The 469423-nt window shown below is 37.0% G+C and overlaps 6 protein-coding genes across 12 annotated transcripts; 2 read left to right on the forward strand and 4 right to left on the reverse strand.

Annotated features, from left to right (window-relative positions):
* Positions 1 to 64695: 64695 nt before the first annotated feature.
* On the reverse strand, positions 64696 to 390049 carry LOC113515587 (uncharacterized). Of its 3 annotated transcripts, none has more exons than XM_052897536.1 (12): positions 389807 to 390049; positions 388979 to 389073; positions 201288 to 201368; positions 150171 to 150245; positions 149833 to 149979; positions 93852 to 93932; positions 70475 to 70560; positions 68635 to 68853; positions 67332 to 67502; positions 66583 to 66733; positions 65277 to 65444; positions 64696 to 65062 (listed from the first exon to the last, which is right to left on the reverse strand). In XM_052897536.1, the coding sequence occupies exons 1-12, from the start codon at positions 390018 to 390020 to the stop codon at positions 64841 to 64843; spliced, it is 1710 nt and encodes a 569-aa protein (XP_052753496.1). In that variant the 5' UTR covers positions 390021 to 390049; the 3' UTR covers positions 64696 to 64840. The 3 variants fall into 3 exon arrangements, with proteins under 3 accessions (XP_052753496.1, XP_052753495.1, XP_052753497.1); XM_052897535.1 differs by having other exon boundaries at positions 149833 to 149982; XM_052897537.1 differs by lacking the exons at positions 388979 to 389073; positions 389807 to 390049 and adding an exon at positions 236323 to 236519 and having other exon boundaries at positions 149833 to 149982.
* Positions 390050 to 395545: 5496 nt separating this feature from the next.
* On the reverse strand, positions 395546 to 402764 carry LOC113513492 (protein ST7 homolog). Its single transcript, XM_052897573.1, has 4 exons — positions 401922 to 402764; positions 397442 to 397879; positions 396398 to 396724; positions 395546 to 395938 (listed from the first exon to the last, which is right to left on the reverse strand). Exons 1-4 carry the CDS (start codon positions 402315 to 402317, stop codon positions 395639 to 395641), a joined length of 1461 nt encoding a protein of 486 aa, XP_052753533.1. The 5' UTR covers positions 402318 to 402764; the 3' UTR covers positions 395546 to 395638.
* A 2153-nt stretch (positions 402765 to 404917) lies between these two features.
* Positions 404918 to 405303, forward strand: LOC113513495 (uncharacterized). Its single transcript, XM_026897487.3, has one exon. The coding sequence runs from the start codon at positions 405052 to 405054 to the stop codon at positions 405223 to 405225; it is 174 nt and encodes a 57-aa protein (XP_026753288.1). The 5' UTR covers positions 404918 to 405051; the 3' UTR covers positions 405226 to 405303.
* A 1768-nt stretch (positions 405304 to 407071) lies between these two features.
* LOC113513494 (proteoglycan Cow) lies at positions 407072 to 422854 on the reverse strand. Its single transcript, XM_026897486.3, has 11 exons — positions 422607 to 422854; positions 418963 to 419035; positions 417712 to 417814; positions 417052 to 417201; positions 416256 to 416580; positions 415040 to 415118; positions 414828 to 414926; positions 413104 to 413202; positions 412726 to 412884; positions 411884 to 412024; positions 407072 to 409636 (listed from the first exon to the last, which is right to left on the reverse strand). The coding sequence occupies exons 1-11, from the start codon at positions 422712 to 422714 to the stop codon at positions 409464 to 409466; spliced, it is 1509 nt and encodes a 502-aa protein (XP_026753287.2). The 5' UTR covers positions 422715 to 422854; the 3' UTR covers positions 407072 to 409463.
* Positions 422855 to 436518: 13664 nt separating this feature from the next.
* On the reverse strand, positions 436519 to 445801 carry LOC113513493 (uncharacterized). 2 transcript variants are annotated; one of them, XM_026897483.3, is made up of 5 exons: positions 445544 to 445801; positions 441902 to 442506; positions 439629 to 439690; positions 438637 to 438746; positions 436519 to 436746 (listed from the first exon to the last, which is right to left on the reverse strand). In XM_026897483.3, exons 1-5 carry the CDS (start codon positions 445770 to 445772, stop codon positions 436715 to 436717), a joined length of 1038 nt encoding a protein of 345 aa, XP_026753284.2. In that variant the 5' UTR covers positions 445773 to 445801; the 3' UTR covers positions 436519 to 436714. The 2 variants fall into 2 exon arrangements, with proteins under 2 accessions (XP_026753284.2, XP_026753285.2); XM_026897484.3 differs by lacking the exon at positions 438637 to 438746.
* A 7035-nt stretch (positions 445802 to 452836) lies between these two features.
* Positions 452837 to 465664, forward strand: LOC128201229 (uncharacterized). 4 transcript variants are annotated; one of them, XM_052897570.1, is made up of 3 exons: positions 452837 to 452885; positions 456320 to 456374; positions 462760 to 465664. In XM_052897570.1, exon 3 carries the CDS (start codon positions 463424 to 463426, stop codon positions 465662 to 465664), a length of 2241 nt encoding a protein of 746 aa, XP_052753530.1. In that variant the 5' UTR covers positions 452837 to 452885; positions 456320 to 456374; positions 462760 to 463423. The 4 variants fall into 4 exon arrangements, with proteins under 4 accessions (XP_052753530.1, XP_052753528.1, XP_052753531.1 ...); XM_052897568.1 differs by having other exon boundaries at positions 452844 to 452890; XM_052897571.1 differs by lacking the exon at positions 452837 to 452885 and having other exon boundaries at positions 456255 to 456364.
* The last annotated feature ends 3759 nt before the right edge of the window (positions 465665 to 469423 follow it).

A 469423-nucleotide genomic window follows, 5' to 3' on the forward strand; every position in this document is an offset into this window, starting at 1 on the left:
GCTTACCTGATGGTAAGTGACTACCGCCGCCCATGATCATCCTACACAACACTAATGGCATTGCAAGTGTGTCGATTGCTTAGACACCTCTGTCCAATTCGTGTTTCTACCGTGAAGCAGTTGTGTTTGCATGGCTGTGTTTCGGTTTGAAGGATGGATTATGGCGTGAATTTACAGGGTACAGAGGAATAACACCTGAGTCCTCAGAAATGGCAACGCATGTCTATAGACAACGGTTACCACTTTCCATCAGGTGGGCCGTCAGCTTGTTTGCCATTCTAAGTTGTATATAAAAAAAAATAATTTTTTTTTTTTATACAACTTAGAATGGCAAACAAGCTGACGGCCCACCTGATGGAAAGTAGTAACCGTCGCCTATAGATATGAGCAGCACCATGAACATAACAGAGCACACCGTTTCGCTCATGATGATTTTTTATTCCATTCAAGCAATTATTGACCAATAAAACTTGATTGCGCATGCAATTACCGTTTGTATCAAACGAATCAATATAACAACGCTCAAAAAGAAATTACACGAAAAATTATATAAAATAGTGTCGAGTGCGTCGAATGCATTCGCTTCCCGATGATTAATGGGAGAAATATCGGGGCGACAGTTAACGACAAATTAAATTAATTGCTCTCTGTCGCGCCGGGCCTGTAATTCTAGTGTTTGATTTGACAAATAGCAGACGCCCGAAGGCTCGCAACGATTTATAGAAGGACTTTTTGATGTATTTCAATTTGGAACTCGATTATTTTCTTTTTTCAAATTAACAATCTCAGGAATTCATTTAAGATACAGTTTTGACAGTATAGTCAGTTGTCACGATTGCCTAATATTAATATTGATATTAACACGACCTTAAACAAATTCAAATCCACTTTGTATAGATTTTTTTGTTAAATTTAATCAGCTTAATAACAGCATGCCGTGTATCATTGCACATATGTATAGATTACAAGTGTACAAATCTTTGAAATTTAAAATATTACTGTAGTCTAATTATTTATTGTATACAATACTAGTTATTGTAGTTTTTATAAATTTTCTTACTAATAATAATATATTATGAATACGCGTGTCGTGGCGGCCTTTAATTGAGGCAGCATTTTTAAACGGTTTTTTATTATTAAACGGTTTTTTAAACGGTTTTATTTAGCTCGACCTGTACGGTATTTATTTATTTGGGTCAAAATTAGAAATTGGAATTTAAGCACCTTCCCGTTGTCAGATTGATCTGAAATTTGGTACGCACATTTAATTTCGATGACAATACAATATAATAAAATCAATAACATTATAAATCTAAGATGGCCGCCGATACAAAATGGCGGATTACATATTTTTCCTTAACCCCCGCAATATGGGTATCAAATGAAAGGGCTACACTAGTAAAACACGATGATTATGTCAAAATTTAAAATTCAAGATGGACGCCGTTCCAATATGGCGGACTAGGTACATATTTTTCCACAACCACCACAATATGGGTATCAAATAATAGGACTACACTGCAGAATACTGTCATTATGTCAAAATTTCAAATTCAAGATGGACGCTGTTACAAAATGGCGTATTAGGTGGGGGCATGATTAGTCGTATCGAGAACAGTTGCGTCTAAGATTGTGTGACGTTAGAGGGGCAGATAAAAAAAAATAGGTAATTAGATACCTCGTTAGTAAGCGGTAGTTATACCACCCAAGTTAAGGTAATAGGTTAAAACGTGCCGAGGACTGTATGGCATTAGGGTGGATAAAAATGTAATGTCGTAAGCGCTTCACCCTCAAGATTGGGCGCATCTTGTTGTATATTAAGCCTTGCCCCTTTACTGGACTGCGGGGGGAGGGTCGACCATCAAAATGCCCCTTAATCGTGGGAACAACATGGTAACAATAAACAAAAAATACCAACAAATATAAATAAGACTGGAGGCTTACCATCAGTACTTGAAATATTTGTAGGTGCAAAAGTAATGTTGTGGTCCAACATTGACGTTACAAAAGGATTGGTAAATGACGCTATAGGCCACATTACAGAAATTGTTTGGCCTCAGCTCCGTCGAACCCAAATGTACGAAACAGATATATCATCAGTTTTAATTGACTTTGGCACAGACGGCATGCACGTTATTTACCCTAAAGCCATACAGTTTCCAGCAAAATTCTTTATGGTACGGCTGAAAAAAGGATGTTGCCCTTAGTTTTGTCATGGGCATTCACCGTACATAAAATGCAGGGCAGCACCGTCGACCATGCAGTAGTATATTTGGGCTCAAAATGGTTTGAGGAAGGACAAGCATACGTGGCTCTAAGTCGAGTCAAGTCTCTGGAAGGGCTATGTATTGAGGAATTAGATTGTACTAAATTATCAGGTAAGAAACCATGTAATAATGATGCACTGAATGAATTAAATAGCGCGGTTTCAGAGATGCTTTCTCCCACGAACACTCAGGTTATGGAATGAGCTCCCCGCCGAGGTTTTCCCAAGAGACTACAGCATGGGGTTCTTCAAAAGGGGGGTAAAGAGGTTTCTTCAGGGTCGGCAACGCGCGCGTAATACCTCTGGTATTGCAGGCGTTCATAGGCTACGGTAACCGCTTACCATCAGGTGGGCCGTATGCTTGTTTGCCACCTCAGTGGTATAAAAAAAAAGACTTAGTGATAAAGATTCTAACAATAGATTTATTTTTACTTTGTTTAAAAGCTTTGGTAATATAGCCACAAAAAATACAAACTCAGTGTTCCTTTTTCAAATAATTAGAAATCTCGGCATATCTATTCATTCCGGTTCAAAAACATGCAAATTTCATTACATTTGGTATTACACTTCTGTTTGATGGACGGGCCTGTTCAGTTTACCTTCGCATAACTGCAATTGAAAGCTTTTGTATTTCATTCAGAGCTATCCAGGAATGCATTGGTCATTACGTACTCACATGAGCTTCAGCTCCTATTTTCTCAACTCAATAGAAGATATTGTACTAGTATAGAGGGGAAAGACTTTATCATTAACATAAATTGAAGATATTGATCTATCATGATCGAAAAACATCAAATAATGTAGGTAAATATTTTAATACTTAGCACAAAATTTTTGGCCGTGTAATCCCGGCATAGAATAGGCCACCCCTCTTATCCCCGCGGGTGTCGTTAGAGGCGAAGAAGAGAAAGCAAGAGATAGGTGGCAGCGTCCCTCTTAAAACATCTCCAAAAGTTAGGCTTGGCAATTAGCTGCTTCTAAGTCTAACTAATCAAATATATATTTTATTTTATACAACTTAAAATGGCAAATAAGTTAACGACTCATCTGATGGAAAGTGGTAACTGCCACCTATAGACATGAACCATGAGCATAACAGAGTATTCTATGTCACCCATGATACTCCTCATACAATTCCTGAGGGCTAAAGTGTTATGCCTCTGTAACTTTACTGTCAGCCTACCCCTCAAACCGAAACACAATCGTGCAAACACAGTTTCTTTACAGCAGAAACACGAATGGGACAGAGGATGACTATATACAAAAGTCGATTGCTTAGGTACCTCTGTCCCATTCGTGTTTCAACCGTGAAGCAGTCGTGTTTGCATGGCTGTTTCGTTTCGAATGGTGGGATATGGCGTGAATTTACTGGGTACAGAGGAATAACACCTGAGTCCTCAGGAATGGCAACTCATGGGGGGTATCATGGGCGAAACAATATACTCTTTTATGTCCATGGTACCGCTCATATCTATAGGCGAAGGTTACCACTTTCCGTCAGGTGGGCCGTCAGCTTGTTTGCCATTATAAGTTGTATAAACAAAAAGGGGACAGAATGACAAAAGGAAACGAATTTTGTACAAAGTCTTAATTTTATAAAACACTCGTACATATTATTATGTTCTAATAGCGAAACTGTATTTTTCTCTAGAAGACATGTGGATCGAGAAGTGATAAACAGCTTTGAGCCTCTCATACTTACTTGGAAAGCACCGCGCGGTCTCTCATCTTAGACTACCATAAAGACCAGTCGTGAACCACCTGCATCTACAGATGGAACTTGATTAATTACATGAATCACGCTACTTTTGTGCACTGCATAAGGTAAATTATGTCTCTGATTCATGTCTCGATCGAAAAAGATGTTTTCAAAATTGCGAAGCAATGTAAAGACAAGTTACTTTCAACTCTACAGAACATTATCAACTGAATGAAAACGTGAGGTGTTGGTTACGCAAGTCGAATTAAATCATCTCCAATGCAGCTGACGTGGAAAGGCCACAACTTTTTAATATCTCGAATAATTTCCTTAGCGATTCAAAGGCGAAAATATATATTTACAGGAAAGTTTCGCGGCGGACCAATTTATTTTCTTTTGTCGCATTGAACCGCGTTCCGGTGGAGATTTTTTACGAATAAATCCCTTAAGATTCGTTACAAAGAGTTTCATTTGCATCTCGCCTCTGACGGAAATCCCTCAGACTGAGGATTCTAAATTAGCGAATGCATAAGCTTATGACTAACTAAATAGTTATACAGTATACTTGTACACTCATCTAGAAAAAAACTTAGCAACATTTTCATTTTTATTTTTAATATAATTACATTTAAGACAGACACTGCTCAAAATAATTATTGATTAATTAATAAATTAAAAAATATATATTAATACTTTACTTATTTATAATATTATACAGGTGAATCAACTTTTTATTGTCATTTTAAGAGTGAAAGGGTTGAAAAAATTGTTCAGTTTTGCTGGTAGAAGAGCCCGTTAAAAGTGTTAATGATTTTAATTTGACGTTATATAACTAAGTTATTAAGGAATTAAATCATTTTGATCTGAAACCCAAGTTAAAGCAAAGAAACACATTTTGGGATTTAATTCGATAGCTTAAGTTCTGATATAAATTATTTAGGGACAAAATCTAATACAGCGACAAAGCAACTAATCAACTGAACTGCAATTTTTTTAATGAAATTTAGAATCACAAATAAGCTAATGGCCCATCTAATGGAAAGCAGTAACCGTCTTCTTTATATATGAACAGTACCATGGATTTAATAGAGTATATTGTCACCCATAACACCTTTCATGCATTGTGATTCCTAAGGACTAAGATATAATGCCTCTGTGTCTTATAATTTCATTGCCATATCCCACCCTTCAAAATTAAACACAAGCATGCAAACACAGATATTTTGTGGCAATTATATGGCTATTTAGGTATTTTGTTCTTTATTTTATAAAATTTGAATACTGCAAATGTATAATTTATCCAAGCTACCACTTATGAATATTGTCAGGATATTATAAAAGGCGACTAAGCAAACAAAACACAGAACATCAATGTAGAAAAAAGAAAATAAAAAACAACCGTTAACAAATCACCTGTGTAGTATAGTAATAGTAGGCTATATCCGCCTCTTATAAGTAGTACATTTAGTTTACAATAGCGAAAGCTTACCGCTCTCGCTCCATCACCGGCGATATCTGTAGCCCGACATTATCTCGCCAGATTTATTAAGGCAATTAAACTTGGCGCAAGTTGACAGTTTTTTCCTTTGTTTCGGGCACTTTAATGAGCGGCTCGAGCCTCTGGAATTAACTTCGTACACGGCAACGTGAGAGAACCCACGTCAAATGTCGTAGTTATTGTAGCACTGCTAACCCAACATTCTAGGAGAGGGAATTGATAGTAGTCTCATTGCTAGCAATATAGCCAGTTGAGTCGATCTCCACGTAGTTACCTTGAACATTATCGTGGTTAATTTCTAATGAATTTGGCCAACTGATCTTATTTCGTTCTCACGATTCCAGTTATAATCCTTTAATGAAAATACAAGCTGTGATTGCCATTTTATTTTCATGAACTAAATAAGTTCCTATCTATCCTCCATAGCAGAACATAAAATTCCTTAATATTTCTCAATAAAGTTTAAAACATATCGAAGTCACAATCAGGAGAGTTTCGACAATAAAATCCAATGTATTCCCAATTTCTAGTTCCTGGTGGCCCAGATATAAAAGAACATGTTACATATGGAAACACACAATTTATACTTGGCTCTTTACTCTGAGTGTGTAATATTCAATGTAGTTGGAACTTGCATAATAATATTTTTAGTTACGAGTACAATCCAACGAATGCAAAGAGCGTTACGGTTCTCGCGGCTGTGAAGTTAGTAGCAGTAACATTTTATAACCATCGTAGTGAACTTCCAGTAATAGTTAAGTAGTACAGTAAATTGTACAGACATCGTTATTTCAAATGTGCTCTAACAGTGAAATCTTTGATAATCCCATTAATAAATTTTAATAGAATTGAATTAATATCCACACACTTGATAAAGTGAGTCCTGCTGATACAGGACTCATATTACCCTAATTTGCGCGGACAAAACCGCGTGTTACAGACATAATTTTAAATTAAAACATTACAGCTACGATATTTTTAAATCAGCATGATTATTTTATTTTTTTATAAGAATTAGTCTTTAAAAATATACAGTTTCATGTATGATAAACATATTGAAAATGAAGCCAAATTGGTAGAGGCGTTTAAATGCCAAGAGTTTAAAAATAAATGAACTCCTTTCACATTTGTGCTTGTAATATTATAAATAAGGATTTCCTTCTCCTACCTAGTACATTATACGGTAAGTCAATAACTTCTTCAGAGAATCCATGAGACATTGTTGTAATAATTTACCTTTATCGAAGACAGAGTCATAAAAAGATCGTAACCATATCGCGTCAACTTTAGGGTAGCAATTTGTTTTATTCAACTTGACATTAAAGTGAGTTATATTTGAAAAGACACTCACAGTCGTGACGGTAATTCGAGATCACACTGTATAAACGATAAAATATTTTTATGTACATAAAAAAAATATATTTTAACATCAGATGTTATCTCCTATTTCAAAAATGTTTACGTTGCTATGGAATTTCCAATGCCCACGATGCAGATGCAAAGTGGTAGAGTTTTGAATTGTTTTGAATTGTAGCTAGCGTTAGTTTTTATATACACACCTGACAATCGAAATATAAAATGGTTTATTAGCAACTATATATACAAGAGAATAGAAGATAGGTTTAAATATTAGGAGAACAAAATCTATTTATCTAACTTCACAGATATTATAAATTAGCTTTCCTTTTAGACATTGGTGTGTTCAAATTCTTAAACTTATACGAACATTAAAAAAAAATTTCAAATCTATCCACTTCTTCCTTAATAAATTTATCAATAAAGTTCATTTAATTTTTACTACAGGTTATATGGCGTTAGATTAAAATAAAACATGTGTATTAAATATAAATAAGTATTTTAAATAAAATTAAAACATAGAAAATGAAATAGAATAGTTACATAGACTCACCATAAAGCAGTATTCATAAGATGCTGGCAACTTTATTAAATAGAATGTTTCAAAGTTTCTAAAAATTTTCATTTGTTACTCAATCCAGTTAAAATTGGTGAAATAATTTAACAAGCAGATGAACCGTATTCTGTAGTAACAGGATATGTTTTATCCTCATTATAAAACAATATGTGTTTCAAACAACGATCGTTATCCACAATTATGTAGTCCTTGAAATCGAAGGTAATTTTGTTTTTTGCCTAAAGGGATCAGTGGTCGTTTTCATGAAAATTACCCGAATTAATGGCACGATGTGGCTTTGGAGGCAAAAAGCGGTTTGGTCGTGACATATCGTATTAGCGGCCACTGATATAAATCCTGGATTGTTTCAAATCGAAAAGTGGAATTATGTCTTCGACATAGATCGATGTTTGTAATAAAATATCTTCGAAAGTTTCACAATTTATGTTTAGTCTGCTGACAGTGGTAAATCACTGATACATATATTAAATAGTTCTAATGAAAAATCTTTCCACGCCAAATTTATAGAGTTTCTCGTACTAATTTAACAGACCAGAGGGAGACTTTGTACAAAAGTCGATTGCTTGGGTACGTCTGTTCCATTCGTGTTTCTACCGTGAAGCAGTTATGTTTGCATGGCTGTGTATCAGTTTGAAAATATGGCGTGAATTTACTGGGTACAGAGGAATAACACCTGAATCCTCAGGAGTGGCAACGCATGGGGGGTATCATGGGCGAAACAATACACTCTGTTATGTCCATGACACAGCTCATGTCTATAGGCGACGGTTACCACTTTACATCAGGTGGGGTGTTAGCTTGATTGCCATTCTAAGTTGTATAAAAAAAAAGACAGATGTTTCGTATTAGTGCGAAAGGTTCAAAATTTATCCCTTTAGTCTGTACTTCGTTAGAAAAAAACCTATATTATAAATATGAAAGGTTGTAAGGATGGATGAATGGATAGATAGATATTTGTTACCCTTGCATTTAAAAATTACTGAACAGATCTAATTGAAATTTGATACACGGATATGTTATATCCTAACTTAGCATACGAGACATTTTATGGACTAATTCACACGGGTGAAGCCATATAATACTTGTTTGTAATTGTTAAGGTATAATGCTTGGAAGGAAATGCTTCAATAATGGTACAGAAAATTAGTAATTTTGATTTAAAAAATAAAATAAAATTGATTTATTTATACTTTTGCACACATTGAAAAATGTCTACAGGGTGGACTTAATGCCTGATGGCATTCTCTACCAGTCAACCGTTACGATAAACAGAGAGAGCAAATGGCGGTGCATAGATTTAAATAAATATTTTGATATGGAAGATTTGTGCTTATTTCCTTGATTAGTACACCCGAATTGTAATCCCGAACCCGTTTTAGTGCGAATCTGCGACAGACAGCTAGTACAAAATATATTGTCAATGCAAAAGGCTTTCAAATCTATATTTGTTTGATTAACAGCCAGAGTTCAGTGTTCACGTTTCACAACTTCATTTCCTACTTAGACACGCTTCAGGCTTCAGGGCGCTCATGTTTTGTTTGCAATCACGGTTTCACGTCGAAATTTTAAACTTCTCCCAATATTTTATGCCGACGATTTCTTTGACAGTTCCCTTTGAAGAGTTCTATTCCGCAAGAACCTATTGGCGTGGGCTTGCTGTTTTGACATCACAATTAGATTATGCTAATTCGAAAATTTTGTGAAGATCTATTGTTTATCATTAATTTCTTTTTTAGAAAGAGATATCAGAAGAGACCTAGACTGACTTATTATGATTAATTTATAAGAATTATTTAATTTAATTATGCATTAGTATGCATGCGAAAGTGAATCATTCGTAGTTTGGTCGCCGAACAGTTAGGCTCCGAGCAGCTATCTTTTAATTTGCCTGAAAATGCCTCGTTTAAAGGTGAAACAGTTATTTCCAAATGTATGTGGACGTAATGGCAGTAGAAGATTGAGGTTTAATATGGAAGGTGGTAGAACTTTTGGTAGTAATTATGGTCAATCTTGTTGACAGTCGCACGCATACTAATAGTAGCGAAATTAAACAAAATAATTCTAGTCAACTAACCAGTGTTAATGACTTTCGCAAAATAGTACCTAGTTCTGTAAAACAGATATTGTGTATTCTGTTTAAAGGAGGAGTCAAGAGGCTACGGAATAGACAAGCACGAATTTCTCCATGACACTCGTTTTCCTTAACCAACCCAAGAAAGAAGTTGGAGTGAAAATAGATCGAAGATTTTTTTCAATGTTAAAAAGACACTCGAAACTAAACTAAATAATACTGTGCAATCATTCGCATAATATGTTTGTCTTAAATGTAAACAAAGTTAAAAGACATAAAACAGACCTAAACTGCGTGAGGGGGCAAAATGTAAATGTACACAAATATTATTGGGAGAAATTTCTGAAGCATAGATAAACTCGTTTGCATCGTCTGTAGACCACAAAGTGAGAGCGTAATTTTATTTTAGATCCATTTCATATAATATGTCACTGCTAACAGCAGTTGGATTATTAATTCTGTAGATTTGTTTATAAATATTAATATAAACGACCGTATTCCCAGATGTGGCAGACGGAGGCATTTGTCGCATGTTGCCGTTGTGGTGAACGTAACACTCGACCTGCCCACATTTCGTCGAGTATATTTCAGTTAAATTAATTAATGTAATTTCTTTGAATTGGCAAATATATATATATATATATATATATTGTTTGATCCCGGTATAAAATAGGTTATCCCTTCTTTTACTATGGGTGTCGTAAGAGGCGACTAAGGGAGCTTATGGTGGGGGGATGAGCAGCAACGTTTCTCTTACATTATCAAAGGCCTAACTCGCCTACCAAACATGGCAACTACTAGCAAAACCCCCTTTTATGAAGAAGGCCTCTGTTCAGCAGTTCTGTTAATGATATAATAATAATAACAAAATATTAGTAAGAATGCAAAGACAATTGAAGTTACCATCAAAATAAATAGTCCGATATTTTATTTTTTATTTTTTATACAACTTAGAATGACAATCAAGCTGACGGCCCACCTGATCGAAGGTGGTAACCGTCGCCTATAGACATAAGCAATACCAATGACATAACAGAGTAAACTGTTTCGCCCATCATATCCCCCATTCGTTGCCATTCCTGAGGACTCAGGTGTTATTCCTCTATACCCAGTAAATTCACACCATATCCCACCCTTCAAACCGAAACACAGTCATGCAAACACAACTGCTTCACGGTTGAAACACGAATGGGACAGAGGTACCCAAGCAATCGACTTTTGTACAAAGTCTCCCTCTGGTGATATGTTTTTGTTTGTCAGTATCTGTTTATTGTATTAACATATTGCAATACTAATAAAGCGGGTATCGTTATTAATCGTATCGTCTCATATCGACGACTATTCGAACAGTTCACCTGCAAGATATCGCACTTTGCAACATTAATTCTAATTACGCACACAGCTCGCGATCTACTTCCCAACTAACTTACTCCTTGGGGAACTATATATTAATTAAAACCTATTGGCAACTCAACGCCACGCGTGCTATAGCCTGTAAGCCGGTAACTTTGTGAAAGGGTGGATTATACTGGTACAACTTCTATTAAGTCTTTTTGTTGGACTCGTGACATGTATTGCGAGGGTCCTGTCCGTCCGTACTTTTTTTTTTTTGATGGGTGAAAATGGTATGGTAACCCCACCTGCGCTAACGGGATACGCTAGTGGAGCACCAGTAAAGGGTGACAGATGAGAATAAAAACAGGCCAGTTAGTCCATCATGATGAATTCATCAGGAATTAACCATGATAGTTTCCAGGTGGAACCGCGAGAAGGTCGACCTGGTTGGATATATTGCTAGCAATGGGATTCTCAGTCTCCGTTACTAACAATCCCTTTCCCCCCTGTCCGTCCGTACTCTCTAAGTACTACGAGTGGTCCACAAAACATGTTTAGACTTGTTGATTTTGCTATGCAAAAACAACAGCAAATTCTGAGTGAGAAAATTAATATGGAATTATCACGGGAGTAAAGCTAATGAATTATAAAAATATTTATCAAAATATGTGCAAAATTAATGAAGAAATTTATTAATATAAAAAAATATATATTAATATAATAAAGTCTCTCTCTTGCTTCTAATGATGGAAGGAATTCAATGGCTCAAAAGTAATGGAAGGTTTACCAAAGGGAGACTTTGTACAAAAGTCGTTTGCTTGGGTACCTCTGTCCCATTCGTGTTTCTACCGTGAAGCAGTTGTGTTTGCATGGCTGTGTTTCGGTTTGAAGGGTGGGATATGGCGTGAATTTACAGGGTACTGAGGAATAACATCCGAGTCCTCAGGAATGGCAACGCATGGGAGGTATTATGGGCAAAACAGTGTATTCTGTTATGTCCATGAAACCGCTCATGTCTATAGGCGACGGTTACCACTTTCCATCAGGTGGGCCGTCAGCTTGTTTGCCATTCTAAGTTGTATAAAAAAAAGGTACATTTATGTCAATTTGTTCTATGTTTGACTATGTAGGATTAATCCATATGACTGAAAAGTAATGTACTAAATAAATATATAAACAAATATACATATAATCACCTCTTGTTAATAGTCCCTTGCTATTGTGGCATAATTATGAACGTAAATAACAATATTTTTATTCAAAAATTTTAAGTCATTTTTTTACGTTTCTACCGCCTATTCGGAATGCTATTCTAACTGAGAAAAACGAGTAACGAGTAACGAGGTGGTACTGAAATTATAAAATATGGAGACATTTTAGTATTCAGCAATGGTAATATAGGAGAGTTAACATGGTTTTTTTGGTATAGACGACGGCTATCGCTTTCCATCAGGTGGGCCGTTAGCTTGTATGCCACTCTAAGTTGCATAAAAATAGCTGATTTCAATCTAAAAGAATATTATAAATGTGAATTTTGTTTAACGGCTTTATATATATATATATATATATATATATATATATATATATATATATATATTTATATATATATATATATATATATATATATATATATATATATATATATATATATATATATATATATATATATATATATATATATATATATATATATATACAAATTTTATTAATTTATATGTGATTATAGAGAATAGAAGAGGCAAAATGCTGGGCCACCTTATACGACATGACGATTTTATTAAGAGCATAGTAGAAGGAAAAATAGAGGGCAAAAGAGGTAGAGGAAGACCGAGGAATAACTACATGGGACAGATAAAAGAAACACTGGATATCATGTTGTATTGGGAGATCAAGGATATGGCCTGGGATAGAGCTAGCTGGAAGAAGGTGCATGAATTAGTTGCACCGACAAGAGGAAACTCTTAAATGAAAAAGAAGATATGTGATTTATAGTGAAGATATTGTATGTGATTTATAATATAATCCACAATATTAATTCATATTTTTTCTATATATAATTTATTAACATTGTTTGCCAACTGCTTTAACCACGCTGTGTGTACACCTGTCTAGGTCTCAATCTAGTTCATTCTATTGTCTTTCTGTAAATGTTTATAATATTATTGATGATAACCTGTAGTGGACAGGGGAAAGGATTGTTAGCAATGAGGAGTTTAGGCCCCATTCTTATCAATATACCTTATCAGGTCGACCTCCACGCGGTTCTCACTGGAAACTATCGTGACCAATTTATCATTGAATTCGTCACAATGGGCTCACTGGTACCCCGCTACTGTATACCGATAACGCAGGCGGTAACCATTCTAATTTAACGCATAAAAAAAACCTATAGTGAATACATATTAAAATAACAAAATTAAATACCTTCTCCTTTTCCATCGTTTTACAATTATTAATCAATAGAAACATACGATATTTCCCATAACAAGTGAACTAGAACGACTTACACAGCACACGTCGCAGAGAAGCGAACCGTATATACGAGTATAATGGGATCACGCTTGACTTGTCTACGATTTGCTGACTACACCTGTGAGCTGTCGACGTTGATAAATTGAAGTGTGTCGAATATCGACCTTACGTCATTATTGGGCTAGTGATGTGCCTAGTCGATTTTTTTTGGTATTCGAGTATTTTTGGATGGGCAGCAGCGTCCCTCTTAAAATATCTCGAAAGCCTAAGTGTGCTTGTCAATCCACCTGTCAAGAGTGGCAACTACTAGCAAAACACCCTAAAGGAGACGCTTATGTTCAGCAGTGGACCTTTAAGGGCCGATATGATGAGTATTTTTGTACTCTTTAAAAAAACTGGAATTTGTGCATATAAATGTAAGTTGAAGATAAGTTGAACACAGAAAATCACCAATGCAGAGCATCTGCGACAGTTAAAGCAACAGCGCAAGTTACTATACATCATAAAAAGCAATGTCAAAGTCGGTTGCCGTATGGTCCCGGCATAGAATGGACCCCTTCCTTTCAAGTGGGTGTCGCAAGAGGCGACTATGGAAATTTAACGGTCGAAGGATGTGCAACAGCGTCCGTCTTAAAACATCACCCAAAACCTAACTGCAGTTGCCAACCCGCCTGCCAAGGTTGCCAACTATTGGCAGAACCTCCCTTATGTGGAGGCCTATCTTCAGCAGTAGACTGTTAACATGATATGATATGATGATGATAAAAAAGCAGCAATGGCAGTGAACTTAGACACGGTAGATGTAACCTTTTATACGTGATTATGATAGGAAAAGTTGATGGCGAGAGAAGGGTGCGACGCAAATAAAGCAACATCCGGGAGTAGACGAGAATTGCGAGTGCAGTCAACTCACTAGGAGAGCCATTATTAAAAAAAAAAAAAAGGTTAAATCTGGACTCGGACAAGTAGTTGAGTATCAACATACGAATATTTATTTCATCAGACTCCGGTATTGTAAAATTTATTTCTAAAGCTTAGATTTAAAGAAGATAAATACATGTTCAGGCCTTTTTTTTGCTTTTGGTAATTAAGACAAAATAATCATGAAACAAAAACAAAAATTTATGACAAACATGCTACTAGTTCGAATACTGCAAGTACTCGAATCCTGAATTCGAGTATCATGCATTCGAGCATCATAGTATCATCATGAATTCTGTATATCGAATATTCAAATATCTGAGAACCCAGTTGTTTTTCGAGTCAGCACTCGAGTCGGCCTGATTCTATATATCGAGTACTCGAATACATGAGTACCCAGCAAATATTCGAGTCAATACTCAAGTCAGTCTAATTTTATATATTGAGTACTTGAGTTCTGAGTACCCAGTAGATATTCGAGTCAAGCTGACTCGGCATCACTATATTGGGCTTTGAATAGTCCGCAAATTACACTGTAATATTATAACGACAATAATTTTGGCTGTTTGATTAATATAACTGATTTGCTTAGTTGAATTATATCAGCATAATATTGCTCATTTGCATGTAATACCTTGGGTAATATTGATTTTAAATTTATACCAAGAACGTTATCAGGAATCATTAATATTGGATTGATTCGTTGTATTATATCCGAACCATTCAAATTAATTGTGTCTGCATAATAATCTTATTGCTTATTAATCTCGTGTTATTCTTTTTGTTTTGTAATAATAATAACTTAAAATTTTGTAACAATAAAGTTATTTCTAGAATCAGTAGTATTTGATTGATTTGCTGAATTCAAATTCCGTTACAGATCCAACCAGCCTATTACAATCAAATAATTGTATCCTTTGTAAGGGAGTTCGAGGAAGTCGAAAGTTACCAGAACCGAAATGATTACGCATGAATCAAGAAAGGTATGTAACTTGGCAATCATCGAATTTGACTAATACTGGAGAGGTGACATTTTCACAAAAAATCATTTATGATTTTTTTCTATGCAACTTAGAATGGCAAACAAGTTGACGGCCCACCTGATGGAAAGCAGTAACCGTCGCCTATAGACATAAACAGTACTATAGACATAACAGAGTATACTTTTTCACCCACGATACCCCCCATGCGTTGCCATTCTTAAGGACTAAGGTGGTGTTCCTCTGTACCCTGTAAATTCACTGCAACCCATCCTTCAAACTGAAATATAGCCATGCAAATACAACTGCTTTATAGTTAAAACACGAATGGGTCTAATGGATGGGAATTGGATGGGTTAAAAAACGACTTTTGTACAAAGTCTCCCTTTGGTAAGATGAAATAATTCAGCATTAAAATTTATAAACATAGGAATACCCTTTCAATTAAAAAATAAACAGCATATTGAAATTATAACTACTGAACATATTGCATAATATTTACGTATAAAAAATATAATGGAATTGAGATAACTTAAAAAAATACACTTAGAATTTCACTCGATTGATCATAATTTCACCAAATGAAAAGCGACAATGATATGGAATACGAAGTCTGTGAAAGAGCCTAATGTGTTCGAAATCTGCAAGACAGATTATTATATTATACAATTCTGAGTACACACACATAGAAAATAATCCATTTAGTATGTTTAACATATTTACTGAGCTGCCAGATTTCTGGGCTTTAATTGACAGAACGATAAGTACGAAAAAGATATATTTCAGTCATTTCCAATCAACTTATTAAGATGGATTCAGATTAAAAGAATAAGGATTATCGAAATATGACTAGAATAAAATCCAAGAGGCTAAAGCTGTTTACACCATTATTCCAAATGGAAGTAGTGGGAGAGGAAAAATAAGGCGTATTTACTTATTAGATGCAACTCTACCTTTGTAATCGATAATAGCAAATCAACAGTAAGATAATAATCGTACCTGAAACGATTCATCATTCGATTGATTGTTATAACTTATAAATATAATCGATTAAATTACACAGTCCTTACTGATATTATTGTAAATATATATTCATTCATAGATTCATTTATTATAAATATGAAAGTGAACTTGTTTGTTAAAGCGTCTTAACAGCTTAACAAATTATTATAAAATCTACTTGTGTATATTATTACATAAAAGAGGATGCTGGATGACTAACTGTCCCATATAATAACGTACAGCTAAAACCGCTGAATTTAAAATCTTGATATATTGCAGATAGATCCTTTATATAGCGTAACTAAATGATTAGAAAGAAATTTGGAATATTAACCCCTAAGTGGATAAAACTTCCAAAATCCTCGCGCGCTAAGTCTCGGATAAAAGCTAGTTTGGTATACACGTACATGTGGGATGGAGAATGACATTGGCTTCTTTTCAGTATTATCCCGGTCAGTGAACATATCCCGGTCTCGCGGACGAAGTCGCAGGTAGAAGCTTATATTTCATATCTAGAGGCCAATCAATATTTAAGTTATTTTGCATAAACACAGTCGATAATTGACACTGATTATTAGACAATACTTCTTCGCTTTCGAATTGCCAAACATTTGTTTTTCTTAACTCCGTCATTTATTTGTATGCACGAGTCCATTTTCTTTCCCATCTCAACCGAAGTACACTTCACAGGATGAATAATCGAGGCTGCCAAACAAACAACTCGAGATAAAGTCCACTGCGTGGATTAGTTTATCATAAATCACATTTATCCGGGTCAGCCGAGTACAAGGTTCGCTTCCACACACCTCCATTTATCCCGCCCTTCATACATAGGCATGGGCCCTTTCCGTTCACTTACGGACGAAAAATGATTTGTTGAATACGAATATTCCATTATGCAAACATAGCTTTATTATAGCGGATCCATTGAAGTATGTTTTTGTGGTGTTCGACAAAACGTTGGCTCGTACTGAATCGTTGATTTGTATGCACATACTCAAGTATTCATGATGTTACGCTGTATCGTTTTACCCGACTGCTAAAAAATTAGAGAAACGTTCTCTGGGTATACATATGATCGGACTTCAGACATTTGGTGAACTCAAATGGGCCGTTGGATTTCATAAATCGTGTTTTGATAGATTTGTTTTATTTCTAGGAGTACTGTAGGCTGCATGACGAAATCAAATGATGCCCATAAAGTTGCATCTTTCGTTCTACTTTAGACGACGTTTACCACTTGCATTTCGCTAGATGCAAGTAGTAAAGGTCGTGTAAACTAAATCTCACTAGCTGTCAGCAAAACTTTCGTAAGTCATTTGGAGTAAACAAGTGAAAAACAAAGTCAAGAACTATTTCGGTCACTGTTTTCTTTTAGGAGTAAAAAAAAAAAAACGTTGACAACCCACCTGTCTCAAAACGGTAAGATGTCATCTAAAGAAAGATAAACAGGAAATTAATAATACTATGGACGTCATTGAAGGGCCTATATCTACGATATCTACTTTACCGCGCTACTTCTGAAGTTTGTGTAGAATATTGTACGTGATACCTTACAGTTCTTAGAGAAACACAATAACACACGTATTGCTGTGTCTGTGTTTTCTGAGCCAATAACCGCAATCTTCTGGTATCAAAATGAACACAAAGAAATACGTTAGTAGTACAAAGGAAAAGTTGCTTGGGAATCCGAAGGTGGTATTAATATAAAGCTCTATAGAAATAGAAACAGGACTACCTCCCACGGTTTCTCGAAAGGGAAACGCTTGTACAGAACTCTTGGCTGGAAAAATTTTATTCTGTCCAGATACAAAGAGTCGTCGATACCGAGAAACATCTGATTTACTCACATTTTATTAGGTTACCTTCAATTATGTTTCTATTTAAAATAGATTAAGGCCCTGTCTCCGAGAAATGGTACACTTTGCTCGCACGTACAATTATCGTTTTCCGAATAAAAAAAAAATGGTACCACCTTCATTTTATTTTATAGATCCGTTAGCACCATGTTGCCACGACCAGCCCGCCAATAATCCGGGGAGTTAGGAACTTTTTAATTTCGCACCGCGTGGAGTTCCGCGCACCGGCACCGCGTTATGAGAGGCGAAACTTTGGAATTAGTTGCACCGTTACACAGCTTTGTACAGGTCGGCGTTTACGTTTTTTTTTATTTTAATTAAAACCAACGCTCGGTCCTCCGGCGGTCCCGATGTTTCGCTAATAACTTTCCAAAGTCACGTTATGAGTTGCGAACAAAAATAAATAACAATTGCGTGACCCGAATGAATGGTCATAGTTCTGACTGGGTTTATAAAAGTTTTTAGCTAACAATATGAGGAAGTACTATCTGTAGAAAAATAAATTCGTTATTGTATTACTTTTGTTTTACTGTTGTCATAATTTTTGTCTAATGTACAAAATCCGCAAAACAACCAAAGTAACCGACATAGCCCGAAGGATAAGCAAGCTGAAGTGGCAATGGGCTGGTCACATAGCTCGAAGAACCGACAACCGATGGAGTAGAAAAGTTCTTAAGCGGCGACCCCGTACTGGCAAATGCAATGTAGGACGACCTTTCACTAGATGAAGTGATGCCCTCAAATGCATTGCAGGGAGTCAGTGGATGCAGGTGTCACAGGATCGTTCCTTATGGCAGTCTATGGGGGAGACCTATGTCCGGCAGTGGACGGGTAATGGCTGAAATGATGACGATGATGATACAATGATACTAAGATAATAGTTTTAGTTTCTCGTATCTTAAAACGATAGTATCAACGTCATTAATAAAAAAAAAATGTTTCAAAAACCATAGTCAAATATTGTTTAAGTTCGAAAATAATTAACAATATCAATTCATTATTTTTTTTTTTTAATTGGATGATAATGGAATGGTAACCCCACCCGCGCTATCGGTATACACCGGCGGGGCACCAGTGAAGGATGATAGGTGAGGATGAAGCAGGTCAGTTAGCCCACCGTGACGAATTCAACAAGAATTGTTCACGATGGTTTCCAGGGGGAACCACGTGGAGGTCGACCTAATAAGGTATATTGCTAGCAATGGGGCTGTCAAACTCCATTGCTAACAATCCTTTATCCCCCCTATCAATTCATTATTACATTTATGCTCTTAGGAGGAGAAATGTTAAAAAATATTAGAACTTTAAGCTACTAGTCTACCTTCATAAGTTGGAAGGGCACTGTAAGAAGAAAATAATTGTATTTTGTAGATGATAATGAATTTTTTTTTTATGTATAATAATTTAGAATGGCAAAACAAGCTAATGGCCCACTCGATGGTAAGTAACCGTCGCCTACAGACATGAGCAGTACCAAAACATTTAAATACATACGTTGTAAGAATATCTCCATGTATTTTATCTTTCATTGTAATGACCAGTCTGCAGATCTGTCTCTGTCTCAGCGAGCGACTAGGACTGCATCGTCGCTCGCTGCATAGAGTAGACAGTTCACTATTAGGTCAGCCTTTCTCCCAACTATCACATGCATTCTACTCAACTTTGCGCAATATTTGTCGAGATACAGAATGAAAAATATAGTTTTTTCTCCAGATTGTAATAATAATAATTATTAATATTTATAACAACAAAGCGTTTTAGATTTAAACATTCCTTTTATGATATTAGTTTTAATATGAAGGTCGTATACGAGTACATACCTTAATAAAAATGTACAAAAAAAACTTTATTTCTGGTGCTAGTCGTAACTGTATTTTTTTTAATGTGTGATAATGGTATGGTAACCCCGTCTGCGCTATCGGTATACAATGGCGGGACACCAGTAATAGATGACTGATGAGGATGAAAGCAGGTCAGTTAGCACATCCTGACGAATTCAACTAGAATTAGCCATGATAGTTTCCAGGGGGAACCACGTGGAGGTCGACCTGACAGGGTATATTGCTAGTAATGGGGCTATTTGACCCCATTACTAACAATCTCTTTCCCCCAGTCGTAACTGTACTACGACAAGGTAATGAATCTCATTCAAACTGCATAATCCAATATGAACTGTAACTACTTAACATAGAAACGCTTTTGCTAATGTCAGTTTTTTTTTGTTTTATAAAAGGAACAATAGCCGATACTTTTTTTTTAATGGGTGAAACTGGCATGGCAACCCCGCCTGCGCTATCGGTATACACTGGCGGAGTACTAGTGAGAGGTGATAGGTGAGGATGAAAAGGCAGGTCAGTTAGCCTATCATGACGAATTCAACGATAAATTAGTCACGCCAGATTCCAGGGGGAACCGCGTGGAGGTCGACCTGATATGGTGTGTTGATAATGGTTATAACATGCAAAAATATAAAATTACAGACAACATTTCTTACATTAAAACAGGAATATTAAGAGAATAAAAGTACATTGCTTGGGTAACTCTGTCCCATTCGTGTTTTTACCGTGAAGCAGTTGTGTTTGCATGGCTGTGTTTCGGTTTGAAGGGTGGGATATGGCAGTGATTTTACAGGGTACAGATGAATAACATCTGAGTCCTCAGGAATGGCAACGCATGGAGGGTATCATGGGCGAAACAGTATACTCTGTTATGTCCATGGTACTGCTCATGTCTATAGGCGACGGTTACCACTTTCCATCAGGTGGGCCGTCAGCTTGTTTGCAATTCTCAGTTGTATAAAAAAAAATATATTCCGTCAACAGTATACATCGATGTAAATATGAAATGTCAGGTAAATCAAGTTTGCACTTGATAAATGGAAGAAATGAATTCACATGCCGTCCTGGGAAATACATCTTGCTGTTTCACAGTTTTCATATAGATATATATGTTTGTGAATTTGTATACCTTTGTATGAGTATGTATGAGGTTGATAGAGAACTTATCTTCATTTACCATCAACATGAAATGAAACAGTTTACAAGTATTAAAAATGTATCTGTTACAAACAATATTTTTATCAGAGGGAGACTTTGTACAAAAGTCGTTTCTTTTTTAATGGGTGATAACGAAATGGTAACCCCGCTTGCGCTAACGGTATACGCTGGTGGAGCACCAGTGATGGATGATAGGTGAGGATGAAGCATGTCAGTTAGCCCATCGTGACGAATTCAACAAGAAATGTGTATACGATGATTTCCAGGGGAACTACGTGGAGGTCGACCTAATAGGAAATATTGCTAGCAATGGGGCTATCAAACTCCATTGCTAATAATCCCTTTCCCCCCTATAAAAGTTATTTGCTTGGGTACTTCTGTCCCATTGGTGTTTTTACCGTGATGCAGTTGTGTTTGCAAGGCTGTGTTTCAATTTGAAGGGTGGGATATGGCGTGAATTTATTGGGTACAGAGGAATAACATCTGAGTCCTGAGGACAACTTAGAATGGCAAACAAGCTGACAGTCCACCTGATGGAAAGTGGTAACCGTCGACTATAGACATGGATAGTACCATGGACATAATAGAGTATACTGTTTCGCCCGTGATACCCCCATGCGTTGCCATTCCTGAGGACTCAGGTGTTATTCCTCTGTACCCTGTAAATTCACGCCATATCCCACCCTTCAAACTGAAACACAGCCATGCAAACACAACTGCTTCACGGTTGAAACACGAATGGGACAGAGGTACCCAAGCAATCGACTTTTGTACAAAGTCTCCCTCTGGTAAATACATGAAGAATACTATGGCTGTTACAGTATATTCTGTGATATGCATGGTGATGTCCATGCTTGTAAACCACAGTTACCACTCTTCATTTGGTAAACCGCCAGTTTAAATATGGGCTATGAATAAAAGTTCTTAACAACTTACTTTTGCTTTTCTCGTCTAAAAATCTAGATTTTAATCCATGCAGAAGTAAAAGTAACCAGATTCAGATAGCCAAGGGCTTAGTGCTATTTTATTCCTAGTGATCTTTATACCGGAGGCTCGAAGTTCAAATGAGTCTTTGTGCCAGGCTTTGCAAAAGTTTCACTTGGTAGGTATTAGTAATTTTATAAAATTGCTAAGTTAGCATAAAATTAACATTAAATCTTTAAGTCTGAGATATTAACGTTGAAAGGTTTTATGAATAACTTCTGAGATTTTAAAGTTTCGCTCCTAGAAGAAGAAAATGAAAGGAACACTTACTTGTAATATAATTTTTAAACGACTTCCAGAAGGAGTAAGTATTTAATTTATTTATATTTTTATGCATATGTTACACGACGAAAGAAGAAAGAAGGGAACTAATTGAGAATAAGTAAGCAGGGAATTAGATTTAGAGAGAGATGAGGTAAAAGAATTTTGTTTGAAAGCGAATTTACTTGTGGTGGTTTAAATATCAATGGACAGAGGGTGCCAGAGCGTATATATATGTATATATATATATATATATATATATATATATATATATATATATATATATATATATATATATATATATGTATGTATGTATATATATATATATTTATATATGTGTGTGTAATATGTAATAATTCTTCGTATTTTAGTTATGTAGATACCATTTATATTTTGGACAAATTAAATCGTCGGTAAATAAAAATATTAAATACTTATAAAGTCTGAAGTCACATGCACGGAGTGCATATATTGTCCAGTACATATAGCGGGCGGGCCATACGTTTCAAATTAATTCACTCGAAGTACGTTTTACACATTGTACGCCAGAATTGTGTGCATCCATTTAATGGTATTTTTTCGTTTGTAAAAAATCAAAAGAGACTGAGAGTGGTTTTTACAGCTTTACAGAGTATTCCAGTCTTGATGACTATTTTTATTTGCTAGGTATAAATTATATTTATTTAAATTAAAATTAAATAACTTTATTAGTTAATATTATTGAAACGTGATTTTTTTTTGTATTATTTCACACAAAAGTCTAACCTAAAAATATTTTTAATGTAATAAATTAAAATAAAACATATGGAAACAAACATTTTAATTAGAATTTAATTACATTGATGAAATTGGAATTGAATTATTTAATTATTGAAATCTTTATAAAAATTTAAGCATCGACACCCTTCTCGCTTCTAATTGCTGCGCCCGACACGGTCTACAATGTACTACATCAATTACTAACATCTTTTATAACAATATTGTAGAATGCAATAAATAAATTGAATTGAATTGAATAATGCCACTTACTAAGCGGTAGCGGTATGAATTTTGTTGCTTTGTGTATTATACATACAAACAAATAGATATAAATAAAAATTAAATACTTTTCGTCTGTAAATGCATTACTTGAGAATGTTTTTGTTCGATTTAATAACAAGAATAATAACCCTTTATGCACTATGGATACACACTTACAGGGCATTAGTAAGGTTTGAAAAGGGAGAAGGAAAACAACACAGTTGATTCATCGTGACGAATTTGTCAAGAATTAACCATAATGGTTTCCAGGGCCCCATGAAGGTCGAACTGTCAGAATCTAATTAACTTAAAGAAAAATTCTTTTTATTTATTTATATTGCTAGCGAGAATAGAGAAACAATAGAGAATAGAAAAAGCAAAATGCTGGGCCATCTTATATGACATGACGATTTTTTAAAGAGCATTGTAGAAGAAAAAATAAAGGGCAAAAGAGGAAGAGGAAGACCGAGAAATAACTACATGGGACAGATAAAAGAAACACTGGATGTCATGTCGTATAGGGAGGTCAAGGATATGGCCTGGGATAGAGCTGGCTGGAAGAAGATGCATGAATTAGTTGCACCGACAAGACGAAACTCTTATGAAAAGAAGATATTGCTAGTAAAGGGACCGCTAGTATTTGTTATTAAAAATATCTTTTAGTCGTCACCTTGCAGAATGCTGCGAAATCACCTCCTTAACTTATTATTTTATTATTATTTCAGCCATTAACTGTCCACTGCTGAACATAAGTCTTCCACACAAGGAGAGTTTTGCCCATAGTTGCCATACTAGGCAGACGAATTGTCAACCGTGGTTAGGCTCTTAGAGATATTTTAAGAAGGACGCTGATGCTTCTTAACTTTAAATAAAATAAATAAAGGCGCGTTATTCAGAAAATTCTAGATCTGTATAAACAGATCTCGTTTTTAATTAACTAACAATATCCTTCGGCTTCGCCAGTAGCCGTATCGTGATATTGAATAACCTGAAACCTTCCTAAAGAAATCAGCTATCAAATGCAATTCAATTGAAGACAAACTTTTCCTTTCTATAGATAGGTATAGATATAGGTCGTCATGTACTTCATAACAAGACAATATCCAAATGACATTTCGATTTGACAAATGTAAATACGCACAGTACGCACACTGCATTTTTTTTAATGGATGAAAATGGAATGGTAACCCCGCCTGCGCTGTCGGTATACGCTAGCGGGGCACCAGTGAGGGATGATAGATGAAGATAAAGCAGGTTAATTGGCCCATCGTGATGAATTCATCAATAAATTAACCACGATGGTTTCCAGAGGGAACCGCGTGGAGGTCGACCTGTTAGGGTATTATTACTAGCAATGACCCTCTCAGATCTCATTAGTAACATTTTTTTATATAACTTAGAATGGCAAACAAGCTGACGGTCCACCTGATGGTAAGTGGTAACCGTCGTCTACAGACATGAGCAGTACCATGGACATAACAGAGTATACTGTTTCGCCCATGATACCCCCCATACGTTGCCATTCCTGTTATTCCTCCGTACCCAGTAAATTCACGCCATAGCCCACCATTCAAATCAAAACATAGTCATGCAAACACTACTGCTTTACGGTTGAAACACGAATAGGACAGAGGTACCCAAGCAATCGACTTTTATATAGTCTCCCTTTCCCCCCACGCACAGTGCATTGTATTGCAGTTGAGAGTGTAGGTAAGTACTAAGAATAAAGAATTACATAGGAGTGATAAAATTGTCATATCATAGTAGGCTAGTGTATAGAAAATGTTATACGGCTGTATAACCCTACCAAATTCAGATACAACCTGTTTGCATACTTTCTACATAAACTGTGTCTAATTTATAATATAGTAATGTAAAATTTGTCATTGACAAATATCAAACATTCTCTATACACTAGCGTGCTATGAATTGAGAAAAATAGCAACTGACGGTGTGTCTTTCATCCTCTTTTTACTAATTATATTTGCATAAGAAGAAAGAAGGCGACCGTATGATTTATAGTTTTTATTTTATCATTCCTTCCATATATTCCTTATTCTTAGGGTAAGTATTAAAGCTCGCACACTCGTCATTCGTGCGTGTGCTACTAGTTTCGCAGAGCGCAACAGCACACGTGATCGTTTATCGCTCACACGTGCACCGTATGTATAAGGATGTTCTGCTACCACAGAGTAAATTAGCACACAGAGACACGAAATAGATTTTAAGCTCAGATAATTTACGAAAATCGCTGTCGATTCTTGCTCTTACACACACATATACATAAGACATACAATGCGTTTGTTGTTGGAACTGTAGTGAAATGATTTTCTTTTTTTTTTATCGATAAATTGTGTAAATACTTCCGTGTTAATCCCATATTAACTTTGCAACTTTTTTTTAGATTACTTGTCGCATAAGCAGAACAAACTTTCATATATTCGACTCTGTGCTCTTAAATCAAATAATTTCCAGCCATCCATTGATCGCGTGGGGAAAACTAATATAAAAGTAAGCCTTTGAGAATGCCTTTAACGGCGAAGCCGGTCAAAAATTTGTTTATGATACCATTTTGTGAGAGACTACAAGCATTTTTCTAATAATATCAATATTATGCAAAGTTTCACCAAATACCGACAATCACTACTATTAACGTTTTTCGAAATGTTTAATAGGTAATCATCATCATCTTCATCACTTCAGCCTGTATCTATTCATTGCTGGATATAGATCTCCAATGCCTTTAATCATGGGCAATCTTTCGCTTTTCGCACGGTGTGCCACGCATTATTGGTCTTTTTCATTGGAGAGTTTATGTCCCTTAGTCACCATTCTAGGCAAGTGGATTGGTAACTAGACTTTTTGGAAAGATTTTAAGTGGATTTTTGAAATAATCGTCAATCAGTATTCAAGAATTAAAATGTTTGTATTTTGCAAAATATGATGTATTTATTTGACTTAAATTAATTCAGGTCTGTGTATTCTGAGTTCGTCATGATAAGTTATCCTAATTTGAGAATTTGATGTATAGTGGCTCTAATTCTTCACTTCTTTTTCCCTCTTTATTGAAACTTTTATATTCATACAAGTTTTAATCTATTTTACCATTTTTAAGTTCCCATTTATAGGTAGCAATTATCCCTTTCTATCACCACGCTATTAGTTTTCTTCTCATTCTAATAATAGATCGTAACAATACCACTCATTAACGTCCCAGATATTGATATCTAAAAGAAAGTGCTTGTCAGAAACCTTGATGTATGGTTTCATACCGAATTGTCTTACTTTTGCACAAGTCTAATGAGCTTTGTTCCTGTAGTTGCTTTTTAAAACATACTGTGGACTGATATACATTGTAATCTTACTCCGTCATCACAAGTATTATAGTAAGCATATAAAGAAAAAAGAAAAAATATTTTCGTCTGAAAGTATACAACAATACAGTATCGTAAAGTATAGGAAAGTGGATCGCGGCCGATCGCACCGTTCAAGTGTCGCGTACTGAACACTACGTGATCGCATATTGCACGATCGTGACCCGAATGGCATACACGCTCGATACAATACCTACCATTCCACCTTCCCTGTCTTCACCAACATCCTTACTTTGTTTCGATTTCAATATCTCCGTGTAAATAGGTCTGTCTATTAGTTGCCTGAAATTCATTATGTCTTTTCGATTCAGATTGGGGAGAAACGAATTGTTAGCAATCGGGACTTTAAGTTTCAATTATTAACACGACCCTGTCAGATCTGTCTCAATAGGGTCCCTCTTGGAAACCATTGTAGTTAATTACTAGGAAATTTTACATGAAATGCCAAATGACCTGCCTTCGCCTTCCATAGCCAGGCATTGTATACCATTGACAATAAGCGGAATTCTTAATCCATACCAAATTCGATTTAGATTTGGAATCATCAAGACTGGATATCCTGTATACAATCATTGCAGGCAGTTAGTGGATGCAGGTGGCTCAGGACCATTCCTTATCGCAGTCTATGGAGGATGTCTATGTTAAACAACGGACACATAATGGCTGAGATAGTAATGATCTTGCACGAAATTCATTGTAACACAAGTTGATTAGTAACTTATTAATGACACAGAGATTTAGAAGTATTAAAAATTGGAAAGTGTAACTCAGTCTCGCCTATATACAGATCAACATAACCTTCAATAAAAGAGTATATTCCTTTTTAAAAGGCCGGCAGCAAATCTGCAATGCCGCTGGTGTTGTGGGTGATCATGGACAGCGGTAGGCACTTACGATCAGGTGAGTCGCATGCTCGTTTGCCCCCTATGTTATAAAAAAATATATATATATACAGATCGCTGGCAAATAATCTACAGCTCGCTTAAAGAATGAGACAATGGAAATAAAATTACTGGACACTATGAATGGAGACCATGACATCAGAAGGGTCGGTGCGCGAATAATGCATTAGTATCCATAACCAAATCAGCAACGATATCATTGGGACTCGGTCGTTGAAAGCATTTTTATGTTATTCTTCCATAGAATTTTCATAATATTATATTCGACCACTATTACAAATGTTTGACCTAAGTATAGAGGTTTGAAACGCTATTATTTTTTATTAGATCAACCGTTAACTGACCACAGCTAAACATAGGCCTCTCTACTGAATTACTGACAACTCCTGCCCCATTTTATTGCCGGTAGTTGCCACTCTTGGCATTAATATCTTTGGAAATCGCAATTAGACTTTGGCGATGTTTTAATAGGACTGCTGTTGTCCATCCCTCGACCAATAAATTCCATTAGTCGCCTATTACGATATCCACAGAAAAAAAAACGGTAGCCAACTCTATTTCGGGACCATACGGCGAGGTTTGAAATACATTTTACATTAACTTCATGATATTATACTAAGAAAAATTATATTTAGTACATCGATAAATGCAGTTGCAGCAATAGCATCGATTTGTATGTAAATGAAGTAAGTTATTACTAGCCTAGTTGTTAAAAAAGCTATTTGTTGATAGCACTCGTCCTCTACTAATCCATTTCGAAAATATCAACTGTTGCGCTTCGGAGTTGTTGCATATAAAATATACGACAAAGAAAGCTTAGAGAATTCAATAAGAAGCGTGTTTTGTGAATTCTTCCAATAGCTCCCAGTAGCAGTATTTCCCAATCGATACGACATAATAATTTTTCAGGAACGAACATACGAGCATTCCTTTTTAAAAGACCAGTAGCATACTCAATTCCTCTTGTATTGCAGGTGATCATGGGTAGCGGTAGCCACTTACCATCAGGTAAGTCGCAAGCTCGTTTGCCATCTGTATTATAAAAAAAAAAATTTTGCAAAAAATGCAAATGCAGGAACTCCAAAACGAAATTGTGATGTATCAACCCTTATTGAACATAATTTTAAGCCAAAAATTAGATTACAATGTAACTACAATAATGCAGTTACAACACAACACAACTTCGATCGAACGCCATCTACATTGTCGGCTGTCTATTTATACATGTTTAGGGAATTGTCTGTCTACTGAACAATTTTCAGTTACAATATCCACAGACACCGGTTCCGTACAGTCTGATTAGACTACGTGAGAGCTTGTTGAAGGCTACCGGAACTGACTCCATAGTACTGGTATGTCTACAGCTGTATTAGTTTATTCTTTGTTATGTACCAGTTCAATAGAATCTTTTAACAAGCAAATACTATGCATACAATAAATCTATGCTTACTAATATCCTATATATATAAGTAATAATAGACTTAATTATATTAGCAATATGGCTTGAAATAGTTTCTCATATTTAAATTAATTCAGTCAAATTCTGTAATGTTTTATTTTTATTTTACGACGTCGTCTTAATGTCTAGTGATTTTGATTTAATTATTTATCTTTTTTATAAGTAGATAAAAATTGCCATACAATTACACTAATCACCTTTACCTCAAGCACTAGGTACCCTAGTGTTTTGAAAAACCAGGCAATAACATCTGGAGGCATAATCCAGAATACCTACTTAGACTCGAGTCAAACCAGATAAGTTCGTTTCCTAAATTGGTTCAAACAAGAATCGAACGTGGAGTCTTATTACACAAAGCTTACTACTACGACACGGAGGGGTGAAAGGGATTGTTACTAATGGAGACTAAAAATCCCATTGCTAGCAATATATAACCAGGTTGACCTCCACGCGGTTCCTCCTGGAAGCAATCATTAACCATGATGAATTCATCATGATGAACTAGCCTGCTTTCATTTTCATCGATCACCCTTCATTGATGCCCCGCCAGCGTATACTGTTAGCGCAGGCGGAGTTACCATTCCATTTTCACCTATTAAAAAAAAAACTACGTCACGGAAGACGACTTACATTTGAAGTTTATAATCGGATCATTTCATATAATATAAATATTCTCTCTTGAAATGCTCTAAAAATTGTTTACATTAATACCTGCTGCTGATTTTCGCCACCGTACAACCGCCACAAACTAAAGTTCCGTCCCAAGCATTTGAATGAGTGACGGTCCTCCACCGTGTATTTTATAAGAAACTTTCTTCCATGCACAATCACTCTTTGGAATCAACTTCCAACAGCAGTATTTCTGAACCGATACGACATCGTAACCTTCAAGAAAAGAGGATATTCCTATTTAAAAGGCCGGCAGTACTGCAATGCCTCTGGTATTGCGGTTGATTATAGGCGGCGGTAGTCACTTACCATCAGGTGAGCTGCAAACTCGTTTACCTCGTGTTGTAAAAAAAATTCTATACTATTATTTTATGAATCTTTTTTTTTTTTTTATACAACTTAGAATGGCAAACAAGCTGACGGCCTACCTAATGGAAAGCGGTAACCGTCGCCTATAGACATGAGCAGTACCATGGACATAACAGAGTATACTGTTTAACCCATGATACCCCTCATGCGTTGCCATTCTTGAGGACTCAGGTGTTATTCCTCTGTACCCAGTAAATTCACGCCAATATTATTATTTTATGTATTCTGAAGACGATCTCATTTGTACCTCTGACCAATCAGCTCGCGGCGAAGCGAGCGAGCGATATGAGCGGCCGTTAATGAAGTCTGGATTGGATTAGCGGAAAACTTCTACAGTTTTCCAATTGCACTTGTTCGGCGGCCGGGCTTGTACCAACTTATATTAGATTGCCTCAAACCAATTATGTTTTCAATCGCTTTCGTGGCCGTGCTGCGATTGAAATATAAATAGAGTTCATTACATTCTATTACCCTGTTATCCGCTGACCTTGTTTGCATATACCGCTGAAAATTTTCAAAATTCTTTTTTTTTTACAACACAGGGGACAAACGAGCATGCGGCTCACCTGATGGTAAGTGACTACCGCCGCCCATGATTATAATTATATATACGAGTATATTTTTAACCTGTTAATCATCGAAGGTTAAATAGTTTAGTTTCTGACTTTGAAAGTCATGTTCGTGACTATATACAACTGTTATCACTTTCTATTAAGTGAACTGTCATTTTGTTTTCCATATGAAGTTAAATTTAATTTAATTTTCGGTTAACATTAAAGTTGTGCGAGGAATGGACAACAGCGTCCCTCTTAAAACATCTACAAAACCTAACTGCGGTTGCCAATCCGCCTGCCAAGCGTGGCAATTACAGCAAATCCCCCAAGAAGGAGGCTTATGCCCAGCAGTGGACCGATAATGGCTGAAATGATGATGATATTGTTTATTAAGGAGACTAAAGTTTTCAGGATCGGCAACCGAAATTGTAGACGTTCTTAGGCTACGGTAACCGCTTACCATCAGGTGGGCCGGAAAACCTCGGCAGGGAGTTCATTCCATAATTTCCATATCATGCAAAATTGTATGAAAAAATTATTCCGCTTTTTTCAAAGTATCTTTATGGAGACACTCTATCTATATGATCTAAGGTGTTAAGTTATAAAATACCAGGATATTAATTAACTACCCAAACCCTCGTGAGACATGTTATAAAATCTTACTTTAATGGTTCTCGCTCGACTGAGCTTCGTTCGTAAATTGTACATCTACCTAACAGTTTATTATTTAACTAGCTTTTACCCGCGACTTTGTCCGCGTAACTGAGATATATTATATCTATTGATTAGTTTAATCCATATTTTATTTAACTTATTTTATTTTTTACTAAATAAAAACCTCATAATTATAAAAAAAAAACATTAAAGACAAAAAGTCAAGTAAGTTCAGTTACAGGTTTTCGCAAATAAAAATACGATTTAACTAAATGCACATGACATCGCTAATACTTACAATCAACTAAATTAAATATACAGTAACAACATTATAGTAGTACAAACATTATTTTACTTATGAGTAAAACCCATGAGTATTATCCATCTATTTATTGAAAGTTAATTCCAAAGCGTAGTTGTGCGTGGAAGAAAGTGCCCTGAAAAAAGAATAAGACTACGAAGTCGATGTCACTACATAGTATAAAACAAAGTCGCTTCCCGTTTGTTCGTCCCTATGTATGCTTAAATCTTCAAAACTACATAACGGACTTTGATGAGGTTTTTTAATAGATAGAGTGATTCAAGAGCAAGGTTTATATGTATAATACATTCATAATAGAGGAAAACTGATAATTTTAGAGGTTTCTAATGTAATATGTTGTAATGTGTATCCGTGCGAAGCCGGGGCTGGTCGCTAGTAAAGTTATAAACTTGTAATGGGAATGATATAATAAATTGAAACTGGACTTATAATTTTGTAAATTATGAATCTGTATCTGTAAAAAACATTTTACTATGCGGTAATTAAGTACAAATTACGTTGGCTAAGTTCTTATCGCAGCGACACTGTTGTTCCTCGCTTAAATAAGTGCTTGTATTCGCAGTTTTTCCATTCACATCCGAATGGGTCGTCATAAAGGAAGCGCACATAATAACATCCTACATTTTATTGTTATGGCGTCGTGAGTAATGAACGTGTATGAACATCCATTACCGCCACTGACGCGCCGTATCTCGTGCGCTGCTGTTGAAACATGACAAAATTGTAATTTTACACGAATGCTTTTTTTTATATAATACTACACAGGTGGGAAACAAGTATACAGCCCGGCTGATGGTAAACGATCACTGTGTAAAACGGACCCCCCAAAACCGCCACCGCGCAACGGCCGCGAGTAATTCCTCTCTCCGATCGTACTCCCCGCGCGCGTCGCCCTCGCATGCGCTACAGTGGCGCCGACGCCGCTGATAGTTACGCTCTAAGTAAGGCTCTTGGAGCATCTCTACGTGACGCACTAGCTCGCGCGCTTACGCCGGGAATCTAAAATGTAACTCCGTTTCGATAGTAAAACTATGTTTTTTTTTATACAACTTAGTATGGCAAACAAGCTGACGGCCCACCTGATGGATAGTGGTAACCGTCGCCTATAGACATGAGCAGTACCATGGACATAACAGAGTATACTGTTTCGCCCATGATACCCCCCATGCGTTGCCTTTCCCGAGGATTCAGGTGTTATTCGTCTGTACTCAGTAAATTCACGCCATATCCCACCCTTCAAACCGAAACACAGCCATGCAAACACAACTGCTTCACGGTTGAAACACGAATGAGACAGAGGTACCCAAGCAATCGACTTTTGTACAAAGTCTGCCTCTGGAATGGTGTTTCTATTCGATTCCTACACACTATAACTGTAACCTATGGACGCCTGCAACACTAGGGGTGTCACGTGCGCGTTGCAGACTCTGAAGAAACCTTAATATACCCTTTTAGAGTTCCATACCTTCAAAGGGACCCTTATAGGATCACTTCGTTTTAAGTCCGTCCGTCCGTCTACCAAGATTCTTTTTCTTGGAACGCGTGGAGGTATCTAGTTGAAATTACTATCACATACTCAGATCTGCAATCTATTTTTTTTTATGTGTGAAAATGGAATGGTAGCTCCGCCTGCGCTAACGGGATACGCTGGCGGAGCACCAGTGAAGAGTGATAGATGAGAATAAAAACAGGTCAGTTAGCCCATCATGATGAATTCATCAGGAATTAAGCATGATAGTTTCCAGGGGGAATCGCGAGGAGGTCGACCTGGTTGGGTATATTGCTAGCAACGGGATTCTCAGTCTCCATTACTAACAATCCCTTTCCCCCCTCTGCAATCTATTAAAGCAGTGAAAAAAAATCAAGCTTCTAAATCGACGCAATCAAATGCTACGGTCATTTATATCACTATTAGTCACTCCGGTAGTTAAGACGCACCACTAAGTTCTTTTATAAACACTGTATATGTAAGAAAAAACATTATTCTGTGACATTAGCTTCATATTTTTAGCGAGCAAGTAAATATAATGTGTGTTAATAAGCATAAAAGTTAACGACTTAGCTACCTGAAAACCTATCTCATTTCCTTTTGCATCATTGGTTAAGTTAAATACACAAGTTTAAGCACAGAGCGTTTAAACAAAAACAGCAGTTTTAGATAACGAGATGCATTAACTTTGAAAGCGACGACTAGTATCCGTTCGTCGGCAAAGCATGTTCACATTAAATATAGTGTTATGTAGGATTAATACCAACAGTGTAAAGTAACTACAGTTAAAAATATCGTCCAACTGCTAAAAGCATAAATTATGGATGAAAAAGAAAAGAAAGAAACACATCACCAGAGGGAGATTTTGTACAAAAGTCGATTGCTTGGGTACCTCTGTCCCATTCGTGTTTCAACCGTGTTTGCATGGCTGTATTTCGGTTTGAAGGGTGGGATGTGGCGTGAATTTACTGGGTACAGAGGAATAACACCTGAGTCCTCAGGAATGGCAACGCATGGGGGGTATCATGGGCGAAACAGTATTCTCTGTTATGTCCATGGTACTGCTCGTGTCTATAGGCGACGGTTACCACTTTCTATCAGGTGGGCCGTGCTTGCTTGTTTGTAATTCTAAGTTGTAAAAAAATAAATAAAAAAAAAACATAAAAACAACAATAAAAAAAAATTATATAATTTCCACTCAGCGGGCTATGGAGAGGGCTATACTCGAAGTCTCTTTGCGTGATAGAATCCGAAACGAGGATATCTACAAAAGAAGCAAAATAACCGACATAGCCCGAAGGATAAGCAGGCTGAAGTGGCAATGGGCTGGTCACATAGCTCGAAGAACTAACAACAGCTTGTAAAGAATGGTTCTTGAGTGGCGACCCTGTACGGACAAACGCACTGTAGGACGATAAAATGACTTATAAAATTAAGAAATAAAAACGATCTTATATATTAAATACAAATATAGGAAATTAATACAAAACTGGTGGGGCGACATATTAACCTAGTAGGTGCAGTGCTAAATTAACAATTATTAAATTTCTTAGTAAACCAACAATTTTATTGCATTGCACGTATGAACATAGACATGACTCCATTAACAGCTGATATCACGATAATAAAATAAAAAAAATATATATATTTCTCACTGTAAAAAATATAAAAAATATGAATAAAAACATACCAGACATTCATTTTCAATAAGAATTCCGTAAAGTCCGTATTCAGAATTAACGCTCAGTCGGGGACAATTCGATTCACACACAGTCATTAATCACTCGCTCGTGAAAGAGAAAGGAACAGTCTAATATAGGTAGGTGTGTGCCCGGACGATTTGCGCCCGTTTACAGAGTTGGGTCCGATTTGTGATTAGATTTATGGAATGCTTCAACAGCATAGAACGGCAAACAAGCTGACTGCCCACCTGTTGAAAAGTGGTAACCGTCATCTATAGACATGAGCAGTACCATGCACATAACAGAATATACTGTTTCGTACATGATACTCTCCATGCGTTGCCATTCCTGAGGACTCAGGTGTTATTCCTCTGTACCCTGTAAATTCACTGCCATATCTCACCCTTCAAACCGAAACATAACCATGCAAACATAACTGCTTCTTTTTCAAGAAACACGAATAGTACAGAAGTATCCAAGCAAACGACTTGTGTGCAAAGTCTCCGTCTGTCAATCATTTCGGATTGTATTTTTAAGCGACTTTTTGGAGGAGAAGAAGGAGGTTTTGAATTCATTTGAATTTCTTTTGGAGTTATGTTAAACAATTATATTGGTTGTGCAGAAACAATTTGCACATTTATTTTTACAATTGACAGAGGTAAACCCTAAAAGGGGTGAAACCGTGTCGGTTTCATTTTGATTTTGTCGCATTATTCGTTGCGGAACAAAAATATCCTACGAAGCAAAATATATTTCATCATCATCATCATATTAGCTTTTAAATGTCCACTGCTGAGCACAAGCCTCCGCCTGGGGGGTAGTTGCTACACTTGGCAGGCGGGTTGCCAACTACACTTTGACTTTTGGTGACGTTTTAAGAGGGACGCTGCTGTCCATCCTGCCACCATTAACTCCTTTAGTCGCCTCTTACGACACTTAAGGGTGGCCTATTCTATGCCAGGATCTACACAGTTAATTTATCAGTATTTTCAAATTAAAATTTAAATCATCTTTATTCAACTAGATTTATTTAGAAGCACTTTTAAATCGTCATTTTTTTTAATCTACTGCAGAGTTCGGAAAGTTGTTATCTATTGAGAAGAGCCCGCAAAAAACTTTTAAATCTTTGTTAACATTATGTGTATTATTTTAAATGTAGTATATCTAAAATTATATGGTCATTAAAGGCGTGTGCATGATCGACTAACACCATGCACGCTTGTCGTACATCATTTTAATAATATTATTTACTAGCGGCCCGTCCCGGCATCACACGGGTGGACATTTTAAACATTTCCCTTCACTGCTCTGTTTCTATTGATCGTAGCGTGATGAATATACTATAACCTGCCCAGGAGTATGAAGAATAATTGTACCAAGTTTCGTTAAAATCCGTCAAGTAGTTTTTGTTTCTATAACGAACATACAAACAGACAAAAATTTTACTAATTGCATTTTTGGCATCAGTATCGATCACTAATCACCCCCTGATAGTTATTTTGGAAATATATTTCATGTACAGAATTGTCCTCTCTACAGATTTATTATAAGTATAGATTTATTTATTTATACTTTTGCACACATTAGAATATGTCTATAGGGCGTACTTAATGCCTGATGGCATTCTCTACCAGTCAACCGTTACGCTAAACAGATAGAATAAATGGCGGTACATAGATTTAAAAAAATTGTAAATTAAATAAATATTAGTAATGAATATGAATGTACTGCAGAATAAACAAGACCGCACCATTGTACTAAGTACATTTTATTATTTAAATAATGAAGACAAGGCTATTCAACCTTCGTATCTGAAATTAACCCTTCTTTGCATCATAACACTGAATGTCCAAAAATTATATAAAAGAACAAGTTCACTTTAAGTTGATCGTGTCTGGATACCTTTTTAATGTCCATTGCAGAAAAAAAAAACATAGCTGTCAAATTTATTTTTTAACCATTTTTCCTTTAATTTTGAACATGAATTATATCACCTTGATTTATTTCACCAATAAAAAAAATCATGCAAAGAAGGGGTTTTTTTTAATGGGTGATAATGGTATGGTAACCCCGTCTACGCTAATGGTATACACTGGCGGGGCACCAGTGAGGGATGACAGATGAAGATGAATTCCTGACGAATTAAACTAGAATTAGTCACGATGTATTCCAGGGGGAACCACGTGGAGGTCGATCTGACAGGGTATATTGCTAGTAATGGGGCTATTTGACCGCATTACTAACAATCCCTTTCCCCCCTTCAAAGAAGTGTTGAACATCATAAAAATGACATTGTACTGTGGCAAAGTGTGCAGTGTTAATTAAACAAAACACTTGCGAGTGTACCTTCAATTAACTTTACCATTTTAGAGTACTGCAGAGGATATTGGCGTCTACAATTACTTACTAATAATTAAAGGTCCGCTGCAGAAGCCTGATAGTGTCGGCTCAGACTAGCCACTGAGGTTATATTTTGGAATGGTTACTTCGCTATTACATTATTGTGTTTTTTATGCCATATCCAACCCTTCAAACGGTAATACAGCTATGTAAGTACAGCTGTTTTACAGAAAAAGAAAATTATGCAAATTCTCCCTCTGGTGAATCCCTCAGAGTATGGGATTATATTTACAAGTAGATTTATTACTTATATTTATTTAGAGCTAATGATTGAAATATTTTCACAAGAGGTAGATTTTGTGCAAAAGTCGTTTACTTGCGTACTTCTGTCCCATTCGTGTTTCAACCGTAAAGCAAGTACGTTTGCATGGCTGTGTTTCGGTTTGAAGGTTGCGATATGGCGTGAATTTACAGGGTACAGAGGAATAACACCTGAGTCCTCAAGAATGGCAACGCATGGGGGGTATCATGGGCGAAACAGTATACTCTGTTATGTCCATGGTACTGCTCATGTTTATAGGCGACGGTTATCACTTTCCATCAGGTGGGCTGTCAGCTTGTTTGCCATTCTAAATTGTATAAAAAAAAATATCGGTAAAATATTTTATATATACTATTTATTTATTTTCGTTTTTTATTGTGTAGTTTAGTAGGAACAAGTTAGATGACTTGATGTCTTCATTCTGTAAGTGTAAATACATAATAAGTTTCTTTAGATTTCAATTAATTAGATTTGATTACAGCTCTTCATATTTTTCTTCACTTCGTTTTTATTCCTACATTTCGAACCGTCTGTGTAGTAAACATTGCCAAAGATATTATATTTATCATTCTTCTCTACTACGAGTAGAATGCTATTTGGCACCTCTATTTATCCATCTCTGTGGAAATGAACGAAGCGGCGAATGAAAGACGTCGGCAAATAGAGTTTAAAAAATTAATTTGCAATAAACATATCTCCTCCATTTCTATCTATCTAATTTAAGAGCTAACTACGAAAGTTTATGTAGACTGGTAATATAATAACATATATGTTTATGTTATGTAATTACCAGTATCAAATAATTCAATCCCAATGATCCCAGTATAGAATGGGCCATCCCTTCCTTGCCAATGGGTGTACTAAGAAGCGACTAAGGGAGCGTGAGGGATGGGCAGCAGCGTCCCTCTTAAAACAACTCTAAAGTCTCACTGTGGTTGCCACCCTCCTGCCAAGCGTGGCAACTACGGACAACTCCTTATAAAAGAGGATTTGTTCTGCAGTGCGCACCTTATATGAAGATGTTGATGATGATATCGATGATCAATCACATTTAAACGAACTGCATGGAGATCGACCTGATAGGGTGTATTGCGAGCAATGAGTTCATTAGACCCCATCACTAAAAATCCTTTTCCCTCAAATATAAAAATAACAGTATTGTGAACACTAAAAAAGACGTACGTAGCACTAAATTACAGTACTTAAGTGGAGCACTAATACATATTCTGCGGTTATAGTGGGATTAAGAATAGAAACATGAGCATACATTGTACCGGAGTGGTGATGTACCACTGCAACTTGACCTGCCGTTTTACTGCCTTCTCTCGCTCCTCAAGTTATCATCCGACTGTCGAAGAAAAGGAGGTAATGTTTTTGAATGTTGGAGAATGAATGTGATAATCTTTGACGCAACATTTAACAGTATTAATGGGTAAATTGATTTTATTTATTTATTTATTTCTTATTGCATTTCATAATATATAATAATTTGTAGATAACATTTCAATTATGGACTCTGTTGGGCACAGCGAGTACGAGAGAGGAGGACAACACTTTTTTTTCACTTTAGAAATAGTCTAAGGATCTGTTACAATATTGTCCAGTCATTGAAATTGTATCACGATAGGTACGTATTTTCTTTATTATTATTATTCATTATTTAAGTATTGGTGTGTATCTATTCATATCGTAATTGTTATTAGTATTATATAGTTATTTAATATATTCTCTAGTTTATAATTCTTTATATTCATATTGTAAAATTAATTAATAAATAGTTTTTATAAAAAAATTTCAGCAATGTCAGTTTTAGCTATGTCTTAAATCATTATCAATTCATAATTAGTTATTTATTTATAAATTACAAATTACATTTAATAAGTGGTGTGGCATTAGATCTTAATTATGGGGATGCTTGATAATTACTACATTCGGGCAAAATTTAGGAGGGTTCACCGTGAAATGGCAAATGTTTGACTTCTGTTAAAATTCCAATATTATCAATAGTGACACATATTTCTCAACTAGCTGTCTCTTGCGGCTTTGCCTTCTTGAATTAGTATATAAAGTATCCTACGTGCTAAGTTCGGATATAACCTTTTTTTTGTCGAGGGGAAATGCTCACGCAGACCTGCATATATCGGGAGAGATATGTGGGTACTACCGGACTCTTAATAGCTAAAACCCCCGGTGCTCCTTCTCAACGCGATCTTCGGGGTGTAGGTGTGCTCGAGCAATCGTTCCGTCAACTTCGGATATAATCTATCCATAACCAAAAGTTTAAATACATTTAGTAACTTTTTCACGAAACTTTTCCATCCATAGTTATCCTCAAAAATAGTAATAATGGTAGGATGACAATAATAATAAAAAAGCTACTAAAAATGTTACTAAAACTTTAACTATACAATACAATTCGTTATAAATTAGTTTGGAATTTGACAGAAAAAGACTAATTGATAATTCAATTTATTAAACAAATTTATATGCAATTTGTTTTATGATTACCTAATATTATTAGAACAATATTAAAAGCACTTTTTGAACAATTTCAGTAAGAAATGAAGTGACTTCTCAATTAGCTTATTTCTGTGTATAATCACCGTCGTCGCCGCTGACTTAAAGTAATATTTAAGCCATTTTTAAACCAATTTTGATAATTATTTTTACAATCTCATACTAATTTAGTAAATTATTAACAATTTCGTTTTTTATTTCAGAAGTAAATAAAGAATTATAATTAAAATTCATAATTAAAATTCATCGGTATTGACAACAAATTTTTCAAGAAAAAATTGATAACGCCGAAATCGCATCGTATGAGTGCTTTTTAAGAACAAGATTTTGTGCCATAAAAAACACAGACTATCGAAGTCAGTATCAAAATCATTTAATCTAATTTAAAAACTAAACTACCGATCCGATTTTAATGAAATTTCTCTGGGACTAATTTAAAAGTATATCATTTCAAATAAAAAAAAAAATCCAGATTGATTTATAAATGAAAAGAAAAAAGAAGAAAAGATAAGAAAGAAATAATTTATTCAAAGAATCATGTGACTTGCACAATATAGCGGACAAAACAATAATAAAACAAACACACAATTAAACAATAATATACAAAATAAAAAACGTCTACCGTAAATAAATGACAGAGTTCTGTGGTGACAAACAAAAAATACAATTGAATCGAGAACCTACACCTATTTTGAGGTCGGGTAACAATTAAACCGAACCCAACTGAGCTTCCCCTACTTCACATCCACTAGTTTCTTCAACTTATCCAATGAGGGGTATCAAGTAAAACTGGTTTGAATAAGTGGGAACGAATTGGCGACGCCACTGAGTTTTATGGTGTGAATAAAATTTGTTTGAAGAACATTCCCTCTCTTGATGCATTAAGCATTGTGCGCGACATTGTAGCATACGTGCAGTATAACGTATTCATATTTCTGATAGCAATATGCTAGATCATGCACAGACTGCATGGTTTCGATTTTATTGCTAGCATGCCCATCGACGAAGTAGTGATGTATTCATGATATTAATTGTATGATTCAGTGTTTAGAATAGAAGTGATTTGATGTAGTTAATTTTAAACTTTAACTTTGTTGACACATAGTTTAAATACACATAGTTTTGCCATATGGAGACTTTATATAAAAGTCGTTTGCTTAAGCACCTCTGTCCTATTCGTGTTTCAACCGTGAAGCAGTTGTGTTTGCACGGCTGTGTTTCGGTTTGAAGGGTGGGATATGGCGTGAATTTACAGGGTACAGAGGAATAACACCTGAGTCCTCTAAGAAATATTCTAAATATTTGTCTATGTCCAAATATCTGCGATATGAAACTAGATTAATTAATATCATCATATTAGCCTCCAACTGTCCACTACTGAACATAATTCTCTCCTTTGGGGGGGGGTTTTGCCAGTAGTTGCCACGGTTGGCAAGCAGATTAGCAACAACAGTTAGGCTTTGGAGATATTTAAGAGAGTGCTGTTCATCTCTCGGCCTCCCTTAGTCGCCTCTTACAACACCCACGAGAACGGAAGGAGTGGCCTATTCTATGCCTGGATAACACGGCCAATTAGGGGGAAAGGGATTGTTAGTAATGGGGAGTTTAGTCCCCATCAGGTCGACCTCCACGCGGTTCTCCCTAGAAACTATTGTGACCAATTTATCGTTGAATTCGTCACAATAGGCGAACTGACCTGCCTTTTCATCCTCACCTATCACCGCTCACTGGTACCCCGCTAGTGTATACTGATAGCGCAGGCGGGGTAACCATGCCATTTTCACGCATAAAAAAAAAAACACGGCCAATTATATTTTAGTCAAGTAAAAATGGACTAACAAACAAAGCTTTTTTTTACGTATGTACTATGTAAAGGAAAGGACATTAAAGACTGATAATTTTCTGAATACATTAGTAGAAAACAGGTTGGTTGCACGCACGATGCGTTTATAAAGTTTTTAGTAACTACACAAAACAGTTTGCGTGTCAAATCCAAATAGTATTTCTTCAACAACAATATACAAAAAGTAACGCACATTAAAACAAAGCATCAACGGAATTTGAAAATTAAATTTAGCTATCCATTTTTTTTGAGAATCAAGTCCAATTTCTTCCGGCCCGCCGCTCCTCACAAGCCAGGATCCAACTTGGTGGAAGTTAAATTGAAATTTCCACGACTCCCTTCCCAAGTCGTCCGCTCGGCCATGGTCGTGGCCGGCGCGAGGCGAGAATTTAAAAATGTCCCTCGCAAACTCGCAACACTATCTTTGGGAAACGTTTTCAAAGTGCTGAAGTAACGAAGTTAGTAATATGGTTATAAAGTTTGGCTCGCGCTGATATAGGTTTACATCGAACCGGCGTATTCTTAAATAAAAGTTTTGTCTCTTCTAATATAGATATGTCGGTAACACTTGTTTTGACTTGTTTTGTTCGTATAACAAAAACAGATTAAGTGTTCCGTTTTCACTATACTAAGAAGACAGTTGTTTTTTATCTCGGTACCGGATTTTGTTATATATTCTTCAGACACGTGTAGGAAGACATTTCTAGTCGAAACTATAAGGACGCATCGCAAAGGTTATAAAGATTATTTGGAAGCTTCTTCGTCTGTGCATGGAGTTTAGGTACCTATGTTAGCCATAATTCGTTTAATAGACTGAATATGTATTGTATAGTTTAAAAGGCCACATTCTAATCAAGTATATTCATTTCATTTTTACTTTGTATTTCATTTATTACTATTATTATTTTTTGTTTTCATTACTTTTATATGTTTATATTTATTACATATTTCTGTGAGTGTATTTGAATGTAACATAGCAGGACTTAATGCGGTGTTAAGTTGGTTTTTAATTACTAATATTGTCCATCAAAAGAATAGTAGTAAGACTGTATGCTAACATACAAAGATTTTGGTGTGAGCCAAATTAGAAACATTTTGCATTTCTAAATAAAGGTATTCAACTACGTCACTATACCCACACAACAACATACGAGCATTTTCAATTGGAGCACCTAATTATATAAATTATTTCATGAAGCCCTAATATAACATATGTACTTTTAATAACAGCTATGACTCTGTGACTGCGTACAGGGATCCCATGTTCGAATCCCGACATAAATCACTTTTTAAATGTTTAAATCATTTAAAAATTGTTATAATTACTTATCATTATCTCTGTATATATAACTGTATCATTACTTATTTCGGGTTTCTCTTTTACTGAAGACGTAATTCGACTTAAGACACAACAAATAATTAAAATTATGTTCCAAAAAATCCCGACTAGAACTTGTTACAAAACCAAATTATTTATTTTAATTTAAAAACTAAACTACCAAACTTATTTTGATATAATTTCTATGTGACGAATCTGTAAATACAGCCTTTCAAGTAAAAAAAAAAGAATTTTTCAAATCGGTTTACATTTGACAGAGTTATGAAGTAACAAACGTAAAAAGAAATGCAACCGATTTTTAAACATCCTTTTTTTTAAGTCGATTGAATATTGTAACATATTTTTTTTATACAACTTAGAATGGCAAACAAGCTGACGGTCCACCTAATGGAAAGTGGTAACCGTCGCCTATAGACATGAGCAGTGCCATGCACATAACAGAATATACTGTTTCGCCCATGATACCCCCCATGCGTTGCCATTCCTAAGGACTCAGGTGTTATTCCTCTGTACCCAGTAAATTCACGCCATATCCCACCCTTCAAACCGAAACACAGCCATGCAAACACAACTGCTTTACGGTTGAAACACGAATGGGACAGAGGTACCCAAGCAATGGACTTTTGTACAAAGTCTTCCTCTGGTAAATGTCGCAATGTTAATCGAATCAATCACCAGACTTCGGTACAAGAGCGCAGCAATAATACAATGCGATTACTTGGCTACGTTACCATATGTATACGTAACCACGCCCGTATAACCCCTCTGATTTAGTTTCCTATCTCGCCGTCAACAGCAGACAGGAGCACAAAGCACGAACCCCTTTCCTCCACGCCCCACTGTCATAGTTCACCTGGAGATCCAACCTTAATGGATTACATTCTATATATGCATATGGCTATTTGTATATAATTTCTATAGAACGTTCACAGGCACTGCTTTCACGCTTTCAGACGTATTTTGAGAGATGCGTTCGCTAGCTCTTCGTCTCATTCATACACAATACACGTCATGTCAAACTATGCATATGAATTATATGTTTTGCGTGGATAAATGAATTATTCATAATTTAAAATTATGAATTTTCATGGACACATATATTTTATTATTTATTTATTTATATGGTTTTGTACATCCACTTATAATTTTGATTTTTTTATGGTGGGTGAAAATGGAATGGTAACCCCACCTGCGCTAACGGGATACGCTGGCACCAGTGATGGATGATAGGTGAGGATGAAACAGGTCAGTTAGCCCATCGTGACGAATTCAACTAGTATTGTTTACGATGGTTTCCAGGGGGAACCACGTGGAGGTCGACCTTATAGGGCATATTGCTAGCAATAGGACTGTCAAACTCCATTACTAACAATCCATTTCCCCCTAATTTAGATATTAGGTTATACTAAAATGTATACAGACGAACTTATCCCTTAAAGGGATTTCTTCCAGTCAACCTTGAGAACCCGAAAGGAGAAAATATTTAGAAAGAGTTTGTATATAATTGTAAATTTATCTAGTAATACAAGTAGGTACAATTTTTTCGCCTAAAATTGGCTACTTTAATTGTGACAAAACATCATCGATGTTTTGTCACAATTAAAGCAGCCAATTAATATCGATAAGATAGTTTTTGTATTTTTATTTGTCTTCTCGACAAGCTACATTTCAATAAGAAATGACTACTTCTACACTTCAATAAGAAATGACTGCTTTAATCGTCACAAAATTAATACGAGATTGACACCATCGATCTAAAAAAAATCAATTCAAAATTGGTAACGTAATCGTATATATCAACATACCAAAAAAAAAACACGAACTCCCACATTCACGACTCCCTCTTTTGGAAATCACTAAATAAAAATCTCTAAAATTATTTGTTACAAAAAATATTAACATAAATAAGTTTATTTTAAAAAATACTATATAATATTGTGTTCTACAAAAAAAAGACAAAAAAATAGTTATTTTAATTTCAAAACTGAACTGCTGAACTGATTTTGATAAAATTTCAATGACACTGATCTGTATGTGTGTATCCTTTCATATAAAAATAGAATTATCCAAACTGGTTTACAGTTATGAGGACAGACAGACAGACAGAGTTATGAGGTAACAAACATAAACAAAATACAAGCGTATTGTGAGCCTACATCGTTCAGACGTCGGTTGAAAATTACATTTACCTGGAAGAAAAATACTTATTGGCTCTCGTTGTGTTAAAATATTATTTTTCTCAGCTGTTTGTTTTGTTTTCATAACAATTTTGTACAAAACAATTTTCACTGAAAACTGTAATGTTTATTCAAAAATGTCTGGGAACTCCTTTGAGGCGGGGAACTAAGTAGTTACCAATTAGTTTTCCAATTGTTTAATTATTTAACTAACGGTCTTGTTCTATTCTAATTAAGAAATAGAATGGAAAAAGTTATTATTCAATTACTATTTATTTTATAATATATCTCAAAGATTTTGTTTCATAAAGTAAAATGAATAAACAAACTTTAAAAAAAAAAACCGACTTGAAAAAAAAAACAAAAACCAAATAATCTATACTTATAATAAATCTGTAGAGAGGTCAATTCTGTACATGGAATATATTTCCAAAATAACTATCAGGCGGTGATTAGTGATCGATACTGATGCCAAAAATGCAATCAGTAAAATTTTTGTCTGTCTGTCTGTATGTTCGTTATAGAAACAAAAACTACTAGACGGATTTTAACGAAACTTGGTACTTGGTTGATTCTTCATACTCCTGGGCAGGTTATAGTATACTTTTCATCACGCTACGATCAATAGGAGCAGAGCAGTGAAGGGAAATGTTGGGAAAACGGGAGTAGTTACTCCATTTTTAAGCTTTCGTCGCGTGTGCAGCCTTAATGGGCACTTTTTAAAATGTAAAAATGTCCACCCGTGCGACGCCGGGGCGGGCCGCTAGTTGAATGACAAACTAGATATTAGACTTCCAATTTAAAGGACAAAATCCGTTTGAATAGAATAGATACAAAAACTTAAAGTTAAAATTGTTAACCACTTTTTTGAAAGTGGCCCATCCTATACCCATCCCTTTTCTAATCCCAAAATCCTTCCCCCAACCCCGTCCCCCCATCATTGAATACGACCATGGCAAAATTTAGCACACCTGTAATGCTGCTGGTGTTGTGGGTGATCATGGGCGGCGGTAGTCACTTACCATCAGATAGATAGATAGATAGATAGACAATTTATTTACATTACTTACAGCACACAAATTACAATAAAAAAAAACAAACATACACAGCAAAAGAGACAAAAGAATAAAAATAAAAAAATCACAAATAAAAAAAAATAATACAAAAACAAAATACATAATCTAACAATCTCCTTCGTTACCATTCCTTCATGCGTGTGCCATAGTAACACAAAATGGTCACAGCTCAGTTTATTGCAGCTTAGTTCAGATGAACCGCATGCTCGTTTGCCCCCTGTGTTGTAAAAAAAAAACTGGAAGTCAATGTTGTAAACAACAGGATTACTTTGTAAATATTAAACTAATGTATCTAACTTCAGACTGGACTGCGGCCAGGCAACTCTCGCTGGTGCTCGTAGTTTTGTTTGGCGAGCTAGACGCTGAAGCCAATATTAATTATTCGCCGCCGAGGGATTCGCTCCTATTGAGGGAACTTATATTGTTTAGAATGTGTATTTAAATTGATCCATGTTATGATTGCCAGTATTTGAAAGAGAGATCAGTGAAATCCTTTCTTCAGAAGTTCTTTTGCCAAAGGTCCAACAGACTTTAGACTCCTAAACCCAAAGTTTTGTCAATTTTAGTTCATATAAATATTATTAAATAAATATTTTTCTTCATCAACTGGCACTGCGTAGAGTCGTTGCCTATCTTTACTTGTTTTGTCGCCTGTACTATAGGGAGTGCTCAGAATAACTCCTCTGAGCACTCCCCACCATCATCATTGGATATTAATTGAGTAGCTGGTATTAATCAGCTGCTGAATTTCATCACCATACAACACGCCACAAGCTAATGTTCCATCCCGGCCGTGTAGATAAGAGGCCTTCCATTATGCGTTTCTATGGAAGAAAGCGCTTCCACACACAACCAAACTATGAAATCAACTCCCAGCACCATATACAATATAAAACCTTTAAAAAAAGACATTATTCTTTCCTAAAACGCCGGCAACACTCTTGCATATTTTCTAATTTTTTTAATACCTATGTGTGGCGATAATCACCATCAGGTAAGTTGCATATCATATATTATAAAAAAAATCTTTTATAATAATAATAATGTAAATATTTATTTAATCAGACAACATAAGGCCCATTTTGTTAGTTATAATATTGACTTAACCTATGTTAGTAAATGAGCGGTTATGACGCTCTTGCATTGATAACCTGTCCCACCCAATATTTTAGGATGGAACAGTCCATTTTACCAGCGAATTACTCGTGTTGAACACCTGACAAAAAGCTTTAAATAGGGTTATTTTGAGTAATTTTGTACACCTAGCAAACCTGCAGGCCAATTTATTTATAAATATTCGTTATGTATCTTATCTTTTATAAATCCTCTTGTCTGTCAAACTATCAGTAGCTTAGCTTCTTTTTTTAATGTAACTTAAAATGGCAAATAAGCTGACGGCCAACCTAATGGAAAATGGTGACCATTACTTATAGATATAAATAGGATCATATACATCACAGAATAAATTATAGCCCCTATGGTACCTCTCATATGTTACCATTCCTCCTTCTTTTTTAAGTTTCCCTACTTCTCCTTTTATTTATATAAAATTCGACAATTATAGTAAATTTAAACTGATACTTATCGTATGAGTATGTATGGCGGCGAAGTGTGCCAGATCGCTGAATTTTCTACAATATGGTTGAACACAACGAGGACCGGCTCATCCGTCATACTCGTGAACGAGTGCTTCTGATAGGGACTGGCCTGTTAAAGGATACTGTGATTGATTGTAGCTTTGTAGTTTTTTTTTTTTAATTTCTTTCTTATTATCAAGATGAAGTTTGTGTTAGTCATTTTATCCATTCATATTTTACTGTAAACTTTTATTTAAAAGAAAAGCAACAGCTGTGTTTCATATTAATGCTTCTCAATTGAAATTGCAATCCGAACTGAGAGGAAGACTCATAAAAAAAGACTGTTCAAAAATGCTTATAATTAAGTTTACCTGAATAAAAAAAAAATGTTTTTATTATACTTAACCTTATCGATTGCATTTTTTTGTTTACTATTGAAGGATACTGTCATTTATCACACCTGTAGGAAAGCGACGATGTTTTTTTTTACTACTTAGAATGGCAAATAAGCTGACGGCCCACCTGATGAAAAGTGAGCTAAGATGAAGCTCGCGGGTCCACAAATATCCTATTCACACTTACTTTAAATTCGTACAAATTATATTTGGATAGATAAACATAAGCACGGAAATTTGCTTGGATATCTCCGTCTCATTCCTGTTTCTGCCGTGAAGCAGTTGTTTGCATGGCTGTGTTTCGATTTAAAGGGTGAGGTATGGCAGTGAATTTACAGGGTACAGAGGAATTACACCTGAGTCCTCAGGAATGGCAACGCATGGGGCGTATCATGGGCGAAACAGTATACTCTGCTATGTCCATGGTACTGCTCATGTCTACAGGCGACGGTTACCACTTTCTATCAGGTGGACCGTCATTCTAATTTACATAAAAAAAAATTGGTTCAGAGTTTCTCAAGATATCACATAACATTATATATATATAGATAAATAAATACAAGTCAATTGAGATTTCACCCAGTTTTGAAGTCGCTTAATTATAAAATTCATTAAAAGCAGATTATCCACAGCTAAATACCTCTACAAGCTCAACACACACTGAGTCTCAACGAAAGACGTTTATTAGAAATTTCATAATACACTTAGGTAATATTATGGTAGATAATTGGTTTTTTTGAAAATCAGCTTAACTTAAGCTTCCTTTCCGCTTTAACGAGCCCAAATAGAATCTTTCCTGTACAAGGTATGAATAAATCAACAAATATATACAAAGTATATACTCTTCGGTATAATTTGACGTATAACTAATGGTAGGATGCCGTGAATAGAATAGTTTAAGGCAGTAATAGCTTCACATATACGGCTATTTGAAAGTTCGTCTCCCTCTCACTTGCACTTTACTAATGCAACAAAGGAAATAATACTTCTTTACAATGCGCCAAGCATCTTGTTACACAGCTATTTGCTTTCTAATAGTGATGGGAGTTGTAGTGAAATTAATTTATTATGCAAACATATAGGTGATAAAGTTTTTACTATTACATAAATGTGAAGGTTTGTAAAGATGTTTATTACTCAATCATGCTTAACTGGCCTTAAAGATTTGATTATAATTGAATATAATATGTTTTTGTATTTTATGCACGAAAAATTATTAATTCACTCTTTAACTAAAGGTTGTCTGTAAGAGATTGCCCTAGCGATAAGACCGCCTTTTGTACCTTTATGTGTATATATCAATCTGTATTTATGTTACTGTATTTCACTTGAATTATTCACTTGTCATTGTATATTTTTATTTATGGTGCAATAAAGAGTTAAATAAATAAATAAATATAATTCGGTACACGAGTACATTATACTCTAACACATAGAACACTTTATATTACTAATTGACACGGGCAAAGCCACGGTAAATAACAAGTTTTACATGACACTGAACCGAGAGACCTGTCCAAATTGCAATAAATCAATTTGTCATAATTTCGTGAATTACACATTGAAGACATTGTTTTATTTTAAATGTAAATATAGCCCATCACAAAATTAATATGATACCGACACGAAATAAAAATAGAAGAATTATCCAAATCGTTTCAGAATTGATAAAAATATCACGTTACATACAAAAGAATACACATTAATTGAAAACCCTATTTGGAGAGTCGCATAACTCACTCTGACGTAAATACTAGGCTTGGAATCACAAGTTACCAATGAAATTTCATATGCTACGTCATTCCAGCTATATCCCTTCACAATAAGTGTTACAAATCACTAGAAATGAAAACGCAGATCGTCGCTACGTTCGGATTTATTCGTGAGTCATCGGTCGTACTCAGTTAGCTGTGACGTAAAATCACATCAGACAGTCGACTAAGCCATTCAGAACAAGCCAATAGAGATTTTATCAAATTGCGTTAAAGTGTCTATTCGCTTGCTCTTATCATAAAAATCATAATTCATATTTCACATTCAATAGCTAATAGTAGCGTATGTGACATTACATCATTACGAAAATCACAGTGTGATTTGTCACATGTGATATCACAATTAATAAAAAAATAACACTAAATGATAATGAATTAAAAGTAACAAAACATTCCCATGCCTAGTAAATGCGTGGAATATTTAACCTTTCCATTTGTGAATGAAAATTATAGCATTATTGAATAACAATTTCCTATATTGTAAAAATATCGTATTCTCGCGGGGCTCACGTCAGCCTAACGCGTTTCATTACGCGTAACCTGAAGATACTTCGGGTATCTCGTTATCGTTCGTTAGTTCCCCGACTCGGTGAGCCGTGTAAGATAGGATCCCTTTCTGTTTGGATGATTGTCACGAACTGTTTCATACCTGGAAGATTGAATAATACCACAACCACTGTACACAGATTTCCACCAATCATGGAAATGTTGTTATACAATTTAAATAAATCAATTACGATTCAAGAAAGAAATTTCCACGACCTTATGTAAGATACATATAGTGTTTTTTTTATTGATTTGTGGCGTCTGTAAATTAATATTGTAAATATTCATCTCATAGCCATTTGTCAACATCATTACTTTCTTTCCATCAAGTAGGTTAATTTAATTGTACATAGATGTTTCACCTCTTTCTATCTTTCGCACTGGACATACAGACATGACAGCGACGTTTACTTCTCACATTCATTTCTGCTGTCATTCTCTCATTATATGAAAATCAATAATATAATCAAGCTAGTTGTTACTTATTTCCTCCAAACAACTACAGATTTTATATGACTTGGAATACAAACGAATTGATAGTTAATATTTTACTGAACTAGGTGTTAATTTGCAGAAATTCTTATCACAGGTTAGTTGATTGTTATTATTTTGTTTAATTCCGCCACCATTAGTATGCGTGCGACTGCCAACACTCGAAGATTGACTACTAACGAAAAGAAATACTAGGCTCCGAGTAGCGATCTGCCTGAAGATACCACGTTTTTAAAGGTGAAACACGTGTCGCAAAACGTGCATGGACTGAATGGCGAACGGAAATTGATGGCTAATATAAAAGGTTATAGAATTTCTTGAATTAATAATAATAGTCAATCTTCGAGTGTTGACAGTCGCACGCATACTAACGGTAGCGGAATTAAACAAAATTGTTTATATAAAATGAAATAATTAATAAAATGACTTATACTTCTATAGGAAAGCATTGCAGTTAATTTGAATAGCTAAAACTTATGTGAAGCAATCATCTATTGAATCTAAAAAACTATACCAATGTCAAATACCTCAAGAGATTGTTATACCATATTATTGTTTATTTGTTAATTAGCACGCTGTGTTTCCTTTAAAATGATTGTACACTAAGTATAAATAGATAGTAATTTTATTATTAAATCTTATCAGTGTAACAATTGCTAGGAGACCAAATAAAGATAAAATAAAAAATAAAATAAAACTGACTAATGGACTGATAGTCTGATAAATTCTGATGTATGCTAGATGACAGAAGTTGTTATTTTTGTTTTAAAGTGTTCTTTCTACCAGTAAAAATTAATATTTTCAAAAATCTTCTGAGTCTCCCTCCCCCCTCCCACCAACAAAGCACGTTGAGTTACTATGGAAGACATCAAAATATTTCGTCCTTTTTGAATTTTTGATTTGATAAGTAGCGTAAACCTGTATACTTTTGTACTCGATACAAATGTTATTTTGGCGGATGCAACAACAAAACCAATATCTCCATCCACCCATTCGCCGCCACAATAGAACACACAACTGAATCACCGCCGCCGCAACCCGATCGCACAGGAAGCGGAACCCAATGCAAGTCTGGCTCGCTTCCGACGCGGGTTACTCGCTGCGGGATGCGATTGACTTGAAAACATCTTATTATATTATCCACAGCCTGTATTGTACAGCTTTGTATGCTCTTTTTTATTTCGTTTTTAAGACATTTAGAATAAAAAACAACTTGGTGAAAAATAATTACTGTCGTACCATTTATTACCAAGTGAATTGAAAGAAAGTAATCTTTAAAACCATAACATACCATAAAGTAATGTTTTAAACCATATTTAATCATATGTAAAAAAATGTCTAAAATATTCGCTGATGGATAAAGCCTCCAAATTATAAATAATATTATGATTTATAGATATCTAATGCTTAATTTTTTTTTTATTTTATTTTTTTTTTATTATTGTTTTATTATGTATTTGACATAGTAAAACTAATGGGATAGATACCTCTATCCCATTAGTTTTGGTACCCCCAAGCAAATGACTTTTGTACAAAGTGTCCCTCTGGTAGAAATCTCAGAATGTATAGGTAGGGCTCACATGACATCAGACTCAGGTGATTTGTTATATATTAAGGCAATATGTACTGTAATATCCATATAACTAAATATTTATATCCGATGGTTATCGTTTTCCATTAGATGAGAAATCAGCTAGTTTACCATTCTGTTTAAAAAACTTTATTAAAATCCGTTTAGCTGTTTAAGCACACAGTTTAAAAATAATAACTCTTATCTCTACTAATACATGAAATATAAATGTAAAAATGAGTTTGTTTGTTGATTACATCTTAGCACCTTAATCACTATGTAATTTGGTATATTATACTACTTTTTATCTCGGTCACATATCCTGTCACATTTTTTTACAACACAGGGAAAAAACGAGCAAGCAGCTCACCTGATGGTAAGTGACTACCGCCGCCCAATTTCACCCAAAACACCAACGGCATTGCAGGTGTGCTGCCGGCCTTTTGAAAAGGAATATGTTCTTTTCTTGCAGGTTATGATATCGTATCGGTTCGGATATATTGCTGCTGGAAGTTGATTCCAAAGAGTGGTTGTACGTGGTAGAAAGTGCCTTGAAAAACGCACGGTGGAAAACCGCCACTCGTCCAGATGGTTGGTATGAAACTTTATGGCGGGTTGTACGGTTGTATATATCTAAACATATCCTGGCCACATGGACCAAACAGCGGGTAAAGTGCTAGTATTTAATAAAACATCTTAACATCCATATATTTGAACAAATATGCATATTTATAATAATAGTTAAATGCATTGTATTATAAATTCCTCTAAGAGGAAAATTTTTCCTTAAATAACTTTGATGTAAGTACATTAATATGAACTCAAAAGAGTATCTACTGAAGACTGAAGCTTTCTATTAAAAAAATAAATTAATCTGCCATTTTTTTCGTTGAGTCACTGAGCATGTTACTCGTAAAACGAACCGATTTTGTTTAGTCTTTGGTTTCAGTTGCAATTATTGCACTATTCATTTTAACTTATACATAGTTTCTTTCATACATGAATTTACATCGCTTGCATACGCCCACTCTAACTTGCCTACCTTGCTTTAGAATTATAATTTTTGTTTGTATTATTAAAGTCCGTTATTGGCTATATTTATAAGAGACATAAGTTAATTTTAAAAGAGCTGTGGATTTTTGTATTAAATAAATAAATAAACTTATACAGGTTACATCTACATAATTATATTTGTTATTCCTAGATCTCACACACTATCACACACACACACACACATACACACGCAGACACGCATGCAGGCACGCACGCACACACGCACGCACGCACGCTCACACGCATACACGAAACACTTACAGATTGATCTCATACAAATTTTATCAAAATCGGTTCAGTTGTTTAGTATTTAAAATTAGAATAGGTAGTTTTGCCACAATTGAAGTCAGTCTTTTATGGAACACAATTTTTAATTAATTCCGTGTAACAGAAATATTTGGATAGATTGAATTGAAAAGTAATCATCATAAATAAATAAAATGTAAAGACACGTAAAAGCGGATAACAAATAAATAATCAAACATTTACTCTTACATTTATAATATTTGTACGAATTGTAACAATTACAATGTTAAATGCTATTATGAAATAAATAAAATATTATTATATAGGTATTTTACTTTTTCGTTAAGGGTGTTCTCCTCTAGAAATCTGTCCGATTCTAGAATAACGGCATACGGGTATGCGACCCCGGCTCTCCGAGCTGCTGCAGTGTCCCTCCCCTTATGTGGGAAAGGATTCCCACATGAGTTCCTTATTCCTCTCATTTATTAATTTCTTTTACGCATTTCCAACATTCGACAAGTACAGGCGGCCGGTGGTAAAACTATAAGTCAAATTCTATACAAATATGAATAAAACCATATTACAACGACCCCAAATAATAATTGGGATAAGGGTAGGAAGGTGATAATATATTATATTTTTTCAAAAAATACTAAAGTTTAATCGAAAAACCCAATATAGTACCAGTATCTATATTAAATTATATATTTCTAATCACTAGATGTCGTTGTATAATTTCTAAAGCACACTTTTATCCATATCTGTCAAAGTTGACAACATAAGAAGATTATCTTGCAGACGACGTAAAAGAATTTTAGTTTGAACATTAAATCAACCACTTTAGGGGGTTCGAATAAGCTGATTTAGTACAAAATACTTGTGAAGATTGCGTCACATGTCGTTACGTGTACGAAGAATACGTCAGTCTATCGAATATATCAATTATATATTCCATATATTAAAGGCGTATGTTGGGATTACATAGCTGTCTGAGCAGCGTACGAGCAATGAACGTTCGTTCCGACTCCGTGAGCACGAAATATACTCGCATGATGAAGTGTAGCGTGTTATTTTAAACTACTGTACTTATTTTGCAAGAACTTTATATAAATTCATATATGTATTTTTATTTTTATAACTAAGAAGGTTAATAAAGTAACATTGAAATAAGATTGATGTAAGGATGTGACCAGGCTGAAGAATTTGTGGGAAAGGTTTGGCTGCAGTGCAGTGCTTCATAGTTGCAATGCTCAAAAATAAACATCGCCCTTATTTCATCCTACGCTGAAAATAATGGCATATGAAAAAGAATGTTACTATAATAAGTGCAAACAAACATACAACAAGCATAAAACAAATTAGACGAAGGTCGAATTACTATAGGCCAAATCAACATCTACTCTCCGACCCACCTCAATAATCCATGTGTAAAATAAAAAAAACTTATAACTTTCCATAAAAGACATCATTAGCTGTATAAATACTCCTTATACATCTCTATTGTGCGCAATAAAGAGTTTATTATTATTATTTTTAAAAATTTTCCAAAAATTAACATCTCCCCTCTTAAGGAGAGGAGATGGCGAACTAGCCCCCGACAAAAGCACAGTTGGCCGGGGTTCAGGGCCCCAGGGAGAGAAATCGGCGTACAATGCGGACAAAATCTAAGAGCACCGCTTTTTGCATCTTTCCCGGGAGTGAGCCGCCTCGGAATCCCAACCGTCTGAGATGTAGTTCCAGACTGGTTGGTTATTATTATTATTACTAGCGACCCGCCCCGGCTTCGCACGGGTACAATGCTGATACTAAATAGCGTCGCCGGCCCCCTATTACATTACGACATCACATTAGAAACCTCTAAAGTTGTCAGTGTTTCTCTAATATATTATACATGTATTATACATATAAACCTTCCTCTAGAATAAAAAAAAATCTATCTATTAAAAAAAACCGTTTCAAAATCCGTTATGTAGTTTTAAAGATTTAAGCATACATAGGGACGGACAGACAGCGCGTCGCCGCCTGCAACTGTCTCGAAGTGGCACATTAACACTGTATTTACAACAGTCCTGCCTCTGGACTTGGAACTAAAGAAGTTCGCTAAGAACAACAATAAGATACGAGTGCACTATAAAATACCTGAGCAACTTTGTATTCAGTTTTGTTTATCAAAGAACCAACAACATTAGTATGGAATAAGTTGAGAGAATGTTTTTCCACAAAATTGGTAATTTGCTGAATTTTTATGAAAATTATAACCGTTATAATCTGGGTCAGTTTTTGAAATAACTTTGTAATAATTATTCCATTCTTTGTAATGGCTTACGTCCTTTAATGCACGTGTTATGAAACAGAATGGAGGGAGATAAAATGAGAGTTATTATGAAGTAATTCAGTCACCTCATTTTCGTCTTTTTACTTTGTTATTTATTTCATGTTGCCTTTCTTTTTTTATGAAACTTAGAATGGCAAACAAGTCGACGGACCAATTGACAGAATGTGGTACCCATTGTCTACAGCCATGAACAGTATCATGGATACTACTAAATACTCTATTATACTCATGGTACCTCCTATAATCATAATTCTTTATTAACGTTACCAGGACCCACTTTTTATATTTTACAAATAATTACAATTATACCATATTTTTTACAAATTTATTATATCTGGATATATTCGACATGCAACACAACGCAATAGTTCATGTAGAAAGAATCCAGCCTATTTGATAACGCTAATCTTATGCGTTGGCATTCACTTTTTCAAGAATTATTCGTACCCTATAACTTCACTCTACTGGTCAAATCTAATCACAGCCAAGCAAGTATAGCTGCTTCTCAACAGGAATATGAATGGGACAGAATACTCAATCAGACGATTTTTGTATAAAATCTCATTTTGGTAAACTTATTTACTAGATAGATAGATAGATAAACTTTTTATTTGAGCCATTTATGACACAGGTAAATTTACAAATGAGTTTATACAATCAAATCATTTACACTTTTTTAAATATACAACAAAAGATAAAATACGAAAATATGGTTTCGCCATGTGTGTCGCAGTTACCCAAATAGGCTACAGCTCAGTGACAGTTTTGCTTGAAAGCAAAGCACTGATTTTCAGCTGCAGCTTGAAGTTAGGCTACACGGACGCGTACAACAAACCCAGAGTGTAACCCTATGTGACCAATTTAACAGCTAGAGAAAATTGTATTATTTAGATACATACTTACATAAATGATGCATAAATAATATATTTCATTAATTAATTAAACATACAGTACAAATAATTCACCACAATAATTATTATGTTGAAAGCAGTCGCTACCAGGCGACCAACCCAAGTTTTTTAGTTAATAAATGCTATTTAAATAACTTTTTAAAAATTGAATTGGATTTTTTTTTTCTACAACTTAGAATGGCAAACAAGCTGACGGCCCACCTGATGAAAAGTGGTAACCGTCGCCTATAGACATGAGCAGTACTGTGGACATAACAGAGTATACTGTTTCGCCCATGATAGCCCCCATGCGTTGCCATTCCTTAGGTCTCAGATGTTATTCCTCTCTACCCTGTAAATTCACGCTATTATATTATTTACTTATTCACTTTTCCTTTCAGTTGCACATCAATGCTCGCGAAGAAAACTTAAAAATGGACGAATGCCAATGGACTAATAGTCTTACATTTAAAGTTACCAAAGTTGATATTGAAACGTAATCACTTTCTCATTTACGTAGTTTTGTATATTAGAGAATGCAGCGAGCACGGGCGGCCGCAGTTGCATCGCGCATTCACTTTGTGCAATGCTCTCGGCATGTTTACAGCTGTTTGTTCTTTACGTTGGTTTGGTAACCCAGTTTCCGTTTTGTTGGGATACCTCGTGTTGTAAACTTTGATATTATGTTGTAAACTATGTTTACAATTTGATTTACTCGAGGCATATTATGTTTTAGTCGTGCCAAGAGGGGTATAATTTTATTCACTGTATGTTGTTTTTTTTGAAGGATGAAAATAGTATGGTAACCCCGCCTGCGCTAACGGGATACGCTGGCGGAGCACCAGTGAAGGGTGATATATGAGAATGAAAATAGGCCAGTTAGCCCATCATGATGAATTCATCAGGAATTAACCATGATAGTTTCCAGGGAGAACTGCAAGGAGATCGACCTGGTTGGGTATATTGCTAGCAATAGGATTCTCAGTCTCCATTACTAACAATCCCTTTCCCCCCCACTGTATGTTGTTGCGTGCGATGGCATTTTGCTAGTAGGAATCTAATATTTCGTTCTAAACTATCTTATATTTCATTGCCTACTTACAATGTAGGGGTAATGGATTGTTACTAATGCGGACTATCAGTTCCATTGCTAAGAATATACTCCTATCAGGTTGACCTTCCAGTATTCCAGAGCTTCTAGTCTAGTGGATAAATAGTTGGAATAACTGGCAGTAACGCATAACGCCATCTGGTGTTACAGTTTATGAAGTAAAAATACCTTTTGAATAGAACAGTTGAAGACTACGTATGAAATTTCTTGGACCGAACCCGTTTTTCTTATGCAGTACGGATAGAGAAATTTTAACAATATTCCGCTAGATGTCGCTAGTTAAAAGACATTTTACTGAAATAGGTAATTATTTTACGGAGATTTACATCAGTGGTTAATGGATTAGAATTATTTTGTTTAATTCTGTCACCGTTAATATACGTGCGACCATCAATATTTGATCATCATCATCATACCAGCTTTTCACTGTCTACTGCTGAACGTAAGCCTCCCTTTACCAATAGCTGCCCCGCTTAGCAGCCGGGTTGGCAACCACAGTTAGGCTTTGAAGATGTTTTAAGAGGAACGCTGCTGCCTATCCCTCGCCCTCCCTTAGTCGCCTCTTACGACACCCACGGGAAAGGAAGGGGTGGCCTATTCTATGACGGCACCATACGGGAAATAAATATTTGATATTGGACATTAAATATTTACAGCAATCAAAACATTTCAAAGTTTTTAGAAAGCTTTTTTAGAAAAATAAAGAAGATTCTAGATGAGGTCGTCAGATCTCATTGCTAGCAATATCCCCAGTCAAGTCAACCTTTACGAGATTGTCACGAAAAGCACTTCATGACAAATTAATTATTGTGATGATGAGAATGAAATTAGCTCAATTTAAACAATTGAGTTAACTTAGTCCTCATCTGTTTACTTGAATTCTAAGTATACTGATAGCGCTAATAGGTTTACCGTCCCATGTTCATCGTCCTTTTTTAATCACATAAAAATGCCCTTACACGAATTCGAAACAGATTTCAGTAAAAAAGTAAAAATTGTGAGAAGTCTTCTAAAAAAAAAAACAACCATTTATTGCTCATTTTTTTTATTTATCAATAGGTAAATAAATTAATCGATCGCTGGGTGTTAGCAGATTAACATAATATAGAGATGGAAAGTACTTCAAATTGTTCGCAAAAAGTTATTGATCTCTCTCACAGGTCATCATACATATTGTTGTAACGCATTGTTTTTTAAAAGGCTAATTTATTATAAAAAAAAAAATTACTGCAATTACATAATAACAATAAGTTTAATTTTTGTTGTGTACAAGTTGTAGTTATTATTAAAGTACAAAGGAAAAGACCATAGAAAAAAAAAATAGTAAAGAATATATTTCCTACCATTATTTTCAATATGTGACATGATATTAATGCTTTATATTACCTTAGAAGAATACACCCAAATAAAAAATAGACAAATTTTTGAAAACTGTCTAGTTACCTGCAATTTCTTATTAATAGAAATTGTTTCTATTAATAAGAAACTGTAGGTAACATTGAAAATTCTTGGATTTATACGAAATGAATTTAAAACTTGTAAACAAGTCGACTTAAATAAAATAAGTAGATATATTTTGTAAATTGATAATGCATTTATTTCAGATTTTAAATTAAACAAAATAAAATAACTATACCACATAAATTCTTTCACACACGAGTTTTAGCGTAGGTGTATTCGTACAGTTCGAGTACATACGATTATCGCATTTTCGTATCGTACTACGTACATTCTGTGCGAATAACGCGTAATCGTAGTAGATATTATCGTACAAAATTAGCATAATGATACGATTCTCGTACTAGCTAACATTCACGGGTTGTACTGATACAATTCTCGTACTAGCTAATAGTCACGGGTTTTACTGATACGATTCTCGTACTAACAAAACGTTGTACGCATTTTGTACGTACACACCATTTTACGCTTGTCTGTACCAACGATTATTGTTATAATTGTATATTATTTGAGACAATTTACAATTGATATTACATTTATAAGTAAAGAGCATTTAACATCAACAGTAACTAACTCTACTGATATAAAGTAGTTATCATTCTCGTACTAAGGCAGTGTATAACAATAATCAACGTCCGCAACATACGACTGAACGAACTATACTTATATCATTTTTATTATGTATAAAATAATAATATAATTTATATCTTTACATAAATGAGTTGGGATATAGGTATATTTATACATTATTACATGTATTATATTTCCATATTTAAAAATGATAGAATTTTCATCATACCTCCGATCGAACTGTTTATAATTACTCCTCTCCATCGAAAGGTCGTCTGGAAGAGATCGCTTTTAGCGATAAGGTCGCCCTTTGTTTTGTCACTGCAATTATTTCTTGTAATTGTTTGTATCTATAATAAGTTTACTATTATAATCTTTTGGAGAAAACAATAAAAAGTATCTCTATATCTATCTAGTATCTATCTAATTTGTAAATCAATCTATCAAAAATGACAGTTTTTGTATAACTGAAATTGTATTAAATTATAAATGAAATACATATATATAATGTTACTTGAAATTTTAATGTATATTCATTATAAACATAAAAATTGTCTGACTTTGTTATATTTATTACAAAGTGAGGGAAATTAAATCAACCTACGGTGACTAATATTTGATAGGAAATTACATAATTTATTATTAATAAAATTATGAATGAATGAAAATTCTTCGTCATTCTCTCCATAAAAAAATATAATTATATGAAATATATACAAAAAAAAAACAGAGGATGTTGCGATTGAACATGTAAAGTATTTGCAATGGAACATTAAAAAAATTAAATTAAGTACATTTTTCGTTCAGCCATTTGGTCGCGTTTGCGGGGCCGTGTGTAGGTACTCGCTAAAAGGCAACTTGTTTACAATATTCACTGTTAAATACTCGACAACCACCGCTACAGTTGATACCAACGCTATGATTGTACCATTACGCGGCAATTGTCACATTAATCATCGTTCAATTCACTAAAATATAGACATTTTTGACACACATATTGACAGTACTGATGCTATTTATATAGATATAAATAAATACAGCAGTGTTAAGGTAGTAAATACAAAATTTATTACATATATAATATAAAGATTATTGATTTTATGAATTACGTTTAAAAAGTTAGGTCTTTTTAATTATTTTAAGTATTTTTTTTTTAATCCTTTATAATTAAAGACGGAAACGAAAACAGTATAATGATCAGATTTCTAAAACTTAACGAGATTAAAATAAACATAGTTAAGTAATAAATTTACCCAACATAGTTTATAAAGTTGATTTCAATAATACAAATTATTATTTGAACACGATGTTTTGTTCTTAATAACCTAGTGTCTCCGCCTATTAATTAAAGACACTGACAAAGATAAATTATCATCAAAATTAACAGTATCCCGTCAAAGATATGGCAGGTAGCTATCAATATTTCTATATATATTACCCACCTGTACATAATAATATATGTGTCAAAAATATCGCACACATTCCCCTATGTATATGTGGGTATTGTTCGTCAAACATATAATATTGACTGTACACTTTTACAAGACTAGATATACCTACACGAACAAAACATATAACGCAAATTAAATTTTAAACAGTACATTTGCACAATTCCATTCTATACGCCTATACATAATTATGACACAAAACCACTATAATTTTACATATACACATTTTATCTTACACAAATATATATATTTTACATGTCCTAAATTGATATTTATCACATTATTTTATTATAAGTAATATAAAAAGTAATCTTAACAACGATAACTATACAACATACAATAATTTAATGACTGCGTAACGATGACTCTCGATAATAGTCATGATATAGTTTTGTATAAAATACTACAATTTTATTTTTTTATTAACTTTATTAAATTTTTGCCTGAAGCTTTAATAACTAGTCATCGTGATTATTAAGTTAGAAGTCATTGTTTTAAAAGCAATTTGCTGTTTGATTACAATCTGTGTATCTATTGGCAGACTTGTTTAATTCCCACAATAAAATAAAAGGGTAACAACGTATACCCGAATATTTAGGAAGTATAGTCAAAAGTTTACTAATTTTTCTCCTTCCAACCTTGTCCTTGCAGCAAACTCTAATCATATCTAATACATTCTAATGAGCTTTGTAGACGATCAAGCGACTTGAGTCAAATACATATCTATTGCCACTTAATTTAAGTCACTTGATCATCTATAAAACCAACAACAGACAATAAAAAAAGAAAACAAAATGTAGCGTTTACTTCCATTATTTTTGATGAAATTATCTATCACAAAATAAATAATAGTACCTATACATCTCACATACACGGAGCGATTATTATATCGATGTAAATTGTACGAATATTATGTACGATATATGTACAATTTATGTACGATATATAGCCATAATCGTACATTTATCCAAAGCTGCGTGTATGAGGCGCATTACAAACGACACTTCAGTGTCTTGTGTCGGATACTAGTCGTTAGACAGTATTTTTATTTTTATAATTGTTTTCATACAATTAATGTGATTTCAACAATTATTCTGTGACAATTTCGTAAAATTTGTGTAAAATATACGTTTACAGTCCTGCTTGAAGCGGTGTGACTCGTGCTAATACAAATAAAACACTGAGTGCAAAGTATTGTCCACATAAACAACATTTGATCTCGAGAGCTTATTTTATTAAGATTTGCTCAAAATAGTACGGATAAGGTTTACTTCCATATTTGTTTCTTAATAATTCTGTCCTAGTTCACTTTTATCGCACGAAAATTATTTCTTGTAATAAATACTGAAAAAGAACAAGTGGCAACTTTATACGTATTTAAATTAATCTTGTCAGTTAATGCTGTCAAACAACAAGTATAGAAATTGATAACTTTCATAATTTTTAATTATATAGATAGAGTGTTTCCATAGAAAAGCTTCGAGAAAAACAGGTCAACTTTTTCATACAATTTTACGTTATAAATAGTTATGAGTGTTTCTTTTATAACTTCTATATTTATTTTGTCTTACAATTTCTGCATATTTTTAATGCGTAAAAACTAATTTTATTTATGAAATAATTAAACATAAATACGTCAAGATGCATTGTAAGCATTTATTTTATCTTATAATTTCTTCATTTTTTAATAAGTGAACACCTATTTTATTTATTAAATAATACGTTAAGAAACATTGTATGCGTAAATGTATAGAACACTGACAAATAAAACGAATCAGCTAATTTGACAATTAGCTGATAAAAAGTTGACCCGTTTTCGAGGCTCGATGCTCTGTGTATATAATGTGAATCGCTAAGCGAGCGGGTGGCGCGCGTGGCGCGCGTGGTGCGCGTGGTGCGCTCAGACGTCGAGCTGCGCGAGGAAGTTCTGCAGGTGGTGGTGTGCGCGCGCGTGCGGGTGGCGCGCGTGGTGCGCGTGGTGCGCTCAGACGTCGAGCTGCGCGAGGAAGTTCTGCAGGTGGTGGTGTGCGCGCGCGTGCGGGTGGCGCGCGTGGTGCGCGTGGTGCGCTCAGACGTCGAGCTGCGCGAGGAAGTTCTGCAGGTGGTGGTGTGCGCGCGCGTGCGGGTGGCGCGCGTGGTGCGCGTGGTGCGCTCAGACGTCGAGCTGCGCGAGGAAGTTCTGCAGGTGGTGGTGTGCGCGCGCGTGCGGGTGGCGCGCGTGGTGCGCGTGGTGCGCTCAGACGTCGAGCTGCGCGAGGAAGTTCTGCAGGTGGTGGTGTGCGCGCGCGTGCGGGTGGCGCGCGTGGTGCGCGTGGTGCGCTCAGACGTCGAGCTGCGCGAGGAAGTTCTGCAGGTGGTGGTGTGCGCGCGCGTGCGGGTGGCGCGCGTGGTGCGCGTGGTGCGCTCAGACGTCGAGCTGCGCGAGGAAGTTCTGCAGGTGGTGGTGTGCGCGCGCGTGCGGGTGGCGCGCGTGGTGCGCGTGGTGCGCTCAGACGTCGAGCTGCGCGAGGAAGTTCTGCAGGTGGTGGTGTGCGCGCGCGTGCGGGTGGCGCGCGTGGTGCGCGTGGTGCGCTCAGACGTCGAGCTGCGCGAGGAAGTTCTGCAGGTGGTGGTGTGCGCGCGCGTGCGGGTGGCGCGCGTGGTGCGCGTGGTGCGCTCAGACGTCGAGCTGCGCGAGGAAGTTCTGCAGGTGGTGGTGTGCGCGCGCGTGCGGGTGGCGCGCGTGGTGCGCGTGGTGCGCTCAGACGTCGAGCTGCGCGAGGAAGTTCTGCAGGTGGTGGTGTGCGCGCGCGTGCGGGTGGCGCGCGTGGTGCGCGTGGTGCGCTCAGACGTCGAGCTGCGCGAGGAAGTTCTGCAGGTGGTGGTGTGCGCGCGCGTGCGGGTGGCGCGCGTGGTGCGCGTGGTGCGCTCAGACGTCGAGCTGCGCGAGGAAGTTCTGCAGGTGGTGGTGTGCGCGCGCGTGCGGGTGGCGCGCGTGGTGCGCGTGGTGCGCTCAGACGTCGAGCTGCGCGAGGAAGTTCTGCAGGTGGTGGTGTGCGCGCGCGTGCGGGTGGCGCGCGTGGTGCGCGACGGTGTCGATGTCCGCGTGGTCGCGGCGCGCGGGCGGCGCGCGGGCCGGCGCGCGCGGCAGCCGCAGCGGCACCGGCAGCAGCTCCGGCATCACGCTGTGGTGCGTCACCAGCGCCGATAGCGACGTGAACTCCTTCGTGAACCCCTGCGCGCGGAACACAAACATAGATAGATACTCTTTATTGTTTCCCCCAAAAGATTACAACAGTAAACTTGTATAAACATAAACAATTACAAGAAATAATCACAATGAGAAAATAATGGGCGACCTTATCGCTAAGAGCGATCTCTTCCAGGCACATTTGTGAAAGAACTATAACGTTAACAGCCTAGTTAATACATGAAACAAATCAGCTGACCTTTATCTTATATCCCTTGGGCGTCCTCAGTATCAAATAGTGTGCGATTCCTGAAGGCTGGAAGTCTCTGGGCACGCGTACGGACAGTGCGAAACAGCCGGCTTGCGTTGTACTGCCACGTACCAAAAACGCACCGACAGCCTGACTGCTTAGTACTTCGAGAGCTATCTGCAAACATCAAGGAAGTCCAAAGTTTAATAGAGCATATACCTTGGGGAGAAAGGGATTGTTAGTAATGGAGACTGAGAATTCCATTGCTAGCAATATAACCAACCAGGTCGACCTCCTCGCGGTTCTCCCTGGAAACTATCATGGTTAATTCCTGATGAATTCATCATGATGAGCTAACTGACCTGTTTTCATTCTCATCTATCACCCTTCACTGGTGCTGCGCCAGCGTATCCCGTTAGCGCAGGCGGGGTTGTCATACCATTTAAAAAAAAATCCTGATCATGGAATACATAAAATTATTTTGAACATGTTGTACATTATTATGGACGCAGAACTTTAATTTAAAGTGTATACTCTAGCTGTAAAATATATTATTAAATATATTGTCTGATAATCGAGTTAAAATACCTACCCCTTCGTAAATAATATTTAAAAAGTAACTAAGGAAAATTACAAAACTCCAGCGCAAAAGAAAACTCTAAATAATATCCTAGAGAAACTTGCCTGACCATTGTATTAATAGCAAGCTATATTATTTTTATGCAACTTAAGATAGCAAATAAGCTAACGGCCCACCTGATGGAAAGTGGTAACCGTCGCCTATACACATGAGCAGTACCATGGACATAACAGAGTATACTATTTCACCCATGATAACCCTATATGTTGCCATTCCTGAGGACTAAGGTGTTATTTCTCTGTACCCTGTAAATTAACTGCCATATCCTTGCCCACTCTTGAAACCGAAACTCAGCCATGCAAATACAACTGCTTCACGGTAGAAATACGAATGGGACAGATGTATCCAAGCAAACGACTTATGTACAAAATCTCCTTCTGGTAAATATCATCATATCAACTTTTAACTCTTCACTGCTGAAAATAAATGTCCCCCTAGGGGGGTGTTTCCAGTAGTTGCCACGCTTGGCAAACAAATTGGCAACCGCAGTTAAACTTTGGAGATGTTTTAAGGGGAACGCTGCTACCCATCCCTCGCCCTCCCTTAGTCGCCTCTTACGACACCCACGGGAAAGAATTAGGTGGCCTATTCTATGCTGGGACCACACGGAAACACTGGTAGATATAGCCTCCTTTTATGAAGATGTATGTCCAGCAGTTGTTAAAGTAAGATTACCTCTCTAGGTATTCCTTGTTGAAACCACGGCGCTTGTCTCAGTTCAGGCTCGGCGCGTGGAGCATTGTTGTTGCCAGACGCGTGGGAACCTCCACACGACGACGCTCCTGAGGAAGAAGACGTCGTTCGACTACAAGCACCCACTGGACTGCTGTAATGTATATACAAAATGTTCTTTTAAAAGACGATTCTGTCTACCTACAAACATGAGGACTAAATTAATTAACGAAAACCCTTTACTGTTTCTTTCAAAGAATGCTTAGTTCTGCAGTTCATTTATTACTTATGAATTAGAAATAAACCTTATAAAAGTGGTAAGTTCCTCGCATACAAATATTAACAATATTATGGCTATCAAATAACGTACCCTCTGTTTTTATGATGTCGTATCAGTTAGGAAATACTGCTGCTGGAAGTTGATTCCAAAGAGAGATTCTAAACACATTATTAAAAGATTTAAGTCGTATAAACTTCACAGTTAGTTATTGACTGCGTTCAGGTAATCCAATAGTTGACTCTAAGCATAAACTTCAGATTTTCAATTCATGTTAGGATCGTTTAAAATTATTGTCATTTGCTTCGGCAATTAAAACAAAACTAAACAAAAGGATGCCATCTCCGCTTCGGTTCACATAAGGAATATTTTTTCATTAAGTATGGTAGTCGATTGTTCCTGGACTCTGCACCTATGTGTTAAAAACACCCAGATCTGCCCGTAATAAAAATTTATGTGTATAATTGACAGTTACCTATTTTTAATATTGGTACACCGTCTGAAGTCTACGTCGAGGTCTCCTTGTAGTGTTTCGGTGCGACGCGGTGGCGCAGGCACCTCTCTGTTGCTTTCTCTCGTTCGAGCTTCCGCTTCTGATGCTTCGTTTATGTAACCACCATTGAGGCATAGTGGTAAATTTGTGGGTCTGTAAGTTTCAAGTAAGGATTGATATTACTTAATGGAGTAAACGATTGATAACTTGAGGGAAAGTATAATATCTTTAACTTTTCTATCAACTTCCCACTGCCATAGATCATAAGATCTATGAAAAGATCTATGGCAGTGGGAAGTTGATAGATACTTTATTTAATATAGTAAGTGCAAAGTATTAAAAATCTTTAAATTAAATCATAACCAGAGGGAGACTTTGTACAAAAGTCGATTGCTTGGGTACCTCTGTCTCATTCGTGTTTCAACCGTACAGCAGTTGTGTTTGCATGGCTGTGTTTTAGTTTGAAGGGTGGGATATGGCGTGAATTTACTGGGTACGGAGGAATAACACCTGAGTCCTCAGGAATGGCAACGCATGGGGGTATCATGGGCGAAACAGTATACTCTGTTATGTCCATGTTACTGCTCATGTCTATAGGCGACGGTTACCACTTTCCATCAGGTGGACTGCCAGCTTGTTTGCCATTCTAAGTTGTATAAAAAAAAATCTTTACTCTTTCCTCCCAAAAGGAGGATATGTCTATTTTTATACCGCTGGCCAGGTGACCAAGTATGTAGTTTTATTTTTAGTTATTCATTTTTGCACTTTTGTATTCATATTCCCTAATTCGCTTTATTCCCTAATTATCCTCTTATAACATCTGGAGAATGAAAAATGAATGAAGGGAGATCTTACTGTACGATTTGAAAAAATATTAATATACTTGTTTAGTAATCATTCATTCTGACTCGTTCGTTCGAGCTCTCTCGCTCCCGCCACTCAGCACGTATAACATGTCGTCACGTTATATATAGTTTTAAAATAATAAATATTCAATAATACTAAGTGCCTTTGGACTTTACATCCACTACAACCTGCATATCATAGTAAGGTATATAAATACTATACTCAAAAACATATTTAGAGCATATAGATTTTAAACACAGTTTATATTTAATTTATTTAAAATCTTCATTTCCAATGAAATGTGTCAACCAACGTTTGTAAAGAAGAAAAATGTTAATTCGTGTTATCTTTAACAGATTAAACCTTCCACGAAAGACATTTGACAAAAAAGATACGTAATAAATGTATTTCATATTTCAAGATACAAGCTGTTACGTACGTAGTTGGTGTATCAGTGACGAGTGGCGTGGAGTCGTCGTCCGACGGCTGCAGCAGCGCCCCACTGAAGCCCATAGCGATCCGTTTCATCAGCGGCGGCCGGTCGCCGAGCCGCCGGTAGCAGTTGATCTCCGTCGGCGAGTTGGACTCCTCGGAGCTACTTGGACTCACTTCATTCACTAGCTTCGTCACGCCCATTATGTCACATTTCGCTGGGGACCTTGAACATTGAATAGCAATGACCTTGAACAATCTTGGACAACAGTGAATTACATAACTTTGTTTAATAATGTACAAGCTTGGATAACGTTGTACCACATTATATAAGCTTGAACAATATAAGATAACTTTAAACATCACATATTGGTATGAGTCAAAATTTGCATTTTTATAAATATTTTTGACTGTTTGCCATTAGCTATAGTAAGGGGAATTAAAAGTGCTATTGTATTAGGGTGAAAATAAAAAAAAACCCCATGTAAATGATTTCAAAGTAATTTTGGTATACTAATTAAATATTTTTGGTCTGATCCCGGTATAGAATGGACCAGCCCATCCTTTCCCGTGGATGTCGTAAAAGGAGACTAAGAGAATTTAATACTTGAGGGACTGGCAGCAACGTCCATTTTTAAATATTAACAAAGCCGAACTGCGGTTGCCAACTCACCTGCCAAGCGTGGCAACTACTGGCAATACACCCAATAGTGGAAGATTTAGCCATGAACAATTAACGGCTGACGTGATCATCATGAATTAGATATTTAATCAATGGAATATAGTAGAAATGAATTAACTAGGCATGTTTGCCTGGTTTACTTGCTGTTATTTGATTATGTCTATATATTTATTATGGCTTTACTTAACTTTTGCCTATAACTTCGTACATGTGGATTTTGAATCAATGAAATATACCACAGTTAGGGGACGTATTAAGATAAAATATACATCAAATTTTAAATTAGATTTCCTGAAATAATTTTTTTTATACGACTTAGAATGGCAAACAAGTAACGGCCTGATGGAAAGTGGTAACCATAGCCTATAGATATGAGCAGTATCGTGGACATAACAGAGTATACTGTTTCGCCGATGATACCCCCGTTGAGATGATGCCTTGCCATTCCTGAGGACTCAGTTATTATTCCTCTGTACCCTGTAAATTCACGCCATATCCCACCCTTCAAACTGAAACACAGCCATGCAAACACAACTGCTTTACGGTTCAAACACGAATAGGACAGAGGTGCCCAAGCAAACGACTTTTGTACAAAGTCTCTCTCTGGTAAAACTAGTGATAGTACTGTAAAAATCTCACTCAATTTAGTGCAGTAGTTTTTTCTGTAATCCCGAAACAAACATTCGTTTAAAGAGACATCTATAATATAAAAATGAATATGTTCCTAAGCGCAAATCTCGAGAACAACTGAACCAATTTCGGTAATTCTTTTTTTAGAATATTCCTTAAAGTACGAGGATGATTCTTACGGAAAGAAAAATTTAAAAAATTGTCTAAAAAAGTGTAAAAACAACACTTTTCTATACTCCCATACAAATGATTCGTAATAATAGTTAAAAGTCAATATGGTATTAAAATACCATACCATAAAGTCCAAGTGTTAGTGAAGAGGTTCCAGAAAGGCAAAACAATCGAGTGACGAGAGTATCGTATAAATATTGATGTAAATATTTATCTAACTGACCCAGCGTCCCGAATAGCAGAATAAACATAAAAAAAAAAAACTAAAAAATTAAAGAATCGACTGTTAGGTGGTATGAAGTTCGCCGGCTCAGCTAGTAAATTGTATAAAATTACTGTCTTATAGAAAGAACCATGATATTACCTAGGCGGATAGTGGTGTGTAAGGCCTGGCAGTGAGTCCGGCGCGCGCACTCCCATGCCGCCACACTCGCCACTTAACTCCTTGCTCTGTCGAAAATAAATACAATATTATATAAATATTTGGAACTAACAGAATTTTTCATCGTTTATAATTACTCATCTCCATCCAAAGGTTGCCTGGAAGAGATCGCTTTTAGCGATAAGGTCGCCCATTGTTTTGTCATTGTGATTATTCCTTGTAATTGTTTATATCTATAATAAGTTTACTATTGTAATCTTTTGGAGGAAACAATAAAAAGTATCTATCTATCTACAAAAACTTAATTCTTTCTTTTTTTTTTATACAACTTTGAATGGCAAACAAGCTGACGGCCCACCTGATGGAAAGTGGTAACCGTTGCCTATAGACATGAGCAGTACCATGGACATAACAGAGTATACTGTTTCGCCCATGATACCCCCCATGCGTTGCCATTCCTGAGGACTCAGGTGTTATTCCTCTGTACCCAGTAAATTCACGCCATATCCCACCCTTCAAACCGAAACACAGCCATGCAAACACAACTACTTCACGGTTAAAACACGAATAATGAAATTCAATGCCAGAAGCTACACGTATATATATACAAATACGTGTAGGTCCTGGCATAGAATGGGCCACCCCTTCCTTTCCCGTGGGTGTCGTAAGAGACGACTAAGGGAACTTAATGATCGTGGGTTGGGTAGCTGCGTTCCTCTAAGAACATCACCAAAGCTTAACTGCGATTGCCAATCCGCCTGCCAAACATGGCAAGTATTGGCAAAGCTCTTCAATAAAGGGAGACCTATATTCAGCAGTGGGTAGGTAATGGCTAATATGATGACGTTAATGATATATATATATATATATATATATATATATATCCATCCACTGCTGGTCATAAGCCTCCCCATAGACTGACATAAAGAACTGTCTTGAGCCACCTGCATTCACTGACTCCCTGCAATACATTTCAGGTCGTCACTCCATCTAAAGAGGAGTCGTCCTACACTGCGTTTGCCCATACGGGGTCGCCACTCAAGAACTATTTTATTGGTACCCCTTTTAAAAGTAACCAATCACAGATACTGAGGAATAACATCGAAAGAAACTTACCAGTTTTAATTATATAGCACCAAAGGTATTGTTTTAAACAAGAACTTGTTAACTTTTGTAACATAACGTTTATGTTTTTGTTTTTATTCTAAATTCAAAGTAAAATAGTAATGTTATTATATAATTGTGTAATCTATATTATTATGTTGTTTTGTAATATGTAACATGTAATTATTTTAAACACTTATTTAGTATTACTAGTTTAGTTTTGCGATAATGAAATGAATCCGCATTCCGGTCCATTGGAATGCGAACGAACCGCCTCATGTTATATTCAACAACCGTAAAAAATTGAGTAATTTGTTCTTTTATTAGGCGTGTACATGTATTACACAATACAATTCGAAGCAATTATCTCTTTTATGTTCAAGTATAAAACATTAGATCACTCCGATTCTTTTTTTTTTAATTCCACTACTATTAGTGTACTAATGAAAGTGGAATAAAAGAAAATAAGAGAATTGACTCTACTCAATTAATCGAATAAAATGAACTCCCAAAAAACACAATTCAATGTATTGTAATAAGATACATACATACATACATACATACATATCTGTCACGCCTGTCTCCCATTAGGGTAGGCAGAAGCAATGGAACGCCAAATGCTTCGATTCAAACAAACCTCTTTCGCTTCCTCCACATTCATCAATCTTTTCATACACGCTCGCCGGTTACGGGTACTTTTAATTTGGTCCTTCTTCAGCACGTCGCCTATTTGGTCGACATACGTCCGTCTAGGGTGGACCCTATTGTAGAATATTTTGGATCTGCCTTTTAATAAGTTTTAAACTTTTTTTAAAAACATTTATTGAACAAAGCGCATTGCAGACTAAACGATTACTTGAACGACAAATGTGTTAGTCGATCATGCATGCGTCATGTTTCTTTTTAACAGATAACAACTTTCCCAACTCTGCATTCATAGAAAAATGACGATTTAAAAGTGCTTATTGTGCAATTATTTACACTCAAGTTGTGGAATGAGCTCCCTGCCGAGGTTTTCCCAAGAGATTACAGCATGGAGCTCTTCTAAAGGGGGGTAAAGAGGTTTCTTCAGGGTTGGCAATGCACGCGTAATACTTCTGGTATTGCAGGTGTTCATTGGCTACGGTAACCACTTACCATCAGGTGGGCCGTATGCTTGTTTGCCACCTCAGTGGTATAAAAAAAAAGTCCATTTGAATAATATGCATTTTATTTGATTATTTATTTTTTCTATATTTGCCACGTCTGATTTACGCCATCTACCTTCTCTTTGTACTCACTTATTACTTTATGTAGTGTTGTCTCTAAGAGATTGCTTTTAACGATAAAACCGCCTTTTATATATGCGTATTTCGTATCATTATTCTATGTATTTTTTAAATGAATGATAATGAAATGGTAACTCCGCCTGCACTAACGGTATGCGCTGGCTAATCACGAATGAGGGATGAAAGATGAGAATGAAAAGTTAGCACATCATGTTGAACACTCCAGGAATTTAATACGATGGTTTTCAGAGAGGCCATGTGCTAGTCGACCTGATCCTATATTGCTAGTACTAGCACTGGGGGGAAAGGGATTGTTAGTGATGGTGACTGAGAATCCCATTGCTAGCAATATACCTAACCAGGTCAACCTCCTCGCGGTGCCCCCTGGAAACTATCATGGTTGATTCCTGATGTATTCATCATGATAGGCTAACTGACTTGTTTTCATTCTCATCGATCACCCTTCACTGGTGCTCCGCCAGCGTATCCCATTAGGTGACGTTACCATACCATTTTCACCCATCAAAAAAAAGTACTAAGACTGGTAGTCTAAATTACTAACAATAACTTCCCCCTTCCCCTTTTTTGACGCAATAAAGAGTTTATTGTTATTATTTAAAAAGAAAACTATCCTTCATCAGCTTTATCATACCTGCGTTGCCAGTTTACATCAATTTAATCTTTTAATCGTAAAATCCTCTAAATGTACATGGATTCTATCTTCAATTCTTATGGATCTATGTATGGATTTAAGATAGCTATGTTTATATATAACAGATGTTCGTTTGATATCACTATTACGTGTGTTATGACAATAAAAGGAATAATTCGTTTTTACAACATTTAATTAAAAACTTAATTAATATTCGGCGAAAACTCGAACAATTCGAGATCGCGTGACCTCCGACGTAATCGAGAACAAGCCGGAAGAGAACCCGCCCGTGCGCAATATTAGCGGGCCATCCGAATCCACGACCCCCAAATTAACTTCTCCCTTTGTTTGAGCAAGAGTTTGCTTAATAACATGCCATTAGTCATTTGTCGCCGGCAAATGTAAAAGGGTAAAGTTTCCAATCAATTGAGTGATCGCTGATTGAAAATACTTTTGATGAAATTCAACTTTAAGTTTTATGGTACGTAATATTAAGGCTTTATTTTACTTTTAAACTATCTTTAACCTGTAACTTCCCATTCGATACCGAGATTGTTCACTGACAGGAATAAATGCAGCCTATGTCCTTCTCCATCTCATATATATATGGCAACGCATGAGGATACCCCTCTGGGAGACAGAGTGTACTCGGATACTATTTTTCGTAAACTGGAACGTCATTTTCTTTGTCATTTATTTATTTAATTATAAGTACAAGGCAGATTTAATGCTAAAAGCATTCTCTCCCAGTCAACCATATGGAAATGTTAGAAAACTCCGATATGGCACTAGTAGTTATTAATATACATATATACTAAAATTATATATATATAAACGAATAAATATATATATATAAATAACAAATGTACTTACACATATATAAAATACACTATATTATACACGAAATTGAGAATAATATAAAGTACGTACTGTTCGGATAAAGTATAATAGTAAACTTAAACATTTAAAAAAAAACGGTTTAATCGGTAGTCTCCTAGTAGTATCAGGAAGCATATTCCAGAGCCATGAAGAATGTAGGATAAAAGAATTTAAAACGAAACCAGTACTGGAGCGTATGTTACGATCGTGAGTTTCAAAAAGATACCGGAATTTGCTGCTTGAGTAATAAGGAGACTGGGGATTTTGAAGATGCTAATGCCATTCTAAGTATCATAAAAAATATAGTACACTAAGAGGTCACAAACGAAATCAATTTCACATTAATATTAGTAAGAATGTGAGCGTCTTACCTGATTTAGTATACAAACATTTTGTGTTATATTCTGATGTGATTTTCACATCTCTTTCTAATCGATAGGGTTCAATTCCATACTGGTTCAACTGTTTTCGAAAAAGAGGTTTACAATTCGGTTATGTTATTTATGTTTATTTTATGTTCGTTTTTTTTTTGTAGTGCATAATCTTATACACAACCAATTATTGACCAATCATTTTCTAAATCAAATATTTGTAACCTGTTAATAAAATACGAGTCTCTTATCATTCGATCAAATGATGCATGTTCTATTAAAGTAAGATTTACACTTTGTGATAGAAACAAAAGAACACAAAATTTCCAACTATCAAAGTATGAGAATCCTCAGATATCTTTTGGTATCGTAAATATTTTGACAATGGGTTGATTTATTTGCCAGTGTGGGTGTTTACGCTGTTGTGGGAGAGGAACAAGCGTGGGCCGATATTATTTGTTACCTTTAAAGCACAATTTGATGTGAACACGACAGATGCTAATTCAGTTTTAACTCAGACGAGTGCTGACACTTGTCCGCGTTGATGGCTCACAAATTTTATGAAACGAACAAAACATTTCCGCGAAATGAATTTGTAACGTAAAATTTTAGTGATTTTAGGGTTGGAAGTGTTTGTAATGGATTAAGGGAATCGTGGCTCAGTGGCAAACAAGCCCGCGTAATAGACCTTAAAACCATGAGTTGTTCAAATGGAAAGGAGCATATGGTTCTTCCAAAGTGGCACTTTTTGAAGAACCCTATGCTGTAGTCCCTTAGAAAAATTTCGACAGTTTGATTTTGATCAAAAACACAATTTGCTGTTGACGACGAAATATAAATTATAATTTTTATGATAAGAATCAGCAAATAACAACTTTAAGGCAGTGTTAGGAAAGTATAGACTTTAATTACAGTGCCTTAAAGTTTATAAGATTTAAAGTTTTAAAGAGAATATAAATTCTCTTGCTTAGTACCACCCAGTCGGCTGTACTACACTTATAAATAATCACTAATAAATCCGAGCGAAGCGATTATTTGCGATTTCACTTTAGAGTGATTTGTAGCACTCTTTATTAAGTGACGTAGCTGTAGTGACATATGATTTGCTCTAGCATATGAAATTTCACTGGTGACATGTGAAATATTCCGAGCCTACAAGCGAAAGCTATTCTGTTAAACTTCTGTGCCAGTGACCTGAAAATTGCGAATAAAATCCGTGTGAATATTTTATATTCCGAGTTTGGCACCAAGGACGGCTCGGGATCGCGTTTCATTGCGGGGGGGAATAGACAGTATCGTACCCTGAGACGCACAGGGGTCTGCAATGCGTCCCGATTTGCTTCCCCCGCAATATAACGTCTCGCACTTTACGCAGTTGCCTCGGTGACTCCCTAGGGTGTGTAATCTGAACGGTTTCCTGAACATTTAAGCCTTAAATCCAACGAGTGACCCGAAATTTTTATCGTCACTTCGCAGTTGCAATGACCGTGTTTCACGGCATTTATTAAAATCTTAAATCACATACTAATAGTTACGTTATATAGTTAGTATAAAACATAATAATCTAAGGTCGAGTATCGAAAATGTCCCTAAACACGGTCTGATAATTGTTTACCTATGTATTATCTTTTAAAATAAAATATGCCCATTTTTCAGTTTTCAATATAGAACTATAATATTTTATAATTGTGTAACTCTAAATATAGCCTATGACAGCAATTCACACACATAGAAACTATATATATATATATATATATTACTCTATGTGAAGGTGAAATGATCTAACAATGTACGGTTACAGTCGCTTGAAGTTCGTGTTCACGAAACAGTATACTCTGTTATGTGTATGGTACTGCTCATGTCATCAGGTGGGCAGTCAGCTTGTTTGCCATTCTAAATAATAAAAAAAAAAATGTCATGCCAGTATAAAAAAAAATGTATACAATCAAAATGTCAGAGAATGAATTCGAACCGATCAGAATAACATTAATTCGAAAACCCGTACATGAAGTTTTATTTATCCCACGAATTTAGCAAACAAGCATACAGCCCGACTGATAAAAATCATTGCAGCCAATGGACGCCTGCAACATTAGGAATGTCACATACGCATTATCGACTCTAAAAGAACCTTAATACAATGCTTTTTGAAAATCCACACGCTATGGTTTATACCGTCTAAATATGTAGTACTAATTTTATTGTTTAAAGTTTTGTAAGCACACAATATATTTTAATGTATTAATTTCTTTACAGTCGCTCATGACTAAGGATAACGAATTGATTCCGAAACTAGTCGAGCTTTTTCGATCTAATTACATGTAAATTAAAATGGTAATTAGTACTAATTTGTTAATATTACGCCCTCATTACGACATGCATGCTAAGTTCAATACTTAACTGACTACACATATATAAATGTGAAACTGAGTTTGTTTAATTGTATTACTTTATTGCTCCTTGACGGCTGAACCGTTCGCTATGAAATTTGGGATTCATGTACAATACGGAGAAGGAAATAGACTGGTTTTTATCCCGGTTATACGGACAAACGTGAGTAAAAGCAAATAAAATAAATCGTGTTAATAAATTAAATCCCGATTTACAATAGAAAAAGAACGATTAGTAACCGTCTAGCAATAGTTTAAAAGTCTGCGGGTCGCGTGGCTGAAGATTTATTTGTCAATAGAGAACAATAAAGAGAATAAATTAGGATATTGTACTTCATTACGTTTGCATGTTTAGTGACAATAGCGGCGGCGTGGCGACCAGCGTCTGCGGTGATCTAATAAATTTACTTTCAGTAGCTAAAACAGTCTACAGTATCTATTTTAAAGGAAGTCCAACATTTTACACGTTATTAACTGAAATAGTAAATATTGTTTTGCCCCCTTCAAGTCATGTCATCGGGGTAATAACTATCCTGTCTCTCGAGTTAAAGCAACAACATACATTGCAAAATTTTATTAAAATTTGTTCAGATTATTAGAAAATTGAACTTGGTGTTATTTTGCGGAAGTCCATATTACTAATTAGTTGATTAGTATTTGTTTAATTCCGCTACCATTAGTATGATAAAAGTTTTGTTCATTAGTAAAATAAAGATGCAGGAATACTTTTGTTCTATTAAAAAAAGATGAAATAAAATGATTGGCACTGGATTGACAAGCGCAATTAAGTTTTGGTGATGTTTTAAGAAGGACGCTGATGCCTATCCCTCGCCCTCCCTTAGTCGCCTCTTACGACACCCACGGGAAAGAAAGGGGTGGCCTATTCTATGCCGGGACCACACAGCCAATAATAATATATATAGGTGAAATAAAAAACTTTGTAGAAATACAATCCCTTCCGATACCTCATTATCCGATAGAGGTAGGGTGTTCAAAGAATGACTTTACGTAACCTTCCAAATTATAAAGCACAAGACTTTGAACAAAAGTCATTTACTTGGGTACATCCATCCCATTCGTATTTCTACCGTGAAGCAGTTGTGTTGGCATGGCTGTATTTCGGTTTGAAGAGGATACGACAGTAAATTTACAGGGTACAGAGGAATAACACCTGAGTCATCAGGAATGGCAACACATGGAGGTATTATGGGCGAAACAGTATACTCTGTTACGTCCATGTTACTGCTCATGTCTATAGGCGACGGTTACCACTTTCCATCAGGTGGGCTGTTAGCTTGTTTGCCATCCTATGTTGTATATGTATGTATATAATATATCTTAAAAAAGGCAATAAATATGCAAGCACTTACACGAAATATAAATCGTATTATTATCTAGACATTGTATCGTCGGTTTAGATTTGTGACTGCGGTCTATCTTATAGAAAGTTATGTGCTAATATTTTTAGAGATATAATCGTTTTATTGGCCACACTCACGCACGCTTCAACCTTGACGAATTTGAAACAGAAACCGTTAGCTTATCGTATTTAGTTAATCATAGATTATAGACATTCTATGTGGTAAAATTTATTAAAAATCCTTTAAACAGTTTTTTTTTTTTTAGAATGGCAAACAGGCTGATGATGTGTATGATATCCACGGTATTGTTCATGTACATACATAGGCGACGGTTGCTACTTGTTTGTTTGTCATGTCAAGTTGTATAAAAAATAGATACATTAACGTGCAAAACTATTTTGAAGTTTAAAAGACATAGCTGAAAAGAAAATATGGCGAGTTAATCTAGTTATCTTAAAACATAGATAATTAATTTTTTTTTTATAAACAATCAAGCTATATGACCTAATTCCTTTGACTTCCTTATTGTGAATAAATTGAAACTACAACTAACGACAGTGTGGAAACCTAACAACAAGGATTTACATAGAAAAAATGATAAAATAAATCCTATAAATCATATAATTGCCTCCTTTCTTCTTATGCAAATATAATTAGTAAAAAAGGACGAAAGATACACCATAAGCTGCTATTTTCCTCAATTCATAGCAGGCTAGTGTGTAGAAAATGTTTGATATGTCAATTATTTGTCAATGACAAATTTTACTTCACTAGATTATATATTCAACGCAGTTTATGTAGAACGTATGTGAGCAGGTTGTATCTGAATTTGGTATGGTTATACGGCCGTATAACATTTTCTATACACTAGCCTACTATGATATGACAATTTTATCACTCCTTCTATATAATTTCTTGTTCTTGGGTAGAAACAAACAGGAGTTGACAAGCGGGAGTGTCTCGTAATCTCTGGAGCGGCGCTACACGGTTTTGTACTCAACTAATGCAGCATTGGAGGGTTGCGGTTGGCCGCGCTGCAGCTAACGAGTCCCACGATCATAGCACGCTTTAGTTTAACGGGCTTATTCATAGTAATTCTTATTTTTTTTTTACACAACTTAGAATGGCAAGCAAGCTGACGGCCCACCTGATGGAAAGTGGTACCCGTGGCCTATAGACATGAGCAGTACCATGGACATAACAGAGTATACTGTTTCGCCCATGATACCCCCCATGCGTTGCCATTCCTGAGGACTCAGGTGTTATTCTTCTGTACCCAGTAAATTCACGCCATATCCCTCCCTTCAAACCGAAACACAGCTATGCAAACACAACTGCTTCACGGTTGAAACACGAATGGGACAGAGGTACCCAAGCACTTTCGACTTTTGTACAAAGTCTCCCTCTGATGACTATTATTCTAGATTTAAAGAGCTCTTTAGCAGCAACATCGACAAATGTCAGTTAACGGCTAAAGTAATAACTTTAGCCGTTAACTGTCCACTATTGGACATAAGCCATCACCATGCACGTGATAACTACTGGAGTTTTTCCAGTAGTTACCACGCTTGGCAGGCGGATTGGTAACCGCAGTCAGGCTTTTAGAGATGTTTTAAGAGGGACGCTGTTGCCCATCCCTCGATCTCCCTTAGTCGCCTCTTACGGCACCCACGGGAAAGGAAGGGGTGCTCCATTTTATGCCGAGACTACATGGTATTTATTCATACATTCAATTCATACACATAAATATTAATAAACTTGGACAAGGTTAAGCAAACACGATGTTCTTTAAACACGTCTTTGGGATGGAAGTGCATATCATATTATAATAATTTGATTCTTCATAATTTTTTTTCTATACAAATTAGAATGACGAACAAGCTAACGGCTCACCTGATGGAAAGTAGTAACCGTCGCCTATAGACATGAGCAGTACCGTGGACATAACAGAGTATACTGTTTCGCCCATGATACCTCCCATACGTTGCCATTCCTGAGGACTCAGGTGTTGTTCCTCTGTACCCTATAAATTCACGCCATATCCCACCCTTCAAAGCGAAACACAGCCATGCAAACACAACTGCTTCACGGTTGAAACACGAATGGGACAGAGGAAGCAATCGACTTTTGTACAAAGTCTCCCTCTGGTAGTAATAATAATTAATGGTAGATTTTTAACTGATTCACATTTAAGATAACAGAGAATGAAAAAATTACATTTATATGCATAAAATACAATATCATTTTAAATTAATGCAAATCATTTTGAGGTTAACATGCGTTTATAGTAGGCATTAGACATAACTTTATAGGACCGCTATTCGACGTTTTCGCCTTATTGGCTTTCTATAGCGCGTTTATGAATAACAGTTTTTGCTATTACGGGTTTATGATGGATTAGATTATCTGTATCTAGAATTGCTATTAAACAGTTATTGCAAAATTATAATGCATCTATGATTAAAACGGTAAACGTATTTTAATTCTATTATCTTTTATTTGCAAGGTAAAATCTAAAACATTCCTTCCTTTTAAAAATTCCTTTTAAAAATAGTACATTACTGCAGCGGCCAGCAACTGAGGCATTGATGGATGAACGTGCAAATGTGGGCCGAGGCGTAGCCGAGGCACACATACGTGAGTCCATCAATGCCTAGTTGTGGCCAAGGCTTGTATAGTACTTTTCTCAAACAATGCGCGGAAATCAAAAACACAATTTTACTTTTTAAGTTCAATGACGAATAACGAACAATAATCATTTTTCACGCGCCATAATGTTCCTTTGTTTTTTTTTTTTTCAATAAACGGCTTTCTATTTGCAAGTCAGTTCGGAATTTAAATAAAACCTTTTATTAGTTACCTCCTTGGTAGCCGTGTTTCGAAGTAAAAGGTCATTCCATTTTTAAATTACAGGACAGATATGAGTTTACATAGTAATTTATTTGGCCCCAAAACACGACAGATATAGATTTTCATACAACTTTTGCCGGCCGCTGCCCGCATGTATCTAGCCAGTACGGCAATTTTGATTTATCTCGAGGAAGATTGTCAAAGTAATGCTCACATTTCCAAGCATATTTGAGAAAAAGTATATTTCTACTTAAAAGTAATTTTTTTTTTTCTAAAGAAATAAGGTTCGAAAATCTATATATCATTTTCAACTTTCCATGCTAACATTGCGCGACCATGTTTCTATTTAGTATTACAAACTTAAGTAACAACATTTTTTTTTTAATTTAATAAAATGTGTATGCTAGTGTATGGATAATATAGAGAGGTTACGCTATTCACAAAATGAGAATTATAAATATTTACACATTCTAAATTTAGAAGTATTACATAAATCTCATAATAATGACGCAGAAGGAAAGAAAGATGCTTGAGGCATTTGCAATGTGGATATGGAGGAGAATGCAAAGAATAAACTGGACAGAAAAAATAATGAATGAAGAAGTCTTGAAAAGGGTGAATGAGAAAAGAACAATAATAAAAACAATAGAGAACAGAAAACGCAAAACACTGGGTCATCTTATACGACATGATGATTTTTTAAAGAGCATAGTAGAAGGAAAAATAGAAAGTAAAAGAGGAAGAGAAAGCCCGAGGAATAACTATATGGGACAGATAAAAGAAACACTAGATGTCATGTCGTATAGGGATGTCAAAGATATGACCTGGTATAGAGCTGGCTGGAAGAGAATTCATGAATTAATTGCACCGACAAGAGAAAACTCTTAAATGAAGAGAGAGTACTTCTTGATTAGTTGATCAGAATTATTTTGTTTAATTTCGTTACCATTAGTATGCATATGAGTACCAACACTTAAAGATTGACTACTATTATTACTAGAAATTCTACAACCTTTCATGTTAGCTATCAATTTTCGACCGTTGTTCAGTCCACGCAGGTTTACTGGTTTAGTATTATTTTTATCCCAATTCACATAAGTAAAACCATTGGATACAGCTAGCAGTTGGCATATATTCCGAACGTTTCATACGTACAATCATATCAGCTGGGCAACACAAGGAAAACATAAGTAGCAGCAATCCCCAGGACCCAATCTCAGCTATTCTCAAAATAAACATGTAAGGATACAATTTGAGTGGGGAACCGAATCGAAACTAATCTACGTGAGCTTATCTAGGCGAGGTTCGAGTGGCTCGTCTCACTGAATGGCCGATATTAGAGCACATACAATTTCGTTTATCGGCAGCACAATGGTCCTCCCGTCTGGGCCACTGAGCCGGCCGGCCATCACTCGCAGGACACGTTTTCTATCACAGTGTAAGCGAAAGCTGAGATTACATTTTGCTAACAGAAAGAGTAGCATTGCCTACGAGGTGGTGTGGTGCAATCGATGGGCGAGCGCTGTTTTAAACGATTTCGAAAAGAAAAAAAAAACCATATCGTCTTTGTTTTTTGTGCTACACAATAACTTTGATAATCCTAAACCGATTTTGATAATTATTTTACTATTAATTTGTTTTACTTTTGTGCTTGTTTCTAATTGTTTTTATGACGATTGAAGCTATCGTTTCGAAAAAATCGATTTGAGAGATTACAGATTTTATTGTAATTTCCAGAGGACCTGCTTAAGGTTGAGATAGGGCCTCTAAAAATTTTATCGAAATAAATTCAGTACTTTAGTTTTTTAATCAAAATAACTGTATTTTTTGTGATTAAAAACTATTTTTTTAGAAACTAATTATAAATTATTAGCGTCTGTTATTTAAAAAAAAAAACTAACGCTTTTCAAAAATAAGAATTCTTTAATTCGCCTGTATTTTTTATGCTAACTGATATTTATAATTATTTTGTTAATTGATAAAGTTTACTCCTATGTTCGTTCTATGTATATTAATTTTATCACGATAGAGGTCGCTGTTTTCTTGAAAATTAGAAAAAAAAATTAAAATTAAACTCCGCTGTCCGTTTTTACTTCATACCTCAATACGTCGCTACCGAATTGCTTGCCGGCTGGCGGCACAGCGTCGTGCTTTTATGGTCGCGTAGGTATGGTTTTTGTAGGTTAGTGCCTCTCGGCACGAGATCCGTGATAGCTTAGAGCCCCTAGACACGAGCTGGCTCGTGCCAATGAACTATTGGCACTTCACGCTATCGATCACCTACGATGACCCTTGACGAATATGAGAATAGATTATTATTGAATAAATAGCAGTCTCATAATATTAATTCTTACAAAATGAATATGGAACCCATACAGAAGTACGGATGAGAATAAAGTTAGTAATGTGGTCCAGCTTCACCATTGCCAGCACTACACTCTGTCGGGTTGACCTCCTCGCGGTCCCCCTGGAAACCGTCATGTTTAATTCCAGATGAATTCATCACGATGACTGACTGACTTGCCTTTTCAGCCTCATAAATCACCTCTTACTGGTGCCCCGCGAACGTATACCGATAGCGCAGGCGGGCAGCCATTCCATTATCACCCATTAAAAAAATACGGAAGTACAGCTGTATAAATTATTCGTCTATTCTATTATAATTATTAAAAAAAGAATGGTCAAGAACAGTCGAGTTTCGGTAATACCTTTATCAACTTCTTGCCAATTTTAATCTTGACAAAAATACAGCAAGACCGGTACAATAATACATTCTGTAAATTTAAAAATTGATCTACGAAACTATCTTATCTTAAAAGTCGGTTAAAACTAGTGTAAACCGGTTAATACTACTTTAATGCTACCGCAGTAGGGTGACCCCGCTGACCCCGCCGCGCGATCTTCTACAAACTTTATAAATTACTGATTTACAGCTCATAACAAGCGACATTTGTAGCACGTCCGTTTACAGAATTCACATTTTTTTCTAGAATTTACGACACCAAAACGCAGTAATTACCTTTGTGTAGAGTATATTTTAAATTTTAATAGTAGGCTGTTAAATTACGGTATAAAACGTAGGGTGACGCCGTCCCCGTGTTTTATGGGACGCACATATTACGTCGTTTTAAAGAATATAAATCAGTTACACGTAGAACCGACTGAGTTTATGAGTTAAACAATATTTGTTGTTGGTATTTTCTATTCGACTGCTTAAAAAAAACAAGCAAGTAACTGATTAGGAGAGAATGCTATATAGTATTAAGTCCGACTATTATAAGAAAAATTGTTCTGTAATGCGGTCAGTAACGAATAAAAAAACTATAGTTACACTAGATACTAGATTACCAGAGGGAGACTTTGTACAAAACTCGATTGCTTGGGTACCTCTGTCCCGTTCGTGTTTCAACCGTGAAGTAGTTGTGTTTGCGTGGCTGTGTTTCAGTTTGAAGGGTGGGATATGGCGTGAATTTACTGGGTACAGAGGAATAACACCTGAGTCCTCAGGAATGGCAACGCATGGGGGTATCATGGACGAAACAGTATACTCTGTTATGTCCATGGTACTGCTCATGTCTATAGGCGACAGTTACCACTTTCCATCAGGTGGGCCGTCAGATTGTTTGCCATTCTAAGTTGTATAAAAAAAAAAAGAAAAAAAAAAGATAAATTTTTGCTGTAAAAAATGTAATTATACTATAGAAACATTATCATTTGTTTTATTATAGGAAATTATTTATTACAAGAATAATTAAATATATATATATATATATATATATATATATATATATATATATATTCTTTGATGCACTAAAACATACAGTAATATTAACATGTTCCTGTAGCTCCGTTTTAAATAGAATAATTGTAAATAAAACAGTTTTATACAAACCAGGGAAATTATCACATTGTTTTTTCTGTTACTGTTTCACCAGATGCAAACATAATTGCAAACGTTCAGGCTGCGGAATGAGCTCCCTACCTAGTTTTTCCCTAGAGACTACAGTATGAGATTCTTAAAAAAGGGGTTAAGGTTTCTTTAGGTTCGGCGACGCGCACGTGACACCCCTAGTGTTGCATTTATCCATAGGTTACAGTGATCGTTTACCGGGACGGGACATAAGACGGGCTGTGTGCTTGTTTACCATCTTGATAGATAGATAGATAGATAATTTATTTGCATTACTTACAGCACACAAATTACAACATACATATACAAAAAAAAAGCGAGATAACATAAATGATAAAAAAAAATAATACATAAAGCTAAATACAATTTTCGTTTGTGAGTGTGCCATAGCAATACAAAACAGTTTCACAACTCAGTTTATTGCTTCGCCCTCAAAAGAGCAAAGCACTGATATTCTGTTGCGGCCAAAGGGATCTTCGTGGTATAAAATAATATGAGGCGCTAATTGAAATGTAGAATGCAATATTTTTTTTCATATATTTATTCAATTATTTATTCATAAATAAATCACTTCATTTAGAATTCGATTGAATTCAAAATAAATTAAATAAATGAATCTGTTTAAATGAACACTAAATTGAAATTCTTAATTTAAATTCCCCTCGATCCTATTTGAGAAATTTAAATTTAGAGCTACATTAAAATCTCTAAAAGCATTCCAGTGCAGTCAAACTAATCGCTTATACTAATTTATAGGTATGTAGTGCAGTGAAACACTTTCTAAAACTGGTATATACCGGTGTCCCGCTAATTAAACACGAACGTCACCCGTCCCTTTATGCGTTATGGTCGCTACGCACGACAATCCGTGTGTCCGCCCGCTTCTGTCACGCTCGCACAAACGCTAGACGAGTATCTGCGTCTCTCTCCCACATCGAAAGTAATTCCGATAGCATTTCCATTATTGCTGTTTATGTTACAATGAAGCATTGATGTTGAAAGAAAAAAAAAAGAATTATTTTATGTTGGTGAAATATTTGAAACATCCTTGAGCCATTACGGCAGGCGTTTTTGTTTATTTTTAATCTATTTAGGTAGGTAATAGTGGGCAAGTATCATATCTAAGATCGATCATTTAAATTCTGTCCTTTATGTAATCCTGTAAAAAAAAAAACTAAACACTCCTTTATTTCTTTTTCATAAAACATATAACTTTTTTTTTATTTTTCTTATACTACTTAGAATGGAATCAACTTTTTTATAAAGGAATACTAAATTTACATATATTTACTGAACTATTTATCCATATATCCCCGATAACTTCAATATGGAGCTTACACTTATAATATTTATTTATTTATTCATTAGTACATATATGTGTACATGGCGGACTTAATGCTACAAGCATTCTCTCCCAGTCAACCATAGGCAAGTGTCAGAATACTTGAATACGGTACTAGTAATTATTGATATACATACATTCTAATATCACATATATAAACGAATAAATATATATAAATAATAAATATACTTATATATGACATATACTATATTATAAACGAAATTGAGAATAATATAAAGCACTTACTGCTCGGATAAAATAAAAAAAGTGGGCGTGAACGTTTTCTTTTGAAAGACGGTATTGAAATAATAACATTATTTACAAATGTGAATCAAATGACATCCAATCAAATAAATTATTTGCAGAATACATACAAGTATATTAAAACAAACAAAAACGAAAATATTTTACCTAATCGTTGCCCGGAATTAAAGAAACAAGTGACCTTTGAAATAAAATTTTAAGACCTCCGCATCTTGACGCAACGACCCCTGAAATTTTATTCGTTCGCATTCTTGTTCTTATTTCACGGCGAAAATAGAAGAAAGAAAATTTAAAACAGAAGTATATTTCAACTTGCATCGTCAAAACAATGTGTTCTGGAGGGGAGGGGCGGGCTGTAAACTTTTATAGTAGTTAAATACAGAGTTGTGTGAAACAATAGAAGGCCGGTGTCGGAGTGAGGCCGCCATAAATTGTTGTTATCTGACGTCACGCGCGTGCCCGCGCGCACTCATACCGCGACCGCTAGGGCTGCCACTGCCACGTGCTGGGAACTTGATGACATAGTTCCAGGGTTGCATATATTAGGTTATGGAATGAGCTCCCTGCCAAAATTTTCCCAACGCGCGTAATACTCCTGATATTGGAGGCTTTCATAGGCTACGGTAACTGTTTACCATCAGGCGGGTCGTATGCCTGTTTTCCACTTCAGTTGTATAAATAAGTATTGCACATTAAACAATACTTATTTGTCCGTTGCAATAATATTTTATCTCTATCTAGTAACTACCTAGTAACTCGAGTTAATTTTTACTTTTTTGAAATAAAATTTAAGAATCCAAAAGCTAAATGCTGGAGTCGATTTGGCTGTGTTGTGTTGAACTTTAAATTTAGATATTAACACGAAAAATACTGGCATTCTATATTTTTATTTTCCTATATCTTAAAATAAATATTTTAATGATAATCATCATGAAATACACTGTCCATGAATAAATAGTACATTATGAGGCAAGAATATTTTGAAATAATGATATATTATGAGATATATTATGATTTCCCCCTTCCTTTCTCGTGAGTGTCGTAAAAAGCAAATAATAGAAGTTAATAGTCGGGGGATGGTCAGCAGTGTCTCTTATAATTTGCCCAAAGCCTAACTGTAGTTGTCGGGGGGGAGAGGGATTGTTAGTGATGAAGACTGAAAATCCCATTGCTAGCAATATACCCAGCCGGGTCGGCCTCCTCGCGGTTCCCCCTGGAAACTGTCATGGTTGATTCCTCATGAATTCACCATGGTGGGCTGACTGGCCTGTTTTCATTCTCATCTGTCACCCTTCACTGGTGCTCCGCCAGCGTATCCCGTTAGCGCAGGCGGGGTTACCATATCATTTTCACCCATAAAAAAAAACTGTAGTTGTCGTTCTACCTGCCATGCATGGCGACTGTTGGCAAAGCCCTCCTATATGGGAGAGACCTATGTTTAGCAGTAGACAATTAACGGCTGACACGATGATGATAATGATTGTTGAGACACATATATTCTGATACCGTACGGGCAAATGCTCTGAAGTACGACCTCTAATGCATTGCAACAAAACAGTGGACACGGGTAGCTCAGGACTTTAGGACAATCTATGGACTGCCCTAAAGAACAGCCGGATAATGGCCGAGATGATGATCATACTATGATATTTTAATACTTAACGCCACTATGTCTGTAGGTATGTAACATATAACGATACGAAGCAATGTTTTATTACAATTTGTGTTTTCTATTTTGCCAAAGGTTGACTGCGAGAGAATGCTATATATAGTATTAAGTCCACCTTTTGTACCAGACATTTTTTTTTTGTAATGTGGTTAATAAAGAATAAATAAATAAATCTTTTCATAATACAATCGACAACCCTAGCGCGTTCCACCAAGTAATTATTTCACGACTTTATTGCTCGATAAATGTTAAATGTTTAGGCAAAACTGCGTGCAAAGGTAGCTTTATTGGCAACCGATTCACCTGTACTGTAAGGAATATAAATAGATACACATTATTATATTTAAACTATATTTATTTTATATATTACGAGGGATGGGCAGCAGCGTCCCTATTAAGACATCTCTAAAGTCTAACTGCAGTTGCCAACCCGCCTGCCAAGCGTGGCAACTACTGGCAAAACTCCCCTTATGGTAGAAGGCTTATGTTCAGCAGTGGACAGTCAATGGTTGAAATAATAATTACTATATTTAAAAGTATATAAGATATATATTTAGTTTATTTATTTATTTATTTCATCAACTGAGTGAGTTTTACATCTTCCCAATACGCTCACTCACAATTTTTTTTTTTTTTTATACAACTTAGAATGGCAAACAAGCTGACGGCCCACCTGATGGAAAGTGGTAACCGTCGCCTATAGACATGAGCAGTACCATGGACATAACAGAGTATACTGTTTCGCCCATGATACCCCCCCATGCGTTGCCATTCCTGAGGACTCAGATGTTATTCCTCTGTACCCAGTAAATTCACGCCATATCCCACCCTTCAAACCGAAACACAGCCATATTCATAATATTAATTATATTAAAATCACATAACAATAATAACACCTATATCTTAAATCTCCGAACACGAACACTCTGTGGTCGTCTGTCGAAACTCCAGCAAGTTCGTCCTTCGGGTTATATCGGTTATTTTAATTCCTTTGCGGGTATCCTCGTTTTGGATTCTATCACGCAAAGAAATACCGAGACACAAATAATAAAATACTAATACACCGAGCGTAGCCCTCTCGAATTTAATATTCAACGATTTTAAATTATTATTTATTTATTTACAAATCTATACTTATAATAAATCTGTAGAGAGGTCAATTCTGTACATGAAATATATTTGCAAAATAACTATCAGGGGGTGATTAGTGATCGATACTGATGTCAAAAAATGCAATCAGTAAAATTTTTGTCTGTCTGTCTGTATGTTCGTTATAGACACAAAAACTACTCGACAGATTTTAACGAAACCTGATGCAATTATTCTTCATACTCCTGGGCAGATTATAGTATACTTTTCATCACGCCACGATCGATAGGAGCAGAGCAGTCAAGGGAAATGTTAAAAATGTCCACCCGTGCGACGCCGGGACGGGCCGCTAGTAAATAAATAATAATGGACAAATAAATTCCATGTAAGGTTTTTATTCAGTGCATGAAAAGGAGTACTTTTAAATTATATTTTGATTAAGATTTTGTTTCACAAAAAAATCTAAACGAGCATCTTATTTTTTTGAAGTCGGTTAATAAACAACATTTAACTATCATACATTTACTATTTGACCTCGCTAATTTATTTACATTGATTTAATTTATTTATATACAGTACTGCTTTTAACATAAGAATATTTTCTCATTATAATTTCCAAAAACAAATTATATTTGACACTTGTAGCGAAAACATGCACAAACAAAACATAAGGATTAGATAATCTAAAAGAAATTAAAACCGAACAAACGAGAGAACGGCTTTTTACCGGTTCCATGTTCATGTTCTCGTTGGAAATATTTTTATTTCTTGTTTTCCTGTTATTTATGTAAATCGGAGACACTCAATCGACACTGACATCCGTGTGTAAAAATAATAAAAAATAAAAAAAAAACTTTAAAACACTTCTCAGTATCGCCTCCTAAAATAACGCTTGCATCGTAAGCTTTATCTTCTGTTTGTAAAGAATAAATTAGTGGCCATAGGGCTGCAATTAATTCACGCTAAAGTATGGCGGAAGGCTCCACTGTCCCCCTTTCGTTCGGTAATGTTCAACATTGGTGCTAACTCAGATCGACTTCAAAAAGTATTGTCTGTACTGGAATTTTGCGAGTCAAAATTTAAAACCAAATGTTAGTGACTTTTAAAAGAGTTTTAATACTGGCTGTTGACATTGTGGTTTTTAAAACGTCTCTGGAACAACCACTCTTTGGAATATATCCAAAGGGAGACCGTACAAAAGTCGATTGCTTGAGTACCTCTGTTCCATTCGTGTTTCAACCGTGAAGCAGTTGTGTTTGCATGGCTATGTTTCGGTTTGAAGGATGGGATATGGCGTAAATTTACAGGGTACAGAGGAATAACACCTGAGTCCTCAGGAATGGCAACGCATGGGGGGGTATCATGGGCGAAACAGTATACTCTGTTATGTCCATGGTAGTGCTCATGTCTATAGGCCATCAGGTGGACCGTCAGCTTGTTTGCCATTGTAAGTTGTATAAAAAAAAATAATTTAATTTAATTTTCAATTATTTAAAAAGATAAACAAAACAAATAAGTAATAAGTTAAGGTAAGCGTCATTACTAATCATTAAGCATTGTTTAATTTGTTCTTTCAATTTTATGCGTATAACAACATAATCTTGTAACGTATTAGAAAAAACTGACGAGTTAATACATTTTTTCTTTCGGAAAGTCGCTTAAAAACACATATAAGGATAAATTTTATTTATAATCTATTAATACGTATACAAGAAGCGTTTACTTTTTAATAAATTACAACAAATGGACTACTGTTTACACTGTTTATAACCAACAATCGGGAATTAGGGCCGGAAATAATACATAATGGGGCAAAAAAGTGGTTCGACAAATTACAGTTGTGTCATAATAACATGTTAATAGTGCGGCCAGTAAATCATACGTCGACTCTCCGCTTATAAACGGTGGCCAAGTATTCGAATAAACTCGGACGTCCTGTTATTTTTATTTTTTTAATAAATCAATAAACATATATTATTCTATTTAGTAACAACTTTTAGTGAATACTAAATCAATAATGTATACATATATATAAAATTGGAGTGTCTGTTTGTAATATTGAAATATATATATATATATATATATATATATATATATATATATATATATATATATATATATATATATATATATATATATATACGGTACATAATCCAAAATAACATTTTTCACAATTTTTGTCGGTCTGTCTGTCTGTTTGTTCCGGCTTATCTCTGAAATGACTGAACCGATTCTGACGAGACTTTTATTGGCAGGTAGCTGATTTAATAAGGAGTAATTTATGCTACGTTTATTTTAGAAAAATTCTTTTATTTTAGAAAAATAAAGTAATGTTGCAATGTCCAAGTACTGTCCAGTACCGCGTGCAGTTCAGACTGTTAGGCGGAACGAAGTTCGCTGGGTCAGCTAGTATCTTATAAAAATATAGCTCTCTTCTTGTCACGTCAGTCAGCTTGTTAAAATATTCGTAAATATACGCCAAATAAAGTTGATTACATATTATGTATATAATATTTGATTTAAATGAAATAATTACTACAATTAACTAAATATGTCTAACCAGAGGGAGACTTTGTACAAAAGTCGATTGCTTGGGTACCTCTGTCCCATTCGTGTTTCAACTGTAAAGCAGTTGTGTTTTCATGGCTGTGTTTCAGTTTGAAGGATGGGATATGGCATGAATTTACTGGGTACGAAGGAATAACACCTGAGTCCTCAGGAATGGCGACGAATGGGGGGTATCATGGGCGAAACAGTATACTCTGTTATGGCCATGGTACTGCTCATGTGTATAGGCGACGGTGACCACTTCCATCAGGTGGGCCGTCAGTTTGTTTGCCATTCTAGGTTGTATAAAAAGAAATGTCAACTTATCACGAGTGTCCTCCAAATCAAAAGTCATTGGCCGCCCTACACGAACCAGTGGGGGCATTTCTACTTAGATTGCAGGCTGTCGGCCGCTTCCGTCCGCACCGAGCACCGGCGCGCCGCCACCGGATTGAAACTTTACATTGCGGCGCGCTGTTTGTTTAAAATCTTATTGCGTTCCCGTCCTCGGTTGGAGCTAATTAAACGTTCGCTGTGGTATGGTATATTTGCTTGTTTCACAGTTTAGGGTTACCAGATATTGATAGGATGTTTGAAAGGATTAGAGCTTACATTTTTGTGAATTTTTTGTAATGTTTTGTGTATTTGTTGTAATGTTTTGTGTATTTGTTGTAATGTTTTGTGTATTTGTTGTAATGTTTTATGTATTTGTTGTTAAGCGTATTGAGACTCCCATTCGGGAAATGGGTATTGGCGACCCGCACGCATGCTAAAGGTAAAGGAGTTATGGGGCCGCCTGAAAATCAGTGCTATATAGGTGCATCTCGCTGGAGCTGTACATACATAGCAACAGCTGAGGCGGCTCCTATTACCAGCAACATTAATTGTTTTTTTTTTTCCTTTTTGTTCTTTTAGTTTTTTATTTTTTAATACTGGTAATAAAGATTATCTATCTATCTGTCTTAAAATATATTAAATGGAAGGATAAATGTTTTTATTGCAATATAGAATTTAACCGTTAATCAACTTTTAATCCAGATAATTAAGTAAAATAGAACCTAATTGACTTGTTAAATTTATTAAAAAAAATTTTTTTTTTAATAAATTTAACAAGTCAAGGTTTTGCGGCTGATATTTTCAAGTGGTTATTTATTTATTTAAACATTATTAAATAATAAAAAGAAGATGCAAAAGGTTACATGGTACTTTTCTAGTATTTATAATTTTTTTTTTTTTTTGTTATTCAACTTAGAACGGAAAACGAACTGACGACTCACCTGATGAAAAACGACAACCGGCGCCTATAGACATGAACAGTACCATGGACATAATAGAGTACTTATACAGTGTTACCCATTATATCCCCATGCGTTATCATTCCTGAGTACTAAAATGTTATGCCTCTGTACCCTGTAAATTCACTACCATATCCCACCCTTCAAACCTTACATTAGGATAATATACGAATTTTAAAATATTTTAAATAATTTATCAAGGCATTTATTGTAATAGAGATACGCTAAGCGGATCCGTCCACGTTATAAATCACAGTCAATGCAAGTGGCTTAGGTCCGTCCATTGTGACAGTTCACGGGGAGACCTGTATATACCATAAGTAGATTGAACAGTTAGTGAATATAAGGTAACAGTGTTATGTACTAACCCAGAGCGGGGCAGAAGGCTGCAGCTGCGACGCGAAAGCCATTCGGAACGCATCTCCCACTAGCGTATTCAATTCTTCCGCCTGTATACAAAATAATATTAAATTAGTGCCATATTAATTTACGCTAATCAATAAGAGACTTTGTACAAAAGTCGATTGCTTGGGTACCTCTGTCCCATTCGTGTTTCAACCGTGAAACAGTTGTGTTTGCATGGCTGTGTTTCGGTTTGAAGGGTGGGATATGGAGTGAATTTACTGGGTACAGAGGAATAACACCTGAGTCCTCAGGAATGGCGACGCATGGGGGTATCATGGGCGAAACAGTATACTCTGTTATGTCCATGGTACTGCTCATGTCTATAGGCGACGGTTACCACTTTCCATCAGGTGGGCCGTCAGCTTGCTTGTCATTCTAAGTTGTATAAAAAAAACTAAGTGTTATTTTGCAGGAAATTCATAACACTGGTTAATTGATTAGTATTATTTTAATTCCGCTGCTATTAGTTTACTTACGATCGCTATCGATCACCGACTGTCATTCCGTCCATGCTCTATTTGCAATACGTCTTTCAACTCTAAACGAAATATCTTCAGGCAGATTAATAGCTCACTGCTCTGAGCCTAGTGTTAACCTTCTATTTATTCATAGTCGGATAACACTCCTCTTGTGGGGAGAAAGGGATTGTTAGTAATGGGGTCTAATAACCCCATTACTAGCAATATACTCTCTCAGATCGACCTCCACGCGGTTCCCCCTGGAAACCATCATGTTTAATTCTTGTCGAATTCATCATGGTGGGCCAACTACCTACATACATTCTCACCTATCATCTTCCACTGGTGCCTCGTCAGTGTATACCAATAACGCGGGCGGGGTTACCAATCCATTTTCACCCAGTCGTCGTCTGTCCTTAATATTTGATGTATCACATAGTCATATGGAACATAACAACAACATGGAACTCCATGTCAAAATGCGAACTTAACACGACAGTCGACATGGCACGACTCGAATTAAAATTGTGTCATCATATGATAAGGCAATTTGTACCATAACGTCATACAAATTGAGGTGTGTTTGATTTATGACGAACTCTATTTATGATAAACGTATGAGAGATTTGTGACATGAGACCCGGCGTCTGCCGCCTACGCTTACTAGATCATGTGAAATTAGGTTGCTAGCAGTCACAAGCAGAGCGACAAGCGATTTCAATTACATACGAAATATCTATGTTTAATTCATTGTAAATAAACAATATTGGCCATATATTTACTACTCACAGCTTAGGTTACATGTTTATTTTTATAAGTAATAACGCAACTTTTAAAATATTTGTAGTCTAGTGTTATTTAATTCATTGTAATTGTTACTTCATTTTCTCGCACTGTATAATTATGTTAAAGTGAATGCTGTGAATACCTATAATAGGCACGTGCATTAATATTGTATTATATTTAATGTTTGTTATACCTATATGTTATAATACAATATGCCAGAAGGAGACTTTGTACAAAAGTCGATTGCTTGGGTACCTCTGTCCCATTCGTGTTTCAACCGTAAAGCAGCTGTGTTTGCATGGCTGTGTTTCGGTTTGAAGGGTGGGATATGGCGTGAATTTACTGGGTACAGAGGAATAACATCTGAGTCCTCAGGAATGGCAACGCATGGGGTGTATCATGGGCGAAACAGTATACTCTGTTATGTTCATAGTACTGCTCATGTCTATAGGCGACGGTTACCACTTTCCATCAGGTGGACCGCCAGCTTGTTTGCCATTCTAAGTAGTATAAAAAAAAATGCTGTTGGTATTCCTTAAATAAATAAATAAATACTAAATATATCACACTGACATAATTTTATAGTTTGAATCTATACGATTGTACATATTACATATATAACGAGATACAATTCAACATTATAAAGATGTTATTTGTCATGAAGTAAATCTTATCATATTAAGAAAAAAATATTAATCTTTGTTAAGTATCTGACGAAGATACTGCATAGCATATGTAAATTCGAATATATTTTTATGCGATTCCCAAAAGAAGGAATTTCTCACACACAGAATATCATATTTTATTTTAAATACCCAATCGGGATTTTACGCGATGTAAAAGCCACTATCGTGACCACGACGTAGTGTAATCTACGTCGAAACGACGACAATAAAGAAGTAGGTATTTTTTATCCTACTTAGAATGACAAACAAGCTGACGGTCCACCTAATGGAAAGTGGTAACCGTCGCCTATAGACGACACGAATGAGACACAGATACCCAAGCAAACGACTTTTGTACAAAGTCTCCCTCTAGTAAAGGTATATAGGTAAAGTAGATGCTATTTACCTGTGAAGACATTTACATCACATTAAGTCTCCATTGTGTACTTGAAATATGTGTAAACGACGCCAAAGTTTAAAACTATCTTTTATTTATTTATTTTATTTATTTGTTCATAGGAAAACCAGGGCTACACTACAGCAAATAGATACAGTTTTAGGATAACAATTTTATTTTATTTTCTGCCACGAAACATACTACGTGATTGTTACCAATTCTAAATTCATTTTCGTAATTCTTTCTGTAGTCGCTAGAATTTACTTACTCATATGTTCATTTTACATAAATCTTATGGTGCTTCAAGACGTTAATTGAAAATTAAAAAAAAAAAAATATTATGACTTTTACTATTAGATAAACATTTTCGCTAGTCGCTGTATCGCGTACACCGTATGCACAGGTTTACTATTGCTATTTGTCGAACTGACACCGCAATAGAAACATGAGAACAATCAATTTCAAATCAGATCACATTTGCATTATAAACCTGATATCGTAACTGTACTGATGTATAACATTTAGTCCCTCTTTTAGCTAAATATATCAGACTAGAAAATAATAAACAAAAATAATAATTATTGAAATTTCCTTAACAGAGACTGGTTTTACCCACGATTTCGAAAACATCATCGGGATATATTTAATTAATCAACAAAATGTAGTCTGTCCTTAGGTCTTTAACCCCTTCACTTTTCCCACGCATTTTGAAAAAAAGGTGTTGAAAGATTTGCCAAATATAGCGGTGGTAAAGCCGGGAACAGTTTTAGCTTTTGTTAAGAGTTTATTTACGTAATAAGATCCAAAATCAGGATATACGTAGAAAAATCAAAGTGACTGACAATACCCGAAGAATAAGCAAGAAGAAGTGGTAATGGGCTGGTTACATAATTTGAAGGACCGATAACCAATAGGGAAAGAAATTTCTTCAGTGGCGATCCAGTACTGGCAAATACAGTAAAATCAATGGATTTAGGTGATTTAGGACCGTTGCAAGTACAGTTTTCGACGACCCTTCGCTAGATGGAGTGGCGACTTCAAATGCACTGCAGTGAGTCAGTGGTTTTAGGTGACTTAGGCTATCCTAACTATCGGTTCCATAACCGTTCCTTATGCTAGTCTATGAGGAAGCTTATGTTTAGCAGTAGTCGAATAACGGCCGATATGAGGGTGACGATAATTCTTGGCTTATTGTATATAATTGCTAAGATTTGGGTTCGTATTTCATCGGGTCGAGTCGTTAAAACTTCGAAATTTGTTTAATTACTATTTAGTTATTTCAACTATTTAATAATTTAATATTCTCAAATACAGGGTTGCGCCTTTAAAATATTTTCTAACACAAAATGTTCTCGTTACAGTCATCACTATTGTCTAGTCGATGTATCTCATTCCGTTAATCAACCTATTAGTACACAGTGATTCCAGGTGATCGTCAAGTTAACTCTCTTAGTCGACAACAGGCTGCTTAAGAATTTGCCGGCTTAATTCCCTCGCATAAACATAAAACCAAGACGTGACAGCTCTCATTCGAACTTGATCGCGGAAAACGGAAACGGAAGCAGATTTGTTTTATATTTTACTTTCCGTGTACTTTATTTTTAATTCCAATCCGATATCCAAAATCCGCCATTTTCTCTTCTCTTCAGGTTCTCAGTTTGTTATTGTAAGTGAATATCTCCACCAATTCTAAAAATTCTTTTATTTTTTTTTAACCGATTGCAGTAAATATGGAGATTTTCAATTAAGATGTTTTTTGTTATATTTATTGCCTCAGAAGTCAGATTTATACACCGATTTTGAATATTCTCTGTTAAAAATCTTTATTATTATCATCTCTCATGACTGAAGTCGGTATTTCTTTTTTTTTTTGTTTGGAACTAAATCTATTTACGATCGATTTAGTTAATTTTAGTATTGACTTTAACATATGTAATATTTAAATTCCTTTTTTTTTAGAGCAAAGTGTTGGGCTCATCCAAGATTCATCCAACCAAATTGGAACTAATTTCTTTACATTTTACTTTTATTAAATTGAAAAATTGAATCCGTTGTATGGTTAGAAAATAATAAAGTTTATAAAATTTTATAATGATATTGCGAAGCAGTTGTGTTTGCATGGCTGTATTTCAGTTTGAAGGGTGGGATATAGCAGTGCATTTACAGGGTACAGAGGAATAACACCTGAGTCCTCCGGAATAGAAACGCATGGGAGGTATCATAGACGAAACAGTATACTCATCCTCGAACAGTATCCATGGTACTGCTGATATCTATAAACGACGGTTACTACTTTCCATTAGGTGGGCCATTAGCTTGTTTAACATTCTAAATCGTATAAAAAAACCGTTGTTTATTTTCTATGTATTTGTGATCCCAAATTATAATAAATAAATAAAAGCGAAACTGAATAATGTATGTTCCATGTGTCCATGTGAGGATAAAACATAATCCGACAGTATATCAAAGAACTTCTTCACAGAAGTAGCAACAAAATATTTTCACACGCGACTATCTCAGCAGGATGTAAGCGGGTAAGCGTTTAAAGCGAACTCCCTGTAACTGCAACCGCTGTCATTTAACTTGAACACAGAACTTGGGACGTAAAAGTTTATATCAACGCCTACTGAACAACGTACATTGTTGCGACTTTATATATTCTATATGGTGTGAAAATATTTTACTACAAACTTGTAAAACTTGTACCAGACATGTAAAATAAAGAGTCTGAAAATACATATATTAATATCATAATGTAACGCTGTATTAACTTATGTGAAGTCGTCCACTTGGGTACCACTGTCAGTTTCGTGTTTCTACCGTGAAGCAGTTGTTTGCAGCTGTGTTCTGATTTGAAGGGTGCCTACCCGCCTACTTGGAAACTGCAGTTAGGCGGGGGAAAGGGATTGTTAGTAATAGAAACTGAGAATCCCATTGCTAGCAATATACTCAACCAGGTCGATCTCCTCGCGGTTCTTCCTGAAAACTATCATGGTTAATTCCTGATGAATTCATCATGATGGGCTAACTGGCCTGTTTTAATTCTCATCTATCACCCTTTACTGGTGCTCCGCCAGCTTATCCCGTTAGCGCAGACGGGGTTACCATACCATTTTCACCCATTAAAAAAAAAAACTGCAGTTAGGCTTCGACGATGTTTAAAGAGGGATGCTGATGTTCATCTCTGACCATTCAGTTACTCAGTCGCTTTTTACGATACCCACGGAAAAGGAAGGGATGGACTATTCTATGCTAGCGGCTAGAGTTTTAAGCATGGCAACACGAATACTGATGGGATGCTCTGCAAAAATTTTTGTATGTATGTTTGTTTTATGAATGTAGAGTAATAATTTAAGACAAAAAAGAATTTAATTTTAAACGTGATAAAATTAATAAGGCATGAAACTGTGAAACAAAATGCATGAAACAAAAAACATGAGAAATTAAACAAGGCATACATCTATAAATAAAAATCTATAATAAATTATCCAATACAGTTACGCAATTGCCGAGAAATTAACTTAAAAATAAAATAAAGACATATTTTGAACAACATACTTTTTACAACGTGACCGAATACCTAAATGCCAATATTGAATTATAGCATTATTATTTATTTGTGTTTAACTGTAAGAAGTACGACAATTCCAATTTTATAACTTGAAGTCATCATTATTGGTATATAGTTACCATTATATTGACATGTATTAACTATTTTATAATGTTAACTATAATTAATTTGTAATGTTATTTTTATTTTATAATTCAAATTTTATTGTTATTATTTATTTTATTAATTTCAATATTATTATTCCTGAGTCCTCAGGATTAGCAATGCATGCATTATCATGGGTGAAACAGTATACTCTGTTATGTTCATGGTACTGCTCATGTCTATAGGCGACGGTTACCACTTTCCATCAGGTGGGCCTGTCAGCTTGTTTGCCATTCTAAGTTGTATAAAAAAAAATATAATGTAAATATTGACTTGCCATTGTGTGACGAAAACTGTTATATTGGTTAATAAAGAAATATAATAATATAATATAATACAAGAAAAAGTAAAAGAATTAGATAATCCAGACATAAAACAATTAAAGGATTCTACATACTGTTATTTATTAAGCAACTTCGAACAAGGAGTAGGTTTACAATTCGTTTGCATTTTTTTATGTTTGTTACTTCAGCACTCCGTCATTTAAAAAACGATTTGGAAAATTATTTTTCTGTCGGAAAGGACACATTTACAGATTGATCCTATAAAAGTTATAACAAATTCGATTTTGGTAGCTTGATTTTAAAATAAAAATAGCTGTATGCATACTAGAGGGAGACTTTGTACAAAAGTCGTTTGATTATGTACCTCTGTCCCATTCGAGTTTCAACCGTAAAGCAATTAAGTTTGCATGGCTGTGTTTCGGTTTGATGGGTGGGATATGGCAGTGAATTTACAGGATACAGAGGAATAACACCTGAGTCCTCAGGAATGGCAACGCATGGGGGGTATCATGGGCGAAACAGTATACTCTGTTATGTCCATGGTACTGCTCATGTCTATAGGCGACGGTTACCACTTTTCACAGGTGGACCGTCAGATAATTTGCCATTCTTAGTTGCATAAAAGAAATTGTCACTATAAGTCGATGTTTTTGTTTGGATTAACAAACTTTATTATCATTTATTCTTATACTTTTGTCTGAATATTATTTCTACCAGGTACTTTATTATTATACCCGGCCACCTTGCATTCCACCCAAGGGAGTGGTGATAACTAAATTCTATTCTCACTAAGCATAAAATAAATACAGATTCCATGATTACCAGTTAGATCAGCATTATATTACTTATCAATATACCAAAGTCATTCCTAATTGCAACGTTCACCGTGCTACGATAGCAGCACTCAATTCTCCCACAAAGCACTTACACGTCTATCATCTGGCTTATAAAGTCCACTATCGCGTGTTAAAACAATATAGTGTTTTCGAATAAATTGAAGCAGTTTTGTAAGGCTTGTAATTAGGTAAATAAACAGTCCGCAGAGGGCGCTCGTTACGTTGTACTCCGGAGGCACCGTAATTTTCTACAGCACAAAAGTGCTGATAGGAACTGATCAATTAAATATATTTACTGTTAGGAACAATATGGAATTTATTTTGAACACTTTTTCCGTATTCTAAATTCGTAATTTTAAAACAGGTTTTTATTGTAAGTGTATAAAATAATTGTTTCTTATATTGTATATCAAAAAATAAAATATTTAACAAGTAATTGTAATGTAAAAATGACTTCAAAAAAAAGGAGATTCTGAATTCGGTTGTATTTTTTTTTTTTATGTTTCTAACCTCATAACTTGGTCAATCGTAAACCGATTTGGAAAAGACCTATCTACAATAAATTGGTTTTATAGAAATTTTACCAAAATTGGATAAACAGTTTAGTTTTAGAATCAATGTAGTTACATTGATACTGGATGTGATACAACCGAAATCATTTGTCTTTTATAACACAATCCCTTGAATCACAATCAATTGAATTAATTTTGATGTACTTTTTTCTCATCAAAACATTTTTCTTATTTATTTATTTATTCTTTATTGTACCAGATGGAGACTTTGTACAAAAGTCGATTGCTTGGGTACCTCTGTCCCATTCGTGTTTCTACTGTGAAGCAGGTGTGTTTGCATGGCTGTGTTTCGGTTTGAAGGGTGGGATATGAAATGAATTTACTGGGTACTGTAAATTCACTTCATATCCCACACACAGGAATAACACCTGAGTCCTCAGGAATGGCAACGCATGGGGGGTATTATAGGCGAAACAGTATACTCTGTTATGTCCATGGTATTGCTCATGTCTATTGGCGACGGATACCACTTTCCATTAGGTGGACCGTTAGTTTTTTGCCATTCTAAGTTGTATAATAAAAATAAAAAACACGAAAAATTACAAACATATAATATATATTAAATAAAGATGTACAACAGGCGAGCTTAACTCTGTAAGAGTTCTCTTCCAGTAAACCCTGAGTGGAAAGGAGCATTACTTATTTATCTATCTATCCACTTTTGTCGTAGTCCTATATCTATATGTTTGTGCATACAAGAACTCGTGTCAATCGAGAGCGACGTCGGGCCAAATCGCAATTTTACGACTAAACCTCCTCCCTGTAGAGACAACTTCTCGATTCACGTCCGCAGAGGCGACGACAAGCGAACGACTCTGTACGGGCCTCGTAAAATACGAACCACTCAATACGATATCGAGTTACGTTATCTAAATGTCGGACGTGATCCGTCAGAGATCAGGAATATAATATATGTAATGTTATATGTTAAATATATAATACAATCAAGTATATATATATATATATATATATATATATATATATATATATATATATATATATATATATATAGAACTCAAAACAATGATTTTTAGTATGTTTGTCTGTTTGACTGTATGTTTGTACGTTTATGCACACTAATTGAGAAATTGATTCACTAATGAAAACCGCACTCAAATAGATTAAGTCAGCGTTGCGGTTTGCTGCACTTAATATTTAGAGTTTGTTTTATTTCAATCGGTTCATAAATAAAAAAGTTATATAAATCTAAAGACTTACATAAAAAAATATAAAAAATAACCGATCAGTTGAACTGGGTGAAACTTTTTTTTATTATATGTATCGATTGATTTTCAAAAATTCATCATCCGTCATACTCGTGAACGGATGCTTCTAGTACAGGCTGGTCTGTTCAAGAATACTGTAATTGATTGTAGCTTTGTAGCTTTTTATTTGCTTTCTTTTATCGATACGAAATTTGTGATAGTCATTTTATCTATTCATAGTTTCTGTTGTAAACTTAACTTTTATTTGAAAAAAGCAACAACTGTATTTCTTGCCCTTTCTTCTTAGCTGAAATTGCATTCCGAACTGGGCAGTAGATTTAATAAAAATCGGTAAAAAAACTTTTAAGTTAAACGGTTTTATTTTATGTGCACTTCAGTGCACATAAAATATTTATTTATTTTACAACTATTTATTTATTTTGTAGTTTTCAAACTACAAAATAAATAAATAGTTACTTACCTCTCAACCTACGTAGGTGATCTCGGTCATTAATATCTCTGATGGTAGTGGTTGTCATAACATGAACCATGTCAGCGGCCGAAAGGCAGTTCATGAGAGAACACTAACACCAGGGTTTGCTTGGTAGGTAAACTAAGCAGCCCACACTATAACAAGTAGGTATTTTGACCTTCTAGTTCAGAAATATTTTAGTACTAGGCAGAATAGCTTTTAGGCATATTAGACTAAAATAAAAACGTGGGGCCCATTAACTATTTCTGTATTACTTTCTACTATACTAAGTGTGGATTGCATCGACTTATTATAATCGTCATCATCATCATCCTAGCGGTTTATCCCGGTCGCATCCGAAACCTCATAGCTCCGGAGTCCAAGGTCCGCTGAATCGACTTACTATAATCGTAACTGGAGGTTTTGACCATCAATAACCAGCCGTTACGGCTTCACCAGCGAACGCCGAGCTCATGATCTACCAAAGTATAAGATATGCTCTGCTATAGGTATGATTTCAGAGGGGCCCCACGTTTTTATTTTAGTCTAATATGCCTAAAAGCTATTCTGCCTAGTACTAAAATATTTCTGAACTAGAAGGTCAAAATACCTACTTGTTATAGTGTGGGCTGCTTAGTTTACCTACCAAGCAAACCCTGGTGTTAGTGTTCTCTCATGAACTGCCTTTCGGCCGCTGACATGGTTCATGTTATGACAACCACTACCATCAGAGATATTAATGACCGAGATCACCTACGTAGGTTGATAGGTAAGTAACTATTTATTTATTTTGTAGTTTTCAGTGCACATAAAATAAAACCGTTTAACTTAAAAGTTTTTTTACCGATTTTTATTTTCTTGTTTTTAGTATTTAGTGAAATTGTTTACCGAATATTCCTCATTCTATTTAATTCATTCAGTGCATCATTATTACATGGTTTCTTACCTGATAATTTAGTACAATCTAATTCCTCAATACATAGCCCTTCCAGAGACTTGACTCGACTTAGAGCCACGTATGCTTGTCCTTCCTCAAACCATTTTGAGCCCAAATATACTACTGCATGGTCGACGGTGCTGCCCTGCATTTTATGGACGGTGAATGCCCATGACAAAACTAAGGGCAACATCCTTTTTTCAGCCGTACCATAATTGAATTTTGCTGGAAACTGTATGGCTTTAGGGTAAATAACGTGCATGCCGTCTGTGCCAAAGTCAATTAAAACTGATGATATATCTGTTTCGTACATTCGGGTTCGACGGAACTGAGGCCAAAAAATTTCTGTAATGTGGCCTATAGCGTCATTTACCAATCCTTTTGTAACGTCAATGTTGGATCGCAACATTACTTTTGCACCTACAAATATTTCAAGTACTGATGGTAAGCCTCCAGTCTTATTTATATTTGTTGGTATTTTTTGTTTATTGTTACCATGTTGTTCCCACGATTAAGGGGCATTTTGACGGTCGACCCCCCCCCCCCCCCCGCAGTCCAGTAAAGGGGCAAGGCCTAAATATACAACAAGATGCGCCCAATCTTGAGGGGGAAGCGCTTACGACATTACATTTTTATCCACCCTAATGCCATACAGTCCTCGGCACGTTTTAACCTATTACCTTAACTTGGGTGGTATAACTACCGCTTACTAACGAGGTATCTAATTACCTATTTTTTTTTTATCTGCCCCTCTAACGTCACACAATCTTAGACGCAACTGTTCTCGATACGACTAATCATGCCCCCACCTAATACGTCATTTTGTAACAGCGTCCATCTTGAATTTGAAATTTTGACATAATGACAGTATTCTGCAGTGTAGTCCTATTATTTGATACCCATATTTTGGTGGTTGTGGAAAAATATGTACCTAGTCCGCCATATTGGAACGGCGTCCATCTTGAATTTTAAATTTTGACATAATCATCGTGTTTTACTAGTGTAGCCCTTTTATTTGATACCCATATTGCGGGGGTTAAGGAAAAATATGTAATCCGCCATTTTGTATCGGCGGCCATCTTAGATTTATAATGTTATTGATTTTATTATATTGTATTGTCATCAAAATTAAATGTGTGTACCAAATTTCAGATCAATATGACAACGGGAAGGTGCTTAAATTCCAATTTCTAATTTTGACCCAAATAAATAAATACCGTACAGGTCGAGCTAAATAAAACCGTTTAATAAAAACCGTTTATAAATAATCACAACTAATTGTCAAGTCTCGAGTCAAGTGTCGAGTGTCGAGTGTCGAGTGTCTAGTGTCTGAGTGTCTAACGTCTGGGTGTCTGAGTGTCAAGTGTCTGAGAGTCTAGTGTCTGAGTGTCTTGTATCCGAGTGTCTAGTGTCTGAGTGTCTAGTGTCTGAGTGTCTGAGTGTCGAGTGTCGAGTGTCGAGTGTCGAGTGTCCGAGTGTCTAGTGTCTGAGTGTCTGAGTGTCGAGTGTCGAGTGTCGAGTGTCTGAGTGTCTGAGTGTCTGAGTGTCTGAGTATCTGAGTGTCTGAGTGTCGAGTGTCTGAGTGTCTAGTGTCTGAGTGTCTGAGTGTCGAGTGTCGAGTGTCGAGTGTCGAGTGTCGAGTGTCGAGTGTCGAGTGTCGAGTGTCGAGTGTCGAGTGTCGAGTGTCGAGTGTCGAGTGTCGAGTGTCTAGTGTCAGAGTGTCTAGTGTCTGGGTGTCTGAGTGTCAAGTGTCTGAGAGTCTAGTGTCTGAGTGTCTTGTATCCGAGTGTCTAGTGTCTGAGTGTCTAGTGTCTGGGTGTCTGAGTGTCTAGTGTCTGGGTGTCTGAGTGTCTAGTGTCTAAGTGTCTAGTGTCTAAGTGTCGAGTGTCGAGTGTCGAGTGTCAAGTGTCAAGTGTCGAGTGTCGAGTGTCTAGTGTCTGAGTGTCTAACGTCTGGGTGTCTGAGTGTCAAGTGTCTGAGAGTCTAGTGTCTGAGTGTCTTGTATCCGAGTGTCTAGTGTCTGAGTGTCTAGTGTCTGAGTGTCTGAGTGTCGAGTGTCGAGTGTCGAGTGTCGAGTGTCCGAGTGTCTAGTGTCTGAGTGTCTGAGTGTCGAGTGTCGAGTGTCGAGTGTCGAGTGTCGAGTGTCGAGTGTCGAGTGTCGAGTGTCGAGTGTCGAGTGTCGAGTGTCGAGTGTCGAGTGTCTAGTGTCAGAGTGTCTAGTGTCTGGGTGTCTGAGTGTCAAGTGTCTGAGAGTCTAGTGTCTGAGTGTCTTGTATCCGAGTGTCTAGTGTCTGAGTGTCTAGTGTCTGGGTGTCTGAGTGTCTAGTGTCTGGGTGTCTGAGTGTCTAGTGTCTAAGTGTCTAGTGTCTAAGTGTCGAGTGTCGAGTGTCGAGTGTCAAGTGTCAAGTGTCGAGTGTCGAGTGTCGAGTGTCTAGTGTCTGAGTGTCTAACGTCTGGGTGTCTGAGTGTCAAGTGTCTGAGAGTCTAGTGTCTGAGTGTCTTGTATCCGAGTGTCTAGTGTCTGAGTGTCTAGTGTCTGAGTGTCTGAGTGTCGAGTGTCGAGTGTCGAGTGTCGAGTGTCGAGTGTCGAGTGTCCGAGTGTCTAGTGTCTGAGAGTCTAGTGTCTGAGTGTCTTGTATCCGAGTGTCTAGTGTCTGTATGTCTAGTGTCTGGGTGTCTGATTGTCTAGTGTCTGAGTGTCTAGTGTCTGAGTGTCTAGTGTCTGAGTGTCTAGTGTCTGAGTGTCTAGTGTCTGAGTGTCTGAGTGTCTGAGTGTCTGAGTGTCTGAGTGTCTGAGTGTCTGAGTGTCGAGTGTCTGAGTGTCTAGTGTCTGAGTGTCTGAGTGTCGAGTGTCGAGTGTCGAGTGTCGAGTGTCGAGTGTCGAGTGTCGAGTGTCGAGTGTCGAGTGTCGAGTGTCGAGTGTCGAGTGTCGAGTGTCGAGTGTCGAGTGTCGAGTGTCGAGTGTCGAGTGTCGAGTGTCTAGTGTCAGAGTGTCTAGTGTCTGGGTGTCTGAGTGTCAAGTGTCTGAGAGTCTAGTGTCTGAGTGTCTTGTATCTGAGTGTCTTGTATCCGAGTGTCTAGTGTCTGAGTGTCTAGTGTCTGGGTGTCTGGGTGTCTGAGTGTCTAGTGTCTAAGTGTCGAGTGTCGAGTGTCGAGTGTCAAGTGTCAAGTGTCGAGTGTCGAGTGTCTAGTGTCTAGTGTCTGAGTGTCTAACGTCTGGGTGTCTGAGTGTCAAGTGTCTGAGAGTCTAGTGTCTGAGTGTCTTGTATCCGAGTGTCTAGTGTCTGAGTGTCTAGTGTCTGAGTGTCTGAGTGTCGAGTGTCGAGTGTCGAGTGTCGAGTGTCCGAGTGTCTAGTGTCTGAGAGTCTAGTGTCTGAGTGTCTTGTATCCGAGTGTCTAGTGTCTGTATGTCTAGTGTCTGGGTGTCTGATTGTCTAGTGTCTGAGTGTCTAGTGTCTGAGTGTCTAGTGTCTGAGTGTCTAGTGTCTGAGTGTCTAGTGTCTGAGTGTCTGAGTGTCTGAGTGTCTGAGTGTCGAGTGTCTGAGTGTCTAGTGTCTGGTGTTTAGTGTCTGAGTGTCGAGTGTCGAGTGTCGAGTGTCTAGTGTTTGAGTGTCTAGTGTCCGAGTGTCTAGTGTCTGAGTGTCTTGTATCCGAGTGTCTAGTGTCTGTGTGTCTAGGGTCTGGGTGTCCGAGTGTCTAGTGTCTGAGGGTCTAGCGTCTGAGTGTCTAGTGTCCGAGTGTCTAGTGTCTGGGTGTCTCAGTGTAGTCCTATTATTTGATACCCATATTGTGGTGGTTGTGGAAAAATATATATATATATATATATTCTTTATTGCACAAAAACATACAGTAACAACAATAAGTTAATAACAATGTTAGCAAAGGCGGACTTATCTCTAAAAGAGATTTCTTCCAGTCAACCTAACGCAGTGGCATAGGAAGTAGTGAGTGGGCAGTAGTAGTGCAAGACAGAAATTTAAATAAATATTTACATAAATTATAAATAATTATATATATACACACATACATTCACATATATACATACATACACATACACATATATATATACATATACACATACATATACACACATACATACACACGTTAAATACAACATATAAATATCAGATACAAGAGAACACAATGATGACAGTCTTCTAATCATTTTTATATTTAAATTAAATTGGAAAGATAAAATGATTTTAATCTTTTTTTGAAGGAACTGCTAGACGGGCTATTCTGAATGTTCACGGGAAGTTTATTCCACAGCTGTACAGCACGATATGCAAATGAGTTACCCATAAAATGGGTTTTACAGTTGGGAAGCTTCAGTATGTACCTAGTCAGCCATATTGGAACGGCGTCCATCTTGAATTTTAAATTTTGACATAATCATCGTGTTTTACTAGTGTAGCCCTTTCATTTGATACCCATATTGCGGGGGTTAAGGAAAAATATGTAATCCGCCATTTTGTATCGGCGGCCATCTTAGATTTATAATGTTATTGATTTTATTATATTGTATTGTCATCTAAACTAAATGTGTGTATCAAATTTCAGATCAATCTGACAACGGGAAGGTGCTTAAATTCCAATTTGTAATTTTGACCCAAATAAATAAATACCGTACAGGTCGAGCTAAATAAAACCGTTTAAAAAGTGACTTACTTCTCAAGTTTACTTGAAAAAAGAAGATAATTATAATCGAACCCACAACCATCAGTAAGTGAGGTAGGATCAAACCGCTATACCACTAAGTACCGTCAAGGTAAATATACAATATATAAAATTATAAACCAGTACAATTACGTCATAAAATAATTAGATGCTTTTTCTAATTAACCACATTTTTTTCCAGGGGCTTGGTGTGTATTTACATAATTAATTAAATGCATGTTTTAACGAAAGATATGCTCTTGAGAAAGGACTGTATATTTTATGAAATAATAAAACGGTCGCTGCTAGTGGTAGAGAAAAATATAATAATCAAATCGTGACATTGTCAGATATCAAAAAACAAAAATATAAAATTTAAAAATATTCTCTAAAAAGGTGCGTTCTGCACATGCTCCCCTCTTAAACAGATGGGAACAACCCTTTTAACAGGTCTACGAATTACGCCTGCCTGGGTATCGATGTCTACTACCCGTGTCACGCCGTCCCTACCTGGGTACAAAGTCGTAACTAGGCCTTTAGGCCAAGTACCTCTTGGTAACGTTCCGTCCACGACTACGACGACGTCTCCAACTGAAATTTGCGGCACTTGTCCTACAAATCTTCGTGGTGATAGTGTGGGCAAATACTCTGTAATCCAACGCTTCCAAAAGTGATCAGCCATTCGCAGTGCTCTTCTCCAACCAGATCTACTGCACATGTCACTGTCGGTTAAGTTGGCTGGAATAGGACGACCTGAGGAGTAGCCTAATATAAAATGGGATGGTGTCAGGACTTCAGGATATTGTGGATCACATGCGACGTGCGTTAGGGGCCGTAAGTTTACCAATGCTTCTGCCTCGCAAAGTAGGGTGGTGAATACTTCATCGGTGGGCGATCTTGTATTGTTGCCTAAAGTTACTTTTAATGCTGCCTTTACAGACTTCACAAGCCTTTCCCATGATCCTCCCATGAAAGGAGCTGATGGAGGGATGAATTTCCATTTGATCATTTCACCCGCAGCAAACTCGGACATCGCTTCTGAATACAAGGCTCGAAGCTCTCTATTCGCGCCCACAAAACTGGTTCCATTATCAGAATGGATTTCTGAAGGTGTGCCACGGCGAGCTATAAATCGTCTTAAAGCCATTATTGCTGCATCTGATGAAAGCGAGTGGACGATCTCAAGATGGATTGCGCGAATGGTCAAGCACGTAAATAAGGCCACATAACGTTTCTCTCTCCTTCGACCAACTGCTACTGTTACAGGACCGAAATAATCTAGTCCCACAAACGAAAAAGGTCTACAATGGTGGGCAAGTCTGGCCTTTGGAAGGTTGCCCATAGGTGGTTGGAAAGTAGTAGATCTACGAACCTTACAAAACTGACAGTTATATGCGACTGACCTCACGGTGCTCCTAAGGTTTATTATCCAATATATTTGCCGCAATTCGTTCACGACCATTTCTGTGTTAGCATGAGCCGCCTTGCGATGGTAGTGTAATACAAGTAACCGAACAGCAGGATTCTTTCCATCGAGTAATATTGGATGCTTCATATCTTCTTGTATTCCAGAGAAAGCTACAATGCGTGTTGATAGACGTAAAACGGAATTTTTATCAATAATAGCTGGCAGTTTCGATAACCTACTACGGTGTGACACGGGTAAACCGTTTTGAATACATTTGATCTCTTGTGAGAAAGAATCTAATTGACTTTTACGTAGCGCATGAATTTCTGCCAAATGTAAGTCTTCCGCGGTAAGTGTGCTACGTATTGTATTGCGTTGTCGATCAACGTTTGAGTTGGATGGCGGACGAAAAGAAAAAATGCGGCCTTCTACTTTATGAATGAGTTCTATATTCAGGCCTTTTTTTCTTAATGAAGTAAGACGTAACAATGATAAGTAACGATGAGCATATGCTGTGGCACGAATTAAACGATTCCACGAACTAAAACGTTGTGCGTCTGCTGAAATTGGCTTATTCGACTCAATTTCGTTAATGAGATGTATGTGAGTCTCGGGTGTATTAGTATGGATGGTTTGATTATGGGAAACAGCAGGTTCCTTAGGCCAATCAGAAGTTAGAAGAAATTCAGGTCCTTTTATCCAGCGTGAGTCTGAAGTTAAAGGGCCTCGGCTTAAACGTGTTGAATCATCGGCAACATTATAAGCGGTTGGAACCCAGTGCCACTCACTAACATCTGAAAGTTCTATTATCTCACCTACTCTATGAGCTACAAATGTCTTGTATGATCGTGCATCATTACGAAGCCAACCCAAAACGTTCATCGAATCGCACCAAAATGTGCGCTTAAGTGGTTTAAATTTGACTGCTTCTACGATGGTTGTAGCTAGACGTGCGGCTATTAATGCAGCTTGCAACTCTAATCTAGGAATACTAGATGGTTTTAAAGGCGCTACACGTGACTTGCTACAGATCAATGCAAGTTGTACGTCTCCATTAGAATAAACGAAGAGCCAATATGCCACCGCTGCGTAAGCCTGAGCGCTGGCATCGGCAAAGACGTGCAACTCTATTTGATTTGGTTTCAACCTATGAAAGTTATAACAGCGCGGTATTTTTATCTCGGCGGTAATAATTAAATCTTGAAACCATTCCTTCCAGGCTATGGCTTCAGAAGGAGGGAGCTCCGTGTCCCAATCCAAATTCATACGCCAAACGTTTTGAAATAAAATACGACCGCGAATAACAACTGGAGCGAGGATTCCTAATGGATCGAAGACTCGCATAATTAAAGACAATATAATACGTTTAGTAAGCGAACTAGGCAAAGTTTCTTGATTACTTTTAATAGAAGTGTTAAAGCCTATAAGGTCGCTAGATGGGTGCCAGTATAATCCTAGAGCGCGGATGCATGGTGTAGACGACGGAAAATTCGCTAAGTTTAGGTTAATATTAGATACCGATTCTGATAAAAGATGATTTGGCAACAGACGGAGCGCTTTAGGGTCATTGGATACCCATCCACGCATCTCTAAGCCTGCGCGTGCATGAATGTTGACAATATCTGCCGCCAACTGAGCTGCTTCATCACTAGAATCTACTGAACCGATATAATCATCCATGTAAGTATCGTATATAATACCATGAACCGCGTCGGGATATTGATCTTTAAACTCTAGATATTAGCATTTTTATTTTTCATATATATAGCTGTAAAGGGGCTAGAAACTGCTCCGAAGATCATTGATGACATTCTATAGGTTTCTATAGGATCAGTAGGGCTGTCGCGCCAGAGAAATCTTTGAGCATCTCTATCCTGTTCGATAATTTTGAACCTAGGGAACATTTCCTTAATGTCTGCAGTCATAGCTACTTTACCCTCTCTAAAACGAAGTAAAATGTCGATTAGAGATTGCAGTAAATCTGGACCCGTAAGTAGAAGTGAATTTAAGCTAACACCTTTGATTTTTGCGGCAGCATCGTGTACTACTCGTAGTTTTGCCGGTTTATTGGGGTTTATTATGCCAAAATGAGGTAAAAACCAACATACAGAATTAGAAGAAGGTTCATTTTGACATTTCTCGGCATAATCTTTAGTAACGAGATCGCGAATATTTTGTTTATAACGCTCAGCATAAGTAGGATCACTGATCATTTTCTTTTCAAGACTTAAAAAACGCGATAAAGCAAGAGGATAGCTGTTAGGAATGACAGGATTATTAGATTTCCATAATAAACCGACTTCGAATCTACCGCACGGAAGACGATTAGCTGTACGTTCTAAAATTTCAATAGCGCGTTCATCATCTGCACTACGCGGTTCTTTCTTAGTAATTCCTATCGAATCCAACTTATAATAATTTTTATAAGATTTTCCAATAAATCTGTCTTGTTAAAATCTGTTTCATTACACTGAACATGATTCACTAAATCAACTGGACTAGTTTTACTACTACTAAAACCGAATAAAACCCAACCAAGAGCAGTGTTAATTGCAGCTGGTTGCGTTCTCGTACCTTTCCGTATGGATTGCGGTATGGTAAGATGCCAGTTATCGATACCGATCACAATTTTTGGTTGTGCATTCTCATAACATAAATAGGAAGCCAAATCGGAAAGGTAAGAAAATTTACTAATATCTTGGGGACAGACAGACTGTTTAGCTAATTGTAAATCTTTTATAGAACGAGCCTGCTTGACTTGATACGTCTTATCAACATGACAACCTCTAATATTAAAATCTACATACTCTATTTCTGTATGTTTTGACAACCCGCCGACACATTTTAAAAGAGTTTTGACAGTAGGTCCTCGGGCTCCAATTTTTGCAGCGAGCTCCGAGTCTATAAAAGTAGCGGTTGACCCATCATCTAACAAAGCGTAAGTATTCACACTACCACGTGGGCCAGAGATTTCAACAGCTATAATTTTTAAGAAAGGTTGACATGGATGTTGAACATTGCATAATGGAAGTGAGTTACTAGCATGAGCTATAAAATCAGTCGTTTGTTTGCATGATGATTCATCAGAACCTTCAAGTTCTCCAGATTGAGGAGTGGAAGATGATTCACCATGTTCAACCTCACTTTCAACCACATGAGCAATATGTAATAGTTTATGGTGTCTAGAATTGCATTTTTTATTGTTGCAGATTTCCTTAGAAATATTACAACTTTTATAATTATGTGAACCTTTTCTAAGACACTTATGACAAAGTTTTTTCTCATTAACAAATTTCTATCTGTCATCAACTGACAATGTCTTAAAATTATTACAATGAGATAAGCTATGATCGTCATTACAAAAATAGCATATCTTTTTATTGTGAGATGTTACACTAGATGATTGTTCATGAGTTTCAGATTGAAAAATGTATGGAACAATGGACGTGGATGGTTTGTTAATTGCAACCGAACGAATTTTGTTGCTTCGATTATAATAAATAGGTTCATTGAGGAGACCAAACTTGAGCTGTAGATCCACCTCTTGAGTGAGGAAGGAGGCTAAGAGCTCGAGTTTAGTTACCGCTTGATGGAAATGAGACGCTGCAAAGTCAGCCCAACGTGTCCGTAATAGAGGTGTGAGTTTACTAAGAATAGATTGAAAAAGTTCTGGTGATTCTAAATAACATCGTTGTTCTAAAAGTTTCATTACTTCTACTGAATTACGAACTCGACAAGCGAACTTATGAAGGTCACTACAATCGATATTGACCTTTGGCAGGGAACGCATCATTGCCACTTCTTGTAAAACAATTAGTTCAGGCCTACCAAACCTTGTTGCTAATGCTTGTATTACCTGAGTAGGGTCTTGAGCGGAGACTAACAGTACTGCTACAGCATCATGTGCCTCTCCCCGCAGCGCCATATTGATACGCGTTAGGTTGTCCGAGTCAGAATATCTTGATTTCGTGTTGTCATATACACGTTTGAAGGTTAACCAATCTAAAGGCTTGCCATCAAAAAAAGGTAGACGACCATCTCCAAATTTTATGTTGTGTTGACTTTCTTTTGAAAATGATGTAATTGCTTCTGCTAACAAAGCTATATCATTTGGAGTTTTATTAATAGTTGAGGAAACCGGTTTGATTTTAGTCGCACTAGAACTGGCCCTCGCCGGGCTTGTGCAAACTTCGAAATTATTAGCCACATTAGATTCTTTTAGAATAGGCCGAAGATATTGAGTATCTGTGGTAGGCACAGGGTCGAAGCTATTGTTCGGTATTTGTAAATGTGCCGCTAATGCCGCAGAACAATTGCTATTAGTAGTGGGTTTACTACAGGACGTATTAATTTTAATGTTCTGCGGTTGCTCATTTACTTCCACTGAGGGTATAGCCTCTAGACATGTGTCTAACCATTTTCGTACCTCTCTGTTAGAGATGTGACTTGAACGACTACTACGAGTACGTATACTACCTCTCTCCTCCAAGGCGGCGATACGTGCTTGTTTTTGTAGTTCTAAAGCGGCGCGCTCTTGTTCCAATACCACACGCTCGCGCTCTTTGGCACGCTCCAATGCAGCGCGCTCCAGCATCGCAATTTTTTTAGCATAATCCGCTTCTATTTGTAAGGTACGACTCCTTACAGTAGTTGAAGACCCTGAAACAGAACTAGCGGCGCCGCTGGGAATTCCAACGGACTGCTGAGCGCCAGCAGTTGGTGTGGAGCTGGTAGGGCTTCCGTGTTGAACGGTAGAAAATTGGCCTTGCTCCATACTTGCTGCGTTCGCTTTTTTAACTGATCGCGTCTCTACCATCATGGTTCTTTTATTAGCGAGAGGACCAATATTTTAACGAGAGATATGCTCTTGAGAAAGGACTGTATATTTTATGAAATAATAAAACGGTCGCTGCTAGTGGTAGAGAAAAATATAATAATCAAATCGTGACATTGTCAGATATCAAAAAACAAAAATATAAAATTTAAAAATATTCTCTAAAAAGGTGCGTTCTGCACAGCATGAAAATAATTACAATTATAAATGTATTTTAATTAAAAAAGACAGTTGTTTGCGTTTTTGTTTGAAATACTTTTTATACATGTACGAGTTGATTTTGTTTTGCAAAAACAAAGAATTTAACCGTGAGAAAATTAATAAAAATAACTAATAATTATATATATTTTTATTTTAAAACTTTAAATTATTCGTAAATTACATTTAAAACTTTTGAATTTAGAATGTGGAATATAGAATAGGCCAGTCTACGAGTTTAGTGAGGTTTTGTTTCAAAGAAAAATGGCTGTCACATAAAACCGGAATATAAAATTAGTTTTTGACAATTTATGGTCGCCATATTAATTTTATATTGTCTTCATATAGTCTATAGCATTCGCACAATAAAGTCGAATCTAACGATTCATCATGTTGCATCGATTTTGCGCATCAAAGATTTAAATATACATACAAATATATAGATTCTTTTTTATACAACTTAGAATGGCAAACAAGCTGACGGCCCACCTGATGGAAAGTGGTAACCGTCGCCTATAGACATGAGCAGTACCATGGACATAACAGAGTATACTGTTTCGCCCATGATACCCCCCATGCGTTGTCATTCCTGAGGACTCAGGTGGACTCAAACCGAAACACAGACATGCAAACACAACTGCTTCACGGTTGAAACACGAATGGGACAGAGGTACCCAAGCAATCGACTTTTGTACAACGTCTCCCTCTGGTGAAAATAAAAATTAAGTTTATGTAATTAAGTATTTATTACTATTTGTATGCATATATCTTATAATCTGTATAATCCCTTAAAGGAAACCATAAAGTGTTTTCATTCATTCATTCAAAACTGCGTATTTACTTCAATATATATATATATATATATATATATATATATATATATATATATATATATATATATATATATATATATAGAATCGAGACTTGACGCGATGATAAAACCTTTGCAAGTAAATACCACCACGTTGTGGTCGTAACGTTGGCAATAAAGAAGCGGATATGTAGGTACTATTTACCTGTAAAGATTTTTTCATCGCGTCAAGTCCCGATTATTTATTTAAAATACTATGTAAACAACGCGATAGTTTAAAATTAACAATTTTTTTATATCACTGAGGTGGCAATCATGCATATGGCCCACCAGATGGTAAGTGGTTACCGTGACCTATAAACGCCTGTAAGAATTACGCGCACGTTGCCGGCCCTAAAGAAACCTATGTAACCCCACCCCCCCCCCTTGAAGAACCCCATGCTGAAGTCTCTTGGGAAAACCTCGGCAGGGAGCTCATTCCATAACCTGAGTATTCCATTTCTATAAGGAACACAAATTTATCCAAGAAAAAATCTTACGTTATATTACCTTTATAATACAACACCTGCAAGTTTATAAGAAATAACATTGTGCCCCATAATTTTTTGTGGTTTTTCAATTTTGACCGAAAAAACTCATTTTATATTACACATTTCATGATAAAATGTATAACAAGCGCAAACTGGGGGTAAATTAATCGTAATAGAGTGGGCCAATGGTCCCCGATGACGGGCAATTTGTAGGCACCAGGGGTCTAGGCGGCGTATCGGTGCAGTCCATCTTAATTACTTAATTAAGCATGCGTCCCACGCCACCTCTATCATGCGTGGACTGTGGGACCGGCCGCCACTCGGATACCGGTGATTTATATCGCCTAATTAGCTATTCCATTCAATTATTACAAGTAAATCCAATTTAATGGAATGTAAATTGATTTGAATCTGTGAATGCTCTTTGTATTTTTGACTTTTATTGCGATTATTAAATATATTTGTACTTATAGAAATTTATTTCCCCATATGAATAAAATAGAATCGATGTTTACAACTTTGCGAGCTCTTTTTGGCCGTATGATCCCGGCATAGAATAGGCCACTCCTTCCGTTCACTGTGGATGTCGTAAGAGGCAACTAAGAGAAGGCGTGGGTGTTGGGCAGGAATCGAAATTTGCATTATTCTGCTTATTTTTCACAACTTATTTTGTAAAACATTATTTGGCGAACTCTTTTTTTTATATATACAAGTTAGAATGGCAAACAAGCTGACGGCCCACCTGATGGAAAGTGGTAACCGTCGCCTATAGACATGAGCAGTACCATTGACATAACAGAGTATACTGTTTCGCCCATAATACCCCCCATGCGTTGCCATTCCTGAGAACTCAGGTGTTATTCTGATGATAATAATATATTTATTTATGTCTCCTCACAAACAACTTAAATTTACACATATGAATTTAGGATAAAATAATATTAAAATTTTACAATTTATATACAACGAGGAAATATCTGCATTACCATCAGTCCCCAAACTAGGCCAGACCTGTATCTTGGGGACTATGAGTGCGATTACCTATTTATTAGTACACTTTATTTACCAAAAACTAAAATAAATAAATAAATAAGGAAAACTATGTCAAATGGTGAGTACGTGTGTGCGTGCGTGAGTGTGCGTGTGCGTGTGCGTGTGTGCGTGTGTGTGTGTGTGTGTGTGTGTGTGTGTGTGTGTGTGTGTGTGTGTGTGTATATGTTGTGTATGAGTGAGTGAGTGCGTGCGTGCATGCTTGTGCATTCGTGCATAATTAGGTACGTGCGTATATATATGTACACAGTCAGGATCAGGGTTTCATGAAATTCTCAGTTTCCTCATAATTTAATGAAAGTAAATAATTTTTTACAAGTCTATTAGCCTGTGATGAAGTATTATTCTTTATTCCTCTGTACCTATTAAATTCACGCCATATCCCACCCTTCAAACCGAAACACAGCCATACAAACACAACTGCTTCACGGTTGAAACATGAATGGGACAGAGGTACCCAAGCAATCGACTTTTGTACAAAGTCTCCCTCTGTACAATGAAGGTTGTGAAATAGATCAAACAAAATTGTATGTTCATAAATTGAATACATTAATTAAATGTTAAGTTTTACGACACCTAATGATAATTACTTCTGTCTCGACTACTATATCGTATTCACAGTAGAAGGTCATGAGCACGTCATGAATGACCGTGATAATTAACTTAGCTCATAACGAAATGAGATTTATCAACTAAAACCAACCAACTGTCTTACGGAGATAACGTGTCTTACTTAAATATATATTCGGCAGTATTCAAATAACTAGAGTTTAATATATAAATATTAATACTAACATGAAGTTATATTATTATTTACCAATTATATTTTTCCGTTTGAAAACAGAGTGGAAAACACATTCTCAATCTCCGAATGTCGACGCATAGAGACGACATAAAATAAAAAAAAAGCTTCTATACTAAGCCGCCCTATCTACAACAAATAGTTCTATTACTTTTTTTTATAGAAATACGCAAGAATTTGTGGCAGAAAAAAAATACTATGTCCTTTTTGAAGTTGATTATATGGCCTTACCATGTCCTCTTTTTCATTAGTTTTGGTTATTTATTAATTCATATTATATATATATATATATATATATATATATATATATATATATATATATATATATATATATATATATATATATATATATATATATATATATAGATATTTAATATAGATATTCTCTTTTATACAAAGAGAATATGAGAATATAAATAAAAATGAGAATTTATAGCAATGTTAATCAAATACACTTTTATTGAACGAGTTTAAATAAAATTTGATACACAGTGGAATCATCTCCTAGATTAACACTTTTTAATATTGTTTACACTAAACCATGCAAGCGAAACAGCAACATTCGGCTAGCATTAAGAAAAGCGTGAGAGAAAAACAAAAACGTTTACAATAAAGTATAAGGTCTTGCGTCACACGATATATCATCATGGGGAGAGGTATCGAAAAGACAATAAACAAATCGTACTTTAGCATCGAGTGTAATCGACTACTCGTCCCACACGTGCGGCGCGGGCGTGCGATCGCGCGGTTCTAATGGGCGTTTCGCACCACGTGCGGTTTAGACGTGGGACAAGTGTTATTATTCCTCGATGGATCCTTTCGGACCACTATAATTTTTTTTTTAAATTGGAATAGTAACCACGCCTGCTCTATCAGTATACGCTGGCGGGGCACCAGTGAGCGATGATAGGTAACGATGAAAGCAGGTCAGTTAGTCCATTGTGACGAATTCCATTAGACTTAACCACGACGGTTTTCAGGGGAAACCACGTGGAGATCGACCTGCTAGGGTAATTAACAATCCCTTTTCGCTGGATCACTGTTATTATCTATATCGCTGTATTTGGGATTATTCAGTGTGATTAGAGAGAAGTGTGGACTGAATGTCGATGTAGTGACCAAAATCGAAAAAGGAATGTTGCGTTGGTTTGGTTATTTGGAGAGGATGGATGAAAGAAGAATTACGAAAGAGATTTATCGAGCAAGAATGAATGGAGATGTCGGTAGGGGCCGCCCTAGACGGACGTATGTCGACCAAATAGGCGACGTGCTGAAGAAGGGCCAAATTAAAAGTACCCGTAACCGACGAGCGTGTATGACAAGATTGATGAATGTGGAAGAAGCGAAAGAGGTTTGTTTGAATCGAAGCATTTGGCGTTCCATTGTTTCTGCCTACCCTAATGGAAGACAGGCGTGACAGATATGTATGTATATATGGGATTATTCAGTCTGTAAAGTGAAATATTTGTTGGTCTTCTGAACTGTCAAAGATAGAAGGGATAATGTTTTTTATATACTAATTCAGTCTGAGTATAATACGCAAGTAAGTTGTAATCTTCGTCGAAATATGCAACCTAAACAAAAAAAAAAACAGGAAGTTTTTTTAAATAATTTATTACCACCACATTTAAAACGATTTTTTTTTTAAGTTTTTACAACATCGCCCCATCGTGTTTTAATTAAACTTAAAATGGTAGAAACCTATAAGACCCACCAATAAGAAACGCAACAGTCGCTTATAGACACGAATAATTGTACGCTTTAAAAGCTCCATTCGCGATTCACACCGTCAGAACTGGGTGCCTACACATGGTGCGAAACGCCCCCTGAACCGCGGGCGCGCGGGCCGCCGCTCCCGGGATTGTTCCGCGGGATTGGTATCATTTCATTTGCATTTTATTCGAGCCACAAACACACCAGTAATTCAATCCGGGTGAAACTGAAATACTTGAATTGATAGGGGCCTACAGTATGTATGCTGTGTTCGCTTCGCTCATATATTTCAAACGACACTACATAGGTCTATGTTTATTTTATGTTACCTATATTTTAACTTACTTACTAATTATATTCCACGATGACACCTGCATAGATAAAAATGTTCTATACGATAATGAGGTATCCGTCTATGTATTTAATTTTATTTAAATCCATTGAGTGAAAAACCAATTTGTTTTTATTTACATTTATAATGTTATTAATATTGATTTTATGTTCAAATTTAATTAACTTACCAGAAGGAGACTTTGTACAAAAGTCGTTTGCTTGGGTACCTCTGTCCCATTCGTGATTCAACCGTAAAGCAGTTGTGTTTGCATGGCTGTGTTTCGATTTAAAGGGTGGGATATGGCGTGAATTTATAGGGTACAGAGGAATACCACCAGAGTCCTCAGGAATGGCAACGCATGGGGGTATCATGGGCGAAACAGTATACTCTGTTATGTCCGATATACCGCTTATGTGTATAGGCGACGGTTATCACTTTCCATCAGGTGGCCCGTCAGTTTGTTTGCTATTCTAAGTTGTATAAAGAACTTAGTATTCAGTCCATGTGTATTTTGTCATCTTTCTCTTCTCACGTATATATCTACATAAAATCCTTTATTCTTTTAGTAACGTCATTCTCATCCTCTGTAGTAATGACTACCTACTTGGATACTGCTGATTGAACGTAGAGCACTAAATCCTATAACTAAACAAAATTGTCTCTGAATGTAATCTAATCTAATATACGGATGGATTAAACCTAATTTGGGACCACACTCCAATTATCCAATGACAATAAAAGCAGTACTTTATAGTTACAAGACCGGCCTGGGTCTGGGCTTCATTAGATCAACAATTCCAACACATGAGTAAATACGAAGTAATACAGAGCCTAAACTACATACAAGCGGCCAGCTGTAGGTACATTATTATACACTTAGATACATTATTACGGCGAAGTGCGCATTTTTTTTTATACAACTTAGAATGACAAACAAGCTGACGGCTCACCTAATGAAAAGCGGAAACCGTCGCCTATAGACATCAACAGTACCATGGACATAACAGAGTACACTGTTTCGCCCATGGTACCCTCATGCGTTGCCACTCCTGAGGACTCAGATGTTATTCCTCTGTACCCTGTAAATTCACACCATATCCCACCCTTCAAACTGAAACACAGCCATGCAAACACAACTGCTTTACGGTTGAAACACGAATGGGATAGAGGTAGCCAAGCAAACGACTTTTGTACAAAGTCTCCCTCTGGTAAAAATGCGCAATGCACATGATCACTGATAATGGCTACATACATATATGCTCTGTATTGATAAATAATATCAAGTATGAAATGAAATCAATTTATTTTGCTAGAATGTAGGCAGTTTTAGATGAAAGAGGTTTAAATTTTCCATATATATTCTGTCTCTATATCGGCGTGCAAATTATTAACAATATGAGAAATTTACGTATATTCTACATTATATATATATTCGTATATATATTTCATTAGTTATATTTATCAATAGATACATACGTAATTTATTACAGTAAATAGAAAATAAAAAAAAATGAATAGTGTAAATAATGACAAAAACGTTGTCTAAATCGTTAAATTACAAAGCTAGTAACGCATTTACAGAGCTACATTTAAAGGTGCCCACAACAAGCCACTTGTATATGGTTTAAGTTCTGTAGGGACACTTACTCGTGTGCTTCGAATGCAGGGTGGTCCAAAACGGATCGTAAAAGCGTGTTATATCAGGCAGCCCCCGGTTGGCATCTGTTTTGTATCCGGTACAAATGCATATGTATGTACTATATTACTAAAATAGATAAAATGTACGAACAAATATATTATTAGAAACCCAGTTGTCTTATTAACGATATATGAAACAGAGCTAATATTAAAAAAAGTAACAGTGATTCTTATTAAGAATTGGTTTTATATGTTTTTATACATGAAAGTACAACACAACCTAATATGTTTTTATACGCATTACTAAACTATAATTCCTAGAAACCGCCGCATAAGCAGCGGCCTCAACACGTGTTGCAGAGTCAGCGGTAACGTGCGACTCGGAACATTGCAGCGGCCGGCAGAGGTGTCACTCTCGGTATATTGCTAGCAACGGGATTTGTAGTCCGCATTACTAGCAATCCCTTCCCCCTGCTGTTTTAAGTTGAACATTTTTTTTTTATATACAACTTAGAATGGCAAACAAGCTGACGGCCCACCTGATGGAAAGTGGTAACCGTCGCCTATAGACATGAGCAGTACCATGGACATAACAAAGTATACTGTTTCGCCCATGATACCCCCCATGCGTTACCATTCCTGAAGACTCAGGTGTTATTCCTTTGTACCCTGTAAATTGACACCATATCCCACCCTTCAAACCATCACACAGCTATGCAAACACAACTACTTTACGGGTGAAACACGAATGGGACAGAGGTATCCAAGCAATTGACTTTTATACAAAGTCTCCCACTGGTTTCTAAAAATGATCACGTGAATATCAAAGTACCACACCGACCGACCTAATCTATAAATATGAACACATCGAGGGCGTAACTCCAGCGTTATTGGTGCATAATCGATGTTTAGATAGTGGTGTTTGCTTTGATGTGGATTTATGAGTGAACTGTCGATGCCCACCTAACGAGGGTGATACCGGATGCATCGCGCGTACGCCGACCCGTAATGTGAATCTATTGGACTTTTTAAGTCTTCATAATTTGACATCGGTTTTATTGACAATTCGTTATAGTACATCATCATCATCATCATCATCATCATCTCTGTCACTACATAGTATAAAACATAGTCGCTGTCGCTGTCTATCCGTCCCTATGTATGCTTAAATCTTTAAAAATACGTAACGGATTTTGTAGCGGTTTTTTTTCAATAGATAGAGTGATTCGAGAGGAAGGTTTATATGTATAATACATGCATAATATTGTAGATAAACACTGATAATTTTATAGGTTTCTAATGCGATGTTGTAAATAAACACATTTTTTGCACTTACATCGCATACGCTGGCTGAACCCTATGTAATGTAATTTATGTTGTTTACATGAATATTTTCGAAAATATTACAGATTTAAAATTCAGGGACATAGCGGTTGCGCAATTTAGTATAAGCATTGCACCCGTACGAAGCCGAGGCGGGTCACTAGTATAGAATAATTTCAGATTGGATTCCAAAAACAGCCGACTTCAGTTGTGGCAAAACTAGTTTGTTTGATTTAAAAACTGAATTACTAAACCAGTTTTAATTAAATTTCTATGAAACCTATCTGTGAATATATTCTTTCAGGTACAGAGGAATAACACCTGAGTCCTCAGGAATGGCAACGCTTGGGGGCTATCATGGGCGAAACAGTATCCTCTGTTATGTCCATGGTACTGCTCATGTCTATAGGTGACGGTTACCACTTTCAATCAGGTGGGCTGTCAACTTGTTTGCTATTCTAAGTTGTATAAAAAAAGAGATAAAAAATCAAAAGCAGTTTATAAATGGCGGAGTTATGAAATAACAAATATTAAAAAAAAACAAACAAAATCCCGAATCTCTGTATTGTTACTCATACTACATCCAGCATATTGCAAGTTATTGAAAACGTTCTTCGTTTTGAAGTCAATTGAAAACAAATTGGCTGATAACGTAAGTGAGATTTGGTGAGACCTCGTTGTGTTAAATTTTAAATAACTAATTATATTTGATATCTTGATGTAATCTGCACTTATCACGTATTTTTAGTAAATAATCTTTAGTCTTCTACGCACTAGATTTTTTTAGAGAAATAAGATAAAAAAAATATTGACGTGAGACGCGTTCTCAGACCAATGTTTTCAACGCACATAAATGGAGTGTATTTAAAGATAAAGTCTATTAGGACCAAGTTCTTTCTGTCTAGAAAATGTTTTGTAAAGATCACTCACTGAAATCTATGTCAATTTGTCAATAAAACTTTCGTCCTAGGCGTTGCCGCGTCACACTCCGTACAGCGTGTCGACGACAGACACTTATAACTTTTGGCAAATTTTATAGAACAAAAAGCTATAAGCACTTTTAGTACTATCCTATGAAACAATAAATCTAACGAGCTATTTGAGAAAATTTGACAATCTACTCATAAAGATTTCAATTAGAAATAATCTAAAAACAAGGACTGATAAAATAAAAACTGTAAATCATACGGTTGCCTCCTTTCTTTTTATGCAAATACAATTAGCAAAAAGAGGATGAAAGACACACCGTCAGTTGCTATTTTTCTCAATTCATAGCAGGCTAGTGTATAGAAAATGTTTGATATGTCAATTATTTGTCAATGATAAATTTTACATCACTAGATTATATATTCGACACAGTTTATGTAGAAAGTGTGCAAGCAGCTTGTATCTGAATTTGGTAGGGTTATACGGCCGTATAACATCTACCGACTGATATGACAGAAAGCGGTAATTATGGTATATTACATTGGTCAGTCCGGGTCTTCTTTAGCCTCCTAGAAGAGTTTAAGTGGAGACATCGGGATCCTCTCCCTTTACCCCGACTTCAATTTCGGGGGCAACTACCCCGGATCTCTAGATCAAAGCTCCACCTTTATTTGGGTTAGGCGTGGTTCTTTCTTGCTCTTGAGAGTGGTAGTGGGTTGGAACCTCATCTACTTGCTCCGAATATTTTTTTTTTTACATAAACACACTGTGTCAAACTTAGCATTACTCATGCGTTGTCGCTACTGAGGAGCGGAGAGATACCTCTAGTATCAAAAATTGAATTAAACTAAGGAATATGCTCATCGTATCGGTTCAGCTTGCCGTATGTGCCCCGGCATAGGATATTCCGCCTCTCCTTTTCCGTGGACATCGTAAGAGGCAACTAAGACGGCGAGGGATGGGCGGCAGCGTCCCTCTTAAAACATCTCAAAAAGCCTAACTGTGGTTGACAACCCGCCAGTCAAGCGTGGTAACTACTGGCAAAACTCCCCTTATGGGGAAGGCTTATGTTCAACAGTGGACAGTTAACGTGTGGTGTGTGGAAGTAAATAAATACCATAGAATTGAGAGCCTTCTTCATTTTGAAGTCGGTTAAAAACTAACATCGATAGCAGCTTTGTATGACGCAGTTCGAGTTAAGTTGCTCCGCCGCGCATCGGTTTATATTCGTGTAACGGAAATTTACAAAGCGATAAAGTTTATTTTTATTCCGTGAACAGCTTTGATCCTCTCGCCGCGACTGCTTTATTGATATCTTCCCCTTCCACCATTCATGGAAGGTTCAATTCACGTAGTGCATATCTCTGTTGAATTTTATATTTTAGATTCGATCCCGCGCCACCCATGCAGCTAGGAATTTATCTTTCCTAACCACGTCTTTTTACTAAAACAACAATGCCCGTTCATTGTATACATTTGTTTGTATGTTTATATTCGTTTTGGAGTATATAGTGGTGGGATAGGCAGCAGCGTCCCTCTATAAAGTCTCCGAAAGTCAAACTGCGATTGCAAAACCGCCGGCTAAGCATGGCAAATAACTGCCATAACCCCCCCTCCCCCCCCCTTATGGAGGAGGCTATATTTAACAGTGGACGCTACAATACACAGTAGTCTATACATATAATACTTAAGTATTTCATCTGTTACAAATACATGTTATTAACAATAAAAAAATAACAACAAAAAACAAGAAAACCATCTGAATTTATTGCGCTGCTTACTTGTGGTTAACTAGATTTAACTTTATTCTTAAAATCCTTATTTATCGTAACTAGAAAGGAACTCTCCGGTCTCACTTATACAGAACTCGATACCTCTCGTGGGATTTAAATAAATTCTTTTTCTAAGTAAACAAGTAAGTACCTAAGACGTAATAGAAACTTGACTAAAAAAATCTAAGCATCTAGTTTCTATTGCAAAGAGAAGTGTAACCAAAACCAAAGTCAGTCTAATTATCTTCATACAGGATCGTTATTCGTCCACTGCTGGACGTAAGCCTCCTCCATAGACTGCCATAAAGAACGGTCCTGAGCCACCTACATACACCGACTCCCTGCAATGTATTTCAGGTCGCCGCTTTATTTGGTGGGGGGTCATCTTACACTAAATTTGCCTGTACGGGGTCGCCACTCAAGAACCAAAAAGGTATGCATTTTATCAGACTACCATTTAACATTATCATTACATGTCCAAAACAAAGTATGATACTTTGTTTTGGCACTAAAATACATCAAATTTGTAATAAAAAAGTAAGTGAAGATTCGCTTCAAAGATTGATGAATGTGGAAGAAGCGAAAGAGGTTTGTTTGAATCGAAGCATTGGGCGTTCCATTGTTTCTGCCTACCCTAATGGGAGACAGGCGTGACAGATATGTATGTATATATGTATGTATGTGAAGATTCGCCGAGCGGAATACATTTTTCCATCCAACACAATATTCCAAGTCCTTATTTTACTGTAGAATTAACCTCAGTACGTATAAAGTCTCGTTAGCACGGCCGTAAGAGTCTTCCACGTTGTTTTATTGCCTACTTTATCTGCCTGCTTGCCTGATATCAACTGTTTTTCACTAACAACTGGGATACCTCAATATTATGCCACGGATATATGGATGCTTATATTCAAATTCTTTATACCGACTGTTGTAAAAATATATACAGCTCCAATATTTAAATAAACATAGGCATTTATGTTATACATAAGCGTTTATCATCACGCGGATTGTACGCTGGTTTTCTGTATTCGTTTTAAATTTTCTTTTGGATTATTTGCATCCAAAATTTGATTCCAAAAATCAATCCCACATCTAAATTTAATATAATTAATTGATATTTAATAATTAAATTTAATAATTAAAAATAAAAAGCAAAAATAATATGAAAGCTGTTAAGGACCTATCTATCGCAAACAGGATTACTTATCAAAGTCGATTAGTTCTGGAATCCCACATGTGAGTGACAGTATTATAGCAGATTATCCCATAATTCTTAGGTATAACCATGAGAATTATGGTTAGTTATTAACTAGTGCTCGTGTTAGTTGCGAACATTAAAACGCATTTATTAAACATATTACCATTCCTCTAAGACGTAGGTTAAATTGTGGTTAAGGAGCAGTCGTTGAACCAGGTCGAAGGCTTCCAAGCTACGACTGTGGTTTAAGTAATAACCACACTTTAATTATTCCAACTCAGGCAATATATTGTTATGATTTATTTTATAACACGACGAACTTATGAACCTTATATTAGAAGGTAGGATCTAGAAATATATATATAATAGGAAGGAGAAGAAGAGGAAGACCAAGGCATAATTACATCAGGCAGATCAAGGAAGAAGTTGGTGTCGTGTCGTATCAAGAGGTGAAGAGAGTCGCTGAAAATCGTAGTGAGTGGCGAGAGCTCCACCGACAAGAGCGCAGCTCTTAATTAGGATAGTTAGATAGATTTATTTTATTTGTTCTAGAGACTTTATTAAGGATAAAAAGGTAGCCTTTTATTGTTGTTACATTGTACAAAAGTCGATTGCTTGGGTACCTCTGTCCCATTCGTGTTTCAACCGTGAAGCAGTTGTGTTTGCATGGCTGTGTTTCGGTTTTAAAGATGGAATATGGCGTGAATTTACTGGGTACAGAGGAATAACACCTGAGTCCTCAGGAATGGCAACGCATGGGGGTATCATGGGCGAAACAGTATACTCTGTTATGTCCATGGTACTGCTCATGTCTATAGGCGACGGTTACCACTTTCCATCAGGTGGGCCGTCAGCTTGTTTGCCATTTTAAGTCATATAATTTTTTTTTTTATATTTTATATATAACTGCGTCGGTTATAAACCGATTTTAAAAATTCTTTTTTTAACAGGCTTTAAAGATGTTTAATAGGGACGCTGCTGCCAATCCCTCTTATCATACTTAAACTATATTTCTATCTTATTTTATTTAATACTAGTATATTATGCATATATTAGATATGAAAAAATCACCAAGTAAAACAAAGAGGTCTTATATAAAATTGTTGAAAGCAGCCAATTCCTTCTTCAGCCGACAATATTGTGTGAAGTGTGAAGGCAGTGCGTCGCATTGCGTAACGCTTTAATCAGTGTTCCTTGAATACGACGTTTTGTATATAATATTGTGTAATTTTCAAGAGACTTCAAGAAAAAAGATTTTCTCAATTTGATGCTATGTTTTTTTATTATTATATTTTTAATGCAACTTAGAATGGCAAAGAAGCTGACGACCCACCTGATGGAAAGTGGTAACCGTCGCCTATACACATGAGCAGTACCATGGACATAACAGAGTATACTGTTTCGCCCATGATACCCCCATGCGTTGCCATTCCTGAGGACTCAGGTGTTATTCCTCTATACCCTATAAATTCACGCCATATCCCATCCTTCAAACCGAAACATAGCCATGCAAACACAACTGCTTCACGGTAGAAACACGAATGGAACAGAGGTACCCAAGTAATCGACTTTTGTACAAAGTATCTCTCTGGTTATATAATTAAGTACAGCGATTAGTTTGACAATTTGTTATGTGTATTTTTTTAATGAGTGATAATGGAATGGCAACACCGCCCGCGCTATCGGTATACACCGGCGGAGCACCAGTGAGAGACGATAGGTGAGAATGAAGCAGGTCAGTTAGCCCATTGTGACGAATTCAACAAGAATTGTTCACGATGGTTTCCAGGGGGAACCAAGTGGAGATCGACCTAATAGGATATATTGCTAGCAATAGTGCTGTCAAACTCCATTGCTAACAATTCCTTTCTCCCCGTTATGTGTATGTTTCGGAACATAGAAATACGTAAGTACTATGCTTAATCTAAATAATATTAAAATTAATAAATAATATTAATAAAATTGAGTAGGTATTATGTTTCACAATATCTTCCACTACATTTCACAAGAGCCAATTCTGATATTTTTACAAACCATCAGATCTATACTCATAAATAATAAAAAAAAAAAATAATAAAATTGAGTAGGTATTATGTTTCACAATATCTGTCACTACATTTCACAATGGCCAATTCTGATATTTTTACAAGCCATCAGATTTATACTCATAAATAATAAAAAAAAAAAATAATAAAATTGAGTAGGTATTATGTTTCACAATATCTGTCACTACATTTCACAAGAGCCAATTCTGATATTTTTACAAGCCATCAGATTTATACTCATAAATAATAAAAAATATATAAATAAATATTAATAAAATTGAGTAGGTATTATGTTTCACAATATCTTCCACTACATTTCACAAGAGCCAATTCTGATATTTTTACAAGCCATCAGATCTATACTCATAAATAATAAAAAAAAAAAATAATAAAATTGAGTAGGTATTATGTTTCACAATATCTGTCACTACATTTCACAAGAGCCAATTCTGATATTTTTACAAGCCATCAGATTTATACTCATATTAGTCACGTACTAATTAAGCACTAAAGTCGCTTTTTGAGAATAAAAACATTTTTTCGATAAATTTTCGAAGAAAAATATCTTAAATTATTTTAATATATTTTTTTACGATATAAATTATTGTTTATAGTATATTATTCCTATGTAGTATTTTATAGAGTCTTTGCCGAACTAATAATATTTCTTATTCTCTCAATCTTACGCTCTAGTAACTCAAAATCAATGAAAGTTGTATTAGATTCAATATCAGTATGCTATTCTAACCTGACTCCATAGCTTGCTACATTATTCATACAAACAGAGGCTTGATACTGCAAAGACTCGGAGTCTAACGGCCCATTTGATGGAAAGTGGATTGACAAGAGATTACGTGTTGCGATTCCTTGCAATAATTGCATTATAAGTGGGTAAGTTGTCATAAAAATAAATCTTATTCGAAGACAGTATTGTAATAGAAGGTCCACTTTTCATGGGATCACCCGGACCCAACAATGGAATGACATAGAATTGTCATTTTGATTATTTAAATGAAAACAATGAAAGTTATCAATTTAGGTCCATCCCACGCATTCAGTAATATGAAATGAAATATTTTAAACATTGTCTTTTTATTACGTTGGTCACACGCGATATAATTTATTCACTAACCGACGCCATTCGTATGCATATAAATTTACGAACAATGTAACTTGACATTAATAAGGTATGATGCGTTTGCCCCAAAAGCGCCCACCGAGATGCTTGGTTAGAGTTGTTTTTGTTAGAAAATAAAATTTTCAACGATCGACAATAATAAACCGTCGATAAAAATAGTCACTTTAGTAGTGCTTATATTTGACAAAGAATTTTTTACTTAAAAATCACTAAAAGATATCGGATACTCTCTAATTGATCTACTAAGTACTGTCTAGAGACTCTAGAAATCAAACAGCAACATATTCGTACAACTAGTAGTGAGTAAATTACTCCGAGAAAAAAACTAGTCAAAATAATAAGTCACAACTTCGACCCCATATAAAGTACTGTTCTCACTTGCAGGCACGACCTCCTAGATTCTACTAGCTTAGTTCTCTTGACTTAATTCAGAATCATGCTATAAAAATTGTCGACGATCCTAGGCTAACTGGCAATATCGAGCTTCTTAGTTCGAAACGAAACTTTGCTCCCCTTTGTATCTTTTACCGCTTGTACAACGGATATTGCTCTGAGAACTTTTTGATATTTATAGCTACCTTTCACCATTGTATCACTCATCATTGGCGGGAAATTCATCCTCACACTCTAGAAACAAAATAGTCATATATCTTGCGGTTTCATAGGAGCTTCCTTCTGCGAACGCCTAAGTTGTGGAATGGCGTGCTTCAAAAAAGGCGTAATAAGGTTTCTTAAGAATTGGTTGTGCATGCGTGGTGTAACAAGCATCCATAGCTACGGTAACCATCAGACGAGCCGTATGCTCGCATATCATCATTATAAAAAAATAGCATAAAAAGCAGGACGTTAGCAATTTATTTATTTCGCTATTCTATATTATATATAGTCAATTATATCCAAGAATTACCACAAACAATTTTGACGTAAGATTTTAGCTTAATATTTTAATACGTTATTATAAAAAGCCTTGGCGCAATGATATTACAATAATAAAAATCATCATAAAAGTATGCTAGTAATAATCTTATCATTTTCTATTATATATAATGTTTTTATAATCTATATCTACTTTCTATTTCTATTTTCTAATTTATTTTTAATAACCTAGTAAACAGTAACAAAACAATAAATAATAATAATTCTTTGTGATCTCACAAATGCACAAGAACTAAGGAAATACCACAGAGTGTCAAGAATCGTAAGTAACGACCGGACAAAAGAAATAGTTTATCATGTTGACATGTTTATTATAAATGAGTGTCCATTGTCCCTTATTAAAATAAATCGGTCGCTCTAATAAATTCCACTGTGTGGTCTGCCAACAGGGGTAAACTCTCTTTAGGGAGCGATGCGCTTCGCACGAGACCCTTACGTGACGCGACTCTCAGATGGATGATCACTCAGTCGTGCGTGCTTGAGCTATGCACATAGCTTTATTATAAATGTACGTATATTTAATAATAATAAATTGTTTATATCTAATATTGTTAAGACATTTTTTGGAGCGCAAAGGTAGCATACGGACGCCTGCAATACTCTTAAGAAATCTTAATACGCCCTATTTAAAAAACCTCTACTTTTTCTTTTTTTTTTTACAGTTGACAAGTATCTGACATTTTTGATGTATTTTTTTTATATAACATTTCGAACTTTAATGACTTATTTAACATTTATTCTTTTTAAGTTTCAATATTTGCATGCCTAATTATGGCGAAATATGAGAACTTATACTTATTGTAACATCTATACACTTACCATGTTTCTTGTAAATAAATAAATAAAATAAAATAAATAAATATTTTCTAAGGAAAATCTCGAGACTCGGAGTTGATTCTACAGTTTGTACATTAGCTGAAGGAATCTTTATTGAACGCGACCATTTAGATTAGATTAATTATATAGGTGTTTTTTTTTTATACAACTCAGAATGGCAAACAAGCTGACGGCCCACTTGATGGAAAGTGGTAACCGTCGCCTATAGACATGAGCAGTACCGATAGACGATGATAGAACATTAACTACAATTTTAATTCGTATAGGAAATATCTTCAATTGAATGGTTATTCACTGAGGATGAAAGGAATCTCGATTGGCGATCATGTAAAAGCAAACAGTGTAGAACGACTCTTCACTAGATAGAGCAATGATCAGAAGGAGACTTTGTACAAAAGTCGATTGCTTGGGCACCTCTGTCCTATTCGTGTTTCAACCGTGAAGCAGTTGTGTTTGCATGGCTGTGTTTCAGTTAGAAGGGTGGGATACAGCGGCGAATTTACATGGTACAGAGGAATAATACCTGAGTCCACAGGAATGGCAACGCATGGGGGGTATCATGGGCGAAATAGTATACTCTGTTATGTCCATGGTACTGCTCATAACTATAGGCGACACTTTCAATCAAGTTGACCGTCAGCTTGTTTGCCATTCTAAATTCCATAAAAAAAAATATTTTTATTCTTAAAAAAAATCCTTTCGATGCCTGATGCAACTGAATTACGTTCTGACCTCTTTAAAATATTACAGGTCTACATTTGCACCGAAACAAAATATGCAATCCAATTTATAACTTCACTCGTCGAATGTTTCGTCACAGATTTTATATATCGTCGAACGGGTCATTATAATAAAATATACAGATAATATCTCTTAACTCGAATTCATAAAGTAGGTATCAGATCTTATCACTGCATGTAGAAAACATGATCTTGTCATTCAAAAGCATTCACACTTAGATTATATCGAATTAAATACATATTATATTATATTTTTAAACGATTACAATCAGATATTTATGTCAAATACATTCACCTCTAATAATGCCAGTCGATTTGGTAACTATTGACAATACTTGCTAAATCTTTATAACGCATAGGGCGAGAATACTAAAAATCCTAGCACACTATAGAAAAAAACTTTATTTCGTCAATTAGATTATTAATTCACCAGAGGGAGACTTTGTACAAAAGTCGTTTGCTTGAGTACCTCTGTCCCATTCGTGTTTCAACCGTGAAACAGTTGTGTTTGCATGGCTGTGTTTCGGTTTGAAGAGTGGGATATGGCGTGAATTTACTGTGTACAGAGGAATAACACCTGAGTCCTCAGGAATGGCAACGCATGGGGGGTATCGTGGGCAAAACAGTATACTTTGTTATGTCCATAGTACTGCTCATGTCTATAGGCGACGGTTACCATTTTCCCTCAGGTGAGCCGTCAGCTTGTTTGCCATTCTAAGTTGTATAAAAAAAATTAATATATGAATTACGGTTAATAAATTTTACACTATCCACAATAATGCCTAATCTAAGACGATTAAAAATAACAATGATTAAATTAATTCCGTCTATTAATTAATTTTTTCAAACAATTCAGCCATGACTACTTTCGCAAGTTGTATTTGTCTGTTGTGAATTTAACAAAGACAGGAAATCAGGGACCATAAAAGACCTTCCATAGACACTATGAATGAAAACAAACAGCAGCTTAACAGACAAAAGAATGCAATAACAGTAACAACAAACGAATTATGCGAAGACAATATGCTATCCATGAATGGGATCTAGTTATAAAACACGTGTTTCGAAGTAAAATCTTAAAATATTCATAGTTTGAAATCTTCGCCATTATGGGAAAAGTCGCCGCAACCGCACGTTTCCAAGGCATTGTTATTCAAATGTGAAAACTAGACATTCCACAGTTTTATGACAAAACTGTGTATTAGAAGTGGTGTCACATTTCAGCGGCCCCCGCGGGAGTCCGCTATAAACTCGGTAACAGATGTTTTTATAACGCCTTTGACAGCATTAATATTGTTTCTCATACTATTATAACTTTAGGATGTCACGATTTCCTAAGCAGCGTGTATTTTTTTTTTATTTATTTATTCTTTATTGACCTAATTACAAAAAAATGTCTGGTACAAAAGGCGGGCTTAATACTATATAGCATTCTCTCGCAGTCAACCTTTGGCTAAACAGAAATTTTATTATGCGGTGAAAAAAATTACAACACATACAATAGAGAACTATTACATATTATGATTATATAAATATACATACATGAATACATTAAACAAATATAGATATACCTACATACTTATAGATTATATACGATAACACAAATATTCTCTTTATATATACATATATATTATATAAAGTAGTTTGCTTGGGTACCTCTGTCCCATTCGTATTTCAAAGCAGTTGTGTTTGCATGACTGTGTTTCGGTTTGAAGGGTGGGATATGGCAGTGAATTTACAGGGTACAGAGAAGTAACACCTATGTGTTTCATGGGCAAAACAGTATACTCTGTTATGTCCATGGTACTACTCATGTCTATAGGCGACGGTTACCACTTTCCATCAGGTGGGCCGTCAGCTTGTTTGCCATTCTAAGTTGTATAAAAATATATATAACTGAAATATTTTAATTATTAAATTTGCCTGTTATTAGTTAAGTATCTATTACATCTTTACTTTCGTATGTACAGTTAGTAGGTGCTAGTTGCTTAGTACCTTTCCAACATAAAAATAATATCATATCTCTTGTAATGGGCTTTTAGCTATTATATTTGATACAAATGATCCATAAATCAATTACTTTATTTGCTGGATATAAGTGATACAATGTATATTCACGAAGAGGGAGACTTTGTACAAAAGTCGATTGCTTGGGTACGTCTGTCCCATTTGTGTTTCAACCGTAAAGCAGTTTTCATGGCTGTGTTTCGGTTTGAAGGGTGGGATATGGCGTGAATTTACTGGGCACAGAGGAATAGCACCTGAGTCCTCAGGAATGGCAACGCATGGGGGGTATCATGGGCGAAACAATATACCCTGTTATGTCCATGTTACTGCTCATGTCTATAGGCGACGGTTACCACTTTCCATCAGGTGGGCCGTCAGCTTGTTTGAAATTCTAAGTTGTATAAAAAAAAATGTAAATGATAAATATTGTTCTTTCATAGTATGCAAATTATTTTAACAATTAGAAAGTGTGTAGTATGATAAAACATATATGACAAAGGCTGAAACAAATATGCGATAGTTTAAAAGAATGCATTCATGATAGATCAGTACATATAAACCTATCTGAGGATAAGATAGATAGATAGATAATTTATTTGCATCACTTACAGCACACAAACAGCAAAAGACACAAAAGAAAAGTAAAAAAAGATACATGTACAAAGGATTAAAAAAAAAAATTAAAAACATTATCAGAATTCATAAAAGCTATTTAAGAGAGAAGTGAAAAACTTACGAGATTAGTACAGTATCAGTACATACAACAGTCTTATTAAAGAAGCGTAAAGTAATAGATATACAAGCAGATACAGTTAATATTCGGATCTCATTACCTAATCTAAAAGTAACCTCGAATGATATATTACACTTGTAGCTTATATTTAGAGATATATATGTTATAAGAAACAAAGTGATGTTTTACAAATAGTTATATATTAAAACATATATTGAAATTGGCATTATTATTATTTTTGTTAAAAATTGGGCATTATTCAATGTTTGCAACTATTGTTATAGCTAATTACATTATACAGTTGCTAAGGATACGAAGAGTATAACAAATCAGTACAAAAAATGCCGACAGATAAGCAAAAAGCAGGTAAACCTTCCAAAAAAAGACTTGAAAAAATCAGGTAGACAAAAATATTTTGTACACAATAGAGATCACACGGAGAGCTATTGTTGAAATGTTGCATTTATAATTAAGTAACTTAAAACCAAAACCCAATGAAATGTAAAGATAATTTTATTCGAAAATCATGTTGTAAAATGATCATTGGACAAAATAAACTTGCTCGAATACAAGAGCAGTAATGGTTTACGTTATAAGAAATAAGCTTATTAACTAGACAATAAAACAGGAATTTCTCCCAACATAACTCAGGTCACTAATACAAAGCAAGCATTGCATACCAGAGAAAAGCTCCCACGATTTGTTACGAACAATAAACTGGTACGATCCACCGGCCAGTCACACTTCACACCACACTAGGTAACACCTCAAACTGCGTTAACATCAGATAATCAATCACTACAAACAACGTCACTTTATGACACGCGGGACCGAAAAATACGAACAGGTAAGGGAAACGAGACATCTGCTTTCATCGAAAGCTCGAGCGCAACTAAGTTTATAACTTGTTTGAAGCCGGCTCCCTCTATTAAAGCCTTCACGGTAAGTGGCGCGGGCACAATGAGAAACACGAGCGCTTGCGCACCTGTGTCGTATACTGCTCCTTTTTTTCTTTTAATTGTATACAATGGCAAACTTTTCTGCACTGTACAGGTTGATGACCTGAGCATAACAAATCTTCGCTGCTAACTGCTGCCAGAGACGCCAGTAATGAATCCCTAACTGTCAGATACAATCCAATTTATATACTATGCTAATAGTTAGTCATTTGCGAAGCAATCGCCAGCAGGTCTATTTCAATAGAAGCGGATCACATTAACATAATAGTTGGTAATTCATCAAATGTTTTTTTTTTTTTTTACATGCCTTTAATTCCGTTGACGACATATGAATGGAACTGACGAGACAGTACTTAAGAGTTATTGCCACAAAACGAAATATAAGTGGATAATCGTCGACATTACGAAGTATTGTATCTATTATTGTATAGATATTTATACTACATTTAAAAACATACATCCAATCGTCTATTCATTATCCAAATATTGCGTAATATGAAGATTCCAATTATGCTCGAATACAACATTAGGAATGGTCATTAGGTATGAAGTAACTTCTTAACAACATCAGAACTAATCCTCTATAAAAGGCATCATAATAAATCAGTTTAAGAATTAGTGAACAGAACAAGTGATAGTGCTATGCATATGATTGTTTTTTTTTAATGAACTAAATGGTAACCCTGCCTGAGCTAACCGTATATGCTGGCTAGGCACCAGTGAAGGATGATAGGTGAGAACGAAAAAGTATGTCAGGAAACCCATTGTGATGAATACACCTGGAATTCAGCAGGATGGTTTCCAGCAGTAACCATGTGGAGGTCAACCTGACAGGGTACAATGCTAGCAATAGGACTGGTAGTCCGCATTTGTAACAATCCCTTCTCCCGGATATGATTGTTTTCCTTTATACTTCAGTTTAACTTAAAAGAATGGAGAGGTTGAGATTGAGAAGTAGTTTGTCGTGGTATGAGCTTGTAATTATAAGTACTTTATATTATTCTCAATTTCGTGTATAATATAGTATATCTCATATATGTGTAAGTATATTTGTTATTTATACGAATAAATATTCGTTTATATATGTAATTTTAGTATATATGTATATCAATAATTACTAGTACCGCATTCGAGTATTCTGACACTTCCCTATGGTTCACTGGGAGAGAATGCTTTTAGCATTAAGTCTACCAAGTACACATATATGTACTAATGAATAAATAAATAAATAAGGGAAAAGGGAAGAAGAGAATGTTGTAAAAGAAATATTACATATTCGGATGGTATATGGGCAGAGGAAGATTCACGGAAATGGATAGACTGTGAAAGGTGGCATAGCTAGAAACGGTTTGACTAATGAGGTAACTACAAAAAGAGATGAATGAAGAAAACATATTACGTCGACTCCAAATAGATATGAGAAAAGGGCAGAAAGAAAAAGAGACTTAAAAGAAGTTATTTAAAAATTGATCATTAATTATTACTGTAACAATTGTAATATTTAGAAATAGAGAAGCTACTTAATTCAATGTTCAAATAAAACGTAAAACATGCACTAGTTATTTCATTGTTAATACTATGTGCAAAGGTGTAAGCTTTGGAATGCGCGTACCAGACTGCCGGCAGGGGGCGTGGCAGATCACGCGCGCAAGGTCGGGTGCAGTGGTATGCACAATAATTTATTTATTTAGATCGGTAATATCATTGAAGGTAATGTTATATGGCGAATATGAATTAATATCATAATATAGCTGGAAATCCATTCCCAACGTTTGGACAATATTATGATAACATGATAAAAAAAATTTGAATTATGGCATTCTACTTGAAAAAGGACTTATTTTTACATAAAATTTATATTTTAAGTAAAAATAAGTCCTGGAATATAGAATAGGCCACCCGTTCCTTTCCTGTGGGTGATGTAATAGGCGACTAAAGGAGGGCAAGGAATGGACGGCAGTGTTCCTCTTAAAACGTCACTAAAGCCCATACTTGGGGGGAGAGGTTTGTCAGCAGTTACCACTCTTGGAAGGCGGTTACCAATCCACAATCCACTATCCATGACTAAAGAGTTAGTGGCCATAGATAGATAGATAGATAGATTCTTTAATACCAACAACAATAATTACAGGTAAAAATAAACAATAATAAAAAGAAAAGAAATCAATTCATTTTGGTTGCTGGAGCCGCCTCAGCTGTCGCTACATATATATATATATATATGCACACCTCCAGCGAGATGTACCTACAGAGCGCTGATTTGCATATATTATATATATATATATATATATATATATATATATATATATATATATATATATATATATATATATTTATTTTTTTATGTATATATATAATAGTATATAAGTGTATATAAAAAGTAAGGATATACATTTTACATTATTACATGTATCATATCTCTATATTAAGAAATAATAGAATTTCATCGTGCCTCCGATCAAACTGTTTATAATTACTCCTCTCCATCCAAAGGTTATCTGGAAGAGATCGCTTTTAGCGATAAGATCGCCCATTGTTTTCTCATTGTGATTATTTCTTGTAATTGTTTATATTTATAATAAGTTTACTGTTGTAATCTTTTGGAGGAAACAATAAAGAGTATCTATTTATCTATCTGTCTATATATAAAAAAAAGTATGTACTTTTTTTTATATATAGACAGAGCAATACAAAAAATAAAGAAATATATAGATATTAGTGTGAGGCACGTCCCAATTGAAAATGTTCGATTCGATATTGTAATAAAATTCTCAGTAACGGAGGTCGGCACGTTATCCATAATAAAAGCAACTCATAGTTGACAAAAAACTTTGGATTATTAAATAAACATGTTTACATTTTACTTTCAAAGGGAATAATAATAGTTGTACAGTTATAATCGCCGTTTCTCCTACCGGTACCTGTGGGGTTTTTTTTTATTTATTTAATACTTTAATGCACTAACATTACAGGATTTGACAGTTTTTAATTAGTATAGTGGAGTACAAATGGCGGTCTTATTGCTAAGCAATCTTTTCCAGACTACTTTTGGGCAAAAAGAATTAAAAAAATAAATAGGTAGGTGGCGCGTTAAAAAAATCTTATAAATAAAATTCTCGTGTCACGGTGTTTGTTACCAAACTCGTCCGAAACGGCTTTACCAATTTTTATGAAATTTTGTGTGCATATTGGGTAGGTCTGTAGGCCAACATCTATTTTTCATACCTCTCAATGATAACGATGACCCTCCCCAAAATTTTTTTTTTTATTTTTTCGACAAATTTTTCCATTTTCATTTTATTATGATTTAGCATTGAAAAATACATACAACCTCAAATTTTTACCGCTTTACGATAAACTTCTGTTTTTTAATCGCGATTTTTATATGCTGCAATAAGGTTGTAAGATGGCAATCCAATATAATAATTGTAGTAGGATAAATTTTCATGTATAGTTCTAAAAATAATGTATATGGTAAAACAACGTTTGCCGAGTCAGCTAGTAGATCTATAAAAATATTTCTAATATATAATATTTCTTTAATAAAAAAAAGCAGACGAAAGGATAGTGAAGTATTTCTTCAATCAACAAGTTGTTAACCAGTAACGATGACTGGACGATATTTTATTGGTCGTGAATAATCCTTTGGCCGCGGATAACAGAACTGTCAGAGCGAGCAGCTTGTTTACGATTCTATGCGTGGTAATTTCGTCGCCCAGTTTTCGTGATCAACAATTATCAACAAAAGAAATGGACAATGCGAACTAATCAGATTAAAGTCGTGAGGTTTTATGAACTTAGCTTCTCGATAGGCACGTGCCTCTGATCACGAACTTTATTCGCTTCTAAACGACCCATTATGAAGCTATTAACAGTGTGAAAAAGACATTAAAGTTTGTATGGAAATGTTTCGAGATTTCGTTGTCGATATAACTCTTAAGGTGACTATAACTCCAAGAAGTTTGGACATTTCAAAAATATTTCAAATATGAATCCAGAATATACAAATATATAATACAAAATATAATTCCATTTGTCTAATGCTTACTGGAAGTAAAATAAATAAAAAAAAGTATAAATATTACATAAAAAAACATAAATAAAATTAAAACACAACTAATAGGTCAAATTAATAAATACCAAACTAATAAAATACCCTAATTATTAAGCTGACGGCCCACCTGATGGAAAGTGGTAACCGTCGCCTATACACATGAGCAGTACCATGGACATAACAGAGTAAGTATACTGTTTCGTCCATGATACTCCCCCATGCGTTGCCATTCTTGAGGTCGAATTTATTGTGAAAATTCTTGAGAATGCCTCTGTACCCTGTGAATTAACTGAGGACTCAGGTGTTATTCATCTGTACCCAGTAAATTCACGCCATATCTCACCCTTCAAACGGTAACACAGGCATGCAAACACAACTGCTTTACAGTTGAAATACGATTGGAACAGAAGTACCCCAGCAAATGACTTTTAAACAGTCTTCCTCTGGTAAAATCTGATATTAATCTTATAATCCCATAAATAAACTGTTAATGGCAAGAATTTAATAGAAAAAGGTCCAGTTCGACCATATCATAAATATATTCATTAATTCCTATGTAAGAGCTGTAGTCTTGTCTTTAGAGCTCTCGCCGCTATTATTTTCAGTGAGACTCTTTACCTCTTGATACGACACGACACCAACTTTTTCCTTGATCTGCCTGATGTAACTATGCCTTACTTTCCCCTTCCCCTCCTTCTTTTTATCTTACCTTCTATTACAATGTTCATAAGTATGTTATGTCGTATCAAGTGTCTCAACATTTTCTCCCCTGTGAATCCAATAGCATTTATAATATGTTATTTGTTCTTAACCCTAAGAAGACGTCCCTTCATTATTTATTCGATCTTTCTAGCTAATTTTATCTATCCTTCTCTAGCACCGCAGTTCAAAGGCTTTAAGTTTATTTTATTTATTTATTCATTAGTACATGTGTGTGTACAAAGCAGATATATTGGTAAAACCATTCTGTCCCAGTCAACCTTAGTGTTAGAATAATCGATACTAAAATTTACATACATACTAATATATATAAATGAGAAATATACTAACACGTACATACGATATGAGAGTAGTCGATAATATTTATTTATTTATTTCTGTCAGCTTAGTGGTTAGTATCCACGTCTCACTTCCATATAAAACTATAGTCCAGATATAAGCTCTTGAAAACCCATTTTCTAATATCACAAATATGTAATAAAAAACCGCAACCGATGTTTGAAATAAATTTCAAAAAGATATAAATTTTTAAAATAAACTTCAAAACTGCTAATCCAGCCTAATTAAAAATAATTTTGATGTCAAATCCATTCGCAAATTATCATATTTAATATAAATTTAAAAAGAAAACATAAAATAAAATAAAACAGCAGTCATTTAAGGCTAAATTATCTAAAACTATTGATTTGAGTTTACATGTTTTGTATGTCTATATTTGATGCAAATACAATATTTCGTTGTCTTATGTATGTTGTCATGTACGTAACTGTAATTGCCTATGCCTAAACTAATAAATACATAAATAACAATTATGATTTAAAAAGCAATTAGATCATAGCAAAACTATATTCGATTTCATGTAAATCACGCCTATCAATAACGCCCGAACCTACAATCTAGACTACTCCAGACGTTATCTTCTAGGAAACGCATTCATCAGGCTTCGCAGAAATTTAAGATCTTAATCCACTGTAAGATAAGAGTAACACCCGCTCCGGACCTGTTTTCAATATGAACTTCTACATAGTAAATCAATTTATACAATTTGTTAATGTCCAATATAACCTGTTATGTGCATGGTACTACTCATGTCTATAGGCGACGGTTACCGCTTTCCATCAGGTGGGCCGTCAGCTTGTTTGCCATTCTAAGTTGTATAAAAAAAAAAATTAAAATAGCTGTAGCGGAGAATAATCGAAACTAAAAATAGTATTAACTAAAAATAATATAAACTAAAAATAATATAAACTAAAAATAATATAAACTAAAAATAATATAAACATTCTAATAATTCATTAATTCCGCTCCGCTTATAAACATTGCGGCAACACTGTAAGCGAAGTGCATGAAGATAGCGGCCGACTGCGGCCGCAACGTTTTGGCAGCGCGGCTAACTTGGCGGATACTCTCCAATGCGCGTATTACGTATGCACTGTGTTTGCCTATATTTAAATTATTATTTGTATAATCTCACCTATATTGTATTGTCATTGTTTATGTGCTTGTGGGCTACGCAAATAAATCATTTTATTGTCTAAAAACTGCATTCGCTCCGTGTATGCGTAAGTTCATTTTTTACCGTATACCCACCATCAGCAAACATTAGTGAACCTCGGATAAATACAGAGTTGGTGAGGGCCTAGGAGTCATCAAAGGGCCCTACACCACAGTGGTGACCCCGTGTATCATATTCAGCGAAATATTATTTTTTAAATTTTCAAATTCAACAGTTGTTGACGCAGGTACAAAGTCCAACTTATAAGAATCTGGCGCAAATCATAAGCGGTGAGCGATTAATAATATTTTTTTTTTAACATGTCTGAGCGTGATGAATTTTCGGATGTGAAAGGAAACATCCCTTCTGAAGTGCTGCGAGTGGGTGTAAGAATACCACCATTTTGGCCAGAGGAACCAAGTTTATGGTTCGCCCAGGTGGAAAGTCAATTTACACTCTCAAAAATAACGACAGATGAGACCAAATTTTGTTATTTAGTAGCACAATTAGATCACCAGTACGCTGCTGAGGTGAAGGATATAATTACCAATCCACCCTCCACTAATAAATATGACAAACTTAAATCTGAGCTCATCAAACGTCTTTCAGCCTCTCAAGAAAAACGCGTAAAGCAATTACTCATACATGAGGAACTCGGCGATCGTAAACCATCGCAATTCTTACGTCATATGCAGAGTTTGGCTGGTCCATCAGTACCTATGGGTTTTTTGAAAACCATTTGGTCCAGTCGTTTACCACCAAATATACAAACTGTTATTGCTTCACAGGATGATTTACCTATAGAGAAACTGGCAGACCTAGCTGACAAGGTGCATGAGATAGCCCCTTCTACTCCACAGGTGGCAAGTGCCTCAACAGCATCAGACTCGGAATCTTCCTATAGTAACTTAGCCAGACAAGTCAGTGAGCTTACGAAACAGGTAGCCTTACTTACATCCCAGGTGTCAAATACCAGAAGACCTGTACGACCACAATATAGACGAAACAACCGATCTCATTCCCGCAGCCGTTCTCGACCACGTCAACCACCAACAGGTCATTCTCATTGTTTTTACCACTTTACCTACGGTGCTAAAGCAAGGAAGTGTAAACAGCCATGTGAATTTCCGACGGAAAACTCTCAGGGCGGTCGCAAGTAGCGGCCAACGACTGCCCCACATCAACAGGCCGTCTATTCGTAACTGATCGCGCATCTAAAATGCCGTTCCTAGTGGACACTGGTTCTGATCTGTGCGTTTTCCCACGGTCAGCCATTAAGACGCCCTGTACTCAGTCTAAATATGATCTAGTAGCTGCCAACAATTCTGTTATACATACATATGGTCCAGTACAATTACGTTTAGATTTCGGCCTTCGACGAGATTTCGTTTGGAGCTTCAACATTGCAGATGTCACAAAACCAATCATTGGTGTGGATTTCCTCTCCTTTTACAACTTATTGGTGGACTGTAGAGGACAACGACTGATAGATGGTTTGACATCCATGTCAGTAAACGCAATCGCCATTAAGATAACAGAAGACGTCACATCTATAAAATCCATTACAGGTCAATCTGATTACCATCATATCCTTCGAGAATATCCGGAGATAACTCGTCCTGCAGGTGTATTTTCACCACCTAAACACAAAACGCTCCACTATATTCGCACAACGCCCGGACAACCAGTATCTTGCAAGCCTCGTCGCCTTGATCCAGTTCGGTTACAAGCAGCCAAGAAAGAGTTTGCAGATATGCTGGCTAGTGGTATTGCCAGACGTTCAGAAAGTCCATGGTCTTCTGCTCTTCACCTAGTTAAAAAGAAGGACGAAGGATGGCGTCCGTGTGGTGATTACCGTGCACTGAATGCTAGAACTATACCAGACCGGTATCCTATACGCCATATTCACGATTTCTCCTATCAGCTTTCAGGTTATTCAGTCTTTTCAACGATAGACCTCGTGAAAGCTTATAATCAAATAGCAATGAATCCTGATGACATCCCTAAAACAGCTATTACAACACCTTTTGGAATGTATGAATTCCCATACATGACCTTTGGACTTAGAAACGCTGCTCAGACGTTCCAAAGGTTCATTGACGAAGTTCTTTTAGGTCTAGACTTTTGCTATGGCTACATTGATGACATTCTAGTATTTTCGAGAAGCAAAGAAGAACATGAGAGTCATCTACGTCAGCTATTTGACCGTCTTAAGAAGTTTGGCATACTTGTGAATACCTCGAAATGCTCGCTTGGACAAGGAAGTGTCACTTTTCTAGGGTATAACGTATCCGCTGCTGGAACAACGCCTTTGGAGAGTAAAATAAAAGCTATCCAGGACTACTCTGCACCCAAGACCGTCAAAGAACTCCGACGTTTTTTAGGAATGCTCAACTTCTACCGCCGGTTCATCCCTAAGGCAGCTAAATTCCAAGCGCCATTGCATGATTTGCTCGCTGGTCCAAAGATCAAAGGCTCTCATCCAATTGAGCTGACAGCAGATGCCTTACAAGCCTTCAATGATTGCAAAAGATCGCTTTCAGATGCAACCTTACTTGCCCATCCCCATCCATCTGCCGAATTAGCAATCGTCACTGATGCCTCAGACTTAGCGATAGGAGCTGTTCTCCAACAACGGATAGATCATAATTGGCAACCTTTGGCATTCTATTCCCACAAGCTCACTACATCTCAAAGAAAGTACAGCCAGTATGATAGAGAACTCTTGGCAGTTTACGAAGCGATTAAATACTTTCGGCATATGATCGAAGCCAGAACGTTCGCTATCTATACCGATCATAAGCCACTCATATTTGCATTCGTCAATAATAAAGAGAAATGCAGCCCCAGACAGTTCCGATATCTTGATTTCATATCACAATTTACTACAGACTTGAGATTCTTACCTGGACACAAAAATGTCGTAGCAGACGCACTATCTCGTACTGACGAAATCTCAGCACTTATCAATTATCAGGACCTTGCAAAATTTCAGGAGAATGATCCAGAACTGCAAGACCTGTTAAACCATGGTACTTCTCTAGAACTCAAGAAGATTAGTACTGATTACTGTCACTTACCTATCTACTGTGACACATCTATGCAGAATCTTAGGCCTTATGTTACTCCACAGCTGCGAAAACAAGTTTTTGACATGATCCACAATTTACATCATCCTGGAGGTTCAGCTACAGTACGGTTGGTTACTCAAAGATTTGTGTGGCCAGGGATTCGTAAAGAATGTAGAGAGTGGGCTAGGCAATGCTTGCAATGCCAGAAAAGCAAGATTACCCGACATACCAAATCCCTTCCTGCCACATTCCTCACTCCTTCCTCTCGTTTTTCACATATCCACCTTGACCTTATAGGTCCATTACCTCCTTCGTGTGATTACAGGTATTGTCTCACCGTCATCGACCGCTTCACCCGGTGACCTGAGGCATTCCCCTTGAAGGACATCACTGCAGAAACCTGCGCGACAGCCCTAGTATCTGGCTGGATATCGCGGTTTGGCTGTCCTGCTCGTGTGACTACAGATCGAGGTCGTCAATTTGAGAGCAACCTCTTTAAAGCTCTCACTGCCTTGATTGGTGCTCATCACTTTCGTACCACCGCCTACCATCCTGCAGCCAATGGAATCGTCGAGCGACTTCATCGTCAGTTGAAGGCGGCGATAATGTGCCATACATCATCACATTGGACTGAATCCTTACCTCTGGTACTTCTCGGGATGCGCAGTTCTTATAAAGAAGACCTTCAAACATCTCCTGCAGAACTGGTCTATGGTGAACCAATCCATTTGCCAGGTCAGTTTTTGTCTCCCAAAGATGACTACACAACATCCGATGTCACCGAGTACGCTAACCGTCTTTGTTCTCAAATGACCAAGTTAACACCACGACCGACTTCATGGCACACATCTACATCATCGCCATTTTACATACCACGAGATTTATCTACTTCATCTCACGTGTTCCTGCGGCAAGATCGAGTTCGTAGTTCCTTGGAAGCACCATATGTTGGCCCTTTTAAAGTTCTTAACAGGCAAACCAAGTACTTTACCTTAGACCTCCAAGGCAAGAAAACCAATGTCACTATAGACAGACTAAAGCCAGCTTACATAATGAAGGAACCTCAAATTAAAGAACTTCCACCTACGCAGTCATCACCTCTTCCATCTGCGACCAAAACTTTCGTAGAAGAAAAGAGAACAAGAAGTGGCAGAAGAGTACAATTTCCTGATTTTTATCGACCGTAGTCACGGTCTGGTCGGGAGGAAGATGTAGCGGAGAATAATCGAAACTAAAAATAGTATTAACTAAAAATAATATAAACTAAAAATAATATAAACTAAAAATAATATAAACATTCTAATAATTCATTAATTCCGCTCCGCTTATAAACATTGCGGCAACACTGTAAGCGAAGTGCATGAAGATAGCGGCCGACTGCGGCCGCAACGTTTTGGCAGCGCGGCTAACTTGGCGGATACTCTCCAATGCGCGTATTACGTATGCACTGTGTTTGCCTATATTTAAATTATTATTTGTATAATCTCACCTATATTGTATTGTCATTGTTTATGTGCTTGTGGGCTACGCAAATAAATCATTTTATTGTCTAAAAACTGCATTCGCTCCGTGTATGCGTAAGTTCATTTTTTACCGTATACCCACCATCAGCAAACATTAGTGAACCTCGGATAAATACAGAGTTGGTGAGGGCCTAGGAGTCATCAAAGGGCCCTACACCACATAGCAAACAAGCTGACGGCCCACCTGATGGAAAGTGGTAACCGTCGCCTATAGACATGAGCAGTACCATGGACATAACAGAGTATATCTTAAATAGAAACTGTAGAATTATTTCTCACAATTTGAATAAAACGCCCCGTGTCGGCGGCAGTGCCGCGATGAAAGTGTGATAATAATAATAATAGCACGGCCAAACTGCGGTACACAATACACAATAAATCTGCATCTACACTATTATAAAGAGGAAAGATTTGTATGTATATATGTAACGAATAAACTCAAAAACTACTGGACCGAATTCAACAATTCTTTCACCATTACAATGTTACATTATTCCTGATTAACATAGGGTATAGAATATTTTAAAAATAGGGATCCGAATGAAAACTTCGGTAATGAAACTCAAGGTGTGGAAAAGATACAAAAAAATCCTTACGCTCTTTGGAATCAACTTCCAGCAGTAGTATTTCCGAACCGATACGATATCATAACCTTCTAGAAAAGAGCATATTCCTTTTTAAAAGGCCGGCAGCACACCTGCAATGCCGTTGGTGTTGTGGGTGATCATAGGCGGTGATAGTCATTTACCATCGGGTGAGCCGCATGCTTGTTTGCCCCCTATGTTGTCTCTTTGGAGTTTACTGAGTAATTTACTGTGATGCCTAAATGGCGTTTTTTTACAATGAAATGGTAACCCCACCCGCACTATCGGTATACACCGGCGGGGCACCAGTGAAGGATGATAGGTGAGGATGAAGCAGGTCAGTTAGCCCATCGTGACGAATTCAACAAGAATTGTTTACGATGGTTTCCAGGGGGAGCCGCTTGGAGGTCGACCTAATAGGGCTAATAATATTGCTAGCAATGAGACTGTCAAACTCCATTGCTAACAATCCCTTTCCCCCCAATTAATAATAGTTTCCAGGGGGAACCGCGAGGAGGTCGACTTGGTTAGGTATATTACTAGCAATATGGTTCGTAGTCTCCATTACGTACGAGGTCTGTCCGGAAAGTTCGTATAAAAGTGTTCTGGAATGCGAGAAAGAGGAGTGGGGAGGCCAGGTAAGCGCAGGACCCCTTCCTTATGTCCCTAACAATGCTTCAGTTCTGGTCTGACCGCCGTGCGGTGCGAACTGGCTTGTCACGCCATCTGTGAAGTTACCTCTTAACGAAACCCCGTCGGCATGGAGCCCGCTTCCGTTGAAGAGCAGCGCGTCGTAATCAAGTTTCTCTCGAAACTCGGCAAGAATGGCCGTGAAATTTTTGCCGATCTCAGAACAGTTTATGGGGATGATGCTGTGAAGGAACCAACCGTCCACAAGTGGCTAAAAAGATTCAGAGAGGGCCGAGACAATGTTGATTGTTTTTTTCGATGTTCGGGGGATTGTCCATCAAGAATTCGTCCCTCCAGGCCAGACAGTTGATGGAAAATTCTACGTCGATGTGCTCAGACGCCTCAAAGCTCGTGTGGCACGAGTTCGTCCAGAATTGGCGCGAGAGGGGCGTTGGATTCTTCACCACGACAATGCCCCTGCCCACACCTCTCTTGTTGTCCGTGAGTTTTTGAGTAAAAATTCCATTACGGTGACCGAACACCCCCTATTCGCCGGATTTGGCCCCGTGTGACTTCTTCTTGTTCCCCAAAACCAAATTGGTACTTCGGGGGCGGCATTTGGGGGACATAAATGAGATAAAAAAAGCTACGACGGGGCAGCTGAGAAACCTACAACCAGAGGACTTTCAAGGAGCCTTCTCACAGTGGAAACGGCGTTGGCACAAGTGCATTATGTCACAGGGGGAGTACTTTGAAGGGGATAAAATTGATTTACCTGAATAATTGTAAAATAAAATTTTTAAAAAACTTTTATACGTACTTTCCGGACAAACCTCGTATAATGCATTAGTTAAGGATTTAATATTAGGGATTGTTAATCCCTTTCTTCCTGACAAGAGACTTGCGGTCTCCGTGATTATTAAGAAGACGAAAAGAAGAGAAAGTGACCTGGTCGGGCGTGTCCGTCTCGAAGGCGTAGCAGTAGTGGTTGGCGGGCTCGGTGCGTGGCTCGCGGGCCACGTACGCGAACAGCGCCCTCGACGACTCACACGTCGCGTACGAGATGCGGCGCAGCGCGTGCGACATGCGCACACTCTGCTGGAAACGACACGTTATAATACATTATGTTAGTGAAAACACACACACACACACACACACACACACACACACACACACACACACACACACACACACACACACACACACACATACACAAACACAGGTGGGCCGTATGCTTGTTTACCACCTCAGTGGTATAAAAAAAAAAACATTATATTATATCGTACCTGATCGTCCGGGTTGCATACTCGGAGGCCTGTGAGCGCGATCACCACCAGCACCGGAACTGCACGCCCGTTCTCCTGTAACAAGAGAACGAAGTATTACCAGAGGGAGACTTTGCACAAAAGTCGTTTGCTTGGGCATCTCTGTCCTATTCATGTTTCTACCGTGAAGCAGTTGTGTTTGCATGGCTATGTCTCGGTTTGAAGAGGATATAGCAGTGAATGTACAGGGTACAGAGAAATAACACCTGAGTCTTCAGGAATGGCAACGCTTAGGGGTATCATGGGTGAAATAGTATACTTTGTTATGTCAATGCTACTGCTTATATCTATAGGTAACGGTTACCACTTCCCATCAGGTGGGCCGTCAGCTTGATTGCCATTCTAAGTTGAATAAAAAAAGAAGTACTTGTTATAATTTGTTTTATTTGCAGTCTAATTTAATAAATAGACAATTTCTATAAGATTCCTATAACAGTGGTTAAAAAATTACTTGCACAGTACTTTCTGTAAGTGTGGATAAACAAAGCGAAAATGTAATTGAATTAATACCCGTACTTCTCTACTTCAGCGAATAAAACTATTCGAACTCTCATTTCTGAAAAAAGCTAATTTATACTCTTTTAGTATAGAAATTTTTCAAATGAAATCACTGTTAGTCGCTGTGTTTGTTATTCGTAAGTCATCGATTACGATCGATTAGCAGTGATGTGAAATCATATTAGAAAACGGACTGGGCCATGCAGAGCGACCGAATAGGGACTTTATCACACTGCATTAAAGTGTCTATTCACTTACTACTATCATAAAAAATATATTTCATGTTCAATAGCAAAAAGTAACGATTGCGACCTTAGGTCGCTAGTTGAAAATCACTTTTGTACTGCTAAAATACGAATATCATTCGCACCTTATCACAAAGAATAGAATATAATCATTTAAACTCTCTTTCTCTTCGTCCACTTCATTACTTTTTTTTTATGGCTCCCTCTCGAGGAGCACGGATATTAATTTCAAGTTTGTATACCACTTCATTACTGAAGGTCGTGTCCTTGAAAGGTGTCTGTTGCCTCTCTTATGATGTTACTCCATTTCATACAATCTTCAGCCTCTCGCAGGGCAGCTGCAATTGATAGTCCCGTAACGGCAGTTACTTGGTCCGACCATCGACTAGGCGATCGTTCGCGTTCCCTCTATCTTGCCTACAACTATTAGCTTGTCCATATTGTCGGACTGTCTTTTTGTTTTTCTTTTTCCAAAATTATTTGGTTCGCAATTGGGAAATGAGTATTAAGCTTAAGCGTCTTAGTTGACTTAAGTTGTGATTTGATGCAGCATAAGTCTCTAGTAACTATTTAAGTTTTGCACGCGTAATTTTTTTTTGTAGTGCTTCGGGTCCTTATGTTTCACAGCAGCAAGAAGGTGATATGTATTAGGATCATTTGATTGTCGGACTGTGTGTATGACTGGAGTATCCAAGAATTCTCCGAAAGCAGACTGTCGAGAGCCTACCTTTTATGCGGAGTTGCGTCAGGATAGTCGTTTAAATTACAGCCAGATGAAACTGGCAGCCCTACGTTGCTGCTCGGGGCACGCTCCCGAATAGATTCCGCAGTTTTCGCTTTTGTTTCATCCAGATTTATGACTACCTGTTGGCCGGAGCCGGACTGCGTATTCCGAGCGTCCCCGCCGCGCGTATTACGTTAAACACCTCACGTATTACGGTTCTGGCTGCGGAAACAACTGTTGCGTTTCAATTATGTCCCGGACATATTACGTTTGTTACATTTACTCTGATCATGTATTTGCTTCTATTTCAACCGATTTTAAAAAGAGGGTTTTCAATTCGGTTGTATTATTTTTATGTTTGTTACCTTTTAACTCCGTCAATGTGTAAGTATATTTGTAAATAAATAAATAAATATAATATATATATATATATATATATATATATATATTTATTTATTCGTTTATATATGTAATTTTAGTATGTATGTATATCAATAATTAGTAGTACCGCATTCGAGTATTCTGACACTTCCCTATGGTTGACTGGGAGAGAATGCTTGTAGCATTAAGTCCGCCATGTACACATATTTGTACTAATGAATGAATAAATAAATAAATAACTCCGTCGGTTATAAAACTGATATGAAGAATTCGTTTGATATTTGAAAGGCTAAACTTACAGATTGTTCTCATAGAAATTTCAACAAAATCGGTTCAGTAATTTAATTTATAAATCAAAAGAACTGGTTTTGCCCCAGTTGCAGTCGATTTGTTTTTGTGAAACACAATCTTAATCATTATTAATAACTAAAATGAAACTTTTTATTTGTCTATTTGCTGTTATCATTCACAATACATTCTAAATGATATAATCGTTATAAATTTAGTATGGTAAATATAGAATGGGCGAAACAGTGTACTCTGTTATGTCCATGGCACTGTTCATGTCTATAGGCGACGGTTACCACTTTCCATCAGGTGGGCCGTCAGCTTGATTGCCATTCTAAGTTGTATAAAAAAAATCTTACAAGTAGAAGCTCAGCCTATGTACCTTGTATTTTGGATGGCATGTGGGTACAACAATGCATATTTATTTGGTAATTTCTTATTCTTTTGATATAAAACCTAAAAATGGCCATCAGTTTCTGGACGGTTCGCCTCGGATCAGTTTGAAAAGGGTATGATAGTTTATTCAGTTAGCGACCGTTGTCCCGCTGAGAAATCTGGGCTTTACGTGGTCGAGATAAAAGGGCAACCTTATGTTTATTTTTAAGAATACAATTTTATTTTTTTTGTCGAGTGTCATACTCGGGAACGCATGTTGTGACGGCTGACGGGACAGCTTACCCGTTGGGAAATGGTAACCATTGCGTGCAAATATGTAAATTTCAGAATACATTCTCATACTTAGATCCCTGACGCGTTGCATAGGTATCAGAGATATCTACACATAGGTAGATATTTTACGATACCTTGAAAAGTTGATACGTTGAAAAGATATGATTTTAAATATTTTTATTGAATGATAATGGAGTGGTAACCTCGCCTACGCTATCGGTATACACTGGCGGGGCACCGGTGAGGGATGATAGATGAGAATGAAGCAGGTTGGTATGGCCCACCGTGACGAATCTAACAATAAAACAATCACGATGATTTCCAGGGAAAACAACGAGGAGGTCAACCTGATATAGCATATTGCTAGCAATGGGGCTACTAATTCCCATTACTAACAATACCTTCTCCCCCCTGTTTGTATATTTTTTTTGATGGGTGAAAATGGTATGGTAACCCCGCCTGCGCTAACGGGATACTCTGGCGGGGCACCAGTGAAGGGTGATAGATGAAAATGAAAACAGACCAGTTAGCCCATCATGATGAATTCATCAGGAATTAACCATGATAGTTTCCAGGGGGAACCGCGAGGAGGTCGACATGGTTAGGTATATTGCTAGCAATAGGATTCCCAGTCTCCATTACTAACCTTCTCCCCCCTGTTTGTATATATTAGTATCTATATAATAGTGCGCCACCTAAACTTTATCTTTTTTCACAAAATTCACTACGTAAAGGTTGTCTAGAAAAAATTGCTTAGTGATAAGGCCGCCTTTTATATGATATCTTATTCAAGTTTACTGTATTTAATTAATATTTTTTTAAATAGTACAATAAAATATAAATAAATATATATATTATGATTATCACCACGTAAAGAATTACTTGTAGCTCGAACAAGCTTTTACCCACTACTTTTTCCGCGTGACCAGCATATGTTAATTGACCGGGATAGAAAGAAGTTTATGTCCTTATCTACCTTTAAATAGTGCACATGTACCAAATATCATAAAGAGGGGGGAAGGGATTGTTAGTAATGGGGATTAGCAACCCCATTGCTAGCAATAAACCCTATCAGGTCGACCTCCTCGCGGTTCCCCCTGGAAACCATCGTGATTGGTTTATTGTTGAATTTGTCACGATGGGCTAACTGACTTACTTCACCCTCATCTATCATCCCTCACTGGTGTCCCGCCAGCATATACCAATAGCGCAGACGGGGCTACCATTTCATTATCATCCATTAAGAAAAAATCATAAAAACTGTTTAAGCCATTAAGATGTGACAAACAAACTTACTTTCATATTCACAATAAAAATATCTAATAAGTCTTTAGAGCTAAAAAAGAGACAAAGTAAAGGTTATTATTAATATTATTTTAATCAAATACATAATCTGTTTTAAAACAAACAAAAATTGAATATGTAGCCGTCACAGAATTTAGATTCGCACGTGAAAGATTAGCAGTAAAACAACTACCAAAGTTTAATCATTTTAATAGCAAACTGCCCGAACTATCATTCGAGATTAATTCACCATGTAGGGACGAAGGGGGGAGCGAGACTAACGTTTGCTTGCCGTGGGCACATCTATAGTGGATTGAGGAGAAGGGGGAGGTTGGTAGCGGCTCTCATTAGGCATTTTAATTAAGACGGTCCCAATTCACGGGGCAAACGAGCGGCCGCTAAGTATCATTTACCTGGGCACGGCTCTACCCTTCGCCCACTATGTTGCCTTGGAGATTTTAAATGATTGCTGGTAAATCTTCTAGAATCCACGTCTTTTGTTTATTACTAAAAAAACTAACACAAACTATTAGTGTAGTCTATAAGTATATACTTTCAAATAAAAGAACAATTTCCCAAACTAGTTTACAACTGACACAGTTGGGGGGGAAGGGATTGTTAGTAATGGGGAGGGTAGTCGCCATTGCTACTCGTATCAATATACCCTAGCAGGTCGACCTCCGCGCGGTTAACCCTGGAAACTATCGTGACTTGAATTCGTCACGGTGAGCTAACTGACCTGCCTTTTCATTCTCACCTATCATCCCTCACTGGTGCCCCGCCAGCGTATACCGATAGCGCGGGCGGGGTTGCCATGCCATTTTCATCCATCAAAAAAAAACTGACAGAGTTATGAACATAAAAATATATATATAAACTATGAATAAAAATTAGATATCCATTACTTTTGAGGCAACGAGCTTGAACTGTTACGAATTTTATTAAACGTGCTCGGCTAGAAGCGACCGCTTTATATTGCAAACTTCCTATGCCACAGTTCGGAAGTTTCGTCTATAAAACTTTAGCTTCTTAAACAACATAAACATTCCATCAACAAGGCACAAAAGCAGTTCGCGTAGCGCCGTAACCCTAACCCGCATTTTGATGGAACACCGAACAATACAATACTTAAGCATTGACCTATAAATAAAAATCCATTACTGCTTATTCGAGTCGGAATATGATACTAGTACTGCACGGAAAGGAGATGTAAAATAGGTTTGGTGAATACTCGAAAGCTTTCAAGGTACGAGGTGGCAGGTTGGCGGACAGTTTGTATGCAAATGTTGAATTATTCGGCATGCCGAGGCAATATTGCGACCTTGCTACAGCACAGCCTGTTTACTGCGAGCGCTTTCATGGCGTGAACGTCAAATTCTACATTGATATGAACCTTATCGTAAAGACATAGGGTATAAATCTTATGCATCTTAAAGAACATATCCACTTGGCTGGAAGGGATGAAACGATTTGCGGTGTAGGCACGTGAAGGCAAATGGATAATCGACATAGCTCTAGCTATACGGGGGTAAATTTGCCTTCAATTGTTTCAGCATAAAAGAAGACGTAGCGGCTGCAATCAAAATGAGAGGGGACAAGCTAAAGGATTCAGTTCTTCTGTTCTCCTTCGACAAATTTCTACTTATTAGTACCTACTGAAACCGACAAAATCGTTTATTATACGGAAAAATAATAAAATTGATCGTAAAACGTAGTGAAATTATTTTATTACATCATATACTTATGCGTAACTTTTACTATAACACGACTCGAAGTTCATAACAACTTTGGCACTGATATGGCATACAAGTTTGAAGGCTAATTAAATGAATTCATTAAATGCTCAAGGATGTGATTTTATCGTATACGGTAGTGGAGATTGTGGTAGAGTGGGGGGGGGGGGGGGGGGAAGCACGGAGTAGCTATAAGTACACAAGGGAACTATACGAAATAAATTTGCTTTGAATAAACAGCAGACTATTTATAAATGTTCTAATTTATAATTACAACAAATAATAAGAATTATTTATAATAGAAAAAACAATTTTCAATTATTACAAAATGAATATAATATAGGAGCAACATGGGAGTTTTTTCTATATTACATCCAAAAAAAAAATATTTAAATATTAAAAAAAAATTTAGGAGTGTGTTTTGCCAGTAATGGTCTATGCAATTGAAACATGTCCCTAAATGGTTGCTTGTATGGAAAAGCTTCAAATTACTACGCGAGCTATGGAGAGGGCTATGCTCGAAGTTTCTTAGCGTGACAAAATTCAAAATGAAGATAGCTGCAAAAGAACTACAGTCACCGACATAGCTCAAACACACACACACACACACACACACACACACACACACACACACACACACACACACTATTTTTCCAATATTAACTTTATTGTTCTTTTTTTATCTCCTACTATTAGTTATTGTTTTTTATTTTTATTTTTGAATTGTGTAATTTCAGTGGAATGCATTTTGTTTAATTATTATTTAAACACATATCGGTTGGGGGCCTGGTGATCTGTACTACAGGTCTTAACCTATTACAGACACCAGCACCTCACAGCAGAGTTCCATATTATAAAAAAAAAGAAAAAAATAATAATAATAATGCGCGCCAGGAAAATAATACATTTCGTCTCTTCAAGTACAGGCAGCCTTAATCTTATACAACTTAAGGCGTGGGTAATTAAATCAAAAAGTTGCAGACTAACACACAAACCAAACATCAAATTGTGAGTGAAAGTGTAACACTTTGCGAAGTACGAAACAAGTGACACTACACAACTGGGACTCACTTTATACTTCGCTTTGAAACAATCTTTTCTGATGCCAAATTACTTCCATGCAAGTCATGGACTGAAAGCGTTCATATAACAAAAAAAAATATTTTTTATGCTTCTACTGCTAAAAATACCTATACATTAGTACATTGTTAACCTGCTTTTCCTAAACCCTAATAATATTATAAATGCGAAAGCTTATGAGTATAGATGGATGGGTGTTTGTTACCCTTCTATGCAAAAGCTTTTAAACAGATAGGAGATTATGTCCTAACTTAGTACTTAGTACATAGTAAATACTTTATGTACTGATTTATGCAGACGAAGCCACGGGATACAGCTACAATAGCATGATATAATACTCATGCAAATAAACAGTTTCATAATCAAAGCTAATTATGTATAGGTACATGTAAATTGTTCTTTTAATTATTCGAATCGAAACCTTTTCTTTAGCGATTACGACGGTAATAAAAAAAATAAAAGTAAGAAAAATGTTCCGTTGTGAATGTACCGTCTTACGCTTTATGTTATCTTCTATTGGTCTAAGTATTTATTTAATTACTAACTAATTACTTGTAATTGTTTGTAGCTATAATAAATTTATTAGTGTAATCTTTTGGAGGAAACAGTAAACAGTATCTATTCTACCTATCTACTAATTTAAAATACTAATTTATCATTAGTCATTTATTCAAAAAACAATGTACACTGTGTCTGAAATTATGTACGATCTTACAAGAAAATATTAAATTAAATTGAATATTACAAGTATTGAATAACAATAATAAATATATTGTACAATTAACAATGTCAATTTCATCCATAATATGTCAAATTTATTCTTTAATTCTAGTATTTATGTTAATCACCAATACAAAAGTCATTAATGGAGTAATAGCATTTTTCCAATAAAAGGAATAATATAATAATAGATTTTTATCTATCTACCCATACGAATCCACTGCAGGTCGCTAGTAATAGAAGAAGAAGAGAAGATAAGAAGAATAGAAGATAATATGATAAGACAAGTTTAAGAGGTCATGGTTACGGAATAAAACTCATGTCATTGTAAGGGAATCCAACTCATGTATTAACATATCCACAACTTTTACAATTTTAAATACATTTCTATTAAAACGACTTACCTAATTACACGTCTTTACTGGTCGATGTTCAATCAACAACTGTCAACTGTTGGTCGTTACTTCTAGCTTTTATTGACCATTTTTGGCGGGCAAATAATTATTACGGAAATGACAAATCACTATTTTGAATTTAAATCAAATCAGCAACGGTAGCACCTGACCAACAGTTACGTTATGATATAAATATAATAAAATATTGGTATAGTAAATGTAAAGATGCTAACAAAGTAACCGCTACAGTTAGTGCCTTGCACGGCGGCCATCTGTGCGAATCCATTAGTAAGCCACCGCGAGCTGTTCATAAGTTGCGCACGTCGCAAGGGTTTGCCACTTGCCTGCCTCTTGCTAATAGGTGCCACCACTTTTTCTCTCCACTGTTTATATTAATTCTTCCATTATAAGTCATGTTTTTTCTATCATTTTAGATGTTTAATATATCAATCTAATTGTTACACATAAGCAACATGTAAAAGTTGCCGTGGGCACTAATATTCATGACGCTGTTCTTGTCTATAAATAATTATTGTAATATTTACTCGCAATTATTTTCAATATTTTTCACCGCATTACATTACTGTGTTTTCAAATGTTAACTGGGAGATAATGCAATGATATATGTAACATATATGTATAGCATTAAACCCGTCTTTTTAACTCCCAAAAATTATAAAATTTTTGGAGTAGAATTAAAAAGAAAGGAAGAATACGACATTTTATTTTACCAAAGAGATATTAAAGATTAATACGTGACAACCGTTAAATAATTTTTTCTATTAAAAAATACATCATTAAAATCGGTTAACGTCTATTAAAATTTTTATATAATATAATTATTGTATATTTAAATTGCAAACTTTTTTTTTAAATCTCTTGACTTGCTTGGCTTACATGACGATATGATTGCTTCTAATGTAAACAAAACAAAACACAAACTAATGTAATAAAACTAATTTTAAAAAAACCTTTAAAAATATCATTAAGCAAGTGTCTAATCAGTAGATTATACAGTTTACACTTTGATGGGATCAAAGGAAATTTTCATTTTCATCCAAACGTTTGATGTCTACGATGACGAGGACCAAACATAATTAAAATGTTAATTCTTTGGGCCCATTTATGAGGAACACTTATGGTCAAAAGCCAAGTTGGATAACTATCGAATTTTGCATTTCATGCAAAAATTATGAATATGTACGGATAGATAAATAGAAAGATTTTCTACTACTTACCTGATGAAAAACAAAGGTGATTAAAACAATTATAGTATTTTAGTCCTGTTTGTTTTAAATTCCAAATTTAAAATTATATTTTTCTTTATTATAGGAAGCTTAATTATAAGTATTTTTGAATAGTCATTTAATTTGAACCATTAAAATTAAGGTTAAGGTTGTCTTGAAAAGATTGCTCTCAGCAGCAATAACACCGCCTTACTGTACTTATACAATTGTATCGTTGTTTTTGTAAATTGTCTTGCTTATTTCCTATATTGTATAATGCAAGTAAAGTATACTCATTCATTCATTCATTCTACTGGATACTGTAACAGCTATGGTGTTTACTGTATACGGATACCATGAAATATTCATACACAAAGAAATCTGGTCGGATTTAAACTTCTCTGTTTTTAAACGGTTTTTTAAACGGTTTTATTTAGCTCGACCTGTACGGTATTTATTTATTTGGGTCAAAATTAGAAATTGATCTGAAATTTGGTACACACATTTAATTTAGATGACAATACAATATAATAAAATCAATAACATTATAAATCTAAGATGGCCGCCGATACAAAATGGCGGATTACATATTTTTCCTTAACCCCCGCAATATGGGTATCAAATGAAAGGGCTACACTAGTAAAACACGATGATTATGTCAAAATTTAAAATTCAAGATGGACGCCGTTCCAATATGGCGGACTAGGTACATATTTTTCCACAACCACCAAAATATGGGTATCAAATAATAGGACTACACTGCAGAATACTGTCATTATGTCAAAATTTCAAATTCAAGATGGACGCTGTTACAAAATGGCGTATTAGGTGGGGGCATGATTAGTCGTATCGAGAACAGTTGCGTCTAAGATTGTGTGACGTTAGAGGGGCAGATAAAAAAAACTAGGTATTTAGATACCTCGTTAGTAAGCGGTAGTTATACCACCCAAGTTAAGGTAATAGGTTAAAACGTGCCGAGGACTGTATGGCATTAGGGTGGATAAAAATGTAATGTCGTAAGCGCTTCCCCCTCAAGATTGGGCGCATCTTGTTGTATATTAAGCCTTGTTCCTTTACTGGACTGCGGGGGGGGGGGGGTCGACCGTCAAAATGCCCCTTAATCGTGGGAACAATATGGTAACAATAAACAAAAAATACCAACAAATATAAATAAGACTGGAGGCTTACCATCAGTACTTGAAATATTTGTAGGTGCAAAAGTACTGTTGCGATCCAACATTGACGTTACAAAAGGATTGGTAAATGACGCTATAGGCCACATTACAGAAATTGTTTGGCCTCAGTTCCGTCGAACCCAAATGTACGAAACAGATATATCATCAGTTTTAATTGACTTTGGCACAGACGGCATGCACGTTATTTACCCTAAAGCCATACAGTTTCCAGCAAAATTCAATTATGGTACGATTGAAAAAAGGATGTTGCCCTTAGTTTTGTCATGAGCATTCACCGTCCATAAAATGCAGGGCAGCACTGTCGACCATGCAGTAGTATATTTGGGCTCAAAATGGTTTGAGGAAGGACAAGCATACGTGGCTCTAAGTCGAGTCAAATCTCTGGAAGGGCTATGTATTGAGGAATTAGATTGTACTAAATTATCAGGTAAGAAACCATGTAATAATGATGCACTGAATGAATTAAATAGAATGAGGAATATTCGGTAAACAATTTCACTAAATACTAAAAACAAGAAAATAAAAATCGGTAAAAAAACTTTTAAGTTAAACGGTTTTATTTTATGTGCACTGAAAACTACAAAATAAATAAATAGTTACTTACCTATCAACCTACGTAGGTGATCTCGGTCATTAATATCTCTGATGGTAGTGGTTGTCATAACATGAAACATGTCAGCGGCCGAAAGGCAGTTCATGAGAGAACACGAACACCAGGGTTTGCTTGGTAGGTAAACTAAGCAGCCCACACTATAACAAGTAGGTATTTTGACCTTCTAGTTCATAAATATTTTAGTACTAGGCAGAATAGCTTTTAGGCATATTAGACTAAAATAAAAACGTGGGGCCCCTCTGAAATCATACCTATAGCAGAGCATATCTTATGCTTTGGTAGATCATAAGCTCGGCGTTCGCTGGTGAAGCCGTAACGGCTGGTTATTGATGGTCAAAACCTCCAGTTACGATTATAGTAAGTCGATTCAGCGGACCCTGGACTCCGGAGCTATGAGGTTTCGGATGCGACCGGGATAAACCGCTAGGATGATGATGATGACGATTATAGTAAGTCGATGCAATCCACACCTATTATACCTCTAGAAGAGGTACTACAGCAATAGTTTATGGGCCCCACGTTTTTATTTTAGTCTAATATGCCTAAAAGCTATTCTGCCTAGTACTAAAATATTTCTGAACTAGAAGGTCAAAATACCTACTTGTTATAGTATGGGCTGCTTAGTTTACCTACCAAGCAAACCCTGGTGTTCGTGTTCTCTCATGAACTGCCTTTCGGCCGCTGACATGGTTCATGTTATGACAACCACTACCATCAGAGATATTAATGACCGAGATCACCTACGTAGGTTGATAGGTAAGTAACTATTTATTTATTTTGTAGTTTTCAGTGCACATAAAATAAAACCGTTTAACTTAAAAGTTTTTTTACCGATTTTTATTAAACGGTTTTATTTAGCTCGACCTGTACGGTATTTATTTATTTGGGTCAAAATTAGAAATTGGAATTTAAGCACATTCCCGTTGTCAGATTGATCTGAATTTTGGTACACACATTTAATTTAGATGACAATACAATATAATAAAATCAATAACATTATAAATCTAAGATGGCCGCCGATACAAAATGGCGGATTACATATTTTTCCTTAACCCCCGCAATATGGGTATCAAATGAAAGGGCTACACTAGTAAAACACGATGATTATGTCAAAATTTAAAATTCAAGATGGACGCCGTTCCAATATGGCGGACTAGGTACATATTTTTCCACAACCACCACAATATGGGTATAAAATAATAGGACTACACTGCAGAATACTGTCATTATGTCAAAATTTCAAATTCAAGATGGACGCTGTTACAAAATGGCGTATTAGGTGGGGGCATGATTAGTCGTATCGAGAACAGTTGCGTCTAAGATTGTGTGACGTTAGAGGGGCAGATAAAAAAAAATAGGTAATTAGATACCTCGTTAGTAAGCGGTAGTTATACCACCCACGTTAAGGTAATAGGTTAAAACGTGCCGAGGACTGTATGGCATTAGGGTGGATAAAAATGTAATGTCGTAAGCGCTTCCCCCTCAAGATTGGGCGCATCTTGTTGTATATTAAGCCTTGCCCCTTTACTGGACTGCGGGGGGGGGGTCGACCGTCAAAATGCCCCTTAATCGTGGGAAAAACATGGTAACAATAAACAAAAAATACCAACAAATATAAATAAGACTGGAGGCTTACCATCAGGTAAGCGTCTTATTTGTAGGTGCAAAAGTAATGTTGCGGTCCGACATTGACGTTACAAAAGGATTGGTAAATGACGCTACAGGCCACATTACAGAAATTTTTTGGCCTCAGTTCAGTCGAACCCAAATGTACGAAACAGATATATCATCAGTTTTAATTGACTTTGCCACAGACGGCATGCACGTTATTTACCCTAAAGCCATACAGTTTCCAGCAAAATTCAATTATGGTACGGCTGAAAAAAGGATGTTGCCCTTAGTTTTGTCATGGGCATTCACCGTCCATAAAATGCAGGGCAGCACCGTCGACCATGCAGTAGTATATTGGCTCAAAATGGTTTGAGGAAGGACAAGCATACGTGGCTCTAAGTCGAGTCAAGTCTCTGGAAGGGCTATGTATTGAGGAATTAGATTGTACTAAATTATCAGGTAAGAAACCATGTAATAATGATGCACTGAATGAATTAAATAGAATGAGGAATATTCGGTAAACAATTTCACTAAATACTAAAAACAAGAAAATAAAAATCGGTAAAAAAACTTTTAAGTTAAACGGTTTTATTTTATGTGCACTGAAAACTACAAAATAAATAAATAGTTACTTACCTATCAACCTACGTAGGTGATCTCGGTCATTAATATCTCTGATGGTAGTGGTTGTCATAACATGAACCATGTCAGCGGCCGAAAGGCAGTTCATGAGAGAACACTAACACCAGGGTTTGCTTGGTAGGTATACTAAGCAGCCCACACTATAACAAGTAGGTATTTTGACCTTCTAGTTCATAAATATTTTAGTACTAGGCAGAATAGCTTTTAGGCATATTAGACTAAAATAAAAACGTGGGGCCCCTCTGAAATCATACCTATAGCAGAGCATATCTTATACTTTGGTAGATCATGAGCTAGGCGTTCGCTGGTGAAGCCGTAACGGCTGGTTATTGATGGTCAAAACCTCCAGTTACGATTATAGTAAGTCGATTCAGCGGACCTTGGACTCCGGAGCTATGAGGTTTCGGATGCAACCGGGATAAACCGCTAGGATGATGATGATGACGATTATAATAAGTCGATGCAATCCACACTTAGTATAGTAGAAAGTAATACAGAAATAGTTAATGGGCCCCACGTTTTTATTTTAGTCTAATATGCCTAAAAGCTATTCTGCCTAGTACTAAAATATTTCTGAACTAGAAGGTCAAAATACCTACTTGTTATAGTGTGGGCTGCTTAGTTTACCTACCAAGCAAACCCTGGTGTTCGTGTTCTCTCATGAACTGCCTTTCGGCCGCTGACATGGTTCATGTTATGACAACCACTACCATCAGAGATATTAATGACCGAGATCACCTACGTAGGTTGATAGGTAAGTAACTATTTATTTATTTTGTAGTTTTCAGTGCACATAAAATAAAACCGTTTAACTTAAAAGTTTTTTTACCGATTTTTATTTGAAGTTGCTGACTTCAACAACCTTAAAAAATCGTACTCAAAAAAGATATATTTTGTTTTCCTTGAGATGAATTGAAGTTAATAGGGATCTTAATAAGAGCAATGGAAGCTAAAATATTTTTTTTTAGAATTTTTTGTCTGTCTGTATATTTTTTAGATTTGTTTGTATCTGTCTATGTGCCTATTCCGGCATAAATTTAGACACAAAAAAAAATACTTCACCAAATTAAATGTGATTTTCACAATTGTATTTCTAAAGGTTTAACTTTAAACCTAGTTGAATATTATTGATGTCTTTTGTACCATTTCACCTTAAATTATAAACTGTCATTCATACTATTTTAATCTGGTACACTAAAGTGTAAAATAAAAAAAAATTGCAGTAGGAACCCATCATGTATATTTCCGATATTTCTGATTTTTTTTCAAAAAAGATCTTTTTTTTTATACAACTTAGAATGGCAAACAAGCTGACGGCCCACTTGATGGAAAGTGGTAACCGTCGCCTATAGACATGAGCAGTACCATGAACATAACAGAGTATACTGTTTCGCCCATGATACCCCCATGCGTTGCCATTCCTGAGGACTCAGGCGTTATTCCTCTGTACCCAGTAAATTCACGCCATATCCCACCCTTCAAACCGAAACACAGCCATACAAACACAACTGCTTCACGGTAGAAACACGAATGGGATAGAGGTACCCAAGCAATTGACTTTTGTACAAAGTCTCCCTCTGGTATATAGATCAATACTACAACGTTAATATTGACGATAGTCATTAACGAATATGGCAATCAGCATAAAATATGGAATATCAAATAAAATCCATCATTTACGTATTACGTACCTGCAGTTCACGTAGACATATTAATGCACCGGCGCAGTACATTTTAAGTGCACTCTCTTTAACAGCCCTAAACGACTGACGTTCAATATTTTATATTTTATCACTATTTACTGCAAATACGAGAACTACTTGAAATGGCTTCAGCGACTCATGGTGCATAGGAAATGATGGGAAATATTCAATGCTTTTGTCGAATAAAAACGTAGGGTGATTTTCATGTTTCCATTTTTCCATATGGTATAGTTATGATGAATTAAATTTTTACTATTAAATTTTCTAAATTGATTTCCAGCATTTTCCATAACATAGTTTATTATTTTTTAAAGTCCGCCTAAAATAGCCATGTAGGTCAAGGCATAAAATAGTAAAATATAATGTACAAATTTAAAATTAGATTAAATTAGTAAAATTATAATGTACAAATTTGACGTTCATAAGCGGCTAAAATGTCCTACATGAATAAATGATTTTTGAATTTGAATTTGAATTTGAATAGGCCACACCTTTCTTTCCCGTGGGTGCCGTAAGCGGAGACTAAGCGAGCTTTTGTCGGAGGGATGGGGAACAAGGTCCGTCTTAGAACACTTCTAAAGCTTGACAGCGGTTGCCAACCCGCCTGCTAAGCATGGCAACTACTGGCAAAACCTCCCTCCATAGGAGAGGCTACGCTGATATAAAAACCCAAATTATATTTATCGTCAACCTGTCTGTATACCACTTGAAAGGTCAGATATGGTAATGAATTTACACGACATTTTCTCTCACAGTTTTAAACATTACTCAAGAGCTACGCATCATACACATAAGTGATAATAATTAAAAATCAGTTATAAAAAATATAACACTGAAAACGAATGGACGGATGGACAAAGTCGCACCACGAGGAGGTTCCTTTATTTAATTATTTACCTCTTTACAGCAGTGAAAACATAAAAATAGATTTATTTTCTCTTCACAATTCATTACAGTGAAATACAACGAGACATGCTTATATTAAAGTAATCAAATTATAAATATAATCGTGAGAGACTGGTGCCTGAGATAGGTATAAGAATACCTGTATTACAAATAAAAATCGGTAAAAAAACTTTTAAGTTAAACGGTTTTATTTTATGTGCACTGAAAACTACAAAATAAATAAATAGTTACTTACCTATCAACCTACGTAGGTGATCTCGGTCATTAATATCTCTGATGGTAGTGGTTGTCATAACATGAACCGTGTCAGCGGCCGAAAGGCAGTTCTTGAGAGAACACTAACACCAGGGTTTGCTTGGTAGGTAAACTAAGCAGCCCACACTATAACAAGTAGGTATTTTGACCTTCTAGTTCAGAAATATTTTAGTACTAGGCAGAATAGCTTTTAGGCATATTAGACTAAAATAAAAACGTGGGGCCCCTCTGAAATCATACCTATAGCAGAGCATACCTATAGCAGAGCATATCTTATACTTTGGTAGATCATGAGCTCGGCGTTCGCTGGTGAAGCCGTAACGGCTGGTTATTGATGGTCAAAACCTCCAGTTACGATTATAGTAAGTCGATTCAGCGGACCCTGGACTCTGAGTGTCTAGTGTTTAGTGTCTGAGTGTCGAGTGTCGAGTGTCGAGTGTCCGAGTGTCTAGTGTCTGGGTGTCTGAGAGTCTAGTGTCTGAGTGTCTTGTATCCGAGTGTCTAGTGTCTGTATGTCTAGTGTCTGGGTGTCTGATTGTCTAGTGTCTGAGTGTCTAGTGTCTGAGTGTCTGAGTGTCTGAGTGTCTGAGTGTCTGAGTGTCTAGTGTCGAGTGTCGAGTGTCAAGTGTCGAGTGTCGAGTATCGAGTGTCGAGTGTCGAGTGTCGAGTGTCGAGTGTCTAGTGTCAGAGTGTCTAGTGTCTAGTGTCTGGGTGTCTGGGTGTCAAGTGTCTGAGAGTCTAGTGTCTGAGTGTCTTGTTTCCGAGTGTCTAGTGTCTAAGTGTCGAGTGTCGAGTGTCAAGTGTCGAGTGTCGAGTGTCAAGTGTCGAGTGTCGAGTGTCGAGTGTCGAGTGTCCGAGTGTCTAGTGTCTGGGTGTCTGAGAGTCTAGTGTCTGAGTGTCTTGTATCCGAGTGTCTAGTGTCTGTATATCTAGTGTCTGGGTGTCTGATTGTCTAGTGTCTGAGTGTCTAGTGTCTGAGTGTCTAGTGTCTGAGTGTCTGAGTGTCTGAGTGTCTGAGTGTCGAGTGTCTGAGTGTCTGAGTGTCTAGTGCCTGAGTGTCTGAGTGTCGAGTGTCGAGTGTCGAGTGTCGAGTGTCGAGTGTCGAGTGTCTAGTGTCAGAGTGTCTAGTGTCTGGGTGTCTGAGTGTCAAGTGTCTGAGAGTCTAGTGTCTGAGTGTCTTGTATCCGAGTGTCTAGTGTCTGAGTGTCTAGTGTCTGGGTGTCTGAGTGTCTAGTGTCTAAGTGTTGAGTGTCGAGTGTTGAGTGTCGAGTGTCGAGTGTCGAGTGTCGAGTGTCGAGTGTCGAGTGTCGAGTGTCGAGTGTCGAGTGTCGAGTGTCTAGTGTCTGAGTGTCTAACGTCTGGGTGTCTGAGTGTCAAGTGTCTGAGTGTCAAGTGTCTGAGAGTCTAGTGTCTGAGTGTCTTGTATCCGAGTGTCTAGTGTCTGAGTGTCTAGTGTCTGGGTGTCTGAGTGTCTGAGTGTCTAGTGTCTAAGTGTCGAGTGTCGAGTGTCGAGTGTCGAGTGTCGAGTCGAGTGTCGAGTGTCGAGTGTAGTGTCGAGTGTCGAGTGTCGAGTGTCGTCGAGTATCGAGTGTCGAGTGTCAAGTGTCGAGTGTCGAGTGTCGAGTGTCGAGTGTCGAGTGTCGAGTGTCTAGTGTCGAGTGTCTAGTGTCTAGTGTCTGAGTGTCGAGTGTCTGAGTGTCTAGTGTCTATTGTTTAGTGTCTGAGTGTCGATGGTCGAGTGTCGAGTGTCGAGTGTCGAGTGTCGAGTGTCGAGTGTCGAGTGTCGTCGAGTGTCGAGAGTCGAGTGTCGACTGTCTAGTGTCTGAGTGTCTAGTGTCCGAGTGTCTAGTGTCTGGGTGTCTCAGTGTAGTCCTATTATTTAATACCCATATTGTGGTGGTTGTGGAAAAATATGTACCTTGTCCGCCATATTGGAACGGCGTCCATCTTGAATTTTAAATTTTGACATTATCATCGTGTTTTACTAGTGTAGCCCTTTCATTAGATACCCATATTGCGGGGGTTAAGGAAAAATATGTAATCCGCCATTTTGTATCGGCGGCCATCTTAGATTTATAATGTTATTGATTTTATTATATTGTATTGTCATCTAAATTAAATGTGTGTACCAAATTTCAGATCAATTTCTAATTTTGACCCAAATAAATAAATACCGTACAGGTCGAGCTAAATAAAACCGTTTAAATATACAGTAGCAATTAGAAAATTCAAATAAAACACCGAAGCATAAAGTTTCTTTTCAACTTTTTAGTACAGAATTCTTAAAACTACGCACAAAACATAGGAGCGTTTTCTATGTATTTATTCCATGTTATAACAACATAGTGATGTAAATCGTTTTTATTTTTAAAAAGTTAATGTCAAAGTATTAAGTTTATTTAAGTAGGCTTGTATAAAACCTCTTTTAAATAAAGTTACTTTTTTGAATTCAAAATTTAATACAAAAATTGTATTCTTTTATTTGTAGTTCTAAAATTTATAGACGTATTGGTTTCACAATAAACAGGGTGTCTCAAAAGTATGAACTACGCTATTGTTTTCTAAATAAAATCTTATTATACTTTCCCAATCAAATGTTCACAGTCATTTGGATATTCAAATAGCATTATTCACCCAACCTTATATTAGGTAGGTACATTTTATTCTTATAATTCAAGTGTACGAGAGCCGCCTTGTAACGGCAGTGGGTACACGAGGCGGGGCTGTCACAACTGTCACAAGTATTAGCGTCACGGCCTGTACCTAATTAACGAGTTTGACACTCCGCCTGTCGCTCTGTCATTTGCCAATAATTAAGTTAATGCTTAAGTAAAAGCATCATTATTATATCATTGGATCCTGATGTAATTGGCAATTGAAAGACTTGACGGTGAGTATTCACGTATTTATTATACAGAATTACATATATGAGGGAAATACGCCTCTGTATACAACATTATACATGTAAGCGCGGGACGATGCCAGAGAGAAGAGAGATGTGTCATAGACAAACAAGGTAATAGACAGGTACATCTGACAATTATCACGTAGAAATACAATTCTGGTATTTTTTTAAGCAACAGCTGAGTTTGCCAGAGGGAGACTTTGTACAAAAGTCGTTTGCTTGTGTACCTCTATCCCATTCGTGTTTCTACCGTGATGCAGTTGTTTGTATAGCTGTGGTTCGGTTTGAAGGGTTGAATATGGTACAGAGAAATAACACCTTAGTCCTCAGGAATGGCAACGCATGTGAGATATTATGGGCGAAACAGTATACTCTGTTACGTCCATGGTACTGCTCATGCCTATAGGCGACGGTTACCACTTTCCATCAGGTGGGCCGTCAGCTTGTTTGCTATTCTAAGCTGCATAAAAAACAGTTTCATGGCTATTCTTTTTGGTTGAATTTGTGTTTTGAATTGAGTGTTAAAATTATATTAATTACAATTTAAAAGTATTTAAAATTAAACTACTAAAAATTAACTTCTTGAGTTTAAGGGTCCCGTATAGTTCCAAAACTAGTCTAATCGAGCATTTTCGACTTAAATAAATATGAATAAATCTTACATAAATTAATTTCTATTCAATTATATTACTTTCAATAAAGGACCGATTTCAATGAGTTTTCTACTTAATGAGTAGAGTAGAGTAGAGTAAAGTAGAGTACGCTATAATCAAGGCGTCGATTGCAATTAGATCTTCATACCATAGAGACTTCAGCAGTGATTTTTTTAACCATTTGTTATTTGCTCACACAATAACTGACATAAATGTGAAAAGGGACGCTGCTGCCGTCCTTCACCCACTCTTAGTCACCTCTTACGACAACCACGGGAAAGGAAGGGGTGGTCTATTCTATGCCGGAACCATACGGCTAATATTTTACTTCTAGGCAGACATTTTATTATATTATCAGATAATAAAAAAATAGATAAAATAAAACAATAGGAACAAATGAAATCGTTTGTCTATTTTTTTTACTATTCTTTTTTACATTGTCATTAGATCCCAGCAATATAGAAAGAGGCATTGCTCTTCAGAAATACATCGCAGAATTTATAGAAAACACTCAGCAGGAATCTGAAAGTATAATTAATCACCAGCAGCTATGAATGCAAGCATAATAGAAGCACCTGTCCAACAGCGACGCTGTATAAGGTCGGTTCAAATTATTGATAAAATGTCCAAGTTATATCATATATGTTTATGTATATATCATGTCAGCAGACATCATCGCATTACAGATATTCGAATGCCTAATAATATTTATTCATACAGAGACAAAAGTGGAAAATTCACAACCTACAAATAAACTTAAAAACCATCCCGAATTAAACTTTCAATTATTCAACATTTTGTTGTTTATTTTTTTCATTATTTATTTTATTACAAAAAAAAAAAAGTCTGGTACAAAAGGCGGGCTTAATACTATATAGCATTCTCTCCCAGTCAACCTTTGGCAAAATAGAAATGTAATTTATGCGGTGAAAAAATTAAAAATTGCTAGAGATAAACAATTAGAAGTACGTATCGATATACTTACAAATCACAACACATACACACATGTGTTTTCATTTCTAAATTAATATATTGTAACAAATGCAGAATGAAAACATTGTGGCAATATTTATAGTAATTAAAATAGCAACAAAGCTTACGGCTCACCTGATTGAAAGTAGTCGTCTATATACATGAACAGCAGCACAAACATTACAGAATACATTGGGATAATTATCTAAGAAATTAGGGGAGAAAGAAATTGTTAGGTCTACCTGAACCATTTCTAGCAATACAGGGTGTATCAGGTCGATCTCTACGCTGTTCCCCCTTGGAAACCATTGTGGTTAATTCTAGTGGAATTTGTAACGATGGACTAACTGACCTGCTTTCATCGTCACCTATCACCCCTCACTACCAGCGTATACCGATAGCGTAGGTGGGGTTACCATTCCATTATCACCCATTAAAAAAAAATCTATACTATAAGTGAATATATAAAAGCAAATAAATAAATAGATAAATAACGACCACTAAATAATAGTAATAATGAAATAGAAATAAATATTTACTTATATAATAATAAAGATTTCTTTTTTAAAGTTTTTTTAATATTCCTATTTTCAGATATATAAATTAAATTATTGGTTTACCTTAAACTTTTGTTTAAAAAAATATATAGAAATAATAAATAAAAAATATCAAGATAGATTGAAAGATTTAACTCCTCGACAGCTCGTAACGACATCTCAGTCTGCAATTAAAATTACATATTTTACTTGTAAAAATATTTTTAAATAGCTATCAAAACTAGCTCAGTAAAAGCAAAACGAAAGTCTAATGGACACGAGCACCTCCAACTTATTAAATCGCTCGACACAAAAGCGACGAGGCAACATTAAAAGCGGCGCAAACAAGGAAATATTTCCGTGCGTACCAGATTACAAGTAAAGCATCACCTGCCGCCTGCCGCCTGCTCATCTCTTACAGCTAATTACAAAAGACGAGCCCCGGGGTGTAGTGACACGTCACAATGGGAAAAGTTACGCAATAACAGACTAACTTCTGACTGCCGGCGATATCTCAGCGGCTGCTACATTCAAATACGGCCTTTGGGGGAACACAACAGGGCTGCAAGGTCGGCACGCGAGCTCGCCTCGTTTTGTCTTTATCCGCTCGACGGCGGAGATTTATGCGCGTAAGACACGAGTCGCGGTTATGCTTTATAGGAGTTGGAGATGGGTTGTAATCGGAAAAATAACGAGATTTAAAATAAGGAAGCAGGATTTGTTGTTCTGTTACTCTATTCGGGTATTCGAACGAGTTTCAGATGACGCTTCTATATTTATGTTCTTTTAATATTGTAAAGTACAGCACGCAAATTTTGTTTCGCTTATAAATTTATGAATTATGTGCTTTTACTGGTAAATAAATAAGTTATCTATCTATTATTATCATATCATCCTTTAACTGTCCACTGCTGGACATAAGTCTCCCCCTTGGTGGCGTTTTACCAGCAGTTGCCACGTTTAGCAGGCGGGTTGACAACCGTAGTTAAGCTTTGGACATGTTTTAAGAGGGATGCTGTTGCCCATCCCTCGCCCTCCCTTAGTCGCCTCTTACGACACCCACGGGAAAGGAAGGGGTGGCCTATTCTATGGCGGGACCACACGGCCATTATCTATCTATCTAGCAGTCTATAAAGTAGCTTCATTCTATGGTTTTGATCACGTAAATTAAAGTGGTATATATATAGCACATAGGCCAGGATTATAGGAAAAAATAATTATTAGTAATGAGAACAATGGCGTATGTTCAGCAGTGGACTAATTGTCCACCACTGTAACAGACTATTGTCGGCTGATATGATGAATGGGGACAAGCGGCCCTTTGGAAATGACCCCAGTTCATCCTCATCACTTCATCCTGCACTGATGCCCTAACATTACATCATTAGCATCTCTCTTCAGTCGTACACTCTTAACAGAGTGGTCATTAACAACCTGGAAATTAATATCCAGGCCCACGGATGCTCCACAAGGGGGAGCAACGAAAAAAAAACAGAGGGAGACTTTGTACAAAACTCGTTTGCTTGGGTACCTCTGTCCCATTCATGTTTCAACCGTGAAGCAGTTGTGTTTGCATGGCTGTGTTTCGGTTTGAAGGGTGGGATATGGCGTGAATTTACTGGGTACAGAGGAATAACACCCGAGTCCTCAGGAATGGCAACGTATGGGGGGTATCATGGGCGAAACAGTATACTCTGTTATGTCCATGGTACTGCTGATGTCTATAGGCGACGATTACCACTTTCCATCAGGTAGGCCGTCAGCTTGTTTGCCATTCTAAGTAGTACAAAAAAAAACAGAGTGGTCGTAGTTTTTATGACGATAGTGGATTGCCGATGAGGTCATCCTTCGAAAAAATACGCTTATATAATATATAAATTCTATCAGAATCGGTTCAATAGTTAGTATTTAAAATATAAAAAAAAAAACTAGTTTTAAGCCGCTATATAAATGTTTTATTTCTTATTATATTATATTCTTATTGATATTATATCTATTTATACTTTAATTCCTTCTACCCAAAGGTTGTCTGGAAGAGATTGCTTAGCAATAAGACCGCCTTTTGTACTACACTATACGTATTGAAAATTGTTCAACAAATCCTGTTATGTTGGTGCAATAAAGTGTTAAATAAATAAATGTTTCTTTAAAGAATATTTTAATTTATTAAAATTATGCTCTATGGCAAATTTTATACAAACACAAAACTAAATAGAACCAAAAGAGTTTATTACAGGTGATCAAAACCAAACTCCGTCAACTTACAACGACTTTACAAAAGCACTTACCGAAATACGCCGCTATCTGCAAAAGTGGGCGCCTTTAAAACATTACCGTCGTTTTTATTATGAAATTCAGCGACGTGTACGCGAAAAGTTTGGCTGAAGTTGAGGTGAATAAACGACGAGCGGCGCGGAGCGGGCACTCGCCTCGGGGCGAGGGATGCGACTGAATGGACGCCGGCCTGAACAGCCGCCCTATGTCCGCCGCCCGCCTTAACAGTACTAGGGGTTTTTTTTTAATGTACGATAATGGTATGGTAACCTCGCCTGCGCTATCGGTATATGCTGGCGGGACATCAGTGAGGGATGATATGTGACAATGAAAGTTAGTTAGTTAGTAAGTTGTTAGTTAGCCCATCGTGACGAATTCAACTAGAATTGTTCATGATGGTTTCTAGGGGGAACCGCGTGGAGGTCGACCTGACAAGGTGTATTGCTAGCAATAGGCCAGTTAGACCTCACTACCGACAATCCTTATCCCCCTTGTAATATACAGTTACAATATCTAAGGAATGGATGATGACCTTTTTTCCTCGTCGTCAACTTTATTGCAAAGTTACTTTGTCACAATTGTACATTTTATTCAAATATACAGATATTGCACAAAACCGATTTTACCCATACCTAATACTAATGGCTTATGGGGGGAGGGGATTGTTAGTAATACGGACTAACAGTCCCTTTGCTAGCAATATACCCTGTCAGGTCGACCTCCACGCGGTTCCCCCTGGAAACCATCGTGGTTAATTCTTGCCGAATTCTTCACGATGGGCCGACTGACATGCCTTCATCGTCGCTTATCGTCCTTCACTGGTGCCCCGCCAGTGTATACCGTTAGCGCGGGCGGGGTTACCATTCCATTATCATCCATTATAAAAAATCCGTATGGTTTTTCTAAACATTGTACAGTAAGTAACAGTAGATACGCAAGTAGTGTCTTAAGTCGACCTTAGAACCGACAGCTTTATCCGCATTATAAATAAATATATATCAGAAACCTATTAACTTCCAACTAATCAACTTCCAGCAGCAGTATTTCCGAACTTATACGACAACATAACCTTCAATAAAAGAGTATATTCCCTTTTAAAAGGCTGGCAGCTCACCTGCAATGCCGTTGGTGTTGTGGGTGATCATGGGCGGCGGTAGTCACTTACCATTAGGTGAGCCGCATGCTCGTTTGCACCCTGTGTTGTAAAAACAAAGAAAAAAAATCTAGGCCCAAACTAAGAAGAGGTTGTTATAAATATTTACATACTTTTTATATTAAATTATATTATATTTTATAATTTATTTTATACTAACGAACTTTGTACCGCCTCAGAGTACTAAAAATTAGCAGAAACCCAAAAAAAAAAATATTAAAAAAATACACCAACATATACATACAATAAAATACATATACATGACAATTTTATGGTGATCTGTTGAATGGTGTTGGAGTGAACCGATCTTATACAATTATATATAAATAAACCACGACCCAAAAAGAGGAGTGTTATAACTGACGTGTTTGACACATTGTAAAATAAATTATAAAATATATAATATTTTTTAATTAATGTAGATTTTTGTATTGAAATTAAATATATAAATAATTACATATAAATTATAAACAAAAAAGCCACACCAATACGACTTCAAATAATATTTTTTTATACAACTTAAAATGGCAAACAAGCTGACGGCCCACCTGATTGAAAGTGGTAACCGTCGCCTATAGACATGAGCAGTACCATGGACATAACAAAGTATACTGTTTCGCCCATGATTAATTAATAATGAGTATTAGATTACTAGCTATCAATCAACTGATTGCACGGAGTAAATATTTTTTTTTATACAACTTAGAATGGCAAACAAGCTGACGGCCCACCTGATGGAAAGTGGTAACTGTCACCTATAGACATGAGCAGTACCGTGGACATAACTGAGTATACTATTTCGCCCATGATACCCCCCATGCGTTGCCATTCCTGAGGACTCAGGTGTTTTTCCTCTGTACCCTTGAAAATTCAAAATTAAAATTTAAAATCAAATTAAATTATAAAGAAGTCAAAATCCTCAAATATTTAACTCTATGACCTAGTACAGAGAAAGTTCACTTTTTTAGTTAACGCGTTAATACATAGAAATAAGATTTATAATGGCAGTATACAGCACGCGAACTATTTAAAACTGAATTTATGTTCTCGTGCGGTACTCACTTATATGTGGAACAAAAATTACCGATTATACCGGCACGCTAGTCCCACATTTTGAACGGTGTTTATTTCGAGTTTATAGCTTTGGTCTTGACCTATCATATAAGGTCGGATAGCAGAAATTAATTTCATATGGCAAATATATTAAGTAGACAAATTTATTATTTCTTTATGTATTAATGTTATTTTATTATTTATATATTATTGTTATTTACATATGTAGGTGTATGCAGTTATTTTTTATTGTATTACATGTGAAATTTTAACTAGATATTATTAAGTTTATATTTAGCTGTAAAATATATATCAATACTCTCAATAGGATTAGTCCGGCATTGTATATTTATTTTATTTTATCTTTATTTGGTCTCCCAGCAATTGTTACACTGATAAGATTTAATATTAAAATTACTGTCTATTTATACTTAGTGTACAATCATTTTAAAGAAAACACAGCATGCTCATTAACAAATAAACAATAATATGGTATAACAATCTCTCGAGGTATTTGACATATTTAGTTTTTTACGTTCAATAAATGATTTTACATAAATATTAGTTATTCAAATATTAAATCTTTTAATATGGACAATAAAAAATTTTACAACAACAACATCTTTTATCCGAGACATATTTACTGACCAGGACAAAAAAATAGCCTATATTTTCTTTATTCCATTTAGTGTATTCAAAATTTAGTAATTGATTAAGCCGTTAAGATGCTACAGGTAACAGACAAACAAAATCACATTCACATTTTTAACGTTAGTAAGGACTGCAGGCTCGCCACCGTCGCGCCAATTCTAACATACTCGTAGAAATGCAAGTGTGTTGAGTCTTACCTACCATCGACAACAATAGACCAATAGCTCTGAGTATTCGATCAGGAGTTACAGCCTGAGCTGAGCTAAAATAAAGCCAAAGTAAAGTCATAATAAAGTTTATTTAATTAGGCCTGTTCAAAATCTCTTTTACACATTTTTTTTTTCTCTAGAATAAAACAGAATAACATTTATTTCGTAAAATAGTTTACCGTACAATACATAAAATACCACCATAATATATAATAAAAGATAAAATTAAAAAAAAGCAATATATATAATTTTTTTTCCTTTCATGCAAGTTCCATAATAACTCAAAATGGTCACAACTCAATTAATTGTTTTGCCCTCAAAAGAGCAAAACACTGATATTCCGTTGTGGCCAAGAGTCAGTCGCGAAATTTCTTAATAAAAATAATAAAAAAAAAAGAAAAACAAAAATATTATTCTACTTTCAATAGTTATCTATTATAAAAGTATAAATTTCAAATTAAGACTAATAAAAAAACCTTTAACAATTAACGAAGATATCGCATAACATAAACAAACACAAAAAATATATCCGAATTGATTACTTGCTTCTTAAAATACGTTCCTGAACTCATTACAATTCAAACAATATTTATGTCCATGGTATTGCTCATGTCTATAGGCGACGGTTACCACTTTCCATCAGGTGGGCCGTCAGCTTGCTTGTCATTCTAAGTAGTATAAAAAAAAATCATCTAAAATCCAAACTAATACTTAAAAATTATTTTGAATCATAATGCTTTCAAAGTAAAAGAAATTGCAAGGTATGAGGGATTATGGGTGTCACAGTATATTCTTTGATGTCCGAGTATTCATGGCACTGTTTATGGTAGTTATTATTTTTCAATAAATGAGCCATTATGTCGTTTGCCAATCCAAGTACTACATCTCTTTAAATTCCAGAAAGTCCTTACATTTTTTTAAATTCTTTGTGGTCTCTAAGAATGAAGTTTTCCCAAGAGGCTTGCACGAGCTCCCTTACTATAGATACGAGGAGAGTTCAGTTTGGAAACACTAGATATCTTTGTCCGATGGAACAGTAGTGTTTCCAGAGGGAAATTACAGCTATTGAATATATGTAACAATTTGGATTAAAATATAAAGTATCAGCAAAAATTGTTTCCTTTTTCTATAAAAAGAGTAACCTTCTTATTTCTTAAAAAAAAAGAACTTTAGATAAAATTTGTATAAAACGAAAATGACAAAAAATCGATTAATATTTATTACAATTAATTGACAAACACGCAATATTAATTAAAAAAAAAAACGAAGCATTCACTACCAAAAAAAAAATATATAAAAGTTCAAGACAAAAATTCCATCCATTTAAAAACAGATTCAAATTAAAGACGCCTTCATCTCGTAACGTATCATCCCAAAATATTTTTAAATCGTTAAATCAACAATTATAAATCAATAACAAATGATACAATACAAGTATAATAACTGAACACTTTTCACGTATAACTAAACTTTTTTCTATACCGTTCGCAAACAACAATGTGTCATATAATAATCCAATGTACAGAATGTGCAAATTATTGATTGTAAATCGAATATTGACATATTCTATCAGAAATTTTCATTGTATCGAAGCACTTTACATACATTGATAATCTAATAGTTTATAAGCATAATTTGGTAGTTTTATTTTTGGTCCTTATTTTGTATGTAGTTTTTATCATTCATTCTTTTTGTATTAAAAATCAACCTATTCTGTTTCACCTCTGTGAATGTTGAGTACAACTATAATTGGATTGCAAACTTATAATGCTATTGTTGTATTCTATTGTTAAAATATTTTTGTTTGTAATCTGTTGATGTACCACAGAAATAAATAAATATTGAACAACTAGAATACTCTGAATTTGACCTCTTTTTTTAAAATTGGTATAATACCAACTGCGGCTCACAACAATCATTCTGAGCGATCTTTATATAAATCCCAATGTGACATAACGATAGACAAACTGCCGCTACGTGGGGACGTTGAAAATTAAGTAGGACAGGCAATAAATTCAATACACATACACTTACATGAGAAACGGGTTGAGAAATGTGGCTTCCGTTTTTTTTTTTTATTCAACTTAGAATGGCAAACAAGCTGACGGACCACCTGATGGAAAGTGGTAACCGTCCCCTAAAGATATGAGCATTATTATGGACATAACAGAGTATATTGTTTCATCCATGATACCTCTCTTGCGTTGCCATTCCTGAGGACTCAGGTGTTATTCCTCTGTACTCTGTAAATTCATTGCCATATCCCACCATACAAACCGAAACACAACCATGCAAACACGACTGCTTTACGGTAGAAACACGAATGGGATAGAGGTGCATAAGCAAACGACTTTTGCACAAAATCTTCTTTTCAAGTGACTGTAAAAATAGGAAGTACACTACGTAATCTATCGTACACAGTTTATTTATAAATAATTTTTGATGCTTTTATGTCAGTCAATTTTAATCTTGCGCTTTTTTTAGGTACGCATATTTAAAATTCATGCTTCAGACTTAATTTCATGGGAAGTTCCACCTCTTGTTACATTCTTTTATATTATTACAAGCTGTAAACATTTAGTTAATTGTCTTGTCGTCGAATTGCAAAAAAGAATTATTTAAAACTCGGCTTAGTCCATGAAAATTAGGAAGAAATTCAGGACTGTATCTGCGTAGGCCACCAAGCGATTACGCAAGAGGGAGGCTCTGAATTTATCTATTTTTAAAATACTTTTAAAAGAAGAAAGATCTGAGTTCGTTTGAATGTTTTATTACGATGTTATGCGATTATTTTCATCGATATTGAACCGATTTCCACAATTTTTTTTCTTTGTCGTATGAATTTACTCCCGTGATATAGATATATTAGATAGATAGGTAGATATATTATTTATTTGCATTACTTACAGCACACAAATAACAACAGAAAAAAATAGATATACTCCAAAAAAAGATATAAAAGAATATATATAAAAAAAATACACAAAAGATTTTATTCTCTTCATGCGTGTGTCGAAGTAATACAAAATGGTCACAACTCAATTTATTGTTTTGCCCTCAAAAAAAATTTATTATGTGACAATTGCAGCTGCTATTTTAGGAGCAAAATATGGCTTTTTGTACAGGAAAAGCTATTGTCAACATACTTTCCTATTTTTAAATTCAAATATTTTCAATGTAATCTACTTTTCGAAACAACCTACCATTTATGGATGTTAGGGAGACTTTGTGCAAAAGTCGATCGAGGGAAAAAAATTCTTGCCTCTTAATTTCGCATAAAACTTTATAATATTATGCAAGACGATGACCGCAAGATATATTTACAAAGGCGACATTATCTAGTTTACATATAAATAACAAAGAATCGGTGTGTTCCGGGGCTCATGCATAATTCAGGGGTGAGCCTCAATCGATGCGCCTCGCCTTAATTATACAGCGGGAAAACTCAGCGAGGGAACTGATTAGCGGCGGCCGCGGCATCTTACGCCATGTTCACATTATCCAATCCGTTGACTTTTCTTTAATTTTCTTTTTATGGGACGAAAATGAAGTGATAACTCCGCCTGCACTATCGGTATACGCTGAGGTGCCCCCCTAGTTAGGGGTAATAGGTGAGAGTAAAGGGGTAGGTCAGCTAGCCCATCGTGAAGAATACATCATGAATTCAGCACGATGGTTTTCAGGGGGAACCGCGTGAAGGTCGACCTGACAGGGTATATTGCTAGAAATGGGACTGGTAGGTGGTAGAGATGGTTACTAACAATCCCTTCCCCCCATTCCGTTGTCCTTATGACTATACAAAAATGCTTAAATCTAAGTTTCATCATCAACATACCAGCCTTAACTGTCCACTGTAGCAGGCGGATTGACAACCGCAGTTAGGCTTTGGTGATATTTTAAAAGAGACGCTGCTGCTTATCCCTTGCTCTCTCGTAATCGCCTCTTACGAAACCCACAGGAAACGAAGGGATAGGCTGTTCTATGCCGGGACCACACGGCTAAACCTAAATTTACTTAAATACAAATATTTCTTTCTTTCAGTCTTTCTTTCTAACATAAGGTTAAATCAAAATTGTCAATATCCTTTTAATAAAGGTTTTTTACAACATGGGGTTATTCAAAAAGGAATGATGAGGTTTCTTCAGAGTCGGCAACACATGCGACATGCCACTCTAATAAATAAAACCACGACCACTCTGTCAAGAGTGTACGATTAAAGTGAGGGCCGTATCCTTGCTCATTGCCTGTCAGCTCAGTGGTATAAAAAAAAAAGTTTTTCTTAGTGAAATGAGGTGTTTTTGTTCACGAAATGTCTAAATACGATATGAATTTCGTAAATTTTATAAGCCTCCTATGTTGGTGAATATAGCCAAATGATTTCATTCTCTATCATCCCTTACCGGTGCATACCGATAGCATAGACGGGGTTACCGTTCCATTTTCATCGCATTAAATAAAACCATAGACAACAAAACTCGCAGTGTTGCCATCATCAAAAATAGTATAAATGAGATGTCGTTAAATTTCTTTTAACTATAGAACTGTATATGACAATAATATGAAATATATATGGCATAGTGTTGCCATTTGCTCAAAATATTTATAAAATTTAACTAGAAGATAGACCCGTTTTTCTCTTCGGTAAACGATTAAAAATAAGATAGGAACTATTCTTAGTATACTGAATATATATTATTTTAAATTAGTAATGTTTCGAATTTTTTTTAACTAATTTACTTTATTTTATTACCAGAGGGAAACTTTGTACAAAAGTCAATTGCTTGGGTACCTCTGTCCCAATCGTGTTTCAACTGTGAAGTAGTTGTGTTTGCATGGCTGTGTTTCGGTTTGAAGGGTTAGATATAGCGTAAATTTACTGGGTATAGAGAAATAACACCCGAGTCCTCAGGAATGGCAACGCATTGGGGGTATCATGGGCGAAACAGTATACTCTGTTATGTCCATGGTACTGCTCATGTCTATAGGCTACGGTTACCACTTTACATCAGGTGGGCCGTCAGCTTATTTGCAATTCTAAGTTGTATAAAAAAAAATATTAGACTTTAGCAACTTTTATTAGATTTATGGCCAATGTAGAGCGCGATGTGTAATTCTTATAAAGGATATACGTTGGATAATGTAATTAGCGCATTAATTTCTCGGTCTACCGTTTACCTCTGTTAATTTGTTAACAAAGGTAAAAGTTGTTGGCTTTATGAAACGAGATATTCTAATTACCATGTCTTATCATATTTTCTCAGATTTCTGTAAAAATCTGTACAATTATACGCCTCTTTTTGTATATTTGTTACCACATCTAAAAAGCACAGTTGCGAATTTTCAAATTATATTAGAAAAATTATGATAGTAAACATACTCTTGTCAAATCTCGAATCAATAATTTGGTAACTTTATATTTATATGGACTAATATTTTAATAATATAATCGACATAATAATAATTATAAGATTTTTTTTTAATTATTGAATTTAGTTTAAATTTACTTAAATTTAGTTTAAATTTACTTAAATTTAGTTTAAATTTACTTAAATTTAATTTAAATTTACTTAAATTTAATTTAGTTTACTCAATATCATTATCTCAGCCATTATCTGTCCACTGGTCCCACTTTATCAGTCACTGTCCACAAGGAAGCACTCCTTCCTTTCCCATATTCTATGCCGGGAGCTCACGGCAATATCTTCTACACTAATATTATAAAGACGAAAGATTTGTATTTTTGTGTGTATGTATGTTTGTAATTAATAAACTCAAAAACTACTTTGCAGATTTAAAAAATTCTTTCACCATTAGAAAACTACATTCACCCTGAGTAACATAGGCTATATTTATTGAAAAGATTAGGGATCCTTACTAAAATTTTAATAACGTAGCTCAAAGTGTAAAACAAAGGTATAAAATATCTTTCGTCGCGTGCGCTGCGGAAACTATTGGTGATAGAACAAAAGTGTGTACAACAAAATATTGAAGAAAATATCAATAACTACAAAAAAACTTCGCGATACTATATGTCCAACTATTATCGTTATGTCACAATAACCACTTTTTAAAATGTTGTAAAAATGTCCACCCGTGCGAAGCCGGGAGGGGGCTTCTTGTTGAAAATAAAAACATACGGCAAAATTGGCTATCATATAAGGAACTAATATCGATAGTAAGTCAACAGCTCAAAAAGAGCGTAAGAGAAACGAAACGAGCAAAAAGCCTCCGCCCGTTATGTACGAACGGAACTGCAAACATCATTAAACGAGCGCCATAGAACGTGGTACGAGCAGCGCAGCCTGCATTTTATAACTATACAAAACTGTTATTTATCATGGCCAATGGTTATGAGAGCTTGAACTTAAATTATGGATTTCTGATATTAATAGCATAGTAGCGGTATGGCGGTAAGTATCCTGTCCTACAAATATTACACATGTAAAAGTGAGATTGTTAGGTTGTTACCTCTTGGGGTAGTATTTATTATTAAAAAGAATATAGGCTACTTATACCTCGATGACATCCATGACTTTCTGGCTAAATTAAAAAAAAAAGAAGAGGTCAGTATAAAAATTCAAGATACGGTCTCTCTCTATCTTTTTTTTTTTATACAACTTAGAATGGCAAACAAGTTGACGGCCCACCTGATGGAAAGTGGTAACCGTAGCCTATAGACATGAGCACTACCATGGACATAACAGAGTATACTGTTTCGCCCATGATACCCCCCATGCGTTGCCATTCCTGAGGACTCAGGTATTATTCCTCTGTACCCAGTAAATTCACGCCATATTCCACCCTTCAAACCGAAACACAGCCATGCAAACACAACTGCTTCACGGTTAAAACACGAATGGGACAGAGGTACCCAAGCAATCACTAGTTTTTTTATTAGAGTTATTTTCTTTCATTTTGCTACCATTAGTATGTATGTGACTGCCAACACTCGAAAATCCCACATATATAAAACACATATACTAGGTAAGTAAGGTAGCGAAATTAAACAAAATAATTGTAATGAAATCGAGTGTGTCGTTTTTTACTACGTTTTGTCGTGTACCAGAAAATAAATGACTAAAAAAGTCCTACTTTTCCTTCTTCTTCTCTTTCCGTTACGGTACGTAATACAGTACAGTCATACCTTTAATTGTAATTATGTACCTTATATACCTATAAAGATATACATGTACTTAATTTATTACCCCAAAATTGTCAACAAAAATCACCCAAATTTCTATTTCAGTATTTCTCAAAAATTTCTACGAGAATTTCATTACGATTAGATAATATTTTTACCCAATATTACGAAAAAATAATCCAATCTGGCAATACTGGTAGATTCCCACGATAAGGGCTCAATCCGTATCTTTTTACAAAACCTTACAAATAGATCACTTGCTCAAAGGGAGATAGATAAACGTATCAGTAGACGCGGGGTAACCGATAAGGGTCGGCGAGGTTGGTCGGGTGTCCTTCGGCTCGAATGACTGACAGCGTTAAGATATCGGAGATCCGATGTGCCGACACCGGCCTTTGAAATATAATATCATCACTAGAATGAAAGCTTTGACCTAAATATTGCCACTTGTTTGTAATTTTGAAGAAAATAAAAAAAAAATATCATTTGATCCCCAAAAGGAGAGTGACTTTAGTCGAATTAAAAATACACCGATGAACTACGGTATGTTTTGTAAACATATTAGATTATACATATTTGAAAATAGAACACGAAATCGGATATCTGTAAGTAGATTTTGCTTTGCAACAGTTTTTCAACCGATTTCAAAAACAAGTAAAAGTTCTCAATTTGAGTTGTATTTTTATGTTTCATCACCATCATCATCATTTTAGCCATTATTCGTTTACTGTTGGTCTAAAGCCTCCCTCATTTTATGTTTGTTACCTCATAATTCTGTCAGTTGTAAACCATTCTGAAAAAATATTTTTTTATCTGAAAGGATACACTTACAGATTTGTTCTGTAGAAATTTTATCAAAATCAGTTAAGTAGATCAGTGTTTAAATTAAACTAACAGGTTTTTCCACAATTAAAGTCGGTTTTTTTTTGGGGTAAAATCTTAATTCTGTTGCGCAAATAATAGTAACAACTTTAATCGTTCACACAATTTAATATGTTATATAACAAACACAAAAGTAAATAAAATTTATTTATAAAAATCGGCTTACAATACAAACATATTGGAAACTTTGTGTCTTGCAAAATCTCTTAAAAATATATCGTGACTGCTTTCATGTATTAAGCAAAAAATTGTTAGTGTAAACCAAAAGAATGCCTGTTAATAAGTTATTAAGATTCAAATTTGCCATACAATTAAAATGAAAACAAAACAAATATAGCGAGGTATTTATAATAGGAGAAAATACTGTGACTGGGGGGGAAAAGGATTGTTAGCAATGGAAATTGACAGCCCCATTGCTAGCAATATACCTTATTAGGTCGACCTCTACGTGGTTCCTCCTGGAAACCATCGTGAACAATTCTTGTTGAATTCGTCACGATGGGCTAACTGACCTGCTTCATCCTCACCTATCATTCTTCACTGGTGCCCCGCCGGTGTATACCGATAGCGCGGGTGGGGTTACCATTCCATTATCATCCATTTAAAAAAAAAACATATTGTGACTGGAAAAAATGTTGATTCCAAAATAGCACACTTTGACGGAACAAAATGCGTGATCTTTGTATGTTGGTAAAAGTATATTTATACCTCACCAACAGAAATTCGAGCCTCGCTGCAAAACATATTTTATTCGTCGTTGTGAAAACTTTCGTAGTTCGCTTTTATTACAAGACGTCGACGTCGGCGGCTTTATTTCAAAAATATATTTGAAAGAGCAAAAATAAATAAGAAAAATTAAAAGTAATACATGTTATGTTGCTATATTATTTTAGTCTTTAACTGTCCACTGCTGAACATAAGCCTTCCCCATAAGAGGAGTTTAGCCAGTAGTTGCCACGCTTGGCAGGCGGGTTGGCAACCGCAGTTAAGCTTTTACAGATGTTTTAAGAGAGACACTGCTGCCCATCCCTCCACTATAAACTCCCTTAGTCGTTGCAAGTTGCTATATATACATTTATAATAAAAATAATATTTTTTTACAACTACAATCCATTTTTGTTAGTAACAGTTGACTTAAACTATGTTAGTAGAAAAAAAAAATACAAAACAAATCATTTTATTGCTATCATATTTATTACACAATGCCCACAGAATGCTGTTACTGCTGCCACGCAGTCGATGATGTTCTCTACCAATCAATAATAAATAAATAAATAAATGAACGAACCAACGAACAAATAAACAAACAAATCAACAAATAAATAAATATTAACTATGAAAAAGTACAAACAAATAGCAATAGCGAATCTGTTTCGTTTATAAATAGCTTAAAAAGAAACTGGACCATAGACAGATTGCTCTTAATCAGAGAACATTAGATAGAATATAAAAATACAATAGAAATCTCAAAGTATTATACGTATATGTATAATCATTATATATAACATAATGCGCAGACGTCCCGCTATCACCATACCATTTGACCACATTTAATCATCCAAATGAAGTCATCCCCAAACTATTGCGGGGCTGTCGTAATGAAAATGGAAATTGGTCCATTCAGACGATTTCATTATTCTGATTTCGGGAGCGACTGCTGGCCCGGGCCGCTTATTGCCATCAGAAATACGTTTAATATACATTACGATGCCGTTATAAAATATTACGCGATAATATAGGCTATCTAGCTATATATTTTTTTTTAAATGTTGTTTAAACAAGTTTTCAAGCAAATCGTCATAGTTTACCAAATGACGCATTTAACCCCTCTAACTATAAACCATGTATTGTCTTAAGTAACCTTAATTAAATAAAAATATCTAAATATATATTTTTATTCGAAACATTCTATGTGTGTGTGTATCTCTGTGTTTATGTGTGTATGTGTGTGTGTCTGTATGTAAGTGTATGTGTGAGTGTGTGTATGTGTTTGTATGTGCATATAAATGTTATTTTTGTATAAGAATGTGAGTGTATTTGTATCCCAACACAAGTACGTAGTAGTTAGATTAAAAAACCTCACAAATCGACTAAAACATAACGAATACAATATCCAATAACCACCGCCGACTGGTTTCCGTTGCGTATGTGTAAGTGGAGAGTTCGTGAACCGTGCCAATATTAATAACACCGGTTAAAATCGTCGGCCCATAGCTCAGACGTAATCAGTCGTGCGACTGTGTCACATAGCGAGTCGCGTCGCACGCCGCAGGAGCTCATTACGAGACCTATTCACAGGATAATTTATTATCCCCTCTATGCGTAGATACGTTTAGTGTCTTTAAAATGACATAAATGGTTAATGTAACTAGTGTGGCAAGTGATGACCTATGACATCGCGATAAAAAAAATATAGTTTATCACATTAAATATATATATATATATATATAATATTATAAAATATATACCAGAGGGAAACTTTGTGCAAAAGTCGTTTGCTTGGGCACCTCTGTCACATTCGTGTTTCCACCGTGAAGCAGTTATGTTTGTATGGCTATGTTTCGGTTTGAAGGGTGGGATATGGCAGTGAATTTACAAGGTACAGAGGAATAAAACCTAAATCCTTAGGAATGGCAACGCATGGGGGGTATCATAGGCGAAACAGTATACTTTGTTATGTCCATGTTACTACATATGTCTGGCGACAGTTACCACTTTTCATCAGGTGGGCCGTCAGTTTGTTTACCATTCTAAGTGGCATAAAAAATATAAGACCCATTAATTGTAATTTTTGTAATTATAACGAGAATCGGAATTAAGGAAATGATAAGCTTGATTTCGATGGTAAACATCCACGAAGGCTTGCAACATTAGTGTTATTACTTGGACGCTACCAATTCCTGTGGTATAAAAATCTTAAACTAGTTTATCCAGTAAATTCACGCCCACTTCTCATTCTTACAATACAGGATATAAGCAGAATCAGAAATATTGAGGCTAGAAAAAAGAAGGATAAGATAAAAGTAAGTCATTTCTATAAACTACAAGCTGTCATGAAGAGTCAATTCGGAGATTATTATTAGAGAACACTGCGCAGTTGATAGAGCTATCACTGCTTAGTACGGTAAGACCCTACTGTCCTTACCGTAACATTTTTTTCGATTCATAATTAATTAATTAAAAAACAAGTAATTAAGAATAGTTTTAGGGAAATATTGTACAATTTTCAAAGGTACATTATGGTTAATAGGTGTTCTCATTCCCTCTATGAGTATTTATGTGAATACTATAGAAAATGCGGATATGAACTCTGAAAACTACTTACTATAACAATTATTATTGTCACTTGAGAGACAATCTCATTAAAACTTGTATGACAGTAGACAAGCATCAAGCACTCCGGCTGCGGTCGCGTGACACGTACATCACAGCTGCCATCGCGGACTATTTATTGCAAATCGTTCAGTGAATATATGTTCGTTTACAATTGGAATACATTTCAATTCATTATATATAATAAATACTCTTTGTTAAATAAAGAATTCTCCAAAATTTCCATATAAATTACTATGTATAACATTTATAATTAATGCAGCAATTTCATCAACAGACGATACCAAGAAAGTCTAAACGATTGTCATTCAGTCAAAATAGAAACTAATACAAGTTTTTTGGGGAAAAAAGGGATTGTTAGTAATGGAGACTGAGAATCCAATGGGATTGGATATATTGCCAGCAATGGCTAGCAATATATCCAACCAGGTCGACCTTCTCGCGGTTCCCCCTGAAAACTATCATGATTAATTCCTGATGAATTCATCATGATGGGCTAATTGGCCTGTTTTCATCCTCATCGATCACCCTTCACTGGTGCCCCGCCAGCGTATCCCATTAGCGCAGGCGGGGTTACCATCACCATTTTCATCCAATAAAAAAAATACAAGTTTATTTACATTAAAATTTAAGTCTGTCATTAAAATAAAACACATTGACCATATGATGGATTAACTAAAATCCTTTAAAAGCATTAATCTATTGATAATAATTAACAAACTTTTAAAAATACGTAAATTTAAAAACCTCAGGAATGGCAACGCATGGGGAGTATCATGGGCGAAACAGTATATATTCTGTTATGTCCACGGTACTGCTCATGTCTATAGGCGACGGTTACCACTTTCCATTAGGTGGGCCATCGGCTTGTTTTGTATTCTAAGTTGCATAAAAAAAGAGAAAAAAAAAACAACATTGCCGATTTATCTAACCAACTGTGCAAAAACAATGTTAGCGTAATAAAATATTGTGATGTAACTTATAAACACTGTGAGCCAGTTTCCAGGAAGAGCATTTATATTTCCCAACACCCACGTGAAAGCTCTTGTATTTTGTATCACAGCTAATAAGTTGTGGGCACACAGCACGGGGCGACCTTAAATCACTGAAACGACGTCATTAATGTCCACGGAGCATCGGTCAGTCGTAGTTGAGAGCAGTCGACACTCGTGGACGTTATAATGGAGTTTAATCTCGTTGTCTAAACAGCAAATTTATTGTGTTTAAACAGCTTCACTGTTTGATTTATTTGGGAAACTCTAGATTGAGATAGTGTTCGGATGGAACTAAGTCTGTAGAGTATATAAAAGTACTTACATTCTACATTATTCGTACGTAAATACTTCTTACAGTGTCTTTACAACTAGTGAAAGTATGCTATCCGTATACAGAATTTGTCCTAGTCTCTTGCCAAGTGGAATATTTCATTGGTTGTACTCGCAGTGCATATCCACTCCTGGATGTTAGGAAGCCAAGATTTTCTTCTGCGACCGATCCCAATTTTGCTAGCTTTGTTTATCGTAGTCGTTTATAAAATTTGATATCTGTATCCCAATATAAATACTATATTTTTGTCGCAAAACCTTTAATAACTTACGAAGAACTAGAAATATATGTAACAAGAGCAGAAAAGCAAGCTTTTTGGTTTTGGTTTCAATGTACTACATTCATTGTATTTAAAATATCAATCATTATTAGGTATGTCTACATTTTTTAATAATTTATCTCTATTTTATTCGTTTCTTATTGTAATTATTAAGTAGATAGATAGATACTCTTTATTGTTCCCTCCAAAAGATTACAATAGTAAACTTATTATAAATATAAATAATTACAAGAAATGATCACAATGAGAAAACAATGGGCGACCTTATCGCTAAGAGCGATCTCTTCCAGGCAATAATTATAAACAGTTTGATCAGAGGCACGAACAAGTACTATTTTTGTCTGTCTTACACAAACAAAAACAGTAAGGTGATCAACCAAATCAAATATATTTTCTCCTTTGTCAAAGAAGTATTTCTAAGAAGTGTTGCAAAAAATCGAAAGGCATTTATTAAAGAAACAAATCTATTTAAAATCTTTGTTATACCTACATTGTAGTTGAATTAAAATAATTGTACAACTATTTGAATAAAATGGTACCCTATTAAAAAATAAGAATTACTCTCATTTTAAACGAAAAAGAACCGAATAATCTCTGGGGTGTGCTGCTCCGAAGTATTGGAGTGAGGCGCACCACACTGTGCCTCTTACGTAATGATGAACAGCCAATGGAAACTCGAGGCGATCACTTAAATTGGACCAGACTCTTTGATTAAATCTGCGAACCGAGCCTAGACAGATTTAGTAGTAGTCTCTTGATAGGAGACCCAGCATCGTAAACACAAAACCTTGATTATTTTCTTGGTAGTGTTTTTTGTATTTTTGTTTTTCTAGAATTGTCTTCAATTTCTTTACAGAAAGCCTACAGTGTTTACCTTTTAAACAAACCCTGACTGAGTGCAAATTAAATATGTAAATTGGCATATTTTCATTTTTAAGCGTCATTTGAAGGAAGGTCTTCAATTCTTCTATTTTATTTGTATGTACGAGTTTGTACGCGATAGTTTTTTAATTTGTTTTTTTTTTATACAACTTAGAATGGCAATCAAGCTGACGGCCCACCTAATGGAAAGTGGTAACCATCGCCTATAGACATGAGCAGTACCATGGACATAACTGAGTATACTGTTTCGCCCATGATACCCCCCATGTGTTGCCGTTCCTTAGTTATTATTCCTCTGTACCCAGTAAATTCACGCCATATCCCACCAAATCCATACAAACTCAACTACTTCACGGTTAAAACACGAATGGGACAGAGGTACCCAAGCAATCGACTTTTGTACAAAGTCTCCCTCTGGTGTGTAATAATGGAATTGTAATTCTGCCTGCGCTATTGGTATACGCCGATGGGGCACCAGTTAAAAATAGTTCACGAAGAAAGCAGGTCAATTAGCCTTTCACGAGGAATTCCTTAATAATACATCACAAGGGTTTCCAGAGAGAACTGCATGGAGATCGAACTTTGAGGGTATATTGCTAGCAATGGGACCTTTAGTTCGTATTACTGATAATCCGTTTTCACCTATATATACTCGATTAGACCAATATTTCTGAATCGATTTTGGCAATTCCTTTTGAAATCTATATGGGCCAACCTATAAGTATTAGATTATTCCCATGTTAATTTTCTGTATATTATAAGTTTTTCTTTTTTTTATATGTACTTGTACTATACATACATGCATCCTAGCTCTAAATTCATCGTTATTTCATTCATCATCAGTCTTCAAAATCTACATACAAAGAATCAAATCTTTTGAATATTAAACGATTCTCAGTTGTAAACTTTTTTAATAAATATTCCATAGTAAGAGAAGTGTATAATATTCATATTTACCTTGCGAAAGTTAAAATAAACGACCGCCTCCCGTTATTACCCAGCCGCTATTTACATGAATCGAAACGTGCACCAAAAGGGAACAATGCTGAAATACAAGCATTTTAATATTTCGAATCTCCCCAGACAGTCGGTGGCGGCGGATGCATTGTTGGGCGTACAACCCTTTGATTGTAGCGGGGAGCTGTCTGCAGTCCAGTATACTTTCTGTAATTCGGTGCCGTCCGTCCATTTGTCTGCGAACCTGCTGCTAGATTAATCGCGTTGTAGCCGCGAGCGGTTTTTTTCCTGCATACTCCTTCCGTATCGTCATATAAATTGTAATAATTTTATTACAGTATTCAGGGTCGTAGTTAGACCCAAGTTTAAGGTAGGGCAAAAAAAATTTTTAGTGTGACAGAAATGGCTTCCAAAAAGGAGATTTGTTTAATTTTTTTGGAGCCTTTCGTTTTAAGGTAGAGCATTACCACTCAATGCTCTATTTATTTATTTATTTATTTATACCCCCCTATCTACTGCCATGTAGTAATTATTTCAAAACGATAGTGTATTTTTTTTTATAATTAATCATTGCATAAAATATTTATATTTGATGGATATAAAACACCCACATGAACGGTAACTTTTACAAGTATTAATATATTCACTAGATGTAAAAACCTCCACAGACAACATGATATATTTTAAGCAAGGACATTTGCCTAAAACATGTATATCCTATGAAAAAAAAAATTTTTTAAAGAATCATATACAAGATTACCAGAGCATTATAACGTTCTTAGCTTAGAACATCGGAGAACATTTTTATGTATCATGAGTTTGTATAATATATGTATTAATAGGTATGAATGTAAAAAAAAAACTAAGTAATAAATTGTGCTACATACTTCCACGCAGCGTACAGCGTCGAGCGCTGCGTGTGCGCCGCCTGTTTCACACACCACCCGGTCGGACGCATGCCGGCGTGCGCGCGCGCCTTTGCGTCGCATCATTGATGCATGTAATGAACTCTTTCAAATGTAGATATTTTTTTTTTATTTCACCATAGCAAGATTTAAAAAACATCTATAATTAGTTAGCCTAGTTTTATAACAAAACTTTAAGATTTTTATTCGAGCAAGTTGTCATCTTCTTAATTTCTTTATTTATCTGGTTAGCATACTTATTTCTTCAGATACGTGTACATGTGAGCAGTATTTATATATTTTTATGTATTTGTGTAAGTGCTTATATATATGTATGTATATGTGTGTATGTATGTATGTATGTATATTTATGTGTGTGTGTGTGTGTATAATAATGAGTAGAGATATGTATTTAGATTGTTACATGTATCACATTTCCATATTTAGAAATAATAGAATTTTCATCATGTCCCCGATCAAACTGTTTATAATTACTCCTCTTCATCCAAAGGTTGCCTGGAAGAGATCGCTCTTACCGATAACGTCGCCCATTGTTTTCTCATTGTGATTATTTCTTGTAATTGTTCATATTTATAATAAGTTTACTATTGTAATCTTTTGGAGGTAACAATAAAGAGTGTCTATCTATTTTAGACTTCAAAAAGACTCATTTAAAATTTCACTTTGCGATCAACTTCATCTTTCTACAATTATTGCATTTAACTTTTGCAATGTTAAAGTATTTACGTATATATTTATGTATTATATGCATATGTATATTCTATTTATAATATTTTTTACTATTTACTACTCCGTAATATTTGTTATTATACTAAACATTAAAAATTTGGGTTATATATTTATAATGTCTGGTTATATGTATACGTCTCTTATTTACCTATAGGTAGCAGTGTAAGGTTCACAATAATTAAGGAATAGTATTGTCAAAAGTAGATATGTAGGATTCATAATAGGGTTCATCTTGTAAATAAATTTATTTATTTATTTATTCATTAGTACAAATATTTGTACATGGCGTACTTAATGCTAAAAGCATTCTCTCCCAGTCAACCATAGGGAAGTGTCAGAATACTCGAATGCGGTACTACTAATTATTGATAAACATACATACTAAAATTACATATATAAACGAATAAATATATATAAATAACAAATATGCTTACACATATATGACATATACTATATTATACACGAAATTGAGAATAATATAAAGTACTTACTGCTCGGATAAAAATAAAAAGTGTGCGTTAACGCTTTTTTTGAAAGATGGTTTAGTCGGTAGTCTCTTAATGGCATCAGGAAGCGCGTTCCAGAGTCGTGAAGAATGTAGGAGAAAAGAGTTTGAAGCGTAACCAGTACGGTGAGAGGGGAAAGATAATTGGAGAGTATTATTGGAACGAAGGTTACGTTCGTGAGTTAATCAATAATTAAAAAAACAATAATTATTTTACTACAAAACAAATAAATTTTTAAATTGTCCAAGTTAACAAACACTCTCACGTCGCTGGCCCTTGCGCGGTAATTAAAATTTCAACGTAACGTCAATTATAATTATGAATTAGTCTAAGTGGTGGGCACCCTCCGTTATTTAGCTAATTCTTTTACCATGTACGAATACAACCACACGAGGGGTAATCATGGGACTTTAATCTTTGTATTCAATTAATTAATTCACGCATTCTTGAATTGTGTAGTATACGTTATAACCGTTACGCCATCTTATGCACAGAGGGTTGCCGAGTTTACGCTACTTTAATCCTATAAACGGGGTACTTCAATTTTAATACATGTACAAATAGATGAAATACGCATATAAAATACCTATAAAAGTAACCCTGCAAAAAGTCTTCATTCAAAATAAAATTAGCTCTATGTATTATAGATAGATAGATAAATACTCTTTATTGTTACCTCAAAAGATTACAATAGTAAACTTAATATAGATACAAACAATTACAAGAAATAATCACAGTGAGGAAACAATGGGCGACCTTATCGCTAAAAGCAATCTCTTCCACGCAACCTTTACATTAAGTAACCTATGCATTATCCTTATTTTTAGTTTTTTTTTTTATAAAACTTAAAAAAAAAAGGAGTTGACTTATCAGCCAACTGATGAAAAGCGATAACTGTCGCCTATTAATAGGAATATAATAAACCTATAAAAAGCATTATGGATGTCACAGACTACACTGTGATACCCATTGCACCCCTTATGCGTTGCCATTCTTGAGGACTTTAGTATTATACCTTCGCACCCTAAGACAAGATTTGACGAACAAAACGATATTTCATGGATAGGTTAATTTTAAAATATGTAAATTTGTATAACCTCTAACGATTGTAAAAGGATTAAACAAAATCGGTACAAAATTAACGACAAAATCGTGTAGCACTTTCTTTATTGCACTTGTAAGTTACATATAAAATAATATATTTATAAATATTGTGAGCAAGGGTGGACTTATCTCTGACAGAGATCTCTTCCAGTCAACCCAGTACAGTGAGAAAGCATTACGTTATAAATATAGACGTATTAAGAATCCATACTGATCAAAGTAAACTGATTTTTTTTTCATACAACTTAGAATAGCAAGCAAGCTGACGGCCCACCTGATGGAAAGTGGTAACCGTCGCCTATAGACATGAGCAGTACCATGGACATAACAGAGTATACTGTTTCGCCCATGATACCTCCCATACGTTGCCATTCATGAGGACTCGGATGTTATTCCTCTGTACCCTGTAAATTCACGCCATATCCCATCCTTCAAACCGAAACGCAGCCATGCAAACACAGTTGCTTCACGATAGAAACACGAATAAGACAGAGTTACCCAAGCAATCGACTTTGGTACAAAGTCTATTACTCCTATCAAACCTGGTACTTGACACATGGTCTAGGTAAAACAACACCTAAAAACAATAAAAAACTTTCCGCTACCACCATTGATATTAATTATAAAGTTTCAATTATTATTACACCCATAAAAGTTTAGAACTTTTATCTTCTATCTCATGAACTGACCTTCACCATTTTCTCTATAACTCAAGTACCAAAAGTTGTTCTCTCAAAGAGCAGTTTGACAAAAGCATCACTTGATGTGACGAAACTATTTTTCCTGCAGGACTCGGCTAACTCGAGCGCTAAGACGGAAGTTTCTCGACGCTAAGTGCTTTCGACACGACGAGTACAGCCCCAAACGAGCCTAGGTTGCGAGTAAACACGATCTTTCGCCTCGTTAGCGACAGATGTTCAGAGATTCCGCTCTTAGTATTTCACCGTGAAATCTTCTGTTCCTCTAAGTATGCAACTATATACTTTTCAATTACTTCAAAAAGAAGAAAATTCTTAATTCGATTGTATTTTTTATGTTTGTTACCTCATAACTCCATCAGTTGTAAACCGATTGGAAAAAATACTTTTTTTGACTGAAAGGATATATTCACAGAATAGTCCCAAAGAAATTTTATCAAAATCGGTTCAGTTGTTTAGTTTTCAAATTGAAATAACTGGTATTTTCACAAATAAAATCAGAGGGCTTCCCATGAAATATTTTCCGAAATTTCGGGTCCGAACAAACACAAATTTGATATTAAAATAACATAATACATTCCATTTAAAAATATTAAAAATGCTAAAGTATCGTTCCTCCATTTACTAGGTCAATTTAGGTATGAACAAAAACACGAAATTGAGTCCGAAAATTTGGAATTTCATTTCATGGTAGACCTCCAGATTGTTTTTGCGGAACACTATCTTAAATTATTTTAGATATCTTTTATTTATATCAGAATATGATCTTTCTGTCTCATGTTGGTGTTAAGCTATGATCTTTAAACTGGAAGAGCATTAGCGAATTTTAGAATACAGTCTGATTTCATCTAACACAATTACCTTTCGATGTGACGGGAAATAAATGAAGAATTGCCACGCTTGTCAGGCGGGATGACAACCGCAGTTAGGCTTTAGTCATGTTTAAAGATGGACGCTTCTGCCCATTCTTTGACCATCATGTTCTTACGACACACATGGGAAAGGAAAGGGTAGCCTATTCCATGTTGGGACCACGCGATGATCACACAGCGACTGTTTAATATGTCCTATAGTATTTATTTGTTATTTTTACAACGCAAATAAATGTTTTGTTTAAATAAAAAATAGATATGAATTCCTGAATAATATGTATACACAAACAGTAGCGGAAAACAGTACACATAAGTGGGAAGGCTTCCACCACACTTCAATCCCTCCGATATGAGCGTGGAGGGACGACTAACTGGCGTCTAGTTCACATGGAGCCAATGAATAAATTTTCGCACTGCACCGCTCTAGAACAATGTATGCAGGAGCACAGTGTTGTTAGCGTGCACCTGTTTATGTTCAATTTAAACAATCCTGCTGTAGACAGCGTACGTGGGAACGTGAGAATGCTTACTTGCAAGTATTTTTACTTTATAGAGATAGATTTTAGACCAAACGTCATATACTACCTGTATCCGACGCCTTAGCCAGGGTAAACAAGATAATAAAATAATCCATGTGTTAAGTTCTTTTATGCAACTTAGAATGGCAAACAAGCTGATGGCCCACCTGATAGAAAGTGATAACCGTCGCCTATAGACATGAGCAGTACCATGGACATAACAGAGTATACTGTTTCACCCATGATACCCCTCATACCTGAGGACTCAGGTGTTATTCTTCTGTACATTATTGCATGAATTACATCTCCATATGCGTTTTAAAACAGAATTTTTATCATGCCTCCAATCAAACTGTTTATAACTCTTCTCCATCCAAAGGTTGCCTGGAAGAGATTGCTTTTATAGATAAGGCCGTCCATTGTTTTTTCACTGTTATTATTTCTTGTAATTGTCTGTATTTATAAGTTTACTATTGTAATCTTTTGGAGGAAACAATAAAGAGTATCTATCTATCTATCTATATCATAGTGTACTAAGGTTATAAAGCATCGCACATCAGTTAAAAAAAAAGGAAATGATACACTATATCAATACGACTTGACGCCTATGCGGCTAACAACTCACAAGATCTTTGCTTTCTGTACTCGTTGTAGCATGATATTTGACACTAACGATCAATTATTTCGGTCTGGTATTCTAAATTGAATCCTAGCTGTAATAATTTTGCAAACTAATTGCTTTTGATTTTAATTATTAATGGTGGTTTGATTTAACATAAAACCACATCGAATTTGGTACACATGATTATAAAACATGGCACGGTTAGAAACAAATATCAGATATATAGATATATATCGTATATATATATTCAAACTTTGAAAATTCCTTATTTAATGTTAAGTATTAGAAACTTATATATATATATATATATATATTTGTTAAATAATGTATACAACCTTATTGTATATCAATATTAACTCCACCATAATACTAAAGGTTATTATATTAACCAATTTTTTTATACAACTTAGAATGGCAAACAAGTTGACGGCCCACCTGATGGAAAGTGGTAACCGTCGCCTATAGACATGAGCAGTACCATGGACATAATAGAGTATACTGTTTCGCCCATGATACTCCCCCATGCGTTGCCATTCCTAAGGACTCAGGTGTTATTTCTCCGTACTCAATAAATTCACGCCATATCCCACCCTTCGAACCGAAACACAGCAATGCAAACACAACTGCTTTACGGTTGAAACACGAATGTGACAGAGGTACCCAAGCAATCGACTTTTGTACAAAGTCTCTCTCTGATAAAATTATTAACCTATTTAGTTAAAAGTTCTAAAACTACGACAACTGTACCCATTTAAAATTATAATATTAATATTAGTAAACTAAAAAACTACAGTTATGTTTTTACGAATAAATCTCATTTCATTTCACTTATTAAAAAACTAACTTTGAGTAAACGCCTATATAGTCTGCAATCAAAAGACTAACATACATTTACAGACTTGACCCATTAACATGTATAAAGATGGGAAGTGAGATGAGCATATTCATAAAGCAGACGGGACTCACAAAGTCGGAAGACTTTTTAACAGACGAGACAAAGAACTGGCTCGCGACCTGTCCCAATTTTTGTATGGAGAAAAGATTTTAAGATTCATTATACTTTAATATACTTAAAAAAGACTAATTTACAGTACGGAAATAGTGTTAATGTGTACGTAGAGTACATAATAATAATACATAATAATATCTTTTATTAACATAAATACACAAATAAACACACGCATGAAGGGAAAAAATCTTACTAATTTTATGCGTTTTGTTTTGTTTTTTTTTTCTTTTTGTACATGTATCTTTTTTTATCTTTTTTTACTGTGCAACTGTTAGTAAAATTTGTTACTTTAACGCGTATACTGTTTCTTTCTTTAAATATTTATATGCACGGCGCAGTATCATCATGTTGAGTGTTCACCACATGTTGAACAACAACTCAATCGACGAATAACTCAGATCATCTGGGGGGAAAGGGATTGTTAGTAATGGATACTGAGAATCCCATTGCTAGCAATATACCCAACCAGGTCGACCTCCTCGCGGTTCCCCCTGGAAACTATCATGGTTAATTCCTGATCAATTCATCATGATGGGCTAACTGGCCTGTTTTCATTCTCATCTATCACCCTTCACTGGTGCTCCGCCAGCGTATCCCGTTAGCGCAGGCGGGGTTACCATACCATTTTCACCCATAAAAAAAAATAAAAACTCAGATCATACCATTAGAGATTGTAGAACATATTTTGTGTATAAAGAACTAAACGCAATCACCATAAATAATCATATTTTACAATATGGCTGTAGGAAAAGCAGGCAGTCACATAGGCTGCTATCTGGTTAAAGATGAGATTACAGATAATCTGAATAGTGCTACGGCTCTTCCATCGCGCCGCGGCTTTGTGCAGGGCACATTTAGGTGAGAGGCGGCCCTTGTAAAGGGGTAGGTCACATCTCGACACCATAGTGTAAAAATAGACGAGTATGTCAACTCTGGAAAGAAAGTACTGAAGAAAAATTTCTAAAAAGTGCTAACCAATAAATAGATTTTCAATACTCTCTTTATCACCATTCTGTTTGTAATAAATTTTGACGGATTTCGAAAGAAGGAAAAAATGTGTCTTTATGATTATTTTGTTATTCTATTTCACATAGATTGTTTCATCGAAGTATTTTTACAAAATGTCTCTTGTTTGAGTAAACAATTTGTCGCCCGTTACACAAATGAAAAATTTAATCTTAATTAATATTAATAGATATTTTTAGTACCCGTAACCGGCGGGCGTGTTTGACAAGATTGATGAATGTGGAAGAAGCGAAAGAGGTTTGTTTGAATCGAAGCATTTGGCGTTCCATTGTTTCTGCCTACCCTAATGGGAGACAGGCGTGATAGATATGTATGTACGTATGTATGTATTTTTTATTGACATCAACCATAAATTGTAGAAAAGGAAAACTTTTGAAAACCCTTATAGTAAATTCAGTACTATAATAAAAACTTCTTATGCCACTCTATTGGGTTGACTGAAAGAGATCTCTTTTAGAGATATGTTCACCTTTGCTCACATTATTTTTAATTTTTTTATATATATATATATATATATATATATATATATATATATATATATATATATATATATATATATATATATATATTAAAAGTATTAGTTTTGGACACCTGAATTAATTTTTAAATAAATAATTTACAAACACTTTTAATTTTAAATTTTAATTTATTACGAAGTTAAAAAATGGGAAAGAATTGTCAACGTTTTAAAGTACCAATCAATATACCATATATCACATTAAATTGATTTAAATGAATGTAAATTCAATGAATGTATCCAGAAATTAAGACACTTGCAACATTTCCGTCTGTGGCGAGGATAGAGCTGAGCGATATCGGGGTCAGGAGGCATCGGCAGGACACATGTCACTGTCAAGTGTGAACCACGTCGCCTGCGCCGGTATATACCGCGACTATTAGCTAAATATTCTATCGTTTTACTAAATGGTGGTGTAGAGTAATCAAGATGATAACTTGACCCCATCATTCAAGCCCCCATCATCATCATTCAAGATGAATGACATACATATATCATTAATGTTTAATTTTTACTTCAAAGGGTAATTGTTTATATCTAGACCAGAGGGAGACTTTGTACAAAAGTCGATTGCTTGGGTACCTCAGCCTCATTCGTATTTCTACCACGAAGCAGTTGCGTTTGCATGGCTGTGTTTCGGTTTGAAGGGTGGCAAACAAGCTGACGGCCTACCTGATGGAAAGTGGTAATCGTCGCCTATAGACATGAGCAGTACCATGGAAATAACAGAGTATACTGTTTCGCCCATGATACCCCCCCATGCGTTGCCATTCCTGAGGACTCAGGTGTTATTCCCCTCTACTCAATAATTTCACGCCATATCCCACCCTTCAAACCGAAACACAGCCATGCAAACACAACTGCTTCACGGTTGAAACACGAATGGGACAGAGGTACCCAAGCAATCGACTTTTATACAAAGTCTCTCTGGTAAGTCTCTCTCTTCCGCCTGCACTAATGGTATACATCAGTGAGAGACGATAGGTGAAGGTGAAACAGATCAGTCAGCCCATCGTGACAAATTCACTAATGAATCAATCACGATGGTTTCCAGGGAGACCCGCGAGGAGGTCGACCTGTGAGTGTATATTGCTAATAATAGTATTGCTAATCCCCATTACTAACAATCCCTTTTCCTCCCTATCTGGTGTATTTGGGGTTTGATTCCACGGTACCTTCATAAGATGCAGGTGTGTGGTGACAGTGTCGACGCGCGCCGCGTGCTCCCCGCCGCCCACCGGGAACGAGCCCAGGTACTGAAATAAACAACACAATGGCTACAATAAATACATTAAAGTCGCAAAATAAAATATATACGTATTGTATTGTATTGTAAAATCTTTATTGTACATAACTCAGATTAAACAATGGTAAATGATTTAATATACAATGGCGGACTTATCCCATAAAGGGATCTCTTACAGTCAACCTTTGAGAAGCTGAAAGAAAACTGTAGAATGTACAAGGGTAATAACCGTACAGTTAAAGATAAACTAAATAATACCCAGTAAAAAAATTGAATATATAATATAATAAAATCAGCTCTATATACCTACATGTGTAAATAATAAAAGTACATGAATAATAATATAACATTAATACATAAATAAATAAAAGCATAAATAAAAAAAAAGTGGATATATGTAATATATACATACACATATATATACATATATACACTCATACATAAGTATGCGTATTAGTTGTCTAGTGTGCGTAGAATAAGCTTATATTAGTATTTAGTTATATATCAGTGCTCCAAGTAATAGTCCAATAGTATTTACTTATTTTGTGACTAGATTTATCCTACTAATTGTTTTCCACCGCGAAACAGTTGTGTTTGACTCACAAAGAGATTATTTGTATTGGTCTGAGTATTATCCATACATATAATACGTATTTACTTAAAAAAATGTGTTGAAACACAAATATCAATTATCTAGTACTCATAATAAAAACTAGATGGCGTGATGCTTTTTTTTTGTAATGGATGATAATGGAATGGTAACCCCACCCGCGCTATCGGTATACACCGGCGGGGCACCAGTGAAGGATGATAGGTGAGGATGAAGCAGGTCAGTTAGCCCATCGTGACGAATTCAACAAGAATTGTTCACGATGGTTTCCAGGGGGAACCACGTGGAGGTCGACCTAATAGGGCATATTGATAGCAATGAGGCTGTCAAAATCCATTGCTAACAATCCCTTCCCCCCTAATTTTATAGTATTAGTAAAATTGTTCTTAATTTAAATTTAAAATAAAAACTTTTCATAAAAAGTTTTATGAATGCCACAAGCTGTTATGACAAAACGAGACCCAGAACTATCAGGGATGGGTCTTTCGACCTTTACGTAATGACGAGTTTAATTATTTAACTTCAAAACTAAGATCACACCTACGAGAGCAGTTATTCAGATAAACAGAGCTAAACTGCTGAAGTTCCAGCAAACGATTACCATCGTAGCCGTTTAGTTAGTTAGTTAAATTAAAAGGTAAAAACGGCTCTTTCGTTTCTCTTTTTTTATATTACTGTGGTGGCAAAGAAACACACAACTTGTCTGATGGTTACCTATGGAACGGAGTTACTTATGGACGCCTGTAATATCAGGGACGTCAAACAAGCGTTGCCGATCCTTAAGAAACCTTAATACACATTTTTTGGAAAACCCCATGCTGTAGCCCCTAGGGCAAGTCTCGGCAGGAAGATTATTTCACAACCTGCATGTTCTTTTTTTTTTTTATACAACTTAGAATGGCAAACAAGCTGACGGCTGATGGAATGGTAACCGTCGCCTATAGACATGAGCAGTATCATGGACATAACAAAGTATACTGTTTCGCCCATGATACCCCCCATGTGTTGCCATTCCTGAGGACTCAGGTATTATTCCTCTGTACCCAGTAAATTCACGCCATATCCCACACTTCAAATTGAAACACAGCCATGCAAACACAACTGCTTCACGGTTGAAACACGAATGGGACAGAGGTACCCAAGCAATCGACTTTTGTACAAAGTCTCCCTCTGGTTCGTTCGCGAGAGGAATCTCCTCTAATACTGCACTGTGCATAACCATTCTGAATCTAAGGTGTAAGAATGGATACCCTGCCGATTACGAGCAATACGATGATGAAAGCTAGCGGTAGGCATCGCATTGAAGAATTCTCATCTAGTTCTAGCCATTTTACTAGCAACGGCTACGAATGGATTGAAATAAAATAAAACATATCGTATCCGATAGATATTCTCCAGAGAAATAAAGGAGTGTGTAACCTCTTAGCGCACGAGGACGGAAAATGCACATAAAATGCGAATTCATAACGAAATTGTAATTTGTCTTCGTGATTTGGAGGATTTGTACAATTGGTAAAATGTTAACAAATATTTATATTCATTCAGTAGTAATGTTGAATAATTTTTTTTGTATATTTTTTTATGTTTGGTACCTCATATTTCCGTCAGGTAAAAATCAATTGGAAAAATTTGTATTTTTTTATCTATAAAGACATTTTTACAGATTCGTCTTATAGAAATTTTGTCAAAATAGACGCATGTCGTGGCGGCCTTTAATTGAGGCAGCATTTTATAATGTAACCTTATTATAAAGTATTTTAAGTAGATATAAATGTATACTTTGTTAGTTAACCTTAAATATATAAATAAAAAAAAAAAAAAAAAAAAAAACAAAATTAATAGCATTGCCACAACTGAAGTCGCCTTTTTTTTTTGTTGTGGAACACATTTTATATCATTTTACTTTCTTTTCCGTAGTCTAAATTAATTTATTATATTTAATAAAAGAGCCAATTGAAAAATGATTAATATATAACTTAGGTAGTATAAATTCTACTGCAAGTATACTAAATAGATTCTCTACTAAATAATTGAGTAGTAAATATATGTTTTTATTTTTCTTATTCATTCGCACATCTGTATTGTATTTAAGAATCTGTAAAAAGAGGTTCCAAATTCTCTTATATTTTTAATTATGAAAACGATAACTTTCGCTAGTTCTAAACCGATTTTGATAATGCTTTTTGCAACTAATAGGGTTTACCTATTCTCGTGTCAGTGTTCGAACTATTTTTACTTTGCAGAATTCAGTCTATACAATGTAACAGATTGAGCAATATTATTATTTTTTTTTATTACACAGGGTGCAAACGAGCATGCGGCTCACCTGACGGTAAGTGACTACCGCCGCCCATGATCACCCGCAATACCAGAGGCATTGTAGGTGTACTGCTGGCCTAACATAATAGGTATAAAATGTATTTTAAATATATTATTTCAAGTATTACAAGTAAATTCACTCTTACGCCACCTGCCCTTTTCTATCTGTTCTCCTTTAACCAAAGGTTCTCTGTAAGAGATTGCCCTAGCGATAGAATCGTCTTTTATACCTTTATGTGTATATTTCAATCTGTATTTATGTTACTGTATTTCACTTGATTTATTCACTTGTCATTGTATATTTTTATTTATGATGCAATAAAGAGTTAAATAAATTAAAAAAAAAAAATATTCCAGCAAATTAATATCACTGTAACAATATCAAATTTCTCAGTTAAATTTGACAAGTAATTTAACCTGCTATATCACTTCTACTTGGAAAGTTCACGAACAACAATTAGTGAGAACCTCAATATAATCAGATCCATTTAATTATCTCAGATTAATATCAAGACAGTGTCTGCTCTTCTCATTTGAACATTATATATAGATAGATACTCTTTATTGTTTCCTCCAAAAGTTACTCCAATTGCGATTAAAGTTTAGAGCCAAATGTTAAGTTTAATAGTCTTACTATTAAGTATCAGTACTTAGTGAATTAACAGAGTATAGAAGAATAACACCTTAGTCCTCAGGGATGACAACGCATGGGGGGTATCATGGGCGAAACAGTATACTCTGTTACGTCCATTGTACTGCTCATGTCTATAGGCGACGGTTACCACTTTCCATCAGGCGGACCGTCAGCTTGTTTGCCATTCTAAGTTTCTTAAAAAAAATTGTAAAGTCGTCAAGAGGTAATAATTACTTATATATTAATATGTATTCACGTATAATCTAGAAGTCTTCAAGAGACGCAAGAATAAGCATCTAGTAAACCGACATAACAGTGACAATGGTTGAACTAAATTCAAGTTACTCGTAGAGTGATCTTGTTCATGGACTTATACATTAAATCTCGCTTCTATTAGAATTTTATGTGACGTCACATGTCGAGCTATATAAAAAAAATATGTTAACTAAATGATCACATTAATTCACGTCTTCTATGAACCTTACACAATAGTTTCTAAATTTAAAAAACGCTTATAATTTGTTGTTTGTCTGGTTAGCATATTTATTTTTTCAGATATCTAAAAAATTTATAACTTTGTGTTCTACGTATACATGTGTATATGTATGTATATGTGTGTATGTATATATGTATAAATGTGTGTATACATATAATAGTATATAAGTATGTATGATAAGCAGGGATATATATTTACATTATTACATGTATCACATCTCTATATTTTAGAAATAATAGAACTTCATCGTGCCTCCGATCAAACTGTTTATAATTACTCCTCTCCATCCAAAGGTTACCTGGAAAAGATCGCTTTTAGCGATAAGGTCGCCCATTGTTTTCTCACTGTGATTATTTCTTGTAATTGTTTATATTTATAATATGTTACTATTGTAATCTTTTGGAGGAAACAATAAAGACTATCTATCTATCTATCTATAATTTTATTATTATATAAAGCACCGTTTCCACCTGTATTCAAGACGAAGTCAGCTCACGAGTGCTCCAGTCAGAGTCTGTTATGGTTTAATTAAGCTTAGTGCGGATGACGTTCGCAGGAGGGGCGAGTGGGTATACGAACAAGACAAATGTTTAATTAAAACGTCCCGTGTACTATGTTGGCTACACACAGTGTACTAACTGACTTACAGATTAAATGGATATATTATAAATTAACATATTGTGTCAATGTTAAGCTTTGCAATTTTTGGCGTTAACAGTTTACTGCTAAACATAGACTGCCATAAAGAACGGCCTCGAGTCACCTGCATTTGACATATGACAGTGAAATTACAAGGTACGGCGACATAACACCTTAGACCTCAGGAATTAGAATGCATTACGAATATCTTGTGCTTAACAGTATATAGCGGTGTATCATGGGCGAAACAGTATACTCTGTTGTGTCCATGGTACTGCTCATGTCTATAGGCGACGGTTACCACTTCCCATCAGGTGGGCCGTCAGCTTGTTTGCCATTCTAAGTTGTATAAAAAAATGTTTATAATTTTCATGTCTACCTTCCTTTCCTCCTTCACCTCCTTTCGGGAGGACCGTCTACTTGTTTACTATTTCTACTTAAAAAAAAAGAAATTTGCTGTTGAATCACGCTTAAATGACTGAATTTGTTTATAAATTAGTTTAATATAATTAAACCAATTATTTGATTATTAATTATTACTACAATTTACGATGTAGTATTCTGACACTTTCACTCCGACACATTCGAGTATTCTGACACTTCCCTATGGTTGACTGGGAGAGAATGCTTTTAGTATTAACACGTTGAGCGCCACGCGTATTTCTACAGCAATCCCGTTCAGGCCACGCGCGCCGCTTCGAAGCGCTGGTACTGCAGGTGCTGGTGTTTCCTATCGTAGTAGAAGGTAGTTTACGTTTGGAACGTGATTCCTATAAATTTTAAATAAATTTTCTGTAATTCCGTAAAATAGTGTAAAATTTTATAGTTCTCATGTTACACGCAGTCAGACACCGATGGCTGACGCGGCCTAAACGGAAAGTCTAGTGTCAGCCACCGATGGCTGACATGGCGCTCAACGTGTTAAGCCCGCCATGTACACATATATGTACTAATGAATAAATAAATAAATGTAGACAGTTAATTTACACCGTAATAATAATATAGTAGTAATAATAATATTAATACGATATACACTTTTTACTTTTTTTATGGGGATAGAGTAGTGGATTTCATCTGACAATAAGAAAGTTAAATTTACCTCATAATTAGTTATACATAGTCATACATAACCAGCAGAGCAGTGTTCACGACACTCACAGAAAAAATGACATAAATTGTTGCATAACGAACACAGTGTCAAAATAATTGATTAATCGTCGTCATCTTTCTCCCGATATCCCAATTATTATTTTTTATCGGCGTAATTTTATTTTTTGTTATTTTAATCATATAATACCAAATAATGATACCAAAAAAGAGACTAACAAGTTCATTTACAAACTCAGCCTGATTTATAACATTTAATATAGATAAGGGCTTATTCCTATTCTTTACTGAATAACGTAAAAATGTTTAGTAATAATACAATAACATACCATCGAGGATTTGCAAAATCAATTGATGACATACGAAAGCGCGACCACAAAGCGTCGCGACGCTGTCTCGCCCGCTGCGGTCGCATCAAATTACTGACAATAATATCCCTATACATTTAATGCAAAACAATTACTATCTAATATAGATTGTCTAAAACTTTTACCAGTTGCAAAATTTAAATAGACCAGTAACGCCATCTATCGGGTGGTAGTCGTACTTTGTCTATGTACGGAGCTGACCAAGACTACTGAGTAAAGAATGCGCTAGTAGTGAATTCTACCCTTACATTGCAGAACATGTCGCAACTCGGAATTTCTTTTGAGTCGCCATAGATGTCGCTGAAACAAGCATACGCAAATAAAAGGAGAAATATAGTAAAATTCATATTTATTCGACTATGCAAAAAAAAAAACTGTCTATGGCTATTACAAGCAATTTTACCAACAACAGACAAAAATCTGATAGCTCTCAGATATGAGGTAACCAGATCTCATAGAAAAACTTGGGACATAAAGCAAGCATATCAAAGCAAAAGATTCGTTCTGAATTGGTCTATATTTTTATGACAATGTTACACGATATTTTCCCGAATTATGAACCGATTTGTTTACATTACTAATCCCAAAATTTTTAATTTTTATTAGCTAAAATCTTTTAATATAATAACATATACTCGTACATATTAATAACAGATATATGTTTGAAAAATTATATATAATATCCATTTTTTGTAAGTTCAAACAGAATTTTAGAATTTGCACACATTAATTATATTAATTAATTATATTTAAATTATATTAATTTTTATAATAAAAATATATTCCTGGACAAACCACGCAATAAGAATAGTAGCAAGAAATAAAATATTCATAATAAAATATATATAATAAATATATGAATATTTTATGTTACAATAAAATAAATAGGATTCATATTTATAATATGTACCTAATATGTTTACCGATATTGTATCGTCCCAAACGGCGCGTCGATTCTTAGTTGAATGTCCACACCTCGCAGATATGAAGCGATTACATTATTATTAAGTTGGAGGGCAGGTAGTGTACTCGTCCTTGCACTGGGCTCGAGATCACGTACCGTCGCGAATCAAGAGCATATAACCGAACTGTGAACTAGGAGATCTTCATATTAAAGATCAAATATTGTATATTTAAAGATATTAGTGTAGGCCTGCCAATCAAGCATCTATAACAGGATCCAGTCAAAGGTGGAAATCAGTGCGGCGCATGAGATTCCTTCAAGTAAGTGCACGTACCTTCTTAAATATTGTAATCGCTTCATCCTCATTATCAGAAGTAAGGACAAACGTATTTCCACTGCTGAACGGTGTACCTACAGATATATATATGTATTTATGTAGAAGCCCTATGTGTCAATTAAAATATTTCACCCACGAGGAGCCCTTATAATGTACTGCCTATATTTGAAGTCCAATTAATAAATTAAAACTTATTTACGTAACTGAACTAAAACAGAAATCGTGTAACTGCGGATATATTGGGCCAGTCTAAATATACAACCAGACAGGTGGTTACGAGGCAGGGTACCGACTCACATATACATCAGTACATTTATAAGGTTTGTGTTCAAATATGGGGTATTTTTTTTTTAATAAATTTATAAGAACCAAACTAATGAATGGCAAAATTGAAACAATTTTAGACAGTTCATGACAGTTATATTAACTCATGTCTAATTATTATCATATAACTTAATTGTACACCTTTTTTTTGGTGGTAAGATAAATCTATCAAATATTTACTATAATATCTCGTGCCAAGTCTACAGTAATCACAATTAATAATCCCACTGAAAGAGATATAACTCAACTTCTCTTTTAACAGACTTTAAAAGAACGTTATTTTCGATTTTTTTTGTTATGTAACTTTTTATACCACTGAGGTGGTAAACAAGCATACGGCCCACCTGATGGTAACTGGTTACCGTAGCCTATTAACACCTGCAGTACCAGAGGTATTATGCGTGCGTTGCCGACCCTGAAGAAACCCCTTTACCCCCCTTTTGAAGAACCCCATGCTGTAGTCTCTTGGGAAAACCTCGACAGGAAGCGCATTCCACAACCTGAGTGTTGGTGGGAGGAAACATTTCTAAAACCGCGCAGTACGCTAACTGTAAACATTCGCCAATTGAGAATAGATTTAGCTTTTTCCTTCCTAGTTTTTAACCGACTTTAAAAAGAAAGAGATTTTTAATCAGTTAATAAGCAATAAAGAGTATATATATATATATATATATATATATATATATATATATCATAACTCCATTGAATCGAATTGGATTTTTTTTTACTTTATCATCGTCATTATATCAGCCTTTAACTGTCCACTGCTGAACACACCGCCCTCCCACAGTCGCGTCTTATGACACCCACGGAAAAGGAAAAGCTGGCCTATTCTATACCGGGCCCTCATGGCCAATATTTATTTATTACCTTTATTTTTTATTTATTAGCTTTTAATTTGTAAAGCTATGTATAATAAACAATGTAATGATACATATCAATGATCTGGAAAATTGTACCATCAGTAAGCTGTCACTTTATGAACAACAGAATTCCCCACTAACTGTGTCCTTACCCTTTCTGGAATTATCTCAATCGTATGTTACTGCTATTATGTGGACACGTAACGAGTGCTCCGATTATATGTCTTTGTGTATATACTATAGCGAACATAATTACTTTGCAAACATTTGTACTATGTCCGTTTGCAAATTGTTCAGTGTTTTCGTATTTTATGACTTCGTACATATCTGTCGTATGACCTTGACCTTATTACAAAAATCATTAATCATTTATTCAAAAAACAATGTACATTGTGTCTGAAATTAAGTATAACCATACAAAAATGCATCAAATTAAATACTACAAGTATTTAATAACAATAATAAATATGTTTTATAATCAACAACGTCAACTTCATCCATATTACGTATAATTTATTACATATTTTATTATATATGTAAAATTTATTTTTAATTCTAGTAATTACTTTAATCACCAGTATAAAAGTCATTAACGGAGTAATAGTAAAGAGTAAAGTGCTTAAACAACTTAAAAAATTAAGTTTCTCAATTTTAGAGTTTCTCAGTTTTAAAGTTTCTCACTCATATTTTGGTATAACGATATGAGTATATTTGTCGCGAATTAATAATAAAATACTTATCTAAGTTAATATTTGATTTTTTAATCAACCCAGTAAAATAAAAAGATAAATAAATAAGGAGAATGTACAGTATATTTTGTTAAAATCAAGCCGAATTGTATAGACTTAACTATCTTTACTAGTACGACTACATCTCCAGTTGTCTTTTATATATGAGCTTAAATTAACAAACAATTTGACAGCCCGCCTGATCGCCTGTAGACATGAACAGTATCATTGAATTAACAGAGTATACTGTTTCACCTATGATACCCTTCATGCCTTGCAATTCCTGAGCACTAAGGTGTGTAAATAAATATATGAACAATGAGAATGTAAAGGCAGGTTAGTTAGCCCATCGTGATAAATACACCTAGAATTCAGCAGGATGAGTTCCAGGGGGGAACTACATGGTGGTCGACCCGATAGAGTATATTGCTAGCAATGCGACTGGTAATCCACATTACTAACAATGTCTTAGCCGCCTATATATATTAAGTTGAGCACTAAAGTGTTGTCTTAGTACTTCGTAATTTTACTGCCATACGTTTATATATTCTACGTGTGGTTCCGGCAATAGCCGTGTAGGACATAGCATAGAATAGGCTATCCCTTCCTTTCCTGTGGGAGTTGTAAGAGGCGACTAAGTGGATTAAATGGTCCAGGGATGGGCAGAAGCGTTCAAACATCACTAATCTGCCACGCGTGGCAACTATTAGCAAAACCCTCTTTATGGAGGAGGCTTATGTTCATCAGTGGACAGTTAACGGCTGATATGATGATGACGATGATGATTCAATGATGATGATTTGATGGAACATCTCTCATTGGGAGACCATTTCAGTCGCAAACAATATTATTATACATAGTGAAGGTATCACTCAACATGGGGAGTGTTCGACAGGAAAACAGGAAAATCTGTGAACTGGAAAAATAATGTGAAAAAAATAGCTAGCGTCGAAGAAAGTTATAAGTATATTTATAGAAAGAAATCTATTCCCCTATAGTAATCGGATATACGGATATTGTTTTGGATGGGTTCAGGTAATTTATTCAATTCCATTCATTTCTCTTTAGGATATTATATTAAGTCACTATTTTGAAAAACAAAAAACAATATTACTTAGGAGGTCTAAATGTATCTTATTATCACAGTCAACATGAGTGCTTTCAACATTTTTTCTCGAAAAATAGTTATAATAATAATAATAATATTTATTTAATTAGACTACATAAGGCCCATTTTGTTAGTTACAAATTGACTTAACCTATGTTAGTAAATGAGCGGTCATAACGCTCTTACATTGATAACCTGTCCCACCCAATATTTTAGGATGGGACAGTCCATTTTATCAGCAATTGTCTTCAGGACACTGTTTGAGCTAACACGCACCCTACCCAACAGCGAAACAATTCGTTTGCGTCGTATTGCGTAAAAATCATCTGTACGCTCCCGTGCAAACATGTGTGACGCACTACAGTGACTAGGTAGCCCCAACAGTGCCCTGAAGGCATTATTATATTGGACTCGAAGAGCATTGTAAGTTTTTTGACTATAGTTGACCCACAAGCTATGGCCAGTATTATATTATCTGTGGTTATGGTAATCTAGGGAAACCAAAAAAAATATCACTTATCAATTATCACAAAACTATCACCAGTAACACAATAATGCAGTTTTTATTATCGGAATTTTTTTTTTTAAATTATCATCATCTTTCCAGCCTTTAACTGTCCACTTCTAAACATAAACCTCCCCTTTGGGGGGTTTTACCAGTAGTTACCAAGTTTAGCAGGGGGATTGGCAAGCACAGTTAGCTTTTAAAGATGCTTTAAGAGAGACGCTACTGCCTATCCCTCGCCCTCCCTTAGTGGTCTCTTACGACACCTACGGGAAAGAAAGGGGTGGCCTATTCTATACCGGGACCACACGGCTATTTATTTTTGACAATTTTAACAATAAATTTAATAGCTATTTTCCGTGGCATTGTCCGCATTAATCAGTATATATTTGTCAAGTTAGAATACTTATTCGTGTACCAAATTTTATTCAAATCCATTCAGGCTTAAACAGTGCCGTAAAATCACGTTTTGTATTTTCTAAATAGACTCGTGACCACAGGCACTGTTCAGGCAATCTTTAAACAGACGCCTGTACACTGTATTTCGTTGACACGTACTCGCAGTAAACCACATTTCGTTTTTGCAGACACACTCTTGCGGCTTAAGGGTGCGCTCGCAAACGTTCCGTTTTACGCGTTTCACCGGATCGTAATGAAACACTTGTTGCAGTTGACAATGGCTGCGGTCCCGCTGGGGGATACAGCGAACTAGATTTGTGGAAGCGTCAATTTGATCTACTGGTAACAGGATGTCAAAGTAGAGAATACAATTTTTTCTTTATACAACTTAGAATGGCAAACAAGCTGACGGCCCACATGATGGAAAGTGGTAATCGTCGCCTATAGACATGAGCAGTACCATGGACACAACAGAGTATACTGTTTCGCCCAAAATACCCCCCCATACGTTGCCTTTCCTGAGGACTCGGGTGTTATTCGTCTGTACCCTGTAAATTCACGCCATATTCCACCCTTCAAACCGAAACACAGCCATGCAAACACAACTGCTTTACAGTTGAAACACAAATGAGACAGAGGTACCCAAGCAAACGACTTTTGTACAAAGTCTCTCTCTGGTAAACAAGTACGAGTATTAATTATAGATTGTCAATTGGTGTATATTTTTTTTTGCGTCTATTTTTAAACTAGCAATACATTACCTTTCCGAATGAATGTTCGACTAATTTAAACAGAAATATATTTACCGAGTACTAAAATGTTATCGAGTGTTTCGTGCATTTGGCGTCAAGCAGCCCATTATGGGAAGCACTGCACTTGACGAATAATACCGCTAGTACAATACTATTTCAATTATCGCATAACAGCTTTTACTGTGACATCGTCCGCGTGACTGGTATATAGATAGATAGATACTCTTTATTGTTTCCTCCAAAAGATTACAATAGTAAACTTGTTATAAATATAAATAATTTTATAATAAGTTTACTATTACAAGAAATAATCACAATGAGAATACAATGGGCAACCTTATCTTTTTTTTTATACTACTGAGGTGGCAAACAAGCATACGGCCCACCTAATGGTAAGCGATTACCGTAGCCTATGAACGCCTGCAATACCAGAGATATTACGCGCGCGTTGCCGACTCTGAAGAAACCTCTTTACCCCCCTTTTGAAGAACCCCATGCTGTAGTCTCTTGGGAAAGCATCGACAGGCAGCTCATTCCATAACCTGAATGTTCGTAAGAGAAAACATCTCTAAAACCGCGTTGTACGCGACCATTTAATCTGTAAGGTATGAGGGTGAACTCCCTGTCGATGGCGAGCCGTACGATGATACAAAGTGGCCGTAGGCATCATATTGAATAATTTCTCTGAGCACAATCCGTTGTACAAGCGGTAGAACACGCAGAGTGAGGCAAAATCTCTCCAACCTTAATAAAACCTTATCGCTAAGAACGATCTCTTCCCTTTGGATGGAGAGGAGTAATTATAAACAATTTGGTGAGAGGCACGAGGCAGGTATATGTTTACTAAGATAAAAAATAGCCTATTTCCCCTCCCATCCCACAAAGAATGTGTGTACCAAATTTCATAGTGAATAGTTAAGCCGTTAAAGCTTTATAGGATAACAAATAAAATCACTTTCACATTCATAATATTTGTAAGTTTGCGTTTGGTATTATTCTGTTTTAGTACAGTTGTTGCGTGACAACTATTGGCAAAACCCCCAAGAGAGAGGCATATGTTCAGCAGTGGACAGTTCACGGCATCATCGTCATACCATCTTAGTTGTTATCACTGTAATTCTTCATGATTGTAATATATCTTTAAGTAATGTAAAACAAAATCTCTGTCTGCTTCTGTCTGTTTCTTCGCTTACTCTAAACCATGCAATGGATTTTCATTCCGCACCTCTCTGTCAATTAGATAGTTTTTACGTAAGGTACGTGTTTATGTAAAATACATAGTTATTAAACTTTTATATAATTAGTTAATTAAACATATAGAAAGTCGAGGCACGTTGCTAATATGTATTTTTTTATCTTCATGTAATTAGACCTTATATTTTGAAGAAAACATAACGAATAACAAAATAAATATGTGTATAATATAAATATGTTGGAAATGCGTATTCTATGTATAATATTTTTTTTAAATAATGAAACCTAACTAAAGAAATTTGTTAATTTATAAAAAAAAAAAAAATATTTATGACAAACGATACTGGATCATTTTGGATAGGTAACTTTGAGAAGAAAATTGTTGATACTTTGAATTAAATTCTTGTAATTTTCGTAGAAATCTCTAAGTTTTTTGAAAATAATATATAGCCTATGTTACCGGCTGATAATTAAGCTTTCTAGGGATGAAATAATTTTTAAAATCGGTTGATTAATTTTTTAGTTTATCCATTACAAAAAAAACAAGCATACAAAAATCAACGAAACTATACAAGTAAAACTATTCAACTATCAGTCTTACTATTCCAGACTCGTGTACTCGATTCATGTGCAGTAACCAAAACAGAGCTGTGTCTCAATTCAATTCCACAATGGAAAACGAAACGGTATATACTTGTATAGCAGCAACTCTGTCGTCGAAAGCAATTATATTCTCGTCTTTGAATGGCGCCGATTGTCGTTCAGTCGTTATACCATCGATATTCTATTAGATACGCATCGACGTAAAATATGACGTTATCAATCTTACCACAAAAATCAATTAAAGCACTGTTTATTAAAACAAGACTTTGTACAAAAGTCGATTGCTTGGGTACCTCTGTCCCATTCGTGTTTCTACCGTGAAACAGTTGTGTATGCATGGCTGTGTTTCGATTTGAAGGGTGGGATATGGCGTGAATTTACTGGGTACAGAGGAATAACACCTGAGTCCTCAAGAATGGGGTATCGTGGGCGACTCTGTTATGTCCACGATACTGCTCATGTCACATTACACGCAGGCATTACTGGTGATGAAAATTCCATTGACGGTATCGTTTATCATTTGGTGACTGTATCACTAGAGTCCATAATGTAGTTCATCATAGCAGCTTTTAACTATCCATTGCTAAATATGAGCCTCCCCCTCAGGAGGTTTTGCCAATAGTTGTCACGCTTAGCAGGCGAATAGGCAATCGCAGTTCGGTTTTGGAGATGTATTAATAGGGACGCTGCTACCCATTCCTCGCCCTCTGTTATTCGTCTCTTACGACACCTACTGTAAAAGAAGGGGTGGCCTATTCTTTACCGGAATCATACGGGAACCATAAAGGAGTTACCAACACACAATATTCTACAATAACAAATCTTTGAACCAATTATATATATAATTGGTTCAAAGATTAAATTAAATATAGAATAGTTATTTAATCGTGTAACAATCCTGTTAGAGATATAGACTCCATTATCTGTATAAGCTTTGTTACTATCCACTCGTCAGTCGGCTAATGGAAAATATTGATTGTTGTCAACATCTGTAGAGTTTATACTAAGATTCACGACTTTGCGAATAGACGAGACGTGATTCAAACATTGATTGATAAGTACGAGTCAAAATAGATGAATACACCACCGCAGAAAGCAATGAAGAAACAACGGATGTAATAACATTAAGGCCAGGCTCTCGACAGCGATCAGTTTATCCACAATTCCACGAATCGCAATAACGGAGCGGCTGCGGACAAATTGTCGATGTTGGTTTAGGACCATGCCGTCGTGTTATCACGCCACTAGGCACTTCACGGGCTTCGGGCGCCAACTGTTCACCCTACTTACCAATTTCACTATCCTTTGCATTGTTGAGTTATGTAACACGTGATCCTGTAGCGGGGAAATACAATTTCAAACGTCACGATGATTCATTATACAGGCGGAGTTGCAATATTATTGGCGATAGTTCGCGAATGTTTCGAATCATATCCTGAAGCGTTATATATGCTGTGAATGGAAATGTATGTATGTTCTACATAAAATTATAGTATATTAAATCGTATTGTACACATTTTCAAGACATTAAGCAAACTTGATAGTCGTATTTAAAGGCTGAGGGATTTTTTTTAACGGGTGATAATGGAATGGTCACTTCGCCCGGTCGCTATCGGTATACACCGGCGGGGCACCAGTGAAGGATGATAGGTGAAGATGAAGCAGATCAGTTAGCCTATCGTGACGAATTCCACTAGAATTAACCACGATGGTTTATAGAGGGAAACGCGTGGAGGTCGACTTGATAGGGTGTATTGTTAGCATTACTAACAATCCCTTTCCCCCCAATGGCCGAGGGATGGACAGCAGCATTTCTCATAAAACATCATCAAAGCCTAACTGCAATTGCTAATCTGCCTGCCAAGCCTGGCAACTACTGGCAACTCCCCTTTCTTATGGGGGAGGCTTATGATCAGCAATGGACAGTTAACGGCTGATGGGAAGTAAATTTGGTACTTGAATAGATCATTCTTGTATTTATCATCGAATTTGTAAAATAAACCTATTGCTCACTAAACGTTTTGGGATACTGTAAGTGTAGTGAGCAATTTATAAATAAATAAATCACAGATACCTGAACCGACAATATACTTTTTATAACAAAACTTATAGAGTATTATATTCTTATTATTATTTATTAGTTTTTACAAAAGTTCACATCTCCCCTCTATGAATTTACAGGGTACAGAGGAATAACACCCGAGTCCTCAGGAATGGCAACGCATGAGGAGTATCATGGGCTAACCATCTCTGTTATATCCATGGTGTTGCTCATGTCTATAGGCGACGGTTACCACTTTACATCAGGTGGGCCGTCAGCTTGTTTGCCATTCTAAGTTGTACAAAAAAAATATATTATTGTAAAGATTAAACAATAAATAAATAAAGAATTAATTCACTCGTATTTATGTCAATTAATTACAAATTATAATTGACATCTTTACGTTATAAGATTAATCTCTTATAATCATTTTATTTATTATTTTTCAACGTTACAGTGAAAAAGAATCTGTGTGCTCCATTTTAAACTACGCAATTACTTAAGATGAGACTGAGGTCCTTGAGGACTTCAGGTCGAGCGTTCCCAAATTTAAATAACAAAGAAAAAGTGTGAATAAAATTTTTAGAGAAAGAATTAATATTTTATGGTATATATTTATATCAATTATTTTAATGTACATTAATTTTTTTGCCATACTTGGAATGGAAAATAAGCTGACGACCTGCTGAGATGATGAAGATATGCTGATGATAGGCCTGATAGAAGTGGCAGCCGTCGTCTATAAATATGTAGTTACAGGACTGCGAGCATCATGCATTACCATTTCTAAGAACTTGGATTTTATGCCTTCATACAGAGTCATGACAAAGGAATACAGCAATATATTTTACCGTTAAAACTAAAACATAACCAAGCAAGCGCAACTGCACAAAATCCCTCTGGTTTCTGATATTTACTTTACATTCAATAAATTTCTTTAAAAATACACTAAATATATATAAAATGCCTGCCAAGCGTAGCAACTAACTGACAGTTAATGGGTAACATGATGTCGTGTGGTACCAGCTTAGAATAGACCATCCCTTTCTTTCCAGTGGGTGTCGTAAGAGGCGACTAAGGGAGGGCGAGGAATGGGCAGCAGCATCCTTATCAAAAAATCCCAAAAGCTAAACTGCAGTTGTCAACCCGCCTGCCAAGCGTGGCAACTACTGGCAAACCCCCTTATGGGTGAGACTATTTTTAACAGTGGACAGTTAACGGCTAAAAGAAGGCGAGGGTTGAGCAGAAGCGTCCCTCTTAAAACATCTCCGAAACCTAACTAAGGTTGCCAATCCGCCTGCTAAGCGTGGCAACTACTTGCAAACCCCCCAATAGAGAAGGACCTATATTTAGGACAATATGATGATGTATAAAATAAAAGTAAATCATTCCATTATTAAGTTCATTAAAATAAGCAGAGACGTCAATGAATGGAAGCCTGTAATAGAAGCTTTCGTCTTAGGATTTCATGTCAATGTGAGTGGCGTGGCGCGAGCCGTGGCGGGACCGGCGCCAGCGTCTCTCCAAACCCACAAACTTAATTAAAATCCGCACAAATAGTTAGCACGGCGTACTTAAGCTGGCTGCAGGTTGAGGCATAAGTTACTGCGGTAATGAATTATTTAAGTTTATCAAGGAATTACTTCTAAAATGTTTTTTAAACTCTTAATTATTATATTTTAAAGATCAGTATTTTTCTAAACTATCTGATATAATTTATACAAAAAATATGTAATTAATTAAAGTAAATTTGCTATAATTTTATCAAAATTAGTATAAAACCTACAACAAACTTTACCAGAGGGAGACTTTGTACAAAAGTCGTTTACTTGGGTACCTCTGCCCTATTCGTGTTTCAACCGTAAAGCAATTGTGTTTGCATGGCTGTGTTTCGGTTTGAAGGGTGGGATATGACGTGAATTTACTGGGTACAGAGGAATAACACCTGAGTCCTGAGGAATGACAACGCATGGGGGGTATCATGGGCGAAACAGCATACTCTGTTATGTCCATGGTACTGCTTATGTCTATAGGCGACGGTTACCACTTTCCACCAGGTGGGCCGTCAGCTTGTTTGCCATTCTAAGTTGTATAAAAAAAAGAACTGAAGCTTAAAAATAATAGAAGATTGGTAAAGACCGCAAATATACAAACAAAAATGGCACAGAATAATTTAGATCTAACCATTTTTAAATTCGTTCGAACAAATGAAGAAACAAAACGAGTTTGAAAAGTTGGCCAACAAGCATATAGCTCACATGATGGTATGTTACTATAGCTTATAAAAAGCTATAATACCGGGGGCATTACGCTCGCGTTGCGGACTCTAAAGAAACCTTTACCATTTTTTTTTTAATAACCCCATGTTGTAGTCTCTTGGAAAAACCTCGACAGAGATAACCTGAGCAATCGTGGGAGGAGGTATTTTATATTGCTGTCGAATTGTTGTTTGAATTTCAATCATGACAGCTGCTCATATATTATACCACACGTCTATAAACTATCGTTTGGTAAGCTGTCGAAGCCACTTGACTCGCCTCTTCCGATTTGCATAAGTTTTAATCAAAGAAGTTCGCGAGAGAGCCGGCACATCGCTAGTGCCGCGACTCCTTCACCGCCGCCGTCACTGCACCCGACTCTGCCCCTCGACATACTTTCATCTCAAGTGCTCCTTAACCATTTTTTCGAATGAATTAAATTGTCCGTTATTATCCTTTGGACTAAAAGAATCCTGCTACTTTTTTATAACTTTGCAATTGGCCATAGTTACAATTTGTGTTTCACGAAAAAGATAAACCAAAATCAGTTATTTTTGTTTAAAAACTAATTTACTATACTGATTTTAATAAAATTTCTATATAATAATCTGTATTCGAAACAGTAAGTTACAGAATTGCTTAACTATGATCCCCATTTGGGTCGAGCCTTTATCTGGGGGACCTATTAAATTATATATACTTTTATAAATTTGATATTCCTGTTACAGTAACTGGATAGTTATAATTTTAATATAAATATATATAATAATTTGTAAATAGTTTGTGTGTACGTGTATTCGTGTGTGTGTGATATGAAACTATAGTATGTTTTTATTTCAAAAAATATCTCAGGTTTTAGCAGATCCTCTATGAAACTGATCTGTAAGTATATCCTTTTATATAAAAAAAAAATTAATCAATTTACAACTGATGGAATTATGAGGTAACGAAAACTAATACTACCGAAATAAGAACTTCATAGAGCCAATTATGTTTTTTTTTTTTTTGTTTTGTCTTTATCCTGACCATATTTATTTAAATTATTTACTTTTCTAATATTTAACATTCATTCTCAATACAAGACACTCCTACAATTAACAGTACTGTAATTCACTAGATTTAAATCTCTTAATATACATATGCATTGTTATTTCATAATGGGGAGACATGTAATTTCGTGTGCGTTAATTAAGTTGCATTCTTCCCGGCTGTAGCCAGCACATAACTCACAGGCTGCTGACAACCGGCGGCCCAAACCAACGGATTCTGTCACCCTCACGAGTTTATTGTATGTCAGCGACTTTGTTCCAGCATATATGAATACAAATACTAGATTATTCGGAGCAAATATTATAACTACATTATAATTATGCTTTCTCAATAGAACGAAAAGAGCATTGTCCTTAGCCACCAGCATTAGCTGACTCCTTGAGGTCGTCCCCTCATTTAAATGGGGATCACCTTACATTGCCTAAGTGATCCCCACTCGGTAACTTCTTCTCCCTATTTGCGTTTATTTTCTTTACACTCATGCAACTATGTAGCCGCCATTTCAGCCTATCAATCCTATAATTTTTTTTTATACCACTGAGGTGGCATACAAGCATACGGCCCACCTGATGATAAGCGGTTACCGTAGCCAATGCCTGCAATACCAGGGGTATTACGCGCCCGTTGCCGACCCTGAAGTAACCTCTTTAGCCCCCTATCGAAGAACTCCATGCTGTAATCTCTTGGCAAAACCTCGGTATAACCTCGAAATATATCGGTCATTAACATTCTTTTGCATATCTTTTTATTACAGATTATATTATATTACATAATGAAACTCCAAGCAAACTCCTCTTCAAAGCTCGTAGAACAACTTTGAGAGAGTAAAACCATCATTCAGTTATGTAAATCAACAGCGGAAACATACACTGGTCAAAAACTTTCATATTCTTTTTTTTTTTTATTTAACTCAAGTAAACAGTTACATACATAATACATATTCTTAGTGCTGCGAAACTGCTTTGCAGTTTGTCTGCAGCTTTGCGCTCTTGTTCATACAGCTTTATAAACAAATATGAACTTATATCCTAATTCTATAAACTAAATTTATATCTTTATACATACATACACATACACATATATATATATATATATATATATATATATATATATATATATATATATATATATATATATATATATATATATATATATATATATATATATATATAAATTAATGTGTACTCACGATATTGTCATCTACTTGTATTTTAGTCGATATTCATAGTTAAAATTCTAATATTGTATCAAAATATTTTATGTTGGCTAATAGTTAAATAGACAAATATGTCGTAATTACAAAACTTTGATTATTTATAGAAATAATAATAATAATATATTTATTTATTTTATTTATTTAAACTTTAATGTAAAATACAGTAAAATTCTAATCGTACATTTGGCGGACTTAACAGAGTGGAAACATAAACGGAAAATGGTCTGATCTTCGCCGGTCTATATTTTATTATTTAAGTTTACTTTCTATTTATTCTCTTTTTCTAATTCTACCAATCAACCATTGGCAAACAGAGAAAAATATATATAAATACGTGAGAGAATGAAACAAAAAGACGATGGTTCATATTTGCATTTTTAAATAGATGTTGACTAATGAAAATAATGCAATACTTGATTATTTATAGAAAAAATAATAATAATATAATTCTATAATATATATATATAATATAAATATACAAAAAAAAATTATAATATATTAAATAAATAAATATATGCATAAATAAATACATAAAATATTACTATATAAACCAATCAAATGAAACAACTGCAATAGAAGAGCAAATAGTAATCTATGACTCAAACAGAGTAACCAGCAGGAGAAGCTTAAAGGGAAAGTGATTTTTCTAAGAAATAGGTGCGCAATTTGTATTTAAAAGTATATAAAGTATATATATATATATACATATATAATAAAAACAATTATAAACTTATAATAAATAATTTTAAACGAATATTTTTGTTATTACTGTATTATTAGTCCTTGATAAACATAGTTCCTTTGTGGTTCACATAATTCGGTTGATATGAAGTTCTCAACTAAACTTTGTACCTAACTGCCTACATACAGAACTTCAGTGTCGGCTGACATACTCGGATAAATGTATTAAACAAGCGGTAACAAGTTATACAGCGGAATGCAGTATTCCGGCCTGGAGCCTGGACTGATGAGTTCGTTAGTTCGTATTCACAAAATTGTCACAAAGTCGCACAGTCGCATTCGCAGCATTAGAATATGAAGGTAGAACTGACGTTGTCGTCAACTTAATAGACGGAACTATGGTAGCGTGCTGATAGCTCGTGACCAACTCGCGTCCGACTCGTGGCCTTTCATTAAATGTTTAGTACATTTATTAATCATCATCATCTCGTCCATTATTTGTCCACTGCTGAACATAGGCCTCTCCCATAGAATGCCATAAGGGACACAAAATACGATTGCGATAAAAGAATTACTTGATCACCTTTTAAGTTGGGCTAATGTTCAAAAAAACCAATCATAAATGTTTACATTTTAATGGTAATTCTCGGTTTTAGATAGTTGAATACATTTGAAAACCACTAAGCATTCGTGGTTCGAAATCAAGAGATCGAAATGAGAACAGGCGTATCGCTAATTTGTATATGTCTTATATATTTTAACAAGTCTATCCACTAAGAATCTATCCGAAAGAAAAGAAGGTTTGTTTTCGCAACATTGGTGCATTCACAAATAAAAATTATAAACGTCACTTCCACCCCAGCCTTGTTTGTTCTCATGACGAAACCGTCAAAACGACGCGACCGCTAGAATTGCTTCATAAGCTTTAGCAATTATGCGACAGCGCATTTAATCATACACTATTATTTCGGTTTGCTCGTGCGGAATTTGTATTCGCGTTAGAATTTTGCTGGAGCGCCCCGATAAATCTTTTATACAGCGAACCATTGATTGCGTTTAGTCTGAAACAAACATATCACTAAACACACAAAGTAGAATTTTGCCCGACTTTAAAAAGAAAGACGTTCATAATTGACCATGTATTTCGTGTATGTTACGTGTTTGATGAAGTTATCATCGATAGAGAGACTTTGATGATTCAAAAGTGTTTAAACAGTTATCGCGTGCGTATTGGATCTGACCTTTTTATGTCGTAAAATAGCAATGCGTGTTTTGTTATATTTTTTTTTATCCGAAAGGTAAATTTTATGATACCATTGAACAAGCTTTTGCTGACTAGACGAATCCAAATTAAGATACGTTCGGACATGTAGCATGAATATCGGAAGAAAAGGTAAACGAAATAGGTATGAAACTGAAAGGATGGAGATGGTAGAAGAGATCTAGATTAACCGAAATAAATTATAAAAGTGGATAAAGCAAGAATTATAAAATTAATCTTTGGTACTCAGTTCTCTTTATTAACCTAAGGAAGATCAGAAAGATAGTTCACACAAGAGTCGGCGACTTAGGTAATGTTTAAGTCCATAGATGACGCCTACCATTTTTCATTAAATGATCCGTTAGTTTATTTGCCATTTCACATTACATTTTTTTATTTAATAATCATGCAAATATATTAAAAAAACTATGGATTTTTTGGTATCATTTAAACCTCTTGGGCTTGTGTGTGATACTTTACATTTCGTTCTCAAATGTCAATATTTACATTAATATTCCGCTGTTTTGGCAAGGTTGGACAGTAAATAAGCTTTTAGTTTAAACTTTGTATTTTAACAGTGATATTGCTTCGTAAAAATAGATTAAGCAAATAAAAATTACACTTTGTTTGACTTTTGTTCGGTATGAACCCTCCGTTTTTGCATAACACGAGTCACGCGCCGCGGTTACGACCGAATCTCGATTCGCATTAAATAATGTTATTTTTTGCAATCAAATAAAAGACAACGAAATGTAGGTAGACGTGGAATATTCCTTTGTATAAGCGTGTATGCGGGTGTAATTTGAATACGAAATTAACCAAAGCAGGTCGACCGTCGACCGTCGACCGACGACCGTCGCACACTGCCGACGACGTGTGATTTTTCAACCAAAAGTTATTATAATGAGAAGACTCGACCCGAGCCTATTAGAAGGATCTTATAATATTATTACACGAATCTATATTAATTAATCTTTTGTTAAAATCTAAAGTTCTTTATTTTATATTTTAGTTAAACCCATTTTTAGATCATCATTTATTTCAGTATTACAGATTCAATGCGTAAAATATGTAGATTAGGAATTAGGTACAATGTAGATTTATAACTACATATAATACCTATCATATGATAGTTACATATATAACGGTGGTATTCGAAAAACAGATTTTTCGTTTCAAAATCTTTGACGATGGAGAGGGAAGGTTATGGTCAAACATAAGTAAAAAACTACGTAGTCTAAAATAAAAATTCTTTTTAAAATGTGCAAATGTTTTTCTTACGTAACTCTAAAAAATACCATTGAATTCAAAACCTCCTTGTTTTTATGCAGTATGTTGTAAAGAAACAAAGTAAAAAAAAACAGACAACTTAAAATGCAATAAGAAATAAATAAATAAAATCAACTACCTATTACCAACAATTATTTGGTCTTGCTATTCAATCAGTATTTAGTTATAATAAATATAAAGATATATATATATATATTATATTATATTATATTATACTTGTAAGTTACATATAAAATAATCTATTTATAAATGTTGTGAGCAAGGGTGGGCTTATCTCTGACAGAGATCTCTTCCAGTCAACCCAGTACAGTAAGAAAGTTATAATAAAGTTATAGTAAACTTAGTATTATAGTATAAATGGTTAAGTTGGTGTCAGCTATCATATCAAGCCAGTCGCGTCGCTCTCAATGTTGTTGTCCATTTATTCGGGCTACAGGCTTATCAGAGCACTCCATTATACTATCAATCAGCGCACTGTTGTGCAAATTCATTGCAAATCAAACTTAATGAAATGCCTTCATAAAATGATACAATCAAATCGGCCATATTAATTATTTGACTCACACAATGTCGCCGAGCGGACGGCCGCCACTGTCCTGGGATCATTTTATATTACTCCAATTAATTGACTTCTGACACAGCGATTTCGATTCGCCAATTTCATTGTAAATCTATATGGAAATTCGTGGAAATCACTCACCTATACCTCGTGTAGGTAGCTGCTTATTTTTCATGAATTCGTGTTGTTACAGCGCGGTTGAATTTCCTTCCGCGAATTCGCAGACTGTGGAATGAACTTCCTGCCAAGGTTTTCCCTTGCGAATACAACGTGAAGTTTTTCAAAAACTGCGTAATATTACTTCAGGGTCGGTAACACGCACGTGTTACCCTTGTTGTTGCAAGCGTTTATATATACCAGTTGCCATCAGACGAGTCGTAAGGTAACTAATAACTAACGTTACTAATAACAGTAAGTAACTAATAACAGTGTTAGGGGAGAAGGGATTGCTAGTAATGGGGTCAAATAACACTGTTACTAACGATATACCCTGTCAGATCGACCTCCACACGGTTTCCCCTGGAAACCATCGTGATTGATTTATCGTTGAATTCGCCACAATGAGCTAACTGTCCTGCCTTTTCATCCTCACCAATCATTCGCCACTGATGCCTCGCCAGTGTATACCGTTAGCGCGGACGGGGTTACCATTCCATTATCATCCATTAAAAAAATAAGTGTTTTGTTTTTTTTTTAAACAGATATTGTTTTAAATTTTTAAATATATTAATATTAGACAGGGAACATCAATATAAATACAAATAATTTCGTATTGAGCTAGACTTGTATCACATATATTTCAAGCATATTAGACAACAAACACCCTTCACAATCTTTCAACTTCTCGACGAAGTCACTACGTTACCTTACCTGATCAGGTTTATAATAATTGATTACAGATAAACTGCAGAGGCGTCCTTTACCTACCCTGCAATTTGGCCCAATATGTGCATTGTATACACGAGCGAGCGAGCAGTTCGTTCAACTTTGTCGCGACGCGGCCACGTCCGCGCCCGTGCCGACGAAAATCATGCTTAGTCCCTTACGAGGTGGTTACTGACCCCGGCGACGGACCAATTGAATTCCGATCAAGAATTACTGATGAGAACATATGTTTTATACTAAAACTCATTGATGTATGTATGTAATATAAGTGAATTTTGATTAGCAGAAAAAGCAACTTCAAAATGGTATTCGGAATGGTAACCCCGTCTGCGCTATCGGTATACGCTGGCGGGACACCAGTGAGGGATGATAGTAATAACAAGGTTAGTTACTAACAATTACTAACAATCCCATCCCCCCATAATTAGTATTATCTACCTCACTGTTCAGAGGAAAAGGGATTTCAGTAGTCAGTAATGCGATCTAAAAGCCCTATTGCTAGCAACATACTCTGTTCGGTCGACCTCCACGCGGTTCCCCTTTGAAACCGTCGTGGCTAATTCTTATGAAATTCGTTACTATGGACTGAACTGCATTCATCCTCACCTATCAATCACCTTTCCCTGGTGCCCCACTAGCGTACACTGATAGCGCAGGCGGGGTTACCGTACCGTTATCACCCATTAAAACAAGATACCTCACTGTTCTATTCTTATTTTCAAATTATTTATATTTATTTTATGTTATTTTAAAACGCACTGATGAATTACATAACGTTTCGTAGATAATTAAAACATTTTAATTTGCGTAAAAGTAGATTTAACTTCATAACAAGAAGAATTTCAGTTTTGTAAAGAAAATTAACAGCTTTAATTGTTATAAAATGTTATTATGTTATTGTACATGTTATTGGATGGTTGTATAAAATAGTTATCACAAATTGTAGTTAATATCTATGTCCTGTAGTCCCGGCATAGATTAGGATACCCTTTACTTTCTCATGGGTGTCGTAAGAGGCGACTAAAGGAACTTAATGGTAGAGAAATTATTACCAAAGCCTAACTGCGGTTGCCAACCCGCCTGCCAAACGTAGCAACTGTTGGCAAAATCCCCCTTATGGAAAAGACATATATGCAAGAGTGGACAATTATAACAGATATTATGATGATGTCGTGGTAAATATCTATTGCTTGCAATGAAGTTTCATTCCGCAAATGCTCATGCTGCGAAGTTATCTACTTCAGAGCTAAAATTTTTTTCAGATTTGAATGAATGAATGAATGAGTATACTTTACTTGCATTATACAATATAGGAAATAAGCAAGACAATTTACAAACACAACGATACAATTGTATAAGTACAGTAAGGCGGTCTAATTGCTGAGAGCAATCTTTCAACATGATTAACACTCCTGTTAATATTAGTGCCTTCTATTAATATTTAATTATGTTTCTTTAATGAGAAATATATAAATATTACAGAAACACAAGTGACACGTATAGATGTTTATATAATACATCCTTTTACACTGTAAATCAGTGCTTTACTTTAAAGCAAAACTATCACTGAGCTGTAGCCTATTTGGGTCACTACGACACACATGACGAAAACATATTTTTGTATTTTATCTTTTGTTTTATATTAAAAAAAATATATATTTAATTTGATTGTATGAACTCTTTTGTTAATTTAACGTGTATCATAAATGCTTGAAATAAATTGTTTATCTATCTATCTATTTATTTATTTGTAATAACGTTGGAAATCATTAACATCTTTCCTTTGTACGAACCACAAACCAGAGCGCTGAATAATGTTATTTTCCTTTTAGCAAACTTCAACGACATAAATGCGACTTACAAAGATGCAACGACCCGGCGGCCCTGGGACACTCGGCTATTATTAATGTCACTGGTGCATTTCCCAGGGTTGCAAGTAGCAGTAATTTATTTGCGACTCGATCGATGACTACAAACACTGGTGGGTGACAGGCTACGATTTTAACCACATAAATAATATTTATTCATTCATTGTTAAATTAATTTACTACTAAAACTAAGTTACTAAATTTAATTATTTATTTATATTTATGTAATAAAAATATCATCAACATTTCAGCCCTTAACTGTCCACCGCTGAACATGTGCCTACATGTAATATTGCACAATGATTATTCATAATTTCAAAGCGAACTTTGCACCGTTCCCTAATTTGTAAGTGGCCTAAATCAATCAACGTAACTTGAATGTTTTGTCTTATACTCACTCGCGATACAACCTCTGCGCTAGGCAGTCCATTCAATATATAAGTTTACATTTTATATCTTGAATTATTCTCGTTATTTAACATCTCCACAAACCGCATCGAGTCTTCATAACAACTTCAGCCAAAAACATAAGTCTTCCTCATAAGGTAAATTTGTAGTTACCACGCTTGGTAGTCGGGTTGTCAACCGCAGTTAGATTTTAAGAGATCTTTTAAGAGAGACGCTGCTGCCTATCCCTCTACCATTAGGTTCCTTTAGTCGCCTGTTACGACACCTACGGGAAAGGAAGGGGTGGCCTATTCTATGCTGGGTCCACACGGCCATAATAAAAATATGGTAAACAAAATTTTACTTAAATGAAAGAGAAATAATTATTAAAATACATCATTATTGTCCCAAAATTGTGCAAAGCCTTTTTTTTTTTTTTGCTTTGCTTTGTTCTTCCTTAAAAGTGAGTTACAATCCTACAAAATATTATAATCCAAGCTGAAACCTATGATGAACCTGAAAATGTAGAAAATGACCTAACAACTTTTATATTAACTCATATTATTCAAATAGAATATTCCGATAAAAAACTAAAAGAATAATATCAAGTGTAATTTATTATACAAATGTATGGTTCCCTCTATTGAAAATTGTGTTGTCCCTACAGGAGGTCATATTACGTTTTATTTACTTACTTATAATTTTTTTTATAATGTAACAAATATATAGATTTTTAGAAATTTTGTCTGTCTGTTTTTATATCTGTTCTGATATCAAGCAAAAACTATTGCACTAAACATATTACGGTTTTTACACTTGTATTCCTGAACATCCAACATATGTATTTATTTATTTATGTATTCTTGTATAAGTGGCGAGCTTAAGGCCATATGGTAAAAACAGAATATATATACATATATATATATATATATAAATGAAATGAAATAAATTTATTTGTTATAAAAGTAGTACATAATAGATGGTATGGTTATTTATGTTATATAGATCTCACTTTTAGTCTTTACAGACGTGCAAATACATATTTGAATTAATCTATTATATTATTATTCTTTATATAATTCATTTAAAATTACAATTTATACATTTATTATTATTATAAAAGTAATGAAATTATTGTTATAAAACTGTCATATATTCATTACGAATGTTAAAATTATATCAAGTATGTATTGTCAAAATATTATGTTTTCTAATAATTATAGTTCAAAAACGTTTATATAAAATTATTGAATAGTAGCATTTGTCAATTAATAAATTAAATAATTGTATTTTAAATTGTGTCGAATATTCCTATGTAATAGTCTAGTTTGTTGTATATTCGGATAGCCATTATATACAACTTTTTATATAGGTCCGTTAAATATACTTGCCAATATTGAAGTCTTATTTGGATATCTTCCACGATAATTGTCGACATTATTACAATTTTTCAAATAAATAAGTATGTGTTTTAACAAAGTTAATGTTTCATAAATATATAAACAAGGTAGAGTTAGTAGTTTCAGCTTTTTAAAATACGGTACACAGCTAGTTCTGGGTGTGAGTTTATAAATGCTCTTTCCAGTTCTGTTGAATTTCCCCATACCAAAATGCCGTATCTAAGATGGAAACATATCCATGATACGCCAATAAAGAGTTCTTTCATCAGCTATATTTGCCACAAGACATATATATATATATATATATATATATATATATATATATATATATATATATATATATATATGTCTCGAACTTATATATATAATCTGTAGTGATTACATCGTATATATGAAAAATTTACTCACCCTGAATTTGTATGACAAATTGATGTTAAAACGCAAGTCGACCAAACATAATACAAAAGTAGCTAACATTTGACATGTCCCGACATCCTAATATTTATAAGTAAGTTTTCGTTGAGTGCTGGAGCTAGTTGTTTTTAAAAATTAACAGGTTTTCCATTACTGTTTTACATTCACTGTATTGTCGACCGAATTCATAATAAATAAAGGTTGTACATACAAAAAACCGATTTCAATTGTGATAAAACTAGTTATTTTGACCTAGAAACTAATATACTTAACCGATTTTGATAAAATTTCAATGAGACCAATCGGTAAATATATTCTTTCTAAAAAAAGAATTTTCCAAATCGATTTAGAACTGACGGAGTTACGAAGTAACAAACATAAAAAATACGACCGGAATTAAGAACCTCCTTGTCTACCGGGAACAGCTTATCCAGAACCAGGGGACTACAGATATCTTAAACCGCAGGATATCGTTAGGGTAACACATAGGATCTATGAAATGATGGTATAAGGCAGGGGGAAGCACAGAAGATCCGTATGGGTCGACGTGCATCGGCTTAGCTGACCCCATATGCGAAAAATAAGATAAGTTAAGAACCTCCTTTTTTGAAGTCGGTTAAAAAAAGTTCTATATAAATAAATTAAAATATAAAAGTTTGTAAGTATGGATGGATGGATGATTATTACATTACCATGCAAAAAGTGCTGAACGAAGTCGTTGTATTTTTGGTAAATGTGTTTAGATATATCCTAACTTGGCATATGGGATACTTTACGTACTGACTGATTCACGCAAGCAAAACCATGTGATATAGCTAATAATTAAATAAATTAATACTATTTATTGCCGATACTAAAGTAGCTGTTTTTTCCTGAGCAAAGTTTATTACTGTCGAATCCCGTTACTCCGCACATCTATATCATTGATATAGCTTGACATCATTTACAATATTACAATATTATACAGCATCCGATATCTCTAACAAAGAAAATATATTATATTTATATAATTATAGAATTATTTTTCAAAAAGGGCATATTATCAGTATACACCAGAGGGAGACTTTGTACAAAAGTCGATTGCTTGGGTACCTCTGTCCCATTCGTGTTTCAACCGTGAAGCAGTTGTGTTGGCATGGCTGTGTTTCAGTTTGAAGGGTGGCGTGAATTTACAGGGTACAGAGGAATAATATCTGACTCCTCAGGAATGGCAACGCATGGAGGGTATCATGGGCGAAACAGTATATTCTGTTATGCTCATGTCTATAGGCGACGGTTACCACTTTCCATCAGGTGGGTCGTTAGCTTGTTTGCCATTCTAAGTTGTATATAAAAAAAAAGTTTCTTTAGAGTCGGCAACGCAAAGCGCATGTGACTCCCCTAGCGTTGCAGGCGTCCATAAGTTCTAGTGACCGTTTACCATCAGACGGACAATCAAGCAAACATTACATTTGTCAACTTCGTAGTATAAAAAAATATTAGTATATTTTTATTTATTTATATAATTATTTCGAAAACATACCCCTAACAAGTAATAGGCGCAAATGAATATATGTAACCTATACGAAGATTATTCACCGTGTGGTCCCGGCATAGAATGTGGCCACCTTTTCCTTTCCCGTGGGTGTCGTAAGAGGAGACTAAGGAAAGCGAAAGATGAGCAGCAGCGTCCCTCTTAAAATATTTCCAAAGTCTAACTGTGGTTGCCAATCCGCCTGCCAAGCGTGGCAACTACTGGCAAAACCCCCCAAAGGGCACGCTTATGTTGAGCAGTGCATAGTTAAAGACTGATATAATGATACAAAGATTATAAAGAGAAAAGATTTTATTGTTTTTTTGTATGTTCACAATGGGTAAACTCGAAAACTACTCAATCGATTTTAAAAATTCTTTCACCACTTTTCTTTCAAAGCTACATTGTCAGTAAGTAATATAAGCTATATATTACTTTTATATAAAATTCTATTTACCCATGCGAAGTCGGGTAAGACTATTAGTTACATAAATACCTAAGTCATCTATAGAACAAGATTGGTATCTACATTGATACAAGATATATTGAACTATTTGATATAATATAAATATATTAATTAAAATGGTGGCCACTTTCAATGACTTTGACACCGAATATATATTTATTTATTTATTATTTTTTAGTTTTGCATATATTAAAACAAGTCTACCGGGCGGACTTAATACCTGATAGCATGCTCTAGTAGTCAACCGATATATACAGTCTAATCTAATTTTTTTTTTATACACTTTAGAATGGCAAACAAGCTGATGGCCCACCTGATGGAAAGTGGTAACCGTCGCCTATATACATGAGCAGTACCATGGACATAACAGAGTATACTGTTTCGCCCATGATACCCCCCATGCGTTGCCAGTCCTGAGGACTCGGGTGTTATTCCTCTGTACCCAGTAAATTCACGCCATATCCCACTCTTCAAACCGAAACACAGCCATGCAAACACAACTGCTTCACGGTTGAAATACGAATGAGACAGAGGTATCCAAGCAGTTAAAAGTAATCAATAAAGATCAACATCATTTTGAATCATTATGCTCTGTTTACCCCATATTTTCTAATATATTCGTAACTATACCATCTTATAAATCTCTCCAACATGCTAAGTAATAAATGTACATTCTGGTGTCCCGATTTACGCACAGTTGACCTGTTTTTGATAATAAAGTTGACCTGTTTTTGTTGAAGAATTTCCAAATTAAAACATTCCATCTATATAATCTAAACAGGTAACCTTACAGCTATCAAAACAATTAGGAATATTTCAATGTAACCCCAAATCTGCGGCTGTAGCTTACGTTTGTTTTAATTAATAACCATTTACTGTCAACAACAGCCTGATTGCTACTCGCTCGCTATGTTTACATCTCTAGCACGAGACAAGAACTTTGTCGGCCAGCATTTTGTTATTAGAACACTGAGACTAAGCCAATTGAGAAGTTCCCCATTGTGTTTGTTACAACAGAAATCCACTCTTTAACGTTAATTTGAATTTATTACACAATCATGAATAAACTGCTGTATACATTTCGATTGACACCGAGTAAAAAAATACAGATCCGTATTTATATTCTCGGATCTGATTGATCCGGACACTAATTATCCGTGCTCGTGTCTATTTATTACATTAGTTTTAAATTGAATTATAAGAATATATATATATTCGTAACTATACCATCTTATAAATCTCTCCAACATGCTAAGTAATAAATGTACATTCTGGTGTCCCGATTTACGCACAGTTGACCTGTTTTTGATAATAAAGTTGACCTGTTTTTGTTGAAGAATTTCCAAATTAAAACATTCCATCTATATAATCTAAACAGGTAACCTTACAGCTATCAAAACAATTAGGAATATTTCAATGTAACCCCAAATCTGCGGCTGTAGCTTACGTTTGTTTTAATTAATAACCATTTACTGTCAACAACAGCCTGATTGCTACTCGCTCGCTATGTTTACATCTCTAGCACGAGACAAGAACTTTGTCGGCCAGCATTTTGTTATTAGAACACTGAGACTAAGCCAATTGAGAAGTTCCCCATTGTGTTTGTTACAACAGAAATCCACTCTTTAACGTTAATTTGAATTTATTACACAATCATGAATAAACTGCTGTATACATTTCGATTGACACCGAGTAAAAAAATACAGATCCGTATTTATATTCTCGGATCTGATTGATCCGGACACTAATTATCCGTGCTCGTGTCTATTTATTACATTAGTTTTAAATTGAATTATAAGAATATATATTTGTAAAAAAATGCAAAATGTATTTCCGAATATGTATTGTAAACGTGACCAAAGGTTTAGAAGTTAATTATTACCCTATCTGTAATTTAACAGAAAAAACTGAACAAATCATACTTGACTTCAATCTTTTGTATTTTTAACACATATTTAAATACACAATCAGTGCACTATCAGGTTTATATACAAATAACATCCCACATCATTTACGTATTACATCAGTACATAAAATTCATTAATTATTTCAAAACTATTTTCATACGCTTCATTATAATACTGATATTTAAGTTGAATTTTAATTAAAAATATGTATTTTTATTAAAATATGATAAACCTATATAAAATGTAACTAACCAGCTATATCCTGCAGCTCTGACTGCGTGAATCAGTACATAAGAGATATATCCTTTTTTTTGTTTAACGTGTGGAAAATCTTCGGAAAGACCGTCCCATCTGCCGGAGGGAGGGCAGCTGGGGTGTGTGTGATTCGTACCCACTAAAAACCACACGACGTACCTCGAGGCGCTTATGTTGGAGCCCGGGTTCCCGTTTGTACGACTACCGAGTATCCAACGCGACGGCCCGCCCTGTAGTAACGGTGGTGTAGGGCAAGCCTCCTCTCTATGAGATATATCCTAACTCAAAACATAAATAAATCAAATTTCATTCTAAGCCATTTAGTAGTTAGTAGTAGTTATCCACACAAATTGTCGTATTTATACAAACAATAGTGGTAGGATGTCAAATGTTTTACTGTCAAACTGGTTTCTCATTTATTTCTCTGTATATTACGCGATGCCTTCGATAATTCTAAACCTAAATTGACAAAGCTTATCAAAAATAATAGTATAAAGGGGATAGATTTTATTTTTTGTTTGGAATACATAAATTAAAAAACAACTAAACCAATTAAAGAACATTTTTCACTTAAAGAAAGCTACATTATCAACAAATTACATTGGCTGTAATTCATTAAAAAAAACCGTCACACTTTGAGACACTCACAGCATCAGCTGCGCCAGTTCCTTTTGCTTACTACGAGATACTTCTTATATATGTATTTTCTATATTTTCTGTTGTAATTGCATTTTTTTGGCATTAAATATTTTCTATTTTATTCTATTCTATACAATTTACTTCATTGACAGTTCCTTATTAAGTTAGCAATTACGCTGTTTTTATGATTTTATTATTTATGACTTCGAAACAGTGTACTCTGTTGTGTCCATGGTACTGCTCATATCTATAGGCGACGGTTACCACTTTCCATCAAGTGGGCCGTCAGCTTGTTTGCCATTCTAAGTTGTATAAAAAAAATATTTTGAAGCAAATGCTACTTGTTACATAATTCTTTGTATTAACTACATTATAATATTTTTGACCAATGAATTCTCCTTAATTAGATTAGTTGTGTCCTAGCATAGAATAGGCCATCCATTCCTGTTCAGTGTCGTAAGAGGTGACTAAGGGAGCTTATGGTGGAGAGATAGGCAGCTGCGTCCCTCTTAAAACATCACCAAAAGCACGACTGCTGTTGCCAACTCGCCTTAAAATCGTGGCAACAACTGGCAAAATCGTCCTTATGTATAATGTATAATGAGGGAGACTATATTCAGCAGTGGACAGTTAACGGCGTATACAATAAGTAGATGAATCCTATTAATATTATAAACGCGAAAGTTTCTAACAATGGGGGAATGCATTTTTGTTCTTTTTATTGGTTTCTGAACAGGTTTGAATCAAATTTAGTACATTTGTGTCCTTATTTAGCACATTAGATAATTTACATACTGATACCACCAGCTAGTATAATATATTAAGTAAAAAAGTAAGCCTTTACAAAAAAATAATTTCAGGTTCATAGATGCAATGAGAAGATATAAATACATATATATTATCAAAGTTGTTAGCACAGTACAAAGTGAGAGTGTACCTACATAATTAAGTACTTACAGTAAATACTTAATTAAGCATCATTACCTTGGCGTGGCGGACAGCCAGCATGGTGGTGGGACACGGGGCGACATCTCCCGGCGACACTACATTAGACACTACACACTCGACACTATTTTACACTTGACAGACCTTGACACTACTGCAAATTACCAGATCACGCACTGATCGGGCATTACCAAAACAAATACGAGACCTGTGACCACACGATGCCAGTTTTTGCAAGTGCCCATACCTCAGAACTGGTCGCGAAGCTGTAGGGGCGTCGGCGGCTGCGGGAGGGTCGGAGGGGGGGCGAGAGCGGACCGGTCCGACCGGAGCACGATGCGCGCGCGCCGGTATACCAAATTATACGCATCTCCGATTGCCAATGATAGTTATGTCACAACGAGCGACACCTCCGCACATTATCTATTTACATATAATAAAATTGCAACTTTTAAAATCGAAATATGGCAGTAAAAGACATTGCTTTAGTGATAACACCGCCTTTTGTACTCCATATGTGTAATACATATTTATCTGTATTATTTCTTCTTTCTTTATGCAACTTAGAATGGCAAACAAGCTGACGGCCCACCTGATGATAAGCGGTAACCATCGCCTTAAGACATGAGCAGTACCATGGACATAACAGAGTATACTGTTTCTTCCATGATACCCCCCATGCGTTGCCATTCCTGAGGACTCAGGTGTTATTCCTCTGTATCCTGTAAATTCACTGCCATATCCCATCCTTCAAACTGAAACACAGCTATGTAAACACAATTGCTTCACGGTAGAAACACGAATGAGACAGTCTCCCTCTGGTAAAAGAGAAAGGTAAGTGGTGCAATATAGAGTAAATATATAAAATTACAACGTACGATAGTATAGCACCGTAATCCTTAGGAATACAAACCCATAAGGGTACTCCTTATGGGTCTTGGAAGTCCAGTGAGTATGTTTTGTAGTGCCTGAGATGGCCGTTAGCTAGACTGATATTCTAAGTATTATAAAAGATATTAAAATATATATATATATATATATATATATATATATATATATATATATATATATATATATATATAATTTTATTTTATATATATATATATATATATATATATATATATATATATATATATGAGAGCTCTTAATAGCAACAGAAATAAAAGCAATATTATTTAGATATTTTTGTTTGTAATGAACATACAGACATGTTCATTACAGTATCATGTAATAACTACTGCACCAAATTAGATACGATTTTAATGGATATTGAAGGTCGACCTTAATACGTTTTATAATAATAATAATAATTTATTTTCAGATACTTAATCCATAGAGGTAGAATTATATTACAGCAACATTTACGTTTACGTTTTAGACATACTCGTATAATATATAAAATATAATAATTAAAACATAGGTAGAAAATGTACCAGAGGGAGACTTTGTACAAAAGTCGATTGCTTGGGTACCTCTGTCCCATTCGTGTTTTACCGTAAAGCAGTTGAGTTTGCTTGGCTGTATTTCGGTTTGAAGGGTAGGATATGACGTGAATTTACAGGGTACAGAGGAATAACATCTGAGTCCTCAGAAATGGCAATGCATGGGGGATATCATGGGCGTAACAGTATACTCTGTTATGTTCATAGTACTGCTCATATCTATAGGTGATGGTTACCGCTTACCATCAGGTGGGCCGTCAGCTTGTTTTCCATTCTAAGTTGTATAAAAAAAAATGTAATTTTATCCCAAAAAAAAACATACGTAAACATATTCCATCTTTCAAAATCGTAAAGGATATCGGAATGTCAAGCATTGATTCAAAGCATATCTAATTTATTAAAATAAGAAGTGAAATTGAGAGTCGAATTCAGTAATGTCCTCACAGACCAACATTCTCAATTGTGATTGCGATTCGGATCGCTGTATTCTGACGAAATTGATTTCGGTTTCATGTTGAAACTTCGAGTATTTGTGGGAACACTTCATGTCTCTTAAGAAGCGTGTTACACTAAAAATATATATGTGAAATGTAATCATATATCAATCCATTTATATAGTTTTATATTCCAGTCGTTGTTAGTCCATTGCTAAATATAAGCCTCCCCCGTAAGTTGCCATAAGGAAAGGGGCCTTTCCTTATGGCAGTTAAATAGGATGGGGTTTTTTTTAATTAGTAATAATAGAATGGTAACCCCACCTGCGCTATCGGTATACACCGGTGGGCACTAGTAAGGGATGACAGGTGAGGATAAAGCAGGTCAGTTAGCCCATCGTGACGAATTCAACAAGAATTGTTCACGATGGTTTCCAGGGGGGACCACGTGGAGGTTTACCTAATAGGGCATATTGCTAGCAATGGGGCTGTCAAACTCCATTGCTAATAATCCCTATTCCCCCAATAGGGATAGTATCGGTGATATTATGTTGTATAAAGTTTCTTAAGCCTAGCCATTTACAGAGTGGCATGCAAATGTCACATTTTGGTAGGAACTGATCAAATCATGCATCAGCAATACCAACTATAATTCACATTTATATATCCGTTTTAAAAAAATTCGTCTATCGATTAAAAGCTTTTATTAAGTAGCTATTTACGTAATTTAATTATAAATTGGTTTAATAGAAGTTCCTTTATATCCGTAGGAATATTATTAAAGGTTTTTAGACATATTATGTAGGATTTTTTTTAATAAACAGCTTAATTTTTACAAAATATTGATAACTAATTTATGAGGGTATCTTGCACTTCTTTGTATTTGTTCTTCTGATTATGTGAATATGTGTTTATTTCATTTAACAAATATATCCTTCAGTGTATGTGCTTCAAGTGTATACAAACTAGGAACAGGTTATATATTTAGAAACTAAATAAAGTCTGCAAGAAACATCATTTGCAAGAAATCATCTACTGATATCATGATATCAATCCATATCTATATATCTGCGACTAATGCGACTCGATAGTGTAAAAACCACCTATATAATATTATCATCCGCAACACTGTAACACAGTTCTTTATGACGATGAAGCGAGAGCTCGTTCCCGGAGTAAATCAAAGCTTTCCGCGTAACGGAATTAAAACAACACTCCGAAGCGCGCCGCAGGTGTCGCCGCTTACAAAATGGTAGTTACAGAAACTCTATAACATATCGCTCGTACATTACGCACTCAAATCTGCATTATACGTTGATTAATAGAAAGATATCGGGCTATTAGCAAACTTACAAATGGCGATAATCAATTTAAATAATTGCTGAATGAATGGAGGGCTTTGAAACGGGTTTCGGAATCCTTAAAATGGATCAAATTTAATTATATGACAAACTATCGTACCATATGGTTATTTATACATTTAAATTAATTACATGTGAATAAAAATAAATGTAAAATTTAAAATTAACATTTTATTATTATTTAAAAATAAATGAATTATCAAATGGTCGATTGATTTTTATGTGCTCGTTTCGTTTTCAAACGGGTTGGTCAAAAGTAAATGTCACCAGAAGTCGTAATTTTATTTTTAATTTATTTTTAACTATACAACATGAAATTGGAAACAAACTAAAGGTTCACTAAATTGAACATAGTAATAATGACCTATCATCGTGCACAGTACAGAATACTAAGTAACTCATGCGTTCCCATTCATGTAGACTGAGATATTTATCATACAAAATAGAACCATACAAACATTAAACGTAATTCCGTTACTAAAGCAGCTACATAACAATATTATACTCACAACAAATATACGTCACATCTCGTGGCATCTAATTACTATACGCTGCACCTGAATACTGCGTCTAAACGAATTAACTGGTAAGGCATGATGCCTTACACCCGCCCGCCGAGCTACGTGCTCCAACAATAACAATCCACTTGTAAACAACCTATGAATATTCACCGGCGGCCGTACTTGAACAATGTTTCACGTTTATTAGACAGTGTTGCCGAGTACATTGCTTTTAGCTATGATGAATTTGCAATTTTTCCTATCGACTTATATTTTATAAATTTATTTATATTTGTGAATAAAGAAGCAATAACAAATGTTGTGTTAAATAACCATTACGTTTACTTTTGCTAAATTATTATTTATTTAGGGGCCCGTCCCGGCTTCGCAGGGGTGGACGTTTTTAAACTTCGACTATAAATGTTTTTTTATCGGTTACGTCCACTGCGTAGGGAGCCGACCGCGCGAATGAATCTATCAATTTTTAAAATGTAAAAAGTGGTTATTTTGATATAACGATAATAGTTGGGCCTATATTATTACGAAGTTTTTTTTTTTGTAATTATTGATATTTTCTTCACTATTGTAGAACATACTTTTGTTCTATCAGCAATAGTTTCCGCAGCGCACGCGACGAAAGATATTTTATAGTATTTTTTTACACCTTGAGTTACGTTACTAAAGTTTTAGTAAGGATCCCTAATCTTTTCTAGCAATAAATATAGTCTATGTTACTCAGAGTGAATGTAGCTTTCTAATGGTGAAAGAATTTTTGAAATCGGCAAAGTAGTTTTGGAGTTTATTCGTTACAAACATACATACACATAAAAATACAAATCTTTCCTCTTTATAATATTAGCCAAAGATTGACTGGCAGAGAATGTTCTTTAGCATTAAGTCAGCCTTTTGTACCAAAAATTTTTTGTAATGTGGTCAATAAATAAATAAATAAAGTAATAAATAAGTCCAAGTACATTAAAAATACTTTATTTCGGAGCATCGAACATGGAAATCCGTAATTTTGTGTACATTTTGAGAAATCTTTTTCATTAATAATGCTTTTTTCTCATCTGTACAAGTAAAAAAATCAAGCATTATTAATACCTATTTCCAAGGCTATAACTGTCGAAATAAGCAATCCACAAATTTAAACACCGGCGCAGGTGCTTCTATAATACAATACTTTATAACAATTAAAGTTTAATGACTTCTACTATAATCGTACTAAATCAAATTAATTGATAATCGGTATCCGCGAGAACGTTAAATATTTACTACAAAATCCATTAGCGAGCGGACAGGTGCGTTAAGAGCGAGGTGGCGGGCCCGTCTTAGAATGTTCTCTTTAAAAATTTGGAAAAGTTTACTCGTGAATTGTAGAATTATATGACGGATGGTACGCGGTGAGATGCGGTAGTGTATAAGCTGTTTAGCACGGGTAGGCGTAGCAAGTTACAAGACGCTAACGTGGAACATAAGCTAGTGGCACAGTCATTGGTATATCCTTCACAATACACGCCATTCAAGTGTCCTCTTACTTTATCAGGTAGGAAGCGTTGCGTAAATGAGGTCTCAAGTTCGCGGTCTCGATTCTCAATAGAAGCAATTTAGGAAACGAACTTTCCTAAAAGGCTCGACTCTAAGTATTCTGACTAGATATGTTTGTAGATAAAATAGGATGTTTTAATAGCATACGGTAATGGAGTTAGAAGGAACGGTGATACGTTATTTTAGTCCTTAGAACTGTAAGCCATAAAATACATTGTAGGCATCACAACATAAATGCCATTAATATCTGAATACAACGAATTTTTTTTATACAACTTAGAATGGCAAACAAGCTGACGGTCCACCTGATAGAAAGTGGTAACCGTCGCCTATAGACATGAGCAGTACCATAGACATAACAGAGTATACTGTTTCGCACATGATACCCCCCCATGCGTTGCCATTCCTGAGGACTCAGGTGTTATTCCTTTGTACCCAGTAAATTCACGCCATATCCCACCCTTCAAACCGAAACACAGCCATGCAAACACAACTGCTTTACGGTTGAAACACGAATGGGACAGAGGTACCCAAGCAATCGACTTTTGTACAAAGTCTTCCTCTGGTGATTACCACATTCCATCAGATAGGTCGTCAATTTGTTTGTAATTACTAAGTCGTATACAATTTTTTAAGTTATATTCATATAAATATTAAAATAAAAATTATAAAAAACTATAAATATAAATTGTTTTAAATATATTTTTTTACAAGTTATCACTTATTACGCCCTAAAACAAATGTAAGTACGTAATGAGTTACAGAAATAATTATTTTGTAACTTTCAATTAAGACGGTCAAATAATTTCAACAGGAATTAAACGCTTTATGCCAGCCATATTTATTTTACACTGTCGTCATGTGGCTTAGCACTCCTGCAATTAAGACGAATCTAACGACATCCATTTACTAAAATCCATCAAGCGGAATCGACGGCATATTGCGCCTGAGAATTAAATACACACATCTGAAAAATATAACTCTTTGTAAAGTGAAATTCTAATATCCCTAGTAACTTATTACTAACCACTGAACTCTTAAGCCTCTAATAGTTCTAATTTCATGGTATTATGGTGTGAATTTACTAGGTACAGAGGAATAACACCTGAGTCCTCAGGGATGGCAACGCACGGGAGGTATCATGGGCGAAACAGTATACTCTGTTATGTCTATGGTACTGCTCATGTCTATAGGCGACGGTTACCACTTTCCATAAGGTGGGCCGTCAGCTTGTTTGCCATTCTAAGTTGTATAAAAAAAAGTATAATTGTCAATTTTTAAACATTAATTCGATTATAATACAGAAAAGTCTTTTATAATGTGTCACTATTTTATATTTTGTAAATATTCCTGGACACTATAGTAACACTTATTTGCTACTATTTACAACCAAACTTATTTGTTTACATTATTTTTTGTAGTATATAAAATCGATGATAGCACATTCCGTTAAAGCAGCCTTTCCAAAAGTGGGCGATAACGCCCCCTTGTGGACGCTGCAGGCCTAAAGGGAGGCGGTAAGAGAAGAAAAAAAATAAGGGCGTTGTGTAAAGACTTGGGGGGTGATTTGTTGATCTTGAATTAATAGTGGTTTTTAAGTAGGTAAAAAAATGGGGGCGCTAAAAAATAATTTATTCTCAAAGCGAGCAGTAAGATAAAATAAGTTTAGGAATCCCTGCGTTAAAGTAACGATGTAGAGAATTGAGATGTGTTACCATTCTCACAAACTCTTCTTCTTCTGTTTTTCATGATTCATTTCACTTGTCATTCTTGTGTCAAAACTTACAGATTAAGGGAAGTGAAAGTGAAGTGAATTACGATATGAAGTGTGAATCTTAACAGAACAGCATAGTAGGTGAAAATGGAAAAATCGTTTCTACGCAGACCGTTTCAATGAGGTACGTAGTTTGTAACGCAAAGAAAACTATTCCGGCGTCGCAGCGGGCACATTAGAAACAATGTGTTCAGTCGTCGATCGTGAGTCGATCGTTCACGTTGGCGTGCGGTCGTTACGCCGGCCCTGGGGAAATTAAAAAGTGGTGCCGATCGCTCCCTCCCCCCCCTCCCTCATCTCGTACCGTCCCAATCGCTTATTGAGAAGACGTTTCAATGAGTACAGTACTTATAGAAACTGCTGATGAGGAGGATCGACCGCTTACACCGATTTTCATACGGGCCTAGTGTCCCCAATTGGGATATTGCCAATTTATTGAAAAATTATTAATTAAAAACCTCTATAGTGCAGTGACGGGTGCGTCGCTTTGCGTCAATGAGGTCCCACGTTCGATTCCCGGACGAGACGATTTATGAAACGATTTTTTCCTGAACTGTTTCAGATTTGGGTGTTCAGGTTTGTAACCCCGTCTCCCCATATATTCTTACCTAATCCCATATAACAGTCCATTAGTGCAATTATATGGTACTTTATACAAAATAATATATAGCTAAATGTTTAATACATGTTTAGACATTGTTATCTAATTTTATATTATAAATGATTTATTGTTTTAATTAAATACAAAATACATATATAATAAATTAATTACAAAATACAGTAGTTACGTTTTACATATCCGTAGGTTGATTTACGTTTAATTAGGACATTCAAATAGCGTACATAAAATATATGTTAAAATCAAGTATTTATATGTAATTGATACAGAAATATTAAATTAATTTATAGTATATGTTAACGGTTAGTGCTATATATGACAATTAAGAAATGTAATTAAGAAAAATTAATACATTAACAAAACTAGGAATCAATTTAAAAAATCATTGATTTTTAGAAATTTTGACTGTTAGCATGCAAAAATGTGCTGCATCAAATTGGATGCGGTATTTCTGAGGGTCTTAGAAACTGATATATATCATCTAGAAGTCGTCTATTGCCTCGTTTTCTTTCTTCTGAGTCCTCCCCTTTAATGTCCCAGCAAGAAGACAGACGAAGTAGACACAGTATAAAAAAAAGACAAAAAAAAAAGTATTATTGTTATCGTATTACACATCAATACATTCTTTTTTTTTATCCAACTTAGAATGGCAAACAAGCTGACGGCCCACCTGATGGAAAGTGGTAACCGTCGCCTATAGACATGAGCAGTACCATGCACATAACAGAGTATACTGTTTCGCCCATGATACCCCCCATGCGTTGCCATTCTTGAGGATCCAGATGTTATTGCTCTGTACCCTGTAAATTCACGCCATATCCCACCCTTTAAACCGAAACACAGCTATACAAACACAACTGCTTCACGGTTGAAACACGAATGGGACAGAGGTACCCAAGCAATCGACTTTTGTACAAAGTCTCCCTCTGGTAAATTCATTTCAATGTATTCTAGTATAACGTATAATTTTACTCATGTACTTTATTATTCACCAGAGAGAATAAATTTAACTTAGCCAATAATTACATTTTTATAATACAGGTGAAGAGTTCAACAAAAATTAACGCAAGTTTATCAATTTCGAAGTTCTAAAACAAGCCTGTAAAGTAGATTAATACGCTGTGAAACTTAATTGTACTTGCTCCGCGGAGTATCGGAGAACTGGTGGTTTCCGTCGTGGAAATATAAACCGTAAGCGGCTTATTGGGGCCGCGCGGCGGCCGCGGCGCGTCTGTAGCCATGTCATTACATCCAAAGATTTTCTTATCAATATTTTTTCAATAAGAAATTTTTAAAAGCGATCGCTGATAACTTTTGTATGCTACCCTCATTTGTTAAATGAATACAAATTATATTTGTCTTTTTTATTTAAATTAAGTTACTCTTTTCCATTCCTTTGTAATTTTTGGACTAGATTTGTCATATTTCCTTGTGTGTGCTATGTATGTATTTATATGTGTATGTTTATATATTTTGTACGTGTGTTATATATATATATATATATATATATATATATATATATATATATATATATGATATATTCATGTATTCATAATATATTAAATAAATAAACACAAATAAAAAAATAAATAAATAACCTCTCGACTAGATGCGTTAGCGATAGTAGATAATGCGTGGTCAGCCTAACTGATATCTCTGCTCAGTGAACTGTGGTTAGAACTATAATGAATTATTAACAACCCTGCCTCGCATGCCTGCCTTGCATTTGAGCAAACTCACTGTAGTGTAAACCAAATCACTATAAGACTATTAAATGGAAACCGAAAGTTTGACCACACACGGTAGGTTGGTTCTATAATTGTTTATCATCATCATCATATCAGCCTTTAGCTGTCCACTGCTGAACAGGAGCCACCCCCTCGGCGGTTTCACTAGTAGTTGCCACGCTTGGCAGGCGGATTGGCAACTGCAGTCAGGCTTTAGAGATGATTTAAGAGGGACGCTGCTGCCCATCCCTCGCCCTCTCTTAGTCGCCTCTTACGACACCCACAGGAAAGGAAGGGGTGGCCTATTCTATACCGAGACCACACGACCAAGTATTATATACTACAGTGTTAATATAAGCTTTAATTATAGATTCAAAAACCCAATTAATTTTATATAAAAAAGTTAAAAAACAGCAACGTTAACATAACAGTTTTTACACGCATTAAGGTGCGTCGTGATAACGACTGTGAGGGCTATATAAATAGAGTACTGTGTGAGGGTTTGCGGCTTGTTTGCCGAGAGATATAAAATGGTGTCGAGGGACTACGCAAATGGGGTAGTCTTGAACTTCCTTTCAAATAATTGCCTATTTACAAAACTCGTTTGTATAATAATGAGCAAATAATAAATGTAAAATGTAAGTGCACGAAAAGCAATAATAGCGGTGAATAATAAAGGAATAAACATTGTATTGGGCTTTATTTTGTACTTACCAAAACCCGCGAATGTGTTCGCCTATATATAAGTATCTATGGCATTAGGGCATAACTATGGTATGTACCAAATTTGATTACATTTTGTTCAGGAACTTTGTTTAATAAATATCCAAGAAACCTCTTCCGGTGTATCATACCGTTTGTTAGTTGAACTTCACATAAAGTTTTTGAGGACTTTGATATCCAAAATTAATATGATAAGACGTGATGTTCTCACTGACTAAACAAGAATTGTTTAGTAACTAAGAAATTAATAAATTTACTATTATACCAGCCGTTAACTGTCCACTGCCGAACATAGGCCTTCCCTAAAAGGAAAGTTTTGCCAGTTACAATATCAATATTAATTAGTTTAAAAATAATTGCCAGTTACAATATGAATATCAATTGATTTAAAAAAAAAAATACAACAATCGTGTTTCGAATATCTGCAACTAGCAACACTACGCGAATGACCAACACATTGAAATAAATACCGTACGGGTCGAGCTAAATAAAACCGTTTAAAAATCAATTAATCATTCCTGTTTCGAAAAGAAAGAAGTTGAAAAATTATAAAATTTGGTGAAATATGAAATGTGGGTATACATAGCCCCAGTACTGAAATATACGACAATTCCCGAATAAAATTTTGAATTATCTCCCCTATCTGTATCACTCCAAGTGTGTACATAAGAGTTGACGACACTGTAACATTAGTGGACTGGTAATAAGAAACAGGTCAAACAAATAGCTACTTTTGTGGACAATTACACGCTCCAGTGAACACACGAGCAGGCTGCGCGGCGCCACCGGCACCCCTCCGCCGTCTACCTGACAGGCCATCCATCCTACATTTAATATGCTTGTTTGAAATTAATTCTGCAACATGACAGCAAGGTCTGCGAGGTACTAAGCAAATTACGTCATACGCAAACTCGAATGTCTAATGCAATATTATTTACTGAGAATATCATTAGATGGTTTTTTTTTATACAACTTATAATGGCAAACAAGCTGACGGCCTACCTGATGGATAATGGTAACCGTCGCCTATAGACATGAGCAGTACGATGCACATAACAAAGTATCATTCATTATAGTGAACACTCGATAATTTGGCCAAATGATCTAATGTTCACTATAATGATCTAATTATATTTATGTGTTTAGGGTTTAAAAAAGGTTAATGACCATTTATTTTTTTTTCAAAAAAATCTGTAAGGGGTGAGGGGAACAATACAAGTCCAAGATATCAATTTGAGGACATTTAGCGGAAATTTCATTAAAAGTACGACACATACGGATGAGCGGGTTGTAATACGACGATATTATTTCTTTAAATTACACAAATAAAATCAAGAATTCTATTATTATATGTTACTAAAAATGACAAACAAACTTGTTTTTATTGTAAATGTTACAAGTTTGACCTACTTGTTCCATATACAACAACATAACCATCACTGAATATATAGCCCTATGGGTGTAGGACCCCTTGTACCGCTACTACGTGGATCAAGGTGATAATCCTGTTGTCAGAAATTACACGAGCTACCTTACCCTTCGGATACCACAAACAACGTACGCCTCACTGTATCAAGGCAGTAGATAGGTACTACACAGGGGAGAGAGTATAACATATTTAGATAGATACTCTTTATTGTTTCCTCCAAAAGATTAGTAAAATTGTTATAAATATAAACAATTACAAGAAACAATCACAATGAGAAAACAATGGGCGACCTTATCGCTAAGAGCGATCTCTTCCAGGCAACCTTTGGATGGAGAGGAGTAATTAAAAGCAGTTTTTTTATGCAACTTAGAATGGCAAACAAGCTGACGGCCCACCTGATGGAAAGTGGTAACCGTCGCCTATAGACATGAGCTGTACCATGGACATAACAAAGTATACTGTTTCGCCCATGATACCCCCCATGCGTTGCCATTCCTGAGGACTCGGGTGTTATTCCTCTGTACCCTGATATCCCACCTGATAGAAAACGATAATCATTACCTATAGATATGTACAGCACCATTGTAAAGAAATACTATGATGTCTATGGTTATTCTCGTGCCATGCCGTTCCAGAGGACTGTGTTTTTTTTATTTTAATGAATGATAACGGAATGGCTACCCCGCCTGCGCTAACGGTATACGCTGGCGAGCACCAGTGAGGAATGACAGGTGAGAACGAAAAAGCAGGTCAGTTAGCCCATCGTGATGAATACATCCGGAATTCGGCACGATGTTTTTCAGGGGGAACCGCGTGGCGGTCGACTTGACAGGGCATATTGCTAGCAATAGGACTGGTAGCGCGTATTACTAACAATCCCTTCCCCCTAAGGACTTTGTGTTAGGTATTCGTATCCTGTTATCACACCTGTATCGCCTGTTTATCTCTGTAATGTATAATCGAATATCAACTGTTTAAATCTTGAATATCCAAATGTAAGCGTATATAATACACCGTAGCTAATGTGCATTCATGCATACTACGAGAACATTATAACAACAATTAAGTATGTACATATATGTATGTATCACGATGCAGCTCGCTTTGCATTGCTAAACATTCCCTAACTAACTTAGTTTGATTAAAGTTACCTCACTTCGCTTCATGTTTATACATTTTTTTTTTTTGAAACTTCGAATGTCTGTAAATGGAATAATTATGATAATGTCTGCGAGAAATCATAAATTCCTTGTACTTTCGTATACCGACATGATTCTGTTTGGAAACGCTTTATTGCGTGATCCTGGCCGCTTTGGGGGATTCATTATGCAAATCATTTTATTTGTCGCGTCGCGACGCTTCTGTCTGATACTGCGCTGCTTTTTGTTAGCGGAATACTTAATTGACCATCATCCATTGTGACATTTGGTCCGTTTGTTGCGTCTACAAGACTTATTTGTTGAAAAGATTTATATCAACACTGTCACATAGATTTATCTACATTAAAATTTTATATGTGAAACTGAGTTTATTTATTTGTTATAAGTTGACGTTTTGACAACTAATCACTATGCAATTTTGTATAAATGTTGTACCAGCTGTTAATTGATCACTGCTGAACATAGCGTCTCCCAAAAGAGTTTTGTCAGTAATCGCCACATTTAGAAAGCGAATTGGCAACTGCAGTTTGGTTTTTAGTGATGTTTTAAAAGAGACGCTGCTGTCCAACCCTCCATTATAAGCTTAGTCGCCTCTTACGACACCCAAGGAAAAGGAAGGGGTGCAAATAAATATATGAAATACGCAGATAAATATGTACTTCTTTATGTATTCTACTTTTAATCCGGACCAGTCAAAATGTTCCAGATATGTGGACGAGGTCGCGGGCACTACTAGTGTAATGTAATCATTTGTTGCCTTCCATCTTATTTCTTTCTGACATCTTTCTTGTCACAATATGAATATTTATTTCTTCTTTTACGTTGCATTAATTATTCAGTTTTCATTTTTACTTACATCTATGTAACAATATCATTTTATAACAACATTATCTTTTTAAATATTACATTTCTTAATTTATATATATATAACGAATTATTTAAGTGCGTGCGCGTGCGCGCGCGCATGTTGTGCGTGTGTGGTGTGCGTGTGTGTGAGGAGTTACAAACACACACACAATGTCCGTCATGCAATAATGATGCAAATATTAAACCTTACATACATCCTTTTTTTATGCGACTTAGGATGGCAAACAAACTGACGGCTCACCTTATGGAAAGTGGTAACCGTCGCCTATAGACATGAGCAGTACCATGGACATAACAGAGTATACTAATTCACCCATGATACCCCCCATGCGTTGCTATTCCTAAGGACTCTGGTGTCATTCCTCTCTACTCTATAAATTAACTGCCATATTCCCGACCCTCAAACCGAAACAGCCATGCAAACACAACTGCTTCACGGTAAAAACATGAATGGGGCAGAGGTGTCCAAGCAAATGACTTTTGTACAAAATCCCCCTCTGGTACATCTAAATAATACAATGTCATTCACAATTTTTATTATTGTAGGTATTCATGATCTCGCGTCGGACGGGCCGCGCTGCCCCGCCCCCGCGGGACGCGTCATATCTCTCCCGTAACTGCATCAGCAACTTGGCTACTTCATATTTCAGTTTCCATTCCCCACATTGTCATGTTTTTTTTTTATATATATATATTTTAACAGACCGATCGCTATGCATACAGCCATTTGATTAAAGTTGGATTTTATTTTTACATCGACGACTCTCCAGTACAATTTGATTTATTTGCGCAATTACTCTTTGTATTTCAGTGTTTCAATTTAAAACTGAAATTACATGGATGAAATATCCAACGTAACATTGACTGTTAGAGCAGCCACATGTGCTAAATTTAAGCTGTCAGTTTAAACTGATTTTACGTACTTCTACATTTAGGTTGAGTTGTCACTACTTTGTATGTGTAGTATAATCATCATCATCATCATCATCATCATCATCATGTCAGCCTTTAACCGTCCACTGCTGGACATAAGCCTCCCTTGGGGGGTTTTTCCAGTAGTCGCCACGCTTGGCAGGCGGACTGGCTACCGCAGTTAGGCTCTAGAGATGTTTTGAGAGGGACGCTACTGCCCATCTCGCGCTCTCCCTTAGTCGCCTCTTACAATATCCAAGGGGAAAGGAAGGGGTGGCCTATTCTATGCTGGGACCACACGGCCAATTATAGTATATTTTCTGAGTTTTTTTTCTAAAGGTTGGAAACATTGTTAATGGAAATCTTCTCTCTGCTTTGGTATCCGACATTAAAGTGCATTTGTATTTTCAAGTGTTTTTTTTTTATTACAAGAGTAAGTTGTTTAAGCTTGAGAAGGACATTCAATATTTCACAACATTACAATATGTCACTGTGTTGGGTCAACAGCAAACATTTGTTTCAGTGATAAGTATAATTTTGCTCATATTGTAGTCGATTTCAAAGCGCTATTTCTCAATTTTTATTTACACTTTGGCACTTTATACGACATGGCGATTTTTAAAGAGCATAGTAGATGAAAAAATAGAGAGCAAAAGAGGAAGGAGGAGACCGAGGAATAACTACATGGGACAGATAAAGGAAACACTAGGTGTCATGTCGTATAGGGAGGTCAAAGATGTGGCATGGAATAGAGCTGACTGGAAGAAGATGCATAAATTAATTGCATCGACAAGAGGAAACTCTTAAATGAAAAGTAGATACTTAATTTATGTAACTATTATATATATACAAGACAGAAGGTGCTTAGTTACAAACGAAATATAGTATGTCATAAATATATTCCAGCAAGCTTTGTATTCCTTTAGGTACTTGAAACATCCAAGATAAAAACTTGTAATCAGATAAACGAATATTTCATTGTAGCTACTCAGACTGATGAATATGCTTCGTTACTAAAAACAAATCATGTTTTATTCAAGTATCCAAAAACATTTCTCATTGGATTATATTAATATTCAGATACAATAATAGCCCGATATTTTTGTATGGAGTCGAGTCATGGACAATAAAAGCAAAGAGCGAAAAAAGATTGATGCTCTCGAGATGTGGTGCTGGCAAAGGATGCTGAGAATTCCCTGGACAGCAAAGCGCACAAATATATCTATCCTGACACGACTCCGCATAAAAGATAGGCTCTCGACAGTCTGCTATCGGAGGATTCATATTGCTCGACGACAGTCCGACAATCTGGACAAACTAATGGTTGTAGGCAAGATAGAGGGAAAAAGACCAAGCCGACGATCGCCTAATCGATGGTCGGACCAAGTAACCGCTGTTACGGGACTGTCGATTGCAGCTGCCCTGCGAGAAGCTGAAGACAGTGTAAAATGGAATAACATCATAAGAGAGGTAATAGACACCTTTCAAGGACACGACCTTTAGTAATAAAGAGGATGAAGAGAGAGACAATAATAGCAATATTCAATAATAGCTCATAATGGTATATATAATGGTATAAATTATTACTGAATGTTGCACCGATATCATAATGATATTATGAATTGTAATAACATATTTAGGATCAGACTCTTGACAATCCACTAAATGCAGACTAATATAGAATTATTATTAAAACATGAAAAGCATATTACAATATTTATTGAATGATTATAAAATTTTGAAGCGAGTGTCATTTGAGGCTACAACTTCTATGCCATGCCGTAGCCTATATTCTTACCAGTTCAGTTACCATTTTACTGGACACTCATCCGAAATCACTGAATAATTTTTAAAATCGTTTTTCATATTTTAAAAATATTTCTCAGCTATATAATGATAAAAAATCTTTTCGTTGCGCGTATTACATTAATGAGATTTGATTTCAACTCCGCCCACGTTGAACCGGCGTCCCTGTAAAATCTCCGCAGAACATTATCTTTTGCGTCTTTGACGACCACAAATACTTATCGTGATTATATTTTTTAATCAAACTGTATTTTAAGGAATTGCTAACAAAATAAACTAATAATTCATGTATTACACTAACATCAACCTAAATACCTTAATGAAATCTGTTCATTCTTACTGAGACATTTTAGGAAAAATCATTTTCAAAAATAATTAGCTTTTTTGGAAGCATGTTTTTTTTAAAGTCTAAATAAACATATATATATATATATATATATATATTCTAATCTATAATCTCTCCTTAGTCGGATACTTTTGATAGAGTGATCATGGTTTTTATGTTTAAAGTGGTTTGTTTTAAGACTTTTCTTTATAATGGAGGGCCTCGTGATGTCTCCACTTATTTCTGCCCATGGCCGAGCGAAAGCATTCCACAATAGACTGCTGTGTGGCCATTTTGATGAGGTCAGTCCATCGCGTTCGAGATCTACCCCTAAAACGTTTGTACTGGACTGGACCTTGGACAATTAAACGTTCCATACAGTTTTTATTTCGTATAATAGGGTCGTTATATTTAAGAATTAGTATTTGAATATTTAACAATATTTTTTCTCTGATTTTCTATTCGTTCCGAATGGAAACGTTAGTTCGAAAGGCAGTTCAAAGCATTTGCAGCATTCGCCGCCAGCGTCTCTATATCATCCATTTTTTTTTCATGAATCGATAATATTTACTGTTCATCTAATTATTATATAATTCTTATGTATAAACAATTAAACGCACCATGTCTCTGTGGTGGGTACAATATTTTTTTATCATTTTTCGACTTATATTTCTTTTGAGAAACTTTTTCATTTTCGGTAGTACAACACTTTTTTAGAAGACTGCTAACAATTTCTGGTTCAACCTGTATAATTAAAAAACAATGGTAGCTAACGTAATTGCTATCAACGTTTCTAAACCATTTCGCGTGTATTTATCGTCCATATAAATGCGAGTCGTTTGCAGTAGTTATGACCGCACAGTGCGGTGGGACGCGGCGGGCAGTACGTTGCATTTTTACAAAGAGATAAATTCCCTTTGTGTGCATGTCGGCGGTGCGGTGCAGATGTTATGTTACTTTGTTATGTTACACGCTTTTCTTAGATCTTTCCACAGTGGCAATAAACAAAATTTTATTAAAGCTTAATAGATGGCTGGTTATTGAATAGGCAGATGGATAGATAATTGACAAATAGTGTAACACGTTCTTTAATGGTTGTTTTAATGAATGATAATGGAATGGTGACCCCGCCTGCGCTAACGGTATACGCTGGCGGGACACCAGTGAGGGATGATAGGTGTATATGAAAAGGCAGGCCATTGTGTTGAATACGTCTACAATTCATGACGATGGTTTCCAAGGGGGTTCAGATGGAGGTTGACTTGACAATATACCTAACTGGTGCTAGCAATCTAGTGGTCCGCATTACTAACTATCCCTTCCCCCCGCTCTTGCTCTAGATTTTAATGGTTATGAACTAACGATATATATATATATATATATATATATATATATATATATATATATATATATATATATATATATATATATATATATATATATATATATATCTTGCATAGGATATATTTTTATATTGTTCAAATGTTATCAAATTTGTGTCAGTAGGTTAGTTTATAAATTAAAATATTTCGATTTTTTAAATCGAAATATTAGATTAGATTGTGATTGAAATCGGTTCTTTTTTATTGAACGCTATCTTAATGTTTTTTTGTTAATTTTTCGAATACCACCGCTATATATACATTCCACATATATCACATTTCATGGAGTGATTATACATTCAGTCTCGTAGCGACATAAATGTAACATAAAATTATAATCACGGGTTTGAGTCCCACCGGTTGTAATTTTGCGATACTTTCAAAAACTTTGCTACTGAAACTGAGCAACTTTTCCACAACATTCAACCAAGGAACTTCGTACAAACCGGTCCACGGGCTTGGTTAATTTATACGGTGAATAAGTAGATCATTTCAGCCAGTAAATGTCTAATGCCGTATATAAGCCTTCCCCATAAGGGGAATTTTAACAATAATTGCCACGCTTGGCAGGAGAGTTGACAACCGCAGTTTAGCTTTTAAAGATGTTTTAAGAGGGACACTGCTACCATTTAGCCGTTCCTTCCCTCTATCATTCTGCTCTCTTAGCTGCCTCTTACGACACCCACGAGAAAGGAAGCACTGACCTAATGAGTAGATATTATTTGTGAATTTTAAAAGTCGTCAAACAAAAATGTATCAGATACTGATCAATATTTAGTCTGTTTGTCGCCATTAGCGTTTTACAACTGCAGTACAATCATTGTAGGGTTAGTGGAACATGATATATACATAATACATTATAGTACATATAACTGCCTACGTATGACTCAGCTTTTGCTGAACTCGTGTGCGTTCAGCACTAATTTTTACTTTCCACCTACGATTTTTAGTATTTATAACGATGATTTATGTAGATTTTTTTATACCACTGAGGTGGCAAACAAGCATACGGCCCACCATCAGGGTAAACGGTTACCGTAGCCTATGAACACCTGCAATACCAGAGGTATTACGCGCGCGTTGCCGACCCTGAAGAAACCTCTTTACCGCCCTTTTGAAGAACCCCATGCTGTAGTCTCTTGGGAAAACCTCGGCAGGGAGCTCATTCCATAACCTGAGTGTTTGTGGGAGAAAACATCTCTAAAACCGCAGTGTACGCGACCATTTAGGCTGTAGGATATGAGGATGAACTCCCTGTCGATGGCGCGCCGTACGACGGTAGAAAGTGGCCGTGGGTATCATATTGAACAATTCCTCTGAGCACAATCCGTTCTACAAGCAGTAAAACGCACCGCATAAAAAAGTAATTAATAAATTCTGTTTCACAAAAGAAAACCGACTACAATTGTAGAAAAAGTATTTTTTTTTTTATTTAAAAACTAAACAACGGAATCGATTTTGATAACATTTCTGCGGTATCAATCTGTAAGTGTATGATTTCAGATAAAAGAATAATTTTCCAAACCAGTTTAAAAGTAACAAAGCTATTAGGTAAGAATTAAAAAAAAATACAACCAAATTAAATTTTTTTTCTTTTTATAATGTCGTTTGAACATTTAAAGCCTGTGAATATTATGTTTATCACCACTTTGGTTTTACACAAACGGTTCCCTGCGCTATATGTTAAACAATTCTCTCGCAGGTACTGATTATCCGGGCAAAGTAGAGGTAAGCCGATAGTATTGCGTACATAGTAATATATACGTCTGTGATGTTCCTTACAAACATAATCTACGACATAAAGTTAATTAATATTTCAAAGGCTCCGTAATTCGAAACTTTATTACAGTAACATTATTTTAAGCGTAATGACTCCTTTGAACAAGTTTCTAGCTACTGACAGTTGCGTTATTGTTCCGTGTAAACCTCTTAATTTAAAAACCGCCCCAAGCCACACTAAAAACGTAAACGTTCAAACTCACTGATTCACAAAATGATGAAAAAGATTCATTTTAATATAGGTACAGAAAGAAAGAAAAAATCCTTCACAATGTAAAGAGCCTTTTTTTATATACAACTTAGAATGGCAAACAAGCTGACGGCCCACCTGGTGGAAAGTGGTAACCGTCGCCTATAGACATGAGCAGTAGCATGGACATAACAGAGTATACTGTTTCGCCCATGATACCCCCATGCGTTGCCATTCCTGAAGACTCAGATGTTATTCCTCTGTACCCTGTAAATTCACGCCATATCCCACCGTTCAAACCGAAACACCGAAACCTAAAATAAACTTTTTTTTATTATTATTTTTATACCAGTGTATAGTACCATGCTTGGCAGGCATTGCTGCCCATCCCTCGACCATTACAATGGCACACGTATGAAAGAAAGAAATTGTTGTTTTTACATATTTTGTTTTTTTTTTTTGTTATTTTTCTTGTTTTTTATTCTTTTATCTCTTTTTAGTGTGTATGTATGTATTTTAATGTATGTTTGTATTGTTATTTGTGTACTGTAAGTAATGCAAATAAATTGTCTATCTATATAAATTCCCTTAGTTTCCTCTTACGACGCTTACGGGACAAAAAGGAGTAGCCCATTTTGTCTTTAAACTTTATCTTGCAAACAACTTATTTTATTAAAACTAAAACATTATTTAAACTTAAAAATTGTAAAAGGTAGTAATGAACGATTTTACGATCCACCGCAGCACAACACGGCACGATTTTATTGTCATGATTCTATAAGAAATAATTCGATACATAGTGCATAGCTCTGCTTAGTTTGGAACTATGTATGTGATACTATGAAATATATCCATTACTATTTTTTTTTTTGTTTCCATATTCATTCATAATGTTATTATTTTATCCGTAACTTTGTTTACGTTACCGAGATGTTAATTGATAGTGGAAAAAAATATAATTAAAAAATTAATTTAATTATGGGAATACCACTTATTCTGGCTTAAAAAGTAAACTACTAAGCCAATATTGATAAAATTTCCATTAGACTAATCTGTAAATGTATCTTTTCAGAGAAAAAAAGAATTTTCCAAATCGGTTCACAACTAATGGATTCTGAGATAACAAACGTAAAAATTACAACCGAATTGAAAACCTCCTTTTTTTAAGTCTGTTGAAAATAGTTTATGCTCTTCTAGCCCTTGTATGTGTATTTATAATATTACGTGAACCGTTCAGATACCATGAGGTACTGAACAAACTTACTTTATGACTTCTAAAATCCACGAGTAAGTAAATAATATGTTGTCATTACATTATAATCAAAAAATCATTATTTACAAATTATCGAACTTACAAGAGTTGCTTTTAATATAAATGAAACGACTTGTAACTATATAATAATAATTTCTTAGTAATAAATCGTAGCATTACGGTTCGTAGCACACAGTTACGCTGTTCAATGATCTCGTAGCCAGCTGTAACGATCTCGAAGCTCTGTAAGACGTCACGATTGTATAGTACAGGTGGACAACCACCAATCATGACCTGAAAGATACGACTTGTAAAATTATAGTTACTCAACTACAAATCGCAACGTAACGGTTCGTAGCACACGGCTACGCGCCCCGACGATCTCGTAGCTGTAGCAGTCATGCGGCGCTACACGACTACAGCTGTCCCCGCTCAGGACGACTGGGACGCGACGAACAATACGCTACGAATGTAAGACGTATACGTCTACTGAACGCAAATAAGCACTCGAGCCACTGGATGGTCATCGTCCGTTAGCGACGCGCAGCGGACGCACTATAATGGAAGCTTCAACAATAATAGACTTACCCACAGATACAGTACAATAGGGCTTCATATTTATAAAAGAAACACAAAGCAACGTATATTAAATTCAATTTCAATACTTGTAATTTTTTCCTTCAGATATCTCGATGTAACTTGCAGCGTCATTATATTTTTAATCGACTTCAAAAAGATTCTAAATTCATCTATCTTCACTAAAGATAAATCGATTTTGATAGTTCTTTTATTTTTTACAGTTTTACTTGTTCATTTAGTCTTGAAGTTTTATGTTATTTAGAATGGTAAACAAGCTGACGGCACTCCTGATGAAAAGTGGTAGGTTCCCATCACCTACAGGCATGAACAGTTCCATGGACATAACAAAGTATACTGTATCAAACCACCCTTTCACACGATGCCATTCCTGAGGATTAAAATGCTATACCTTTGTACCCTGTAATACCATTGCTAAATCTCACTCCTCAAAACTGAAACACAGCCATACAAATAACTACTGCTTTACTGCAGAAAAAGGAATGGGACAGAAATACCCAAGCAGACGACTTTTGTACAGTCTCCTTTTGGTAATTAATTTAATTATTTACTTTCTGATCATAGCTCTATTTAAATTACATAGTGGCAACACAAGTGCATGTATACTATTACTAATTTAGTTCTTCATATAATGAATATGCGGATTGATAATACTCAAGATGTAGGTATCCGTAGTTCGTTTAACTCTCATCTCTTATTATGTTTAAACAGAAATTTGCATACTCAATTCCATCTAGTGCAATATACTTAGCTATCTTTAATACAATCAGTGGCATGAGAAAAGTTATACAAGTTCGAGAGTCTGCTACTCCCAAACAAGGCTCGTCGTCGTCGTGTACAAAAAAATAAAATGGTAATCACAAAGCGTTCTTGGTAATGGGCGTAATTTACAAAGTCATCTCATTTCCTTGTGCCCTGCACGAGTACCGGCGAGGTAATACGCTAGGAATAATCCTTCACGATGTCTACCTGAACTCACTAGGTATAAAGATATTTCAAAAGTAGCATATGTGATTTCATAACATCGTATATAGCATATGTGATTACATAATAGGCTATCTCGCTTTTGTATATAGCTCGTTTGCTCAATCTCGTGTAGATTATTACTACGCTATAAGAAGAAAGAGAACTGCATCATTGCTACACAGGGTCAGGACAAGAACCAACAACATTCTGAAAGTAATAGGAGAGAAATACAACTCGCCTATAATTGGGCATTTCATTCAGATGCTTTTCTAGTCGGCTGGCTCACATCTGAGTGAACTGCTTTAATGAAATTAATTTGCTTTTCTTTTTTACTAACATAGTTTGTAAGAAAATTGTTACTAACAAAATGGACCAAATTGTGTAGTCTGAATAATAAAGTATATTATTATTATAATAAACACAAATTTATTTGTCGCACTGTTATTTTCTTCATACAAAGTACTACAAATAGCGCTAAAGGAAATATCGCAGTTTATCTTTTTGTCGTTGTCGGATTTCGTCGCACTTTATCGACCGCGCTCGTTTAATAGGTAGCTACAAAATGAAATCGCAGTCGATTGAGCATTTATGGTTGCCATAATAAAGATGTCAAATAGAGGTTTTATTACTAAAATCATACAAATCCCGATTCTTTATTTATAATAACATATCGTAACAAGTGTGATATTAGGTTGTAGCGAATAAAAATCACTGTCTAAACTTTCACAGGTAGTTTAACCACTGAAATATTTTCACGAAATTTTAATGAAAAAAGTAATCTTTCTTTTCATTTAAAAGTTTCAAAGTTTCATTTTTTTCAGCTAACTCTATCCTATGCCATATATTTGACCTCCCTTTACGACCTGACCTATTGTTTCTTTTATCTGTCCCTTTTACTTATGTTTTAAATAAAAATAACTGGTTTTGTCACAATTGAAGTAGATTTTTTTGTGGAACACTAACTTTAACCATCTCATAATATACAAGATATTTGTTCTTATCAACACTTTACTTTTCTTATAACATTAAAAAAACAACAACAAATTGGTGTCCACAAATTTGTAATCGTGTCTACTGTGACCTCTCTTCCAACGGGATGTAAAAGGTATTAAAGTTTTGAGTCAGGGATCAGTAAAAAAGCGAAATACTCATACGTCTTGCTGGTGAGTGTTTTCTTTACGACACTAACAATGGTATTTACAATGTAAGAATTCCTTAAGGGAGCCCATATATTACTGTTTACGTAAGTCAAGCCACGTGTATTGTGTGGGCACGTATCAGCGGACTACAATAAATGTGTACAAGTGATGTATGAGTCTACGTCTACTTATTCCACCTTACTCGTGTCTGAACGTGATAGATTAGTGAGTGATTACAATCAACTCGCTGATATATAGTTCTATTTAACAACTTTTATTGACACATTTTTCATATATAAGTAAAAAATGGTCTCGATAAGTACAACGCGGTTTCAGAGATGTTTTCTCCCACGGACGGAATGAACTCCCTGTCGAGGTTTTTTCAAGAGACTACAGTATGGGGTCCTTTAACAAGGAGGGGGGGTAAAGAGGTTTCTTCAGGATCGGTACCGGTAACCGCTTACCATAGTGAGCCGCGTATACTTGCTGGCCACTTCAATGGTATAAAAAAAATATCTGCGGAATATTTGTAACTGGATAGATTGTCTTCATCATTGTAAGCGTTAAACCGACGCCTTCCCTTTAAACTGTCTTTTGTCAACATTTTCAAGACTGTCGCTTCAGCTAGTGAGGGATCGTCTTAGACAATATTTGCCTGTAAGAGGCTGCCACTATAAAACCTATGTCTACACGTTATTGAAATATTTATTTATTTATTTATTAGTACATACATGGCGGACTTAATGCTAAAAGCATTTTCTCCCAGTCAACCATAGGCAAGCATCAGAATACTCCAATGTGGTACTAGTAATTATTGATATACATACATACATACAATTGATATACATACAAATATATAAACGTTTTTCACTTTTTTCACACACCGACTTCTAAAAAGAAGGTACTCAATTCAGTTGTATATTTTCATGTTTGTTAACTCCGTTAATTATACACTACTTTAAAAAATTGTTTTTTTTTTTTTATCTGAAAGAATATATTTTTAGATCGGTCCCATTGAAATTTTATCGAAATAAATTTAGTAGATTAATTTTTAAATTAAAGTAACTTGTTTTACCATAATTTAAATCGGTTTTTTGTTTGTTTTTCATCTTAAATTATCTTTTGTTCATTAATACTATTATTTAGGAGCATACAAGTGGCGGCCGCAGCGCTTCTAAGCAGCGTCGCCGCGTCGTCCCCGCGTCGTGGACGCGTCGCCGCGTGACAAAGGCCCGCAATTTCCGCGCCGCTAACGACACCGAGCGAAGTAAGCCGCCGGCGACGCTGCGATTATTCTGTTTTTGATCTCACAACTTTAGTGTCAGAAACACTTGCTAATTGAATGCAGAGAACAAGAGGCGGGCTATATACAGCGGTTTACATTTTATCTTTCGCTGTAGGGTTTGATGTTATGATCCGTAAATGTTACAAATTTGATTGACGCTATCTTGCTCTGTGAATTGGACTAGCTGTGACCAGCGGTTTTGCACGTGTAATCCTTAGTAATATTGTAAATGTAGAAGTAAGTTCTTGTTGGCACTATAACCACTCAATTGTCGTCATTTGGTATACATGTATTATTTGGACCGGGGAAAGACATAAGCTAATATCGGTCAACCAACGATAGTCATACTGACGATAAACTAGTAGTGTTGTATGTTAATTTAAAATGTAATCCATCTCTGTACATGCTAAATATTGAAACTGTGGGGAAGGAATTGTTAATAACAGAGTCTAACCATTGCTAGCAATTGCTAACCCTATTAGGTTACTCCCACGCGGTTCCCTCTGGAAACCGTCGTGGTTAAATATTGTTAAATTCATGACGAAGGACCAACTTACCTACTGCTATCCTCAGCTATCATCTTTAGCCAATATACACCTACAACGCAAACGAGACTACTATTCCTTTCTCACTCATAAAAAAAATATTTAAACTCGTTCAACTGTTTCAGTTTGTTTTCAGTTGCGTGAGCTAATATGATAAAAAATATATATATAAGAAAGTAATATATAAAGAAAATATATATAAAAAGAAAGAAAATATATATATATATTTATTTATTTATTTTATTTAACACTTTATTGCACCAACATAACATGTTCTGAGTGCCGAGTGCCGAGTGCCGAGTGTCGAGTGTCGAGTGTCGAGTGTCGAGTGTCGAGTGTCGAGTGCCACTTCAATGTTAAAACAATTTTCAATACGTATAGTGTAGTACAAAAGGCGGTCTTATTGTTAAGCAATCTCTTCCAGACAACCTTTGTGTAGAAAGGATTAAAGCATAAGTAGGTAGGTGGCGCGTTAAAAAAGATAGATTTGTAAAAAATAATATCTGTGACAGCGTAGTCATATACATACATATACATACATAAATAAACACATACACTTATAAATATATATACATACATATACATATATACGCATAAATACATACAAATATACCATATTAATACACATATATATAACACACATAAAACTGGAAATACGTAGGACTAAGTGATTATAAGGATAGGTAGTGGGCTTTAACTAAGTTTTTAAAAATGGGCAACGATTGAGCGCACCGTATAGAGGTAGGGAGTGAGTTCCACAAACGAACTGCTTGCACGGAAAAGGATAAGAAAATAAATATATATATAAGAAGAATAATATATAAAGAAAGGATGGTCCATTCTATTCTGGAACTACACGACATATACATATACATACATATATATGTATATAAATTTATTGTAAATCTTTTAAGAGTGATTCAATAACAAACATCTAAATTCCTTCCCAGAGGTCTACGATGGCATATTCCATAGTGAGTTTCATTGTATTATATGTTCACGTACACAATATACAAGTTGCATTATCGATCGTCGCGTAACAACACAGTGCAATGACAACGCGTCTAATGAAATATAATGAGTTATAGAGGGCGCGCAGCGAGCTGGAAAACTGACGCTTACTTATTTTCCGCCCGAGCGAATGCAGCGACAGACAGTACGTCTCTCGCTTGATGGTGTCAAGCTTGCGCTGCAAGGCGCCGACCTCTAATAAATGAGTATGGAAAAATAGAAAAATTCCTACACAAATTGCAAGCTGTATTAGATTTACCCGACTGCCGAAAATGGAGGTTAAAGTGTTCCAATTGTAAGCACTGGCGGCCGGCCGATGCAATCTCTAGATTTTATATAATAATATATTTTTTTATACAAATTTACTTTTAGAATGTTTCTATTTGTTTTTTTGTTATTTATTTTTTCAGAGGAATAACACCTGAGTCCTCAGGAATGGCAACGCATGGGGGGTATCATGGGCGAAACAGTATACTCTGTTATGTCCATGGTACTGCTCATGTCTATAGGCGACGGTTACCACTTTCCATCAGGTGGGCCGTCAGCTTGTTTGCCATTCTAAGATCTATAAAAAAAAAATATTTGTAATTCCAATTATGTATTTTTTGACGTCTGTACCTTTCTTACTTGGTCGCTGTTAATTATAACATTAATTACATTAAAACATTTTTTTTACTAAATTCCATGTCTTCATTTATCACTTCATCCCAATTCGCAGCTCCGCAATAGTACGTATGTAGGTTTATCAAAATCGCTATAGGCGCTTTCTAAGTTATAGAATCGATTCTGTGTCATTTCTCTGGTCGTCTCTAAAAGCAAGCTGATGCATATAATACAACGAAAACCTTGTTTTGAGGACCGCTATCAACTATATTTCTAATAGATTTAAGTTGAAATTATTATAAATTTAGTTTATGATATTCCATAAAACCATAGTTTCGTGAACCTATTAAATCAAAATGTTATAACATGTTAAGAGAGATTTAGGAAAACGGCAAGCCAGAATCGACCCTATAGGCGTTGTGTACAGCCTAAACGAATATGGTTTAATAACAACCTTAGTTTATTTTTAACATTTACATTAAGTCACTCCTAGAAATGTGTTGGCAAAAACGCCACTACCTTTACTAAAAATAGTGCACTTTTCAAGCACTATAAATTTGTATTTATCTTGTAATTGGTAACTATATCACACAAACTGTTTGTCTCTCTATTTATTTCGTCATCAATACTGTACTTTCAGATTTTCTTAAGAAAAAGTACGGAAAAACAACGCGGCAGTCGTAAGATTGGAGTTTGAGAAGTTTTCAACATTCGGCGCTCCGTGTCTGTATTATGAGTATCAAAATCCAATATGACGATGGTATAAAATAATATGACGGCCATAAACTGCCAAAAACTGGGATTTTTTGTCATATGCACTTGTTCTTTTCGTAGTTTTTTATTTTCTTTTACCCCTCTTTATAGCCAATATGCATGATAAGCGCGTAGATATAATAAAATGTTATTAAATTTCATAGTCCAGTAACTCGAAAAATATTGATTCGTATCTTTTGAATTGTACTTATAAACAAAATATTACACACACTTAAAAAACGTACCCTCCTATTTTTCGCGGTCGGGTAATTAATTACCACATCAACAGAGTAGCGGCCATTTGCTAATGGGGACATGAAAGCTTGACTGAAAAAATCGAGAGAACTAGAGTCGTAAATCGATTTGATTCGACGCGATACAGCCGTAAATCAATTAAAGGCTTAGGTGCGGATGGGATCGGAGAATCTCAACAGGAAAAGCCTGTGGCTTTATGTTAACGCGACATGGTGCGCACAGCAATGCTATTAGCGGGTAAATACTATTAGGTAACTAATTAACGCAAATTCCAGTGGGACTATTTTATCATAAAAAAAAAGATATAAGCCCGCTACTACCATGAACATACGAACGATATAAAATTTCATGCACAGTTTTATATGCCGTATACTACTTTTTTTTCTACCACTGAGGTGGCAAACAAGCATACGGCCCACCTGATGGTAAGCGGTTACCGTAGCCTATGAACGCCTGCAATACCAGAGGTATTACGCGCGCATTGCCGACACTAAAGAAACCTCTTTACCCCCTTTTTGAAGAACCCCATGCTGTTGTCTCTTGGGAAAACCTCGACAGGGAGCTCATTGTATAACCGGAGTGTTTGTGGGATAGTTGATCATGCGTTGTTCAAGAAAAGTGCTTTACTAGAGTATCTAGAGACACTTTATTTTTTTTATTTATTTATGAGAACATAGAAAGGAAATAATGATTAACTAATATATAACAATAGCCGTGTAGGTTCCTACATAGAATGGGCCACCCTTTTCTTTCCCGTGGATGTCGTAAGAGGCAACTAAGGGAGCTTCTAGTGAAGAAATGGACAGCAGTGTCCCTCTTAAAACGTCACCAAAAGCCAAACTGAAGTTGCCAATTCGTCTGCCAAGCGTGGCAAACCCCCCTTATGGGGTAGCCTTTGTCCAACAGTGGACAATTAACTGTTGATAGAGAAAAGTATAACTATAAGTATAAAAAGTATTTATTATTAACCATATGAAAGCAAATTCATGTATCTATATTATTTATTTATTTAAGGCAAACAAACAGCTAAAATAATACATAATTATATATTTAAATAGTAATTTGGTAGCCACTAGAATTTGCACAAAATAAAATACAAGTGAATGAAACACAAAATTAGACAATACTAAATTAAACAAATATAAACAAAATTAAACAAACAAATACTATTAAAACCTACAGCAACATTGTCAATAATAATGCTCAGAAGTTAATAAAACTTTTTTTCAGAAAAACACATTATATGAAAATAATACCTGTATTAAACCTATCATATACGATAATCCTTAATTAGTATAATTTAATGACAATCTGCTCCCAATCACATACCTCGCAAACAGTTTGCAATAATCAAAAATTGCCTAATATTTTTTAATGCAACTTATAATGGCAAAGAAGCTGACGGCCAACTGATGGAAAGTGATAACCGTCGCTTATATACATGAACAGTACTATAGACATAAAAGAGTATACTATTTCGCCTACGATACTCCCCATGCCTCTGTAATGCCTCTGTACCCTGTTAATTCACTGTCATATCCCACCGTTCAAACCGAAACACAACCATGCAAACACAACTGCTTCACAGTAGAAACATGAATGGGGCAGAGGTGCACAAGAAAACCAACTTTTGTACAAAGTCTCCCTCTTTATTAGACTGATTTTGAATAGAATAGAACAGAATGGAATTTTATTGCTAACTGTGTACATACATATAGCAGTAACCATTGCTTTGGATTTGACATCAGTATCAACAGTTATACCTTATCGGCTATTGACTCTTTATTTACGAAGAATAATAATTTTAACATATAATACATTATCATTAAGAGCCACTAACAAGCAAATTTTGATTTTGCCTCCGTACAACAGTTTAGGAAGTAAAACTACTATTATGAGTTATTTTTGTCTATTGTTATTTGATAGTGCATCTAATCGATCCAGTGATTACGAAGCAACCTTGCTACGTTATACCATTACTTTACTAACAAATAAATTTTGAGAATTTAGCAAAACATCACGAAGTTTGTTGAATAGCTTATCAGCCTGCCGCCCTGTTTGAGTAACGTTCAACATCTTTTCAAACTTTCACGTCTATATTAACAGGAAGTGAATCCCAGTTGTCTGTGCAAATGTATTTACACATAAATTACAGGATATTACGAACTGTGGAACGGGGGCGCGTTACAAAGTATTTAAATTGACAAAAATTTCCAATCGTAACACTTTATGTAAGAACATTTGTCGATGAATAATTCATTGGCGAAAAACTTTTCCGGTAACGTAACAAAGTGGTCTGCGACGAGCGTTACAATGAACCGGGAGGCTCTCGTCAATGAATCAGAGCGTGACGTGTCCCCGATCTGTCTTCGCATCTAATAGAAATATATAAGAGCACTCCACTGGCACACATCCGCGGTGCGATCGCCCGTACAGCGCTCCACATCAGCGATTCTTAAAGTATACTGGATTTCGCGGTAATGTTAGCAATAATCTTCGAATCAATGACTTTTCCAATACTGCGTATATTGAATGTGTCTAATGTGAGCTAAATGAACATTATTGTGTATAGCTGAAAAGATATCTCGCTTATATATAAATCGATAGGATTTGTATGATGTTGGTATTTCTAAGCTTTCTTAACGTCTTTACTATTAACGACTGAGAGCTCGCCGGTTTCTTGCATGCTTTTCATGAGATTTTTTTTATTATAGTACCACATGACACCCGAGTCCTCTGTAATGGCAACGCATGGGGGGTATCAAACAGTATACTCTGTTGTGTCCATGGTACTGCTCATATCTATAGGCGATGATTACCACTTTCCATCAGATGGACTGTCAGCTTGTGTTGTTTCTAACAAGTGTAAAAAAAGATTTTTTTTTATACAACACAGGAAGCAAATGAGCATGCGGCTCACCTGTTGGTAAGTGACTACCGCCGCCCATGATCAACAACACAAAACACCAACGACATTGCAGGTGTGCTGTCGGCCTTTTAAAAAGGAATATACTCTTTTCTTGATGGTTATGTTGTCGTATCGGTTCGGAAATACTGCTGCTGGAAGTTGATTCCAAAGAATAGTTGTGTGTGGAAGAAAGTGCCTTGAAAAACGCACGGTGGAAGACCGCCACTCATCCAGATGGTTGGGATGAAATTTTAGTTTATGGCGGGTTGTACGGTGGTGAAAATCAGCAGCAGGTATCAATCCGAACAATTCCTCGGAGCACTCCCCATGATAAATTCACTAGAGAATGCACAGAGATGCAACATCTCTACGCAGTTTTCAGGGTCGAGATGGACAGTAAGGCGCTGATCGTCAATAATTACACTATTATAACTACATTTTTATAATATTGTGGCGTTAAATTGCAAAAAAAAATAAGAATTAATTACTCGTGTAAATATTCAATACTGTAAAAAGTTTAGGAGTCAATACTGTAAATATATTGGTGCAGTACAGTGCACGGCTGTTTGTCAGCCGTTAGTGCAGTTACGAACGACCTCGGAAACGACCTAACACTGTATACAGCATACAAATTACAGCGCACAAATTGACAAGATGAGTTCTGCTATGAAACAGCAGTAAACTAGGAATTAATGGAAATGAACAGAGCTGTTTACGCTGTTTTAATCCCCTATATAAAAAGGAGTGTCACAAGTTTGATAGCTCTTAAATATATTTATTTATTTTTTTATTTATTTTACACTTTATTGCACCAAGTAAAAAAAGAAATAACAAATATAGTAAATATTAATGAGAAGTGTTACAAAAGGCGGCCTTATCACTAAGCAATCTCTTCCAGAAAACCTTTGGGTAGAGGACATTGAGAAAAAGACAAAGTGTAGGTGGCGCACTATTATAAAAATATTATCATATACAAACATACATACATACACATACATATATAATATATACACAATTAAATATATACATATTATACACATACTTAACAGCACACACAACAGAAAAAAAAATGACGAAGGAAAACGAAGAGAGAACACAGGAAAATAGTACTAAAGTGAGAGGTAATAGGATTTAACAGAGGTTTTGAAGCTAGTAAGAGTTTGAGTGCACCGAATAGAGGTAGGTAGTGAGTTCCATAGACGAACTGCCTGAACAGTAAAGGATTTAAAATAAAAGGAAGAAGAATGAGTGGGAAATTTGAGTCGGAGGTGTAAAATATGTACACTCATTTTAATTCTGTTTTTCGCATCGAGAGACTATTTGGTTCGGATCGTTTTTAAAATTATATTTAGTAGAAATAAGATCTCAACAGCAAGATCAAAAGCATTTATTTGTCCAAACATAAATTATATATAATATAATATATTTAATTTATAACAGCTTGTCAACTACATTTTACTGAAAAAAAATAAAAGTGACTACAATCATCACCATGAATATTAATTATTATATTATTACCACTACTATTATGCCATAATCAATAGAACACAACGACACACATAGCTATGAAGAGACAACGAATTGTTTCATATTGTTATATAATAAATTCATAATTTATATAATTCATTTTTTTAAAAAGGAAACGGACAAGTATATCAGCTGATTTACTTGTCCGTTGTTCTTGGCTTAAATTGAGTTCCGAATGAGTGGTTGAATTATTAAAAATTACTATTAAGAAATGCTTAAAGTTTACTTGAATAATATTTTTTTTCAATGGGTTTTGAGAAGATATACTTGTTAACAGAGATGATTTTTCTTCTATATCTGTATTATTGTACGTCGTATTGTAAAACGGAATGATTGCTCACTAGCCGCCTCGAATGCACACGAGTTTATTTGACAGAATCAATCCCGCAGACCCCGCAGCTGGCAGCTCGATGCACGGCTGCACAGCGCGGACGATGATGTGGTCGAGATACGCTACAATCAATCACGATCTGTTGCTGAAAGGCAACAAACTGAAAAATCTATGACGTAAGCTGCAGTTGGCAAACGCTGCACAGTTATTAAACGGTTTCCTAAAAGAGAAACATCTGAATTCATGTATGTGTGGCTATGTTACACTATTGCATCGCCAATTCTGAATTGACTTTAATCAGATTAAAATTTTTATTCATTTCATTAATTTCTTTTGAAAATTAAAACAGCTGATTTTTTTACGAAAATCACAATAGGTAATTCCGCATTCTAAATTCAAATATAATTGCTAAAGATAGGGGAAATCCAATTTAATAAAATAATGCTAATCAACTAGCCAACTTAAATCACCTCAAAATTAATATGGCTCTTATTATACTCTTCAGAGTAGTTTTTTTTTTATACAACTTAGAATGGCAAACAAGCTGACGGTTCGCCTGATGGAAAGTGGTAACCGTCGCCTATAGACATGAGCAGTACCATGGACATAACAGAGTATACTGTTTCGCACATGATACCCCCATGCGTTGCGATTCCTGAGGACTCAGATGTTATTCCTCTGTACCCAGTAATTTTACGCCATATCCCACCCTTCAAAACGAAACACAGCCATGCAAACACAACTGCTTCACGGTTGAAACACGAATTGGACAGAGGTACCCAAGCAATCGACTTTTGTACAAAGTCTCCCTCTAGTAAAACTAGTAGTAGTGGTAGTAACTAGTAACTATTATAGTAATGTATTATATGTGCCTTAGTATCTTATATTATATTACAGCTATTACTTATTTATTCGATATCATTATACAAAAAGGATCCTTTTGAAGATCCACTTAAGCTATCTCGTTTAGTGAGGAATAAGGCTTTATTCGGTTATTTTTATTTTTATTCAAATTCAAAGAAACCGTTATGGTTTCTTTGAATTTAAATTTGAACATAACTGTTTCCTTGAAGTCGACTTTTTAAAAAGATTTTGTGTTAAGCGCTTCTTAAATATTTTCAATAAACGTGATAAAAATATACAGCCACATTAATCGCCGCAAGAATATAAAGCTATGTGAAAACAGCGCTTTGTTTCCCGAGTCAATTAGGGCGATTACGGACTGGCCGAGTCTCTTCAGAAGGCCATAGACAAGTTACTATGTAGCGACAAAATGCCATTATTTTCTTGTTGTTTACAATAAGACAAAGATGTTACGATAGTCGCTTACAGTTTTTCGAACAATCGAATACTTTTTAAGCGACTTTCAAATGAGAAGTCTGTATTTTTTGTTGTAAATCTTACCTTCATCATCATATCAGCCTTTAACTGTCCACTGCTGGACATTAACGCTTTGACAATAGCATTTTAGATAGTAACACTTACAACACGTCCATAAATAATTGCTGTTATTTATGGACAGAATAGAAACAGCGAGTTAATCTAACAGAATATTTCAACAACAGCTTGTATAGAAATAACGCGACGTAAAATTGTAATACAAGATAAACTTCTCAGCATTTATGCGTAAACTTCTGGTAAACGAATCAAGTTAAAAGTTATTACTCAAGTTTAAATTCAAGCGAACGGCCGCTCTCCACAAATTGACTGTACTTACTCGCAGTTATCTATTCAGATTCCAAATAATTATCAATAGTTACTTAAAAGTCTTTAAATTTATATACAACGTGCTTGCATGGGCATCTTTCTTCGGATTGAAGGGTAGACGACGTACTCCAAAATGATACCACTTTTATAGTTCCACTAGTGTTTTTTTATATTTATTTACATATCAAAATTAAAGTTATAAAACATTACACGAAGAGATACAAGAATGGTATGCAAAAATTCAAATCATTCTTTTTCTTTTTTTAAATATACTATATGGCTTCTATCCAGCCATGACCAAAGGGGTATGGCACTGAAATTACGAAGTATGCAAAGTGTCAATGATGTTTTTTTTTTTACAACACCAAACGAGCATGCGGCTCACCTGATGGTAAGTGACTACCGCCGCCCATGATCACCCACAACACCAGCGGCATTGCAGGTGTGCTGCCGGCCTTTTAAAAAGGAATATACTCTTTTCTTGAAGGTTATGTTGTCGTATCGGTTCGGAAATACTGCTGCTGGAAGTTGATTCCAAAGAATGGTTGTGCGTGGAAGAAAGTGCCTTGAAAAACGCACGGTGGAAGACCGCCACTCGTCCAGATGATTGGGATTAAACTTTAGTTTGTGGCGGGTTGTACGGTGGTGAAAATCAGCAGCAGGTATCAATCCGAACAATTCCTCAGAACACTCCCCATAATAAATTCGGTAGAAGATGCACAGAGATGCAACATCTCTGCGCAGTTTTATTTAAACTGATTGAACTAGTCTTTGAAGCGATAACTGACCAGGGTTCTTTTATACAACTTAGTATGGCAAACAAGCTGACGGCCCACCTGATGGAAAGTGGTAACCCTCTCCTATAGACATGAGCAGTACCATGGACATAACAGAGTATACTATTTCGCCCGTGTTCCCCTCCATACATTGCCATTCCTGACGACTTAGGTGTTATTTCTCTGTACTCTATAAATTCACTGCCATGTCCTACCCTTCAAACCGAAACACAGCCATGGAAACACAACTGCTTTACAATTGAAACGCGAATGGGACAGAGGTACCCAAGCAAACGACTTTTGTACAAAATCTCCCATTTCTATTTCTCCCAGTTCTATTATATATGTAGTAGTCCTTATATCTACATATACTCTACACGTATGTCAAGTCTATAAGACCACCTGTTGTTTAAAATTATGTCACTTAGACACAGTGGTGTAGCTAAGTCACCAAAGGTCCTGGAGCAAAAAATAAACTAGCATAAAAATACAGGGAAGTTCCCCTCAAGTTTCAGACAAAGATGTTCGAAACTTGTTGGGAATTCCCATGTATTTCTTCATATAATTTGCCATTATTGAAGTAGCGTTCTTGGAATCTGGTTTATTTATATTCAACGTGTGGGATAAATTTTCACTAGTTCAACTTACAGTTTGTAAGTCAGAGTCCGAGGGCCCCCGAACTTGGGGGCTCCGGGTCACTGGTCCGTCTAGTCCTCTGGTAGCTACGTCACTGTAAGCAGTGACGTAGTTGACGTACCAGTTAGTGATCTAAGCACCAATGTTTGATAATAATAAAACCGAAGATATCAATTTGTTTCCCTATAAACAAACAGTACTTTGCCAAATAAAAAATATGTATATTTCTTTTCTATATTATTCTTTGCTCTCAAAAATTTTTCAAACAAAATAATAGTTTTACTACTCTATAATAGAACTGTTCGAACCCTCAGACCGAGTGGTTATACGACCACTTAATGGATATTTGCGCAAAACGATTTCCAGATTTATAACAACGTCGCGAACGTGACCTTGACTTTTTAAGTTCCCGTTAGGTAGTGTCCTTAGACAGAGCGGGTAGCGAACTGAAAAAAAAAATATATAGTACATGAAGTTAGAAAAAAGTGTCATCATAGATCTCGAGAAACTCTACTAGACCAGTGAATTTTGTATTCCAGCCTGTACTAGATAGATAGATAGATATATAATTTATTTGCATCACTTACAGCACACAAATAACAATAGCTATTGGTACATATTTGAAGAAATTAAACATAACTATAAAAAAACAAATAGACACTAATTTACTAATTTGCTCAAAAGCAACAGTGAAGGCTACGATTTAACTACAACCATGACACCAGATATACTATGATACCTAGTGTGAGAACAAACTAAATTATCGTAAATTTATATCACTTATCGTCGTGTAGTCTCGGCTTAGAATGGACTGTACCTTCCTTACTTGTGGATGTCGTAAGAGGTGACTAAGGGAATTTATTGGTCGAGGGATGAGCAGCATGCCAGAACTTGATCAACTGATGAGCAGTAGCGTCCCTCTTAAAATGTTACCAAAACCTAACTGCGGTTGTCAGCCGCCTATCAAGCATGACAACTACTGGCAACCCCACATATATATTCAGCAATGAACAGCTAACGGTTAATATGATATCACTTAGAATAGCAAATAAAGTGATGATTCACTTGATGACAAGTGATGACCGTCATACAGTATAGACATAAAAGATTACATTTTAACACCAACAACATCTTTACGTGGTGCCATCTCTAACAACCAAGCCATATTTATTCTTCAAACTAAAAAAAAACCATATAAATACAAAGCTTGGCGGAAAAAACCAGATGTGAGGTAAAGGTACCCAAAACTGACGACTTTGTAATATGCAAAATCGTCTTTCTAGGTCATAACTTCTTAACATAGAGGGGCAAAGGGATTGTTAGTAATGGGGTCTAATTTCTCCATTACTAGCAATACACTCTATCAGGTCGACCTCCACGCGGTTCCTCCTGTAAACTATCGTGGTTAATTCTAGTGTAATTCGCCATGAAGAGCCAACGGACCTGCTTTCACCATTACCTCACTGGTGCCCCACCAGCGTATACCGGTAGCGCAGATGGGATTACCATTTCATTATCACCCATCAATGACAATCGTCAGAACTAAAAAATATAATGTTCATTTGACGCCCGCTATTAGTGAAGCTGCTGTTTTACAACCGAACGTCTACGGCTCGTATAACATATCGCAGCGATTAGCGGTTAGTGGAAGACAAATGGCGGAGTGCTCACCGACCTACGGCCATTAACGAGCCGCTGACGAATTGCTACAACAGTGGCGATATGCCCAACACGCCGACGGGAACTGTTGACTGGCCGCTAAACACCACTAATGTTTTTATTAAACAAGCATGGTAAATCGTATGGACGCTGCTACTACTTCTGCTATCGAGTACTTACAGACCTGAAAGCAGCCTTATCTGCATCTCGTTTTTTAAAAAAAAAAACTATTCATTGCACACAATAGAGATGTAAACAAGGAATATTTATACAGAAGGTGCATATGGAGGCGGCCTTATCGCTATAAGCAATCTCTTACAGAAAACCTGGCGTATATAGTAGATAAGTACAGAGAGAAAGTAAATGGCGCAAGTCATACACAGTTAATAAAAAAAGTAACCAAATATAATACATAATATTCTAAATATCATTTATATAAAAATAAGATTACAATACATAAACATACATATATAATATAAATAATAACACATAAATATATATTAACTAGATGAAGGTGAATAACATGTAGTAAACATAAAGGCAAATTAGAGAGATAGAGGTAATGGGATATGAAACGAAAGCATAAGGCATTAATTCTTAAAAATGGCATCGCGTGAGTTGAAATGGGCATTATTATTACTGTTGTGTCCATGGTGGTATTCATGTCTATAGGCGATACTTGCTATTTTCCTTCAGATGAGCCGTTAGCTTATTTTTCATTTCAAATCTCTTATAAAAATGACCTCCGCAAATCACGACTACTGCGATATTAGAAACATCCTTATAACTTTTTTTTATACAACTTAGAATTGCAAACAAGCTGACGGCCCACCTGATGGAAAGTGGTAACCGTCGCTTATAGACATGAGCAGTACCATGGACATAACAGAGTATACTGTTTTGCCCATGATACCCCCCATGCGTTGCCATTCATGAGGACTCGGGTGTTATTTCTCTGTACCCAGTAAATTCACGCCATATCCCACCCTTCAAACCAAAACACAGCCATGCAAATACAACTGCTTCATGGTTGAAACACGAAGACCTCGAGTCGTAGCATCCTTAACATATTGTAAGATATTTCACCATTCAAACTGTAACAGGTAGCATCAAATACATGAGAAGGCGAAAAAGAAGCGGGCATTCTGAAGATAACTTTATACATAGTCTCCATCCAGTAAAATCACGAACGAAGAACAAAAATGACCAGGAACCCACGCCTCTCCTATTTTTTTGTTTTTTTTTTAGCTTGTTTGTCACCTCAGTGGTACACCAAGTATACGGCCTCCCTGATGGTAAGCGGTTACCGTAACTTATGAACTCCTGCAGTACCAAGGACATTATGCGCACGTTGCCGACCTCTCTACCTCTTTACTCCTTTTTTGAAGAACCTATTTGTACTATATGATCATTGTAATCTCTATATTTAAGAAAACTCAAAATTAACAATGATCGTCATCACCATATCAGCCTTTAACTGTCCACTGCTGAACATAAGGCTCCCCCTTGGGGAGTTTTGCCAATAATTGCCACGCTTGGAATACGGATTGGTAACCGTAGTCTGCTTTAGAGATGTTCTGTCGCCCTCCCATAATTTCTTAGGCTCTTTACGACATCCACGGGAAAGGAAGTGGTGGCCGTGCGGTCTCGGCATAGAATAGGCCGAGGAATATGTATTACTAATAACAATCAACAATCATTAAAACTAATCTTTTTGAAGTCGGTTAAAATTTAAATTTTATTCAAACGCTTCTTACAGTATAGTGCAATATATATATATATATATATATATATATATATATATATATATATATATATATATATATATATATATATATATATATATATATATATATATATATATATATATATATATATATTTAATATTAAGAATAATAAACATGTGTATATTACAAGCAAATAAATCTATCATTATTTTCCACATTTTAAAATTCAATTAATATTTGTCCCTCGATCCTTTGTATTGTTTGTCAAAGTATCTCCGAGTATATCTACGTACTGTTCCCGTAGGATGCTAACTGTCTACGAAACGACTCGGAAAATGAGGCCTCTCTGGGAGACGCTTGATGGTTAGAATCAAACAAGTGATACCAAGCCAAGTCGGAAATCCCTCATCTATATATTAGTACGCTATTATTTTCACGAACAGATATTGAATTTGTTTACGTAAATTATAGTTACTTGCGAAACTTAATAAAAAGTAATAAAGCTAATATTTACCAAAGGCTGCGTAGTTGTTTGTGAAAGAATTTTTATAATTGTTTCAAAGGTTATCCCTGAATATAGACAAACACCTCATATTTTTTTTTATCTCCAAGTATTCAATAAGTTAAATACCAAGCTGATCTAAAGACTAATAGGTAAGTTAAATTTCTATCACTGATAATATGTATTTATTTATAATATGAAATATATAATACTAAACTAGCTTCTATATTGAGTAACTAGTCTTCTCCCGCGACTTCGTCCACAGGACAGGAATATTTTGATCAACCGAGATAAAATGTAGCTTATGTCATTCCCCATCCCAAGTACTACATATATATACAGAATTTCTTAACTAATGGTTCAACATTTTTAAAACTCAGAGATAACGAACAAATTTTCTTTCGAAATTAAAATATCACTGAGGATTTTGTTAATATGTATACTAATTCAATAAATACAATGTGTGTGGTCCCAGCGTAGAATGGGCCACCCCTTTCCCGTGAGTGTCATAAGAGACGACTAAGAGAGGGCGAGGGATGGGCAGCAGCGTCCCTCTTAAAATATCTCTCAAAGCCTAACTTCGGTTGCCAACCCGCCTGCCAAGCGTGGCAACTACTGTCAAAACTCCCCTTATAGGGAAGGCTTATGTCCAACAGTGGATAGTTAAGGGCTTAAATAATAAAAAAACATCTAATACTTTTAATAATTTTTTTACAAAAGAAAACTGTGTTTTGCAGCTTGTTTTGAGAAGAAAACTTTTTTTTTATTATTGGTCGACAATTTTCCGTTGACATTTCCTCGCCTCGCTGAGTTTCGTAATAGTCATTTGTTTGGAAGTGAAGTCAGGTGAGGTACCTATCTCGACCAGGGAGAACCGTTTCCAAAAGTTTCGTAATTACGTTGTAATTTAGCAAGAGTTAAAAGGGGAAAAATACTCTTTTTAACTTTCAACTGGCAAGATGGTTATAAATTGTCAGGAATGTGGAATCCGGCGATTAATAAATTTAAACTGCGGAATTTTTCGTCGAGGGAAAAGTAACCTATGTTTTCGCGCTCACGAATCCAAAAAAAATATTGGCCATTTTTTTAAATAATGATTAAATCAATAGTAGGGGGTATAAATGGTGACTCTATGAATTAGGTAGCTATATAAAATACTATATTACTTCGTACTCTATATTAGGTACTGTAATAAGGAAGTTGATTTTTTATACAACTTAGCAAACAAGCTGACGGCCTACCTGATGAAAAATGGTAACCGTTGCCTATAGACATGAACAGTAAGTATCACGGACATAACAGAGTATAGTGTTTCGCCCATGATACCTCCCATGCGTTGCCATTTCTGAGGACACAGGCGATATTGTTGTTATTATATATATATAAAACAATATTATACTACTGTCGTCTGTAACGTTTTCCTACGAATCCTTAATAGCCTAATAATAATAATAAAACATCTTTACTTGTCTACACTTGAACGAAAATAAATTCATAAATAAACCACAAATAAAATTCAATTTAAAAATTTAATAAAAAACATTTTTATAAGTGATAATTAAATACCTTATAACTATCATTAAATAAGTAAAATATTAAAAAAAAGAAATATCAAATTGTGAAAGCTTTGTTCACAATTCACACACACCAGAGGGAGACTTTGTACAAAAGTCGATTGAGTCGTGAAGCAGTCGTGTTTGCATGGCTGTGTTTCGGTTTGAAAGGTAGGATATGGCGTGAATTTACTGGGTACAGAGGAATAACACATGAGTCCTCAGGAATGGCAACGCATGGGGAATATCGCGGGTGAAACAGTATACTCTGTTATGTGCATGGTACTGCTCATGTCTATAGGCGACGGTAACCACTTTCCATCAGGTGGGCCGTCAGCTTGTTTGCCACTCTAAGTTGTATAAAAAAAAAGTGTAATGTTATATAATAACTTACTAAAATATAACATACATTATATTGAAACAGCCCCATTGAGCGACTCGTTCGCTAGTAGTTAATTAAAATATGTAAATAACATTTAACTGTTTTAATTATCATATAAAATGTATGAAAATTTATGGTATAAAATATAAACAGTAGTCATGAAACACAACAAATTAAAGTTAAACGCATGTTAAAAAAATCTATAAAATTTCATTTTTCACGTCCTCTAAGATATTCATGTGGATGGAACCATAAGCATGTGTCGTCATTATAACAACTTACTGCTCGACCACAAATCCATCGACATATTCGGTACAAAATATTTATTCTTTAGGAAAAACTTGTTTTCTATTCTGGAAAATATGATTAAAAATACTTTTTTTATATACTTTTATTTTTATATATTTATAAAATGCTATATTTTATATATTTTCTCTGTGTTTACTTTACATGAATTACTCAAGCTGTGCACATAATGTAAATAGATTACAGCCGAATCACAAATGTAACTACTATTTAAGGTTTTTTTTTTTACGGTTTTGATCTGTCTAATGTGTCAATATAATAAATAAAATAAAAAAAAAATAAAAATATTCAACTACATAGCTGTAGTCGTAGGTAGGATTATCATAAAATACGTCACCAACGTTAGATCTTGCTGCAAAAACCGCTTTTTATATCTTGAGCTGTAAAATTTTCATTGTCCTCGTTATCGCAGTGTCCTTAATTAACACCTCGTACGTACACATCAAGTGTGGTACTTGGCTTTTATATAATTAATTAGCTTTCTGCCCGCTACTTCGTACACGTGGACTTTAGAAGTAGGATTATTAATGAAATAGACGACTTCTTTTTTTATACAACTTAGAATGGCAAACAAGCTGACGGCCCACCTGATGGAAAGTGGTAACCGTCGCCTATAGACATGAGCAGTACCATGGACATAACAGAGTATACTGTTTCGCCCATGATACCACCCATGCGTTGACATTCCTGAGGACTCGGGTGTTATTCCGCTGTACCCAGTAAATTCACGCCATATCCCACCCTTTAAACCAAAACACAGCCATGCAAACACAACTGCTTCACGGTTAAAACACGAATGGAACAGTGGTACCCAAGCAAACGACTTTTGTATAAAGTCTCCCTCTAGTACTTCTATATGAAATAGACGACTTATTGATATAGTTTTTAATTTAGACTTTCAGGAATACAACAAGGAGAACCGCATCCAATATGATATAGTAATTTTTGCGTGATACTAGAACAAATATATACAGACAGACAAAATTTGTAAAAAATATTATTTTAACGTTTACTAATCTTATTAAGTACCTACCTACATACAGTCATTATTTCATTACAATTTTAATGTATAAGTAAAGTAAGATTAAATAGCAGCATAATACGAGTACATTTATTAACATTTAGGTATTATCAATAGGTAACTTCAAATTAAAAAAAAAAACACTTATCACACCTTTCCATAATTGGTGAAAATATTGTTTGAGATACCTACACATAAAAATTACAGGCGGATTGGGAATATATATTTGTTAGTCTCGTTTGGCAGCTTAATTACCAAGTATAATACCAAGTATTCCCAATTACCAAGTATTTGGGAAACCATTCAGCAACAATATTGAATATTACCTGCTAGACATGGCAATAATTGCTACTATTAATTATTTATTACTATTTGGTATTATTTTTTTTGTTTCGTAATGAATTCATTTATGAAATTTCACACTATGACAAATGTGAAGGTTTTCCCTTACTATGACCTAATAGCACTAATTGGGGAGAAAGAGATTGTTAGTAATGCGGTCAAATAGCCCCATTACTAGCAATATACCCTGTCGGGTCTACCTCCACGTGGTTCCCCCTGGAAACCATCGTGACTAATTCTAGTTTAATTCGTCAGGATGGGCTAACTGACCTACTTTCATCTTCATCTGTCATCCCTCACTGGTGCCCCGCCAGTGTATACCAATAGCGTAGACGGGGTTACCATACCATTATCACCCATTAAAAAAAAATTACAAATTCATTAATGTAATATATTAATAATTAAGAATTAGTTTTAATAACAAACAGAGGTCTGTTTGTTAATAAATTTAATAGATGAATAAAACATGATCTGTATATTAACGTCTCTTTTCGCCGCTGGAATATACATCTGCAATTTTGCAGTTAATTCTATGGGCTCTCTTTGTAACAGTCCATATACTGTGAAGTAGCAAGTGTGATATATGAATTTGCATTTTATATTATTATTTCATATGCTTCTTATGAAATATCCCACGCCCAGTACGTACACTCTATCGAATATACACGAAGACAGTATAATTTGGCTGGCTTGGCCGGTAACCGAAACTGCTTGTACGAACGGTGCTTCTGTACATCTGTGCACATCATACACATACAGCGTACGTGCTAATAATACGGTTGACCTACTGCCATAATACCATGCTGGAATCGCGCCCTTTTTTGATAATATTCAAAACATCCGATCCACTTAACGTCCATTTCGCGTAGTAACATAGTTTCATAATATTAAGACTCGAAAGTACCTCCATCTTTACCAAAATTACAGTAATATTAAATTAAGATTAATAGGGCGTTGTAGCCTAATAGTAGTCTGTACAGACTTATGGGCTCCAAAACTCGTCTGTTCAAATCTGGCCAACAGTGACATCCAAAACTTTGTGTGTCAATTTAAATTTCGTACTAACTTTCTGGTGTTGTAAAATACCGTTAATAACACCAAATTAAAGATGTTACGTTCCTCACAACCATTTCATTTTAATATACATATGTGACACATTGTTTACACAGTCTAAGTGTATTAAAGTTCAATTAATAATTAAAGTGATATAATGAAATTAAATAAAACATTATTTATTTTTAAAAAACAATTATATCATCATCATCTTCCTACCCTTATCCCAAATATTATATGGGGTCGGCGTAATATGGTTTTATCCATATTACAAAAGGATTTAGCTTATAGTTTTACGACTGGCCGCCTGCCTGACGTCAACCCTCTTTGGAAATAAAAAACAATTATATATCGATGATTAATTATTCTACAAATCAGACACTAAACATGCAAGCCTGTATCGTGTAACTTAGAAATGTGATTTAGTCATAGTGAAACATTCGGTGCTCGGCTGACATATAAAAACTCTGCATGCAAGCTATACAATTACACTGAATATATATATACACGTTAATCGTTGTTTTACCATATATATTATTTCTAGAAAACATTTTTTTAGTTCAATAAAAAATTGCTAACACCGAGTGTGTGGGGATGTAATTACAATTGAAAGAAGAATGAAACGTTGTAGACAATTAAAGTATACTTTATTTGAGCCACGCGATTGGCAATTGCGCGTTCTCGCTACCCATAAAGTAAATTTGTAAAAAAATATAAGATTCGCTTATATGTATTTTTCAATGCTAAATCGTTATAAAAAATATTTAGGGGTGGGTCGCCCTTATTATTGAGGGGTATGAAAAATAGATGTTGACCGATTCTCAGACCTACCAAATATGCACACAAAATTTCATAAAAATCGGTAAAGTCGTTTCGGAGGAGTTTGGTAACAAACACCGCGACACGAGAATTTTATATATTAGATAATAATAGAATTAGTAAAAGAATAGTTAAGGTACGAGTATGTAGTAAGTAATGTAGGTATCGATCTCAATTAATATCACGCAGCTAATATTAGAACTGAAAGATATAAGGAATGGGTATCGATAGATATTAATAGATAGTTTGAAGTTCACATGTCTTGTACCTAATATAATATAACATATTCTCTGCGTGTCAGTTATTAGTTCGTTTTTCTTATAGTCACCACCATATGTATAAGGAATAAGGGCTCCTGTTGAGATCGTAACTAGTCGGGCATCTCCGAATTTAAAAACGTTAGTAAAAGCAACATAAATAATTACAAGATGAGTATTATATCTATATATTAGATTTATCTCTTTCAATTAAGAGTTTCCTCTTGTCGGTGCAACTAATTCATGCATTCTCTTCCAGTCAGCTCTATTCCATGCCATATCTTTGACCTCCCTATACGACATGACACCTAGTGTTTCCTTTATCTGTCCCATGTGGTTATTCCTCGGTCTTCCTTTTCCTCCTTTACTCTCTATTTTTGCTTCTACTATACTCTTAAAAAAAAGTCATGTCGTATATGATAGTCCAGTATTTTGCCTCCTCTATTCTCTATTGTTCTTATTATTGTTCTATTCTCATTCACCCTTTTCAAGACTTCCTCATTCGTTACTATTTCTGTCCAGCTTATCCTTTCTATTCTCCTCCATATCCACATTTCAAGTGCCTCAAGCATCTTTTTTTACTTCTGCGTCATACAATATTTCAGCCATTATTCGTCCACTGCTGGACATAAGCCTCCCCCATAGACTGCCATAAAGAACGGTCCTGAGACACCTGTATCCACTGACTCCCTGCAACGCATTTCAGTTCGTCACTGCATCTAGTAGGGGGGTCATCCTACACTGCATTTACCGGTACGTAGTCACCAATCAAGAACCTTTCTTCCCCATCGGTTGTCGGTTCTTCGAGCTATGTGAATTCTGCGTCGTTATTATTAGATTATTATCATGAGATTTATCTAAAACTTCTAAACTTAATGTGTATAAATATTTATAATTCTCATAGGCCGTTTGTGAATAGCGTGACCTCATTTCATTATCCGTTCACTAGCAAGGTGAAACTGGAAACTCGACTGAAAACTCCATTAGTAGATTAACGCGAAAAATGGAAAAATTATATTATTCTTGCACAACCGTTTTGCTTTGCAATGTTTTACGATTAACAAAATCCGGTCGAAAGATTTATTCTATATAAAACCGTTTAAAAATACGCTTTCATCTTTCATGCAATTCCATAAACAAAATTTACATTATTTGGTTTATGTAGATAGTAGACATACTCGTATCTCTATATTCTACTATTCTTATAAATGCGAAAATTTATGAAAACGTACATAAGAACGCATGTTTGTTGTTATTTTACACAAAAATTATAAACTAATGTAGTTGATATACGGATAAGTTAATCCTAATCTGAAAATGCATGCCGAACTTAACGTGATACACATATGTAAGCAAGAAATTTCCTATGTAAATAAATGACTCCAATTTCGAAATAATTTTTACACTACCTGAAATGACAAATATTAGCTTGTTTGGGCTATCCTATAGGAAAATTCTGACCATGACTACAAGCGTCACACACTTCTAAATATTATGTCCATTTTTTGACACGACACGTTTCTGATGTTTATGATCACAGAACATTTTGCACTTCTACCATTAACAGTAAAAAAATCTTGCACTCTATACTTAAATAAATAAACGACGCCGTGTGGTCCCGCCATAAAATGGACCACCCCTTCCTTTCCCCTGGGTGTCGTACGAACTAACTAAGGAAACTTAATGGTCGAAAGATGGGCAGCAGCGTCCTTCTTAAAACATCAATAAAACCAAACTGCAGTTGCCATCCCGCCTGCCAAGCGTGGCAACTATTAGCAAAACTCCCTTTATGGAGGAGGCCTATGTTCAGCAATAGACCGATAACGGTTCATATAATAATAATAAAAATTGCTTTCCTAGAAAACAATACTGATGCTGTCAAAAAATTTTGTTATAAAACTATCTTATGCATGTAATGAATAAATAAATCCTATAATTTACTTGTTATACCTAACAATTGCAAATGTACGGGATTTTACAGCAATATATATGTAGTAAGTACATAATATAGATTTGAATCTTTAAATTATCTTAAACAAATATACAATAAACATGACTGATCTAAAACATCACAAACACAATCTTGAATGCAATGAATGCGAGTGACGTCAAGTGATGTAGCACTCTCAAAACAGTCTCAAAACCGAGTAAACATGACGACTCTGTTTTTAAAACTGAAACGGTCTCATAAACAAATTATATATATAGCCCGAGCCACCATAATTTAATGCTCGAGCAAGTTTAATATAATTAAAGAAGTCTCCTGAGGAGTCTGTATAAGAATTTCACTTAAAAGTTACGGGCGACGCCGTTCCCCTTCCAGGGCTGCCAGGCTGCGCACAATCGCCTATTCTTCATCAAGAAACCCTCTTCTGACCATTATTAATTTATTTATTTATTTAGCAATAAGGAGGTCCTGCTTAGGGTTAAGAAACAAAGACAAATTATTAGAACTATTGAGGACAGAAGGGGAAAAATGTTGGGACACTTGATACGACACGACGAACTTATAAACATTATAATAGAAGGTAAGATAAAAGGAAGAAGGGGGAAAAGGAGACCGAGACATTGTCACATCAGGCAGATCAAGGAAGAAGTTGGTGTCGTATCGTATCAAGAGGTGAAGAGACTCGCTGAAAATCGTACTGAGTGCCAAGAGCTCCACCGACAAGAGCGCAGCTCTTAAATAGGATAGACAGATAGATTACCGTGTGATCCCGGCATAGAATAGGCCACCCCTTACTTTCCTGTAGGTGTTGTTAGAGACGACTAAGGGAGGGCGAGGGATGAGCAGTAACGTCCTTCTTAAAACATCTCGAACGCCTAAATGAAGTTGCCAATCCGCCTGACAAGCATGACAACTACTGGCAAACCTCTGAGAGGAAGGCTTATGTTCAGCAGTGGACAGTTAAAAGCTGATATGATGATTATTTGCATATGACATAATACAAAATAGTATTCATTGATACCACAGTAGTGATACAATGAGAGTTCACATTGCGTGTTTGTAAAACATTCCGTTATCCTTCTCTCCTACAAACATTATATAATACCTGTTGAGGCAGTATCTGTGGTAGGTCTTTGCTGTAACGTAGAAATAAAAAACAGTGTCTATTCAAAATATGCCGTAAAAAATATACGGAAAATTATATCGAAAATTCAGCATTTTTAATTTTATATCAACTTCGAATTATGCAGTACTTTTATTTCGCGATTTTGACATTTTTCTTTTCAAATCCGTAAGGTAGACTACGTAGAATATCTTTAACCAATTTAAATAGTAATATTACTGTAGTACACGATTACGACCGTCTTTGGAATTTAAATAAAAAGTTAAGTGTTTTATTTTGTTATATCTCCATTTTTATTTCCCGTTGGAATTCGCGATTGGATATTATTCTGGTCGTAAGCGACTTTTACAGGAGGTTCACAATTTGTCTGTATTTTTGTACGTGAATACGATGCAGTTATGTTGCCAACTTACTATTATTACGATTGAAACTAGCATTTTTTCTTTGCAGTGCGGACAACTACCGTTTACAAAGTGAAACCTAACTACCTAATTTGTCTAAACAGGTCTCGTTTAGAGGTGAAACACGTATCGCAAAACGTACGTGGACGAAATGGCAGTCGAAGATTAATACTAAATAATATAGAAGGTTGTGGAACTTCCAGTGGTAATAGTAGTGGTCAATCTTCGAGTGTTTGAATTCACATGCATGTTATTGGTAGTGGAATTAAACAAAATATTTCTGATCAACTAACCAATCCAACTACCTATACATATAAGTGCACACGATTTGTCGTTCAAATATTTTTATTTTTTATATTATATTTGCCTCCAACTTGCTGGAGTTTCGTCGGGTGACCACAGAGTATTTGTGTTCAGACGTTTTTGTTTAAGTCTTTTTATATTATTCTTGTTGTATATGTGTAATATTCCTTTTTTTATATGTTGTTGTATTCATACTTTCCTGGGTGAGCGTATTGGGAGACTGTAAGGCTCACCCAGTGGATGTAATAAATAAATAAATAAATAAATAAATTTTCATTTTAATATGTCTACAATAATGCTCATTCTGTGTTGCCAGAGTTAGGATTATTTCGTAATTTTGAGTAAAAATTATTCTGTTTGAGTAATTTTAAAGAAATTAAATGCATAAAGAATTTTGGAAAATAATTTAATACAGTTTTTGTATTGATAAACAGAACGACGGTATATAAAATATACCAATGAAAGTAGCAAATAGATGACAAGAAAATTCAAATGTATGAAAAGGTTTTTTGTTATCTTTTCGTTATTCTCTTTGTGATTACATGGCAAAACCTAATGAAAATCGACACAAGTTCATTCAAAATATACTCCATCTGTGATCATTTTTTAAATAATATTTTATAGCATATTAAAATACTTCCTACTTGTATACTGGTTAGGTGTAACAGCTTCTTGAGAGACGCGATGGTGAGTGCACATTAGTACCAAATGGCTAAGCATGCAAAGTGAGCTCGCTCGAAAATATTACTTTAATCACTCTTAGTGGCGGGGTCAACAATCCTTCTATATATTTTGTATTTTTATGGTATTCTGCCATATTTAATACTAACTTTTACCCGCAGCTTTGCATAACCAGGATATGTCGATTGACCTTGATAAACTGTAACATGTTTTTCTACAAATCATGTAGAAAAACACAAGTATCAACTAATTCGCGTGCCACTTGTCTAGATGCCCTGATATATATTTTATCCACAAATCTACACTTACGAAGTCGTAAGCAAACTAGTGTAATGTAAATAGTTAGTGTTGCCATATTAAAGAACAGCTTTCCAATTTCAATTTTTAAAATAGAATCTTGTTTTCTTTTGCAACTTAGAACGGTAAACAAACAGGCGGCCCAACTAAATCTAAACATTTCCCTGTATCTCTGTAGTAGAAGAAACTTGAATAGTTATCAGTGATGCCCATGGTACGTACTGTTATATATCTATATATATCTATAGGCAATATATCTATAGGGGGAAAGGGATTGTTAGTAATGAGATTTAACAACCCTATTGCCAGCAATACACCCTATCCGGTCGAACTCCACGCAGTTCCCCCTGGAAACCATAGTGGTTAATTCATGTTCAATTGGTCACTATGGGCCAACTAATCTGCCTTCATACTCGCCTATCACTCTGCACTGGTACCCCGCCAGTGTATACCGATAGCGCAAGCAGGGTTACCATATACACATATACAACACACATAACTGTAAATGCATTGTATTATAATATATTATTAGTTAAAAGGTGAGATTTCAATCTTTTCTCGAAAGAAGTAATGTAAGGGCTATCCTATATATTAGAAGGTAGCCTGAACTATCTATAGGCGACGGTTACTAATTTCCATCAGACGAGCCGTCAGCTTGTTTACCATTCTAAGTTGCATAAAAACAGTTGGATGCGTTCCAATTTGTGAAGGTATCGGACAGATCGATGTGTGCCATCGGTCGCAGCGCGCTATTATAATCTCCTCTCTCCTTAGCTACCACTGGCTACACTGTGACAGCCGTACAACTACCCACACATTATAAACGCGTAAGATAAAATAAATGTCGTGTCTTTTTTGAGCTTTATTTGTTAAAAATAATTTAAATAAATATAACAAATTAAAAAATAATAGACAGCACCACAAAATAATTTCAAAATAACATAGAAGGACATTATTCACTAAAAGTGTCTTAGGGATGGCACCTAGAATATATAATAAATTACCTAAATCCCTCACAGACATAGATGACATAAAAAAATATAAAACTAAACTGTATAAATACCTAGTAAACAGAACATACTACTCAATTGACGATTTCCTTGAGGATAAATGTAATAAATTTCTATAATTATGTTTTTTTACAATAAATGTGACATTGCTGATTTTTCTTTTTATATATTTTTTTTCTTATGTAATTGTAAATTTATATAGCTCGATAGATGGGCTTGATCATAGAGGACTTATATTGTTTTACCATCCATCATTACCTATGTATCACAAAATAAATAAATAAAAGTTCTAAGATAATGCCTGTCAATGTTTGCTTCTATAATTTTCTTCGTATTCTCTTCCCTTATACATTAAATAATATTAGAAAACTTACAGTGGGAAATAAAGTTCTTGAGTGGTAACCCCATACGGGCAAACGCGGTGTAGGACAACCCCCTACTACATGCAGCGATGACCCCCATGACGATAATACATTGCAGTCAGTGGATGTACCCGCATCACCGTTCCTTATAGCAATCTATGGGGAAGGCCTATGTTCAACATTAAAAAATTAAAGGCTAAAATGGGGATAATAAGACCATCTAAAATAACAGCCTTAATTTGTGTATTATGTGAAATATGATGATGTGTATAAGCGGTAACGATTGGTTGCCAATTTCCGTCGGTTATATTATAAAGTTATTTGTAAACACAATTTGCGCTTTTGTTATATTTCTAAAAAGTATATACTAACATTGCGTTTGCTCTATTACCGAAACCAAGTGAAAGTACTCAGTGATCTATACTTCCTTACTAATATTATAAATGTGAAACAGAATTATTTTGTTTCATCTTTACGCCTTAATGACTTGATCAATCATTATGAAATTTAGTATATGGGATAGAAAAGAAGTATGATTATACAAACGAAGCTGTGGGTAAAAACTAGTTAGTATTAAATAAAATATAGAAGAAAAAGGGCTTGTTAGTAATGGGTTCTAACTGTCTCGTTGTTAGCAATACACCCTATCAGGTCGACTTCTACGCGGTTCCTCCTGGAAAGTATCATAGTAATTCTATGGAATTCGTCATGATAGGCTAATTGGCCTACTTTAATAGTCACCTATCATTCCTCACTGGTGCCCCGCTAGCGTATATCGATAGCGCAATGGAAGTTACCATTCCATTATAACCCATAAATAAACATACACTTAACTTTATTTATGACAAACGTGTCCAATTAAAATCCTAAACAAAAATAGACTAAACAGAAAGCGATCCAAATAGTGGCATTTAGAAGTGAATTATACCATAAGTGGCGTGACAAGAAAGTTTCCCCGCCGCGCCCGAGTTGGCTAATGAATTTAATTCGGGCCGCAAATTGCTCAAAACAAACGAGATTGTAGCACATCTGCGATACACAGGGGGCGCAGATGTTGTCCAGTCGCCTCTCGCCTCTCGCCTCTCGCTCGCCTCTGGCCGCTCCCAATAACACTCCAACAGTTCAGAATTAATATCCAAAGTTCCCTGATAAAAATGGTACAAGTACAAAGCGTCAAGAAACCGCTCTCCGCCACCGGCCCTCCCACTAATGTCTCTCAACCAAGGAGCCTACCATGTAAGTTCTCAAAGGTAGCAATTTTAACACTATTTCATGTATACGTTGAAATATGTTCATTCTTAGTAGATGATATAAAACGTTCATCATAAACTCTGTCAAGTTGGATCCAATAATTAACATACGAATATGCTTGGCCTGGTATATCGAGCATCAGGTTCACAGTAACAGTCGACAAATTCAAATGTTATCGAATACGCCATAAGGAAATACAAATGTAGTATTATGTATATTTTTATTTCTAATATCCTATAGATTTGTGAAGTGTTCGATTGATCAAAATTCTAAATATTTTTTAGACAGTTTAGTAACTTTGGTAGCGGGAAGCTTCATCCTTGCAAATGAATATGGGCGGAGAGGCTCCCAAAATGCGAGTGCACATTCCTTTAAAGTTAAGAAAATTACATAGCTAATTATATGATATATCGATTTGTTGCTAGACTCACTACTTGATATGATTACTGAAAGTGCAATTTCTAGAAGGACTATTAATTTTAGATATCAAAGATGACACAAATTATCTATGTGTTGCGGTGAAATAAAGGTACAAAGTATAATAAAGGTATTTCCAATGGGGATGAAAGTTTCTTGAGTGGCGCCCGTGTACGGATAAACGCATTGTAGGATGACCCCAATTAGATAGAGTGACGGCCTGAAATGCATTGCAGGGAGTCAGTGGACGCAAGTGGCTCAGGACTGTTTCTTATAGCAGTTTATTGAAGAGGATTATGTCCAGCAGTGGACGGATAATAGCTGAAATACTGAACGATGAAAGGTATTTCACTGCATATATCCAAAACTACAATATTTCCTTCGTGGTTATATCGATTACTTCCATGTTACGTTCGGCTGTAAAATTTTAAAACATATTTTCATAGTAGCTAGGCCGTTTTACGAGCGCTACATAAAATGACGTTATTAATTTTTAACTTGCCCCTCTTATGAGCCACTCAAAACTTAAGTAACGGGTCTAGTTACGAGGAAGCCATTGGATGGGTATTACAGTAATTGTGATCATTAATCTTGCATCTGTTTATTTTTTATTATTATTACTATCATCATCATATCAGCAGTTAACTGTCCACTGCTGGACAAAGGTCTCTCCTTAGTTTTGCCAGTAGTTGCCACGTTTAGCAGGCAGTTAGCAACCGCAAGGATGGGCAGCAGTTAGCAGTTACCAACTGCCTATCCCTCGATTAATAAATTCCCTTAGTCACCTCTTACGACATCCACGGAAAAAAAGGTAGCCTATTCTATGCCGAAATCACATGGCAATCAAATTTTCTAATTGTGTAACGAAAATATTTAAAGATAAGCAAGATACAGAATTAATTGGTTCCGTGTTTTAATAAAAATGAACTGCAGCGCTGTCCAATACTTTTATGCGCCACTACAGGCTCACAGGCGGGCGGCTATTGGCACACTGCCGCCCGTTTGTATACACAAATATTAAACGGATCTAATAGACGATTTCATAAAGAATTATAATTAAAATATTGAACTTACAAATGACCAGATACCAGAGGGAGACTTTGTACAAAAGTCGATTGCTTGAGTACCTCTGTTCCATTCGTGTTTCAACCATGAAGCAGTTGTGTTTGCATGGCTGTGTTTCGGTTTGAAGGGTGGGATATGGCGTGAACTTACTGGGTACAGAGGAATAACACCTGAGTCCTCGGGAATGGCAACGCATGGGGGGTATCATGGGCGAAACAATATACTCTGTCATGTCCATGGTACTGCTCATGTCTATAGGCGACGGTTACCACTTTCCATCAGGTAGGCCGTCAGCTTGTTTGCCATTCTAAGTTGAATAAAAAAAAATTAGGTTACAGTGACTAACATCATAAATGAGAAGGTTTGTGAAGACGTTTGTATGTTACTTAATCATTTCACTTTTCGTTCCACTTGCATAAAGTGTTGTTAACTCTGCCCTTGAGGAGTATTTAAGGAAAAAACAGCATAAGGAATGAAGGACTTTAAAAGGTTTAAAAGGCATACTAAAAAGTTTTTAAACGACAATGCTGACGGATGGTATAAACTCATCTACAGCGGTGGCAGACAACAGGCAAGACTCATTATGGGTGCCCTAACTGGGCGTATGCTAGTAAGGCATATACTACACAAGATGGGTATATCTTCGGACACACTGTGCAGATTGTGCGGGGAGAAATCGTAATCCATGGAACACTTGATGTGCAACTGCGATTCTTTGGCAAGCATGCGTATGAGTCTACTGGGAACGGCTTATCCAGAGTCAGTGGACTACAGATATCTTAAACCGCGGGATATCGTTAAGGTAACACATAGGATCTATTAAAATTATGGTATAAGGCAGGGGCAAGCACAAAAGATCCTCAAGGGTGCACGTGCAACGACTTAGCTGACCCTATATGCGAAAATAAGATAAGATACTCAATCATACTTAAACAGCTGAACGGTCTTTTTTTTTTATACAACTTAGAATGGCAAACAAGCTGACGGCTCACCTGATGGAAAAGGGTAACCGTCGCCTATAGACATGAGCAGTACCATGGACATAACAGAGTATTCTGTTTCGCCCATGATACCCCCCATGCGTTGCCATTCCTGAGGACTCAGGTGTTATTCCTCTGTACCCAGTAAATTCACGCCATATCTCACCCTTCAAACCGAAACACGGCTATGCAAACACAACTGCTTCACGGTAGAAACACGAATGGGTCAGAGTTACCCAAGCAATCGACTTTTGTACAAAGTCTCCCTCTGGTCTTAAATAAACTTTAATACATGCGGACGAAGCCGGGGAATCAGGTAGTAAATTAATAAAATATTTGTAATACGACAATAATAAGCCCTGTTGATAACAACAAGAGAGTATACATTTAAATCATGACCGCGTATTACATTATAACATTCATATAAGAGGCTTTGAAAATCACGATTTGCATAAGTGAGGATTTTAATCAAATCGCTGAAGATTAACGCGCGACAAATTTGCATGTGTTTAACGAACGTGAGTCGCTCACGCGCCACTCGCCGGCTAACGAGTAACACGCGATGCCGCAAAATGAATAATACCATTCGCCAACATCGAGTTATCACTCCGCACCATTATATTTCATTGTCCGTCTGCTGTTCACGATAATACCATTTTTCTGCCAATATCGATAATGCGAATAACAATTCCAGTGAGCCGAATGAATGGTCACGTGAGCGGACGGACGAGATGAGCCAAACATGTATCGATAATCCGGGCGAGCGATCGACCGATAAATGACAGTCCGCGCCTTATTGCGATGCCGTAACGAAATTAAAAATGTTGTTCCATTTTTAATTACGTTCCGTTGTTCCGTAACGGCTTGAATTTTTTAAAGTATTAATTAATAAGAGAAGGTTATATATTTTTTTAAGTTTTTAAAACTATAAAGTAGGTTAAGGTGCGAGTAATGATTTATGACGTTGCACCGTGGTGTGAGCGGCAGCAAAGTGTTACGAGCTAAGCGGACGGCGTGACGGCGGGATTGAGCGGAGCGGACGGGCCGGGCTGGGCCGGGCCGGGCCGGGACGAAACGGGACGGGACGTACAATGATTAATATCCGCACGTGGCGACACGTCGTAGCCACCAACTTATGTGTACAGGTGAGTTGATGGATAACATAAATAGAAACCTTAAGTACTATTGCATTCACGTGGAGGGGATACAATAATATAAAATCTTGCTCTGCAAGAAAACAACTAGGTTCTTCATTTCTGACAAAATTAATATGTAAGCAGTATAAGAATAAATTAATGCAAAAAATATAATCTAAATCGAACCGATTTTGATTATATTTTTTGTCAAAAAAAGAAATTAATATCTTTTTTTTTTAATATTTCAAAAAACAAAGTAAACTTCAATACTTACATAAAGAAGGAGCAAAGTGAAATATGCAATGTTTACTGTATTATTTATTTAACACTTTGTTGCACCAATATTACAGGACTTGTTGAAGAATTTTCATTAAGTATAGTGTAGTACAAAAGGCGGTCTTATTGCTAAGCAATTTCTTCCAAACAATCTTTGGGTAGAAGGAATTTAAGAATAAATAGGTAGGTGGCGCGTTAAAAAAAAGTAGATCTAAACATGTGTATAATTATACATATATTTAAAAAATTCAATATGATTTTTTATTTTAAATTTAAGAAAAAACAATGTTTTAATGAAAAATTTTGTACTTTATTAACACATAATAAGCGCCGTTTATGATATAAATACATTGCATGGAGTCAGTGGACGGTAGGTGGCTTAGAACCGTTCCTTATGGCAGTCTATGCGAGAGGCTTTTGTCCAACAGTGGACGGATAATGACTGAAATAATGATAATGATAATATAAAGTCGGATAGAAACATAAAAACAATTAATGGGCATTGCTAATTATCCTCATAGTCATATAATATTTTATAATAGTGAGACGTCCTTCAGGGAGCGAAAAATATTTACCAACTTTTAATATCTCCATCAACGACAGAAAATATAAGAAATTATATAATTACAGTTCTTAAATAATTTAATATTATCAGTAGTTATACGTATTCAATGTGTCATAATTTGCTTCAAGGAAAACTCAAAGAAGTGTCATACAAAAAATAAGCGTCTTCTTTTTTAAATCAGATTTATTACAAGTTTCGTTCAGAGACAAGTGTAAACATAAATTATTACGAAGTACTTATTTTAACTAGGTATATATGATTTCTTTTTCTTTGTAGATAAATTCGTTTGTATTTTTTGTATCTATTTCACGTCATTACATCGTCACTTCTGAACCGATTTTTTTTTATTTTTCCAATTAATACACAAACTGCCATGGAAGCCCCATATTAACTATATGACGATAAAAACTGCATTATTAGCAGTCTGCTTTCAGATGTATGAATTTTAAATGTGCGTTGTCCGCGTAATATCTGTCATACATTAGTGTCAGTTGTATGTGAATGTCTGCTAGAGAGGTCATATGCCATACACGCGTTTCTTTTATTTTATAATTAAAATTATTATACTAATTACGAAATAAAATTATAGGTATTATTATAATTAAAACATTTATTTATTTATTCTTTATTAAACACCTTACAAAATTTATCTTGTACAAAAGGCGAACTTTATATAGCATTCTCTCCCAGTCAACCTTTGGCAAAACAGAAATGTAATTATGCGGTAATAAAATAGCAAATTATTGTAGATTTAACAGTTATAGACCATACACATATATAACACATACAATGGAGAACTACTGCATATTATGATTAGATACATACTTCTTATTGTTTCCTCCAAAAGATTACAATAGTGCACTTATTATAAATACAAACAATTACAAAAAAATTATATAAATATCCCAACATGAATACATTAAACAAATATAATATAATATAATTACTATTCACTAGTATAATTTTGTACATTCTATACTGTTGTCAAACACACAGTACTTTGATATGCTAATAAGACTATAACTTGAATTATACTAATTAATTCAGTACGATACTCTATCCTAATCTGGAACAAAAGCTAAACAATGTAGTCACAAATAATTAAATCAAACGAGCAGTCAGCAACTAGACAGCGTTCAACTAAACGGTAACAATGACATAACAATTACAAAATAAATTGTGTCCTATTATATAAAAGGACTTTGAAATCATTGACTCGATTTAAAATCAACTGCTTCGTGTTATCAGTCCATTAAAACCAAGGCTCCACTCAAAGTCGTGCAATATAGTGATCAATTGGAGAATGTATTTTCAAAATTGGATGACTGAAAAGCTTTACCATTAGTGAATGGTATTCACGTCAGAGTTGAAACTTTCAGCAATACGAATAAATGGGGCAAGCTCAATATTGGTAAGCTTAAATATGATACTGAAATATTATTTGGTAGATAGAAGGAAATAAAAATAAACATAATATCTGGACGAGTGGCGGTCTTCCACCGGGCGTTTTCAAGGCGCTTTCTTCCACGCACAACCATTCTTAGGAATCAACATCCAACAACAGTATTTCCGAACCGATACGACATCAAAATGTTAAAAAAAAAGCATATTCCTTTTTAAAAGACCGACAGTACACCTGCAATGCCTCTGGTGTTGTGGGAGATTATGGCGGCGGTAGTCACTTACCATCAAGTGAGCCGCACGCTCGTTTGCCCGCTGTGTTATAAAAAAATAACCATTCTTATTAGTATTCCTATCTAATAATAATAAAAATTAAATATTTACTAATAATCTCGTAATAATTAATATAATGTATCAATTAACAACAAAAAATATCATAAGCACGTTAGATTTAAAAAAATGTTTGAATGAAAAGGAAAAAGTGTATTTTAATGTAGACTTTACTTAGCGACGAAGCCTATTTCACTATATTAAAGCGAATACAGGAGTAAAACGTAGCAATTTTAGAAATAAAATCGTCGCAAAACTGGCGGATAATATCGCGTAACATACACAAAGAAAATTACGAACGAATTGAGAACCTGCCCCTTTAGAGAGGTGCTTAAAAAGAGATTGCTGTTACGGGAGCACAAGAAGAATGCAATAAGGCAGACCGTTGGCTCACTGCGTAGTTGTTGAAACGTGAAATATTTTGTGTATCTCGACTCGGTCCAAAAATGATCGGCGTAGTGCGAGGGCCACTGTCAAAGCGATCGATAACTCAATATTCGTGGACGAGTATGTTGCAACAAATAAACGGACCTAGCGGACGCCCCGTCTGCAGTCTGCAACACGCCGACGTATATAAAACAACTAAGCTGTTATTTCATCTAAATCTTACAATGTTATGACGTTCTACTGCATCACATACTATTCGTATTTCTTATTATGAAATGAACGCATTCGGTATTGTTATCTGTGATTCGCTCAAGCTAAAATAATTGTCAAATACAGTCGATGACCCTCTGTACTCCTTACATTTAGGATTTTTTTTTATACTACTTTGCTGGCAAACAAGCATATGGCCCAACTTATGTCTGTTAATGTCTTGACAGGGGGAAGGAATTGTTGATAATAGGTCCAATAAGCCCATTTATCAGATCGACCTCCTCGCAATTCCCCTGGAAACCATCGTGATTAGTTTTTGTTAAATTCATCACAATGAACTAACTGACCGGCTTTCTCAGTCGTTCTCTCTCACTGGTGCCCCGCCGACATATACGAGGTAGCACAGGTGGGGTTACCATTCCACTACCATTCATTATAAAAAAAATATATTTAAAAAAATATAATAACTATTAATTACGTGCGATTTACTCTATTATTAATATTGAGTCACTCCATAATAACTTGATAAGAACATAATAATCACCGAATGTTCTCGGCATAGAATGGGTCATCGATTCCTATCCTATGGGTGTCCAAAGAGGCGTTCCTCTTAAAACATCACCAAGCTTAACTGCGGTTGATAATCTGCTTGATAATATGCTTGATGATCTGATCTTCTCTTTGGGGGGTTTTGCCAAGCGTGGCAACTACTGGCAAAACCAAAATGTTTAACAGTGGACAGCCAAAAGGTGATATGATAATGATAATGATTTATATCTATAGGTAGAGTTTCGCACATATAGCTCGTCAGTTTGTCACTTTGATCGCGAAAAGAATGATTTTTGTGGTATTTCCAAATATATACTCGTATCGCTTCCATTCAAACACTGTAATTACTTGCTCCATCATAAACAGAGCTACCTGCTTCAATCTTAACAAAATTAATATGGGACTGACACTGATATGGGACTAACACAAAAATAGACTCTATGTGTTACAAAAAGAGAAAACAAAACTGGGTCATAATTAACAATTTTGAAGTTTTTGAAATTGGAAAATTCTCATGACACGCAACCTGTTCTAAATTAGGAAATATACTTTATAATAGCGGTGACGGAAAACAAAGAACTACATACGTTATTGCAAGAGTAATTTTTTATTTGAAACCACTAATTATCCGTTATTTTATTATAAAACAGAATACCGGACAATGAACAAAGTCCGACTACAAAGCCACAGGCGGCTCTTAGTAATTAAATATGAACAGGAACCAGTCAAAAGAGGGCGCGTGCAACACAGGTGACCGACGCTCCACTGTACCCCTTCACAGGCGCCGGGCCGGCGCACAGGCTGCACGCCTCGCTCGGCCAGCCTCTCGCCCCGACACCTAATTATATTAACACCTACATGCACCAGATTACATCTATTTTCGTCTACCCGCTCTCCATCAGTAAATTTTCCAATCTACATGAACTTCTTATAACTCGAGTGAAATGACAAACTCGACAATATAATTATATTACTGCACCAGTTATCTGAAATTAATTAATGAACCAACTTTATTTCGCCATCGCTGACTGAACCCCCTGGTGTATTTATAGCGACTTACTGTGATAATTACTTAGACAATTTACGAGAGTACTGTTTTTGCAACGAAATTAAATTTAAGTGTTAATTTTATTAGAATATCTGTGTGTTGTATAATAGGAATAATAATATTAATATAAGTATTATTAAATATCACTTTAATAAATTACTTTTGAAATTCTAAATTTAGATGAATTTAATTAACGAAGTTGAAATTACCGTCGCGGCGGTGACTACTCGTAATTATCGTTATAGGCATTGCTGAATACGAGGCGAGAAAATTAGTCAGTTCTTACATAGACACTTACAAAATTTTTTACTCAACATGTAATGGCAAACAATCTAGTAGACATGAACAGCAGCGCCGGCTTCACAGAATACGACGTGATACTCATAAAACTTCTCATAAGTTGCCATTCCAGAGGACTAGGATATTATGCCTCCATACTAGGGTATGAAATTATAGATAATTTCAGTGCCATATACCACCCTTTAAACGAATATACAGCTATGCAAGCATAGCTGCTTAGCAACAAAAACAAATATGGACAAAGATACCCAAATCTTTCTCCAGTGCATCCCAATATTTGATACAAAGTATTGATAAATGCACAGTTGTGTAACGGATACATCAGGAGCTGTGTTCGAAGGTCTCTCAAGAAGTACATAGCAGACAACATCAAAATGCACTTGTGTCGCAAACATAGTTTCCTAGTTGCTAACTGAGCCGAACACGTACCTACTGCATGTACGAGAGCATGCAACGAAACGGTAGGTACATGGATACTAGGAGAGCTGTTGAAATTGCAAATCTCTTCAATTATATGTAGGTTGGTAGTCTCGTATTTCGTATGTCTAGATGTTGTTTAATACACGCTATGGTAATTGATAGCTTACCGTTCACTCTCCGTAGACTGCCGCAAGGAACAGCTCTGAGTCACCTGCATCCATTGATTCAGATATTCAAAGCATCTTATGTGTTTATTTAGCATGTGGTCAATCTGCGTACGGGATTTCAAATATGACTGCGGATCATTTATGATCCGAACTATTCTATGCCATAGATACAGGCTGGATCAACTTTTTAATGGATTTTAGTACCAGTAAGTTAATAAGAGGTGTAAAATTTTTTGTTGCATTTTAACCCATATTCTATTCCACTAATATTACTCTAGATGTTGATCATCATCATCATCATCATCACCATATCAACCGTTAACTGTTCACTGCTGAACATAGGCCTCCCCTTAACGGGGGTAGTTTCCACGCTTGGCAACCTCAGATAGGCTTTGATGATTGATGATGTTTTAAAAGGGACACTGCTGCTATATATATATATATATATTTCTAAATATGTTCAATAAATCGGAGCACTGCGAGTCCGAACTAGTTGATAATGTCTCCAGTAACAATCAATATTGGCGCAGCATTGTCGGTCCAACAGTACAACGACAGGCGAATCGTGTATCCGCCAGCTACTTCCCGGATACGTTTTCAATTAGCTGCTGCCGAGAGAGCGGAGCGACGGTGGATGGGCCGGTATTTAATATCAGCTACCGGGCCGGACCGGGCCGGGCCGGGCCAATAATACGCGCGGCCCGCCCGGGGGATTCGAAAAATGGAAAGTATTCAGTAACAAGGCAATTCGTATTAGCAATGATTAACGTGTAGTGTCTATTTGGATTGTTACTGTCGTATCCACTGGGATCGAAGTGATTGGGTGTAAGTGATGAAACGTCTAGATATCACGATAATTATCTTTTATCATTATGTTACGAGGCAACTGAAAAACTATGGTCTGGAAAGTAATAACATACAGTACACATCTTTCACATTTATTACACAACACACATTCACAGGGGGGAAAGGGATTGTTAGTAATGGAGACTAAAAATCCCATTGCTAGCAATATACCCAACCAGGTCGACCTCCTCGTGGTTCCCCCTGGAAACTATCATGGTTAATCCCTGATGAATTCATCATGATGGGCTAACTGACCTGTTTTCATTCTCATCTATCACCCTTCACTGGTGCTCCGCCACCGTATCCCGTTAGCGCAGGCGGGGTTACCAATCCATTTTCATCCACCAAAAAAAAAAAAACATACATTCACACACACTCACGAACATTCCCAAATTCATTTACTCAACTTCGCTTCTCTTTTATTAATGTGTTATTAATGTTTTATAATTGCTTGTGTATTTATATTGTTGATTTTATTAACGTTAGTTTTTCGGGATTGCCTGCTCAGCAATAATCACTGTTTCAATTTTGTAATCCATTTTTTGCCCACGCTACAGGTTCGCCTAGTGTGGAACCCGTTGCATCTTGTCTTTGAAACTGTGTTTTTTGTCAAATAATAAATTTCTATTTAAATTTCAAACAAGGAGGCGTCAAGTGGAATTATTAAAATATATTTTCTTTAATTAAATTTTAATAGTACAGTATCATCATAGCGTGAATTCTACATATGAGCATTTGACATATGTCTGTGCTAATAGAAATAGCAAATAAGCTGTTCACATGTGAAATTATTTTCTGCCGCCTACAATGTCGAACAAAATGAAAACAAATTGAGCATATCCATTCTGAAATCACTTATAAAATAGTTAAATTAAAAATTATTTTGTTACATAATTTGTAACATAGTTTTACTGTTTGTTCTAGTTAAAAATACCGATTAGAATTTTTCAATATCTCTGCACTAATACTAATTATGCGAGAATAAGAAACCCAATGCAGTTAATTTAAAAAAAAATAACTTTTATGTACTCGCATATTGTAGATAATAAATGCATTTTAGCCGTACCGATCCCGGCATAGAAAAGACCATCCCTTCCTTTCCCGTGGATGTCGTAAGAGACGACTGAGAGGGCGAGGGTTTAGCAGCAGCATCCCTCTTAAAACATCTCCAAAGCCTGACTGCGGTTGCCAACCCGCCTGCCAAGCGTGGCAACTATTGGCAAACCCAAGGGGAAGGCTTATGTTCAGCAGTGGACACTTAAAAGCTGATATGATGATGATGATTTAATTTATTTTATTAAAATAAAATAAATTAAATTATTTAAAATTATTTTTTAGTTTTGGACAACAGTGGGGCAAAAAAATTTATTACTATCCAACTATATAAATAGATTTTTTTTTATTTATTTCGTTATCTGTGCATCTATCTAGTTAAAAAGTCTTTTTAATTTTTATTTATTTATTATACATTAATTTCAACACAAATAGAAGCACTTCAACAATCAAATGTATTTGTAAACAAATCAATGAAATTAGTCAATTGGATAAGCAAGTATTAAATTCCATTAGCCGTTGCGACCCCCCGCCCCCCGCCCTCCGCACCCCACTATTGGGAAACTACAGTTTAAACTATAGCAAAGTTGAAACAAGTTGCGAATACATAGTTAAGTTCCCTTGTACTGGTACACGTCGCCCGGAGAGGCTGCAGCGCGGGCTGTGCTAGTGGCGAAACAATGCGATCGATCAAATCTCATAAACCACTTTGACATTCGTCAATATTAATTGATCATAAACTATAAAAGAGTATATTCCTTTTTAAAAGGCCGGCAGCACACCTGCAATGCCGCTGGTGTTGTGGGTGATCGTGGGCGGCGGTAGTCATGTACCATCAGGTGAGCCGCATGCTCGTTTGCCCCCTGTGTTGTAAAAAAAAAGCTATCCTTACTTACAGCCTTGCAGTTCGCTATGAGTATTTATATAAATAACAATGTACAACAATATGTAAACAAAAACGTCTTCACAAAATCACGGGAATAAACCAAACAGTAATTATCAGAACCAGTCCAGTATGTCTTCAGGAATAGCAACGCATGAAGAATAACATGGACGACACAGTGTACTAGTACTGTGCATGTCTATAGGCGACTGTTACCACTTTCCTTCAGGTACGCCATCAACTTGTTTGTTATTGCTAAGTTTGCATAAAAAAAGAAATCCGAGTACAATCCCGAAATATACCAAAAAATAATCAAGACGGATAACGAACATTCTCCTTTCCCAAAAAAAAAACATTCAAAATTTTTTACTTATTTATTGAACTATATATTAGGTACGTTTTTTATAATATAAAAAAATAAATAATTTAAGATTGTTGTTCACAAAAAAAAAACTTCAATTATGACAAAACCAATTATTTTGTATTAGAAACTAATTAATGAACCTATTTTAAAAAAAAATATGGAATCAATCTGTGAGTGATATACTTACAAATTGACCCAATAAATTATTTCAAAAAAAATTCCAAATAAGTTTAGACTGACAGAGTTATTAAGAAATATGAAAATAAAATACAAGCGACTTGAATACCACCTAGTTTTTGAAGTTTGTTGAAAATAAACAAAACTTACTCCAAATACCAAACATAATAAGAAAAATCCTCAAACATCGTATTATTTAAAGTTATCGCCCAATTCTATGCCCTCTACGAAATAAGGTGTAGAATACGGGGATAAAGTCTACTTACCACACACATTTCATAAGACCAAATAATTATGTAATATAAAAGAATAGCCGATAACTCGAGGTATATTTTAGCTGTTCACACCGCCCGCGCCGCCGAGTTGGGATAAAGAGCTCTTATTTAGTGTCGGCCGACGGCAGTCGAGCAGGATTACCGCAGGCGGCTCGCAAACAGCGGTGAAATTAAATGACCCGAACACCTTCTCTGTATCTGTTTTTCCTCAAAACAACTGATTTATTATAATTGTCGCCGTGTAAACAGATGTTCGTACTGATACAGTCCGCCCCGACCACTGACAACAGTGCATGTAGAAGGAATGGATTGTTAGTAATGCATACTACCAGTCCTATTAATAGCGATATACCTTGTCAGGTCGACCTCCACGTGGTCCCCCCTGGAAGCCATCGTGCTAAATTCCAGGAGGATTCATCACGATGAGATACCGTTAGCGCAGACCGGGTTACCATTCCACTATCATCCATTTAAAAAAAAAACTGCTTATGTAATTAAGAAGTTTAACCAAATAGTGTACAGATAATTAGCAACTCGAAAGGTCATAATTTCAATTAAAGTCAGGAAAATGCTTCGTATGGCTTTACAAATATTTACTCAGTTACAAAATAAACTATGGTATTGATTATATGTGCTACCGACTGCATTGTTGACAGTACGTACACTTGTATGATCGCATTATTTTATAGTCAAATCGTATAGCTGTTGGTTTTCCTGCAATCAAATAAATAAATGAAATAAAACTTATCAATCAAAACCTTTTAATTTTGTAATACACGTCTCTATTTTAAATATCGCTTGTCTTAGCTAGTAGTCGATCTGACATAAAGGCAATGGATGCATTTAAAAATTACTAGTTTGAGATAACACATAACAGAAACTTTTAAAAGGACATGAAAAGATCTTAGCCTAACAGTGGAGCTACATAGTTAATAATACAATAAAATAAATTACATCTTGTAAGTGTACGCGGGCAAATTTATTTATTTTGCCATGTTTGTATGTAGTAACTTACATCTAGGTTTCAAAACCTCGCCTCTCCAACTCAAACAATCGACGCACTGTTTGCATACGCGTACTGATCGGGTCGCGGCGCTATATTCCCGCAAAGTTTACCGAACCCCCCCCCCGCACCCACTCCCTCGCTTCTCGCTACTTTATGCCGTATGTTCACAAACAAACAAAATATATTTTTTCCTTTATATAATTATATAAACACATAATTTTACACCGTACTGCGCAAAGCAATTCATATTGTTTTAACATGTATTATTAGCTGGCTCCAGCCTACAAATAAACGTAAAAACAACATATCATATTACGCACTACATATTCATCATCATCATCATATCAGCCCTTAACTGTCCACTGCTGAACATAAGACTCCGTTTTGGAGGGAGCAGGGGGGGATTCGGAATTTGCCACGCTTGGCAAGCAGATTTGCAACCACAGTTAAGCTTTAGAGATGTTTTAAGAAGGGCGATGCTGCCCATCCCTCGCCCTCCCTTAGTTGCCTCTTACTACACCTATGGAAAAAGAAGGAGTGGCTTATTCTATGGCGGGACCACACGGCCATATATTCTATATAATCCTGCTATATATATTCTTGCTTCAGTATAAACAAACGAAACCATGTCCCTGGAATTATGCTTGGGTATAATATTTTGATTGATAAATTCGTAAGTGTCCAAAAAATGGCACTTTTGTGATGATAAGAAACGATGCCGGCATGATAGACATTTTATCAAAACATACACTTGAGTATGTAAAAATGTCTCAATGTATTTATTTATGTAGGATAAAATTAATAAGTAGTCATTAATATTCCTTTGAGGCAATGTTTTGAGCAAAGTTTACAGTTTCACCAGTAAAGGACTTCTTTAAAAGTTGCTAAATTGGATTACACACTGTATTATGTTTTAGTATTCAAAGAGTTGGTGGATAGAAGCGATGTATAGGGAAAACCAATCTTTGGTAATGGACGATAGATATGTTAAAATGTTAATGTTTAGAACAATATGTACTTAAATATAAAAAAAGAATATTACGCCTAGTAAGTTTACCTGCGCAAAAACATGAAAATATATCCCATCCAAAGCGATTAAGATCTCTTTCAATTTTAGTAATTTCAAATTTGAATATTAAACAGAGTTTAAAAACTTCATTCCTTTGAAATATGAGGCGCAAAACGACGTATCGGAAATAAGCTAAGCTGTAGAATAGCACGGACGGCGGGCGACGGGCGACGGGCGGCGGGCGGCAGCGCACGTAAATCAGAGAGAACCTTTTTAAGCTAATAACTTAAAGCCAATAGAGCGGGCGTTAATGCACGAAAATGTCCACCGCGTACATGCATATATCTCCATTGCGTACACAATGTTGGTAAGTTATTACTTACCTGCAATATAAAATTATGACGCTATTATATAGGCCAAGTGTTTGATACTAGAATATAATAAATGCTCGTACATTGAACTCTACAAAAAAACTAATTCCATTAGGGAAACACGCACGGACGCACGCATGCACGCACGCACGCACGCACGCGCGCGCGCACTCACGCACCCACACACGCACACACACGCACACACACGAACGGTTTTAACAGACACGCACACACACGAACGGTTTTAACAGACACCCACTACGTTCACGCAATCGCACGCGCATACGTACACGTACACACGCTTGCACAAGACATGGATACACGCACGCGCGCGACCTCGACCGGAAATATATATACACACACACACACACATACACACACACATACACACACATATACACACACATACACACACGCATACAAACACCTACAGATAACTGACAAAATGTTTCATAGATATACTTATTGAATTGAAAACATGACATTTACAAATAATCTTACTAAATTATTAAATTTATTGTTAAGCTGTACAAGGTATTGAAAAACAATAAAATTACTATAACAGTTACACAAACTAATCTACTCGTAGCTATGATTCTACATATTTGACAATGAATATGGCACATATTGTATAACTCCTGGTGAGTAAACTTTAGTAATATTTCAAACTACGTTTGGCGTTTACTAAAGGCAATATTTGTCCCTCTTATTCATACCAACGGTACGTATTCAGGTGACGTCGTAAAAGTTCCCGTTTAAATGTAACTTTCATTGCCGAGTGTACGCACAAAATATTCAGTGGCAAAGTAAAATGATTAGTTTCGCAGGAATAGTGTTGTTTTATCGTCTATTTATAGAGGTCCATGGAACCCTCAGGGCTGACCCCGGCCGGATTGTAGCGATAACGGGCGCCAGGGAACACGCGGAAAATGCAGCGGATTACTCTCGAGCGAATGTACTATAGCTCTACTGAATAATCACTACTTTATTGTATAAGATGATTACATTACATGAAGATAATAAGCCTACCCTAATGGGAGACAGGCGTGACAGATATGTATGTATGTATGTATAATAAGCGGCTATCGTAGCCCATCTAATCTGTTGGACTCAGTTCAGCTTTTGAGTCAGTGTTTCCAATCACTTCGTTCTATTTGCCCTACCAAACTAAAACTAAAAAAAAAATAAGTAGAACGGAAATATCGTTTCCTTCTAAAGAATGTCATGTAAATTAAATTTAAAATTATACCGCATTTTAAATCTGGAATTAAAAGTAATCCAGTAAATTATAGGCCCATTTCCATTTCTCGAGCGCTGTGAATATTTTTGAAAAAATTATGTTAAACCGACTAAAACATTAATTTATTTTGAATAAATTAATACATGCATGTTCAAAAATACCCAATTTTTAAACAAAACATGCGACAATAGCAATTATTATGTTTGCAAATGGAATTTTAATTGTTCTGTAGTTTCTTGACACTATGAGTACTTTACAGCTAAAATCAAGGACTTTGAGCTTTATATAAGCAAATTATGTATTCTTATATAAACAGATTGCCGGCTGTATGGCACAAGCATAGAACGGGTCACACCTTCCTTTCCCATGGTTGTCGTAAAAGGCGACTAAGGAAGCTTAATAGTGGAGGAATGGTCAGCAGCGGCTTTTCTTAAACATAACCAAAGCCTAACTGCTAATCTGCTATTCCACCATGTATTTCGTCTTCTGCTAGATAATGCCTTCAACCATGTATTTCGTCTTCTGCTAGATAATGCCTTCAACCATGTATTTCGTCTAGTGATTGTAACCATTCCACCATGTATTTCGTCTTCTGCTAGATAATGCCTTCAACCATGTATTTCGTCTAGTGATTGTAACCATTCCACCATGTATTTCGTCTTCTGCTAGATAATGCCTTCAACCATGTATTTCGTCTAGTGATTGTAACCATTCCACCATGTATTTCGTCTTCTGCTAGATAATGCCTTCAACCATGTATTTCGTCTAGTGATTGTAAAAAAAATATCATAATCATGTAATATACGCATTTCACGAATTACGTTCTGCGGTTTCCAGCGAAATATAAAGAAATGTTTTTGTGTGCTGAGTTTTGGTCAGTGGGAATCGTATTCCACCAATACAGAGTGCCGACACGGAAGAAATATCCCCATATTTTATTATTACTATATCTCCAAAAAAAATTATAGACATCCTTTTGAAAGTCGCTTAAAAACCAATGATGGCTATAACATTCTTGAGCAAAAACTCCTAGAAACACATTAACCAAAGCCATTTAATTACCCAGTATACTAGGAAACTATAAAAGTCCTTAACATATACGAGGTCGCATTGTCATTAACGTAACTGTTGAGCTGCTTTTTATAGTCTAAATACTAAAATGGTAAAAAATAAAAATTGTATGTTATGTGTATTGTAGGTGACAATCAAAAAGGACTTTGCAAATATATTTTTAAAGATTTATCAATCAAGAAGATAAACAGTAGAAGTAGTCAGAGTTGCAACTAATAATTATATATGTCTTTTTGTTTCATCAAATTCTAAGGAGAATACTAAAAAAATCAGTCACCATTTCAAAATAGGACTAACATGAGTAAGCCATCACCTGTGAATGGAGTAGCAAGTCTTTATAAACGTTTACAGAGAGGCTTTAACTTATTGTGCAAAGTAGACAAACACCGAGTGGCTTCATAATGACGAGAAATGAACAACGGCAACTGAAAACAAAAACTGGAGCTCACGACGCAGTGGCAACACTACGCCGCACCACGCCGCACCGCGCCGCCCGCGCCGCCCACGCCGCTAGCGCCGACAGCGGCACAATGGTGCCGTCAGTCTGTTACAAACCGCCAATGTATTCTACAAAGCTTATTGTCTAGTGTCCCAGATCTTGCGACAAAAAAAAAATTTATATAATAATTAAAACTGTCTAAAAATAGGCAATCGTTATATCGTTAGCAAACTTCCTGGCCAATGGGGTGCTAAATAAATCATTATGCTCATTATATGTACCGCCTTTTGTTCTATATTTTCTTTTGGTCAATAAAATTGAATAAATATGTAAATAAATTTGTAACATGTAAAATGTACCAAATGTTAAAATACTGGTAGTATCTGAATAAAAATTATTCCTAGCACCCGCAAACTTATATAACTGGATGTCAATGTTATCGCAAATACTAAGCTAAGCTAAGGCTTACTACTGTCATCTTGTACCATATTCTAACAAATAAACCAATTAAGTTAATAATCACACAAGTTGCTTTCTCTTCATTTAATTTTTTATTTAATTTAAGGTGAAAATGTTACTTTATACTGAACACAGGCCTCCTCTGTATACTTACTGTCATAAGAAATGGTTTTGATTGGAATGATGAGCTAAAATATGTTGCAGAAAATCAGTGAATAGGAACAAAAATGACGGTCGATAAAGACTTGGACATGTATATGGACATGAGGTGTAACAAAATAACATCAAAATACATCTTTAAAAAGAACTTCAAAGTTCATATACTACAGACAGAAGAGTGGCAACATGGCCTACCATCTCTAAAGGAGAATGACCTATATTGGTATACGGTGGCTCCAAAATGGCAACAGGTACTAGAGCTGGAATCTTCAAGCGAAACGAAATAAGTCAAAGCACAAGGAAATACTCCACTGTTTTTCAAACAGAAATATATGCTGAATCTAATCTGGATAATAATGTAAAAAACAAGAATATCTAGATTCTCAATGACAGTCAAGCGACTATCAAAGCACTTGTATCAACGAGAGTAGGTAAATTCAGGGGGTAACTTTAAATATTATTCAAAATAACTAAATAATAATTTGGGTAGGCATAACGGGGATAGTTAGGTATGGGCCCCTGGATATATAAAGAAAACAAACAAGCTTACGGCCCACCTGATGGAAAGTGGTAACTGTCGCCTATAGACATGAACATAACAGAGTATACTGTTTCGCCCATGACACCCCCATGCGTTGCCATTCCTGAGGACTCGGGTGTTATTCCTCCGTACCCAGTAAATTCACGCCATATCCCACCCTTCAAACCGAAACACAGCCATGCAAACACAACTGCTTTACTGTTGAAACACAAATGGGACAGAGGTACCCAAGCAATCGACTTTTGTACAAAGTCTCCCTCACTTGATGTACAACTGCGATTCGATGGCAAGTATGCATACGAGTCTACTGGGAACGAATTATCCAGAGTCAGTGGATTACACATATCTTAAAAAGCGGAATATCGTTAAGGTAACACACAGGATCTATAAAATGATGGCATAAGGCAGGGGGAAATACAAAAGATCCCGATGGGTCAACGTGCAACGGCTCAGCTGACCCCATACGCGAATAAAAGATAAGATAGTGAATACCGGATGGCTCAGGACCGTTATAATATGGCAGTCTTTTTTTATGCAACTTAGAAATTCAAACAAGCTGACGGCCCATCTGATAGAAAGTGGTTTCCATCGCTCTTAGATAAAAACGGTAACATGGGCATAATAAAGTATACTGTGTCAATTACTCGTACATGCGTTGCCATTCCTAAGAACTAAGATGATATGCCTCTGTACCCTGTAATTTAAGCTTTTTTTTATACAACTTAGAATGGCAAACAAGCTGACGGCCCACCTGATGGAAAGTGGTAACCGTCGCCTATAGACATGAGCAGTACCATGGACATAACGGATTATACTTTTTCGCCCATGATACCCCCCATGCGTTGGCATTCCTGAGGACTCAGGTGTTATTTCTCTGTACCCAGTAAATTCACGCCATATCCCACCCTTCAAACCGAAACACAGCCGTGCAAACACAACTGATTCACGGTTGAAACACGAATGGGACAGAGGTGCCCACGCAATCGATTTTTGTACAAAGTCTCCCTCTGGTGAAATAAACTATAAGGAAAGTCTAAGTTCTACAATGAATAATTGACGTTTGAAATATTGATAATGGTGAGTTGTAAAATCCAATCGCAGATATTAAAATAAAGATTAATATACATTATTCCAAACCTTATTCGAACCACAATCTTGTCATAAACAAGCCCAACACCAAACATTTAAAATAATAGTTCTACAAGTGTTCGAGTTAGTCCCGTTCTTATAAGAGTTAGTAATTCCATTAAGTCGTAATAAGTTGGCCTCAGAAGTTCGCAATTTACAGTGGAGTCTCAAATGAGTGCGACACTAAACTTCAATAACAATGTACGTACGTGGGCGCGATACATAAATACTAGTATATCCAACACAAACGCAATAATCAGCTTTCAGCGAACTCCACTTGTTGAACAGACCGTGTACAGAGTACGTACTTAGCTCGAAGTGGTCGATTCCTCACTTTTTCAGTAGCGGATAGTAGAATGACGATTTAAACGACAAAGGGTCGGGGACGCTGCTAACACTTTGAACGCTCTCCCGGAATTAATTCCAAACTTTGTTATCTGGAATAAAGGCTTCCATTATATTTTGGTTCTGTAACAGTTTCAGTTGAATACTTAACGACTTAAAGCGTCCAACTATAATCAAAGCATATTACATTATATACACAAAAGAGCCTTTCTAAGGATTAGTAATAGATTTTTTTTAAATTACATGCGAGACTTTTCCAATACAGGTCTTATTTATTTATTCGTAGAAACACTAATAGTATATTTAAAAAAAAAACTGAATGTAATGTACAAATAGTTAAAACAATAATAAATAATAAACGTAAACAATAAAATCGTCGGTCCATTGCATGTAACAGTAGGATAGACACGTAATCCCAAAATGCCAATATACTGGAACAAATATACTGAAACCGGTTTTCATATGCATGACAACGGATTTTCGATTAACGCGAACGAGTCCCGGCTGCAAAATAAACCGGCGGCTCCGACCCGCACCTCTGGGGAACTAAAATTATGACCACTTCCCCACCACAGGATTAAAAGTGAACTAATAATGTATAGATTTTCATCAGCAAAAAAGTGAAATCAGCGAATTTATAAGTGACCACAGAGCAAGAAATCACAAAACATACGTACATAACGATATATGGATTATATGTATTGCTATTGTTAACATGTTAATGAATATAATGGAGTGAATAAATAATTAAATTAACTCCGACATATTGAAATAACATAATAATGTTAATAAAATAAGTATTAAGGATCCAAAGTTTCATGCCTATGTATGGCGGGACATGTACCTATACTTTTTGTAACCCCATGCATCTCATGTTTCAACTGAATAATTAATAAATAAAACTGAAACATCATAGATCGACGAATAACGTTATGTTTCATACATATTTGTGCATTAGATTTAAAGTACTTGAATTTAGAACGCGGTATATTTTTTCTTCTTGCAAAATTCTACAAGTAGTTGTTTAGCCAGTAACAATATTTTGGTCCACAAAGAAAAATGACAACATGAATTGTAAAAAATTAAAAATGAATCAACTCAAGAGTAGTCTATCAATTGCAAAGAGAATTTATAAAATCATTTCATTGAACTATCAAAACTGGCTATGATTTGTGTAACAAATAAAAAGCAGGAAGTACTCAATTTATCTGTACTTTTAAATGCATACTGCACAACTTCTTCACGAATTCTAAATATATTTTGATAAAAGATATAGATAGGGTCTCCCATGCTAATTCTATATTCATTTTGATGTGACAAAAGTCACTGTTTTTTACAAAGAAACTCTTAAATAATACTTGTATTCAATCACTATCTACGCGAAACATACATCGTTTGGGGAGTAACTTTAAAATTCCAACGAGATAATATTATGATACTCGTAATACAGGCGGGAGCAACAGCTGTGTAGAATCCCACAGCCTCCAAAGTCCGCGGACTTACAGCAAATACCGCCGCAACAACTTAGGGTGGATATTTTGATTAAGCACTTTGAACGTGTTCGCAACTTGGCGAGGTGTACGCAATTACTTGTATGGAGAAAATTAGCGGGAACCGCACCCGCCGCCGGCTCGGCGCGGCCTTGTATATACTACACTCTACACGAGTATTATCAATATCACATTATCAATATTATTGTTATTGTATCGACTGTTAACTGTCCACTGCTGGGGGGATGGGATTGTTAGTAATGGGGTTTTAAAAGCCTTATTGCTAACAATATACCCGGTCAGGTCGTCCTCCGCGCGGTTCCACTAGAAACCATCATGGGAAATTCTTATATTCAGCTGTTAGTACACATATATACACAATATGGAAAAATGAAGAGTGTTACTTTTTTTATGCAACTTATAATGGCAGACAAGCTGAGCCCACCTGATGAAAAGTGGTAACCGTCGCCTAAAGACATGAGAAGTACCATGGACATAACCACCCATAATACTCCCATGCGTTGCCATTTCTGAGGACTCAGGTGTTATTCCTCTGTATCCTGTAATTTCACTGCCACATCCCACCCTTCAAAAAGAGGTAACAATGGGTGGGACCACGGCACTTGCGTCTGTCGGTGCGAGTGCTGCGCCTTCCATAGGCATACGCAAGCGCAGCATGAAACCAAGAGGTCGTAAGAAATCAGGTAATAACCAACAAAAACCAGAGTCGAGGGCGCAGAAGCGTGCACGCCCAGAGGATTCTGTAACACCGACTGGGGTGGGTAAAAAACCCAAAACCAACAAACCCCGAACGGTGAGAGGAACCGCTGCGTCGTACGCTGAAGCGGCCGCAACCTTCATCGCTAACGAGCTCTGCGTTGCTGTCATGATGGAACCTTTCTCTGACATGACGCAAGAGCAAGCTGAAGGTATTCGGCAAGAAATAGAGGACAAGCTTCGGGATGAGCTCATGGCGGAACCGGATGCTTCCCTTGAAACTGAACCTAACGATATAAGGTTCCGAGGCAGAGCACATTTTGCGGATGGCGTCCTCAAAACCTGGTGCGAGGATGCTTTTACGCTAGCCTGGCTTAATCGGACCGTCCAAAACATGGCCTCACCGATAGCTAATTCAAAATTAGTTGTCAGGCCACAATCAGCTATCCCAAAGAAAGTACCGTGTCTGCTTTTCGTACCAGGTCATACTGGCGATTCAGTTGCATTACGGAAGCTTTTGGCGCGGCAGAACCGCAACTTGAATATCAACTCCTGGACACTGACACACGAGAGGGCGAGATCGGATCCACCAGGAACCTGTCTGTTCTTCCGGGTGCCGGAAACGGATGTTAATCTGTTAAAGGCCCAGGACAGAAGATTATACTACCTCATGGGGAACATTTATATTCGGTTTCTGGATAAAGATGCATCCCCAGAACCCAATACAAACCCCACGCAACAACCGGAGGAGGCGCGAGCCCTGACGCAGTGCGTGACACCTAAGGCGAGATTGTCGACAAAGGAAGCTGCGACCGTGTCTGGGCACGCGGAACCCCCGATTGCGATGGAGGTGCAAAATTTACCTTCTCCGAGATCTATCTCGGATGAAGAGTGCTTTCCGGAAGGGGGGGGGGAGAGAGTGAAACCAGCGATGGTGTCCTTTACTCCTCCCCTCTTCGGGAAGACTAAAATAATACAGACCAACCTCCAGCACAGCCAAACTGCAACGGCTTCCTTACGCAGAGTGCTGGAAAACAACACACAGACCATATCGCTGATCCAAGAGCCGTGGATCAGGAAGAACAGGATATGTGGTCTTGGAAACAGCGGAGGAAAACTTCTTCTAGACACCTCCGTAAGTAACCCGAGAACATGTATACTAGTACCGAAACATGTACCAACATTACTAATCAACGAATTCTGTTCAATGGACCTGACAGCAGTCAGAGTAACTAGAACAGATCAGCATCTCCCGGATATTGTCCTTGCCTCCACATACCTGCCGAGCGACGAGGACATACCAACTCCGGAGCTCAACCTACTGGTCGAGTTTTGTGAGAGGGAGAAGCTGGATCTGGTCATCGCTGCCGACTCCAACGCACATCATACCCTTTGGGGTAACGGCAAGTCCAACAACAGAGGTGAGGAAATGCTGCATTTTATTTTTAGTAATAACCTTACTCTAATTAACAAAGGTTCTGAACCTACCTTTATAAACGCTCGATCACAAACTATTATAGATCTAACTCTAACGACTGTTGGTATTTCGGAATCCATTTGCGACTGGCATGTATCCAATGAAATATCATGCTCAGACCATAGATGGATTCGATTCTCCATTAATATGGAGTTACCCAAACCACAGCCTAGACGTATACCTCGAAGGACTGACCGACATAAGTTTCTTAAACTGGTCAGGGAAAAATTCGACAATCAACTGCCACTATCAGATGATTTAGCGGTAACAGATCTGGATAACAGTGCAAACTACATCACATCCATTTTAACCTCAAGCTATGAACAGTCCTGTGCCCTAACCACACCACAGTATGGAGGGAGACAACACTGGTGGTGTCCGAAATTGGAAAGACATCGTCGTAAGTTAAGGAAACTGTTTAACATAGCCATGAACAAACGGTCACAAGAAGACTGGAACAAATACACAACATCCAAAAAACAATATAAGAAACTCATACGCCGGAGAAAGCAAGAATGCTGGAGGCGTTTCTGTACAAACATAGAAAACAATAACCAGGCGATTAAAGTAAAATCATGTCTCTCTAATGAGAAAGATCATACAATAGGTTGCCTTAAGAAACCTGATAATAACTATACAAAGAACGACACAGAAACAACCGAATTGCTACTAACCACACATTTTCCAGGTTTCCAGACTACTGCTGAGTGGTCATGGGAACCATATAAGGAAAGGGAAACCAGCAGCTCGGACTGGGAAGTGGCAAACAGAGTTATAGATAAAGAAAAACTACTATGGGCAATCAGTACCTTTTTACCATTTAAAGCGGCAGGCCTGGATGGAATATTTCCAGCCCTTCTGAAATGGAGCGGGAGCATCATAGCTGACTATTTAGTACAGCTGTTCCGAGCGTGTATAGCTCACCGCTACATACCTTTGAAATGGCGTGAGGTAAAAATTATATTTATTCCTAAACCAGGTAGAGGAGATTACACCGTGGCCAAATCCTTTCGACCGATCAGTCTCACCTCGTTCTTTTTGAAAACTTTGGAGAGACTATGTGACAAAGAGATTAGATGCCAAGTCTCCTTGTGTAAACCTTTACACCCTAACCAACATGCTTACAGTGAAGGCAAGTCAACAGAATCGGCACTTCATAACGTAGTATCTCGAATAGGCAACGCATTGCAATCGAAGCAGCCAACCTTAGGTGCATTTATAGACATCGAAGGGGCATTCGACAAGACAAACTTTGCCAGTATAAGTCGGGCACTAGCTACACATGGAGTAGAAATAACACTTAGAGAATGGATACATAACATGCTTAAACAACGAGCTATACAATTTACTGTAAATACTACCACACGAGGAATCGTCGGTAGGGGCTGTCCACAAGGCGGCGTACTGTCACCACTATTGTGGAATATAGTCGTAAATAAACTCATAATAGAGCTCAACGATAACAGCCTCTACACGGTAGGTTATGCGGATGACATAGCTGTACTTTTAACAGGAAGCTTCGAAAGTACTCTGTGTGATCGCATGAGAGTAGCTTTTGACATAATTGAGAGATGGTGCGTACAGCATGAACTCTCTGTTAATCCTACAAAAACAGAATTAATCATGTTCACAAATAGAAGAGTTACATGTCCTTACAGGCTACCAAAACTCTTCAATACGGAACTGAAACTTAAGGAAGAAGTCAAGTATCTTGGCATAATACTAGACAGTAAATTGCTTTGGAATAAACATCTTGACTATAAACTTAACAAAAGCACAATTGCATTCTACCAGTGCAAAAAGATGCTAGGAAATAAATGGGGCCTTTCGCCAAAAATAACTCTATGGCTGTACAGGGCTGTAATCAGGCCAATGTTGGTCTATGGTGCACTAGTTTGGTGGCCGAGGACAAAACTATCGACCACTGCCGCCAAACTAAAAAGCTTTCAGAGACTGGTTTGCTCCTCTGTCAGCGGCTGCATGAAAACAGCTCCTACAACAGCAATAGAGTTGGCCCTTAACATAACACCCCTAGACCTGCACATACAGCAGGAAGCGGCCTTAGCCGCTATCCGACTAATGCATCTGGATCTATGGGGTAAAAATCACTACAGTCCCCACACTGCTATTCTGAACCAGGCAATCGAATATCAACCTTTGATTGCGGCTCCGTGTGACAGGACTCATAATCATTATATACGAGTATTTAACAAAAAATACCAAGTACAAATAAAAGAAGAGGAAAAGGATCAATCCGGTGTACATGAATTACGCATATACACCGATGGCTCCAAAACTGAGAACGGTTCAGGAGCTGGAGTCTTTTCCTTAGACCTTAATATAAACATGCACATACCGCTTGGCGACCACAGCTCAATTTTCCAATGCGAATGTGTTGCAATAACCGAGGCTGCTGCAGTTGTACATAAGCTAGGAATAAATGGTTATAGCATTAGATTCTTATCCGACAGCGCAGCTGTACTAAAAACATTAAGAAACAACAAGACAAACAACAAACTAATAATTGAATGCCACCATTCACTGGATAGGATATCTTCCAATAACCGTATTATCCTCCAATGGATAAGAGGGCACAGTGGATCTTATGGTAACGATGCCGCAGACGAACTAGCTAGGAAGGGCTCAGGAACGAGGGTGGTAGGCCCGTATCCACTCCTTCCTCTTCCATTCTCACAATTTCGAATGTGGATTCGTCAAAGATCCTCTGACATACAAAACCAAAGATGGATACAGGCTACTGATTGCAGACAATCAAAATTGGCCGTACCTATGTTGAATCAACGACTATCAAAACGTTTATTACATCTAGACAGAAAAAACCTCAAAACAATGATAGGGACAATAACGGGTCATTGTCCATTAAACAAACATCTATACACAATAGGAGCCACAGACAGCCCTCTATGTCGAGGCTGTTTCAACGCCGAAGAAACGGCAGCTCACGTAATCCTGGAATGTGAGGCTGTGGCCCATCAACGTTTAGAAATCCTCGGAACGGTGAGGTCGCTCCGTGAGGCCTGTGAAGAACCCAGGAAGCTTCTGCGCTTCTGGACGGAGCTAGGTTGGCTGCACTAGCCACGACTCATACGCACAATGGCCCAAATGAGAGGCTAAGTGCGGAAAATGGAGTCCCTTTCACATTCACATTCACATTCCCACCCTTCAAACCGAAACACAGTCATGCAAACACAAGTGGTTCACGGTAGAAACACGACTGCACAGAGGTGCCCAAGCAAACGACTTTTGTACCAAGTCTTACTCTGGTATACGTAGATATACAAATGATCCTACATATATAATGTTAGTACAATGAGCTTCTAATACCCATAAATGTATTAAACCGTGTTGACAGTCTGTGTTAATAATAAAGCAGTAATCTAGAACGAATACGTTAGCAATGTCAACAATGAGGTCATACAGAATTCCACGATAAATTGAAATAGCAGAACTAATTGACTTTACGTAATGTGTAGTAGTGAAATGTATAGTGAGCGAATTAAGACTCTTCTTCAATGCTCCCAAAAAAAAGATGTCATGTGTTAAACCCATCAAAAATATAAAACGTAAAAAAGTACCAAGCCAATTCCTCCGTTTAACATTTAACTCCGTCAGTTCTAAATCGATTTGAAAAATTATTTTTTATTTGTATAAGGATATACTTACAGATTAGTACCATGGAAATTTTATCAAAATCGGTTCAATATTTTAGTTTATTAAACTAAAATAACTGGTTTTGTAACAAATATTTTTGATGGGACAATCTATTATTTCTATGTAATATATAATCATTTGTACAGCAACATATTCCACTAATTATATACTTCTTAAATGCCCTGTTTACATTTATTTAGTAACAGAAATAGTAGATTTTATATTAGGTTATATTTTTTTACTTTATTCATAGTTAAATTACAGAGGGACCAAAAGTGCCGTGATTTTTTTTTACACAGGTGACAAACAAGCTAAAGCCCGTCTGATGGGAAACAGTTACTGTAGTCTATAGACACCTGCAAAACTAGGGATTTCATGTTAGCGTTGGCATTGAAGTGTTGCTCTGAAGAAGCGAGTTACTTTGAGAAAAAAATACGAGTAATACGGCTGTGCTCACTTTGGTAAAGGCACTGCCGTGCCTCCTGATAACTAGGTACACCTGTATTATTAACCTCAACATTTTTTATATCATATTTTATTCTTATGTATTTTACTTTAACATATTAATATTGGATGTTTTTATCACTTAAAAGATAAGATACATCTTAAGAATTTATTTAAGTTTAACAGAAATAAAGATTTTAAATAAAGAAAATACATATGTAAACTCTCAAAATGGATAGCCAGAGTAGAAGGCCTTTGAAAATGAAGAGTTAACAAAACAGTTACAGTGTAAAATACTTATTCATATTACTTGTTTTTATGAATATTTATTAATATTGCCATTAATATATGTAGAGTAGTCTACGGCACCAGCGACGCAATATGTCTTCCGACGCAGAGGCGACCGGACGCGCGCTCGTAAGTCAAGCTTGTTCCGACAAATGTGACGTGTGCCACCATCGAGCCTCGCGTACGCTTCACATGATGTATAGCGTTCGCTCAACGTACACTATAACCCACTGTTTTATTACAAATATATCTCCAAAACACTGACCCCTTTAATTTTTTCTTATATAAATAAAATTTTAACAAAAAAAAAATTTTGTAATTGAGAGACAAGATTGGAAAATATGTTTAATACTAAACCTACAGTTGCATTTTTAGCTTGAAACTAACTTGGCTTACGCCGACATGAAAAATCAATTTTAACAAAATGAGATGTTGAAAGGATATCATCATTATCATCAATTTTCACGTATCAATGAACAGATATTGCAACAAGCAATATTCTCTGCAAAGGAAAACAGCTACTTCAACCATGACAAAAATATAGAACCAACACAAGAATGTACACTAATTTTAAAGAGAATTTTCAAATACTGTTCGAAATTAAAAATGCCTTTTAAATTTTTTACAATATTATTATATGTTACGCATAACAATATATACGAATAGAGAAACAAGTTGAGAAAAATGATAGCTTAAAACTTACAATAGTGTAAGGTTTCGTAAAACAAAATATGAACAATAACAAGCATTACAAGAAAATAAACACGACGACTGTAAACCGCAAGTGGCAGCCAGTGTGGAGCGATATTTAATTTAACGAACACAGCACATACAACTAATAAACCAGAAGTCGGCGGTAATGAACGAACTTGTGGCAATGACATGAACAAAACGACGCGCGCTGCGGACGAGCGCGGTAAAAATGTGCAGCGTGCACTCAAAGGCAACAACAAACAGCTATTAGGGCCGCTGTTTACTCACCGCGTCGTACGATAAACACTATTTAACATTTTCTTACCAGTCTTTAACTAAAACAAAGTCACTGCACGCGTCTGTCTCTCTACCTTTTACGTGCTAACTTCTTCTAAACTAGACAACGGATTTTAATAAGAGTTTCAGTCATTTATGTGCAACTTCACAATACTATTGTGTAAACAAATAATAGCTCTTATATGAAGTCAAGGCAGATCGCTTGCAGTATACAAGATTTTATCCCCCAAAAATGTAACTTCAATCGTGACATGATTATTATTCATCAATAATCTCACTTCCTGTGCGATCCCGGTATAGAATAGGATGGGCCGCAGTGTCCCTCTTAAAACATCTACAAAACCTAACTGCGGTTGCCAATCCGCCTGTCAAGCGTGGCAACTACTGGCAAAACCCCCCAAGAAGGCCTCTCTCATGTACAGCAGTGGACAATTAAAGATATGATAATATGACGACGATCTCAAAATTTTCGTTTTAAAACAGTGAAACTCAAATAAACGACGAGAAATTTTGTAAATGAATCGAGTGTCTACAAGCAAGATTTAGCTCCGCAAAGATATGAAAAAATATGTCAGTTTCGATCATAACAAAGTTAATATAAAACTAAAATAATATATTAATCAATTCTAAAAAGAATTGTCAAAATCAATTCAGATTTGATGGCGTAAACACGTAATGTAGTCACATAAATACTATTCTACTTTCTATTCTATTATTAAAACATGATGTTTGATGTAAAACCCACTGCTGGCCAATGATCACCCTCACCTCTTTTCAAAACTCAAACTGGTTTGAGGTGGCGCTGAACAGGCTTTTAAATGCGACTAGATCGCCACGTCATCTCTTCCTGGGCTGGCCTCAGCGACGCTGTCTATCAGTAGGCACCCACTGTATGGAGATCTTTGCTCAGCTATCGAGAGAAATACTAACAAAGAGAAAACCTCTTTTGGAATGTATTTAAAAATGTAATTAAAAACTATGTAATTCTAACTAAAAATTATCTCACGATAAAATAGTTCCATAAACACAGTCTAGATGACAGTTTAAATAAATGTACTTAGTTGAAAGCTCGAATTCCTCTGTGTTAGCCGGTGCGGCGTGGATCTGGCCGAGCGGGACAGTTTACACATGTATCAACATAATAATGCCTGGTTATTGTATAATTGCAGGATACAGCAGCGAGGAGTTGTCAAGATATATGACCGGCGCTACGGTAACGAGCCAACCGCTTCCATAACACTGCACTGCATACTGCATACTGCATGCTGTATTTTATCATGTGCAACACTTTAATGATAATTATTTGATCCCATATATAATGTTTTATATCAAAAATATTTGATTAAAGTTGATTTTCGGTGAATTTTATTGGTTTTATTTAATCTCCTAAATAAAATGGGATTAATTTGTAAAAACATAACTGTAGTTTCTTAACTAATATAGTTAATATTATAGTTTTAAAAGGGTACAGTAGTTGTAGTTTTAGAACTGGGCTCCTAAATAGGTTAATATAATAACCTGTGTTAAGGGGCCACAGCCCCAACCCCCTTTAGTATTATGGGGAATTAATATTGATAGAGAGTAGCTACAACAAAATTGTGTAAATAATAACTATAAATCTTAGGGGTGGAGGGAGAGAAGGGATTATTAGCAATGCAAACTACCAGCCCCATTGTATGCAATATACGTTGCCAGATTGGCCTATACATGGTCACCCCTGGAAACCATCATGTTGAATTCCTAGAGTATTCATCGCTATGAGTTAACTGACCTGCCTTTCCATTCTCACCTGTCATCCCTCACTAGTGCCCCGACAGTGTATACTGTTAGCGCAGGCGCTGCCATTCCATTATCATCCATTAAAATAAAACTATATATCTTGTACTAAATGAAAAGATAAACTGAAAAAAAAAAACATTAATAAAAGTTGACTATTTTCGCTATTGCTTTATAAATTGATGTTATATATTAAATTACCATGACGATCGCCAACCTCCGGCAGGAGATACCTAGTATCCACAGAAGTAGATTATAAATTGGCATCTTAGGTCAATATTTATGTTACCTATCAATATTTTATACCATCAGAACTCTCGTTTTTATACATACAATACTTTTTTTTAATAAAATCATTGTTACGAGTATCTTTTTAAAAAAGAATCTCAACCAAGAAAACCACAGGATCGCTTCCCAATAAACATAACTTAAAAACACATTAGACTGATTTTAATTGGTCAGAGGACTTAAGTTGTATAGTGTCAACCACTAGATGTCGTTGTATAATTTCTAAAACATACTAGTTTTATATCTGTGAAGTTAAAAATATTACAAATACAAATAGCTTTATTTTGTTTGAAAAGTAAAGAGGATGGTTCATAATATTGAAATATTGACCACTTTTTTTTGTCGGAAACTGGCGTAAAAAATTTATTTAATTGTGCTACTATGCTATTACTATTTTACTTATATCGTCATATTATACAAATGTCAACATAATTATATATTAATAATAAATTATATAGATTACAAATTACAATCAATTTATTATTGATTTATTACTAATATTAAAATGTTATTTTATAGACAGCACGGAAATATAGTTTCTCATAGTAATTTGGCCATTTAGGGGCTTCAAACAGACTATAAATTATTATTAACAATCACCTATCCGTTATCACCACTAGATGTGTGAAAAACAAACATTTTTATACAAAAAAAAAATAGAAAGCATTATTATTGAGCAGTAGGTTAAACCCAACAAACAATGTTTGGATGGCCGATACAAATGACTGCCCAGTTAGTGACGCGACCAGTCCACCGTTCGCGTACCGAGCACACTCGCTAGCTCTCCAAACATTACTCAATGTAACTACAAACCGAAACGCAATAACGCAACTTTACAGCATTTTCGACAACAACTATTTGCAAAGAACGCATTTCATTGAGTCGTGCACAATAAATAACTGTTTATTGTGAGATTTCACAAACACGAAGCAATGTGACGACACTGTTGTACATGGAACAGCTATCGTGTTTATCGGAAGAGGAAAACATTCCGATCTATCGGTTAATAGCGTTGTTTGTTTTCCTTTTGCTTTATCAGTTTACTCTTTGTGGAACCGCAACGTTCGTAGCGTCTTATCAATCATTCAGCTACGTACAAACTGCATATTGTATATATATATAATAATAATAATAATTTTTATTTCAGACTTTTTGGTCCATTAAATATTTATTAGTAACAATATTCTTAAAAAAACTAATGTTAGTAAATTTACATACACAATACACATACACACACATACACACATACAATATATTAAGTAGTATACAGATAATCACCGCTGCACAATTCCATTGGAAATTGCGCAGCAGTGATTAACGTACACACAGTCCAGCCTGCTTGCTATCATACTCAGGATGCTGTTGGTGCTGGCACGTACTCTGCGCACCAGAGACGCACACCTTTTTCGCATCGTGGCATAAAAACAATCTACACGATCAGCGAACATTGACGCGCTGCAGAATCGTGGCAGCCCCATCAACACCCTGAACGCGTTATTATATTGGATACGGAGGTCGCGTATATACAGCCCACAGGTTGCATGCATAGAAAGATGTGCAATGTGATCTAAATAACGTAATTTTAACTTGTCTAGAGCACCGCGCAAACCTGCGTGCTATCATATTCGCCCTCACCGCCAGCGCCCTCCGCTCCCGTTCAATGTCATCATCATCTTTGAGATCCGAGGCCAATTGATGTCCTAAATATTTAAATTTATATACCCTCTTCAGCGCTATACCCTTAAGTTTAATATCTGGAAAGCCCATTGAGTTTTTGCCTCTGCTCTCAAAGACCATGACCACACTTTTCACAGCATTGTATATCAGTCCGTGGCATGCAGCATATGACTCGCAAATAGCCACGAGTTTTTTCAGCCCACATATCGACGCGCTGAGCAGCACCATGTCATCAGCATAACTTATATTATTAACATTAATGCCGTCTATGTGACAGCCGACACGGGTACCACTCAAAGCAACAATCAGATCATTAATATACAGATTAAATAGTACCGGCGAAGACAACCCTCCTTGCCTCACACCACACTCCAATCTTTGACTGCGACATAGTCCCCGCCCATCGCACGCTGTTGAGCTGATTTCCATACCAATATTTGCAGATATTTATGAGCTCTGATGGTAATTGAAAATTTTCGAGCTTTTTCCACAAGATGTCATAAGAAACCAGATCAAAAGCTCTCACAGGTCGAGGAAGCATGCATGGACTGGCGTTTTTCGATTTGTATAGTATCTAATAGCATGCTTAACACAAAGAACAGCGCTTTCAGTTGACAGTCCAGTTTGAAAGCCAAACTGGTTGTCATGAAGTTTTATATGCTGAGTCAGTCGAGAGTTAAGCATGCTATCAAACACCTTTGAGACAACAGTAGCTAAGGAGATTGGCCTATAATTATTTTTGTCTGTTATATCATAATTTTTATTCTTAACTACAGGTATCACCACTGTTCTAATCATCTCCTCCGGCATGTACGAGTGACTTATACAAAAGTTAAAGAGCATTGCCAACAGTCTCGCCAAGTGTGGCCCAGCATGTTTTAGATGTTCAATACTGAGACTGTCGTGTCCTGGAAACTCATAGATTTTATAATTCGATCTACTTCACTAAGTACATCTAATTTCCACCACACGTCCAGTCTCAACATTCAACTCCGCACGCGATGGCCCCAAAGGGGATTTAACAGTAAAATGATCCTTAAAAAGATCAGCTATGTTCTCGGCATTACTTACGCCTTCAATAGACACAGGAAGGGCAGACTTTGTACTAAGCTTCCTCGTAGCCTTCAAAAAGACCGAAAGTCATTATTAGAATGATGTGAAGCTAGAATATCCATCTTTATTTGTTCTTCGTGGTCTTGACACCACTTTAGACGTTTCTTAAAGTATCTTCTTCACACATATCATTATAGATGGAGCCAACTCTAGGTTTACCATAATCACACCAAACATGAAATTTCTGTGGCATTCCTGTGTGCCTCATTAACATGTTTATTCCAACCTATTACAATTTTCTTTTTGCTTACAATGTGTGTTATTTCTACTAGCTACAGCCGCGCTCTTTAGTACATTTATTATATCATTATAAAACTTATCAATGACCTGTCTATGTTGTATAACATACAAGTCTGATCGGCACAGTTATGGAACTCGGATGGAAACTTAAGAAGTTTGAAATGAGAATGACACTCATTATAATATGAGTCGATTTGTTCTATGCCTCTGTCACCCCACAAAACATTGTTACGTTCACATTTTACTTCTTCTATCTTAGGTGGAACTACGTCTAAATTACACTCAAGAATCAGCGGAAAATGGTCTGACCAGAGTATGTCATATTGTATGTGCACTCTACGTACAGAGGACACAGCCGCTTTCGATACTATACAATGATCTAGCCACCGCTGCGACCCATGAGCTTCACTCACAAACGTAAAACAGTTCGATGAACCCTTCAACATTTCTATATCTATACAAGTCCATTCCTGTTCCTCACAAAATATAGATAATTCCTTAAAGAATGATTCTGTGGGATGAGCATTGAAATCGCCCATAATATAAACACAATCCACATTATTACTGTCTATGATTGCACTTACCGAGCCGAGAATGTATATATATATATTAAATGAATAGAGAACGTTTGATCAGTTTCGTAGTCTATTTACGTATAATAAAATTGTAAATACATTGTGTCTACGATAAATTGAAAACAGAAATGTTTAGAATTTTTGGTCCTATCTGTCTATCTATTTGTATATTTTTTCCAGCAACACACGAACACTAGTACACCAAACTGTGCAATTTTGTCAAAGATCAAACTTATTTGCCACCTATAAGGGAATCAATGAAATAATTCTTTTCCCTACTTCAAAAATCAATGCAAGGCCGCGTTGAGGGGAAAGGTGTTGTAAGTAATAGGGTCTAACTGACCCATTACCAGTAATACACCCTGTCAGGTCGACCTCCATGCGGTTTCCCCTGGAAACCTATTGGAATTCGTCACGATGGGCTAACTGACCTGCTTTCATCATCACCTATCATCCCCCACTGGTGCCCCACCAGTGTATACCGATAGCGCAGGCGGTGTTACCATTCTATTATCACCCATCAAAAAAAAAAAAGGAAGGCTGCGGACTAAACCTAACATTATATACCCGTACAATGTTCCACATATCACCTATAAACTGTCTGAAAACAAACTAGAAATACTTGATATCAGAGGGCGCCAGCTTCACATAGACAGTAGTACTGCCGGCATATAGATACGAGTATAGAAACTAAGGACTAAGCTAGCTCCTTAGACAAGATATCTATTGATACGTTATCTCTGTAGCATCTATTAGGCGGAATACTAACACCCAACCTCTTATTCTTTCTCACGTGAGTGGACATGAAAACATATACTTAGGAAATATATATCGTCTTATTTTCCTCTGTTCAATAATGCAACGCCTACTTATTTCTCGGTTTGCCCAATGGTTAACTGGTAGAGAACACCGTCCGGTGTTAAGTCCGCCAAATGTACATAGAATTTTTACTGTGCATTAAAATTAAAATAAATACATATATCGACAGATTCAGTTTGTCATTTATCTAAGGGGCTAAGCTATTCCAGCGAAAACAGCACCAGCCAACAGCTTATGAAGGTCAGCATTATAAAGCACTCGCGTACACAATTACCTCACAATTTTAATTAAACAAAGAACGGCACTCCGCGATTTGCTGTTTTATTGCACTGCAAGATGGTAGCAATTGTATTAACTCAGCTTAACTACTTATTAACAGTCGAGCTGTGTTTTATGTATTCTTACATTAAAATTAATACCTGACATAATAATAATGGATCACCGGTAAAGCTTACATTTAATTAAAACATTATTATATTTTATTGTTTAATGTTCTAAATTCGCCATGAAAATATTGATTAATGAGTTTTATTTAAGTTTTTTTTAAACAACTTTGAATGGCAAGCAAGTTGGCGGCCCACCTGATGAAAGTGGTAACCGTCGCCTATAGACATTAGCAGTACTATGACCATAACAGAGTATACTGTATCGCCCATTCCCATTATACCTCCCCCATGCGTTGCCATTCCAGAGACCTCAGGTATTATTCCTCTGTACCCTGTAAATTCACTGCCATATCCCACCTTTCAAACCACACAGCCATGCAAACACAACTGTTTCACAGTAGAAATACGAATGGGGCAGAGCTGATAATAGAATTCGATTTATTTAAATGAGTCGAATTTTCTAAAAGTATGAAGATATTTGTGTCCCTTGGCGTTGATTGTGTGATTTTTTTTAATGGATGTAAACCCCACATGCGTTATCGATATACGCTGGCGAGGCACCAATGATAGATGATAAATGATGATGAAGGCAGGTCAGTTGGCTCATCGTGAAGAATTAACCACGATGGTTTCCAGGGGGAACCGCGCGGAGATCGACCTGATATGGAATATTACTAGCTACATGGCTGTTAGAACCTATTACTAATAATCCCTTTCCCTCTGATTGTGTGAATTAGGTTAATATATCCTGTATATTGATCCAGAATATGTCCTGTAAGCTATTGAGTAACGACTAACATTTATAATAATGGTGAAGTTGAAAATACTTCTTTCCTCGAAATTGTCTTGTCATAATAGCTATGTAATTCTATCTTGTTAAAATTAATATGGAACCGACAAAAGAGTTTATATCTTGTCAATTTAAGAAAACATACCAAAAATCGATCACAGTTGGCATAAATATCGCGTAATATAAATAAAAGAAAATTTGTTCATATATATTACAATATAAATAAAATGTCTTTTTTTGTTGGAAATCGCCTTTTTACACACAAAGTAAATTCGTGAGCAAGATAATTTAGAGAAGGTCATTGTTGGCGGTCATATGGAAGGAAAAAGGGATCGAGGAAATGCACCAATAGGATGGAACGATGCAGTAAAAGATACCTATCGAGCGCAGTGTATTCAAAAGTGTATACGGATGGCTTGAAGAAGAAATTGGTGATGGGAGTGACAGCCTCGTGTGGTCATGACCCTTAGTGATGAGGGAACGAGAGAAAATAATGAATGATATTATTATTATCGCAAACGATTCAATTTAGAAGTGACAGTATCTCCATCAAAGTTCCAATATAAAACAATAGTTAATAACTTGGCAACAATTTCAAGCGCTCGCGTTACGCCCGATCTATAACAAGGGTTTAACGCTGATAAACCGACACAAAGAACACGTACGCCCTGATTTACAGCGCCGGCAGCGCTGCATTCAGCGCAAACAATGCCCGGATTATTTCACTTTTAAACAAAAGTTAAATCGTAGTTACAGCAGCTTCCGCACTCCGCTACGTTATCAATATTTCCCGCGACGAAAACTTATAGCGCTGAGTTAGTGGCTGAATGCGCAAGATAGGTGTTCCGATACTGCTGCTTACTCGTCGCGTGCCTTTTGAACTGAATTATAAATCACGTCACTCCCGACTCTCTACTCATATATTAATAGAAGTTTGCACATCGTCAATAGTTATGGCTTTCTTTCTCTCCATATTTACTGTTACTCTTAGATATGCTATACCTTGTATTTTGCAAGTAAAATAAACAAAGTACATATGATATTTCATATGTACTTTGTTTATTTTAATATAAATCGTGTTACAATATAACATTAATATGGCAATTAATATGAAATCTAATAAATAGCAATCTCTTAGCACCAAGTAAACTAAAAAAAAGTGCATTTTATATTCTCTCTTTTTTAATTTTGAAGTATGTATCCAATTATTTTATTGTGTTATTTTATATAAGCTATACATATAAACCATTCATAATTAAATAGTTAATATTAATAAGTATTTGTAAATATATAGAAATTGCTTCAGGTTTGTTTACCTGAATCTGAGTCCAAAAAAATGTGTAAACAGATAGATAATACTAATAATACTAGAAAAAATATTGTCATCATCCTCATCACTTCACTTCGGCCATTATCTGTCCACTGTTGGACATAGACCTCCCTCATAGACTGCCATAATGAATAGTCTTGAGCCACCTGCATCCAATTGATTTCCTGCAATGCATTTGAGGTCGTCACTCCATCTAGCAGGAGGTCGTCCTACACAGCGTTTACCCGTACGGGGTCGCCACTCAAAAACCTTCCTATCCCATCGGTTGTTGAATCTTCAAGCTATGTGACCAGCCCATTGCCACTTCGGCTTGCTTATCCTTCGGGCTATGTCGCTTACTTTGGTTCTTTTGCGGATATCTTCGTTTCGGATTATATATAAAAAATATTATATTAACTACGTACAGCAGTATCTTATCGAAAATTATTACAGACTACGCTACTGTGTGTGTACGTACTACATATACACATTGTAATACAACAAACATGTATCTCAATTCACACATACAACAATACCTATCTCTATATTTATATACAATTCACAAAAACAGTTTCACTCGAGGCGTGTGTAGTTCCGTATCGCTGCCACACATGGCATGTCGATGTAACAAAAAACAAAGGAAAGGAGAGCTTCATTTCACAAGTCGTATTGCATGCCAGCGACGCGATCACACCACGTTATTAGGAAGTAGTAAAAACTAAAACCGCCAATACAGAGGGCGCCACTAAATAAGGGACGGTCCACATTACATACTTACCGCACGATATCTACAAAAAAAAGGGGACTCAACCTGCAATAAACTATGTGAGCTTAAAAAGTTTAGATCAAACTTTTTTATATTAGTGAAAGTGGTGAGCAAGCTGACGGCGGTGCGCCGTGGAATGATAAGCGATGACCGCCGCCCGTAAACACGAAGAGCCATACACACACATTATAGATTACGTTTCTTTGCTTCTTATTTTATTATTATTTTAGCCCTTAACTATCCACCCTTAACTACACACTATCCACCCAAACCTTCCCCATAAAGAGGGTTTATTTATTTATTTCTTATTGCAATTCATAATGTAATTTAGGAGGTCGATCTAATAGAGCATATTGCTAGCTATGAGTCTGTCAAACTCCATTGCTAACAATCCCTTTCCCCCGCGTATTCTATGTTAGGAACATGAATACAAAATAGTAAACATGTTCAGTATTAAAATTAATGTTAAAAACATAAAATGCTAACTTCGTATGTGTCGCGACGCCACGAGACACGTCTGTACGTCGAATATCATTGTTTGCACAGTTACAAAGCAGCTACAGCATGCAAATATAAAATTGTTTTGTATTCGTATCAGTAGCTTACAACTACATACATCAAGTTTAGTTCACTATACAAATTATAATATAACCAGAAAACGCAAGGTAAATAAAATAATATACAAAATATATTGTACGTAAACACACAATTTCATGTTCTAAATTTAACATTTGCAAACCAATATGTCTCGAAATATCAGGTCGTATATCAGGGTGTTCTGTATTATATAAAACGCTGCTTTTATTTGGATTAAAATGTACTTATAAAAATATATAAGAATATAAGAGATCGAACATAGTGATAACGCCCCCATTGTTTTTTATTTTATTTATTTATTTATTTTTATTCTTTATTGCACAATAAAATTTTGTACAAATGGCGAGCTTAATGCCATATGGCATTCTCCACCAGCTAACCATTGGGTAAAAACAGGAAGCGTATGAAGGGCAGATGTGATGAAAAATATGTGACATTTAGTGTAATATTTCCTTGTAGTTGTATTTATAATAAGATTACTACTGTGATCTTATGGAGGAAACAGTAAAGAGTATCTATCTATCTATATAAAGCCTATACCTTTAATGGAAAAAGTAGAATGAATGAACAAAGCCCCAATATCCCTTGGTAGTGACAATAATCACAGAAAGCAGTTTCTAGAGAGAATTGAACGTTGTCCTTCGCAAAATTGTGCGTCTAATGTTGTGTGTGCGCTATATACAGGACCCGATCTGGGTCTGACACTAACGAGAAAGCGTTCACCAATTTCCCAATTTCATTTATAACTTGCCGGACCAATTAAAAATTTAAGAGATCGCGCGACTCACAAATTGGGAGGCGAATTATCACTCATTTGGCGGGAACATAATCAATACCATACTAGAGCCACAGTTGGGCCTTACTCAGAATTCATTCTCTGCCCGCTGCTATTAGACTGGCTTCCATTTAATTTATTGTTAAATATTTGATTTTTCCTTGGAATCTATAAAGGGAAGCCTATAATCAACATCGACACTACTAGTATATTTTGCTTCAAAAAAAATTGCCATTTCATATATTAACTATTCTTATTTAATACCTTAGAACAACAAAATGACAATTTAGTAATTACTATTTATTTTACGTGTATAGTATGAAGTTAGAGAATTGTAATTCACATGAAATTGTATTTCACAATTTTTTTGTAGAAGAATTGATTTTCTAATTGTTTTATAATTTAATCATCATTTATTCTTCTTATATTTTTTTATATTTTGCGTGCCATATTATGGTAAAATATGTGGATTTATTTGATATTTATACCAATTATCATTAAGATTTAAATATTTATTTGAAAGAACATGTTTTTTCATAAATATTCTAATCTTTCATTCTTTCATTAAAAGATTCCATAGGATTTAATTTATATTTGAATTTAGAACAAAAATATTTTAATTTAGAACACGGTGAATAAATTTTAATTTGCAACAAACACTTTTTTGCTCCGCTAAGAAAAACTCAATAATTTATCAGTGGTACAAAAGCAATAAATTTTATTGTCACCTCATAAGAAATTGCTGATTCGACGTTTCCCTTCATCTCTATAATCTCCATACGGTTTCGGTGACACATTACTCACTGCGCGGCGACATTACTCCCACCCGGCACGCAGTATGCCGTACAATCAGTTCCATATTATATCGCATACATACATATATTATACTTACAAATATTTAGAATTGTATCTTAGTCACAAATATAGACTGCGAATGAAAAGTCACCTTATCAGATAACTCCTACACTGTATTTGTAAAATAGTGAAAGAGTGACAGATGTGAACAAATATTTGATAGAGAAGTAATCTTAATTCAAATAACTTGAATGCTATTTAAACGTCTTTAAATGAAAAGTCTCAATTTACCTCGACTTATTGTGTGTATGAAGGAAAGCTGACGGACGTTAAATAAAGACAATTCTTGAGGGAAAATTGTTGTGGTTTCATAAAATATTATGTTTTACTTACACTTATATATATATTCGTTGATAATGAGAAAATGCAGAACTAGTGTTGTCATATTAGGTATTCAACGTGTATGTCCCGTTATATCTCTATTGTATTATCAATTTGGTTTTAATTTAAGTTTAATTTAATTTTTAATTTAATTTAAATTAAAAATTTTAATTTAAATTAAAGAAATTACGATTATAGTTGTTTCAAATAATTTGATAACATTAATGTCGAAAATTTATTTCATATATATATATATATATATATATATATATAGTTATAAAGAATTTTTCAACCAACCAACTCAATAATCTAAAAATTTATCTATGTAAACCTGATCTATAGATCATTGAATTGGTTGGTTGACTGTACGCTGCCTGTATCCACATTGCATTCTCGTACACGTACATGTGTGCACGGTGCTACTTCTCGTCTATTGATATGCACATATTCATGGCGCAACTAAATAAGTCTTCAGTGCCTCGTTTTTGAGTGAAGTTCGGAGTTTGCTTCTATCTCCAATCTCCATATTTAGGTGGCTGCAACTTTTGCAACGTCTACTTCCGCTCCATGGTAAATTAAACTTGCACTCCGCCAGTTCACAACTCCAAACACGAGTATAATCATTTTCAGTGTACAGCTACGACTTTCTTTTATATTTTTAAACATTTCAATATTTTTTATTTCATTTAAAGACGAAGATCTTTAACCAATACGTGTTGTCAGTGATGACCTAGGGAACCGAAACATGTTTCTACACGATTATCCGAGCGAGCTATGGAGTTTCTTTACGTGACCGAATCCGAAGTGAGGATATCCGAAAAAGAACCAAAGTGACCGATATAGCCCGAAGGATAAGCAATCTGAAGTGGCAATGGGCTAGTCACATAGCAGAGGGAGACTTTGTACAAAAGACGTTTGTTTGGACACCTCTGTTCCATTTGTGTTTCTATCATGAAGCAGTTGTGTTTGCATGGCTGTGTTTCGGTTTGAAGGTCGGGAATATGGCAGTGAATTTACATTTACTGAGTTCTCAGGAATGGCAAAGCGTGGGGGGTATCATGGGCAAAACAGTATACTCTGTTATGTCCATGGTGCTACCCATAGGCGATGGTTACCACTTTCCATTAGGTGGGCCGTTGGCTTGTTTGTCATTCTAAGTTGCATAAAAAACATACCTCAAAGAACGGACGTACGATGGGGAAGAACAGTTCTCAAGTAGCGACCTCGTACGAAAATACGTAAATTACCAATATATATGCATTATTAACGATCGAAAAAGTAAAATCCTTATGACATTTGTTGTATATACTTACAATGAATGTCTTAGGATTATTACTGTTTTGTAACCGAGCCCGCTCAATGTAAAATGAGAAGCATACTAGCGTAAAAACTGTCGCGGCACAAACAAAAAAAAGTCGACGTAGAGGAAGTTTTCACGTCCGTGAAATCCTAAACTCGGCACTAAGCCACAATACTACAGTACTTTGCTACCGAATAAACTGAGTAAATATAAATATTTCTCAACTTGAAATGTAAACTTAAAAAATAGAAAATAAAAATTTATTATTTGACAAAAACACAAAGTTACAAACACAAGATACAGTGAGCCTCACACTAGGCGAACCTCTATCGTGGGCACCCGACAAAGATTAACAATTCACAATCTGTTGTAATAAAGAGTACACAGTGGACGGGTATTGATATAAAAGAAAAGGAATATTAAATTGACATAATGATCAGGAAATCCCGAAAAGCTTAGACTTAAAAAATGCCACGGGATTTGAGTTTCAATCTACTAGAATAGAATAGAAATCATTTTTATTCAAATGCTGGTATTTTTTCGTCCATGCGACTGGGATATATCGAGTGACTGGCATAAAAAATAGCCTATATCTTTCTTAATCCCAAATAGTACGTGTATGTCAAATTTTGTGACGAATGGTTGAGCCGTTAATACGCCAACAAATACGAGTAACCAACGAACCCACTTTCATATTTACTCGTATGATATTAGAAGTAAACATAGCATAACACCTTAGGCGTCAATAATAGCAACGCATGGGGGGTATCATGGGCAAAACAGTTTATTCTTTATTGTACACAAAAGGTTACTAAAATGTAAAAACAAACGTAATAGTGCACAAAGGCGAGCTTATCTCCAATAGAGATTTCTTCCAGCAAACCCAATATGAGAAAACTGACAGTTCATTAGTAGTTTACTCTGTTATGTCCATGGTACTGCTCATATCTATAGGCAACGGTTATCACTTTCCATCAAGTGAGCCGTCAGCTTGAATACCATTCTAAGTTGCATTAAAAAGTAAGGATTCTTATATATACTCGTACATAATTTTTTTATTATATTAAAGGTAAAAAAATATGTACGTAATATTCAAATATTTTATATGATAAATTTTCGAAAGGGATGGTGTTTCAATCCGCGCCTCCTTCCTACCGGAGCCGGTGCTCTTATCAGTGCAGCTACCCCTCCTTGTTAAGATAACGAATAAAATTGAAACTGACAATATTGAGGTATTTTTCTGGTACATAGATAAACATTTTAGATACGACCCATTAGAATGTAACATACTTTAGAATGGGGAGTTTCAAAAAACGTGCCTACAAACATATAAAAGGATTGAAATGCACAAGCAACTCCTCTTGTGTTGCAGGTGTTCGTGGGCAACGGTAGCGACTTTTTATCAGGTGGGCCGTCTGCTCGGTTGCCTACCTAACAATAAAAAATAATATTTTTTTATAGAATTATATTGATAACCTTAAATGCTATATAGGATTTAATCTAATGCATATTTATATGATGGCAAGTATATTCATTATTACGATATAAATTAATTTCAGTTTCTTTCATAATTTCTTGTTTTTTTTATTTTTATTTTTTTGTTTTTATTCTGATACTTTAAAATTTTTACTTTTTCTTTTTTTTTCCAGGTGCGAATGTTTGGTCATAGCTGCAAGGTTAAGAATATAGGTCAGTAAACATGTCCCGGTCATGCGGACGGAGTCGCAGGTAAAAGTTAATAATAAATAAAAGTGAGCGGTTGGCAGACCACGGCCACTCACTGCACAATCCGGGCATTCAAGGAATGGTCGTAGCACGCAGCTATTTTAATTTCAAGTTGTGTAGATAATTCCCTAACGACGAGCGGCGGTGTAATAATAGAACGCGTGGTCGTGGAAACAATTTCTCATACAACAAACACTGCGCACAAAGCGAGACAAGGGGTCAAAGACGATAATTCACATAATATGTCTCGTCATCTGCTACAACTGAATACGCACAAACATAGTGATAGTCACCACAAGTTGTTTGGAAGTTGGCCTCTTTCATCGTCAATCTATCGACATTTATTGCAGTATATTACGAGTATATATAATGTTGTCTGGAAGAGATTGCTTAGCGATAAGGCCGTCTTTTGTATCACTTTGTTTTATTATATTTTACGATATCTTCTTGTCACTTGCAAAAAATATAAAATAAATTGAAATTGAATTGAACTTCTCATTACAGTTAAATATATTTACTATTCTATAAATGGTGCAATAAAATGTAAAATGAATAAATAAATATTTAAAAACACAATGCACACACAAAGAGTTTATATAAAATATTACAATTGTTTTGTGACTCCCCGTGAGTGTATAACATCATAGGCAGAGAGTCTGACAATTTATATTTAATACTACCGGTCAATAGAATTTTTAAAAATAATGTAAGCTTATAAGCTAATAATATAGATTTTAATATGTGAAAAATATTTCAAAATCAATTGACTAATGTTTGAATTTATCCAATCCAATCGCAGTGAGGTCCCGGTATAGAATAGGCTACCACTTCATTCCCCGTGAGTGTCATAAGAGGCTACTAGGGGAAGGCAAGGAATAGACAGTGGCGTCTTTTTCAAAACATCTCCAGAGCCTATCTGCGATTGCCAACCCGCCTGCCATGCTACTGGTAAAACCCTCAGATAGGAGAAGACCTATGTTCAGCAGTGGACAATTACCAGCTGATACAAGAATACAAATATACAGTAATTTGGTCAACATCCTTTTAAATATCATCATTGCCAAGTTTTTAATAGAATCATGTACGAACAGAAATATAAGCATAGAGAATAGAAAAGGCAAAACGCTGGGCCCCCTTATACGACATGACGATTTTTTAAAGAGCATAGCAAAAGGAAAAAAATAGAAGGCAAGAAAGGGAAGTGAAGACGAAGAAGAAGAAGATATATATATATATATATATATATATATATATATATATATATATATATATATATGACTTAGAATAGAGCTGGCTGGAAGAGAATACATGAATTATATAGATAGATAAATAGATAGAAACTGATTCTTGTTTCCTCCAAAATATTACAACAGTAAACTTATTATAGATACAAAGAATTACAAGAAATAATCACAATGAGAAAACAATGGGCGACCTTATCACTAAAAACTATCTCTTCCAGGCAACTTTTGGATGGAAAGGAGTAATTATAAACTGTTTGATTGGAGGCACGATGAAAATTCTATTATTTCTAAACATGGAGATGTACTAATGTAATGAAATAGCTGCACCGACAAGAACAATCCCTATAGAATATTATAACAACGTTTTGCATCACTGAATCTTCTATAATGCTGTTTAATCCAGCGGCGACAAGTGCCTGCCATACTGCCTACTTATTTCATTCATAAAAAGATATATGAAACGTGATTACTTACGTTAACATAATAATATTTACATATAAAACATCATTATAATAACTCAGTATTTGTGCGAATGGAATGCGAAGAAAGGTCGAGCAGGCGGAGGCCGCGGCGGCAACAGACGGACGCACGCGGCCGTACGTTGAGTGCATGCTCGGTACATACCGAAATGTCGGCGGCGTAATGAAGCTTGGCTCGCTGTGCCATGAGCGATGTGACGAGAATGCGGCCTAATGGAAATTTAGGCAGATTCACTTTACAGCCATTCCGTGCGTAAGTACTGCATTACACTGCCCTACTAATATTACACGGAAATATGTCTTACTCAATTTAACTAAGCTAACTTTACTCGAACAACGCAATGGTATGATATATAACTAGCAATATACTTTAATGCATTAATATTCGTAATTAGATTTACCAGAGGAAGACTTTGTACAAAAGTAGATTGCTATGGTACCTTTGTCCCATGCGTGTTTCAACCGTGAAGCAGTTATGTTTGCACAGCTGTGTTTCGGTTTGAAGGGTGGGATATGGCGTGAATTTACTGGGTACAGAGGAATAACACCTGAGTCCTCAGGAATGGCAACGCATGGGGGGTATCATGGGCGAAACAGTATACTCTGTTATGTCCATGGTACTGCTCATGTCTATAGGCGACGGTTACCACTTTCCATCAGGTGGGCCGTCAGCTTGTTTGCCATTCTAAGTTGTGTAAAAAAAAAAACAAAAAAAAAAAGATCAATTACTAAATTAATAATAATACATAAATAATAACAGTAATAAGTGTATTATTAAAGTGTTTCTCAGTACCTTGCATAGTCTCAAAACTATCTAGGAAATATATGTTTTTGTAACTTTTAAATGTACACTGTAATACTAAATGCTTAATGATATAACATGGAATTAAACTTTAAACCATGATGATGTATAGCGAACGTGGAAACTAATCATATGGTCCTCCTAATAATAAACGGTTACCGTAAGTAGCAAAATTTAAAATATAAACCGCTAAATGACTATCAAACATGTAGATATACTATCTAGAGCAAACTAACAACTTCTAAATGCACTTTTAATATAGAAAAAAAAAGAAAAATAAAAAGAATAATACTACATAGTATAAAACGAAGTCGCTTCTCGTCTCTGTCCCTATATATGCTTAGATCTTTAAAACTACGTAACTGATTTTAATGCGGTTTTTTTAATAGAAAGAGTGAATAAAAAGGATAAACCTTCCTTTTTAGTCACTCTATATTATATGTATAGTACATACATAATATAATAGTAAAAACACTGATAAGTTTAGAGGTTTCTAATATGATATGATGTAATGTCCCGTACGAAGCCGGGGCGCGTCGCTAGTATTTTATAATTTGGATTATATATATGTATGTATATATATATATATATATATATATATATATATATATATATATATATATATATATATATATATATATATATATATATATATATATATATGTCGGAAGATGGCCATAGCTAAGCTCTGTTTCCTCCGACTCAGACATGGTTAACAAAAACTAATCTACCGTGGGCGTGTACTAATAATAATCAATAATTAGAGCAATTACAAAATCACACTTTATTTTTAAACTACAATCATTTTCATTAATGTAAGACATAAAAACTAATAAAATAATATCAAATAGAATAGAACTAAATTAAAATAATATTAGCTAAGACTCGAGACACAACGATCCGTTAAAGTCGCGCGATGTCCGACAGACGAATGTGGCCCCACTTCCTTTCATTATCGCTCCAACGTTTTGTCAGAGCTCCCCTCCATTTCTTGCGCTTGTGTCTCGAGTCAATAGAATGTCTTTTATTCTATTTTGCGCCGACACGGCCATCCTGACACACGCACGTCCTCGGGCGTTATTAATCTGTAAACAGAAGTATGTGATTATTATGCCCTACTAAAATGGCATTACTAAGAGACTGCGTGAAGCAAAATCTTAGTATCAATAATTGACTATTAGCTATATACTCAACAAAATCTTTGTAACCAAATAACATCAACCACAACTGGAATCATGTTACTGCTCCGTTACCGCTCCGCTCCACCGTCTGGGGACCAACACCCATATAGAGTGTGGCAGGCCAGAGGTTTGCAGCCAGTTAACGCGAACAGATAACACTACCACCACGACATAGCTCCAACAATAGGTGACGTCATATTACTGTACCGTTACAGCTCCGCACGACCATCCGGGGACCAGCACCCATATAGAGTGTGGCAGGCCAGAGGTTTGCAGCCAGTAAACGGGAACAGCTAACGCTGTGCTATTACTGCATACCTTTCCCAATAACGTTTCTCTTTAACGTCCCTTGACGTGTCCGGCTAGCCCAAGGAACTACCGTAACATCATCATTCTCTAAATTGTGTATATCTGTTCTTGTTATAACTCTACTTTCAACACCACCACAGTCATCACTGTGGTCTCTATCTAATTCCAACTCCACAATATTATTTTGCTGTACGCAACCCCTGTCCTCATCTATGTATCTACTATCAGATTGCTCTGCAATATCATCCGCCGACACGGTTCCTGTTTTGTTATATATTTCGTCGCACATTATCTTAACTACTTCTGTCAATCCTGCTCTGCCTTTGGGTACTTCACGTAAACTTTCATGAGGATATTTGTATGTACGGTTTGAGCCATCAATATTTTGTAATTCGTAACGGTCATTTTCTAACACCTTAACAACCTTATAAGGACCTTTGAATTTACTATCTAATTTAGTTTGGTTTCGCTCGCAACATTTAAGGAACACAAAATCACCTTCAGCAAAAGGTACTACTTGCGCCTTTGTTTTATTAAAACGTTCTGTGTCCGACACTGCTAATCTTTTTATATTATCTACTGCATTTTGCCTCATATCTACTAAATTCGATCTGTTAACCTCACTAACATTTTCATTACTTATTCTAGAAATTCCCAAAGTCTGTTGGTTAATGCCAAACATTAACTCCATTGGAGTATAACCAGTTACTCTACAGCGAGTTGTATTTAGTACTAGTTGAATTTCTCCTAACTCATCTCTCCAGACACTATCTGTGCTATTTTCTATAACTGTCAAAAGGTTTTTAAGAGTTTGCATGACTCTCTCAACTTGACCATTAGCCCTACATGCTCCAGTAGCGATAAGGTGTAACTCTATATTATTATCATGACAAAATGTTTTAAACTCGTTACTTATAAAGCAACGGCCCTGATCAGCTATAATACGTTTAGGGGAACCAAATAATTGTACCGCATAATATAAGGTATCTCTGGCGCTATTAGCATCCAGACACAAAGTATGTTTTAGAAGAATATATTTTGTGAAAGAGTCAATAATGACAAAAACATATTCTTTTCTTTGGCTTTTTCCACTTAGTTTTCCACTGATATCAATATGCAATGTGTGCCAGGGCACACAACCCTTTGGTATTGCATGCAATTGGATTTGTTGCGCACCAGAAGAACTTTTACAAGTTTTGCATACGAGGCAAGCGTTGATAAATTTTTTTTACAGCTTTAGCCATGCCAGGAAACCAATATAATTGATAAAGTTTATCAAGGGTTTTATCATAACCTAAATGTTTTAGTTCTAAATGAACGTGACTAATTAACGACCAGGCTAATGACAAGGGTACAACGGGTAACCAACAATCGCGCTTGTTACGTTGAATTTTTCTATAGAGGAGACCTTTTCTAACATCATAAGACTGAGAAATGTCATTGGGAAGATCGCCAGCTCTCCATTTTGCTATAGTATCTATAATATTACTATCGCGTTGTTGTTCTACTGCTAACCAACCTTTTTGCATATCTAATACGTAAATCTGTTTCGATTTTAACGGTAATTTTGTTGAACTATTATCTTTATCTGACAACGGATTTCTTGACAAAAAATCAGCATGAGACATCCGGCGACCTTCACGATATTCAATAACAAAATCATAACTTTGTAAAATAGCCCACCACCTATGCACACGCGGCGTGAGATCACGTTTGTTACTAGACGATTTCAATGCGTTACAGTCTGTACGAACTGTGAAACGTCGCCCGTATAAATAGTGACGAAAATGCTCTACTGCACGGACTACAGCTAACGTCTCAAGTTCATACGAGTGATAACGAGATTCGATGTCCGTTGTACGGCGGCTAAAGTATTCGACGACATGGGGGGCTTTATCAATACGCTGTATTAGAATCGCTCCATAGCCTTGAGAACTAGCATCTGTATGGAGTTCAGTTTCCCTATCGGGGTCAAATATTGCGAGTACTGGTGCCGATGTCAAAACTTTTACCACACGTTGGTGAACTGCGTCATGTTCTGAGGTCCAATTAATTTCGCCTTTATGTTGGACAAGAGGATAGAGGGGACCCATAGTGACTGAGAAATTTGGTATAAATTGCCTAAAATAAGATGCTAAACCAATAAATTGCCGAACCTGAGATGCAGTACGTGGAGCGGGTATATTAACAAGTGCGTGAACTTTATTGGGATTGGGTCTTATTTCCCCAGATTTAATGACATAACCTAGGTATGTAATTTCTGTCTTCAGAAAACTACATTTTTTCATATTGAGGGAAAATCCAGCTTTGCTAAGTGCATTTAAGACAAAATTTAAGCGCTCAAGGCCCTGTTCAATAGATGTAGATGGTATTAAGACATCATCGATATAGACTTGAGCATAATCACAGTCTTTAAGAGCTTTATTAATAGATCTTTGAAAAACTGATGGTGCATTTTTGAGACCAAACGGCATGGCAGTATATTCAAACTGGCCGTCGGGTGTAACAAAAGCAGTTCGCTCTATAGACGATGGCTCTAAAGGGATACAGTGAAATCCTGAAGTCATGTCAAGTGACGTGAAATATTTAGCTCCATGAAGTCGGTCAATTTGGTCACTTATGCGCGGAAGGGGGTAATTATCGGACCGTGTGTTAGAGTTAAGCTCCCTATAATCAACTACCATTCGATCGCTACCATCCTTTTTTTAACTAGCAATATAGGGCTCGCAAAAGGTGAAGAACTTTCACGGATTACACCTGCATTCAAAAGCTCAGATACTTTATCGCTTACAATTTGTCTCTCAGAGGCTGATAACCGATACGGACGCCTTTGGACAATTTTGTTAGGATCAATTAGATCAATATGCATAACACCAGTATTTACACGCCTAGTTGGCGTTCCTTCAATAAATGAATCAGAATATTTATTAAGAAGAATGAGTAATGATTCTTTGTCATCATCTACTAAATCTGTATTTAGTTGTCGGCCAACAGAACTAAATTTCTCACAAAATTTATTATGTTTTACTCTAAATAAAGAAACACCATTATCGTTAATTTCTATTCGAAAGCCCTTTTCAATAATATCTCGTCCTAGCAGTATTGGTTCTACTAGAAATGTGTCATTTACAACGTAAAATATTATCTCAACTGACAAGCCTTGAATGATAGCAGTACAAAGTAATTGTTCGGTACATTTTATATCCGCATTACCGATGCCAATAAGTATCACAGTTTCGTGAATTCGTGTTCCCTCAATATGCCGAGCGAAACTTTCCTTGATTAGAGAACATTCTGAACCCGAGTCAAATAGAAAATGATAACACATACCTCTAATTTCAAGCTCACCAGTTACCGTACACTTATTACAAAGTTTGACCTCCTTCTTGGAAACTTCATTGTTCTTTGTGGCTGAGCAGGCAGTGGCAACATGCCCAGGCTTGCCACATGCGTAGCAGGTGACAGGGCGCCTCTCATCGCGAGGTGTAGGTAGTTTCTGCATCTGCGAATTATTACCGCCATTGCGCGGACAATTGAAAATTTTGTGACCTATTTCACCGCAACGATGACAGTTGCCATAAAAATAAGTTGCTGTGTGAGTGACATTAAAACGAGGACGTTTATTATCATAATTAAAATTAACTTCTTCTCCACGCCTTTTTAAGGAAACATTTCGCAAGATACGAAATAATTGTGGCTTATTTGTTATATTGTGCGAGCATAATTCACGTCTTATATTATGGTCTATATGAGAAAGTACAGATATGACAAACCCCGTTATTATCTCATCCGATAAATTAGCCTTTGGTATGGATTCAATTAATTGCCATAGACGTAAGGCAGCATCTGCCACCGTTTCCTTATTGGTCATTTGAAACTTTATAATACGATCAAAATAATCTTGCATTAACATAGGTTTAGAAAATTTTGCAAGCAACAAGTCCTTAATATTTTCCCAAGTAATAGAATCTGTTTTCAGTTTTGTTAAACATGCTGCTGCACGACCACGAAGCGCGTGAGTTAAAGCTAATAGCAAATCGGTACCTTTTAAATCCTTGTGTTTAATTATAACCTCGTTAATACTGCACCATCCTTCAATGTCTGAATCAGGGTCATCAGGGTCAAACCTGACGAGATTTGTAGTTGAATGCGGTTGCAATCCACTGGAAACACTTCTTAATACCCGCATAAATACTTCAATGTCGCTCGTGTCGGTAGATCTACATCGTTGTGTCTCGTTTATTCTCCCGGTTTCCTCGTTATCCGGTCCTTCACATCCCACTTCTGATGTCGGAAGATGGCCATAGCTAAGCTCTGTTTCCTCCGACTCAGACATGGTTAACAAAAACTAATCTACCGTGGGCGTGTACTAATAATAATCAATAATTAGAGCAATTACAAAATCACACTTTATTTTTAAACTACAATCATTTTCATTAATGTAAGACATAAAAACTAATAAAATAATATCAAATAGAATAGAACTAAATTAAAATAATATTAGCTAAGACTCGAGACACAACGATCCGTTAAAGTCGCGCGATGTCCGACAGACGAATGTGGCCCCACTTCCTTTCATTATCGCTCCAACGTTTTGTCAGAGCTCCCCTCCATTTCTTGCGCTTGTGTCTCGAGTCAATAGAATGTCTTTTATTCTATTTTGCGCCGACATATATATATATATATATATATATAGGGATATCACATCTCGTTCCAACCCTAAATTTACGACTCCTAAATGCAATTGTTGTAGCTAATTATGATATATTGTTTAGAAAGGCAAATAAAAGAATATAATTATGTGACCTTAACATACAAGCCACACACCAATCCGTACAGATATAGATAGATAGATAGATACTCTTTATTATTTCCTCCAAAAGATTACAACCACACATCCATACACTATAACGCACACAAACGCACTACACGCCATCACCTATCATTTTATAAGTATTAGTAAAAAGGGATTGTTAACTCAGGTCACAATAAAACAATGTAGCAAGAAAACGTGTCATTTGATTTTTTAAAACAGATCAAGTAAAAACATTTTTGAACCTTAAGTGCTACAACATCAAGTTAAAATTCGATAATGTGATATACCCTTAGGTACATACATTACTGACAGTCAAATCTTTAAAACAAATGACCCTCTAAATTAAGAGGAGATTCTATTTGCATGTGGAGATGAAAGTCAAATGTATTCGTATACCTAAACATTGTACTGTGACAAAAAGGGTCCGGCGCATCGGAGGGCGCGACACTCGCTGTAATAAGCAAGCTAATAAGATGCTCAACGAGGCGCGAGCTCGCACCCACCCCGCCCCACCCCGCCACCCACCTGCTACACGAGATCCCGCACGTAATGATCCCCGGTCTCCTCCCACTCGTTTTATTGTACTAACTACGGTATCCATTACATACGTAGTCGTGCTACGCCGTAGCACAGCCGTAGCAAGAGCTACAGCATACGCCCTCGCACACATATCCATTGCCCTACATTTAACGTATTTGGTAAACAAACTTGGCGTATCGTTTTGTCAGAACAGTAATGCATTAAATAAACAAAACAGTGAATTAAAAAGATATTTACATTAATTATTATAAGTCAATTAATTATATGCATAATGTTTTATTTATTTTAACTACTAAATTCGATAAAATTGTATATTGAGGTTGTTTACTACTTATCTCAAACATAGAAGAACATGAAAAAAGATACTAGTTAACTGGTCTTTAAGGTATAAACAGTGTCATATTTAAATTAATTTATACTTTTACAAAGCTGTCAATTTTCAGTATCAGAAGAATTATCTTCTGAAGGCTAGGCATAATATGGTGAAATCCGTTTCTATTAATTTATCTATATTCTTTGATATTAATTGTAGATTATTTGATTCTGTGTACTCATATATATATCCTAGTATAATTACCTCTTGTAAATCATTTCCCCCTAATTAAGGGAGAGTTCCTCTTTTTATCTCGTTTATATGAATTTAATAGCCTCAATGATTTAATAATATCGGTGTTACGTCATTAAAAACTTTATAATCATCTCCAAGATCGAACAAAAACTTGGCATTAACCGCCATTAAATTCAAAAAAGAAGATTGTACGCTGAGTGCGGTTATCTTATACGCCTCTACATACACCAGTTTTTTCAAATTTATAGGCTGGTTCACGATTATTATTTGTATTTAAAAGTGTTTTATTTTAAAGTTGTAAGAAGAAAATGATAACGTTAATAAATTTAACATGTTAACTTTATTAATGCAATTAAATTTTTGTGAAAGAAAAATATAGGCCACACTGAATTTTGGCAGTAAGTTTGGACTCGGTGTGCGTACCCACTACTGGAGGTAGTAGCAATAATGATATATCATCGAAACTGAAGTCTGACGATCCCTTATTGAGTATAAACGAATGCCAGATAAAGCTCAAATGTATAATACGTCGATTTACAAACGAACGGAGGCGTCGTCGACGGCGGCTGGCGCGCTCGTAACCTCCGCGCACATCCATAAAAATATTCGAAGAATACCTCGCCTTATACGTTTATATAAAGATGGGGATATTCGGTAACCGCTGTCAATCCTGATGAATCGCATACAGATATAAAATTCGTTATTTATCAAGCGAAACACACAACACAGGTCCTCACGACGAATACACATTTACAAATAAAAAAATAAAGAGAAATAATAAAAGGAAGGTGACGAAACAGTTGAATTTAATGGAAATAAATTGATATTTCTGTTCACGAGATAGACTACGGGTGAATTTCTTCGAAATCTCCTATTATTGATATATAGAAAAATGTACGATTAGTGAGGGAAAATATTATTCAATCTTCACTAAATAAATTTGTGACGCACGCAATGTAAGTCCTGTCGAATACAAAAATGTCTATTAAAATTGACTCAGAATTGACAAAAAAATATACAAGCGAATTATGAACCTGAGAGTAGCTGAAAAAGCAGCTGCGTATCGTATTAATATTATTATTATTAACTATTTATTAATAACAATTTTACGTTAATTAAACCCGATGTCATAATTCGCTTTTACCTTATCTAAGTGGTGTCGGTGCTGTGAACATAAACAGCCGGAACCAGCGGTCGCACTAATTAACCAAATTGCCCACTAATCAAGTGAAATCTTGTCTTTGATTCCCCTTTAGAGTCTGTTAAGGAAACAAGATTGTATAAAATTCACTACAGTTAGAATTAGTATAGAAAATGTCTATGCCCGAGATATTTTATTTGAAATGTTTTCTGAACAACTAGGACTACCGTGAGTCTAAAATCTGCTTCCGATGATGTCGAATGGAACAACACAATACAGTAGGAATGATAGGATTTTTTATTAATTCTCAGGTCATCAAAATACAGGAAACCTTAACAGCGACTTACATTTTCAACAACGCCATCTAGTATGTGTTTTCAAACTAAATTTTCGATATGAAAAATACATTTCTTAAACAGTTTCATACATATTTTTATACATATCTAAGCCGACTGATGTTTGTAATTAAAAATAATGTAATCTTATAATATTATTATCACCCATTCCTAACCCATGGACGTCGTAAGAGGCGACTAAGAGAACTTAATGATGATCAACAGCGTCCCTCTTAAAAATCACCAAAGCCTAATTGTGGTTACCAACCCGCCTGCCAAGCGTGGTAACTACTGGCAAACAGCTGATACGATACGACACGAATTATAAATATTATGATCAATTCCAGTGTAAAGTACAGTTAGGTGAGTAGTATGGACTCTTTCGAACATTTAAAAAAAAATATACCATTATTTATAATTTTACAGATTATAAAATACTTATATAGTGATCACGCATTACTGTGGTTTTACAGCTATCTTGTTATAGATTTATATTTACACTGAGAAACTGTCTAAATATAGGTACAGGACAAAGCACTTTCACGATTTTTATTTCCAATGACTTTCAAATTGATAAGAGTCTATTTTTGCATCTGATTAATTAACAACTATCTTATTTTTTTCATCTCATTTCAGCCGCTAACTGTCCACTGCTGAACATAAGCCTTCCTTGTAAGGGGACTATTGCCAGTAATTGACACGCCTGGGTTGGGATTGTAATAGCAGTTAGGCTTTTTAAACTTGTTTTAAAATGGACGCTGCTGCCCTCTACCATGAAGTTACTATAGTCGCCTCTTACGACTAGCACGTTGAAAGGAAGAGGTAACCTATTCGACACCGAAATCACACAGACTATTTTTGTCGTCAAATCTTTACTAATTAAACGGTTTTATTTAGCTCGACCTGTACGGTATTTATTTATTTGGGTCAAAATTAGAAATTGGAATTTAAGCACCTTCCCGTTGTCAGATTGATCTGAAATTTGGTACACACATTTAATTTAGATGACAATACAATATAATAAAATCAATAACATTATAAATCTAAGATGGACGCCGTTCCAATATGGCGGACTAGGTACATATTTTTCCACAACCACCACAATATGGGTATCAAATGAAAGGACTACACTTCAGAATACTGTCATTATGTCAAAATTTCAAATTCAAGATGGACGCTGTTACAAAATGGCGTATTAGGTGGTGGCATGATTAGTCGTATCGAGAACAGTTGCGTCTAAGATTGTGTGACGTTAGAGGGGCAGATAAAAAAAAATAGGTAATTAGATACCTCGTTAGTAAGCGGTAGTTATACCACCCAAGTTAAGGTAATAGGTTAAAACGTGCCGAGGACTGTATGGCATTAGGGTGGATAAAAATGTAATGTCGTAAGCGCTTCCCCCTCAAAATTGGGCGCATCTTGTTGTATATTAAGCCTTGCCCCTTTACTGGACTGCGGGGGGGGGGGTCGACCGTCAAAATGCCCCTTAATCGTGGGAACAACATGGTAACAATAAACAAAAAATACCAACAAATATAAATAAGACTGGAGGCTTACCATCAGTACTTGAAATATTTGTAGGTGCAAAAGTAATGTTGCGGTCCAACATTGACGTTACAAAAGGATTGGTAAATGACGCTATAGGCCACATTACAGAAATTTTTTGGCCTCAGTTCCGTCGAACCCAAATGTACGAAACAGATATATCATCAGTTTTAATTGACTTTGGCACAGACGGCATGCACGTTATTTACCCTAAAGCCATACAGTTTCCAGCAAAATTCAATTATGGTACGGCTGAAAAAAGGATGTTGCCCTTAGTTTTGTCATGAGCATTCACCGTCCATAAAATGCAGGGCAGCACCGTCGACCATGCAGTAGTATATTTGGGCTCAAAATGGTTTGAGGAAGGACAAGCATACGTGGCTCTAAGTCGAGTCAAGTCTCTGGAAGGGCTATGTATTGAGGAATTAGATTGTACTAAATTATCAGGTAAGAAACCATGTAATAATGATGCACTGAATGAATTAAATAGAATGAGGAATATTCGGTAAACAATTTCACTACTAAAAACTAAAAACAAGAAAATAAAAATCGGTAAAAAAACTTTTAAGTTAAACGGTTTTATTTTATGTGCACTGAAAACTACAAAATAAATAAATAGTTACTTACCTATCAACCTACGTAGGTGATCTCGGTCATTAATATCTCTGATGGTAGTGGTTGTCATAACATGAACCATGTCAGCGGCCGAAAGGCAGTTCATGAGAGAACACTAACACCAGGGTTTGCTTGGTAGGTAAACTAAGCAGCCCACACTATAACAAGTAGGTATTATGACCTTCTAGTTCAGAAATATTTTAGTACTGGGCAGAATAGCTTTTAGGCATATTAGACTAAAATAAAAACGTGGGGCCCCTCTGAAATCATACCTATAGCAGAGCATATCTTATACTTTGGTAGATCATGAGCTCGGCGTTCGCTGGTGAAGCCGTAACGGCTGGTTATTGATGGTCTAAACCTCCAGTTACGATTATAGTAAGTCGATTCAGCGGACCCTGGACTCCGGAGCTATGAGGTTTCGGATGCGACCGGGATAAACCGCTAGGATGATGATGATGACGATTATAATAAGTCGATGCAATCCACACTTAGTATAGTAAAAAGTAATACAGAAATAGTTAATAGGCCCCACGTTTTTATTTTAGTCTAATATGCCTAAAAGCTATTCTGCCTAGTACTAAAATATTTCTAAACTAGAAGGTCAAAATACCTACTTGTTATAGTGTGGGCTGCTTAGTTTACCTACCAAGCAAACCCTGGTGTTAGTGTTCTCTCATGAACTGCCTTTCGGCCGCTGACATGTTTCATGTTATGACAACCACTACCATCAGAGATATTAATGACCGAGATCACCTACGTAGGTTGATAGGTAAGTAACTATTTATTTATTTTGTAGTTTTCAGTGCACATAAAATAAAACCGTTTAACTTAAAAGTTTTTTTACCGATTTTTATATTATAAATGTAAAAGTGGCTTTGTTGATTTGATTGTTGTTTTAAACGCCTTAATGACCTAACAAGCCTTAACGCCTCAATTATTATGAAATTTAGTATACACATGCTGAAGAAGGATGTTACCAGAGGGAGACTTTGTACAAAAGTCGATTGCTTGGGTACCTCTGTCCCATTCGTGTTTCTACCGTGAAGCAGTTGTATTTGCACGGCTATGTTTCGGTTTGAAGGGTGGGATATGGCAGTGAATTTACAGGGTACAAAGGAATAACACCTGATTCCTCAGGAATGGCAACGCATGAGAGGTATCATGGGCGAAACAGTATACTCTATTATGTTCATAGTACTGCTTTTGTCTATAGGCGACTGTTTCCGTCAAGTGGGTAGTCAGCTTTTTTGCCATTCTAAGTTACGTAAAAAAAAATATAAACTATTTTTATTCTGGGAAGTAAACATATCTTGGTCATGTGAATGAAATTGTGGGTAAAAGCTATTTATTAAATAAGTAATAAAAGTTAAAATGCTGTGACATATGAACAGACATGACGACTAACAAGGATTAGTTACGAAATCCTAAAAAAAATTAAATCAATTATATACCTAATGTATTATATATACTCGTAATAGCACGACATGAAACGAAATTTGTTTATCCTCTGTATGACCAAAATGACCCTTTGTGTTTGTATCGCAAACACTCTAAGCACATTAATTATATTTATATTATGTTTACGTTATATGAAAGGGTTCATGCTTTTACGTCTAACGTTTTACTGCGAACTGTATTTACGAGTAAATAACGTTTAATTTTTAATAAAATGATACTGTTATTAGAATTTTAATGTGTAAATCTGCTTATTACATTATAAAGGGGGCAATTTGTAAAAAAAAAATTATATGTTTTTTACGCAATGCAAGCATAGCACACCAGTAATAAAATGTCAAACTGCCTCGTATAAAATGAAGGCGACCTAAAAACTTTTCACGTCAGAGGGCGCCACTCACCGCCGCGCGTAGAGCTGTACTACAAATAGTTATATTAGTTTGAACGAAGGGTTATAACCGTACAACTTTACAACATTATTATGAGCACTGGCTGTTCGTCGTGAACAAAGTAGGAATTGTACCGGAAACAAGTTACCAGTTAAAGCAATCAAAACTTCACTTGTTTGTTAGCGTTATTCGGAGCCGCGCATTTAATTATATTACCTTTTCGTATGTCTAACAGCTAAATAACTGAACCATAATAATTAAATACCAAACAATCAAACCCATCACCTGTGGGGTTACTTTTGAAATAAATTCCAATAGATCGATATTGGAATTGAAACATTTTGCATTTATTTTGTGAATTTACAGAGTACAGAGGAATAACACCTGAGTCCTCAGGAATGGCAACGCATGGGGGGTATCATGGGCGAAACAGTATACTTACTCTGTTATGTGCATGGTACTGCTTATGTCTATAGGCGACGGTTACCACTTTCCATCAGGTGGGCCGTTAGTTTAAAAAAAACTCTCGAATTTCAACACTAGCGACATAACGGTTCCATACTGTTCTGATAACTGCATATTAATGCAACTTGCCAATGCAAACTATTGTAAAATAACCCCTATTATTACCTAATTCCGAAGTATTGTTTCATAAGTGTAATATAAAATTGTCATTGATAACAGAATGGATTGATATTGGTATTAGATTCAAGAGCAAACCTGCTGGTCTTCAAACAAAGCCGTGCTGTAGAGAACAAATATCTGAAGACACAATCCACGACTTCCAGACCCGAAAAAATTCAAAAACTTGATTTTTTCAAATTGATACAACCGAGAACCCGAGACTCGGGAATATTTATGTTCATAGCGGGTTCTTTTCACAGGAGTTCCTTACATAATGTAGGTGATCACTACGTAACGATTTATGAAAACGTATAAATATCCCCTGGGGGGTTGAACAGAAGATGGAAGCTTTTATGGAAGTTACAGATGACTTTCGTCAGGCACAGTTTAACCAACATATGTGTACGATACATATATGTATACTATACATATATGTTTATTATATAATAAATTAAAATAGTTAATGCAAATAAACAAAAGCTCGTTAAAATCTAATGATATTATTGTTTATATATTATAATTAATGTTAACAACAATACATAAATAAATACATTTTTGTCAACAAAGAAAATTGCAAATTCGCTTTTCTTCTAAAAGTCTGTAGTAATTATAATTTAGCGGTTCCTCTTTTCGGATATATTCAGTGAAGACCTAAACTTATATGAAAAAACACACGAAAGGGAAACTTTGCGCAGACTCTGCATAATTAAAAAGGGAAAATACATTTTAAAATTGTTATTGGTATATTTTTTTTAATGTCACGTGTTTTGTCACATTAATCATTTGCCCTCGTTTATTTATTAATAAACTACACATCAAGTATTCGTTTATTGTGGAAACTTCACTGATATATGTTACTGCTGTATTTATTATTTATATGTTTTAGGTATTGTATGTTTCCTTATTAAAGTTAAATAAATTAATTTACATAAATAGATGGATAGTATTTATTGATTCCTACAAATGATTACAGTAGTAAATTTATCAACAAGCACACTACCAGAGGGAGACTTTGTACAAAAGTCGATTGCTTGGGTACCTCTGTCCCATTCGTGTTTCAACCGTGAAGCAGTTGTGTTTGCATGGCTGTGTTTCGGTTTGAAGGGTGGGATATGGCGTGAATTTACTGGGTACAGAGGAATAACACCTGAGTCCTCAGGAATGGCAACGCATGGGGGTATCATAGGCGAAACAGTATACTCTGTTATGTCCATGGTACTGCTCATGTCTATAGGCGACGGTTACCACTTTCCATCAGGTGGGCCGTCAGCTTGTTTGCCATTCTAAGTTTTATAAAAAAAAAAAAACATAACACTGTTGAACGATGTGCCTTCTTGAAGATATATTATTATTACATTGATAATACTTGACATCAAAACGCGGATCCTGTGTTTTCAAGTAGATTTTATTTCTTAACAAGCCCACAAAATATAAACTTGACAAGATATCGTTTATAAAATGTATTATTAAATTCCGTTTAAAAAATAATATCGTAACATAGCCACAATAAATATTCGGACGATTTGAGAATGTCCTCTTTTTGGGAATCATTTAAAAGGAGCGAGCGGTTGGCCGACAATGCAATAGTCATTCCGTTAAGGGTAGTTGCCGTACGTGGCTCTATTTATAAGAGTGAGTTCACGCACTCGACCCGGCCACGTGCCGGCCTGGAATTTATATTGGCTTACCCTCCGCCAGCTCACCTGACGTGAACAAACACCCGCACTTCTCTACATTTAAATAACACGCCAAGTCAAACAGACCGCGCCGCTACAACTGCGAGCTTACAACGTAAACGCTAACTGGCATCAATCATTCTCGCAGTTTGATACTGACCACAAAATATGTGACTGCCTCAATTTCTAACGGTTGCGGTGTTCATTCCCGTTATAAATATTTTTATTCATGAATATGTTCATTTATACTGGTATATGTTCTATGTATTCGCTGTGCGGTCCTACCAAAATAAGCCACCCCTTCCTTTCCCGTGGGTGTCGTAAGAAGCGATTAAGAGAAGACGAGATATGGGCAGCAACGTCCCTCTTAAACATCTCTAAAGCCTAACTGCGGTTGTCACTCCGCCTGAAAAGCATAGCAACTACTGACAAATCCCCCCAAAGGGGAGGATTATGTTCACCAGTGGACAGCTAAAGGCTGATATGATATAAAAATGCTCAATGTATAATATGCAACTATTAAAAAAATACGTATGTATGTATATCAATTGTGCATAATATAACCTGTACTTAGTTTAAATCTCAAACTATTGGCTTTGCGCCATATAATATCTCTATTGGTATTATATAAATAAAATGTAACACAAAGGAAAAGCATGCATACATTTAAGCATATTTGATGAGCTTCAAAGCTTAGACATAAGCATGCTCGTATGTGGGACTCCCCGCTCAGCATTATCTTCCATATTAATTATTTTCCACTTGCACATTTTACTTTACACTCACTTTAATAACGAGTTAGGTACAATTATTTTCACATTTACATACACCGAGTCATCCATTTTCTTTTGCCCTACGATGCGAGAGTAGTGATGAAAAACTGTCGCCGGAAATTGCGACCGTATACGCGGCGGGCGTGCATCGAACACCACTTACCATCCCGCCTATAGACTAAGCCAGCGATCAGTGAGAAATAAAAACAGGTTTTTATATAATGTGAGAGGTAATCAAGTTTAAGATCGACCCTATGGTCGCTGCTCTTAACTGCCTATAAAGGCTTGACAAATCGAAGGTTACGAAATTTTGTGATATGAATATTTTTATTTTAACATCCAATAGTTATTGAAAGAAAGAAAAAAAGAAACTTTGTACAAACACACGACAGCGTCCACATAGGGGTAAAAAACTAACTAAAACTGAACTTTATACAAAGCCTTACCTCAGCAATCCATTAATATCCCACTACTAGGCGTGTACCGACGGTAACCACACAAACCAAGCAATTTAGTTTATATAAAGTAGATATGTTTATTCTATAATTATTCTCTATTCTTGAAGTTACCACGTCGCCAGGGAACATAAAATCAACCATCGATAATAAAGATAAACGCTGTGTTACAAAAATAAATTCAAAGGCACGGTTCTAGTCGATCGCTAGAAGGCAAACACCTCGTCACGTAGCGGCCGGTAATCATCGGCCGCCGTATATATAAGGCAGTTAGCTGCACATGTGTCGAACGATTTGCAATAATCCCGTCACGCGTCAGCTCCGTCGTGCCACGGGACGACTATTGCTACGACCCCGCAACCATCGGCTAGTAGCTGCTTCGAGACGAAATCAGACACGTCCACGGGTTTCAATATCCAATGAAAAGAGTAGGAGTCATGGATTAATAAAGGGTCGTAGCAAATTCGACGCCCGTACTATGACTGAACAGCGAGTCTGTGTCCCTAAAAGATACTGTTCAAAGGGTATCCAGCAACTTCTCTCATTAATGGATCAGTAATATAAAAAATAAATATTTCTAGTGAAGAAGTGGACTCTCCATCTGATGGCCATCTGAGTTCAATACGCTATTAGGGATGTACAATCCTTTGTTACACATATGGTGACGTTTTTAAATGCCACATGACAAGCAAGCTAACATCGCATCTGATTGGAAGGTATAAAAAAATTCTTATCATCATCATCATATCAACCTTTAACTGTCCACAACATAAGCCTCCCCCTAGAAGAAGGGGGGGGGCTTACCAGTAATCGCCATGCTTGGCAGGCAAATTAGTAACCGCAGTTAGGCTTTGAAGATGTTTTAGAAGAGACGCTGCTGCCCATCCCTCGTCCTCCATTGATTGCCAAGAGGCAATAAGAGTCGTAAGAACGACACCCATAGGAAAGGAAAAGGTAGCATATTCTATGCCAAGATCACACGGGAAAAAATTCTAATAGTCTTGATAAACATCATGAACCTAACCAAATAGACACATAATTCTCGTATACTACAGAAGAATGGTAATTACTGCAAAATAAATAAATTTTTCGTCTCTTAATTCTGTTTGACACACAAAATCACAGAGTTATGATAAAACATCGCTCCGCTCACAGATGATAGATGTTCCCCGGTGGCGTGAGACACTCGATAGCAGTGACGCCACGTGCATACGTCAGAGCACGCTCCGGGACTTCATACTGCGACTAATATTACAGCGCACACATTTATAATAACATACTAGGTAAAATCAGTATCCTATAGGATTATCTCATTATACTATCCAAATCATTATGTCAGTCATTAACTGTCCACAGCTGAACATAAGGACTTACTCTTAGAGGGTTTTACCACCACCAATATTGAATAGTTTGTACATAACAGTTTCAGTTGAGAATGTTTTCTTCTATCACATATTTTAGTGCGTGCTTTTTCATTAGTGGAATCTTACTTTTTGAACTTACTTTTTATTCAATCAATTATACATTTATTTCAATAAACATATGTACAGTTATAAGTTTGATGTTGAATATGTAATGCGCTATGTTTTACCATCATAGGGCGTACAAATATTATTAAATAATATTTCTTAAATTATGATTTTTAATATTAACAATTACATTAATTTATTTTTTCTACCATGTAGCAGTTGTGTTTGCATAGCTGTGTTTCGGTTTGAAGGGTGGGATATGGCGTGAATTTACTGGGTACAGAGGAATAACATCTGAGTCCTCAGGAATGGCAACGCAGGGGGGGTATCATGGGCGAAACAGTATACTCTGTTATGTCCATGGTACTGCTCCTGTCTATAGGCGACGGTTAGCACTTTCCATCAGGTGAGCCGTCAGCTTGATTGCCATTCTAAGTTGTATAAAAAAAAAGACCTAGTCCAGTAATCAACCATTCTAAGGCAACTTTTTACCAATAGCACTGTTGTTTGAGTGAGCAATATCAACATACTTAACTATCATCTAAAAAAATAATTATTACCTTTAATATCAATTGATTTGTCAGTTTGTTGTGAGTAATCATTCCTACGTCGAAATCAGACGAGTGTATGAAACAATAAATTTACTATCGAATTAATTTTCTGCGATCTCGTCCAGCGACTACAGCTTATTGAGGAGCGCGCCCTCGCGGGAAATCATACACCTCTTTTCACTATGAAACACTTGCCTGAGCTAGTTACAAGACAACACAATGATCGATGGCTTGCTACAAAAATAAAAAGTGTAGAAGAATTCAAAAAACTTAAATTACAACTATAATCTGTCAAAATATACAGTTTCTGAGCGATAACGAAGTAAAAAGTGGTGTCACATCACTGTCTCGTTAGGACAAGTAAAAGGCGAATAGAAAAGTAAAATACAATACACCGATACAAAAGAAATAAACTCGAAGTAAAACTTTACAGCTGCCCAATGTTGGACTGGTGGGTTTATTATATTCTTCTATTTTAGGGTAAAACACTCGTCCAACAGTATATACAGATAATTATATATATATATATATATATATATATATATATATATATATATATATATATATATATATATATATATATTAATAATTGTTTTTAAGAACGTTTTAAAGAACCAGAGGGAGACTTTGTACAAAAGTCGTTTGCTTCGGTACCTCTGTCCCATTCGTATTTCAACCATAAAGCAGTTGTGTTTGCATGGCTGTGTTTCGGTTTGAAGGGTGGGATATGACGTGAATTTACAGCGTACCGAGGAATAACACCTGAGTCCTCAGGACTGGCAACGCATGGGGGTATCATGTGCGAAACAGTATACTCTGTTATGTCCATGGTACTGCTCATGTCTATAGGCGACAGTTACCATTTTCCTTCAGGTGGGCCGTCAGCTTGTTTGCCATTCTAAGTTGTATATAAAAAAATACAATTTTCATATTCGTCCTACTGAAACATGGAACTTCGTGAAGCTGAATAAGTATATAAATACTACAATACACAGGCCCAATAATTCTCAAACTATGTAGAGCTAAACTATATAGAGCTTGCACTACGGGTACTAAGATAAAAATGCTTCTTCGTCATCATATCAGCTCTTAACTGTCCACTGTTGATCATAAGCTTTCCCTTGGGGGATATTGCCAGTAGTTGCCACGCTTGGCAGACGAATTGGCTACTGCAGTTAGGCTTTGGAGATGTTTAAGAGGGCCGCTGCTGCCCATCCCTCGCCCTCCCTTAGTCGCCTCTTACGACACCCACGGAAAAGGAAAGGGCTTATTCTATGTCGGGTCTACACGGCCAAAATGCTTACTATTCTATAAATGCATACACACGCCGGCATAGTCGCGGAATATAGCTAGTATTCAATAAACTCTAACGCTGAATTCATGATTAATCCTAAATAAGTATTTTAAAAGGAAAGTTAACAATGTCGTATTGAGTATCAAACTACAATTGAACCGCTGAACTAATTTCCAAAAAATCTCTAATAGAAAACACAATAACAATACGGAATTAGAATCGCCCTTAAATATTCGAGAACTAGCACTAAGGACGAGCCGTTTGTCCGGACACTTTTGTATTACAGTACAAAGAGCGCAACATTTAGATTAAACGACACAATAGTAAGAAAGGTATTCGGCAAACGAGCCGCCGGTGATAAGGACGCCCTCTGGCAGCCGGCCGGGCGCGCCCACCTTACCCTGTACACATTCCAAAGAATCCGAAAAGGAACTGGCAACTTACTGGTTTAAACACACGACTTTGTCCACATGAATTAGTAGAATGTGAATGTGAATGTGAATGTGAAAGGGACTCCATTTTCCGCACTTAGCCTCTCATTTGGGCCATTGTGCGTATGAGTCGTGGCTAGTACAGCCAACCTAGCTTCGTCCAGAAGCGCAGAAGCTTCCTGGGTTCTTCACAGGCCTCACGGAGCGACCTCACCGTTCCGAGGATTTCTAAACGTTGATGGGCCACAGCCTCACATTCCAGGATTACGTGAGTAGCCGTTTCTTCGGCGTTGAAACAGCCTCGACATAGAGGGCTGTCTGTGGCTCCTATTGTGTATAGATGTTTGTTTAATGGACAATGACCCGTTATTGTCCCTATCATTGTTTTGAGGTTTTTTCTGTCTAGATGTAATAAACGTTTTGATAGTCGTTGATTCAACATAGGTACGGCCAATTTTGATTGTCTGCAATCAGTAGCCTGTATCCATCTTTGGTTTTGTATGTCAGAGGATCTTTGACGAATCCACATTCGAAGTTGTGAGAATGGAAGAGGAAGGAGTGGATACGGGCCTACCACCCTCGTTCCTGAGCCTTTTCTAACTAGTTCGTCTGCGGCATCGTTACCATAAGATCCACTGTGCCCTCTTATCCATTGGAGGATAATACGGTTATTGGAAGATATCCTATCCAGTTAATGGTGGCATTCAATTATTAGTTTGTTGTTTGTCTTGTTGTTTCGTAATGTTTTTAGTACAGCTGCGCTGTCGGATAAGAATCTAATGCTATAACCATTTATTCCTAGCTTATGTACAACTGCAGCAGCCTCGGTTATTGCAACACATTCGCATTGGAAAATTGAGCTGTGGTCGCCAAGCGGTATGTGCATGTTTATATTAAGGTCTAAGGAAAAGACTCCAGCTCCTGAACCGTTCTCAGTTTTGGAGCCATCGGTGTATATGCGTAATTCATGTACACCGAATTGGTCCTTTTCCTCTTCTTTTAGAAAAGTGTCTTATCTATTAACAGCAAAGGATTATTATATCAAGATTAATATATCTCTTCGTGGTGGTACAATATAGTTTAGTACTCACTACTCCGATATACCATGCGATTATCTGAATATCTTTCATGTCAGCCTCTCCAGCTGCTTACCAGAGGGAGACTTTGTACAAAAGTCGATTGCTTGGGTACCTCTGTCCCATTCGTGTTTCAACCGTGAAGCAGTTGTGTTTTTTTTTTTTTTTTTTTTTTACAGCACAGGGGGCAAACGAGCATGCGGCTCACCTGATGGTAAGTACCTACCGCCGCCCATGGTCACCCACAACACCTACGGCATTGCAGGTGTGCTGCCGGCCTTTTAAAAAGGAATATGCTCTTTTCTTGAAGGTTATGTTGTCGTATCGGTTCGGAAATACTGCTGCTGGAAGTTGATTCCAAAGAGTGGTTGTGCGTGGAAGAAAGTGCCTTGAAAAACGCACGGTGGAGGACCGCCACTCGTCCAGATGGTTGGGATGAAATTTTAGTTTATGGCGGGTTGTACGATGGTGAAAATCTGCAGCAGGTATCAATCCGAACAATTCTTCAGAGCACTCCCCATGATAAATTCGGCAGAAGATGCACAGAGATGCAACATCTCTACGCAGTTTCAGTGGGTCGAGCCGGACAGTAAGACGCCGATCGTCAACAATTCGAGCTACTCGACTTTGAATGCGGTCTAACGGAAGGAGTTGGTACTGTGGCGCTCCTGCCCACAGGTGAGAACAGTATTCCATGTGTGGCCTCACTTGAGCTTTATACAGTTTCAGGCGGTTTTCTGGCGTGAAATACCGTCTCACCCTATTGAGCACCCCCAACTTTTTGGAAGCTATCTTAGCTTTTTCCTCCAGATGACCGCAAAACTGGACGTCGCTAGATATATCGACGCCAAGAATCCCCAGACTCGACTTATTATCAAGGGAAGTGCCCTGAAAGTGAGGTGATACGACAAACGGTGTCTTTTTTGCGGTGAACGCGCAGACTTGTGTCTTCTTAGGGTTAAAGTGAACAAGATTGCGTTCACCCCAGATCGAAACTTTATCGAGTGAAGTTTCGATTTCAGACACAAGTCTGTTCCGGAGCTCATCGGTATGTGCCCGCGAGATCTTTGCATGACCGGTGTATAATGCATTCTCCTGTACTGTCGTCCGCATAACAATGAATATCACTGATCTGTAACATATCATTGATATGCAGAAGAAACAGTGTCGGAGATAGTACACAGCCTTGCGGGACACCAGCATTCACAGGTTTTAAGTCAGAGCATGCTCCGTCGACTACGACCTTAATGCTACGTTCCTTAAGAAAGCTGGCGACCCAACTGCACAATCTCGCAGGCAACCCAAACGAAGGTAGTTTTGAGATTAGTGCCCTATGCCACACCCGATCAAAGGCTTTCGCAATATTCAGACTAACAGCTAAGGCCTCTCCCTTATTCTCGATTGCCACTGCCCATCGGTGTGTTAAATAAACTAAAAGATCACCAGCCGAGCGTCCCCGTCGAAAGCCGTACTGGCGGTCTGAGATCAGCTGGCGATCCTCTAGGTACCGGAGCAGTTGATGGTTAATAACTGATTCCATGACTTTCGAGAATAAGGAAGTGATAGCTATGGGCCTATAGTTAGCTGGATCTGAGCGGTCTCCTTTTTTAGGGATCGGATGCACCAAAGCAGTCTTCCAAAACTTTGGGACTATACCTGATGAGTAACAGAGCCGAAAAAGACGCGTAAGAACCGGAGCCAACTCTGGTGCGCACGTCCTTAGCACAATTGGAGGAATGCCATCGGGCCCGCTGCCGTTTACATGGCTGTGTTTCGGTTTAAAGGGTGGGATATGGCGTGAATTTACAAGGTACAGAGGAATAACACTGGAGTCCTCAGGAGTGGCAACGCATGGGAGGTATCATGAGCGAAACAGTACACTCTGTTATGTCCATGGTACTGCTCATGTCTATAGGCGACGGTTACCACTTTCCATCAGGTGGGCCGTCAGCTTGTTTGCCATTCTAAGTTGTATAAAAAAAAATGTTTGAAAGTGATTCAGTAGCAAAAATCGAAAAATCTTTACAAACTTATAATTAATCAATGACCTCAAACATTAAAGCCTTTCACGAAAGGTTAGGTTATGGATGGAATAAAATCTATGCAGAGTTTCTCTCAAGAGACTAAAACATAGGGCTCTCCAGAGAATTATAAATAAGAAGGTCAACAAAGTAAAGAAAGTTATTTATTGGAAGAATTCCAATAAACAATATTGTAAGGTACATTTTAAATACTCCGAACTGCTTTAAATAAATATCAATAGTGTACGGTACAATATTATATGAAATATATGGCGCACATGAGCACCGTCACCCTGGGAAAACCTTTCCCGAACAGTAAGTATATGAGTGTGTGTAAATATTGAGGAATCATTTCACGAGGCCCCTTCATCGAGGCGATACGAAACAGTCATATCGTTGCGGTCGAATAACCCGGGAACTGTTTAACATCAACAATGGAAAACAACAACAAACAAATTCTCGTGTGTATTGACGAAAATAAACAACTTACAATACCTTGCTTTTAAATTCGGACGCAGAAAAGAACTTGGTTGACTTTTGTTGACTGCAATTCTCTGAATTTTATTTTTATTTTATTTTCTATTACACAAAAAAAACTTCAAGTATGACAAAATTAGTATGGAACTGGCATGATCAAAAACCCTTTCTGTTAAAAAAAATTAATGACAACAACTCACACTGAGTTATTTTCACTTAGTTACAACGTTTGACGACAGTCCGAGAAAGTCAACCTAAAGATCGTATCTGAACCTAAAAATCTGATGTCAAATTAAATTCTGAAACATTTAAAACCTATTATTATTTGTTTCGTCGTCGTTCGTCTGAGAACTCCATATCTAAAAGGTACACGAGGAGGAGCTGTGGTAGTAGAATTAAAAATAATTATCAAAAATCGCTTCACAATCGGTGAAAATATGGCATAACATATACATAAATAAATCTATGGCTAAATAAACAAATAAATCTGAATTGACACCCTTCCCTGTCATGCAGTCGATTGAACAATCATAATCTCCCAAAAAACAATGACTGGAGCATAAAGACTCTAGAGAAGAACTGAGCAAACATTATTAAATGCGAGTACCTACCAGTCATATTTACATCAAAGTCTTCCAAAATAAAATAATCTGAATTTCTTACATTAAAATACACATACCACACCAGTTTCGCCGTCGGTTGAGCGGTAATAAACGTCCAAAATGTCAGGGAACCCATTACAGTGGGAAAGTTAATTAATCTTTAGAATCTTTGGATATAACTTTTATTTAATTGGTTGGCTCGTGGAGAGCGATCGCCGATCTTGGGGTGTGGCGGCACAGTATTCCATTAATTGATAAGTGGCGGATAAGGAGCGCTAAGTGCGCGGCCGGCTCGTTAACTGGAACTATCTGCGGCCGGATATCGGCCCCACTAGCGGCCTGTATACACTCGGCACATATACACAGCGCCCAGCGTTCAGCGCCCTCGCAGCGTTCACAAAACCATGACATAATCCAATAAAATGGTATCTTTTTATCGACATAACTCTATATTACCCAACTATCATCGCAGCCTTTACAGACACGTCATGAGCTCAGATCTGGCCGACAGCAACACTTTGTCATTTTAAATCATCGATCAATTGCCCGGTGAAGAAACACGCCGAATTAATATAAATGTCGGCGGTAGTTTCACCCGCTGTCACATTGAATTACAAAGTGCTCAGCACGGTTTGTTTATTCATAGGCAGCATCGCTTTATATTAACGAACTATTTATGATCGCAAATAGTATGGATTTTCCATGATAATGAAACATTTTATAACTATGATATATACTTGAATTACTACATAGGTTAGTTTTCACCACATCAAAATCCTTGTAGTGGGTTTTATGTAATATATATATATATATATATATATATATATATATATATATATATATATATATATATATATATATATATATATATATATATATATATATATATATATATATATTCTTATTATATTGAATATACAAAATTTTATTAATTTTAAAACGAACGAATAAAATTATATACTTATTATAACTATATTACAAAATATTATATACATTTACACTAATAAAAATTCAAAACTGTAGATACTAATAAATAATTTAAATGATACGGAACCGGTTCAAGGATGTAATGCAATGAAATCCGTACTGTTACGTACGTATGTCCGTGTACGAACGCAACAGAATACGAGTATCAGTGCTTTGCTCTTTTGAGGGCGAAGCAATAAACTGAGTTGTGACCATTTCGTTATGTTATTGCACACGCACCAAAGAAAATTGTACTTGGCTTTATGTATGTTTTTTAATCATTTATGTTAATTCGCTTTTTATATACATATATCTATATATGTTATAATTCGTGTGCTGTAAGTAATGCAAATAAATTATCTATCTATTTACGAAAGTACGTAGTTGCATTTGAGACAGTTTTCGTCGTCGGCGATCGATCTTGTATGTACTGGTCCGTATCTTGCTCCATTCGACGACACCACTGTCCGGTGGGAGCGCGCGAGGAGGGCAGCGTTCGGCGATCGCCACTTATGCGGAGTAGGGTCAGATAGCGATACAGATATCCTGTCAAACGTTATAGATTATTCCAAAATAGGGAAGGAATCTGAACCCTCTTCGAGACGGTTGCCCTCTGGGCCGAAAAAAGGTCTCGCAATTAATATGGCCCGCTTGACTTCATATTACATTGGTGGGATACCCGCGTGCACTTCACTCGACAGATTATAAATAGCGTCATTGAGTTATTTCACTTGATAACCAATATAGTTTAGTATCCAGGATTAAGTCCACCAAATGTTATTTTATACAACTTAGAATGGCAAACAAGCTGACGGCCCACTGATGGAAAGTGATAACCGTCACCTACAGACATGAGCAGTACCACGGACACAACTGAGTACACCTTTTCGCCCATGATACCCACCATGCGTTGCCATTCCTGAGGACTCAGATGTTATTCTTCTGTATCCTGTAAATTCACGCCATATCCCACCCTTCAAACTGAAACACAGCCATGCAAACACAACTGTTTTACGGTTGAAACACGAATGGAACAGAGGTACCCAAGCAAACGACTTTTGTACAAAATTAACCTCTGGTAAAGTGAATACATGTAAATACAATACATCCATATGCGAACAGCAGAGCCACTGCTACACAGAGTTTCAACATCACCGATAAGTTGATCCAGCCGATATTACAGTACAGCTATGAATTCGAAAAATCAATGTACATACTAACAAAACCTCCCTATGCCAAAAACGCACCATTAGAGGGAGAGTTTATCTATATATAATTGACTCCTTTTCAGCCACCAAGCAACTGAGTTCTCATATAGTTTATGGTATTGAAATTGCAAGATACGAATACTGGTATATAACACCATAATCGTCAGAAATAACAACGCATGACAAATACCATAAGTATTTAAATATATACGTAATATTTATAACTTACTTTAATATTATTACTCGTATGGTCCCGGCATAGAATAGACTACCTCTTCCTGTGCCGTGGGTGTCGTAAGAGCCGACTAAGGCAGGGCGAGGGATGGGCAGCTGCGTCCCTCTTAAAACATCTCCAAATCCTAACTGCGGTTGCCAATCCGCCTGCCAAACGTGACGACTACTGTCAAATCTCCCAAGAGTGAGGCTTATGTTCAGCAGTGGACAGATAAAGGCTGATGTGATGATAAATTATTGAACTTACAAGCAGGTATGATTTTTTTTTTTTTTATACATCTTAGAATGGTAAACAAGCTGACGACCCACCTGATGGAAAGTGGTAACCGCCGCCTATAGACATGAGCAGTACCATGGACATAACAGAGTATACTGTTTCGCACATGATACCCCCCATGCGTTGCCATTCCTGAGGATTCAGGTGTTATTGCTCCGTACCCAGTAAATTACCCAAACAATCGACTTTTGTACAAAGTCTCCCTCTTGTAAGGTATAGGTAAAACAATGATTACCAAATATGTATACTACTTTCAAAAGCTTATTTCCTTCGTTTCCTACTACGCGTCTGATAGTTCGAGTACACTTGAGGAGCTACATAGCGAGTGTTGTTGACATACTCGTAATATCGCGATCTCAAGGAGCGTAATCACGGAATCGTTTAACTGTCAAGAGGTTAATTTAGTGTACACACGACAACTAATATCAATAAACATAATATTCTATTTTGTATTTATATATTATTATACATACTAACATATAATAGGATATTTTATTATAACTTACTATATTCTTTAATTATTTTTCAGTAATTCGTTAAAATAAGGAGTCAACTTTTCTCTAATTAATACATAATTATTTCAAATTTTGTTTTACAGAAAAAAAGGTGTATCCTGTCAAAATTTTCAACTACAAAATTTAATTTTTACTGTACAGAATATGTATACTTATAATAGTCAAATAAATTGCATAGCCTCCTGTTTAAAATTAGTTATAAAAAAAATCTTGAGGTTCATTGGCTATTGTTTTTTTTTTTTATTAATAATTTATGTATTTATTCACACTACGGTGAAGAGGATAAAACGATAAATGAAAAGTATTCTTAAATAGTTATTTGTGGACAAGAAAACGGTCGCACCGTGCTGTACATACGAGTACATGTAGAGGGGCGCATGAGAATAAAAGCAAATTTATGTCAAAGACGTGAGGACATCGGCGGTAAATCCTCCTTACGGTGTCCTTAAAGGCATGTGACACAATGTTAAGGTGGGTGCAGCCGAATTTAATATAATTTTGCTCCTATCAGAATAAAGTCTTTGACGTGTTGTTTATTTTACGGATACAAAGAAATTACGAGCATCTCAGGCTAGGAAAATAATATATCTGGTTCCTACTAGTACATAGGTTTCTCTCTACTTAAAGGACACATTAGCGTACTATTTCTACGCATATACTTATCTATCATTTATGTTTTCTCCACAATCTGTATAAATTCGCTATTTTATGGTAAGCAAAAATGTGGCATCCCAAACACCTTTGTGGTTTTTGGCATATTTGTTTGTTAATTTAATTTACATAGTGAAAATAAATAAAATAAAATAGGTCATTGAATGTGTTGCTAAACGCAATACCTAACAATGGTAGAACCAAATCCGTTAATTTTGTCCGAATTTTCGTGGAGGTCCGAAGAAGGTTTTTATGAAATAAAAATTGTCTTTTCCTATTCAAACTAATTCTAGACGATAATTCAAACAATTAAATTAAATATTGATGTTGGAGCTTTTGACAAAACGATGTCAAACTAATTTAAAATACGAGATCACAGTGACTTACTGAAGGTAACGTAATAGATCAAAGGGACTATGTTTGAAGACAGATACGAAGCACTTACACAACGCTCTGTCCATTAGTCAATTGATATTTCAGAAGGGGTCCGCATAAAGCCTGGAAGATATCAGATTATGTCGTTACGCAAACATAACCTTCAAGAAAAGAGTATATTCCTTTTAAAAGGCCGGCAGCACACCTGCAATGCCGCTGGTGTTGTGGGTGATCATGGGCGGCGGTAGTCACTTACCATCAGGTGAGCCGCATGCTAGTTTGCACCCTGTGTTGTAAAAAAAAAAATTACGCTCCTGTTATTCGTATAGTTGTTTTAAGGGGCTGACCATTGGTTATCTGCGTAGCCCAAACGCTACGACACTATGTCTACGCCCTACGAACACACTACGCGGGCGCTGCCGCTCTCTATATATTATAATTTATGTACTACAAGTTTTCAAATGACTTCTAAAGCCTTCTCAATTCACATGTATGTATATAATCATAGACACACAAGTATGTACTATATAATTACATTGCCAATTATGACTCGGTTTTGAATAAATGCATTCGGTACAGTGACTATACGACAAGCGCCGCTCACTATGCGTGATTACACTAGTGTTGTATTTAGATTTTTGTTCTTACTTACTCGAGTTGTGTGAAGTGAACAGGCAAAGGAATTACTATAAAATATTCCGATTACGTTTTTTTACTTTTGTACATATTTCTTCCGTGGTTTCTTTCAGTCTGCACGACCTACGACCACTCAGCTCATGCTTTGTATACTACTTTACCAGAGGGAGGCTTTATACAAAAGTCGTTTGCTTGGACACCTCTGTACCATTCGTGTTTCTACCGTGATGCAGTTGTGTTTGCATTGCTGTATTTCGGTTTGAAGTTAGTAGTGAATTTACAGGGTTGATAGGAATAACACCTGAGTCCTCAGGAATGGCAGCGCATAGGGGGTATCATGGGCGAAACAGTATACTCTGTTATGTCCATGGTACTGCTTTTGTCTATAGGCGACGGTTACCACTTTCTATCAGGTAGGCCGTCAGCTTGTTTGCCATTTTAAGATGCAGAAAAAAAATAAAAAAAACCTACGTCAACACTCAACGATGTGTTCTCTTCGGTCACAGTCTTAATAATAATAATAATAAATAAATTCTTTAATAACGGCAACCAGGGCCCGCAAAATTTTAACAACATCAATTTGTACCAAATATAAACTATTAAATTATTAAATTAAATTGTTACACTTATAAATAAATAACATTGACCTAACTTACTTCTTTTTTTGTATGTTGGCCAGTATATGAATCATTCTGCATCGACTCAAATACTCTCAGTCTGGACGGTCCGCAAATACCCTTAGGATATCGTCTTAGTTCTTTCTATATGACGTCGCTCCTCGACGATCATCTCACTCGCGTGACAGACTTTAAATGCGCATCAGGTGGAGAACGTCTTCTCTGTATAATCGGTCGGGTAGTTTGTCGTCGGCAATACGGGATACAATTCGATGCCGAATTGTATCCCTCCTCCTCCAGATGTTCTAATTCACACAACTGAGTGAAAAGTTTCAAATCGGTCACATACCCATATATCGATTCTCCTTTCTCTTGATTTCTCGTGAAATATTTGAAACGCTCCAAAACGTTCATTTAATTTATTTATTAAAGCGTCAAATTCTATTTGACTTTGACTATTTATCATATTTAAAAGTTGTATATATACGGAGACTACACCACATAAAGTATTGCTGTCACTTATGGGCCGGAGCACCTACATACCAGCTTGAACCTTTCGACTCGTTGCAACGACGAGCTATGAGAGTTGTCGATGATCCCAGGCTCTATAGTCTACCGCCTGTACAAAGGATTGTGCTCAGACTAATTGTTCAATATGATGCCCACAGCCACTTTCTACGATCGTACGGCTCGCCATCGACAAGGAGTTCATCCTCATGTCCTACAGCCTCAATGGTCGCGTACTGCGCGGTTTCAGAGATGTTTCCTCCCACTAACACTCAGGTTGTGCAATAAGCTCCCTGCCAAGGTTTTCCCAAGAGACTGCAGCATGGGGTGCTTCAAAAGGGGGGTAAAGAGATTTCTTCAGGATCGGCAACGCACGCGTAATACCTCTGGTATTGCAGGTGTTCATAGGCTACGGTAACCACTTACCATCAGGTGGGCCGTATGCCTGTTTGCCACCTCAGTGGTATAAAAAAAATACGTCACTGCTTTTCACGCTCAGTTAAAATGGCTCCCAATCCGACTTCGACATGATATGTACGTCCTTTCTACTCTATATAATATATTTAATGATCCCAACTCTCCATCTTATCTCCGCTCCCAGTTTCGACTCCTGCCCCCTCCCTCACGTCCCAGGTGTGCTTGCCTGTCCAGTCCAAAGTATTAAAACTCCTTACTTGTAAGGGCCATTTTTTTGGAAATTCCTTCTCATTTCGTGCTGAGCAACTGTGGAATAGGCTACCTGCTAACATACATAACAACATAGTCCCTCCATTACTTCCTTCAAGAAAAGATTGAAATCTCACTTTTAACCAATAATACATGATAATACGATGCACTTATATATATATATATATATATATATATATATATATATATATATATATATATATATATATATATATGTGTGTGTATCTAAATTAATTTATATGATGTATCCACAACACCACCTCTGTCACCATGTAATGAAATGTCATGTCGTTCAAGAACTGCTAATATTGTAAAGTAATTAAGATGGTTAAGATTCTGTTTTACGAAAAAAAAACCGACTTTAATTGTAACAACACCAGTTAATTTAATTTAAAAAATAACCTACTGCATCGATTTTAATAAAACCTCCATGAGATCAATCTGCAAATTCAATCCTTTCAGATTAAAAAAGACTATCCCAAATCGGTTTGCAATTAACGGAATTACGAGTATGAGTGTGACAAACATAAAAAAGTACAACCAGATTGGAAACCTTCTTCTTTTTGAGAACGGTTGACAACAGCTCATTTACAACATACCCGCATTAATGCTGTATACTTAGATTATATAGATAGAGTGTCTCCATACAAATGCTTCGAGAAAAGCGGCTCAACTTTTTCATACAATTTTGCGTGATAAATAATTACGAATGCTTCCTTTATAACTTCTGTATTTATTTTGTCTTGTAATTTTTACATCTTTTCAATACGTAAAAACTCATTTTATTTATTAAATAATTAAACATAGATACATCTAGATACGTTGTGTGCGTAAATATACAGAACACTGATGAAAAATGATTCAGCTGATTTGACAATTAGCTGACAAAAAGTTGACTCGTTTCGAGTTCGAGACTCGATGCTCTATCTATATAATCTAAGACTATATAATATTACTACACATTATACCAACATTAAGATAAATCGATGAACTATTCCAAGTAGTAAACTAATTATTTGGCAGGAAAACACTATGTTATTGATCATTAGCCTTTTAATATAACGCGATACAGAAACTATTCGTCACAGCTCCCGGCCCCGACGGACCGAATACAAAGTGTTCCTTCAAATATACTCGCAAATACTGCTGTGTATGTGTATGTGTGAAAAATGTAAGCGGCACCCAAACAACAATTTATCACTAAAACAAAAGCAGTAAGTCATACAACGTCTACAGAGAAGCGTCGCAAGTGAGGTCCGGCGAACGTGTACAAAGCATAACTCATTTTTTTTCCTTCTTTATCAAAGAATACCTTTAATAGGCATGCGCATTAATATTGTATTGTATTTAATATTTGTTATATGTGTTGTAATGCAATATGCTATTGGTGTTCCTTTAAATAAATAAATAAACGTTTAATCTAACTAGTGGTTGTCCAGTGGTTAAAATTCGACCATAATATAAATTGTATTAAATTAATTCATTACGGTTACGTGTGACATTCAGTAAGACTATAGATAAATAATATTGAAGATAAACAATATCAATCTATTCTCAATTTGACCACTAGCTTTAACAATAAAAGAGTATATCATTGTACTGTAGGTATAATGTACAATGTAATTGTTTGTAAACACATACACACACAATGTGTGTGTGTGTGTGTGTATGTGTTTATGTGTCAAATTTTTTTTTTTTTTTTTACAACACAGGGGGCAAACGAGCATGCGGCTCACCTGATGGTAAGTGACTACCGCCGCCCATGGTCACCCACAACACCTACGGCATTGCAGGTGTGCTGCCGGCCTTTTAAAAAGGAATATGCTCTTTTCTTGAAGGTTATGTTGTCGTATCGGTTCGGAAATACTGCTGCTGGAAGTTGATTCCAAAGAGTGGTTGTGCGAGGAAGAAAGTGCCTTGAAAAACGCACGGTGGAGGACCGCCACTCGTCCAGATGGTTGGGATGAAATTTTAGTTTATGGCGGGTTGTACGATGGTGAAAATCTGCAGCAGGTATCAATCCGAACAATTCTTCAGAGCACTCCCCATGATAAATTCGGTAGAAGATGCACAGAGATGCAACATCTCTACGCAGTTTCAGTGGGTCGAGCCGGACAGTAAGACGCCGATCGTCAACAATTCGAGCTGCCCGACTTTGAATGCGGTCTAACGGAAAGAGTTGGTACTGTGGCGCTCCTGCCCACAGGTGAGAACAGTATTCCATGTGTGGCCTCACTTGAGCTTTATACAGTTTCAGGCGGTTTTCTGGCGTGAAATACCGTCTCACCCTATTGAGCACCCCCAACTTTTTGGAAGCTATCTTAGCTTTTTCCTCCAGATGACCGCAAAACTGGACGTCGCTAGATATATCGACGTCAAGAATCCCCAGACTCGACTTATTATCAAGGGAAGTGCCCTGAAAGTGAGGTGATACGACAAACGGTGTCTTTTTTGCGGTGAACGCAGACTTGTGTCTTCTTAGGGTTAAAGTGAACAAGATTGCGTTCACCCCAGATCGAAACTTTATCGAGTGAAGTTTCGATTTCAGATACAAGTCTGTTCCGGAGCTCATCGGTATGTGCCCGCGAGATCTTTGCATGACCGGTGTATAATGCATCTCCTGTACTGTCGTCCGCATAACAATGAATATCACTGATCTGTAACATATCATTGATATGCAGAAGAAACAGTGTCGGAGATAGTACACAGCCTTGCGGGACACCAGCATTCACAGGTTTTAAGTCAGAGCATTCTCCGTCGACTACGACCTTAATGCTACGTTCCTTAAGAAAGCTGGCGACCCAACTGCACAATCTCGCAGGCAACCCAAACGAAGGTAGTTTTGAGATTAGTGCCCTATGCCACACCCGATAAAAGGCTTTCGCAATATCTAGACTAACAGCTAAGGCCTCTCCCTTATTCTCGATTGCCACTGCCCATCGGTGTGTTAAATAAACTAAAAGATCACCAGCCGAGCGTCCCCGTCGAAAGCCGTACTGGCGGTCTGAGATCAGCTGGCGATCCTCTAGGTACCGGAGCAGTTGATGGTTAATAACTGATTCCATGACTTTCGAGAATAAGGAAGTGATAGCTATGGGCCTATAGTTAGCTGGATCTGAGCGGTCTCCTTTTTTAGGGATCGGATGCACCAAAGCAGTCTTCCAAAACTTTGGGACTATACCTGATGAGTAACAGAGCCGAAAAAGACGCGTAAGAACCGGAGCCAACTCTGGTGCGCACGTCCTTAGCACAATTGGAGGAATGCCATCGGGCCCGCTCGACTTATGGATTTCAAGGGAGAGAAGTGCTCTACGCACTGATCTTTGCGTGAATTTAACATCCGGCATAGAGCTCCTACAACGCGGGATGGTCGGCGGTAGTTTCTCCCCGTCATCCAATGTCGAGTTTGATGCAAAGAGAGATCCAAGGAGATCGGCCTTCTCTTTGGCGTTCAGAGCCAACGAGTTATCCTCCCTGCGCAACGGTGGAAAAGATGACTGACAGAAATTCCCTTGTGCAGCTTTGGCAAGAGACCAGAAAGCTCGAGATCCCGAAGGTAAACTAGCCAATCTCTTGCCAATTCTACCAATATGCTCTGACTTCGCTGTGGCCAAAACTCTTTTGAAGGACCTAGAGGCAAAGTTATACTTCTTTTTAAGGGCACTGATGTTAGGATCTCGCGATGCCACACCTTTGGCCCAGGCTAGGAAGCACTCCTGTTTCAGGCGAGATGCTATTCTACAAGAGGCTCCATACCAGGGCTGGGATTTCCCACCGACAGGTACCACAGAGTTAGGAATAAATAATTCCATTCCCTGAAGCACCACATCGGCGATGGAATTGGCGATGGCGTTGGGATCCCCCAGTGCGAAGCAAACCTGCCTCCATGGGTAAGATGCGAAAAAAATCCGCATCTCATCCCAGTCTGCCGACCTGTAGTGCCAAACACGACGTCTACCCATAGAACGTGGTGGAATCGGACTTATGAGAGGCACCTCACTCCGCACCAGACAGTGATCCGACGATCCAAGCGGAGCTTCGACGGAAATCACATAGTTGTCTGGGTGGGTGGTCAGCAGAAGGTCCAGCAGTGAAGGTGAATGGTCCAACACATCAGGTATTCGCGTGGGCGAGGAAACAAGCTGCGTCAGACCATAAGCCAAAGCAAAGTCATGAACAGATCTTCCCGCATAGTCGGTTGTACGTGAACCAAGCCATTCGGTATGATGAGCATTAAAATCGCCAAGAATCACGACTTCAGCGGAAGGAATCTGTTCGAGCAGGGAATCTGTAGCCATTTGGACGTGCTCAATGAGTTGGTCGGTTTCGATGTTACCGCTGTGGGACCTGTATAGGCATGCATAGACGCGAGGATGGTCATTGCAGTCTACACGCAGCCATAAAATAGACAGGTCCGTTCCTTCAAGAGTTCCAAGGCGGCGACAACAGATATCCTCTCTGACATACGCGCATACACCGGCACGCGAAACAAAACAATGTTCAAGTTTATAGCCCGGGTACGTCAGGTATGAAGTTTCGTTTGGAGAGGATATCTGTGTCTCCGTTAGAAAGAGCAATGCCGGCCGCGCCGTTTCTAGGTGATGGTGGACAGCGTTTAAGTTAGAATGTAATCCCCTGATGTTGCAGAAGCTCACATTGAGCGAAGGGGATGCCGTAGAAATCTTGCTCCGTTTGCCCTTGGTTCCAAAGAGCGGAATTTTGCCCCCCCCCCCCCCCAGAATACGCAGGGCAGCCCGAGCGTGATTGCTCGAGGGAGGATTCTCTAGCAACATGGTTACTGGTACCTCCCTGGGGTATGTTATTTTTTTTTTTTAATTCCACTGCCATGGTTGCGTGTTGTAAGATAGGGGGACGGGGTTGGGGAAAGGATTTTAGGAATAGGAAAGGGATGGGTATGGGATGGGTATGGGATGGGCCTCCGGACTCCCTCACTCACCATACGGAATGTGATCGCACTAAAAGTGCAACCACTTAGCGTCGGTATTCTGTGAGGGTGTGGTACTTCCCCGGTCGAGCCGGCCCATTCATGCTGCAATACCATATAGGATTACAGCGTGGCTCTACCACAGTAAATTTAAAAACATTACTCATAATACATGGTAGTATGAGTAATGTTTTTAAATTTTGTACTCAAAAATAAAACTTATTGTCTGTATTCGTTCATTATAATGTTTATTTTATACCACTGAGGTTGCAAATAAACATACGGCCCATTTAGTGGTAAGCAGTTACTGTGAACGCCTGCAATATTGTGGGCATTACGTGCGCGTTGCCGACCCCGGAGAAAACCTTTTTACCCCTTTTTTGAAGAACGTCATGCTGTTGTGTGTGTTTGCAGAGGATGAATGAAAAAAGAACTACGGGAAGAGTTGTCGGTAGAGGCCGCCCTAGACGGACCTATGTCGACCAAATAGGCGACGTGCTGAAGAAGGGCCAAATTAAAAGTACCCGTAACTGGCGAGCGTGTATGAAAAGATTGATGAATGTGGAACATTTGGCGTTCCACTGTTTTTGGCTACCCTAATAGAGGCCAGGCGTGACAGATATGTATATATGTAAAATTTTCATCACACTAAAAAAAATCTTTTCAGAAATTACTTCACAAACAAGCAAAACTTTATAAGATATAAGACGAGTAAAGTCATACGCAGCAACTAGTTTTATATAACCTTTATTCAGTATAAAGAGAACTTGCACATTTGGATTTCGGAATGGCTTTATTAACGAAATTCAAGTGTTAAAAGCGTTGGAAAGAAGGCACAAAGAAGCACTCGAGTCGGGTCGGAACGGCGACAATGGTGAGTGTGCCGGCGCTCGCATGAATATTCAGTGGACTCTTGGCCTCCCAGCTCTACTCCCGCGGCTCTAATAGTACGGTACCGGACTCCCTGCCGCCTGGACGCCCGGCACCTCGGACGCCCGGACGCTCCGACCATGAATATTAATTACTTACCGCATCGATAATTATAACCACTGGAAATTGTCACGTGCATACCGAGCAGATAAAAGAGTAAACGCTAATATTATGTATAAATACATTATATGTAATAAAGTTACTCATTCCTACAGCCATTCCTACCTCTTTCACGAGTTGACCCCATTTCCGTGTACGTACAATTTATGTAACTTTTGAAAAAGGAACTCAGAACATTCGTACTTCTGGTATGGATCTATTCTATATATCCTGCCAAGTACAACTTGGATTCCTACAAGAGAGACGTGAAAAAATATAAACTGGCATAGCTACAAGTTAAATGCAATCCTGCTTTGGACCTACGGCCCACACAGACATATTCCATAATAACTTACCATCAGGGGATTTTCTTTATCAGTATTCTTATATACTTACACACACATAAGTATTCTTATATACTTACACACACACTGTATCTTGACGTATTATTTAATACATAAAATTAGTAATTACGCATTAAAAAGATCCAAAATTGATAAGACAAAATAAATATAGAAGTTATAAAGGAATCATTCAGAACTATTTAATTTTATTAAAAAATGACCCTTTTTTCTCAAAGCATTTGCATGGAGACACTATATCTATATAATCTAAGCTTGCTATATATCCTATCATGTCAACCTCCTCGCGATTCCTCTAGAAACCTTTGTGGTTAATTCTTAATGAATTTGTCGTGATGAATCAACTGACCTACTTTCCATCCTCAGATAATAACGTCCCTCACCGGTACCCCACCATCGCATATCAATAGCACAAGCAAGGTCACGTTTCCATTGTCATCTATTAAAAAAATATAACAGTGCTTCACACTTCAGTAAAATTCTGAAATCTCTTTTTAATTCTGAAAGCAGCCATTTTACCCCCATGCTCTTTAGACGGTCAAATGTCGCACTAAAATAAATATTCAAACAGAACAGCACCGCCAGCACCGAGCGGGCGAGCGGGCGAGCGGGCAAGCGGGCTCATCACCGGCGCCCGTTATCTATAAACAATGTAACCCGTTTGTTTTTATAGCCGCAACCTGTAAGGAGATTTTCAAAGCAAATCTGCTGCCGTTGTCCCGTTGAAACTTATTTCATAAAACATATCAGACGAGCCGCAATATTATCTGCATGAATCGACAATCTCGAATTTTTAGTTGTCAAGTTAAAAATTCAATTCCGTCCACACATTTAACTCCTTCGTAAATAAATTCCTGACCCTCGTGTCCTGTATGTGTAATAGTCATTTTATCTACCATATTGTATCGTAACCTTAGATACAAAATTACGTAACATTATAATAACCCTTATTTCATACAAATAAAGCTCTTGAGTTCATTTGAAAATTAATTTCGTATATAAAACAAGAACAGTAAACATGCATAATTTGAGATTATGCACAAAAAATATTGCTACTTCAATCGTGACCCAATTAATATGATACCAATATAGGAGCTTTAGAAAATAAACAACGTCGATCCAGGATTAGCTACGATATTGGGTAACATAAGCATAAAAAATAAACAAGCAAATTAAAAACTTCCAACTTTTTGAAGTTGCTGAATAAATATTAGGTGAAATAAATTCTTCGCTGGTGTTCAGCACGATTGCAGCCACACATGAATATTATGGGATTTAGAATGGTACAACAAATGAACAAGTTGACGGTCTAACTCAGGGGTTCGCAAATTTATTTTGTCTGCTGCCCACTTTGAGAATAAATTATTTTTTAGCGCCCCCATTTTTTCACCTACTTAAAAACCACTATTACTTCAAGATCAACAAATCACCCCCCAAGCCTCTACACAATGCCCCCATTTTTTTTCTGGATCTCTTACCGCCTCCCTTTAGAGTTGCAGCGCCCACAAGGGGGCGTTGTCGCCCACTTTGGAAAAGGCTGGTCTAAATGACTGAAAGTTTTGTGCGTTGTCTATGAACACAAATAGCAGCATGGACGCCATAGAATACGTTATGCCATCCGTGGCACTCCTTATGCGTTGCCATTCCCAAGGACTATACTGTACCTTCATACCTTGTAATTTCACTCATTGATCAATTGAATTGAGCTCCCATGTGCGAATATGGCCAGCAAGATTCGTGCTTGCCCCCTCCCCCCAGCTCCGCCCCCTCACACTCCGTCACAGTCCCGTCTCCGGCCAACCATGAACTCCACAATCATCAATCAATTACTTACTAGGATGTCACGTACACTCACAGCTACCACGCAAGTGCGTTTAAACTGGATATCAAGCCTTAGACCGCTGTCACATACCTATAGTTACCAGGCACAAAATACATCGAAATGTGGAGAATTCGTAATGTAATATTAGGCGGTAACAAACGTGGCAACATTATTCTCGAATAGCTTTAAATTCTTATTCACTAATAAAACTTGGTGGAGCGACAACTTCAAGAATGTCATCAGTGCAAATGCGGTATCCCCAGAGAGAAAGGTCTACATTCGAGATTCGTTCTCTTATTGAATATAGAGAGTCTACATTCAATAGTTGTCTGAAATGGTAATCTTTGTTTAGGTATGCTGTACATTATTGTTTTAGTTTGCTAAGTTAGCACAGCAAGTCCTATTTTTTACCTGACTCTCGAAGAAAAATAGGTAATATTTTTTTAAAGTATGCATGGATTTTTAAGATACAGGTTTTGCTTAAAGAGCTCAACGGATTTTAACTTATAAAATATCCTTAAGTCTGTCTTATTTTCCAGGCTAAAGGCAGTGTAAATTAATTATAGGGGCACTTATTTTCAAAAATAATTCCGTCGACCGCAGACGCTATACTTAATCCATATTCAGGTCGGGTTTTTATGACTCTTTCATGTTCTCTTGTTCTAATTATAAGTTTCGAATGCACAAAATGGTGCAACAATAATGAGACATAGCAACGGCAGCGGGCCCGCGGCCGCGGCCGCCCACCGACGCGGCAAATGAGCTACAGATCAGCGCATCCTTCCATCACACACATCACATCACAAATTAATATCTGACACTAATGTTCATCGTGCCAATATAAAAACAAACCGCTTCCTTGTCTACTTTCTCTCAATTAAAATGACACAGCATCCAAGGACTGGCAGAAAGATTTACAAACAAAGACTGAGAGCTGACTTATGGATAGGCCTCATCATATAATAAGAAAATTTAAACCTAACATCCAAACGGCAAATTGGATTATAATTCTATAAGGAACAGATTGCCAATTAGCAGATTAGATTTGTACCATATTTCGAGCAAATAAATTATTATTATTAGAAAAAGAAAAAAAAAACCTGTCTACTTCCGAATTCTGAATATAATACATCGAAATATACTGATGATAAACGCTGACTGTAGCGTATGAGCGCCTGCTACACCAGGGTAGTCACGTGCGCGTTACTTAAAATAATCTTTCATAATGTAAGTAAAAATTTCAGCCATTATCCGTCCACTGCTGGACATAAGCCTCCCCCATAGACTGCCATAAGGAACGGACCTAAGCCACCTACATCCACTGACTCCCTGCAATGCATTTCAGGTCGTCACTCCATCTAGTGGGGGTCTTTTTTTTAATGGACTATAATGGAATGGTAACCCCTTCTGCACTAACGGTATACGCTGGCGGAGCATCAGTGAGAGATGATAGATGACGATGAAAGCAGGTCAGTTAGTCCATCGTGATGAATTGCACTAGAATTAATCACGATGGTTTTCAGGGGAAACCACGTAGAGGTCGACCTGACAGGGTATATTGCTAGCAATGGGGCAGTTAGATCTCATTACTGACAATCCCTTTCCCCCCCTCTAGCGGGGGGTCATCTTACACTACGTTTAATAATACATAACCAGAATAATGTTCAAATGTTTTTCTCTTTATATAAGGTGGACAGATGCGTGGTCACGGCCCGCTCTCGGCCAGCACACGCTGAGCTGGCGTCAACGGTCCACACGCTCGGTAAGCGGACATATTTTACCTCGCGAGTGTAACACTACCTTGACTACATACACTAGCAATGAACAATGATTTATTATTAAAAAAATTAACTACATTAAAATAGTTATCAAATTGCTTTATATATTTATATTATCTATCTACATATATTTTAAATATAATAACGTGTCCTGTTGTTAAGAACAGAGAACTAAGAAAAACTTTCTATCGTCTTTTTATTTCTTACTAAATCCACTTTTACACGTCATTGCTAACAAGTAATTTATCGCTCAATCTTTTTAGAAAAGGTATCGATAAAAATTTGATGTGAATTCGTGAAAACTATTTTGTCAAAAAGTTAATAATGTTACAACGAAAAAGAAAAAATTATTATAAATATAAATAAATAATAACTATTATATAGATGTTAAGTTACAATAACAGTAGAGTAGAAACATAAGATAGACTTACTGCGGCGTTACGAGCAAATGTGCATGTCGGAAGAAAGAAGAATAGTCCACGTAAGCAGAAATTATAGGGGATAAATTTTCCCGGCCGACTAACCAAACTAGCCAACTATGCATGTCGATATACGCATACATACGATTGGATGAATTCTCTATTCGGTATCTTTAATGCATTACACAAAATATAGAAACAGAGTAAATATCTGATCAATATTCGGTGATGTTTTGAAATTTTCGCATTTAGTATACATTATTATCGAGTCATGATCTAATATCATTAGATATAATATCAATTAGAGTGCATCCTAGTCTTAACTACCAGTAGGAGTGAAGTAAATACTTTATTCGTTGTATTAACCGTTAACTGTCTACTGCTCAGTATAGTCTCCCCCGTAAGGGGGATTTTGCCAGTAATTGCCACGCTTGGCAGGCGGGTTGGCAACTGCAGTTTGGCTTTTGGTAATGTTTTAAGAGGGACGCCGCTGCCTATTCCTCCTTCATAAATTCAAATTTATTCAAATTCAAATTCAAAAATCATTTATTCATGTAGGACATTTTAGCCGCTTATGAACGTCAAATTTGTACATTATAATTTTATATTTACCCTACCGTCCAGTTCGGTATATAGATCCAATTGAGAAGAACTGGCAAGAAACTCAATTGAATTACTTTTTTTTTTAAAGCCAGTTTATTTACAATGTATATTTATATAGGTGTCTATGTCTAACATTAAATGAAAATTCAGTGCATGAACAACTATTGCCATGCACACTCGTCATTCAAGTAATCGTTTAGTGAGTAATAGGCTTTGCTCAGTAAATATGATTTAACAGATGTTTTGAATTTATTTAAGGGTAATTCCAACATATCCTTTGGTATCTTATTGTAAATTTTTATACCTATTCCCATAAAAGACCTATTAACTTTTTCTAAACGATACTTGGGGACAGCAAGTTTGTCTTTAAATCTAGTATTAATATTATGAATATTGCTGTTTTTTGGAAATAAGTCAAGATTTTTATGAACTTATAGAATATTTGAATATATAAATTGAGAAGCAACGGTGAGAATATTTGCCTCTTTGAATTTCTCTCTTAATGAGTCACGACTCTTCATACAGTAGATCGCTCGAACGGCACGTTTTTGTAATATGAATATATTCTTAATATCTGCCGCTTTTCCCCATAGTAATATTCCATAAGAGAGTAAACTATGAAAATAACTAAAATAGACTAATCTAGCAGTATCAGTATCAGTGTACTGTCTAACTTTACGCACGGCAAAAGCTGCTGAACTTAGTTTCGCTGCAAGGCTTTGAATTTGTGCACCCCATTGTGTTTTACTATCTAGTGTGATTCCTAGAAAGACAGTAGATTCTATAAATTCGAGAGATTCGTCATTTAATTTAATATTGCAATTAGTATTAAAACTTTTAGATAGAGAGAAATTAACACATTTTGTTTTTTTAGCGTTTAACATAAGATTGAACCTAAGAGTAGCACAATGGTGTTCTCTGACAGAATAGGCTGTAACTTTGGGTCTATATTGAAGTATCATCTTAAGGGTGATTTATTAAACTACTGCATGCCAGAAGCATCATTTACACAAATAATAAATAAAATTAAGTCTACGAAAATGAACAATATGACCACAATTGTGTTATTTTTTGGTAATAGTATTCAATTAAATAGACAGGATGTAATTAAAGGAATTGAATATTTATTACAATTAAATGTGTATAAGATTGTATTGTGCGCTTTTCCTTACACAAATAGACATCTTCATAAAAAAATTAACAGTAAGGTACATTACCTGAATAACTTATTACATACATTGACATGTCGTCATAGTGACATTTTGACATTTTTTGATACTAATAGTTTTATTAGTGATTTTTATTTGACAAAAGATACAATGTATCTTTCTAAATCATCTAAAAATAAAATAGCCACTTTAGTGGCTTATAATATTGACTACATGAACAGTTTACATGGTAAACTTAAACATAAAAATGCTGACATAACAGATAATTCTATTAATATTTGTGACATAAGTACTATGACTGCAGATTTAAACTGCTCACAAAGACAAAGGGAAAGCAATCAGAATTAATAATTGTTCATCAGAACATACAAAGTTTTCCCGGCAGCGAGTTAATTATACAATTATTTTTAGAAAAGTATAATATTGATATTGTCTGTTTCACAGAACATTGGCTTAAAGAAAGCAATATGATGTTCAATTTAAATAATTATAACGTTGTCAGCTGCTTCAATAGAAAGTCAGTTAACAGAGGCGGGTCTATGATAATTGCAAGAAATAATATTAAAGTAAAGGAACGTGCTGACATTGTTAGACTTTCTATTGAGTGTTGTATAGAATTATCTTGTATAGAACTAGAAAATTATATCCTTATATGTGTGTACAGGCCTCCTAATAGTGATTACAATGTTTTTGAAGGGGTGATGGAGGATATTTTAAAAAAAGTATTTAATAGTATTAAAAAAATTATTGTATGTGGAGATTTTAACGTTGATATTCTTTGTAACACACCCACATGTACAAAAATTATTAGTTTATTTCAGTCATTTGATTTATGTCATGTCTTTCATGAACCCACTCGTGTAACTGCCACGTCTGCTACTTGTCTTGACAATGTTTTTTGTAACTGCGAGTATACAGAAAAATTCATAATAAATAAACTTCCTTCAGATCACTGTGGTCAAGTTGTTAAGTTTAGCAGTCAAATCAATAAAGTCAACAATAATAAAAAATCAAAAAGACAAATAAACGTTTACAATATTAATAAATACAAAAGCGCGATTAAAAATAAATTGGATTTGCTGTTACAATCTAGTAATAATCCTGATTATCTTTACACCAAGCTAATTAATATTTTATCCGGAGAATATGAACAATTTTTCAAGAAAAAAGAAGTTCATGTTAAATCTAAATTCACGGAATGGGCAACAGTAGGAATACTTAAAAGTAGAAATATTTTGTTTGATTTATACGATCAAAAAAAATATCGATTTGATGACAAATTCACCACTTATGTAAAAAATTATTCTAAAATTTTTAAAAAAGTTTGTATTATGGCTAAGTCTAATTATTTTAATAAACAAATTAAGCAGTCTTCTGACAAAATTAAAACCATCTGGAGCATTATAAATAAAGAAACTGGAAGATCTAAAATAGCCTGTAATCAATTTACATTAAATTATGATAATAAATTAATAACAACAACAAAAGATGTAGTTAATATTTTTGAAGATTTTTTTGCTAATATTCCGATTGATATTACATCTTCTCTGGACTCATCTCAATCTCGAGCAAAAAAATTACTAGAGACTAATATCGGTTGTTGTTCTTTAAGATTTAAATTTTCACATGTTAGCCCCTTTCATATCATAAAAATATTCAAACAGCTAAATTTAAAAAATACGGAAGACCTTTGGGGCATGTCTGTAAAAGTAGTTAGTTCTTTCATAGATATTGTTGCTCCATATCTAGCCACTATTTTTAATAAATGTATTGATAATGGCGTTTTTCCACATTTAATGAAATTTAGCAAATTAATCCCACTATTTAAATCAGGAGATAAATTTGAGCCAGGGAACTATAGACCTATATCTATTTTGCCAGTTCTAAGTAAGGTGTTTGAAAAGATAATGTTAAATCAAATGTTACATCACCTCAGGGTTAACGGACTGCTTCACAGTCAGCAATATGGTTTCACCGCCGGCAAGTCTACCACTGACGCAGGTGTTGCGCTAATGACACATATTTTCGAATCTTGGGAGAGGTCACAGGATGCACTCGGAGTTTTTTGTGACCTATCAAAGGCATTTGATTGTGTGGATCATAAAACGCTTTTGTACAAGCTCGAACATTATGGTATAAGAGATAATGATCTAAAATTAATGAGAACTTATTTAGAGGATAGGGTTCAAACTGTAGATATTGACGGTGTAAAATCTAAGGGAGCTAATATTAAGATGGGCGTTCCACAAGGGTCAATCTTAGGCCCCTTTCTCTTTTTAATCTACATAAATGACCTTCCCTTTATGGTAGAGAAAATTGCAGATATAGTGCTGTTTGCGGATGATACTTCGTTAGTGTTTAAAATTGGACGTCAAAGTAATCAATTAGACGATGTAAATTGTGCTATGTCTGCAATATTAAATTGGTTTACATGTAATAACCTATTATTAAATTCCAGCAAAACAAAGTGTATAAAATTTACACTTCCTAATGTAAGACTAATAAATACACAGTTATTGCTTAATGACGAAATAGTAAATTTTGTTAATGATACAGTTTTTTTAGGTATAACAGTGGACTCGAAATTACAATGGGGGCCCCATATTTCAAAATTGGCCAGTAGACTCAGTTCTGCTGCATATGCAATTAGAAGAATTAGGCAATTAACAGACGTGGCGACGGCTAAACTTGTATATTTTAGTTATTTCCATAGCATAATGTCTTATGGCATACTGCTGTGGGGTAAAGCAGCCGATATAAATACTATATTTGTTTTACAAAAGAGAGCCATACGTTCTATTTATGGTATGGGTTCAAGAGAGTCATTACGTCAGTGCTTTAAAGACTCAAATATCCTCACAGTTACTTCACAATACATTTATGAAAATATTATGTATACACGGAAGAACTTAGCGAGTTTTAAAAAACTCAAAGACTGTACAAGTAGAAACTTACGCAATATAAATAAGCTTATTTTACCTAAATGCCGTCTGCACAAAATCAGTAATTCATTCTATGGTAATTGCATAAGATTTTATAATAAACTGCCGGAATCTGCATTAAATCTGACAGAGAGGCAATTCAAATCTTATATTAAACAATTTTTATGTAAGAAAGCCTATTACAGGATAGACGAATTCATAGATGACAACATATCAAGTAAATAATTAGTTTATTAGCATACAACGTTATAATTTTTTTTTCTCATTGCTTTCTTGATTTAATTGATTAATTTTAGAAATATGAAAGCGTAGCGGTTTTTTGTATTAATTGCCGCATGCATTCTTATGTAAAATGTGAATACTATAACTATCAGATGGCAATTGTGAGTAGCTTTGACGTGGTCTAGTGTTTTGAGTAGTCATGCTCACTAAAATGTCCAGACTTGTGGCGGCGTGGTGGGCCGGGTCATTGGGCTCCCTAAAATATGGTCGAGCGCAGTGATGGCTGGCTCATCCGTCATACTCGTGAACGGGTGCTGCTTGTAGGGACTGGTCTGCTCTAATCACTATGACTGATTTCCTCTTATTAATTGTTTAACCAGTTGGTTATGTATTCAATTTTTTTTTTCTTTTTGAGTATTTAATTGAATTAGTGCTAATTGGTGGTTTGTATTCACACAATTAAACTTAAAAATGTAAAATAATAATAAAATTATTTAAAAGAGCATCACGCAAGTTTCTTGCTCGTTCTTCTTGTGATGAGACAGCTTTCCGAACGAGCGGTAAATTAAAAAAAATGTAATGACTTTTCAAAAGTGCTTCAATGTAAGTTTATTTGAATAAATGATTTCTATTCTATTGTTAGTTGTAAACCAGTGCAGGAGACGCCGCAAAGCACTATTTACATCGTCATAATTATTAGTCATTCTATTAACTTTAAAAATCAATGAAGTATCGTCTGCAAACAATACTATGCCGCATCTATCCTGCATGGCATATGGGAGATCATTAATGTAAACTAGGAATAAAAATGGACCGAGAATAGATCCTTGAGGTACACCCATTTGCACAAGTGACCCGTCAGACGTAGCGTTGCTAATCTTCACTTTCTGAACACTTTCACTTCATAAACTACAACACAACAACCACGGGAAAGGAAAGGGTGGCCTATTCTATGCCGGGACCTACACGGCTTTATAATTTATTTAGCACTATTTATATCAAGTATTACTTATTATAACCACATAAATAATCTTGCGAGATCGTGCAAGAACTCCGTAATAAAAGCTTAACAATATATTTTTTTACAAATAATAATAGTATAGGTATATTTTTATTGTCTTAAAAAATTCTTAAGGGTGTCGCTATTTTAATATGAACTCTATTTTCCCACCAATAAAGTAAAATGCATCGTGACTACTAAGAATTATAAAAAGTCGATCTAATTTATTTCATTTATTCAAAAGAAACAACTAACAATGAACGCTAGTTGAAGGTCCAGCAGGCGAGGGCGGCCGAGCAGGCACTGACGTGATGGAAAACGCGAGGATGCCGCCGCCGCATTCACGACCTCCATATATTTTAAGGACATAAAAACGCCAATAAACGTTAACGGATAACGCTATTTGTTGTTAAAGGGCACTCCAATATTTATTTAAATTTTCGTCTCGCTTTATTGGCAATAAAACACTCGGATAAAACGCCGAAATCTCCGCTGAATCTTGCAATCACCGAATGGACAAACCTAATGTCAACATATTGTACGGTATTTTTGAGAGTATTAAAATGCGCACTGCAATAGACAATATGACCCTTCTATTAACTGACTTAAAAATATCCGAAAGCTTTTAAACTTTAATTAATTATTTACATAAAATATTATACGCAATGAACATGACAATAAGATAAAAGTACATACGCAGCAGGAGGAAATCTGTGACATAAATATAGATAATCTTTGTATTTATTACGCTGGGGCGCGTGGGAGGAGACTCCGCGGAGAACGTTTCCCAACCACTCATATTCAGCATTCCCCCAATATCCTGAAATACCAACAGTAATTGCATATAGCTAACACCACGAAAACTATTGTGATAAAATCCAAATTGTTTCGGTATTTATTTATTTATATTTTGCATACATTAAAATATATCTACAGGGCGGACTTAATGCCTGATGGCATTCTCTACCAGTCAACCGTTACGCTAAACAGATAGAATAAATGGCGGTGCATTGGTTTGACTAAAATAATTTGTAAATTAAATAAATATTCTATATAAAAGGATTATAAAGTATGAGAAAGGAAGGTAAAAGAGCATGTTTCTCATCTAACGATAACATACCGCCGCAGCTCATAAACTCTAGAAACGACAAAAAAAAAAAAGAAACTTTGCGAGCCTTTTAGGAAACTAGGTATAACTTCTTTTTTGAAAAATCCGATGTAGTACTTGTTCAAACACGTCACCGCAGCTAGTTTGTCCCACATTTCCATGCGATTCGACGAAAGAAATATCACGTAAAACATAGTAATGAGTCTCTATTTATTATTTGTAGGATTCTCATTTAGATACATCTTGAATTTTTATAAGGTTTATGAATTATAAAAAATTTACTATATCTCTTGAAATAAATTTAGAAAATAAATATAGAGTGTCTTAAGTACTAAAGAGCTTCATTGATATTCAAGTGGGCAAGTGGATACAAGAAAACTAATATACTCGTACTCATAAGCTGATAGCAAAAAATATTTCCTATAAAAAGTAATTCATCCTGAACGGTCCTTCACATCACGATAGAGTGATTTAATTTTCTTCCGCAGTATCACAATTTATGTATTACCATGTCGTATCATAAAACTGAATAACCCTCTTATCACATTATACAGTGGTAAGTACCTCAAAGGATGGACATCATTTATTAAATAAAATAAAGTGTGTGCGTCTCACGACGGATAGAGGAGCAATAGAGGAATGGTGGGTTCACGGGTGACAAAGCTAGAAGCAGAAAGATGTAACGTTTTTTGCAACTGCAATCCTATACCTCGTCTAAGCAACAGGTGCTTGGTATCTGAGAGTAATACGACAATATTGGCAGTAATGTACCCAATATCAACTGACAAAATAAGAGTATAACAAATATGAATGACAATAAAGAAAAATACAATAGAAATGGTGGGTGACAGATTGATGTAGTTTCTGCAATACTAAATTAACAATTAATTAATATTTTATTTTCTTATTTAAATAACTTTATTTACCATAAGACAATATGGTACAATAATGCTCGTAGCATTCTCTATTCTATTCTCTCTCTCTCTCTCTCTCTCTCTCTCTCTCTCTATATATATATATATATATATATATATATATATATATATATAGAAGGTGAGCGTGGACTTTTTTTTGAACATGTATGTATGTTGATAATTGTCGAACTGTTTCCTTTCCAAACTGTACGCACTAACGTAAATATTGCTTCGTAGTGCTCTACGCTATTTCATACTTGCCTGCGGTCAGTACACAGTTGCCACTATACATGATATATTATTATAGTCTCTGACACTAGTACATTCATAAAGAGCATTCTTGAAAATTTCTAACAAACAAAAAACTAACGCCCACCTGCCTACATCACAAAATATAGTGCGATGCCCATGATACTTCTCACGTGGTTCCATTCCCAAGAACTGAAATGTTATGCCTATAATTTCACTGCCATGTCCCACCATTCAAGCCGAAACACAGCTGCTTCACGGCAACACAGCTACCTACTGAGTAGCGATATATTTTCATTGTAACTTTAAAAGAAACTTTCTTACGTGATTTGTCTTCACTAGCTTTATAAGAACGTTTTTTCCCACCGCTTCTTTAAGAACTACATTTACACTTATCACAATCTATTACTACTTGGGAGGTGGAGGATAATTTTCCATACGCGATTTATAATGTAATTCTCCCGTCTTAATTCCACGAACTGTACAATATTATTTATTACACTTACACCTCGTTAAGCCAGCAATATAAAGGGAAAGGCTCTGACAGTATTACGTACGAGTATACTTAGGATATTTCCGCCTCAAATAATTAACAAACAGGGACATCCCATTTAGAGAAGTAACGCGTGTCTCCCTCGTAATTAATAACAAAGAAACAAACAAAAGAACACTCGGCACCGCTAGAAACGTCTATTGCTAAATACGAGTCACCTCCGTCACAGATAATATAATACTGTACTGGTACCTCCGTGTGTACGTGTCACGTGCTCGACGCGGCGATACCCACTTCAAACCAGTTCATATGGAGACTTTCATCTTCTTAAGAATTCGAGTTACACTCATGTTGAGATATTAATTTGTCATAATAAAAATGACAATCTACGAATAAAACATATGTATTATACTCTTCCAATGTCTCTGGATCAAGTACATCTTTCATCTATGTATTTCTTAACTCATGTTATGCATCCAATTTGGTTTCAAAACATGGAATGGAAATCCTTCCAAAATGGTACACGAATTATCTGATATTCTTTTAATTCCCATATTTTTTACGTGCTCTAACTTTGCATGCTCTTTCTCATTTTTCACTAAAACTATTTACTATTATTACTTAATAAACTTCTCACATTTGCCATTTCTGATTATATATTTACATTGCAATATACCTAGTGATCCTAATGCAAAGTTTTATTTCTTATTTTACTTTTAGTTAAGAAGATGCACGCTCTACACCTCACGGTAACGCTGCTCTTAACACCTATAAAGTGTAACCTTCGTCTCGCCGACTGAGCAAAATATAAATAACTTTGTACGACAATGTAACGTTGAACAGTGCCTACCCTGCGTCAATATTGACTCATGAGCCATCCGCTTCTGCGACGCACAGTTTTAGATTTTCAATGCCGTAAGCAAATAAACCACACATTTTTTGTTGAGTTCAACCAAAGACGTGCTCTTCTACGAATATTATAGACTTTAGAACCCTAATTTTACAAACGATCAAACTTTCCACTTCAGATTTCTATAATATTTTCTTGTAAGCTCACGCCGTTTTCCCTTCGGGGTAAGCTTTTTCTCTATATAAATAAGAATAATCATAAACATCTCGTGAGCTCATTTTATTCTCACGTTACCCTAGTACTCTATTTGTAATTTATTTCCAGATCTTTCTACTAAAATAAACTCAGACAGAATCACTCTTCCTCATTAAATCATCATCATGTCACCATTAACCGTCCACTACTGAAGATATACCTCCCCTTATCGGAAGGTTTTGCCAATAGTTGCTACGTTTTGGCAGACAGGTTGGCAATTGCGTTAAGCTTTAGTGCTGTGTCAAGAGGGATGCTGCTGCTCATCCCTTGACTATTAGGCTTCCTTAGTCGCCTCTTATAACACCCACCAGAGAGGAAGGGGTGGCCCATCTTACACCGAGATCACATGACAACTCGTTAAACCTCCAAATTACATCCACAGTTGTGTTCGTGTATGGGAATCAATTTCTCCGGATATTGATTTTAGATACAATTTTTTTGTGGTCGCTTCGAGTTATTCTCGATAAACAGTCCATCATTTGATATATCTATTAGTCGAGTGTTTACCACCGCCCTCTATTGTTATTAATTAGTATCACTAGTTGTTAAAATGTCAATTTGGGACGTAAATGTTCCGACACGAAGGTCATGAAATTAACATTCTAAACAGTGAAGATATGAATAATGTAATTTCAGATAAATATACTAAAAATCGGTGTGATAGTGAATAATTTAAATAATCGTATAAGTGATGTGCATAATAAGACTAAGTACTTACCTTGGCGGGCCTGGCGACAGCGACGGCAACGGCGGCCGGCGGCGGAGGAGCGGAGGCGCGCGCGCCAGGCGTGCGGCTGCGACGCGGCGGCTCCTCTGTGGGGTTTTAACAGAATATTTATATTGTTTTCGACTGACTGATGGAAAGTGGTAACCGTCGCCTATAGACATGAGCAGTACCATGGACATAACAGAGTATACTGTTTCGCCCATGATACCCCCATGCGTTGCCATTCCTGAGGACTCAGGTGTTATTCCTCTGTACCCAGTAAATTCACGCCAGCTAAGCGCTTTTCTCACAAAACTTTGAACTATTATAAATCATATGTATTAATATCAATCGTCGCAGTTAGACAGCGTCAGGTGAAGAAGTGACACGAGAACAACAGGACAAACCTGTTTGATTATTTTTTTATTTCTATTTATTTCATTTTAATCAATATGTAAGAAAAATAATTTATTAAAACTTAAAAGTATAATCTAATATAATGAAATTGTAACTAGGCGATGTCTGCTTGTACACGGGAGATATTTAAGAAAAACTGGTGTAAGGGATCTTAATAAGAGCAATAGAAGACAAAACAAAAATATTTAGGAATTTTGTTTTTGTCTGTATGTTTGTTTCGGCATCACGCAAAAGCTATTGCACGAAATTAGATGCAGTTTTCACAGTTGTCTTCCTGAAGGTCTTACTTAAAAACTGGTGTAAGTTTTGTCTTTATAAGCCCTCTAAAAATAGTCTATTTTATTTATTTTGCTACTTAAATCCACGCATATGAAATAGCGAACGAGAAGTGTACTAAACAAATAAACAGAAAAAGGATCGCACCGTGTTCCCTGCTGGCGGGCGGCGGGTCGGGCGTGCGCGCGCGCCTGCCGTGCGGCGGCGGCAGCGCCAGCAGCTGCCGGTACAGCTCTAGCTCGTGGTAGAACTCGAGCGAGTCGGGCGAGCCGGGCGAGCCGGCGGCGCCGGCGGCCGGCGGCGGCGCGCCGGGGCCCACCTCGGCCGTCAGCCCGTTGAGCACCAGGCGGCGCGCCGCCATCGCGCCCGCCGCCACAGCCGCGCCACCGCGCTCAGCCGGCGCGCCGTCCGCGCCGCCCGCGCCGCATGCCCACCGCCCACACGCGGGGCCCTGCTCGCCCGTCCTCGTAACCGAACGACTATAGGTTCGACGTTTTTAAAAACTTTTCATAAGTCTTAATAACGTATCAAAACTGCAACTAGTAAAATTCTGTTAAATAAACTCTACTGCACCGGTATACCAGTAACGAATGATAAGTTTTCTAGTTTCGGGCTGGAACTTGATTTGTGTATAAGTTTTATTTCCTGTAGTTTGTCCTGTTATATATTAATTATGGGTACGTTTTCTATATATTCATCACCACGCATCACTAGTAATCATCGTCAATACGCGCGAGGAAGGTACGACGTCGGTGCGATGCTCGCGTCGTGTTGCAACTCGTCGCTCGCCGACTGTCACCGGCGCGACCGTGAAGCCCTGCACAACCTCTACGGCGGGCGAACTTCGCGGGACTGACTGAGCGTAGCGGAGAAGCGGTTGCGTCCCGTAGCCGTAACGCGCTACGAGAGCCACGAAGTAGCTCTACTCTACGCTGATATACTAGTTGGAATGTATTTTTATTATACATAAATAGACAGTACAAATACATATACATATTTAAAGATAAATATTTATTTATGAGCCATTCAATTTCAGCCATTCTTCCATTATTCGAATCGAATATAGGTCTGCCTCATAGACTGGCATAGGGAAAATATACGATCCTGAACATGAGGGGATGAAAGTTCCAATAATGAGAGGTCCCACTCACTCTTAGTAGTCCCATTGCTAACGTCAACATCATCGAGATGGATAACAATATTAATATCTTAATTCAATGTTTGTAGTTTCTTCAGTCACGATCTAGTATTTTTCAACCGACTTCAAAAAGAAGAAATTTCACGATTCGCTTGTTTTTTTTTTTATATAATGTTTGTTACCTCATAACGCTATCAGTTGTAAATCGACTTGCAAATTCCTTTTTAATCTATAAAAATGTCCTTACAGATTGATCTCGTAGAAATTTTATCAAATCAGTAGTTTAGTTTTTAAACCAAAATAACTGGTTTTGCCACATTTGAAGTTGGTTTTCTTTTGTTTTTAATTGTTTTCCTTCCTTTATACCGTTAAACTAACGAACAATTAAAAAGCAGCGACTTCTTTCTTCCATTACATCGTTCGGAACTTTTAGACCTTCCATTGAAAATATTTAAAAAAACGACTACATCTATGGCTCCTAGATAGGCTCTTGTACAGTGATCGAACATGTATGGTCGAATGCCTTTACTTCCCAAAAATAGTTGACTTAATTATTAATTGTTCATTTTATAATATTAACAACTATGCTATTATCATAACTAGTTTAATTACTAAGACGTAATAGCAATATTGTGTATAAAATGTCTTTTCTAATGTAAAACATAAATAATCATGGTGTGACATATAAAATGTAGATGTTAGTCCTATTTGACAACATTGGACATGTGCCTATTCAAATTGATTGGTCTTATTTGAATCTATTTTTTAATAATCACCAACATTAGTGGTATGTCGTTATTTAATTTAATTAATACATTAAATCTTTACTTTGTCATTGTTTGTTTACCCAAATAAATTAAATAAACTGCATGCCTACAATTTTAAATCAATTAAACAGATGGCAAAAAGTTCTGTCATATATGTTAAATGTCTGTCTAAAGCAACTAAATATTTCATTTTCTTTCAGCAATCTTTCATTTCAATTACCTCAAAAGTACAAAATAAACAATGACATACCCTGTCAGATCGACCTCCACGTGGTCCCCCCGAAATACATACATCGTAGTCAATTCCTGGTAAATTTGTCACGATGGACCAAATGACTCTGAGTTCATTCTTATCTATCATCTCTCACTGGTATCCAACAAAGTAAAAAATAGCGCAGTCGGACTCACCATCCCATTCATTTCAAAAAATTTATAATACGATTACGGGAGAGCACCCCTATGTCTCATCCCTGAGACGTAAGAAGCGACTAAAGGGACTTTTTTAATGGATGACAATGAAATACTGCCACCTGCGTTATCAGTATACGGTAGCGGGGCATTTGTGAAGGATTATGCAAGAAGACAAAAGCGGGTCAGTTGGCCCATTATGATGAATCGACTATGAACTAGTTACGACGAATTGTATGGGTGATCATGTGAAGAACAACATTACGGAGCCAGCTAATTCCCTAATTTGGAGGGAAATGGATCGTTAGCAATGGATTTTGACAGCCCCATTGCTAGCAATATGACTTATTAGGTCGACCTCCGCGTGGTTCCCCCTAAAAACCATTGTGAACAATTCTTGTTGAATTCGTCACGATAGGCTAACCGGCCTGCTTCATCCGCACATATCATCCTTCACTGGTGCCCCGCCGATGTATACCGATAGCGCGGGTGGGGTTACCATTTCATTATCACCCATAAAAAAATCCCCTGATTTAAAAATTGTGCTCAGAGAAATTGTTCAATATCTACCCGCGACCAATTTTTACCATCGTACAGCTCGCCAGCGACAGGGAGTTCACGCTTATAAACTAAAACCTAGATACAGTGCGATTTGAGATGTTTTCTCCCACAAACGCTCAGGTTATGAAATAAGCTTACTGTCGAGGTTTTTTCAAAAGACTACAGTAGGGGGTTTTTCAAAAAAGGGGGTAAATTAGTATTTCCAGGATCGGTAACCCGCGCGTTAAACCCCAAGTATTGCAGGCGTTCATAGTCACCGCGTACCATCAGGTGTACCGTATGCTTGTTTGCCATTTGTGGAAAAAAAAAATTACAGAGTACAAAGACACAATAACCTAGTCCCCAAAATGGTAATACATGAAAAATACCATGAACATCAAAAGATAGTAACTTTTAACTAGATTTTTTGCCCGCTTGATACGCGGTCTTGATACGCGTGGATTGCGCGAGTGGAAAACCCGATTAAATAAACTACTTCCAGATGGCGTATGAAGATAAAACGTACTGTTTATTATATACAGTAACACAACTGTGAAAACTGTATATAATTTGTTACAGTAGTTTTACGTGATACCGAAACAAGATTTCTAAAAATTATGCTTATAGCATCTTTTTTATATTTATTATTTGCACAGGAACACTGGGGCTACACAAACGGGATTACAAACTAAGCCACTAATAGGTTCCCACAAATAGAAAATAGATTAGCGGTACTACACGTGGAGCGACAGAAGCAGGAATAAACAAAACAAAATGATCGAATGAAAAACAAAGTAAAAACTTGTGATATGGTGACGTGAATGATGACACGATCCGTGAACATAGAAAAATGTATGGAATGGTTGAAATCACTTCCTAATATTATACTTGAGGTTACTTCAGAGTCGGAAACGTGCGCGTGATACCTTTGGTATTGCAGGCGTTCATAGGCTACGGTAATCACTTACCATCAGGTGGGCCATATGCGTGTTAACCACCTGTGGCATAAAAAAAATTGAAAAAAAATTAAGACATACAAATGGTAACATAATGTTAAAGTTAATTATTATTTATTTATGTTTATGACCTTATAACTTCGGCAGTTCTAAACCGATATGGAAACTTCTTTTATTATCTGTAAACACATACATACAGATTGGTCCTTTAGAAATGTTATCAAAAACGGTTCAGTAGTTAATCAAAACTACTGGTTTTGCCACAACTGATTTTGGCTTTTTTTGGAACACAATCTCAAATTATTGATAGTTGTAAGGGAAATGTATCTCATAATGTGTTATATAATATAAACTATTCTTGACCCAAACAATTTGTATAACTATACCATATCAAGCTAAATTTCCATGCAGTTTGAGTTGAAAGCAATAGTGATTAACATCAGGTGAAATCATCACGAATGGCTGATTTATCAATTTCATTTGCATGTTTTAACGTACGTTTCATAACGCATATCGCGTTAACCTGCAAACGTACTAAAGAACTCGTCTGTCAGCCACGACTTATGGATGCGACTGGAAAATGTATCTACAACAACGTACAGCTCTATCTCTCTTGGGGGGAAAGGAATTGTTAGTTATGGGACTAGCAACCACATTGCCAGCAATGTATCCTATCAGATCGACTTCTACGTGGTTCCTTCTGGAAAGTATCGTGGTTAAGTCTCGTGGAATTCTTCACGATAGACTAACTAACTGGCCTGCTTTCATACTCGCCTATCATCTCTCTAGTGCCCCACTAGTGGGGCCCCTCTGAAATCATACCTATAGCAGAGCATATCTTATACTTTGGTAGATCATGAGCTCGGCGTTCGCTGGTGAAGCCGTAACGGCTGGTTATTGATGGTCAAAACCTCCAGTTACGATTATAGTAAGTCGATTCAGCGGACCCTGGACTCCGGAGCTATGAGGTTTCGGATGCGACCGGTATAAACCGCTAGGATGATGATGATGACGATTATAATAAGTCGATGCAATCCACACTTAGTATAGTAGAAAGTAATACAGAAATAGTTAATGGGCCCCACGTTTTTATTTTAGTCTAATATGCCTAAAAGCTATTCTGCCTAGTACTAAAATATTTCTGAACTAGAAGGTCAAAATACTTACTTGTTATAGTGTGGGCTGCTTAGTTTACCTACCAAGCAAACCCTGGTGTTAGTGTTCTCTCATGAACTGCCTTTCGGCCGCTGACATGGTTCATGTTATGACAACCACTACCATCAGAGATATTAATGACCGAGATCACCTACGTAGGTTGATAGGTAAGTAACTATTTATTTATTTTGTAGTTTTCAGTGCACATAAAATAAAACCGTTTAACTTAAAAGTTTTTTTACCGATTTTTATTATTCATCGAGTGCGTGTCCTGATTTCTCTTTTATTTTTTGTAATGAACAAATTCAAAAACTTAACTATCTAATTGTAAAAATTTCTTTCACCTATAGAAAGTTACATCATCAACGATAAAATATAAGCCATGTTGGGTTTATTTTATTTGAAAAAAAAAATTGAGAACTCCACGAAATTGTAATAATGTATCAATCAGAATATCAAAAAGTTGCTTATAAATCATTATTGGCTTCCGATGCGAAAACAATTACATAAAATAATGTACTACATGTTTGTAGCATTTAAAATTATCCACAAAAAATCAGCAAATTAACGTAGCGCGACGTCGCCGTTTTAATACAATAATAGATTTTTGTTCAAGTTAATCAAAATACGAGTAGAATTGAAAAACGTTGGCATGTGTATCATGATACTAACTCTTACTGAAGTAAATAGTGTCATAATCAAGTTTGATTATGTACCTGTAAATTGCTTTTCAATCGAATTGGATCCTTAAAGGTAACGACAGGTATAAAAATGCTAAAAATGAAACTTGTGGTTTGTATCGTTATTATTTAATACTTGTCCTAATTTAAAAATACTAATTTACCTTTCTACTTACCCATACGAATCTTCGACTGCGGTCTCGAACAGACAGGGGGCGAGGGAATCGATTAAAATATCAAGATCATAGCTCGAATATCATTTATTGCGAAGTGGAATATATTAAACGTTTACATTGCAAAGTGGAGAGATACAACGGAGATCGTCGGTGGCGCGGCTACACGGCGGCGAGCAGCGCGTGCAGGCGGCGCGGGTCGAGGCCGGCGGCGGCGGCGCGCGCGGCGGCGGCGGCCTGCGCCGGCCAGCGGTGCGCCAGCAGCGCCAGCAGCGCCGCCGCCGCGCACAGCGCCGCGCACAGCGGCAGCAGCGCGGGCGCGCGGCGCGTGCAGCGGCCCGCGTGGTGCGGCGGCAGCAGCTCGCGGTCCGCGCACGCGCCGCACGCGCCGCCCGCACCGCCCCCCGCACCCCCCGCACCCTCCGCGCCCGCGCCAGACGCCCGCCGCGCGCGCTCCGCCGCCTGCGCACGGCCACACTCAACCTTCCACGCTATGCAAAACTTTAGTAGTTCGGATGGGTTCGGTAGAGCCCGGAAATTAAAGGTAACGAACGATACATTGAATCGGCAGGAGCAAAGCGAAAAGTAAATTCCGGGACGAACGCTACTCGCTGCGAAAGATGCATCTAGCCGAGTACCATATAGAATTCACATAGACTAATCCGAATCTATAATATTCTAAATTTAAAACTACCGGACCATTTAGACGAATTAAAATCCGTATTCGAAAATCGTCACTGTGCTCCGGCCGCAAATATCTATGAAACACTCGAGGTATCCTATAATCCATCGATGAATATACGTGTGAATCCACTGAGAAGAACTCAACTAAAATTAACAGGCAGTACTGATAGTAGTTCGAATCGCAGGATGCTACGAGACTATCACAGAAATTCTTCATGACGGTAAAGAGGAGGATACCTGCCAGGCGACGGCGAGTAAGCGCAGCGCACCGTCAGCATGCCTCCAATGGCGCAGGTGGAAAAACGAGTACGCGACGGCCTCGCTGTCGCCGCGCTTCAGCAAATGCTCCGGCGGCAGCGTGAGCGGCCGCAGCTCCAGCAGGTACTCCGGCACGTGCGGGTTATACTCGATCGCGCGCCGGATGGCCTCGAGCGCGGCGAGGTCGGCGGCGGCGCGCGCGGCGGCGGGCGCGGCGGCGGCGGCGCGCGCGCGCAGCAGCGCGGCCGAGTAGCACAGCGTCGCCGAGCGCGGCGCGCACGCGTCCTCGTAGCGCGCCAGCACCGCCTGCGCACGCGCCCCGCCACTGACATGTACGCTACACTCGCACGACTAGCAAGCCACAATTTTTAAAAGGCATACATTCGTCTTTTCTCTAATAACTGAACTATTGTTTGCTCGATCGACGAACAACATCGCGTCGGAGCCAAGTTCATCGTTTGTGGACGCACTCAAAGGAATGAGTTTTTTTTATGTACAAAGTCGCTAGCGTACTATCAAATCCGGACAGCATATTTATGTTAAACTGTACACACCTTCTAGCGTTCATCGATCACGAATGTGTTTGTCCGTCTTTGTACGATTGTATTTTAGTTGAATTAGGTTATTCGATATCAGCCATTAGCTCTATCCACTGCTGAAAATAGGCCTCCCCCTTAAGGGGGGTTTTGCCAGTAGTTGCCATGCTTATCAGGCGAATCGGTAACCGCAATTAGGTTTCGATGATTTTTTAGGAGGGACACTGCTGCTCATCCCTCTACCATTAAATTTCCTTAGTCGCCTCTTCAAACATCCACGAGAAAAAGTGGCCTATTCTATATCAAGACAACACGGCTATTTGGCTAGAATTATTTTGTTTATTTCCGCTACTACTGGTATGTAACCGCCAACACTCTTAAGATTGCCCTCTACTATTACTACTAGAAGCTCCAGAACCTTTGATATTAGCGGTTCGGTACTGAAATTGCGAATAATAGTGCCGAACGATTAATGCCGCGGCCGCACCTGCACGTCTGCGTAGGCGCGCTGCTCGAGCAGCACCTCGATGAGGTTCTCGTGCAGCGCGAGCGCGTGCAGCGCGGGCGGCGCGTCGCGCGCCAGCTCGCGGAACAGGCGCGCGGCGTCTCGCAGGCGGCCCAGGCGGCGCGCGCACATGGCGGCGCGCCGCTTCACGTGCGCCAGCACGGCGGCGTCGCGCCGCGCCGCCGCCGAGCCCGCGCCCCCGCCCGCCGCGCAGCTGGCGCGCCACGCCGCCTCGGCGGCGCGCCACGCGCGGCGCAGCACGCGCTCGGCCTCGGCCACGGTGGGCGCGTCCTCCTCGGCCAGCAGCAGCAGCGCAGCGGCGCAGTCCGGCGAGTGGCGCAGCGCCGCGCGCGCCGCCGCCACGCGCGCAGCCGGCTCGCGCTCGCGCCACGCGCGCGCCATCGCCTCCTCGGCCGGGCCCTGCGCACCACGCCCGTCATTCCGTACCCTGGGGCCGACCCCAATCGCAAAGTAGAAGAGCGGGAAACCGCAGCCGCGGATCGAGATAATAGGAAATATTTTATGTGCGTGTTTTTTTTTTTATGCAACTTAAAATGGTAAGCGAACTGTCGGCCCACCTGATAGAAAATGGTTACCGTCGCCTATAAACATGAGCAGTACCATGGACATAACAGAGTATACTGTTTCACCCATGATACCCACCCATGCGTTGCCATTCATGAGGACTAAGATGTTATTCCTCTGTACCCTGTAAATTCTCTGACTTAAATTCATTCATGTCCAAATTAGAGTATTCATTTTACTATACGAGCATTTATCTACAAATGGAAAATCATTGCTCCATGCACGTTTTGATTATTTGGTGACACTCAGGCCCGCGTTAAAGACAAAACTGTGTTACCGTCCCCAATCAATAATAAGAAATATATATATATATATATATATATATATATATATATATATATATATATATATATATATATAGAATAATTTGTTTAAGTACGACATTTTTAATAAATTTAAATTAATAAATAAAGAATAAAATAAATACTATTAATTACTATTAAATAAAATTAATTTATTCGTTCAAATAATAGTGGAGCCAAATTTCTATGCTTAAACCAATTTTGATGAACACTTAAAAGTAATTATTGTCGTTCGCCAAAATCATAGAGATTCGTTCCTACCATGGTTCCCACTATTTATGTATAGGTACGAACTAACATTGAAAATAATAATATATTACAAAGATAAATAGTACTCAAAATTACGAGGGTAGATCGAAATATTCGCAGCCTAACACATAAATACAATTTTAATTTAACTGACCTCATTCGATTTGCTCACTCTCTGGTTGTCACATTGTAAAATTCTATCGCAATAGCATTATCTGTTTTTAAATTAGACTGAATTTTGTGAGCCTAAGTATAGCGTTTTTAAAGAATGGGGAAAATTGACCAACGTACGGTCATCAAATACCTGTTTAAAAAAAAAACTAACTCCAAAAGAGATTCACGAAGATATGTCAACAACATTGGGGGAATCTGCTCCGTCGTATACAACTGTGAAAAAGTGGGTTGCAGAATTTAAACGCGGACGATAAAGTATTGACATCTTCAATACCCTCGCTCCGGCGGGAAAATCTGTGATCTGATATTGGCAGATCGGAGATTGACCATCAGGGAGATTGCAGAAACTATTGGCATATCGTATAAACGAACACAAAACACCACAGTCAATGAACTTGGATTTTCTAAGGTTTTTGCGCGGTGGGTACCCAGATTGCTTTTAGTTGAACAAAAACGAATACGGCTCACGATTTCTCGCGACTGTTTGGAAATGTTTGAGGCTGATCCACAAGATTATTTGGCCAGATGTTTTCTCATTCTTTTAAAATAAAAATTAATTATCACTATATCAGCTATCTACTGTCCACTGCTGAAAATAGGCCTCTTCAAAAGCGGGAATTGTCCCAGTAGTTGCCACACTTGGCAAATGGATTGAGAACCGCAGTTAGGCTTTAGTAATGTTCTAAGGACACTGATGCCCATCCCTCAACCATTAGGTTCCCTTAATCACTTCTTACAACACCCACAGGAAAGAAGATATGTCCTATTCTATGCCAAGACCACATGACAACTTAAATAATTTATTTAAACTTTAATGCACAAAATATGTACATTTGCTGGACTTAACACCGGATGGTGTTCTCTACCAATCAAACATTGGGCAAACAGAAAAATTATTAGGTGGTGCATTCATGAATTGAGGAAACATAAAGTAAAACTTATTATATCCATATATTATAAACATATATTAAAATAAATAAATACATATACATATAATGAATATATATATATATATATATATATATATATATATATATATATATATATATATATATATATATATATAAATAAACTACATAATATAAATACACTAAAAATTGTCATAATAAGTAAAGTTAGTAGGGTATATACAATTGTAATATTATTATACATGTAGGCATATTTCTTCATAATGTATAAGGGTATTCTTTAAATAAGTGTTTGTTTCAGATGCTGTTTATCTCAGCATAACCCTTCCAAATATAAATTAATGTACTAAAGTTTACATTCTTCACTTGTCAAAAAGATTTTATTTTAAATTAGAGCAATATAAAATATCTAAACATAAGTACTTGTTTCATTGCACATGTTTTTCATAAAATATGAACTATTTACATTTCAAAATAGCTAAGTCCTTTACAACAACAGTCAATATCAATATTTTGAATCTACGTATACATAGACAGTGGTACAACACATAATCATTCATTTCATTGTGTTGTTGCTTCAAAAAAGTAACTAATAAGTAATTATTTCTTAAGTTTCATGGCTTTAAAACCACTGTCAACTCACAACAATAATAATGATACTCACTCTACAATTTTAATATTTTGGTGATACCTCATCTACAATATATCTATAACTATTACAGAAACTTTAATAATGACTTGTAACCTTGTACAATGCAATCTAGTTATAATAGACAACAACACATTTATACCTACACTATGAACACAACCATGGAAATGCAGCTGCTATATGACAGAAACATGAGCGGAATAATAATTGGTATATTTAGTAAGTACACACAGCACACAGCTAAAAATGAAAAGGTCACAGGCTTTCCTGCCTAAAAAAAAGTCCCTATTTCAATAATAATAGTAAGCAATAGGAAGTGAATTTAAACATATGAAAGCAAAACTAGAACATAAGACACTATATCCATAAAACACAGTGATAATTTTAAATATTTTACAATTCTAAAAATTGACATTTAAATATTTTTTTTTAATGGGTGATAATGGAATGGTAACCCCACCCGCGCTATCGGTATACACCGGCGGGGCACCAGTGAAGAATGATAGGTGAGGATGAAGCAGGTCAATTAGCCCATCGTGACGAATTCAACAAGAATTGTTCACGATGGTTTCCAGGGGGAACCACGTGGAGGTCGACCTAATAGGGCATATTGCTAGCAATGGGGCTGTCAAACTCCATTGCTAACAATCCTTTTCCCCCCAACATTTAAATATTGTCAAGACAATTTTTACACACTTCCTTGAAATTATTTGAAAACTGCAAGGAAAGTAAACTATTCACTATGGATATTATATATGAAATGCAATACAAAATGAATGATATGAAGTTCATTAGCAAGCAAATTGAATGAGTGACACATTTAATTCATGCCTGGGTCACTTACTATAATATTCCTCTGGTAACTTGATTTTACAGTATTTAAGTAATTAAATTGATATAATTTTATAGAACTGTTGTTAAATATGAATATTACCACTTCTTATTAAATAAAATTTTGATTGATTTATACTATGATAGTTTTTGCACAAAAATAACAGTCTTCTATAGCACAGAGCATTTTATGACACAGAGGAACAGCCCTCGAGATAATTTTCTAAATTATAAAGACTGACAACCTAAAGTTACAATTGCAATCAATAATTTATTATTTTGTCTCATTTTATTTGCTAAATTAAATATTTTTGAGCAATTGTGTAACTGCATTAAGAAAATGTAATCCCAATTTGTTTCAGTTAGCAATTACCTTTTAAATACTTTTAAGTAAAAAAGAAAGTTACAACTGATTATAATTAATAAGAATTCATTTTCCATATCGTACAACAGTTCTCTATCACACATTTACATTAAACTGCCTATTACTTACAAAATAAGAGAATATTGCTGATGTTCTTTGTACAGAATTATTTAATTCTGCTTTTAATTATGTCTATTTATTTCAGCTTCCTACATATATACATTTATTAATTTTCAACAAAAGAGTTAGGACAATATTATATGGACGAGTTTTCAGTTTGTAGAGAAATGCCCATATAAAAACTGTAACATAAACATGTACAAGCTTCATTATATATAGCATCTGATATCTTGACAGTGGAAGTGAAAGAGAATCAATAGGTTTTTTGTTAAGTACGGACCTCGGCCCCACAGCTGAACCACGCCTGGTGATCCTGCGCAGACAGGTTCATGTCATAGTATGTGAGCGGCGCGCGCCGCGCCGCACCCCACAGTCGGCCATACTCGGCGCCGCGCAGCAGCGACATCGGGTTGCGCCACACCTTGTATTCAGCGGGGCCGCTCGTGGCGCCCACGCCGCCGCCACCGCCGCCCTCGGACTCGGCCCCGGTGCCGCCGCCGCCGAGCCACGGGCCCAGGTGTGTTAACGAGACCTGCTCAATGAACGACGTACCATACTTGCGGAAGTACCACCACTCGAATATGAGAATGAGACCGGAGATGAGCGACGACGTGCCCGTCAGAGCTACGTAAAACTTGGGCGTGAGAGCGCCGAGAAACGCGGCCGAGTCCCACATTCCGCCACGGACCCGATCGGTCCCACCCTTTCGCCCGCAGGAAAGTTTGAGTTTATCGAGTGATCTTCCGGTGACTCCGAACCGCTCCGGAATCTATCAACCAGCCCGGTGAACGATCGAACATTATACGTGCAATGTGACAAAAGAAATCCCTCGCTAAAAAATCCACATAATAAATTTCATTCGTTTTCTAACACAAGATATATTATTTAAAATTCTGAAATATCTCGTTTTGTTTAGTTCGTTAAATGACACTTAAATCACTCGCTCACAAATTTTTCAGCATAATTTTACCGAGTAATAATTAATTTCAAAAAACTATGAAACAATTGCCTCAAAAGTACAGAAAATTAATATTGATATCGATATAAATTGTTTTTGTTTTAGAATTCACGTAGAAAAAATTAAAACTATAAAACATGTACAGATTAGAGAGAGAATATCTGAAGAAAACGTCATTTATTCATAGTTACAGATTATTTCATTATTGGGGCCGATTCTGAGGCACCATTTCTCTAAACCTTTTTCTTAACTTATATTTTAATTTCATAATTTCGCAAATTAATTTTTTATTAACTATCATAAACTAAAATTACAATAATTTTGCTATATATCGATAGAAAATTAATTCACATTGATTCTTATAAAGAATATTTCGATGTGATATCAAATTAGAATTGTAATTTTAAAGAAATAGTGACTCAGAAACGACCCCACTGACTTTTATCGCAATCAGTCACACTACGATAATTTGGATCATTGAAAAGCATCTAAAACCAAACCTAAAACTAATAAGTACAACATTTACCGCCCAATAAATGGTACTATTCATATTCTACATATGTTCATTATGTACCATACACGGTCAAACACCATATTCAGGTATACTAATAGGCAGTTAATAGCATAAATCAAATTGACCCTTGGAAAAGAAATGGAGAACAACAGTAATTTAATCTAACTAATATAATATAATTGTTCGTGTTTTAATCGTGAAGCAGTTGTGTTTGCATAGCTGTGTTTCAGTTGGAAGGGTGGGATATGGCGTGAATTTACTGGATACAGAGAAATAACACCTGAGTCCTCAGGAATGGCAACACATGGGGGGTATCACGGGCGAAACAATATACTCTGTTATGTCCATGGTACTGCTCATATCTATAGGCGACGGTTCCACTTTCCGTCAGGTGAGCCGTCAGCTTGTTTGCCATTCTAAGTTGTATAAAAAAAAATCTAAACGATATTTGTACATGGGAGACTTAAAATAAATTAATATGAATTATTTTGTCATAATAATAAAATAGATGCCAGAATATATTTTTTTTTAATTTTGTCTGCGTTTGTTTAGGCGTCACGCAAAAACTACTGAACCAAATTGAATGTGGTTTTACCAGTTAAATTCTTAAAAGACTAAAATAAAACTTATGTATGTTTCATCTTGATTTTTTTTCTACAACACAGGGGGCTCACCTGATGGTAAGTGATTACCGCCGCCCATGATCACCCACAACACCAACGGCATTGCAGGTGTGCATACATCATTTAAAAGTGATCTATTTTTTATTATAAAAAGCTAATATGTAGCATGTGCTTAACCAATCACGAGATCGAATAAATTCTAAGAACAAGGATGCCTGTTATCTTTCATGGACATTAAAATAAAAGTATCTTAAAATGGCTAAGATTTAAAGCAATTGGTAAAAAATTCCATATTCTACGTATTTTTTATAGACGAACATTAAATAGTAACGCCATCTAAGCTTTAAGAAAGGCATAAGCTGAAAACCTCTTGGTAGAACAAGGAATATAAAACTCGCGGTAGAGTTTACAATATTTCTTACTAGAATGATTTCTACTAAGAAATATTGTATTTAATTTCTGAAAAATTAAAAACCATCACGAAGAACGAGCCTTATTTTATTCTCAGCTATTACTTCACTGGTTTTTCCTGTACTCCGTAAGTGAATACCAATAAAGAGTTTAATTGGGATCGATTTTGTGATGCCATTCTATACCTATCTCTAAAAGTAATGTTTCATTTTCATATCATAACGAAATCTATTCTTTATTTGAGTCAAAATTATTTTAAAAATTAGTTTATTATGGTCCATAAAAAAAATTAATTTCATAAAACTATCAAAAATAAAATATTTTAAGAAGTAGGCTTAGAGAATTGCGATTAGACGATTTTAAGTTAATGATAACGAGGACGATTCCCCATTAGCTATCTATTGAAAAAAGTTGTCATGACTAACATACTTCTTATGAAATTTTTGAATTCGACTAATCCATGTTTTTACAAAAACACAGTCTGAAAAGCCACGAACTTAATACATAACGTACTCATTAAAACCGTACTATGTACCCTGTGTACTTAACTAATTGAACAATACACCTACAAAAACCAAAATTATTATGAGTATTAAACAAAACAGTTTTCTTAATATTTGTATAAATTAATCAGTTCGTTATTCTATAGAAGAGACAAGTAAAGTTAAAAACATATCGAATGTTTTTTTTTTTTAAAAATAGATTTTCTAGTTTATCTAATAAGTCTCCAGTTACAGTTGGTAACACTGTTGGAGGCGACTGTCAACTGTCACTCATACAGCTCGTCTGTCAGTCAAAATACCCTTTCCTAAAAAGACATATACGTCTTTTTACGTAATAGTTACTTAATTAAAAATCGAGTTTTGAAGTCTAACCTCGGCAAGAAATTAAACAGAAATACAAAATGTTGGGTCGTCTGGGCAGGAAACATGTTGAAATTGCGGCATCATTCGCATCAACAGCTGTTGGTTTCGGAGGCGCTGCTTTCGTCACTCTCCTATACTTCACGGATTGGAAGGTGTTCGTAGCTAATATTCCCTTCTACCGTGGCAAATTCAAGGAGGTCGAAGAAAAGTAAAGTGATCTCGGTTTAATTATTACTTGTGCTATGAGAATTCTTTAGATGTATATAAATAAATAAGTTGTCAAGTACCAATTTTATTGCTTATTTCTACCGTACATTTTATATAACACATTTTGGTCAGTGAGTACCCCTAGGTTTGATTTAAATTTTCACACAGTTTAATAAATTTAATGAATTATCCAGCAGAACATTTCCACTTTATTGAAATGACAATTAATGATAACTTTTTTTATGCAATTTAGAATGGCAAACAAGCTGACGGTCCACTTGATGGAAAGTGGTAGCTCTCGTCTATAGACATGAGCAGTACCATGGACATAACAGAGTATACTGTTTTGTCCATGATACCCTCCATGTGTTGCCATTCCTGAGGACTCAGGTGTTATTCCTCTGTAACTTCACTGCCATATCCCACACTTCAAACTAAAACACAGCTGCTACATGGTAAAAACACGATTGGGACAGAGGTGCCCAAGCAAACGACTTTTGTACAAAGTCTCCCTCTGGTAATTTCTTTTTTTTATACCACTGAGGTGGTAAGTGGTTACCGTAGCCTATGAATATATTATCCTAAAGACTATGCACATACACCAGTGCATGGTCTATGATAACATTTAATAGCTCTTTATTCCTGTCATATTACTGAGATTAATAATATATGAAAGGGATTGTTAGTAATGGAGACTGAGAATCCCATTGCTAGCAATATACCCAACCAGGTCGACCTCCTCGCAGTTCCCCCTGGAAACTATCATGTTTAATTCCTGATGAATTTATCATGATGGGCTTACTGGCCTGTTTTCATTCTCATCTATCACCCTTCACTGGTGCTTCGCCAGCGTATCCCATTAGGGCAAGCGGAGTTACCATTACCATACCATTTTCACCCATAAAAAAAGAATGTATATCCCAGTAATGCAGATGTTGTTAATATATATTGTTGTATATCAATAATTCAATGTGTCAGAGTTTTTCTAGAACCACCCTCACTGTTATAACTTTTTATGGAAAAAGCTATTATTATCTAGGGTACTAGCACATAACCTATCATCAGTTGTAATACGCCATTCACAATAAAAAAACATGATTAATTTGTGTTATTCCTTATTTGATATATAATATATATACATATATATATATATATATATATATATATATATATATATATATATATATATATATATATATATATATATATATATATATATATATATATATATATATATATATATATATATATATATGCATTACTGAGATTAATCTTTCATCCTTATTGGTAAACCAGGACCTTAGGGGGGGGAGGAAGGGATTGTTGGTTATGCTGACTACCAGTCCCATTACTAATAATATACCCCATCAAGGCAAACTCCCCATGGTTTCTCCTGGAAACCAGTATGCTGAATTCCAAGTGTAATCATCATGATGTATCTTGTAATATTTGGAATGACAAATAAGACAATAAACCACATGCCTGATAGCAGTTGCCTGCACATATGGAATGTGATTTAAACATTTATTTTATCAGTATATATTTCAAGTCATATTCATTTATTCATAGAACATGACATTGCTACTTGTGCAGTTGTGTACCTCAATATTCATCCTGTTATCTAATTAAAAAACATTAAATCGCCAATTATCGCAAGTCCTAAAGATTGACTGGAACAGAATGCAATAGCAACAAGTCTGCCTTTTTCACCACATTTTATTGATCAATAAAATTTAAATAAATAATAAATTCAAACTTACAAAGTCAACAAGAAACCCCTGCTTTTGTTTTAAAATATTGTGAATAAAAATCTTTGGGTATTAGAATAAATATTTGAAATAAAAACACTAGTTAAATTACGTATAGGATTTATTTATGACCAAATCTACAGTGACCAAGATTTAAAAAAGTGCAAATAATTACCTAACTTACGTGAACATCACTAGGCACCTTTTAGATACCTTACATGTTATTACAAACAAGATTAGCTATGACATAATCATAAAATTAAAATATTTAATCAAATAATTACTAGCATAACACAGATATATGAAGTAGAAATCTGTCTATTACCTGTTGAAGCATCACATTTTCAGCCCTCACTTCAACTAATCTGGCTTAATATGCAGTGTTTTCTTTTCTCCCCAATTAAATACAATTACCAATTTATAATTATTGACTTGCAGTTTTATATTTGTTTAAAATAAATAATTACTTATTTATTCATGTACCTAATTCTTAGTTGTTGTACTCATATTGTGCATTACTTCTTTCACTCTGGTTGACACTGGTATATTTTATCATGTTATATGTAATAGATAGGGGATATTTCATTTCGTATTATCTCATCTGTCTAACTTCACACTTTCATTGCAACATTATAACCCAAGTACCAGTATGTTTTTTCTACTTAGCTATTACTTATTTATTTCTTTAATGCTGAAATCAAACAAGATTCATTTACATTATGATATTTGTTTTAATACACTCCGTAATCGCTTTGTAACATATAACATTCAATCGTCGTCATTCTCATTCCTGTAATTGAAATAAGTGGTCCAGGGTTACATCCTGACAGAGGTTTGCTTCGACTTAAATCAACAGGTGTTTGTCGACATTGTTTCCACTCCTCTATGAGTGTTTTTCTTTACACTATTATATAAACTCTAATGCCTATTAATTACATGTTTTATACTTTAATAATACTTAATACAAACAAGTTAGGTACTGCTTCAGTGAGCATGAGCAACACTAGACAAGTAAAGTAAATCACTAAATATTCATTATTAGGTAAATAAGTAACTAGTAATATCAAACATTCATAAGCTTAGTTGTTATAATTTCCGAGTTTAATATAAGATTAAATAAGTACCTACTGTACACATAGCAACGATTAAGTACATTTTAGGTATTTATTTAGTATTTTTATAGGTACCTGCACTCCAGTTGTGGCATCTCGTTAGCTATATTATAAAGAATAGCCATCTTTTTTTAATGGAAGCGAATTATTCTAAATGCGACGTAAGTTTAATTGTTTTAATTAAATATAATATATACTTAAATATGTAGAAGTATCGAAAGAGGTATAGAAGTGCATAAATAGGTATTAAGACACCTAAATAAAAAAAAATAAACATGCAAATTACAGTGAATCATATTATCACAATGTTAGAAGTGATAATCGCTTACAGCGGTGGGATCTTATACAGTGGCTATGCCAGTAACTTATCTCCAATTTTTCTTTTATGTCATGGTTGTCGATGCAGGTAAGTAAATGAACCTAGGTATTTGTTGAACATTAAAACTCTAAACCCATAAATAAATATTTGGCAATAATTGAACTGCAGCATGTACTCCACAAATGTCCCTATCTCCCACGAGCGGACGACGTCAGCGCCGTATACCGACGCGTTTCGACGACTGTATTGTTTAGTTTTATTATTAGTACTCTGTGGATATAAGAAAGAGTCTCTAAAATAAATAAATCAAAATTCTCAATTGTGTATTGTTTCTTTTGGCCCGTAAGAAAAACCCCTATCCTATAGAACACAAACCTATGCTTTTAACCTCGGAACTGCTTGGCTCTTTCGACACTGAAGTGTGACTGTAAGAACGCCGAGACCTAAAGCCACAGGATTTATTTTTGTCTCGAAGAACCCACCGCACCCACCGGGGCCATCGAAGAACCGGTTTCACTCGATTTCAAACATAACATAACCTCGGATTAAAATTTACGTACTTATATCTGTTTACCTGCGCGGGCGCATCACCTACGCATGGAGAGAAGGTACCTATAGCCATTAGTATATGGAGAAAAGGGACGGCTAAGTTGTTTAATTATTTTTAGGCCTACAATTTAGGCGCTTACGTTTGCATCATTTCTATTTGCGAATAATCATCAATCCAACGGCGGTGAACAGATAACTTTGTAAACGTTTTACGACTTCAATCGTCTAAAAGACATTTATTTATAAAATAATAAGAACATGTTCAAAATATTGTATCTACGACCTTCTATAATACTACTTTTAGCGTAACATCAGCAAAGAATGAATAACTTCCTCTACGTCCCCGGACTGACGAGTGCTTAATAGGCGAGTGATTTTTTAAATTAACAAAAATAATACTCGAACACGAAGTCGATACGCAAACTTAATATGGCTAAATAGTGTACGCGGCCAACATGTATTATGGGCTAGGTACGCCAGGGCACACTCGCAACGTAAGAGTGGGGTGGTGCGGCCTAGTAGCGCAGGTCGTTGTCCCCGTCGCCGCTGCCGCCGCCCGCCGCGTCCTCGTCGTCGGCCGGCGCACCCTCCGCGCCCTCCGACCCCTCCGCGCCCACCGACCCCTCCGCCCCCTCCGAGGGCTCCGCCTCCGTCTCGTTGCTCACTACATTCAATACCGACTTGTCACCTGTAACACCACATCATCAGCCAGACTTTGGTATACGATTTTGTATAATAATAAACTCTTTATTGCGCACAGTAGAGATGTATACAAGGAGTATTTATACAGAATGTGCATATACAAAAGGCGGCTTTATCGCTAAAAGCAATCTCTTACAGTCAGCCTGGCATAAAGAATGGATAAGTACAGAGAGAAAGGTAGATGGCGCAAATCAGACACAGTAAATGCATAAAAGGAATCAGACAAAATGCAAAATATTCTAAATATAAAAATAAGATTACAATACATAAACATACATATATAATATAAATAATAATACATAACATAAATATACTAAATAGACCAAGATAAATCACACGTAGTAAACGTCAAAGCAAATTGGAGAGATAGGTAATGAGATTTTACCTGCCTCTTGAATGAGGCAAGAGATTGCGCTGATCTAATAGAAAGAGGTAAGGAGTTCCAGAGATGGATAGCTTGGTATACGATTTGGTATCTATTATATTACACGGAAAACTGCAGTTGTTTTTCTTTTCAATGAAACTTGGTAAGTGGAAGTAGACGAGCTACCGGCCCACCTGGTGGAAAACGGTAAACCTCATCTATCAACACGTGCAGAACCACAGTCATCACCGAGTACCAGGTGCCGCTACTGTACCACCGTTCATATGTTGCCATATCTCTCACCCTTCGAACCTTAAGTATAACTGTTTGGTAGCAGAAATATGAAAGCGAAAGAGGTGTGATTAACTGTTACAAATGACCCTGCGTTGCTAAATTGTACTACAACATTAAAAACTAATATTCCTTTTTTTATGATTAGTCTAGACCAGTGTTTTTCAGAATGTGGGTCGCGACTCCTTGGCCCTCTACAAGGAGATCGCGAAACATTAAAAATCAACAGTTCCGTAAATACATCAATCAATCAATCAATAATACATAATGAAGTATCTATAACAGACATCGATTACACGGCTGTTTTAGATACTTTATTATGTACTGTTCATTTTATTTTATCGATGCCTAACTGTAAATATAAATACAACTGTATGGACTTCATAATTGTACTATAATAAAATTCATACACATTCGAAACCATGCAGGGTAGGGACATAATAACAACATATTTTTACATAATAAGGGGGTCGCGTCATGAAAAAGATTGACAAACACTGATCTAGACCATTATTCGACTATCTAGACCATAGAGCTTCTCCTTGACTTATCTGTCATAAGTAAAATCAAGAAGCATAGTATTTAGATTATACGCCTTGAAAAACGAAATGTATTATCTGATGTATTTATTGCAACTTTTGATTATAGATATTAACAAAAATTGGAATTAACGAAAACCGCCTGTTGGATAGCATTAAAACGTATTTAGATGAATTGAAGGTTCGGTTACAAGAATATTTTCCAGATAATAATAATTACTTATCCAAAAGATGAGTTCTCAATCCGTTTGATGATAATATTATTGCAGCTGCTGATTTACGAACTGAGACTCATGATCAACTCATTGTCCTATCGGCTGGTAAAATTTTACAACTGGAATTTTTATCTCAAATTTTAGGAAAATGTTTGGCTGCTCGACGACATGGGTACGGAAGCCTAGTAACGGAAGCTTTGAAAACATTGATACCATTTGCTACTTCTTACTTATGTGAAAAAGATTTCTCATCTAATAACAAACGTGACCCTCGGGCGGGAAACGATGATCTAGACCGACTAACTTCTTAAACTTTAAACGTACTAGTCTACGTGGAAGTTGTTAATACATTCATCATCATCATTTCAGCCATTATTTGTTCACTGCTAGACATAAGCTTCCCCCATAGACTGTCATAAGGAAGGTCCTAAGCCATCTACATCCACTGACTCCCTACAACGCATTTCAGGTCGACATTCTATTTAGTGGGGGATCGTTCTACACTGCATTAATATATTAGCGACTATAATTTATTTTTATGTATTTCTAACGCCCGACGATTAAATTTCGATTCAGGGATAGTATCCGAAATGCTTGAAATATTTATGATAAATAAATCGTATTACCAAAAATTTAACTGGTAGGCAGAAGCGGGAAGGGACCGGCCGACAAGGTCAAATATTTATATCATGTTTTCATATGTATAGGACTAGTCATCACTACTTATGCCACTCAATAGTTCCAGAGATTCAACCAATGGGATTAAAAGAGGTGGTTCCATACTGTAGACTTAGTAGAAAGTTATAGAGCGTGCGAGGCCGTACCTGGGCAGGAGGGCGCGCCCCTGGTGCGCGAGCCGGGCCGCTCGACGCCGTGCGCGTCCACGCACCAGCACACGCCCAGCGCCGCGTGGCACTGCCGCGGGCGGTAGTAGCCGCGCGCGTCGCACGCCGGCACGTACGCGCCTGCCGCACGCGTGTCTTGGTCTCACACATATGTATATGCAATATGCTGGTTACCCCGGGAAACCATCCTAGTTAATTCTTGTACAATCAGTTAGGCACCATGGGCTAGCTGACCTGCTTTCATTGTCACCTATCATCTCTCAGTGGTGCCCCACCAGCATACACCGGTAGCGCAGACGGAGCTACCATTACATTTTCGCACATTAAAAAAAATACTCAGGTTATAGAATGAGTTTCCAATCGAAGCTTTTCCAAGAAACTACAGTATGAGGTTCTTCAATATAGGGGTAAAAGGAGAGATTATTAGTATTACGAACTACCAGTTCTATCGCTAACAATATACCCTATTAAGTCGACTTCCACGTGGTTCTCCCTGGAAATCATCGATTTGAATTTCAAATGTTTTCATCACGATGGGCTGCCTGCCTTTTCACGCCCGCGCCCCGCCCCCGCCCCCGCCCCCTCGTACCTGCGTGCGGCGCGGGGTGCGCGCGCGCCAGCGCCGTGCAGGGCCGCGCGGCGCGCCGCAGGCAGCCGCACCACGCCCGCGCCCCGCCCCCGCCCCCGCCCCCGCCCCCGCCCCCGCCCCGCCCCTCGTACCTGCCGGCGCGTGCGCGCGCGCGGGGTGCAGGGCCGCGCGGCGCGCGCGCGCCACGCCCGCGCCCCGCCCCCGCCCCCGCCCCCGCCCCCGCCCCTCGTACCTGCGTGCGGCGCGGGGTGCGCGCGCGCCAGCGCCGTGCAGGGCCGCGCGGCGCGCCGCAGGCAGCCGCACCACGCCGCGCGCCCCACCGCGCCCGCCGCGCCGCCCGCCGCACAGCTCGACAGGAACGGCCGCAGGCACCGCTCGCGCTCGTCGTGCCCTACCACATCGACCGCACCCGCTTACACTCAAACCGATTGTACTACAACATATCGGTTTGGTACAGATAAACAGTTTTAACGACAAAATTGAAACTCATTCAAATTAGTTTTAGAATAGAATAGGAAACAGTTTTTTCTTAGCCGCTAGTTTAAAAAGATATAAATATATTTTTCGACGACATTTTCACCATCTCAATTGGGCTTTACAAAATACTCACTGAGAGAATACAAATTAGCAGGTGACAGGAGACCGTCGCCGTCCGTGTCTAGATGAGCAAACATCCAGCGAACTTCAGGTTTGCAATCGCTCGGAAATCCTGCAAGTAGCGAAGGTATTATTTTAACGATTGTACGAGTGTTAACAATATTATTTTGAAAAGAAGCATACATACATATATACATATCTTTCGCGCCCGTCTCCCACTAGGGTAGGCAGAAACAATGGAACGACAAATACTTCGATTCAAACAGATCTCTTTCGCTTTCTCCACATTCATCGTATACTTTGATCATATTTTTTCGTATACCCCCGCCATTTACAGGTACTTTTAATGTAGACCCTCTTCAGTACATAGCCTATTTGGTTGGCATACGTCCAACTAGGGTGACCCCAACATCTTCGTTTATTCGTGCTCAATAACTCTTTCGTAATTCTTCTTTCATCCATTCTTTCTAAATGGCCAAACCAATGCAAGATTCACACCACACTTCTCTCTAACCATACTAATTCTCACTCTATTTTTAATGTACACACATACTCCTCAGAGCTCTCATCTCAACAGCATTTATCCTACTTTCATACTTTTTCTACAATACCCATGATTCACATCTATACATGAGTGTCGGTGTCAGTGCTCCCTAAGTTACGACAAGGCTAGCTTTGCTCGACACATTTTTGCTTGCCATAATTGAGAGCACTGCCCCGTTAACACTGTTTCCCGTTTTCACTCTCGTATCAATATTTCCCTCACATTTACATCTATCCATCCATTCATCATGAACTCGAATATAAAATTCACTCACCTGCTCCACTTTTCTACCATTATCTGGCATGCCAATAAACTTTCATTCCTATCAAAAACCATTACCTTCGTCTTTTTTGCATTAATTTTTGTACCACTTTTTGGATATATAGTTTATCGTTTTTTAAAATATCCCTTGAGTAATAGGTATCTTCATCATTAATCTCAATAAAGGCTCAGATCCAAAAGTGCGGAATTGAATACTACAGAGTAGATCGAACCATTTGGATTACAAATACTACATACTAAACATTATGTTACCATATATTTTACCTGTTTAGAAGCCCAGTTCTGAAACCACAGTTATGTTTTTTACAAATAAAAACTCATTTCATTTCACCTTTTTCTGAGCAGTGCGACAATGCAAGCGTTAGGTTCGGTTGAAACCGTTAAATACATATTTCTTATATACTACAAGGATTTCTTATACGCAAGATTTTATTCATGTTCATAGACAACGCTTTACTGCTGCTGACTGCATGCAAGTAGTTAGCCCTGGTGCAAGAGTTTCTAAAAGAAGGTCTTTGAAGTGCTCTTCGTAGGACGAAGAAAGTGAAATACTTTCTTATAATCCTGACAGCTAAAAAGCTTCAGACTATATGTAAATTTTAGCTAAGGTTTGATCTTATGGTCTTCAGACCACAAACAAATATTTTCCTGAACTAGTTGTTATTTTGCGAAAGTCCATGCCACTGGTAAGTTGAATAGAATTATTTTCTTTGATACCGCTACCATTAGTATGACGAGCTACTGCCAACACTTGAAGATACCTCGTATAAAAAATTCTAATGAACTAACCACAATGAAATACTCACCGAATGCGATCAAAAAGAATGACCACGAGATTTATTATAAAGATTTTTAACAACTTAAAAATTATGAAGATGAGGTAAGCAATTTTTTTTTATTAGTAAACTAACCTTCTTCTGGTGCAGTAGTAGCTCCGGCTTCTTCCATAAGCACTGAAAACCAGTCGAGTAGACGGTTTGCCATTTTATCAAGAGCGCAGCCCTCGCTTCCTATGTAAAGAATAAACAGTAAGATCACTTAAGCTCTTATACGCACTCACTTTATAAATATTTTCAGTTTAACTTATTCTAATTCTAGTTTTAATTTATTGCATCTAATGTACCTTGCGATAAACGCCGTCTTGAAGAACGTTCTGGCAAAACTTCATTATGTGAGGATTCTGACTTTCGTTGTCTCCAGTCCTGTAACATATTAATAATTAATTCCTTTATTACCTGCATCACTTCTTGACTTCATAGTAATTACTATTCATAGTTATAAGGTGCTTTAATTTCAACATTTAATTTTATCGCGTTGGGCAGCCTTGAACACCAAAATTATCTTCACACTATCAAGCTACTTATAACCTATATATAAGGCAAATAATATAAGAAATATAAAGAATATAAGGTAACGAGTGAAACACGAGTGGAGGTACAGTCATCAGCGAAAATAGGTGAACACAACAAATTATTGATTTTAATGAACATTGTTTGTTTCAGAATAAACTGTTTGACAATAAAAATAATGCTTTAATGTCATCCACATAGTCTAGAGATTTTAAAAACAATAATCTGACATAAAAATACATTATTGATTGTGCATTTAATTCCGAAAAAATATCTTATATTTATCAAGTACCACGTGACCGAAAACAATCTGACGTGACGAACATACCTTTTCTTTTTTGGGAATAAGTAAAACTTAACAAAAATAAAAGACGTGTAGGACACTAGGCGATTATTTACTTCCCCGTGACGTCATTGACGCCATATTGTTTAAAAATTGCGTTTTGGCGACTTATTTAAATTGTACTTTTTTTTACTATTTATTTAATGAAATATCTATGTTAAATTAAAATAACTATTTTTGGGGTTCTATAAATACCACTAAATATTCGGAGATAGTTTCCAGAAATCAGTCAAACAGTCTATTGAGCAGCATCAACATAATTCTAAAATTGGTGATCAAAAATATATCAAACATTAGCTAATAGTACAGCTGCCAATTGTCTACGATCACTAACTCCAAAAGTCAGAAATGCAGTTAGCATCCGTAGCTGTCTAATATAATAACAGCAGTGTGAGTGACACAGAACGATTACTCGTACCACCATAAAATATGTATCTTACTATTCTTACAAAGTACCTATGCGTATTTTGATCATTAGGAGTCATAATCTTGCAACGCATGAGTATTTCGCAAGGGTATCAATGTTATGTGATTTCCATGACGTTATATATTGTTATTATATTATAATACATATTTTAACGCCGCTTATCATGATTGATTACTTTTACGAATTGCGGAACTAGCGGAGTTCTAAACTGAATACTCACATCGTCGTAGTCGCGTAGCGCATGCGCGGGACGGGCGCGCTGGCGCGCGCGCGCATGCGGCCCGGCGCGGCGCGGGACGGCCGGCGCGGCGGGCGCGGGTGGCGCGGGGGGCGCGGGCGGCGCGGGGGGCGCGGGCGGCGCGGGGCGGGCGCGCGGGCCGCACGGGCAGAAGCCGCGGCACGCCGGCCGCACAGCCGCGCCCGCGCCGCCGCCGCCCGCCCTGCGCACGCAGTTGTGCAGGTCGAGCCGGCACAGCGACGAGTACGTGCGGTTGTCCGAGCCGCACAGGAAGCGCGCGCGGCCTCGCACCGGGCACCCCACGCACCTGCAACCACACCCATTCGCTCTCTTTACTCTGACCATTCTTTCGATGCCAGTCATTTCCGTACATAGAAGCAATCGATCCACGGACGATAAACGAGGCCCAAAGAGAGTGCGGATTTTATTCGAGACGTAAGGGCGGCCCTCCGAAGATAATGGATACTCGTAACCTTTCAGTTTTATCTCGCTTCGACTTCTTATCACTTGTAGTTGTACTTTTAAGTGCCCGTACAGAGAACAAAAATGTGTCTGGATGTGCGTTGTAGTAGGTATTCTATAATTCATCGTAATATAACACGGCATAGAAACTGATTTATGATTCTAGAAAGATATACACCCTGCGAGTCTCTATAATTATCCAGTCTGTTGAATCAAAAATTGTATCTCAACTGCTATTTAAAATACGAATCAGCTATCGAGACATACTGTTAAACGCGATTTCTGTATATAATTGGGTATTTCGTATCGGTAGTACTTATTGGGCTTCGAGTCGTCTGCCTCCGAGTCGTTGTCTGTTCGGTCGAGTCGAGCGCCGCCGTCGTAGAACACGTCGTCGTCGTCCTCACGCTCCCAGCTCGCACCGGAACCGCTCCATCCGTCCGCTGTCGCTGCTACGATGACGTCACTGAAACAAATAAAGTCAATGACTCTCGAGTCTGAATAATTAAATATGATCCTTTTCTATATTAAATAATGACAACATATAACACATATTTATATTTCGTCCATTTAATAACAAATGGGCGAAATTGAAAAGCCTAAACATTTATTGATACCTGAGGTTGTAGTTTTTATTTGTCTGCATATAATTCAACTTATTATAGTAAACGAGCTGATGATCTACCTGATAGATCACCACTGCCCTAACATTCGCCTATAAACAAGAATATCAATTATAAAACAGGACTTATGGTAGCGAATGCGACGCTAGGCGTGCGTGGGGGTGAAAAGTGTAGTGGATAACAGCGCTAAAACAGTTCGAAAAGTCAGCGTCTTTACCGCACTGAAACCTTGCTATTTCGCTAACCGGCAGAAGAGGCTTTACATTCTAAGGTATGTGTGCCTGCCCTCCGCGATGCACAACTGCTGTTGTTGTAAGTATAAATGAATATATTATATACTGCAAACAACTTACCCTCTTCGAAGAAGTTCCTTTTTGTTAGCACAGAGGGCGGTGAAGGCGTCACGTAACACGCAAACTTCGCGTTTCTTGCAAACCAATGACTGACAAAGTGAATCTGCGAAACGAAACATTTGCCACATATTGATGCTGTAATTAACCGTAATAGTTTAATTCTTGAGAGCTCCTTTAGAACTTTCAGGAATTGAATTGTTAGGGTTGCCAATAGAAATTTTTTTTTTGTTAAAATTTGCGATAATAATTGTCAATCTGACAACGGTGGACCCACCCCCTACGTTTCATTAACTCGTATACTGCCAAATCAATGTATTATTTACTTCAGAATAAAATTAGAGCTTTGTACGTAACACAAATAACTTATTGTTGTAACAATTGCATCCTGCATTTGATTGTATGGCTGCAGTCATTCTATTCACATTTATAAGCAGTTTCTGCTTTCAACGCTACAAAAGCCCATAGCATGTTTTGTGATTGATTTTTTTGTGTTTTTGGGAAACAGTTTTGGAAAGCTGTAAGTGTAGCTAGCAATTTATAAATAATTAAATAAAAAAGAACACATACATACTATCTAAAAGTGAATACAGTAGCCTAAGGGTCAATGATTTTGTCTAAATTTAAACAATAGATATTATGCGTAACTTGAACTAAGTAGTAATATAAATCTTTATATTCAAGGTTTCATCTTAGTGTCTATATTCTAGATCAATTACAACTTCCTCGAGACAGTGGCTGCTAAAACGGGAAGCCAATAATCAGAAGATCGAATGTTATATAAGAAATGTCACATCAATTTGTATAGATTTAGATCTATTTCCTCTGCAGTTTCGAAACGAAATCGTAATGAATTTTTTTATGAAGCTTAGATTAGCAAATAAGCTGACGGCCCACCTGATTGAAAGTGTTAACTGTCGCCTATAGACTAAGATGTTAGATGATAGACTAAGGTGTTATTCCTCTGTGCCCTGTAAATTCACTGCCAATACATTCAAATTCATCTCGTACAAGTAGTACTATGTAGTAAGTAATAGTGGAAAAAGATCATAATAACGGATGGTTGATCACAGATAGGGAAGATCGTAGAGCCTTTACTAGTAGTGATCGGTCCTCCGCACCACATGTTGGAAGTCGCACGCATGTCTACTACCTTTTCTTCGTTGTTACTTGTTTTGTCCGCATGTAAGTGTAACGCTATGAGTCCGGTCACGTGTTCCAGTATTACCATGTATTTAACCGAACAATACTCACTGCTAGGATCATATATGTATCTTCGTGGCCTGCGCGAGTGCGAGTGCTGTACGGCGCCGCCAGCGAGAGCGTCCTGCAACAGCGCAAACAGACACCCGCGTCAGCCCTCACAGTTGTTTCCTACGAATTGCTTTAATTTCCTGACTAACTGAAGGCGTCATTCGAACATGACGTCCCGTGTATGATGTACAATCACGCAATAAGTGCCTACCTAGCTATAATACAGTCAGCGTACATACTGTATATGTTCAGTACTTATCCTACAATTTTTCAAGTATGCATCATTTAGTTTTTGAGTATTTAGCAAAAATTATACAATAAACGAATCCTAAAAAATATTTTTTTCTAATTAATGTATGTGTTATGTCATCAAGAAAGACTAGTCGAATTCATTTGATAGATATTTTACAATTAAATGGATAGATAAGTTGACACAGGCACCTATTACTCAGCAAAGGCAACTGCGTTGCTTCCGGTGCCTGGAAAGCGGGCACGTGAGAGTGAAGTGCTCTCATAAGGAGGACCGCAGCGGTGCATGTTTCCGCTGCGGTATTAATGGGCACAAAGCAGCGGAATGTACCACCACCCCGCGGTGTGTGATCTGCGACGCAGCGGGTCGGCCGGCAGATCACTGGGTGGGTGCAAAGACTTGCACCCCACCCAAAAAGAAGCAGCTGTAACGGCAAGCCGTTCAGGCCCTCTCTACAGGCCGCGGGAGAGAGGAGATGGACAAAGGTTCAACGTCCCACTCCGGCGATCAGGGCGGCTAGCCGCCGTTCGCCAAGGGTTCGTTCAGGGCTGGGGTGACGACCGCGGGGGCGGTCCCCACCCCAATCAACATGGCCCTATGAAATCGCGCGCGTATCCCCGCGCGCTTCCCATTGAAGAGTAAGCGGGCTCTTAACATCAGGTGCCTGCTCCATATTTGAGTCGGGGCCCGCAAGCCGGTGCGAGCCAACGCCGTTGGAGCTCGGTGGATTTCGAAAAGGAACCCGGGTCCCCAACACTTTGGCGCGGCGAGGGATGCCGTGGTGATTTTAGCCGGTAGGAGTCCGGCAGTACCCATACGCCTCCCCTGGGGCAAATGGGTCTGCATCAGGCATTTCCCCACGATAAAAAAAGGCACTTATTACTCGGATTAAAACGACTGCAATGTGATATTACGATCCCTTTTGAGAAGAGACTTTTAATGCTGTCACAGTATAAAGAACAACTATGCTATTCTGTAAAGTCAACCACAAATTGCACTAATGATCCCCACGTATTTTGTATTTTTGTATTTACATAGAATATACAATAGCAGACCTATTGTGTAAACACGTAAGATCAATGTCAGCGCCATTTCGTTATAATGACGGCGTGCTTAGAATCCTTAGAAACTCGCGTTGGTTTTCAAAACTCATTTCCTTTCACTATGACGATGAAGTGAAAATTTAGAAAAAGTGAAAATGAAGTGAGTTGTAAAATGTAATAGGAAATTTTATTGTATAGTGTTATTGCCTCCATTTGTATGTTTTACTGCTTGTACCAATAACGGTTTGTGTTCTAAGGATTTGTTTGGCACGATGTCCACAGACTCCTTTTATCATTGCGCCGTTTGCTCGTCGCTGACAAAGAATTCAACCTCACACCCTAGAAACCTTTTTTTTTTTTTTTTTATAAAAAAAAAAAAAACAAAATGTTCACACACGATGCAAAGAATTTGCGAACACTTAGATTGTACGAATTACCGGCCAAAGTTTATTCTAGTGATTAAGATATGGGTTCTTCAAAGAGTGTGTAATGAATAATGCGCAATGCGTTCATAACACTCCTAGTATTTTTCAACTATGTATCTCAGACGTCAATAAGCTGTAGTCACTGTTTACCATCACACAGATATATTTCTTCAGTCGCTTCAGCAAATCAAGATTTACACATTTTCTTCTCCAATGCATAGAGAATTCAAAAAGTTACGAGAATTTTTCTAATCAGACTCATTGGTACTTTTAGCAACATATGCGGATGAATTTACAGGCACAACTTGTTTATTATAAAGTTTTACAACTAAGAATACTAGTATTTTCGCATTACATGATAATACTTAATCCAATTTGCCGTGTGCTCCCGATACAGAATGAGCCACCCCTTTATTTCCCGTAGTTGTCATAAGAGGCGACTAAGGAACTTTATAATGACAAACAAGCTGACGGCCCACCTTATGGAAAGTGGTAACCGTTGCCTATACGCGGATATTAATAGACACAAAACCTTCACATAAGTAGTAGGTATGTCAATCTATTTCCAAAAAACAGCAATATTCATAATATTAATACTAGATTTAAAGACAAACTTGCTGTCCCCAAGTATCGTTTAGAAAAAGTTAATAGGTCTTTTATGGGAATAGGTATAAAAATTTACAATAAGATACCAAAGGATATGTTGGAATTACCCTTAAATAAATTCAAAACATCTGTTAAATCATATTTACTGAGCAAAGCCTATTACTCACTAAACGATTACTTGAATGACGAGTGTGCATGGCAATAGTTGTTCATGCACTGAATTTTCATTTAATGTTAGACATAGACACCTATATAAATATACATTGTAAATAAACTGGCTTTAAAAAAAAAAGTAATTCAATTGAGTTTCTTGCCAGTTCTTCTCAATTGGATCTATATACCGAACTGGACGGTAGGGTAAATATAAAATTATAATGTACAAATTTGACGTTCATAAGCGGCTAAAATGTCCTACATGAATAAATGATTTTTGAATTTGAATTTGAATTTACTAACATAGGTAGAAATAAAAAAAGCTATTATTTAGTAAATAGGTGAGAGGTGAATACATACTACCTACTGAATAACTTTACGCCTGCATATTTGTAAACTATTGATATCAACTCGAAAGCTACATCACATAACTATATACTTTAGTCGAGTACTTACTCGTATATGCAGTGCACATGAAGACTTGCAATTGCACACGGGTATAAACGGGTATAACGGGTATAAATAACATTCGTAATCTACCGTACTTCATTGCATAGCATCTAAAATTCCATAAAACCGTTAAGTGTTTCATAATATTTTAACATATTTTATTAGATGTTTGAGTAATATATGCCTAGGTACCTAGAGCTACTAGTTAAGTAGCCACCAAGTAGTACCTACTGAGAATTAAGGAGTAACTAATTAATACGATCAGAGTGCATTACAGAGAAGTGTGTCCAAGTAAGTACAAGTAGGTATGTACATAGATTACACCTACACACTTTTCTCTATTTACATAAACTATCTGTCGATACTTAGACACATAAGTAGTTTCTTTGTACTTATGTGGTACTTAAGGATTATTTAATCTTCATATATAATTAAGAGTAAAAACGTGTAATTTAAACACAACTAAAGATTTCCACAAATGTATCTAACTATATATTTACCAAACTAAAATCATTAGTGCATACCCTACCTAACAGTTATCATAAATTTACACTAATATGGAGTGATTATTATTATCGTCACATTCCGTGCGCCGAACAGATTCGAGTTTGGCACAATCCCGTGGAGTGGTGGCAGCAGTGCTCCGCATACGAGCTAAACGCAGCGAAACCTGTTCAGAGAGCGGGGCGAGCGCGCGCGGGGGTGCTCCGGGCTCACCGCGTCGTCGTCGAACTCGAAGTCCTGGTCGAGGCGGCGCGAGGCCGCCGCCGCGAGGGCCAGCAGCGCCGCCGCCGCGGCCGCCGCCGCCCACACGCGCGCCTGCATGTCGTCGCAGCTACAGCCGCGCCACTAGCGCCTCGCACACTCCGCTCCGAGCGAGTCCGCGCCGGTACGTCCGCGAGCCGGCGAGAGCGTGGCGGCTGGCGACACGGTCCGCGCGCGGAGCACTGCCGCGCCGCCGCCGCCGCCGCCGCCGCACCACCGCACCGGCCTCGCGACCCGCCCGCCAGCCTACGACCTGTGGCCCTCTCAGAGGAAATCTTTTACTCTACCGTCTACGTACGTAGAGTTCATACTTTCGATCAAATGAACATCGCGTTGCGTAATGTTCAATCAAAGCACCTTCGATTGCTTTGTAATTAACTTAATTGGACATAAACATTACTGGCTATATAGAGATACGTATTTATAATAAGTTTATCTAGTCGAAATACAGTGATAATAAATACTTAGTGGATATCTATTTGCTATTTGAATAATTGTCTGAGTATTTGTAGTCGAGATAGTTAAAAAATAGATAAACTATAAATTTATGACGACAGGTTTAGAAATTACATTTCGACTCTCCCTTTTCAGTAAGGGATTAATAGTAATGGAATCCAAAAGTTAATAATATGATCTGTCAGATCTACCTCTGCGTGCTCCCTCTTGGAAACCATCATAGTTAAATCCTGCTTAACTTGGTCACGATGGGACAACTGACCTGACTTCATCCTCACCTGTCAGCCCTCACTGGTGCACTACCAGCGTATACCATCACCTTATCTTTACGAGGTTACCATTTCACTTTCATCCCATTAAAAAATAATAAGATTGTCTTCCACAAACAAATCCAACTGTAATTATAGCACAACTAATTATTTTAATTTCAAAACTAAACCACTGAATCTATTTTGATGAATTTTCTATGCGACCATTCTTTATTAAAAGAATTTTCTAAATCGCTTTATAACTGACTGAGCGATATAGGTACATAAATAAGTTTTATTTTCTTCACAAATTTTACAAAAAACAGGTAGCCATATGAAAAAATAATAAATTACCTCGAAAACTATCCAAAATCTAAAAAATTCTAAAAATCAGACTCCGTGCCCTTTTATTGGAAAAAATGCATCTACTCAATAAACGAATTTTAGTAATAAAATAATTGTCAATTATGAACAGTTACTCAATTTTTATTACAATTGATATTTACATTAATTCAAACCGAATATTATTGACTTATTTGTATGTATAGTTTATTAATTTGTTAAATTGTTGTATATTTCTGTATATTTCTGATTTTGTACTTACATATATAATATTAATAAAATAATTTTTAGCACAATGTAATATTGTTATGGAATGAATTGGAATTTAATTGAATGCATATATAATACAGTATAACTAGATCAAAGATCTGTGCCTTATGAATTCAGGCTCCCATCTGGACTCGTTGTACAGTTTGCATTAAGTAAGGGTAAAATGTAAATTAAATGTTCTAAGGTAACAAACATTACAAAAAATACAACCAGAGTATGAAATCGGTTGAAAAGAGTGTCACTCGTCGCTTGTTCAGTTTCATGATTGCTATGTACTACGAGTATCATCAGGTTACGGCTCAGTATGAGCTGTGGAACGAGTTACCCAATAGCATTATAAATATCGCCTACTTAAGTATTAACTAAGACATTTACACAGTACCTGCAGAATATGAGGACCACAATATTTGTCACAATACAGAAAAATGTATGTGTATATATGTGTATCATGTATGTAAGCACTTTGAAACTACAACTTCGTAGATTTTAATTATTTTAATTAATTAATTCATGCATCATTGATAAACTCATGATAATGGCAAACCAATAATAAGGTGTTCTTTAACAGTTCTATCACAATGAGCCGACTGACCTGACTTTATTCACCCATTGGTATCTCAGCAAAGTATAGCCCGATAATGCAGGGTTTACCATTCAATTTGCATACCATAAAATGTTTCGTACAACCTAATTTATTGTCTGTATTGGTTTTAGTCTATGGGCGAGCCCCGACCGACGTGGCCCGAAGGGTGTCCCGGCCCCGCGCGCAGCCTCTCGCCGCAGCCTCCTGCTCCCTGCTCCCTGCTACCCGCCTCCCCCCCCCCCGCGTCCCGCGCCCCGCGCACGCTCCCACATCAAGTATTCCGTACATATTAATGTACATATACACCACTTTGAGGTCACAAACTGAACTGCACGCGAATAAACAGTTTGTTAAAGCGTAGCTGAGACCCATTGTGATGCTGTTTCGAACTAAATCTTGCTTGGGTAATCCTTACTAATATCATAAATATGAAAGTGAGATTGTTTGTTTGTTACCTTATAGCGCCTTAACGGTTTAACCGAATGAAATTTGATATACACGTATTATATGGGATGAAGATGGATACAGGCTACTTTTTATTCCGGTCACTAAACATATCCCGGTCATGCGGACGATATATATATATATATATATATATATATATATATATATATATATATATATATATATATATATATATATATATATATAGTTTAACCTGCGTTTGATACTTTCTTAATTCTGATACATATTTTGAAAACTGTGCGTGGATATACCAATAAGAGGCTGTCTGGGTCATTTACATACATATATAAAATAAAATAAAATTTAATATACAAATAAGTAAGTATTATTAGTCAACAAGACTAGACAACAAGCTGTTGACTTTTTTAATGGATGATGATGGATGGTAACCCCGCCTGTGCTATCGGTATACGCTGGCGGGGCACCAGTGAGGGATGAATGATGAGGATAAAAAAACAGGTCAATTAGCGTATTACTTCACTTGAAATTCGCAACCGCAAGAAGATCGACTTGACAACGTACATTGCTTAACTCTAATGGAGTTTTCTTCCAGTAAACCCAAAGTGGAAAGGAGAATCAATGTCAGCGGGTAGAGCGGTGTACAATATTGTGCAAATTTTTAAACAAACTAGACAAAATTAAATTAAATACATTATATTTAATCGTATAAATACACATATACATGTACATAAATATATACCTACATATACCATATAGATAAATAAATATATGTTCATAGAGATAGAAAATGCTCTTAAAACCTTTTAGTGGTGAAACAGGGGATGAAAATTTGTATAGTAGTTCAGTTATGATTGTAGCTAACAGCACGAAACATTAAGATAAGAAATGAGTTTAATATCTCAGCGTTTTTGGAAATTTCACTCCTGAAAGGAAGAAATGGAGAATAATAATTTAAATATCAATTTAATTCATTTTAATACCAATTTAATGAAAAGGTTTGCTGGAAGAAACCTTTTATTAGAGATAAGCTCGCCTTTGTACATTTCGCTCGCATTTAAAATTAATTGCTCCTATGAATATGTTTGTGTACAGTAAAGAGTAAAGTTTAAAGTCATTTTATGTAAATGGTTAATAACAAAATGTTTTATTACTCTGAAAGATTATTTTGCAAGTAAAATGGATGACATTATATGATTGAATCTAGAATGTAGAATATTGTATGCAACACATATTTGTAAATGTATGACGGACGTAACCTACTGAAAAATAATGACATGCATGTATAATTTTACAATAATAATTTGAACTTCAATGTGGCTTTAGTAATATGACTTCTAATTAATAGTACATATAAAATGTTGCATGCCAAGCTGGCTGAATGTCATGGTTACACAAAATGTATAATGTTATCTAAACTTACCACATTCATCGCAATAAATTTCATTTCATTTCATTTCATTTCATTTCAAAAAAAGAAAGAATAGCGTGTACAGAAATTATGTTATTTGTGAAATTAGAAATTTTATAAAAATAAATATAGTGAACGCTCTATATAAGCAACTCATTTGAACCAATTACAATAAAAAAAAAATCTTATCGGGAAAAGTTGCTTATAAAGAAAAAAAAGGAGTATAAAAACCCTTACCGTCTGGAAATTATTTTTATTTATTTCCTTTACTAAGCTGAGTAGAATAAATAAAATATAAAGAATGTTGCTTATAGAGAGGTTGCGTATATAGAGAGTTCACTGTATTATATAAAGTTTGATTCTAGGCTTTTTTTTAAACAAAATATTTTTCAGCAGTTTTCGAAAACTCTATCCGTAAGGAAGTGAGATTTGTTAACTTTAAGTTACGTAAGCGAAGTTTTAAATTTAGTGCTTTGCAAATAAAAACACTTTATCATTTTTGGAAATATCATTCTTCTATGAATGTAAAGAGAACATGTCTTAATATTATAACGAATGTACCCGTAATTATTACGTAGTTTATTTCAGATGTCCGCTACTGTAAGGGCGAGGTGTTGAAGACAGCGACCGAAAGGGATTGCAACATAACTGAACTGTAGGCGGACGAAGTCGCCAGCAACAGAAATAATTTGAATGACTGAGACAGAAAAATAATTTCCGAAAAAATTGATTACCGCACGCGAGCGAAGCCGAGGTCAAAAGCTAATTTCTTATATAATCCACTTTTTTTCTAGAATCATTTCTTTGAATATCATCTTAATTGTTTTATCTGATTTCGAAATAAATAAAAGGTTACCCACCAATTTCTTTGAGATTTATAAGCCGATTTGCGTGATGTCTTTTAATAAAGTTTAAGCTTTTATCTTCAGAAAATTTCATTTTTTTAAATTAAATACAAACCGTATAATGAAAACTAAGTCTTCCCTGAGGTGTTCGTGTTTCTTCCGTCTAAATTTTTTTTTATAAATACTTACAAAGGAATCGTTCACACGTAAATAAATAGGAACATTTGTAAATACAAATGTTTGTGTTATATACATAGATATACCTACAGGTGAAAACAAAATCGTTACCGTCCTTTCAAGGGAGTGCCCTACTTGCGGAATTGAATATTTTCCCCAAAGAAATATGAGTGGAAAAGTGAGAAAAAATGTTTACACTTCGTTACATCACGTTAAACTAGTAAGTTAGTATGGGAGATATATACCCCTATAGATAAATACAAAAGGTCCTGGTACATTTATGTACACAGTCCGCAGTCCACAGGTGACATCCGACCTACATATATGAAATACATAACATGGGTACGACTACTAGCTTTTACACGTCACCTCGTCCGCGTGACCGGGATGACAAGTAACATAGGTATGTCCTGCTCCACCCCATATAGTAGGTATGTAAATACCACATTTCACACTAATAGGTTAAGTTGTTAAGGAGCCCAGAAGTAATAAATAAACAAACTCACTTTCCAATGTATTCCAGATGTATTTTTTTAAAATTTGAATTCTAGATGTATTTTTTTTTGTTGAATTTAAATGGATTGGTAACTCTGCCTGCGCTAACGGGATACGCTGGCGGAGCACCAGTGAAGGGTGATAGATGAGAATGAAAACAGGCCAGTTAGCCTATCATGATGAATTCGTCAGGAAATAATCATGATAGTTTCCAGGGGGAACCGCGTGGAGGTCGACCTGGTTAGGTATATTGCTAGCAATGGGATTTTTAGTCTCTATTACTAACAATCCCTTTCCCCCCATTCTAGATGTATTTATCACGATAGGCTAACTGATTTGCCTTTTCATCATAACCTATCACCCCTCACTGGTGTAACGCAATTGCGGTTCAGGCGCCCTCACTGGTGCCTCGTCATTGTATACCGTTAGCGCAAGCGAGGTTACCATTCCATTATCAGCCATAAAAAAGTGGCAAATTTTGCTCTCCAGTCTAACAGATGGAATAATAACTCATAGGCTGTTTATGATGACGACTTTATCGATGGATTCGTTTTTCCTCTAACCACATGCATAATTTAGAACAACAGAACAGTACGCCTGTCTAAATATTATTTATATAGTGTCCGGGCCGTCCGTGACACCGTGTAAATACAAATACAATTAAATAATCAAACAGCCACTTTATATTTCTTAAAAAATGCAAATTAACTTGTTTCACAAATCCACATAACATTATAATAATTAACCAACAAACAAAATTAAATTCGTTCTAACATAATTTTTTTTTTCATTTTTGCCGTAGATTCAATATTCATTGTTTTACCATAGATAAATTATCTGTCCATTATAAACATCTTTTTAAATATACATCAATTTATACTTTATTGCAATTGGTTATGAATAGGTAATTTCTGCTTATATTTAGCGCACACATTACAACTAATATAACGGTATTTCAAAACTATATAAGTCCAAATAAATATAGTCAATAAAAATGAGACTTTTAAAGGTACAAAAAAAAACCGGTCAATTGAGAGTTGAACTCATTCACCGAGGGTTCCGTAGTCAGTTTTCAATCAACTGCAAAAAAAGAAGTTCTCGATTCGATGGTAATTTTTATATTTGTTACCTCATAACTTCGTCATTTATAAACCTATTTGGGCAATCCTTTTTTGTCTGAAAGGATATGTTTTCAATTTGATCCCATAGAATCAAAATAACTGGTTTTGCCACAATTGTAAAACGTAAAGTGTACACATGAAGCGCTTTCATATGATACTGTACACTATACGGCCCAGTAAGCTACTTTGGAAATTCTGACCACCCCTTTTGAACCCCTAACAAACAAAAAAATTGTTTTAATTATATTCCATGTGACATATAGGTATATAGGGCCAACAATATGAAACATTACTTTCAATATACAGCATTAGTACGAGTAGTTGCTGAGGCAACACAGCGCTACAGACAGACGCACGGACTAAGTCGCACCATAAACGTTCTTTGGTATCTTTTAGTACAGAAAACTAAAAACAAAACAGTTTGTTTCAGACAGAGCATGCAGTGCGGTGCACTCGTCCTTCGTCCGTACGAAGGCGACGGCGCCGCGGCCTAGTGTCTGCGGCGGTGTTTGGTGTAGTGAAGTGAGTCACGGCGGGCGCGAGCGGCGCGGCGCCGCGGCGGCGGCGGCGGCGGCGGCGGCGGCGGCGGACGCCGTATCGATCGACTGTCTCGCGCCTCACGTGGCCACGTCGCCGTAACCAGCTGCATACATCCTAACAAATCTTGACGTTTCGTGCTTCATTTAGCGCAAAGTCCCACTATTTCAGAATACCTCAACCGCCTTCGTCAAGAAACATATGATTTGTAATATATTACTACCTTTTGGTTGATATTTTCCTACACATCTTTCTATCTTAGCCTTGGTTACGACGCCGAGATTTTATCGGATTGGAGTGTTTAATATAGGGTAACCTGCACTTAGTGTTTGTAGCGTACATATTTCGCTTAGTACTGTACATGAAAACATTCGAACAGTGCACGGGCGACAGTAGCGAGTCGCATGAGCTCTATCGCAATAGAGCCCGTCAAGCCGGCATCCTGGCGCGCCCACAATACTACGACAATGAGACAGTGGGCCGTGCCGTACACGCGAGTTCGTCTTCGTAACAACACAACTTTGCTGCATCTCGATAATGATAAATCATCTAAATTCGATGATAACTTTAACGTAACTTCAAAGACATTTTTATTAATTTATTATTTTAAATACATTAATCAAAAACATAAATATGTATCATCACAGTACGCGAGTTATTAACAGAGGTTAGTACATGGCGGCCACTCCCCGACTGCTCGCCCCTCCCACGAGCTGACCTCATCACCGCAGTTAAAATGACCACTCCAAGTCGACGCATAGCTAATTAAGCTTTACATACACGTCGACTATATCAGGTATAACTAATATGTATATTGGGGGGAAAGGGATTGTTCTCAATGGAGTTTGACAGCCCCCATTGCTAGCAATGTGCCCTAATAGGTCGACCTCCACGTGGTTCCCCCTGGAAACCATCGTGAACAATTCTTGTTGAATTCGTCACGATGGGCTAACTGACCTGCTTCATCCTCACCTATCATCCTTCACTGGTACCCCGCCGGTGTATTCCGATAGCGCGGGTGGGGTTACCATTCCATTATCACCCATTAAAAAAAAACTATATGTATATATATTTTTATATTATGACCACTAAATATAGACACATGAAGATACGTTATACGGCCATATAACCCTACCAAATTCAACCTGCTTGCATACTTTCTACATAAACTGTGTCGAATATATAATCTAGTAATGTTAATGAAGAAAAATTTTACATACACGTTTTCTATACACTAACCCGCTATGTATGGAAAATGTGTATATAAAATGTGTATGTAAATTTTCTACCTATTAAAACAAAGGTCAATTTAGCCCAAACATTATTATTTCCCCTTATGGATTATGCAGATGTATGTTTTCTTGACGCCACTTCAGAGTTATTTTCTAAAATTGACCGTCTACAAAATTTATGCATTCGTTTCGTTTATGGTTTGCGTAAGTTTGATCATGTCTCCAAATATCGAAAAGAATTGAAATGGTTACCTTCACGTTTTCGATTGAATGTCCATATACTGACGCTTCTTTACAATATCTTGCATAATCCCTCCATTCCTTGTTATCTCCGCGAGCGTTATGAATATTTATATTCAAGAGATAAACCACTTCGCCCTCAGACACGATTACTTCTAAGAACTCCACCACATCATACTCAGGCTTTTGGGAATTCCTTTACAGTTATATCCATTCGACTATGGAATAGTCTGCCATCCGAAATAAGGGAATCGGCAAGTATAGGCATGTTTAAGCGTCGTCTAAGAGAGCATTACTTATCACTATGCTGACGTATTATGTATATGTGTATGTATATTTATATATGTTTATATGTGTATATATATGTATGTGTATATGTATGTTTGTGTAAATATATGTGTATGTTTACAGGGTATTTTATGTAATTTATAATGTGTAGTTTGTATTATTCTTTGTGTATACATAACTTATGCGTTTATGCAATATATGCAGATCGTATGACTGCCTATTTTTATTTATAAAATAACACATTAACATGGAAAGGTTTTGCTGGAAGAAATCTCTTATTAGAGATAAGCTCGCCTTTGTACATTATGTTTATAATGAATTGTAATTACCAGTATGTTTTGTGTACAATAAAGAATAAAGAATAAAAATTTTATATGCTACGCTATTTCTGTATGCTATGAATTATGAAAAATAACTGTAACATATATATAACGTTACAATTAAATGTAACGCCTATTCATAAGAGATGAGCAGAAATTATCTGTTTGTTATATTACTAACCGCACTAATTGAGTACAAATAGATGGTAACGAATGGATTTTAAATTGACTTTCTTCATAGAATAGAATAGAATAGAAAATCATTTATTCAAATAAACTTACATTCAAGCACTTTTGAAAAGTCATTACATTTTTTTTAATTTACCGCTCGTTCGGAAAGCTGTCTCATCACAAGAAGAACGAGCAAGAAACTTGCGTGATGCTCTTTTAAATAATTTTATTATTATTTTACATTTTTAAGTTATATTGTGTGAATACAAACCACCAATTAGCACTAATTCAATTAAATACTCAAAAAGAAAAAAAAAATTGAATACATAACCAACTGGTTAAACAATTAATAAGAGGAAATCAGTCATAGTGATTAGAGCAGACCAGTCCCTACAAGCAGCACCCGTTCACGAGTATGACGGATGAGCCAGCCATCACTGCGCTCGACCATATTTTAGGGAGCCCAATGACCCGGCCCACCACGCCGCCACAAGTTTGGACATTTTAGTGAGCATGACTACTCAAAACACTAGACCACGTCAAAGCTACTCACAATTGCCATCTGATAGTTATAGTATTCACATTTTACATAAGAATGCATGCGGCAATTAATACAAAAAACCGCTACGCTTTCATATTTCTAAAATTAATCAATTAAATCAAGAAAGCAATGAGAAAATAAAATTATAACGTTGTATGCTAATAAACTAATTATTTACTTGATATGTTGTCATCTATGAATTCGTCTATCCTGTAATAGGCTTTCTTACATAAAAATTGTTTAATATAAGATTTGAATTGCCTCTCTGTCAGATTTAATGCAGATTCCGGCAGTTTATTATAAAATCTTATGCAATTACCATAGAATGAATTACTGATTTTGTGCAGACGGCATTTAGGTAAAATAAGCTTATTTATATTGCGTAAGTTTCTACTTGTACAGTCTTTGAGTTTTTTAAAACTCGCTAAGTTCTTCCCGTGTATACATAATATTTTCATAAATGTATTGTGAAGTAACTGTGAGGATATTTGAGTCTTTAAAGCACTGACGTAATGACTCTCTTGAACCCATACCATAAATAGAACGTATGGCTCTCTTTTGTAAAACAAATATAGTATTTATATCGGCTGCTTTACCCCACAGCAGTATGCCATAAGACATTATGCTATGGAAATAACTAAAATATACAAGTTTAGCCGTCGCCACGTCTGTTAATTGCCTAATTCTTCTAATTGCATATGCAGCAGAACTGAGTCTACTGGCCAATTTTGAAATATGGGGCCCCCATTGTAATTTCGAGTCCACTGTTATACCTAAAAAAACTGTATCATTAACAAAATTTACTATTTCGTCATTAAGCAATAACTGTGTATTTATTAGTCTTACATTAGGAAGTGTAAATTTTATACACTTTGTTTTGCTGGAATTTAATAATAGGTTATTACATGTAAACCAATTTAATATTGCAGACATAGCACAATTTACATCGTCTAATTGATTACTTTGACGTCCAATTTTAAACACTAACGAAGTATCATCCGCAAACAGCACTATATCTGCAATTTTCTCTACCATAAAGGGAAGGTCATTTATGTAGATTAAAAAGAGAAAGGGGCCTAAGATTGACCCTTGTGGAACGCCCATCTTAATATTAGCTCCCTTAGATTTTACACCGTCAATATCTACAGTTTGAACCCTATCCTCTAAATAAGTTCTCATTAATTTTAGATCATTATCTCTGGGCTTATACCATAATGTTCGAGCTTGTACAAAAGCGTTTTATGATCCACACAATCAAATGCCTTTGATAGGTCACAAAAAACTCCGAGTGCATCCTGTGACCTCTCCCAAGATTCGAAAATATGTGTCATTAGCGCAACACCTGCGTCAGTGGTAGACTTGCCGGCGGTGAAACCATATTGCTGACTGTGAAGCAGTCCGTTAACCCTGAAGTGATGTAATAGCTTAGCATAGCTTTGAAAGAGAAACCCGATCGTTCATTTGGATCCGCTATCTGTCTAATGAAGACGTGCATCCTTTCTTGCTAAATTTTTATAATAAAAACCGGTATACAGACCTTCAGATTGATTATAAATATTGTCTTATAAAGTAATTTCAATTTAAATAATTTTTATAACCTATGATTCTTGTAATTCGGTGCTATTTTGGTTTTTAAATTGTCTATTTGCCAACACAGTAATTAAATTTATATTTTAAAAGCATTGTGTTATGTAATTTTTATTTTCAGTTTTAAAAAGGCTAACGCCTCGAGAATGTTTTCATTTCATTGTATTTATTAGGGATGATCGATATTTAAAAAACATCGATGTTCGGTATTAATCACAAACCGAACATCGATTTTAGGTAACATCAATAATTTTAGCACTGATAATTAACAACACAATAAAATACAGTAAAATTACTCGAAATTTATTAAGAAACAAAACAAATTATTGTATATTCCAATACTTTTTCTGAACTAACTGAAGGAAAAATAATTTTGATAAAGAATTTAATCTATTTCTTTGTTGATAAAGATTAGAGCCGGCTTTTGATAACAGTCTTTCGGATAATGTTGATACGAGTAGTAAGTACTCAAGTAGTCCGACGCACGCACAACCGCACAACTTATTTTTTTACCAACAAACGATAATATACGTAATTTGTTTCGTATATTGTACTGGTTGTGCGTGAGGCCATGAGTAACATCGATGATCGATTATCAATTCCGTTAACATCGACGTTACGATATTTTTCATATAACAACATCGATATTTTTCCTTTCAACATCGATGATCATCAAACATCGATGATCATCGAGCATATCTAGTGTTTATCATAGTTAGTAAATTATAACCTAGTTCTCGAGACATAGCCTCCATTTTGGTTTGCCAAATTTGAATTTCAATAACCGTTATTTGGATCCAACAAGTCATTTGTATTTCCTTAAGGGACACAATTATTATTTTATAATTTTTAAATCATTATAATTTTTAATGTCTTAATTCGTTCTACCCTTCAGGGCGAACTAAGGTCATTTATTTATTATTAATTTATTGTAATCCTGCCTGCTTGACCTGCAGCTTTTCGATTTTCGATTCGTTTGTATGCCGTGGTCAGGTGAAGATTTATTATATCTTCACTGAAGCCACCATTTGGGGCTTTACAGGAAACAACCTTAGGGCTATAGAAAACCTCCAGAACAACCTTAGGGGTAGAGAAAACCCCCAGAACCACCTTAGGGATAGAGAAAACCCCCAGAATAACTTTAGAGGTGAAGAAATCCCCCAGAACGACACTAGGGGTACAAGGTACCGCAGGCACAGCATCATCACCTGCTCCGAAGCTCAGCAGCCTTCCCTGCACGCCAAGCCACAGAAACTCCCGTGCCTGCTACCTCACCACACCAGGTAAGTGCCAGTAGGGAGGACAAAGTTGGCTCATCCAGTGACGGGCATAGAACCCTTTATTTTTTATTTATATCTACAATATTTATAAATTTGTGTAGCTTTTGTTTTATAATAAATTTATTTTTGTTAAAGGTGTGTATAATCTGTATTGAGTTAAATGCTGTAACCATGGAAACAACAGAAATACTCCTCACGTTGACGACTAGATAGAGTTGTTATATTAGTATCTGTGTACTACAACACGATATTAAGATTTCTAACCTGTCTCTATAAGCTCAAGAGTATATTTGATACGATGTCCCATCCGAATCCGCTCATAGTAAGAGCGGTTAAATACAACCCCCCCCCCCCCCCCCATAGAGGCACGCTCTCTTGTACCCCGATGATGCAACTACGACAACAAACGCGTCTCCCTCCCTCCCTACCGCCGAATCTTTGACAAGAGTCCCTACAAACACCCGCACACACCGCCCCCGCCGGCGGGGGCGAAGAACCCTCGCGACACACGGTCCGGTAAGTTTGCGCCCGAGCGCATAACAACCGCGTCGCAATCTCACCCACCCAGACGTACCGACTCTTCGCCGTCCCTTGACGGGGGTCGAAGTGCGGTGGCCTAAGCCGAGGCCAAACCACTCTGGCGCCCTTAGGCGCACACACCGCAGTCCATAAGAAAGAGTCGACACCTCTGTCGCTCCCCTCTCGCGGGCTTGGAGTGCCATCAGCACTCGCCCCTGCATTCGCGTCCGGTGAAGCTGTAAAGGCCACTCACGGCCAACAGCAAACACGTTCAGAAAAAAAAAACGATACGATGTATCATTAAAAATTTAAAGATGTCAAGGTAGTATTTCACAATAATAACTTTTGTACTTTGAAAATAATAAATCAAAGATATATTATTTATTTAAACTGCACAGTGAAATTCTACGTACATTTGGCGGACTTCACATCAATTCAACATCATATTATTTGTATCTCGGTTTTAAGAATGGGACATTGCATTGAATTTTTTTTTTTTCAAGTATTTAAAATAATTATTTTGGATTTCGAAAGAATAAATCAAAAATATATTTTTTTGCTGTTGATATGAATGTTTTTTATTTACGACTTACAACTAAATACTGAAGTAACGATAGAATGTGAGCATGGAACTCGCATTTACATTTCACACACACAAGTGTAATCTCACTTTAGTCTCGTTTTTGTGACTGCATTGCCAGTTCGTTAGTACGTAGTGCGTTATCCTAAGTCTATGATACTGATACCAACTTAGTTATAAAATGAAAACAAGTTCAAATATTAAGTATTAACTTTAATTAAATACAAATATCACATAATGACATAATATCCCGTAATTACTAACACACAAGTGTGGCGTGAACAATTATAATCAAATTGATCTAAAGTACACAATAGGTACTCGTGATGCATGCGTCAAGTGACGGGCGTGACGGGCGTGACGGCCGGCGGCTGCCCTGCACGGCGGCGCCGCGCTACAGGTTGGACAGGTAGTAGCACTTGTCCACTGAAACCAAACGCACCTCGTTAGTAGCTAGTTGGTGTCGTGTCTCGGACGCCGCCTGCCCCTACATAACGCGTTACGTACGTACGGAAAACTTATACTGTGAACCTAATGAACCCCTGTCATTAGGGGGGGGGGGGGGGGTTGTTAGTAATGGGGACTAAGGGACCTAGCAATATACCCTATGTTTATATGTTTCCAGGTCGACCACCCCGTGCCCCCCCCCCCTGGAAACCATCCTGTTAAATTCCAAGTATATTCATCACGATGCGCTGACCTTTTTTTTTTCATTCTCATCTATCATTCCTCACTGGTGCCCCGCCAGCGTATACCGCTAGTGCAGACGGAGTTACCATTCCATTATCATCTCTTAAAAAAAGACCCCTGTCATTATGAGTTTCCATCTTATCTTACCTGTTACTGTACTTTTTACAATAACCACAATTTTCGTTTTTATTCAGTGTTTACAGGTGATGGTTCTCTACTGGTCACAATACTAATCCGACATATCGGGTGGAAAGGGATTGTTAGCAATGGGGCTATAAAACCCCTATCAGATCCACCTTCACCTGGTACCCCCTAGAAAGCATCGTAAATAAGTTTTTTATCTACTACACGGTTCGGAAGGTTGTTATCTGTTGGGAAGAGCCTGCAAGAAACTTAACAGTTACTCTTTTAAATCTCTGTTAGTGTATATAATTTTATAGTTCATATATTTATTTAAACGTATTATGTTTACAATTATATGCTCCTTTAAAAGCCTGTAAATGATTTACTAACACATACACATTTTTTTTTATTTGGTAATAGTTTAGTGTGTAAAAAGCTTTGTTCAACAAGTGTTTTTTTTTTCATAACAGTTTTAAATTTATTAAAAGGTAGATTTAAAATATTCTTTGGTATTTTGTTATAATATTTAATGCTCATTTCTATGAAAGACCTAGTAACTTTTTTGAACGATGTTTTAGAACGACAAGTTTGTATTGGTGTCTAGATTATTCAGATCGCTGTCAGGAACAGTTGAAGATTCCTGCGTATATACAAAATATTTGTTTATATGTACTGTGAAGCTACGGTGAGAATTTTTGCTTCTATACATTTTTCTCCTAGTTAGTCATGATTTCTCACAGAAAAATCGCGCAAGTTGCACGTTCTTTTAATAGGAATATGCTTCGGGTGTCGGCTGCTTTATCGTCACTACATAGTATAAAACAAAGTTGCTGTCGCTGTTTGTCCGTCCTGATGTATACTTAAATCTTTAAAACTACGCAACAGATTTTGAAGCACTTTTTTTTAATAGATAGAGTGATCCAAGAGGAAGGTTTATATGTATAATACTTGTATAACATTGTAGAGAAACACTTATAAATTTAGAGGTTTCTAATGCGACGTAGTAAATAAACATATTTTTTGCGCTTTCATTGCAAACGCTGGTTGAACCCAACGAGATAAAATAATGTACTACAGTATTGTATACCATAAAAGGTCAATAAAAAAGTCCGCGAAAGTTTATCTCTTAAGGATAACCCACAATAACCATACTTATCCTTTACATTTTACGGAAAAAAAATGGCTTAATTACGAAGTGATTTTAAGCAATACAGCATTAATTTTTATTAAATTAAGTACCCTACGTACATTGTCCATTTATTATAGATTAATATGGTCCTTTACATCATGTTATTTAAATAAATATTTTAGAAGATATTACAGATTTAAAATGCAGGGACACAGCGGGGCGGCGGTACCGGCCCGGCCGGCGGCGCGTGCCTATATAACGGCGCGTCGAAGGCGGCGCTTTGCCCTATAGCACTTTATCATGTTTGTATTGTCCAATGACAAAATAGCTGTAAACGTTGTTGTTGCGATGCAGTGTGTGCGATGTGTGCGTACCTTGCGGCGGGCGGGGCGCGGGCGGCGCGGCGGGCGGCGCGGCGGCGAGCAGCGCGGCGGCGCGCGCGCGCTCCAGCCGCGCCGCGCTGCCCGCCACCGACACGTTGCTCCTGCGCACGACAACCCTTCCGTTACACACGCACACGCACACGCACACGCTGCATCGACATACACCACACCACACCACACCACACCACACCCGGCGAACCGGCTTGCGCATTCTTCTCAGTTCAATTGCAATTATTACCGGCTGAGCGGTAATAACTAATTTATCCAAAAATATCTAACTTCAATTGTGGCAAAACATGTTACTTCGATTTACATACTAAACTACTCGCCCGACTTTGATAAAACTTCTCCGGGACCACCCTGTAAGCGTATTCTTTCAAGTAAAAAAAAACTCAAATCAACTTACAACTGATAGAATAACAGCCATAATATGACATCTAATATGTTTTTATGAAAATCGAGCTCCCAGCTACGATCGACAAGTAAGCAAGTAAGTTGTTTACTTCGTATATATATTACTAATTTACAAAACAAATAAAAAAATCTAAAACGTTGTCTATCTGCCTTCTATTTCCCGTGTACACGTATCGTTTTTTTTTCTCTTACACAACTTAGAATGGCAAACAAGCTGACGACCCACCTGATGGAAAGTAGTAACCGTCGCCTATAGATATGAGCAGTATGGACATAACAGAATATACTGTTTTGCCCATGATACCTCCCATTCTGTACCATTCCTGAGGACTCAGGTTTTATTCCTCTGTACCCTGTAAATTCACGCCATATCCCATCCTTCAAACCAAAAACCGCCATGCAAACACAACTGCTTCACGGTAAAAACACGAATTGAACAGAGCACCCAAGCAATCGACTTTTGTACAAAGTCTCCCTCTGATATATTATATATTAAGTATATTATAAATTACAAATTGACTATATTGGTAAGATGGAAGAGAACGATTACAGGCAATAATAATACTCACGTGCAAATGTTGGTGGCATCGGCTACTTCGCCGTTCACCAATGATCGCCAAAAATCATGCACCTGCGTGTACAGACGATGTATGTCATTAGTACACTCCTGGACGGCGGCGAATAAACACTAACAGAGCCAGGGCACGAAATAAAATTAATTCAATACTATCATCACTGTATGTGTTAACTTGAGGAAAACCGATGGACGATCCCAAATATGAAAAAAAAAACAGGCCACGAGTTGAACTCGCATATTGAAGATTCCATACATAAACTGTAAATGCGACTTTATTTTCTTTAGATAAAAAATATTTAAAAATAAAAATATAACACAAAACAGCCCGTACAAGTTCCTTATAATAAAATATAATGGATACTTAGAAAGAATTATAATTGTTATTTCAATCAGGAATTCCTTATTTTGTGAATCATAAATTGTTAAAACCGAAACACAGAACTACAGATTTTTTATCTTTTCAAAATGATGTAAATTAGAGATGACATTGTTTCTTTCCTATATACCTATTAATATTATAAATGCAAAAGTTTGTAGATACATGTTTGTTACGCTTTCACACTACAACTACTGAACGGATGTGAATGAAATTTGATAAACAGTTTATATTCTAGTTTAACACGTAGGTAACTTTATGTACTGATTCAGGTGGACGAAGCCACGGGATACCACTAGTATATACGTTTATAAAATGTTTTAGATTTTTCACTTAGCAAACATCGAAGATGAAGAAGGATATGTTATTATTATTTTTACTACAAGTTGGTTAGTAAAAGAAGTTGCATAAAAAATTGTTTTAAAATGTACGAATAAAATTCTTTCATATGCCACTACGCTCGGATCATATTAGCCGACGAGATATAGCAATGTAACAAATGGACGAACGGCTACAGTCGCACCATAAAACATCTTTGTACTTCCAGTATGATGGACTTGAAATAGAATATCACTATCCAGATTATAAAACGAATTGAAACCATTGTTGGACAGCGACATGTTTCATTTCATAGGCACATTCAATTTAAAATATATATTTAATTTAGGTTCTAATAAGAAGTTTTTGGCTCCGCAAATAAATACGACAGTTATAGAAACTGGTATTTTTATTTGCTTATCATAAATATAATAATTTACATTATCACAAATGGGCCACCACTTCCTTTCTCGTAGATGCCGTAAGAGGCGACTAAGGGAGGGCAAAGGATTGGTAGCAGCGGCTCTCTTAAAAGATCATCAAAGCCTAACTGCAGTTGCCAACCCGCCTGCCAAGTGTGGCAAAACCCAACAGTGGACTGTTAACAGCTGATATGAACATGACAGTCACAAAATTAATATGTGATCAACACGGAAGTGAACCCTATAGATCGGAAAATTAAAAAAATATATAACAAAAACATAAAAGAAATAACAAGCAACAAAGTTGAGAGGTCTCATTTCGCCTATATATTTTATGCGTATGCACAAAAAATGCAGGTGAAGTACGAATCCTCTCTTTGTAAGTGTTACAGATACTAGTTTTATCGATGCTTATCTGCTGCAGTAATGATATCTAGTTACCACGCGGACGAAGTTGCGAGGACAGCTAGTAAATAAATAAATCGTTACTAATATGATGTGAACAAACAGCTGCCTCTGTATACTATAATATTAAACTGATATTGGAGTCGAGAGACTAGTAAATAGAGAGTAGTAAAAATTTGGTACGCACCTACTCATGGTATCGAATTTTTACTACGAGAGAATGTAAATTAAGATTGTGTCCCACAAAAAAAATCAACTTCAATTGTTGGCATATCAGTTAATTATACCGTTACCACGTTCCATCAGGTGGGCCGTCAGCTTGCTGGCTATTCTAAACTAAGCTACTGATACGATTTTGATAAAATTTCTTCGAAATCAATCTGTAACCCTTCGATTTATTACAGATCGAGTAACAAGGTAACAAACATATTTTTTTTTAAAGCGATTAAAAATTAGAGTGTCAGTTAAGTAACAACTATGATTACTTTTCAATCAACCCTCTAGTACTAAATACTCGTGTTTCAGAATGTTAAAATCTTTCTTTGCTACAAGCGCCACGACTGAGCACGAGTGGGTCACATAGCGGCGAAGCCGGTCGATCTCAACCGACGCGACGCGACGCCGACACAATCACTTTCGAAACCGGCTCACCTACAATCGCCTGCACGCCACAACTCGAAGAACGGCTAGACATTAGGAAAAGAGGTATTATCGAGAGGCAACGTGAAGGGAAAGGGTACCGACCTCGTCGATGATCTTGTAGGCAAACTCCTTGTCCTTTGCCTCGCCGTCGAAGGCGAACTTGTTGACGGGCTTGCCGTCGGGCACCTTGTAGAGGCGGAACCACTCGACGGTGGCCCGCAGCAGGCCGGGGAACAGGCGCTCCACGTCGGCCACGTCGTTGAGCTGCGCGGCGCTGGGGTCGCGTGCGTCTACGGCGATGAGCTTCCAGTCGGTCTCGCCCTCGTCGATGAGCGCCAGCGTGCCGACCACCTTGACTGGGTACACGTCGCCGCGCTGCGCCACGCGCTCGCCGATCTCGATCACGTCGATAGGGTCGTTGTCCCCGCGCGCCTGCGTGGCCGGGTCCACGTGCTGCGGGTTCTCCCACGTTTGCGGCAGCGCGCCGTAGTTCCAGATGTAGCCGTGGTGCGGGAACACGTTGTGCACGAAGCGCAGCGCGCCCTTCTTCACGTCCTGCTTGATCGGGTTGAGCGGCTCGCTGAGGCTGATCTCCATCTTGGCGTTGGTCCAGCGCGGCACCTCCACCACCATGTTGACGAGCCGCTGCGCGCGGTCCGCCCACAGCGGGATGTCGTGCAGCGGCGAGATCGGACCGCTCTCGTCCTCTGTTACGTAATATACAGACCTTATATTCGGCCGCCGGACTTCTACTAAATACACATTAATACCTGTTATGTTATAATCTATATGTAGATTGTAAAGATTAATGTATAATTTATTATTTATTGCCGAGTGGTCCATGTAGCATAGAATGAGCTAGCCCTTTCTTTCCCGTGGGTATCACAGGAATCAACTAAGGGAATTTAATTGTTGAGGGACGGTCAGCGGCGTCCCTCTTAAATATCGCTAGTCTTAACTGCTGTTGGCAACCCGTCTGCTAAAAAGCAACTACTGGCAAACATACTCGTATTTGTCTTGGACCTTATAAGCATGTCTATTCCAGAACTTAATGAGCATGACCAGAATCACAGAATATTTGCTCTACCATACAACAGTATGCAGAAGTGCAATGTTTGGGTTTATTTATTATATAATGTGTTGTATTTACATTTTCTATTAGTGTATTATTTATACTGTTAATATTCTATTGTTTTTTTTTTTTTACAAATTGGTAAATCTGTATGACTTACCAAAGATATGTATATAAATATTTAGAATTTTTCTTAATTTAAGTTATAATTAAGTTGAAGCTATAATTAGTTTAAAATTATATTATTTTTAGATTCATTTTAAATTCATAAATTAACATTTTTTGATTATTTATTATAAATTTAGATTATTATTGTATAATTAGTCAATAAAAATAAATAAGTGTTTACCTAGGCATATAAATTATAAATAAAATAAAAAAAATGGAAAGGATTTGTTTGTCATGGACAAATGTATAAAAATGAATGTAATACTTTTCATGTGTCAGAATTTGATAACGGACTGATGTTGATGTAATTTTAAGCCAATTCTTGATCCAATAGTTTCTATCATCATCTAATATTGTAACTACCTAGATAGAGAGAAAAGTAGGAAGTAAACACTTAGGTATAAAACACTTTTTTTTCCTTACTCTTTCAAAAATTAGGATATAGTAAATCTTACAAATTTTTATTTAAAAGCTGCAATAAAAGACTAATAAATTAGGTATCTATATAGTATAATAGTGCCTGACTGCCCCTCTAAACTATGTAGTAATATACTTTAAAGGGGCAGTCAAAATCAGGGAGGTTATAAAGTCCTACTTTCATGAATTTTAAATTAGGATTTAGTTTGCATAGCTCACTGAGTTTAATAAACTTCTTACACTGAGCCCATCATATTAATAACTTGTATATTTACATTGGCAGATTATACAAAGCAAAAATCCTATTATGAATTATTAAAAGTATAGTTTTTTTTTTTTTTTTTTTTAACCCACCATTTTCTTTAAATTAAGCAACTAGTGCATACCTCTAATTCTATTTCTACCACAAAACAGCCATACAGGGAAATCTCATGATACAAAAGCAAAACACTGTAGTCCTCAGGACTAAAAAATGGTAAGAATGGCAGCGCATAATGGCTACCATGGATATCACAGTATATTTAATAATACCCATGATACTGTCTATGTCTACAGGCAATGAATACCACTTTCTGTTAACTTACAGGGTTCTAAAACATCTCAACAATTGGGATCCACAACTCTCTGTGAGTCAAACCTAAGCCTAAACCATCGTAAACAATGTATACTCCACCTTTACTGTGGAGGAAATCTATTTATGAGCCGGGGAAATCGAGGTAGGTATTTATTATCAGTATTTATCAGCAGTGTCAATAATGAGTTTACATAACATTGAAATTAATTCCTTTACTTATCTGGTATTAAATATAGATGTTGATAACAAATGAGGATATATATAAATTAATGCACATAAAAATAAATAGATAAATTAAAAATGTAATTAGGTATAATTTATCACAGTTTTCAATTAAATAATTTTTTTTTTTTTTTGTTTAGTTCATTTGAGACCACAATATCAAAGTATCCAAATATTGCAAATAAAATATTTATTTTATCATTTTACTTGCTTTATACATGAGATGGTATGGACATTACATATATATAACATAACATATGGTTTTGAACCATATTATCTGCATCCATAAACTATTATTCCGCAGAACGTGCTATCCCACTGCCATTAAAGCCAAATAATTATTGCATCCACTGCCAAAGAATTATTTTTTTATATTTGTTGAACAACCATTTGGTGAAAAAGGTAAAAGATAAACTATGTAGTTCATCATAGAAGATAATGAACAAAAGCATAATGGTCAGTTAGTTCAGAACATTATAACCTTGCTAGAAAAAATATATAGTCATATACACTTCTTCTTCTTATATACCACGGAGATGGCAAACAAATGTTCCACCTGATAGTAAGCAATTACTGTAGCCTATGAACAAGTGTAATACCACGGGTACTGCATGCACATTGTCAACAATGAAGAAACCTATTTACCCCACTTTTGAAGAATCCAATGCTGTAGTCTCTTGGAAAATGAAAAACAGTAATGTAACTTATGTTAATATCAATAATAAAGATTTCACATATTGACAAAGTTTGTAGTAAATAATAATATCCGTGATGAAGCTAGTAAGATCTATCTTCTGATTACTACCATTGTCATGAATATAATAAACATGAACATATTTCATCATCAGAAACTATGGCTCATCTAGGAACAGTCAGTTATACAAACTAACTACATACTTTGTAATAACATCTCATTGAAGAAACTGGAGCAGTAGGTAACCTTAAAATAAAATTTTGGAAACTATTCAATGCAAATCTTATTTGAACAAAATAAACGCTTAGAGTATTACCCGACCGCTGCATAACTTAAGTTTTATTACATTATATATATATTCCATTAGATGGTACATCTCGCTAACTTTTGCTTTTGAAAACAAACAATGATACTACTGACGTTCAGAATATATTACTCGTATGTTACTAACACTGACGGTTTGACCTTTGACATAATGACGTAGGTATATAAATGAAGGGAACTCAGATTCTACATACGAGGACGGAACAAAGATAATGAAAGGTTCGTTTTCAGAACATATGTTACCTTACATCGCCAACACGACATTGAACTTACTGAAGTAGACCCGGTATTCGGGCGTGAAGGGTGCTCCTCGTTCCTCGGCGACGTACATATTGACACGAGTGCTACTCTGGTGGGACGTTGCTGTAGACGCCGCGTACCTGCGACACCTAACACTTAAACTATGATTTGGACCGTTTGCACTAAAACCAGCTACAGTAGACAACCGTTTGGCTGTAGCATATAACCGCGACCACGATACACCGCAACGTGATAATGACATCGTACTAGTCGATGAAATTTTGACAATCAACTGACATTTGACATCACAACAACACATTATGTAACCGCTGCCTTCATACTGTGTCATTTGTTTTGGCTTTTCTTTCTATACTAACCATAATTTATGACTTTTGTTCTACTTACTATTTTTATTCTTTAATTAAATCAACCCACCTACTGTATAAGGGAATGAACACCGTAGTACAAACAAGTATATTTTCATATATTAATATATAGCAATTAGCAAGCGGCCGTCAGTGCTGCCCCTGTAAAATGAGTTTGGAACTAAAATTACTATTATTAATTAAATTTATCTACTTGCTACTGCATCGCTAACGAGGCTATTTATTAAAAAATATATTTATTTGACCCTTTAGCGATTAGGAATTAATCCTATCGCGTAATAATACTATTGTTTTTAGTTACATTTAGCAATCAATCACTAAATTATTGTGCAGTACCGTAAAATGGAGTGAATAAGCACCAAATCGAACTTCACTCTTCAATTTTTTTTTTTTTTTTTTTTTTTTTATGGTAAACAAATTGTGATATTTTACGCATTCTAAGTATCTTTGATTGACAAACTTAAGAACAAGGAATTACATAGAAGGAATGATAAAATAAAAACTGTAAATAATATTGTTGCCTCCTTTCTTCTTATACAAATATAATGAGTAAAAAAAAAACATAACATACACCATCAGTTGCTATTTTTCTTAATTCATAGCAGGCTAGTGTATAGAAAATATTATACGGCCGTATAACTTTTTTTTTTTGTCGATGGGAAATGCTTCATGCAGACCCACATACTTCGGGGGAGGTATTTGGGTACTGCCGGACTCCTACCGCCTAAAACCCCCCGGTATTCCTTTCTCGCGCCAATGTCGGGGCAACGGGGGCATGTCACTCTTCGCGGCTTTTTTTTTTTTTTTTTTTTTTTTTTTTTTTTTATGGTAAACAAATTGTGATATTTTACCAGACATTCTACCGATGACCGTATAACCCTACCAAATTAAGATACAACCTGCTAGAAGGAATTTAAAATAAAAACTGTGTCAAATATATATTCTAGTAATGTAAAATTTGTTATTGACAAATAATTGACATATCAAACATTTTCTATACACTAGCCTGCTATGAATTGAGAAAAATAGCAACTGATGGTTTTGTTCTCTTTTTACTAATTATATTTGCACAAGAAGAAAGGAGGCAATCATAAAATTTACAGTTTTTTTTTTTTTTTTTTTTTTTTTTTTTTTTTTTTTTTTTTTATCATCCCTTCTATGTAATTCCTTGTTCTTAGGAAAATATGTATGTAAAATTTTTTGTTCATATTGATATGTTAATTATTTGCCAATAACAAATTTTATATTACTAGATTATATATTCAACACAGTTTGTGTAGAAAGTATGCAAGCAGGTTCTATCTGAATTTGGTAGGGTTATACGGTCAATAAAATTAAGTGATATAATCTTGATGAATTTGACTTTTACGGACTAGTCAAAAGGCTTTTTTTTTTTTTTTTTTTTTTTTTATGTTTCTCCCTCTCTAGGAGCAATAGACATAATACATACGTGAATAGGAGTATATTTCGAAACCAGGGCTAGCAAATGCTTTCTTAAATAATTTATCATTTCTTAAAGAATATCAGTTCAAAGTACTCGGTTTTGTCCATGGTACTGCTCATGTCTATAGATGATGGTTACCATTTTCCATTAGGTGGTCCGTAAGCTTGTTTTTCATTTTAAGTTGCATAAAAATAAAATTAAAATAAAAAAAAAAAAAAAAAAAAAAACTGCTCTAGATAAACGATGTTTTAGATGTATGAGGTATGATCATTTAGCTAAATTCTGCAAAAATGCTACAAAATGCTCTATACGCGAAGGAAATCACAATTTTAAATAATGTGACATATCAGCAGAAATTGCCAAGTGTTTCCATTGCAATGATAATCATGTCAGCATTTCATCTAAATGCCCTATCTGTCTTCGCTTTCACACTGGAATTTAAAATAAAATCCGAAAATACATGAAATAGTGGATTTTAATAATATATTTTACAATTTTTCTTAAGCACTTGTTAACATGTACGACTGATTATAAAGAAGGTAAATAAAAAAAAAAAAAATGCAGTACATAGATAGAAAATAAATCCAAGGCGCCTACTGAATTCCGCACAGCAACTCGACGCAATTTAGTATCTTAAAGACGTGCCGGAACATCTCGCCACTTTGAAAGGTCACTTTCAATAGTCAATTTCTTCAACTAGTGGAAGAGGGCAAAGGCAAACCATAGAACGTCGCATACATCCTCCTGTAGTGTTGACCTCAACTACACGTGAGATGCCGTCAGGTTTAGGAAATAGACGAGAAACTCGTCAAAGTCTCCAACATAACGGAGGTCAGGAGGAGGAGTCATAGGAGGGAGTCTTCTTGAATAATGATTGAGTTGCCAGTCTAATGTTTCAGTATTCCATTTTATTCTTTGTGGAAGTTCCGATATATACTCGTTTTGCCACTTGTTCCAGAAATGCTATCGAAGTTTCTCAATTTTTCGTATCTTTGGAGATCATTTTCCTTGCAGACTAATAATAATCTTCTATTTTTGTTACAAGTTTAACTACAACTACGGGATTCGACTAAATTTCAGGTAAATTGTCATAAGTTTTATTATTATTTAATTTTGGTTTTTTTTTTTTTTTTTTTTTATTTATTTTTTTTTTTTTTTTTTTTTTTTTTTTTTTTTTTTTTTTTTTTTTTTTTATACGAAGTCAGTTGCTGCAATGTACTTAGGATGGCTAAAAAGGAGCAAAAGGCATACCATAGGTTACGGTAAGTAATCTGTACTCATGAATAGGAAATCATTGAGAGATTCACGCTATACGATTCTTTGAAGATCTATATCTTTTTTTTTTTTTTTTTTAATTAAACGGTTTTATTTAGCTCGACCTGTACGGTATTTATTTATTTGGGTCAAAATTAGAAATTGGAATTTAAGCACCTTCCCGTTGTTAGATTGATCTGAAATTTGGTACACACATTTAATTTAGATGACAATACAATATAATAAAATCAATAACATTATAAATCTAAGATGGCCGCCGATACAAAATGGCGGATTACATATTTAAACGGTTTTATTTAGCTCGACCCGTACGGTATTTATTTATTTGGGTCAAAATTAGAAATTGGAATTTAAGCACCTTCCCGTTGTCAGATTGATCTGAAATTTGGTACACACATTTAATTTAGATGACAATACAATATAATAAAATCAATAACATTATAAATCTAAGATGGCCGCCGATACAAAATGGCGGATTACATATTTTTCCTTAACCCCCGCAATATGGGTATCAAATGAAAGGGCTACACTAGTAAAACACGATGATTATGTCAAAATTTAAAATTCAAGATGGACGCCGTTCCAATATGGCGGACTAGGTACATATTTTTCCACAACCACCACAATATGGGTATGAAATAATAGGACTACACTGCAGAATACTGTCATTATGTCAAAATTTCAAATTCAAGATGGACGCTGTTACAAAATGGCGTATTAGGTGGGGGCATGATTAGTCGTAACGAGAACAGTTGCGTCTAAGATTGTGTGACGTTAGAGGGGCAGATAAAAAAAAAAAAAAAAAAAAAAAAAAAAAAATAGGTAATTAGATACCTCGTTAGTAAGCGGTAGTTATATCACCCAAGTTAAGGTAATAGGTTAAAACGTGCCGAGGACTGTATGGCATTATTGTGGATAAAATTGTAATGTCGTAAGCGCTTCCCCCTCAAGATTGGGCGCATCTTGTTGTATATTAAGCCTTGCCCCTTTACTGGACTGCGAGAGGGGGGGGGGGGGTCAAAATGCCCCTTAATCGTGGGAACAACATGGTAACAATAAACAAAAGATACCAACAAATATAAATAAGACTGGAGGCTTACCATCAGTACTTGAAATATTTGTAGGTGCAAAAGTAATGTTGCGGTCCAACATTGACGTTACAAAAGGATTGGTAAATGACACTATAGGCCACATTACAGAAATTGTTTGGCCTCAGTTCCGTCGAACCCGAATGTACGAAACAGATATATCATCAGTTTTAATTGACTTTGGCACAGACGGCATGCACGTTATTTACCCTAAAGCCATACAGTTTCCAGCAAAATTAAATTATGGTACGATGAAAAAGGATGTTGCCCTTAGTTGTTAATTGATCGTCCATAAAATGCAGGGCAGCACCGTCGACCACGCAGTAGTATATTTGGGCTCAAAATGGTTTGAGGATGGACAAGCATACGTGGCTCTAAGTCGAGTCAAGTCTCTGGCAGGGCTGTGTATTGAGGAATTAAATTGTACTAAATTATCAGGTAAGAAACCATGTAATAATGATGCACTGAATGAATTAAATAGAATGAGGAATATTCGGTAAACAATTTCACTAAATACTAAAAACAAGAAAATAAAAATCGGTAAAAAAAACTTTTTTTTTTTTTTTTTTTTTTTTTTTTAAGTTAAACGGTTTTATTTTATGTGCACTGAAAACTACAAAATAAATAAATAGTTATTTACCTATCAACCTACGTTTTGATCTCGATCATTAATATCTCTGATGGTAGTGGTTGTCATTCTTTGAACCATGTCAGCGGCCGAAAGCAGTTCATGAGAGAACACTAACACCAGGGTTTCTTGTGTAGGTAAACTAAGCAGCCCACACTATAACAAGTAGGTATTTTGACTTTCTAAATCAGAAATATTTTAGTACTAGGCAGAATAGCTTTTAGGCATATCAGACTAAAATAAAAACGTGGGGCCCATTAACTATTTCTGTATTAATTTTTTGTGGTTTTTTTTTTTTTTTTTTTTTTTTTTTTTTTTTTTTTTATTTTAGTGGTCTTTCAATGGTTCTGTGAATAATATGTGCAAGTACTATTTACTTCAGTAGCATAAGTTTTGACAGATATGAATTTTTTGTGATGTGTTTATCTTCTTTGACAATTCTTCGATTTGAATTGAACTAATCATTTCTAGTGTTCTGAATCTATTCTCCAAGAAAGAAGCTAAATCGGCATAAGCAAGAATCTCAACAGAATTATGAAGAGACCGCTCCCAAAGTTTATGTAATCACATAAACGTACCGTACCGTCGTACCGTACCGTACCGTACCGTAGGAAGATGTGGTCTCAATGTATGGTGTACCGTACCGTACCGTACCGTACTGTACCGTACCGTACCGTACCGTACCGTACCGTACCGTACCGTACCGTACCGTACCGTACCGTACCGTACCGTACCGTACCGTACCGTACCGTACCGTACCGTACCGTACCGTACCGTACCGTACCGTACCGTACCGTACCGTACCGTACCGTACCGTACCGTACCGTACCGTACCGTACCGTACCGTACCGTACCGTACCGTACCGTACCGTACCGTACCGTACCGTACCGTACCGTACCGTACCGTACCGTACCGTACCGTACCGTACCGTACCGTACCGTACCGTACCGTACCGTACCGTACCGTACCGTACCGTACCGTACCGTACCGTACCGTACCGTACCGTACCGTACCGTACCGTACCGTACCGTACCGTACCGTACCGTACCGTACCGTACCGTACCGTACCGTACCGTACCGTACCGTACCGTACCGTACCGTACCGTACCGTACCGTACCGTACCGTACCGTACCGTACCGTACCGTACCGTACCGTACCGTACCGTACCGTACCGTACCGTACCGTACCGTACCGTACCGTACCGTACCGTACCGTACCGTACCGTACCGTACCGTATGTAATATTAAAGTTAATATGGTCGTATTCAAAATATAGAATAAAATACAATATAAATAATATTCTAAGCTGGACACCGTCCTGCGACCTAATATTAATTAGTGCTACCGCTGGCCAAAGATGTCGACAATAATAGTAATAGTACCACTATTGGCAACAAGATGTCGCATATAAAGTAATAGTGCCACCAAAGAACACAAGATGTCGTCACTAAAGTATAAAACACGCTATAATTTCTTCTAACTCAATCAAGATATTCGATATGAAAATAATTAAACCTACGGTTTAGGTTTTTTTTTTTTTTTTTTTTTTTTTTTTTTTTTTTTTTTTTAAAGTTATTTCTGTCGCTATCTTTGAGGCGACAGCTTTCTAATCTGTTTATATTTATATCTGTAAAATTTTTTTTTTTTTTTTTTTTTTTTTTTTTTTTTTTTTTTTTTTTTTTTTTTTTTTTTTTTTCCTGTATTTACTATTATATGTATATGTATATATATGTACATTAACTATAGTAAAGTCCGAGTTATGTATTTTGTCAATCCATGTATTTAGTGCCATTCTCCTGCCCTATTACTTTAAATATCATTTTAGCGAATTGTATTAATTGGAACCTGCTGGAATCGTCTTCAAATATACTTTTTTTTTTTTTTTTTTTTTTTTTTTTTTTTTTTTTTTTTTTTTTTTTTTTTTTTTTTTTTCTTTTAAGTTATATTAGTATTTGTAAGAAATTCAAAATTTAATCTTTTATATGAAAATCTAGTACATTCTATAAGGAGATGCATAATAGTTTGCGGAGTTTCACCATCACAGGTACAATTTGGTGAATCAATTAATTTAAATCTATGCAAATATGATCTATTTCCCCCGTGTCCAGTTAATAGATGAGTAATTGTATTGTCTATCCTTACTGCTTTTAAAATTTTGTGTGCTTTTTTTTTTTTTTTTTTTTTTTTTTTTTTTTTTTTTTTTTTTTTTTTAATATCTGGTAAAAATTCCTTAGTAATACTTCCGGTTTTAGTTTCTGAATAAAATTTTTGTAATATTTTGATGGATTTTTCTCTTATTTCTCGCTTAACCAGAGACAGGGGAAATCGATCATATGAGGGTAGGTATCATTTTGCTGAGGCAGCTTTAGCTAGAGGTCTGCTCTTTCATTACCTGGGATGCCTATAGAGCTTTAACCCAGTGTAAAAGAACCTTCCCTCCTCTCGCCTCATGAGCCAGTATTTGGTTGCGTATTTCTACTGTTAGGTTAGGTTAGGTTGTTAGGTTAGGTTGGGTTAGGTTAGGTTAGGTTAGGTTAGGTTAGGTTAGGTTAGGTTAGGTTAGGTTAGGTTGGGGTGCTGGGTCGGAAAACCTCCAAGAGTGCCCTGGCTCATTGTACGGTCACTTGTCCTGGTGCGGATACGTCCGGCGGGAACGGTGGCTGACAATGGCTGGGGCCTGGTGCATCCTGGGCAACGGCGGTAAGTGACTTCTCGCTGTAGAGATCTCACTTACCGACGGCTAATATTCCGACAGAGGTGGTGAGCGGCGAGCCCAAGTTATGGGGTTTGTCGTGTTTTCGTTGGGGGCGGGTTTTGTTCCGCGACTTCTCGTAGTGGGAGTTGTCGGCGGGCCCGGTGAGTGCTTCGTTGCGCAATCGGGCTGGTTTCAGTGCCACCGCCGAAAAACCGTAATCCCTCGCGAAGGTGTGGTCATGTTTCGCACCGGAGTGAGGGGACGGGGGCCTTGGCTTAATCGCCTGGGCCGCGAGGAGTAAACCTCTATAAAAATCCTCTTGTGTAAGCTTCGGTGCCTGGCGATGCATAGTTCGTTGTGCGGTGCACGCTACCGGACATCATAAGTTCGGTTAGCGTGTTCTGTGCCGCGGGCGGGTCGGTGGAGTATCATCGGCCGCAAGGGCACCAACCTCGGGGTATCTGCCGCACCCCGTTGTATGTAGGCCGCACGCAGAAGCAGGGGGCTCCCCTGCGTGTGAAACCTTTCCCCCATACTCGTGGGAACAAGTATGGAAATATCAAAAACAAAAACAAAACCCAAAATTGATGTCGTGTCCGAGAAGGACGGTGAGAAAGTAGTGCCTGAGAAGGGCGGAGAGAAGTTGGTGCCTGAGAAGGGCGTAGAAAGTAAGAAGTCGGGGCTAGAACTCCTGAAAGAGTGTTCGGTAGTACTGGGCGAAGATGTTGGTCTCTTAGGTCGTCGTCGTACTCGCCATAGTCTGCTGAGAGCGGTTGCGGGCGAGATCGACTGCGGGTCTACGCGGTCGAGCTCGTGTGCAACCCCAACTGAGGAGATGGAAATGGAACCGTTGCCGTCCACGTCTGGTCTCCGCTCCTGGCGTAAAAGACACATTGCTGAGTCTGACACAGACTCTATAGTTGAGGATGAGGGCGATGTCCAGTCCGCCCGCAAAAGGTCCGGCAGCCCTAGAGTGGGGTCGAGAGCAAGTTCTCGCACAAGGAAGAAGGAGGAATGTCGGCGGCAGTTCAGCTACCGATTCTTTGAGGACGATGTAACCGGAGCGGTCCCTGGGGCGGGTGCTACCAAGTCTGGATTACCTCCAGCGACGGCCCTGGATTATCATGAGAGTGACTTCTTCTCCTCAGGGGATGAAGCGTCGGATATACTGTCGGAGTCGGATAGGCCGACGGCGTCTGGCGCCACTGCCACTGCCGCCGCCGAGAATAAGAATAAAGTGGCCGAGGAGGTAATCCGCAGGGCGAAGTGTCTCGTCCACCGGCAAGCGGATGCTCTCACCGATGTTGTGAAGAAGGCAGGGAACCTCAAAGGGACCACCATAAGGACCCTGAAAGAGGGTTTGGCCGGGATCACACAGGTTGTGGACACCTTGGAGGGGGATCTATTTCCGACGTCGGTCTCTCCACTGGTCTCAAAGAACCTGAGACTTGAGCAGGAAGTCGAGTACCTGCGTCGGCAGTTGGCCGAGGCTCGTGCTGCCAAGCCAGCTGCCAAGCCAGCGGCCAATGCCGGTATCTCGGCGGATGTTGTCCCTCGTAGGGAGTGAGGCGAGCGCGTTCCGCGCTCAAATAATGAGGGACGTCGGCGGAATCGTCCGCCAAATGGTAGGGACGCTTATGAAGGAGGTGAAAGAGATGATCTCTGCTCTCCCCTCCACTGAGAAGGTGTCGTCTGCGTCAGCGGTCTCCACGCAAACCCTGCCAGAGGCTGGAACAATGGCGTCAGATGTGCCCGACCCCCCTAGAGTCGGCGACCGGGGTTCTCTTCCCCAGTCAGAAACGGGTCGGGCCAAGAAGAAAAAGAAGGCGAAGAAGACGCCCGTCACACCGGCGCCTTCTGGACAGCCCGAGTCGGTAGCAACAACATCCGCTCAGCCACCTGTGCAGGCGACCGTGTCCTCCTGGGCGACGGTCGTAAAAGGAAAACGGGGCAAGACCGTCAGTGTTCCCGAAGGGCAGCCTGTGGCTGTCAACCCTCCGGTGACGAAAGCCGGTTCGGCCCCCTCGAAGAAGGCAAAGAAGACGAGCGCACCCTCGCCTTCTAAACTAAAACCGCCTCGCTCCGCGGCGGTTATTATTACGTTGGACCCGGAGGCGGAAAGGGAGGGTGTCGCGTATGCGAATGTCCTTGCGGAGGCCAAGAGAAGGATCGATCTCCGCGCATTGGGGATCGAAGATATGCGGTTTCGCACCGCGATCACCGGCGGTAAGGTTCTAGAGGTTCCAGGTGCTGATGGCGCGGAGAAGGCCGACGTTCTGGCGTCGAAGCTCCGGGAGTTCATCCCGGAGAATATGGCCAAAATCTCCAGGCCCGTAAAGTCCGCGGAGATGCGGATATCGGGCCTGGACGACAGTGTTACGTCGGAGGAAGTGGTCGCTGCGGTTGCCCGGGAGGGCGGCTGTCAGGTGGACCAAGTGCGAGTCGGAGAGGTTCGACGTACTAGATCTGGGGTGGGCACTTGCTGGGTTAAAGCTCCATTGCAAGCAGTTAAGAAGATGACGGTCGCCGGCCGAGTTCGTATAGGCTGGGTTTCGGCGAAAGCAGAGCTCCTGCGGCAGAGGCCGCTTCGGTGCTTCCGCTGCTTGGAGGAAGGACATGTGCGGGCATCCTGCAGTCATGAGCAGGACCGCAGCGGTCTATGTTACCGTTGCGGAAACGAAGGCCATAAGGCGGCGATGTGCGCGGCCGACCCAAAGTGCGCTGTGTGTTCAGCGCAGGGCCGGCCGTCGGACCATTGGGTGGGGTCCAAGGCCTGCACTCCTCCTAAGAAGCGTAAGAAGCAACCGGTGAAATTGCCGAACCCAGCAGGCCGGGTGAGTGTGGAGGGAGAGGAGATGGAAACGGGCAGGTAGTCCCGCCCTCCTCTCCGGCGATAATTACATCGCCACAGGGCCGGGGTGACGACTGCGGGGGCAGTCCCACCCCATACCAACATGGCCCTGGGAAGTCGCGCGCGCATCCCCGCGCGCTTCCCCTAGACGGGGGTGGGTATTCAACATCTCGTACCCGCCCCAAACTGAGTCGGGGCCCGCGAGCCGGTGCGGGCCAACGCCGTTGGGATCCCGGTGGACTACGCAAGGGAACCCGGGTCCCCAACACAAAGGCGCGGCGAGGGAATGCCATGTGGTTTTTAGCCGGTAGGAGTCCGGCAGTATTCACACCCTCCCCCGGGGGTGTGTCTCTGCATGACGCATTTTCCACATGTAAAAAAAAAAAAAAAAAAAAAAAAAAAAAAAAAAAAAAAAAAAAAAAAAAAAAAAAAAAAAAAAAGGTTAGGTTAGGTTAGGTTAGGTTAGGTTAGGTTAGGTTAGGTTAGGTTAGGTTAGGTTGGGGTGCTGGGTCGGAAAACCTCCAAGAGTGCCCTGGCTCATTGTACGGTCACTTGTCCTGGTGCGGATACGTCCGGCGGGAACGGTGGCTGACAATGGCTGGGGCCTGGTGCATCCTGGGCAACGGCGGTAAGTGACTTCTCGCTATTTAGAGATCTCACTTACCGACGGCTAATGTTCCGACGCCGCGGGTGGGACGAGTTCGTGACGCACTATTTGTGTTGCGGACTTGCCTGACTCGCTCTTCGTTTTGTTTCGTCTTCCTGTTTGTTATTCTTCGTTTTTGTTTTGTTTGTTTTATTTTTGTTTTGAGTCTTTACTGTCGTCTTTTCTATCTTCTGTTTTTTTCTGTCGTTTTGTTTTTTCTATCATTTTCATTTTCAATTTCCTTTCGCCTTTCACGGGACCTTCCCCGTTAAAAAAGGAAAACATGAGAATGGCCAGTCGCAAAACTGAATTCCCCAGGGCGGTACCGTCGGGAGACGGAGAATCCGCCACCACCGCACCGGTTCAGCCGGGGGTGGTCAGCCCCGTGTATCTGGGGGGGGCAACGGAAGGCCAGAGTGGAGTAGGAGATGTTGTAATGGAGGAGGTAGTAATGGAGGCGGGACTGGCGACCACAGTCGTGCCAGTCAGGGCCAGTCGGAGTCTGGAGGTGGATCCGGCGACGGATGAGGAACTGGCCAGTCTTGCCGGCGAGATCGACAGCATGTTATCGCGGTCGACCTCGATGGCAAGTCTTTTCAGTGGAGATGAGAGTGGGCTCCTCGAGCGCCCCCGTTCTAGGCGCAAGAGACGAATATCCGAAACCGACGATGGGTCGGCTACAGGATCTGGATGTGACACGCAGTCGGCCGCCAAAAAGGCGAGCGCGGCTAAAAAATCAGGCTAAGAGTGCAAATCGGCGCAGTCAGTTCTGATGTTTCGTTATACGAGGGCGGAAACACGGTGCCCCCGAATACGTCCGAGCTGGAGAAGACTCTTCTCTCGGCGTCCAGTGGAAAAGGTCGTGGCACCGGATTGGCGAAGGCGAAAGCCGACTTGGCTGCCGCCAAAAATCGGAATTTGGAACGTGAGGTTGCCCCTGCAGTGGCGGGCTCCTCCAGGATGTCGGTGCATTCGGAGTTCAAGAAACCCCCTCAGCCCGGGGGTCAGTTCACCGACCCCTTGGAGGCAGAGATGGACGGCTACGTGAGCCACATATCGGAAACGGTGCGGAAATGCGGTAACATAAAAGGAACCATAATTAAAGAGATCAAGTCCTCCCTGACCGGGATCCGCATCGTGACCGAGAAGATGCTCGAGAGGGCACCTCAGCCGAGTACGTCGAACTCCGGAAGGAGAATGCTCGGCTGGCCACGGAGATGGCGAACCAGCGCGTCAGAATGGACGGCATGCTGGAGGAGGCGATCAAGGATCGCAAAGAGATGAAGGCGTTGCGGATGGCACTTTCGTCATCGGGCGGCGACCAGTCGGCCAACACCTCGGCCTACAGTGAGCTCCAGCGCGAACTAGAGCTAGTGCGCAAGGAAAATGCAGAGCTTGCGGAGCAGTACGTTGCGGACCGTCGCGAGCTTCGTCGTCTGAGGCAAGAGCTGGAGGAGGCCAAGAAGGCTACACAGCCACCCTCAGCGTCTGCGGCCGCGGAGAGAGCGCCTGCCGCCCCGGCCACTTTACAGCCGGGTGCAGTCCCTTCAGAAGAAGAGGGAATGGAGGCAAGGATTGTTCGGCAAATCGGTGACATTTTCAGTGCCCGGTTTGCCATCATCGAGGAACGGCTGGGCCAGGTCGGAGGACCCAAACCGCCGCGTAAGCGTAAAAATCGCAAGAGTGCCTCACAGCCACCCACAAATCGGGATGTCGAGGAGGATCCGAAGAGGAAAGGCCCGCCTAGACAGCCGGCCAAAGCCACTGAGACGGGTGCAGACGCTGCTCCCTTACCGTCGACAAGCAATATGTCGGAGGGGTGGTCGACGGTGGTTCGACGGGGCAAGCGGCCCAAGGCGTCAAAGCCGCAGGCAGATCCCGCCAGAAGACGGCACCTAAAGAGGCGGGCCCGCCAAACAAGGCCGGCAAGAAAAAGAAGGGAAGGCGGAGGCGATTCCGTCAACCTAAGTCCGGTTCGGCGGCGGTGACCCTGTGTTGCCTGAGGCTGAGGAGAGGATTTACCTCGTGTTCAGGGAGGCAACCACAAAACTGTCGCCTCAAGAAATGGGCATCTCCGGGATCAGGTATAGGCTGGGCGTCACACAGGCGCGCATCTTGGAAGTGCCAGGCGCCGACTCAGGCGAAAGGCATGATCTGTTGGCGACCGGCTGACAGAAATTCTCCGGAGGGATCGGATCTCGAGGCCGATGAAGACGGCGGAACTGCGCATCGGGATCTTGACGACTCGGTCGTTCCAGCGGATGTGGTCGCCGCGGTTGCGCGGGAAGGGGGTTGTGGCGAGGTGTCAGTCGGGGAGATCCGTCGCAGTCCTTCGGGTGCCGGCACTATCTGGGTCCGAGTCAGGGCAGCCAGAACATAAGGCGGGCCGGATTAAAATTGGCTGGGTGATGGCGCGCGTTCAACCTCTGGATCCGCGCCCCTTGCAAAGCTACCGCTGCCTGCTCTTAGGGCACGTAGCACAGCGGTGCAGGCGAGAGTCGATACCGGCGCAGGGCCTATGCTTCCGCTGTGGGCAGGCGGGCCACAAGTCCGCCAGGCGCCATCTCCAAGATGCGTATGCGCCGTTACGGCCGGGGAAAGTGTGGACAATAGGGTGGGTGGCCGGCCGAAGTGCAAAAGAAACCGCGGAAGACATTCTCGAGCTTCGGCACCAGATGGCCGCGGGGGCGGTGAGTCGATGGACACATAAAGTTCGTCGGCTCTGACGTGGATCTCAGGCGGCGGATGGCGGGAATCAAGCGCCCAGAAGAGACAGGAGGATCCGAGAGTTTAGGTTAGGTTAGGTTAGGTTAGGTTAGGTTAGGTTAGGTTAGGTTAGTTTATGGTTAGGTTAGGTTAGGTTAGGTTAGGTTGGGGTGCTGGGGTGCTGGGTCGGAAAACCTCCAAGAGTGCCCTGGCTCATTGTACGGTCACTTGTCCTGGTGCGGATACGTCCGGCGGGAACGGTGGCTGACAATGGCTGGGGCCTGGTGCATCCTGGGCAACGGCGGTAAGTGACTTCTCGCTATTTAGAGATCTCACTTACCGACGGCTAATATTCCGACACGAGGTGGTGAGCGGCGAGCCCAAGTTATGGGGTTTGTCGTGTTTTTGTTGGGGGCGGGTTTTGTTCCGCGACTTCTCGTAGTGGGAGTGGTCGGCGGGCCCGGTGGGTGCTTCGTTGCGCAGCCGGGCTGGTTTCAGTGCCACCGCCGAAAAACCGTAATCCCTCGCGGAGGTGTGGTCATGTTTCGCACCCGAGTGAGGGGACGGGGGCCTTGGCTTCCGCCTGGGCCGCGAGGAGTAAACCTCTATAAAAATCCTCTTGTGTAACCTTCGGTGCCTGGCGATGCATAGTTAGTTGTGCGGTGCACGCTACCGGACATTAAAAGTTCGGTTAGCGTGTTCTGTGCTGCGGGCGGGTCGGTGGAGTATCATCGGCCGCAAGGCACCAACCTCGGGGTATCTGCCGCACCCCGTTGTATGTAGGCCTCGCAGAAGCAGGGGGCTCCCCTGCGTGTGAAACCTTTCCCCCATACTCGGAACAAGTATGGATATATCGCAAAACCCAAAATTGATGTCGTGTCCGAGAAGGACGGTGAGAAGTGTGTGCCCGCGAAGGGCGGAGAGAAGTCGGTGCCCGTGAAGGGCGAAGTTAGAAAAAAGAAGTCGGAAGTGGAGAACTCTGAAAGAGTGTTCCGTTGTACTGGGCGAGGATGTTGGGAGTTAGGTCGCCGTCGTACTCGTCACAGCTTGTTGAGGGCGGTTGCGGGCGAGACCGACTGCGGGTCTTCGCGGTCGAGCTTGTGTGCATCCCCAATTGATGAAGGCATGGAGACGGAGCGTTGCCGTCCACATCTGGACTACGCTCCTGGCGCAAAAGGCGTCTCAACGAGTCCGATACGGACTCCACGGTCGAGGATGAGGGCGATGTCCAATCCGTCCGCAAAAGGTCCGGCAGCCCTCGAGTGGGATCGAGAGCCAGTGCGATCGCTCGAAAGACGGAGGAGTGGCGGCAATTCACATACCGATTTTTCGAGGAGATGAAGGGACAGCCGCTGGCAAATCTGGTTGCCCCCAGTGACGGTCTTGGATTATCACGAGAGTGATTTCTTTTCTTCCGGAGATGAAGAGTCAGACAAACCGACGGAGCGGACAGGCCGACGGCATCTGGCGCCACTGCCACCGCTGCCGCCGGAACAAGAACAAAGTGGCCGAGGAGGTACTCCGCAGGGCGGTGTCTCGTCCACCGGCAAGCGGATGCTCTCACCGATGTTGTGAAGAAGGCGGGAATCTCAAAGGGACCACCATAAGGACCCTGAAAGAGGGTTTGGCCGGGATCACACAGGTTGTGGACACCTTGGAGGGGGATCTATTTCCGACGTCGGTCTCTCCACTGGTCTCAAAGAACCTGAGACTTGAGCAGGAAGTCGAGTACCTGCGTCGGCAGTTGGCCGAGGCTCGTGCTGCCAAGCCAGCTGCCAAGCCAGCGGCCCATGCCGGTATCTCGGCGGATGTTGTTCCTGTTGTAGGAAGTGATGCGAGCGCATTCCGCGCTCAAATAATGAGAGATGTCGGCGGCATCGTCCGCCAAATGGTAGGGACATTTATGAAGGAGGTGAGAGAGATGATCTCATTGCCCCCCTCCAGAGAAGGTGTCGTCCTCGTCTGCGGTCTCCACGCAAACTTTGCCAGAGGCTGGGACAATGGCGTCAGATGTGCCCGACACCCCTAGAGTCGGCGACCGGGGTTCTCTTCCCCAGTCAGAAACGGGTCGGGCCAAGAAGAAGAAGGCGAAGAAGACGCCCGTCACACCGGCGCCCTCTGGACAGCCCGAGCCGGTGGCTTCGACCTCCGCTCAAACGTCTGTGCAGCCGACCGCGTCCTCCTGGGCGACGGTCGTAAAAGGAAAACGGGGCAAGACCGTCAGTGTTCCCGAAGGGCAGCCTGTGGCTGCCAACCCTCCGGTGACGAAAGCCGGTTCGGCCCCCTCGAAGAAGGCAAAGAAGACGAGCGCACCCTCGCCTTCTAAACTGAAACCGCCTCGCTCCGCGGCGGTGATTATTACGTTGGACCCGGAGGCGGAAAGGGAGGGTGTCGCGTATGCGAATGTCCTTGCGGAGGCCAAGAGAAGGATCGATCTCCGCGCATTGGGGATCGAAGATATGCGGTTTCGCACCGCGATCACCGGCGGTAAGGTCCTAGAGGTTCCAGGTGCTGATGGCGCGGAGAAGGCCGACGTTCTGGCGTCGAAGCTCCGGGAGTTCATCCCGGAGAATATGGCCAAAATCTCCAGGCCCGTAAAGTCCGCGGAGATGCGGATATCGGGCCTGGACGACAGTGTTACGTCGGAGGAAGTGGGCGCTGCGGTTGCCCGGGAGGGCGGCTGTCAGGTGGACCAAGTGCGAGTCGGAGAGGTTCGACGTACTAGATCTGGGGTGGGCACTTGCTGGGTTAAAGCTCCATTGCAAGCAGTTAAGAAGATGACGGTCGCCGGCCGAGTTCGTATAGGCTGGGTTTCGGCGAAAGCAGAGCTCCTGCGGCAGAGGCCGCTTCGGTGCTTCCGCTGCTTGGAGGAAGGACATGTGCGGGCATCCTGCAGTCATGAGCAGGACCGCAGCGGTCTATGTTACCGCTGCGGAAACGAAGGCCATAAGGCGGCGATGTGCGCGGCCGACCCAAAGTGCGCTGTGTGTTCAGCGCAGGGCCGGCCGTCGGACCATTGGGTGGGGTCCAAGGCCTGCACTCCTCCTAAGAAGCGTAAGAAGCAACCGGTGAAATTGCCGAACCCAGCAGGCCGGGTGAGTGTGGAGGGAGAGGAGATGGAAACGGGCAGGTAGTCCCGCCCTCCTCTCCGGCGATAATTACATCGCCACAGGGCCGGGGTGACGACTGCGGGGGCAGTCCCACCCCATACCAACATGGCCCTGGGAAGTCGCGCGCGCATCCCCGCGCGCTTCCCCTAGACGGGGGTGGGTATTCAACATCTCGTACCCGCCCCAAACTGAGTCGGGGCCCGCGAGCCGGTGCGGGCCAACGCCGTTGGGATCCCGGTGGACTACGCAAGGGAACCCGGGTCCCCAACACAAAGGCGCGGCGAGGGAATGCCATGTGGTTTTTAGCCGGTAGGAGTCCGGCAGTATTCACACCCTCCCCCGGGGGTGTGTCTCTGCATGACGCATTTTCCACATGTAAAAAAAAAAAAAAAAAAAAAAAAAAAAAAAAAAAAAAAAAGGTTAGGTTAGGTTAGGTTAGGTTAGGTTAGGTTAGGTTAGGTTGGGGTGCTGGGTCGGAAAACCTCCAAGAGTGCCCTGGCTCATTGTACGGTCACTTGTCCTGGTGCGGATACGTCCGGCGGGAACGGTGGCTGACAATGGCTGGGGCCTGGTGCATCCTGGGCAACGGCGGTAAGTGACTTCTCGCTATTTAGAGATCTCACTTACCGACGGCTAATATTCCGACAGAGGTGGTGTGCGGCGAGCCCAAGTTTGGGTTCGTTGTGTTTTCATTGCGGGGGCGGGTTCTGTCCCGTGGCTCCTCGTAGTAGGAGTGGTCGGCGGGCCCGGCGGGTGCTTTGCTGCGCAGCCGGGCTGGCTTCTGTGCCACCGCTGAAAAACCGTAATCCCTCACGAAGGCGTGGTCATGTCTTACACCTGAGTGAGGGGACGGGGGCCTTGGCTTAACCGCCCGGGCCGCGAGGAGTAAACCTCTATAAAAATCCGTTTGTACCAAGTTCCGGTGCCCGGCGAGGGGCAGCTCATTCTGCGGATCGCGCCGTGGGGCGCAAATTCCTGTGTTCGACGTCGTGCTTCGTGGAATGGGTGGTCGGTAACGTCATATCGGCCGTTAGGGCACCAACCGCTGGGCACCTGCCGCACCCAGTGTGTATTAGGCCGCACATGGAAGCAGGGGGCGACCCCATGTGTGACTTCATCCCCCATACTCGTGGGAATCAAATGGAATCATTGAATATAAAAAACTCTTTTGACGTTTTGGAGTCCGAGAAGGACGGCGTGATGTTGGAGCCCGTGAAGGGCGGAGCGACGTTGGAGCCCGGGAAGGGCGGTGTGGTGACGGAGCCCGGGAAGGGCGGAGAGAAAGAGATGGTGAGATTGAAGGAGTGCGCGGTGGTGTTGACTCGAAGCCCGAGTGTTGCACTCAACAGAACCGCAAGCGAGGAAAGGATGGATGTTCTGGATTCATCGGATACGGGTAGCTTGATGACTGTTGCGTCGCTACCCATGGAGGAGACCAAGTCCACTGAGGGGGAGTTGAGCTCCAAATTTTTCAGGGGCCGACTCCGGGCGGGGTCAAAAAGACGATGTTTGCGGACGAGCTCGGATTCCGACTCTGGCTCGGAAGTAATGCAGGGGTCATCGCCTTCCTCCATTTCGAAAGGAGCGCGCAGAGGACGTGGTCGGCCACCAACAACCGGCCAATATGTCGGGCTCGCCAAAGCTCAGGAATACCTGAACAAGGTCAAGAGGGAAGAGCTTGAGCTGCGGGCTATGGAAGAAGTTTCGGACCTGGCACGCCGGGTTCTTCCGCGCAGAGGCGCGCAGGCAGCGTTGCCCGCTGCGGAAGAGGCGAAAACAACCCATGAGCTGTCCAAAGTGATTGATGACGCCATGGAAGTGGTCGCCCAAATTGCTGCCAGGTCTAAAAACCTGAAGGGTGGCTATGTTCGCGACCTGAAGAACGTGGTCGCAACAGTCAGGTCGGCGACTGTGAACATAGCCAAGTGTACCTCTTCTGAGGACAACATAAAGCTGATCGAGGAGAATGCGCGGCTGCGTGCGGAGCTGAATGACGTCCGCAAGGAGCTCCAAGAAGTACGCGCCGAAGTGCGTTCTATAAGTGAGAGGCCGGCTGCGCTGCCCGTCAACTCCCCTCAATTACTGGGGAACCAGGACGTCCTAGACCAGCTGATGCTGATGATTAGGAATGCCATCGATGAAAAAATTGATGGCATCAGGGACCGGCTGCTACCGGAAAAGCGGCGTATCCCGCTTGCCGCGGACCTGAGGGCGGCACAAGCGGGAGCATCTGCGGCAACGCAGCCAATTGGTGGGTCGGTCCCTCAGCCTCCAACCGTGGCGGATGCCTCAAAGACTAAGAAGAAAAAGGCGAGGAAGGGAAGGGCAAGTGAGGTCGAGGACTTAGGGTCCCAGGCGCCAGACGCCGCTCCGCGAGCGCAGCCCCAGCCGGTGGTGGCGAACACTAACGAAGAGGGGTGGACCACCGTCGTCAAACGGGGAGCCAAGAAACGGCAAACACAGGCGGGCGCGCCAAAAAAGGCGACGCAGAGCGTGAAGAAGCCGGCGCCGTCCAAACTGCGTCCTCCTCGTTCGGCGGCGGTGGTTGTCGCCATAAACGAAGAGGCACAGAGAAATGGCGTTAACTACGCCCAGGTTTTGAGGGAAGCAAAGTCCCAAATAAGTCTTCCCTCCCTGGGCATTGAGTCTATTAGATGCAGAACCGCTGCAACCGGCGCCAGAGTCATCGAAATCTCTGGCGCCACGAGCGGGGATAAGGCTGACGCTCTTGCCTCAAAACTCCGGGAGGTGCTCCCCGAGAGTGCGGTCCAGGTGTCCCGACCCGAAAAGACGGCCGAGATGCGCATTTCGGGCCTGGACGACTCGGTGACCCGGGAGGAGCTCACCGCTGCTGTCGCTCGGGCCGGTGAATGCCGAGAGGAGGGCATTAAAGTCGGCGAAATCCGTCGCAACGCTTCCGGCCTGGGCACTTGTTGGGTCCGCGGCCCGGTCATGGCCATCAAGAAGATAACTTCGGCGGGTAGAATCCTCGTGGGATGGGTCTCGGCGCGATGCGAGTTGCTGCAGCAAAGACCGCTGAGGTGCTATAAGTGTCTGCAAGGTGGACATGTGAGGGCACAGTGTCCGCAGGAAGAGGACCGCAGCGGCCTTTGCTATAGGTGCGGTAAAGAGGGGCACAGGGCGGCGACATGTTCTGCCAAACCCAAGTGTGTGGTTTGTGCCTCTCTAGGACGTCCGGCGGAGCACTTCGTGGGTGCCAAAAACTGCGCACCGACCAGCCGAAAACAGAAGAAAGGAGCCGCGAAAGCGGCCGCCCAGCCCAGTGGCCGGGGTGCGGGGGAGGCAATGGACACCGCCGCTTAAATGGCTCATCGTCTACTGCAGGCGAACATCAACCACTGCGTCCGTGCTCAGGACCTGCTTATGCAGAGCGCGGCGCAGTGGTCGATCGATTTGATGGTGGTCGCGGAACCGTACTTCTTGCCCGACGGGGCGAACTGTTTCGGCGACCTAGATGGTACTGTGGCCGTGGTTGCTGCCGGACGTAACATTCCCTCAGCTCCCACTACCCTCTTGTCCAAAGGAGCAGGCACCGTGTTGGTAGAATGGGAGGGAATAGTGGTGGTCGGAGTATATTTCTCCCCCAACAGGACTGTCGCCCAGTTCCAGCGTTTTCTTGCCGAGCTGGATGCTCTGTTAGGCCGGTACCACACTCGGCCAGTACTGGTGATGGGGGACTTTAATGCCAAATCTACGGCTTGGGGTTCCCCAGCAACTGACACGAGAGGCGGCGTCCTGGAGGATTGGGCGTTGGCCGCGGGCCTATCTGTTTTGAATGCGGGCCATACTCCCACCTGCGTGCGCTGGCAGGGAGAGTCGATAGTGGACGTTGCTTTCGCCAGTCCATCCGTCGCGAGCCGTGTCCGTGGCTGGCGGGTGGTGGCCGATGTGGAGACTCTCTCTGACCACGCGTACATCAGATTTGATGTCCAGCAGGAGGTCCGCACTTCATCCTCGCAGGCGGGTAACGCGTCTCGGTTCCCTAGGTGGGCCTTGAAACGCCTTGATCAGGATGCTCTCTTGGAGGCTGCCATCGTCGAAGCTTGGCTTCTAAACTCGGAGGAACAAGTCGAGGTGGAAGCGGGAGCGGCTAAGTTCGGCGCGGCCATGACGCGTATCTGCGACGCTGCGATGCCACGAGCTAAACCGCCACCTCCCAGGCGGCAGGTACACTGGTGGTCGGAAGAAATTGCAATCCAGCGGAGAGACTGCGCGGCCGCCAGGAGGCGATACACCAGGTACCGTCGCAGACGACTCAATCGCAGCGGAGATGTCGAAGCCGAGCTATACGACTCTTATCGCACGGCCAAGAAGGCCCTTCAGCACCTGATCAGCGAAGCCAAGGCTAAAGCCAAGGAGGAACTCCTAGGGACTCTAGACCGGGACCCGTGGGGCCGGCCTTATCGTTGTGTCAGGGGAAAACTTCGCCCTTGGGCACCACCCCTCACGGAGACGCTGGAACCCGAGCGACTGGAGCGGATATTGACCGCACTCTTCCCTTCGCAGCCCGAATTTGCTCCTCCGCCCATGGGGCGACCGGCACGAGGAAACGACAGTGAGGGAGAAGCGCCGTGTATCTCCTCGGCTGAATTCGAGTTGGCCGTGGACAAAATGCGGGCCAAATCGACCGCCCCGGGCCCAGACGGGGTTCCCGATCGGGCGCTGGCGCTTGCGTTAAACGAGCTCGGGGACTATCTTCGGCGAGTCTACGACGTCTGTCTGCAAACGGGACGGTTCCCTAATAGGTGGAAGGTGGGCAGGCTCATCCTACTGCTGAAGGATGGACGCCCTTTGGACTCGCCGTCGGCTTACCGTCCCATCGTTCTGCTCGATGAGGTCGGTAAGCTTTTCGAGCGCATCCTTGCCGGTCGCCTCGTGAAACACTTGGAACGAGAGGGTCCTAACTTGTCTCCGTTTCAGTTTGGCTTCCGTCGTTGTCGGTCCACGATTGACGCTATTGCGCGGGTCAGGGATATGTCTGATGAGGTGGTGTCCCGGGGCGGGGTGCTTATTGCGGTGTCGTTGGATATTTCCAACGCGTTCAACACCCTGCCCTTCTGCTGCATCGAGGAGGCTCTCAAATATCATGGCGTGCCTCGGTACTTGCGCAATGTCATCGGCGCCTACTTGGAAAGTAGGACGGTTGTTTGTGTGGGGCGCAATGGCCGACTAATAAGGAAAGAGGTGGAGCGTGGAGTTCCGCAGGGCTCGGTTCTAGGCCCGGTCCTGTGGAATGTCGGGTACGACTTTGTTCTGCGGGGTGCCTTGCTGCCGGGTGCGGGCCTCACGTGTTACGCGGACGACACGTTGGCCACGGCTCGAGGTCGCGATTACCGAGAGGCGTCAAGGCTGGTCACGGCAACCACAGCTCTAGTAGTCGGCCGTATCCGTCGGCTGGGTCTTCAGGTGGCCCTAGAGAAATCGGAGGCCATTTGCTTCCACGGCCCACGTCGTGCCCCGCCACAGGGGTCGTCCATCATGGTCAGCGGGACGAGTATTCCGGTCAAGCCGCAGCTCCGTTACCTGGGGTTGACTCTGGACGGGCGATGGAACTTCAGGGCCCACTTTCAAAACCTGGCCCCCCGCCTCATGGCGGCTGCGAACGGGCTCAGCAGGCTCCTGCCCAACCTGGGAGGGCCGAGCGACTGTTGTCGCCGTTTATACCTCGGGGTGGTTCAGTCGATGGCCCTTTACGGTGCCCCCATTTGGGTAGGGGCTCTCGATAGGGAGAACGTGGCCGCTTTGCGTCGCCCTCAAAGGGCTATGGCGATACGGGCCATACGAGGGTATCGCTCCGTTTCGGGGGACGCGGCCTGTCTGCTGGCGGGATCCCCTCCCTGGGACCTGGAGGCGAGGGCTCGCGCATCAATGTACAATTGGCGCGCAGCTCTCAGAAGCCGGGGCGAAGAGCCGCTTCCTGGCGATGTCAACGCCAGGAAATCTCAACTGAAGCGGGCCCTGAGGAGAGAATGGAAGGCAAGGTTGGAGGATTCCCGAACCGGTCGGTGGACAGTGGAGGCCATTCTGCCCGTCCTGTCGGAATGGCTGAACAAAAGGCGTAGGGGTCCCGTGACATTCCGTCTGACACAGGTGCTTACCGGACATGGTTGTTTCGGTAAGTACCTGTTCCAAATTGCCGGAAGAGAAGTCTCGCCTAAATGTCACGAGTGCGACGTCTGCGACCAGGACACGGCGCAGCACGTCATCGAGGAATGTCCAGCTTTTGCTGAGGAGCGCCGCGACCTGGTCGCGGATATCGGAAATGACCTCTCGCTATCGGCGATAGCCAGGCAGATGGTCACCAGTCGGGAGTGCTGGACGGCGGTTGTACGGTTCTGCGAGGCCGTGATGAGCAAGAAAGAGGCGGCAGAAAGGGACCGTGAACTGGACCCCTCCGCGGCCTTGATTCGTCGCAGAAGATTGAGAGGAAGAAGAAGGAGGGACTCCAATAGTGTCCCATCTCCTCCGCCCGGCCAACGCAACAATTAGGCAGGTCGGGAGAGAGAGCAGCGGGAGGAGGTGGAATCGGGCTTCTTAGGCCCGCTCCTCCCCGGCGATTTCTGTATCGCCACAGGGCCGGGGTGACGACTGCGGGGGCAGTCCCACCCCATACCAACATGGCCCTGGGAAGTCGCGCGCGCATCCCCGCGCGCTTCCCCTAGATGGGGGTGGGTATTCAACATCTCGTACCCGCCCCAAACTGAGTCGGGGCCCGCGAGCCGGTGCGGGCCAACGCCGTTGGGATCCCGGTGGACTACGCAAGGGAACCCGGGTCCCCAACACTAAGGCGCGGCGAGGGAATGCCATGTGGTTTTTTTTTTTTTTTTTTTTTTTTTTTTTTTTAGCCGGTAGGAGTCCGGCAGTATTCACACCCTCCCCCGGGGGTGTGTTTCTGCATGACGCATTTTCCACATGTAAAAAAAAAAAAAAAAAAAAAAAAAGGTTAGGTTAAAGGTTGGGGTTGGGGTGCTGGGTCGGAAAACCTCCAAGAGTGCCCTGGCTCATTGTACGGTCACTTGTCCTGGTGCGGATACGTCCGGCGGGAACGGTGGCTGACAATGG

Source organism: Galleria mellonella, unplaced genomic scaffold (assembly GCF_026898425.1).
Source record: "Galleria mellonella isolate WM207_F2 unplaced genomic scaffold, CSIRO_AGI_GalMel_v1 utg37, whole genome shotgun sequence".
Taxonomy (NCBI): Eukaryota; Metazoa; Arthropoda; class Insecta; order Lepidoptera; family Pyralidae; genus Galleria; species Galleria mellonella.

Excerpts from the sequence above, each read along its gene's own strand:
- LOC113513492 (XM_052897573.1), bottom strand. The coding sequence starts at position 402,317 with ATGTGGGACTCGGCCGCGTTTCTCGGCGCTCTCACGCCCAAGTTTTAC. Across the intron at positions 397,880-401,921 it reads GGTTCAGCTGTGGGGCCGAG|GGCCCGGCCGAGGAGGCGAT; the intron begins GTCCGTACTTAA and ends CGTGGTGCGCAG. Across the intron at positions 396,725-397,441 it reads GCGCCTACGCAGACGTGCAG|GCGGTGCTGGCGCGCTACGA; the intron begins GTGCGGCCGCGG and ends GCGCGTGCGCAG.
- LOC113515587 (XM_052897535.1), bottom strand. The coding sequence starts at position 390,020 with ATGGCGGCGCGCCGCCTGGTGCTCAACGGGCTGACGGCCGAGGTGGGC. Across the intron at positions 201,369-388,978 it reads CTGTCGCCAGGCCCGCCAAG|TACCTGGGCTCGTTCCCGGT; the intron begins GTAAGTACTTAG and ends TGTTTATTTCAG. Across the intron at positions 149,983-150,170 it reads TATGCAACCCGGACGATCAG|CAGAGTGTGCGCATGTCGCA; the intron begins GTACGATATAAT and ends TGTCGTTTCCAG.
- LOC113513495 (XM_026897487.3), top strand. The coding sequence starts at position 405,052 with ATGTTGGGTCGTCTGGGCAGGAAACATGTTGAAATTGCGGCATCATTC.
- LOC128201229 (XM_052897570.1), top strand. The coding sequence starts at position 463,424 with ATGGAAGCAGGGGGCGACCCCATGTGTGACTTCATCCCCCATACTCGT.
- LOC113513494 (XM_026897486.3), bottom strand. The coding sequence starts at position 422,714 with ATGCAGGCGCGCGTGTGGGCGGCGGCGGCCGCGGCGGCGGCGCTGCTG. Across the intron at positions 419,036-422,606 it reads TCGAGTTCGACGACGACGCG|GACGCTCTCGCTGGCGGCGC; the intron begins GTGAGCCCGGAG and ends GCGCTGTTGCAG. Across the intron at positions 413,203-414,827 it reads TACTACTGCACCAGAAGAAG|GATTTCCGAGCGATTGCAAA; the intron begins GTTAGTTTACTA and ends CGCTACTTGCAG.
- LOC113513493 (XM_026897483.3), bottom strand. The coding sequence starts at position 445,772 with ATGTCATTATCACGTTGCGGTGTATCGTGGTCGCGGTTATATGCTACA. Across the intron at positions 442,507-445,543 it reads CGAATACCGGGTCTACTTCA|AGGACGAGAGCGGTCCGATC; the intron begins GTAAGTTCAATG and ends ATTACGTAACAG. Across the intron at positions 436,747-438,636 it reads CGCGCCCCGCCCGCCGCAAG|TGGACAAGTGCTACTACCTG; the intron begins GTACGCACACAT and ends GTTTGGTTTCAG.